This window comes from Balaenoptera physalus (assembly GCF_965194825.1).
Source record: "Balaenoptera physalus genome assembly, chromosome: 19".
NCBI lineage: Eukaryota > Metazoa > Chordata > Mammalia > Artiodactyla > Balaenopteridae > Balaenoptera > Balaenoptera physalus.
In genome coordinates, this window is record NC_138900.1 from 66,726,080 (window position 1) to 67,221,914 (window position 495,835).

At 56.7% G+C, this 495,835-nt stretch overlaps 3 protein-coding genes and 1 long non-coding RNA gene across 15 annotated transcripts; 2 read left to right on the forward strand and 2 right to left on the reverse strand.

The window, feature by feature from the left end:
• The first annotated feature begins 20,316 nt into the window (after positions 1 to 20,316).
• Positions 20,317 to 305,785, forward strand: ZNF469 (zinc finger protein 469). Of its 7 annotated transcripts, none has more exons than XM_082436887.1 (5): positions 20,317 to 20,710; positions 71,580 to 71,629; positions 168,249 to 168,351; positions 286,714 to 286,773; positions 290,534 to 305,785. In XM_082436887.1, the coding sequence occupies exon 5, from the start codon at positions 290,661 to 290,663 to the stop codon at positions 301,821 to 301,823; it is 11,163 nt and encodes a 3,720-aa protein (XP_082293013.1). In that variant the 5' UTR covers positions 20,317 to 20,710; positions 71,580 to 71,629; positions 168,249 to 168,351; positions 286,714 to 286,773; positions 290,534 to 290,660; the 3' UTR covers positions 301,824 to 305,785. The 7 variants fall into 7 exon arrangements, with proteins under 7 accessions (XP_082293013.1, XP_082293012.1, XP_082293011.1 ...); XM_082436886.1 differs by lacking the exon at positions 20,317 to 20,710 and adding an exon at positions 46,423 to 46,704; XM_082436885.1 differs by lacking the exon at positions 20,317 to 20,710 and having other exon boundaries at positions 67,444 to 71,629.
• Positions 83,918 to 99,861, reverse strand: LOC309648404. The gene is made up of 3 exons (XR_014256652.1): positions 96,896 to 99,861; positions 96,497 to 96,640; positions 83,918 to 94,082 (listed from the first exon to the last, which is right to left on the reverse strand). It is a non-coding gene; the product is annotated as an uncharacterized lncRNA (long non-coding RNA).
• LOC309648499 (uncharacterized protein) lies at positions 243,931 to 254,515 on the reverse strand (the record flags this gene model as incomplete). Its single annotated transcript, XM_082437118.1, has 6 exons — positions 243,931 to 244,789; positions 245,234 to 245,354; positions 245,646 to 245,769; positions 253,730 to 253,785; positions 254,192 to 254,296; positions 254,454 to 254,515. The coding sequence occupies 6 exons, from the start codon at positions 254,513 to 254,515 to the stop codon at positions 244,502 to 244,504; spliced, it is 756 nt and encodes a 251-aa protein (XP_082293244.1). The 3' UTR covers positions 243,931 to 244,501.
• A 6,785-nt stretch (positions 305,786 to 312,570) lies between the features above and the next one.
• ZFPM1 (zinc finger protein, FOG family member 1) lies at positions 312,571 to 382,218 on the forward strand. Of its 6 annotated transcripts, none has more exons than XM_082436862.1 (10): positions 312,571 to 312,953; positions 339,226 to 339,336; positions 342,004 to 342,132; positions 364,296 to 364,429; positions 373,901 to 374,003; positions 375,591 to 375,803; positions 379,273 to 379,506; positions 379,795 to 379,890; positions 379,972 to 380,118; positions 380,259 to 382,218. In XM_082436862.1, the coding sequence occupies exons 1-10, from the start codon at positions 312,914 to 312,916 to the stop codon at positions 382,091 to 382,093; spliced, it is 3,042 nt and encodes a 1,013-aa protein (XP_082292988.1). In that variant the 5' UTR covers positions 312,571 to 312,913; the 3' UTR covers positions 382,094 to 382,218. The 6 variants fall into 6 exon arrangements, with proteins under 6 accessions (XP_082292988.1, XP_082292992.1, XP_082292991.1 ...); XM_082436865.1 differs by having other exon boundaries at positions 312,572 to 312,953; positions 380,319 to 382,218; XM_082436864.1 differs by lacking the exon at positions 312,571 to 312,953 and adding an exon at positions 338,849 to 338,953.
• The last annotated feature ends 113,617 nt before the right edge of the window (positions 382,219 to 495,835 follow it).

Consider the following 495,835-nt stretch of genomic DNA (forward strand, 5'->3'; position numbering starts at 1 on the left):
TGCTGTGCAATTGTAAGGCATCAAAGTCAATATTTATAACAGACGTTTAGGAAACACAGCACAGGAAAAAAAGTCAGTAAGGTGTGGGATGTCCAGATGGCGTGATTAGTGCACTTGACCTAATCGACGTGTAGAACACGGCATGTGGTGGTCACGGGGCACGCTTTCTGTTCTTCCCACCTGCTCTTTTGAACTTTATTCAAGTCACCCACACACCAGACCAGGAAGAAGGTCAAATAGGAGATCAGAGTGGAAAAGTATTTCTAATTGACAATTAAATACGACAGGTCGACATATAAAACTCGTGGAATACATCGAAAGCTGTGCTTAGAGAAAAATTTATATTTCCTTAAGATATATTCCCAGAATTGGAATTGCTTTATCATATGGTAGCTCTATTTTTAATTTTTTTGAGGGCTCTCCATACTGTTTCCCATCACGGCTGTGCCAATTTACATTCCCACCAACAGTGCACAAAGATTCCCTTTTCTCCACATCCTCGCCAGCACTTATTATTTTCTGTCTTTTTCATAATAGCTGTTCTGATAGGTGTGAAGGGATAGCTCATTGTGGTTCTGATTTGCACTTCCCTAATAATTAGCGATGTTGAGCCTCTTTTTATGTGCCTGTTGGCCATATGTGTGTCTTCTTCGGAAAAGTATCTATTCCAGTCCTTTGCCCATTTTCCCATTGATTTATTTGTTTTTTCGCTGTTATGTGAATTCCTTATATATTTTGTATATTAGCCCCTTATCAGATGGATGGTCTGCAGATATTTTTTCCCTTCTGTAGGTTGCATTTTTACTTTGTTGATTATTTCTTTTGCTGTGCAAAAGCGTTTTAGTTACATGTAGCCTCACTTGTTTATTTTTGCTTTTGTTACTTGTGCTTTAGGTGTCATATCCAAAAAACTGTTGCCAAGACCAATGTCAAGGAGCTTTTTCTCTCTGTTCTTTTAGGAGTTTTATGGTTTCAGGTCTCACATTTAAGTCTTAAATCCCTTTTGAGTTAATTTTTGTTTTTTGTTGTTGTTTTTTTAATAAATTTATTTATTTATTTTTAGCTATGTTGGGTCTTCGTTTCTATGCGAGGGCTTTCTCCAGTTGTGGCAAGCGGGGGCCACTCTTCATTGCGGTGCGTGGGCCTCTCACTGTCGCGGGCTCTCTTGTTGCGGAGCACAGGCTCCAGATGCGCAGGCTCAGTAGTTGTGGCTCACGGGCCCAGGTGCTCCGCGGCATGTGGGATCTTCCCAGACCAGGGCTCGAACCCGTGTCCCCTGCACTGGCAGGCAGATTCTCAACCACTGCACCACCAGGGAAGCCCTTGAGTTAATTTTTGTGAGTTGTGTAAGATAGGGGTCCAATTTCGTTCTTTTACATGTTATTATCCAGTTTTCCCAGAGCCATGTATTGAGGACACTGTTTTTTCCCCATTGAATATTCTTGGTTCCCTTGTTAAATATAAGTTGACCGTATATGTGTGGGTTGATTTCTGGGATCTTGATTTTCTTTCATTGGTCTGTGTCTGTTTTTATGGCAGTACCATACTGTTTAGATTACTATAGCTTCGTGATATAGTTTGAAATCAGGAAGTGTGATACCTCCAGCTTTGTTCTTCTTTCTCAAATATGCTTTGGCTATTTGGGTCTTTTGTGGTTCCATAAGAATTTCAGGACTGTTTTTTCTATTTCTGTGAAAAATGCCATTGGAATTTTGATAGGGATTGCATTGAAGCTGTAGATGTCTTTGTGTAGTATAGACATTTTAACCATATTTTTCCAATCCATGTACACAGGATATTTTTCCAATTGTTTGTGTCTTGAGTTTCTTTCATCAATGTCTTATAATTTTTCAATGTACAGATCTTTCATTTACTTAGTTAAATTTATTCCTAAATAAGTTATTGTTTTTGATGCTATTGTACTTGAGATTGTTTTATTTGTTTCTGTTTCAGATAGTTCATTGTTAGTGTACAGAAACAGAAACAACTGATTTTTGTATATTAATTTTGTATCCTGTAATTTTGTAATTTTGTATCCTGTAATTGTTTATTAGTTTTAACAGATTTTTGGTGGCGCCTTTAGGATTTTCTATATATAAGATCATATTATCTGCAGGCAGAGACTAACTTATTCCTTTCTGACTTGGATGTCTTTTTTTTTTTCTCCCCTAGCCTAATTGTTCTGACTGGAACCTCCAATACTAGATCGAGGAGAAATGGTGAGAGTGGGCACCCTTGTCTTGTCCTGTTCCTGATCTTAAAGGAAACACTTTCAACTTTACACCATTGAGTATGATGTTAGCTGTGGGTTTGTCATATATGGCTTTTATTATGTTGAAGTATGTTCCTTTTATAACTATTTGTTGAGAGTTTTTATTGTGAAAGGATATTTTAGTTTTCAAATGCTTTTTCTGCATCTATTGAGATGGTATGATTTTTATCTGTATTCTCTTAATATGGTGTATTACATTTATAGGTTTGTGTATGTTGAACCATCCTTGCATCCCAGGGATCACTGTCATGGTGTATGGCCCTTTTCACGTGCTGGTGAATTTGGTTTGCTAGAATTTTGTTGCGAATTTTGCAACCATATTCATCAGAGTTGTTGGTCTGTAGTTTTCTCTCCTTGTGGTATCTTTGGCTTTGGTATGAGGGTAATGCTGGCCTTGCAAATGAGTTTGGGAATATTCCTTCTTCAATTTTTTGGAAGCGTTTGAGAAGGATTGACATTAATTTTTCTTTACATGTTTGGTAGAATTCACCAGTGAAGCCATCTGGTCCTGGGCTTCTCTGTGTTGGGAGGTTTTTGATTACTGACTCAATCTCTTTACTTGTATTGGTGTGTTCAGGTTTTCTATTTCTTTGTGATTCAGCCTTGGTAGGTTGTATGTTTCTAGGAATTTATCCATTTCTTCTAGGTTATCCAGTTTGTTGGTGTGTAATTGTTCATAGTAGTCTTTTACGATCCCTTGTATTTCTGTGGTGTCACTTGGATGTCTCCTCTTATATTTCTGATTTTATTTGAATCTTCTTTTTTTTCTTAGTTGGTCTAGCTAAACGTTTGTCAATTTTATCTTTTTAAAATATCAGCACCATGAGCACTGTATACGTTTACAATTGTTATATCCTTTTGATAAATGGATGAATTGACCCTTTTATCGTTATATAATGACCTTATTTGTCTCTTGTTACAGTTTTGACTCAAAGTCAAAACTTTTTAAAAATGTAAGTATAGTTACCCCTGCTGTCTTTTGTTCCCTGTTTGTGTGTAATATCGTTTCCATCCCTTCACTTTGAGCCTGTGTGTGTCCTCAAAGCTGAAGTGAGTCTCTTGTTAGACAACATACATTTGAGTCTTGTTTTTTTATTGTTCAGCCACTCTGTGACTTTTGATTGGAGAATTAATCCATTTGCATTTAGAGTTATTATTGATAAATGAAGAATTACTAATGCCATCTTATTGTTTTCTTACTGTTTTGTAGTTCCCTTGTTCCTTTCTTGCTGTCTTCCTTTGTGAATTGATGATTTCTATACTGTGTGCTTTGATTCCGTTTTCTTCATCTTTGTGTATCCCCTGTAGGTTTAACAACAGTCCTTTTAAAGCTGACACCAACTTTGACCATATACAAAAACTCTACCCTTTAACCCTCCCATTTTATCTTTTTGATGTCACAATTTACACCTTTTTACCTTGTGTATCCATTGACAAATTTATTGTAGCTATAGGTCATTTTTAATACTTTGGTCCTTTAACTTTTATACTAGATTTAAGTGATTAACACACCACCATATTACAGTGTTAGAGTATTCTCAGTTTGACTATATACTTACCTTTGCTGGTGTGTTTTATAGTTTCATGTGCTTTTATGTTACTGATTAGCATCCTTTCATTTCAGCATGAAGAGCTCTTTAAAGCATTTCTTGTAAGGCAGGTCCAGTGGTGAGGAGCTCCCTCAGCTTTTATTTCTTCAGAAAAGACTTTATTTCCCCTTCATTTTGGAAGGATGGCTGTGCTGGGTGTTCTTTGTTGGCAGCATTTCTAATATATCATCCCACTGGCCTGCACAGCTTCTGCTGAGAAACCCACTAATAGCCTCATGGGGCTTCCCTTGTATGTGAGGAATTTTTTTTTCTCTTGCTGCTTTTAAAACTCTTCCCTTGGCTTTCATTTTACACAGTTCTATTGTACTGTGTCCTGGAGAAGATAGTTTTGGGTTGAAATTTTAGGGGGATCTATGAGCTTTAGGAACTTGGAGGTCTAAATCTCCCCTCCAGCTTCGGGAAGTTCCGGCCATTATTTCTCTCCTTCTGGGATTCCAGTATTGTACCCATTATTTCTTTTAACGGTGTCCTATAGTTCACACATGTTTTCTTCACTCTTTTTCATTCTTTTTTTCTTTTTGCGCCTCTGGCTGGATGATTTCAAGTGGGCTGCCTTCTGGTTCACAGATTCTTTGTGCTGTTGGACCTCTCTATCAGATTCTTCATTTAAGTCACTGTATTCTTAAACTTTAGGGTTTCTGGGGGTGGAGGGGTGGTGTGTGTTTGTTTTCTGTTTCTTTGTTGAACTTCTCATTTTGTTCATGCATTGTTTTACTAATTCCATTTAGTTGTCTATTTGTGTTTTCTTGTAGCTAACTAAATTTCTTTAAGGGGATTTTTCTGAATTCTCTGTCAGACATTTCATAGACCTCCATTTTTTGGTGTCATTCGTTGGAGTTTCATTAGTTCCCTTTCTTTTTTATAAAGGTTTGTTTTTTTTGGATGTATTAGTTCCCTTTTGTGTGTCTTGTTTCCTTGATTATTCGTGATCTTGTGGCCTTGTGCTGGTGTCTGAACATTAGAAGAAGTAGGCACCTGTTCCAACTATACGGACTGGGTTTGGCAGGGAAAGGCCTTCACCAGTCGGCCCGTCCAGGAACCCGGGTGGGTCATGGGATGGTGTCCGCAGGTGGGCTTGCTGCTGGAGTCCTTGGGCAGCTTCCCGCTGGTACCTGGTCAGCCGGCGGGCAGGCCTGGTGCCTGGGTTCCCTGGGGCAAGCCGGGCACCTGCAGCCACCTGCGGGTGCTAGAGTCCGGGTTGAAGTTGGGTGCTTATGTCACTGGCCCTCCCCAGTGGGGAGGGTGTCTCTCTGCTGGACAGCCTATGCCTGGGGGAGGGGAGGCGGGGACGGGTGATGTGAAACTGTCTTTTCTACCCTCCTCATTGTGTCTTGTCCTATTTCTGTGCTCCACCCAAGTGCTGTAATCCCTCACCTGGAGTCCTTAGCTCTTGGGAAGCATTTTCACGTGTGGATGGTTGTTCAAAGGGACATTCCTGGGAGGGGATGAGCACTGGGAACTCCTATACTGCCCCCTCCTGATGGCGCTCTTAATAGCGCCTATCCTTATGAAATCTTATCTATAACTTAAAAACTTGTCACAAGGAAAATTCCAGGCGCAGATGACTTCACTGTTAAGTGCTTGGAAATGTTTACGGAAGAACAGCAGTCTTTATAAACTCTGGCACAGAACAAACACAGAGGCTCACGTTCCATCTTGTTGTGTGAGCAGCATAACCTTGACCCCAGCAGCCACAGAGCGGGGTAGGTGTTTGCCGCCCTTCTAGCCAGTAAAGGACATATATCTGGACCTGTAAGATAATAAGGTTTCTTATTACCAGGAAGGGAATAAAGACAGACAAGTCCATGTTGAAATGGACAAAGCGCGGGTGCCCCTAGAGAGACAGGGGAGGAGGGATGGGGTGGAGGAAGGAAACCATCTGATCATTTTCAGAAGCGGGGTTTATAACGGTCATTCATTCACTGCTGCCGAATTATTTAATGATTAGTGAGTTTTGCCCCCATGCTACTCCCCCGAAGAAAGGCAAAAGACATGCGCACATGAACAGACCACAGCAAGAGGACCTCCAAATGGCCAACGAACATATGACAAAGTTTTCCACTGGTCAAGTCAAAACCACCATGAGATGGCTCCAGAATCACCAAGATTCGAAAGACTAACGACCTTGAGGGGTGTGCGGGTGGGGCCTCCTGCGAGACGTGGGCGGGGCTGGGCGGAAGCGCGCAGACTTCCTACTGGGGAGAGCTTGCCCGGCGGGTGGTCCAGCAGCCCCTCCAGGCGCCGCACCCTTCACAGCAGCGCGGGTGCCTCCTCTGGCTTGCCCTTCCCACGGGACGCCAACAGCAGTGGGAGTGGATGGAGTCCTGCCGTCACACCGATGGGTGGGGCCAGAGGCAGGACTGTGACCCCGTTTATGCCCATTTCAAGAGGGGGCAGAATGAGCCTCCTTCCTCCCTGGCATTAGAATCATCCAGGGAGGAAGAGGCAGTGGTGAGGCGGGTGGGCGGGGGGCTGGCATCTCTGCGTGTCTTAATCTGGGTGCGCTGGCGCTGTGGGAAGGTGTGCCGTGATTTGTATGCTTTCCTTGTCACTCTTCACCCTAAAAGCTTTTTTTTTTCTTCTTCTTTCTAAATAAGACACACAAGGGCCAAAGTTTGCTGCCGGTAGGCCCGCACTAAAACATCTTAAAAGCCACGCTTCTGGCAGAAGGCAGGTGGTGCCAGACGGAGGCTCTGACATTCGGGGAGGAAGGAAGCACAGAGAAAGTGGTAAATGTGAGTTGTCCAGAAAATCGGCCACGTAGGAGAAAGTAATGTCTGTGGGGCTTACAAAGAAAAAAAAAGAAGTAGCGTGTGATGAAGGGAGTATTCGGGAAGATGGTAGGGAACTAGTAGTTTGGGCTTCAGGCCATTAAGTTGCCCTTCCTTATCCCTTAAAAGACTAGGAACAGTATCTATAGCTTCCAGACTAATAGGGGGGAAGTTGCTGTGAGGAAAAGTACCCAATGGCTCCGAAAGAAGGCAAGAAAGAAGGGGGCACAGGACGGGGGCTCCTCTTGGGGTACAGACGCTGGGCTGCCGAGGTCTTGCACTGCTGTGTCCCCACTGCCGGGTGAAGCAAACACGATCCTTGTGAAAGGAAGATAGCATGGAATTCAGTCCACAAGCAGTTGTGCACACTCACTACCCAGCACACAATCAGGAATAAGCAGGCAAACGAGAGAGAAAGCAGCACAGACGAAACCAACATAAACAGCGGACCACGGGTGTTGGACTCATCCCAGGCTTTCAAACAATCTGCTTACGATGTTCAGAGAGAGAAACACTGAGAATTTAAACAGTGACCTGAAAACTTTCTCAAAGTACAAAAGCGTCATTGTACAACTTTCATAGAATAATCAAAATTGCGAATTCAGGATGTAGGTATCGTGGCAGATTAGGCAGAGCTGAGATCATTGGTGAACTGGAAAATAGGGTAGAAGAGAATAGCCAAAATGAAGAATGGTGTACCAAACAAAGAAGGACTTATCCCACCCTTTCTCAAGCTCCTTCAGAAAACAGACGGAACATTTCCCAGCTCAGTTTATGAGGCTCATATATCTTTGGCATCAAAACTTAAGAAGATAAGTAGGGACAGAAAATTACAGACCAATCTTACTCAGAGAAAAAAAATTCTATGCAAAATATTAGCAAATCAAATCTGGCAATGCAAAGTACAGACAGGAGATCATTCGCTGCCTGACTTGCGGGTACCGAGAAACACATCGGGCTTGAGGTTTTATTTTATTTCTGGGAACCGGGCTGAGCTCCCTAAACTAAATACATGAATTCACAAGCATGAACACAATAAATCCTTCAGGTTTTCTTGGTGCCCATGTGTGTTTAGCTCAGGAGTGCAGCCTGGTTTGTGACGCAACACATTTAGAGATTAAGGGGGAAAGTCACACGATTAGCTCCACAGAAGCAGAGCCAGCCTTTGAAAAAAATTCAGCCTCTATTCAAAATGTTAAAAAAAAAAAAAAAGAAAAAAAAAGGCAGCATTCTAGAAATAAGAGGGAACTTCCTCACCTTGATCAAGGCTTTCCACAAAGCCCGGCCAGCCGGCAGCAGGCTCACCGTTGACCCCAGGAACTGAAGGCCTTCCAAGCCGTGGGAGAGAAGGAAACAAACAAGGCCTCAGGAGTGGAAAGGGAGAGACAAAGCTGTCATTATTTGAGGTGATGCCGTTGTGTTCTAGAAAATTCCAAACAATTTCCAAAGACAGGTTATCGCAGCTGTTAGAGAGCTTAGCAAGGTTTGGGGTCAAAACCAATTTACAGTAAGTCCCTACATAAGAACGAGTTCCCTTCTGAGAGCGCGTTCATAAGTACAACAAATTAGCCTAGGTACCCAACTAACACAATTGGCTACATAGTACTGTACTGTAATAGGTTTATAATACTTTTCACACAAATAATACATAAAAAACAAGCACAAAAAAATAAAAGATTTTTAATCTTACAGTACAGTACCTTGAAAAGTACAGTAGTACGGTACAACAGCTGGCATACAGGGGCATGTTTGCGTCCTTGATAGTTCACAACTTGAAGCTTTGTAGGTAGGGGACTTACTGTACAGAGTGTTACTGCATTTCTACATTCCATCAGCAGTCACATAAAAATGAAACTTTAAAAAGCCTTCATTAAAGTAGCCGTAAAATATATAAAATATCAAGAAATAAGTCCAATTAAAGATGCATACGATGTTTATGGGGGAAAATCACGAACCCCCTGAGGGAGACCTGTCCCCATTGGTGGGTCACAAGGCGCCCTGTGGCCCTGGCCCTGGAGTCTGCTGGGCTTTGGCCCCCTCCCCTGGCATCCTGAGCCCAGGAATCCTTCACCCAGTCGGGAGCCAGTGAGGAGCCATAGCCCGCTGACCGCCTCGCCCCTCACGCCCTCCCTTCCCTCCTCAACCTGCTTGAACTCTTACTCATCTAGCAAAAGCCCACACAGAAAATCCCAGTGTTCGCCTGCCTGCACGGATGAGCGGGGGAGGACCCTGCGCTTCCCAGGGGACGCGTGATTCTGCCTGGTGAGCCCACTCTCCCCTCCCCAGCCTGTTCCAGCTCCTCCCGCCCTCACTCTGCTGGCAGAGCCTCACTGTTTCATCAAGGGAGGCGAGCACAGGGGTCACCGCCAAGCAAGTGTCGGAGCACAGCTAGAAACCCACACTCTCAGTGTCTGCGTGGGGCTCCGCACTGGAGGTGACCTTGGGGTCAGGTCAGCCACCGGGACTCAGCCTCTGAGCCTCAGATGTGCTGAGCTCTCTCTGTGCTGCATCCCACGGAATCCTGACTGTGCATTAAAATCACCCACCGTCTCAGCCAGGCGAGGAGGAAGCAGGCCCGGGGAGCACCGGCCCTGACCTGACCCCCGCCTCTCACCGCCCCACATCCTGGCCCCCCTCCCCATGCCCCGTACCCCAACCTGCTTTCCCAGGGCCTCCCGGAGGGTTAGTCCTTTGGCCGGCTGTCCTGGTCTCCTGAGGTGGGCTGTACGTGGTCTGGCGTCAGCACGTGGTCTGGTGTGGCTGTGGCTCGGGGAGCACGTACCTTCCTTGAAAGTGTCCCCTCAACCCAACCCCGGCCGCTCCCGTTCCCTCCCACACACATCCTCTGGTTGCAGCACAAATGAACATGCCAGGAAGTTCGGAGGCTGCCGCTCTGGCCTGGCCTGGGTGGGCTCAGAGCTGGGACCCCTCCTCACCTGGATGGGCCTCCTCTCATCCCCCCAGTGAGTCTCATTTTCAGAAGGGTCTGTCCCCCGCCACCCCATGCGGCCCAGCCATTTGAAGTCACCGGGCTGTAACCCTGTCCCGGGTTCCGCTTTCCGGACTGTGCCAGGCGGAGGGTAATAAAGGGCCCAGCTCCACACACACACGAGCTGGGGGGAGCTCCTCCCGCTGTGTCCAGAGGTGGCCAACTCGGGAAGCCTGTTCCTGTCCTTGACCGTGGGCGCCGGGAGGAGGGGTCAGAGCAGAGCCCCCAGCGCCCCCTGCTCAGGCGCAGGGCTGGTCGGTCAGCCTTGAGGTTTCTCGGTGACCGCCACCCTCCACCCCGAGTAGCAGACGCGTGCCAGGTGCCCAGGGGCTTTTGAGAAGGCTGGCGACCCTCCAGAGTGGAGCTGGGGGCAGCGGCCAGCAGCTGGTTTAGGGGAAGGAGTCGGCGGCCGCCCTACCAGTCGGATGGAATAACAGACTGAGCAGGGCCCGTGCGAGCCGCGCCTCTTCTCTGGCCATTTCCTCTGCCAGAAAATGCGGAAATGGGTCAGGCTCTGGTTCCCCCTCTAATGGCATCAAACCACTCACCCACGCTGCCTGCTTTCTAGGACGGTGCCACATCACACAGAGCCTGCCGTCCACCTGCCCTCGCTGCTCCCTCCCTGAAAACCCACATGCCGCGGCCCTGGGGGAGCGAGCGGCCACTGGCTGGCTCTACAAGGAGTGAGATTGGCCCAGAGAACCGCGGATCTGAGCGTTTCCGGCTCAGACCTGGCTCCTCTTCCTCTGTTGCCGGGAGGAGAAGGCGAGGCAGAGGGTGTCCAGCCGCCGCGCCAGCAGGTGCCAGGAGTGAGGGTCACTGCTGTGGGCACAGCTGCCAGGCAGTGGTTGTGACTGTCCTTGTCGTGTTGCTTTACCACTGGGTTCGTTCCATGAGGCCGTAGGACCCATACGCCCAGGCTGGGTTTCTAGGCCAGCTGCCCTCTCGTTGGGAGGACGGGCAGAGGGCCGAGGGGCCGTGATGCCCAGAGGAAGCCGGGAGTGGGGGAGGGTGGGCGGCCTGGCTCGCCTGCACCGCTGGATGGCGGTCTGAGGTTCCCGTAGGACTCGGCTGCTTAGTGCCACCCAGGAACCAGGCTGCAAGCCCAAGTGGGCAGAGCCGGGAGGACTGGCTGCAGACGCCCCTGCTGCCCGGCTGGACCTGAGCCCCTGCCTGACCCTGGGAGGTGCCCACTGGGGCCCCCTACCCCCACCGCAGTTCCAGCCTCCTGAGGCCCGGGGAGGGGCCCTCGCCATGCACTGCCATGGCCGTGCCCTTCCGTAAAGTTTGCACGGTGACGTCGTAGCTGTATTTGGTTATGACCACCGGTGCGCCACCACCCCCCCCCCATCACCCCTGCCCTCCTGGCACGGGCGCTGCAGTGGCTCCGGCTCGTCTGAGGCCTGTCCCGGGGCAGCAGGCGGGGGATACGGAGCGTCTGGGTTTAGTGGGGTGTGTTGACGGGTTTGCTGTCTCTTCTAGTAGAACTGAGCACCGCTAGCTGTCCTGGGTGTAGATAGGGGCGGCGCCCAGGGGGAGTCTGAGCGCCCCCGGGCCCGATGCACCCGGTGGTGACGCGGGGATGCCGCCACCACTGCGGCACCAGCAGAGCAGGAACCAAGCGTTCACCGCTGTGCCGGTTGGGTGTCCGTGACTTTGTACTGCTTTTCCTGAAAAGGACTCCCCAAAGTTGCGTAAGCTCTTGGCCTCACAGAACCTGGATTTATTCTCTGTCTAGTCACCAGCTCCCCGATTCGAGGGAGCTGGTGGCTGAAGAGCCCAGAGGGAGGGCCGAGGGCTCTGGCCTGGGATGCGGGCGGCGAGGCTGGCCTTCAGCTCGTTCCCTGTGCACTGTCCCCTGGAGGACCGTGCTGGCCCTGCTCCCTGAGAGGACCTCCGGGTGTGACCACACAGGGGCCCTGGCTCCCGGCCAGGCTGGTGGGTGTGAGGCAAGGCCGCTCCTTGGAGTCCCAGGCCCTCTCCGCCCACCCGCGGGCGGCCTGCCTAGTGAGGACCTCCTGCTGGCCGGGCCGCGAGGCCCGGGGCAGCTCCAGGACCCCTGAGCCCGGACCTGGCTTACCGCGGCCCCGCTCCCCCCGGCCTTGCTGTTTTCAAGGATGATCTCAGTGCCGTGGGTGTAGCTGACTGCAGGCCTGTGTTTGGTCTTTGCTGGAGTTTATCACGAGCCCTGCAGATGGATATCTCGTGCACCCAGTACAGTTTGCTTTATTCTCGTGCTGCTTTCTCCAGCTGGGACCAGGCCCCAGAGGACCGGGACCGCTCGAGTGCCTGCGGGAGCCCCCATCCCAGCCTCCCTGGCTCACGCGGGGCTGGTGGAGTCGTTTCAACCACAAGCCACGGGTGCCAGAGCCTTGCCAGCGAACAGAGGGGACAAGGGTGGGTATAGGAGGAAACCGAGTTTCTCAACAGGGTGATCCTGACCCCGCAGGAGATGCTGGTCAATGTCTGAAAATGCTGGGGGGTTGCAGCTTGGGGGTGGGCGTGCTACTGGCATCTAGTGGGTGGAGGCGGGACCTGGGACGTCAGGTGCGGGAGTTATTGTGAGCAAAAGGGGGCGGGGTGGGAGACCAGAAAGCCCTGGAGGCCCCCGTTTCCCCCGCAAGGCCGGGAACCCCTCTGGGCACAGCTGGCTTCCTACCACGGGGCAGCCCTTCCTTTCCTCGGCGGGGACGACGGGGTGGCAGTGGAGCACGGGCAAGAGGGCAGAGGCACCGTGGAGGGACGCCCTCTCACCCTGGTGCCTGCACTCAGCGTCCGTGGAGGAGTGGGCGGTGGGTGGACCAGGCCCGGGGCCCCCTGGGGGTGCTCTGGGCGCTGGGACACGCCTGTCCCTCGGGGCCTTGCTCAGACCCATGGTCCTGGGGGCCCTCCTTGCTGACCACCCCCCTACCCCACCCCCACGGACCGGAGGCCCTGCAGTCCCTCCAGCCTGGGCCCTCGTCCGGTGTGAGGCCTCGGGCAGCAGAGCAGGAGGTGGACGGTCAGGAGGGCTCGGTTCGGGTCAGGAGAGGCCGGTGGAGGGACGAGCAGAGCTGGGCCTGTGGACGGGTCAGCCCCACACCCGGGGAGGGCGGATGCGCTCCACGCACAGGCGGAGGGGGGTGGCTCGGTTCATCCCTTTACTGGCCATGCGAACGGCATCAGCCTCCCCTGCAGAGTTACTCCTTCGCTCTTTATTGTAAGTAACTGTTTTGTAGGAAAGCACTTTAAAGCTACACAAACATCCCGTGCTTCCTCTGACTTCCACTTACCTGTCTATTCATCTGAGTATAAGCGCATGAATTACAATTTTCTTCAACAGGGGGTAGTCTGTTACTGTCAGGGCACCCTGTCAAGCTGGCTCCAAGCACGTTGGGGGCCCCCGGGGGCCCTGGACGGCTTCCTAGCTGTCTGGTGTTTCAAGATGTTCCAGGAGCATCTGGTGTTTTCCTGCCCAGGTTGGAATCGGCCATCTCTCCAAGGAGTCCCGGCCACTGTCAGTGGAAGCTGGTGTTTAGAAACCATGATCTGGGTGCTGGGGTGTCACAGCTGCCAGCCCTCTCAGTGGACAGAACTAGGACTTGTACAGACGCAGGTCCACACTCACAGACAGCCTCGCACAAATGCACTCACTCACACATTTATATCTGTGTTTATCTCATGATGTTTCCCCATTGCCGGCTCACTTCCCCTGCCAGGCGGCTGTGTGTTCAGTTTATTGATGCACAGAGCTCCTCACTCGGTCCTTGGCAGGGTTCTGTGGGCCTTAGGAAGCTGTCCCTCGAGGCTGTGATTTGATGGATGGAGCAGCCTGGGCTCAGCAGGAAACCTGGACCGGGGCAGAGCTCAGAACAGAGTCCGTCCTCGAGGCCCTCCTAGCAGATTTCTGCAGCAGCTCCTGACCTTGGCAGAAGGTTGAGCAGGCCTCCGTGTCCAGTGGTGGGGAGTGATTCCGTGAACTACGGCTTGGGCGTCTGTCACGGAATTCTTGGCTCCCGACCGAGGGCCAGGGGGCAGAGGGCGAGGCAGGTGTTCTCAGGCTGCAGCCGGGGAGGGGAGGAGGGAGTGTTTTGGCGAAACAGCTTGCACTTAGGCCAGGGCAGGCCAGTGGTCAGTGCGGTGACCCCCTGACCTGTGTCCGGGGTGGCTGGGACTTGCTGTTTCCTGGGGTCACGACGGAGCCCCCAGCTCTCCACTCCGGAGGACACCCCGTGACCTGGCTCGGGGGCCCACGGGGCCTTCTGCTTGTTGGACTTGCCAAGGATCGAGGAAAGGGGCCGGGAGAAGTGAGTCCGAATCCACACGTACCGTCAGCCAGTGTTTACGTCCCTTTTCCCTGGGCCGCCAAAGCCGCACCCTGACTCCCACCGAATGTGGTCGATCGGTAGGAAAGTCACGCGGTCAGTGCCCGTTTCCTTTGTGCAGGCGCCTGGCCAGCTCGCGGGGCTGCGCCACCGTCCCCCGCCGGTGCTCTGGCCTGTAGGACCCACCCACCCCTTGTCCCAGGTTTGGCTGCAGGACGGCCTGTCTGGAGCCAAAAGCACAAAGGAAAGGAGGGTCGGATCGGGGGGCGACATTACACCCCCAAGCTCCCCACCCTGCGAGGCTGGACGGGTCCCAGGGTGAGCTGCAGGGGCTGGGAAGCCTCTGCAGGAGGGGAGGGCGGAATTATGCCACCGGCTGCTGGGACCCTCTCCCCACAGAGCCAGAGAATGTGGGTAGGGATGTCGGCCCGTGAACTCGGCGCTGGATTCAGGAAGCAGGTTCTGATTGTGGTGCTGAGGCCCCTCGGGACAGGCCGCCAGGCTTCACGCCAGCATCACGGGAGCGAAGCGGATTCTCTGGTGATATCCACGCACAGGTGGCTCGGCCCTGGCGCGTCCAGACCTCTCTTCCCACCGAGGTCCTTTTCAGCCTGAACTTCATGGTTCCTAGTACCTCCAGGGGCAAGGAGTTCCCTGCTGAACTAGCCACATTGACTGGCATTTCTCTTCAGGGCCCGAAAATACCCTCTCAAGTGTCAAAAGGCCTCATGAGTCTGTCGTGGTGACGGCAGACCCAAACCACTGAGTCACGGGCTTCGTGTTGGTGAAACGCACAGCATGTGAATTACATCACAGTAAAGCTGCGAATGACAACGGCATCACTCTTTGGCACTTCATTATTCCTTCTGTTGCTCCTTCGAACTCCTAACAGGTGGGTGTAGAAGGGGGTCAGGCACCGCCACTGTCCCCATTTTGATGGTCACAGCCCCGGACGGGAAGTGGGAGGGCTAAGACTTTGGCCCATAGATTGTGAGTTTGGCTCTTCCTGTAAGCTCACCGTCAGCCCACCTTCCATGATTTAATGCTGATCATCCTCCTATCTGAGTTGGTCACTTTCAGGTTGATTAATCTGATTCCCTGGACCCTCCCATTGCTTTTCTCTGAACCCTCTCTCTGAGACAGCACTGTGGCGGTCGGGCAGCCTCACCTTCCCTCATCAAATCAGGGCTGGTCCATGTGGCCAATAGCATATGGCGGAGCTGATGGGGTTGACTTCTGAGGCTGTAAAAGGCACTGCAGCCTCCGCCTCGGCCTCTTGGATGGCGGCAGCCACCGTGTCGTGACACTCAGGCAGCCCCACGGAGAGGGCCACTTGCAGAAACACAGGTCTCTGGCCAAGAGCACCAACGTACCCGCCATGTGATGGAGCCACCTTGGAAGTGCCCCTCCCGCCCTAGTCCAGCCTTCAGATGAGGCCATAGCCCCGGCTGACACAGGACCACAACTGCATGTCACAGCCCAAGTGAAGACCGCCCAGCCAAGCCCCCCCCCAGAGGCCTGGCCGACCGACGGTGTGAGAGAAGCCACTGAGTTTGGGGGTGACTAATTACACAGTAGGGGGTGTGGCTGGAACAAGCACCCAGACCTGCACAGAACCTAGACGTGGGGATACACCCGGGACAGACAAAACCACCTCATTTTCCTGCCCAGGTCCCTTCTTAGTCATCCTGGGGTAACTGTACTCCCATCAGCATCAGTGACCTGCTCGGAGGGTCCACTCCAACCCGCAGGGCCGCAAGCAGGGCACACCCTCACGTGACAACCAGACTAGCAGTTTCACCACTTGGGAGGCCAGGTCTGGGTCTCGGCTCCTCCCCAGAGCTGGGCAAGCTGTTAGCAGGGGGCGAGCCTGTGTCTGCCCCACGAAGGAAAAGCCTTCCTCTGAAATGCCTAAATCAGAGTTCTTGTGGGTAGACCAGAGGCACTCAGCCTCGGCCATGCATTGGGAGAAGCGGGGGGAGCTCGAAGCCCCCGGTGCCGGCCCCAGCCCGACACCGGCTCAGCGTCTGGGACACATCGGGTGCCAGGAAGCTCAGACCTACCCGGGCGTTCTGAATGCAGCCGCGGCTGAAACCGCTGGTTCACATCAGCCACGTTGATGCTTAAAAGTGTTTTCAGGCCTTGTTTACAACACAGAGCAAGCACTTGGTTTAAAAAGAAGACTCCAACACATCAGGCAGTCCACATCTTAGGAAATGGTTTTTCTGGACACAGTGGTCTAAACTGAGATGGTTTATGTTTAATCGCATTTTGCCACAGGAAAAAGTGCCCCAGGAAACACTGTGCGGAGGGCAGGATGCCCAGCTGGGCTCTTTAAATAGAAGTGGCCACAAACAGCGTAGTTCACTGATTCTGTAAACGACCACAGAGGCTCTACCTGCCTGGAGCACAGCTGCCCGACTGTACGAAACTCATTAGGAAGCAGGCACTACGGGGACGTCCACGTTTTACTAACTCATGAGGTCCCTTCAGACAGCTGACACTCAGTGACCGGTTCGGTCTCGTACTGGGCAGGGTTCTACCAGGGACAGAAGTCGTAGGACATTTTTATGCAGAAAGATTTCTTTCAGGGCTGGGCGCAGACGGCTGTGGGGCTGGCACCTGGGAACAGCCAGGAGCTGACGCTGCGGCCCAAAGGCGGGATTTCTTCTTCCTCGAGGAAACCTCCAATTTCTCCAAAAGGCTTTTAGCCTAGTGGCCGAGGCCCCCCGCACATCACGGAGGGGGATCTCCTTCACCTAAAGTCGGCTGATGGCAGAGGCTACCCACATCCCGCAGGTGCCTTCACCCCAGCCCCCAGGTGAGCGTTTGATTGAATGACGGGTGGACAGCAGCCCGGCCAGGTGCCTCGCCAACCTGACCAGGTCCCTCACTCGGCCGGCTCCGCCCCAGGTCCCTCCCGCCCCTTCCTCAGAGGGGCCTTCCCTGGACGCTCACCCTGAAATAGCCGCCGTGTTGGGCTTCTCTGCCCAGACGCACCGCTCCTGGACGCCTGTGATGTTCCCTTACTGGTTTAGAGCCCGCGTCCCCTGCTCCTCTGCAGGGCGGTGCAGACTTGCCCCCAGATGCTCCCTGTGATGATGGGGACGCCGGGATGACCGTGACATGGATCGCAAGGCCACCACCCCAAGGGCAGCTCCCAGACAAGCCCCAAAAGGGAAGCCCCACGTGGGACTCGGCACCTTCGCCCTGGTCCCCACGGGGGAGTTCCTCACCTCACAGGCCAAGGGCTTGGGCTCAAGTCCCAGCGCTGCCACCTGTTAGCTGGGTGACTTGGGCAGGTCACTTAGCCTCTGGGAGCCTCGGCTCCCATCTGCAAGTCGGGCAAGAACACCAGCAGACTCTGGGTGGTGAGCGTGACAGCGGGCCAGGATGCTGCGGGCCCGCAGACCAGGTGGGGGACAGCGGGTGGCCCTTTGGAGGAGGGAGGTGGCTTGGTCAGGCAGAGAAGAGCAGAAACAGAAAAGTGGAAGCAACGAGAGAGACATTTCAAAGGAAGGGCCTATGACTGAACGTGAGGGAGAGGTCAGGGTTGGCTTTTTGTTTTGCAAATGTCTGTTTCCTGATTATAGAAGCAGTCCTGCTCATTGTAGAAAAGTCCAAGATTAAAGTCTGGGGGTATTTTAGTTTATTCATTCTTCTTTTCTCCACCCTCCCCCACCTCCCCGATTCAGCATTTAATGTCTTAGACATCAGTTAAGATGATTTAAAAATTCTAATCATTTTATTTTAATGCATTGGCCCTCCATCCTGGAGATCTTGTCTATTCTAGATAGAATTCTAAATATATATATTAATATCTATTAAACCTATTAAATTATATCTAAAAATATATATTCAGATATAAAGCCCACAAGGTAGCAGCCCCTCAAGCATCACCCCATGAGCTGCATGCTAACCTGTGTCATTATGTTTCCTAATTTACCAGCCCCCTATGTGGGGGCCTTTCGTTTCCAGTTAGTCAGCATTCTTGTAACATGTGTCCTGGATCTGGCAATTCTTCCATAGAGGAGTGCCCACGGAGTGACTGCCCTAGAGGTTCACAGCATTTTCAGGGCTGCAGATACGTGTCGGCAGATTCACTGCCTGGGGCCTGCTCTTATGTGCTGGAACTACAGGGCTTCCCAGGAGCCCTGTGTCAGGACCAGGGGATGGTAGAATCTCTCCTTTGAGTTCTAGTAATAGCACCTCTGAGAATGTTACATGTGTTAAAAGTCATTTAATCCTGAGCACCATCCCCACTAGAGAGGTACTATTATCATCTGAATTTTGCGGATTTGCACACTGAAGCTCAGAGAGGTTAAGCAACTTGCCTCAAGCAGCACAGCCAGTAAGTGGTGGAATCAGATTTGAACCCAGGCAGCTGTCTCCAGAGTCAGGGTCCGACCTGTATGGACCTGCATGTCCCGCGCCTGCTTCCCCTACACCCGAAGCACCTGACTGACCTTCCTACATACTTGCCCCAGGCCAGCTGGTGATTGTTCTCATCAAGGGGAGGAGAGGGGCCTCGTGCCCCTCCGCTGGTTTCCCTGGTAACTAATGAGCCCACCTGGTGGCAATTCCCCTGTAACTGGTAACCTCCCCTTCCCCGCTGGAGGGTGGCTGCCACGTCGTCCTGCCCACTCTCCACCGCGCTCGGTGGGGTGTTGCTCCAGGACCTTCTTGCTTCAGATACGTAAGCTCCGCCACCCATGAAACCACTGAAGTCTCTGTCACCGACTCCGGGCTCCTTCTTTGGTCTTGAGGCTGGGCAAGCACAGGCTTTGCAGGCCTGCAGGAGGCAGCCCAACAGGGCCCCTACACGCCTCTGCCTCTCCACCACGGTGTGCGTGCTCAGGGCGGTCTCACCCCTTTCTTCCACATGGGAGCAGGAGCCACTTCAGGGGGACCACAGAAGGAGACCCCCAGGGATGTCCCCTGTGGACTGGAGCTCTTGGGGCATCAGCTGAGTTCTGGAACCAGGAATCTGAACCAAGATTGGGGACGCGTCTTTTCAGGGTCCCCATCTAATGGCTACTGAGGGTCCTTCCTGAAGGGGTCTTAGTAAAGAGGGAGGATTCCTGAGACCCTTTGGGAGGGTCACGTGACCCTCGTGTGACCGGGGAGCATAATAACAAGGGCCTCCCAAGGTCCACGTGGTCAGACCGGGAAGGAGGACCTGAGCGCCTGTGCGTGCGTGGGCACGTATGTGGGGACGTGCGTGACCGTGTGTGTGGGGACGTCTGTGTGCGTGGGGACGTGCATGAGCGTGTGCATGGTGACGTGCGTGAGCGTGTGCACGTGTGGGGGCGTGCATGAGCGTGTGCGTGGTGACGTGCGTGAGCGTGTGCGTGGGGACGTAAGTGTGCGTGGGGACGTGCGTGAGCGTGTGCACGTGTGGGGGCGTGCGTGAGCGTGTGCGTGGGGACGTGCGTGTGCGTGGGGACGTGCGTGAGCGTGTGCACGTGTGGGGGCGTGCGTGAGCGTGTGCACGTGTGGGGGCGTGCGTGAGCGTGTGCGTGGGGACGTGCGTGTGCGTGGGGACGTGCGTGAGCGTGTGCACGTGTGGGGGGCGTGCGTGAGCGTGTGCGTGGGACGTGCGTGTGCGTGGGGGTGTGCGTGAGCGTGTGCGTGTGCACGTGTGGGGGGGCGTGCGTGGGCACGTGTGGGGGCGTGCGTGAGCGTGTGCGTGGGCACGTGGGGGCGTGCGTGAGCGTGCGTGCCATGCGTGCGTGAGCGGGGCTGGGGGCCTTCAGGGGCGGGGACTTCTCTCCCTCCCCGGCCGCTGGTACTCAGGGGGTCGCTGCCGGCTCCCGTTCCTGCCTCAGCCGTGGAATCCCAGCCTGGCGGGTAGTGGGGCTTCAGGACCCGCTTCGGGTCAACATCAACAATGGCCGTGTTAAGCTCTCGGGCTCTGTTTTCCCGGGGGCTCACGAGAGTTGAGGGCGCCGTGGTGGGAGTACAAAATGGGCACCTCAGGGGCGCAGCTCGGAGGAACGGCGACCCTCCCCCCCACGGGCACGTACAGCCCCCCTCCCCACCCTGGGGTCACTGGTGTGTGCGTGTGGGTGCTGTGAACGGCTGCTGGACGAGGACGCCGGTCCCGGAAGGAGCGTGACCGCTGAGCATCCGAGGGGAACCAGCGGGGAGGCTGGTATCCGCCCGGCCATGCTTCTCCGCCCCCCCGACCCCCGCGCCCACCAGCCTCCCGAGCCTGCGGGTGGGTCTGAGCCGCTCCACGCTCTGAGGGAAGCCCCGCAAAGGAGCCCGGCCAAAGGCAGCCCCCCAGAGACCTGCGGGCTGGTAGCCCCAGGGTGGACGTCTCCAGAAATCCCTGCCGGCAGGTGCGCCCTCGCTGCCTGGGGAAGCGGTCCGGAGGGTTAAGAAGCGGGCCCGCTCTGCGGAGAAGCATCTTCCGGCTCCTTGCACATGTGTTCAGTTTACGAAGGAGAAGCAGGAGGGAAGCCAGCCGGGGACCAGGCGCCGCTCCTTCGTCCTGGAGCACACGAGACTGGGTTTCTTCCAACCGCGCCTCAGCAGGCACGAGCAGGGTTAAGTGTGTGCGAGGGGAGAGGGAATCCCAGACCGCCCGGAACTTGAGACTTCCCAGCTGAGGGCGAAGCAGCCCGGGGAGAGGCAGCGCCAGCCACCCTGCGGTTTCCGCAGGCACCTGGGCCCTCGGAGTAGGGGAGGACACGTCAACAGCCTTCCCGTCACACGCCACCCGCAGGACACGCGGCAGACGTGCCACGGCCGCCTCCGGGGTAAGTGCAGGCCCTCTGGGTCCCCGCCGGCTGGCAGCGGGGTGTGAGATGAAGTGCTTTCATTAGGAGGTGGGATATGCTGGTGATAGGGCTGGCTGTGTCTTCTTCTTATTAATGCATTCAGATTTGCAACCAAGTCGTGACAACAAATGCAGTCTGGAAACATCTTTATGGCAAAACAAAGCATTCTGCTTTCCTGTTGACAATTCAAGTGCTGGACCGAAAGCCAGAGCCCAGAGGCAGATTCGTTTGGCGCGTAGAGATCTGTCTGCGGTCTCTGCTCTGAGGGCGCAGTCAGGGTCTCCCTCCTTCTTTCGGGCCTTCTATTCTTTGCCCGATTTATTCTTTTTTTTTTTTTCTGTGATATGTCCCCGGTGACAGTCTTCTGTCTCACCACCCAGGCTCGGATGTGCCGCAAGCAGGCCCGATTAGCGACACTTTCTGCTCAATGTGCATCTCATTATGGCTGTTCTGAGCAAGTGTGGAGACAGGGCTGGGCCCCCCGACCCACCACGGGCGGAATGGGGGACTCGTGGTTGCGTATAACCTGTCACAAGCCTGCGCTGTGGGTAACAAGACATTTTACCAGGCATGGGGCCGCCAGTCCCTTCGTAACGGTTTCACTTGAGCAAGTTTCGAAGCAGGTCACCTCCTGGTGCTTTGATGTGTCTGTCTCCCATTATACGGTCAGGCCACCAGCAAAAGTGACAGTCGCAGTTTCTGTGCATAGACTTTCTGAACCACCCCGGGAGGGCTCGTCCACACGTGCAGATGCACCCACCGCCCTCACTCTTGGGCCTCCGTAGCAATGAAGGATGGCAGCCCCCCATGGGTTCTGGTTTCTTTTATTTGTTTGTTTTTAAATTAAAATACAAAAGCCCACCTCTTAAATGGTAAAGGAAAGATGAAAGATGAGACTTGGCAGTCCTGTTGCCTGCAGAGCTGGGATGGTAATGGTAATAACAACATAGTAACACTGATAATAATAGACAGCTTCCCAAAGGCCCTGTGTGTTGTGCTTTTATTTTTTCTTATCTCATTTGATTTTGCAACTACCATTTTCAAATGAGGAAATTGAGGTTGAGGATCTCGACCAAGGACACATACCTAGTGAGTGGCAGAAATATTAATCCCAGGGTTCCGATAATAAGTCCCATGTTTTGTGCTGAAGCCGTTTGCCCCTTCCTTTGTTATTCTCCATTACACCCGAGTGCTACCCTAGAAAACCCCCAGTAGGCAGAAGGTGAGGCCCAGCTGGAGGCCTCTTACGATGTGAAAACTTGGTGTGTGTGTGTTTAAAATCCAGCAGTTAACGGGGTTAGATCTATGTCTACCGTCTACTAGTAGGTAATTCAGAGATCCCAGAATGATGATATGAACTCAGCACTGACGTGATCTAGTGGGGAAACAGATGGAAACGCGAGCCTCTAGGAAGCATTTCTTGGCCCTTCTGCCACGTACCGCGTGTGCTTCCATAGGGCCCTGTATCCGCTAAATGCTGTCACAGAGGAGAAGGCCCTGGATTGTTAGCGGGATTTCTGGGAGGGGCTCAAGTGGCAGAACAGGAAGGGAGATGGATGAGGTTGGCCACAGACCAGCCTCAGAGGTTGCTTCTCCTGAAGTGTCACTTTGCTTTGTGCAAGAATCTGACGTGACGTAGAATCTCGGGAAGCCGTTGCCATGTGGTGGCAACTCAGTCTCCCCGCGTCCTGAGTGGTAGCAGAGACGGCGGGGACGGCTTCTTGATTGTTGAAAACATGGGCAGGATTTCCCGCCCCGCCGAGGATGGGGTGGGAACTTGGGGCCTTCTGATGCCCTGGGCTCCCGTCGGGTCTGAACCTGGCGGTGGTCAGGCTTCCAGATTTGGAAATGTCAGCTGTCGGGCACCCCCATCGTCTTCCTGGCTTGGACTCCAAGAAGAGGGTCCCTCCAGGCCGGGAGTTCGGTTTAAGCTGAAAAGACAGAAATGAGGTGCTGGGCGGGTGAGCCCAAGCCCCAGGCACTTGCGGCTGGCGTGTTAGCTGCCGGGAGCCGAGTGTGTTTGTCCCCACCGCTGCCTGCTGGGATCTCTACCCTGGGTTTTGAGTCCCATGGCGTGAGTTTTCAAGGGGGAAGACTGCCAGGCTCCAGGGCGAGTGCTTACTTCACGGTTCTGATTTTCCTGGCAACGGTGTCCCAAGTCGCCAGAGTGCGGAGGCTCCTGTAGGTAGGAAGGGCCCTCGTCCGCCTCCCCAGACCTGGGCTCGGGCTGCCGGGGAGGTCATGAGGCTCCGTCTCCAGAGTCTGCGATTCCTGCACCCCGAGCACCGGCCTCGGGTGCTACCGCGTCTGCCTGCGGGCAGCAGGGCTGCGGGTTTGGCTGGCCTCTGTCCCCTCCGCCAGGCCCCTCACTCCTTAGCTGGTGACGGGGGGCACGTGGGTGCAGGTCCCACTCTGTTGCTCCCCCAACCTGCTGAGTCCTCCCTTACCCGAGGCTGCCGGAGCCAGCCCCGCCTCCCTCCCGGGACCCGCTTGAGACCCTCCTTGCTGGGCGCCCTGCACACGCGCCAGGTGGGCCCTGTGGATGGGTGTGGGCGTCTGCTTCCCGTTCTCCTGCAGGGAGCGGCTCTCACCCCGTGGGAGCTGTGGGCCCTGCCTCCCAGGTGGGCGAGGGGCGGGCACATCCCTCAGGAGTGGTCAGAGCGGCCCCTTAGCTCTGGCTCTGGGATCAGGCCTGCTCCCGAGGGGCCGGCTTTCCTGTCTCCTGCGCGCCAGGCCGTTGCTGTCGTGGTGTTTCATCCTCACGTGAGTCCCCATAGACGAGCGGGGTGAGTTATCTTAACCTCGTTTTATGGTCACAGAAGCTGGACCTCAGCGCAGTTAAGGCGCTTGCCAAGGCCACCTGGCCGGAAGCTCTGAGCCCCCCGGCAACCTGGCTGTGCGGAGAGGGGTCATCTGGCTCCCAGACGCGATCTTAAAGAGAACGCAGCAGATTTCTTGAGCTGTAACTCACGTACCGTTCAGTTCACTCATTTAGAGTCCAATTCTGTGGTTTCTAGTGTGTTCGTGGAGTGGCGCAGCCCTCACCATAACAATTGCAGAACGTGTTCGTCACCCCAAGCAGAAGCCCCGTTCCCGCCAGCAGTCACCCCATCTCCTCAGCCCCTGGCAGCCCCTGACCCTCTCAGTGTCTCTGTGGATTTGCCGGTCGGGACGTTTACCCTGAACAGAATCAGATAATATTTGGCCTTTGTGTCTGGCCTCCTCCCTCAGCATCACATCTTCAAGGTGCATCCACGTGGCAGCCTGGGTCTCTAGGTGAGACCCCAGCCTTTCCCGCCAGAGCCGCAGAAGACGTCCAAAGACTCAGGGGGAGGCTCGGGCTTCATCCAGGGCACTGCTTCACGTTTCTCGTGGAGAGTCTGTGTTCTGCCCTGTTCTCCATGTCATGACGAATAAACACAGAAGGCTGTGGACCCCTGGCTGCCTGTGGCCAGATTTGCTAAGCCAGCAGCCCAGACACCTTTCACCATAAATGCGTGGGACCCTGCTGGCTTCCCTCACCACTTGGACGTGAAGAGGAATTTCCACCGTTGCAAGTGTAAAAGCCATTTCCGGGAGACCCTGGGGGACATTTTCAAAATAGTGTATGAGCTGTGTATTTGAAAGCAAACAGCCATCTCAGGCAAGACAAGTGAATATGTGTCATTGCAGGTGGACAGAGTGTTGAGGACCTGCCTGAAGCACTGTGTTGTAAAGGATTCCAAAGCCCTGGCTTTGGAATTTTGGAGATTGATTGATGATGTCTGCCGTGGGCTGGGGAAGGGGTGACAGTGAGCTGTGTGGTGGCTTCTGGTTGGTGCAGATTTGGTTGGAAGGGAGAAGCCTGGATCCTGGAAGCCAGGGCCGGGCACACTCAGAAGGCAAGTGTTTACACCAGCCCGTGTGTGTGTGGACGGAAGGACACGTCCTCAGGCCCAGCTGCGCGGACCAGGCCGAGTTTCAGGAAGGCGGAGTCTGGCCCAGGCCCAGCAGGCTGGTTTCGGGAGTCCGGGAGGAAGTCATCTTCCAGGTCATCCCCCTCTGAGTAATCGAGGACTTAATAACCAGAATCTCTTGCCTCACCACATCTGGCAACGTTTGGGCCAGCACAGCGCGTTTCCTTCTTGGCCGGTGGGTCCCCGCGGAGGGAGCGGCGTGGATGGGCGCCAGCGCTGGGCCGGCTTCCAGCCCCCATCACATGCCCCGCACCTCTGAGGTCAGCGCGTTGCAGAGGCGTTACGAGCCCGTCCCCGCTCCGTCCTGCCCCCGGCGCCTCCCCTGCTCGTAATTAACGGACAGTCCTTGGCAGACGGGGCTCCTGAGGAGTATTCCTCCAATGGAGGGACGGGGGGTACAGCGGACGCCCACGGATGAGGCCGGAGGAGGAGCCCGTGTCCCATCTCGGGGGTCAGGTGTCTGGATGCTCGCCGCCAGGTCCCAGCGCTTTCCTTCAGTGTCCCCTTAATTATGCGTCCCCTTTATTGGCCTAATTCGTTTCTCTTGAGAGGTCAGCTTTTCCCCTTAAAAAGCAACCCAGATAGCAAATGTGACCAGAGCGGGGAGGGCGTGGTCAGTCTGTCCCTGTCTGGGCTGACGAGGTTGTCTTGGGGTGTCACCCCACCTCTTCCTCACCCACGGTTTCCTCTGCTCTGCAGCGTGCAGGCAGGTGGGCAAGGCTGGCCTGAGGCTGCTCCCGTCCCGGTTAAGCGCCTGGGAGGTGTTCATCCTGTGCAGTCTGGGGCGAGGGGGTCGCTGCCAGCCAGGAGAGGGGACCCCAGGTGGCTGCCGCTCTCCATGTGGCAGGGTGACCTCAGCGTGGTCCCTGCCGCCCCTGCCACGTGGACCTCGCCAGGCCCACGGGCGGGTGCGTGTCCCGCGTGCCTCTGCCTTCTTAGGCCCGTGAGGGCGGGTTATGAGTTTCTGTTTTGAGATGAGGTGACTGTGAGGGGCTGGAAGGTGGCCCCCAAGACACCCCCATCCTGATCCCCAGAAGGGCGGATATGTGACCGGACACGGCGGAAGGACTTCGCAGGTGTGGTTGCGCCAGGGATTGGAGATGGAGCGCTTCGTGGGTCGTCCGGGTGGGCCGGGCATAACCGTGGGGTCCTCGTACGAGGCTGGGGACTAAGCCTCTGGCGTTGGGCCCGCCAGGCCACGTGGGTGTTGCGTTCCAGTCCAGCCCCCGGGACGGGGGCTCCATCGGCGAGTTCACGTCTTACCTGCGAACATCTGGTGGGTGTGAGCAGGTGTCCCGAGCAGTGGCCACCCACGTGGGGCGAATTGAGAAAACCCTCTGCTATAAAAACATTGTCCCTGAGGCACACACCACATGGCCTGGATCCCCTGTTTACAATCCTGTTTTGTCCTCACTGCTCAGCTATGAAATGCAAACCCTCCAAGGAAGAAGCCGCATGGAACATTAACGTTTTAGGGTGGGAAGTGGCTTTCACAGGACGTCCAACTCCAGCCCCTTCTGGAATGACCCAGTGCGACGCCACTTACCAGAACCCATGGGGAGGGCGGGGGTAAAACAGCGCGGAGTGTGTGATTCAGCAGGCCTGGGCGGGCCTGGGAACCTGCATCTCTCACACGTTCCCAGGAGGCACTGCTGCCGCTGGTCCAGGGTCCACACTCGGAGAGCCCCCTCTGGTTCACGGTTGGGCTGAACTGGGGGCTCCCCCAGCCCCTGGGTTCTGGGAAGGACCTCTGGGAGTGTCCCTGGGTGTCCCCAGGTGGTTCTGACGCAGGTTGCTCACAGGGTCTGTGTCACAAACGAGCGATTCCACCTGCAGGACCTGACTTGCTCGAGGTCACCCAGCCTGGCGCCCGGCCTCCTGGGCTCTCTTCAGGCCGTCGTCCCTTTGCCTCCGTGCCAACCAGTGTGGAAAAGATGTTCTCCTATTGTGAGCGGCAGCTGCCAGCTAAGAATCCTCGTGTGGCTGTTAAAAGCCTCTCATGGCAAATACCTCCTCCAGGAGAGACAGCTGCTCCGTCAGAGGTGGGCATCAGAGCGGTGGGTCTCGAGCGAGGCGGACCCTCCGAGGCCTTCAACCAGGATAGGTAGCTGTGCAGGTTGGGCTTTCCTGGCGAGCTCACCCTGAATGCGTTATTCATGAGGGGCCCAGGTGAGCTGGGAAGGACCCACCGGGCAGGTGCCAACCTCTCGACAACCTTGGTGCAGCCATGATGGAGAGGTAGGCCTGTGTCTCACGTGCTCGCCTGTCTTGGCCTCTCTGGGGCCCCAGGAGAGACACTGGGGTCCAAGGAGCTGCAGGGAACCGGGAAGCAAACCGCCTGTTGCCGCCCGCACATCAGACCACCTCCTGCAGTGGGGCTGGCGGTGCTGCTGCCTTTGGGGACCTTGAGAGACGCTCTTTTTACTTAGAGCCGGTTCCCATGGCAGCTGGTCGTGGCGTGGCCAGGTTCCCCGGGATTGGCGATGCCCTAGGCGAGGAGAGGGGACCAGGCGTCTGGGAAGCTGGGTTTGAAGCCCAGCGTGTTGGCGGGACGCTGCACTATGACCTCGGGCCCTCGGTTTTCTCCATACAGCAGGGCTGTCGTGGCCTCCGACCTATTGTAAGCGGTCAGCAAAGGGCCGCTCTTGGGACGCGTCCAGGGCCAGCCCTGTGGGCCGCCACCCCCGCCCCCACTGTGTCTGCTGGGTGAAGGGCGAGGCGAGGCGGGGGCCGCGACAGGATGAACGAGGGATGCGTTTGCTGTGCGCAGCCGCCGCGGTCCCCTGGGCAGAGGTTCTGGCCTCCCCAGGAACGTGGGGACCTGCTGTGAGGGCGTTCCTGCTCGGCCACAGGGCTGGGGGGCGGACGGCGGGCTCCGTGCCGGACTTGTGCCTTGCGACGCGGACCCCACTGCCCCTGATTGTCTGGGTGACACCAAAGAAGTGCCCCTTCCCGACAGCGGGGCCCAGCCTGGCCCCCACCTGCAAGTGGGGAGAAGAGTGGCGAGCAGCTGGGTCACTGAACGTGAAGCTTGGACTGAGCTGGGGCCCTGGGCCTCGAGGCTGCTGGGCAGGACGCACCCCTCCTGGGCAGTCAGGGGGGACAGAGGGCACGGCCGGAAGGGGGCTCTGGGCTTCAGCTTGTCCGCTGCAGCAGGGATCTGGATTTGGGGGCACAAACGTACAGCCAAGAAGAGACCCCTTCCTGCTTTGGGGGAGGGATTTGTGCACCGGTTCCGATAAGGGTCTTAGCTATCTGCACGAGCCTCATACACTTGGAAAAATCAAATCTACCGAACAAAAGCTAAATCCCAGTTTACCATTTGGAGGATAAGTGGGCCCCCCTTGACCTGCACTGGCACCGCCATCGACTCCACGCGCCTGTTCCAAGGGCTTTGACCCGCGCTGTTTATACTTTTCACCATACCCGGTCCTCGTTCTGCAGGTGAGGACACAGACGCCACCAGAGATAAAAAAACAAAACGCTGTCCAAGGTCACGGGGTCAGCAGATGGTGGATCCCGGATGAAGACGGGATTATCTTACCTGAAACCCCAAACTTCTTTCGACCACACTGCCTTTTCTTGTGTTTAGGGCATGACTCAGTCGAAGCCACACTTAAAATAGCAGTGTGCAAAGGTGGCAAATGGGAGTGCGCAAGCCCCAGATGGTCCCAGTATTTATTCCTGGTGGATTGGATTATTTTTATGCGTCATTGTAGTTTCTAATTTATCTACAGTGAATATATATTATTTTCATAATCAGAAAAAACGTTATAAGGATCTTTAAGAACACAGGGCATGATGTGCTAATCACGTGAGTCCCGGCGGGTGGGGCAGTCACCTCCTGAGAGAGGCTGGCGTCTAAACCACTGACGGCCCCACGTGCAGCCGTGTGGTCAGGCCTTTCTGGCACACGCCGTCATCCCTTCTCTCCTCCCTTCCTGATTTAACCCTGACTTGTCTGGGGTGACAGTGGGCTCCGTTAAAAATACTTCCAAGGCTCCCCTGTGGTTAGGGCTGGTCATGTGGCAGCTCAGGTCAAGGAGATGGTAGCCGAGTGTTCCTCATAAGGCTTTGAGGGAAGCAATGAGTTTCCTGCTTAGAAGGGACAGACTCAGCCTGCGAGCACTGTTTACCCTTCCCCCTCCTGCCTGGAAGGCAGATGTGATGCTCAGAGGTGCAGCAGCCATCTTGTGTCATGAAGACAAAAGCCACACGCTAAGGATGGTGGAGTGGAAAGAGAGGAATTGGGTCCCTGATGGCATCGGGCCCCGTTCTGCCACTGGACTTCTGCTCCATCCTAACTGATACTCCTTCCTGTCTATTCTCTGGTCCAGTGTCTGGTGGCCCCAGTATAATAAAGATGCCCTGAGCACGACAACTGTCTCCAAAAGACATCTTCTCATTTTGCTTCCTCCTTGAAGACATGGTCCCTAGCTGCTGTAGGCCTTGGGGGTAAACTCTAGGACAGGCTGAGTTCATAGCATCTGCCCTCCTGGGTGGGGATGTCCTAGCGTGGGCTTGTGGCCACAGAAGTGGTGGCCCAAGAGCAGCCTGGGGAGCTCTGCTCTGCGGGAGGGGAATTTGGCCCTGGGCACATGGGTGAAAGTGGGGGGTAGCGGGGCGGGGGGGGCTCTGGAGGCAGGCTGGGGTTTGTGGGCCAGTTACTTGACTGAGCTTAGAGAAAGAGGTTTTCTCCTGTGCCGAATGGTGACCGAGGTCTCTGCCACCTCACTGGCCTCTCGTAAGGATTAAATAAGACATGCAGGTGCCCACATGCGGTGTGAGTGTCCTGGGGCAGCTGTGGCAAATCGCCCCGGACCTGGGGAGTTACAGCAGCAAGCGTGCCCTCTCACAGCTCTAGGACCAGAAACCCCAGATCACCTTCACGGGGCTGGAATCGAGGTGTCTCAGGGCCGCGCTCCCACTGGCAGCTCCGGGGGTGGGGGGTCCCTCCGGCCTCTTCAGCTTCTGGTGGCTCAGGCGTCCTGGGCTTGTGGTCGCATCACTCCAGCCTCTGCCTCAGTAGTCACCTGGCCTCTCCCCTGGCTCTGTGCCAAATCTCTAAGGACACCTGTGACTGCACTCAGGGTCCACTCGGATAATCAGGGCCATCTCCCCACTTTAAGATCCTCAGCTCAGTCACACCCACAGAGTCCCTTTCTCCAGGTGGGGTCACATCACAGGTTCTGGGACGAGGACCTGACGCCTCTGGGGCGTTATCGTGCCACACAGGTAGTGCGCAGTTGCTCCTGTAAGAAGGGCCTGGCCGTCCCCATCTCCGACCCGGCTCAGCTCGGGGAACAGGTAACCTTCCAGCCCTGAGTGGACGACAGGAGAATGCATGGGCTGATACCACAGAGCCCTCCGTGCGTGTGACTTGAGTCCTGCCACACGTGTGACGTGCGACAGCTGCTTTCATGTTACGTGTCCTGCACTCTGTGATTTTTCCTTCAGGGAAGATTCTATGAGTCGCCAACATACGATTAAAATTAGACTTACTTTGCAAGAAAGCATTTTCCTCACTACTCCACCCTTCCTTTAAATAATATGAACGATACAGTCTTTACTTAAAAATGCAACAGCAGCCTATCATGTAATGCAGGCGTTCTCAAAGTGGGGCCCCTAGGCCAGCAGCAGCAGCACCTGGGAAATGCAGATTCTCGGGCCCTGCCCTGCCCTCCTGGCTCAGGAGCCCTGGGTGAGGCTGGCCGTTCACAGCCCTCAGAACACTGCTGCAGCGCAGGTGGCCAGCCACTTTTCTAAGGAACGCTTCCTCCCAGCCTGCTACATGCTCCTCCCAGGACCAGCCATGCTGCTGGGAGAGGCTCCTGGTTTTGTGAATCTGCTGAGGGAGGGGCCAGCTCAAGGGGACAGGGGACACTGGCCCAAAGGAGGGCCACCCAGGAGGCCACTTACTAAGTGGTAAACACTGGTGGCCAAGGACGTTGCGTTCACATTTACTGAGACTTTGGGAAAATGTTTGGGGCACCGTTGGCCAGGGATTTGCAAACATGCCTGCATGAATGTAGATCACTGCAAATGCTTATTTTTAAAAAGGAGAAAATAAAAACCCAGCATGGATTTTGGTAGACATGGACAAATTTATTCTAAAATTTATGTGGAAAGGCAAAGAACCTAGATTTTTAAAGTGGGAAGAACCACTCTACCTGTTGCTAACACTTACCTACAGAGCTGCAGCCATCAAGATAGGGTGGCGTCAGCGGAGGGACAGAGGACAGAAAATGGGGCAGAACAGAAGGCCCAGAAACAGACCCACTCAGACGTGCCCAGCTGACCGGCAATAAAAGTGCAAAGGCCACTCCCCAGAGGGACCACGGCCTTTTCACCAACTGACACCGGAGCAGCTGGGCATCCAGCTACCTTGCACCTCATACTAAAGTAAGCGCAAGATGGGTCGTGGACTTGAATGTAAAACAGAAAAGGACAAAACTTTAGAAAAAAGAAACAGGAGAAAATCTTCAGGACCTGGGCCAGGCAGAGAGTTCTTAGACCTGACATGCAAAGCACAGCCCCTCCAAGGGTTGTCAGAAATGTACTGACACCCATAAACTGGGCTTGATCAAAATGAAAAGCTTCAGCTTAGTGACAGACTCTGTGGAGAAGACGGACAGACGAGATCCAGGCTAGGGGAAGACAGTTGCAAACCACAGAGCTGACAAAGGACTTGGGTCTAGAACATAGAGAACTCGCAAAAGCCAACAGTAAAAAACAACCCAGTTAGAAAGTGGGCAAAAGACATGAACAGACACTTCATCAAAGAGAGATATGGGTGGCATATAGGGCACGAAAAGATGTTCAACATCATTAGCTGTTGGGGAAATGCAAATGAAAACCACAGTGAGATACCACCACACACCTGCCAGCATAGCTACAGTCCAAACAGTGATAACACCAAGTGCCGGGAAGATGCAGAGAAGCTGGGTCTCGTCTGTCGCTGGGGGCATGCAACACGGTGCAGCTCTTGGAAAAAACGGTTTTGCGCTTTCTTCTAAAACTCAACAAGCAACCCGGCAACGACACTCTGGGGGTGCTTATCCCAGAGAAATGAAGACCTATCTTCCCACGAGAACAGTCACTGCAGCTGTATTTCTAACAGCCCCAAACTGGAAACCGCTGTGATGTCCTTCACCACCATGGAAAACTAGTCGGCAATAAAAAGGAACGAGCTCTGTGAGTGGAGAGCTGCTCACACGCACACACGTGCACACACGTGCACACATGTGCTCCTAGAGCTGGCAGAACCTGAATACGCACGAGGCCTGTACGGACCTCCTGGTCTGGCAGCTCTGATGCCCTCCTCCGCCTGTGCAGGATGTTACTGCGGGGAAGATGGGAATGGGGAAAGGGGTACGGGACCTCCTGCACATGTCTTTCCAATTTCCTGTGAATTTATCATCATTTAAAAATTAAACATTTTAGGGACTTTCTTGGCGGTCCAATGGTTAAGACTCCGCGCTTCCACTGCAGGTGGCACCAGTTTGATCCCTGGTCAGGGAACTAAGATCCTGCAAGCCATGCAGCATGGCCAAAAAAAGAAAAACAAAGAAAGAAAGAAATTAAACGTTTTAAAGAAGGGGAGAATCGAAGAAAAAGCACCACGAATTCTTATTTTGTCCCTTTAATCTTTTTAACTTGGGGAAGTGACTAAGTCCTCTGAACAGCCGGCGCCTGAGTCACGGGGAGGCTCTGGGGACTCAGGCTGATCAGACCCCAGGGAAGGCGGGACTTTCCCGGGAAGGCCTTGACCCTGCTGAGCTCCAGGGGAAGCCTGTCTCTCTGAGCCTTGGGAATGGGTGAGTAACCTACCAAGTTGTCAGGCGGGCTGGGAGGGGGAGCATTTGAAGGTTGTGTAGTTTACTTACATTTGTGGCTGTTGCCATCGACGTGTGCACTCTGTCCAGCCAGCAGGTACTTACTGAGCACCTCCTGTGTGCCAGACACAGAAGGCAGAGCGGAGTGCAGAGGGGTGAAGCCGCTGGCCCCAGGTCACACAGCCAGTGCGTGGCAGAGCGGGGATTTGAACCTGACACTGCTTCTGGAGGCCACACGCTCCAGATGCGGCTTCTGGAGGCCCAGTCCCCACGGCTGGACCGGCTGCCTCACGTCCTGGGGGTCTTCGTCACCCTCCTTCCTCAGTGTGGACGAGTCTGGGTCCACCCGGGTCACCCAGCTCCACTAGTGGAGGGTGGCTGCGGTGAGGTGTGTCTGAGCAGCGGTGGCTCAGCCGGGAAGCCCTCGGCGGGGTGCAGCCCACTGTCCTCCCCGAGTGTTGACCCGGCCCGGGGCATGGACTGTGCTGAGGCCGGGCTCCTCGGGCAGCAGAGGCCAAGAGTGCAGAGCCGGTCTGGCCTGAGAGCGCAGCGGTGCCTGTGGGTCCTTGGCCACCGGAGCGGTCTCCCAGCCTCGATATGCCCTGTCCGTCGGGAGCACCGCCAGGTGTCAGAGGGAGGGAAGCCCCCGTGAGCCCAGAGGCTGTCCCGCAGGCTCTGCGCTTGTCCTGCTGTGGACGGGAGGCCGCTTAGTGAAGGGGGAGGCAGCACACTCGGGGGCCTGAAACCTGGTTAGAGGCCCAGCTTTGAAACTTCCTGCTGTGTGACCTCCAGTAAGCCCCTTGACCTCTCTGGGCCCTAGTCTCCCACCGACAGGCTCTGACAGGCTGTGTGTTGGGGTGCAGCGGCCTCTGCCCTCCTTTGCACCCTGATCGAAGGTGAACATCTCCTTCTCTCTAAGTAGCAACCGGCCTTTGTGGATGGCGTCTTGTTACCTGGTCGCCTGTCCCAGCATCATGATTGAGAGACAGTGGTCCGGATGAGAGGAAGAGGGACACAGCACATGTTCAGGGCCGGCTCCCACCCCTCCCATCGCTGTGCTGCCACGTTCCTGTGGGGGAGGGGCACCGCCCTGCACCTGTACCAGCGGCAGCCCCCGGGGGGGTTTCCGTTCCCTCACCCAGGAGTTTCGTTCCCCGGCTGTGCTGCGGGTGGTCCTGGCTCAGACCAGGGCCCCTAACCCCCGGGTGCCATGGACCCCATCTCGGAATAAAGACTTCTAAACGTGTAAGATAAAAACTCTCTTCTGGACGTACAGAGGGGCCCAGCTCCATCGTGGGACAGATTCCCGACAAAGTAAATCCGGCGAGTGAGGCGTGAGCTCCTCACAGAGCTGAGTGGCCGCCCAGCAGCTTCTGGACTTGGATGCAGTGCCGAGCACAGACGATCCCACCGGCAGCAGAGGCCCAGGTGCCGCAGATTCTCCCCCACGCTGAGACCGACGTTTGTACCTGAAGGAAACGCTCCAGTTCACTAAATGAAGATGTAATTTTTTCCCACCCAAGGTCATGGAGTTCTTTATCCGTCCTGGGGATGGCAGATGGACCCCCGGTTAGGCTGGTTCAGAAATGACAGGGCCTGCTCATCGAAAATACATATTGCTGGGCCCCCCGGAGAAGGTCAGATCCTGAATCCCTACGGGCAGCACTGGGAATCTGCATGTTAAGCCACGCCCCTAGGTGATGTTTATAGCACTAAAGTTTGGGACTTTTTCGAGAATGCAGGATGGGTTCTGATAACTAAAGTCTCAGTGTGTTTCTGCCGCAGACCAGGAGCCAGATCCCCAGGCCATGGACAAATGGCCGCGAGAGGCCGGCCTCCCTCCCTCGCTCCCTCCCTCCTGTCTTTCTTTTCTAGGCAGTCACGCCTGTAGACATGTTTTTCTCTGTGGATGGCTGTTACCAGCACCTCTGTGTTAAAAAGTTGCCTTAGAGCTTTCAGAGGTGCTGTGTTTCTTCCAGGGTATGCGGGGGCGTGGGGGGGGCTTCTCCAGAGGCTTGGGCGGTGCTTCAGGCCTTTGGACTTTCCTCAAGGGCCGTTCGCAGCCGGGCTCAGAGGGGCGAAGGCCTTGGGGCTAGGGCCTCACGCCAGCCGCCACAGGAAGGGACAGCAGGGAGGCCCCAGTGTTCGGCCGTGCAGGGTGGAGGGCCCGCTTTGGGGCCGGTAATGGACCGAGGAGCAGTCTGCATTCGGTTCACTTTCCACTTAATCTCTATGTAAAGCTGAACATCAGCTTCCGCGTCTGAAGAGTGCGGAGTAAATGAAACACAGATGTTCGGCCCATTATCGGTGCACCAGATAGGTTCACTGTCCTGTTTTCTTCTGTACCGAGTGGGCTGATCTGGGCTCGCAGCCACACCCGGCCGTTTCCTGGCAGTGAGACCCCAGTGGAAAAGGATCATTTCAAAAAGAAGATAAAATTCGGACTGTAAACAGTACAAAATGCACGCATGTCAGAGATTTTATGCAACTCGTTAACAATGAGGGAAACAGGGAGATGTCGCCCATGTTTCAGAGGTTTCAGAGAACTCCACACGCAGGCACCAGTGAGGAACATCTGCGGGTTTACACGTGGGCTGAGCCATCCGCTGCTGCACCTGCCTCTCTGTGGACCAGAGTCCCTGCGCCGTGATCACCCCCTTGCGGGCACAGGGCTGGCAGCGTCACTGGCAGTGAGGGCGGAGAGGCAGGCGGGACTTTCTCCATTTCAGAGCCTTTGCAGGTTTCCTGACACTGGTAACTGTTGAATGGTAATGACGTTCCCCCAGCCCCCACGTTGTCCTGAGTGTAAAGGAAAGAGATGGAGGGAGGAAAGGCTGTGCAGAGGCTTATGTGCATCAGGTTTGTAGAAGCCGAGGGGCTCGGGGGACGCGGTACAGCCGTGCTTTCATGTCAGCTCTTGGCTCGGCTGGAGCCGTTAAAACTTACCGCCCTGTCTCCTGTCTTCCCCCCCCACCCCAGTCCTCCTTCAGAGCAAGTTCCCTTGACCCCGAAGCCGGGCACACGGGCGCCCGCAGTGCGTTATCACTGTGGCGCATAGTGAGAATGCCCTCCGGCTGCTGGCAATCACCTTTTTTTTTGTTGTTCACTGGTTCCCTTTCCAAGCCAATTGCTCAAAGCAACCAGACACCCAAGTTTCTGGCAGAGTCCCTCCCGCGGTGTGCAGAGATTCATGACGCCTGCTACTGCCGGGGGCCAGGGCCAGGGCCAGGGCCAGGGCCTGGATGCCATCCACTGTGGGGGGGGTGTCCGCCGTGGAGCTGGAGGCGCAGGCGCGGGAGCTGTCCTCTGCCCGGGGGCCTCCACCCGCCAGGGCAGCTGCTGGCCGGCCAGCGGGCCTGGATGTCAGGGCAGGTGCGCTGCTCCCAGCGTCTCCCCCGACGTGCGGAGCGCTTTGAGGAAGCAGGCTTCGCCCCACTCCCCAAGCCCTGGTCTTTGCTAGTTGGGAAACGTCAGAGTGGGCGCGGGCGAGGGGAGGCAGCTCGCCGTGCGTGAGGGGTGTGCACGCCCGCAGCCTGTTCCGAGCATCGTGGGGGGGCCGCTGGCCGGCCTGGGGAGCCCGCCTGGTTTGCCTGTCCTGACCAAGTCGCTCGCAGTTTGGCAAGCAGTCCCTTCTGGGGAGGCCGCTCACAGCGCCGGGGGCCTGGCTCTCCCACCGACAGAGCTGCGGAGCCCCCCACGTCCACACGGGGTTCTGGAGGGAGAAGCCACTGGCAAAGCTGGCTCCACGTGGGTGACGAGCCCGGTCCTCGAGGGTGTGGAGCAGGCCTGGGGCCGTCCTTCCTTGGCAGTGCCTCTGGACATGCTCTCTCTCCAGGGCTCGACAGGGGGCTCCAGGCCCCTTCCTCTGCCTCGTGCGAGTCACGGGAACGGCAGATGATAAACGCATTCGTGCCTCTGAGCTTTGTTTCCATTTCATGGGGTGATGTCATCGGCCCTTTCGGGAGGCGTCACTAGCTACAGGGCTGGGAAGGGAAGCCGAGGGGCTCCCCTGAACCTCATGCGGCTGGGGGACGTGGCCCGATGTCAGTTACTAGGGTCACCTGAAAACTCATCAGTGGCAGGAGGCTGGGTGTCCCAGGCCTGAACCCCGAAGTGGAGGCGAGACCTGCCCCCCCACCAGGGCAGGCGCCGCGCTGCATCCGCAGAGCGCTCAGCTGGGCTGGCGGGGCTGGTAGCGTCCAGTCTGCCAGAAAGCGTGAGTCACCACAGCTCCGGTGGACCTCATGGGCGAGGACAGATGGTTCCCACGCACCCTCTCCACTTGGCTCCTGGCGGGCAGAAGGCACAGGGCAGAGGAGCTGGAGGGTGGACCTCTGCCATGTCTCCTGGGGGCTTTGGGGGCGGGGACCCCTGTCCGGGTGACAGAGGCCGAAGTGCCCACGTGGTCTCCCGCGGCACCCACGTGTCCTCAGCCTGGGCTGGCCTTTCCTGGACCTCAGACCCAGGTGTTTGCCTTTTGAGGGCCTGGAAAAGCCCCATGATAAGGTGGATGTTTTGTCCCCGCGCCTCATGGGCCGGATGCCTTCTGCGTGTCCTGCACGGGCCTGTGCTAAGTGTCGCCCTCACTAGGACCCCCATCCGCATCAAAGCTCTCCAAGAGGTTAACCCTAGTGCGAAGATTAAAAAAAAAAGAAAAGACAAACTCAGAGAATTTAAGAGGTTTGTCCAGAGTCACACAGAAGATAGAACCTCAGCTGATGCATCCAACGCCACAACACAGGCTGAAAATTTCAAAACTATTGATTATGGTTATTGGATGGGCAAATGCATTTAACACTCAGAAGGACATTATTAGCAGAGGAATGAAATCGTCCTTGAAAGGAATTCGGCTTTGGCCGCACAGCCTTTGCCGTCTGGCTGTGGACCATGGTGCTGGCTTGTCTGCTCCAGTCTGGCCCTGGGCCTGTGTGAGAGTGAGTAGGTGAAATTCCAGAAATAGTTAAGCATATCTATACTTTATTCCAGTGACCTCAGAATAATAAATCATTTTGTCTGTTGTTCGGTAACCTTCAAGTCCTGCCTTCCTAATCCCTAATTGGCAAAGCAGTTGCAACACCAAATTGCATAGTTCTGATGTAACTATGTAAATATTAACATGCTAGGTCCCGGCTTTGGTCGAGTTTACTCTTTATAATTCAGGCTTTATTTTGTCAAAAGACGCCTCTTCTTCCTTATTCCACTGGCTGCTAGAGTTTCATTAAAATGTGTAAAGAGATGGAGTGGCCTCTCTTCCCCATCCCAGCTGTTTCCCTCCCTTTTTTCAATCCCACACAGAAATAAATAGTATAAATGAATCCTCCACTGCCCCTGCCAATTAATTATCCACATTTTGCAATTTTGTTTCATCAATTCCTCCCTCTCCGGCCCACCCCGCTCCTGCTACCCAAGTCCTTAAAGCGAACCTCAGTGTGGATTTGCCCGCTGGGCTGGGACATCGGGGCCCCTCGGTCCACTGGAAGAGCCCCTACTTGCCTTCCGCCGGGGGCTTCAGCGGCGGGTCAGTGAGCCTGTGTCCGAGGCTGCGTCAGGGATTGACTGTCTATCGTTCCTTCTGCGTGTCTTAGCGATGGTTCTTTACAGAGAAGGACTTTCCTGCTTCATACAGGATCATGTTGGTAAGTAAAGCAGGGAGGGGGAAACCAAGCGTTCATCCTGATGAACCAGCACCCTCCAAAACCCACGCGTGTGTTTTAGTGTGGTTGTGACGCCAGGGTTGTTCGTATGCTGCTTTGCTTTAATCTATTGCAGTCTTTATGTTTTCGATACTCAAATCCATCCTCGGCCAGTGGGAACCCTCCAAGATTCTCCTGAGTCCTTTTAAATTCTAATGTTTTAATTTTAATTTTTTCATGTTAAATACTTTTAATCTTTTGAATTTTACACGTTGATGAGTTTGGACAAATTTATGCATGTGTGTAACCAACATCACAATCGAGATAAATCACTTTCATCAGCCCAGTCATATCGCCCCCACCTGACCTGCTTCCTCTCACAGATTAGCTAGAATTTCATGTAAACGGAACCATCCAGTGTGTACCTTTTGTGCGTCGGGCTTCGTTCACAGCGTAACGTTGCTGAGATCTACCCGTGTAGTGTTATTTAGCGGAGGTTTATCCCCCTTCGTTGTCGGCAGTGGTGGGTTGTTGGATGTGTGTGTGTTCCCGTGTTGATGGACATTTGGGTTCGTTCTGGTTTGGGGCTGTGATGAATAAAGGTGCTGTGAACCTCCATGTACAAGCCTCCGCGTGCGCTTGCCATTTTCATCTTCTGGGCTCGTACCTGGGAGTGGAGTTGCTCGGTCTTAGACTAGTGTAGGCTTAGCTTCATAAGCAGCTGCCCAGGTGTTTTCCAGCGTGGCTGTTCCCTGTGCACTTGGACCAGCAAGGTGCCCGAGTTCAGGTGTCAGGGCTGGGAGGAGGCTGAAGTGAGTGAGGTGCCCACTCTCGGTGTCCCCCATGGCCAGGCCTGCATGAGCCCAGAGAGGGCGCCCCTCACACGATCACCCGCATGCCTCATTGCCCCCCATCCTCGCTAGCCCTTGGTACTGTCAGCCGTTTTAAACTTTTTTTTAGCCATTCTAATAGGTGTGTAGTGGTACACGTAGTGGTTTTAATTTTCATTTTCCTAGTGACTAATGATTTTGAGCATTTTTTCATGAGCCTATCAGCAATCTTTGATGAAGTGTCTACATTAATCTTTGATTCATTTTTTATTGGGATATTTTTCTTATTAACTGAGTTTTGAGAGGTTTTGTATGTAGTCTGGACACAAATCCTTGATGAGATACGTGTTTTGTGAATATTTTTCTCCCAGTCTTGGCCTTGCTGTCTCATTTTCTTAACAATATCTTTTGGAGAACAGAAGTTAATGATGTTTAACTTATCAATTTTTGTTATGGTTCATGCTTTTTTTGTGTCCTCTCCAAGGACTATTTGTCTATCCCAAGGTCATGAATAATTTTTCTTATGTTTTCATCCAGAAGTTTTATTAATTTAGCTTTTATGTTTAGATCTGTGGTCCATTTCAAGATAATTCTTGTGTATGGTCTGAAGTGAAGGTTGAGATTCATATTTGTTTTTCATATGGATATGCACTTGTGTGAGCATTGTTTGTTGAAAAGACTGTCCTTGCCCCCCGCAAATTACTTGGGTACCTTTATGAACATGAATTGACTATTTACATGTGGGTCTATTTCTGTGTCTCTTCCTCTGACCTCGATATCTGTCTTTGAACTAATAACCACCCTGTCTTGGTTATTGTGGCTTCATAGTGTGCCTTAAATACCATCTTCTGAATTTGTTCTTCTTTTTCAAAGCTGTTTTGGCTGTTACAGATCCTTTGTATTTCCCTTTAAACTTCAGAATTGCTCTGTCAGTTTCTACGAAAACAACCTGCGTGTCCTTGCCTGGGATCGGGTTGAATCTATGGGCCAGTGTGGGAAGAGTTGCCATCTTGCTTTATTGACTTTCCTGGTCCATGAACATAACATAGTCCGCCTCTCCTTTTACTTGGGTCTCCTGTAACTTCTCTCAGTAATGCTTGGTAGTTTTCATCCTCAGGTCTAGCACGCATTTTGTTAACGTTTCTCTGAGCATTTTAAGATTCAATTGTAAGTGATATTTAAGTTTCTTCTTCAATTTCCAGTTGCTTGTGCTTATACAGAGGAATGCAACCGATGTTCAGTATTGACCTTTATCCTGAGACCCAGCTCAGTTCTCGTTCTAGTCATTTCTTCTTTTTAATTCCTTGGGGTTATCTAGGTAGGCATTCACGTTGCCCAGGAATAGAAGTTTGTTTTTTTAATTGAAGTATAGTTGATTTACAATGTTGTGTTAATTTCTGCTGTACGGCAGAGTAGTTCAGTTATACATATGTGTACATTTTTTTATATTCTTTTCATATTCTTTTCCATTCTGGTTTATCACAGGAGACTGAACATAGTTCCCTGTGCTGTGCAGTAGGACATTGTTGTTTATGAGAGTAGAAGTTTTACTTCTTCCTTTCCAACCTGTGTTCCCGTGTTGTCTGTTTCTGCCCTTCTGCTCTGGCCTGGACCTCCAGCATTAAAATAGAAGTGAGGCAAGCGGATACCCTTGCCTTGTACCTCACATTAGTGGGGAAAGTCCAGTATCTCACCATTAAGGCCTGTGTGTGCTCTGGATTTTACATGGATGCCCTTTATCGGGTTGAGGAGGTTTTATTCTATCTCTGATTGGCTTGGAGTTTTTATCGTAATTCGTTGCTCAGTTTTGTGAAAAGCTTTCACTGCATCTTTTGAGAGGATCTTATTGTCTCCTTTTTTCCGCTTGAAATGGGGAATTTTGTTGATTGATTTTCAAATGTAAAACCAACCTTGCATTCCTGGGACAAACCTCACTTGGTAATTATGTGCTATCATTTTCATATGTTGCTGGAGATGATTTGCTCATATTTTGCTAAGGAATTTTGTGTCTGTGCTCATGAGGGGTCTTGGCCTGTTGTTTCCTTGTAATGTCTTTGTCTGGTTTTGGTATCAGAGTAACAGGCCTCATAATGTGGATAAGAGATCATTCCCTCTCTCTTTATTTTCTTAATGAGTTTGTGTGATTTTTAAAAATTAATTAATTAATTTATTTTTGGCTGTGTTGGGTCTTCGTTGCCGTGCATGGGCTTTCTCTAGTTGTGGTGAGCGGGGGCCACTCTTTGTTGTGGTGCGAGGGCTTCTCATTGCCGTGGCTTCTCTTGTTGTGGAGCACGGGCTGTAGAGCGCAGGCTCAGTAGTTGTGGCTCACGGGCCCAGTTGCTCCGCGGCATGTGGGAGCTTCCCGGACCAGGGCTCGAACCCGTGTCCCCTGCATTGGCAGGCGGATTCTTAACCATTGCGCCACCAGGGAAGTCCCAGTTTGTGTGATTTTGATGTTATTTTTTTTCCTTAAATTTCTGGTAGACTTCAGTGATGAAGCCACGTGGACCTCAGGATCCAGCTAGAATGTAGTTGTTTCACCTGTTTTCAGTGTTTCTTATGGTTACTTTCTATGTAGTCAGTTGATTCTGATTTTTTCATTTGCCACGGCAGTGTCAAGTTTGATTTCTCAATGCTTGTATTGGGGCTTACAAATAAAGATAAGAAGTGAGCTATAGGACAGGGTGTATTCAGATGTGGCAGTAATTGTGCGTTTAGATTAGAAAGACTGAAGTATGAAAAATGGTACGTGCTGGGCTGCAGTAGGAGGGGCCTACAGGTCACCCTGTCTCCCCAAACTGTTGTGTGTGGGATTCAGATGGATTCAGGCTAATGGTGGGTGTGGGTCTCCTTTTGATTTGGATTCTGTGCTAGAGACGAAGAAGATGAGATTTGGTGACAGCCAGAGCTGTGTTTAGGAGGAAAACTTTTTTACTGGAAGCAGCGCTTACCCCTGAGTTACCAGAGGGTAAATGGGTCTTAAAGGGGTCTTTCCGACCCTGCAGATCAGAGTTTCTTCCCAAATGCCTCCCTTGGAAACACGTTCCACAACATGTAAGCAGGAAGCTCGTCTGTATGAATTGCGATTCCATGCTAAGATGTGTGTGTCCTGGGAAGGAGCGGGGTCTGCACGTGGGGATCAGGTCACTGTGGCCCGTGCCCGGGCGCCGATTTGGGGTACGGGCTGGTGCAGCGCTCTGTAGGATGGCACTTCTTTGCAGTTTTACATTTAATCCCACCATAGAGCCATATTTAATGTTTAAAATAATTAGCAGTTTAACTCCTGTTCTCACCTCCAATCCTCCAATGAAATTAATGCTCTGGGAACTCACCCATTTTCCTGCTGCACTTGCCCCACTTCACGAGCTGGCCCGGCTCCTCTGGAATGTTCTCTCCACCTGCGGAACCTGAGCTTCTAAGCCGGGGTGCTCCCTCTGTGGTGTGAAAACCGTCAGCCCAGGCGAGAGGACCTTTCCCAGCGGAGCAGGGATTTCTCCCCCCACCTGTCCAGGTGTCCCTCTGCCCCCAGTGTGACGTCTGCCCTCTGCACTTCTTCACCACCTCCGCAAGGTAGAGCAAGCCCCTCTGGACCGTGGATTCCCAGGGCTGCCCGGGGAGGGGCCAGGACCCCTGCCAGGGCCTTTCAGGGGCCTTTGCTGCCCGCTTCCCATGACTTGGTCCCGGCTCTGCTCACCTGGGCTGCGAGGACACAGCGGCCGGGACAGGGAGATGGGGGCGGCAGTAAAAGCAAGCAGGCTGTCTGCTGTCGGTGCGTCACTGCCGCTGTGACAGCGCTCAGGCTTCATTCAGGGCCACAAGGTAACAGGGTAAAGAATGGAGGGGGCCCTTCTCTTTACTGGAGGCCTTGCACCAAGACGAACAAGTGAAACACACACCTCTACTCCTGAAACTCCCACTGTGCTACGCCTGTCGTCTAAATAGCTAAGAATGAGTAAAGTCAGTTAATGAAAACAATTTGTAACATAGCAATAGAGTATAAACTCCCCCAGCAATCCAGAGGTGCCTGCACTTCTTCCGAGGAGACCTCACTGGCAGTGCGAGCTGCGTCCGTACCCGGCTCTGCCACTCACTGTGCACGTTTGCACAAGTCACCAACCCTCTCTGAGCCTCGGAGCCCTCGCCTTCGGATGGGGTCAAGCTCAGGCTGTCTGGGGACTTCCCCCAGCTCCTCAGATGAGCTGGGGGTGGCGTCTGGCGGGGGGGAGGTCCCCACCACCCGCAGTTGCTCTCGGTCCTTCCTCCTCTGAGCCGCGATGTGCGACTCGGCAGGGGAGGTGGCCCCACCTCTGACATGTGCTTACTATTGAGGGCGCTGTGTTGTATTGTATCCACTCGTCCAAGTGCCTGTTTCTCACTCTAGAGTCTTGCTTGGTTTGATGGCTGGTGCTTAGAATTCAGGTGATAAATCAATTCCTGTTCCATTGAAGGGTTTGCTTAACCAGCCGTTGAAGTTATTCTGAGGGAATCCTTAAGTTCTTTGGTCCTTGATTTGAAAAGGTTACCAATTTGGTAACTGAATTCTTATACTCAAGACCAGGTCATGCTGCAGGAAGAGATTTTTGTAGCTTTCTTTTTAGTGGAAAACGCTTGTCAGACTTGAAAGGACTATTATGAACGTGCGGGTGAGGGGGTCGTGCTCTACAGCTCGCCACAGTCTGGTCCTTGCCTCACGGTCATACACGACCCAGATCCGTGCAGGAGGCAAGGGTGTTCTCTGGACAAGCTGCACATCACATGTAACACGGATGATTCTGCTGTACTATAACATGAATTCCTAAAAAGCACCGTGTCCTGCAAATTCACGCAATAAAAACCACAGGGCTTGCGGGAAAGATGGGGCTGGGGGCATAGCCCTCAAAACTGCATCAGTGACACGTAAAGATGAGAACCCCATGAGAAGGGCACCATTTCCCACGTTCAGTGGGTGCACACATAGCCACCGTGGTGACCCTGCGCTTGGCAGAGACGGGAGCTGGCAGGGGACGTAGGTGCAGGGGGGCTGGCTGGGGTGAAGGTGGCTGTGCCCAGCGCAGGGGCCGCGGGCTTGGGGTGTGTGCGCGCCTGTGTTCCCTCCAGGCTCTGTTCAGCGGGGTGTCCGAGTTCCCCAGTGTTTCCGGAGGGCGAGATCGTGCATGAGAAAAACAGGCGATCTGTCTTATCTTCAGACTGTTCCCTAATACATCAGTCGTGTTGAACAAATTTGCGTTTTCACGACGGGCGTTGCGGCAGGGCTCGCGGGGGAGCTGTCTGGGCCATCCTGGGTCGAGTCTTTGTAAAGTGAAAAGTTGACACACGTCATCCTCGCCCACTGAATAAATTAGAAAATGACCGCTTTTCTCTGCCAGAGACTGTTGAAAAAATGAAAAGCAAAACAAAACAAAGACTTGGAGTGTTGGCTAAGCCCGCGACCCGTCCAGACACAGACGGGGGCTGGTTAGTACCCCCCGCCCTCCCCTCTCTGGGGGGGCAGCCCTTCCCTAACCCCCTTCCCGGATCTTCTAGCTTTTGGGCAAGCGTGGTTTCACATTTCCCCCCTCCGGCGCGAGTGTTCTGCAGATGCTGGGGGATGAGGCTGGCGGGGCTCGGCGGGGCCAGGGCGCTGGGGGCAGCTGTGCCTGGCGGGGCGTGGGAAAGCGGAAATAGGAGGCAGAGCCGTCCCCGCTGGGCGTCTCGGTGGGCGCCCCCTCCAGGGGCGGCGCGTGGGATAGGGGCCAGCCGTTGCCCTGTCCACTGCTGACGGGCGCGTGTGCTCCCCCCGGACACGGCTGAGGTCAGATGCACCTCTGTGACCTCCTGGGGGTGGGTGTCCCCAGCTGCCCCCACATGGCACGCCTGGGCCAGGCAGGACGCAGCGTGCGCCTGTCCCCCATCCATCTCGGGGAGCTGAGGACAGCTTGTCCTTGGCCCCGAGGGGCCCCGTCAGCTGGGAGGACACGTCCCGCCCCTCCGTCTGCTTTGCATCGTGGCCCGGAGTTCCGATGCTTCTCAGTCACTCTCGGCCACGTTTTGGAAGTTACCCTCCGCGGACCGGCCTTGCCGATGACTTCAGCTAGCCCACGCTCCCTTGCGGTAATGTCACAGGACCACGGCCTGCTTCCTGTCCCAGCTCAGAACCGGGAGGTTCTCGGGGCCCCGGGGTCCCTCCGCCCTCGCCTGGCCCTGACCTCGGGCCTCTGCGGCCACCGCCTCTCAGCATTCCTTCCCCGGTGCTCTGCCGACCCGTGCGCTTCACACAGAGTGGGGGTCCCGGCCGGCCTGCGGCCTCCATCACCCTGTTCCTGGCGGCCTGAGTGAACGGCGTGGCCTTTCCCAGAGGGTTTTTCTCTCTGAAATCAGGACTGAAAGCAGTGACCACTCAGGTGCTTCACAAATGGGACTGTTACATCTAGTGTCTCTGTGTGCGTGTCTGCCCTTCCCGGACGGATCTGAAGAGCTTCAGAAGCCGGGCCGGCGGTTAGCGGTGGCGATGGTCACAGCACGGCCAGAGGGCAAGTTGGGGTCCAGTCCCATCTCGGCCTCGCGCGAGGGTGCGGCCCGCCAGGGTGTTCGGTTGGGGCAGCGGCGTCGTGTCGGGAGGAGACTCTGGCTTCCTGGCCGTGTGGCCGTGGGCGCTGGGTCTGCCTGAATCTCAGCCCTGCACCTGTGGGGGCTGGACCGGCGCCTGCCGGGCAGCTCTGTGTGGGGCCCCGGGGCGGTGCCACCTGTGCACTGGCCTCGTCCCTCGGCGCCTGGCCCAGGAGGTCCTGCTGCTGTGCTTGGCAGGGTGATGGCCCCCAGGGATGGCCATCACCAGACCACACACCCCCAGAGTCAGCGGATACGCCGTGAGGTCTATGCGGGCGTGACTAAGTTGAGGACCTTGAGATGGAGTGTCCAGGGGGTCTGTGGCACCACAGGACCCTTACGGGGGAGGTGGGAGGTCTGAGAGGAGAGGAGGTATGGTCACGGGAGCAGAGTGAGGGTCAGAGAGGGGCTGGGGGCTGCTGCTCTGAGGACAGAGGGAGGGGCCCTGAGCCTCTGGAAGCTGAAAAGGGGCAAGAATGCAGACCCCCCCGGCCCCCCCGAGCCTCCAGGGGGAACCGGCCCCGTGACGCCTTGGCTGAGCTCCGTGAGGCTTGGGTCCGACTTCCGACCCCCTGACTTCAGGGGGTCGATTTGTGTGGCTTTAAGCCACCAAGTTCGAGGCTGTTTGTTCCAGTAGCCGCGGGCCACTCAGACACCTCCCTGCCCTGCTCCACTCCCTTCCTGGCTGTAAATACGAACCAAGGAACCGGACCGCGGATGGTGGCTATGGCAGCTCCGCGCTGTGGCCGACGGGCTCAGCTTAGGCCTGCCGCCCGCAGGTCTGCTGCGTGCTGAGCTCGGCGACGTCTCTCTGACTGGCGTTGGGATCGTTTCCAGGCCTCCTGAGCTGTGTCCGCCCGGTTTCACAAACTCGTCAGGACTTGCACGAGGCAGGGCGGCAGGTCGGCCCCGGATTCCACACGCTCACCCACCGCGGCTCGGCTGCCACTTATCAAAGCATTTTTGGAATCGTTTAAAGCGTCCGTATCTCCTTTCTTTGGATGTTCTCGGTGGTGGCAAACCTTTATCTTGCAAGAGTGGATTCAAATTTCAGGACAGATGGAAATGGCGGGAGCAGAGACTTGCTGGTGTCCTCGACAGGTGACCGTCCAGCCTGTCGGCCCAGGTTTCTCTGTGAGTGAGGTTGGAAGGCTGCCTGGCGGCCCCAGTGAGGGAGGATTAAGTGAATTAAGACACGTCAGCAGGTCGGCAGGGCCCCGCGCGGCAGACACCCCGTGGACGGAGATGACCTGGGGCGGATGGGGGCTTTGTGAGGTGACGGGGCACGGTTGGCACTCTGGGCGCAAAGCCCCGCGGTCGGTTCCAGCTCAGGTCTCCTGGGGCATCTGGGGGTGATGGCATCACAGGAAGGCCACCCCACTCTGTGTGTTCATGCTGTCGGCAGACCCTGATGGAGAGTAACTGGCTCCTGTGTGCCGGGTGGGCTTGGGGCATGGAGTGAAGGAGAAAGAGGGGGTCTTCTCGGATGCGTCGGCATTTATTTAGTAGATCCCTGATTGATGGGTGTAGGTAATTCGGAGTTTTTCTACTACAAACCCCGTGGTGGTGAGTATCTTTATTTATCCATCCTTGTGTAAACATCTCATTAATGCCTTACGATCCAGCCCTGGAGGTGGGGTCCCAGATCCGGAGCGAGGCCATTTAACATTCAGACAGGAATCCAAGTAATTCCTACAAAGCCTGCTGCCCCGGCTTCCGTTCCGCCGGCCCGGGGGTCTGCCACGCCTCTGCTCCGGGGGGCTCTCCGCTCCCTTGGTCAGGCCTGACGGCTGCTTGGCTGGTGTGTCTTCGAGGAGGTGCAGGTGGCCAGGGCCCCCCCGCCCGTATGGGAGGTGGAAGGCGGCTGGCTGGGGTACGGGCCGTGGGCCTTCCTCAGGGCAGGGCTCCGGAGGGACCTTCTCGGCTCCCGGGTGACATCCCCGTCTCTCCCCTCCTTCGCCTCCCAAAGCTTCCTTATCCCGAGTGCATGTCTGCTGAGGAATTTCTCGGCCCCCGCTGCCTGCCGGCCGCTCTGAGTGGGGCTCCAGCCCACTCCGATGGCATCTGGTGAGAAGAATTTGAGGCCGGTCGGACTGCTGTCAGTGACACCGTCAGAGAGTTCACCCCAGGTGGGGTGGAGCTGGGAGGGGGCCACCCCGAGGCCGCCCGGAGGCCTGCTGTTGGCGGGAGCTCCCTGCCCAGTATGGCGTCGCCTGGCTGGGGGCCTGGCTCCCTCGGTGTGGGTCTGCTTCTCCCTGATAATCAGGGCGCCCACAACCAGGGCACCTACAACCACGCGCGTTGTAGGGGAGCTGGCGTGAACAATGCAGCCTCTCACGAAGCTCGCAGCGCCCGAGAGCTGCAGCGCCATCAGAAGTGGGTTGAAGCCCGTGCCCTTTTCCTGCGGAAGGGAGGCAGAGGCCCCCCACTTTTCTTTTTTTTTTAATTAATTAATTAATTCATTTATTTATTTTTGGCTGTGTTGGGTCTTCGTTTCTGTGCGAGGGCTTTCTCTAGTTGCGGCGAGCGGGGGCCACTCTTCATCGCGGTGCGCGGGCCTCTCACTATCGCGGCCTCTCTTGTTGCGGAGCACAGGCTCCAGACGCGCAGGCTCAGTAATTGTGGCTCGCGGGCCTAGTTGCTCTGTGGCATGTGGGATCTTCCCAGACCAGGGCTCGAACCCGTGTCCCCTGCATTGGCAGGCGGATTCTCAACCACTGCGCCACCAGGGAAGACCCCCCCCCCCCACTTTTAAAAAAAATGTGACGAGAGCTGCCAACACCCTTCTGCACAAGTTCAGTGCTAGCGAGAAACAATTCATGTAAATTAAATGGTAGAGCCATTAAACACAGTTGAGAATCAGAGAATATAGGCCTACAGTTTTCTTCACAGATTTGAACTCAAATTCGAAAGTTTATTTTGATATGACTTATTTGAATTATGTCTATAAAATTTTTCTCAACTTTTGTTAGTTTGGTGTGGAGAGAGCTATATAAAATGTAACTATTGTTTAATACTTTATAATAGACAAGCAGATTTCCCAGTGAGCAAGAAGCTTCCAGGGATTTGAGTAGAGCAGGAAGTTTGCCCCGAAAAATAAGCCCAAACCTTTACTCCCTGTGCGTCTGGGGACTGCATTTATACTGTCTCTGTGGCACAGAATCAAGCAGATGAGACTTTGGGTAAAATGGAGGCCAGGACCAGGGGGCTGGTGAATGCAGGGTCCCCCGACACCCTCAGAAAAAAAAACTCCTGCCCGAGATGGGCACGTAGTGAAAAACCACACTAGGAAATGAACTCTTGTGAGGAATAACTAACCAACCTAGGATTAGCACTCTGTCAACTAGAAATAATAGAAGAAAATGAAATAAGTATGTTTATTTAAAATTATGAACTATAAAGGAAGGAGTCAGAATGAAAGACCAGAACAGGAGAAATGAATTTGGAATTGAACCCGCAGAACATATTTAAATGAAAAATGTAGCCTTTAAAATAAAAGAACTCACTGGGTAAGTCACACTGAAAAAACTCTAGCAAAGCCAGTGAGAAAAGTAGCTAATTGGAAGAAGGATCTGAAGACACAGAAGAGAGACAAAGAAAAGAGGTGTGGAAAAGAAGACAGAACTGTGTAGAAAACATAGGCTAGAGTGGGAAAGTCCAGTGAAAACTCCTGGGATTAACAATGCGTAGATGGGACATGAGAGAGGCGATTAGAAGATGTTGGGGAAAGTCGGGGGCCTTGCCCTCCTCGTTATTAAAATGCAACCTGAGGCCACGCTAACTCAGAAGCACGGTGCAGAGACAGGTAAGTGGATTTAGAAAATGAGTAGAATCTAGCATGTGGCCCTTTAAATGAGAATTTAGGAATTTGGAAACTTTTCAAACAGAGGAAAGGGTCATTCAAAAGTATTGTTAGTACAATTAATCCACCTTTTGGAAAAAAATAAAGTTGGAGCCCTACCTCACGTACAAAATAAAGCCTATGTGGATTAAATGGCAAAATATCAAAACAAAATATAAAAGGATTAGAATAAAAATACAGTATTTTCATAATTCTGGTGCAGGAAAGGCATGCTACCCCAAACCCCAGATCCATAAAGGACAAGATGAACACACTCAATGATGTAAAAAGTTAAACTGTTGTGTAGTAAAGACATGAAAGGAGACGTTGCAAGGCAAGTTCAGACCAGGAGGACACGCTGGCAGCATGTGGAGAAGGCAGGGGGATAGGCGGGGCAACGGCCCCCAGAGACAACTGTGTCCCGATGCCCGGGACCCATGGGTAGGTCACCTCATGTGGCAAAAGGGGCTTTGCAGATGAGGTGAAGTTAAGGCTCCTGAGATGATGTCATCCTGGAGCGGGGTGGACCCAGTGTCATCACAGGGTCCTTACAGGAGGGAGGGAGGAAGGTCAGAGTCAGAGAAGGAGATGTGACCATGGAAGTGAAGGTCAGGCTGGCACACGGCCACGAGCCAAGGAATGCAGCACCTCCAGAAGCTGGAAAAGGAAGGAGACGGATTCTCCCCTGGAGCCTCCAGAAGGAACTAACCCTGCGACACCATGATTTCAGCCCAGTGAGAGACCCGTTTTGGATGTCTGCCTTCCAGAACCGTGAGAGAATCAGCTCCCATCGTCTTAATAAGTTTGGTGAATTTGTTACAGCAGCAACAGGACGCTTATACGGACGTAGATGTTCAGATCAGGTGTGGCGCACAGATATCTGATGTATATATTCAGACCAGCTCTTCTATAGATAACATGAAAATAACCCATAACGGGCCAAGGACCCAAAAAGACATTTTCCGGGAGAAGAAATACAAACGTGGCCTGAGGGCATGTGGAAGGTAAAGCCTGAGGGCTCCTTCTTAGAAAGTGACAAGAAATCAGCATCGAGAGTCAGAGACCTGGACTGGGGGCTGGGACACCGCCCAGGGGTGGGGACAGTGTCCGTCAGGGCCGAGGGACACCCTGGCCCAGCCGGCCATCCGTCCTGGCAGGTGTGTCAGTAGCCCAGCCTCCCCCAGGCCATCTGCTGCCCGCTCCCCGCTCCCGGGATGTGCCGGGAAACAGCTTGCGAACGGCCGAATTCCATCCCTCTACCCGACTGTTAACGGCAGTTCCCCATCTGAATGGAGGTTGGGTTTCCAGGTCCCTCTTCCTCTCCTCCCTTTTGTCCCCCCAAATCACCGTGCACTGACTCTGTGCCCACACCCTCATTATTGATGGAAATGCGTCCCCAGAACATTTCTGTAAACCAGCCTCACTCGTCTCCCTGTGACCCAGAACAGGGCTGCGGTCTCTGGCGTAGCTTCAAATCTTCTCCTTCGCTTGAGGCCGTATGACCCTGCGGGTGTCGCCAGGCCAGGCTCCACCCCTGTTTCTAGGGTGGGCGACCCTGCTGTTTACCTCGTGGACTGCTGTTTCTGGACGTGGTGGGGGGCGCGTGCGTGGTGGCGGTGGGCATGCTCACTCTGACTCTGCCAGCCGGGCGCTCCGTTAGCTCTCCAGGCGGGGAGTGCGTGCCCCCAAGGGTGTGAAGTCTCGTTCCTTTCAGGAATATCCTGACGGTTACCGAGCTGGATCACGTGAAGGAAACAGACAGGGTTAGTGTTCCGAATGCGCAGTGTGACTCAGTTGGGAAAACACTCCTGGTAATCGTCTCCAGACCCAGGCAGCCTTTGATCAGGAAAATCTGTTTATTCTATGATATAAATATGGAAGAAATCCATTTGTTCCAAAGTGGATGCAAATGAACCCCAGCAGATATCCCTGCCCCGCCGAGCTGCCAAGAGCTAGGAGGGGAGGGGAGCACAGAGCCGGCCAGGAGCGCGAGGCCTCTCCCCGCAGCCGGGGTCCACCGTGCGGCGCTCACGCCAGTGGCCCAGGAGCTGTCCCTGAGCTGTGACACCTGTGCTGGCATGTGATCCCGACCCTCCTTATGCACAGTTTGGGGTCAGTGACACAGTCTGTGTCCTTAGCCAGAGCAAGGACGCTGCTGTTTCTGTGTGTGTTTTAGCCGCCTGACTCTTCCCAAGGCCTCCGATAGCATCTGGCCCTGGGCCTCCCGCCCTCCCTGCCTCCCTTCTTTCCATCACAAACATTTACCAGGAGCCAGCTATGTGCCGGGCGCTGGAGAAACAGCAAAGTGTTCGAAGCAAAACCAGTGTATCTGGGGAGAGAGGTGCACGGAGAGGCGATTGCACCCAGGAGGAGTGAGATGGCAGAGATGGGGAGGGAAGGGGTGGGGGAGGCCTTGAAGGCTTTAATAGAAAGAAGCCCAGACTTTGTCTGTTGGGCCTTGAGGAGTCGGCTATCAGTCATTTACACTTTAGTAAGAACTTAAGCCAAGGTGTTGCTTTCTGTAGGTTGATTCTCATTTTACGTTTGGTTTGTGATTGTGGAACGAAAGCCCTGTGCTCCCGGGAAGGATTCCAAACACCTTGGGTCAGGAGGAGTGGTATTTGGAAGAAGGCAGGGGGCGGATGACCCACAGGCGGACCACAGAGCTCAGACGGCGCACCTGGGCTGGGGTACATTCTGGGCGGGGGAGGCCGGACCCCTGGGTGCATGGCCTGGGCGCTCTCTGGGGTGGTCCAGGGCGGGTCCTGCACGTGGGGGGCTGTGGGGAGCTACCAGGTGAGCTGTGTCTGTCCACTGGGTCGTGAGTAGCTTCAACAATCACGCACAGTGTGGCCGCAAATAGAATAAAATATGACCAAATATTTACTTGGTGTCAACTTAGCTCTCTGATGTCCTGGGGAGGCGGAGAGAAGATAAAGGATCACGTGTGATGAATCCAGCTGCCTGGCTCTGAAGAGGGAGGTGGAATCTCTCTCTCATCCCTCCACCTACTCTGACCATTTCTGTTACGTTTCAAGTCCTGTCTTGCTCATTTTTCTACCCGTTTTCAAGGACAGATGATCACAGATGTAGCACGTGCTGCAGTGGAAGTGCTTTAGATTAATTTTTGCCTCTGATCCCCGACTCTAAGCTATGTGTTTTCTGAGCCCTCTGTGCTTGCCCGTGTGGCCCAGCAAAACCCACTTGTTCTCATGAGAAGGCAAAGCTGAAGTAATGAAACCTGGAGTCCACATAGCGGACTTTGCAGCTCTTTTTATATTATTGTCTGGCTATGTCCCTAAATTTCGGGCTAGAGCCTCTCACGTCAGGCATTGGTTAAATGCCATTGTTGCCTTTTTAGAGATTAAGTACAGAATTTTTTAAACCTTGAGTGACCCGAGTCCCGGGGGCAGCAGTGAGTCACGTTGCAGGGGAGCAGCCTGATGTGCAGTCGAACCGATTGCAGTTACGGAAGCAGTGATTTGGGTAAGATTCAAACTCGCACACACAGAACAAGTGCACCCACCACCCAGCTGCGTGTCCCCCTCACAGCCCCCTCATACCCCACCCTCCCCGCTCCCCACCCACTGGGCTGTTCGGAGGCAAATCCCAGGTGCCCTTCCCAAAGTAACGCACCGAGATCCTGGCTTCTCGGGCAGCACCTGCTTTGCCATCTGACCCCTGCGGCCTCGTGCTCGGCCCCTTTGCGCCAGGGACCCGCTGTCCTCCTGGGAGAGGCTGGGGCAGGGGGCTCGCTGGCCTCTTGTCCCAGATGCCTGAGGGGCCACAGTTGCTCCTGACTCCTCGCTCTGGGTCCCCCAGGGGCCCTACGGAGCCAGCGCGCCGGGCCAGGCCTCTGCACCCTCCCCTCCCAGGGGGCCCCCAGGGCCCGGCCGCTGCCGCGGGGAAGATGCTGGGGAGACCGAGGCAGGGCTGGTGCCCCACGTGGAGCGAGCGCTGGAGGACACGGGGCGCTGTGAGCGAGACTCCTGACGGGCCTTTGCAGCAGGACTCCCGGCCCTGCTGTCAGGAGGTGGGCTGAGACGCTGGGAAGTTCCCGGCGGGCCACAAATCCCCACTGGGTGACTGGAACCTGAGAAGAGGCTGGGGAAGGCCTGTGCCGTCCACCTCCTGCGCCCCCGTGATTGTCGGGGGACGGTAGGGCTCTCCACCCCCTTCCCTGGCCTCTGCCCTGGGCTGGGCAGCTCTTGGCCCCCTGCAGAGTGGGGATCCCCTTTTATGCTGTTGGCTTACGGAGGTGATTTCCTACCGCCCCTCCCCATCCTCCCGGACAGGCAAGGGGTGGCCGTCAGCCCAGGGGTGCCCCTGCGAGTGGGAGAGGGGCCATCCAGAGGCTGTGTCTCGGGGGCGGAGCCTTGAGCGCAGCGATGGAGCAGATTTCACGGGCCGCCAGGATGGGAGGGCCGGTCAGGGGCTAGAGGGACGAGCCGCGGTGAACTGTAGCCGGGGCTCCGGCGGCGATTCAGTGGGCCGCTGTGTTTAGTGTCCCCAGGGAGGTCCCAAGCTCAGAGAAGCATCCCCTGCATTGGGTGGTCGGATGAGGAATGGCCCCAGCGGTGCCACGTCCTGCTCCCTGGAACCTTTGGGGATGTGGCCTCCCACAGCAGAATGCAGAGGAGATGAGGCATCTCGGGACGGGGAGGCCCTCCTCGATCACCTGTGATCGCCTCCTGCAGGAGGGAGGCTGGAGGCCCCGCAGCACGGGCTGGAGGCTGCGGAGGCCCTGGGAGATGCAAAGGGGCAGGGAGGCCCCTCCCACGGAGGCTGCAGAGGAGGCAGCCCTGCGGCGCCTCGATTTCAGGACTTCCGGCCCCAGACTGCGTGAGAGCGTAGGTGGGAGTTCTGAGCCGCCAAGTTCGGGGTCTCTTGTGACAGCAGGCCCGGGACACTTCCACAGTGGATAAGTACCTACTGCCCCCCAAACCCTGGCACGTCTGTGGGCCCCAAAACCATTCATTTCCTGGACAGAGGAGGAGGGTACCAGCCGCCTTCCACACCGCTGGTCTCCGGGGGCCTGGGCAAGGGGCTGTCAGAGGTGCCCCTGCTCTCTTCTGCGCACAGTACGCCCGGGAGGGTGGCCTTCTGGAGCGGCACCCGGGCTGGGTGACTGCAGCCCCACCCTACCAGACAGGCCCCTCCCCCTGGGCCTGGTTCTAGCTCTGGCATCATCACGCCGCCGCAGGGTTGGCCCCCAGGGCCTGCCTGCTCCTGGCCGGGCGTGGGATTTCCGGGTGGTGTGGGCTCTGCAAGGGAGGGAAGGACACTGTCTTTGGTGAGCTGCCTGCTTGGCCGGCGTCCCCAGGGCTGGCCGTGGCCCTCAAGGCTGGCTGCAGGTGGCTGACCACTTCTCAGCTGTCTGCCCACCGCCGTCGCCTCCCTCCTGCCGGCGGGATGCCGGGCGGACTCGCTTCTGATCGGGGTAGAACTCACACTTCACAGCATGGCAGCAAACTCCCCAGGGAGCAGCTGGGGCTTGGGGCCACCGTGGGAGCCCGGGAGCAGCATGTGGTCCTGGCGGCGGGGGCTGGGATTTTCGGGGCACTCTGTGGGCCCCAGCTTTGCACCCGCTGCCTGGGCCGCCTCCCCGGCAAGTGAGAGGGCAGCATTTTATTGGTCCCTCTGGACGAACTCCTTGCTGCTGTAAATTCTGACGATTCCTGGCTGTTTGGGGGTCACCTCTAGACTAACACCTTTTAAAAAAGGTTATTATAGCGTGGAGATCTGGGGCCATGAAACATTACAAGACGTGCTCATGAAAATCAATTTCAAGTGGCTTTCCTCTCTGGAATTCAGTCAGAGCTTTTCGCTGGGTTTTGGTTTGTGAATCAATGTTTTGAAGGGCGATCTGCAGCCTCTGGGTGAAGGACGGACCCGCCCTCTGTGCCTTTTCACATTTACGTGGCCACAAGAACCGTGTGCGGGGCCTCCTAAAATACAAGTAGTTGCACCCCCTTCACCCAGAGATCGATTCAGAGCCTGGAACGGTGCCCAGGAATCTGCATTGTAAACTGGCCCCAGACGCCTCGGCGGTAGGTGGTCCTCTGACCGCACAGCAGAAACCCCTGCCCAGATCCGCACGTGAGCAGGTTGATAACAGCGGGGTGGGGCCCACGTGGGAGCTGTGGGTTTCCAGGTCTGGAGCCCGCAGTCCCCAGGAGAGGCCGGTGAACCAGGCTTCGGGGGGAGGACTCTGTCTGGACTCTTGGTTTATTTATTTATTCATTTTTATTGTAGTAAAATACACATACCATAAAATTTACCGTCCTAACCATTTTTAAGCGTGCCGTTCTGAGGTACTAAGTACGTTCACGTTGTTGTGCGACCATCACCAGCACCACTGTGCACAGAACTTGTTCATCTTCCCCAGAAGACCCTCTGTCCCCATCAAACACTCACCCGCCCTCCCCCTCCCCCAGCCCCGGGCACCTACCCTGCTAGTTTTGTCTCTATGAATTTGTCTACTCCAGGGACCCCGTATAAGTGGACTCCTACAGGATTTGTCCTTCGTGACTGGCTTACTTCACTTAGCATAATGTCCTCAAGGTTTATCCACGTTGTCACGTGTCAGGATTTCCTTCCTTTTTAAAGCCGAGTAATATTCCACGTTGTGGATGGACCACGTTTTGTTTGTCATCATCCGCTGACGGACCCTTGGGTTCTTCCGCCTCTTGGCTGATATGAATAATGCTGCTGTGAACATGGGTGTACAAACCTCCCTTTGACCCCCTGCTTTCTGTTCTTCTGGGTGTGTACCCAGAAATGGAATTGCTGGATCATATGGAAATTCTACTTTAATTTTTTGACGGAGCTGGAGTCTTGGTTTCTCTGACGGTTATTAGCATTTTCTGTGACATGGGAGAAAACCTTCCCTGTCACCTGTCAGAGGAGTCCTTCCAGAATTCACTCCTAATTTGCCACGTCCCCTCCTGCCTCCCGGCCCCAGAAGCTGTTTTACTGCTGTGGGTTTCAGGGCTGTGAGCCCGGCCTGGCCTCCCCTGGGGCCTCTCGGGGCCCGGGATTCCCCCTCACCCCACCTCAGCAGATGTCCCCTGGGTGAGCGTTCACACAGCTCAGCTCAGACCCCGCCGCCCCGTGGATTTGGGTCCAGTGTGGGGCAAACCGGCACACACAGATGCAGGACCCTCAGCTACGTACGAGCTGTCACAAGTGCAGAGCGGGGACAGAGGGGCGGCAGGAGGTTGGTCGGGGTGGGCGAGGGCGGGAAGGCGTTAATTGTGTAGAAGCCACGTTTAAGCAACAGTGTGAAGTCGGCCCCGCTGGAGAAATGCCGGTTCTGCGAGGGAGCGCTGGACCACACCCTACGGAGTAGTGCAAGTGCTGAGAGCAGAGGCTCAGGGTCTGCGTCCCACAGCCCCGGAGGCGGTCACGGCCAGCGGGTGGGTTTCAGGTGCGGGAGGAGAGTGCTTACAGAGCGCTCACAGCTTGCGAATCCCCAGAGCACAGACCTGATGCTGCATCCCTGAACCAGCGTCCTTCAGAGTGAAGCCTGCAGGGCTAGGCGCGCAGAACCCAGAGAGCGACGCAGCCGGGCCGGTCCGGGGCAGACCCTGCGGTGAAAGCTGTGCTCCCGGACGTGGCGCTTGGGTGACATGGCACCCGCCACCTGCGGCTGACACCGCAGGTCATGCCGAGTGAGGACACGTCACCCGCGCCTCGCTGCCAGCTTTTTTTTCCTAAATAAGATAAAAAAAATTCATGGAGCAAAAAATCAACTAATTGTCATGATGTTTATAAAAGAGATGGAAATTAGTCTGGAGATTTCTTATCATCCAACAACAAAAAGAAGCCAGAGAAGGAGAGAGAGATCTGTTTTTTCCCCACTCTCTAGAGTGGTTCTTAGAACTGGCTCAGGGAACCTGGGTCGGCCCAGAAGGGCCAGGTGTCTCTCCGCCTGATTTATTCGGTTACTTAGCAACAACTCAGAACGCAGAACCGGAGCACACACTGCAAGTGTGTGTGCGTGTCCCCGATGGAGCCATGAAGCAGGACTGGCCACAGAGTGCCCTGCTTCGAACCGGCTCCACAGCGGGCGCCCCACTCTGTCTGGGAGTGTTGGAAGGTCCCTGGGGACACCGGGCTCCGGACGAGACCCCCTCCTCCGGGCTGCGGGTGGAACCTGCCTCTGCTGAGGCCATTTGTCCTCACCGTGTCTGTCGCTCCAGAGCTCGCGTGTCTTCCGTGTGGTCACTGGCGCCGACCCGAAGGACCCTCATCCTTCACTGGGATCGTCCTTCAGCAAACCGCGGACGTGCTGTGTGCGGCCACTAGAATTCTGGTAGACGTTCTCAGCGGCTCAACCCGCCGTTCCAGAAGAACCCTCGATCTGGCCACTCAGAATCAGAAGCTTCAGTTCACAGGAAATCGGTCCCAGCGCTGGGCAGGAAGCAGCACATCACTTTTAAACGCCTAAGTGTGGGCGTCCACGGGTTAATCACAATGAAAGCACAGAAGCCGCTTCTAGTAACAAAGCTGAGGGACCCTGGAAACCCAGGAGACACGTTCTTGCTTGGGGGGGCACTTTTGTAAAGGGTGTGTTTCCTGCACCAACCGTAGACTTTCTCAGTGCCCTTGTGCAGTGAAAAATTAAAACTCCTGCTTCCCCAGCTCTTGGGGGCGGGGGTGGGAGGGGGGTGAACCCAGCGGAGAATTGACTTCAGAGAGAACTGGGGCCGAGGGCATTAGGTGGTGGGCAGGGGAGGGCGGGCGGCTCAGGCCTTGATGGAAAAACAATTCTGAAAACTACAGCACAAGGAAAATCTCATTTTTAAATGTGGTGGAAAAAAAAACCATTTGGCTAAAATTCCCCACCAGGCACTGCTTTGCTCTAGAGCTGATGTACAGCCTCGTGGGCCAGCTCTCCAGTCCCCACAGGGTCTCTGAGGGTCCTGTCCCCTCGACGGTGTTTCCCCCTCCCGGTGCCAATGGGGCCTGGGCAGCTATGGGCTTCCGCTGCCCCAGAGACGGGATGTGCACGGCTGGTGGCGGCCTGGCCCCCTAAGCACCGGTGCGCTGGGATCTGCCAGCTGGTCTGCTCCCGGCCCGTGGCTGATGCCAGCCCCGACTGAGTCACTGGGAGCTGGGCACCCTCCAGATACTTTATCCCGACTGTCCTTGCTAACAGGAAAAAACAATTAACGTCGACCTGGGTCTCTGGATGGACTTTTTTCAGTTTTTAAAATGCCAGACTGCTTAGCAATTGGTAAATCCCTTCCCTTCCTTGAAAACAACTTCACTTCCAGAGAGGCTGCCGCTTTCTGGGAATCCTGAGGTTCTAGAGATCTGCACGCAGCGCTGGGAACAGGGCCTTGCTGTGGACATTCGCTACACATTTCCTACACAAACGGCCATCTGATGAGTTGCCAGACTTAAACCATTTGGGTTTTCACTGATGATTTTGGACCCAGGGCAAGTTTCTGTCAAGCGGATTTGCTCCAAATGCTGTTTCCTCTGTCTTTCTTGCTGGGGAGGCACCCGGCGCTGTGGGTGCCCAGGTCCCCTCTCCCAGCCGGATATCTGCGGCCAAACCAACATCCTGCTCTGGGCTGGGGAGCGTGAGGGAGTCCAGGCCCTCCCACCAGAGGGGCTTCGTTCTGGGGCTCCCACCGACCCGAGTGCAGAGGCTGCCTGTGCGCCAGCCGACCAGGGGCCGTTCCGGAACCCGGGCGAGGGCACAGGGCACTGGGCCCCCTCGGCCACACCAGCCTTCCCCAGGCGGGACGTCTCTCGCCGTCGTGGCGGGTGTGGGACGGGAGGCTGGAGCTTGCACCCTTGGCCGAAACCTTTCCCTTGAGCCCCCTTGGATGTAATCAGGTCGGTCTAGGTTTCAAGCGATGTCTGTGCCCACACACCTAGGAGTGCAGTTGCTGCATCCAGGTGCCCTTTAAACGTTGGCATTCAGATGCCCACTTTCAAGGTGGTCTGTACTTTGGTCGATGCTGTGTGTTAAAGTCCTTTCTGACCCTTGTTAATCTGACGGGCTCACCTGGCCCCTCCTGGCTCTACTTTGCTTAGTGGCAGCTCTGATGCCGAGAGAAGGGGGGGCCGCCTGCCCCTCCACGGGGTGCGTTTTCCGCAGCGCAGGTGGTCTGCGGGCTTGCAGACACGACTCCTGCCCCTCCCCGGCCTGGGTGCCTCTCCGGGAGGGTCAGTCTGACACCTTGTCGGGCCATTGGGCTGGAAGTGTGGGAGACCCGGGGGCCTGTGTCAAAGGGGAGGCCTCCCTGCCTCACCTGTGCCGTTCGCCCCGGGCCTAGGGGATGCCGCGGGCCCTGCTCGGGGTCCTGCTTGAGGGAAGGAAGGAGAGCGCCTAAAACGTGGGCGCCTGCCATGGGGCGCCGTCTAGGGACAGAGCAGGGTCCGGAGTGTGACAGCGGAGCGCAGGGGCTGACGGAGGGTGGCTCAGGGCACCGCGGATGGGCGGATGGAGCAGAGCGACCTTGCTGCCTGCGCGGACATGGAAGAGGCCGCCGGGGACCATGTCTGACCTTGATGTTCTCAGAGCGAGGTCAGACCCCGAGCACGCAGGAGGCTGGCACGTGTGCTCCTGGGACCTCCCTTTGTGGGGTTCTGTTCTTCCCTTTCCTCATCCGCTCCCGTGAACCACAGGCGTGGACGAGCCTCTGCCGCATGTTAGGGGTGAAGGGTGGAGAGACCCCTCCCCTGAAACGTCCACTCCGCACGGGTTTTCAAGGAAGACAGTGGAATGTACTGGAAGAAACAGACCGTCTGACCCGTCCTGTGCCTTCAGGGTCGCCCCATGCCCGACACACAGTAGCGCTCCGTGGCCACCTGCACCACGGCCTCCGCCAGGCACACACACAGGTGAGTCCCAGCTGGGAACTTACCCCGTTGTAGGACACAGCTCTGCATCTTTCCAGCCTCACCACGAGCTCCACACCTATTCCTGTGCCATAGGACGGGGAAGATGCGTGGGAACGGATGGCGTAAGTCTTGCTGGTGAGCAGGACACTGGGCTTCTCATCCCCGAACCATTTCCCGCCACGGCCGCTGTTGCTTCTTGGGGCTGGCCGGTCCCCTCCAAAGGGGAACAGCTCGAAGGTCCACACGTCAGCTAGTAGACTTTCCTCTGGGTCCGTCCTTTGCCTGGCCCCGTGGGTCTCCACCTTTGGAGGGCAAGACCTGGCATCAGGGTTGTGTACACCCAACTCGTGTGCCAGGGGACACTTTGACCACACAGCTGTGACTTGACTTTAAAATCTCACGTGTAAGATGTGACTCCATGGCATTGAGTCAGGGAGGAGGAAAGAATATCATCCCTTTCCTACCCTCGTGGGTCTTTTGTTTCCAGTGTGGGGTGAGTTAAATTCATCTAAACACCTGTCTGCAGCACAGGACTGTGGTAGTCAGAGCTGCACATTTGTGTGTGTGTGAGGTGAGGTGATTGGCTGGGACAGGGCTCACAGGAGCAGTTTCTAATTTTTTTTTTTTTGGCCAAGCCACATGGCTTGTGGGATCTTAGTTCCCTGACCAGGGGTTGAACCCGTGCCCCCTGCAGTGAAAGCATGAAGTCCTAACCGCTGGACCACCAGGGAAGTCCCAGTAGTTTCTGAATTGAGCCTTGACAGAGGATTGGGAGGAACTGACCAGGTCAAGAAGGGGATGGGAGAGTAGCACTAATAAAATCCTCATGTTATGGTAATAATAACAGCTGTCATTTGTTCTGTGTTCATTATGTGAGACATGTGCTTTTGCTTATTTAATCCACTCAACAACCCTTTGAGGTAGGGACCATTATCCCATTTTACAGATGAGGAAACTGAGGTCCAGGGGGATGAAATGAATTGTTCAACCTGAGCTGAGTCCTGTAAATGTCAGGACTCAAACCTAGGCAGAACTTGAGACATTAACCAATATTCTAGAGGCAAGGATGGACTAAGATGTGAGAATTGTAAAGAGAAACTGCAAGGATGTCAGATCTGATTTTAAAAACACATTATTTAAAGGATCTTGACAAGTAGAAGTGATAACCTTTCTTTTAGAAAGGGAGTTTGTCTAGCAGAATGAACTAACTTTTTAGTAGCAAACCAAAACAGTCTATCAGCAATAATTATCAGATGTTTCCAGGTAAATGAGAGCAGATTTGCAGGTTGCTTCTTTCTCCCTGTGTAGTGACAGTGGGAGATAGACAAAGACAAAAAAACATGCTTCCAAGAAAGTCATTTATTTGGATGAAAAGTTACATTTTCCTATTGATAAAAGATACCATCTTTATCTTTCAATTTGAGCATTTAGTCTGTTTACATTTAACGTGATGATTAATATATTGGAGATTTCATCTAACATTCTAATCTATCTAAGTTACTGTGTGTTTCTTATTTGTCTTGATTATTCAGTGTCCCTTTTTCTCTCCTTTCTCGCCTTTTTAAAATAATTATTTTTATTATGTTATACCCCCCTTTGTTAGTTTGATAGTTATAAATACCTTTCTTATTTTTTTAAATTACTGTAGAAATTAAAATATGTATCTAGGAGTTGTCAAACTCTAATAAATATTAGTTTTTGTAAAAAAGAGAAATAACCTAATTTTTTAAATACACAAAAGTTTTGAATAGGCCCTTCATGTAAAAATCTTCAGATGGCCAATAAGCATATGAACAGGTGCTCAATATCATCAGTCGTTAGGGAAATGCAGATGTAAACCACAGCGAGTACCAATATACCTTCACCAGAATAGCTAAAAAGTTATTATTTTCATCTGCAGAATTTCTTTGATTTATCTTCCAGTTTACTAATTCTTTCTTCAGTTAGACATAATCTATTAAGTTCTAAATTCCAGTTATTATATTTTTCAGTTCTAGAACTTTTTTTTGACTCCTTATTATAGTTTCCACTGTACCAAAATTCTCAATCTTGTCTTTCATTTTCTTGAGTATTTTAAGGGATTATTAAAAGTTCATATTCTGATGATCCCATTTCCATAATCCATGGCTCTGTTTCTATTGTCTGTTGTTTCTCTTGATTTTTTTTTTTTTTTTTTAACATAGAAAGCATTGCTATGCTTGTTAGACAAATGAGAAAACAGTACCAGAGATTTTTTTTTTTTAAAGTTGCTTTCTTAATTATTATTTATTTATTTATTTTTGGTTGTGTTGGGTCTTCGTTTCTGTGCGAGGGGCTTCCTCTAGTTGCGGCGAGCGGGGGCCACTCTTCATTGCGGTGCGCGGGCCTCTCACTATCACGGCCTCTCTTGTTGTGGAGCACAGGCTCCAGATGCGCAGGCTCAGTAGTTGTGGCTCACAGGCCTAGTTGCTCCGTGGCATGTGGGATCTTCCCAGACCAGGTCTCGAACCCGTGTCCGCTGCATTGGCAGGCGGGTTCTCAACCACTGCGCCACCAGGGAAGCCCTCTCTTGATTTTTGATCATGTTGTCCCATCTCCTTATATGTCATATTATTTTTGATTATGTGCTGGATATTGTACATGAAAGAATACAGAGATAACTCAAGGCTTAGGACAATGTCATCTTCCTCCATGAGAGGATTTATCTCAGTTTCTGGCAGGCGGCTAGAGTGTTAGGCATACCCCTGTCACTGCTGCCTGATCAGGGATTGAGTTCCAAAATGACTGGTCCTGCTTAACAGTGCAGCAAGGCGGCAGGTGAGGTAGCGCTTACCTCGTGGGATGTGGACGACCCCACTGAGGGTACTGAGAGTGCCTCCAGGAGGAGGTGGGAAGCTGACGCAGTGATTTTTAAAGTCCCCTCCAGCACAGTGCCCCAGAGTCTCTGTGGCTGTAACCCCTACGGCGCACGTGTAGGACAGGCAGCCTGTCTCCAGGGCTCCTGCTCCACCCTGATGAGCCGCTCCTTCTGGCCTCAGAGCAGTGGCAGCAACCGCCTCTGACTCCTGAGGCAAGGAGGCCTCCTCTGCTTTCTTCAGCCAGATGTCTCCCGCTCACACGGGAGGGATGAAGCAGCCAGCCTCAGGGATACAATCGCAGCGCCTTAATGCAGACACGAATTCCCCGTGGATCTAGTGAAAATGCAGATGCTGACCGGCACGTCTGGGGCGGGGCCTGAGATTCTGCATTGCTCCCAGGCTCCCAGGTGGTGCTGGTGGTGCTGGCTCAGGGACCATGCTTTGAGGAGCACGTGGGGCTAGATGACTGGTGATGAGGAAATCCAGGCTTAGGGGAAACCTATGTGAAGGTGTAAGTCCGGAGGAGGTGACAGAGCCGGCAGTGAAGAGCTTTGACCTGAAGGGCCTGAGTTCAAGTCTTGCCTCTGCCCTTTATGTGGAACGTGGTCCGTCGATTACTGCCCTGGGCCTCAGTTGTTCTTAACATAGCTTTATTGAGAAGTAATTCATGTACTGTACAACTCACCTATTTAAAGTGTCCAATTAAACAGTTTTTAGTATGTTTACAGAATTGTGCAGCCATCACCACAACCAATTTCAGAACTATTTGGTCGCCCCAAAAGGAAACCTTGTCCCCATTAGCAGTCTCCCCACATTTCTCTCTCTCCCTGCCCCTAGCAACCATGAATCTACACTTGCCTATTTTGGACATTTCACATAAATGGAATCATATAATATGTGGTCTTTTGTATCTGGCATCATTCACTTAGCATGATGTTTTCAAGGTTCACCATGTTGTAACCTGTGTCAGAGCTTCATTCCTTTGTATGGCTGAGTGATATTCCAGTGTACGGATTGGCCACATTTTGCTTATCCATTAATTTGGTGGTCATTTTGATTGTTTCTGTTATTCGCCTATTAAGAATAATGCTGCTACAAACACATATTTTTGGTGTGGTCGTGTTTTCACTTCTCTTGTGCATATGCCCAGGAGTGGAATTGCTGGGTCGTATGGTAGCTCCATGTCTAACCTTTTGAGGGGCTCCCAGACATGGCAGCTGCACCTTGTTACATCCCTGCAAGCAATGCTTGAGGGTTCCAGTTCCCCCCATCCTCATCAACACTCTGGTTCTCTGTCTTTTTTTTTTTTTTTAAACATTTAAAAAATATATATATTTATTTTTGGCTGCATTGGGTCTTCATTGCTGCGCGCAGCCTTCTCTAGTTGTGGCGAGCGGGGGCTACTCTTCATTGCAGTGTGCAGGCTTCTCATTGCAGTGGCTTCTCTTGTTGCGGAGCACGGGCTCTAGGCATGCGGGCTTCAGTAGTTGTGGCACATGGGCTCAGTAGTTGTGGCACATGGGCTTAGTTGTCCCGCGGCATGTGGGATCTTCCCAGACCAGGACTCGAACCCGTGTCCCCTGCATTGGCAGGCGGATTCTTTTTTTTTTTTTAATTTGTTTTTATTTATTTATTTATGGCTGTGTTGGGTCTTCGTTTCTGTGCAAGGGCTTTCTCTAGTTGCGGCAAGCGGGGGCCACTCTTCATCGCGGTGCATGGGCCTCTCACTATCGCGGCCTCTCTTGTTGCGGAGCACAGGCTCCAGACGCGCAGGCTCAGTAATTGTGGCCCATGGGCCCAGCTGCTCCGCGGCACGTGGGATCTTCCCAGACCAGGGCTCGAACCCGTGTCCCCTGCATTGGCAGGCAAGCAGGCGGATTCTTAACCACCACGCCACCAGGGAAGCCCTCTGTCTTTTTGATTAGAGCCATTACAGTGAACGTGATGTGGTATCTCACGGCATTTCCCTGACAGCTAATGATGGTGGGCATCTTCTTCACATGCTTATTGCCCATTTGTATATGTTGTTTGTCTTTTTATTGTTGAATTGTAGGAGTTCTTTATTTTAGATACAAGTCCTTTATCAGGTATGTGACTTACAAGTATTTTCTCTCATTCTGTGTCTTTTCTCTTTCTTGATGATGTCCTTTCCCGTCACAGAATTTTTAATTTTGGTTAAGTACAGGTTACCTATTTTTTTATTTTATTGCTGTGCTTTTGGTGTCACATCCAAGAAACCATTGTCTAATCCAAGGTCACGAAGCTTCACACCTTTACTTTCTTCTACAACTTACAGCTTTAGCGCTTACATTTAGGTCTTTGAGCCTTTTAGAGTTAATTTTTGTATATGCTGTTTTGTAGGGGTCCAGCTTCATTCTTTTGCATGTGGGTGTCCAGTTGTCAACACCATTTGTTGAAAAGACTGTCCTTTTCTTATTTTTTATAAATTTATTTGTTTATTTATTTTTGGCTGCATTGGGTCTTCGTTGCTTGTGAGGGCTTTCTCTAGTTGCGGTGAGCAGGGGCTACTCTTTGTTGGGGGGTGCGGGCTTCTCATTGCAGTGGCTTCTCTTGAGGTGGAGCATGGGCTCTAGGCGTGTGGGCTTTGGTAATTGTGGCACATGGGCTCCAGAGTGCAGGCTCAGTAGTTGTGGTGCACGGGCTTAGTTGCTCCGCGGCATGTGGCATCTTCCCGGACCAGGCATCAAACCCGTGTCCCCTGCACTGGCATGTGGATTCTTAACCACTGCGCCACCAGGGAAGTCCTGTCCTTTTCTTATTGAGTGGTCTTGGCACCCTTGTTGAAAACCAAAATGACCATACTCATGAGGGTTTAGAGTGTCAGATTTTAGTCTTAAACTGAGGATAAAGATTAACGCCTGCGTCATACTGCTGTCACGAAGGTTCAGAGATCAGTTCCCACGAGGAGCCTTCGCACATGGTCTGGCACCCAGCAGGCACTCAGAGCGTCGGTGATGATGCGGACGCAGGAGCCAGGCGTTCACCCCAGAAGAGGCACAGGCTGGGAGGGAGGGGGCAGCGTGGCCACTGCTGAGCTTGGGGGTAACGCTTCCCTCCTCCCAGCCTGTCTCGTTGGCATGCCAGCGTGACCTGGCCAGCGGGGATGGAAAGAATTACTCTGACTTTTCACAAAGATGGGCGATGATCTTAGGTGAGGGGTAGGGAGTTGGAACAGAGCGTCCTTGGTAACAAAGCAACAAAGCCTCGGAGAAAACATGGCCCCAGACAATGTTTTCCAGGGAGGCCGCTGCGCCCAGATTTTCCTGCTGGGCCCCCGTTGCCCGCAGAGCGGCTGTGGGGTGTTCTCCTTCCCCTGCAGGGCTGGCTTATCCTCCAGCCCCTTGAATCCCCCGTGAAGTGTGCCAGGGCACCAGGCAGCCGGCACACAGCTGTCGTCCGCGGCCACCTCCAGCTCAGGGCCACACTCGTGTCGCTACGCCGTGGGCTGGGGGATGAAGCAGAGACCACCACCCGTGGTCCGTCCGGAGGGCCTGGCGTTTGGATACTCTTTCTACCAGCATGTTTTCCACCCCAGGATCGATGGAGCACCTGCGAGCTTGGGTGCGTGATGGTGGCTCATGGTTTCACAACTCACATCGTGCCTCTGGGCTGCTTCTTTACTCCAGGCGTCCTGTTCGCCCCAGATTCCACTTCCTGTACAAAATCCTGGCAAAATCCGTAGATTGTGTCCTGCTGGGACTCTACCATCTCAGCTGCTGCTCATGGGCTGGTCGAGACTTGTCCCCTGCAACCTCTGGCATTCCCGTCAAGGGCAGTGCTGTCCCCTCAAGGGTGGGCAGTGCCCATCTCTCAGGCCTCCCCCTCCCGAGGTCCCCCAAACCTGCTGTCGGTGACCACGCCACGCAGACCTTCTCGGGGATCGGCAGTGCCTCGGCGGGTGGGTGCTGTCGGGAAAGTCTGATTTGGTCCGAAGTGGGGCTACTGAAGAAATGCCCAGATCCTCCCTGTGGGCAGCCCTCCCCGACCAGAGCCCCCCGACACAGAGATGGAGCGGGTCTCGCCCGCGCACGCCTTCTTCCCCCGCAGCCCCCGTGTCTGCAGCGTTAGTATGTGACTGTACGTCCCCACAAGGGCAGGGACTGGCCATCCTGGCCACTGCTGAGTGCTGGTGGCCAGTGGGGACCCCAGGACCTCTGCTCGCTGGGACCCGGCCCTCCCTCTGCCAGGAGGGACTTTTCCAGCACCTCTGTCAGCCGCTCAGCGGCGTCCGGCTCCTCCCTCCTTCAGCGTAAGACGCGCGGCCCTCTGCTGCCTCCCGCCCCAGCCCTGGGAGCCGGTCCTGGCGGTGCGTCCACGTGGCCGTGCCCGCTCCTCTGCAGGTGCTGTGCTCCCCCGCCCTGCCTGTTGGGAGGCCTGGTCCTTGGGCTGCCCTGGATGGCCTGGGCTGGGGCCGAGGGGAAGGGTGCCGCGCTTTCCAGTGTGACGCTGGGCTGGGCACTCACCCTCTCCGGACACGCCCTGCGGACACTTGCGCAAGGAGGGGCGGGCCGTCCCCACACGGGCACAGGGTGCCTGTTGGGTGAGGGGCGTGGGCGTCCACCCCACTGTTCTCGGAGCTGCTGGGCGACAGGCCAGTTTACTGGCCTCCACCCTCCACAGAGCGCCAGCGCCTGGAAGGGGGGCTGGAGAGAGACTGTGAAAGGAGAGGGTGAATCAGGACCGTGGGGCCACGGTCTGGGGTGCGGGGAGCGGGGAGAACGTCTCCCCCACGTGGTTCTTGCATCCGACGCAGCTTCTGGAAATGAAAACAGCAGTTGAGCCTGTTTTTCCAATGTTTCATTTTCCTTCGAAACAGGGCTGCATTCCTTCAAAGCCTCTAAATATTTATCTTAACATTCTTCCTATAATTTAAAATTATTTGCCATATTCTAGGGGATGTTTCACGTCTCCCGTTGTGCAAAAGCTCTCTTGTTGTCACAGACGCAAGCCCGGCGTTCTCTGTCCCTGGTCACGGACAGCGGTGTGACCAGGAGGGAGACTCGGTCAGGCACTAACTAGTCGTGTCTCTAACATTCACTCATCTCCCTTTGAAGCAAAGACAGCGAACATCAGGCCGGAGATTTGGGTGGCAAGAGAATCTAGCTAGGACTTAAAGATTTACAAAATGAGTTTATTTTTAACGTGTGGCGCCCGCCGCCCCGCCAGCCCTGGTCTCTGGCTGTTGTGCCGTCCCCACCAGTGGCCTGTGGGGCGCGAGGAGCCCACGCCGCCAGCCGACAGGGCAGCGGGCCGCATAGGAAGCAGTGCGGAGGCTTTCTTGGATCCAGTTTAAAAGTTCAACGTTGAAGGTACAGTAATTTATTTTTGCAGTGATAATACAAATTCAAATTCTGGCGGAACGCACATCATGCTGAAAACAAGATTTTGCCAAACTGAGATGTCTGTGGAGCAGAAGTATTCTTGGAATTGCCAATGCCACCCAGCAAGCGAGAACTGCGTCAGAAAATCGTCCCCATCGCGAGGGACGCTGAGGCTCGCGCAGTTCACAAGTCAGAAGCGGAGCGACTGGACCGCAAAACCGGTGTGATGCGGCCGATGCGGAATTGAAAAGCAAGAGCAAGTTCAGCCGGGCAGTCGCCCTTCCCCCTGTGCTCACTGCCACCCTCATCCGTCGGGCTCAGAGCTGCTGGGTCCTTAGTAAATAAAGTGGCCCACAGTGGCATTTAATTGTTAAACGAGCCCTTTACATTTGGGGTGCATTTTATTCAAAACCCACTGGGAACTTCAGATTTTTCAATGAATGTCGTGCCAGAAAACTTCACTTCGGGAAGCTTCTAGTGAAGCACAATGATCACAGAGCAGAGTCGCTCACGGAAGGATGCTGACATGTTTCCCTGCAAAAGCGTAGGAGGATCAGCGGAGTCACACGCTGTGGTCCTGGAACGGGGGTCTTTGGGAACAGTGCTGTCATTTCACTGTGGAATGTTCTGGACCAGCGGAAGAATCTTCTGACGAGGTCCACATTTTAAAATCAAGTGTATTTATATTCTGTACCCACATGGAATGCAGAACCAGAACCTTGCATCATCGGGCATCTTTTATCCAGTCTGGGACCACATCCATCCGCTGAAGTCCTTCCCACCTTGCATAACTCCCCCAGGAGGCTTCCCACCGCCTGTCACGGTAGCACACACTCCTGCCCGTCCGGGCTCCCCAGGCCCTTGGCTTATGCTGCCTCAGGTGACCGTAGCTTGTTAATCCTGGTCCCCACGAGCCTCCAGCGTGATGTCCCCTGATGCTGGTTGAAGGTCATGGAATGAGGATGTTACTCCCTGTCCTGTCCCCGTCTCAGCGCGGTGCGCACTCAGGAGTCCGGTGTTCAGAAGTGTCCGAGGTTCAGGACTTCGGGCTGTCTAGCAAGTCACATCTCAGCCTCTTGGTTCCTAGCGTTGCAAGCAGAAACGGCTGCTAAGAACGGCTGGGGATGCTGAGCGCTTGCTGTCGTGCCGGTGCTGGCCGCGTGCTCTGAGCACATCACCTTTTAACCTTCACACAGCCCTGAAAACGGGTGCTGTCATCGCTCAGCGTTTTTAGTTGGGGGAACAGAGGCGCAGAGGTGAAGACGCCGGTCAGTTCTGCAGCTGGCGTTCAGCACAGTTAAGGACTCGCCACAGACAGGCCGGCCCCACCATTCACACACACAGGGAAGCTGACCTGATTTTATCACGAACGCCCACATAACCCACCACCTGATCCCACCATTAGCGTCGAGCTGCATTCACTTTATTAGCTGTCGATGCAGCTCTCCATCCCTCTCTGCATCTGTGGATCCGCCTTATTTTTGTGCGCATTTCAAACAGCCACCGCAGACTCCAGTACGCTTCACGCCTTAACACTTGGGCTCACATTTCACCAGCTAGAGTTCAGTATTGATGTTTTTAAGTAAACTTTCCGTGCAGTGAAATGCACAAACCTTAGGTGTACCGTTCGCTGAGTTTTAACGTAAGCAGACACCTGTGAACCCCTCCCTTATCAGCACGTGGAATTTCCCGTCCCCCCAGAAAGTGCCCCCACCCCAGTCAGTCCTTGCCTGCACCCCGATGAGGCGGCCAGTGTCCTAATCTTTCCATCATTGATTAGTTTTGCCTGTTGCAGAACTTCATATAAACCAAGAGTCAGCGTTTTTAGCTACCAGTCTGCACTGCCACCTGGGTGAGGAGTTTTCAAGGGCTAGCCTTGGGGGACTGACAGATCTTTGTCTTCTCTGTGTATCAGCCAGGGTTCTCCAGAGACACGGGACCAAGAGGGTATCTATCATCTATCTATCAATTATCTATCTAATCTATCTATCTGCGGAGAGAGAGAAATTTATTTTTATTTTAAGGATTGGGGGTTGACAAGTCCAAAATCTGTAGGGCAGGTCAACAGGCTGGAAACCCTGGCAGGGTGTCTGTTATAGTCACGAGGCAGAATTTTTTTCTTCTCTGGGAAACCTCACTTTTGGCTCCTAAGAGCTCCAACTGGTTGGATGGGGCCAACCCACCTGACGAAGAGTAATCTCCCTTACTGGGAGCTGGCTGATTGTAGGTGGTAACCACGGCTACCAAATTCACACAACCTTGATGCTGGCATTCGACCAAGCAACGCACAGCATGCCCTCTCGCTGTGGGATGTCTCCATGTTGAGACCTCCTGCTCCGGACCTGGTTGAGAATTGGGAAGGCAGTTTCCTGTCCCAGAGATCCAACTGGAAGGGAGGAGCCAGGACCCTGGTCAAGAGTCTCACCAGCCGGTGGAGGGAGCCATGCTGGGCCGGGACCAGGCTGGGGGGCAGGGGGTCGGGGGGGCGGTGCCTGGGCCTCCCTACCCCAGCCCAGCCGCTGAGCGCGGCTGCATGTAACCAGAGGGCTTCTCTGTGCTGCCCTCCTCCACGACGGCTCTTCCCCAAAGATGATTTGATTATGTTTTAATGAGAATAATATTTGCTTCGAGGAAGGATGAATCCAGCCGTGTTTTTATATCAGCCAGATGTCCTCAACTATTTACCCCCTCCCTCCGCTAGGAATCTGGCAAAACTTGTGAAGCAGTCGGGCCCCAGAGATCCCCCTCCCCGGCCTCACCTCTCCCAACCGCCAGCTTTAATTCTCAGGCCCGAGGGTGTTTCCAGGGAAAGGGAGCCACGTGGAGCTGATTGATCTGCACGCTGCTCATCAGAGTACAGTTTTGTAAGAGCTAATTGGTGCGCGGAGAGCCTTTCAAATCTTTTTTATAAGCCTCTTACTGACCCTGTTGTTTGAGCCAAGCCTTAATAGAACCTCGACTTCAGAAGACTGATGATTGGTCCGAAACTCAGAAGCTCTGGTGGTGAAGCAGGCACCAGACTTGGCTGAAATTTTCTGCTGATTTTAGGCTGAGCAAAGCCAGGCAGTTGGGAAAGCCTAGACTTCAGCAAAGCTATTAACTGTTTTCTTCCCTTCTGTTTTTCAGGCTGACAGCAAGCTCTGAGCCGTGAATCTGGAGACCTGCCGCAGCGACAGGTAGGGCTCGTCACTTGTCCCCGCCGCTGATCCGCGATGGCCCAAGGGGTGGCTGTGTTACCTTGCCCTGCGTCCTTTTTGATAGAGTTTTCTTTTGCCAAAGAAATGGGGTGTAGGGAAGTCACTTCGTGTGTTTCTTGTCTCCAGAACTTAGTTGTTCGCTCATTCGTTCTCTGATTCAGTAACTTTTATTGAACACCTACTGTGTGACGAGCTGTAACAAGGGCCGGGCATCAGTGCTGAGAAAGAGGCATTGCGTGTGTCCTTCGTGGGGAGCCGGATGCCTGCCAGGCAGACAGCTAAGCGGGAATGTGATTGCTGCTCGCGATGGAGGGAAAGACTCCTGAGCACAAGACAGGCGCCTCCTCCGGCAGGTGGTGGGACGAGGGTCTGCAGCTGGAGAAGGAAGGGTGTGGGCGGGGCGGGGCGGGGAACAGAGTGTGCAGGGTCCCTGAGGACCGGGAAGACCTGCGGCAGGGGCGGCTGGGAGGCGGGTGAAGAGGCTGAGGAGAGGAGCGTGCGCCGTATCCCAAGAGTAACGAAAAGATGCCGACACGTCTGCAGCAGGAGATGGACGTGGTCTGACGTGTGTTGTTGTTTAAGCCAGGTTTATTGGGATATAATCGACATCACTAAAATCCACCCCTCTCACTGTGCTGTTCTGAGTGAGGACAGATGCGTCCAGTTGCATCACCACCACAGTCAACATACAGAATTCTCCCGTCACCACCCCGTCACCCCCTAGAATCCCCTTTGTAGCCGACCCTTCCCGTCGCCAGCCCCCGGCAGCCCCCATCTGATTTCTGTCGCTGGAGATCAGTTTTGCCTTTTCTGGAACGTCCCTGAAGCGGAATGACCGGACCTGCCCTTGGGGTCTGTCTTCTTTCACTGGTCGCAAGGCATCCGACGGCCACCTTGTCACAGGCGTTAGTCCTGTGCTCCTCGTGACTGCTGGCTGGCCTTCCGTGATACAGACGCATCCATCCACCTCCCGCAGACGTCTGGGCGATTCTGGTTCTCGGGGCCGCGCTTAGCGCGCTCAGGAGCCCTTGCACGCGGGCTGGCGTCTCTGCCTGTCTCTCCCCAGCATCCAGTCGGCGCTCTGTGCGTATTCGTCGGGATTTCTGGGTTGTACGCTGAGATAGATGTAACATGAGAAACCACCAGAACACATTGCAAAGTGGCTGCACCCCAAGGCACGCCCGCTGCCACGCCCAGGAGTGCCCGTGGCCTGGTTGTCAGCGTCCGTGAGCCTGGCCGTCCTGGTGGGTGTGCAGTGGCCGCTCGCCGGGGTTTTGGTTTGTGTTCCCCCCAGGACTGGTGCGTTGAGCATCTTCCCATGGGCTTCCATGGTCTCGGGTGGGGTGCGGGGAGCACCGGCTGGGAGCCGGGGCCCGAGTCCCGGTCTCAGTTCAGCCGCCAGCTCGCTGGGTGACCTTGGGCAAGTCCCTTCCCCGCTCTTGCCTCATTTCCTTCGCTGTTCGCTGGGGGTGATAATGCCGCTCGGGGCTGTTGTGAGGATGGAGGCCGAGGTCACTGTGGGAAGGGGCTTGCCAGCCGCCCGCCCGTCGTGCGGTCGTCGTTATGGTTCCCAGGAACAGCAGCCGCCAGTGCCCTGTGCTCCGTCTCTGCCCGTGGACTCAGCACATCCCTTCCGTCCTGTTCACTCCCCACCACGACCGCAAGAGACCAGCGACGAGGGCAACCGGCCTGAATCCAGCTTTGGCCTTGCCAGCCTGCAGGTCACCTTGACAAGCTCGTCTGTTTGATTTTCTGTGGTGCAGGAAGGTGGCTCATACACGGTGCGCCGTCCTTTCTGGAAAACCATTCACCGTCGCTGTCCTCCCATCCCAGCCTCGGCCCCCGCCCCATCTGGCTCCTCCCACGAGCTGTACAGGCAGTGCCTCGTTTCCACCTTCTCGGCCGAGAACCTTCGAGTCATCCTGGACCGCGCGCTCGCGCCCACATGCAGTCACCCAGCAGGTCCTGTGGCGCCTTATTAAGAGAGATGCGGAAGCTTGCCATCACCTCCATCACTTGCTGCCAGCCCAAGCCCTCCTCTCTCGCCTGGACCACGGCCAAGGCTTGCTCATGGGTCTCCCCGTCCCCCCACCCTATAGTCTGTTCTCCAGAAGGCAGTCAGAGAGGTCCTGCGCCCCCTCAGAGACCCGTCCTCCTCCCGCCTGGGACCGGCATCCTGGCTGCCGCCCCGGGACCTTCTGCCCAGACCCCTCCGGGCTGCCCGGCTCCGCCCTCCACTTGGGCTCTGCCCCAAGGCCACCTCCTCGAACACCTCTGTCCCTGCTCCCTCCTGACTTCTCTCCATGGCACACGGCCCCGCCGGGATGTATTTAGTACTTACGGTCGGTCCCGCATCCAGGGGTCACCCCTCCGCTCGGCAGAGGGTCTGCGGGTCTGGAGCCGGGGACACAGGCCTCGGCACACGCGGCCCCGTGAGCACCTGCTGCGCGGACGGGCACGTGAATGGTGAGGAGTCAGGGCTGCTAACGGTGCTCCTGTCCCCGTGTGAAGGCCCGTGTCACCGGGCAGCGGGTTTCCTGACACCCCCAGGGGGTCAGCAGGTGGCCCCTGGAGGTCATGCTCCTCCAGTCGCAGGTGGGTTCACACGTGCCTTCTCAAATGGGCTGAATAAGGGGACCCTTGGGTGTGAGAAGAAAATATTAAAACTTCTATGGACTTTTGAATACCGTTCTTTAAAAATTTCGCTGTGTATATGTGTTGAACAGTATGGCCACTATAGTGATCAGATAGCACGTGTGTACGCTTTATAAACAAGCGGACAAAATTATTTACAAATGGAGATGTGCCACGAGAAGAGTTGAAAGACTTGTTCCAGAGCTGCGCTTCTTAACCAGGGGCACATTTGCCCACCAGGTAGGGGTGTCAGGTAAAATACAGAATGCCTGGCTAAATGTGAATTCTGGAATTTTAGACGAACAAATAGGGTTTTTAAACAGTATGAGTATATCCCAAATATTGCTTGGGACATACTTATACTAGAAATTATTTATTGCTTATCTGAAATACAAATTGGACTGGGCGTCCTATATTTTTATTTGCTGAATCTGGCGGCTCTGTCCCGAGGGGATACGTGGCAGTGTCTGGAGACAACTCTGACGTTGCAGCTGAGGGGGGCGCTCCTGGCGTCTCGTGGGAGGAGGGGTGCTGCTCAGCACCCCACGGTGTTCGGGACGGCCCCTCCCCATACAGACTGCGTTGCCCCACTTGTCATTTGTGTCCAAATTGAGACTCTTCTCTGGGGGGGACCGCTTGGTGGTGCCGGTGGCTCTCCTGGTCCTTGTCACCCTTGGGGGAAGGGACTTTCCGCTTGGCGGGCTCCAGGTCTGCTCCAGAAACCAGAGGAAGCCCGGCGACAGTGCCCACCGGCCAGCTCACCACGTACAAAGTTCACGGAGAGGAAAGTCAAGACCCCTTAGATGGTCCTTGCAGGCCAGACAAGGCAAACTTGATTTGGGAAGGTGATGGCCGTCGTGTGAAACTCAGTCCCTTTCCATTCTTTTCCTGTTTCTTTGTTTTTCAACGTAATTTCCCCCCAAAGCTCTCCGTCCACATGGTGTTGAAAGTCCAACAGGACGTTATTTTCCACTGAAGACCATTCCCTGCCTCTCTTCCCACCTCAAACCCTCTTTCCCAGACGGGCTCACACTTCTCTCTGTTAGTTGTTTCTTCTGATTATTTTTCACTAACTCTAAGTATTTCGCTTTTATTGCTGCTTCGTGATCTTTCACATTTTAAACACCCTTTATCTCTCTCGCACAGCTCCCCACCCTGCGCCGCCTGCAGCCTCTTCCGCCTCCCCATCCTCATGGAGCTAAATGGTGCCCCTCGGTTGAAGCAGTATTTAGCGTGTGAGGCGTTACGGACAGTGTCAGTCACGTTCCCATCAGGCTGCACGACGTGCTAGAGTCACATTTCTTTTCTGCAACAGCCTTTTGTTTTCTCTGGGGTTAATAGGCGCTTCTCTCCTGCAAGCTTAGTTTTCTGCTTCTGGTCCCCTGTTTCTTCTCCAAGCCATCTATCTCAACCCTCAGATTCTCTCCACGTGGTAAGCCCTGCGGATAGGTGACGGTTCCACTGTTTGAGGGGGTTTCCTCCCACGCTTCTGTCCACCCTCGGCCACAGCTGGGAGCACTGTTTCTCCGCGTCTCACATCTTGCCTTACCTTGCGCCTTCCCTTCCTAGCTTCTTGGGAAACAGTGCACGGTGGGTAAGTTTTTAAGAACTTGTGTGTCTTAAAGAAATGTCCTTATTCTGCCCTTACACTTGATAACTTGTCTGACTACAGAATACTGGGTTTGAAATAATTTCCCTCCAAATGTTAAAGGGTATTGGGGTTGCCATTGAAAAACAGATGCCGCCTGATTCCCGATCCTCTGTGACATGTTTCGTGTGTCTGGAAACTTCTAGGCCCCCTCCCTTCTGAAATCTCATGGTGTGAGGCTGCAGTGTGGGTCTCTTCTAGGAGCTGCCTGGGAACTTGGCAGTGTCTTTCATCATGACGATTCCTGCCCCTCACTTATGGGAAATTTTCTTTTACTGTACCTTTAATTTAAAATAGTCCTATTTTGCCTCCGTCTTGTGTGTTCCGTAACATCTACTGGTCAGGTCCTGGGCCTTTTGGGTTGGTCCTTTTATTCTCGTACCTCTTCTCCCCATTTTTAATCTCTCAATCTATCTCTTTCTCTTTAGCTGTTCAACTTTCTGGGAAATTTCCTCAAACAATTTCTTCCTACTCTTCCATGATATTTTTGGTTTTGTTTTACGAATATATTTTAAATTTCCAAGATTTTTTTCTTATTATTTGAATCATTCTTCCTTTCTTACGGCACCCTGTTCTTCTTTCATCGATACACCATCTTTCCCTTCCTGACAGTTATTAACTGTGCCTTCTCTGGAGCTTTCTTCTCCTCCCTGCATTTTCTGTTTCCTGAGAGTTCTTTTTTCTTTCTGCCTTCTTCTTTTTTCCCAGCTTTTGGGTTTGATCTCTGTCTTTGTTGTGAGGGTCTCCACTCAGTGTCCGGGGTCCATGGCTGACCTCCATTCTCAGAGCGGGTGTGAGCAGGATGGCACGTTACTCTGAATTAAGCCAGGCTTGGTGAGGGCCTCCCAGGAGGGCAGTGACCCAGGAGGCAGTTGTTTCACAGGAGGATTCCCAAAGTCAGTATCTGTGCTCACAGCTCCCCAGATGACCATTTCTCTGGAGGGGGTCCTCTGGTTTCGGGGGTCCAACCAGGGCTCTTGCTCCCCATCTTAGCCCACACTCCCACCCTCGGGGACTCCTGGGGTCTTCACTTCCTGAGCCAGTGGCAAGTTCTGTATTTGAACAGGGCCTCCGTCTCGCTCAGGCTCCTCAACTCTGCTCTCCATCACTGGGACCGCCGCCCCCAGCCTTCTCTCCACTTGGTTTTCATCTTCCATCTGACAGTGTCCACCTCTGACCCCCACTGCTCCTGGTGGGCATGTGCCATCTCTGCCTCTGCTCTAGTTCTGTTCTTGTTAAAGGGCAGAGAAAAATGGCGTGTGTTCTTTCAGCCAAATTTAACTGGGCGCTGCAGAATCTTTTTCAAAATTTCCAATTATATGTAAGAGAAAGTCTCAGTTAGGTATTAATATGACTCTAATACCTCTCCGGAAGTTGCCGGTCTCTCTTTTTAATGAAGAATGAGAAAGTCCCAGGAAAGCAGGAGCATCTGGCTAGAAGTTAATCATAGTGTATTATTTTCATGGGTCCCTGAGGGTTTTCTTTAAAAAGCAAATGATACTGATTTCTCATTGGTGGCAGTGACGTAAATTTCTTTTGAAAATAAATTTAGATATTTTTAGAAATGATGTTAAAGAAACATGTTAAGTGAATAACAGGTAGGTATTGCGAAGATTTGGCAAACGTTTGAGGGAGGTACTTGAACAGCTGGTATTTGGGAACCACCTTGACCTGACGCTTGGCAGACCCAGGTTCACCCTAGCTCCACCTCTCATGGCCATGGGCCACCTGCCACCTGCTCCAGGATCCCTTTGAGAATGCAATACGGTATTGATATGAAGTGCTGGCCTGGGGGCACCTAGAGGTGTGTGGAGCCCACTTTAGAGATCGCTGCCCTGGGTCTTGGTGACAAGTAGCTGTCCCCGTGTCACTTTGGCTTCCGAAGCAGGACATCTGCCCTTGATTCTGCCAGGAAGACACATGCAAAGGTCATGCTCACAGTTTCTGCTTCACATACACACACCTAATAATAATAAACCACATTCCTAACTCCTATTCCAAGCATGGTATCTCCATCATCTCTGATCAATATTGTCTTCAGTGTCAGCCTAGGAAAAAACATTCAAGTCTGTGGTTAAATAAGGAAATTGCAGAGAGTTTATAAACTGGTGTAAGACCCACAACTGTCCTACTTTGGGGAGAAATACCCTTTATCCGGAGATGGTATTCTTTTTGTTATTTCTTGAAATGATAATAACAGTAGAAAAGAATGGATCTTAGGGGTTCTATTTAAAATGTGGGAAAAAAAAAATCAGCTCTACATTAGACCAAAAACCTCTTCTGAAAATGTTACTGACTTTTGGTTTTGGACCTCTGATTCTGGCCAGTGTGGGGTAACAGGCATGGGAATTACCTTCCTGCTGTAAATGACCAGAAAGCTGGAGGGAATGTACCAAGCACAGCTCTCACACACTGGACAATAGACAGTGAAAGGGACAAACAAGGGCCCATGACTGCACCAGCTCACTGTAGGGAAGGGAAGTGAAATAGAGGTGGTCCTCACTGAGTGGAGGAGAGAGAGCTTGGAGTTCAGGGAAGCCAAATTAGCAAGACTTGGAGGGCAGAGTGCTGGGGCAGAGAGAGCTGCAGAGAGACCCCACCAGGTCGTGGCTGATGTGTGCATGTATGTGAGGGAAGGACAGATGGCTGGGGAAAGAGCTGCCCAAAGGAGCAGGCAGAACAATCCTTGGAGCTCACACAGGGCTTAGGATAGTCTCTGTTTACACCAGTCAGGATGGAAAGACCTTAGAATACACTGGGCTTTAGTCGAATCCTCATGAGTATTTTCTGAATAATGACGGTAAGTTAGTTTTAGCCTAAGTCTGTTCTGGACCCACCCTAATGACACTTGATAAAAAGGCTTCGGAAGAGTCTAACTAATTCCAAATAACTCAGAACTGCACACCAGAATAAAATCCAAGACCATTTAAAGGAGCACCACAAAAACCAGAAAGCAACAGTGAACATTCACAGTGTCTGGCATTCAATCAAAATTAACCATGCATGCAAAAACAGAAAATTCAGACCCAAAACCAGGGGGGAAAATCAGTCAGTAGAAAAATACCCAGATGTGGCAGAGATGATGGAATATGCAGACAAGGATGTTAAAACAGCTACTAAAAATATGTTCCATACATTCAAGAGGGAAGAGCAATAAACAATAAGAAGCAAAATGAAAGATATAAAAAAGTCACAATGGAACTTTGAGTTGAAAATTTAATATCCAAAATGAAAAATATGCTGGATATAATTCACAGCAGAGTAAACACTGTGGATTTAAAGATCAGCAAGTTTGAAGCCATAGAAACTATTCAAATTAGAGCAGAGAGAAAAAAGACTTAAAAAACAAAATAATAGAACTGTGGTGACCCGTGGGATAATATCCAGTCATCTAGCCTGTGTGTAATTGGAGTTCTAGAAAGAGAAAGAGGCAGGGACAAAACCTGTTTTGAGGAAATAGTGGCCAAAAGCTTTCTGAATTTGATGGAAACTAGAAACCCACAGATGCAAGGAGCCAAATAAAGCCTGTTTTGAGTAAACACTGAGAAAGCCACATCAAGGCACATTGTAAACAAATTGCTGAAAACCAGTAATAAAAAGAGATCTTAGAGGCAACCAGATAAAAATGACACATTGTGGACAGAGGAGCAGAACCATGAGGGACAGCAGACTTCTTGCCAGAAAGCATGCAAGCCAGAAAACAATGGGGAAGCATCTTTGAAGTGCTCAGGGCGGTGGGGGGCAGGGTGTCTGTCAACAGTGATGTTATCAGCCAGTGAAAATGCGGTTCACAATTGGAAATAAAATAGAGACTATTTCAGGCAAGCAAAAACCAACAGAATTCATTGGTAGCAAATCCGATTTACAAGAAGTGTTAAAGGAGGTTCTTCCAACAGAAAAACAAATAATCCCAGATGGAAATTTAGATCTACACAAAGCAGTGAAGTGACCCAGAAATAGTAATTAAATAGGTAAATGTAAAAGATATTTTTCTAATTTTTACGTCTCCTGCAACGGTATTTCACTGTTTAAAACAAGAATAATAACAATGTATTTGGGGGTTTATAGTTTACAAGGAAGTAAAATCTGTGACAATAATAGCACAAAGGATGGGAGGGGGACATAGGAGTATATTGTTGAGTGATTCTTACACCAAATGTGATGGGGAATAATATTACTTGAAGGTAGATTGTGATAAGTTAAAGAGGTATATTATAACCTCTAGAACATCCAGTAAAAATAAAAAATTAAGGGGTAACTAATAAGCCCATAGTGGGAATAAAGGAGAATCATTAAAATAAAACCCTTGATTAATCTAAAAGAAGACATGACAATAAGAAAGAAAAACAAAGAACAGCTGGGGCAAGTAGAAACCCAGAACAAGGAGGGAGATTTAAACCCAACTATATCATAATTACATTAATTACATAATTAAACCCAACTATATCATAATTACATTAAATAGTCTAACATTCAAAATGAAGACAGAGATTGCAAGGTAGGATAAGGAAGCAAGACCCAAGTAAATGCTGCCTTCAAGAAGTGCAGTTTACATAGGAAGCCACAGATAGGTTAAAAGTAAGAGGATGGGAAAAGATGTACCTTGCTAACACTAGCCAGTAGAAAACTGCAGTGACCTTACTAACTCCAGACAAAGTAGATTTCACATCAAAGAGTATTTCCAGGGACAAAGAAGTCCATTCATCAAGATAAAGGCGTCAGTTCATCAAGAAGACACAATGCTGAATGTGTATACCCCCAGTAACAGCTTCAAGATACATGAAATGAAAACTGATAGAGCTGAAAGGAGAAATAGAGAAATCACAATTATTGCTGGCAGTTTCGATACCCTGGGCTTAGTCAGGGTTCAGCCAGAGGAGCAGAACCTGCAGGAGGTGTGTTTGTATCAAGAAGATGCAAAGTCCATTCATGCAGTTGTATAGGCTGCAAAGCAAGTGTGACAGCAGGTTGACGTGGGTGCAGACACAGCCGACGCTGTTGTTCATGGGAGGAATTTCTTCTTTCCCTGGGGAAGCCTCAGCCCAGCTCTTAAGGTCTTCTGACTGATTAAGCCAGGCCCACCCAGATCATCTCCTTTGCTTAAAGTCCACTGATCAGGGACTGTAATCACATCTGCAAAATCCCCTCCCAGCAGCACCCAGGTGAGTGTTTGACTGGGTAACTGGAGACCGTATCCCAGCAAAGCAGACGCGTCAGGAAGCATCACAGCCCTCCTTCCCCCAACAAAGGAGGGAACAAGGAGAAAATCAGTGATGACACAGAGCACTTGAAAACCGTTATCAATTAACTTTACCTAACTGACATTTACAGAACTTTCCACGCAACCGCAGTAGAACACACATGGAAGATTCATCCAGATGGACTACATTCTGGACCATAAAACAGAGCTCAGTAAACTTCAGAAGATTAAAAGCCTTCAAAGTATGTTTTCTGATCACGAGGGGATTAATTTCAAAGAGGTCAGGAGAATTCTCCAAGACCAGGCCGCTGGTAAGTGGTGGAGCTAGGATTTGAACAGAGCCCTTCTTGCCTTTGAAAGATGCACCCACTTCCTGCTACGCCTCCCTGACTCCTGGGGGTGAGCAGGTCTGCGCCTGGTGGGCTAGAGATGTCTGGCACCTGGCTGCAGTTGCATCTTGTCACATGCTTACAGTTGCTGGTGATCCTGTGTTATTAGGACCAGCCTGTGCAAACGCTCGTGAATTCAGGCTCACGTCCATCATCACGAAGGGCCTCGTGTGCGCCACCCCTGGGCGCTTCTGTCTTCGGAGATGCCAGGGTGAACCGATGCGGCTGGCGTTTCTCTCTGAGGACCCAGAGACGCAGTAGAGAGAACATGACGAATTGGACCTGGGCCGCCAAGGGAGCTGGCTGGGGGCCGGGGTCCTGTCAGTCAGGGCGCAGAGGCGCCGGACAAGGAGATCTGTCCCGGGACGCCGAGGAGCAAGCCCAGGCCCGGCCAGTGCCCTCCAGACACTGCCAGAACCCTCTCCAGCAGAGCTCGGGGTGGTGGAGGTGGTGGTGCCCTGAGCCAGTGCAGCGGGCTTCACACATCGCCCTCTCTCCCACAGAATAATAGAGCAGGTCCTGCTCCAAAACGTCTTGGACTTGGAACTCAAAACAGCAGCTGACAGAAAACTGTAATTCAAAAAGATACATGTACCACAATGTTCATTGCAGCACTGTTTACAATCGCCAGGACATGGAAGCAACCTAAATGTCCATCAACAGATGAATGGATAAAGAAGATGTGGCACATATATACAATGGAATATTACTCAGCCATAAAAAGGAACGAAACTGAGTTATTTGTAGTGAGGTGGATGGACCTAGAGTCTGTCATACAGAGTGAAGTAAGTCAGAAAGAGAAAAACAAATACCGTATGCTAACGCATATATATGGAATTTAAAAAAGCAGTACTGATTAACCTAGTGGCAGGGCAGGAATGAAGACACAAATGTAGAGAACAGACTTGAGGGCACAGGGTGGGAAGGGGAAGCTGGGACGAAGTGAGAGAGTAGCACTGTCATATATACGCTACCAAATGGAAAATGGATGGCTAGTGGGAAGCAGCCGCATAGCACAGGGAGATCAGCTGGGTGCTTTGTGACGACCTAGAGGGGTGGGATAGGGAGGGTGGGAGGGAGACGTAAGAGGGAGGAGATATGGGGATATATGTATATGTATAGTTGATTCACTTTGTTATACAGCAGAAACTAACACACCATTGTAAAGCAATTATACTCCAATTAAGATGTGGGGGGAAAAAGAAACCAGCTGAGGGAAATACCAGTGTTAAGGTGGGCACATTTTTAATTGTTATCACTGCGTCTCTGTCCCCTGGCGGGCTTCTCAGCTGCCTGCTGCAGGTCGTTCCAGACTTGTCAGCCCAAAGGCCATCTGAGCATCTATCACAGCTCGCAAATGACCAGCACATCATCTTGCATACTCATCTGCTTTTGTAGTAAGTTTGGGGAAAAAGCGGCTTTGGAAAAAAAGAGTCAATTAAATCCAAACAGATATTACGTGAAATACGTATGTGAACCGTGGATGGTGAAATGATGGGTTCTCATGCGTGGCCCTAAAAGCTTTGGCAGAATGGGGTGTGGCTCATTCCCATGTGGCACGTGGCAAAGAAGTTCTAATTTTGGAACCCGGCACGCTTTTCCGAGGCCATAGAAATGGTAGAGCAAAGGAGAGGCCTTCCTGTACTTATCTGGTGATTGACAGGTGATAATGTTTTATTGGAGCAGAAACATTTCCGGACTAATTTATTCCTTCACTCATCTGGGTTAAAAGGGGTGGGGGGAGTTCCAGGGAGAGAAGGAGAAAATGGGAGCGGATTGCGGGGGGCTAAGCTGAACGTGTTTGCCAAACCACACATTCCCAACTTTCATAACTAAAACGAAACGTTGAATTAATCACAACAAATTAAAACACTATTTATTGAGGAACGGAGGGGCCCAACTTTTTGTAGCTTGTGGAATTTCCTCTGTCCCTCCTGTTCTTCTCTCCCCTCTCCCCTCTCCCCAGCCTCACTCCCCACTGGCAGATGAACTTGTTTTTCTTGCCACGGGAGTCCATCGAAATCAGAACACTACCTCGACAGGAAGCAACATATTCTATAGTTACCCTGGGAGCGGGGAGGTGTCCGTTCTCCTTCCTGGCACTTGGCATCCCAGGCAGCCTGGGGATGTGCCCTCGTACCCCGCTTCCACTCCTCCTGCCAGGGCCAGTCACCGTCAGGACGTAGCCAGGCTTTTTTATTGCACCAAAGTGAAACTCACTCACCGAATTCTTTCCACTTTTAAAACACTGCCTGGCTCGCTTCTCACGGAGGTCGTGTTGACTTGTGATCCACAGCTTCTGAAAGCGCCTCGGTCTGTAGCGTAGGCCACAGGGGAATGCGACGCTTTATTCTCTCTCCTAGGAGTTCTGTGACTTTTCAATCCTAGTCCAGTGACTGAACTCTCGAGACCACCCCGCCGCCCCCTCCCTCTGTCACGTGATGCAGAATTGGAGATGGGAGGGGAGGACCGGCCCCAGGCTTGGGGGGTGGGTGACAGCTGGGAGAATAGGGGGGAAGGTGTGGGGGGGCTCTGGTAAAAGGGGCTCGGGGGGTTGGGCTGTGAGAATTGGGGGAGAGGATGGAAGGGGCGCCACAGGTTATGAACCGGGCTCTGAAGGCTGGGGTGAAAGGAGCCGTGCCCCTGAGTGGCATCTGCTCTGCTGATGCGCCGGGCCCTTCCCGAGGGCACTGATGCAGAAAAGGAGCACCATCGCCTGCTTCTTACCCTCAAGAGGATTCCTCATTTTGCCACCAAAGGGTAGAGCGTGAGATGAACTTTTGTCATCATTCTGCCTGTTTTCAGTATACCCTGGACTCTGTTTTTAAAGGAGGTGTTTAGACTTGCTATGTTGGAAAAGCAAAAAAAAATAATGTTTTGTAAAACAAATATTCATTGGCTGACTAATATTTTGGATAGACTTAGGTTTCCCCACATGTTAGGTTTGCTTGAAGAGGAGACGGACCACATCAGGGGAGAAGGAGGAGAAAGATTCCTTCATTCATTAAAAGTGATTATTGGGTTAGAATTGCAGTCTTGCCTGGGCAAAGAGAGGGTGCTGAGCGCTGTCACCGGAGGAGGCGCTTTCTCTTTCACAGCCAGGTGTCCTGGGTTCCCACAGACCCACTGGATCAGACCACTTAATGGGCCATCAGAATTTTTCCCTTAAACCCCAACCCACCTCTCCCCATCCTCCCAGTATGGATATATCATCATTCAAGTTAGGTTGATAACCTGTGTTAGTAATTTTGTTTACAGCAGTGATTCTCATGGTGGGGGGTGGCCCCAGACCAAGGGCATCAGCGTCACCTGGGAACTTGTTAGAAATGCAGATTCTCAGGCCCAGCCCCACAGTTGCTGAGTCAGAAACTCTAGAGGGAGGGGCCAGGCCATCTGCCTTTTAATAAGCCCTCCATGTGATTCTGACACAGTTTGAGAATCTCTGGCCTTTGGAACTGTGCACTTTAAATGGGTGAATTTTATGCTCAGTAAAGATTTCAAAAACACACACAAAAATAGACCATGTGAAACAAAAATTATAGTGCTGTTCTGTGGGGTTTATAGCTGGTCAAAGTAAATATACGACAATAGCACAAAGGATGGAAAGAGGAAATGAGAACATGTGTTGTTGTAAAGTTATTTCCCTATATGTGAAGTGGTTTAATATTATCTGGACAGACGTTAATATGTTAAAGTTATATATTTTAAGCCCTGTTGCAACCACTAAAAACTAAAAGGAGAGGTAATCAATAAGGTTGTAGCAATGGAATCATAAAAAATACTCAATCCAATAGAAGGAGGAAAATAGTGACAAAAATTTAAAAGGAACAGATGAAGACAAATTGGAAAATTAATAGTAAGATGATAGATTTAAATTCAGCTTCCCAATGAAAAGATAGAGATAACATTGTGTAGAAAATAAGACACAAATATATGTTCTCTCAAAAAAATTTTTTTAACATTAAAACATAAGTGGATTGAAAGTAAACAGACAGAGAAAGTCACACCATGAAAATGCAAACCAAAAGAAAGCTGGGGTAAAGATATTAACATCATACAGAGTAGACATCAGAACAATGAAAATTACCAGAGATGATCAGGGACATTTTATAGGAATAAAATTGTCATTCTGGGGACTTCCTTGGTGGTGCAGTGCTTAAGAATCCATCTGCCAATGCAGGGGACACACTTCGATCCCTGGTCTGGGAAGATCCCACATGCCGCGGAGCAACTAAGCCCATACGCCACAACTACTGAGCCTGTGCTCTAGAGCCCGCGAGCCACAACTACTGAAGCCTGCGTCCCTAGAGCCTGCGCTCCGCAACAAGAGAAGCCACCGCAGTGGGAATCCCATGCACTGCAATAAAGAGTAGCCCCCTCTCACCACAACCAGAGAAAGCCTGCGCGCAGCAACGAAGACCCAACGCAGCCAAAAAAAAAAAAAAAAAGTGTCATTCTGCAGGAAGACGTAACACTGTAAATGTGCCCTCATCTACACGTGAAACAAAAAGTAAAGTAGAAATAGAAAAATCCACAAATATAGTTGGAAACTTCAGTATGCCTCTCTGTAAGTTATGGAACAAGTAGAAAATCAGTAAGGATGTAGAAATCTTAATCATAATATCATCTAAGTTGATCTATTTGACATTTATTGGACAATTTTCCCAATATCAGCAGAGTACACATTTTTTTACAAGTGCATATGGAACATTCACAAAGTATGGTGGGCCATAAAACAAATCTTAACAAATTTAAAAGAAGTGAAATTATGTGAAGTATATTATCTGGCCACAACAGAATTAAACTAAAAATCAGTAATATGTAACTCCAAATATTGGAAATTAAACAACATACTTTTAAGTAACCTATGGGTCAAAAAATCAAGAGAAATTAGAAAATAATTTAATTGAACAAAAAAGAAAGCACAGAACTTCCCTGGTGGTCCAGTGGTTAAGAATCCGCCTTCCAATGCAGGGGACATGGGTTCAATCCCTGGTCAGGGAACTAATATCCCACATGCCGCAGGGCAACTGAGCCTGCATGCTCTAGAGCCCGCACACCACAACTAAGATCTGAGACAGCCAAATAAATAAATAGATAGATAGATAGATGTATATGTCAAAGAAAGCACAACATATGACAATTCATAGGATGATGCTGGTAAGGCAGCACTTAGAGGGAAATTTATAGCATTAGATGTACCTGTTGGTAAAGAAGAAGTTCTCAAAGCAATAATCTAAGCTTCCACCCTTCAGAGCCTTGAAAAAGGAAGAACACAATAAATCCAAAGTAAGCAGAAGAAAGGAAACTATATAGATAAGAACGGAAATCAATGAACTTGGAAACAGAAAAATAGTAGAGGAAAATCAACAAAATCAAAAGCTGGTTTTTTGAGCAAACAACAATTGAAAAGCCTTAGCCAGACAGATCAAGGAAAAAAGAGAGCAGTCACAATTACCAATATCCAGAATGAAAGAGGGACATCACTACAGATCCTACAGATATAAACTGCAATAGTAAGGCACACAATAAGAGACTATTAACCTTTATGACAATAAATTTAATAATATACATATAATGAACAAATTTCTTGAATGACACACACTATTAAAGGTCACTAAAGGAGAATTAGATAACACACATAGCTCTCTATATAACATAAAATTTGAATTCATACTTAAACATTTTCCTACAAAAATAAACTCCAGGCCCAGATAGCTGGTAGCTGGTGAATTCTACCAAATATTTAAGATATAAACAATTCCAATTCTACACAAACTCTTCCAGAAAATAGGAGATGAGGGAACACTTCCCAACTCAATTTACAAGCCCAGAATAACCCTGATACCAAAACCAGACAAAGATATTGCAAGTAAAGAAGACTACAGACCAATATCCCTCATAAATATAGACTCAAAAATTCTTAGCAAAATTTTAGCAGATCAAATCCAACAACATATAAAAAGAGTGACACATCATGACCAATTCTGTTTACCCTAGGAATGCAAGATTAATTCAACATTTTAAAACAAATGAATGTAATTCATCATATCAGTAGTCTAAAAGAGAAAAACCATATGATCACCTAAATATATATAGAAAAAGCATTTAGCAAAATTCAGTATCCATTATTGATTTGTAAAAAAAAAAAACTGTGGTAATTAGGAGTGGAAGAGAACCTCAGGCTCTGATAATAATGGACAAATAATGAACATCTGTGAAGAACCTATAGCTCACATCACACTTCACAGTGAAAGACTGAAGGCTTCTTCCTAAGATTAGAGACAAGGTAGGATGTCTGCTCTTGTCACTTCTGTTTGACGTTGGGCTGGAGTTTCCAGCCAGTGAAGTCACTCCAAAAAAAAAAAAAAAGTAAAGGGCATTCAAATTGGAAATAAGAAATAAAATTACCTTTATGTGTAATTCAACATGATCATCTATGTAGAAAATCCCAAATGATCTGCCAAAAAAGAAAAAAAAAAGTTCAAGAGCTAACAAATTTAACAAGGTTTCTGGACACAAAGTCAATATATAAAAATTAATTGTATTTATATATACTAGAAATGGACAATTGGAAGTTGAATTTAAAAGGCAATACTATTTACAGTAACATCACAAAGTTGAAATACTTGGTGGTAATCTTACAAAATATGTTCAAGGTTTGTATGCTAAAAACTACAAAACATTGATAAGAAAAAATACGAGAAGACCTAAATAATTGGAGAGCTATACCATGTCCATGGATTGGAAGACTTAGTTTTGTTAAGATACCAATTCCCCCCAACCTGATCTATCAATTCAGTGCAATTCCAATCAAAATCTCACCAGACTTATTTTGGTAGACATTGGCAAGCTAATTCTAACACTTACGTGGAAATGTAAAGGAACTTAAATAGCTCAAACAATTTTGTAAAAGGAAAACAAAGTTACAAGACACACTATATGATTTTAAGACATACTATAATGCCTCTGTAATTAAGACAGTGTGACATTGTCATAAAGATTGACATGTAAATCAACAAAACAGAATAAAGTCCAGAAGTAGACCCACATACAGATGGTCAATAGATTTTTCAACAAAGGTGCCCATATAACTCAATGGAATAAAGACAGTCTTTTCAACAAATGGTACTGGAACAACTGGATATTAATATGCAAAAAAGAGAGAAATAAACCTTGACTTAGATCTTGCCCATATACAAATTTCAACTTACAAAGGTCATAAATCTAAAGGTAAAATTTTAAAACCATAAAACATGTAGAAGAGAACAGAAACAAATCTCTGTGATAATTTGTTAGGCAAAGACTCTTAGGATACCCAAAAATGACCACAAAAGAAAAACTTCATTAATTGAACTTTATCAAAGTTAAAATCTGCTTTTAAAAGACACGTTTAAGGACATGAAAAGACAAGCCACAAACTAGGAGCAAGTATTTGCAAAACACATCTGACAAAGGACTTGTAGCCAGAATACTGAACTCTTATGACTCAATACTAAGACAAATAATCTAATAAGAGGCAGGTAAAAGATTTGAAGTAATACATGAAGTAATATACAAAAAGATGCTCAACATCACTAGTCGTTAGGGAAATCGAAATTAAAACCACTGTGAATTACCACTAGACACCTACTAGAATGGCTAAAATAAGAAAATTTTAAAAAAGGAAAGGTAAAGAAAATCAGACTATACCACGCGCTGACGGGCGTGCGGTGCAACAGGAATGTCTCACCTTACTGGTGGCACAGCCTTGTCGGCAAACTGTTTGACAGTTTCTTAAATAGTTAAAGTACCCTTTACATAGGATCCAGCAGTTCTGCTTCTCGGTGTCTACTGGGGAGAAATGAAAACCTACATTCCTACAAAATCTGCGCACAGATGTTTATAACAGCTTTATGCAAAGTAGCCGAAGACTGGAACCAACCCAAGTGCTTGTCAGCTGGTGCCCAGATGAACAGACAGTGGTGCGTCCATACAATGGAAGCTGCTCTGAAATAAGGAGGAACAGGATGCTGGTACAACCACATGGGTCTCAGGAGTATTGTAGTAAGTGGACGAGACCAGACTCAAAGGCTGCGTACTGTGGAATTCCACGTACAGAGCGTTCCAGAACAGTGACACCACAGGGACAGAAAAGAGAGAGGTGGTTGCCTGGGGCCAGCGCTAGGTGAGGGACCGTCTGTTAAGGGACCGGTGTTTTGTGTCTCTGTTGCCGGGGAGGCATAGCCTCGCCAGAAACACTTGTCAGGTCATCCAACAGCACGTGTGAAAGGGGTGAAATTTACTGTATGTAAATTATGCCTCAGGAAGCCAGAACTTAGTTAAAATGTGTAAAGCCATCAGGCAGGACCTGCCAAATGTAGTAGGTGCTCAATTAAAAGGGGATCCCATCATTGCAGCCCATCTGTCTGTTTGGGGGGACAGGAAAGACGTCCCATGGGAGGAGGGGACCCTGTGGGCTTGGATGTGAGGAGGTGCTCCAGGCAGAGGGGGAGCCCCTCCAGAGGCAGGAGGGAAGGAGCAGCTTTGTTGGGAGCAGCTGAGCAGCAGAGGCAAAGGTTCTGGCACAAACCCCTCTCCCTGCTCCTTCCTGCCTTCGCCTCCCCCGTGGGTCAGGGAGGTGAGGCTGGCCCACCCGCCTCCGCCCTTGCCCAGTGACACACCCCTCACTGGCTCCATGCCGCTGCCTTTGGTATCTATTTAACCGGGTACCGTACGGGCACAGAGACCGAGGTCAAACCCAGAGATGCCAGCCCCCATCTCCCCCAGGCGCTCATACCTGTGCCAGGAGCCATCCTTCCCAGCCCACCTGCCTGAGGACGCACCTCCTTCCCACCTGCTCCCTTCCCCTCTTCTGCTCCTACGAGGCTGAATGAGATGCTGAGGGCAAAAGGGGCCCAGCTTGTGAGACTTTCTTTTGGGGCTTTCCAGCACGGGGGTCAGAGGTCCACAGCATTCGGGAAGGAGCCCAGACGTTTGAGGATTTATCCAACTGACTTTGCCCCTGACAGCTCACCCGTAAGTAAGCAAACTCGTTTTCCCGAAGATGCCCGCCCTCTTGCCCCACTCCTGTCCAGCTCTTGGGCATACAAGGGTGCCATGTGGGAAACAGGACCCGACCTTGTAGTGCCACTGTGCCAGGTGCAGCCATAGAGAAAGGCTCAGTGGAGACTGGGGCCGGGACAAGAAATGGTTAAGGGAACCGAGGCAGGCGGTGATCGGTAACCCGCTGACAAAATGACAAAATGACGGGTGTACTGGGAGAGCAGATGCAAGCAAGCCAGTGTTTGAGTAGCCCTAACTATGTGGAGGTGAGGCGGACACACAGAGGCTCCAAGCTGGCAGATACCTGTCCCGGCCTCGTGTCCACAGCCGGGAAGACCCCCTCCCAGGTGGCAGTGCTGCCTTCCCCCAAAGGGAGGGCCGCACGTCTCTGACCGATTCCGCAGTCCTCAACACGGCTCCATCTGAAGAAGGCCTGCTCCCCGGGCCGTGCTGGGGTGGCTCCACAGCCTGGCGTGTCCCCGGCCCGGCAGCGTCGGGGCAAAGGGCCCAGATCTCCCAGCGACACGGGGAGAGCGATGACGGAGGCACAGCAGAGCCACGGCCGGCCTGCCGCTGGAAGATCCCTTTGGAAAGTGGGAGGAACCGGCTATTTAACGTATTCTTTGTGCCATCCCCCCAAAGGCGCAGCCAACTGGAAAGCTATCTTAGCAGGAGACTGGAAAGAAAAAGGCAATTTTTCTTGGCCTCGTGGTCTCGGTTTCCTCTGCTTTTGGCGTCGGGGCTGTTTGCTCTCTGATCACTGCCGAGCAGTGGTGCTGGGCAGCGGGCGGCGCCCACGCCCCGTCACCTCCCCATCTCAGGTTGCGGGCACCTCTCAAGTCTGCAATAAAGCGCCACTGTTTACACAAGCAAAAAGACCAGTGATGAAAGAAAAAACTCCAGGACCACAAAGACGACCTTCACGGGTGTGTGGAAAGCGCCGGAGGCATTAGACCCCCGTGATGCTGTTCCCATAATCTTGTCATTAAGCAAGCGCTGCTGATGGCTGTGTTCAGGGGACACCCCCTCGCTGGCCCTCGGCTCCTGCCTGCCTTGGCTGGGCTTGTGCTGGGGCGCGGGCGCGGGTACTCCCAGGAAACACGCTCACTTAAACAAACGTGCATACGCTGGTGCATACACAAGACACGCGCACAGACGTGTGGACCCGCTCCCACTCCCACTGCCTGGGGTGGCCCCGGGGGGAGTGAGACAACACAAGTATCCTGCACGCTTAGAAGTCGCTCCACCTGAAGTAGATGCTGTGGTGGTTGCCGTTTGTTATTCTGACGATGATGACGGTGACAGTATCTTAGATTCTGGGACCCCAGGAGGAGGAGTCCAGCCTGGCCCAGTGACCTTCCTCCTGGGAGGACCAGCTCCGCCTCCAGGCCCCCACATCCAAGGACGTCTCTTTCCCGCTGGGACGCTGGATTTGTCAAACTGGGTCATGCTGACGGGTATGCAAACTTGGCCTCTTTATCCCCTTTCCTTATAAATCAGCCCGTAATGGGAGGCTTCGCCAGGAGCCTCTGGAAACAAGAGTTGCTCTTCCCCAGCCAGCCTGGGTAGCGAGTGTGGAGGGTCAGGCCTGCCCCACCCGCAGGCTCCACTCGACGTGTTTGCGGGGAGGTGAGCCAGGCTTGGGTCACGTGCTGCAGAGTTGTTTTTGGCACCAGCCTTTTCTGCCGGAGAGCACCAGAGGGGCTGAAGAGTCAGACGATTGCTCTAAACAATAAGTGCGAGCCCCAGTACCCCCGAAATGTGGCAGGGCTCCCCCTTTTCCCAAGAAGAGGTAGCTCAGCCCAGATGGCATCGGCTGCTCAAATGCGCCAGCCCGGGTGAGGGAGCTGCTGGGCGGTGGATGGAGGGGGCAAACTGCCCTCGCTGGAGGGTCGGCCCGCCCGGGGCTGGTCGGGCTGGCGGTGCGTTGGCCAAAGGATTCGAGGAAGCAGCCCGTGACCGAGCGGAGGGTGGGTTCCAGAGTAGCTGCTGGTCAGACGGACCCTCGGGGACCCTGGACTTTGGACGGTCCACGTGAGTTTGGACTGCCCAGGGTAGGGAGGGAGGTCCTGGGGGGTGGCAGGGCGTGGGGAGTGCCCTCCGTTAGCAGGAGGAGCGGGTGGGAGTCTGGCCCGAGGTCAGCTCCTGCTGAGGCCCCGCCACGTTCCTGTGAGAGGCGGCTGGGGGTCCAGCGCTCCTGGTGGGAAAGCCCTTGAACGTGGAGGGGTGTGGACGCCCAGTGGTCCCGTGCTTGCCCGGCGTTGCCCACGAAAGACCCTCAAAGCTGACGGCCTCTCCCGTCTTGCTGGGGTCCCCAGAACCCCAGCACCCTCTGTGCCCACTGTGCAGGCTTGTGTTCAACCCAAGAACCCACACGTTCTATTAATAACCAAGTTCTCCTTGATAAAATTGGAAAATCTCCTGCAGGTCTTCTAAATGCAGCAATTCACAGCCTCTCTGTAATTAGAACAAGGCTAGATTATGCCAATTAGAATAATAAAGGAAAGCCTGCCTCACTCTGTGGATAATGCTTTTTGTGGAAACAGATTATGAATCACGACCCTGACAACGTCCCCCCCCCAGAGTTTATTTAGGGTTTTTTTGACTTGAAGAAGTCTCTGTAAATTGAACCTCAGAAATGCTGAGCGAATCCCAAATGTGGTTTATAGAAGTTTGAAGTAGTCCAACTTAATTCCAGATTGCCTGCATTTTTTTTTTTTTTTTACATCTGTGAAATCAAAACCAGACAGATGCTTTATTAAAATGCAGTGCCTAATGCTAATTTTTTTCCCATGGCTAGTGTAATCGGTCCCGACTTTTTCAGTTTCTCTGAGTGTTTATCTTGGAGTGGCTCGAATCTCTTCCATCCTCTTTCTCCTCCTCCCGTGGCGTTCCCGGTCTCTCTTCCCCCTAGCAGGGTCTCAGGAAGCCGCCTGGGCAAGGAGGCAGGGGTAGGGGCGGCCGCTGGGGTCTGTTTCCCAGGCCCTCCTGCTGGGATCGCGGCCTCCAGCCTGCTGGGCTCTGCCTCTCCCACCATTTCTCCTTCCGTGACCCCATTTCCACTCTGGAACTCTGGTCTGGCCCTAAGCTGTTTCACACTCACTGTTTCCGAGCAAACCATGAGCATTCATTACACACCCCCCGCCCCGCTTTTGCCCAAGCTGCTGTCCCACCCGAGTGCCTACCATACATATTAGCCTGAGAATGCCCCCGTCCCCCATCCTCCCGGTGTCTGTTCCTGTTTCACCAATTCCGTGACATCTCCCTCACCCCAAGCACCGCGACTGGCTCCCTCCCCCGAGGTCCCATGTCACTTTGTAGCATCTGTGACATCGTGGGAGACTGTCTGTCGTCATCCTGAGTGTGACTCCCGGGGATTGCCCCAGCTGCTGTGTTGGGAAGGATTCTGAGGCTGTGTGACCTGGTAGGGCACTGCCGGCTTCTTTAGTGAGGCCATCGCGGCAGCTCCCGGGCAGACGTCTGCTGAACACGGTCTGGATCCCGTGGTGCTTGAACCTGCCAGAGCACCAGAACCCCTGGAGGCTCGTTAAGCATGGACCCCAGTCCCAGAGCTTCTGGTTCTGGAGGTGGGGACACTGATGCTTGTCCTGGGCTGGCAGCCTCAGCCTCCCCAGGAACCCTGTGCGAAATGCAGACCCTCACCCTGCCCAGGCCTACTGCGCGAAACTCTACATTTAAAAAGATCCCCAGGGGGCTCCTGTGTTTACCAGAGTTTGAGAAGTGCTGGCTTAGCCCCTCAGCTCCCTGGAGCAGCGACCACGTCCTGTGTCTCTAGCAGTCTTTGCACATACTTGTAGGACGGATGCTCCGTAAGCCAGGTGTTGCCTCATTTTCCCATTTGAAAAGGAAGACCCTTCTTTCCCGAACCTTGTCCCCAGTGAGGGGAAGATGCTCTATTAAAACCCTGAAGGGCGGGCTTCCCTGGTGGCGCAGTGGTTAAGAATCCGCCTGCCAATGCAAGGGACACAGGTTCGAGCCCTGGTCTGGGAAGATCCCACATGCCGCGGAGCAACTAAGCCCGTGCGCCACAACTACTGAGCCTGTGCGCCTAGAGCCCACGAGCACAGCTCCTAAGCCCGTGCGCCTAGAGCCCGTGCTCCGCAACAAGAGTAGCCCCCTCTCGCCTCAACTAGAGAAAGCCCACGCGCAGCAGCGAAGGCCCAACGCAGCCAAAAATAAATTATTTAATTAATTAAAAAAAATAAAAACACTGAAGGGCATTACGTACACAGCAGCACTTTTTAAAGTTTCTGGAGGTTCAGCAAACGTGGATAAGATCGGGGGGAGGGCACGCCTTCAGTGGTACCTTCTGAGCTGTGTACCTGCCCCGTCACCTCTGACAGCAAAAGCGTCTGAGTGCACTTCTCAGAATAGCACCAGAAGGATGAACGTGGTAACGCTTGGACGCCGTACCCGAGCAGTAGGTGGGGTACAGAGGTCTCGTGAGGTCAGGGAGGAATTGACTCGGGGAGGGATGTTGGGCCACGTGGACGCGTGTGCCTGCACAGGCCTGGGACTCCTCTCTGGAAAGCACTGGGTATACCCAACGCGGATTTATTGTGCTCCTGCTGTACGCGGGGCACTGGGCTGGATCCTGGGGGCGGGGAATTGCTCCCTGTGCTGGTTGCCACCGCAGAAAAAGCCACAGAAATACTAACCAACCAGGAGGGAAGCAGATTCCAGGGAACTTTGGGGAGCCTCATGCACCATTCCTAACTCCGACCCCTGCCTGTCCTGCCTTGACTTTTCTGTCTTGTTTCCTCATCTTGATCCTTTGTGCTGCGAGGTGGGTGGTCGTACATGCGGCTTTGGGCTTCGGGCTAAGGACTGGTGGGTGGGTCCGAATCCACGTATGTAGCTAATCTGGATTCATCAGGCCCAAACCTTCCCACTTTTCTGGGCGTCTCTCTTTTTTTTTTCTTGGTCTGAAACATTTTGATTAGTATAGACTCACAAGAGTGGGGAAGACTTTAAAGGCTAATTTCAGGTCCAACACCGACACATTTTAGAGGAGAAAAGAGGGACCCTTGGGCATCTGCCTGGGTAGTGGCTGAACCAGCACCGACACCCTTCCCCTCCACGGCCCCCACACGCCGGGCGCCATGCTGGGCGTTTTGCACACCTCACACTTTTGATTCGCATAGTGGAAGAGATGACATGTTTGTGAGATTAACAGAGGCTCGTGTTAGCTGGAGCGAGGAGGGCGGGGAAGGAGAGGGTAGCAGAGATTGAGCTGGAGAAGTAGATGAGGATGAGATCACACACAGCCGTATGATGCGTGTTTGAGATTCGTCGTTGTCCTGAGGGCAATAGGGAGCCATTGAAGGCTCTAGGCTGGGAGTAGCACAAGCAAAACTGTGCTTTATAAGCATCCCTGTTGGATTTGGCAGGGCTGAGACGGAGGCTGAGGTGAGGCTGGTGCAGAGCCCGGGAGAGCGACGGGGTTGCTTGAACGGGGGCGGTGTGTGTATAAACGTGTAAATGGGATTTTGCAAATTGTTGCAGTCACGCTTTGCCTTCCGTGGAATATTAGTTTCCTGTTGCCTCTGTTACAAACTTGGGGCTTTAAACAACAGAAATTTGTCCTCTCCCAGACCTGGAGGCCGGAAGCCCCCGAATCCAGGTGTCGCAGGGCCAAGCTCCCTCCAGAGGCTCCGGGGGGTCCTTCCTGCCTCCTCCGGCTCCCGGGGGCTCCGGGCTGCATCCCTCCATCCCTGCCTCCTCTCCTCTCCCTCCGTCTCCCTCTTTTAAGGATGTTTGTGACCAAACTCAAGTCATCCAGGAGCATCTCATCTTAACTCACACCCGCAGCGTCTTTGCCATGTAGGGCGGCATCCACAGGTTGAGGGATTAGTACCTGACGTCTCTGGGCCACAGTCCAGCCCCTCACATGGGGCCAAAGGGCTCACCTTCATTTGCTGGCTCCCTGCTACCTGGAAGGGGCTTCCGTGGTCCCTGGCCTAGCCTGGACCTGCCGTTGGGAAGTACTTCCATGTCCATGACCTCTGACCCTCCCAGGAATCCACGAGAGGGGCAGGCAGCTGCACTCCTGCCTGGAGAGAGGAAGGACAGGCTCAGAGGGAGGGAGTGACCGGCCCCAGGTTGCCCAGCCAGCGGCACTTACAGATGCGAGCGTTGTGCTCTGATGATGGCACAGGGGAAGGGCTTGCAGGCAGGGCGGCAGGCTGGCCGGGCCACCTGGGGAGGCGTCACGGGGAAGCCAGGAGAACAGTTTACCACTCGGGGCCCTTTGGCTGCAAGGGCAGAAACCCAGCCTAGGCGCCCCCAGCACAAGCGGACCTGCTGACCTGAGCCCTGAGGGCATGTGTCCGGCTCGAGGCTCCACTTCCTTCTCAGGAGGGCCGGCCCTCATGACAGCAGGGTGGCGTCTGGCAGGGTCTGGTCACACCCCTGTGTGGCACGAGCTCCTTTCTCCAGGGCTCCCAGCCGTGTCCCGGAACCTCATGGGCCGCTGCCCCCTGGACCAGTCCCCGAGACCAGGCGACGGTTGCTCGGATGGGCTGGATCGTGTGGCACTTCTGGGAGCTGGTCAGCTCTGCCCAGGCCACGTGACCTGAGGAGAGATGGGGGTGGGGGCAGGGGTGCCACGGGGGCGACTGAAGTGCTGTCCCAGAAGCTGGGGCACGGACCCCGTGGAGCCGTGGCCGTCCTGGCTCACACGCTGACCAGCAGAAGGCTGTGCCTCGGGAGTGTGTCCACCCCGGGGGCGTCTTGGTCCTGAGACCCTGAGTGGCAGAGCTTCTGACCACCCCAGAGGATGACCTTCCCGCCTGCGTGGAGTCTGTGTCACACGAAGCTGGGGGACACATGCTCAGCTTCCACTTAGCCGTTCCCTCCTGAGTGTGGCGCAGAAGCGTGTTTGCAAACAGCTATAAACATTTAAGACTCCAGTGACCACATCAAATGTGCACTGGGAAAAAAAAAGAAAGGCGCTCCATGTGAATGCAATCACACGTCTGCAGGCAGCTCGGGTTTCTCTCTGACACCAGGGACGTTCTGAACTTTGTGGGAAGAAGCCTCAGCTGTTTGCCCGGTCACCACGGTCCCACGTGTGGGCGTCTGAGCCTTCACATCACGCGCAGGGAGGGAACGTAGCATCCGCTGCGTGCCAGGCGCCGAGCTGAGCATCAGGCGTCTGCTCTCCAGTCCTCAGTGACCTTGAGAAGGAGTGTGGCCAACCCCATACTCATGAGGACACTGCGGCTCAGAGAGGCTCGACAACTTGTCCAGGGACGCCCAGCAGCAGGTGGCAGAGCAGGGTGTGCTGTGTGTTTCCGATGTCTCTTTTTAATCGAAACGTTTTCTTTTCTGTGTCCTCCTGTGCTGCTGGATTAGAATGTCATCATTCTAGGTGAGCTCCCAAATGCTGTCCCTTTGCAGCAAAGGGGACCGCGTGTAGCATTGGAGAGCCTCCGGGTTCCCTTAGACACTGGAGAGACTTATGTGGGCTTAGCACAGGTGCTGGGTTTAAGGAGTTCTCCTGGGTGAGCAGGATCTGGGTGCCTTGAACTGTCTCCCCAAGTCTCTGGGGAAGCTAATCTCACCCCTGTGGTGAAGCTGGGCCCCCATCCCAGCCACGGCGAAGGCGGGAGGGGCGAGTCCTCCCTGCAACCCCCTCAGTTCCTGCCCACCTTGGGTCCCGTGCTGTGACCCCACGTCACAGAGTGGGGAAGGGGAGCAGTGGAGCCCGAAATCCTGCACCGTGGGTGCCGGGGTCTCAATTTCCCACACGATGACCCCAGACTCAGGTCCCACAGCTGGAAGGCCAGGGCTCGGATTCCAACTCAGGTCTTCAGATTTCCCGGGGGTGCCCCATGTTGCTTACCCGCAGGATAAACGTGTTGGTTTAAGGTCTGCGCTTCTGCTCTGCTGTGCCGTCTCCCCCCGTGTAATGAGCATCCCACACGCCAGGGCTAGAGCTCCCAGCAGCTCTGCAGGCTCTGGAGGGTGGTGGAAACAAGGTTCAAGGCTGGCTTTCCATTCACACGCCCCCCCGCCTTCGCCCGCCCCGGGCCGGGCATCCCTGTGGGGCCGGCGTCCTTGCCCCCCTGTGCAGCCGGGACCCCAGAGACCCAGAAGTCCAGCCACCCAGCCGGAGCTGCAGCTGCTTCAGCTTCCTGCCAGGCAGCTGCACGATCAGAGCGGCCGTGGACACTGCGTGCGCTAAGTGGAGGTGCCCTCTGGACCCCAGCTTCCCGGCAGGGTCTCCGTGCCCTTCTGGCTGTGGCAGCAGGCCTGCCAGGTAGGCATGGGTCACCCTTGGGTCGTTGCCAGAGGCGGGTGTGTTATCGCTGAGAGCAGACGTGCCATCGTGCCGTCCCCTCCCCTCTGTCCCCGCACCCACCAGGAGGACGAGGGCCTGGCGCCCTCCTCGCTGGGGTGGAGGTGCCCTGGCGGGTCACCCTTGGTTGTGAAATCAGTTCGTTTGGCATCATCGTGGCTGCTGCTGTCCAACTCATCCTTCATCGTGTCAGGGCTCGCGCCAAGCATAGCACAGTGTGTTGCTGGCACTGTCCCGCCAAGTGGGAGGGCCGTGGATGGCCAAGTGGCATGGGTCCAGGAGGCCATCAAGAGCAGGGAGACATGAGGGGCTGTCTGCTGCTGCTGGGGGAGCATTCCGTCTGCAGTGGCCGGGGCCTGGGCCTCGGGATATGGACACGGGGTCCTGAGAGAACCGTGTGTGCTGTTGCTGGGAAGCCCATCACTAGTGGACTGGGGGCAATGACCATGGCCCCAGGCCCGACTACCTGAGAGGTCGTTGGCTTTTGCTCTGACTCCTTCTCTCCACCTGACTGCAAGTCCCTGAGGGCTCCTGTCCTGCTTCCCCTGAGGGCTCCTGTCCTACTTCCCCTGAGGGCTCCTGTCCTGATCCCCTTGGGGGCTCCTGACTTGATCCCGCTGAGGCTCCTTATGCCCTTTGGCCAGTAGAGCAGTGTTTGGGAGGCTGCTTGAGGAAGAGCCTGAAGGTTACAAACAGGAAGAGAAGTGCCAGTTGTACAGACGGAGTCAGGGTCTGAACAGCCCTCCTGAAGTACTCGCTCCTTTGAAAGAATATCTGTCAATATCTGTACCAGGTCCCCAGCAGGACTGGTGTCCACAGACTTCAGTCCAGCCCTGGGAACTGCCGGCACTGAGGTCCTGAGAGGTGCTCCCGCGTGGCTTGAGCACTTGGCCGTGGCTGGACCCTGCGTGTTGGGGACAGGCCTAAGGAAAGGGGCTCTGGGCTGGGCGAACCATAATGAGGGAGCCTGAAGGCTCCACCAAAGGTTCCAGCCTGCCGAAAACCCAAGGCCCAATGGGTGCTGCTCGACCCTCAGGACACCTGACATCTCAGGTGCCAGGCACGGAGGTGGGCGGTCCTAGGGTTGGCCAGCATCTCCCCAGAGGCCCCGAGGCCCCAGCTCGTCCCACGTGTCCTTAGTTGTTGCTGTAGCGTCGTCCGGCATCTGCAGGCACCAGGCCGGCTTCTTTCCGGAAGGCACAAAGGCGGCCCAGGTTCCAGCTGGGGCCAGGGGTTCCCAGGCCATGAACAGACCAGACTGCATCCTGCAGTTGGGTGGGTACTGGATTTGGGGTCTGAAAATCTGGATTTGAGATCACAAGCTGCCTCAACAGTGTGGCCTTGTCTCACTTCTGGCAAACGGGGTAATGACGTCACCACCCCGAGGGTTTCGGGAAGATTAGTTGACAAGATGCATCTGCAGGTACTTTGAACTCTTTTAAAATATATTTATTTTTCTTCATTCGGTCACAGAAGAGAGAAAGGGCCAAGGGAGCTGAATAAACAAGAGTAGGGGAGGAAGCTTTGAGGGAGAGGAAAAAGAAGAGGTATGTATTGGGGCAAAAGTCAGAATTCTTCCAGCATCTCTCCTGGGAGCCAAGTGATAAGCCTCATTCATTCATTCATTCGTCAGTCCCCAAACACCAAGACACGGTAATAGGCCCAGCTGAGAATTTTAAAAGGAATAACAATTCCTGCTCTCATGGAATATAGGCAGATAGGAAGTAGTGATTGTGTTTGGTGGTGAGTTACTGGTCAGTTTTGCCTCTCTCAAGGAGAGAGGACTGAATGTTTGCATCCCCCCCAGATTCATTCACTGAAGCCCTAGCCACCAGCGGGGTGGTATTTGGAGGTGGGGCCTTGGAAGGTAGTTTGGTGTGGTCATGATGATGGTGACAGTGATGATATTGGTGATAATGATGATGATGGTGATGGTGGTCATAGTGCTGATGGTGGTGGTGGTGATGATGGTGTTGCTGATGGTGGCGGCAGTGATGGTGATGGTGGTGGTGATGGTGGTGATGATACGCTGACAATGTTGATGGTATTGATGGTGGTGATGGTGGTGATGATACGCTGACAATGTTGATGATATTGATGGTGGTGATGGTGGTGGTGATGATGGTGATGGTGATGGTGATGGTGGTGACGATGGTGTTGCTGATGGTGGCGGTGGTGATGGTGATGGTGGTGGTGATGGTGGTGATGATACGCTGACAATGTTGATGGTATTGATGGTGATGGTGGTGATGATACGCTGACAATGTTGATGGTATTGATGGTGGTGATGGTGATGGTGGTGGTGATACGCTGACAGTGTTGATGGTATTGATGGTGGTGATGGTGATGGTGGTGGTGAGACGCTGACAATGTTGATGGTATTGATGGTGGTGATGATATGCTGATAATGATGATATTGATGATGATGATGGTGATGGTGATGGTGGTGATGATGGTGTTGCTGATGGTGGCGGCAGCGATGGTGGTGGTGATGGTGGTGATGTTACGCTGACAATGTTGATGCTATTGGTGGTGATGGTGGTGATGTTGATGATGATGGTGATGGTGATGGTGGTGATGATAGTGCTGACAATCTTGATGGTATTGATGGTGGTGATGGTGATGATGATATGCTGAAAATGTTGATGATATTGATGGTGGTGATGGTGGTGATGTTACACTGACAATGTTGATGCTATTGATGGTGGTGATGGTGGTGATGTTGATGATGATGGTGATGGTGATGGTGGTGATGTTGATGATGATGGTGATGGTGATGGTGGTGATGATAGTGCTGACAATCTTGATGGTATTGTTGACGTGATGATGGTGCTGCTGATGGTGGTGGTGATGATGGTGATGATGGTGTTGCTGATGGTGACATTGATGATAATGGTGATGGTGATGGTGGTGATGGTAGTGCTGACAATGTTGATGATATTGGTGATGGTAATGATGGTGGTGGTGATGATGAGGGTCAATACCTGTGGAGCATGGGCTTTGGTCCAGCCACTCTCTCGAGCTCTTGACCTTGATTACCTGGTTATTTCCCTTCACAAATCAGCCAGCTTGGAGTTATTGATTATCTTCCTCTTCTAGATGAGAAATCAGGGACCTGGAGATGAAGACCCTTGCCCAGGTCACGTGGCCAGCAGATGGCACTGAGCTGGCCAGCGCCAGAGCTCACTCTTAACCACTTCAGGGTCCCAATTTCAGGTCTGCAATTTCACGCTGTGTCCTTTCCTCCTTCCCCGCCCACTGTGATTCGCTCTGGGGCAGATTTAAGCCCTTCTTTATTTTCCAGTCCAGGGGTTTGTCAACGTTTCAGTAGACTTGCATAAATCCACCTTTCTGGTGCCAGGACAGTGCGGCCGAAGGGAAACGTCCTGTTGTTCTGTCCTGGAAAGGGACGAGGGAGCGTCGGGTTTCAGGAGTTCGAGGGAGCCAGGCGATCGTGGACACTCACGGAAGGCTTCTTCGGGAGACCCCGCTGCTCCCCCAGGAAGTAATTCTCTCTGAGCCCCAGTCAGGGGCCAGTTTGGCAAGGGGGCCCAGGCTTCGCGGCGTGGTGGCAGTCTTGTTGCAAACCGTCTATTCTCAGAACACAGCTGGGCTGCGTTGTAATCACACACAGATCTCGGCAATAAATAAGGTGTGCGCGGACATGCTCTCAGATGAGTGTGAATTTCTGCAGTGTGCACAAACAAATTTCCCAGCCTTGAGACAGCTAGAGGAAGCCAGGAGGGGTGGACCAGGGCTGTCTGGGGGCCGTGGTAAGTGGTGATTTGAAAATCCGCAGTTTAGTTCACACTGATGGTTTGGTACGAGGCTGTGGACGTGAGGGTTTTCTGGGGAAGCGAGAGGCTGGCCGGGAGCGGGCGTGAGGCTGTGGCTGCTGCCCACCCTGGCCCCGGAATGGGTGCGGTTCGCTTCTGGAAGTCAGGCCTGCTTGGGCGGGTGCCCCGGCACATCGTCCGGGCCTGACACACAGGTAGTAACCGTCCTCGCCGAATGGGTGAGGCGTGTGTAATTTCGTGTAGAGAAAGGGTAGAAACGGACAATTGCTCTGGGACTTTGGGGTACCACAGAGGCTCCAACGAGAGCAGAGCTGTGGACATCAAGAAAGGGCCTGATGGCTCTCTTATTGGTTTTCATGCCCTGAGCTATCTAAACAGAAATCTCTTCCAGAGTGATTTATATTCTGAGTAAACTGGTCGAGGACATCCTCTGTGGGCTTGGGAAGATGAGATGGAACTCCAAAGAGGATGATTTGACGGGCAGATAGCCGGTCCCACAATGATTGATTTGGGCATCTGGAACCATCCTGCCCAGAGGAGGCCGCGGCGCCATCCACAGCCTCTCTCGAGGCCTCGGGTCAAATCAGCAATAGTCTATTCTCACTTGAGGTTTGGGCTCTGACTCTGCCCCACCTGCCCGGCTGCACCTGGAACGCTGGCACCTCTGAGGCCAGCCCTACCCTTTCAGTCTGGGGGGAAACTGAGGCCCAGAGAGGGCTGTGGCCCGTGCCGAGGGGCACTGAGTGTGTGAAGCTGTGCTTCGCAGACGAGTGCCCTGAATCCCAGCCTGGGTTCATCTGGACGGCACCCAAGCTCGTCGGCCGCCAGCTCAGAGGGGCCGGTCCGGGGTCGGGTCTGCTGCCTGGACCAGGTAAGGGGCTGGCTCTGAGTGGGATGGTTTTGTGACTCTCAGAGGGAAGGGCCGGCGCAATTCAGCTCTCCTTGGGTCTGCCCGCGCCGTGACTGGGGAAGCCTGGGCTCCGCCCACGGGGCTTAAACAGGAGGAGGCGGGGTTGGCGGGTCCACTGAGAACTGGCTGCACAGAGGCCACAGGGAGTTGGGGGGGCCATGTAGTGGTCACGCGCCATGGACCCCGAGGCCCGTCTCACGCTCACTCTCTGCCTGGGTCCTCACAATGGCCCTTCGCACCCTGGTGTCACCGTTCGTCCTAGACGGGAAAGTGAGACTCAGAGAGGGCAGCCAGGTGCCCAAGGCCACACAGCAGGAAGGCGAGGCCCTGCCCCACACAGAGCTCTTCCCCAGGGGCCGCGCGGCCTGGTGAGGATCAGCCCCGCCTGCGCCTCCAGCAGGACGTCGTGGAGGGGACACCTCGCCCTTGAACAGCCAGTTACTTCTCCCCTGGGCCATGGTCCCCAAGGGTCTCTAGAGGAGAAACATCTTGTTCATAATTTGTCCATGGGTTTCTGCCTTTGACGGTCCTCGGAGCCTCGTGGCTGCTGCCCCAGTAAATCAGGGCGTGATTTACTGGCCTTGGACGGCGCTACCGGGCATCCCATCTAGGAGGCTGGCTGTGCCCTCTCTCGAGGCCTTTGTGTGAACTGTGCTGCGGGGAGTGGGGAGACAGCGGCCTAGACCAGCTGTGGCCTCAGGGGTCCTGCCCCCTGTACAGAGAGACGGGGAGCAGGCTCTGGGGCCGGTGGGACAGAAGCTGGCAGGGATGCCTCTTCCCACGGACCACCCGCCATCTAGATGCTCCTCTTTCCATTCTCAGTGCTGGCTGCACAGCCGGTGCTCAGGCACCACGTGTCACATGGGACTCAAGGCACAGACAAAGCGGGTGCCTTTCCCGAGGACATGTGGGCCAAAGTCTTGGGGTGACGTGACCAGCTTTGCGTTTCAGACGAAGCCCGTTCCCATTGTGGTAGTTATCACTGCTGTGTAACAAATGACCCTGAGATGCAGCAGCTGTGCTCCATCTCACAGTTTCCGTCCAGGACTCTGATAGCAGCTTGGCAGGGTGGCTCTGGCCTCACAGCCTCTCCGTCAAGATGGGCTTGTGCTGTGGTCACCTGAAGGCCTGCGGGGCCTGGAGGGTCCACCTCCAAGCTCACGCCTGGAGAACTCACGCTGGCTGCTGTTGGGGTCACCTGCCGTGTGGACGTCCCCATGGGGCTGCTTGAGCTTCCTCACAACCTGGCAGCTGATGCCCTCCCCCCGCCCCCCAGAGCCATGAATCACGGGAGCGAGGTGGTGCCTGTTGACCTCGTAAGTCACACACTGTCATGTCCGCAACCTCTATTCATTAGAGGTGAATCTCTAAGCCCAGCCCACACTGAAGGGAAGGGAATTAGGCTCCACCTTTCAAAGGGAGGAGTGTCCACGCATTTCACAGCATATTTTAAAACCACCATGCCCATTAAAGCTAGATAAAGCGAATGTCTTCATTCATCCAAAAAATATTTAATGAGCACCTGCTATGTCCCCAGTTCTGGGGACAGAGCAGACATAAGTGGCCGTCATGTACTCACATGGCAGCGGGTGAACAGACAACATGTGGGTGTGTTCCAGATTGTGTGGTTTAAAGGGTAAAGACTGGGTAAGATGCTGTTTCAGGTGGAGAAGGCAGGGAAGCCTCTGGCAGCTGACACTAGCGCAGAAACCCGAGGAGGTGCTGACCCACGTGGGTCTCTACCTCCTGTGTCTAGAGGCTTGCTCTGGCTGCTGGTGGACGGGAGGCTGGGCTGGGGCTCAAGCGTGGAAGCAGCGAGACCAGTTGGGGCGACGGCAGTGTCCAGACCAGCACCGTCCAGTAGAACTTACTGCTGCAGTGGAAATGTTCTACATCTGCACGAATGCAATCGCCATCACTCACATGTGGCTTTCGATCACTTGGAGTATGTCTCGTGCAGTCGAGGAAGTGAATTTAAAATGTATTTAATTCTAATGACTTTCCACTTAAATAGCACCTGTGGTTCCAGGTGGCTGTAGTGGACAGTGCAGGTCCACAGTGGCTTGGGCGCAGGTGGCAGCATGGGAGGAGGTAAGAAGCGGCCAGAACCCGTGTATATTTTGAGGGTGGGGCTGACAGGTGTTTGATGGATGGGTGATGAGCAGAATGGGGTGCTAGTTGCCCAGGCCTCCGGACTGTGAAACCCGGCTTTGAATTCCGGCTTCGTTAACGGGTGGTTCTGTGGGCTGGGTCCAGTCCCCAAACCTCGCCAAGTCTCAGTCTCCTAAGAGTAGGGGTGGTCGCTGTGCTGGCTTCTCAGGGGTGCCATGAAGCACAGAGGTGATGGTGAGAAGCCCGCGTGGCTCAGATTCTGTACATGTCAATGCGGGGTGAGCCAGCACCAGCTGGGGAGAGAGACCCTCTCTTTATATATCGCGCTCGTTCTACTTACAGGAACGCTGCTGTCTCCTCGGTGACCGGTGTCAGCCCAGGTTCCACAGGGGCTCCCCTTGGTGCCTATGGGGCGCACCAGGCTCTGTGCTGTGGCCTGATGGCCCAGGCCTGGCCCTCCCTCTCCCCCCAAAATGCCTCCTCCTGGGCTTCCCACTCTGGCTTCGCAGGGACGGTCCAGGCTGCACGAGGAACCCTGGCCGGCTTCTCGGCAGTGGCCGCACATGACGTTCTAAGGGCTGCCTGTCAGTGGCTGTGCACCTGCCAGGCACATAGACGGGTCCTGGGCACACACGCTTGTGGGTTCATGGCCACAGCACGGCGGCCCTGGGGCCCCAGGCTCCTTGGTCTGGGAGCCTTGCAGGGCACCAGCTCGGCCTGCCTGGGCAGCTCTGCACCTGTGAGCTTGTCCCCAGTGGCCTCCCCTGGGTTCCCGCATCCGACAGCCCCGCAACGAAAAGCCCATGTGACAGTGGACGATGGAGCGTCCAGAAAAGATGAGACCTTTTCATTATAAAACAGGTGTTTTCAGAGGAAAAATCCAGCCAATGCCGGGCAAGCATCCGTCACCGGGCCGTTCGTGCCACGCTCTTCGGCCAGCCCCTCCGGGTCCCATCCGCCGCAGTGGGACTGTCAGCAAGCAAGGGGAGGTGTTGCTGCCCGGCAACGTGGACGGCAGGTGGATGAAAGGGACACGTGCACGAAGTGAGGGGCCGGCGATGGGGCAGGCACGCAGCGCTGGCACCGCCAAACCCCGGCAGGCTTTCCTGGAGAAGATGGAATCGGGAGGCAGGCTCAGCAGCGACGTGCCGGGTTCTCCAGGGTGCCCTGGGAAGAGGGGCAACTCTGTGTCCAGGCGCTGCCTCTGGGGCTCGGACAGAAGCCTTCCCTGGAGCCTGGGAGACCGAGAAACCGTCGCTCCCTCGTTCAGAGGGTGGCTTCCTGCCCTCTGTCACCGGAACCGAAGGCCCCCCAGGAAGAGCGCATCCTCTGCACGCCTCGGCCCCCCGCTCCCGCAGCCGAGCTACGCAGGAAGACCGACCCTCTCCCGTCGCCGGACCAATGGTCTACGATACAAGGACGTATTTTTGAACGGCCGGCCGTGCCTCTGCTTGTCGTCTGCATGGCCGTGGGCTGGATGTCACGGCACAGCCAGGTAAGGGCAGCCGGTTTACTCTGCCTGGTCTCACTGTTAAAGCCATGGCGTGGGATGTGACTTTGGAGAAAAATCCTAACAAGCAAGACGTGTTTCCAGTTTTCTGAGAGGCTTGATGCCTAGTCTCTGGGCGTGAATAGCCGTCGGCTCCTCAGGTTCTCCCAGAGACGCCCTCCGCCCACGCTCAGGCCCAGCCCCGATGCCATTCTCAGCAGCTGCTCCGGATGCAGGAGGGGGAGCGGTGGCCCTGGCCTTGGGGACAGAGTGAGTCCCTTGTGTGTGCGATGAGGTGGCCCGTCCATCCGAGCACACTGTCACTGGGCAGGGGCCTGGGCAGTTCTGTGTCCCTGCTGTGTCCACAGACGCCCCCAGGCGCCAGCGCTGTCGTGGTCCCCGCCGGGCCGCGCGCTTCGCCCTGGCCCTGAGAGCCACCAGCCTGCTCTGCGCCCCAGCTCACCCATCTGGACCAGGCAGCAGCTCTTTTCTGTCAAAGGGCCAAAGGGTAAATACGTTTTTGTCACTTACTCTTGCTTTGCAGCTTCTTCCTTTAAAAATGCAGGGTTGAAGACCGGTCTCAGTTCACAGGTCAGACTCGGCCGTGGGCCGCAGTTTGCAACCCCTGGAGTGGACAGCGGGGTGACAACAGCGCCTGTCTTGGAGGGACCCCAGAGGCCCCGAGCAGCGCGACGCCTGGCGGGCACGGCGGGCGTGGCTCCCCCGGTCACTTGCCTTGGCCCCATGTTTTACCAGTCAGGGACCTGAGGCTTGGAAAGGCTAAGAATTTCCCAGAAGTGCCGTGGCGGCTGGTGGGCGGGGCTCTGCTGAGCCCCAGGCTGCTCCCTCCGTGCTCTTGGCCGACAGACCCTGCTGGCCTCACCCTACCTGCCCGCTGGGCTCTCCCCTCCCTGCCTTCTCCGGTATCTCCCCCACCCCCTCCCTTCTCCCCAAACTCCCCTAGTGGCCCCTCTAGGGAGATTTGCATCTCAGAGTCCCCAGAGGGCGGCACCTAACCCAGGGAAGGGCAGCCTCAGGGAGCTCCTAGCAGGGCGCAGGGGCCCGGGACCCAGTGACCCACAGTGTGCATTGGCTGCTGTATCATTCCGTGTGAGGTGAGGGTGGCACCACGTCCCATAAGCCCTCATGGCGAGGCCACGTAGAAGGGACCGAGCTTCGCTGCCCCTCAGGAGGTGCCTGCAGCCCCAGCCTGGGGGCTGGGCTCCGGCCGTCCGGCCACGTGTAGGCATGGAGGCCCCGGTGAGCCCTGCTCCGCGTCCCCGAGGTTCCCGAGGTCGGGTCAGCTGTACCGGGCAAGCTGGGGCCAGGTGCCCTGTGTACCTGCCTCAGGTGACGTCTCGTCCTTCACCCGGTGCCCTCGTCCCCGATGGAGCCACCCAGCAGGACACATTTGCTCTGGCCCTGAAGGATCCAGGTTCATCTCCTCTTAGAACCTGAGGCACAGAACGGGTTTACGGTTCTGGGGAGGAACTTGGGGGAACACAGCCGAGCTTGCACTTCCAGGGCAGCCCCGAGGGGCGTGTGTCATTTCTCATCCTCTTGCCCGCTTAGATGTCCTCAGGCCCCACACTGTCCCCGAGGGAGTCTCCCTGGGCCAGCACCTGGGGCGCGGAGGTGACGGGGACGGGGTGTGCGATGACGGCCCCAGGAGGGGTCTCTGCCCGTGTGGCCCTCGGCGTGCGGCACGTGTCCTGCAGTGTACGGGGGCTCGCTGAGCAGTGCTGCAGCCTCACACAGCTGGGTAAAGTGCCCTGTGACAAGGGCAGCCTGAGGGATACTTTGGAAACAAGAGGAAGGTTCAGATCAGCCACCAGGGAGTCGGAGCCGAGAGGGAGGCGGAGGGGAGGCAGGGTGCCTCCACAGGGGCTGCGACCTGGCCCGGGTGCCCGAGAGCCTCAGCTGGGGGCTACCCATCTCCGTCCATGCCCTGGAGCCTCTGCCATCAGCCTGCGGCTCGGGGGCACTGGGTGTGCCCGGGTCTCACCCACACTGTGTCTTCAGTCCTCGTGGGAGCTCAACCGAGCAGGTCCTCGTGCTAGTGTCCTGGGGCCACCGTAGCAAATGACCATGCACCAGGGGCTTCAAACAACAGAAGTCTATCCTCTCACAGTCCTGGAGCCGGAAGTCCAAAGTCAAGGTGTCAGCGGGCCAGTGTCCTCAGGAGGCTCAGTGGAGGGTCCCTCCTGCCTCTTCTAGCTCCTGGGGGCTCCAGCGTCCTTGGCCTGTGGCCGCCTCCCTCCCGTCTCTGCCCCTGGCCTCCCGTGGCCTCCTTCTCTGTGTCTGCACGTCCAAGTCTCCCTCTTCTAATGAGGACACCAGTCATTGGTTTACAGCCCACCTGACGACCTCGTCTTGACTTCATCACGTCCGCAAAGACCCTGTTTCCAAACAAGGTCACGTTCACAGGTGCTGGGGGTTAGGACTTGGGCATGTATTTGGGGGGGGGAGGACATAATTCAACCCGTAACAAGTATGAAGTTTTAAGTAAGAAGAATTTTTTAAGAAGTACGTCCTAGCCCCTCAGAGTGGCTAGAGGCGACCAGAGCTTTGGCCCTGAGGTTCCTGGGAACCAGAGCAAAGCAGAATTTTGTGGGCCTGCGTGCGGCCCCTCTGCTTCTCTTCAGCCGCTCACATCAGGCCCTCCTGCCCTTCAGCGCAGAAAACTGTCCAGAGGGAGGCGGGCGGACAAGAGGGAAGAGAGGTTCCGCTTCAAGCTTCTGAAGGATTTTCTCCAACAGACAAGAGGCTTCGTTGGCCAGAGCTCAGGATCACCTTTGTAGGAGGGAACCAGGCACAAGATGCAGACAGAGCGGGGCGGTTAGACATCTCTGCTACGGTCCCCGCTCGATTGGACTTGGCTATTGGAAGCTGGTGGCCGTGGGGTGGGGCCCGCCATGTGCTTTTCAGAAGTCTGCAGCTTCCCACCGTCACCCCACAGACCTGGAGCAGCCCGACATGGGCAGCGGAGCAGTTGCTATGAAGCGAAGGAGTTCCACTTGGGGTGCTGGCCCCAGCCTCCCGGCGTCCAGGAAGCTGGCGGGCGGTGGGCTGCAGGCGTCCAGCAGGAACCGGAGCGGGGCCAGCTCTTGGTTTCTGATGTGGAAAGTGGGGAGCACATTCGGAGGGGTTGCTGAGGCCACAGAGTCTTGCCCTGTCCTGCTGGGGGACAGGGCAGGCAGCCTCGCCCAAAGCCTGCAACCTCCCCAGCACCCCGATTTCACCCCTGACGTCCTCGAAGCTCTTGGCCGCGAGAATCTGAGGGAGCTCGTTACTTTAAGAAAATAAATGGTGAACGAGGAAGATCATATCCTAATACATAACCTCAAACTGCAGTGGAAAGTGTTCCCGAAACAAAGTCAGTGTCTCCTGTCCCCTGATTACTTCCCCGTGTCCTCCGGGAGATCTGAGGGGCCCCCCGGGCGGGGGGAGCCGGAGAAGGTTTCCTGGGGCATCTCTGTGCCTGGACGTCTGTTGCCAAGCAGAGTCCCCCGTTTGGGCTGTTGCGCAAGAGCCGTTTCTCGGGATTCTAATCCCCTGGTCAGCAGCCAGTAACAATCCACCACCCGCGTCCCGGCCTTTCCCTTCACATCAGTGTAACGCGCTGAGCCCCCGTGTGGCAATCCTGAAGGTGGGGTCAGGCGCCTTGGGGTCGTGCTGGGATTCCCCAGAAAAGTTTGCACAAGGAGGGAGAACGGCCGGAGCCGGCCCCGCACGTAACAGGCGACGGGACGGGGATGGGGTCTCCCATCACAGTGCCTGCCGTGGCCGGGGCGGGGCCTCAGGGATGCACCGCCCCTCCTCCTCTATGAGAAGGAAGCTGGGGCTCCCGAGCCGTCGTGGAGGGGAGAGTGGTGTCTCTCGGGGCGCACAGGCCAGATGAATGACGGGTTAACACAGATCTGGAAAGCAGGCCTGAAAACCAAGGAAGGTCCGCAGCAGAGCCAAGCTTCAAGAATGTTCCAAGGAGGAATGGGGCTGGGGCCGTGGAGGGTCCTGGGGGGGTAGGGGGGCACCGGGGTGGCCGAGGGGCGCCAGTCCCCACAGCCCACACGTGGGGGGCGGGGTGAGGCCACTGCCTGGCCCTGGGTGCAGGCATCTGTAAGGACCCTGCTGCCCCAGGAAGGGGTGCAGGCGTGCGTCCTGGGCAGATGTGCCACCCAGGGGAAGCAGGACAGGACGCAGGTCTGGGTGCCTCCCCTGGAAGTTTTCGTTCATTTTCACCCCCAGATACTTCAGGCATGTTTCCTCAGCACAAGGACAGCCCCTTCCATGACCACGGCTCAACTTTTGAGATTGAAAAATTGGCATCTAATCTACAGACCTTGTTCACATCCTGCCTACTGTCCCAATAAGGCCCTTTATAGCAAAAAAGAAAAAAGAAAAAGTTATTCCTGGTCTGGGAACCGACCCAGAGCCAGTGTTGCACGTGTTGCCCGGCTCTTTGTCGTCCTTCAGTCTCAGCCTGTCCTTGTCTCCACACAGGGACGCGGGGGCTCTGCAGGGGGCTGGCAGGTAGGATGCCCCTCGCTGGCATGCCTGGTGCCTCTGGAGCTGAGATTCCGCTGGGCGTCTACGGCGGGAATGGCATCAAGTGAGGCAGGCGGCGCCCCTCGGTGTGTCCCGACCCCCGACCTGAGGCACCGGGTGCCCGGGGGCCCCTTGCTGTGATGGTAACTGACCACCTGCTGAACAGGGCCCCCAGGTTTCTCCACTGGGAGGCGGCAGTCGTATGAGGTTTCTGCAGCTGCTGTAACAAAGCGCCACAGACAAGGAGTCTCAAAAGAATAGAAATCTACTCCCTCCAAGTCCTGGAGGCCAGAGTCAGAAATCCAGGGCAGGCCCTCCTGCCCCTTCCAGCTCCTGGGGGTCCAGGTGTTCCTGGGCTCACGTCCGCATCACCCCAGGCTGTGCCTCCTTCTTAAAATGATACAAACGACTGTAGTCAGGGCCCAGGGAATTCTCCTTACCTCTAGATCACTCACTCACATCTGCAAAGACCCTTCCTCTGTAGGATGCACTCCCAGGTGAGGGCGTCAGGGCCCGATGTGTCTTTGGGAGCCAGTCTTTAGCCTGCCTGTCCGTAGTGATGGAAAACTACTCGGTGAGATGCTTTGCGAACGGACAAATGTCCTGAACTTCGTAAACTGTGATTTTCCAATTCTGTCATTTCTTTGACGTGCACTAGTGGGGTTTCTACCATGCGGAGGAGATCTTCTTTGCTCCCACTTATGTTTTCATCTGTTTACTTGTATCAGGATGGATTCATGGGTTTTTATGTATTTGTGGGTTATAATCCATTATTGATACAGTTTGACGCCCAAATTGTCGCAGATTTGGCCGGTGGGACTCTGTCCCTTTGACATGTTCCCATCATTCTTGAAACACCCCCTTATTTTCTGGCAAAAGAAAAGACATTCCCAGCTCATCTTGGGCATCCTCTGTCGCAGCCCTTCGAGCTGGCGTTTTTCCCAAGAAGCCTCCCTTCAGTGGCGAGTGGTGTATCTGGACACCAGGATCTGGTGCTGGGCGTGGTTGCTGCCGCTGTGCCTCTGCTTCTAAGGCTTCTCAGTGGCTGCACGGAGGCAAGGAGAGAAGGGAGGAAGAGAGGGAGGGAAGCACAGAGGGAGGCGGGAGGAGAAGAGAAAGGGGCAAGACACGCCTGCATCCGAATTTCCCCGTAGTATTTGCACACACATCACGCGTTTCCCGCCGACATCTCCACCTGCGTCCTGAACCACCGGTGCACTCTTGCTGCCCCCCTTTTCCACGCTCGCCACTCCCTCCTCCGACAGCAAGGAACCTGGCTTCCATTGGCCTCCACATATTTACTTCTGTGCTCAATCCTAGAATACACAGAAAATAGTTTCAGAATTGCTGACCCACACCACTGTGAAAAACAAACCTGTTAACCAGACTTTAATGTTGCTTACATTTCTTTTTGTCTTTAATCAGAAGGCTGTTCAAAAATTACGTGGGTGAGTTTTCCCTGCCCGAACATTACTCATATGAAACACGGTTTGGTTCTTTTGTTTCTATCTAGAATCTGTTGAGAGTCACCACTCCATCCTTTTTTTTTTTGCATATGTAAAATATTAACATGGGTTCCACAAAACTCTATAAGAAAGCATATTCAGAGAATTTACCAAGGATGACCCTGTACTGACACACCATCATCACCCGAGTCCAAAGTCTACATTAGGACTCACTCTTGGTGTTGAACATTCTGTGGGTTTGGACAAATGTGTAATGACGTGTATGCACCTTTACAGTCTCCTGCAGAGTAGTTTCACTGCCCTAGAAATCCTGCGCTCCACCTGTCCAAGCCTCCCTCCCCCCAACCCCTGGCCACCACTGATCTTTTCACTGTCTCCATAGTTTTGCCTTTTCTAGAATGTCACAGACTTGGAATCATGCAGTCTGTAGCCTTTTCAGATTGGCTTCTGTCACTTAGCCATATGCATTTAAGATTCCTCCGTGTCTTTTCATGGCTCAACGGATCATTTCTTTTAAACACTGAATAATATTCCACTGCCTGGATGTTTATTTCACAGTTTATTCATCCCTTCACCTACTGAAGGGCATCTTGGTTGCTTCCAAGTTTCAGCAGTTATGAATAAAGCTGCTGTAAACACCCATGTGCAGGTTAGTATGTGGACATAAGTTTTCAACCCCTTTGAGTAAATACCAAGGGGCCCAAGTGCTAGCTCATATAAGAGGATGGTTAGTTTTGTAAGAAACTGCCCAACCGTCTTCCAACGTGGCTGCACCACTTTGCATTCTGACCAGCAATGAATGAGAGTTCCTGTTTCCTCACGCCCTCGCCAGCGTTTGGTGTCATCAGTTTCTGGATTTGGGCCATCCTAATAGGTGTGTAGTGGTATCGCATTGTTGTCTCATTGTTCCCTGATGACACAGGAAGTGGAGCATCCTTGCAGACACTTGTTTGCCGTCTGTCTGTCTTCTTTGGTGAGGGGTCTGTTCAGGTCTTTGGTCCATTTTTTTTTTCTTCTGGCTTGTCACGCGGCTTGTGGGATTTTAGTTCCCCAACCAGAGACTGAACCCAGGCCCTTGGCAGTGGGAGCTCGGAGTCCTAAGCACTGGACCGCCAGGGAATTCCTTTGGCCCATTCTTTAATTGCATTGTTTTAGTTTGTTTTTAATTTCTGTTTTTTATTGAAGTATAGTTGATTTACAATGTTTCAGGTGTACAGCAAGGTGATTCAGTTATACATGTATATGTATATGTATTCTTTTTCAGATTCTTTTCCATTATAGGTTATTACAAGATACTGAATATAGTTCCCTGTGCTATACAGTAGGTCCTTGTTGGTTATCTGTTTTATATATAGTAGTGTGTATATGTTAATTCCAAACTCCTAATTTATCTCTTCCCCCCCGCCCCGACCCTTGCTGTCCCCTTGGGTAATCACAAGTTTGTTTTTGAAGTGATTCTGTTTCTGTTTTGTAAATAAGTTCATTTGTATCATTTTTTTTTAGATTCCACATATGAGTGATATCATACGATATTTCTCTTTCTCTGTCTGACTTACTTAGTATGACAATCTCTGGGTCCATCCATGTTGCTGCAAATGGCATTATTTCATTCTTTTTTATGGCTGAGTACAGGTTGTTTTCTTTTTTTTTTTTAAATAAATTTATTTATTTATTTTTGGCTGCGTTGGGTCTTCGTTGCTGCACGCAGGCTTTCTCTAGTTGCGGCGAGCGGGGGGCCACTCTTCGTTGCGGTGCACGGGCTTCTCATTGTCGTGGATTCTCTTGTTGTGGAGCACGGGCTCTAGGCGCGTGGGCTTCGGTAGTTGTGAAGGGCTCAGTAGCTGTGGCTTGTGGGCTCTAGAGCGCAGGCTCAGTAGTTGTGGCGCACGGGCTTAGTTGCTCCGCGGCATGTGGGATCTTCCTAGACCAGGGCTTGAACCCATGTCCCCTGCATTGCCAAGCGGATTCCCAACCACTGCACCACCAGGGAAGCCCCCAGGTTGTTTTCTTATTGTTGAGTTTTAAGAGTTCTTTGTCTATTGTGGATAACAGTCCTTTATCAGATGCGTCTTTTCCAGATATTTTCTCCCAATCTGAGCTTGTCGTCTTCTCTTGACAGTGTCTTTCACAGAGCAGAAGTTCTTAATTTTAATGAGGTCCAGCTTATTATTATTTCTTTCATAGCTCATGCCTTTGGCATTGTATCAAGGTCATCTAGGTTTTCTCCTATGTCATCTTCTAGAAGGCTTAATTTTTGTATCTTACTTTTAGGTCTGTGATCCATTTTGAGTTAATTTTTGTGAAGGGTGTAAGGTCTGTGTCCAGGTTTATTCTTTTGCATGTGGATGTCCAGTTGTTCCAGCACTGTTTGTTGAAGAGACTACCTTTGCTTCATTGCGTTGCCTTTGCTCCTTGACCAAAGACCAATTGCCTATATTTATGGGGGTCTAATGTGGGGCTTTTTACTTTGTTCCATTGATCTATTTGTCTGTTCTTTTGCCAGTACCACACTGTCTTTGATTACTGTAGCTTTAGAGTGAGTCATGAATTTAGGTAGGGTCATCTTCTTCCCCTTCAATATTTTTTTTTGTCTTTATAGATGTTTTTATTTATTTGTTTATTTTTAACATCTTTATTGGAATATAATTGCTTTACAATGGTGTGTTAGGTTCTGCTTTAAAACAAAGTGAATCAGCTATACATATACATATATCCCCATATCTCCTCCCTCTTGCGTCTCCCTCCCACCCTCCCTATCCCACCCATCTAGGTGGTCACAAAGCACCGAGCTGATCTCCCTGTGCTATGCGGCTGCTTCCCACTAGCTATCTATTTTACATTTGGTAGTGTATATATGTCCATGCCACTCTCTCACTTCGTCCCAGTTTACCCTTCTCCTTTCCCATGTCCTCAAGTCCCCCTTCAATATTGAGTTGGTTATTCTGAGTCTTTTGCTTCTCCATGTGAACTTTACAGTCAGTTTTCAATATCTACAAAATAACTTCCTAGGATTTTAATTGGACTTACATTGAATCTGTACATTAACCTGGGAATAACTGACATCTTGACAATATTGAGTCTTCCTATCCATGATCATGGAATACCTCTCCATTTATTTAGTTCTTTGATTTTGTTCATCAGAGTTTTGTGGTTTTTCTCATACAGATCTTATACATATTTTGGTAGATTTTTACCTAAGTATTTCATTTTGGGGGTGCTAATGTAAACGGTATTGTGTTTTTAATTTCAAATCCCACTTGCATGTTGCGGTATATAGGAAAGTGCTTGACTCTGGCCTATTAACCTTGTATTCTGCAACCTTGCTATAATTGCTTATTGGTCCCTGCAGTGTTTATTTTTTTGTCAGTTCTTTTGGATTTTCTACATAGACAATTATGTCATCTGTGAACAAACAGTTTTATTTCTTCCCTCGCCATATGTATATTTTTAATTTTCTTTTCTTGTGCATTAACTAGAACTTCCAGTACGATGTAGAAAAGGAGTGGTGAGAGAGGACATCCTTGCCTTGTTCCTGACCTTAGTCAGGAAAGCTTTAAGTTTCTCACCATTAAGCTTGATGTTAGCTGTAGATTATTATTTTTTTTTTTTAGTATTAGTTTTTTTGTTTGTTTTTTTATATTGCAGGTTCTTATTAGTCATCAATTTTATACACATTAGTGTATACATGTCAATCCCAATCGCCCAATTCAGCACACCACCATCCCCACCCCACCGCGGTTTTCCCCCCTTGGTGTCCATACGTTTGTTCTCTAAATCTGTGTCTAAAATTCTGCCCTGCAAACCGGTTCATCTGTACCATTTTTCTAGGTTCCACATACATGTGTTACAATGTCTCTGTTTGGTTTTGGTATTAGGGTAATGCTGGCCTCATAGAATGAATAAGAAAGTATTCCCTCTGTTTCTGTCCTCTGAAAGAAATTGTAGAGAATTGATGTAATTTCTTCCTTATGTGTTTGGTAGAATTCACCAGTGAACCTGTCTAGGCCAGATGCTTTCTATTTTTTATTTTCTTTTTAAATTTTTGGCTGTGTTGGGTCTTTGTTGCTGCACGGGCTTTCTCTAGTTGCGATGAGCGGGGCTTCTCATTGCGGTGGCTTCTCTTGTTGCAGAGCATGGGCCCTAGGCACGCGGGCTTCAGTAGTTGTGGCACACGGGCTCAGTAGTTATGGCTCGTGGGCTCTAGAGCGCAGGCTCCAGTAGTAGTGGCGCATGGGCTTAGTTGTTCTGCGGCATGTGGGATCTTCCCAGACCAGGGCTCGAACCCATGTCCCTTGAATTGGCAGGCAGATTCTTAACCACTGCGACACCAGGGAAGTCCCTAATTTTTTTTTAAATGCATTCTTAAGACCCAATTCTGTTTATTTATTTATTTATTTATTTATTTATTTATTTATTTGGCTGCGTTGGGTCTTAGTTGCGGCACGTGGGATCTTTGTTGTGGTTCACGGGCTCCAGAGCCCGCGGGCTCAGTAGTTATGGCGCACAGGCTTAGTTGCCCCACGGCATGTGGGATCTTAGTTCCCTGACTAGGGATCGAACCTGCGTCTCCTGCATTGGAAGGCAGATTCTTAACCACTGGACCACCAGGTCCAGATGCTTTCTATTTTTGAAGGTTATCAATTACTGATTCAATTTCTTTAATACAATATAGACCTATTCAAATTGTCTGTTTCTTCTTGGGTGAGTTTTGTCAGATTGTGTCTTTCAAGAAATTGGTCCATATCATGTAGGTTATCGAATTTACAGCACAGAGTTATTCACAGTGTTTCCTTTTTTCCTTTAACATCTTTATTGGGGTATAATTGCTTTACAATGGTGTGTTAGTTTCTGCTTCATAACAACATAGTGTTTCTTTATTACGCTTTTAGTTTCCATGGGATCTGTAGTGATTCATTTCTGATATTGATAATTTGTGGTCTCTCTTTTTTTCTTAGTTAGCTTGACTAGAGGCTTATTAGTTAGTTTTATTGATCTTTTCAAAGAACCAGCTTTTGATTTGTTGATTTTCTCTATCGATTTCCTGTTTTCAATTTCATTGATTTTTGCTGTAATTCTTATTATTTCTTTTCTTCTGCTTACTTTGGATTTAATTTGCTCTTCTTTTCCTAATTTCCTAAGGTGGAAACATAGATTATTGATTTTAGGCCTTTCTTCGTTACTAATGTAGGCATTCAATGCTGTAAACTTCCCTTCAAGCATTGCTTTTGCTGCATCCTATAAATTTTGTTAGGTTGTGTTTTCATTTTTAGTTAGTTCAAAACATTTTAAAATTTCTCGAGATTTCTTTTTTGACCCATGTGTTATTTTAAAGTTATAATAGTGTTTTTTCCTTTTTTAAAATAAATTTTATTATTTATTTTATTTATTTATTTTTGGCTGTGTTGGGTCTTTGTTGCTGCGTGCGGGCTTTCTCTAGTTGCGGCAAGTGGGGGCTACTCTTCGTTGCGGTGCGTGGGCTTCTCATTGTGGTGGCTTCTCTTGTTGCAGAGCACAGGCTCTAGGTGCAGAGCACGGGCTCTAGGTGCGTGGGCTTCAGTCGTTGTGGCATGCGGGGTCAGTAGTTGTGGCACACAGGCTTAGTTGCTCCACGGCATATGGGATCTTCCTGGACCAGGGCTCGAACCTGTATCCCCTGCATTGTCAGGCGGATTCTTAACCACTGCAGCACCAGGGAAGTCCCGTTTTTTTTTCCTTTTGCTACCGTTGTCCCCAAATCTCAGCCCCTCCATCTCACAGCGTGTGTGTGTGTCTGTGTGCACATACACAGACACACACATGAAGAGAGAGATCTGTATTTCTGTATGATGGCTCTGAAAGTAGCTGAGCAGGATGAGAATGGAATATCTACAAGCCTGGGCTTCTAGACTATTCCTTTTTCTGTTTTTTTGACCCCTTCGAAGGGGTCAAATTCTTCATTTTATAGCTGAAGACTTCTTACATATCTGCATTTTATGGGCAGGGTTGGCAAGTTGGAGTTGTTTACACAATTCTGAGTCAAAGAATACTGTCTCTTGTTCAGACAGCAAGAGCCTTTGGGGCGAGTGTGGTGAAGGGGCTGTGTTCTCCCCCAGGTGTTCATGTCGTGTGAGATCCCAAATTTCTCTCCTGAGTTTTCGTGTCACTGTGCCCTGTCCATGGAGCCCCTCTTCTTAGCCCCCAGAAGAATTGCCTTCTGAGGTTGCCTCCTTACATCCCATGTGCACTACTAAGGGTCCTTCCTGTTGTCAGGGCTCTGGTTTATTAGGACTCTTTTTCTGTTTTCACATTTACGATGGACTTTCTCTTTCTGGGAGTGCTTTTAGCTCAGCCTTCACTTGTATGTTCCATGCAGCTTTTCCAGACTCTTTCTACTCCCACTCAGCTCTCTGCAGTGGGAGCTCACGAAATAGGCCTGTTTGAAACCAGTGTTTATTTTTCCATCTACAGATAATTTATTTTTTTTTGGTGCTCTTTGTCATATAGATATGCTGAAGGTGTGGAACTTCTGTGGTTTTGCTCTCGATCTGAGTGAATTTTAGAGGATGTTTGGAAAGATTTCGATTCAGGGGCTGCTATTATCTTCGTTGCCAGAAAGTCCCAGTGCCTGGGGGAGAACGTCTTTTTTATAGGAAACTGCTCACACCTTGAAATGAGTAACCTTGAGGAAGTACTGAGGTTACCTTTGAAAGAAAAGAGCCAAGAATTTGGGCACAGGAATGAAAAACAAGGGGCATGTGTCCACTGAAAAGTAACCCACTCCATAACGAGGCTGTGTTCCCTTAGAAAGAACTCCCTGGTCACCTCTCGACAAGAGCATGCTGGAGTTGTCTCAGTGGTTGCCCCATCTGCACTTGGCTCCCAGCAGGGATTTCAGACAAAGAGGACACCCTCCCTGAAGCCTGGGTTTTCGCTTGGCCTTTTTAGGCATTTCGATATGCATTTCTGTATGAGAGGACCCAGGACCACTCTTGGGGTCCTGAAAGAGGTGTGTTAATGTCCCCAACTATGACTGTAGTTTTTCTACCTCTCCTTTTAGTTCTGTTGACTTTTTAATGAATAAACACAGACTTAGGATTCTAATATTTTTCCGGTGCATTAACCATTTTATCATGAGGAAATGTCCCTCTTTGTCTCTGCTTCCTTCTTTAAAGCTTCATTTATGTAATATTAGTATAGCTATACCAGCTTTATTTTAGTTACTGTTTGAATGATTTCTTATTGTATATTTTGATTTTTCAAACTTCCTGCCTTATGATTAAGGTGTGTCTATTGTAATCAGCATATAGGTGGACTTGGGTGTTTATATCTTTACCTAGTCTCTAATAATCTTACATTGGAGTAGTCTATTTGCATTTAATGAATTACTGAAATATGTGGATTTATATCCACTATACTTTTTCCTATTTGACTGTTCTCTTTTGTATTCTCCCTTCTCTCATGGTTTGCCTTTTTTTTGGGTATCAATTAAAAATTTTATTTTTTCACTACTTCCCTCTACTAAGTTTTGCTAGTCCTTCAATGGTTATCCTAGAGATTAAAACAGGCACATTTATTTATTACAGTTGAATATAAATTATTACCTTTCCCACTCTTTGATAATGCTAGAAACTTAGAATAACTTAACTCATTAAACCCTACTGCTTTTTGTGTTTTTGTGGTCATGCATTTTAATTCTACATCTACCTTAAACCCTACAATTCACTCCAATCATTGCTTTGTGCAGCCAATATTCGGGAGATATTCATTTATATTTATCCATAAATTTACTCTTTCTGTTGCTTTCTGTTTCTTCCAGGAATTCCATGTTTTTCTCTGTGGTCATTTTCCTTTTGTGTGAAGAACTCTCTTTTGCTTGCCTGAACATGTCTTTATTTTACTTCATTTCTGGAGGATATTTTAAGTAGGCACAGAGTTCTAAGTTGGTGGATGCTGTTTTTCTTATTTATTTATTTATTTATTTTTCGGCTGCGTTGGGTCTTCATTGCTATGCGCGGGCTTTTCTAGTTGCAGTGAGCGGGGGCTACTCTTCATTGCGGTGGCTTCTCTTGTTGCAGAGCACGGGCTCTAGGCATGCGGGCTTCAGTAGTTGTGGCACATGAGCTCAGTAGTTGTGGCTCGCGGGCTCTAGAGCGCAGGCTCAGTAGTTGTGGCACATGGGCTTAGTCGCTCCACAGCATGTGGGATCTTCCCGGACCAGGGCTCGAACCCATGTCCCCTGCATTGGCAGGCGGATTCTTAACCACTGTGCCACCAGGGAAGTCCCAATACTGTCTTTCAAAGATGTCACTGCATTGCCTCAGCACTTCCATCATTTCTCCTGAGAAGTTGGCTGTCAGTCTCATTGCTGCTCCTCTGAAGGTGATGAGTCTTTTCTCTGGCTATTGCCAAGATTTTGCCTTTGGTTTTAAGAGTTCTTAATATGATGTGCCCAGATGCAACTTTCTTTGTGTTTATCATGGTTCTGATTTTGTTGGGTTTGGACAGTTGATTCCTTTCATTATCTTTTCAAATAAGGAAAATAAATATTTCCTTTGTCATTTGTTTTCTCTTTTCTTGAGACTCCAATTACTGTGTCTTTACCTTTCAACCATACCACACTTATCTCCAACAGTTTTTTCTATATATTTCATTATTTTTTCTTTTGCTTCAAGTTGGTTACGTTCTATTAACCTGTCTTCCAATTGACCAATTCTGTCTTCTGCTTTGTCTAATCCGTGTTCTTCCTTTTCAGATATAGTATTTTCTCCTTCAGTTCTAGAATGCCCTCTGGGAAATTGCTCCATCTCTCCCTCTATTTTGTTGAACTTAATCAGCGTGGTTATTTTTAAAGGCCTTGCCTAATAAATCTGATACCTGGATCACTTCTGGGTCTGTTTCTGAGATCTGTGTTTTCTCTTGGTTTTTTGATCGTGTGGTCCTCTCTTTTGTCATGACAAGTAATTTTGATTGAATGATAAACATTGAATAAAGCACATTGTAGAGCCCCTTGTTCCTCTAAGAGGGTCTGCCCTTCCCTCTGCTGGAAGTTCGGTCTCCCTCTAGATGCCCCCTGATCCTTTAGGGTTTCAGTTGAGAGCCTGATGTGTTCTTTTCCCCTCCCTTTGGTGGGTCCTAAAGTCTAAACTGTGCTGACTCTGCTTCTCCAGGGCCTTCCATAGATCCCATTTCCACATAACCCCAGAATTCACCGCGTGACCCTGAGGGGAAACTGGCCAGGCCCTCAGGCCCCCCACGTCTCCACCAAGAGCTCCGCTGATCCTCTGCCCCCTCCAGTGGCCCCCAGGTACAAAGCCACGAGATTCTCAGCCTCCTCCAAGTGCCTGCAATCAGCAGATGCCCCCGGGACAAAGGAGCTGCTGGAGTTTGCTCACCATCCCGGCCCTGCCCTCTCCAAAGCCTTCCTCCCATTCCCAGCAGCTCCTGATGCCTTGCAACAGACGATTCTGTGTCTGTAGAAGTTTCTAGTTGTTCTCAGCAAGAGTGATGGCATCATGCTGGCTCCTGTTGCCACTTGCAACCTGTCGGGATTCTGAAGCAGGCGGGTTCTGTGGGCTCCCTTGAATGCTTGCAACCCTCAGCATGACCGGGAAGATACCTGCCACATGGGCCAGATGTCACACACTCCCCACCTGTGCTACAAAACCCGGAGCACTGCTCATCAATAGAGAACTCCCGAGGTCTTGGCTCTGCCAAGATGCTTTGGGGGTTCCGTAATGGGGAGCGAGTGCCATGAATCCCTAACTTCTCGCTGTGAGAATGACAGGGTTGCTTTCCTGTCCCACCAAAGTGCCCTGGAGGCAAGCCAAAACCAGGTAGAAGGATTTAATGATGTGGCGGGACTTGGGGGAATCGGGTGTTCTCAGTCAGTGCTCAAGGAGCCCCAAGAGCTCACTGATTTGTGTGTTCACCTCAACTTTGATAACAGCTGTGAAGGCATTACTGTTATGGTCCCATTTCACAGATGAGGAAGGTGAGGCAGGGAGGCTGCATGGCTACTTTAAGGATCAGGGCTGGAACTGGAAGTGGGTCTGTTGGCTCCAGGGCCTGAGCTTTGCACCCCTGCGGTACACAGCTCCCGGTGTGGACATGGGCCGTGAGCTCCCCGGGACCTGTCGCCCTGGGGGTCCTTCCTGCCTGCCTGCCCTCCCAGGTCAGCTCTTGCCTCCTCTGTCTCCATTTGGATCCAGCTCCACTTGCTCCCTGGAGCTGGAAACGCTGGCTTCCACGTTCTCTGCCCACGGTGCCTCACTGACCCTCCCAGCCTGGCTGGTGCTGTGCCCTGCATGGCCTGGTGAGGGTGTCGGTCCAGGAGTCCAGACTGGCCGAGTGCCTGCTGGGCGCTGGGTGTGCGGCCCTGGGACGCTCAGACTCCGAGCACAGGCCCAGAGCCCCCTCATGTGTTCTGGGTAAGGTGGGACTCACAGGAGAGAACTGGGGACTTGGGGGAGGACGGGTCAGCCTCAGGAAGCCGTCTCTTTTTGGCCTTTGTTTCCTCGTCCCCGAATCTATAAAACCAGCTTCCCATGGTTGGGGGGCCCTGTGAGATGACGTGAGAGGAAATGCTTTGTCTCTTGTGAAATGCTGTCTCTGGGCTGTTATCTGCTCTGGCTGCTGGGCCTCTCCTGCGGCCCAGCAAAGGCCCCTGGTCCCATGGATAACTTCCCCTCGATGAGCTTGTAGAGCCAGGGTCCAGGGCTTCGCAGAAGAGCAGGAATGTGGCGGTCTTGGAGGGAAGGGATGCCTTCTGCATGTTCTCTCCAGACTGTGGCACAGGGGGGACCATGCCCGGCCCTCAGCCCAGGTGACGGCCACCGTCCAGCCTGCTGCGTCCCAGCGTGTGCCCTCTGAGGTCACCCAGAGCCTAGGTCGTCATTTCCCATGGCTGACCACGACCTGGGGGGCTTGAAAAAACAGAAACCTCTCCTCTGCGGCTCTGGGGGCGAGTCTGAGATCCAGGTGGGGACAGGCCCGGCTCCGTCAGGGTCTCCTTGCGTCTCCCCCAGCTCCTGGCGGCTGCAGGTGACGCTTGGCACGTAGACGCATCTCTCCATCTCCACTCCTGGTGTCCCCAGGCCTCTCCGTGTCCCTTCCGCCCTCTTCCCTTCTAAGGACGTTGAGTTCAGGGCCCCCCCCTTCCCGAGCCGGGATGGGCCCATCTCAGTAGCCTTGACTTAACCACACCTGCAAAGACCTCTTTTCCAAATAAGGTCACATTCACAGCTTCTGGGACGTGGGCATTTCTTTGGAGGGGGGTGTCACCACTCAACCCACCACATCACGCTTACACACTTTTTTGACTGAGTTCACAGTCAGGACTACTTTTTTCACCTTGACCGTAAACATGATCTGCACACACCGAGCTGAAACAGCCTCACACAAGACTGTTCCGTGTGATGCAGTATGTTCTGTGCTACTTCTGCTCCTTTTCCTTCGATCCAGTTGCAGACTCGCTGAGTGATTCCCGACGTACGAATGGCCTTTCGTCTGAACCCCAGCTCTCCCTGTGGTGCCGGCATCTTGGTTCCACACAGAGCATCGTGTCAGCTGGAGAAGGGGGTAAAACCAGCGGCATGCGTCTTACTGAGGCCGGTAGCCGCCAGGCAGTGGTGTTTATAACAGGGACGGGCTGGAGGCCGAGTGAAGTGCGGGATGTCGGCCCCCCTGAGCGCTGTGCCGGCCCGACGACCGTGGTTGGAAATGGCTTAGAAACGTGGAGAAGGGTCTGGACAGTGCCGAGTGGAGAACTTAGAGGAGGGTGTCTGCTTGGGCCCCGGCCGCGGCCGCAGTGCACTGTTGATGGTGGCCAAGGGCACGGTTCAGGGAGGGACGGGGGCGCCAAGCCCCGCCCGCTGACCCGTCCAGCGTGCCCACCCTGCGTCCCCCTGAACTGCTCTGTCCGTGCCGTTCTCTCCCTGCCCCTCCCGCTGCCCATTCCCCCCACCCTCGCACGTGGTTGGCCTGAGGGTGTGTGCCTCGTGTGCCACCACCGGGAGCCCCGCACGAGCCCAGACGCGGGGCCCGGGGAGTGTTTGTGGACGACTGAGTGACCAACGCGTGACGGTTTGGGTGTCTTTATTGTTTCCCGTACTGGCCTGATCATTTGTAATGTGGATCATTTTCTTTCAAACGGAAAGAGTGAGGCTTATTTTTCCATGTTTGAAACTACACAAAATAAAGCTGAAGCACCTGCCACGGCCCCGTGGAGTCGAAAGGGCCAACTCTGTCCTGGGGAAGCGGGGGCCACGGGCCAGAGGCAGGCGGGAGGAGCGCACTCCCTGGGCACGCGTGGCCACCCTGGCGCCGGGCTGGTCGTCCTTTCCCGAGCCCGAGGGCGCAGCATCCGGCCTGGCGCCAGCGAGCCCCGCGGAGGGAGCCAGGACTCGGGGATCCAGTAACCCCACGGGAGTTGCTTCTTCCTGCTTCGGTGTCACCGCCGCACAGGTGCCGCGGGAATCGGGCTTCGGGATGGGGTACCGCGATGGAGGTGGCTTCCTTTCCAGTTCGTGCCGCAGACACGTGAGGCTCCGCATGGGGACACTGGTGCATGGACGAGGCGCTGCCCGCGCGCGAGGTCGGGGAGAAGGCGGCAGCTCCATTGAAGGGGTGGGGAGGACACCGTCTCAGAGAGGGTGAGGGGCGGGCGAGGCCGCACAGGAGTGGGGCCCGGGGCCCACCACGGCAGGCGCCTCACCTGGCCGGAGCGGGGCACCGTTCCTGCCGCCCACACGTGCCTCCCCAGCCAGGCACGGGGTCAGCGTCCCCTTGGGGCATCCTTATTCATTCATTCAGTCATTCACTCAGCAGTGAGTCACAAGCTGACCTTGGGGTCCGAATGAGAGAGGCGGGGGCTGGGGGCGTCGTCACAGCCTGAACCCAGGCTGGGCTCCCACGTGCCGCGGAGCAAAGGAGCGCGTGAGACAGAGAAAGGGCACCTGGGCCGTGGGCCTGTGTGAGGGGTGGGAGCGGGGGAGAGCGGGAGAGGGGCACGGGAGGCGGGGGGAGGGGGTCCGCAGCTGCCCCCGCCCAGCCCGGCCGGCAGCGCGGACCCGGGGCCCGAGCGCACCGGCCCAGCCACTCACGCGGGTGGGACAGAGCAACGGCCTGCGTCCCGGCCGAGCCTCGCCGAAACCACAGGACGTGCTGGGTGCGCTGAGATGCAGGGTCCACGTGTGGTCTTCACCGCGCAGACGCGGGACACCCGGTCCTGAACGCACGACGGCAGCGACGTTCCGGCACAGAGCGAGCGAACGGCTGGGCAGGCGTGGGGCGAGGGACCCGCCGGGGGACCAGGACCGCCTGCCGCTCCGAGTGGTGTGCGGTTACTGGCTCGTGGCGCGCCACGGGGTGGAGAAAAGAGGGCATTTCAGAGACGATGTGCAGCGTTCTAGGGAAAATCATCATGATGGGACGGCCTGGGGGGTGGGGGGTGATGGAGAAGAGGGCGTGTGCGTGAGTGCGAAGGTGTGTATGTGACTCTGGGTCAGCGTGACTGTGTGCACGGGTGTGCGTGTGCGCGTGGTCCCCAGTGCAGGCCTCTGCTCCTCCGCCTTTGGCCGGCGTCACTTCCAGGAGCCGGGCCGGGACCGCGTGGCTCCAGGAGGGGAGGCAGGACCGAGGCCCAGGCTGCACCGTCTGCACCGCCGGCCCCCTCGGTGCCCCCCTCGCTCGCCCCGCCTCGGGGCCTGGGGTGCCCGCACGGGGGCCCCGCGTCCCTGCTGTGTCACCCCCGCTCCGTGGCCTCCTTCCCCACTCCCTGCCCAGATCTCCTGAGTTTCTTTAAATATTTTGAAGATCACCTTTGATGGCACCCCGGTGAGGCTCTGCTCCTGATTTCTCCACGGCTGAACCCTGAGGAGTGCCGCGGTGACTGGACTCAGATTTCCCCAAGGCCTAAACGGGAGACGCATCCGTTCCTCTTATCCTAGAATCTTGTACTGTGTCGGCACTTCAAGGGAGGGTTCAGATAAAGGGGCCCCTTTCTAATTGAAAGAAGAGAGGCGTGGGCAGGGCGGGGTCAGGGATGAGCTGGGACGGGGAGATTCCCCAGGCGGAACTGGCGTCTGCTCCAGCCTTTGCGGGGGGGGGGGGGGGGGATGAGTGTAAGGGGTGCAAAGGGTGGACACGAGCTGCCATGCTCTCCCCAAGGGGCCTGTGGGGCTCTGGCGGCCAGGCTCCCAGCAAGCAGAGCAGGGGTGCCGGTCAGTGCCTGGTGGCAGGGCGCCCGGGGCTGCAGCACGCCTGCTGTGAGAATCCTGCTTCCGGGGCTCGTACCCCTGAAGCCACACCCAGAGCTTCTCCTGGGAGTGTGTGTGTGCACGTGCAAGGTTCTAAACACCTTCCAGCCTGTCTTTTGGGACAGTGGTTGTGGGTTAAACTGTGTCCCCAGAGGACATGTGCAGTCCTAACACCCCCTGCTTGTGCATGTGACCCTGTTTGGAAATAGGGTCTTTGCAGATGTTCACATTAGGGTGGTCTTTAGGGTGGGTCCTTTAAGGAAAGGAGAAAATTCACACGGAGTGAGGCCATGAGGCAGAGGCTGGGGTGATGGGTCTACCAGCCCAGGATCACCAGGGATTGCCAAGGATCCGCGGGAGCCACCAGAGGCTGGGGACGCAGGGCCTCCCTCAGAACTTCCAGGAGGACCCAGCCCCGCTGCTGCTGGGTTTGGACTTCTGGCCTCCAGAGCGGGGAGAGAGTGCACTTCTGTTGTTGAAGCCCCCAGTCTGTGGTCATTTGTGACGGCCGCCCCAGGGCAGTCCTTTCAGAACAGCAGGAGCTGAGCTGGCGGTGATGTGTGTCATCTGCTCGGGGTCTAGGTGGATGGACGAGTGCGGCCGTCCCGAGGAGGGGAGCCGCCCGCCGCTGCCCATGTGCTTTCTTCTTGTTTGCTTCTCTTTCTTTTGGCCTTTGGTTATTTCCCATTCCTACTCACTTCACCTTAGAGGTCAGAATTGTGCTTTCAGAGCAAAGGACGTTTGGGAAGCAATTCCACAGCGGGTTTCAATTAGCGATTCCCGTCCTTAGAACCTGGAAAGGCCTCTCTCCGCGACCCCTCCCTCGTCTCTGGAGCCCCATGCCTTGCAGTGGCTGCTCAGGTGACGGGGCGAGGTCTTGTTGTGAGTGTGTCTCAAACCCTGACCTTGAGGCAGGAGCCAGGCTTGTGTGTGTCACCCCCAGGGCCTGGGACGATGCCTGACCCACAGCGGGAGTTGTGTACACACCCGTGGAGGGCAGGGCGGGGCCTTGGGCTGGCCCGCTCCGTGCTGTCTTCCCCGCACCTGGCCCAGGTGGCCGACGCAGGCCCCCAGAAGCCCACTCGGGTTCCGCCCTGACTCCGGAATGGCATCTCTACGGGACCCCAGCACCCCACTCACCAGGTGCCCATAGGGACAGAGAGTGTGTTTGTGTCGTGGGGCCATGGAACCAAAGAACTGCAGACAGAGGGGCTTCAAACCACAGAGACGTGTTCTCTCCCCACGTGGAGGCAGAAATCCAACATCAAGGTGCTGGTGGCAGGCCTGTTCCCTCGGGGGTCTCTGAGGGCCCCGGCGGTCCCGGGCTCTGCAGCCCGGTGCAGGGCACGCATGGGAGCCGTGTGGGACCCCGGCCGTGCGTCTTCGGCCACGTCTTCCTCGTCTGAAGGTGGGGATCACGGTGCCGGCGTGGTTGTCACAGGATCCCCGGGGAGGGTGGGGGGCGCTCAGGGACCATTTGACTCTTACTCCCCTGTGGTTGGTTCAAGCAGAGAAGAGCTCTCTGGAAAAAGACGTGTTTGTAGTGGATTTTGGAGGCTGACCCTGAACTTTCTGAACCTGCAACTTCTGGTTTTTGTAACCCATTCTCATTAGGAAATTTGGAAAACACAGAAAAGTAGATAAATGAGCAAAAAGACACCCAAAGACAATGATTATTCATGTTTTGGTGTATTCATTTTCAGCCTTTTTTTCCCCCACAAGTTGTTTTAACAGTTGAGATTGACCCCGAGAACAATTTTTACAGAGCCCGCGGGGGGCTTGGCCTGTTCGGGTATCGTAAATGGGCCTTATTTTCAGGGCAGGACGTAAGAGTTCGGCAGTGGGTCCTGGTGCGCCGGTGGGACCGGGGTTTGAGGCCGCGTGTGAGGACGGTTAGCCTGTGGGTTGGGAGGGGCGGGCCGCGGGCCATCTGTCTAGGTGGGAGCCAGACCATCTTCAGGCTGTGCTCGAGAGACGGCGCCCCCTCGTGTCCCTGAGCACCGCAGTCTTTTCCGAGACGTCAAACACAAAGAGGCTTATTTTGCATTTCACTAAAATGAATCAACCAAAAAGAAAATAAAAAGTCAAAGCTAGGATAAAGAGATAAAATTGCTGTAAATATTTTCACCGATTTCCCCATGTTTTCCTCAAGAGGAGAGAACTGAGACTCTGCCGAGGGCCTTGGCTGAACAGTGTGTTTGCCGCGAGTCCCCAGTCTTTCCCGAAACCACCGTCCCGTGGACAAATCGCTTCTGAAGCAAACGGCCCATCGACGGGGACGGCCAGCTTCTGCGGACACACAGCAAGAGACGTGCTCAGCAGTGACTTGGAGGAAAAGGACGCAGGAGGCGGTCTGAGGCGGTGAGGCCTCGCGTCCGGCAGGACTGGCCGTGGAGGGCATCAACGCCGACATCAACGCACAGACGGACAGAGGAGTCGGCGGCACAAGCCCTGCTGGCACGTGCTTGTGAGCGTTTGGTGCAGCTCCCACGGCTGGTTCTGAGTTCTTAGCTGTCTTTAAGTGAAAGGAGTTCTCCCTGCGTGAGCGACTGCTGCTGTGGGGAGGGGCCACAGCCAGGCCCAGGGCTGGCGGGAGCTCTCCCAAGTGGACGGCGGGCTCCGTGTGACGCAGAGTCTGTGCCCGCGGGAGGGTGGGTGTGTGTATGTGTGTGTGTGTGTGTGTGTGTGTGTGTGGCTCTGTGGGTATGGGTGAGCGTAGGCGGTGTGTGCACACGTGGTGTGTGTTGTGTTGCAGGACTTCGGTCTCCCCTCCCACCACCTCACCAACACACTGCTTCCTGCAACAGTGGCGTCTCTGTCCATTTCTTCCTGTTACTCTGGGGGCCCCCAGAGGCCCAGTGGCCATCCAGTCATGCACTCCCTGGCCTGCTGTCCCTGGTGGGTCCCTGGTAGGCACGATGGGGCGGTTGGCCCTTCCCCTGAGGGCATGCTCCCCTCTGGAGGACTCTGGGCTGCCTTGGTTGAGTCCGGGATCCACAGCCACACGTGTCCTTTTCGAGGTCCTTTCCACCCCTGTCCTGCTCTGCGCTCCGAGTGGACGGGAGCCTCACGGCTGTGTTTCCAAGTTCCAGGCGCCATCACTGACAGCAGAACGGTGGTTCTGGTTTTAATCCCACTTACTGTTTTTTCCCCGAGGTCTCAGTGGGGAGAGGGCAGCAGAACTGTCTTCATACTTCCCGCTGAAACCTAGAGGAGGTCAGAAAATTGTGGCCGGTGGTTTGCAGAGAAGAGATGGCGCGGGAGGTGACCCGCCAGGCAGGCCCTGGATGAGGATTGGGGGTGAGTTTTATTCGGGAAGGGGACCCCTGGCGGCTCTGGGAGGAGGAGGAGCCAGCAGCCTTGTGGACGATCAGGGTGCAGCGGTGGGCAGCTGGGGACCCCGAGGTGGTGCAGAGCGTTTGTCCTCAACTCCCGTCCTTTGGTGGGGGGCTGCGTCCCCAGCACCTCCTCGCGGGCACAGTGGCCCGTCCTGTGGGCAGAGAGCACGCTGGGTGGTGGCCCAGGTCTGGGCAGCCTCCCTTCTTTCCCAGTATGAACGTGAGGGTAGAATTAAAGCTTTGCATGCATGGCCGTTTTGGCTGTATCAGTTGTTACTGCGATGTTTAAAACACAGATTTTGAGTCCCCAAAATATTGTTGGTTGGTGGAAGAGTCACGGCAGGAGTTGTCCGCCTTCCACGTGGCCTCTGCGGTCCTTCACCAGCTCCCGGTTCCCAGGACATCGGGGCATCCAGGCCACTGTTGCTGCCGTGTTTGGAAGGAGCGCGGTGAACCCACAGCTGCCCTCAGTCCCAAGTGGGTCTTGCTTTTGTCAAGAATAAGTCCCATCCAGGTCCGTACTCTTCTCGCCGTGACAAGAGGTAACCCGGGGCGTGACCACACCTACCCAGGAGGCTGTCTGGTGCCTTCTCCGCAGTGGGGAGTGGGTTGGCCTGTTGCTTTCCAGGCCCTCTTGGGAATCAAGAGGGTCACTGGAGAGTGGGCAGGCCGCGGTGGTTTGTGTTGACCCCTGGGGACGCTCTCCTTGGTGGCTGGGCAGGCATGTTGACCAAGTTGCCCAGAGTACAGTGGGAGTGACCTTGAGCTAGGTCCGCGTGGCTGCAAGCCCTTGACTGTGTGACATTCGGAGCGGCTCTTCTAGGCTCTGAGCACCTCACTTACCTGTGTCCAAGCCATTCTTAGATCAGTGACAGCCAGGAGCAGGGGTGCACGAGGCTCGGGGTCTGGCAGCAGAGCAGGCCCATGTGGCCACCTCCCAGCCAAGTGCAGGCTGGCTGGGGCCTGGCACCCTGACTGCCACCCTGTCCTCCTCTGCTGGACCCGGGAGCTCGCTCAGCCTCCCGAAGCCCTGCCCCTGCCAGCCCCGGTGACTGGCCAGGCCACCCACACTGCCGTGTGACAGATGGGTGGAGGTTGCCACGGGCTGCAGCCTGGGCGAGCGTCTCCCTCTGCCTGCAGTGGTCTACGCAGCAGCTCCTTCCCATCCTCTGTACTCGGAGCCCGAGTCTGCTTGTTTCCATTGTGTGTCTTGGGAGGAGACCCCTGACCTTCTTGCTGGGATGACCCCACCGAGGTCAGCGGTCCTTAATTCCCTCCCTCCCTCCCTGCCTGCATCCCTGAGGATGAGGCTGGATGGGTCCAGGTCCACTGGAAGCCTGGCCTTGAGCTCTCTTCCCCGTCTGGCTCTTGGAATCTCCCTGGAATGCCTTTTGGAAAATTGGTAACAGCCACCTTGGAAGGGCCCCACGGCGGTGGGAAACACTGGATGCCTCGTTCTGGAGGTTTCCGCAGGAGGGAGGGGCCGCACGCATAGGTGTCCAGATGTACAGCGGTTAGTCTCCCCAGCGACAGGTGACTTGAAAGTTGGATTTTGATGAGAGAGTTTGATGAAGCTTTAAAACGATGCCGCCTGGCCGGGTGTGAAGCAGGGGCCCAGCCCTGAGCCTCCTATCGGCGCCCTCCTCCCGGGGGAGTGGAGGCCCGGCCCGGCCGCGGCCTGGATGTGCCCAGACGCTCAGGAGACAAACAGCTTTCGGGGGGACGGCTCGACAGCATCAGTGCTGGGGCCTGTCCCTCGACGGGGAGGCGGGACGCAGGGGCCGGCCGGGGCCCGGCGTGGGATGTGCCGCGCTGCCGTTGGCTACGTGTGGTGGACCCCCCGCCTTCATACACGTTCTCTGCCGCCACCCCCCGGCGCCACGCGCACCCTCTGCGAGTCTGAACCTCGGTTTGGGGATTTGGCCTGTTTGTCAGTGGGTTTCCATGTGTGGTTTCTACAGGAACTTTGCTGTTGAAGTGCTTTTCTGAAACATGAAATTATCTTTTTCCTAACCGAGTGAGATCACTGGCTTTGGTGGGGGGCTGGTTCATCTGGGGGGCCGTGGACCTCTGAACCCAGAGGTGGACACTCGGACACGCCGTGGAACCAAGAGCTGTTGGGGTCTCCGGGTGCCCGTGGGCGGTCAGTGGTTGAGGGGGCCTCGGCCCCTCTGCATCCCTGTGGATTTCCAAGATGCTGGTGAGTCCTGGCTCCCCCATTCCTGAGTGAGCCAAAGGATTTAAGAACCCTCCACTTTAAATATTACTCATGGGCTGGGGTTTGCATCCCACGGGACCAGCCTTCCCAAGAGCCAGGAACACTGTGACGTGGGGCAGGGTCCTACAGGTGAAGAGGGCGCAGAGGAGCCAAGCTGGGCGCGGGGCACAGCTCGGGGCGTCCACCAGGGGTGCCAGGGGACCGGCCGCGTCAGCCTTGAACCCAGACAGCCTCCAGGGCCCCTCCACCTCCTCTGTTTGGAGGAGGTTGGATGAAGCCCTCGCTGGGTTAGTTGGCGGTTGTGTTTTCCGAAGGACCACAGCCCTCTCCTCGACGGGAGGGCAAGCCAAGTCGTCGCTGGTGTTGATCTTTCCCGTGTCCTGAAGCCTCAGAAACCCCTCTGGTCTGGAAGCAAAGCCCCGTTCTGCACACACAGGGGCTGGACCAAGTTTATCCCGCCTGACTCACAAGGAGGGTGTAAAACAGGGGTGCTTCCCTCCACTTTTCCTGCCCTCGGGCCTCGCACCTGCCCTCCCTGCCTCCCCCTCCTTGGCACGCCCAAGTGTCCCTCTGAGAAGACACCTGCCATGTGCCCAGGACCCCAGGAGGGAAAGAAGGTCAGCCAAGTTCGCAGGTCCTGAAGGTCGAGGGCCTCGTGACGTGGGCGAGTGACAGGAGGGCCAGGCCTGGGCGACGCGCTGCCACCCGGTCTCGATATTCTTAGAAGTCAGGGGCCCACGTGTTCAGTCTGCACCACAGGTGACATGGCTGCCCTGCTCGCCACGTCCAAGCCCCAGAGTCACTCTTCAGTCCCTCACTGATGTGCCCCCATTTCTTTCCTTTTTAAAATAGCTCATTTTGGGGGATTTTCTCCTATCAATACTGGCTTCAGAGCAGGGCTTGTGCCCCCAGTTCCCTCCTTTTCCACAGACGCCCCCGTGTGAGTTGCCACAAACCCCTCCATCACACACGGCAGCCGGGGAGGTGTTGCCCGAAGACGCTGGCCCCTCACAGCCTCCCCCCGACCTGGACGCCTCCCCACCCAGCCAGGCCTGGAGGTGGAGTCTTTGCATCTGCTGGTTCTTCCAAGGACCAAATCCGTTCACCCCAGACAAGACAGCAAAGCTGACTTTGAAACCAGCCCTGTCGGATCCAATACTGTTTTTCCTTCAACTATATCACAGGGTTTTCAATAGCAGGAGAAAAGACGCCCAAAGGATGCCCATCCCTGTCTTCAATTTCTGCCACCTGCATTAGCGTTCTGGAGGTCAATGTTCCAGACAGCTCAGTATCTATAGTGTATATGTGTCAATCCCAATCTCCCAGTTTCTCCCACCCCGCCCCTTTCCCCCTTGGTATCCATACATTTGTTCTCTACATCTGTGTCTCTGTTTCTGCTTTGCACATAAGGTCATCTATACCATTTTTCTAGATTCCACATATATGCGTTAATAGACGATGTCTGTTTTTCTCTTTCTGACTTACTTCACCCTGTATGAGACTCTCTAGATCCATCCACATCTCTGCAAATGACCCAATTTTGTTCCTTTTTATGGCTGAGTAATATTCCATTGTATATATACGTACCACATCTTCTTTATCCATTCGTCAGTCAGTGGGCATTTAGGTTGCTTCCATGACCTAGCTGTTGTAAATAGTGCTGCAATGAACATTGGGGTGCGTGTGTCTTTTTGAATTATGGTTTTCTCTGGGTATATGCCCAGTAGTGGGATTGCTGGGTCATATGGTAATTCTATTTTTAGTTTTTTAAGGAACCTCCATACTGTTCTCCGTAGTGGCTGTATCAATTTACATTCCCACCAACAGTGTAGGAGGGTTCCCTTTTCTCCACACCGTCTCCAGCATTTATTGTTTGTAGATTTTTGATACCATGTATAAAATAGACAACTGATGGGAACATACTGAATAGCTCAGGGAACTCTACTCATGCTCTATGGTGACCTAAAAGGGAGGGAAATCCAAAAGGGAGGAGATACATGTATATGCATGGCTGACTCGTTTTGCTGTGCAGTAGAAGCTAACACAACATTGTAAGGCAACTCTACTCCAATAAAAATTAATTAAAAACAAAGAAACAAAAAAACCGAACAACTAGGTATCTGAGGAGAGAAAGTTCACCGTTAGGATTTACAGGATGCGTGGACTGTCCGCCACGTATCCAGAATGAGATGGCAAACCACCATCCCTCCAATTTTTTTCTTAATTAATAATTTTCTTTTTTAGAGCAGTTTTAGATCTCCCGGAGATTGAGCAGAAAGGACAGAAAGTTACCATAGATTCCCACTCCTTCTCCCCTATTATTAACATCTTCTGTTAGTGTGGTGTTTTTTGTAAGTATGAGCCAGTGTTGATAGATTATTATTAACTACAGTCCACAGTTTACGTTAGGGTTCACTCTTGGTGGTGTACATTCTGTGGGTTTGGACAAATGTGTAATGACATGTATTCACCTTTACAGTCTCAAGCAGAGTAGTTTCAGTGCCCTAAAAACCCTGCCTGTTCACCCCTCCTGACCCCCGGCCAACACTGATCCTTTTACTGTCTCATAGTTGTGCCTTTTCCAGAATGTCTTGGAGTTGGAATCATACAGTCTTCAGCCTTTTCAGATTCTACCACTGAGTAGCGTGTATTTAAGCTTCCCCTGTGTCTTTTCACAGCTGGACTGCTCATCTCTTTCTAGTGCTGAGTAATATCCCGCTCTCTGGTGTGCACAGCTTACCTACCCATTCGCCTAGGAGGGCACCTCGGTTGCTTCTAGTTTGGGGCAATTATGAACGAAGCCACCCCAAGTTTCCACCTGTCCGCCTCCCTGTCGCCCACACCAGACTGAGTTCCCGGGGGAGGGGTCTCGGCCTGTTTGCATCCGTAGGCCCGGCAGCCCTGCTCGGGGGGAGGCGGGCACCTGGCAGCTGCCCCATCAGTAATCATTGAGCTGAACAGTGAGGAAGTGAAGAGAGAGCAGAGTCTGACGTGAGAAGGGAGAGCAGAATCGACCCTTGGGTCCCTGTGTGGGGATCAGAGCCACATGAGAGATGTTCGTGGGGAAAGCGTGAGGATGGACAGAAGCCCGGGAAGCCCAAACCCGTCTCTGGCCGCTGCCCAGGCCTCTGGCAGCTCAAAGCCACCCTTCTGATCTCCTGAGGTTGGAGCCTGGGGTTGGCAAATCTCTACTCAATTTAAACTCTTTAAAGTGCACGTAACAGAACAATCAGGACCCAAGGGCAGCCAAGTGAAGTTGATATCTTCCTATGGGTCCACTGAAGACCACTTAGATCCCAGTCTTCTCCAGGAACAGAGGGTCAGGGCCGGGGCCAGGGCACGGACGGGGTTTGGGGCCAGCCTCCACTGTTTCTCCCCCACCAGAAGTGGGCTCCCAACGCCCATTGTCCTTTGTCAGGAAAAGCCAGCTGCTCTGCTTTGTAGCAGAATCGTTGGGTAAAGACCACATGGCCAAGGGTTCCCGTGGTTAGTCTTCCACAGACCTGGGCACTGCTCCCCTCTGTGGCCCTCGCCCTCGGCCAGGCGTCGGGAGACAGGTCCAGCCCCTCTGGTGAGTCGCCTCCCCTTCCTGACCTTGGCTGATTTGGGTCAAATGATGGATGAGTGACAGGTTTCATCTTGCAAGTCAGCTGGGATCGGTTGATAATGGCTGCCCAGAGCGCTGGGTCCACACTCCGTGGTGGATTAGACAGGTCTGACCTGGTGCGGAAGTGGGCAGTGGGGTTGCGTTCAAGACTGACATCTGGTCCTCCACATCCTCAGAGCTCTTCTACACGCCCTCGTGATTTTTGTTTATGTTGCAATCCAGAATGGTGTGTTGGTTGAGTAGGCCAGGAAAAAATTGAGAAGTGGTTAAGTTGGTCTCATTTTTTTCCTCTTATGGTTAAGAAGAAGAAGAGGATTCTTTATGTTTTTAACGTTGACTTGTGACACAGGTGTGCGGAGAACCACGGGATTTTTTGTGTGCGGCTTTGCTTTTGGATGGGGCTTAGAATGTGCTGGTGTGGTGTCTGCCCGTGAATTTCCACGTGTCCTCGATGGCCCCTTCATCCCTCAGGCTCCACGTGGCCCAGTGGCTGGTCTCAGGAGGCCCTGGTGCACCAAGGGTGGGGTCCGCTGGACCTGCCGGAGGAGGGGCCTGTTCTGGAGCCCACCGGCCTCCACCCCATCCTCCCGAGCTGTCTGCTCCCCGTGCAGAGCGGACCTGAAGGCCTGTGCCCGCTGCCAACCCTGGGCCGGTGACCCGGCTGCCCATGGTGCTGTGAGTGGTGAGTCTTGGCGCCTGGTCAGCCCAGCCCAGCCCAATCAGTCCAGCCGTGACATTTAGAAAGGCCTTGCTTGAGGAACATTAGGGCAGATTCAAGCCATTCCTCTAATACTTGTGTGATGAGGAGGCAGAGATTGGGAGGGGGGGTCACAGCTGGCAGCCGGGGGCAGTGCTGGGCTTCACGCAGCTGGTCAGCCATCCAGGCTGTGCTGTCCCCTCGCCCTCAGTGTCCATCACACACCCTCTACAGACCAGGCCTGAGAGGGCGGTGTGGTGGGAAGTGCAGCTTGGCACTCGGGCTCCACGGGATGCAGAGGCATCAACCAGAAAGCTCAGCGAACTCTCTTCAGGGCTGGGACGGGCGATGCGGGACAGCGCAGAGGGGTCTCTGCAGACTCCAGAGCCCTCCGCGGGGGGAGTCGTGAACCTTCCTCATTTGGGCGGCGGTGCGTCGTCTGGCTCCCGGCAGCTGTGAGACCCCCTCCAGCTGGCTCTGGGCCTGTTACAAAGAGACGGACATTGTGGCGTGGAAAGCCCCAGAGCTCCCTGGCCTGTGGCCGCTTCCTGCTTTGCACCAGGGACCCTCAGCATGTCCGTGGCAGGGGCCCTCTCCTCCCACAGACCCAGCCTGCACCAGTGTCCTCTCAGCCCTGGAACAGCTGTGCATGCACACGACTGCACACATCTCCCACCAGCACTTCCCGTGCGCACGCCATGCACGCACTCACAGGCACGTGTGCTCACACACGCCTCTCACGCGCTCATCCGCTCACGTCCAAGTCTGCACGCTGCACGTCAGCTCACACGCTCAGCTGGTGGCTGTGTATCCACCGGGCAGTGGCAGGGATTAAAAGTGCTCCTGTGACTTTGTGAGAAGTTTATTTATTGGGACCGGGGAGGCTCAGGAGAGGGGGCCCCAGATGTCGTGTGTCCTCGGCCTGTGGATGACTCTGCTGTTAGGGGGGTGAACTCGGGTCGTCTCATCAGGGCCCGGGGGAGGGCCGGGGACACGACCCAAAAGATGGACGTGCCCGTGACAATCCCTGAGTGACACACCAGGCACTGAGTCGCGTCCTGCACGTGCGCACAGAGCCACTGCGAGGCCAGAGCCATCTCGGAACTCTTGCCCTACTGAAAGGACGTGCACGGACACACTCACACTCACATAGTCACAAGGTCACACTCAAACCGCGCACAGAGTCCATACACCAGTGTGTAAGATTTAGTAGAGCTCTTGGCAAGGTGTTAGGCGAGTACAGAGTGAAAATTAAGTAGATGCCTGGCAGAGCCTCTAAGGATTCAGAGGAGGTGACAGTTCACATGGGTTTTGAAGGATGAGAAGGAGTTTGCTGGGTAGAGAGCATGGGAAGGCTAGAGCAGGATGTGTGCAGGGAAGGAGAGCAGCTTGCTCCAGCTTCCGTGGGCACAGGGATGCCTGGGGAGCTTGTTGAAATGCAGGTTCAAGGTCACTTCCTTGACTGGGGTGCCTGGGGTGGGGCCACAGAGTCAGCAAGTTTTGTGAGCACCCAGGCAGTTGTGACACAGGTGGTCCCCTGAGTGCCTGTGATACAGGCTGGCATGGCTGGGAGGGGCGAGGTGGGAGGGGAGCAGAGGTGAGGCTTGAAGGCAGTTGGGGCAGGCGTGACGGGCCAGGTGCCCTGAGGTCTGCGCATACCCCACCGTGGGCCTCATGAAAGGCGGGCGTCACCACAGCGGGCGTGACCCACCTGGACAAGGTGGCCAGACCCCCACGGGCAGGCTGTGCCTGAGGTTCCGTGGGGAGCAGGACATCTGTCCTCAGGGGGCACACAGTCTGGACACAGGTGTCCCCAGGCCCACCCCACTGTCATCCTGAGACACAGAACTCAGGGCAGAGCAGGCATTTTGGGGCGAAGGCTGGGGGTTTCCCAGAACCAACCTCGGCAGCTCCAGAGGAGGCAGGCTGGCCCTGACCTTGAAGGACGGCCCCCGGGCTGACGGGCAGCTTCCTCCTCTGCCCGGGGCCACCACCAGGGCAGCTCTGCCCCGTGGACGCTTGGCAGTATCTGGACGCATTTCTGTTGTCACCACCTGGGGGGAGCTACTGGCGTCTGGTGGGTGGAGGCCCGGGACACTGCCCAACACCCCCCTGGCGGGGGACACAGGGCGGGACACAGTGAGGGGACGGCCCCACACAGGATTATATCCTTTATGAGTTCCCCCTGGCTGCCGCAACAAAGGACCGCAAACCGGGGGCTTAAAACAACAGAATTTATCTCCTTGGTCTGGAGGCCGGAGTCCCAGATCACCGTGTTGGGCAGAGGCCCTGGGGGAGGATCCTTCCTGCCTCTTCCGGGAGGTTCTGAGGCTTAGGACTTGAGCACGTCTTTGGGGAGACACGGTTCATGACAGCCCCCAAACGTCAATAGTGCTGAGGTTGGGAAGCCCTGCGCCGCGTGGAGAAGCCCGTCCCCCACTCGTAGCAGCCGGCCAGCCCACGCACCCGCCTCCCAGGCCCCCAGAGCACATCACCGACCCGCCAGGCCGGCTCCGTCTGGCCTCCACCGCAGCTCAGACCCGCCGTGGAGGACCTGCCGCCCCCTCATGCTGTGCCTTTGGAGGGGAGGACAAGCGAGGAGAGTTTGTGTGCCCTTCATGGCTCGTGCAGCCCTGGGTGGCGTTCTGGTGGGGAGGGAGGTGGGCAGAGAGCCAGGGGACACTAGAGAGAGCAGGGTGGGGGTCCTTCCAGAGCGCGGTCACCCTGTCCGGCCAGTGGGGCAGGCTGACACGGCCTCCTCCTCCCCCGTTTTCTGCGTGTGCGATTCCGCTGGGCTCCCCTCTCCTCCAGAGCTGTCGAGAGGGTGGCTACACCCCAGAGCAGGAGTGGGGGTGGGGGGAAGGTGGGGAGATGGGGCCTGTAAGCCACGCCCAGGCCCAGTTGGGGGGTTGCTGCCCATTCGTGGGGGTGCTGAAGGGGCAGGAAGGCTCACATCCGTAATGAAGCGCCACAGACGGGCAGCTTAAACAACAGAAGTTTATTCTCTGACAGTTCTGGAGGCTGGAAGCCCAAGACCAAGGTGCCAGCAGGTTGGGTCCTCCTGAGGCCTCGCTCCCTCCCTAGACGGCCATCTTCTCCCTGTGTCCTCACGTGGTCGTCCCTCTGTGTGTCCATGTCCTGATCCCCTCTTCTCATGAGGACACCAGTCATGTTGGGTTAGGGCCCCACCCTAATGACCTCGTTTTACCTTAACTGCCTCTTTTAGGACCTTATCTCCAATAACAGTCACATTTTGAGGTCCTGGAGGTTAGGACTTCAGACATATGCATTTGGGGGGGAGGTGCATGATTCAGCCTGCAACAGGTGGGTACGAGGTTCCAGCGTGGCCCCCACCACCCTCCCCAGGCCAGGGTCCTCAACGGCTTGGTGGGGGTCGACCTGCCAGAAGGGTCAGGCCAGTTTCCCGGCGAGGATGCCAGCCACTGCCCAAAAGCATGTGGACTCTCTAACACACGAGGTTTGGCAACCCATCTTTAAAAACTCAGGGTGTTTACACATTCCTGTGATGAAGGAAAAAACCCAAGAAGCAAAAAGCCAGAGCAGTCATTCACTCTTGCTTTCTTAAGCTGCAGAAGGAGCCAGTTGGGAAATCATGAGTCAAGTAAAATCCTTTACGGAATGAGCGAAAACAAAAGGAACAAAAGCCGTTTGACTTGCTCACTGAACCCCCGTGGGGAGACGCTGACTGGGGCTGGGAATGTTTACCATCCACTGCCCCCATCCACGGCCCTGCCCCAGCCTGGGCTGTCTGCATTCCCCTGTATCAGCTCCCCAGATGCTTAAGTCACTGCTTATAATGGCACAGGATGTCAGCAGGCGGCTCTCAGAGGCTGGAGAAACAGTGCAGCGTCCTCGGCCAGCAGCTCACTCATTGGCTCCACGTGGGTGCTCCGTCCCCGGGCCCCCACCTCACGCGGACCGTGCTGGTACCGTGGACACCAGTGCCGGCCCGTCCGTTCACAGCCTGCGAACTCTGAGCGGTCCTGCGCCCACACGGACAGCGTCCAGGCCCCGTCTGCAAGTGGCTTCGGACCTCAGTTGGGATGCGAGGCGTACACAACTTCTGGAAGTTCCCCTCAGTCCCCCTGGGTGGAGTGGGTGCCCCTCAGTTGTGTTCACACTTGGTGCTTGTTCCCTGCTCTGTAGCTGTGTGCTGACAGACCCCCAGAGACTGCACTTCTCAGGGAGAGACACGTCTCATCCAGTGTGGGTTCCAGGTGAACACAGGGAAGGAGCATTTCATTCAGCCTTCTGCCCCCAGGGCAAGTGTAGGGAGCAGATCAGAGTAGCTACTTCATCTGCATTTTTTGGATAGATGGATGGACAGATGGAAGGGTGGGCAGGTGGATAGATGGATGGGTGGATGGATGGATGGATGGGTGGGTGGATGGATGGATGGATGGATAGATGGATGGATGGGTGGATGAATAGATGGGTGGATGGATGGATGGATGATGGATGGGTGGATGGATGGATGGATAGGTGGATGGATGGATGGATAGATGATGGATGTGTGGATGGATGGATGGATGGATGGATGGATGGGTGGATGGATGGATGGATGGATGGGTGGATGGATGGATGGATGGATGATGGATGGGTGGATGGATGGATGGATGGATGGGTGGATGGATGGATGGATGATGGATGTGTGGGTGGATGGATGGATGGATGGATGGATGATGGGTGGATGGATGGGTGGATGGATGGATGGATGGGTGGATGGATGGATGGATGGATGGGTGGATGGATGGATGGATGGATGGATGGGTGGATGGATGGATGGATGGATGGATGGGTGGATGGATGGATGATGGATGGGTGGATGGATGGGTGGATGGATGGGTGGATGGATGGGTGGATGGGTGGATGGATGGATGGATGGATGGATAGATGGAGGGATGAGCATACAGCAGCACCTCACTGTGACAACCAGGCCGTGTTTTGTGCCCAGGGGTTTGGCTTGGAAAGCCCATGATCTGGGAAAGCACAGAAACTGACCTTCCACCAGGAGACCTGGAATTTATTGCCAGTAGCGAGAGGAGATCTTCTCCCACACACCACTGCTGAAGAGACGACCATGAACCAACCACAGGACTTCCCAGAAGACTAGACTTGCCCTCCAGCCCAGGCATTTGGTCTCTGTGTGATGCCGACGGAGTCTCGCTGCTGCGAGGGGGACAGGAGTGTGTTCTGAGGGGACCACCGCCTTCCGATGAGGGCGTCCTTCCGGGGTCGGCAGAGGCACTCTCATGGGCGCAGGCCACTGCAGCACGAGGAACGCGGGGCGGACACCCGTCAGGACTCGGGGGTGCAGGGGGTGCAGTAGTGGGGCAGACGTGACTGGCCTCTCCGGCCCGGCGGCAGCACCATCCCTCCTGGTCCTGAAGAGCGGTGACTGGGCGAGGGGAGGATGCATCAGCTCCAGGCCTTTCCCACCCTGGACCGTGTCCTCCCACGCTCCCTGCCGCGGTCTCCTCTGCGGGTCCTGGAGCTGCGTCCGAGGCTGGGAGGTCAGCTGCCTGGGGAAATCAAAGGCTGATGGGCAGTGGTCACCGCTGAGTTCCCAGATGAGTCACTGCATGACGGCCCCCTTCCTCATCCTCCACAGGCCCGAATAAGTCATCCCCGAAGAGGGGAATTCTCATCCCCAAACATCGCTCCCCCATGAGTCAAGCCTCCTGGCCTATTTTTTGGCTGTTTCTCTGGATTGTCATGGTGGCTCGTTTACCCTGGAGCGGAGTTGCTCCGGGGACGCTCCACCCAACCACCGGCCCCAAGACAAAGAGCAAGGAAGTCGGCCTGCTCTGCGACAAGGACAATGGCAGCCTGGCCAGACCACAGGGTCCAGGCCGAAGCAGCGCGTGCCACCTGGACGTCCTCCAGCTGGGACCGCAGGCAGGTGGTGGTGCTGGCGCCCCCGGCAGAAGCACTTAGGAAGCGGCGGTGCTCCCAGAGTGTCCATGGCCCTGCGACCCCCAGGGGCCCATCCCTTTCTCCTCTGCCTCCCGTGAGGGACTGAGAGCTCCACCTCATTCATGTGTTCATGTTCCTAACCCCAATTCTGCCCCCAGAAAAGCCTCATCAAAGTCTGTATTCTTTCACTCAACATTTCTTGTGCCACTTCTGTGCTAGCTACAGGTTCTATCCTCAGGGAATTTACCCCAGGAGACAAGCAGAAGCAACAGCGACAGGGATCGTGGTGGGGGAAGCAGAAAGGGCTGGGGCAGGTAGTCATGGAGGACTGCCTGGAGGAGGGAGTGTTGAAGATGAGTAGGTGTCAGCTGGGCAGAGGGGGGCGGGGGGAGATGTTCTGGCACAGAGGTCCCCACTTGAGCATGCATACGAGTCTGCAGAGCGTCTGTTAAAACACAAATGGCTGGCCCCACCCCCCGAGCTTCTGATCCATTCGTCAGGATGAAGCCCATGAATTTACATTTCTAACAAGTTTCCCGTGATGCTGATGCTGGGGTCCAGGGACCTCACCTTGAGAACCACCGTTCTAGGGAGAGGGAGCCACATGCGCAAAGGATGGAGGTGACAGTGTGGATGAATGAATGAGTGAATGAGTGAATGTGCTTGGAGTTGCTTTTCCCACCACGGAGTTGGGTCGACGTGGATTCGTCTCTCTCGTACCCAGTGGACAAGGTCACATTTATAGAGCCTGAGGCTGATCACCATGTTAATCCTGTGATTGAAGGTCAGCCTTGACTGGGTCCCCCAACCCCCAGGCTAAGGCTGGGCAGCTCCCCGGGACGAGCAGAGGATGTGTGTCTGCGACCCCCAGAGAGGACCGCCATGTGGACGACCCCTCAAATGTGCGGCTTCCCTGGGTCTCCTTCCTGCTGACTCCACCCTCTGTTCATCAAACCCCACCCTCCCTGTGCTCGCTACTTGCTGTACCCCCGGGTTCAGAATGTTGTTACCTGTCATCTGCATCCCCCAGAGCTCGGCATGTTGTAGGGGACAAGTGGGTCCAGGGCTCAGTGGAGCTCAGGGTCAGGGGTGGCAGGGCAGTTGGGATAGTTACTCTGGACACTTTCCGTGGCAAGAAACAGGAAGCTGCAGCTCAGCTGCCCAGCACAGGGCAAGCGCCTTCACCTGCCTTGGCTCGTCTGGGTCTTCCCCCCTTGCTACTGGGAGAGCGTGTGTCTTTTTCAACCGAGTATGACGGGAAAGACGCAGCTGGCTTCTGAGGCCAGGCAGAAAGCGCCAGCTTCTCCCGTGTGGTGGAGCTCTTGGACCGTGGCCTGGGCACCCATGAGAGAGGCTGTGTGTGGGGAGCATGCTGCCCTGGGCACTGCCCTAGTCTGAGGGGCTCCCAGTCCAGCTCCAGAAGCCAGAGAAGGAGCCCCCACCCCCGGTGATTCCAGCCCCACGTCAGCCGAGGCCCCAGACCTCCACCACCCTGACGCCCAGCATCCGTGGGCATGGTTCAGTGCGGGTTCACGACTGTGAAGTAACCGAGACCGAAGGCTGCCACAGCCGTCCAGCTTTGACCAATGGGAAGGCCACTTGCACTGCCCGGATGGAGCCAAATAGTCCATTCAACAGCCGGGTCCAAATCTAGATGAGGCCCAGTCCCGGACACTGGGGCTTATGGACCCGCGAGACAGACAGAAAGGAATGTGATGGGCTACTTCTCAGAGAACAGAGAAAGCAGCTTCAGGGTGACTGAACTTCGCTGAGACGTGGAGAGGCCTTTAGAAGCCACCGTGGATGTTATCAAGAAAAAATTCCATGGGTGAATCAGGCAAGATGTGGCCAAATGTGAAAAAGTGAGTCCCTGGATCTGTGTCCAATAAAAGCCTCAAGCGGACGTTCCTGGATTTTGCAAAATCCCCACTACGGCTCCAGTTTCTCCAAGGGTTGCAAATATTCTTTAAAAATTCTTCCAATGAATTTTACTTTATGTAGAATTTATGAAGCTGAGAGTATGCTAGAATAGTGCTGGGGAGGAGGAAGTGGTAGGCTAATTGTGTTACTATAGCACATTTATGAACTTAGTATAAAAGAACTGTGGAGCTGGGAACCTTTGCAATCATTTATCTCAATTCCTGCATGTCACTGATGAGGAAGCTCAGGTGACCAGAGACACAGCTACCTGTGCAAGCAAAACAGCTGAGCTGTCGGGGCTGGGGTTCGAACTTGGGCTTCTGGGAGGAGGTGGTGCTCTTCTGTGTTATGAGTCTTGCGTGTGTTTCCTTCTGCCCCCACGATCTTGCCAGGGGTGCACCCACATCCAGCCCGATTTCCGTGTGTGTGTGTGTGTGTGTGTGTGTGTGTGTGTGTGTGTTAGTCTGGATTCTTTATTCTGGTTTTATTGAACCATTTACCTATCTACACTCCAACATAATACTCCGTTGACTGCTATAGATTTATAGTAAGACTTAGCATCAGATAATGTAACTCCCTTTTGTGCTTCTTTTTAAAGGTCATTTGGCTATTCTAGATCCTTTGCATTTCCATATAACTTTTAGAAACAGCTTATTAATTTCTACCCAAAAAGGAAGTCTTCTGTGATTTTGATTGCTTTGAATCTATAGATACTGAATTTGGGGGGAAGACTGACATCATGAGGGCATTGAGTGTTTGAATCCATGAACATGGTATACCTCTCCATTGATTTGGGTCTTCTTTAATTTCTTTCAATAATATTTTATAGTTTCAATGTAGAATCTTCAGAAGCCCCTCCTTAAGATATAGACATATAAGGCATGGGTCCTGTTCTCTGTTAGTGTCTGGTATTGGAAAGAAGCCTAAAACCTGGACATCGACTCCAAGCAATTTAAGACAAGTTGTCATTCATACCCAAGTGATATTTTTATGCCTATTTTACAGATGAGGTTTTAGGAGGTTAAATGTCTTGGACAAAGTCCCCCAACTGATCAGCAAAGGAGCCCCAAACCCTGCTCCTACCCATAGGGCTAAGCTTTGTGGAAACTGAGCTATGTGTTTGACACCAAGGAATGCTTTAGAATCACTTCCCTTTTTTTTTTTTTAACTCCTTCCCTTCCTTGGCTCCAGAGTGAGATTAAACAGAAATGATGGCCCAGAAGCTTCCTTTTGAATCTTTCTTTCTTTCTTTCTTTCTTTCTTTCTTTCTTTCTTTCTTTCTTTCTTTCTTTCTTCCTTCCTTCCTTCCTTCCTTCCTTCCTTCCTTCCTTCCTTCCTTCCTTCCTTCCTTCCTTCCTTCCTTCCTTCCTTTTTTTTTTTTTTTTGGCTATGCCACGGGGCTTGTGTGATCTTAGTTCCCCGACAGGGATCGAACCCGTGTCCTCGGCAGTGAAAGCACGGAGGCCTAACCACTGGACCGCCAGGGAATTCCCACAATCTGTATTTTCTGATCACTGTCCTCAAGTGCCACACGGGCTCTGCTGCCCTCTGTGTAATATAAGGAAACACTGATAAAATAACTAAATGTGCAATTTTGTCCCAACCCGAGGTCATTTCAGTAGACTCTAGCACAGACCAATGGAAATAGACTTTGACAGATTAAATGCAGAGCTGTAGGAGACACACATCACAGACCAGGGTGACTTATGTGTGTGTGCATTGGGGGGCAGCCACTCCGTGCCAGCTTTGGGGGAACAGCATCAGGATCTCTGAGTTACTGGGTCACACGGGAAGGAAGAGATTTTAAGACCACTTGGATGACGTTTGATTATTTTGTTCAAGGAAGATTTCCTGGAAGGAAAGAGATGGCTCAGCATAGCTCAGTAGCTCAGAACCCTCACCTCGCAGCGCGGGAGCTCCGTCCCCCATCACCGATCAGCTTTCCCCGATGCAGCTGGGGGCCCTGGAGCTGTGGGCTGGAGGAGGTCCAGCCCAGGAGGAATCCAAGTTCATTCAAGGTTCTGGGCTTGAAATTTCAGGCAGTGATGTAGGAGGGCAGACATCCTCAGGGGTCAAGCTGCTTGGGGGATGCTAAGCCTTGTAGCATTTGGCATGAACCCTCTGTTTCTTTTAGAAGCTTGAGGATCTCGAAGAGTTTGGGTTAGTAAAAATAATAATGGTGGTTGCGGGTGGTGACAAAGCAGCTGACTCTCCAGTGGGCTTCAGGAGTGACTGGAAAGGACGTACCCCAGCCTGTGGAGCTTGCCTCTTGGCAGCAGGAGACACACCAGGAAACAATTTTCTCACAGTCGTCCTATGACACAGGAGTTACTCTCATTCCTATTGTACACTTGGGGAGCTGGGCCTCGGAGATAATCTGTGCCTTCCTGAAATCACTTCCTGAATCACTGGCTTTGAAGCCCCTGCCCATGGGGTGAGTGGAGACGCAGGTGAGGACAATTTCATGGGAGCACTTCCCTCCCCAGGAGTGACTGAGCTGTTTCTTCTGGTCCCAACTGAGCTCGACCCTTAAAGGGACCAGAGAGTGATGTATTTGTTTCTTTCTCTTTAAGCAAACGTGTCTTTAAAGAAAGTCATGCCCACAAAGCAGAAGAAAGTGTTGGGAATCAAGCTGTTAGAGTCCAGGCCTCGTGGCTGCCCGCCAGCTCGTGGAGAGGAGACGTCCCCTGGGACTACGGCGAGCAGGCCTCTCCAGGGGGAGGCTCGCAGAGGTACCCATGGCGGGGGCAGGGCCTGACCACTGCCAGCATCCCCGTGTCCCTGGCACATCCCCAAGGGGATCCCGCGTCCCTTCTCCCACCAGGAAGCCAGGGCAGTGAGCAGCCAGGTCTCCCCAGAGTCTGTGAAACAAAACCACCCCTGTTTCCAGGAGAACTGCTCTCAGTAAAAACACAGGTTCTCCTTTGTAGGTGGAGACATGCTTCAGGCTTTTGTTACCGAACCAAACTCGGGAGCCGATCTGCTGCTGCCGGGTGGTGGTAACGGAAAGTACAGCATTTATTTGCAGAGTGTCAGGCAAGGAGAACGGGCAGCTCAGGCTCAAAAGACCCAAACCCCCAAATGGCTGTCAGGGGAGGGTTTTTAAAGACAGGGTAAGGGCAAGGGTCGCAGGTGCGTGATCAGCTTGTGAACAATTCTCTGATTGGTTGGTGGTGAGGTAATGGGGTGATGTTTTGGGAATCTCAGTCATTAGCGTTCTGTTTCCAGCCCGTCTGGAGTCTGCATTCTGGTGGCAGCATGTAGTTAACTTCTTCCACCTGGAGAGGGATTCGGTATCTGCAAAACAACTCAAAGGACATGGCGCAGAGTATCATCTACAGCTGTTGAGGAGGGACTAAAGGTCCTTGACTTTGTTAATGACTAAACTGTTACTATTTTGTCTTGCTTGACTGTTTTTCTTTCTTTCTGCATTTTCTCACTTTGTTAATGGCTAAACTGTTATTATTTTGTCTTGCTTGACTGTTTTCCTTTCTTTCTGCATTTTCTCACTTCTCTGATTAAATTTATTCTTTGGAACTTGGTAAGGCCTAGGAAGCTAAAGTTCTTCTGCAGACAAGAGGCAGGCAGAGGACATGGGGGGGTGGTCTGTTCTGGGATGGCCCTCCCGGGTTCTGCTCAGTCACAACTGGTTTCTCCCTTTCCCAGCCCTGCTGGCAGTCAGTTCCACGCTCAGCATCTCCAAATCTTCCCCGTCTCAGATCACTCCAGACCACGGGGATCTGGACGGGGTGGAGTGGGGAGAGCTCCGGGCTGTGCTGGGTGAGGAGCTGGCCCCATGTGGCCTTGGGCTGGCCAGGCCCTCGCGGGGCCGGACGCTCAGCTGCAGTGGGCCCTGGGGCCTCTCCTGCTCTGACACGCTGTGGCTTCTCGCAAGACCTGGTCACAGTGGCTGTGGTGTCTAGGAGGACATTCCGCTGGAGAGTCAGGGTCTGAGCCGTCTCTCCTGGGGTCCATCCGGTTCTGAACCAGGCACTGGGGGCTGAGGTGGCAGGCACCAGCGTGGGTGTACGTACGAGCCCATCATGTCTGTGGCTGGGATGACACCTGCCCTGAAGCAGGCTCTCCATAGATGTGACGGGGGAGGGGGAAGGAGCAGGAAGGGGCAGCTACCCCTGTGAGGGCTCACAGCCACCATCAGGTCCTCACAGGAGTTTGGAGCCCGGACCTCTGCCTTGCACTGATTTAGGGTGATGCCCTCATGGCAAAGGCTCCCCGAGAGCCCACAGGCCTCTTTCCACCCAGCACCCTTCCTGGAAAACCAGCCGTGCTGCCCAGAGGGGCAGCCCTGTTTTCTGAGAAATTGTCTGGAATTGGGACAGAGTAGAGAGAGTATTCTTTGACAAAACCGCTTGACTTTTGGTATTTTTCTTCTCTGTGACATACAGTGCCCCCTCTTTACTATGCCACTGATCTGAATGCCATCATTTCTTTCCTCTGTTATCAAATCCAAACCCACCTCTGATGGCCCCGAGAGATAATAGGTCCTCATCCCTGGAGCTGGGAACATGAATCGATAAAAGGGACTTTGCAGGTGTGCCTGAGTTAAGGCCCTTGAGACAGGGGATTAGCCTGAATCATCCAGGGGGAGAGGAGGGTCCTTATAAGGAGGAGACAGAGACTTGAGACAAATTGGAGCCATGATGCCACAAGCCAAGGAGTGCCTACAGCCTCTAGAAGCGGGAGGAGGCGAGTTCTGCTGGGATTCAGCTGAAAATGGGGGTCTTGGGCCAGCATGTGGAGGGTCTCCTGCCCGCAGGGGCTTCCCCTGTGTAGAGGCGTCTGGAGAGGCTAGAGCATGCTGTGACCTGGGGAGGGGGGCAGGGTTGGGGACCAGAGTTCTCAAGCATCTCATGGCCTCTTGGGGGCCATGGTAAGTGAGGGGGTAGGATGAAGGGGGCCTCACTCCAGGGAGTCCACAAAGGTACACAGGGCCCGTTTTCCTCGTGAGAAAAGTCCACCTTGACCTTTGGGAATTATGAACCCACCGCATAGGGTGGAGGCCTGTGCTGTCCAAGTCCACACCACACGCAGACCTGGCCCTGAAACCGACTAGGATGGGATTGAAAGCACAGAGGATAAGTTACCGAGTGCGTCCGCGTCCGCCCGTGGTGCCCCCCGCCCTCGGGCATCCTGCCCGCTGAGGGCCGCCAGGGAGCAAGCCTGTTGGGGGTGGGGCCGCCGCGGGTCGCTGCCATGCCTGTGGGCGGCGGAGGGAGGCCTGGAGCGACGACGAGGGACAAGAACTCCAGGGGGTCCTGGGGATGGCAGTGCCCTCCTGAGGGTTCCCTGCCGGCTGCAAGGACGAGGGCACCACTGAAGGCCGCTGGTGCACAAGGACTCGGGGCTGCCTGCTCTCTGAGTCTGCGCACCAGCTCCCAGAGCCACCCGGCCGGTGGCAGAGGACACGCACCCCTGGTGGCCGCCCACCCTCACGCTCGTTTCTGCCCCAAACGGCGCCGGCTCTACTTAGGGGTCGGAATCTTGGGACCGCAAGGCTCAGATGGAAGAGGCCTTTTCCATCCCGGTGGTAGCGGAGTGGAAATCTGTGCTGGAAGCACAACAACCTGAAATAACAGAAGAACTGGGCACACTCCAAAGGCTTCTGGCGAGAAGCCACACCACGCGAGAGGGGCAGGTGGCCCAGAAGAGGCAAAGGGGCGGAGCCCCGGGAGCCAGTCCCGCATTTCAGGGGGCTGGGGAGGCGGTTGCCTCAAGCCCGGGTGGCGGCAGGTGGCCGGCAGGTGGCCGGCTTTCACGGGGCTGGGGGGAGCAGACCACCACCCCCAGCTGTGGTTGGAAGGCCAGGCGTGGATGCAAAGTTGCTCACGTAGGATGTAGGATATGGGCCCCTCCCCCGGAGCTTCTGTTCTGGAAAAGCAGCCACGAGCCTGTAGGGTCCCAGCAGGGGCCCCTCCTCCACCCCGGGGCCAAAGGCTCCGGATTGAGGGCTTCTCTCTTGGGGCCCTGGATCCCCACAGACCGAGGACAGGCCGACGGCTTCCCTGCCGCCCCACGGGGCCGGGAGCGGGGGCAGGAAGACGACACTTGAGCGAGTTCTAAACACTCTTAGGGGATCAAAGATTCCCGTAAACAAAGGAAACTCTCAAGGGTTTCTCTCGGGAGGTTATTCAAAGTGCAATAAAACTGAGATTCTGGCAAAGGAGACCGGCGTCGCGTGGTGGCACAGGGAGCCCGTGAGGCTGGGCTCTGACCCCGCGACGGGCTGGAGTCCTTGGTGGCGGATCCACATCGTCAGAGACAGTGGCGCGACATCTCCGTGGAAACATAGGTGTGGCCCCTGAGTGGGTAACCCTGTGAAAATCCAGTCTGCCAAGGGGAGAAAAAGATCGGGACTGTGTACGGGCCGAGAGTCTCTCTGGGAACGCGTTAGAGCCCCTGGAGTCGGGGGCCCCATGCGAGGAGCAGGACCCTCCCGGGATGGGCCCATGAGGAGGGGCCTATCCCGGACTCACTGACCACACACCTCTTCTTGCCGGGCTCGGCTGGACCGCTGCGGTGATGAGAACGGTGCTGTGTAGGGTCAGCAGTGGCTGTCACGTATCTTCCCAGAGGGGTGGCACTTGGCCTGGGTCCTGCTTGCTCAGCGGAGGGGTGATGGCAAGGCCGTGGGGGAAGGACGTGGGCAGGGTGGGAGCAGGGCCGGCGCAGGAAGCAGAGAAGGCCCCGTCCGCCTAAGGATCTTGGGTTTTGCAGTGTCGCCGCTGAGAGTTACCACAAGCAGCTCAGGGAGAGAAGTGGACAGCTTAGACATCACCTCGCAGGAGCAGCTCTGGAACCATCCTGTGGCTGTCCCCCATCCGTCAGGGGCAGCAGACGCACAGGAGCTATCCCCCCTCACAGGGGAGGATGAAACAGCCGGGGGGTGAGGGGGTGGCCCCGAGGCCGCAGGAAAGCACCTCTGCGGGGAGCTCGGCGGAGGTCAGGCAGCAGCCTTTCTTGGCCCTGGAGGGACCCCAACACCCTCCTGTACAGGGAACCTGGATGCATAACTCACGGCCACGAGGCCTGGGGCGGGGGGAGTGGGGCGTCGGGGGAAGTTCTGGGCCTTGGCCACGCTCAGCGACTTTCCCGCCGACTTGCTCGGAAGTTCGTCTGCACACGGTTCACCTGGAGCATTTCCTTGGTTTGTCAGTGCGAGGGACCCTGTTTTCTCCAAAACTCCGCAGTGGGTGAGCTTTGCCGTCCCTAAATCCCTGTCTTCTGTGACGAGGTGACATCCCCGCGGCAGGGGGAGCTGCGGGGCCCGAACTGGTGCTGGGAGGACCAGAGGCCCCCGGGGGCCGGGCCCCCCGGGGGGGAGCGGCTCATGAGGAAGGCGTGGCCTGCCCCCACCTTCCCAGTTCTCAGGGAGCCTCCCTTCAAAGACGACCCCGGCGTCGATGCCACCTGCCCCCAGAGCTCAGGCCCTGCGGTGGGGCCCGTGCCCAGCTGAGGCCTTCTTCCGGTGCTGGTTCAGCCGCGCTGGGACCGGCTCACTGGACAGCACGGCCCGGTGGTCCCTTTGCTGCCCAGGGAGGGCAGATGGGGGCACGCTCCACGGGCCCCTCCCCCTCCCCGCTTGGAACTCTGGCACGAGCTCCCGTCTCCCCGCTCCAGCCTCCGCACTGCCTGCTGACCGGCCCCAGACCCCGCTTCAAGCCCCACGGTTATCGCTCCAAACGCACTTTCTCCTCCTGTGCCTCCTGTGAGCGCTCACCTGTCTGCACAGGTCGGAGGCCACCAACCTTGTCCCGCCCATCAGCCCCCCGCCTCCTTGAGGCCCCGCAGGTGGGCCTCCTCCCTGGCCTCCCTCGGTCTCCAGGCTCTCACTCACCTGCACCGTCCAGCACTTGGTGCCCAGTGTTGCTTGGGCCCCCGTCTGTCACCCTGCCGAGCCAGCTCTCGAGCTGCAGGTATCGGGCTTCTGCGGTGCGTTTCTGGTGGGTTTATGGGAGGTGGTCACTCCAGGAAGGTTGGGGGCAGGGGCCCTAGCCCAGGTGATGTGAGCCTTCCCCACGGAGGGACAGAGGGCAGAGTGGACCTTTCTGTCCTCGCAGGACAGAACTCTCGCTGTCCCCCAACACGGACGCTCAGAAGGGCCAGGGTCAAGGATTCGGGGAGGGGTGGGGAGAGACCATGCGCTCTAGGGGCCACTGTGTCTCCTCTGTCCCTGCGGGACACCTCAGGCAAGGCCTGCTTTGGGTTGCAGCGGAGCGAGGGGACCCGCCCCGCGGACGGTCTGTCCCTGCCCCGTCTGGAAGCACCCCTTCTCTCGTGCGGCTGAGTCAGTGGCTGTGTCCGCTAACAACCCCAGGGCATGACTTCACCCGGCTTGGCTCTGAGGCCCAGCACCCTTCAGAGAAAGAGGAGAGTGCCCAGGAAGGGGATCCGAGCAGTTGGGGAGCACACAGGGCGCCCCGGGACCCTCGCACGACCTGGTGCTCTGGGGAGGTGCCCCCCGGGCAGACCACCGCCTCTGAGCCCCAGGATCCCACCTGTGAACTGGGGCCTGGTCCACAGGGCTGTGGCTGCAGGTCTCTGCGGCCCCTCTCGGGTGTGGGGGGCACATCCCTCCTGGGTCCCCTGGTGGGCCTGCCCCCCTGGGGGTACCGGCCGCCGGCTCCTCCACTTGCTGCCCTGCACGCAGGCCCCCCAGGGGCAGGGGCGCGTTCTGGGCTTCGGGCGAGGTCCCACGTGCTCATCCGACAGACAGGGATTTGCCCAAGTCACACCCGTAGGGCCCAGCTGCCCGGTCAGTGTCCCTCCCCCAGGCCACTCCCCCGCTGTCCCCGGGCAGCCAGGCCTCTCGCCGTGTGCCCCTTCCAGGCCGTCTCTCCCACACCGAGGCCCCGGCCACCCTGAGCCCTGTAAGACAGTGGCCAATGCTCACAGCCCCCGGGCCTGCTCGGAGCCGGCCGTCACGACTCCCAGGCGGTGTCAGAGGTCAGTGTGGCCGCTGGGAGGGCTGCCCTGCACACAGCACACAGCGCGCCCCCGGAGCTGTGTGAGCAGGAGGGCTTGGGGCAGAGGGATGCCAGCGGCGCCCGTGGCCGAGCTCCCGATCCTCCAGGAGGACGGCCAGCCGTCGCGCACACGAGGGGCCCGGGCGTGGGGAGGGTGCACGGGCTCTGACCCCGTGATGGGCGTGCTCTCCCGCCTCCCGCTCCGGGGCCCACAGCGTCGCGGGTCGCCCCGCGCCCCGCCGTCGGTCAGCGGGGACCAAGCACCCGTCGCCCGCCAGCGCCACGCGGGGCTGTAGGGCTGGTGAGGGGCAACCCTGCCCTCAGGCCTGGCCTGCAGTTTGATTCTGAGTGTTAAGGTCAGGGAAGGAGAGGGGGGAGTGGGCGGGGTGCACTGCGGGTGGCCAGAGTCCCCGTGCCAGTGAGGGACGGCCCCCGTGGAACGCAGGGGTTAGAGAGCCGCTTACTGTTTCTAGAGATTCGCCTTTTCTGGAAACTTTGTAGGACCGGAATCAGACCGGATGCCACCTTTTACGACGTCCAGCTTCTTTCCCTGAGCACGAAGTCTCCACGGCTGGTCCGTCGTGCAGCATGTACCAGAAGCGTGTCCTTTTCTGTGGCCAGTCGTGTGGGCTCTCCACGTGTCCTCCATCCGTTCCCCAGCTGGTGGACATCTGGGTGCTCTGGGGCAGTCATGAGCAAGGCTGCCGTGAACACGCACGAACAGGGTTCTACGCGGACACGTGTTTCACTTCACTTGGGCGGATTCCTAGGAGTGCGATGGCCGGGTCCTAAGTCAGTCCATTTAACTTTTCCACACGGTATTAGGCTGTTTCCAAAGCGCTCTTCTGTCTTAGGCACCACCCGGCAGTGCAGGAGGTCCTGTATCTCCTCGTTGGGCTGACCCCTGCTACCGCCCATCTTTGCAGTGACTAGGGCTATCCTAGCTGATACCAGACCAAACTTGGGTCCGCTCCTCTGTGCAGTAAAGCCAGTCTGTTGGCACCGGGCTGTGGTGAAGGGAAGTACAGCGTTTGTGGCAAGGTGTCCGACGTGGGACCAAGCAAGGAAAACAGGCAGCTCCTGTTGAAAAGGCCTGAACTCCCCAGTGGCTTTTAGGGAAGGGTTTTTAAAGACCGTGTGAGGGAGGGGGGTGGGGGCGTGGTCAGCTCGTGGATGTCCTTCTGACTGGTTGGTGGTGAGGTCATCGGGAGGCAACGTCATCAACCTTCTGGTTGCAGCGGGTCTGGGGTCTGTGTGCTGGTGGGCAGCAGACAGTTAACTTCTTCCACCTGATGGCGTTTCAGTATCACTCAAGGACATGGCTCAGGATGACATCTGTATCCCTTGAGGAGGAACTAAAGGTCCTTGACTTTGTTTAATGGCTAAACTGTTATTATTTTGTCTTGCTTCACTGCTTTCCTTTGCTTTTGATTAAATTTGCTCTTTGGAACTCGGGTGAGGCCTGGGAAGCTGAAGTTTTTTTCAATAAACAAGAGGCAGGGGACATGGGGAAGGGGGTTCCTGGAAAGGCCCTGCAGGGTCCTGCTCAGCTGTACGGTGGGTACGAGGGGGTGTCTCCTGGAGGCTTAATTTGCATCTTCCTTTTGGTTAATGAGGTTGAGGGCCCTTCCGTGTGTTTACCTGCTATTTATATGTCTTCTTTGGCAAAAGATCTATTCAAGTCTTTTAAAAATAAACTTTTTAATTTGGAAGAGTTTTAGATTTATAGAAAAGTTGCAATAGTAGTACAGAGAGTTCCTGTGTCCCCTCCCTCCATCCCTGTTGTTAACACCTCACGTCACCATGGCATGTTCATCAAAACTCAGAGAACAGCCCCAGGGCATTCACTGGGAACCGAAGGCCAGACCTCATTTGGATTTCAGTAGGTTTTCACTGCAGTCTTCTCTCCTGCTCCAGGATCCCATACAGGATGCATTTGGTCTCCTCAGCCTCCTCTGGGCTGTGACGGTTGCTCAGACTTGCCTTGTGTTTCATGACTCTGACAGTTTTGAGCAGTGCGGGTGCTGTGTTTTGTCGAATGCCCCTCAACTGGAGTTGGTCTGATGTTTTTCTCGTGGTTAGAGATTATGGGTTTAGGGGAAAGGACACACAGAGGGAGAGAGCTCCATCACGTGCTATGGGGGGACACGCCATCACCGTGACCCATCACTGCTGACGTTGACCCTGGTCTCCTGGCTGAGGTCATGTTTGCCAGGTTTCTCTGCCGTCACTTGCTCTATTTTAGAAGCAAGTCACTAAATCCAGGCCACCCTCAATTTTTAGGAGGGAAAGGAGGGATTAAACTCTCCCTCTTAGAGGGGCGGTATCTACGTGAGTTATTTGGAATTTTTGGTGTAGATTTGTCTCTTCTTTCCTATGTGTTTATGCGTTTGGCCATTTAACTGTCTCAGTCTGGACTCACCCATGTGTACTTCCTGCCTTGGGCCCTAATCCCGTGTCACTGGTTTTGTTTCTCAGATGTTCCAGCTTCACTGTCAGCCCTTTCAGGGTGGCACCGGTGTCCCTTTGACCCCCCCTCCTTTCGTTTCTTGGGCACTTCCTCGCTTTCTGGCTCTATAGGATGCGGTATAATATGCTCACCTCATATATTCCCCAGTCCTACCCTAGAATCAGCTGTTTCTCCAAGAAGCCCTGGTTCCTTTAGGAGAATGGTGTTAGAAACCAAGATCTGGGCCCCAGGTGTGCTCGGTGCTACTGGGGTGTCACTCTTTCTAGGCCTTCTGAGCAGGCAGAGCCAGGGAACGTGTACTTGTGTGTGTGCCTGTGCACTACCTGTGTGTGCTCACAGACCTGTAATTGTTTCTCTGTCCCTCTGTATCTGTATTAAGCTAAGCACGAGTTTGTGCTGAGACCTCTGAGTAACCCAGCGCCACGTGGACCATGCCAGCCTTCCTCCCTGCTTATCTGCAGTGAGACGCGTGGCTCCTCCTTCCAGCGTCAGTTTACTTATTTGTCAGACCCCCGTGTCCATGTAAAACAGTTTGAAGGCTAACCTGTCTTCCCATGAGAAGCAGCTCTACCAGCTCCAGTCTTGATATGCAGTGGGCCCTTTGTCTTAGCACCAGCACCCAGCCTTCAGTGTCCGCTTTCCTAAGTTACTTAGGTCAGCTCCTTTCTGCCCCCCTCCCCTCGGTGAGCTTGTGTTAACGTTTGTAATACAATTGGATTCTCTGATCAGCGTCTGCATCCCATCCTGGGATCTGCTGCCATCCTAGTAGATTTAATTTGCATACATTAAAGTTCACTCTTTGTGGCGTAAAGTTCTCTGGGTAATAAATACTTGGAGTCATGTAAGCATCACCCCAGTACCATTGCATCCCCCTAAACGTCCTCCAGTGCATGTCTTTTATAATCAACCACTGTCCTCTCCCACAGCCCCGGGCAATCCCTGATTTGGCAGTTTCCATCCCGATAGTTTTGCCTTTTCCAGATGTCATAGGAGTGGAATCATAGAATATGTAGCATTTGGGGTCTGGCTTCTTTCAGTTAGCTAAATGCATTTAAGATTCATCCGTGTTTGTTAAATCGGTAGCTTGTTCCTTTTCATCACCGGATATGATTTTGCTGTGTGGATGTACCAAGCTTGTTTCTCTATAGACTGTTGAAGGACATCTTGGTTACTTCTAGTTTGGGGTGATTATGCATAAAGCTGCTATAAACATTCACATACAAGTTTTTGTGTTTTCAGTTCATTGGCTTAAACACCCAGGAGTACAGTTGCTGGGGCATATGGTGTGTCTGTGTTTAGCTTTGTAAGAAACTGCCAAACTGTCTTCTGCAGTGGCTGCACCATGCTGCATCCCCACCCGGGATGAGTGAGAGTTCCTGTGGCTCCACATCCTTGCCAGCCTTTGGTGTTGTTGGTTTCTTGGATATCAGCCATTCTGATAGGCGTATAGGTATCTCTGTGTTTCAATTTGCATTTCCCGACTGACAGTTGACGTTGAGCGTCTTTTCATATGCCTACTTGCCATCTGTATATCTTCGTTGGTAAAGTGTCTGTGCAGCTCTTTTTTAATTGGCTTGTTTTTTTGCTGTTGCGTTTTTAGAGTTCTTTATATATTCTAGAAATAAGTCCATATTTAGAAATATGATTTGCAAACATTTTCTCTTGGTCTGTGACTTGTCTTTTCATTCTCTTAGGAGTGTCTTTCACAGAGCAAATTTTTAAAATTTTGATAACATCCAGTATATTAATTTTTTTCTTTCATGGATTACATGTTTGGTGTCACATACAGAAACTCATTGACGACCTCAAGTTCAAGCAGATTTTTCTCCCTCGTTTCCTACTTTCTTCCTTGTTTTCTAAATCTATAATGCGAAGTTTCTATTTCGCATTATAGCTTTAGATACATGACCCACTTTGAATTGCCTTTGAGCCTTTGCCAAAAATCAGTTGACTGTGTGTCATACGACTCTGTTTCTGAGCTCTCGTCTGCTCCATTGATCTCTGTATCTGCCCTTTTGCCAACAGCACACTGTCTGAATGAGACAGTGCAGAGCTCAGAGCAACTTGCATCTCTTCTCTTAGGACTGGGAGCCACTTCTGTGAATCAGCTGCTCATATCCTTTACCCCTCCTCCACCCATGGTGGTTTTCTTATTGATTCTGGGTGCTCTTTATATATGAAGGGAATGTCAGTTATCTTTAGATTTTGATAAATTCAGCAGCCGTTGATGAGGCTCCATGCCCTCCACCGTAACATCACAGTGACTCAGCATCAGCCGTGTACGCATCCAGCAGGCACAGGACGCAGATGGGCGAGGTCTCACTTGGCAAAGAACACAAAGGGTTTGCTGACCTGTTTCCTCCACTAAAAAGGTTTCAAACATAGAGTGACATTTATTAAAGCTGGCAGAGAACACCAAATGTGAATGCCGCTGCCCTGGGGCTGCCACTGGGAAACAGTGGCCGTGACCGTGTCTGCCCTCTGCATCCGGTGCCGACCGCAGACCCGAGAGTGCCAGTCAGGTGGAGAAGTGGGGGAAACACTGCCGCTGCTCCCAGGCCAACTGCGACGTTGGGCCGGTGCCAAGGAGGACCAGGGAGCACGGGAATCCTGGAGCATCTCGCTTTTGGCTTCAGCAGAGCCCTTGGGCAGTGGCTCTTGGAGGCGTCTGTCGGGTGATGGCAGCATGACAGGTGTGTTTTCCCAGACTCAGTGGTGTCGGGAGAGATGTGACACACTCTTCACACGGATGCTGTTCAAACCCAGCTCAGTACCTTGGCGGCGGGGCTTCCCCGGAGCAGTTCTGGGAAGGCCAGGCGAGGTTGGAGCTGGCGCCCCGCCCTGGTTCCCATGGCGCCCTGAGCCCCTGGACCTTGTCCTGCTGCAGGGCAGCCCCACCAGCTTGGGTGGGGGGGGGCCCTCAGACCCTCCAGGCTAATTAGAGAAAGCAGCAGGGCAGCGGGTGGCGGTGACAGATAATTGTCTTGCTAATTTTTTTTAACCAGCTTGACCACTGGGCTCCAGGCCAGCTCAGCTAAGGGCGGAGAGGAGGAGAGACAATAAAGGGAACGGCTGTCAGCAAGCACCTCGCTGTCCGGGACTGACGAGCTTGCCGGCGGGCCGGTTCCTCGGCCGCCCCGCCGGGGTTCCGAGCCCTTCACCCCCAGACAGAAAGGGAGGCGCGGGGCAGGGGGTGACTGGGACACGCGGTGGGGGAGGCCTGGTGGGGTCCGAGCAGTAGCAGGTCGCGCGGACTCCTAGGGAGTGGGGTCCTCGGGGGGTCTCGGAAGGAGAGCGTGCGCTGCCGGGGAGGGCGGTACCGGCCCAACCCGCCGTCCAGAAGAGGGCCCAGTGCCTCGCTCCTCCACTGCCTAATCTGAATTTCCCGCGTCTGGTCTGGGGTCCCCGACCTCCGTGAGCTCCGCCTGAACTCCAGCAAGGGGCAGCCCCCGACCCTGCTTGGCTCTGTTGTGAGGCTGCCTGGGCCTTGATGGTGCTTTTTGCCTTGTTTTCTGTCGCGACTCTTTGAAAGGCCGCTGTTTGTTGGCCCTGGCATGTTTATCGTGCTCCCCCAGGCAGGAGGGCGCGGTGACGCTCCCAGGCCCTGGGGGTCCTGCTGGCCCGGCCAGGTTTAGCAAGGGTCCCCAGGCATGAGTGGCTCTGAGTTTTATTCATTCCCGGGCCCCAAGCCCTCCTGGGGCCCCGCCTCTGAGTCTGAGCGGTCCGCCCGGCCCACTTCAAGCCGGTGGGAGTGTCTGTGCTAGGGACCGAGCTGCAGGGACCTAGCGGGGTGGATGTCACCCCGAGGAGCCAGTCCCCTCCATCTCCCCGAGTTCAAACTGCGGTGCCTTCTTTTGTCTTTATTTCCCAACTCTCATCCTTTTTTTTTTTTTTGTCTTTTCTTGACATCTTGTTATGAAATTTTGCAGACGTACAGACCACGAAAGAACTGTACATTGGACACCCCTGTGCCCACTGCCCCATTCTCCCGTCACCACCGGCTGCATGTGCTTTATTAACGTAACGTGTGTGTCCGTTTCCACGTTGCTCTGTCCGTCCTACTTTGGGGTGCATTTTAAAGTCACTTCCTATGCATTTATTCTTTGGCATCGTACATTAAGAAAGAGCTGTCCCATCCCCACTCCCATCTGTTTATGTTTCCAGGATGGACCGTGGGTCACCCGTGCAGTGCCTGCATTCACGGCCGTGCTCGCTCCCTGACCCGTCACACTTGTCCTGTCCTCTGTCGTGAGCCCAGCTCCTCCCTGCCTCCCGACACCAGACACCCGCCCACCCTCCGCCTTCCCTGCCGGGCCTGGAGGCCGCGCCCCTTCTCGACAGAATGTCCTGCAGAAGCCGAGATCGAGGGTCTGGGAAGCCTCCGTGTGCTTGTCAGTGAGTTGCAGCGTCAGGATGTTTCTCCCCGGACACCTCGTAGACCAGAGGTCGGCACCTGTTAGAGGTTCCTTTCCTTCTTGGGAGGTAAATTGAACACACAGTGAAATGCCAAATCTTCACAGTCTTATCCATTAAGTCCTGACAAATGCATGCTACACCTGGACAACAGGTGATACAGACCATCACTCTAGAACAACCTTCCGGTCCCCCCACGAGACAGCGTCACTCGCGGAGGAGCCTGCTGGGCCCCACGCCGTCAGCCCCCGCACCCCATCACCTCCAGCAGGCAAAGGCGAGGGGCTGAGCAGACGCCCCTTCTCTGTTTGCCAGCACACAGGTCCAGCCACACAAGCCAGTGCCCTGGAGGGCAGGTGCACGCAGACCACAGTCGGCCCCGAAGCCTCTGACTCGGGGGCCGCTCTGGGGCGGGGTCCTGTTTCCAGCAAGCGCCTGAGAGGCTGCTGCTACCGCTGGCGCTGAGGCCCTGCTTTGAGAACCGCGGCTCCAGGCAGACACCTGCTCAGGGGGCCCAGGGCCCTGGTGAGGGGAGAGCCCAGCCTCCAAGCCCACGTGGGCGGGGGGAAGGGGCCGCAGTGGCGCTGTGTCCCGAGCCAAACGCCCCTCCCTCCGGGTCCCCACCCTCGGGTGCTGCCTGACGACGTGCTCCTCGAAGCGTCGTCCCTAAGCACCGAGGAGCTGGCTGAGGCGCAGGCCTGGCCGGGCCCCTGGGGAGCTCGCTTCGCCAGGTCAGGCAGGGACCCGGGCCTCTGAGTGTGCAGCCCCTGCCCACCGGGCCCTAGTGTGCCCGACAGAGGGAGGAGAGACCCCGACATGCCTGCTTCCTGAGCTCAGCCCCTGTGCTGGGGCCCCGTCTGGAGCCTGGGAGGTTAGCCCCCAGGTGTGCTTTCAATAACTCGCCTGCTTTCCGGCGGCCACCCCTCTGCTAGGCGTGGTGCCAGGCTGCTGAGGGACACGGGGAGCCGGCCGCCACGAGCCTGGGTCACAGCCTCGTCTGCCCTGGTGACCCTGGAGGCCGCAAGCCGGAGCCGGGTCCAGAGGCAGGCGGGCGGCCCGGGCCCTGCTGAGCGCAAGCCACCGCCAGCTGGTGCGGGTCCCCCGTGACACGTGCGTGCCGGTGTGGACGTGTGTGCAGGGCTGTGCACGTGCTGGTGCGCGTGTGTTGCACGTGTGTGCGTGCTCATTTGTGTACACATGTGCACTGTGTATGTGTTGATCTCTGAGTAAGTCCCCGGCGTGGGTGTCACGGGAGGGTCTGCAGGGCTGCCCTCCGTCACCGTGGGTGAGACCTGGGGGCAGCCTCCGCACGGCGGCGCCTGAGCCTCCCTCCCGACAGGTCGAGTGACCGAGACGGAACCTGCTGGGCGGTCCCTGGCATCCGCGGCCCGCTGCGCGGGCCCTCGGCAAGTCGTTTACTCTGGGTCTCGGCCTCAACCCGCGCCCTGGGGACAGTAGCGACCCTCCCCGTGGGGATGCCGTGGAGGGTACTGAGCTGCCGCCCACGCTGGGTAAACAGCAAGCACTTGCTAGCCGCTGCTTCCCTCGCCGAGGCCGCGCGGGGGCTGCGGAGGTGTGTCCAGCGCTCCGGTTCCCAAGGTGAAGGGTGGGTCTTTGCTTCTCTGATGATCGGCCCATGGGGGGGCAGAGCCCTCGGGCCAGGCTTCCCGGGGCTGCATCCCGCTGGGCTGGCCCCTCCGCTTTTCTAATCCTGCGTCCCCTTGGTCCTCACTCCTTCATGTGACATGTTTCTCTGCCCAGTTTACACCTGAGAACGTGTGGGTCGCGGTGACCCTGGAGCAGGTACTGACTCGCCCCAGGTGTCTCTGGGAGAGGGCTGCTGGTGAGGGTCCCGCTGCCCCGGAAATCCATCCCCTCCCCACCCCCCATCCACAGGCCTGTGTCTTCCTCTGGTTGTTGCTCCTCCACCCCCTGTGGATCTTCAGGCATGGAGGTCCGTGGCCCTGTGTCCGTGGCCCTGCATCCGTGGCCCTGCGTCCGTGGCCTCTGGCTGCCTTGGGCGTGTGCTCCAGAGGGCTGAGCTGAGCTGAGGGGAGGTTAGGGCTGCCCCTCTTGCTTGGGACATGTGAGTCAGGGTGGGGAGGGGTGGCCCCGGGGGAAGCGAGAGAGGAGGTGCCACGGTGCTGCTGGTGCGTCTCCGGCCGGGACCCGTCCGTGGCTGGGACTCCAGAGCCAGGCAGTGACCCAGCGGGAGTGGCAGGTCAGTGGGCAGGTGCCTGGGAGGGAAGGATCTGGTCCTCTGACGGCCTGCAGGAGGAAGTGGGGGCAGACATCTATACAGAGCCTCCCGCTCTTGTTCCTGCTGGCTGGGTGGGTTCCGTGGTGTGGGGGGAACCCCAGCACGTCCACCAGGGCTGTCCAGGGAGCAGACTTCAAGCCCAGGGGGTGGCGTTTCTCCCAAATCCTAAATCCCAGGTGACTGGGTGCCGGGGGGGAGCCGCCCAGCCGAGCAGGGGAGGGAGGCAGGCAGCGGTGAGGGTACCCAGGTGTGTCCCTGCCCTGCCCCTCCTGACCGCAGCTTACACTCGCATACTCTGGGCCACCTTCCTGAGGACAGACGTGTCCTGTCATCGGGACAGACAGCCTCGGAGCCCGGCTGATGCTCAAAGCCTAGGACGCTGCCTGCGGCCCTGGACCAGGCCCAGGCCCTGCACAGACGTGCGCTGATGGCTTGGTGATGGCCGTCGGGAGAGCCAGCTCCCGGGAGCCCGACCGTGAGGCTCCTCTGCCTGCAGCGTGAGCAGGAAGTGGGAACGGCCAAGGGCGCGGGCCGGGCGTGCCGGCAGCTTTCACCGGGCCTGTTTATCACGACAGCCTCTCCGCGGCCTCACGCTCCCGGGTGGCTCCAGATGGCCGTTATCCCATCCGCCTGCAGCAAGTGAAATAAAACACTTATCACGACCTGATGTTTCTCCAACTGCACCCAGATTCCAAACGTCCAAAGCAATCACGCTCACTTCAGGGGAAAATTTCCGGGCAGTTTTTCTCTGCTTATTATTTTCCTCTTGGCTTTTACCTTTTCTTCTTCTTGTTCCTTTACCGGAAGGAAGGTCTGGTTCCAGGCGGCCCGTGTCAACGGGAAGGCCCCCATTTAGTGGCTAACTGCTCAGTCCTCTGGCTTTGAGGTCGTGCTGTTTGCTTGAGGCTTCACCCCTCAGTTCATTCATTTATTCTGGTTTTCAGCTCAGGAGCGTAGAGACCGTTCAGGTGTGGTCCCCTGTGCAGGGCTGGCCGCCGCTCTTGGATCGTAGAATCTGTTTCGTCACTTACTCGATTTGTGGTGTGGGGAGAGTGACTCTACCTGTCTGGGCCCCAGGGTCCTCATCTGTAGGATGGGGTAACAGTAGAACCTGCTTCGTGGGGTTGTTGGGGGGAGTCATGGAACGTTCTAGTCCAGGGCTGGCTTCCAGCAGGGCTCGGCCACTGTCATCTTTGTCTTCGTTAATAACAGACTCTGCAGCAGGCTTGACAGAGCACATGGGAATTCGAGGACAGGCATGGCTCCTTGTCACCAGGGTGGGGTGGGCAAGGGGCTCAGACAGCTCCACAGGCTGTGGAAGGTGAGTTCACGGGGACGCAGGTCCAGCGGGACCAGCACAGGCAGAGGTGCAGGGCGTGGGTGCGCCCAGCACCTGGAGAGGGGTGCGTGTTCACGGCGAGGGGGGCTTGTGCAGCATGTGGAAGGGGGGCCCCCGGTGCAGCAGTTAGCGATGCTTGGTTGGGCAGGGAAGGGGGGACGGCAGTGTCAGGATCTAGACAGGCCAGAGGCTCCTGATCATGGATGGATGATGGATGGGTGGATGGATGGATGGATGGACGGACAGATGGATGGATGGACGGATGGATGGACGGACAGGTGGATGGATCGGTGAGATGACGTGCTGGGGAAGGAATGACCTTCAGAGTGAGGGTTGTGGCTCTTTTTTTTTTTTTTTTTTTACAGAATTTCTCAGGACATACTCAATAAAGGACTTTTATGCAGACTCTACTTCCACAAAACTCCTACCAACCAACAAGGAAAAGACAAACAACCCAACAGAAAAATGGGCAAAAGCCTAAAAAAGTCCTTCTTTCTCCACCCACAGCCAACTACTCCACTCCCGGGAGCTGGAGGGGTGGGGGGCACTCACGTATGTTCACAAAGGACGTGCCCTGGCACATTCTCAGAGCCCTGTTCATCATAGCCCGGGCTGGAAACTACCTCCATGCTGATCGGAGTGGAGTGGGTAGATAAATTGTATTCACACAATAGAATTTACACAAAAATGTGGACCAGTCTTGCACATGAAAAGATGCTCAACATCACTAATCATTAGGAAAATGCAAATCCAAACCAGGAGATAAGCACCTCATGCCCATCAGGATGGCTCCCGTAAAAAACAGAAAATAAGTGCTGGCGAGTATGTGGAGAAATTGGAAGCCTGGAGCTCTGCTGGTAGGAATGCAAAGTGGTGCAGCCACTGTGGAAAGCAACATGGCAGCTCTTCAAAAAATGTAAAACATAATTACCATATGATCCAGCAATTCTCTTTCAGGTATATATACCCAAAAGAATTGAAAGCAGAGTCTCAGAGATATTTGTACACCCGTGTTCACAGCAGCGTTATTTACAGCAGCCAAGAGGTGGAAGCCACACAGATATCCACTGATGGATGATGGATAAACTAAACGCGGTCCATCATACAGTGGAATGTTTTTCAGCCTTAGAAAGGAAGGAAATCCTGGCACCTGCTACCGCCTGGATGAACCCTGAGGACATTATGCTTGGTGAAATGAGCCCGTCACAAAAGGATAAATACTGTAGGATTGCACTGCTATGTGGTCCCTACAGGAGTCGCCGTCATAGAGACAGAAAGTAGGATGGTGGGTGCCAGGGCTGGGGGAGGGGGCTGGGGAGTGAGTATCTAATGGGGACAGTTTTGGTTTTACAAGATGAAAAGAGCTATGGGGACAGATGGTGGTGATGGTGGCACAGCTCTGTGAACGTGCTTAATACCACTGACCGGTGCACTTACCCACGGCTGGGACAGTAAATCTTATGCCACGTATATTTTACAGCGATTATAAATAAAAATATGATGAATCTCATAGCGTCGAATGAAAGAAGCCACACACTGTGGCTACCAACGAAGTAGCCCAGCTGACCGACCCCCTCGGCCGCGGGAGGAAGGCCCATGGCTGGGCTGGGCCCCAGGGCAGGGGGGCCGTGTTCTGCTTCCCGATGGGGCTCTGGTTCTGTGGGTGTGTGCAGGATGTGGCAGTGCCATGAACTCTTTGCCTATGTGTGTCTCCTATACCTGGGGAGAGTTTTAATTAAAAAAAGGGCTGTCTTAGAATAAAGGGCTTCGGCTTCTGGAAGGCTCGCCATGTCGTCTTTAGTCGTCCCTCATCTCCTTGGGTCTCGAGAACACCCTCGTGGCCCCGCGTGGTCCACAGACCTGTGCTGGAGAAAGCAGGCTTAAGGGATCCCACCAGCCCCCTTCAAAGAACAGGGCTATTTTACAAACGCTCACACACACACACACACACACACACACACACACACACACGCACACCAGCGTTCTCCAATTTAAAGATGAAAAGGAACAAACACGCCTTCAACAGCGAGCGTGAGGGGGGGGTCTCTGGAAGCCCATTGTCCCCGCCTCGACTTCTGTGGGCTGGAGAGATGAGGCCCAGATGTTGCCACGGGCCACGGCGACCTGGAAACTATTACTTAACCCTTGAAGGAGATGGGTGCCTGTGGTGTATTTGGCCTCTGAAGGCAGTTATTCTTTATGTTTTGCTGACAGTCCAAACGATTCTAGATAAACCGGAGAGTGTAAGGAGCCGGCAAGCACCTGGAGAGATTAAACCCCCCGGCTCTGCAAGAGCACAGCTGCGACGGGCAGGCCCAAACCACCGAGCGCAGGGTAGGAAAACCACGCCTTTCGGGGAGCACTTCAGATTCCTGAGAGTTACTGTGGATAGTGGGTGCCGGTGAAGGCGCAGAGAATCACGCGCGTCCCCTGGAGCACCGTGGAGCCTGATTCCTGCTGCGGGCGTTCCCGGCGTCGCAGGCAGCTGGGGCGGGGGGACGCCTCCACAGCCTGTCGCGCTGAAGAGCGCCTCACACCCTCGCAGTTTCTCTCCGTCTCTGTGACAGTCCTGAGGGAGCACAAGTCTTTATGTTCGTGTCCTAAATGGACCCACTGAGGCCCCAAAAGACAGGGCACGTGGCTTGGCTGGCCGCCCTCAGAAGTCAGCCCAGAGGCTGGGACGGAACCCCATTTCTTGTCTCCGAATCCAGTGCAGTTTCTAAAGAGGTGTTTGTTACAAGTTTTGATTCCTTCCTCCCCCAAACCTCCTGGGACTGTGGATGGGAACAGAAGGGTCCTGGCTGGTGTCCAGGGCCTTGCCACCCTCACCGTCCAGGGGAGAAGAGGACAGATGCGTTAGCAGTCAGAAGGGCAACTGAGAGGCGGCGGGGCGCGGGGAGGGGGACAGTGGGGGGGAGGGGGACAGTGGGGGGGAGGGGCCCCCCAGACCACGAGCTGCTGGCTGAAAGGGCCACAGGGAGACACCGAATCCTGGAGGAAGAGGACCAGAGGGGCTGGAGGAAGCAGAAGCAGAGACCACGGAGGAGGGTCCACTCCCGGGAGCCCTTGGGAGGGTCCCACCAGGACAGTGGCATCCCACCCCCCGGACAAGGTGCATCGCGGCAGCCTCAGCTGGCCCCGCACAGAGCAGCAAGGGGACGTCCATGGGGAGGGATAGGACAGGGGAAGCCACCCCGCCCCTGAGCGACACCCTCCTTCCCAGGGACACTGCAGTGACCCACAAGAACACGCTAGAATCTGCCGTTGACTTACAGGAATTTCCAACGGGTGTGCGGGGTAGAAAAATAAGGAAGGTGCCAAGGAAATGATGCCGTAGGAACCTCGTGTCTGCTGATGACAGTTTATGCCCGCGTACGTGGGCGTGTGACCGTGAGGGCGTGGGGAAAGCGTGCACACACGCACACACTGGGTGGCTGGCAGGGCCTGGGGCGGGCACCCGAGAGCGACCCGTGAGGACAGCGTGGGAGGGGGGCCGTCTGGTGGGTCCCTCCCCACCCCACCCCCGTGCCCAGGGGTCTGGCTGCGGCGGTTCCTGAGCTGGGCGCCGTCCGGGGCTGCTTCTTCAGTGTCCCGTTTACACGCTCGTATGTCATTCACAGAGTCGGCTGGTGGCCCAGAGAGCAGAGCTGTGAGGAGGGGGAACAGCGGGCAGACCAGCACGTCCCTCGAGCGGAAATACCGCCTGTGACCGGGGATCACAAGGTAGGAGACAGCTTCCTCTTCAGAGTTTCATTTGCTGCCACTTCCTGTCTTATTTCACTTACTCTTTATTGTCACCGGTTATGCTGTGCACGGTCAGTGTTGAGCCAGTGTCAGTACGCACGTCAGTTCTGTGTCCGTGCTGGTAGGTGGTCAGTGCGGAGCCAGTGTCAGTACGCACGTCAGTTGTGTCCGTGCTGGTAGGTGGTCAGTGCGGAGCCGGTGTCAGTACGCGCGTCAGTTGTGTCCGTGCTGGTAGGTGGTCAGTGTGGAGCCGGTGTCAGTATGCGCGTCAGTTGTGTCCGTGCTGGTAGGTGGTTAGTGTGGAGCCGGTGTCAGTATGCACGTCAGTTGTGTCCGTGCTGGTAGGTGGTTAGTGCGGAGCCGGTGTCAGTACGCACGTCAGTTGTGGCCGTGCTTGTAGGTGGTCAGTGCGGAGCCGGTGTCAGTACGCACGTCAGCTGTGTCCGTGCTGATAGGTGGTTAGTGCGGAGCCGGTGTCAGTACGCGCGTCAGTTGTGGCCGTGCTGGTAGGTGGTCAGTGGTGAGCCGGTGTCAGTATGCACGTCAGTTGTGGCCGTGCTGGTAGGTGGTCAGTGCGGAGCCGGTGTCAGTACGCACGTCAGTTGTGTCCGTGCTGGTAGGTGGTCAGTGCGGAGCCGGTGTCAGTACGCACGTCAGTTGTGTCCGTGCTGGTAGGTGATCAGTGCGGAGCCGGTGTCAGTATGCACGTCAGTTGTGGCCGTGCTGGTAGGTGGTCAGTGCGGAGCCGGTGTCAGTACGCGCGTCAGTTGTGTCCGTGCTGGTAGGTGGTCAGTGCGGAGCCGGTGTCAGTACGCGCGTCAGTTGTGGCCGTGCTGGTAGGTGGTTAGTGTGGAGCCGGTGTCAGTACGCGCGTCAGTTGTGGCCGTGCTGGTAGGTGGTTAGTGCGGAGCCGGTGTCTGTACATGGGTCAGTGTGGCCGTGCTGGTAGGTGGTTAGTGCGGAGCCGGTGTCTGTACACGGGTCAGTGTGGCCGTGCTGGTAGGTGGTTAGTGCGGAGCCGGTGTCAGTACGCGCGTCAGCTGTGGCCGTGCTGGTAGGTGGTCAGTGCGGAGCCGGTGTCAGTGCGCACGTCAGTTCTGTGTCAGTGCTGGTAGGTGGTCAGTGCGGAGCCGGTGTCTGTACACGGGTCAGTGTGGCACAGAGCGTGGTGCACGGTCAGCGCTGAGCTGATGTCGGAGCACGGTTTGGGGTGGTTGTGGACAAAGAGATGTGATCCAGGCGCTTGGGTGGCTCTCACAATGGACCAGCGGCAGGAGGCTTGTGTCCAGCTGCTCCGAGGTGTTTGCCGGGAGTGGCTCCGAGGGCAGTGCTAGCTCCGTCCACAGGAGGGCGGGCGGCTGTGCTGGGTGAGCTCTGTGTGCTGTGCCTCCGGGTCTGCCCTTCACCCTGCGCTGCAGGAGGAAAAGCGGGGGCCGTACCCGGAGCCGGGCTGGGCGCTGCGCTGAGAAGCCCCCCGGGCCATCCGTGGGCCTGGCGGGGGCGCCCCTGGCGGCCATGGAGAGGAGGGCGCAGGTGGGGCGTGCTTGCATCAGTGCTGCACCCTGGCCCTCGGGCCCGCCTTCCAGTGCTCCTTGGGAAGCAGTGACCTCCTGACTTCCGCGCTGCCGAGGCTGCCGCAGGGCCATCTGCAGCCCACGTGGGCGGGGTGTGGGTAAGAGGCACGGAATGTGGCGGGGTGGGCAGAGCCCACGTGGCAACGCTCCCACCGAGGCCCTGGCCTGGGCGCTGGCCTCTGTGACTGCCCGCCGGCCGCGCGGGGTGTGAGCAAGGACCTGACCGTAAATGTGTAAGGTCGCCCTGCCCGCGGCGGTCATCCCTGTTCCGGGAAGCAGCCCGTCTCACCCTCCCGGTGGGATGGATGCAGCTGTTCACTGTCTGTAAAACGTGCCCTTGGAAAGCGGCTTCCTGGGCTTGTTTCAGATAAGGTTGCAGGGAGGGGAGGGCTCCTGCCTGCGAGCGCGTCCCCCTGGCAGCCTCGAGCAGGGCTGCTCCCTGAGTGGGCAGGACCCAAAGAGTCTTGACATTTAGCTTAAAGGGAACGAACGGCAGGGCCTGTGTGAGTCCGTCAGGAATGTGGCCAACTTGTTATGTCATGAAATCTGCCAGCCCGCTTTCCCGTTGCTGATGATTCAGGACGTGCCTGCACACACTGGCTATTTCAGCTTTGAGGTTTATCGAGACGAGCGCTGGGTGGGCGGCTGCGGGCATGAGGGGCAGGGGGCGTGCGGGAAACCTCAGGGTGATGGACCGACCCCGTCTCTCTCTTGACTGGGTTGGGTCCCATGGGGGGTGCCTTTGTCAGACCCCTCGACTGGTGCACTTACGAGGTGTGGCTTGCACTGCGTGTAAATTTCCCCTAAAAAACATAAGCAAAGGTTGAAGTCCAGCTAATGCAGCACAGGCTGAAGTGTTCAGGGATGGCGCACGCGGACGTCTGCCGTCTCCTCTGAAATCAGCGTCAAAAGATAAGATGGGTCGGCGCGCAGGTGGGAGGATGGGAAGTGGGCTGCCCTGTGAGGAGGCAGACCGAGCAAGATGCGAGCAGCTGTGACCTGCGTTCGAGTCTGTGGGCGCTGCCTGCCACGCTTTTCAGCTGTCCATTCCTGTGAACGTTGGAGAAAAGTTCTGCGCGGGGCTTCTGGGGGCCTGGTGTATCCATTTTCTAGGCCTTTCTGTATTTGTGAACTACTGTGGGACCCACTGGGGTTCGTGGGGCCTGTGTGGCTTCTCAAGGTGCCTTTCCTGCTGGTCTGTCCGGGAGCCTCCGCCTCAGGTGCACCCAGCTGTGCTGGTGAGTGGGGCTCTGGGGATTTTGATGGGGGGCGGGGGGCGCCGGCCTCGGCCTGTGGTCCAGGCACGTAGACTCACCGCCTCAAAATGCGCCGTCCCTGCCCCGCGAGGTGGCACTCCGGGCAGGCCCACTGCCCCGGCTCCCCACAGGGAGGAGTTCGCGCTCCTTGCTGACCAGCCGAGGCTTCACCTTCCCTCTCGTGACCGTCTGCAGCCTACAGGGGCTCGGCCCCGCCGGCCGGCTCGCAGAGGAAGACCGAGGGTTGCCCGTACCAGTTCAGGTCCCACGCGAGGATGAGGCCTGGTGCGGGCGCCCAGTCTAACGGGCAGCGTCACAGCCCGCTCTGGCTCGAGAGGATGCCCCCTCCTGGCTAAATTCTGTGACCGTGGAGTCAGGTGGCTGCTGCCTGGGGCCAGAGGCCACATCTGTAGCAATAGTTCTATTTCCTGACCTTCTTTATTTTCTTCTGTTGTCCTTTTCCAAGTTCAAAGAAGTTGTTTTGATCAAACCCAGATAACAGTCTCGTTCACAGACTCTTAGCATCAGGAGAGCTGGTGGTTACACCCGTGGGGCAGTCTAGAGGCTGGGTGGGACAGAATTGGGCTGGATCCCGACCTTCTGGCATCAAGGCCAAGTGTCTCAGCCAGGTCAGCTTTGGTGATGAGTGACAGAAAGCCCACCTGAGGTGGCTCAGGCAGCAAGGGAGCTTATTGACCCACCCAGGTTCAGGTACTGCTGGATTCTGAGGCCAAGCAATGCCTTTGGGGTTTGGTTCTTCTCCCTCATCTGCCACTGCCCTTTGCTTGGGCCACGCATCACCACAACCCCAGGGCCACTGGGGAGGCCAGGCACCTGGCCCTGCACCAGCCTGGTGGCCGGGGCTGGAAGGGCTGCCTGAGCTCAGGCCGGTGCCCGCTCCTGCATCTGGGTGGGGTCCTTTTCACCCACCAGAGGGAGTGAGCGTCTTGTGGCTGCAGCCGCAGGAAGGACCATGGCTGCAGGTGTCCGTCGCAAAGACTCTTAATCCTACAGACACAGAGCTCCCCGCTGCCTCGAAGGGAGGCCCTGTGTCCTGTCGTCACCCTCTGGGGACCCGCAGTCTGGAACACCAGCACTTCATTTCTATTTCTGACCATCTACACTTGCTAATGCCTGGCGGTCCTGGTCAGCCTGCTGACGGAATTCTTTTCCTGGGAAGCCCAGGATCCTGGGGTGGACGGACTTCTCCACGTCTCAGCCCCCTCCAGCTGCTCCCTAAGCAGCCCTGTCCTTCCCCACAGAGCCCTTCACAGGTTAAGACTCAGGATTCAGCCGTGCCCCCCACCCCCCCACCTGGCAGAATTCATGTGCTCCTCTGAGTCCTGCAGCAGCGGCCGTGGGTGCTGACACCTGCCGTCATCGAGGACTCAGTCCCCAGGTGGCGGTCGGGGCTTTCTGAACCTGCCTGTTTGCCATGGGCTCACTCAGCACGTCCCCCCCTTCCCTGTCCTCTGTCCATCACATCTGTCTGTCCGCAAGAGCCCGTGCCCACACGCCATCCTCTGGCTGCTGGGCACGTGGGGGCTGATCTGGGCTGCAGATGACAGCTGCCCCCTCCCGGGCCCCTGCCCGCACTCACCTGGCCTGGGCCCCAGCCAGGGCTTTGTCTCCAGCAGCTGTGAGGGATGCAGTGTCAGTGAGAGGCCATCTCTCAGCCGGGCTGGAATGAAGGCACCCGGGGCACAGGTGAACCACTGAGCTGGGGAGGAATGAAGCATGCCTTCCTGCTCCCAGGGTGGCTCGAGACCACAGCTCAGGCCTCTTGAGGCCCCTTGGACTGGGCTCTGGCTACCCGTTCCTGTGAGGGTGCATTTGATGCAGCTGAGTGGACCCGTGCAGAACCTCGGGGAGCAGTGAGCACAAGTGCCCAGCACCCAGCCGAGACCCGGGCGTCCCAGCCCCATCGCGCTCCTTGGGACTTGCCCACCTTCCCCCCGGGCTGTGCCCCCGGAAACAGGCACGTCCTCATGCCTTTCTCATTTTCTGGCTTTTCTTTGCGGTTTTACTGTATATGTAGCATCCCTAAATCCTACAGTGCGTCTTGCTTGTTTTTGAATTTTATTAACATGGTATTAACCTGGGGTGTATTTTATTCTGTGACTTGCTTTATTCCACTGAATATTCTGTTCTAAGGTGCATCTGGGGTGATGTCCGTAGCCAGGGGGCTTCTGTTTTCACTGCTGTATAATATTCCCTCGTGTGATGGCACCACTGTTTGTTTACCCCATTCTCCTGTTCACGGACATGGGAGCTTCCAGGGTTTCACCGTCACTAGCAAAGCCACCATGAACACCCCGAGCCTCCAGTGTGCGAGGGTTTCTCAGCGCAAGCGCGCACGTGGGTGTGGCGTGTGGATGGAGGTTGTCTGCGCCAGCGGAGCTGGGTGCTGCCGAGGGCGGCACCACGGACCACGCCCGCAGAGGGCAGCCCCGCCCCAGGCGTCCCCACGCTGGCTGGTCCTCATCAGCCGAGTGGTGGCAAGACCGTCCCTCACTTTTCCTTTAGTTCATCCTGTTGTCGCAATTATAAATGCGCACGTCTGGAACGTGGAACAACCTTGTGTAAGGCTGGTGCAAGAAAGCACACCCCTGCCACGTCCCCCCTCCCTGCAGCCCCGCCGTCCTCGTGTGATCGCGTGCAGTCCGTGGAGCTGACTCAGGGCCTTTGTCTCCACGTCACCAAGGATATTCGGGCACCGCTCCCTCTGGATGTCCCGTTCTAGACACAGGTGTGCCGTGTCCACGCTATACCGCCTGCCCCGTGATCAGCCCCACCCACGGTCAGCACTGACTTCACGGGGACCGCCGGCCATGATACGTAGTTGAGTTTGTCGTACCTCATAATAGCCTTTCTTTACTTCTCGTTTTGCTGTAAGTGTCTTGGGGGTTTTGTTGGTTGCTTGTGGTTGGCTGGCTTGCTCTTGTGTGGGCTGGTCACCAGTTTGACCCCAAGCTCTCTGCCAGGTGTGTGAATCTCCTGTCAGTACTTTCACACCCATCAGGTGATCTGTCTGTCTCATTTCTGGAGCGAAACCTTTTTTGGACCCTTCTGCTGCTCCAGTCAGGGCTGGACGTTCTCCGTGCCTCGTGCCCAAGGAAGGTGCCAGGAACCCCCTTTCTCTGTCTCCCCGGGGAGTGTCTGCCTTCCTCCTGTGTTGGATCCCTTGCCTCCAGGATCTGTATCTCACTTTCCTGGTTTACTCCCTTGTTTTCCTGGAGCACATTCCCCCAGCTGCTTCCCGAGAGAGGGTGCCGGGGAGGTACATTTGCTGAGAATTTGAATGTGTTCCAATGTGTTCGTTCTACTCTGTCACTCAGGCTCCTTGGTGGCAGGACTTGCTTTTCATTCACCTTTGTTCCCTCCATTTTTCTTGCCTGGAACATTAACCCCTCCCCTTCCACCCATCCAAATCACTCTTTAACACCGAACTCAACGGCCATCTCCTCCAGGTGGCCCGACCTCCTCAGTCCTCAGTGGTGATTAATCCTTGCTTGTAACCCTGTGATACTACTTATTCTCTGCATCACACCTTTGGCATCTACACTCATCATATCTACTCATTAATTCAGCACCTGTTCCTTGAGCACCTACTGTGTGTGTTGGAGGATTCACAGTGAATCAAAACAAGCCCTGCCATCCAGGAGTGTCTTGGAATATTGGAACAAGAAGGGACCCCCTGGTACCACCCGTGAAAACCCCTGTCGTGTAGGTGGGGAGACGGAGGCCCTCAGGATTACAGGACTTCTCGTCCAGTGAGGACCCAGCCCAGGTCCCCTGACCTCCAGGCCCCTGGTCTTCCTGTGATGACAGCTGTCTACAGAGAGACGACAGATGCTTGTAAAAACCCCACCCGCATGCCACGAGTGTTGTTTTATTTGTTTTACAAATGAGGAAACTGAGGCAGAGAGAGATGAGCGTCTCGTGAGTGGTGGAGCTAGCGCTCCGGCTAGTTTGACTCCAAATAGAGGCGCCTGCGGGCGAGTGTGTGCCCGGGCCCTCGGTCCCCGCGCCTCGGTCCTGACAACAGATGTTGGCACACGCAACCGGCCGATGTTCACTTAGGATGCGTGGACCAAGTATGGGGCCTTCCAAGGCGCATGCCTGCTGCATGTTTCATGTGCAGGGGAGGGGGTCTGTGCAGCTCTGCCTCGCCCGGAAGAGCCCTCCGGGGACAGGAAAGCTCATTCTGGTGTTCCCGGGGATGGACGGTCCTGAGTGTCCAGAGCCTGGGGCTGTGTCAGCGCGCAGGGAGACGGGCTCTGTCTGGGAGCTGCTTGGGAAAACAGCTTGTTCCCAGTCCCAGCCGCGCTGCCCCCCACGGAGCTGGGGCCGCAGCAGTGGATGCGGGGGCCCTGCCTGTGGGGCAGCCCCTCCCAGAGGGATGAGGCCGTGACCGCAGACGGGAGCCGTCACTACGGGCTTATTCACACCAGCAGGAGCCCATATGTGCGCTGAGACACTGCCCAGGCATCCGCCGGGCTCTGGATTTCCTCCGCAGCTGATGGGTGTCCAGATGAAAGGCGGAATTTCCTGCGCCCTTGATCTCCAGGTCGCGTCCCTCTTCCTCTTCGACTGTGCCCGTAGAGGGGAGACAGAGGTGCGTTTTTGGCAGGACAGGGGTGGGCGTCGGCAGCCTGCCTCTGGCGTGCTGGGGGATGGCCTTCCTCACAGACCCTTCACGTGTGGCCGTGTCGGGACTTCACTGCGAGAGTGGGTGGCATTCCCTCAAAGAGCCCCGGGCAGCGCCACTCTGGGGTTGTGAGTCACTCCCTTCCCGGGAAATTCCCAAGAACCATAAAAAGAAACAAAACTGAGTTATTTGTAGTGAGGTGGATGGACCTAGAGTCTGTCGTACAGAGTGAAGTCAGAAAGAGAAAATCAAATACCGTATGCTAACACATACATATGGAATGTAAGAAAAAAAAATGGTCATGAATAACCCAGGGGCAAGACGGGAATAAAGACGCAGACCTACTAGAGAATGGACTTGAGTACACGGGGAGGGGGACGGGTAAGCTGGGACGAGGTGAGAGAGTGGCATGGACATATATACACTGCCAAATGTAAAATGGATAGCTAGTGGGAAGCAGCTGCATAGCACAGGGAGATCAGCTCGGTGCTTTGTGACCACCTAGAGGGGTGGGATAGGGAGGGTGGGAGGGAGGGAGACGCAAGAGGGAAGAGATATGGGGATATATGTATATGTATAACTGATTCACCTTGTTATAAAGCAGAAACTAACACACCATGGTAAAGCAATTATACTCTAATAAAGATGTTAAAAAAAAAAAAAGAACTCCAGGGCTCTGTTCTCTTACATACGCACTTACGTAAGTAAACGTGGGAATCTGAACAGCCCTGGCTCTGAGCGGTCTGCGTCAGGTGGGACTGTTGATGTCGGTGCTTCTTCAGCCTCCCCCCGCCACCCACCAGACTCAGTGGTCACGGAATTGCCGCCAGGTCTGCTCCTGCCCACTTTGCAGCCATCTCAGGGCCCCGGCACCCAGAGGGTTTTTGGACGGATGGACGAGGGAACGAATGAAGTCACATGTGGCCAGTGCCCGGCTGATCATGGCCCTGACCAGATGTGAGCTCGTGGGCCAGCCTCGTTTTCCGGACTCAGCGCTCCCCCGGGGCCCCCGTCCCGTGCTGCTGTTCCCGGCGTGGGTGTGGGTACGGGTCGGGCACTAGCCTGCTCGGCCGGGCGCCCCTCACCCACCAGCCCCTCTTGCCGGCTGGACCCAGGAGGAGGTGGGCAGAGCCGAGGCCTCCCGTTCGGCGCTCGGCCGGGAGCCCGGCGTCCTCGGCTGCCGCTGAGTGGGGACAGCTCTCGGGGGCTTTGCCACCCAGCACGGCCACAGGTCGACCCGCAGAAGGGGCTTACCTGGGCCGTGAGCTCCGGGGTCAGCTTTTGACGCCACCAATTCTCTGCCCAGCCAGACGCATCGAGGAAGCCCAGCCCCATTGGCCGAGCCACTGCTGCCTGCCGAGGCATGTGCTGGTCTCCTCGTAACTGAGTCTGCTAATCCCACGGCAGCCTTTCGGGGCAGCTCTTATTTCCCCACTTTAGAGATTAGGAAACTGAGGCTCAGACTGTAACTTGCCTGCGTCTCCAGGACAGAAAGGGAGTCAGGGATGAGCTCTGTCCCACCAGCTACAGCTCCCCCGCCCTCATCCGTACCCCCTGCACCCGGGGCCCGAGCCTGGACGTGGAGGAGGCCTGCGTGGGCAGCTTCCCACCCCAGCTGCTCCAAGGGGCGGTGAGAACCCACAGAAAGGAAGGGAGGACTTTCCATCCCCAGTCCGCCCTGCGTCTGAATCACTGACACAAGCCCTAAACCGCCCTGGTTTCTGTTTCCCTCCCAAGAAGAGCCTCCTTGGCCCTTTCCCCTCTGGGGGCTGCAGGGCTTAGTTACTGTCTGTCTGTCCTGCTTCCTGCCCTGCAGCAGGCGAGGGTCTGGGGCTGGGCCTCAGTGGGTGTTGATGTGCCCGTGTTGGGGGCATGAAGTCCACATCCTGGGTCAGGGAGGTTCGGGAACCATGGCTTTGGTCCCAGAAGGAGTTTGGAGATTGTGAACTGGGTCTAGGTATGGGGTCGCAGCCCAAGGCGAGGGAGACGCAGTGAGTGTGGGTCGGGCGGGGTGTGGGGCTGAGGTTAGGGAATGAGCCTAGGGGCGTCCCTGAGGCGGCGGGGGAGCCAGAGGAGGGGAGCTTCAAAAGGCCCCCGGATGAGCCTGCGGTGGGCATGGAGCCGGCGGGTCAGTGTGGTACCAACGGGGCTTTGCCCAGACAGTAATCCGGGGACCCTCTACTTCCAGCGAGGGAGGGGTGGTCCAGGGCACGGGAGGTCGAGTGCTGGGGCCTGAAGGTGATCCCAGAAGTAGTAACTGAGCCTCCCTAGGCCTCAGCTGGCCCGTCCGTGAAAGGGGCTCATAGAGCCCCCCAACCCCGGGCTGCGGTGGGAGACCAGTGGGCTTGTGCGTGTGACGTGCTCAACTGGAGAGCACCGGGCAGAGTGAGACGTGGTGAGGGTCACAGCCGCCTCCCGTCACAGTGAAGGTCCCAGCCGCATCCCGTCACAGTGAAGGCTTGGAAGAGGAAGGAACAGGCTTGCTGGATGCGGGTGGACGTGGGGGCGATGGGGAGATGAGAGCCCCGCTGAGTCCCTTCCCGCCGCTGACTGGCAGTTGTGTCTGCTGCTCGGGGAAACGTCCAGTGTCTCCAGGAGCTGCCTAAGTCAGTTTTTCCATATATTAGCCTCTTCCAGCCGGCATTGTACAATAAAATTTTTTTCTAGCTGATTTTGCTTTGTATCCAACCTCCTCTGAACTTTAGTTCCCTGGTCCTGGATCCTTTATCTGACACTGGTCTACTGGACATAGTCTTTCTCAGAGCAGTGCTGACACTTCCAACCCAAACCTCCTGAGGGGAGACCCTGGAGTCTTCCTCATCCTTCACACAGAACGATGGAGGTCAACGGCAGGCGCCGACCAGCAGCCAGAAATACAGACCCACTTCCATGCTCACGCATTGACTGAGGCCTGTGGATGGATGGGCAGATGGATGGATTAATTGAGGGATTGATCCATCGATTGATAAATTAACTGATGGATTGATGGGTGAACCAATGGGTGGATAAATGGATGGATGGGTGGATAGATGAATGGGTGGATGAAAGAATAGGTGGGTGGGTAAATGGGGTCCCACCAGCTTGCACTGTGCCTCCCCTGGACGAGACCGAGGGACGGGCTGGGGGCCCGCGTCTTTCCCTCGGCCGGGGACGCGTACCAGCAGGATGCCCAGCTGTGCGCTATGCAGACTCTGCCACCAGGGGCCTGAGCGCTCTGCCTGGAGCTTCCCGCCCCTGGTTCGTGAGACTGGCACTGCCCAGGGTGGAATGGAGTGTCACAGGGTATTTATGTGGAGCCTTTGACATAGTCCCTCCGCCGGATCTCTCTCAGCTTGGCCCAAGGCTGTGATGGAGAAGATGTGGCTGGGCCGAACGGGCAGGCAGCAGACCAGGGAGGAGCGGGGCGGGTCCCGGATACCTCGGAGCCCGGCCAGGAGGGCCCAGCTCCAGGAGGTCTGCTTACACCATCTGACCTTGGTTGTTTGACGTGGGAAAAGAAATTGGAGTTTCTCCACTCTCCGAGGTCAGATCGACTCCCCGTGGCCTGAGGTCACTTTGATTTCAACAAGGTCGATTCTGCTCCAACAGCTGATGGGTCTCCTGGAAGCACTTCCCCCTCCGTGCAGACATGACCTGCCTTCAGGGGTGCGTGAAAGGTGTCCGTGCATAGACGCTGGGTTTATGGCTGGGAGACCCAGGTTCAGAGCCAGGCCAGTCGCCTCGGCCAGCCATGTCTCCGTCTTCGTCCCCGGCCCTTGGAGATGGGGCTCCTGTGCTCCTTTTGCCGAACCAGAAGCTGCACAGTGAGGAGGCGAGCTTTGGCGACCCTTGGCTCTGCGCTGGACGGTGCCCTGGGCCCTACCACCCCCCGGTAGGGCAGCGCGAGTTTCCCAGGGCCACGCGCCGGTGCCCGCAGGGAGCGTTGGCGCTTGGCCTCCATCAGGTCGAACGCTGGCAGGGACGACTTGAGTCCCGTGGAATAGTTAGCAGGTGACTCTGCAGCAGCCCTCTGGGGGCCTCCGTGATGACCCCACAAAGCCGGGAGCTTGCCTCACACGTGAGAGGCTGGGTGAGGCTCGCAGGGGTGGCCTCACTTTTCTAATGATAATCTTTCCGACGAGAGCCGCCCCACGTGCCCGGCCCCGCCGTGTGCACAGCAGAGCAGGGGAGGTGAGAGGAGAACGATCCCGGGGCAGCTTCTGTAGGAGCCTTCGGGACCAGAGGGCGGTGTGGGGGACAGACGTCGCCCACAGATGCGGGCGGGTGGTCATTTGTAAACGGGGCCTGCGTGGGGCACGTGGAGAGTCCCGCCAGCGGAACCTGGAGCCTGCTGGGGTGTGGGCTGTGTCGGTGGGGGACCCCTGCAGCCGTGCCCGGGGTGAGGCTGACTCAGCCACTGCCCCTCTCGTCGGTCACTGTGTCTCTGCACGTGTTTTTGGCGGGTTGGTGGGAAGCGGGTCTCGCCCTCTGCCGCCAGCACCTCCGGGTCCCAAGCAGGGCTGGGCATCCCAGGCCTGGGGTCAGGGGGTGGGGGTTAACTGTCAGGATGACAGTCTGACGGCGGTGCTGCTTCCTTGTTCACCAGCGACTTCCAGGCCCTCGTCCTCACAGTAGCACCTGTGACATGGGTATAATTGTGCCCACTTTAAAGACGAGGAAACTGAGGCTCAGAGAAGCCCCGGGCTCCACCCCAGCAGGGCCGTGCCCACAGAGAGCAGTGCCTCTGCAGACCCCGGTCGAGAGGGGCCCGGGCTTCCTGGGTGGCGGTCGTCGCTTCCAGGAAGTCACGGACACCGGACGAGGTAAGAAAAGGTGGGGACGAGGGTTTGGCCACCTGTGTCCTGACCCGCCGTCCTTGCCGCTGGTGGGGCCCCAAGCGCTTACGAAACAGTGACAGAGGAGCCAAGATAGTATTAATGGTAAAAATATTTCATCTCTGAGTCCGGCTGATGGAGTGTCTCAAGATAAAGTTCGTTCCTTTTTTAAGAGCAAATATGTTTAAATGTGGTGCTTCTTAAAATCTATTTCAGTGGTTGCTTCCTTTGGCCGAGCCGGCGGGGCCCGCCCTGCCTGGTTCCCAGCACCCTGTCTCAGCTTCTTGCTCTGAAAGGAAACTGCGTTCCTACCTCTCTCCCTCTGTTCACGTGGGTCTGCGGTTGGGGAAGGTGGGCCGTCCATCCTTCTGGCGGAGGAGACGCCGGGCCAGGGCTGTGCATACAGAGGGCGCCCCATAGATGCTCGCTGGGCGAGAGTGAGCAGATGTGAGGACATTGGGAGGCGGCCCCGCATCTGCTCTTCCCCGGCTTGGACTGACTACCTGCTTCTCCCCTGGCTCCCCCTCTGTCCACTTTCCAAAGTCTGCGCTACAGGGGCTGGGGTGGGCGTGCGGGGGCTCCACGACGGGACCCTCTGCCCCCGGCTGCTCAGAGGGGAGGCTTCGCAGTGACCCCAGAACACTGCAGGAAACACAGGCGGTGCGGGAACGTTCTGGAAGCCAGCGCTTCGGTCCCAGCACCGACGTGGAGGCCCCGCCTCACATCCTTCTCCTTGCAGTTAAACTCGGACCTGAAGGTCAGAGGGCAGATTTCCTTGTTCTCTTGATCTCCCTCGGTGAAGCCAAAACGTCAGTCCCCCGGGAGCTCTGAGCCCGATTGTGAAGCGTGAAACTGTGCCTGTGGACGTCGTGTTAACAGACGTCGTCATCAGAGAAGCCAGAGCTGCCCTCGAGATGCGGCAGCCAGTAGCCACGCGGGGCTCCTTAACATTTAAGTGAATCACCGTGACATAAAGCCTAAAATCCCTGTCCTCAGCCGCTCCGGCCGCCTTCCAGAGCCTCATCACGGCAGTTCTGTTGGGCGGTAGGGCCGCAGGCCTGGCGACAGGTGCTCTCCTGCGCGGCACCTCTTCGGGTGCGCCTGCTCCAACGAGGCCCTCCCCGACCCCAGATCCCTTCCTGCCCCCCGGTGCCCGCCTTCCAGAGCCCTCAGCTCCCACCTCCTCCGAGCCCACCAGCCGCCTGCGCCGGCTCCCCTTGCCCGCCAGGCACAGGACGCCACTGCCAGAACAGTCTCCCCGTGCCTTGTGAGGTACCTCGGGAGAAAACCCCAGGACCACGGAGCCGGGAGGGACCCCCCACAGGGCATCGGCTCAGCTGCCTCTTCCTGGACGATGTCTCCCTGCGGGATCGCTGCCCACTTTGCCTTGTTTCTTCCTCACTCGTCTTCCCGGCCACATGGCCACCTCTCACGGGCAGGCGCGGGGTCCCTGTCATTTAGAGCTTAGTCTCTGGTCACATCCTGAACCTCGCGGGAGCCTGTTCCTCGTCTGGAGAAGGAACGAGGACAGTCTCCATCTCACGGGGGTGTCGTGCGGGTTAGAGAGGGTAGTGGCCCGCGCGGGGTGTCGTCCACTCTCGTCGAAGTTGCAGGTAGTATCTGGGAGCAGCCCCCGAGCCTTTACAAGGAGCTGCTGGCCACTGGGCAGCTTTGCAGGGCGGACAGGGGAACTGTGGCTCCGGACCCGGTCCACGGCCCGGAGTGAGTGCAGTGGAGGCTTGTTGCGGGAAGAGTCTTTGTGGGCTTTTGGGGACTCTACACAGGACACTCTCAGAAAGCCCATTCCAGTGGCGTAGGGAGAGGCCAGAGAAGGCGTGAGACGACGCATCTTTGGCCTGTTTGTCTGGAGGTCGCCGATGCCCGATGCCCAGCGCCATGGACCAGGCCCCACGCCAGGGAGTCTCCACACCCGCGCCGCTGCGAGCGAGTTCGTACGGCAGCCTGGAACCATCTGAAGATGGGAAGCTGAGGAGAGCCAACAGAGGAGGCAGGGACCTGGCCTCCGCCCAGAGCTCCCTTTCCGAAAGGGCGGACGAGAGCGGCAGGGAGGGCATTTGACTGGCAGTGACAGAGTCACCCCTGGTCACCAGATGTGCCTGGGAATCTGCGTGTCTGGTCTGGGCCCAGCTGCTCAGCCCCGAGAGTTTGACACCAGGGGGCATCTAAAGACAGCATCCCACCGCCACCCCGGTGCCTTCTCTCCCAGCGGCGTTTGCCTTTGATTCCAGCTCCTGCAGGTCCTGGCTTGGGAGTGATTCTTTGAGGAACGTGCTTTGCCTCCCCCGGCTAAGGAAGAGGTTGTGATACAGGCCGTCCACGAGGGCGGACGCTGGTGCCGTGCCCCGGAGGCCTGCGACTCGCTCCTCCTGCAGGGGTTGGGGGTTGGTTCCCCAGGTGAGGTCCTGAATTCTGGGCTCTTCAAGTCACACCCATATTCCATCAAGGATTCCCCTCAACCCCGGCTACCGTGCAGGGGCCTCCTGGGTGCCAGGGCAGCACCGGCCACGCTGGGGACAGACCGCGCTCGACACCCACATTAGGGAGCTTAGAACAGCGAACATCAAACGGCGTGATGTCCTGCGAAAACCTCAGAGTCCTTCCGGAGGCCTCTGGCGTCCACGCCTGGCAGGGGGCAGGGCAGGCCAAGCCGGGGGAATTCTGCAAGTCCAGGAACCGTGAGCATATGCGCTCACACACGTGCACACATATACACATGCGCTCTCAGACATGCACTCACACGTGTGTACACATATACACTCATACACATATGCACTCATACGTTCGTGCACGTAGGCACGCACAGTTAACACACGTATTCATAAACGTGCCTGACAAGTGGTGTGACACGTGTGCCCACACACACTCACACCCCAGGCACTCACACACGTGGGTAGGAACGTCACACCCCTTGGCTTGTACGTCATGCGGCGTGAGCACCTGGAGATGCTAGAGTCAGACGCGCCTCCAGGGCTTCTTGGGCTTGAGGAAGACGCGCAGAAGCCTCGTGCCTGCAGTGCTGCTTTACCAGCTGCTGGCGGCACCTGGGCTGCTGGGCGCTCCACGTGCACGTGTCCCTGGGCGTCCGTACACCCGGGGGGGGGACCCATGTTCTGTCCCCGTCTCTGATGGGGGAGCCGAAGGGCTGCACGCTGGGCCAAGTTCCGGCCTCCTGTGGGTACCAGGTGGGTCACACACAACATCCCGCTTGGTCTCTAGCGCGCCCGGGGAGGCTGGTATCAGGCCGGGCAGGAGCCCAGCTCTCCTGCCTCCAAGCCAGGCACAGACGGGGTGGCCCTCGCCCAGACCCCCACCTGGATCTTTGCTCCAGAAACGGGTTTTAAGGGCCTCTGGCTGTATTCCATCTTCACTCTCTGCTACAAGCAAAGGGCAGGCAGAGGGGAGAAGAACTGAGGGTTTTTTCCAAACAGCTTTATTTAGATACAATTCACATACCGTAAAACTCACCCTTTTAAAGAGTACGGTTCAGTGGGTTTCACTGTACTCACAGAGCTGTGCAACGATCGCCACCATCGAATTCCAGGACGTTTCATCACCCCCCAAAACTCCTCGTACCCTTCAGCCCCTGTTCCTCCCCTCAGCCCCCACCCCAGCCCGGCAACCTCGAATCCACTTCCTGTTTCCGAGGGTTTCAACATTTCACCTAAAATGAGCGCCCTTTGTGACCGGCTTCGCTCGGTCAGTGTCATGCCTGCAAGTCTCCCAGGTCATCAGCGCTGCATCAGGGCTGAGGGGCTCTTCACTGCGTGGCTGCACCGCGGTACGTTTATCCATCCGTCCTTCCGTGGAGAGACGTCTGGGTTGTTCCCACTCCTCGGCTGTCGGGAATAGTGCCACCGTGAACATTCATGTACAAGTTTTTATGTGGACATAGGTCTTCATTTTTCTTGGGTAGGTACCTAGGGCCATATGATAACTGCATAGTTAACATTTTGAGGAACTGTCCGACTGTTTTCCAAAGGGGCTGCACCATTTCACATTCCCACCAGCAATATGAGGCTTCCAGTTTGTCCACATTCTCACCAGCACCTGTTGTTTTCTGGTATTTTGAATCTAGCCATCCTAGTGGTGGGAGGTGGAATCTCACTGTGGTTTTGATTTGCTTTTCCCTGATGACTAATGATGTTGAGCATCTTTTCCTGTACTTACTGGCCATGTGTTCATCTTCTTTGGAGAAGTGTCTATTCAGATAATTTGTACATTTTTCAATTGTATTCTTTGTCTTTTTATTCTGGGGTTGCAAGCATTCTTTATATATACTAGATCCAGCTCTCTTATCAGATATATGATTTGCGAGAACTTCCTCCCACTTTGGGGGGTTGCCTTCTCACTTTCTTGATGGTGTCATTCACAGCACAAAAGTTTTGAATTTGGTGAATTCCTGTTTATCTATTTTCTTTTTTGTTTGCACTTTTGGTGTCATAGCAAGAAGTCATTGCCGAACTCGAGGTTACAAAGACTTATTCCTGTTTCGTTGTAAGAGCTTTATGGTTTTAACTCTTATATTTAATATAAGTTGTTGACTCCTTTTGAGTTAATTTTTGTGTATGGTGTGAGGTAGGGATCCATCTTCACTCTTTTGCATGTGGACGTCCTGTTATCCCAGCACCATTTGTTGTGAAGATTATCCTTTCCCCACTGAGTTGTCTTGACAAGCTTGTCAAATATCAGTTGACTGTAAATGTGAGGGTTTATTTCTGGACTCTCAATTCTAGTCCATTCCATTAATCTGTGTGTCTGTTCTTATTCTAATACCACACGGTCTTGATTACTATAGCTTTGAAGTTGGTTTTGAAACTGGGACGTGTCAGTCTTCCAACATTGTTCTTCTTTTTCAAGATTGTTTTGGCTCTTCTGGGTCCCATGCACTTCCATGTGAATTTTAGGATCAACTCGGCAACTTTGGCAAAAAAGACAGCTTTGGGATGGTGGAAGGAATTACCTTGACTCAGAAATGGGACTTTAAAAGCATATGATTCTTTGGGTGGTTTGGGGGAGACCTAGAGAACCGTTCTCCAATTATGAGTTCAAATTAAATGGTCAGTTTCTCCATGTCCCAAAACACACCCCTCATTTAATCCTTACAGCCTCACGGGGTGGGTGCTGCTGTCCCATCTCAGAGCACAGACAACCGAGGCCCCAAAGATCCAAGTCAGGGCTTCCCTGGTGGCGCAGTGGTTGAGAATCTGCCTGCCAATGCAGGGGACATGTGTTCGAGCCCTGGTCTGGGAAGATCCCACATGCCGCGGAACAACTAGGCCCGTGAGCCACAACTACTGATCTCCTGCGCGTCTGGAGCTTGTGCTCCGCAACAAGAGAGGCCGCGATAGTGAGAGGCCCGCGCACCGCGATGAAGAGTGGCCCCCGCTCGCCGCAACTAGAGAAAGCCCTAGCACAGAAACGAAGACCCAACACAGCCAAAAATTAATTAATTAATTAATTAAAAATTTTTTTAAAAGGCCAAGTCAGGTGCCCAGGGCCCACAGGTGCAGGTGAAGGGGGACCATCGGGCACAGTGAGGTGCCCATGGCCACAGACCCAGCAAGCAGTAGCCACTGCCATTCCCATCACCTTGGCCACACGTGTGCCTGGCCCCTGGCTGGACCTTGCAGGGCGGTGCTCGCCTCTCGACCAGGGGGAACTGGAAGCTTCCTTTGTTCTTTGCAGAGCCTACTCACCCTTGCCGGCTCACTTTCATCCCCACTGTGACCAAGAGGGTGACAGAGGGACTTCACAGGTGAGGAAGCAGGCCCGGAAAGCTCTGAGGCTCTCCCGCAGCCACAGAAGGCGGTGGCCTTCCCAGTGCAGGGATGTTTCCACGGCTGCGACCTCCGTGCAGAAACACACAGCTGCGTCTGCCCACGCAGGAGGAGAGAGGGGCAGAAAGACCCTCGCCCCGTGGCTCAGCCCTAGAGACCCCAAGGTTCCAAAGGATGGCTGTCCTGCCTCCGGCCCGGGGAGTCAGATGCAGACTGAGGGGAGAGGCCAGGTCCCAGCGGGGTCCTCGGAGGAGGGGGGATGTGGAGCGGCTGCTGGCTGGTGCGGCTCCTTACCCTCCACCCCCTGCTGAGCCGCCAAGAGACCAGGCCAGGGCCTTCGGAGAGCCAGGGCGCCTCCACATCTGCCCCACTGTGCCGCCCCTGGCCGCCTGCTCCGGATGTTCCAGAGGAAACCGCCAAGCGCACAAGGAGCTGGCTGAAATCAGGCCCCACCGCTGGGGAGCTGCGTCAACCCTGTGCACCTGCAGCGCTGCACCCTCGGCCCGCGGAGCATGTCTGCTGTCCCTGCTCAGCTTCTGGCCACCAGGCCACCGCAGCCCGGCCGGCCGCGCTCCCTAATCCCAGCCGGCCTGGTGGGCAGAGATGGCAGAGACCAGCCGCCCCACACCCGCCAGCCCCCAGCCTGAAATGCAGACAGCAGCTTCCACAACTCAGTCCCTCCTGCCTGAATCTCCAGGGCAGTTTAGTGTTTATTTTTTTTAACTCCCAGGAAGCTGGGAGTATCTCTAAACCTTGGGCAAAGGTGATGCAGGCTGCCACCTTGTCCTCTGCAGCGTTTGACTCCAGTGGAAGACCTTGGGGACCAGACGGAGCCGCTCCTGCATGGAACAGGACAGGGGTTTGCCCCGCCCTCCTCGGGGCAGGCCCTCCATCCTCTGCTCCGTCTCTCCTCATCCAGGAATCTGGGATAGCACTCCCTGGGGGGCTGATGTCCGTGAGGGTGACACCAGCAGAGAAACAGAGCGTCCCTGACAGCTGGCCTGGGCCCACTGCTGCTCAGCCAGCGAGAATAGGACACCTTGTCCCCATCACGCCGCGGGGTCTGCTGAAGGCTGGATCCTCTCCATGGAAGAGACACACACATAAAATTCCAAGTCTCTCAGGCTAGCGAGCCCCAAACCCAGAGCCGCTGGCCTTGGCCCTTTCCTCTCCAGCCAGGCTGGGATCGCCATGCTTAACCCAAATAAGCAGGCCTTGAATGGCAGGATTTGGGGCAGGGTAATGGGCTAGCAGGATACTTTAGGAGGGTGGCCACATAAGACTGCCCCTGGCTCGAACTATATGAGCAGCCTCCGTCCCACTCCCAGTTTGATAGAATCAAATCAATCACAGGGCTGAAGCCCTGTTACTCACAGGCTGACCTGGTCCCTTCCCTGTCAGGCAGGAGCCATTGGCAGAATTTAACCTCTTTTGGACAGCAGGAGCACAGAAGGAAGGAGCAGTTCCCCAATTGTTCCTCCAGCCCGATGAACTCCTATTCATACGTCAAAGCCCAAGCCAGGCATCACCTTCCCTGTGCAGCCCTCCTCTTCCTTCTCCCCAAGGCGGAGCACCCACCAGGCACGTCCTATTCTTCCCGTGGTGGCGGCACCCCCTCTCTCCCGCCCTATGTGGTCTTTGATTTCTCCCATCCTGATTTCCAGCCCTGGTTTCTCTCCAACCTCAGGACGTTCGTGTGGACGTGCCCCACCTCATTCTCAGTGACCATTTTCCCGGTCCCCAGGATCCATGGGAACCTCTAGGAATCTCCCTTTATTTCCCAAAGCCCCTCTGGCTGCGTTTATAGATTCACCATATGTCCTTCTGCTTTCTGAGCTGCCAAGCCTGGCTTGGCTCCGAGCTCGGCCGTCTGCAGGCGGGGGGCTTCCCGCACGTGCAGTGGGGCCACTGCGGCAGCTGGCAAGTCGGGCTTTGTGGTCCCAGCCCTGTCCCCAGTCTGCAACCCCTCTCGACAAGTTATGGCCTCACATTCCAGCATCAAAGGTGTGTCCCATATGTGACAAGAGGGGCCTTTATCCCGGGAGTCCGGGCTCCGGCCGCTCGGGTCTGGATGGCCAGGTAGCAGTGACCTCTGTCTCAGCAGGCTCCCTTTTCCTCCAGAGCTGCTGGGCCGAGCCCAGGCTGGGACAGAGGCTGCAGGGACGTTCCGTGGAGTGAAAGCTGCTCCCCCTTTGAGGATTTTCCTCTGAAGCCACCTCCTCCCAGGACGTCACCGCCAGCCCCTCCTCCTGGTGCCCTTCGGCCACCTGGGAGAGCAGGAAGCAGCCTTGCAGGGCAGCTGCCCTCTCACAGGCCCTGGGACTAGAAATGGCATCACAGAGTCGGGTGATTTTTCCACAAGTCCTTTAGAAAGTCGAGAAGCAGTGGCTTCTGCTGGCAGAGGGCGGGGATCCAGGAAGTGGGGCCCCTTGAGTTCTGTTCTCATAAATAAGGACACTTGGACCCGTCACACGGCCACCTGGACTTGCCTTCCCATCTGTGTAATGGACATAATGAGAAGTGTTTCAGAGTTTCATTGTTGCTCTGGGATCATGGCCTTCAGAAGAGGAAAGAAAGCATCGCGTGCAAGGACGGGACTCCAAAAGGGCAGGGTCACGGGAGACCCACACGGCAAGGGACACAATTGCCACAGTCACGGGGGGGACAGCCGCTCGCTCACGTGCTCGTCACCTTGCCGTGGGTCTTCGGTAGCCGGCGAGCAGAGCCCAGGGAGAAGCTTGTTCTTGCAGGGAGCCCAGGTTCACGGAGAGTGTGGACACTCCCGTGTGGCGGCCAGAGCCGGCCATGTGGCCCGGTGTTTTCGGTGGCTCTCGCGGCGTGAAGCTGCCTTGTTTGTTGCCAGGCTCTGGACGGGGCCTGCGCACATCGGGTGGGGCTGGGGGGAGTCCCGGCCTCCAGGGGTCTTCGAGGGGCCTGTGCCACATCCTGCCTGGGGCACTGGAATGCTGGAGTGGGGGTTCAGAATGCTTGGAGCACAGGGATCGAGGGTCCGGCCCGTCCAGACAGGGCGAGCATGTGGACCCCCTTCCTCCAGCTTGAGCGCCTCTGATCCGTGGGACCAGGTGGTCCTGAACATTCAGGGGCGGGACCTGGGGCAGGTGCCCAGGAACGAGGGGCTCACCGTCCATCACCCCCATGAGGTGAGCGCGCAGGGCAGATCCGGACGGAGTGCAGTCCACCCAGGAACCCACACAGGGGCCTGTGTCCCCTCAGCCTCACCTCGGAGAGGGGCTCCTTACAGACGCTGGACCTGGACCCTGTGTTCTCTAAACGGAACCCGCAGGCCCCCGTGGAGCTGAAGGCGGCTTCTCTGCACAGCGGGGGGTCCTCTCAGCAGAGCCGCGTGGGAGGGGCACTGCTGGACCGCGTCGGGGAGGAGCGCGGGCCAGTGTGGCGCCGCTCCGGGCGTTGTGTTATCCCCCTGTTCACTTGCCAAGGTGTCCAGCTCAGACGAGAGGCGGTGCAGGCACCCGCCCAAAGACGGCCCTCTGGGCATCTCTCCTCACGCACTCCACCCACGCCCCCATCCCACCTCCTCCCCCCTCCAGTATTTCAATCCCTCCTTATGAAGACGACCCCTTTGGGGTCTTGCAGACTTCAGCACCTCAGTCTGTCTGAGAGCTGCCAGAATAACAGCCACCCAGGATGCCGAGCCTTCCTACGACTACCGACAGGGCTGTGGGACTGTTCCCACTCTACAGATGGGAACACTGAGGCTCCCAGATCCAGAAGTTACCTGCGTGGCAGATCAAGGGTCAGAGATGGAATGCCCTCTGACACTATCCCACAAAGCTTTTGCTTGGTAGACAAGGAGACGCCAAAAATTCTGTAAAGACAAGTGGTATCATCATTGCTACTCTTTATTGCTAATGGTAGAAGATGTACCAGGCAGTATTGTTTATAGTGTGAAGGACAGGAGCCCCCTCCACGTCCAATGGTACATTCAGTCTAATTCAATACAGCAGGGTGACCCAGACAGGCCGTGAGCAGGGAAAGAGGTGGGCTGGTCATGGCAGCCCCGAGGGCAAAGCCAGCCCCGGGGGATGTCACAGGGACCACGTCTGTGTCCCTGCAGGTCCCAAATCCATAGGGCAGGCTAGAACCTCTGGCAGGAGCTAATGCCACAGTCCTGAAGCAGAATTTCTTCATCTCAGGGAAACCCCCGATTCTGTTGTAAGGCCTTCACCTGATCGGACGAGGCCCACCACATACAGAGGGCAACTCTTTCGCTTGGGGTAACCGATTGTAGAGACTAACCCTGTCTCCCAAATACCTCCATGGCAATACCCAGACGAGCATCTGATTGGCTCCCCAGGGAGCACGCCTGGTCAAGCCGACACATAGCCCTGACCATCGCACCCTCTGAGCCAGGGTGGAGGCAACAGGCCTGCAGGTCCCGGCATCACAGGGTGGCAGCTAGAGGAGCCGTAGCCCCCTCTGACTCTCCCCCGCCCTGAGCCTCATCTTCCCAGCTTCCTGTGGCATCTCCGTGCACACAGGGGGCCTCAGGACTCTAGCGCTGGAGTCTTCGAGTCCCCACCCACTCCGCCTAAGAAAACCAAGGCCCAAGGAGTAGCGACTTGGCTGGGCCCCATGGCCAGTTTTGGGCAGGCTCACGTCACACAAGGTGGCATGTGAGGCTGGCCTAGGGAGCCATTGATCATTCGCTGGCTTTCATGGCATTTACCAGTCCCCAGTTCTCCCCTCCCACACGTAATTACTCTGGGCACATTTGTCCTGACAGCTTCTTGGCAGGAGCTGCCCACAGCTGCCCTCATTAACGGGGAATGCCAGTTTCAGTTTTCTCGAAATCAACAGTGGTCCCTCGTGGCTCCGGCCCCAGATAGCAGGAGCAGTTGTGCTGAGGAGGGCCGTGCAGTCGGCCGGGGGCCGTCATCCCCGGAGGGGCTCTGGGACCCGTGGAGACCCGGCCCCACCCCCGAACAGTCTCCTGTCACCTTGGCTCCATCGCTCCCCACCCCTCAGGACAGTGCATGTGACAGGTGCCACAGGGGTGCACGCTGGCCCAGGACGGGAGGCTAGGCTCAAACCTGCCCCAGAGCCAAGTGATCTTGTGTGTGTACAGCCCTCTGGAGCCTGGGGGACCTGCCGGGTAAAGGGGCGAGTCACTGCTCAGGGCTGGTGTCCTCTGAGGGCCAGGGAACCGGATGGGCAGGGAGCGCTTAGCAGGCACCCCCTGGCCACGGCTACGGCCACGCCAGAGCCAGTCTCCCTCGTCTGCACAGTGGGGAAAGTGACGGCTCAGAGCTGCCTTGCCTGGGCTTCCACCCTGAGCAAGCAGGCGCCAGGCGACAGGGCCACGTCTTTTATTCCACGCTGCCTGCCCCAGGTTCTCTGTCCTTGTAAACTGTAAAGTGCCAAGTCCCCTGAGTCCCAAGTCCCCGAAGTTCCTCAGAAACTCTACAGTGCCAAGGCACTGAGGGGCTGAGGCCATCTCCTCCGACTTTGTTGCCGCGGCCATGCTATCTTCCCACACCCGCCTGCCGTCCACGCTAGTTGGTCCCGTGCCCCAGCCCCTGACCCCCTCCAGGCCTCTCAGTGGGTCAGTAGAGCTCTGTCACGATAGGGCCACGTCCTGCTGCCGTACATGCTGGCTGCTTGACTCCTGAGCTTGAAGTGTCACGACCATGTCCGTCCTCACCCCAGGACCGACTGGGGGCTGCTTGGGGTGCAGGGGCAGGTGGAGGGCAGGGGCCACAGAGGCGTTGTCAGCTTGTACCCTGGCCCGCACGGCACCTGCTGCCCACCGGAAGCAGAGCCCCTCTGCCCAGTAGGGCCCGGGCCCCCCGCTGCTGGCTGGTGCCTGCCCATGGTGATCGCCTGGGACATGGGCTCCTGGGCCCATGTGTCAGCTCCTGGTTCCCATCAAGTCAGTTGTCACCATTAAACATTAGCGGAAGGCGCTGAGCCACGGCCTCCCAGCCCCACCAGCTCCACTCCAGCCGCCCCAGAGAACAGCCCCTCCCGGGTCCCAGCAGCGCTGGCCGAGCGGACGTGCACTGCCCCGCTCCCAGCCACCTCTGTGCCCTTGTGGTCTGTCCAGGACCCTGGCTGCTGGCCAGGCCGGAGGACAGCCCTGTTTCAGAGTTTGAGAAACTCTGTTTCTCAGACACAGAGTTTCAGATGATGGATAACTCTCTCAAAGCCGCTTTCTGTTTGTTTGTTTGTTTAAGTTATTTATTTATTTATAAATTTATTTATTTATTTATTTTTGGCTGCGTTGGGTCTTCGTTGCTGCACGCGGGCTTCAGTAGTTGTGGCTCGCGGGCTCAGTAGCTGTGCCTCGCGGGCTCTAGAGCGCAGGCTCAGTAGTTTTGGCGCACGGGCTTAGTTGCTCTATGGCGTGTGGGATCCTCCAGGACCAGGGCTCGAACCCGTGTCCCCTTCATTGGCAGGCGGATTCTTAACCAGGGCGCCCCCAGGGAAGCCCAAGCTGCTTTCTGCTGACGAACAACAGCATTCACCTTCAGTCTCTGCCTGCGGTCTCCCCGCCCCCACCTCGGCCGTCCAGTGCATCACCACTGGCCACATGGGGCCCCTAAACGTGAATTCGCTAAAGCGTGGTGAAATGGAAGCTTTAGGGCCTTGGTTGCACCACCACCCCCCCCACGTTCCAAGTAGCCCCCGTGGCTGGTGGCATCCACTGGCCAGAGCAGACCTGGAACCTTCCATCACCACAGGAGGAGCTGCAGCTCCCGGCTCCATCCCCTCCCACTCCTTATGTTTCACATCTGTGACCTCAGTCCTCACATATTCTAAGATGGGGAGACAGGCCCAGCGAGGCCCGGGGCCAGCCAGGTCTCACCTCTAGGAAGCAGGAGCCCCGGGGCTCAGACCCAGGACGTTCCCGCCAGGCCTCATGGCCGGTACCACGTGGAGGTGGCTGTGGAGCTGCAGAGGGAGATGCACAGCCTTCTAGGAAAGCATCTTTATTCTCCCTTTAGGCCCAAATGGCAGGGATATACTTTCCAGAGGACCAGGAGAAGGTGTGGCCCCGCCGTCGGCCACCAGGGGGCACTGCAGGGGTGGCGCCCCATGGCCTGGGCCTGGAGGGACCTGGGGCCCTAGCACTAGAGCTGGAGAGGCCTCCGAGGGCTGCTGGTTCCCACGCAACTGCCGTCAGTGCCTCCCCGGGGCCTCCCGCCGGACCCACAGCAGAGCCAGGACGGCCCTTCCCGCTAAGTGATGGGTCAGCACCCTGCCTCCCTGCCCCCTTCAACACACATTGGACTCCGCCCCCTTGGACTCAGAGGTCCCCACCTCACCCCTGGGGCTTGGTTCCCCCGGCTGCAGATCGTTCACAGCAATCGCGATTGTGACATGAACGCGGTTGTGACAACTCGAGCCCTCGTCTCAGTGGCTGTTGCTCCTGCCATCACATCCCCCTCCCTTTCCCTCTCCCCAAATCATCGGGGCCGCAGAGTGTCTTGGGTCATGGGATTCGGATGAGTGACCGGTGTCTGCGGCGCGTGTGCTGAGAGCGATGGGGCAGCGGGGCACCTGCTCGCCCAGAGGCCCAGTGCGGATGCAGGCACGCCTCTCCGCTGGGCACCCACTCCTGCACGGCTCTCCCCAGGGCCAGTTAGCGCCTGAGGACGGCGGCTACAGCTGCCAGCTTCTGACTCCCCCCTCTGCGAGTAGAAACCCTGGTCCACTAGGCATGCCAGGGCCTGCTGGCACCCTAGCCCTGGCCCAGGGGCTGGTGGGGGGCCACCGCAGGGTGTGGTCTTGAGCCGCCACCGTCTGTAACTGCACCTTAGAGGCGGGGGCCCCAGCTGCTCACACAGGGTGCCACGCCTGCACCCGCGAGGTCCCTATCACTCACACGCTGGCCTTAGCTGGTCAGATGGAGCTGATCAGATTCTGTGGGGTGGGGTGGGGAGTGTTGGGGAGAGGTCAGAAATTGCCTGGAGCCGCTGGGCGCGGCCCTTCAGCTGCCATCTGGCCTTCAGCCCCCACGTCCCCGGAGGACCAGAACCCAATCAAGTCCCCGAGCTCTGGCTTGCTGGGGGAATGGCAGCGGGAGGGTGGGAGGACCCTTACGGAGGAAGGCGGGACCCCGAGTCCCTCATCCTCCCCCTTGTCTCCTGCAGAAGGACGGGCCTTCCCAGCCCCCAGCCAAGGACAGGCCGGGGCGCTTTGAGTCTGGGCCCCAAGGGCGGGCCTCTGGGTTCACTGAGCCTCGGAATTGCCCAGAGAGCAGAGCAAGGGCAAGTGTGGATGGGGCATCTGTGGCACGCGGACCCCACTTACAGCCATCGGGGCGGGGGGCGGTGGCCGGCGGCTCCCCTGAGTCGCGTCCGCAGCGAAGGGCTGGGACTCCAGAGCCCTGGTCTTCCCTGCATCCTGCTGCACTGACTGCCCGGGGGGTCCCGAGCCTCCGTCCGGAGCCCAGCTGGGGTGGGCAGGTGGGAGCGCAGCAGCACCGCAACGGCAGGAGCCCTGGAGGGTGTTCGCGTCCGCTTCACTGCCGCGGGGACTCCAGCCGGGCCGGGCGGGGCGCCCAGGCCTCCCCCAGCCAGGCAGGCTGCGCTCTGGAGCCCGGCCCTGATGCCCAGCACTTCCTGACTCACCCCTTCATCACCCAAAGGATGCCCGCTGATGTCCCCTTGTCTCTCTGTCTGTCTCTGTGTCTCCGTCTCTGGCGTGATGCTGTCAGCTCGTGTCGAGGCCCCGTAAGAACAGTCGCGTTTGGCGTGAGGCCGATGTCCGGGACGTTCTTCCTTCCTCTGTCCCCGGCACCCTCCCTGGGGGGTCTCCGGGGAAACGACGCTCCGCCCCCAGAGAGTGGGACCCATCCTGCTCGCTGGTGTGAGGGGCCCCGGGTCCTGGCTGTGGCCGCCCCTTCATGGGGCGTGAGCCCTGTGTCTGGGGGACAGCAGGCAGCCCCGTCGCAGGAATGGCCCCCAGTGGCGGTGGGCCCGGCCCAAGCACTCAGCTGAGTGGAGGTTTGACTCCTGGTAGCAGAGAGCAGGGTTGGGGTGGGGAGCGTCAGGGACGGAGCTGGAGACCCCAGGCCTGTTACCAGGCCCTGCCGTGTCCCTCCCTCCCTCCCTCCATGGACGACTCAGGCCGTCTCACCCCCTCCAACTCCCCGAGGGCAGGCCGAGGCCTGGCTGGGTCAGGCACCTCGGCGCCCCTCGGCCTGGGACGGCCCATCGGTGATGTGGAGGTGAGGGTGGCCCATCGGTGATGTGGAGGTGAGGGTGGCCCATCGGTGATGTGGAGGTGAGGGTGGCCCATCGGTGATGTGGAGGTGAGGGTGGCCCATCGGTGATGTGGAGGTGAGGGTGGCCCATCGGTGATGTGGAGGTGAGGGTGGCCCATCGGTGATGTGGAGGTGAGGGTGGCCGTGGGTGTTTGTTGCTTGAGTGGGATTTGCGGGGCATGAGGCAGGGCCGGGCCTTTGTGGGAGCCAAGTGTCCACACGGACGTTCACAGGGCCAGCTGGGCCCACACGCTGTGCTGTCATCCAAACGGGACAGCCGCGTGGTAGGGCCGTCCTGACATTTGGCCCGTGGTCGTCTGGGGCAGAAGGAGATAACGCTCTCCGTGACTCAGCGGGGGCGGAGCAGTCGCACCACGCCTGCCCTTCATGCCTCCTCTCTGCTCTGTGCCCGCCCCCCCACTTCCTTGCACACGTTCTGAAGCCCAAAAGGGAGGGTCCGGCTGTGTGGTCAGACCTGGGGTCACGGTTCTCCGCCTGGAAAGAGCTGGAGCTCGCCTCTCGGCAGTGGGCTGGCCGTGTTGGAAGGCGGGTTGTACCCACCACGCTCAGCGTCAGACGCCCGTGACAGTTCATCGTGGCCCAAGCCCGCCTGCCCACGGGCAGCAGAACGCGAGGCCACTGTGGGGGCAGCAGGGCGTTGGCAGCAGCCTGCGAGGGCACACACACGATCAAGCTCCCCGACGTGGTGGAGCCCGCCCACAGTGTGATTCCGGGCCCCGAGGCTGAGAAGAGGGAGGGAGGTCCTGGTGGGGGGAGCGCACCGTGGGGCGGGCGGCCGGGCTGGACACCTGCTGCTTCTCGCCCAGCGTCCTCACTGAAGGGGCGCCGCTCTCACCATCTTCTTTTTAAAGGTCGTGTAAAATGTTTTTTAAAAGAACAAGATTCTCACCCTGCCATCGACCATTTGATCTTGGCTAAGCCACGGAACTGCTTCAGACCTCCACTTCCTTACCTGTGAAATGGGATTAATAATAGTGCCTTCTTCACAGCCCCTAAGAAAATGTCCTTGGAGCCCTCAGCCCAGGGTCTGGCCATGTCAGCTAATGTAAAGTTTCTGCTGCTGAAATAGACATGGCCACAGCCCCACGAGGAGCAGCAGTTGACTTGTTCTGCTGAGGAGTCTGAGCAGAGGCGGCCTAGGGCTGACACGGCATCTGCAGGGTCCAGGACCCTGCTCCTTCGCCCTGGTACTGTATTTCTTCAGCGGCCTAACATGACTGCCTCAGCTCCTGCCATCACAGCTGTGCTCCACTCCCCAAAAGTTGGGGTGCAGGCTGGGGAGGGCTCCCCCTGGTGTCGCACACCTCGCTTCCACACACTAGGGCAGAACTAGGCACGTGTCACTCCGGGTTGCTAGGAAAATGGGGAGGTAGTTCAGAAAGAGCATGGGCAGTGGTCACACCACACCCCGTCAGGGACGCTGCAGTTACCCCCAGGGCAACCCCCACGTGGCGGGCACCGGGTGAGGGGAGTGAATCAAGGCGGACGTTAAGTCGTGGGAGGTGGGGTGGTGGGGGAGCTGGGTGCTGGGGAGGGGACAAGCCTGTGAGTGACAATGGCGACCAGTCCGGGGAGATGGCACTCGTGCATTTCGGCTGGAACATAGACACGTGCAGGGGAGTCAGGTTCCCGAAAGAGAGAACGGCATGGACACAGCAACGGGCAGACGAAATGCAGTTTGGCTGAGGAGCAGAGAGGGAGCAGAGGCCCAGGGGGTGGGAAGGAGGGTCGGGTGACTTTTCCAGGCCTTTACTGCTGACTTTCGACTGTAGCTGGAATAGTCAAAGGAAACTCGGAGAACACCTGACACAGATTTCCCGTGGTTTTTATTAAAATGCAAGTTCCTGGGCCCTGCCCTTGACCCACTGACCCAGCCCTGGCGATGGGGTCCAGGGGTCTGCCTGTAACTGCTACTGTCAGCAATAGGGAGCCATTGAAGATTCGTGAGCTGGGGAGTCGCACAGTCACCACTGGTGAGGGGACTCCAGAGGGCTTGACTTTCTCCTGCGCTCTGCTTCCTCATCTTTTGAGAACTCACAGAAGTGCCTCCAGAGGGAGAGGCCTGGGTCACAGTCGGTCCAGACGTGGGAACAGCTGGCAGATAAGAAGGGCGGACAAACGTGATGTGGTCTGATTCCTTCCACGGGTCACCCGTCCCGACCTCGGTGGGGGGAAGCTTCCTTGAGGAACCTCGGCTGGCAGAGCTGGAGCAGGGGAGGAGGGGGCCGGGGTGTGGGGACCAGGCCAGCCCAGAGGAGCAGGCAGGGGGGTAGTTCGGAAGTTCGGAGGGGCGGGACGCCAGGGGCCTGACCCCCGCGCTCCTCAGAGGGTCTCGGCAACTCCGGGTCACGCGTCCCAGGATGGGGTCCCCACCTGAACCCTCGGAACCCCTTGGTCCCAGACAGTCCGGGAAGGTTGGCCACTCTGGCTGGGATTGGCTTTTGTTGAAAATATTGGTCTCTTGACTGTCCCGGGGTGGGGAGTCAAGGAAGAACTTCTTGGACAATGTTTGGGCTTAAAATTTCATGGGGTCCAGAGGGGGAGCACAGCCGAGGCCAAGAAGTGGGAGAGCTCACCCAGGATGCTCTCAAAGCACATCACTAGCCAAAAAGTGGAAACAGCCCAGATGCTCATCGCTGATGGTAACACAGTGCAGCCCGTTGGCCCGATGGAACACTACTGAGCCACAAAAAGGAACGAACGCGCCCCAGCATGGGTGAACCTCAGAAACATCAGCCTGAGTGACACAGGCCAGACACAGACCACATATTGGATGACTCCATTGATGTGAAATGTCCAGAACAGGCAAATCCAGAGACAGAAAGCAGATGGGTGGTTGCCATGGGCTGGGGGAGGGGGAGGGCCGAGACTGCTAACGGGAACAGGGTTTCTTTTTGGATGATGGAAAAGTTCTGGAATTCGGTAGTGGTGATGGTTGCACAACACTGTTGATATACTGAAAGCCACCAAATCGTGCACTTGGAAAGGGAGAATTTGATGGTGTGTGTATTATATCTCAATTAAAAACAGACCCCAAAATTTAAAAGTTAAAGCCACATGACTACTCAGCCCTTGCAGCCCTTTCTCAGCAAGCCTTTTCCTGGGATCCCCCTGGGGTGCCAGTGGGGTGGAGGGCCAGGGGCCACCAGGCACAGCCCCCGACTCGGCCATGGGGACCCAGGCCAGCACTTTCCTTCCTGAATTGTTCTCATGAGCGTGGATTTCTTCTGTGATTGGCATGCATTCATGGTTTGGAAAATTATACGGACTAAAATAATAATAAGCCCTAAACTGTTGGCAGCGGTCCCATTTGGTGGGAGAGAAACATCCTTTTCTGTATGTTTGACTCTTCCTCGCACTCAGTATGACTTTGATGGTCTTTAAATTACAAAAGAAAGTGTGGAAGCCCAAGCAGAGGGCCGTGCCCCGAGCTCTGGTTTCTGTCTGGGCGGGATCTGACAGGCGCTGCACACGTGCACACACGCACACGCAGAGGTGAGCTCTGTGTGCGTGCGCGCTGAGCTACTGGGTGAGGTGACAGTGGAGGTCGTGCCCTCCCTTCGACTCTGTTTTGGCAAAAGAACTAAGAATCCTTCTGGAAGGCGGGAATTCGAAGAATTTAGGCATTTCCAATCCAGATCAGACTTTCTCTTTCCTGGGTAGTTGGCTGCTGTCAGAGGCCGATCCGCACATGGGGTTGGGGCCATCAGAGGGTCAGCTCCGTGGTCCTGGAGGCACGGGCTGAGGCTGCTCTGTTCCTCTGCCCCCCTGCATGCCCTGGGGGATAAGCAACCAGGCCTCCGAAGGGTCAGAGCCCACACAGAGGGCCGTTTGGATGTTGCCCCCATAACCGGGGCCTGGCACCCCCAACCAGGGGCAAGGGAAGGAGACTACAGGTGCCTGCTGGCGGGAAGGTTCCCTGGGGGCTACGAAGGGCACTCGGCCCCAGAGACCGTGGGGCAGGGTTTGCCGCTCGTGGGTTCTGTTTTTTCCCGTCTTTTCTCTTTCTCCCCTTCCAGCCATGCGCCTTCAGCCCCTGCAGCAGACCCAGCACTTTGCAGGCCGGCTGGGGGCGCAGGCCAGGCTGCTCAGCACGTCCCAGCCCGAGCCAGGCCTCTCCCCCGGCAAGCTCCGTCCCGACGGTGGTTCCCCCAGGGCAGGTGGCCGGGTGGGGTCAGGGGTGCCTTCCCGTGCCCTCGCGGCTGCCCTCCCCTCACCCAGGGCGGCCGCCCCTCTGGACAGGCTCCTTCCACAGCTCGGGATGGCCCGCCCGACCCAGATCCGCCTCCGCAAAGCGATGACATCTCAGAGAGGAATCCTGGCTTGCAACCGCATCCCAGGAGGGGCTTATTGAGGATTAAGGGGGTCATTTTCTTTTTAAAGGGACCGCGGCTGGCTTGGTTATGAACTGACCAGGAAATTCCATGACCCAGGAGATGGGCCTGGAAACACACGTGCAAGGTCAGCGTGAGGCCGGGACCCGACGAGTTGGTGGGCCTCTCGGTACTGCCGAGATCTCTGGGATGTCCCCGGGCCGCAGGTGCGGTCACAGCTGCAGGGTGGGGATGGGGACAGGTGCTGGCGCTCGTCCCGACCCCAGGGCTGGCAGCCGGCGGAGGGCACTCGAGAGCAGAGCTCGCTGGACCTTCCGAGACCCCGGCACCAACAGGGTGTCCAGCGAAGCCTCTGCATCCTCCAGCAAAACGACATGATCCAGCCGACACGTCCGCCCTGGGGTTCCGCAGAGAAGATCAAGGGGGTGACTCGTGGGACCAGGCGGTGGCTCGGCGGCCATCTACCCGCGGTGCAGGCGCTCCTGGTTCTGCGTCTGACGTCGCCTCCCAGCTCTGTGCCCACCCCCCCGATTGGCACCTTCTCCCCTCCCCACCTGCCCGGTGGCTCCTGGCTCATGCTGACCTGCCTGGTTTGGGGGTTCTGTGTCCGTCTCTCAGGGGCCAGAGCATGTCTACCGGGGTCACCGCCCCCTCCCCACGATTCTCTCCCCAGTCACCTCCTGGAGGGCAGACCAGGGGCTCCACAGACCCCAGCGTTCTCCTCACCTAGGACCCCCGGTGGCCAGGCCAACCACAAGGCTGGGATGAGCCCTCGTGGTTTGATCCCATCCCTTCGGACAACAGAGCCTCGGGGGCGTGGGGTGAGATGCCCCAAAAGTAACGCAAACCTGGACCACGGCCGGGGATGACCGGCATTCCCACATTAAACACTGAAAAATCCCACATCCCGGAAACCCTCTCATCACGGGCAAACCGAGCAGGCGTTCCGGCTACACCCCGATTTCCAGACGCCCCGGTGACCTGCCCGAAGCTGGACCCCACCAGCAAGGCCTCCCACTCCCTCCCCCGACGCCCAGGCCAGCGTCCTGCCATCACACCCTTCGAGACCGCTGTGAAGGCCCCACTGGCCTGTCTGCAGGGTGCAGAACCCCGGCCTCCTGGCAGCTCCACCTCTGGTTCTCTCTGAACCTTCTTCCTGAGCCCCAACCCTCCACTGGGTGAGCGGGGGCGGGGTGGGGAGAGGGGCTGACCTTACTGCTTAGGAATCTCACTGCAGGCTTCGGGGAGGGGGTGCAGGACAAAGGCCAGCCCAGGGGAAGGTCTTCGGGCCAGTGCCTTTATTCGTGGCCATTCTCCATCTTTTTCAACCATGATTGCTCCCCTCACCCCCCTAGTTAAAAGTAGTTGGCAAAGCCAGGGAGAAACCAGGCAATGGTAGTACCATTCATAGACCTGGTGCCCACCCTTCATACCCTCTCGGGCTCCAGCCCTCACAGCTCTCCTAGGAAGGAGGGGCTTGTCACACCCCGGTTCACAGAGAGGTAAACCGAGGCTGAGGGCAAGCAGTTTGACCCAGACCTCGGCAGTAAGCCCTGGGCTTGCTCTTGTCTGCCCAGCTGGTCACTTAGGCCCTACTAAATCCAGCTCGTCCCCCCAGCACCCACTCACCCCATGCGCCTCACCCACCTGCCCCTGCCAGACACGATGCTCAGGGCCAGGGATGCGTAGACACAGGTAAGACCCAGCTCCTACCCAAACTAGCCCCAGCCCCTCCCCTTCTGCAGAGAGAATGCTGTTAACACTGATGTGTAACCTCCCAGAACTTTCCATGCCTTCATGGGTATATAGTGTTTTTTTTTTGTTTTGTTTTTTTTGTTTTTGTTTTTAATTATTTATTTATTTATTTACTTATGGCTGTGTTGGGTCTTCGTTTCTGTGCGAGGGCTTTCTCTAGTTGCGGCAAGTGGGGGCCACTCTTCATCGCGGTGCGCGGGCCTCTCACTATCGCGGCCTCTCTTGTTGCGGAGCACAGGCTCCAGACGCACAGGCTCAGTAGTTGTGGCTCACGGGCCTAGTTGCTCCGCGGCATGTGGGATCTTCCCAGACCAGGGCTCGAACCCGTGTTCCCTGCATTGGCAGGCAGATTCTCAACCAGTGCGCCACCAGGGAAGCCCTATAGTGTTTTTGCTAACGGGATCTGAAAGCATGTCCTTCGCTTATGACACCAGGGGACACTTTCCCACAGCGGGAGGCTTTGAGCCAGCCTGTTGACGGCCATTCAGATTGTTGCCATTTCTTGCTATTCCTAGCTGTCCGCTGCCAGCATCCTCTGTTCCTATAAGTGTGGACGCTTTTGCCAACATTTCTGTAGGATCATTACCTAGATGTGGGACTGTAAAATATTCATGCCTATTGCCAAGCCTTCCGAAAAGCTGGACCAGTTAGGCTACCACCCCAGAGCCAAGAGGGCTGCGTCACCACCCCTACGTTAGCACTGCATGTTACCAGTGTTCCCATGTTGGAACAAAAATCAAAAACCAAGAGGGCATCTCCTAGTTTCACTCTGCCTTTCTTCAGTTCCTCTGGGCCTCCACTTGGTGGGGCACAGGGCTGAGGAAGAACCCCCCCATCTGGCTCACTGCCTCCAGAGGTGGGGGAAGCAGGTCTCGTGCCCCTGGGAAAGGGGTCAGTTCCTCTTCTGACCCTCCCCTGACCTCCACTCCTGAAGCTGCCTGCACAAAAGCTGCTACTGAGAGGCAGCCAGACTGGGTACACCCTCACACCACCTTGCTGCCTGTGAACTTGGACTTACCTTTTCACTCATCGGAACCTCATCCACAAAAAGGGAGCACACAGACCGAGCAAGAGAGCATGGGTGAGAAAACACGTGGCATGTAGTAGGTGCTCACTAAACACCAGGCAGCTGTATCATCACCTTCATCACCGTCAGCACCACCATCATCATCACCACAGTCACCATCATCACCATCACTATCATCACCACCATCACTATCATCACCATCATCATCATCACTACTATCACCATCACCACCATCATCATCATCACCACCATCACCATCATTGCCACCATTACCATCACCATCATTGCCACCATCACCATCACCACAGTCACCAACATCACCACAATCACCATCATCACCATCATCACCACCATCATCATCACCACCATCATCACCATCACCACCATCATCACCATTACCATAGTCACCATCATCACCACCATCACCGTAGTCACCATCATCACCACCATCACCACCATCATCACCACCATTAGCAGCAGCAGCACTCATATTCCCCTCCGTGGGTACACCCCTGTGTCCTGAAACCTTAAGACGCAGGCTTTGGGGACAGTTCCCCCTTTGTTCTGAGATCAGAGCTGGGTCTGGCCCCAGCCCCTCTGTCTTGGGCGCTCTTGCTCCAGGTGGGCCTTTGGATCTCCAGAGTCTCCTCCAGCAGATGGTTCTCCTCACAGTGTTGAGAAGAGGCACGGTGAGACGGGTTCTTGCCGCCCTTCCTTTGTGTTTAGTTGCCATCAGTAAAACCACTGAGAGCATCTCTCAGAAATAAACAAACTTGCATTTTTGACAGATGGAGGATGGAGAACGACTCACAGGAAGCGCATTCCAAGTGCGCCTTCCCGTTAGGTGTCAAGTGGGTCAGGTTTCGGTGCGGCAGCCAGGAATGCTGTGGCTTACTGCAGGGAATGGTGCTGTCAGTGTGGGGGGCTGGCGGCAACGCCTGCCGCCTGGAAACACCCGTGGGAACCCTCAACACAGGCGTCAGCACACGCTCTGCACCCGTCCCCACCGACCCTCCCGGGGGCGCAAGCACCTCCATGCCAGGGCACAGCCTCAGAGCCAGGGGTCCTCGTGGGCAGGGCTGGGGCTGGCATTGACCTGGTCCCGAGTCCAAGACATTGACTAGGGGCTGTTTAGTAGAAGAAACCCTTTCTGTGCAGTCACCAGGCACGTCCTGCAGCACGTGGGCAGCAGGAAGGCACCACCTGAGTGAACGAAGCAAGGCTGACCCCATGACACGTAAGCTGAGAAGGGCCAGTTGGAGGGAAGGAGGCCCGGAAACATGGTGGGGGCCTCTCTGGTACCCACTGCCCAGAACCATCACTTCACAGTTTGCAGAGGTCATCTTCGTGTGGAGGACCTATGCAAACAGTGTCTGCTCCGTTCCGCAGATGAGAAGACTAAGGCGCCCCAGGTGCCCCTTCAGTCCAAGCACCTGAGACCCAGGGGTCCTGCCTCAAAGCCTGCAGCCTTCCCATCCCCTCAGGGCCCCTGAGCTGAGCCTCCAGCGAGTGACGTCCCACCCCGTGAGCTGTCGTCATGTCTGTGCTGCTGCCTCTCGCTGCCTTGGTCCTGAGCCTCAGGGGAAGGGGCCGGCCTCACATCACACCCCCAGCCATGCTCTGGCCTCCACGGCCCCCCCAGGTGTCCTTGTTGCTCAGCACCAACCCAGACAGAAACCAGGTCCTGGGGTTCAGCTGAGGGAGGGCTCTGGATTGGCTGGGCATGGAAGAGGGGTCCAGGGTGACTCACAGTGACGGTTACGAGTTGGGGGCGTTTCCTTTCAGCCTGATGGAGACGGAGACAGGGAGAGAGCAACGGAGAGAGATGTGGGGAAAGTCGGTTTGGTTCCGCACGATCGCTCACGCAGCCTCACCTTCCTTCCGAGACGGAGGAGCTTCTGTTCTTCTCACGGATTCGGGCCGGGGGTTCTGCTCTGCTCCTAAGATCTGAAGAGGATAAAACAAACAGGGCAGCTGGGCTTGGAGAGAATGTGGTGTTGGAGGGCTCAGTTCAGTGAAGGGGGGGCAGGAGGGAAGTTTAAGAAGTCTTGCTCTATCTCTTTTTTTTTTTTAGTATTTATTTATTTGTTTGTTTGTTTGTTTGGCTGCACTGGGTCTTAGTTGCAGCACGCGGGAGCTTTGTCACCACGTGCAGGCTTAGTTGTGGCACGCATGGGGATCTAGTTCCCTGACCAGGGATCGAACCCGGGCCCCCGGCACTGGGAGCGCGGAGCCTTAGCCACTGGACCGCCAGGGAAGTCCCAAGGAGTTTTGCTCTTGCATCAGATGTCGCCCCCTTTTCCTAAGAAACTGAAGACTTAAGCTACATCACAGTTATTTTTCGGACACTGGACTGCGCTTCCGTGGACACGTGTGTGTGGGGGTCACGTGCACACGGTACAGATGACATCATGCTGCGTTACGTGCTGCATCCCATCCCCTCACTCCTCCGGGTCGTGAAAAGGCCTCCTGAACGCGATTCGCTGGCTGCCAGTACGTCCCTGGGGGGCTGTTCTGTCACTTCCCTCAACGCTGCCCAGGTGTTGAACCTTAGTTGCTTCAGAATCTGCTCCGGTAAAGCACACTGCAGGGAACATCTGTGTGCTTTAATTTGTATGCCCTTTGATCGTTCCCTCGGTTTTCACTCCTTCAGTGGGATTCCTGTATCCAGCGTTTGAACGCCCATAGGTCTGTGCATGTCGTTCCCGGTGGTTTCTACCCACTGAAGCTCGACCACCACCAGCATCTCTGGAGATGCCCTGGAAGGCCAGAACCCTGCAGCCCCGGGAGACAGGACACAGGCCGTAAGGCAGCAGCCGGATTGGGCACCTGGGGTTCAGCAGCATCACGTGCGTGAAGCCTGCCCCCCGGGAGCAGGGGTGAAGAGCTGGCTCAGTCCCTCAGGTCCCACCTCGGACCCCGCGTTGCTGGGCCTGGCAGCCATTCTGGGGATATCAGGGTAAATAACACAGCCGAAGGGAGTGACAGCCCGCTGATGGGGACGCCTTCTCAGGAAACCACCAGCAACGCAGGGTGAGAATCTAGGGCCCCTTGAACCTGTGAGCCTCACGGGCTCAACCGGCCAGGAGGGGGCAGGGGTTGAGATGTGGCCCCTGGTATAGGTCCACCTGGAACCTCCGAATGGGACCTTACGTGGAATAAGGGTCTTTACAGGTGTAGTTAAGGTAATGAGATGAGATGAGAGCATTCGTCCTGGATCACGGTGGGCCTAAATCCAGGTGCCCTTAGAAGAGAAAAGCAGAGGGAGATTTGAGACACAGACACAGAGGGGAGGCCATGTGAGGACAGAGGCAGAGCCCGAAGGGCTGCAGCCACAAACCAAGGACGCCTGGAGCCCCCGGGAGCTGGAGGGGGCAGGAAGGACCCTCCCCCAGAGCCTCCAGAGGGAGCCTGGCCCTGTGACCCCTGGACTTTGGATTTCTCGTCTCCAGAACTGTGAGGGGATAAATTTCTGTCGTTTCAAGCTGCTGAGTTTGTGTTAGTTTACTGTGGCAGCTGCAGGTCACTCCTAGGAGGGTCGGCTCCCTCAGCAGGGGGAAGTGGCTGGGTCAGGTTCCCGGGATCTCCTCTGTTCGCTCACCCCAAATGCGTCCTCGGACCAGGGAAACCAGCTGAACTTGCCAGGGGGCAACCAAGCCCAGAGCCCACAGCACGTGGAGGGCGCCTCTTAAAAGCCCTCGATCTCAGCCTGAAAGCTCTGACGTGAGACACGTCGCCAGGTTTTGCGGGGTTGCGTCCTCTTGGGTGTTTCTCCAACACTAATTGACTCGTCACCAAGTCTGCGGCCGCTCTGTTTATTTGAAGTCTTCCTGCCGCCCTTTAATCAGGGTCCCTGTGCCCGGCTGTGGTCCTCTGTGTCAGGATGCCCCGTCGCCTCCTCAGGCCCTGCTCAGGAGGACGCCGTGCGTTTCTCGGTCCCGTTGGCTCCAGTTTGATGAGTCTCCCTCTTCTGCCGGCCTGCGGCTCCCCGTTCTGAGCGCGGGGATGAGGAGTGTGGGGTTTGGAGCCAGGCCGGGGCGGCCGACAGCCGGTGATCAGGCCTGGAGCCTTCACAGGAGGGTGCGGTGCGCTGAGGGGCTGCAGCGGGTACGCTGGGGAGGGGCCTGGTCCTGGGAAGAGGAGCCCAGCCCCTCGCTCACTCCTCTGCCACCGGCACGGCCCCAGACCCCGACTTCGCCCGGCGCCAGGCTCCTCCACCAGGTGGACACTGGGTGGCGTTTCCCTCCTCAGCAAGATGGGGTGGCCCTGCCACTCCCTGCCGGGGGGTCTCTGAGCCCCCAGCCCTCCCCCAGTTCTCCTTGTCTCGTAGAATGGATATTTCACACCTTTTATTCTCTCACCGTCTGGAGGCTGGAAGCCTGAGATCGAGGGGTCCCAGGGCTACTGTCCCCTCCAGAGGCTCTGGGGAGGGTCCTTCCCGCCTGCTGCTGCCCGGTGCTGCTGCGACTTCTTTCACCGCTAAGAGACTGGAAAGAGCTAGTTACCCCACCGCAGTCGTGTCTAAGGATATATTGTTTGATCTGCGCCTCCCCCTGCATGCTGTCCTTTAAAGCAAGATGCTAATTTAAATCTGTCTAGACAGGTCAAAAAAAGTGATAGGTTAGCCCTTGTTTTTAGTTTCTGCCACATGTTAAAGTATGAAAGTTGTTCGTTGCCTGTGCACCTCACACCCTACTAGACAAGAACCTTGCACAAGCTAGTAGGAAAAAATATAGGGAGTTACACCAAGCTTATCTAGGCCTATTTTAATTCAACTACAGAAGAATATTAAAATTTAAAATTCTGGGTCAAATGTTAAATTGGATGGGGTGCTGGGACAACAGACATAAACTGGGACTGTCCCTGCCAAACCCAGACATGTGTCACCTTAGCTATAAGACAAAACAAGAGTGGACATCTTCATTTTAAAAGGAAATAAAATGTATAAATGCTGTCTATCCATTGTGGGTTCTTATGAATGGATTTATGTAAATAACCAGCTTGAAAGGAGCAGTCTATTGCCTGCAGGCCTTTGAGCCCCTGGGCCTGAGGCCAGCCCCCCCCCGGTCTCCTCACGGCCTGTCCTCTGTGCCTGTCTTCTTGTGAGGACACCAGTCATACCGGGCGAGGGCGCACCCTGTCCCGTGTGAGCTCATCTTCACTCAGTCACATCTGCAGAGACCCTTTGCGAGTAATGTCACCCTCACGGGCTCCAGGTGGACGTGAGTTCCAGGGCAGCACTACGGGTGCAGAGAGGGACTGCATATAAGCCACCCGGAAGCTGAACCTGAAGGTGTCTGGGCAAATCCGGCGACACTAGACAGATGCGACCAGAACCAGGCCCCAGCCTTGGCGGGGAGCTCGGCTCTGGAGGCTCCCAGCTCGCCAGGCGGCCCGCAGGGCAGGTGCAGGGCCGGGCAGGGCTCTGTGCAGGTGCGTCCTGCTGGCCACTGGCCTCCCCGCCCACCTGGGGTGACACTCGGGCCATCCTGGCAAAGGCATCAGGTCAGGCCCTGCCGCCTCTGCTGACGACGGCGCCTGACGTCAGCCGGTCACTTTGCTTTCCCGCCCACTCAGTCCTCAGCCCCTCCTGTGTCCCCTCCTCACCCAGGCAAGCCCACACCCCCGGCCACAGAGGGCAAGGATCACAGCCCCCAGGTGGGGCCCCCCGTGGCGGGGGCGGGGGCGGTGTGGACACAGCTGCATCTTCTCAGGGAAACCCAAAGGACCAAATGCCTGGCAGAGCCGTAGAACCGACCACACGGTACCCCGGGCACCGACGTGGGCACAGCGGCTCACAGGGCCCTGGGCGGGGGCTGCTGCCTTAGGGCGAGCGCTCTGGGCCCCGAGAGGTGCAGCAGGCGTCTTCCCACCTGGGCCGTGGCTCGGCAGTCACATCAGCGTGCCACGTGATGTGGCTTTGGTTCCAGGGTGAGGGCGGGGACGGGGCAGGTGAGATCGACCCCGTGGGGCGCGTCCCCTGCTCCACGGGAAGGCAGGGAGGGAGGGAGGTGGCAGCGGGCAGTGCAGGGGCAGCTCTCTGCTGCTACGTGACGACCCCCCAAAACTTAGCACTCAGGACAGCCCGGGTCACTGCATCTCCTGCTCCCCGGGGTCAGGAACATGGGCAGGACCTCCAGGCAGTTCCTCAGTGCCCTGTGGTGTCAACAAGCGTTCCTCCGTGGTGGTCAGCGGGCAGACAGGCTGCCGCGGTAGGTCCGAGACGGCGTCCCTCCCGCAGTGGGCACCTCGGCAGGGGCAGCTGGGAGGCCAGCCAGCTGCGACCGTGGGCTGGACTCCAGCAGCGGCCAGACTTCTTCCACGGCAGCTCAGGGCTGATAATGAGCATCCCACGGGGCCTTCTGACGGCCTGGACCTTCACCCGCCTTTCCCAGCACCTCCCTTGTGCCGCGCCCCGTTGGTCAAGCATGTGGACGCAGGGGAGGGGGGCTAGTGGGAGGAGGAGCAGAGGATGATTTCATCTCTGGCCACCCTGGGGGTCTGGGTCACCCAGGGGTGGGCTCGGAGCCGCTGTCCCTACTCTCACCTGGTTGAGGATGGCTCACGGGACAGGACTTCTCGGTTCATCAGAGCAGTGATGGGCTGATGGGGGAATGTGACCAGCAACCTGATCTTGAGTCCCCCAGATGAGAAGCCCCGTGGGGGCCAGATCCAGCCCACTCATCTCCGCCTCACACAGAACCAACTTAACAGCTTTCCAGAGCCAGCAGCAACGGACGGATGGATGGATGGACAGATGGAAGGATGGATGGATGGATGGATGGATGGAAGGACGGATGGATGGAAGGATGGATGGATGGATGGATGGATGGACAGATGGAAGGATGGATGGATGGAAGGATGGATGGATGGACAGATGGAAGGATGGTTGGATGGAAGGATGGATGGATGGACAGATGGAAGGATGGATGGATGGATGGACGGATGGAAGGACGGATGGATGGAAGGATGGATGGATGGACAGATGGAAGGATGGATGGATGGATGGATGGATGGATGGGAGGATGGATGGATGGGTGGATGGATGGATGGATGGAAGGACGGATGGATGGAAGGATGGATGGATGGACAGATGGAAGCATGGATGAAACTTTAAAAATTGAGATATATTCACACACCATAAAATTCCTCCTTTTAAAGTGTACAATTCAGTGGCTTTTAGTGTACTCACAAAGTTATGCAACCACTGCCACCATCTAATTCCACAAAATTTTCATCATCCCCAAACAAACTCTGAACCCAAGCGACTCACATTTCCCCTTCCCCAGCCCCTGGCAACTGCAAGGCTACTTTCTATCTCTGTGGATTTTCCTCTCTGGACATTTGCTGTTGGTGGATTCATACACTATTGTCCCTTTGTATCGGGCTTCTTTCACTTAGTATAGTGTTGCTAAGGTTTGTACACATTGTAGCATGTGTCAGTCCTTCATTCCTTTTTATGGTTGAATCACATCCCATTGTGTGGATAGAACATATTTTATTTACCCATTGATCACTTACGAGCGTTTGGTTTGCTACGAACATTCGGGTATGAGTTTCTGCGTGGACCTGTGTTCTCATTTCTCTTGGCTGTATACCTACGTGTGGAATTGCCCAGTCCTGGGGTCACTCTGTTCATTTACCATTTCAGGGATCTGCTGAACTATTTTCCAAGGCGGCTGCACTATTTTGCATTCCCACCAGCTGAGTAGGAGGGCTCCGATTCCTCCACCTTCTCGCCAACACTTTTTATCGTCCACGCTTCTGATGCTAGCCCACCCCAGGGGGCGTGAAGTGGCCTCTCACTGTGGTTTGGACTTGTTTCCCCCGCGGCTGACGACGTGCAGCACCTTCTCCTGTGCTTCTCAGCCATTCGGGCATCTTCTCTGGAGAAATGTCTCTTCAGGTCTGTTGGGCTTTAAGAGTCCTATAGATTTTCTGTAGATACTCGACTCTTATCAGATATACTGTTTGTAAATATTTTCTCCTATTCTGTGGGTGGTCTTTTCACTTTGTCGACGGTATGCTTTGAAGCACAAACATTTTCAACTTCAGTGAATCCAGCTTATCTGCTTTTCTTTGGTTGCCTGCGTTTTGGGTGACACATCTCAGAAAAATGATGTAACGTAACCGGCGGTTGTAGCTGTGAGCTCTGCCTGTGCCCCAGGACGTTCCAGGGGCCGCGTGCAAACTGCCCTGCTGCCCCTTCCCAGCGGTCCCTCTGACTACCTGGGGGGACCCTCTGGCTCCAGGAAGGAGGCCCCCCAGGCGGTGCTGGCTGCTGCCCGTAGGGAAGGGGGTCTGGGATTTATTAGTGACGTCTGTCCTGGCAGGAGATGAGGCCTGGCAGCCCAAGTGCCACTGATTCGTTAGTGTCTCTGGTGACAAGTTGGTAGAGAAGGGCCATCTCCGGGATACACCGGGGCCCCATCCCCCCAGGACACTTTTGTCCCCTTCAGAGGTACTGGGCCATCTTCTCTCCTATGGCTGTCACCGTGTAAGACCCACCCGGTCCCAGACAAGCAGACAAGTCAGAGCTGGGATAGGCATGGCCTCTGTGCCGGGGGGACAGAGTCCCTCCAAATCCACACCCACCGGCGCCCGTGAGGGTGATCTTATTTGGAAATGGGGTCTTGGCAGATGTAATTAGTTAAGAGGCGGTCACACTGGTGCCCTTATGCGGCGGGGGGGCGGGCACAGACACACAGAGGAGGCCATGTGATGGCAGCGGCAGAGCTGGGATGCCGTGGGGGCACTGACACCAGCCTGCGAGCGGAGTCCCCTCCTGGGCTCTCCCCCAGGGCTGGGCTGTGGCCTGCAGCGTCAGCCTCCAGACAGGAGACGCTGATTTGTCTGCAGCAGTCACAACGGATGGAAGACGGGGGCCCTGTTCTTACCTCTGCTCCCACAAGTGTGCAGAGGTGCTTCCCTGGGGCTCCCACCCCTCGCCCCCCTTGCGCCGATGCCCCCGGGCACGTCGGAGCCGCCCGTGTGCCCCTTTCTCTTCCGCCGGCTCTCTTTCTATTATTCTGCAATATTCTGGTGATATTGCAAGGTGTCGAGAACAAGCCCACCCACCCTGCCGGCGCCTCCCGCTCAGGAAACACGACAGGGCAGCCAGATGACGCCCCCGCCTGCCCCCAGTCACTCAGCCCCCTGCCCCCCGGGCCCTCCGCCCCGACCCCCCGCGTGTCCCCGTAAATGGTAAGCGTCCTGTGTGCTTGTCGTCCTTCTGGAAGACCTCGTTTTGTTCCAAGGCACCCAGTGTCGACCAAGCACCCACACTGACACTCTGACGCCCACCGCGGCTCCCAAGGGGCTGAGAGGCCCCTGTGCCCGGCAGGGCTGCGGGCCACGGTGGGACACAGTCACAAAGCCCGAGGGGGGGCGGGGGAGAGGACAGCGATTACAGGGAAGCAGCTGAGCCATCAGCCCTGGACCCAGGGGCCCTGGCGTGAGCGGGCGGCCTCGTTACCAACATTACGAGTTGGGGTTCTATTGTGAGGGAAGAAGGGCCCAAGAAGGGGAGCTCAGGAAAGCAGCCCACACTGTAAAGCGGGGTCAGCGAGTACCCAGCACTCCTTGTCACCGCCGCCCCAACCCCAGCAGACGTCGCAGATCCATCACGAGGCGCTTCCCCGCGTGCCGCTCAGGCCCACTCGGCCAGCTGGTGGACGTGGCCTGAGGATGGGGTCGCTGGTTCAGGCCAGAGCACCTCACAGGTGGGAGTGAGATACAGGTCAGGCCAGGGGCCACAGGCCAGGCGCCGGAGCCAGGTGTCAGACCCTGAAGCCAGGTGTGGTCCTCAGCTTGGGGGGATTAGGGAATGCGGGCATTGGGAGCTGGAAGGACCCCCCCAGGGAGGGTGAGTTTAGCCGACACACCAAGCACATGAAGAAACGTAGGCCCAGAAGGAGGCACAACAGGCCTGGGGCCCACAGCTCCAAGGGGGCAGTGGTCGTGCAGGGTGGGGCTCCTGGAACAGAATCTGTGGACCTGGGTCAGCCAGGGTGGGTGGAATTAAGAGCTTGTCCACAGAACACATGTTGCTAGCAGACCAGCCCTTAGGGACCATGGAGAGGGCAGGGGGGGTGGGCCTCACAGAGGGACCAGGGGCCTGGGTGGGGGAGGTGGACCCTCCAGAGACTTCAGAGATCTGGGTGGTGGAGGTGTGCCGTCCAGACTCTCCAGGGATCTGGGAGGGGGAGGTGGACCCTCCAGACTCTCCAGGGATCTGGGTGGGGCAGGTGGACCCTCCAGAGATGCCAGGGATCTGGGTGGGGGAGGTGGACCCTGCGGAGACTCCAGGGATGTGGGTGGGGGAGGTGCGCCCTCTAGAGTCTCCAGGGATCTGGGTGGGGGTGGTGGGCCCTCCAGAGACTCCAGGGATCTGGGTGGGGGAGGTGCGCCCTCCAACGTCTCCAGGGATGTGGGTGGGGGACGTGGACCCTCCAGAGATGCCAGGGATCTGGGTGCGGGAGCTGGACCCTCCAGAGTCTCCAGGGATCTGCGTGGGGACGTGGACCGTCTAGAGACGCCAGGTGTCTGGGCAGGTGCGGGGCTGGTGTCCAAGGTGTGGAGCGCGTCTGCAGGCTCCTGGCTACCCTAGGAGGCCCCCTCCCGTGGGGCCTGTGTGCCAGGTCCCTTTCTCCATCCCAGAGGTTGCACACTTTTCCTGTGAAGGGCTAACGGTAAATCTTTCAGGCTCAGCAGGCCACATATGGTGTCTGTCACTTTTTTTTATGAACCTTTAAAAACATAAGGCCATTCTTTATTCACAGGGTATACACAACAGGCTGGGGGCTATTTTCTGTAGCGGTGTTAACCCCTGTTTATGAAGTGCTTACTGCCTGCTGGTGCCTATGGGGGCACACACCCCTAATCTCCAACCCTCCTCCCCCGGGCAGCACGCCCATTGGCAGGGGAAGTGACCCCACGACCTGCCTGCCTCTGAGAGGAAGACAGTGGTCTGAACCTTGCCCCTCACTGGGGCAGCCGAGCGTAGACGCACATGTGTTTGTGGGACATGGAGACCCTTGTCTTTCTTCTGTGCTCTGAGTGACCCGCAGAGCTGAAGCATCCCCACTTGGGGCATCACCACCTGGGGATGTGTCTAACCCCTGGGCAGCATGGGCCCCCACCCTCGCTCCTGGCCCCCAGCTTCAATTCCCGCCCCCAGCAGGGACCCTACCTGGGCCACCCCTGACCCAGGGCCTGGTGGCAAGAGGCTAAGTCACCGAGGGATAAACTGAGCCGCCCCGCGTGGTGACAGAGCACCTGAGATGATCAGGTCCCGAGATGAGCAGACAGCCTGGCGTGGCTGCCCTGGCTCCGCGCAGGCTCCGTGGCCCGAGGGGGGGGGGCGCACGTGAGGTCACGTCCCTGGGGAGTCAGCCCTGCTGCGCAGCCGCTGTGGATGCGCCGTCTGCCCAGCTGCCATCGGAGGCCCCTGGTTCACTCGCAGAGCAAACTGGTGGCAGAGGCAGAGGTGGCGGCGAGCCATCTCCCAGGCGGTCAGGACGGCTAGCCTGAACCCATCCCTGGGGGCCCTGTCCACTGGCACTCCCTGGCCGCTGGGGGTGTGCTGTGTCTGCGCTGTCGCCTGTGACAGCCACCAGCCACACGTGGCCTTGGAGCACCTGGAAGGTGGCAGGTATGAGTGAAGACCTGAATTTGTCGTTCTATCTAATTTAAGTCTTTACGTTTGAGTAGCCACAGGCAGCTGGCAGCTGTCGCATTGGACGGTGCAGATGTAATGGCTGAACACGTGCACTTTGGGGACGTAGACGTGGGTTCAGACGCAGCTCCACCGCTTTCTGCTCTGTGGCCTTGAGCAGGTCACTTTACCAATCTGAGCCTAAGTTTCCTTGTCTCAAAATGGGGCAAATTGCCCTACCAACCATCCTCGTAAGAGCCTGGTACTCAGAAAGCACCCTGTAGATTTCACCCCCCCTCCCTGTCTTCCCTGTGTCTTTACCAGGTTTCAGGCTTTATCCATCAGCTACTGCTGTGTAACAATAACCGCAACGTCTCTGAGCAGTGCGCACTTCCTTCTCGCTCACTGGGTCCGTTGGGACACAACTGATGCGGTCTGTGCTCAGCTGTACCTGCTCCAGACTGTGGGTTCACCCAGGTCCGCCCCACATTCTTCCTGGTCCAGTGGGACACCCAGGGCGTGCTCCTCTTGGCCCGAGGGCAAGTCCTGGGCTCGGAACTCACACGTCACCTCACCCGCCCACACTTTACTGGGCAAGGCCAGCATCCACGGCGCAGAGAAATTGGACGCTACCACAAATCTGGGGAGGAAAGAGTGAATCTTTGCTGAAAAAGCTAATCTCCCGGTCAAGCCTCTGTGGTCATGGGTGCCGTTTTTCGTTATAAGTTGGTGCTGGTTCAGGATGACCAGGCGTGAGGAGAGCTGGGTGAGGCCCCTCGGTGGTCACTCACCATGTGACTTGGGCACCCAACTCCCCACCCAGCCTCAGGCTCCCCCTTGTAAAATGACAGCGCCCCCAGGACCCCTCCAAGCCGGCGTTTCAGAATTCAGGTTGGGTCCTGGGCAGGCTGGACCTGCCCTTCCTCGCCCACATGGGGATCCTCTGGCGCCTTTTTACGCCTTCACAGGGGACCTCGTGGGTTGCGGTGCGGTTGACGGTCCCTTTCCAGGAGGCTTCCCTGGAACGTTGGCGTGGGTTCTGTGCTCGCTGGTGAAACCCCCGAGGCCTGGAAATAGGCAGATTTTGTGAGAGAGCTTTCTCGTGGAGATGCTGGGCCAGTGCACCCACCCGGGCCGGTCTCGGTTTCACACGTGGCCGCCCCTGCCGGCCCGGGGGCGACCTGGGGGGCTGGTCCTGACTGTGCCTTTGTGTGCCCGGCCTGCTTGTCCTTCATGGAGAACGGTCTTGCTCTGCTCCCCAATCTGGTATCCCTGTGCCGACCTGGCAGCACAGGGCCCCGGAGGGACCGGGAAAGGCGCCCCTCTTCCCGAGATTCTTGGACGAGGCCGAGCTTTGGAACGGGATTCAGTGTGAGCGCTGCTCTCGGATTTCTGGCTAAAGGGCTGAACTTAGCAGCCGAGAGCATTAAAAGAGAGTTTTTATTCTGTTTCTGCTCTCTCTTGGTTGGTGCCCGGCTGACATCTCTGGGGACTGGAATTCTTGGCTCCGTCCCACGCGCATTTCTCCAGATGCCTCTCTCCACCCCTGGTCCAGCCGCCCCCGGGCGCAGGGCGGGCAGCCCGGGGAGCTGAGCGGGAAGGAGCTGGCCTTCGGTTGTGGGGGGAGCCCGTGTGGGTGGGGGGGTCGGCGTCCCTGCTCGGCCCGTCTCTGCAGCCAAGGCTTTCGGCCCCGGCCAGGCCCTCCAGGAAACTCTCATCAGCCTACCCAGTGCTCCTCTGCCTGACCCTCATCGGGGCCCCTCACGGTGCCACCTCAAAGCCACAGGACGAGCCCTCAGGCAGCCAGAGTCCAAGAAATGATGGCCATCTCGCCCCACCCCAGTCTCACCTCTGGGGCTCCGCCCATGCTATTCCATCGTCTCCTAAACTTCCCTTCTCCACCCGAGGGTCCTCTCCAGCCCCCAGACCTCCGGGGACCAGAAGACCAGTTCAGGTCCCCAGAAGAGACAGAGATGGGGCTAGTCCTGCCAGAGGTTGAGGGGAGGGGAAGACCCCAGCTGTGCAGGGAAGGAGGGAGCCAAGGGGCAGTGGGCGGAGCCCCTCAGACCCCCGTGCACATCCTGGAGAGACCCCGATCCCCAGGGGCCCCGTGGACCTGCCCTGCGATGTCGAGGCTCGAGGAAGCCTGGCCTGGGGGAACGGGGCCGTGATGCGGTGCGCAGATCCGCTCCCCGAGGACGGCTGAGCGGCGTTTACCTGGCCGGCCCCCGCTGCCCCGCCCGGCTGCACGGGAGTCCTGGGGCCTGTAAGGAGCACCACAGACTGGGGAAGAACAGGAACTTATCCCCTCCCAGGTCTGGAGGCCTGGGGGAGGGTTCTTCCTGCCCCCTCCAGCTCCTGGGGGCTGCACGTGTCCTTGGCTGGCGGCCGTGTCCCTCCAGGCTCTGACCGTCATCACATGGGCTCCACCTGTGTGTCTGTCTTCTCCTCTTGTTATAAGGACAGCCGTCATGTTGGATTAGGGCCCACCGTAGCAACCCCATCTTAACCAGATTATATCTGCAGAGCCCCCATCTCCAGATAAGGCCGCATTCACAGGTAGGGGTGACGACGTGGACGTATCCCTTGGGACACCACCCCACCTGCTGCACCTCGCCGTCGCCCCCACCCATCCAGACGGAGCCACTTGATCTTTGTTTCAGGCCTGTGCCGGGTGTGGGCCCACCAGGGAAGGGACCTTGCCCGGGGACCTCGAGCGAGCAAATGCTGTCCCAAGGGACGAGTCAGAGGGGTGAGGGGCAGCGCTGAGCGGTGCTGACCCAGCCAGGTCCTCTCCAGCGCCTGAGGCCCCAGGGGGCCCCGTGATGGTGCCATCTGGGCTCCATGACCTGGGGCGGATGTGGGAGAGCCTGGGTAAGCCGTCCTACCTGCGCTGGGACCCCGACTCTCCAGGTGGGAGGTGCCGAGGACCCCTCCCTTTCAGCAGCCCCCGGGGCTGTGGGGGTGAGCGGCCACGTGGGAGAGCGTGGGCCCCGGGCATCACACGCGGGCCTGTGTGCACGTGCCCAGGGTGTCGATGCCATCCCCTGCCTCCCGGCTGTGGGCCTCTCTGACCCCAGTTTCCATCACTTCACCGGGAAAGACCTGCAGGGGCCGCGATGCTGCCGGCCAGCATGGACGGCTCCAGCCGGGAGGCAGAGGAAGCCTCCGGCAAGCTGGGAAAAAAGCCGGCCGCCCCTCGCCTCCCTCGTGCCCGCATCGCCAGGGCAGACGCACAGCCAGTCAGAGACCACGTCCCCACTGGACAGATCAGGAAGCTGAGGCTGGGAGAAAGGTTCACGGGGCCCAGGTGCTCTTCAGCACAATAGTGCACGCACACGCTACACACACACACCAGGCACACTGCACACTACACACAGGCACACGCACACACCAGGCACAGTGCACACTACACACACGCTACACGCACACACCAGGCACACTGCACACTACACACACGCTACATGCACACACCAGGCACACTGCACACTACACACACGCTACACACACACACCAGGCACACTGCACACTACACACAGGCACACGCACACCCACTCCGCCCCGACACCCCAGGGGATCCCCGCACGGAAGTCAGCAGCCAGCCTCTCGGCGGCAACCCCGTGTTCAGGTCACCCCTCCCGTTGCCCCACCCTAGGGGCCGACGCTGTAAACACAGAGCTGCTTTTAGTTACGGAAGGGAAAATACTTTCCACATTTAAAGAGAAGACGGCCAGCAACGGCCCCTCTAAATCTGATCCCTCAGATACTGATGCCGAGGGCGGCCTCCCACCGGCTCCCTTCTCCTCCGCCACCCCTCTCCTCGGCCCGTGAGGGACCACGTGGGCTCAGCCCCCAATCCCGAACCCCAGACCGTGGCCGCCCACCTCGGCCAGGAGCGCTCTGGGGAGGGCAGGGCAGCCCACCATCACTCCAGCTGCGACTGGATGGCTGGCCTGGCCGCCTGGAGCCTCAGTTTCCCCCGTGAGAGGCCACCTGGGAGGCCGGCAGCCTGGGTTCAAGCCCAGGCTCCCCTGGTCGGTGGAATAAAGGCCCCAAGGACGTCCAAACCCTAATTCTGGAGGCTGGGAGTGTGTGACCACACAGCAGGGGGACCTGGGGATGGAAGACAGTTATCTGGGGTCCTGGTGTCATCTCGGGGTCCTTACGAGGGGGAGGCAGGAGGTCAGAGAAGAGAGGTGACAATGAGAGCAGAGGCCGGGCTGAGGGGAGGCCGCCAGCCGAGGACCGCGGCCCCTCCAGATGCTGGAGAAGGCCAAGGAACGGACCCCCCCCCGGGGGCCTCCAGAGGGAACCAGCCTGTGACGGCCTGACGGTCGTCCATCAGTGACACTGATTTGGGCTCCGACTCCCAGAACTATCAGAGAATAAACGCGTGTTATTTTTAACCACAGACGTGGTCGTTTGTCACAGCTCATAGGAACCTCGCACACCCCGCCCCCTGCATGGCTGTGTGACCTCGGAAACGTGTCGTGACCTTGCTGGGCCCCGGTTTCCTTGTCATCAGTGGGGAGCAGTGGTCCGTCCCTCAGGGGGGTGGGGATTCAGCGAGGCCAGCACTCTGGACGCGCAGGGAAGAGGGTGACAAACGCTTGTCCACGGAGCCCCTCCCGGACCTCACGCGCCCCGGCCATCCCAAGGGGCCCCAACAACACAGCCCAACTGCAAACGGGAGCCACGGCCTGGACCGCCGTCCCGCCCCGCTGCTGGCCCCGGGCGCCCGTTAGCACATCACCTGCGGCCTGGGCCTCAGTCGCCCCATCCACAAGATGGGGGGGGACAGAGGTGGTGATTTTCCCAGGCCTCTCTCCGCCCCTCGGCTCACTTGGCTTCCTCCCCAGGCTTCGGGGTTTGTTGTTAAGAGAACTTAAATCAAAGGACAACGCGTCAGGAAGGCCCTGAAGCAGATGGTGATGGTGCTGTTCTGGCTTCCTCCCCCACCCCGCCCCAGGAAAGGTCCAGGGCTCACCATTCACAGGGCCCAGCAGCTGTCTTTGTGCTGGAGACAGGCCTGGGGGAGCGCTGGATGGAGGGGGGCTGTCAGGGGGCTTCCTCTGGGGAGCTGGGGAGCTGCCCAGCCTAGGGGTCCAGGCCCAGCACCCAGGGACTTGGGTCCAGGCCATGCTCTTGCTTGTCTGTGAGGGTGAAGCGATTTTCACTCTAATGTGCTATTTTGACATCCACAAGTGGTTTTAAACCCAGGTTGTACAAGGGATGACGGATAAACAAAATGTGGTCCGTCCGTATAATGGAATGTTTATTGGGCCATTAAAAGGAGTGAAGCTCCGACACAGGCTACGACATGGATGGGCCTCAAACCTTATGCAAAGTGCAAGAATAGAGTCACAACAGGCCACATGCTGTGTGATTGCATTTATACGAAACGTCCGAATAGGCAGATTCATAGACACAGAGAGTAGATCGGTGGCTGCCGGGATCGCTGTGAATGGGTTCAGGATTGACTTTGTGGTGATAAAAACAGTCCTGGAACCAGGTGGAGGAGATGATTACACAACATTGTGAATGTACCTGGTGCAGCTGAATCGTGCGCTTTAAAATGGTTGCAATAGGAAATTTTACGTACGCGCATTTTACGACGACAATAAAGCCCGTGCAAACATAGAGAAATGACAACGTTATGTAGCTCTAGCACCTAAACTAAAAACACTATTTTTAATTGAAAAAAAAACGGAGTCGTCACCCTTGGGGGGGTACGGCCGAAGCAGAGACGTTTCCTCAGCCCCTGCCAAGCACCAGGCGCAGGGGCCCTGGATACAAATGCGCGTGGCGGGGCCGTGCGTGTGCCGGGCTGGGGCGTGCAGCCCGCGTCCTCACGTGTGCCTTAGGGATGCCTGTGGGGCTCATGTCACAGCGTCGCTGGGGGGGTTGGGTGATCGGCACGTTGGTCCCGAGCTGCCTTGAGTAGCCCAGCGTGGGCGCGCGCCCATCACCTCCCCCAGGGCGGCCGCAGCCGCATCCTGAGGGTCTTCGCCCCCCTCCTCCACCCTCCCTGGGCAGCTCTGTGTCTCAGGAAGATGTCCGCATCTGGCCACCCCTGGCCTCCCAGCTCTGACGGCGACCCCGGCCCCTCAGCGTGGACCCGACCCGTGGGCGCCGTGGGGCACCCGTGGGCACACACACTTGGCCCCCCCCAGCCTGCCAAGTGCGCGTCGGCTCCTCTGGGCTCTTGCCCGAGGCGGGTCCCCATTGGGGACCCATCGGGGTGAGGGGCCTGGGCACCGGGGGGCGAGCGCCGGCCCAGCCTGGGAAGTTGGACCGATGCTAGTTCTCTGGGGCTGCCAAGGGAGAAACCAGGCTTCGGGCCAGGCAACCTTGGGCAGCACAGAGCGGGACGGAGTCTGCGGAGAGGCTGGGAGCCCAGGAGCTTCGGGCGGGGGTGGGGGGTTGCGGGAAATGCCAGGGCCCCTAAGGAACAGTCAGGCAGACAGTGACACTCTCCAGGCCCCGTTCTCATGGCAGAGCGAGCTTTCTGGGGCCCCTGGCCCCCAAGTTCACACACTCCCAAGAGCTCCACTGGCAGCCAGTCAGCGGGGTTCCCCTCTGGTCAGAAACCATGGGCGGCTTCTCTCCCCACCCTCGCGACACAGGCCATTCCTCCCGTGAGCGAGGAGTCAGCCCCTCCGGCCTCCATCACGCTGCTCGGAGCCGTGGGCTCCTGCCTCAGGGCCTTTGCACGGCTGGCGTGTCCACAGGCTCACACTCTCCCCTCTCTCGGGCCTCCTCCCAGAGGCCCCCCACCCACCTGTCTGTCTTAGACAGCGCCCCACCCCAGTCACTCTAGCCCCTTCCCTGCTTCATCTTTCTTTGTAGTGGGATGAACAGTGGCCTCCAAAAGTTCACGTCCACCCAGAATCTGTGAACATGACCTTATTTGGAAATAGAGTTTTTGCAGAGGTAATTAGTTAAGGATCAAACTGAGATCGTATTGGAGTTGGGTAGGCCCTAAAACCAATGACTGATGTCCTTACAAGAACAGGAGAGACACAGAGACACCCAGGGAAGACAGCCCTGGAGGGACGCGGCCACGGGCCCAGGACACCTGAGCCCCCAGGAGCTGGAAGAGGCAGGAGGGATCCTCCCCAAGAGCCTCCAGAGGGCGGGGGCCCTGCCCACACCTTGACTTTGGACTTGGGACTTCTGGAATTATGAGAAGATTTGTTTCTGTTGTTATAAGCCATGTGGTTTGTGGTAATTTGTTTCATCCGCCCCTTTGATAATGCCCCCCCCCCGAGCTATGTGGTGTCTACTTGCTTACGATCCATCCCCCCACCACCCCCAGAATATAAGGACACAAGATCAGGGACGTAGTCCATTGGACTGTGACTGTATTCTCATCTTTGTTTTTCATCTTTGTTAGGGTTTGACTGACAAGTAATCGTCGTATATATTAAAGGTGTATAACGGTGTTTTGTTTGTTTGTTTGTTTGGCCACATAGCGCAGCTTGTGGGATCTTAGTTCCCCAACCAGGGATTGAACACCGGGCCCTTGGCAGTGAAAGTGCCTAGTCCTAACCACTGGACCGCCAGGAAATTCCCAAATTGTTTTTGTTTTGGCTGAGCAGCATGTGGGGTCTTAGTTCCCCGACCAGGGATCGAACCAGCGCCCCCTGCATTGGAAGCGTAGAGTCTTAACCACTGGACAGACAGAGAAGTCCTGCCCATTTTTAAATCAGGTTATTTGTTTTTTTGCTATTGAGTTATGTAAGTTCCTAGTATACTTTGGGTATTAACCCCTTATGAGATACAGGGTTTGTAAATACTTTGTCCCCTTCTGTAGGTTGTCTTTTCATTTTATTAATTGTTTCCTTTGCTGTGCAGAAGCTTTTTAGTTTGATGCAGTCCCACTTGTTAATTTTTGCTTTTGTTGCCTGTGCTTTTGATGTCATATCCAAAAAGTCATTGCCAAGACCAATATAAAGGAGCTTTTCCTCTATGTTTTCTTCTAGGACTTTTATGGTTTCATGTCTTACATCCAAACCTTTCATCCATTTTGAGTTGATTTTAGTGAGATAAGAGTCCAATTTCATTCTTTTGCAAGTGGCTGTCCAGTTTTTCCAACACCATTTATCTAAGAAACCGTCCTTTCTCCATTGTACATTCTCGGCACCTTTGTCGAAGATTAGTTGACCATACATGCCTGGGTTTGTTTCTGGGCTTTCTCTTCTGTTCTAAACAGATATATGTGTCTGTTTGTATGCCAGCACCATACTGTTTGATTACTAAAGCTTTGAGATATAGTTTGAATCAGGAAGTGTATGCCTCCAGATTTGTTCTTTCTCAAGTCTGCTTTGGATTTTGGGTTTTTTGTGGTTCCATAAGAATGCTAGGATTGTTTTTTCTATTTCTGTAAAAAATGCCATAGGAATTTTGCTAGGGATTGCATTGAATCTGTAGATTGCTTTGGGTAGTATAGACATTTTAACCATATTAATTCTTCCAGTCTGTGTACACAGGATATCTTTCCAATGAATTGTGTCTTCTTCAATTTCTTTCATCAGTGTTTTATAGTTTTCAGTGTGTAGATCTTTCATATCCATGGTTAAATTTATTCCTAAGCGTTCCATTCTTTTTGATGCTATTGTAAAGGAGATGGCTTTCATAATTTCTTTTTCAGATAGTTAGTTGTTAGTGTATAGAAACGCAACTTATATTTGTATGTTAACTTTGTATCCTGCAACTTTACAGAATTCATTAGTTCAACAGTGTTTTGGTTGAGTCTTTAGGATTTTCTACGTATAAGATCAGGTCGTGTATACAGAGACAAGCTTACTTCTTTGCTTCCAATTTTTAATGACTTTTATTTCTTTTTCTTTCCTAATTATTCTGAACTAAGACTTCCTGTGCTATGTTGAATAGTAGTGGTGAGAGTGGACACCCTTGTCTTGTTCTTGATGTTGGAGAGAAAGCTTTCAGCTTTTCATCACTGAGTATGCTTTTAGCTGTGGGCTTGTCATACATGGGGTTTATTACATAGAGGTACAATCCTTCTATACCTAACTGAGTATTTTTATCATGAAAGGATGTTGAATTTTGTCAAATGCTTTTTCTGCACCTATTGAGATGATCATATGATTTTTATACTTCATTCTATGAATGTGGCGTATCACATTTGTTTATTTGGGTGTATTGAACCATCCTTGCATCCCAGGGATGAATTCCACTTGATCATGGTGTATAACCCTTTTAATGTGCTGTTGAATGTGGTTTGCTAGTACAGTTGGCTCTTCGTGTACATGGGTTTTGCATTAGTGGATTCAACTAACCAAGGATGGAAAATTTGAGCCGCAGTTGGCTGAATTCGAGGATGCGGAACCCACGAATACAGAGAGCCAACTGTTTATTTGTTGAAAAAACCCACATACAAGCAGACTCACACAGTTCAGACCCCTGTTGTTCAAAGGTCAGCTGTACTTGGCTGAGAATTTTGCATCTATGTCCATCAGAGATATTGGTCTGTAGTCTTTTTGTGGTATCTTTGTCTGGCTTCTGTATGAGGGTAATGCTGGCTTTGTGAAATGAATGTGGAAGTGTTCCCTCCTCTTCAATTTTTTGGAAGAGTTGAGAAGAACTGGTGTTAAATTGTTTTTTTAAATGTTTGGTAGAATTCACCAGTGAAACCATCTGGCTTCTCTGTGTTGGGCGGTTTTTGATTCCTCTTTAATCTCCTTACTCATTATTGGCCTGTTCAGATTTTCTATTTCTTCATGATTCGGTCTTGGTAGTTAGTATGTTTCTAGGAATTTATCTGGTTCTTCTAGGTTATCCAATGTGTAGGTGTATAACCTGTTCATAGTGGTCTCTTAGGAGCCTTTGTATTTCCATGGTATCAGCTGCAATGTCTCCTCTTTCATTTCTGATTTTATATATTTGTGTCTTCTCTTTTTTTCTAAGTCTAGCTAAAGGTTCGTCAATTTTGTCTACCTCTTCAAAAAACCAGCTCTTGTGTTGTGGGTCTTTTCTGTTGTCTATCTAGTCTGTATTTCCTTCATTCCTCCTCTGACCTCTGTTGTTTCCTTCCTTCTGAGCACTTCCAGAACAGTGCTTACTTAACACATGGTAATCGCTCAATAAATACGAGCGGATTCAATTGTCGAATGAATAAATCAAAAACTAAGACAGCTCCCTGTGATGCCCCCACCCTCAACCCCAAGAGTTCTCTTCCATGGGAAGAAAGTCAGCCCTCGGGGAGCGGGGGGTGGAAACCTGTTACTGTGGGTCGGGACAGCAGGACCTGCCAGCCTGCGGATTCACGGCCACAGCTCTCCTAAGAGGGCAGGGAGGGATGAGGGGCAGCCTGCTGATGGCCTGGCTTCCTGCAGCTCTGAGGTCCCCTGAGCCCAGGATGCAGGGTCTGAAGTGGAGAGGCTGGTGAGAACACAGGCGGGGGCGCTGGCGGTCTGCACAGTGGTTACCTACAAGCCCCATCTCTAGAATGAGAAGGAAGCAGGATCAAGTCCCTGTTTTGCCCACTTACAAGCCATATAACCTCAGGCAAGCCACACAAGCCGTCCACACCTTGGTTTCCCTGTCAAGTCGGGAGATTGAGACCTGCTTGAGAGCAACGTTTTTTTTTTAAGGATTAAGAGGGTGTCTGTGAAAGGGCTTTGCGCTGGGCCTGGCTCACCGACACAAATGAAACAGCAGCTGTTACTATCGTGCGCTAATTTATCTACACCCTCCTTGAGTTTAATTTCTGTTTTCAGCCTAAACGGCCTCCCGAGGGGACCAGGTCCCCCAAGCCTCTGCACAGCCTATTAAACAGTGCTTCCTTTTCTGTGTCCTAGCACCACCTCTGTCGGCTTCAAAGGGGCCTCTTAGTTCTAATGTTGCACAACTGATGGGCCGCTGAGATCGGGGTGTTGCCAGGGGAGGGCTGGAGATGCATCAGGTCTGGGGGGTCCCGAGCGGAGGGCGTCTGGGCTGGAAAGACTCTCTGTCCGTGGTTCCAGCCCCACTTATCTGCTCTGGGCTCGCATCTCCCCGCTGATATGCAGGGAATGTGGACACACAGCCCTGTTCCCACACATCTCAGGTGTGCCGAGGGGACCGGGACACAGGACACTGGACAGAACAGGGTGCTGGGTCCACCTGGGCCCGTCCGGTGACCTGCTGGCCACTCGGCCCCGCCGAGCCTCAGTGTCTCGGCTCTGAAATGGGGCCATCCTGCCTCCTTCTCGGAATCCACGGTGCAAAGCACTGGGTACCACGCCCGTGGCTCTGGAGATCTGGGCCGTCTGGTTTCTCCGTGACCCTGAGTAACCCCTAACCTTCCTGGTTTCCCCGCTGCAAAACCTGAAACTGAAACATGGGCTCCGCACAATAGCCTCCCCGTGTCCAGCCATTCCCGCAGACAAGGCCGCTCTGCCTTTATTTCCCCGACGGCCTGTAGGCAGCCGGTGACGGAGCTGAGGAGCGTGAGAAAACTCGAGGGACTCGGGCTCCTGCCCCCTCAGTGGCGGCAGCCCCCGCACGTGGGCCCACTGCCTGCTGCCCGCACCCAGCCCGCCAGCAGGGTCTGCCGCAAACCCCACAGCGCTGGCAGGGGCCTGAGGCCAGGCCCCAACGAGAGGTGTCCCCAGGCCAGCCCACCGCGAGGGAGTGCACAGCGAGTCCAGAGCCCACGGGAAGCTGAGGAGGACCCAGACCGGCCCAGGTCCCTGGCGGCCGGCCTCGGGGCAGGCCGGTCATCCGACGCCACGTGGGTCCTGCAGAGGCAGCGGAGGCGGGACTCAGGCAAAGCCCTGGTCTTGCGGGGCCTCCGGCGGGCCTCCAGGCGGGCCTCCAGGCGGGCCTCCAGGTGGGCCTCGCTGCAGCTGGCACCGCTGGCCTTCATCGTCTCCATCGAACGTCAGCGCAGGGGACCGCCACGCCCCGCGCTGCTCCGCTTCTCTCTCTCTCCGTTTTCACGAAAATCAGATCCCCAGGCTTCATTCCCCCCGACCCAGCTCATGGCTGGTTCCCCAACTGGGGCCTTTCCCTGGGGCTCAGGGGGCATCCAAGGCCCAGTGTCCTCCCCTGCCAGCCTGCGGGTCCAATGTGGGAGCCATAGGTTAGAGGTCGGAGAGGATTGGTGGGGTCGGAGACTCTGGGGTCAGATCCACTGGCTCCCTGTGACCTTGTGATCTTGTTCTCTGAGCCTCGGGGGGCCTGCAGGGGGTGGGAGTAAACAGCCCCGCTTGTAGGGATGTCAGGATCCCATGAATTGAGCCACAGGAAGAGCTGGTTCTGACTGTGTGTGTGTGCGTACCTGTGTGTGTGTACCTGTGTATGTACCCGGGTGTGTGTATACCTGTGGGGGGAACGTCTGCGCATGTGTGTTGGTGTGCACCTGCGTGTGTGCATGGGGCACAGTCTGCGGGAGTGTACCTCTGTGTGTGCACCTGTGCACGTGTGTCTACCCGTGTGGACGTGTGCGCGCACCTGTGCACGTGTGTCTCCCCGTGTGGACGTGCGTGTGCACCCCGTTATTTTTGTCTTCATCATCGTTTTCCTACGAGCTGCTAGTGGATCTGGATCAGAATTTTCCGGAGGGCCAAGTCAGGGGGTGGGGGGTGAATGAAGGAGGCAAGATGGCGGAAGGGAGCCGCCACCCTCCTGGTGGCCCCGCGATGGGCAGCGAGCGGAGCCCGGGACAGCCGGGCAGACTCCCGTCTGCAGGAGCCACGTCCAGCTCGGTGGAGACGGGCGAGAAGCTCCAGGCCAGGGCTTGGCGATTTGTGCTGAATCTCTACCCCTCTTGCCAGCGGTGCAGCCTTGAGCAAGCGCCAGAGAACTTTTGGGAAGCTCGGTTCCCTCGGTTCCCTCCGCTGTGAAATGGAAGTGGGCTTAGGGTTGCTGTCAGCACCGCGCCCCCGGCAGGTGGTGGGCACCCGGCCGGCTCCCCGCAGAGCCCCCAGCAGCCGGGCTGGGCTGCTTCTGTGTGGACAGAGTTCCCAGGCTGCCCTCTCCTGGGAGTTGGGGGGGTGGGGAAGGCTGGGGTGTGTCCCCAGGTCAGTGTGAGGGGCAGCGGGGACAGCTCTGTGCTCCTTGAGGGACAAAAACTGAGCCTGGAGTGACAGAGAGCATGAGACTCAAAGGCAGGTTCGCATGCTGCTCCCCACTTGCTACCCCCTTAGGTGGCCCCGCGGCCTCAGTGTTCTCACCTGGAAAGTGGGCACGGTGACCCCACCTCAGGGGCTGTGCGGAGCTTCCCAGACCCCCAGAGGAGGACCTGCTGCCGTCGCCCGGGGCCCCGGAGCCCCTTCGTGCCTGGGGCCTCGGGGCTGACCCCGCGCGGCAGCGGAGCCGGTGAAGAAGCCGCAGGTTTGGTCTGCGTTAGCCACAGCTCGGCTTAAACTGCGCCAACTCTGTTTCCAGCCTGTGCGAGTTATATTTTACTTCCTATCCACATTTGTGGGCGATCATGAGTCAACGCATCCTTTTGTTACTCATGTGATGAAAAAAACGTGCGGCGTGCTTTAAATGTTTCCCACGCTGTGTTAGTTATTAAGTGAGTGGCTCGGGCGGGAGGTGTTTACAGGGAGACGGGCGGGAGCGGGCCGTGAGGACCCAGCGTGGGTGGGAGCAGATGGGCGGAAACAAGAGGCCGCTCCCCTCCCGGCCGCCTTCCTCACCCCCTCGGGCTGCTCGGGGCGCAGACTCTGCCCCAAATGTTCATTTTTAGCCCAGGAGGAAACCGGAGGGCGGGGCGTTGGGAGGGAGGCATCACGCGTACATACGCACGGGCTCTGGGCAGGCTGAGGCCCCGCCATCCAGCCTCCTGCAGGGTGGGACCATCATGCGGCTGCGCTGCACAAGGGGCCACCTCCTCCGTGCGCCCCCAGCCCTGCCCCGGCCGCAGCGGGTGACATCAGCCCAGAAGAATGGAAGGGGGCTTTGGGAGGAGGCCCAGCTAAGCAAACAGAACAGGCCTGGTCTCCCCAGTGCCCAGGGCCTCAGACCCCTGACCCCCGGACCCCACCAGCTGGAAGGCCCACGCACCAGGGCTGGGCTGGCCTTCCCACCTGGCCTCCGGGGACCCGCCTCCAGCAAAGCCCCACTAAGTGAGCACTCTGTAGGCTGGTGCGTGTTTCCTGTAGGATGTTGTAGGATCACTTGTATACAGAAGGCCACACAACTGGAACGTATACAGAGTGAAACCACCCACCCATGTAACGGCCACTGAGATCCAGACATTCCAGTACCCAGAATCCTTCCCAGCCAGGACCCCAAAGGCACCCACTAGTACCCACCATCTGCCCTCCATCACCAGAGGGCAGGCCCACGATGGTGAATTTTATGTATGTGACGTCATTCAGAATGTACTCTTTTGTGTCTGGCCTTTTTTTTTAGCCAACATTGTGTCTCTGAGATTCACCCACATGTTGGGGTGTGTCACGTTCCATTGTGTTAAGGTACCACGTTTTAGTAGCGATTCTGCTATTGGTGGAGATTTGCGTTGTTGCCAGCACAGGGCGATTACAGCTTGCACTGCGATGGACATTCTTGAATAGCCTGTGTGCACGTGGGTGCACCCATTTCTGTCGGGACTGTCCCCAGAAGTAGAACCGCTGGGTCATTGAACGGGCATATGCTCGGCCACCAAACACCTGTTCAGAGTATTGGTAGCAAGTTACACTCAGCCAGCCACATGTGAGCATTCCGGGGGCTCTGTCTCCCAGCCAACATTTGGTATTGTCTGTTCTTATGGTTTGTTTTCTTGTTTGCTTTTTTTTTCCATTTTAGTCATTGTGGTTTGTGTGTGCAAAGGAACATCTTGTGTTTCATTTCACTGTTGACTAAGGACCTTGAGAACTTTTCCAAAAATTGTTGTCCATTGAGATATCCTCTTTTGTGAAGTATCTGCCCCAATTTTTGCCCACTTATCTAAGATGCTGTTGTCTTTTTCTTATTGATTTTAGAAGTATTTTAAAATATTTTCTAGATACCAGCTCCAGCAAAAAAGTGCTGCAAATACATTCTCAAACTCTGTTTTGCATTTTCTTCTTTTTTCTCCAACATTTGATTATGAAAATGTTCAAACATAAAGCTTGAAAGAATGCTACAGTGACCACCCACATACCCACCACCCGGATCCTACAATTAACTCTGAATATAATTGTTTTAGCATATCTCTGTGCATCTGTTGACCCATCAATGCATCTTTTTTTGATGCATTTCAAAATAAGTTGCCGACATTAGTACGCATTGCCAAAAATACTTGAACGTGTGCATCATTAACTAAGGGTCAATATTTGTTTATGGTCTGGATTTTCTTTTCACGTAAATTTACATGCAGTGAAATGCACAGATCTTAAGGATGCCATTCAAAAGTCCCAACAAATATAAGCCAATATCTGTCAAGATATTGAACCCCAGAAATGCCCTCATGCCCCTTCCCAGGCAATCCATGGCCCCACCAGCACCCCCAGAGGGAGAACGCACTGCATGATTCCGTTTATATAAAGAGCTAGAACAAGCAAAACTGATCTCTGATGGGAAAAATCCAAAAAGTGAATCAGAGTGATTTTGCATTTACCTGTTGGCTGAGAATGTTGGCACCTTTTCATATGCTTATTGACTATTTGTATATCTTCCTTTGTGAAGGTTTCAATGTTCAAATTGCCCATTTAAAAAAATTTTGTTCTGGTTCTTTATATATGCTGGATGCTAATCCTTTGTCAGGTATATGCTTTGCATATGTTTCCTCCCAGTCTGTGGTTTGCCTATTCATTTTCTGCATGATGGCTTTTGATGAACACTAGTTTTTCATTTTATTGAAATCTAATTTATAAACATTTTTAGTATATGGTACTGCTTTTTATGTCCTGAGAAACTTTTGCCAATCCCCAAGTTGTGAAGATATTCATCGAACTTTTATTTAAAAGCATTATAGTTTTCACCTTTACCCTCAGATCTGTGGTCCATCTTGAATGAATTTGGGTGTGTAGACACCCAGCTGTGCCAGCACCATTTTCTGAGAAGCCTCTCCTTGGATCGCCTTGGCACTTTTGTTGAAAATGAGATGACTTAAGTGTGGATCTATCTCTGAACTGTTGGTTCTGTTCTGTTGATCTATTTATTGACTGTTGTGTCAGTACCCTACTGGCTAGTTCCCGTAGCTTTAGAATAAGTCTTGAATTCAACGAGTATTAGTTCTTCAACTTTGTTCTTACTTTTCCAATGTTGCTTTGGCTATTCTTGGTCCTTTACATTCTCATATCAATTTTAGAATCAGGTTGTCAGTTTCTCACAAAAATCCTGGTAAGATTATCCTTGGAATTGTGTAAGCTTAAAGATCAGTTGAAGACCTCTGGCTTCTGCATAGGATGTAGGAATCTGGAAAGAGCTTTGCTGCCATCCTCACAACAATTCACCCACCTATTTACCATTTCAGTTGCTCTTCTTTCCTTCCAGAAGATCTGAATTTCTGTCTGGTATCATTTCCCTTCAGCCTTAAGAACTTAGTATTTCTCATAATATGACTTCTGACGAATTCTCTTAGTGAAAATATCTTCATTTCACCTTCATTCTTGAAGGATATTTTTGCTGGAGACAAAAGTCTGGGTTGACAGTTTTTAATTGTAATTTTAGAACTTTAAAGATGTTCTACTGGCTTCTGGCTCCTATTGATTTTAGTGAGGATTCAGCAGTAATTTGGGTCATTATTCCCCTGGCTTTTTGGTGCCACTTATCTTTGGTTACTGTCAAGATTTTCTTTTTATCCTTGGTTTTCAGAAGTTTGTGACAAACCTAAGTGTAGTTTTCATTGTATTTCTCTTGCTTGGGATCCGATGAGTTTCCTAAATCTGTAAATCTATGTCTTTCACCAAATTGGGGAAATTTTCAGCTGTTGCTTATCCAAATAATATTTTTGCCCCATTCTTATCTTCCTCTCCTCTGCAACTTCAAGTACACGTACAGTGGACCTTTTGATATTGTTCTGTAGGTCTCTTGAGTCTCTGTGAATTTTAATTTCAATCTTTATCTCTCTGCTTTCAAATTAAATAATTTCTGTTCATCTGTGTTCAAGATCACTGAATTTTTCCTCTGTCATCTGCATTCTGCCATATAGCCCATCTAGTGATTTTTTTTATTTCACACATTGTATTTTTTTAGCTCTAGAATTTCCGTTTGTTTCCTTCTTATAGTTTCTATTTTTTCTGTTGAGGTTTCCTGTCTTTTCACTTAATACAAACATAATTTCCTTTACATCCTTGAGCCTAATGAAACAGATGCTTTAAAATCCTTGTCTCCTGAGTCTAACATCTGGGTCACATCAGGGTTGGCCTCTGTTGGTTGTCTTGAGAAAGAGTCACATTTTCTTGTTTCTTTATATGTCGGGTAATTTTGGATTGTATCCCAGACGTTGTGAGTGACACGTTTTAGAAACTCTAGACTCCATCATATTTGTTCCTTTACATTTCCCCATAAATTTTAGGATGAGCTTATTGACTTCAAAGAACCTACTGGGACTTCGATTGGAATTGCATTGAATCCATAGATCAGTTTGGGATGAATTGACCTCTTTAAACCACTGAGTCTCCCAGTCCATGGATGTGGTGTATCCCTACATTTATTTGGTTCTTACTGAACTTCCCTCAGTGATGTGATGCAGTTTTTCCGCTTGAAGGTTTTGCATATCTTTCATGAGTTTACTCCTGGATAGCGGCTGTCTTGTGATGTTTCAGATGGTATTGAGTCCTAACGTTCATTTTCCAGCCGTGTGTGGAGACACTAAAATAGCACTCTTGGGATCTCTGAGTAGAGTCCCAGCCCTGCTGAGTATTTGCCACGTAATCTCAGGCAGATCCAGACTCCAGTTCTCTTACCTGCAGAGTGGAAGCTAAGCCGAGGTGCTGGATATTTGTTGAGTTTTTAACCCTCAACATTGTCTCCCTCCTTCTCTGGTTTATGTCACCCTCCCTTCCTGCTGGGCTTCAGGCCGGTGTCGTCTCCATCCACAGCTCCAGGGATCAGAGCATCCGTCCCCCGGCCACTGTGGCCCTCCAGAGGCTGTGACCACGTACTCTGGGCTATCAGGAGGGGCCATTTGCTGCTGGACCAGGAGGGCTTGAGGCTGCACCATGGGAGAAAGCAGCCAGCAAGGAGCCAGGGCTGCCACTGGTCTTTCCCGTTACGTGAGCCAAACATGCCCTTTCTAGCTTTGGTCCATGTGGGCCAGGTTTTCTGTCACTTGCCACCAGAGGGTCCTGGCCGTGAGAAGTCAACTCCCTGGGACTGGATTGGCCTGGGGGCTGAGCTTGGTCATGAATGTCCTCCACCATCCTTGGCAAATAGGAGCTGTGATGGGGGCAAGTGAGGGGGACCGAGGGTCCCATTTAACTTATCACAGCAGAGGGGGTGCCACCTCACAAGCCCTCAGAAGGAGAGCATTCAGGTTCCTGATCCAAACCCCATCTCCTCCCTATTCTGCCTGCATCTGGTCACCATGGGCGCTGACTTTACGTCACTACTCCCAGGCTGCCGTATCTCTGGGGTGGGGACAGTTCCGACTCTCTGGGCACTCTTGTGGGGATTCAAGTGCTACCGTGTACAAAGCACAACAGCTGGGCACATGGTTTATACTCAGGACGACCTAATTCACTATCACCACTACCACCTCACTCAGTGCACGTGTGTCCCGTGGCTGCCACAACAAGCGACCACAGAATGAGTGGCTTCAAGCCCCACGCATTTCTTACCTTACTGTTCTGGAGGGCAGAAATCTCCCTGGGCTAAAATCAAGGTGTTGGCAGAACGACACGCCCTCGAGGCTCCAGGAGTGAGTCTGTCTCCTGCCTGTTCCAGCTTCTGGAGACGCCTGCGTCTCTTGGCTCGTGGCCCCTTCCTCTACCTTCCAAACCAGCCCTGTAGAGTCCTCAGACCTCTCACGAACTCAGACCGTCCTGTCTCCCTCTTACCTGGACCCTCGTGGCGACACTGGGCACCCTCCCCCCCCGTAATCCAGGGTCATCTCCCATCTCAGGGTCGCTAACTTGTCCACCTCTGCACAGAAACTCTGCCGTGCAGGGTAACATTCACAGGCTCTGGGTCAGCGCTTGGACATCTTTGGGATTCATTATTCCGTTCTCCACAGGGCCTTTCCCCCGGGGCCCCAGGGGGAGAGGGTTCGGGCTAGGGGCGGGGCGCTGGGGCAGGGACTCATCCTATTTACAAGTTTACCGGAGCCGCTCCAGTAAGAGAATCACGGAGGGATGGGGATGGGGGAGGTCAGCTCTCCGCCCCCTGGCCCCAGTCCCCCCGTGTCTACACTGCCTTGGGGAGGGTTGTTGCCACCTGGAGTCCATTCAGAGGCCGTGGCCGGGATGGTGGAGGCATGCACGCGGGAGCCAGAGCCACGCTCCGGAAGACCTAGGAGATTCCAGCCAGAGGCTGTGAGGCGTTTGACCCTGGCCTTCTCTCTCATTCACTTACTTATTTATTTTGAAACCATTTTAATTGCAAAAATAGCACAGAGTTCGGCTACCTCCCCCGGGCTCTCCTGATATCGACCTGGGACGTAGGGCGGGACGATTCATGCTGATTCACGGCAACCCATCACCCTCCAGCCTCGGCGGAGCCTCACCAGCCGACCCGTGACCTCCTTTCTCTGGCTGAGGGTCCAGCCCGGGTCCCACACGGCATCGGTTGGTCGTGGCCCCTTAGTTAGTCTCTTTCCATCCGGGATGGTTCCTCCGTCGCCCGTGACCTTGACCCTTTTGAAAAGGGAGTACTGGCCAGTTATTTTGAAAACGTCCCTCAGTTTGCATTTGTGTGATATTTTTCGCCATGAGACAGTGGTTGTGCATTTTGGCGGGAATCCCGCAGAAGTGATGTCGTGTCCTTCTCGGAGCGTGAGCCTGGGGTCACCCGTGCCTGTGGGGCCCGCTCCCGGCCGTGGTAACGTCCATCACTTGGTTCAGTGGTGCCGCGCGGCTGCGCTGTAAGCTGCTCCTTTTCTCTTTGTAGTTAAGGAGCGTCTTAGGTGACTATGTAAACATCCTCTTTCCCGTGGAGCTCTGGCGTGCTGATTTTTGCATCCATCGATGGTGCTTGTCGGCAGCAACTCGTCCTGCCACGTGTGAGGCATGAGGATTCCCCTGCACCGACTGCCCGGGCTGTGCTGGGAGAGGTCTGCCCTCCCGCACGCAGGGACTGAAGCAACGCTCTGAGCCATTATGGACTGACGGACATTGTTTTATTCTACTGGTGATTACTGTCATCATTCCTGTAATTCCTGGTTATTACTCCGTTACTGTCATTATTAATTTTGTCGCTGAAATTGTCCCAGGCTTGCCTGGCCGTTTCGCGCTTGAACAGGAACCATCACTGGGGTTTTGTGCTCAAAGTGAAAGCAAACTCTCCTTTGCTTGGGGCCCTCGGCCCCCGCAGACCACACGGGACCGTCTCTGCCTGGGGCTCGTAGACCTCAGAGGGGCTGTGACAATTCAGAAGGACACACCGAACGGCCAACACCCCAGTGACAGTGTTCAACTCTCAAGGGAGGTTTGTGGGGGACGGGGGGAGGAATGGAGGCACCACTTGGGGGTCCCCCAAACTGCGAGAGCTGCTGTCATTCTTTCAAAATGAAAATGCGTCTTACCTGCGACCTCAGCCCACCTAAACTGGCCCTCACGTGTCCACGTTTGCTTTGGGAGTTTCACAAAGCGGACTTCTGTGTTCCAGGGGTGGCCAGTGGGGCAGAGGGTGGGCGCCTTCTCCAGTCACCCTCGCCGCAGTCTCCGTGGTCCCCAGCGGCACGACCACAGTCCCAACTACGAGGCTGCTTGTTTCCCACTGGAGCACCTGCTAAAGGAACATCGTAACGGGGGTCTCCGGGCGCCGGCCAGGGCCTGGCAAGGTCTGGGGGGGCCTGCACGGGAAGCCGAAGCCAGGGGTTCTCAGAGACAGTGGAACCATCCCATCAGAGCACCGTGGTTGCCAAGGCCCGGAGGGCACTGCTGGCCCTGGGGCCGGGCTCTTCCACGTCCAGCCATGCACAGGCCAGCCCGTGCGAGGAGGTGTCACAGGACCCCCTGCCTTTGGAGCGTCCGGCGGGCGTCTCCTCATCTGGCTCCTGTGTTCCTTGCATCTCGATATGCATGATCTTAAGGCACCGACTTTTCCAGGAACACAACCGCTAGTTGAATCTGAGGAGGTGCTAATTCTGCTTTTTGGAGGCTAATCGGGAGTCCGTGTTCCCTTGGAACACCTCGCGGGCAGCGCTGCTGCGGACGCCAAGCCCCCTCACCCTGCAGGTGCAGCTGCCCCGCCACAGTGATTCTAGCAATGGGAGCAAACAGCTGGGTCTCCGTCCCGGGTCCTGCCTTTGAAACTGCTTAACCAGGAGGGCTGAAGCCCAACGTACCGGAACTAGTGACGGGCTGGGATTTGCAAGCGGTCTGAGTGGCACGGAAGCCTGGGCTTCACCCTGCCCCGGGAGGCCCACAAGGAGCGGCGTCCGCCCTCTTCCCTCGCGCTCAGGACACCGGAACACTTGCCCCAGCAAGGAGCACGGGGAGGCCCTGAGGCTTTCAGAAGGAAGCACGCATCCCAGGCGCTATGGTAAACTAAAGCAGGCACTTAGAGAGCAAAGCAAAGCGACCGTGGCCGCAGAGGGGAGGCTGCCCGTGGAAATACCCCCTGTGCCGGGTCCACCCGAGTGGGTGCTGAGTACCTAGCACGCGCGAGGCGCCACCACCTCCCAGGGGTGCCTTCTCGAGCCAGACCTGCCCTCTGTCACCAGCCAGTCACTGGCTCCGGCCCCTGGGGTCCGGGGCCCCGTCTGGAATGCTCAACAATCTGGTGCAGAGACCAACTTTCCAAGAGACGTATTTATGAAAAAACACAAGCAGTGTCCCCCTCAGAGCAGCTCCCACGCTGGGGACTCGGGGGACGCGGCCGGCACGGAGCCCCTGGGAGGTGGCACGGAAGCCCCCGGTGCCCGCACATGAAAGCACGCCATCCAGCTCGATCCCGGATGCACATCCTCCGTCCAAATGATGAGAGAGGAAATGCGATATTATTTTAGGACTGGCCTCCGCATAATAGCCGACGAGGGCAGAGAGAACAATCCAGCGCTTGTATCAGACACAAGCAGGCCTGTGCGCTCACCCCGCCTCTGCTCCAGGAAGGCGGTTTGGCATCGAGGGCCTGGGCCTTCTGGACAGATGGCCGGGCCTCTGGGTCGGGCTCCGGAGCCCGTGGCAGCCTTGACGGACGGAGGAGAGGGGAGGACGGTGGGGACGAGGACCCTGTGTGCTTGCGAGTCTGTGGAGGGTTCCCCTGGGGATGGGCGCAGCCCCGCGCCAGCAGCAAAGCAGAGCCCCCTGCCCGGTCTCAGAGGCCTGACGGCTCTGCCATCGCCTTTGAAGGCTTTGTGATGCCGTCGGGCTCTGCTTCCCCTGGGGTGGAGCTTGGTCGTTGGCTGGGAGCAGCCCGGAGAGCGTGTGGCCCAGAGAGCATGGCCTCAGCGGTGGCTGTGCTCCTTGTTGAACCTGAGGGCCTGTCCCCACCGTTCTCCTCCTCTGAGGGGAGTGGGGAGTGGCCCAGCCTCAGGGAGCTCTCTGGCCAGGGATTCCCCCTCCCCCGCCGGGGAATAAGCCCTCCCTGCAGGTAGGTCCAGCCCGACGGTCTCTCCTGGAGCAGGGGCCACTTCCTGCTGGGCACCCTCAGACAAGTCACCTCGCCCCCCTGGCCTCAGTGGCACTTCCTCCAAGAGGACCCAGTCCGGCTGACCCCAGGCGGGTAACAAGTATCCAGGAGCCAACACTGAGCCGGTGACACTGAGTCCCACACAGGCTCTGGCCACACGTCAGCTGACCTCAGGAGTCCCTCCCTGGCCGTTTCACACAGGAGCCCACCTCCCAGGCCATGCCCTGCACCCACCATCGGGGGACCCCGTCCAGTCTGGCATGCAAATGACATGCAAATCCAGCCCTTGGGATCAGGCCTGCTTGCTTCTTCCCTGGGCCCCTCCACACCGTCGGCCTGTAGGCAGGGCCGAGCTGGCCCTTGTGGTGCTCCAAATCAGCCTGCGGTCGGTGCAGCAGGTCCAGGGGGCCGCCCATCCACACCTGGACCTGTGAGGCCGCCTCTCCCACTTCTCCATGTGGAAAGAACATGGGAATTGAGGTCGGACAAAGTAGGGTTTGATGTTGGCCCACAGCCCATTGCTGTGTGACCTGGGGTGAATCACTTGGCCTCTCTGGGCCCAGACCCTCATCTGGCGGTGGGGTGCCCAGTTCACATAGCACTCCCCGAGCACATGGGCATTCTTGTGACAGTTCCATGGGGTGACAGTCCCACCACCCCATCTCTCAGATGACAAAGCGGGCTGTCACAGGGCTGGGGGGGTGAGGGCTATGCAGTCACGGAAGCCACGCTGGACCATCGACCCCAGCCTCAGGGACTTCAGCATAGTCACAACAAGCTGCTCCCGCCGCGCCCTCAGAAACCACAGCTGTCTGCTTCCGTCCCAGGGAACCCCCCCCCGCCGCCAACTTGAGCCCCAGCGGGCCAGCAGGTGGTGGCTTTGAGCTCTTGGGCCAAGGCCACTGCTTTTAATTGCATTGTTTTCCTGTTTCAAAAATAATACCTGTTTTTTACACAAAGTTTGTAAACTACAGCAAAAACCCGAACGGGAAAATTTCAAAATTACCCTTGATTCTCCAGCCCAGGGATGCCCACTGCTGACTCGGCAGGCTCCTGTGCCCCGAGCACATAGGTCTCGTTGCTTTTTCATAAAATTAGCACCGAGGTCTCTTGTAAGCGGCTTTTCACGCTGACACAGAAGGAACAGTTTCCTGGGCGGCGGACGCGGGATTCCAGTGCTTTCTGGCGTCAGGCTCTACCGCGGCTTTTATGTAGATCACGTCCGCCTTAGACATCACGAGGTGGGGGGAGGACACACCTCGCCTGGTCTGACTGCTTCCAGGATGAACTCACGGAAGGGAAGAAGGGTCTGGGAAACAGCCCTGTGAGTTATCCCTGTCGCATGCCCTGGCCAGACTCGCAGAGTCTGTGTGTTTTAAATCTTTGACAATTTGCTAAAGAAAAACAGCGGTGTCACATCACTGATGTCTCCGTGCTTCACGGAAGCAGCGTGTTCTGTGCATCGGCCATGGTATTTCTTCCTCAAGTCGCCTGTTTGTGTCACCGCCTGTTTCTTGGTGCCCGGGTGGTGCCGGCGTTTTCCAGGGCGGCCATAACAAATCACCACGAACTGGGTGGGTTAAAGCAACAGACACGTATCCTCTCACAGTTCTGGGGCCAGATGCCCCAAATCCAGGTGTCGTGTGGCCGTGCTCACTCCAGAGGCTCTGGGGGGGTCCCTCCTGCCTCCTCCAGCTCCGGGGGGCTCCATGATCACATGGCCCTTTTTCCTGAGTCTGTCCAAATCCCCCTGTTTTCATAAAGACCCCAGCTATTGGGATCACCACCCTAGTCCAGCATGATCTCATCTTAAGTTGATGACATCTGCAAAGACCCTGTTTCCAAATAAGGCCCATTCACGGGTAATGGCAGTGAGAACTTGAGCATATCTTTCAGGGGGACACAACTCACTCCGCTACACTTTGCTTTTCTCTTGGTGAATGAAAGAGGCGTCTCCCTGCAGAGATCTCTTACGAGCTGCTCCGAGAGGGGCTCTGTCGGGTTCGAGAAGGATTCAGAGAGGGGACCTGAGACCCCAGCTCTCAGGTGACTGCAGGCTGAGCACCTCGGGACCCACCCCTCCTGGGTCTCCACCCCTTCCAGGGAGTGGACACTGGGGCGGTCATCCCGTGAGGACAGGGATGACATCTGTCTCCTTGGCTGTGTCCCGGGCAGAGGGCAGGTGTCCCCATGTGTCTGCGGAGCCCAGCCCTCTCCTGCTGTAACCCGTGTGTCCAGCCCTCCTCCAGAGATGGGGATGGTCACCCCGAGGAGGGAACTAGGTCCAGGGCGTTCAGAACGTGCCCCAGGCCACCTAAGCTAGATGGTCAGCTGCACAGCACACTGTCACCGCCGCCTGAAGCCCTCCTGTACCGCTCACTCCTTTGTCCCTGGAGACCGAGTGGCTCGCGGGGGTCACAGCTAAGATGCCTCAGAGCCAGGACTGGAGCAGCTGCAGCAAAGGCCCTTCCCCTGACTGCAGCTCCCCATCACGTCCCTCCAAACCCCACAACCTCCAACCCACATCCACTCTGTGAGCCGGTCCTCAGACGCACAGCCCTGAGGCCCGTCTCCGCGGCCGCCTGGGCACAGTTCAGCCCAGCAAGACGCTGAGAGTTCGCCCGCCCGTCCCGGTGCCCCCAGCTTCCAGCTCCCAGGTCCTGCGGCCACTCCATCACACGTGTCTGCACGTGTTCAAACATTTAGTCTCCTGCTTAAAAAAAAACAAAACAAAACCACTGCCTGGGGCGGAGCCAGCCCAGAGTAATGTCCCCTGTGTCCTGTCCCGCGGGGCCCTGGGACAGAGGGACACTCTGCGTGTTCTCGGGCCCCGGACCCTCTGCTCAACCCCCGCCCACATACCCCTTAAGCAGGCAGCTCACAGGAGGCCCTGGCCACAGGAAGACAGGATGGGGACGAGACAAGCTTCCCCAGGGGACAGCCACACGGCACCCGCAGCCCCTCAGCCCCAGTACTCACAGCAAGGACAGTGCTGACGGGGGCCTCAGACCCCCACCACCACCTGTAGGCTGTTTTAGAAGCATCCGCTCTGGAGCGAGCTAAGAGCTGGTGGTGTCCATTTGAAGACATCACTGGTCCCTTTCCGTGTTTTTTACCTGAAGCATGTCTTTGCTTTGTGTAGAATAACAATTAATAATCATGATTATAATGAAGAGGGAGGGGGAGAGGAGGAGGGAGTGGAAGGGGGAGAAGGAGATGAATTTTCGAAGCTCTTGCTGTGGGCTGGGCACTGAGCATCGTGACATCCTGCATCCCTAGCACAGCCCTGGGAGGGGGTCTGGGATCGCAGGCGCTAACTTACCCTAAAATGCGTGCAACCACACGCCTGGAAAATCAGCCCATGCTCACACGGGACCTGACAATCCAGCAGTTCAGTCCTCGCGATGATCTCGAGAGAGGCCGGGCAGGACTGACCGTCCCCGCAGGGCACAGGAGGAGACCTGAGCTCCAAGCGGAGAGGCGACTTGCTCAAGGTCTCCAGCCACGCTTCCTGGAAGCAGAGCTCCACTCCAGTCCCCTAGGTCTGTGCTGGAAAGTCGCGTCTCTCCAGCGACTCGCGTTCACAGGTCCACTGGAGTGGGTGCGGCTTTGGGGGTGCGGTGCTCCTGTCCCCGCCCTTCCCAGGAGGTGTAACTATGGGTGAACCTAACCAGCCACCCAGGAGCCACACCGGAGCTTGATTGTTTGTTCTCGGTGAAGTCAGTGCATTTGCTGTGCTGAATTTGTGGGTCTTGGAGGCATTGGTGTCTGCATGCTGGGATGTCGGGGGTCTGCTGGGTGTGAGTGCACCCACACACACACACACACACACACACACACACTCTCACAGAAGTAACCCTGTGTGTATGTATCTCTGCATGTCAAATGCCAGCTCGTTGCTGGATGTCCAGGTAAAGGCACCACCAAGACAGGCTTTGTTGAAATGATGGCAGAAAATATAAATATCTGAAGGAGGAGGAAGTATCCTTGCAAAACCACTTGCTGTAAGACAAAAACTGTGTCAGAAAAGCTTAAACCCAGAAGGACCCTTTAGGAATCACCCAGTTCAACCTCATTGTTTCACAGATGGAGAAACCAGAGCCCAGGAGGCGAGGTGATGTAGGTGACATCATTCAGGACATGGGTGTGTTCCTGCCACTGAGAGCTCTCCTCTCACCCACAGTCCCGTACCTGCCACCCACCCAGAGATCATCACATCTGTGAAGTTCTGTGTCACAAGCAGGGAAGGCAGAAAACAGGAGCATTCCTTTAAGGAGAAAATTTGGAGGCAGTGAAAACATCATCTTCACCATCACCGTTATCTTTATCATCATCACCATCATCCCACCACCACCAGCATCACTACCATCACCACCATCATCACCATCACCACCACCACCACCACCATCATCACCATCATCCCACCACCACCATCATCATCATCACCATCATCATCACCACCACCACCATCTCTATCATTACCATTATCACCATCACCACCACCATCAACACCATCATCCCACCACCACCAGCATCACTACCGTCACCACCATCATTATCATCACCACCACCACCATCACCATCATAACCATTATCACCGTCACCATCACCACCATCACCATCACCACCATCACCATCATTACCATTATCACCATCACCATCACCTTCATCATCACCACCATCATCACCATCATCCCACCACCACCATCATCATCATCACCACCACCACCACCACCATCACCTTCATCATCACCACCATCATCACCACCATTATCACCACCACCGTCACCTTCATCGTCACCACCATCATCATCACCATGATCACCACCATCATCACGACCACCACCAGCATCACTACCATCACCACCACCAGCATCACCATCACCTTCATCATCATCACCATCATCACCATCGCAACCAGCATCACTACCGTCACCATCACCATCATCACCATCACCACCATCATCATCACCATCACCATCACCACCATTACCATTATCACCATCATCATCACCACCATCACCATCACCACCATCACCATCATTACCATTATCACCATCATCACCACCATCATCATCACCATCACCACCATCATTACCATTATCACCATCATCACCACCACCACCACCATCACCATCATTACCATTATCACCATCATCTTCATCATCACCACCATCATCACCACCATCATCACCACCACCATCACCATTACCATCACCTTCATCATCACCACCATCACCATCACCATCACCACCATCATCACATCACAACGATGGTGGCAGTCCACTGGCTCTGTGTCAGGCTCTTTCTTAGGCACTTTACAAACGTCATTTCCTTGAATCATCCTGACAACCAATGTGTGTTATCCCCATTTTCGAAGGAGAAACCTGGGGCTCAGAAAATAGCAGGTGTCTGAAGTCCCACAGCTGGTGAGCGGCAGGGCTGCCCTCCTCCACTGCCCACAGTCACAGTTTGCCTGGTGCACAGATCGTGGAGGTGTCTCACTGTGGCGCTGGGCATGTGTAAGGAGGTTTGGGGGCAGTAAAATGAAGCAAAGACGCCTGGAGAGTGAGCAGAGCAGGACAGGGCCTGTCAGCCTTGCAGCCCTGCCTGGGGGTTGGGGAGAGGCCGTGCAGGGGGCTCCTCTGGGCTCGATGCAGAGCATGAAGCCCCGGGAGAGCTATTCCCTCCCCAGCCGGGCCCCAGCTGTCTCTCCCTCTCTGGGCCTCTGTTTCTTCACCTGTAAAATGAAGAGGCTGGACCAGACCATCCCCAAGAGTCTTTCTGGCACTGCCGTCCTCGGATGCTCTGTACAATTGCCCGTGTCACATAGTCACACTGTGTTAAGCACAGATGGCTCCCTGGAGAGGGTGCAGTACATCCTGAAGAGGTTTAAAAGAGAGAAGGGGCTTCAAGTGACAGAGAAGAGAGCATCCCAGGCTGAGGGACGACTGTGTGGTGAAGAATGAAAGGACAGAATTAGACCACTGTGGACGTATGGAGCTGAGGTGTGAGGTGTGCGAACATGAATAAGGCCCAGGGGGGAGACTGATGCACAGTGTGGTGTATGCGTGCCACAATCTAAGGGTCTACGAGAAGGCTTCATGGAGGAGGGGACTTCTTGTGTGGGTCTTGGAGGATGAATAAGAGTTTGCTGGGCTGGCAAAGTTGGCAGGAGGTGAGGAAATGCAGAGTGAGGTGGGGGAGACGCAGGGGTGTTTAGGGTGACGTGTAGCAGCTCAGTGTGGCCTGAGTTGGGGTGGGAAAGGCAGAGAGGAGGGAAGGCACTGAGTCCGGGATGCGCTTGGCCCTGGCGGCAAAAGGCCTTGAGTCTACAGCTGAGAGTACGTGTTGTCCTACGGGCACTAGGGAGCCACGAGCGGCCTGTGAGCAGGGGCGTGACGCGACGGAGTCCATGTTTTAGAAAGACCACCCCACCCATGATGTCCTGGATGTTTTTGCAATGAGTTGTTCCATTACTGACACTAACCCACCTTTGCAACCCTGAACAGCTAGACTCTCGGTAGCAAACACCATGTGGGGTTGTGCCGGGCCTGGGATGCCGCTGAGTTGGAGCGGCTGCACTCGAGCCCGGGGAGTTGTGCAGGCTCACCACGTGCAGGGTGAGCCGGGCACGGTGCCCCGTGTGTTCCAGAGCCTGCACGACACGTGAACGTCCTGTTTATCTGAGTCAGCACCTGGCAGTGACCGCCCCGGAGGGCAGGAACCACTGCATTCCCACCGACGTCGCGTGCGCAGGGTACCAGGACCGCGCAGGCAGCGGTCAGGTGATCTGCTCGCCCAAGTCAGGTCTTGGAGGGCCTTGGCCGGGTGACAGCCTCGGCCCAGGTGTGAGCAGGTGTCCAATACCCACGCCCCTCCGTGGAAGGGCTGCCTGGGAGGTTGAGAAGGACTGGGGGGAGGGGCACCCGGTTGATTGGTGACGTCACCCCGGGTGCTGGGCTGGCCCTGCTCCTGCCCTTTCCATCCGATGCCGTCGGAAGGGCTGGGGCCCAAAGGGGAGGCGGTGGCTTCGTTTGGTGAAGCACAGGGTTGGGTAGGTGCGTGACTGGCTTTTTGCTGATTCTACAAGATACAGTGGGAAGAGGAAACGGGGCCGCTGACTAGAATGCGCTGCTCGGATCTCCCTAACGCCTGTCGGGCCCGCCACGTGCACACCTTCCGGCCGGCAGGCCCCATGGTTCTTCCTGCGATGGTGGGCGTGCTGTCCCGCTGTCGGCCCAGCTCCTCGGCCACACGTGGCCGCTGAGCATTGGGAATGGGGCGAGCACAGCTGGCAAGTGAACGCCTACTTTATTTCACGTGAACACAAACCACCGCCTGTGGCCCCGATGCAGACGGCACAGCTCGGGGCGGGGGGCCAGGTTCTCCCCGCGATGACGGAGGAGGCCAGAGCGAGGCCGCACTCCCGCGGTTCGCTTTGCCCCCGGGAGGCTCCGTAGCCCCCCCAGGTCCTCCTGAGGAAGGGGGTGCCCTGGGGATGGAGTCCCAGGTAAGCCTTCTGCGCTCTCCGCAGGCTGGCACCACAGGGGGAGGGGCGGGGTGCGGGGCCAGCTGGAGGCCGGCGGGCAGGACGTGGCGGAGAGCTGTGGGCAAGGAGTAGTGGTCATGCTGGGGTCCGAGGCTCGGAACCGGGGGGACCTGGGGGTGTGAGGAGCCTGAGGACGCGAGGCCTCTTTGGAGTCAGGCCGCAGCCGCAGGGCCGTGCTTCCTGCCCCCCAGTGTGCAGCCTGGGCGTCAGGGGGGCGCCTGGGCTACCGAGGGTCCACTCGAGAAGGCCTCTCCACTGCCCGCCCTGTGCTCGGGCCCACGTGTTGCCCACAAAGCCCACTGCTCAAGCCGCTGTGCTTGGCAGGCCGCCAGGGAGGGTCCAGCCCTTCGTGGAAGTGTGTCCCGGGTGGACCCTGGTGACCGAGGCCTGGACAGGAAGGGAGGGCCAGGCGATGCGGGAGCTGAACTGATCTTCCCTGGCCATTGTGAAAGGTGTCTGCAGGGCCGGGGCCCTGGGCTCCGCACGTCCCCACACTCACGTGCTGGGCTCCCGCTGCCGACGCAGGGGCTGGAGGTGGGGCTCCGGCTGGGAGACTCGGGGCAGGTCCTGGGAAGAAGGGGGCGGGGGGATCGCTGTCGGGCTGTCCTGAGTCACGACCACTGTGGGCAACGGGGGAGCGTGATGGGGAAGTAAGTCAGGCAGGAAAGTCACTGATGGCGGCCATGCGAGGTACCGTCCACTAGTGCTCGCACGCAGCCACGGGGACGGGGCAGGGAAGCCGAGCACAGGGTGGAAGGAAGAGGCGGGCCTGGGTGTGACCCGGAGCCCGCACTGCTGCCGCTCAGCACCTCTGGACCCTCACTGGCGTGGGCGCGGTCCCAGCGAGATGGGTGAGCGGAGGAAATCCTCGCGGGGTCAGCCGCGAGAGGAGCCGTCGGGGACACACTCACAGTACACACTTTGCTGGTTCACTTCTCCGCAGATACGAGTGTTCTTGGGCGTTGGCCCTGCTGCAGGCACAGGGGGTGGGGGGTGGCAAGCAGGGGAGCAGGCCCGGCCTCTGGTTCAGGGATCCTGAGTTCCAGAAGAGTAGGTGTGAGCGCACACACACACACTCACACACGTGGGCATGCACACACGTGCACATATACACAGACACACGTGTACACATACTCTCTTGAATATACATGCACTCTCACATAAACGTGTACACACTCTCACACACACTCAAGCATGCACACGCACATACACACACTGACACACATGTATTCATGCATAGTCGTGGATATATATGCACATTCACATATGCACATGCACTCTCATACACATGCTCCTCACATGTGTAAACACACACCTACCCACACTCAGGAACACACCTCCCCTAACACATGCCTGTACACACGTACACACAATCGCATGTGCATGTACACACACACTCGGACACACGGTCACACACGCACACCGAGCTGAGGTCAGGTCACCCACCCACCTACCCAGCGTGTTCCCTCCTATCCTGGCCTCCCCTGAGGAGGCGTCCATGACAGGCATGGCCCCCGGGGAGGAGAGGCAGCGTCCTGACCGTGCCTGGCAGGGACACGCGGGGACATCAGGGACGGCTGTGCCCAGGCCCAGGGCTGCCTGAACATCCACTGGCGTCCAGAGAGGGACCTGCTCCCTGGGCTGGTCCCAGACCCAGGCCCGCCGGCTCTGCACCCAGACGGGGGCCACCTGCCCCTGCAGGCTGGCCCACGCCAGCCCGCCATGTCTCTTCAAAGACCCAGGAGGAATGCCTCATCGCTGACCTTCGCCCCCAGGAAGTCAGAGGGAACTATGGTTGGGGCCATCACAGCAGGTGGCAAAAACGGAAGCACGATTTTTCTTTCACGTCATGAAGTGGAAGAAGAGCTGGCTTGTGTCGGGGCCAGACTGGGATGGATCAGCCATTTGGAGAGAAAACGATCCCAGGGACCTTGCCACATTTTTTCTAGAAGAATGTTGGACGTTCTGGTGGCCAGGTATGGAAAAAGAAAACCTCTGTACACTGAAGTCATTCATGGCCAGTGGCATGGAGGCGTTTGCACAGGCCAGGCGGTGAGGGCGCCGCTGCTCCTACAGCCGCCCCGGCTAAAAGGGCCAGTTGTGTCCGCGCGCCGCGGCCGGTCACCCCGAGCAACACCAAAACACACATGAATGCGCCTTTTACAGCCGGGGCCTTCCTCGCAGGCTCCAGATAAATGACCGACCTGAGCGAAATGTAAATTTGTAGTTAGCCCTCGGAGACATAATTATAGGAGAAAAACAAGGACAGTGGCATTTGGACGGGGGACGGCTGGCTCCTCTCCTGCAGCCAGGCTGGGTGTCAGGGGGGCGTCCAGGACGGGGAAGGGGAGGAGGCTGGGCCCGGAGGCCCCGAGGCCCCGAGGCCGGGGCTGCAGGCCACGGTCCGTCTCCTCCCTGCCCCGGGCCTGCCCCGGGCACTGCCATTCCTTGGGCCGAACGCGGTGATCTCCACCCCAGGCCCTCGTTCTGTGGCCGCCCCATGAAAGGGCCCATTCATGCCCCAGGCCGCTGGCTTGGGTTACCTCGGCCGGCCGGCTGGTCTCCGCCACCTCTGTTTTCTTTTCATTAGAAGGATTCCCGTATTGAAGGCCTGCGAGAGGCTGAATTCGGGATGTTCAGGCTGAGAATGTCGGGTGCTGAAGAGCCGCCCGCGGGGCCCAGCACCTCCATGAGCGAGTCGGACTTACGGCGGCAGATGGGGAAACTGAGGCTCGGGCCACGTGGCTGGCAGATGGCGGGGTTGGGGTTGGGGAAACTGAGGCTCAGGCCACGTGGCTGGCAGATGGCGGGGTTGGGGATGGGGAAACTGAGGCTCGGGCCACGTGGCTGGCAGATGGCGGGGTTGGGGTTTGGACCTGGGCCACCAGCTGCCTGCTGCCCTGCTGGGCGGAGCCCGGGAGAGACGGGAGTCCTGAGCCGGTGGGCAGGGCACGGAGGTCTTTCTGGAGGCGGAGGGGCTGGTGCTGCAAGGAGGGGATTAGCAGAGCTGTCAGGACCTGGGAGGGTCTGCCTCGGGAAGTCCTGCAGGCCCAACCCTCCGCCGAGTCCTGGGTCCCTCGGCCTGGGCTGGAGCCCCGCCGGGCCCAGCGGCGTGCAGCCCCCACGTGGGAGAGCGCGGGGCTGTGCGTGGCGTGTGGCGGGGGGGTGTGCCTGTGTCTGCGTGTGGCACCCTCCTCGGGAAGAGCGCCCTCTCCTCTCCCTCTCTGTGCTCACAAACGGGGCCACTGGGAAGACAGGGAGACAGGCGGAGACAATCGCGCTCCAGGCGGGTGTCTGAGTCACGCCACCGTCAGTCTGGAATGTCTCTTTGGAAAGCGGCTGCCTCTGCTCTGGCCCCACCCGCGCGGCCACCGCTCAGGCCTCCCGCCCTCCCCCTCCCTCCCCCCCCACCTTCGCTGGGGGACCCACCCCCATCACAGCAGACCCCGCAAAGGCCCCAGACAGCTCATCAAAGCAGCTTTTACGCATGCCTGCTGGGGACCTGAGCTGCACTGGGGCAGGAAAGCTCACGCCACGCTTTATGGATAAAGACTGATTCATTTCCATTTTGTACTTTCCTTAATGTCCTCTAGAGCCTGGATTTTTTTTCCCTGATGTCAGGAAGGAGGCTTGTAGGTAGGCCCTGCCCCCGGGTGCCTGAAGGGCCGAGGGGCCATCAGGGTCCCTCATGTCCTGGGACCACTTGCTCCTCCTCCCTTGGACACCGCTACTATGTCCAACAGCTCAGCGACCCCCGGCCACTGTCTGGAGGAGCTGGGGCTGCCCCGCCGCCCCACGGGTCCTGCTTTGCCCTCCCAGCCTCTCAAATCCTCCCCAGTGGTGGGCATCCCTGTTGCCACCTCCCACACCAGGAGGCAGAAACTCAGAGAGGTTGCTGACTTGCGCAAGGACACACAGCTGGCAGGGCACAGTGGGGGACAGAGGCCAGGCCTGCCTCTGCCAGCCTCTCTGAGTTCACGGACTATTTGGCAAATTCTGCCAACATTATGTCCGTAACGTGGGTTCCTTGGAGCCCACAGGGACGGTGCACAGGGCACACCTTCCTGGGCAGGTCTTGGGTTCCATATACGTCGATGTTTGCTGCGTTCGTGCCGAAGAGGCTCTTCATGGGACGGGGCCCAAGAGCCACCAAATCCACACTCCCCCATTAACCAGCAGGACCCCTGAAGAAGTGAGGGGCGCCCAGAAGGCATCTCTGTGAGGCTGGCAGCGGGCTCCCAGGGCTCAGGCAGCCGCCTGCCACCACGCCCTCACCCTGGACTCGGCCAGGAGGCCAGCGGCAGGCAGAGGCAGTCAGCGATGGGACAGGCTCTACCACGAACTCCTGTGTCCTTAGGTGGGCCCCCTGCTTCCTCCAGCCTCAGTCTCCCCATCCAGCAAAGGGGGCTAAGGAGCCCAAGATGGCAGGTGACAGTTGCCGGGAAAACTCCAGGAGGGTTGAAACACCCGACCCGGCATGTCACAGCCACAGGCCTGGTCCGAGGTCTGAGGTCTCGTCTCCCAGGGACGAGGGCCTCGTCCTCGGGGACCCCACTGGAGAGGACCCACCCTCAGGGCAGGGGTGGGCATCACTTTCGAGGCGGGAGGCTGCCTGGACGGATGGGTGTCCACATGCCAGGCACCGTCAGTGTCAAGCTGGAACGGCCATGTGACACTAACCCCTGGAATTTGCTGGAGGTTTCACTCCTCCCGCCCCTGCTCTGGCTTTGGGTCCGCGGTTTCATTTTGACATCAGGCAGAAGTTAGGGGATGACTCAGGAGCTGACTGGCTCTCCCAGCGCACGCGGGGGGCCCAGGGAGCCTCTGCCCCTTGGGGGTGGCCAGTGGCAGGCAGCGAGGGGACAGACGGGCAGTGGGAGAGCCGGGCTCTGTGTCTGTGACTTTGGGCAGGTCGGGTCAGCACCCCTGCGAGGCTGTCTCCTCTCGGAGAGTGGAGGCTTGGTACAGCTGGGAAGCTTCCAGCTCTGCTGCTTCTCAAGGCAGAAGCTGGGCCTCCCATGGAGGAGACCCTGCCGGCCGCGCCCCCTCCACAGAGCCCCACGGGGGTGTCCTGTCGGGCAGCTCTTCCTGGGCAGGGGGCTGCAGCTCCACGTCCAGCTGAGGGGGCAGTGAGGAGGAAGAGGAGGCTCTGGGACCCAGAGGCCTAGATCACCGACCGCCTGGAGGCCGCTGGCCCCGGGGTTTTCACCCCCGGTACTGCCCAGTAATCCTTCGTTTTGGGGCCAACCTGAGCTTCGCAGGAGGTTCAGTAACATCTCTGGTGTCTGCCTGATGGTTGTCATAGCAGCCCCCCGACTGAGAAGCGCTGGGTTTCACGCCCAAGCAGGTGCGCTTGGAGGATTGGGGCGGGGGCTTGGGGGCTGTCCAGAGTCGCCAGCCTGGAAGGCTGGGCTCCCAGTTGTGTGGGATGGTGGCCCTGGAGCAGGAGAGGCGCGCCGCGCGGCCTGGTGGCCCTGGAGCAGGAGAGGCGCGCCGCGCGGCCTTGGGCGTGTCCTAAGCCCCCCTGTGAGATGGGGAGGGTGGTAGGCTACCTCCTAGGGTAGTCAGATTCATTCACTCGTGCAGCGCCTGTGCACCAGCTCTTGGGACTGTGCTCACAGCGGCGGCGCGGAGCGAGGGCCTCTGTTGCTTCCGCACACTCGTGAGAGAGAGAGAGCGCTTCTCACACAAGGGGTGCGCGGGTGTACCACGCTGGACACACACACACACACACACACACACACACACACGGGTGAGCTCTGAAACTGTGGCCTTTCTTAGAAACAAGAATAGACCCATTAGGAAGGATCAGGAAGGAAATACCTTCTGGGAACTTTGTCTGAGCCAGGGGACCCCCGGCATTAGAAACTTTAGGAAACCAACTGATTGAAATACCGATTAACTGGAGGGGGTTTCTTAGCCCCTTCCTGTGCCGCTTTCCATGGAGAGGGCGATCCCAGGACCCTGAGGCCCAGAATGATGCCACGGAAATGTGAGCTGAGGCTCGGAGCCCCTGAGCGCCAGCAGGGCCAGGAGGCGGGGCCTCTGAGCCCCTAGCCCCTTGCTCAAGTCAAGTTTTCAAGACAACTGGCAGGAATTTCTGGAACCTCCTCAGACGCTGTAACGAGCAGCCATAGGAAAATCAGCTTTGATTCGCCGTGTGTTTTAGCTGCTTATGTGTGAATTGTACATGCAGAGCTCAGCGCTCGACCACTGGTGCAAAACCATAGGCCACAGGCGGACCGGGCGACCCAGTCCCTCATTTCCACACCCGTGTGCAGGATTCTGGGCCAAAGGCCCTGTGTTACCTATACCTTGCTTTACATAATAAAGGTGTTCCTAAGAGGGTGTGAAACTTGAACTTTGTAGTCGGAGCAGGGCTGGCAGCACTCTCAGGGGGAACGTGGTTCAGACGACTAGTTCTGAAAGGATGCCTTTCTGTAAAGTGAAGAATTCCCCTCAATTTCACTTCTCAGAAGTGCCCTAAGCCCGTGCCTTGGTTTGTCTAAAGTGGGGAGGGGCTGCATCTGTTGGTGGACGCCCCCCGTGAGGGCTGCCCCCTGACCTTGAAGGACCCACATGTCCACACCAGGGACCAGCCTCTCGCTCCTGCTTGCCCCAGGATAGGCTGTGTCACACACACCGGGCTGTGTGGCTTTGGGCAGATCCCTTGCCTTCTCTGGGCCTGGATGTCCTCATTTGTGAATGAACCACTGAGCAGCTGACCTGTTAGGGTCCCTCCGGCTCTAGGAACCTGCATGGTTCCAGCTCCCCACCATCTGTGTTCCAGTCTGGGGCAGGCCAGAGGCTGGACGCGGCGGGGGCCCAGAGCCAAGGCACTATGATTTTAGGGACCATCAACTCCCACCTTCGAGGCGTGGAGAGACCTCCAGCTGAAGTTCCCCAAGCAGGTGCAAAGCGACAGTGGTGTGCCCCCCCCCCCCACCACTCATCCTCCCCGCCAGAGGCACAGGGGGAAATGTTTACCGGGCAGGTACCAGGTGAGGGCTGGAGAGGAGGCCCGGCGGGGATGGAGAGAGGGGAGCGATTGGAAACCACATGGGTACACTCACGCCGCCAGTTTGGGAAGTCGTGCTAATCCAGCCTTTGCCTCCGAGCAGCAGCAAGCCCTGCCAGTTTTGGGGTGGGCTGCCAGGGGGCCTGGGTAAGGTTTGCTGGCTTATGGACCTTACCCATCAGGACCCCCATCACTAGGGTGGATCCCCCTGAAACAAATACCTAGGAAGAGCGGTGCTTAAAAATAGCGGGGTGGGGGGCGGGGGTGGGGAGCAAAGTTTGTAACTGAAGCCGCCGCGGTTGCCTGGGGGCAGACCCCGCGGCCCTCCGGAGCACCAGCCGGCTGCCGGGAGCTTGTTTGGAGAGGACTTGGCCCGCGCGGCCCGACCTGGGAAGCGGGTGGAGGTTGCTTTCCTCCTTTCCCCACCCCGCCCCGGAGGGGCAGAGCGCTGCGCGGCCCGGGCGGGCCTGCGGTCAGGGATGAGGACTGCGCCTCCGCGCCGCAGAGCGCTGCGCGCGGGCCGGGAGCCGGCAGCCGCCGCTGCCGTTCCGGGAGCTCGTTCGCATCCGCCAGCGCGGCGAGCGGCGCGGGGCCCTCGGAGCGGGAGGTGAGTGTGGACGCGCCGCGCCCCGCGCCGCCCGCGGCTCCCGGGCAGGGGCACTAGCTCGGGTGGCTCCGGAGGGACTCGGGGCTTGGCCCCCGGGGTCACCTGGCTGCCCGCTCCCCGCCGCGTCCCCGCGCCCTCGGTGGCGCGCCCCGGCGGGGCCGGACGGACCCTCCCGGCCCTCGCTGCTCCGCGGCCCGGCTGCCCCGACCTCGCTCCCGGCCCGGGACGTGCAGCGCCGCAGACGCCGGGGCGCGCCGGGGGCTCGGCGGGGGCCGCGGCCGTGCCGCCTGGCCTCAGCCCTGTCCGGCGCCCTTGACAGAGCTTGGGCCAGCTCCGCGGGACACTTTGCAAAGTGCAGCCCAAGTGGCCGCCGAGCGGTGGGTTCCGGGGAGCTGGGAGCCGCCGGGCCGGACTGCGGGGAGCGGGGGCCGGGAGGGGGGCGCGAGCGGCCGTGGGCCGGCCATTCATTTTGGATCGCAGCAGTTGGTCCCCGAGCCGGGCCGCTGCCTCCTCTGGGTCGCCCCCGGGCGTGCTGGCCCCGTGGCACTCGGACACTGCGGCGGAGGCAGCGCGCGGAGCGGGGTGGGGTCTTTCCGACCGGGGGGCTCCGCGTCGCTGTGCTCCTGCGGGGGGAGGCCACGCGGCGCCCCAACCCGGCCCGCGCCCCTGGCTGGCTTGGCGCGCCGAGGGAACCGGGCCAGAGGGACCCGTGGGGACGCGGCGCCGCACGGCGGCGGCCGGAAGGGAAGGCCAGCCGGGCTTGCGGGGACTTCCCGCGGCCACCAGACCCTGCCCCTGCACCGTCCGCCCGGGGGTGGGGGTGAGGGCAACGAGGTCGGAGGGACAGGCCTCTGGGTGCAGCGGCGGCGGCGGTGGGGGGCTCCTGCGCCGTGGCAGCTGCTGAGGCCTTTAACCCTTTCCGGACTGGTGCTTGAGCGGACACTATTTGCTGTGTAGGGACTGTGCCACGTGTTACTGTGTTGATCCTCATATCATGAGCTAGGTGGTGCCCCATATTCTAGATGAAGAAACTGAGGGCCAGAGAGGTTAGGTAACTGGGCCAGCGCAGCACAGCTAGTGAGCAGCAGTGGCTGATAGCCCCTCTCCATTCCATCACATGGGCTCCACGTCTGCCTCTTGGTTGAGGAAATGTGCATTGAGCCCTCACAGTGTCCCACAATGTCCCAGGCATCCCCTGACCCAGCAAAGACCACTGCCTTCCTGATAACAGGCAAGGTAACAGGCAAAATGCCGGGGACAGTATCAGACAGGGAGCTGGTGGGGGGGAGGTGGGGCGGAGTTACAGTTTAAGGAAGGACAGCCAGGGCCACCTCTGAGAAAGTGGCCTGGGAGGGCATGCCCTCGCGTACCTTGTGCCCGGCCTGGCAGGTCCGGAACCACGGGGCAGAGCCTGCCAGGAGCCTCCCTGTGAGGAGGAAGAGGGGGAATCCTGTTTGAAGAAAATAGGAAGGCCAGGCCATCTCGAGGGGGACCGTGGCCCCTACAGCGTCTCAGCCTGGGAAGCACAGTGTCTCAGCCTGGTGAAGCATGTGTGGCCCCGCACCTGAACCCCTGGCTGGCTGCCACCCCGGGCAGTGTGGAAGCAGCAAGTCCCAGGATTTCAGGGTCAGAGGGAACTTAGAGGTCATGAACTTCAACCCCCTCATCCGGGCTTCGGTCTCCACCAGACCCTGCCTCTGGGTCACCGACTCTGCTTGAATACCCCCGGCGACGGGGAACTCACTCCCGTCACAGCAGCCAGGTCCCACCCCTGAAATCCGCCGAAGGGTTCCAAGAAAGCTCTGCTGCAAGTAGAGCAGAAAGCCTCCTACCTGTGGTTTCTGTCAGCTCCAGTCCTGTCATCCGGGGGCAGCACACTTGGGTTAACTCTCACACGCGGTTGCCTCTGCAGAATGTTAATAGAGAGATTATGTCCCCTGTTAGCCTCCTCTTTTCAGGGCCTGCGCCTTTTCCAACTTAACTTCCAGGCCAGGCACCTTCCCGCCTCCCTCCCTGGGAGAAGGTCAGCGGGTCTCCACCTGGCTTCACATTTGTGAGCACCAGGGTGGCCGGGAAACAGAGACCTGCCCTCACCTCCTTTCTTCTGGAACCTTGCAACCATTGATGGTGCCAAAGACACATGTGCTCCTGGACATCGGCTCACACTTCTGCTTCCTCCAGAGCCCTGAGACTTCCGAGCCAAGCCCCACCCCATCCCTGTTGGTTTTGACTGTAAGAATTCAGTTACCCTCTGCTTCCTCATCCAAAAGGAGGGGCTGAGAGTGAGGGGTAAGGCAGTGCAGATCAAGAGCGCAGGCTCCAGAAACAGCTGTCCACGGGCTGTGTGGGCAAGTCACCAGGACAGTGGGGGACTTCTCAGGGCGTCATGGGACAGGCTGAGGGACAGAGCGCCGGGGCACAGGCAAGCATGCCGAGTGGGCAGATGCTGTGTGGTTACTGCCCTCGGGGCCACGGAGACTCCAGGGGGTCTGTGGGAGGGGTGTGGAAGATGCAAAATACTTGAAAGGGTGCGAGGTGCCAGCTGCAAGTCCAGGACAGAGGGAGGTTGTAGGGAACCATCGTGCAGCCAAGGCAGGACGCAGCCTGGGTCCCGGTGGGCCCGCCTCCCCAGCCCACCCCGGCTGGCCTGCCCACCTTGGCTTTGGTTCATTGTAGATACGTGGTGGGGAAGAGAGCTGGGAAAGTACATGACCAGCCCACTCTCCTGCCCGCTGCAGACAGAGCTAGAGCTGGAGCCCAGCATTCAAAGACAGCCACGGTCCAGCCCGTCCTCTCCCGGACAGCCCTCCTGGTCCATTCAGCATCCAGGATGCTGGCTCCTGCTTCCCACCTCGCGGCCTGGACACCTGGCGTCCTGTCCCCCATCTCCACCGTCCCACCTTCCCCATCAGGACACCCCTTCCTTTGTTCGGCCCGCAGTCCTTCTGGCATCCCACCTGTCATCACCTGTGGGCCTGCCCATCCCCCGCTAGACTGTCCCCCATGAACAGGAAGGTGATGCCGTGCTCAGAGCTCTGTCCCCGCCAAGCCGTGCCGTGCACTCAGCACCCCTGGCGGGGGTACTTTCAGGATTCTATTGCCAACCTCGTTCTCTGATGGAATTGGGGGCTGAACTGAGCCTGGTGGAGGGAGGAGGGTGGGGGCGGGGTGAGCTCTGTGAGACATCCTTGCAATTGCCTGGGGCTAGTTTATCCTCACCTTTCACCTGGTGGCCATGGCTGGGGTGGCAGACGCCGTCCTCAAGGACTGATTGCAATCTTGTACGTCACTCAGCCCCACCATTTCCCTGGGTGGAAAGAAAAGTAAGCCTGTATGGTTGGGCAGGTTGTTCAGTGCACAAGGGCGCCGAGCCTGTACTCTGCTCAACAGGCCTCCCTCCGCACACCCAGGCTGCGTCCATCCTGGGGGTGCCTTGTCCTACACACCCAAAGGTCCTGGAAGCGTGAGTGGCGGCCCCACCATAGCCGTGTATGCCCTGCACGGGCTGCTTTCTTTGCTCGTGAGGACTGCGTACACAGTGCCGTCGCGTGTGCACCCTGGAAGCCGCCCTCCAGCAGGGCTGAGGCCTCTGTCATTTCTGACTTGGGATTCCCTCCTTCCTCCTCGGGTGCTATCCAGCGCTTTGGCCCCTCAGCCTTCTCATGGGTCCACGTCACTCCTGCAGATGCCCCCTTGGACTGGGTCTGCCAGGCCAACTTGGGGAAGGGTAGGCGGCAGGGTGGCAGGCGGGGGCCGGGCCTGGCTGTGGCCTGCACTGCGAGTTCCTGCCTCCAGATGGTCTTTAGCGCCCGCGGCCCCGCCCCTGCGCACGGCCGGCCTGCGGTCGCCCGGCCTGGCTCCCAGTGACCAGAAAGTGAGATCGGTGTCTGCCCTGGCAGGACTTTGGGGGCCGTGACCCCGGCGTCAAACTATAGGTTTCCTGCTCATTACTCACCCCAGTTCTTGTCAGGATTGAAGTGGTCTCTTAGAATTACATCCTTGTCTAAATAAAGCTGGCTTTTTGAAGGACAGTTCCAAATATAAGCTCCCTTTATGACCGTGGGGAGAGCCTGAGGATGGAGGGGGGCTCCCTCCAGAATGCGGGGATAGCCTGGGGGACCCTGGGCCCCGACACCGTCGTCCAGGCCCCCTCCCCGCCCTGTCTTCCCCATCACGCAGAGCTAGAAGCAAGAGGGCGCCACGGCCCGCCGCCGCCCAGGAGCTGGCGGCCCAGCGTCCTTGCCTCCCCCAGAGGGGGCCTCACGCCCACAGCTCTCACCCTCCCACGTAGGCGCGGGCTCACTCGAGTGAGAAACGGGTTTGGGGGGAACTCAGAGCCCTGGGTCAAGGCCCGCTCAGCCTCCCCAGAGGCCGTGACTAGGCAGTGGCCCCCTGGGGGCCCCAGTTTGCGTCACAGAGAGGGCCAGGGGAGGTGGCCTTCACGGTGCTCGTCATGCAGCTGCCTGGCCTGGGCTCGGCCACCCACCTGTACCCAGAGTCAGCAGCCCGTGGGGGAGGGAGGAGTGAGGGACCACACAGGTGAGAGCAGGTGGATGGGACAGGGCCCCGGGAGCAGAGCCTCCTGTGCCGTCTTCAGCCCCCTGGCGGGCAGGCAGGCGGGAGCCAGCAGCCGGCTGTCTGCTAACAGCCTCCGTCCTGACTCTGGGCTGCTCGCAGGCCGGCGTCCCAGCCAGCAGCTAAACAGAATCCACATTCATGAGCGGCCCTTGAGTCTTCCCGAAGGCCCGGCCCGCCGCCCTGCAGAATGTGACCATCGCATTTTCTGAATTCCTCCGGGGTGGCCGGGCCAAGGTGGCCATGTGTAAACGGGGACTGCTTCTCCGGGCCCTGCATGTGGCCGGCCGGGCGCTGCCCTCTGGGGACGCTGCAGAACAGGGTCTCACTGGGTTCCTGGCTAGGGGCAGGGCCGGGGGGTGGTCAGTGGGGAATTGCCACGGCCGTGGCTAGACGGGGCGAGGGAGCCAGGACCAGGTCCTGGTACTGGAGGAGGTGGCCCCATTGGCGGAGGCTGCGGCGCTGCGGGCTGGTGGGCGTCTCGTGTCCTACATCAGCCCTACTCAGCAGGAACCTTGTTTTTAAAAATATAAATATAGTTCATGTATCATGAAATTCACCCTTTTAAAGTGTACACGCCGCCAGTGGTTTTTAGTGTGTTCACAAGGTTGTGCAACTGTCACCACCGTCTTGTTCTAGAACATTCTCATAACCCCAAAAAGAAACCTGGTACCCACTGGCAGTCACTCCTGCCCCTCCCCCAGCCTTGGCAACCGCTAAGCTACTTTCTTTCTCTATGGATTTGCCTATTCTGGACGTTTCACATGAGCGAAACCACAGTGTTTTTCTTTCCATGACTCTCCTCACTTGGCGTGGCGTTCGCCGGGTTCATCTGCATTGCAGCCGGGATTGAGACTTTGTTCCTTTTTAAGGCTGAATAGTATTCCAGCGTGTGGACGACCACACTGTGTGTGTCCATCGTCTGCGATGGACACGGGCACTTTCACCCTTGAGCTGCGTGATGCCTCTGCTGTGAACACGCGTGCACAGGCGTTTGTGTGGACGTGTGTTTTCGTTTCTCGTGGGTAGACATCCGTGGAGTCACGTGGTCACTCTAACCTGTCCAGGAGCCGCCGGACCGTTCCGCACTCCAGCTGCACCGTTTCCCGTTCCCGCCAGTGGGTAAGGGGATGGGGACCTTACCCTCTTTCTGAGGACAAGGAAACTGGGGCAGGGAGGCAGAGGCGCTGGCTTGGGGTCACTTGCCAGGAAGAGGGGCCCGGATTCAACCTCTGCCTGGACGCAAAGGGGAGACGGAGGCAAAGAGTGGCTGTCATGACCCCGAGGCCATGTCTTTAAGGACAGTGTTGCCGGAGGCTCTGTCCTCTGGCCCCTGCCCCTCCCAGAGGCATCGCCCCTGAAGGAAAGGGGGGCCAGGTCCCCTTGAGGCCAGACCCCGCGGCTCTGCCAAAACTGCGTGCTTGCTTGCCCTTCCCCCAGCCTTCCCGAGAGGTATCTCCCCAGGGTGACTGTGCCCTCCGAGAGGGGCCAAGCACATCACTCAGGGACACTGGCTCTGAACGGACACTGTTCCCAGGAGATGCCAACATCGCTTGCTGAGGTCAGGTGACCTATGGAGTGTAGCTCAGGTCCGTCCCAGAGCGGGCCCCGTAACCTGTTCCGTGATGATTTCCGTGGTTCCAGAGCACACGATCAGAAAAGACAAGCCCAGGAACTAGCGGAGTCCACGGTTCTCACCCCAGAGAGGTTACAACACTTGCCCAAAGCCCACCCAGCAGAGAGCAGTCAGAGGGGTCGAGGGCTGCGGCCAGGTGTGCCCTCCAGCTCCGTCCAGGGTCGTGCCCTGCCCCGGGCACTCCCAGTCTGCCTCTCGCCAGGCACGTCACGCTTGGGCACAGCACAGGGAGCGAGGCGCTGGGGCCCAGTACCCCGACCCAGCAGGCTGGCTTTTCCTTAGCTGTGACGCGCGGAGACTGGGAAGAGGCGGGGTCCTCCCCGGCGGCCGCAGCGCGACACCCCTGTGTGCTGGGCTCCCTCTGTGCTTCGTGCCTGCGTCTAGCAATCAGTCACCTGCGCGGGACTGCCCCGGCCAGGCTGTGCTCCAGGCCTGGGCTGCTGTGACCGGGCCACCCCCTCCGTCCTCCTGGGGGCAGCGACTCCAGGAAGGGTGCGAAGGGGGAGTCTGGGCGGGATCAGGGGAGGCCGGGAGGAAGAAGGTGTTCCAGGGGCCGATCCTAGAAGGAGGAGAGCAGGACCAGGGGAGGCCGGGAGGCAGCACGGGCCCGGCCAGCCCCCGCCCTGGGGAGAAAAAGGCGAGGTGAAGCGGCCGCCTCCCTCACACAGCTCAGAGTCAGGGCAGGGATGCGGACCCGCCCTGGTTCTTACCGCAGCCTTCTTTGTCCCAGGGGCCCGGGGACCGACGCGGGGGACCGACGTGAGAGCAGCCGCGGGGAGGGTGACGCCCTCGTGGGGCCCTGGCCAGGGCTGCAGGGTGCGGGGCCCCCCTCCAGCAGTCACACTGCCGCTCAGTTGTCGGGCTGGTCTGCACCACGATGGGAAGGTGGGCACTTGGCAGGTGCCGGGGCGGCGGCCAGTGCCGGGGTCCGTCCCCCGGGAAGCGGGCCCGCTGGTGCCGTTTTACAGGCGGGGGAGCTGAGGCACAGAGGGAAGGCCAGGCCCCGGCATCAGGACCCCGAGGGCCTGGGCCCGGCCAAGGGGCAGGTCAGGCCACCAGCGCATCCGGCCCACCTCCTGGCCTGTAGAACCCATGAGAGGCCGGAGCTTCGCTGCCTGCGCCCCTGCCGTGCGGGGCTGCCTTCAGATCGAGGGAGCCCGAGACCGGGGCCTGCCCTCGTCGCAGCTTGTGGCCGTGTGCAGCCGTCGGAGCAGGGGTGTGCGTGTGTGGGGGCGTGTCTGTGAGCGTGTGCCTGTGTGTATTGTGGGGTGTGCACGTGTTGGGTGAGTGTGCACACGAGTGTGTGACACGTGTGGGTACATGTGAGTGTGCTTGTGTGCGTGTGGGTATGCACATGTGTGTGCCTGTGTGCACATATGTGAGTGTTGTGTGCGTGTATGACATTGTGTCATGAGTATTGCATGTACACATATAATACGATATAACCAAAGTACACAGGTAAGTTTAAATGCTCTAGAAACTACATTTAAAAACAAGAAAAGAAGCGGGTGAAATTAATTATATTTAATACAGTATGTCCAAAAGGCCATCACTCCAACATGGAATCAATACAAAATCAGTGAGGCAGTTTAGGTTCTTGAGGTCTGGCGTGTGGTCGTGGCCGCCGTGCAATGCTGGTCTCCAGGTGCCCTTCAGCTGAGGAACCCCTGACACCCACCCCTAGCACAGGGCCCCTCCCCCATCCAAGCCCTCCTCACCCTTCTCACCTGCTTCCTCCAGGAAGCCTCTCCAGACTGCACTTCCTTCTCTGGGCCTCAGTCTCTCAAGGTGGGGTTTGTGACCCTTGAGCAGACTCCCGTCTCACCCAGGTCTGCTGAATCAGAACTGCTAGAGGAGGGCCTGGGCTCTGCATCTTCATAAGCTCCCCTGGTGACTTTAAGGCTTTATCCACGTTGAAGTTCAAGACCCTCTTAAGCCCTTATCTTTTTGTCCCTAGATGCCATGTTCTAGGTACGCTGGACAGCAGCTGTGACCCCGCACACCACTTCCTTGCTCACCACCATATCCTTACACATGCTATTTTTCTCTCTTTGGGATGTATGGAAAACTTCTATTCATCCTTCAAAACCCACCTCTAACATTGCCCTGCCTTTCCTCTGAGAAGGCTTCCCTTCCAAGGGAGCATGAGTCCCGTCCCCTCTGTTGCTCCTTCTTAATTCTGCTCTGCGCACAGTGGTTCCATGTCTCAAGTCCCTGGTGTGCTGGCACCCGGTGCCAGCTCCTCTCTGAGCTCCCGGCGTCTGGCCAGGCCCCAGCATGGAGCGGCCTCTGAGCATGGATGTGGAATGAATCCGGGCGTGCGTGGGTGGGTCGGTCTCTGCAATCTCAGTAAACATCTGGCCACAGGGCCTGGCAGGAAGCTGACCTCGTGGGTACCACTCGGCTGGCAGCCGTCTATAAATACATTCTAAACTCGGACCAGCCCACATGCATTCCTGCTCCCCACCCCGGAGTGCCCTCCCAGCGGAAGAAAGGCAGCCGGCGGCCCTCCAGGCCTGGCCGGGGTGGTCGCTCCTGGCGAGCGGGAGCGTGCCCGCTCCAGGGTCAGCTCAGGGCCCCCGAATCCGATTGTTATCTGAACAAGCTCACCGGCAGGCCAGTGCCCCGGCTGCGTCTCGCTCTGAGAAAGGCTCCCCGTGCCGGCAGCGTGCTTTTCTTGGATGTCTAGGCTGTGTTTATGCCGGGCTGGTGCCTGGGGAATAATTAAAGCCTCAGAGGCTCTGGAAGGGCCTGCCTGCTGTTCGTAGGTGCTGAATCTGTGTGTGCAGGCCCGAAGCCTCCTGTGCCGTGTTGCCCGGGACCTGTTGAGCAAGAGCTTGAGGCTGGTGTTCAGGTGGCTGTGAGCTGAGCCCCGCAGGGCCCAGGGGACCCCATCGTGTAGGGCAGGACGAGGATCTCGGGAAGGGTCAGCCAGCCTGGGGTCCTCAGTGTGTCCCCTCCTGGGCCCTCAGTCTCCCCACTCGCCCCGCGGCACAGCTGTGCCTCCTGGCACAGGGGTGCAGACCTGTATGGCCGGCAATCGGTCTGCAGGGGCTTTGCCAGCCACGGGCCAGGCCTGGTGTGCGGCAGCGGACATTGTTCCCCCAGAAGGTGGAGTGGGCGCCATCTGGCAACCAGGCGTCTCGGGCACGTGCCTTCAGGAGAGGTTGTCAGGCCCCGAAGTGTGGAGCAGCGATGGGACCTCAAGAAAGCAGTGCCGTCGAGGGAAATGGGGTGCAAGCCACAGGGACCGCTTCTGATTTTCTGGTGGCTGCACGAGGAAAAGCAGCAGGTGGCGTGAACTTCCGTGATGTGTTTTATCTAGCGAGCATCTCAACGTGTCGTCTGTAAAAGTGACCAGAGCGCCATTTCACATTCTTCTGGGCTCATCTTCGAAGGCCGGGTGTGGGGGGGCGAGGGGGAGCGTGGCTGCGTGCGCTCAGGGCAGCCTGGGGGTGGGGGGGAGGGGGTCGCGCTCCCATTCCAGCCCCCTCGGGTCATGCCTGGCGTGTCCTGGAGCCCCGCTGTGCCTGGTGGGTCCATGGCCCCGGAGGCCAGGGGACATGCAGGCTCCAGTGGGTGAGTGAAGGAGACTCGCGGTGTCCTCGGGGCCTCAGGGCTCAGGGACTCCCGGCGTCGTGATTTCCATGGGGTCTCCGTCCTCACGGACAGCCGGGTCCACCCCGGGCACCCAAACCTCTCGGCCTGCCTTGCACCTGCTCCTGCCCAGCCCCTCCCTACTCCCCTGGATGCCATCTCGGCCCGGGCAGCCTCAGGCTGGCTCAGGCAGCCCCCACAGGACTGGCTCAGCCCTGGGACCCCTCTACCTGGGACAGACGCTGCAGGCAGGTCCTCAGGAAGTTTCGGAAAGGAGGAAGTTTCTCTGTGACTACAGCCAGCCAGTTAGGGAGCTCTGGAGGTGGGTAGGTAGACACATAGACGACACATAGGTGCACAGGTTATTGTACGTGATGTATTGTTACATGTATAACACTGTATGTATATTATATAGTGTTGTATACAGTGTATCACACTCAATATTTAATTGTGTGTAAGTATATGTGTAATGTTATATAAGTTGCACGTTTGGGTTACTGGGATCCTGTGCCGTTCCATGTACCACGTGCCAGGCACCGTGCTAGGATTTTGCCCAGATGATTGGTGTTCCTCTCACTGTACCCCTCCGGGCAGGTAATATTAAGACACTATAATTCCCATTTGAGGCTCCGAGGCTGCAGGGACTTGTCCGAGGTCACACACCCAGCAAGGGGTAGGGGTTGGAACCCCGATGCCGGTTTCAGGAGGCCGTCTGTCCGTCCCACCATATGGCCCCCACCACCAAGAGCACTCACTGCCTTGAGACTGTCCCTCCCCTCCGGACACCTGTCCCCGAAGGCCACGGCCCTGGGCCGTCCCAGGTGGACTCTGCCGCCTCAGCCCACGCTGGTCATCTCGCTGCCGGCCGAGGCCCCTCCACCCAGGCCCCCGCACGGGCGGAGTCACTCGCAGGGATGTCTGCTGTCCGTCCGCTCATTTTCCGTTCCCGTCTTACACCCCACTCTGGGTCCTTTCTCCTCGTCACCCCACTTTTAGCTTGACCGCATTCTTATGCATTGATTCTCTTGAGTACAAGTGACAGAACGATTCCTGATTGGCGTGCGGGGTTGAGAGGGCCCTGGGATGGTCAGGTTCCCGGGCGATGCCTGCGAGGCGGCCTCTCAGCCGCTTGGCTCTGCCTTTGCTGCGCTGGCCTCACGGGAGACCCTCCTGAGGGGGGCAGAGAGACCCCCCTGGCTCAGGCCTCTGTCCCACCCGCCAGCCCAGCAAAAGGTCCTGGGAAGCCTCTCCTTGGTGGATTCGTGACTCCCGGAGACTCCGCGGTCTCCACGGCCTGAGGACGCCCTCGGGCAGGTCTGTGTCGTGCGCCCACCCCCGGACCCGAGGTGGGAGCGGCCCTCCCAGTCTCATGGCCTGGGCCTTTCCCGCCCCCCATCCTCCGTCCCTCATCACAGGGTCTGCCCGCCCCTCTCCCGGCTGCTGGGGAAGGGAGGGTGAGGACAGGGGGAGGTGGGAAGATTTCAGGGTTCTCAGGAGGGGGGGAGGGCAAGGCTGTGCGTCTTCCTAAGTCAGTAAACATGAGTCTGAATATTTATTTATATAGGTATCCTGTATGTATGTGTGAGACAGATAGATGGCGGATGGATGGATAGATAGATTCTCTCTGAGATTTCTTTTAGACGTGAACCAAGGTTTCAGTGGCTACAAAAGTTGGAAACCCCCAGGCTAAGACGACCTCAGACCCCTTGTTCCAGACGTCCCGGCATCCTGGCATCTGGGCGTGACAGTCGAGAGAGGAACCTGGCCCTCACCCCCGAGCCTCCCGTTTGGGGCGCGGGCCCCTGGGTGTTAGGGCTCCTGGGCCCTGGGGCATAGGTCAGAGGCATCTCTGTCCCGGCCGGGTTGGCACATGGCAGACGGCGCCGCTTCCATCAGCACACTGGACAAAGCTGAGTCAGAGGAAACAAAACAGAGTCCTCAGAAAGCGCTTTCTATCAGCAAATAAAGACAGTGCTGGAGGAAGTGAGTGTCCCCTCCCTCGGATGAGGCCTTTGATCCCTGCCCCTCCCGCTGCGGAGTCCGAGGGGCTCCTACAGTGACCGTGGGGGGGAGCGAGAGGGGCACGGGGCCCTCCCCTCACTCTCACCGAGGTCCCCCTGCTCAGGACACATCTGGGTGCAAAGATGCGTTCGTTGGGGAGGAGGATGGGCTGGCCGGCACCCCGAGGAAGGGAGACAGGAGTTCTGCACATGAACTTGGATCTGCATCCTTGGCAGTAGCCCGGAGCGTCTGGGACAGGGGTTGTGAGCAGACGGTCAGGCGGGATCCAAGTCGCTTTCCCACAGGAAAACAGTCATTTTCATGGGTCCTGGGACACAGCTGATGGTGATAAATTTACAACAGCCGTCACTGGTCTGCACTTACTGTGCTGAGAGCTTGAGTTGCACCATCCTGTTTAATCCACTCAACACCCCACTTAGAGAAGAAAGCTAAAGCTGAGAGATTTTGAGGACTACAGCTACCCACTGCTGTGTAACAAGCAGCCCCAGCCTAGGGGATTCACACAACTGCAGTTTATCACTTTTCATGATTCTGCAGGTTGGCAGCAGTGCTTCTGCTGGTCCTGCCCCGGCCCCTCAGGGGGCAGCACTGGGTTGGCGGAAGGCCAGCTGGTCCCAGCTGGTTGTGCTCATGTGGCTGGTGGTTGGTGGTTTGGGCAGAGGCCAGCTCAGAACACCCCAGCCAGGCAGCCCTGTCTCACGGGTGTTCCTTCCCCAGGGCTGGGCCCAGGGCCACCTGAGTGGGAGGGCTGGACCGTGCCCACAGGCCAGCAGGAGCACTGGGACCCCAGGGGCAGGACACCCAGGAGGTGGGAGCCACGTTCCAGTCCCCCGCCCCACTAGGCTCTACGTGACACAAGCATAGGGTGGCCCCAGACAGTGCTCCCCACCTCTCTGGACCTCGCTTCCTCAGTGAGGAGCTGGGGTTTACGTCATCGTTCCTGCTCACAGATCAGCGTGAGAATCCGCCCAGGCGATGGAGGTGGCAGCTTGGGGTGAATGGAGGGTCCAGGTGAGCTGCTCCCGTCAGCGCCTGCCGTCGTGGCCATCGCTGGGGAGCCCGGAGCCATTGGCCCTCATGGTGGGAGGGGACGGGGGCACCAGTGCACGAGCCTGACCTCCAGGGTCCGCACACCCAAGCCTGGGTGCTGCCCCAGCCTGCGGCAGCCTTTGAACCTCAGCACCCTCATGACCCAAGCTTCCGCCGGGGTCTGGCAGCTCGAAAATTGGCTCCATTCTCCAGATGGGGAAACTGAGGCCGCACCTGCTGGCAGAGGGGCCCACACTTAGGCCTTTGAGGGTGACTTCTGCTCTCCTAGGAGCACTGTACCCAGGCTGGCCGGGAAGGAGCACAGTCCCGCGGTCACTGTGGCTCCTGGAAGCACTTCGCGGATGCCTGCTTTCTGGAACCTCCGCACCCAGCGGCCTCCTCGGGGCCTGGGACCCAGCCTCTCCAATCAGTCCCTCCTCTCAGCTGTGAAAACAAAGCAGAGGCAACAGGGGGGCCGGCTCGGCTGCGGGTCAGCTAGGGGCCACAGTGCAGGGACCCCAGTCAGAGGCTGAGGGTGAGCTGGTATCGCACCCTGGCTCCGTCTGTGCCTGTTGGCATCTTGATAACAGGCAGAGGTGCCCTGCTCTCCAGGTGGCACGGGAGGGTCTTCAAGGACCCCCAGCACAGCGGGTTACTGCGGCTGGGGGCTGCGCCAGCCCAGGGAAGGTGCCTAGGGATGGGACGGGGATGGGAAGGGGCCCGGAGCCAGCAAGGTAGTGTCTCCCTCTGGGAGATGCAGGAGCGTCTCCCTGAGGAGAGGGATGGACCATGTCCTGGATCTGGTCTGGCTCCCCCACCCACAGCCCCTTGCCGGCTCTTTGGCCCACGAGGCTCTGGGACCCTCCATAGGCTCAAGGAGAAAATGGACCCAGTCCCCAGGTGGCTGCGTAAGGTCCCTCCCCCCATGGGATCACAGAGCTGACCAGGAGTGAGCACTGGGGAGAAGGAGGGCGTGTCCCCTTCCCAGCCTTGGAACAGAGCTGTCAGTGTCACAGATGGTGTCTGTGCTGCGGGCACCCATGCCATCCAGTGCCAATCATGTCAGGTCCTCTCTCGGGGGAGGGGGTTCACCTGGTGGGGGAGGGGGGCAGTTGCTTACTCCAAAGCATTGCAGCACCGTCAGCCCTACTTTGAGCTGGGAGGTAAAGTACAGCACTCAGGGCCCCAAGACTAGAATTCTAGTCCTGGTGATGGATGGATGGTGGGTGGATGGTGATGGGTGCATGGATGGATGGATGGTGGATGGATGGATGGTGGACGGATGGATGGTGGATGGATGGGTGGATGATGAATGGATGGGTGGACGATGAATGGATGGGTGGATGGTGGGTGGACGGTGGGTGGGTGGATGGGTGGATGGATGGATGGATGGGTGGATGGATAGATGATGGGTGGGTGGATGGGTGGATGACGGGTGGGTAGATGGTGGGTGGATGGGTGGGTAGATGGATGACTGCATTTGCCAGGCATTGTGCCGAGCAGCAGACACAAGAGTGAACCCTTCAGACTAGGCCGTGTCTTCCAGGAGCTTCCCATCCAGCTCAGGAGGCTGAGTAACACAGCTGGAGAGGTGGATGGAGGACTCCGGGCACCAGGAGTAGATGCTGCCCCGCGGCAGGATGGTAAACTCTCCGACGCACAGTATTCTGGGATGAGAATGCCGTGTGGACGTGTAGTGTTCGAAGGTTCCCGTGGAGACAGGCATTTGGCGTCCCGGTGGGGCCTGGCCCCCAGTCACAGTCTGACTCCTCCACTGTCCACGTGGGTCCACACCTGTGCCCCAGGCCTCCAGTGTTCACCACTTTCTCTGAGCCCTCATGGCCTCACTCTGCTGTCTCTGGGGCCCTTAGTCCGTGCAGGCCCACTGGCAGTTCGTCACCCTCGCCGGGCTATTTTCCTGGTGGGGAAACAAGCTGGGCGGGGGGTGGGGCGGGGTGCGCCCAGCGTCACATGGCCAGTTAAGCTTCCCCGGGCTCTGCTGATTCTCTCATCTGACCAACCGGAGGGGAACAGAAAGACCCCATAAAAAGACCAGTTCAGCCTAGGAAGATAAGACCATAAATGCCAACCCAGCCATACATACCAGAGCTCAAATATGTGGAAGATACGTAGAGATCAGGACACTCAACTTTTACAAGGTCCAGACGCAGGGGGGGGAGGGGCGGATGGGGTCAGGGAGCTTGCAGGCTGCCTGTGGAGGGCACACTGGGCTTGGGGAGCAGCCCCCAGAACAAGGCACAGGTGCCCCTCGAGTGCATCCCACTTCTCTACTGTGTGAATCTCTATTTATCATCTTGATCGGGGACCCTTTCTATTTTGCAATTATTATGAATTAATAGCTTGGATTCTTTTACTACCCTTGCACTCTCACAGGTGCCCAGTTTGGACCGTACATTCTCTTGGTCTGCGTAGACGCCCAGAAGGGACCGCCCACTGCCCTCACCGTGCTGAGGGACCCTCCCTCCAGAAAGCTTTCCTCCTGGAGCTGACAGTGCAGTGTCCACATGCTGTCATGTGGCCCAAAGCTCCCTGGCAATTCTGGGATCCTTAGAAAAACAGTTGGAACTTTTGTGGTGGTAGTTGTTTTATAGGATAACTGTTTTCATGTTTTTATGGTGGACTTTTTAAAATATAAACAAAGGTAGCAAGAAAGGCATCCCGAGCTCTTGCCCATCACCCGCTGCGATGGTTACTAACACCTGGTGACCTGCCCCCATGCTTATTCTTGCTGCATTTTCTAAAGCAAATGCCAGATGCCGCGTCATTTCGCCTGTGAAGACTTCAAGAAGAGCAGTCAGCCCTTCAGAGGCCAGACAAACTGGCGCTCAGCAGCAGGGGCGTTTCAAATGGTGTGTTAGTGAGTTTCCGATGTGAAGGGTTATTTGCCTTTTTAACCTAAATGAGAACGAATCGGAGGTCGTCCTGTCGCTCTATCCCCTTATGGTCTCATCCCCTTAGGCCCTCTCGGGGGAGAGAAGGAGGGCTGGGCCTCAGAAGCTATGGGGCTCCGGGAGTGTGGACAAGAACAGTTTGGAAATCTCTGGTGCAGGATGCTGCTTCGCAGCCCACGGAGGGCAGGAGGCATGTGCCAGTGTGTGAACAAATGCACTCAGGGGTGGTTCGTTTCTTCTCAGCTGGCAGGTGGGAGACAGTGGGAAGGAGGCTCAGACCATGGAGAGAGAGGCGAGGCCGGGTGGCCGAGTGAGGAGAGAGGTAACGAGCAGATCACTGGGCGCGTCGGGCCCCTCCAGAGAGCCAGCGGCTAACCCAAAACAAAACTGACACCCAGCAGGGTCACCTGTGACTGCCCCACCCCCACCCCCATGAGGTTATATTGGTCAGGATGCTTTTCAGCCACAGGGGACTAGAACTCAACTCAAAATAGGTTAAGTAAAAAGGAGACTCTGTTGGCTCACATAACTGGGTTATGCAGGGCAAGCTTCAGGCATAGCTGGATCCAGGTGCTCAAATAGTGGCATCAGAATTCAGTCTAATAGAACAAGGGAGGGTCAGCCCCACCAGAACCACACGCTCACAGTGGAGGGGAGGGTGGTTTCCCAGAGGAAACCCACAGAGGTGACATCTGCAGGTGCAGGAAGGGTCCAGGAGAAGAAGTAAGGCAGAACAAGAAGGATCAAGTCCTGAACCTCGGGTGCGGCCACAAGCAGGATGGGGATTGCAGACTGGCAGCCCCGGGTCAGATCCACCTTGTGTATTTAGTTGGCCCCAGCTGTTTTTAAAACCATAGAACTCCACAAGGATATCCAAGCTTCTGGTGGAAACCCAAGAGAAGCATCCACACTGGGCCCATCATGCCGCCAGGAAACAGTCAGCTGGGCCTGAAGCCCCCGCTGGCCACGGTCCCCGGCATTCCCTATTGCCCACCCCCAGCGCACCCACCTCACCTGTGTTCTCGCCCCGCCCCTTTGGGCATTTGCATCTGCACCTCAGGGGCTGGAGGGGATCTTGGGTGGGAGAGGCTGAGAGAGGGTGGGCCTGGGTCCCCAGCCCGGTAGCATGAACAGGAGCAGAGCAGAGTGTGTGTGGGGCCCTGCAGGCCCCCAGGAAATGCAGACAAGGTTTGGAGTGTCGGACAGTGAAGACGAGCCCCTCCCAGCCGCCCCAGCGTGGCCACACTGTCCTGGCCGTTGACAGCCCATCCAAGCCCTGCCGGCCCGCCCCACGGCCCAGGCCCCAAACGCCCTCCAGCCCGCAGCTCTCGGCCGCAGAAGCAGAAAAGCCCCTGCACTTTAACAGCTCAAGATGGTTCCTGCATTCTTCTCCCGCCCACCCGCGCCCCGCCAAAAGCTGATGCGCGGGGTGCACGCGCGCGCGCGCGCACACACACATCTTGGCAGCTGGCGAGCGCTAACGTGGCTGAATTGCTGTTGGGGACTTTGAAGGAAACTAATTAAAAGCAGCTGAGATGTGAAAAGCTGGAAGGTGGCAGGAGCCAGGGACAACTTTCCACGGGGCTTCAGAGCTGGCTCACTGCCACCGCCAGCCATGGTGCCCAGCCAGGCCCCGCGACAGCCCGGCCTGGCCAGAGGACACACCAGCCAGGAAACTGCGCATGCGTGGAGCCCAGAGCTGCGTTTCAGCGGGGGGGTGGGGGTGGGGGGTGTTCGGGTGGCGTGGGGGAGAGGGGCCGGCATGGCTGCTCACCTCCGGGTCTGCGGGGGGGCGGTCCTGCCCCTCCCTGAAGGTGCCCTGCAGAGCCTCTGGGGTGCAGCCCCCTCCCCCAGAGGAGCACCTCACATCCCGCATCCCCTATCCCCCACGGCCGGGGACCCGCATCTCGCGCTCAGCAGAGGGGGACGGGCTTCCTCAGAAGGTGCCTCTTGGACTCCATTCATCATCAAAGCAATTTCTGCTCTGTGTCAGAAGCTCAGGCACAGATGTTTAAAAAGTGAGCAGGCGAGGCCCTGTCAGTCCCCTCCAGTCCCCTCCACAAACTTCCAGAATCCTCTCCGTGTGCACGGGTCCGGTGCCTAGACGGCTTCCGTTTGCTTTTTACGAGACAGATTACAGCGCGTGCGCCGTTGACCTCGCTTCTTTGTTGGGGCCGCACAGGGTGGGCGTCTCAGCCGCAGCCCACTGGCTCCCCGTTAATCTCCAAGATGGCTCCCCAGGGCACCTGGGGGCTGTGACACGGTGACCGAGTCCTATGGATGGCATTTTGGGCTGCCAGGTTGCTTTTCTATTATTTCCTCCAATCTTTTCTTAAAACTAGCATAAACACATTGTTTTAGGGATAAAAAAGATCAACAGGCTGTGCCTACAGGCTTGGAGGCGGTGGCATCTATCAGTCGTCCCCTGCAGGTGCCCGAGGCCAGCCTGTCGGGATGGCGCCCAGCCTTCGCTCTCCAGCCTCTGTGACCCCAGCGGGAGGCAGCGGGCAGCCTCGGCCGGGCAGGTGCCAGGGCCTTGGGGGGCCGGTGTCCCTGGGCAGAAGCGGCTGGCCCAGAGCTGCCGGTGTGTGTATGCCAGTGCATGTGCGTGAACATGTGCGTGCACACCAGAGTTCCCCACGTGCGTGTGCACACAGATGCGCGCATGCACACTGCCTGCCTCAGAGCCTGCCTGGGCAGGAACCTTGCGGCAGGCACGATCTGCTGGACACTTGGGGCAGGGGAGGGGCACAGACTGGGAGGGAGTCACCAGGCCTTCGAGAACCGGTTCAGCCGAGACACCACCCTCCCAGCGGAGCCCCGGGGGTGGGCAGGGCTGGTGGTGTCATACCCATTTTTCTGATGGGGAAGTGGGGTCCCAGAGAGATGTTTTCCTAACATCACTTTTAAAATATCTAAATTCATCTCTTACATCCAGGCCTGTCTGTGCATCCTCCGGGCAATGGGAGAGGTGAATTAATACAAAAATAATAATAACGAAATAATAGTTTACATTCACTGAAGCATATAATGAGCTCAGTGCTTTACATACACTGTCTGATGTAACCCCACAGACCCTGTGAGGTAGGGACGATTGTCAGACCCTTTGACAGGTGGCTGAATGGGGCTCGGAGAGGTTAGGTCAGTTGCCTGAAGTCACAGAGCAAGGAAATGGTGGTGCATGTGCTCTGACCGCAACACCACACGGCCTCGGTCCCACTCTCGTGAGAGGGAGCTGACTGGCCTGGACCCCCAGCTCGTGAGCGGGGCCAGGACCCTTCTCTCTGGGGTCCACCTGCCTCGGGCTGCCGCTCACCCCACCTGCCCCTACGGACAATGGCCAGGGCGGGGTCCCTGGTCCCATATTGGGGAGGCTACAGAGCCCCCAGTCAAGGGCAGGGTCTGGCTTTCTAGTGCGTGCAGTGGGGCTCACTCCCGCTGCCTGGGAGACAGCCAGGGGACCGACCATGGGGACACGCCAGCTGGGCAGGGAGTGGGACAGCACATTGCCTCCCCTTCCTCTCCCGTCAGCTGGAGCCCATGGCAAGCATGTCCTTCAGCCCCTGAGGCTCTGGTCCCCTCATCCCAGAGCACTCCCAGGTCAGGGTTACCCCAGGTCATGGCCACCCCCGGGTCGGCGTCACCCCTGGAGGGTCACCTTCCTGGCAAAAGGCATGCACTGCCCCGTCCTTCCCTACTCTATGTTCTCCCCGCTCAAGACCCTCTAACAATTTGGGTCTCCAGTGGTCCCTCCTAGCGAGATGAGAAGCCCCCAGCGGCTTAGGAGGGCAGACCACGCGTGGCAGGTCCCTGTGCCCACGGCCCCCAGAGCTGCCACGCATGCTTTGGGGAGAGACTGGCCCTGGTGATTTGCCCCTCCAGGCTCATGGCAGCTCCAAGACCTCGGCTGGGCACGCGGTCAGACACAGGCAACACCTGGGCCGAGACTCCCCTCCCCCCACAGCAGGGAAAGCGGAGGACGAGCGCTGGCTGCCTGTCTCAGCACCTGGCCTCCCGCACTCGCTCGCTGCACGGTGACCTCGAAAGCCTCGTGCCTTTCTAGCCTCAGCTTCCTCACCTGTAACGCAGAGGAGGGAATTTACAGCCGCTGAGCAGACGCTGTGGGCCAGGCGTATGACACCTGGCCTCTCTTTCAGTCTCACCACGATGCTGGGAGGTAGGGATTGATTAGCAGGGTGGCAGGCAAACTGTTTACGATGTGTGTTTCCCTCTGGTCAGATAACGGAAGAGAGAAGCGCACCGTGCTTTGTTCCCTTTTCGCCTTGGTGGCCCGGAAGCGCGGAGCTTACTTTGAACCTCCCATGTGGTTTTTGGCTTTTGGTTTCTGTCTTGACCACCTGTGGTGTAGGCATCATTTTTCCTAAGCCCCCTTTAGTCCGTTTCTGGAGCAGCAGTACAAGCTTTACAGAAACAAAGGGGAATTAAAGCTTGAGGACAGAGAGGGAGAGGCCTGTTGCCATCAGGCCCGTGTGAGGGGACAGGCCTAAAGAGAGGTCAGGGTCACAGACTCCAGGGGGCTCAGAACGGCTTTGCCAGCCCCCCAGAAGTCATTCCAGCAGATGCTCGTTTAGCACCAACTCTATGCACAGCACTGCCCTTCCGGAATCTTCTCGCTCCTCCGTGTCTCTCTCAGGCCCCCTTCCGGTCCCCAGGGTTTGGCTCACACAGGCTTCCTGGACGGGCCTTGTCCCCTCCAGTCTCCGCAGACCCTTGCTGGCTCAAGGCCGGCCCCCCCCCACCACAATCTCGAAGGCCAGAGGGAGAGGATTCCCCGGGTGGGGCACCCCGTGGCCATCAAGGACACACATGGTCACAGTGCCTTTTCGGTCCCTGCAAAGTATTCCACTTTCTTCCTTTCTTCCCTCCTTCTCTCCAACTGATGAAAGGAACACAGCCAGAGGGCTGGGGAGGGAGGGACGTTCCTCGGGTCTCCGCCAGCGCCGCCCTCGGAGGCCAACAGAGCCAGGGCTTGTCTGGGATGAATATCTGCGTTATTCGGGCTGCACCCCGTGGGGCCAGGGCCCCTCCCTGGCCAGCCCTCTGCTTCGGGCCCCTCTGCAGGGAGGCGAGGGGACGGGGGCTTCGCCTTCCAGGACCACAGCGTGGGTCGTGCCTCCAGAGACCCCCAGAGTGCGGTCCATGGAGGTCCCCCCAGGAACCCTGAGCTCAGGTCAGTGTGCGGGGAAAGGACGTCCCCGACCTCACTGTGGCTCAGTCCCACCCGCCCCCCCTGCAGCTCTGCAGGTGCGATGTCAGCGCCCTGGGGGACGCCGCAGAGCTAGCCGTGAGATGGCAGGATGCTGGCAAACAGAGTGGGGGACAGAGGAGGGGAACGCGAGACCTCACCCGGGCAAAACTGGCGTCTGTGATGGAGGCTGGCGGCCTGCCCGCGTGGGGAAGCCCCGCAGGGGCAGTGGGGACACAGGGGTCTTCAGGGCAGCGTGCTCCCTCTTACGTGCTGTGTGTGCATGTGTGTGTGTGTGTGTACACATACGTACGCGCACGTATATGCTGTATACACATGTATGCTCTATGAATATATGTAAATATGTGCTTTTTTACGTATGATACACTACATGATGAAATTTTTTTAATATTTATTTACTTATTTATTTATTCCTTTGGCTGTGCCGGGTCTTAGTTGCGGCACGCGGTATCTTCATTGCCACGCGCGAGGTCTTCGTTGCGGCATGTGGGCTCTTAGTTGCAGCATGCGGTGGGATCTAGTTCCCTGACCAGGGATTGAACCCAGGCCCCCTGCATTGGGAGCGCAGAGTCACGGAAGTCTCTGAAATTTAAATTAAAACTGGATAAAGCAGGGCGAGGAGATAGCAAGTCCTGGGGACAAGGTGTTGAGGTGGACCCGGTGGTCAGAGGTGCCCGCTGAGCGGCCAGCCTGTGGCCAGAGATGAGACATCCGTGGCTGTCTGGGGAGCCCGGCTCTGGGCAGAGGAGGCTGAGGTGAAGGCCGTGGGTCGGGTGTGCGAGGGATCCGGGCAGGGGTCTTGCTCTGGCAGCTGCTGGGAGAAGGCAATGGGGAGGTGGTGACGGGTGCAGGAAGGTGACCGCAGTGGTCCAGCAGGTGGGAGCAGGGCCACCGAAGTGCAGATGCCAGGAGGAGGTCAGACCCTGGATGTGGTTGAAGGTGGAGCCGACGGGAGCTGCTGATGGATTGGATGTTGGGGTGGAGAGGAGGGGGGACAGCGTGACCCCAAGCATTTCGGCCAGAGTGGGCTGTTCACAGAGAAGTGGACAGTTGGTCAAGCCGCGCTCCCTCTGGAGGGTCTGGGGGAGGGTCCCTCCTGCCTCTTCCAGCTCCTGAGGCTCCAGGCGTCCTTGGCTTGTGGCCAGATCCCTCCAGTCTCTGCCTCCATCTTCACATGGTCTCTCTTCCGTGTCTGTGTCTCTCCTTTCCTGTCTCTTATAAGGATGGTGTCACTGGATTTAGGGCTACCCTAACCTAGGATGACCTCATCTTAAATCAATCACCTCTACAAAGACCCTATTTCCAAATAAGGCTGCATTCACAGGTGCCAGGGGTTGGGACTTGGTGATATCTTTGGCGGGGGACACAGTTCAGCCCACAGCACCCCTGTCCCCCGCCCCTCACACTGCCTGGGCAAAGACGGACTCAGGGGGTGGAGGAGCCCCAAGCAACGAGACACAGACTTGAAGGTGAATCACTCCTGTTCGGACTCTCCAAGGAGGTGCATTGAGCTGAGGGGTCCAGAGCCCAGGCAGCCGACACGGAAGGTCTAAGAGGAACGTTCCAGGCACGGGGAACCTCAAAGCAGAGGCCCCGATGTGTGTGCGTGAGCTCGAGGCTTTCTAGAAGGCCCAGGAGGCAAGGCCCCGATGGTGCAGGGGCTTATGGGCCAGGGTGGGACTTGATTCCAATACCAGCAATGCTGTGGAGCATTTACAGGGGGGACATGGCCCCGTCTGTGCTTGCAGAGACCCCCTGGCTGCTCTGGGGAGAGGGAAGTGCAGGGGCCACCAGGGAAACCAGGGATGGGGCACCACAGTCACCTGGCAGGAGATGGTGCCTGGCCCAGCGAGAGAGGGGCACCAGGGATGCAGCCAGACAGAGGCCAACCCAGGTCTCCGGGCCCTGCAGCTTGTCGGCTGTGTGTTCATGGGCAACTGTCTCAACCCCTCTGGGCTTATCTTCAGAGTGAGGATGAAGTTCTCCTGCTTGTCACACACTGGAAGGGACCCCGCCCCCCCTTCCAGTGTCCTGGGGATCTAGCGGGCCGCGCCACCAGCCAGCCCTGCCCTCCCCAGGGAGGGGACCCCACCCTTACCAGGCGGGCGGCTGGCAGTGGATCTGGAAAGGGCGAGGCCCGCCTGCTCGTTGTGGGTGGTCAGGTGACGGGCAGTGACAGGCAGCCGCTGGCATCTGCCACCCGGGAGGAGAGCCTGAACGCTTCTGTCCCTGCTGGAACCCAGGCCAGCCTCAGGCCAGGAACATGCCTGGGTGGGGGCCTGGCTCAAGGCCACAGTGCTCAGCTTGCCCCCCGTCTGCTTAGCCTCCCCCAGCCGGCCCTCTCTGCAGCCCATGCAGCCTGCTGTGTGACCTGGGGCACGTGGAGTAACCTCTCTGACCCGTAGTGAAGGATTTTCCCACTCCAGTAGGGGTTCCGGGAATCCTAGAACTTTCCAGGATACCGCAGGCCGTCACCCGCCGTGGCGTCGGGAGACCTGTGCTCACGTCCTGATTGCCCTAAACGGGGCCTTGTGGGGTGGGGTCCGTGTCCATCCTGTTCTGTCCACGGTCCTGTCCCAGCGCCTGGAGGGGAGCCTGGCCACCAGGTGAATGAGTGAATGAGCGGTTGGGTGAACCCGGCCCCCCCCCTCCCCGCCGTGGGCCCAGTCTGGGAGGGACCCCGCCCAAAGAAACGTCACACGAGACCAGCCACAGGCCCGTCGCCCCAGGCGCTTCGGCCCACAGTCCTTATTTTGTCTTATATGAATTTGTTGCCGGAGTTTCAAAATGGGGAGATTTCACTTTAAAACCTAGATTTCTGGCTTTTCCTGAAAAATCAGAGAGCTGCCTCTGTGCTGGATTTCCTGGCTCGAGCAGCTGCCCGGCAGGCAGGCGGGGTGGGCGCCAGGCGCTCACGCAGCCGTGAACCCGTCAGCGGGAAGAAGAGTGGCGGGCGGGTGCCAGCAGTCCGGCCCCCTCCCCCTCCCTGAAGAAACACGTGCTGATCCGGGCAGGGTCCCTGGCACCGGGGGACACAGAAACACATAAAACTGATGAAAAGCTCTGTCCATGGGGAGAAGCGGCCGAATAGGCGTGTCCGAGAGGGTGGGGCCGGGTGAGAGCAGGGAGGCTGCCCCACCCGGGGGTGGGGGGGGGTGCGAGGCAGCAGCAGCGGCACAGGCCTGGAGGTCTTGCTCTGAAGCCCTCCTTCCTTCCTACGGCCCCAGAGGAGGGCGGACGGGACAGCAGGGCGCTGAGCAAGTGAACAGACAGTAGACGAGAGGCTGGGACGGGGCGGCCTCCAGGAAGAGCCCTCGCTGCCCTGGAGGCCCGGCGGCCCTGTCGTCTCCAGCACCGGGCTGCGTGGGTGAGCGCCCGCCCCGTCGGCCTGCAGCCCCGCTCCACGACCCGCTGGCTCTGCGTTCACCCTCCAGGTCTTGGTTTCCCCTTGCACGCAGAGCTGGTGGGTGCCGTGATGGGGGGGGCTCCCCGCCCGGGCCCGGGGTGAGGCTGCCGGGGCAGGGGTGGGTGCCTTAGCACAGGCGTGGCTCCGTCCCCGCGCTGCCCCGGGCCCTGTGGCCGCGGCCTTGGCTTTCCCATCTGTGGGCAGTGGTGCCCCCTGCAGCCGGGCCCCGGGTGAGCTCTGGGGACAGCGGGTCCAGTGCAGCCCCCCCTCCCGCCCCCCGCTTTGTGTTCTAGGAGGGGAGGTGACAGGCGCCGTCAGGGGAGGAAGCGGCAGGGAGGAGGCCGGAGGGGCCTTGGTGGGCCGGTGACACTGAGCTCTGGCAGAGCGAGCGTGAGGACTGGGGTTGGACAGTGAGGCAAGCTGGCCCTGCGGCGGGAAACGGGCTGGAGGCCACGGGTGGGGCCTCTGGCTCCCTGCCCTTTGTCACACCTCATGTCCCTGGGCCCGCAGTCCCAAGCGTCTCCAGGAGGAAGGAAGGCGCTGCCCCGCCTGGCCTCCTCCCCCCGGCCTGCATGCCCCCCACTACCCACAGGCTTCACCCCAACAAGCCGAGGGCTCCCCAGGCGTGAGCACCTGCTGGGCCTCGGGAACTAGGAATGAACGTGGCCAAAGGTGGCCGGCCTGGCCCATTGGACAGCCTGGCAAGGAACAGTGAGAGGGAAACATGCGCTCCTCCCCCGCTCCAGCCAGAGGAGCCCCCGGAGGCCCCGCGAGGCTGCTAGGGCCACAGAGCCGGGGTCCAGAGCCAGGTGGGAGCGAACCGGCCAGGAGGCACGGGAGGGGCACGGCAGCAGGGGCGAGGCCCTCGGGTGGGTCAGGGCTGTGATGGAGCAGGAGAGAAGGCCGCCAGGCTGCAGGGGGAGGGCGGCCTGGCCGCGGACGCACCTCCACCCTCCTGCCCTGTGGCCTCCCGCCCTCTGGAACAGCGAAGCCTGGAGGACGCCCCAGGGAGGGCAGCCATCCCCGCTCCTGGGATCTGGGGCTCTTCGGAGCCAGGCCGCTGCAGCCAGAGGTCCAGCTCGGCCCCTCCCAAGCCCGGGTCACCCGCCCACAGCAAGGGCGCCCTCGGGGTGCTTCACGGGGGGACTCGGTCAGCTGGATCAGGCAGGCCCGCGGAGAGCTGAGCCAGGCCCTCAGAGCCCAGCTGCCCAGAGACTGGCCGAGGCTGCACTGCCAGAGGACAGCCTCGCAGGAAACACCGGGGGACAGTCCTGTCCAGGGCCACTTCCAGTTGTGTGGCTGTGGACGGATCACATCCCCTCCCAGGGCCTCGGTGTCCCGTCTGGGCACTGGGGTGATGGCAGACGCCCCTTGCAGCCGAGGGCGCCCCTGCCGCGTCCAGGACCCGCAGCAGGATTCCAGCCCCTGTGTCCCTCTCAGGACGCGGGCCCGGCTTGTCCGTGGAGGACGAGGCAGCAGGAGAGTGGCCAGAGCGGGGCGCCCGTCCCAGCCCAGCACAGAGGAGCCCGGCCCCTACACGCTGAGCCTCAGTTTCCTCATCTGCAACCGGGGCTGAGCGCCTGCCTGCTTCCCGGGGGTACAGCCCTGAGTGCGGCAGGCGGCAGGCGTCTCGTCGGACCGATCGCCCGTGATGCCTTGCCTGGCACACGGCCCTCCCCCAGGCCCCCAACTCAGAACCCCGAGTGGGGGGATTCACTGATCTCTGGTCCTGAGGATGTGAAATCATAATCACTTTTAATTGAGAAAAGAGGCTGATAGGATTCTGAACCTGACGGGACAGTAATTAACGCAGCCAAGGAAGCTTATTAATCTTGTCACTCAGGAGATAGCTCGTCAAAGCCCGCCATCCCCAGGTCCCCGCCGAGCACAGTGACCTCTACGTGGGCCCCCATTTCTCATGTGGAGGTCTGCTCGGGGCGAGATGGGCCGCTTCCAAAAGCCAGGAAGTTTCCAAACCCCATCCGGGGGTCTGTGGGCGCAGGCTGGGAATCCCACAGCCATGTCCCAATTCATTTACCTGCCGCAGCCTCAGCTTCCTCTCCTGTAAAATGGGTCTGATGTGCACCCCGGGCTGGCTGGCAGGTGAGAGGGCTGCCCGGGACACCCTGTCCTGAGGCCTGGAGGAGCCGGAAGCAAGCCCGGCCCCAGATAAGCCCGCAGAGCACGCGGGGAGGCCCGGTGCGTTCCGGGCTCCCCAGCCCCACTCTGCAGCGTCCCCACCTCTCCCTCCTCCCGCCTGGATCCCAGCTCTTCTCTGTCACACGTCAGGGTCACAGGGTGACAGTGTGTAAACTTCCCTGCACACTCTGACCCCAGCCCAGGCTTCAGACTCAGGCTTCAGACCCAGACTGGGCCTCTGGGCACTGGTCCTTGGCCTACCCTGGGCAGCAAAGGTCTGGAGGTCCCTCTCTCACCCAAGGGTAGTGGAGCCAGAGAGGGCCACGATCAGAGCCACTCCAGATGCCAGCGCCGTCACGACGGTGCCTGCAGGACTCCGTGTTGAATGGTTAAAGTGATGGAGGACAACTTCGATGTTTATAATCAACAGTCGAGTGTGGGTCGTTTGGGGGAAAGAACGGGGCAGCCTCTCCCACAACATCAAAATCGCGTGGAGCCTTGAACACCGTTCACCCTCCAGGGTGTTCCCAGCATGACCCTGAGCCCGAGGTCCAGGGCCCGCTGAGGCTGGGGTGCTGGGCTTCCTGCCTTTCTGCTGGGGCCCTTGGGTGGGGGGAGGGTAGTTACGGACAGCAGGGGTTCAGGGCTCCAAGAGGAGACGTCTGCTCCGGACAGAGCCCAAGGCCTGGGTCTGCAGCCGTATTGGGGGCCGGCTCCAACCTAGGGCCCGAGCCGCCTCCACCCTCCAGCGTCCCCTCCGGGGCCCTCAGAACCCCTCCCTCTCACCTGCCCTTTCCTCCTCTGCGGACGGGATGGGGGCTTGTGTAGCTGGAGCTCCGAGACAAGGGCAGGCCTGGGCGCTGTTGGTGTTTTTCCAGAACCGCCGCTCGGCATTCAGAGTGGTGTCTCCCTTCCCCTCTCCGGGAGGCCGGGGCTGGTCCCACCGACACCCCAGCTTCTGCTGTCGGCTGATCTGAGCATCGCTGGGCCGCTGCCCTGGCCTGGCTCTGCCACTGTGTGCCCTTGGGCAAGCCAGTGCCCTTTCTGAGCTGCCACTCCTCATCTGTGAAGTGAGCACACTGGACGAGGTGCCCGCAGAGGTCCTTGTACTGGAGTTCCGAGGCCAAACTGCCCACTGGGTGAACCTGAAGAAAACGCCCCGTCCACCATGGCTTTCCGAGTGGCTTCCATGAAGCCACCGTCCCAGGTCCTCACAGCCCTGCTGCCCTCCACGCCCTGACCAGCCTGCCCCGGACGAGCCGCCTCTTGGCTTTGGGACAGTCGGCTTCGTTCACCCCGGACTCGGCTGCGGGTTTCCCGGGGCTGCTGAGTCCCAGTATCCTCCCTGCACACGGGACCCCGGTGGTCCCTCTAAGCAGGGGAGAAGGACCCTCCAAGGGCCAGGTGAGGGGCAGCCGGAGTGCGCTAGGCTGAGCTTGGTACACTGCTACCCTCAAGGGTGTGAGACGTGTTCCCAGAACGCCTTGCCAGCACACGTTCCTGGACGCGGGCGCTACGTGGAGAGATGGGGAGCCCCAGGGCACGGTCTCTGTACCTCCATGCCTGCCTGCCCCGGCAGCCCCCCCCGCCCTCTGGCTGCTGTGCGCGGAGCATCCCCGAGGCCTCATTTAGAAGCGAGAGCCAGAGGCAGAGAGCGGGCAGCCCCTGCACGGCCCCGGGAGGGGTGTGCGGGTGTGGGGCATGCGTGTGCGTGTGAACGTGCGTGTGCGTGTGTGTGCGTGCGTGCACGTGTGCAAATCAGCGTGTTTGGGCGTGCGTCCGCACGTTTGTGGATGCGCGTGCCTGTGGGCACACGTGTGTGCAGCTGTGTGTGCTGAGGGGGAACTGACCCCGCCCTGCACACCACCCCTGCTGGCCCCCCAGACCTGGAGCCCCAGGTTTGAAGAGGATCCTCCTCCTTGAGGGCTGGGCCCCAGGCCCCCCGATGCGTGTTTCGTCCTGTTCTGTGGCATGGTGTTGAGGGGTCGGGGCGCGCCCCCTTACCGACAGAGGCCGCAGTGCTTCCCGAGGCGCCCGGTGAGGTCGGCAGCAGGGCTGGGCAGACCCGGCCCCTCTCCAGCCTGGGCCGGACCCTGGGCGGGAAGGGGCAGAGAGTGGGGCCTGAGCCACTGCAGCCTGGGCCCACCTCGAGCGGCAGCTGTGCGGAGGGGGCACAGTGCGGCAGTAGGCAGAGGGCAAAAAAGGACATCCCCCAAGCGACTGACAGACGGGCCTCGTGGCAGAGCCTGTGCCAGCCCCCAGCTCGGGGAGGCTTCCAGGCGCAGGCAGCATTGGGGCTGCCCCGGGGAGGAGGGAAGGAGGCATCCAGGGAGGGCCCGGCCCGTGCAGGTGCCTGGGCAGGAGCACGCCTGGCCCGCGGCAACACGGAGGGTGGCAGAGGCGAGCAGGTGCCCGGGAGAGTGGCGGCAGGTGAGGGCAGAGGGCAGAGGGCAGTGGGGTGGGAGGGCCCAGGCAGCCCAGGCGTAGACCTCTCGCAGGTGGGCACTGAAGCAGGCGCTCAGGGACGAGGGTGCAGGATTCCCCGCGGCCCCAGGCAAGCGTGCGTCCCCGGCGTCTTGACCTCCACAGACTGTGCACCTTTCTTCCTCTGAAGTCTCCGGTCTCACTCCTCGGCCCTTGCCTGCTCAGCCTGTGTGGGCCAGTGTGGTCACTCCCATCCTGCAGTTCCGGCACCGAGGCCCCTGGAGAGCTGCTGGTGTCCAGGGGACCAGAGAGCGCCGGCCAGCACAGGTGTCGGGGACGGTCCCTCGCGGGAGTGGTGGCCAGGCGGGGATCCTGCCTTTGATTTCTGGCAGCCCTCCTGATGCCAGCCGGCGGTCAGCAGCGCCAGCAAGCGCATTCCAGATCCACATGGGCCTTTGGGATGCGCCAGGCGAGCCACTGCCACCTGGGGGCTGAGGTCAGGGAGCGGCTTCTTGGGCAGAGCCCAGGCGTGGACAGCCAGCCTCGTCTCCTCCCATGTCCACTCTGCCCCAGACCGTTCTGCACCCCCGGTTCCATCCTGTGCAGCGTCCGCCGGACCCTCCAGGCCCTGCTTGAAATTCCAGGGCTCCCAGCACCCTCAGAGTTAAGGCCCTGGTTCTGCGTCATGTCCAGAGTGAGGGCGTGTGGTGTCGGCAGGTTGTGGGGTTTGTTCTAGGAGGACTCGGCCAAGATGTGGGTCGGGAGCCTTTTCACACCCTCCAAATGTTGGTCTCAGAGGAACACGAGGACGGAGGCGAGTGGCCGGTACCCGGCGCCAGCCCTCGGCGGCTTCTGCGGGCGACAGGTCCTGCCTTTAAGCACGAATCCCAGCCACCCCCGCGGCCGCCTCCCTGTCAATTTCGAAGACATCGTTTTCTCCCCACGTGCTCCTCTTATCTCCCTCCTGTTAAAGGATCTCAAATATGCACCCCGATAAGGCGGAACGCACCCCCGCTTCCCGGCCCCGTCCAACGCCAGCCTCCACTTTCCCCCAAAGTAATTAAGATAAATGCAGCTGATAATTTGCCCGGTATTCTTAAACAGACCCTCGGGCCATATCTCAGATATAATTTTACCTGCAGAGGTTTATCTGAGCGCTCGGGTAACAGATAGTTTTTTAAGCAAAGCGGCAGCTTTTGAAGCGAAAGGAAAAGGGAATATTTGTAAAATAAATGTCAGAACGAGCCGCCGTCACAGCCCCTCAGCTCAGGGTCAGCCAACGGAGACCCCGCGTCGTCCTCGGCTGCACCGCTCCGCTCGCTGCCCGGGATTTGGGGCCGTCACTGGGCTGGCCAGGAAGGGGGCAGGGATGGGCTCAAGGGATGGGCTCAGGGGTACCGAGAGAGCGGGCCGGCGGGGGAGGCTATGGGTGCAGCCGCGAGGGCCGGTGCCCACGGCTGCGCCCCTCACGCTTTTCCAGCCGCGCTAGTCACGGCTGACCGGGAGCGGAGGCCCCTGCCTGGCAGAGCTGGCATGCAGGGCGCCCATCGGGGAGCGGGCCGGCGGGGGAGGCTGGACCAAGCCACAGGCCAGCGCCCAGGGAGGCGCAGCTCAGGAGACTCGGCCAGGATGGGGCGTCAGCGCAGTGGGCGGCCTGGTGCCTCCACTGTGGTGGGGAAGGCAGGGTCTTGCTCCGGGCTCTTCTTCGGACAGGCTGGAGTCCCCTGGGAGCCTCGGTTTCCCCATCTGCACCTGGTCAGGCTGGAGCCGAGTTGCCCGTCACAGCCTGGGCCCACCCAACAGCGCCTACGTCTTGCTTCCTGATGGGCGTCCGGGACGGGGGGCGGGGGTCTGGGGTGGGTGTGTGTGTCCACGGCACCCCTGACCCGCCAGTAAAACCCGCGCTGGCCCACCCCCTCGCCAGCACCGTGCACTCACTGCCCCAGCCTCACCGAGCCTCCCACCCGGGATACCAGTCCCCGACGCTGTGCCAGAGGGACCTCACCCGAGGCCTGGCCACGCCTCGCTGAGGGTCACCTCCTCACAGGGGCCTCTCCGACCCCACGTCCCCGACCCCCTCGGCCAGGCCCCTTTCGCTCCCTTTGCCCCGTTCACGACCAGCTACTGCGAGCTCCGTCCTAACGGGCGTCACGATGCCTGTGCCTGCCCACACCCCTCTGGGGCCCGACCTCCCCTCTCCAAGCCTCTGTTCCCGGCTGTAGGGGGGTGAGCACTGACCTTGCAGGGAGGCCATGAGGTCGAGGCGGTGTCCACCCTGTCCTCTGTGGTCCTTGCTGTTGCCTCGGCGCCGTCCCCTAAAGCTGTGAGCTCCTCGGGGAGGGACGGCTGGTGAAGGAGAGGGGACAGCAGCCTGGGCCTGCCCCTCCCCGTGCCCTCCTCTGCACACCCGTCCTGTCACCCAGCGCCACGCCACACATGGGCGCCGCAGGGCCGAGGCTGGGATAGAGCAGGTACACAGCCCACTCTCTCGACTTCATCCAACCCTGAGCACCTCCAAGGGCACTGGGGGCTGGGGCTTCAGCACACATTTGGGGCAAAGTCAGGACAGGACGAGGGGACGAAAGGGCAGACGCCTCTACCCCACCGGGCCGTGTGGCCTCATTCTCTGGCAGGATGGGAAACGGAAGGCTGGCCCCTGCCGGTTAAGAAGGTACAGCCCCACCCTGCTGAGAAAGCATCATAACAGGAAAATTAAACCCTCCCACGTCTGGGCACGTCAGCAGCAGGGAGGCCGAGGAGGCCGCAGGGCAAGAGCGAGGTGCTGGCCGGGCCCCCAAGCAGCAGTGTCACCGGGTCATGGAAGATGGGGGTCAGGGCGGCCTGAGGGGTAATAAGCTCGAGCCCCTCGTCTAGAGCTGGGGAAACTAAGGCCGGGGGGCCCAGAGCTCTGACCAGACAGGGCCATCTGTGTGCTGAGCTGCCCAGTCCCCCGGTGTGGGGGGAAAGTGCCACCCCAGAGGGCTCCCGAGATCATACCTGCTTCGCAGGTGGACACACACATAACTGGAGGGCTTCTTGGAAGAGGTGGGCTGGAGAGGAGCCTGGAGGAAGAGTGACCACATTCGGAGCAAACATCTGCAGGCTCAGTGCGTGCAGGACCGCGTGAATGATTTGCTGTTCCATCCAACCCCCTGGCCACAGCCCTTTGACACCAGAGCTGTGATCACCCCATTTTGCAGCCAGGAGGTGCCAGAGCCAGGATTCAAGCCCGAGCCCAGCTGACACCACCCCCCTCCACGGTCTCCCTGGAAGTGGGTGAGAATCGGGAAGGTGGAAGAGGAGGGCACGGAGAGGCCCCAGCTGAAACGGGGCAGGTTGAAAGAGGAGGTGAGGGCAGAGGGTCAGGAGCAGAGGCCGGACACTGTACAGGGCCTGGGGTCCATGGGGAGGGAACACCGGAGGGCAGGGGCCCAAGGCCCATGGCGGGACGCCCCTCACCAGGAGCTGCCGCCCACACCCCAGCTGGAGCCAGCCAGCACCACCGCGGGCTTGAGTTACCCAGAGGCTGGGGCCAGGTGGTGTTTCCCAGCGAAAAGGAGACGCCTGAACTCGTGGGGTTCCTGGGGGCAGGCCGGGATCTGGGGGATTGGATCTCCCCTCTTCAAAGGGGCCCCAGGCCTGCTGAAACCCACACCAGCCAGCACCAAGGGGCTTTGCCAAGAGCCTGGGCAGGGGCGGGAACCCGAGACCCGGGCACACGCTGTCCCCAGCCTGCCCCACAGTCTGAGCACCCAGGATGGGCCCTTGTGCCCCCGGTGAGGCAGCCAGCATGGGGTGCTGCCGGCAGAGGGCATCAGGCCCACCATCCTGGGACAGAGGAGAGGGGCTGACGGAGTGGATGAGCTCTGCCCACAGGTCAGCACGTGGAGGCAGGGCCGCCCCAGGGAGGAGAGGGGCCCCGAGGCGGGGACTGAGGTGCAGAGCCACTTTGTCCTGCACGGGGCAAGCGTGGTCCCCGGGGGCCTGCCTCACACCCCTACGTGTTCACTACATGCTGTGTGACTTGGACAAGTCACACAACCTCTCTGAGCCTTCGTTTCCTCATCCATAGTTCCTGTTGACTTTTCACAGCAGAGGCAGAATCAGTCGCTCACCACTGTGTGGCCAACGCCTGGCCCATCGTCCAGCAGAAACGTGGAGATCCCTGAATGAGTGAGTGAGTGAGTGAATGAATGAGTGAGTGAATGAATGAATGAATGAGCAAATGGGAAGCTGCAGGGAAGGCACAGCCCTCCTCAGACCTCGGCCTGCCCACCTCCGGGTAAGGGCACGCGTCCCGCCCTGTGACGCCGGGACTCACTTTAAGGCCTTGGAGTCTCCACATTGTCAGGAGGGATGCAAGTCAGTACAGCCCCCAAGAGTTGTCCCGATAGTTCCGTAGGCTACTGTGTGACACATAGCAGCTTGAAACAATGAACCGTTATACACCGTTTCCGTGGGTTCAGAATTTGGGCGTGTATTCTGTGCGTTAGCCGCGAGTCGCCACGTCCAGCCCCTGTTCAAGGGGAGGGATTTGGGCTCCACCTTTTGGAGGGAGGAGGATGAAAGAATCTGTGGCCAAATGTTAAAACCGCAATAGTGCTTAATTTGACCATCTCTCTCCAAATCACAAACGCGTTTGCCCTTGACGGTGCCAGTTCTTCTTTGGGTTTATCCTGCTGGTCTCACTTACGCGTATTCGTTGCTCTGCTATTTGTAAAGGCCCAAACAGGACAACCTAGCATCCACCCGTCCGGAGGGATCTGGGTATACGAGTAGCCGTTCCGCAGAACATTCCGTAGCTGCGTGTGGGTGGAGCAGTGGACAGGCAGACGTCAGCCAGGCGTCGCTTTATGAGGTTCTGTGGGATTACCTCTAAGATTCACCGTTTAATGCAAAAAGTGCAGTGCGTATAGTAGACTATCTTTTATTGAAGAAAGGGGGGAATGGGAATATTTATTCATATTTTCTGGTATTTGCATCAAGAAACTCTGGAAGGAAACACAAGAAGCTGCCCCGTGTGCTGACCCAGCAGGGCAGCGGAAGAGGGTCCATGGGCCGGGGGAGCCGGGAGGGGGGAGACCTCTCACTGCAGAACTTCAGCCACAGGAACGTGTGATCTATGCACACGAAATACCACGACAAGAAACGTAAGATCACCATCAGCCCAGCGGGAAGGCGACCAGCTGACCCCACCCCTGCAGGGCTCCCCCACCCGCCGGGCCGGGCTGAGCTGCCCGCGGGCCTCCTGTGGTCACCCACCTCCCCGCAGCCCGCGTCGGCTTCCTGGGGCTCCGCCGGCTCCATGTTCTCTCCGGGCCCCGCCCCCCCGGGGCTCGCGGCCAAGCACCAGATTGATGCTGACATGCTTCCCATTTTCTTTGCAGCCAAGAAATCCCCATCCCCGTGGAAGCTGCACGGCGACCCAGCTGAGGGCTGACTCCCAGGTGCGTAGAGGGGGCCGCTGGAGTGGAGGCTGGCGGGCCGCACGCGGCCGGAGCTGCCCCGCCACCGCCCCGCCACCCGTGTCTCCTTCCGTCTCGCTCACTCAGGCAGTAACGGGGGCTCCAAGCTGCCTCCCCGGAGCCACCTCCGGAGCCGAGTGTCAGGGCCGGCACTTGGCTCCGAACCGCAGCCCTGGGCCGGGCTTGTCACCTGACGCTCTGTCCCCTGGCCAGCTCATCAGGCCACTCGGGCCAGACCCCTCCTTTCCTGAGGGGCCTGCAGCACAGCTGATTCAAACCAGCAAATGAGCCTCTTATTCCTGTTTTCAGACCCTGCCCAGCCTTCCGCACAAGCCGCCCTACATCTGCTTTGTGCCCATGAGCAGAACAGGACTCGGGGGGTGACGGGACCTAGCGGTTACGGTATTAACAGGGAAATACGTCGGTTCCCCCCCCCCCACCGTCTGCTAAACACCCCGTGAGGAGCTTGTCCACTGCACTCTCTAGGGGCCAGCATCAGTCCCGGGGCGTGGGTGGAGACCCCGAGCCCAGCGGAGGCGGGGGAGGGGCTGGAGGATCAGGACCAGGGCCATCGGCCTCCCAGGCCCGAGCCCCGCCCACCCATCCCTCTCAGGGGGCACAGTTCGGAGCCTGGACCTGCAGGGCCTCCATGGTGTCTGACAGCTACTTGGGCGTGACCGGCCACCCCCAGAAAGCTCCAGAAGCTGTGGGGAGGCCAAGCCCTGGGCCCTCCCCACTCCTCACACCAGCGCCGGGGCAGTGTGTGTAGGGATGGTGAGGAAGGCCCCTCTCAGGGACCCTTGCACATCCACCCACCTGGCCCCTGGGCTTCACTACCTGGCAAATTCAGGAGCAGAGGCCCCACAGACCAGAGCCCGCCCTTGCTCCTTCCTTGCTCTTTCCTTGCTCCTAGGGAGGGGCGGACACCAGCCCCAAGTGGGTTCAGAGCCCCTGATGCCTGCCACGCAGGAGTCCCCTCCTCTGACCCTCCAGGCCCTGAGTTAAGTCCCACCTAGCATGCAGTAGGTGTTCCCTGCCCACTGCCCCCCATGCCCAGCCTCTTTGGGTCATCCAGGGGCTCTGAGCCAGGGTCAGGTCTCCACAGCTGTGCTGTGTCTGCTCCCCTGGACGCTGGGCATGGGGCAGATGTCCAGAAGCGCCGTGTGAACCTGAACTTGAGAACAAGGGGTCAGCCCCCATATGGGGCCTTTCCACCAGGAGCAGCTAACTCACAGCTGCTGGAACTGAAAGGACTCTTCACACCAGCAGGTCCGACCATCCCCCTCCGCCGATGGAGAAAGGGGGCCAGGAGGTGGGCAGTGCTCCTGGCAGCCAGGCGGCTAGCCCACCACAGCCTGTGACCTCGGCCCTTGAAAGGCAGCAAGGCGATCCCCGAGTCCTGGCTCTGAACGTCTCTGCCTGAAAGAAGCATGAGCCACTGCTGCTTGCAGCTCAGCAGCCAGAAGGAGCCATGTGGCCTGTCCTGCTTGCAGCAGGACACACAGACAGTCCTTCCACAGGGCACAGCGGACTCTTGGGTCATGATGCAGTCTCCCCGCCTTGAGCCCAACGGGGAGCCCTCTGGGCAGAGCCCGGGCTTCTGGCATTCAGAGTGACGAGCGTGCGGGCCCGAGGCCCCAGGTGCCCGAGAGCAGGGGAGGGGCGCCTGGGCTCAGGGCTTCCGCTCCTCCTTAAAAACTCACGCGGGACGGCCCAGGTGACCCCGACAGACCCCAACTCTCATGTGGCTTCAAGCAGTGCGAGGGAGAAGCAGCTCAGCAGCCCGTGCACAGACGGGGACACGGAGGCCCGGGAGGCGCTGGCATCCGGGGGAGCCCCTGCGTGCCAGCGGCCGGCCAGGCTCTGTGCATTGTTGAACCTCAGGACGGCCCTGCGAGGGAGGCTGTTACCATCACTACTCCAAGGGCGTGCAAACCCACTTTCCCCAGCCCTGGGCGCCTACCGTGCGCCAGACTCCAGGCCACGGGCGCGGGCAGAGGAGCAGATGCAGACTCTCCCGCAGGGCCCAGGCTCGGGCGGCAACAGAGCGAGTCGGCAACCCCCGCCCCCGAACAGCACACGTCCCACGAGGGGCTGATCCAGAGTTGGCAGAGGGTCATCTCTGCAACAGCCCCACCCGGGGGCTCCACTGGGATACCCATTTCCCAGGCACACAGCGACTAAGGGACTTGCCCCAGCGGCGTCACAAGGGGCCCGCCCTCCCCTTGGCCCCCACAGCTGTCTCGTGCGGGGGCCGTCCTGGGGGCCCTGGCTGCTGCTGCCCCGACACCGGGCACAGCCCGACCCTGAGCAGGTGTCCGGACCACGTGTGGCCCGGGCGAGCCCGGAGACAGGGCCGTGTGGGGCTGGGAGGAGGTCCCGCAGGAACCCCCAGTGTCCTTCACTAGCCGTGAGGTCTTGGGCGAGTTACCCACCTCCCTGGGCTCCATAATCTCACCCGTAGATCAGCGATGACAGGAGCGCTCCTGACCTCTCGAGCCACTGTGAGGGCCAGGGGAGTGGTTGGGAAGTGCTCGGTGTCCTGGCCCGCGGTGAGGGCCCGGAAGGAGCTCATGCTACTGCTGCCGCCATCATTTATTCATCCAACAGACTCCACCCGCGAGCCCTGCCCCAAGGGCTCTCAGTCCACATATGGAAAGGGAAGCTGAGGACTTGCCCCGGGCAGTGGAGCCCAGAGGAGGGGGGAGGTCTCTACCTAGGATGCCTAGGCGCCCCCAGGCTGATGGGATGGGGAGGATCCAAAGGCTGGGCTGGCCCAGCAGAGGAGGGGGCGGCGGTGGGGCGACGTGGCACCACTGCTGGCCGGCACCGGAACCACGCCCAACCTGGGTCAGGAAGCCTCTGCCACGACCTCAGAGCTGGTGGCCTTAGCACGGGGCTGAGCTCCCGGGACTGTCTGGGGAGAGCCAAGAAAATCAGTGATGCTGACAGCCAGCCCCGGGATTGCTCTGTGGACGAGACCCCCAGAGCCGCTAGGGGGATGGGAGTGGGGTCATGGAGACAGAAGGGAGGGGTGAGGGCCATGCCCCCGGGGGCTCCCCTCACCCAACGCTCCAAAAGCTCAGTGTTCTGGGTAGGGCTTTTCTCCAGAGGCCCATGGGGCTGTGCTCTGGGCTAGGGTCACAGGCACAGGCCAGATACGTGTGCCCCAAAACAGGAGCTCAGCTCAGGGGCCCAAGAAAGGAGCCGGAACCTTCTGGAGACCAGGGGTCCGCAGGGCGAGGGCCTTGAGGCCGTCCTGTGTGATCCCAGGGGCAGGGGATGGGGCAGGTGAAGGACCAGGTGGGAGCCTCAGCCAGACACCCCCTCCGTCCTTCCTGGGCTCTCTGCCCTGGCCATCAGGTGCCCGTCACCCCACCACAGGGCCACTGCAGGTCTGGGAGCCACATGCCACATGGGGCTTTCCTGCTCAGGGCCTGGCTGGTGCCTAGCAGGGCTGCTTGGGGGTGGCCAGGGGTCTTCTCAGGTCTCAGGCCCCAACAGTATTTTCTTTCTTTTTCCTTCCTTTTCCTCCCCAACCCCAATCCGCACCCCCACTAAGCCCTTTCTCAGTCTGGCAGCAACTCTTTTCCCCTCTCATCTCTCAAGGTGCCGACGGAGCCAAGCCCCCTCCCCTAAAAGTACAGGTTACGTGCCCGCTGCTTCCGCTCCCAGCCTGCCACGCCACGGTGGGAGCCACGAAGCCGCACGGTCCCCGACCCACTCTGTCCTTTCCTTGCAGGCTCCACTCAGGACCATGAGAGCAGGCCCCTCCAGGGCCCCTCGAGGGGCGAGGATGTCCGCCCAGCCCGCCTTCCGCGGCCCGCCTCGGACCACGGCATCCTCCTAGCACCCAGGACGGAGGGGCCATGCCTGGGGAGCAGCCCCTCGGAGCGCCACCCCCAACCATGACCGGAGACCTGCAGCCCTGCCCAGCGGCCAGAGGCACGGGGGGCCCCCTGCAACCTCACAGTGAGGTCAGTGCCCCAGCCAACAGGACCACCAAGGCCACGGGCAGCGGGGCCCAAGCCATGGACAGCCCTGAGACCCAGGTGCGGCAGGCTGGGAAGGTGGGGCCCAAGGCCCCGCTCCCCAGAACCCAGTCCCTGAGCAGCGCCCCTGGGAAGGGAAGCGGCCCCCAGGCCCCAGCAAGGCGGAGCCTGGTGCAGGCTCGCGCGCGGCGGGCGAGCAGGCTGGACAGCGGCCCCCAGCAGCCCTACGGTGTGAGCACCGCCAGCTCAAGGCCCAAACCCGCCCTGGGCGAGAAGACCCCTGAGGGCCCGCAGCAAGAGGCCCCCCGGCCCCCAGAGGCCGAGGCCCCCCGGGGCCAAGGAGCCAGAGCCCGTCTCAGGCCTGGCCCCCCCAGCGCCGAGGCTTCACCTGGCCCGGAAGAGCTCAGCTTCCAAAAGTGCTTCCAGGAGACCCCCTCCAGCTTTACCTCCACCAACTATACCTCACCGAGCGCCACCCCTGGGCCCCCGCCCCTCAGGGCCCCCCAGAGCAGCGGCGCCAGCCCCTGCCGGCCGGCCTCCTACGTGGAATTCCAGGCCAGCAGGGCCGATGCCTGGCCTCCCACGGCTGAGAACAGCTTCCCAGGTGCTAGTTTCGGGGCGCCGCCCGCTGAGCCGGAGCCCTTTCCCGAAGGCGGCAGCCCCGGGGTGGTTGCCTTCTTCCAGTACCCCTTCCCGGAGCTGCACGGAGCCGGCCCGAAACCCTTCCCCGAGGACGCAGCCGGGCCCGAGTACGCCGAGAGGGCACTGGTGTTCGCCTTCCACCAGCCTCGGGGAGTGTGGCCCGAGGAGCCGGTGGGTACGGGCCCAGCCTACCCCCTGCCCGCCCGCTCGGGCCCCCCAGCCCTGCCCTGCTACCCCGGCCGGCCCGGCGGCCTCAACGCCCCCGGCGACCTTGGCGGTGCGCTCCCTCCCCCTGGTGTGGCTCGCCCGGCCCCCAGCCCCTTCTCGGAGAGCACGGCCACCTTCCGGGACAGTTTGCACGAGAGCATGACCAAAGTGCTCCCTGAGAGGCCGCCTTCGGCCCACGATGGGCTGGGGAGCCCCAGGGGGCCCCCAAACTCACTGGCCCAGAGGCAGTTTCCCGGGCAGGCGTATGGAAGCCCCGGAGCCGGCGGGGTGGGCACCAGCCCAGGGCCTCGGGACACGGAGCTGACTGCCTCAGGGCCCCCCGCCGCCAGACTGCCCCCGCTCTGGGACCCCGCCCCAGCCCCTTACCCCACGCCTCCCCTGGGCCCCGTGGCCACCACCAGGAGCGCATTCTTCGAAGCCCAGCCCGGCCCAGGCCAGCAGCTCAGCCTCCCCCAGAGCCCCCCGCTGCCCTGGCCCCAGGTGCTCCCGGCCGCCGGCCCCGGCCCCCGCCAGATGGAGATGATGAGCCAGCTGTCTTTCCCCCCGGAAGTCCCCGAGTGGCAGGGGGGCAGCCACGGAGCCCTGGCTGCTGCCGCAGGGAAGACGCCCGGGCCGGGCGAGAAGCTGGCGGTCCTGAGAAACAGCCCGGGCCAGCACAGCGGCGGCTCCCCTGGGCTGTTCGCCTACAACGGGCTGAAGGACCCTGGAGCCCAGCCCCCGTTCTTCGGGGCGGCCCAGCCCCAGGCCTCCCCCCGGGGCCCCCCCGGCCCGCCCCCGCCCAGGGTGGTGGGAGCCTCCCCCAGCGAGTCCCCCCTGCCCTCGCCGGCCACCCACACGGCCAGCAGCACCTGTTCGTCGCTGTCCCCTCTGTCCAGCAGCCCAGCCAACCCCAGCTCGGATGAGAGCCAGCTCCCCGGGCCGCTCGGGCCCTCCGCCTTCTTCCACCCACCCACCCGCCCCCAGGAGACCGGCAGCCCCTTCCCGTCCCCCGAGCCTTCGCACGCCCTCCCCATCCACTACCAGCCGGAGCCACTCAAGGCCTTCCCTTTCCCCACAGAGGGGCTGGAGGAGACCCCGTTCCCTAGCTCGGGGCTCGAGGTGGGCAGCGTGGGCCTGGAGGGCTTCCCCCCGGAGCCGCCCCCCTACTCCGCCCACCACTTCCCCCTCAGCAGCGCCAGCCTGGACCAGCTGGATGTGCTGCTCACCTGTAGGCAGTGTGACCGGAACTACAGCAGCCTAGCCGCCTTCCTGGGGCACCGGCAGTTCTGCAGCCTGCTGCCGGCCAGGGCCAAGGACGGCCACCAGCAGCCCCCCGGGTTGCCCACGCCCCCCGTCACCCCCTCCGCGCTGGCTGCCCCCAAGACGCCGGCCCGCGGGACCCCGAGCCCACTCAGCCACACCAGGACAGCGCCCTTCCTGCTGGGTGGGGACGTCCGGCCCGACGGCAGAGACGATCCCCTGAGGATGAGCTTCCTGCCCAGCCCGGCCGCCGCCCCCTTCCCGCTGCCCGCGGGGGACCTGGACCTGGAGGACGCCGCCAAGCTGGACAGCCTCATCACGGAGGCCCTCAACGGCCTGGAGTACCAGTCAGACACCCCTGAGATCGACAGCAGCTTCATCGACGTCTTCACCGACGACGAGCCTTCCGGCCCCAGGGGCCCCGCCACTGGGCAGCCCCCCAAGACCAGGCTGGGGGCTACGCCAGAGAACAAAGCCCAGCCCCCGCTCCCGGCAGTGGCTGCCCCGCTGGAGCCCCAGCCGCCCCGGCCCGGCGACGGGGGCTACGCGGCCGGCCCCAGGCCCAAAACCCGCTCCCTGGGCCCAGCGCCCTCAGAGGCAGATGGGGCCAGCCTGGCCGGCCAGCAGAGAAGAGGAAAGCGGTTTAAGTTGTTCCAGAAAGAGCTGGACACGGTCAGCACCGCCAAGAGGCCGGGCAGGGGCTCCAGGGCCAGCCGCCTGAGGCCGAGGAGGAAAGGCCGGGCTGAGCCGGCCCTGTCCCGCCCGCGGGACCTCAGAACCCAGGCCCCCAAGAGCCACGCAGACCCAGGGGGACGGGCCCTCCTGGTGGAGACGCGGAGCTCCAGGCGCCTCCGACTGTCCCCCGGCCAGGACTGCAGGCGGAGGCGGGCCCGGGGCGGCACCTGGAGCAAGGAGCTCATCCACAAGATCGTGCAGCAGAAGAACCGGGCGGGCAAGCGCGGCCCAGCCCCGGGCGCCGCGGACGGCGGACCCCAGGACTGCGACGGCGCCTCCGAGTCTGAGGAGGAGGATGGCCCGCGGCTGCGAGGCTCACGCTTCAGAGGCCGGCCCCGCCCCAGCGGCCGGCGATGGCGCCGGGGCGAGAAGAGGAAGGAAGTGGACTTGGCCCCGGGTCCCAGAGAGGGCGGACAGCAGCAGAAGCCCAGGAAGGCCGTGAGGCAGGAGGCCGTGAGGCCTGGGGGCTCCCCGGGCCCAGAGGAGCCGGGCGGGCCGTGGCCAGGTCCCGTCAAGGGTCCTGAGGCCCAGGGCCCATCGCACGGCCCAGAGGCTGGAGTGGGCCCTGAGCAGAGAGGCCCCCAGCGTCTCCTGCAGGGTCTCACGGGCGCCGAGACCCCAGAGGAAAGCCATCCCTCTCTGGACTTCCCCCAAGACACCGAGAGCCCTGAAACTGCTGAAGACCTTCCCCCTGATGCCGCAGGACTTCACAGAGAGGCTCTGAGCTCCCCTCCAGCCACCTGTGGGGGAGGAGGCCCCTGCCCCCCAGCCCCAGAGCGACCACAGCTCCGCCAGGAGGACGCAGTGCTGGCCCGCGCGAGCTCACCCGCACTGGGTGCCCCCCGGCGCTCGGAGCCTGCCGTCCCCCAGGACGGAGAGGAGCCCCCTGCCTCCCCGCCAGGAGAATCACTGGTGCCCGTGGCCAACGCAGCCGACACGGCCCACCCCGAACCCAGGACCCTCTGTTTGAAGACCCCTGGTCTTGGAGACTCCGTGGGGCTTCCAACTGCCAAAAAGGGGCCTCAGCCCTACAGCAGCCCTCCCAGCGGATTGTTCCTCGGACCCAAAGACCTGGCTGGCTGTTGCCACAAAGACCTGGGCTCCCAGTCCTCAGCCCCAGACAGCCCGCCGGCCATCAGGGCAGGCCTCTGCCAGGATGGCGAGGATGCCAGTTCCCAAGAGCCCAGGCCGCCCAGGAACACACCCTACACAGTCGTCACGGACCCAGGCAAAGCCGAATCGCCGCCGGCCTTGGAGCGCACGGCCCTCTTCTCGGGGCCGCCTGGGGACAGCTTCCACCCGCCAGTCTGTGGCAGCCTCTCTGGGAACGGGGACACCCAGGTGCCACGTGCGTGTGCCGCCCCTCCCCCGAGGAGACCTCAGCAAGACCCACCGTTCCTCTCATTTCTGCCCAAGAAGGGCTGGTCCCTGCTGGAGGAAGTGTCCCCCGTGCCGCCTGGCCATCTGGGCCCTTTTCCCGGCCTCTCAGGGGAAAAGGCATTCAGTCAGAGGTGTCCCAGTGAAGGGACTGTGGCCACCAGCCTCCCCGCTTTGCCCGGCAAGGTCATCGAATGTAGCACCGCTTGTAGCGGTGACCTGTCTGAGGAGGAGCTCGAGATCAAAAGGCTGGTCACCGAATTGGAGAGTCAGCTGCAAAGCAAAGGCGCACAGGAGGCCCCGGGAGAGCCGTGCGCAGCCAGCGCCACCAGTCCTGGGGAGCTGCGTCCACGCCCGGAGGGGGCCGAAACAACTGTGGCCACCACGGGGGGCGCTCTAGGGAGCCCCCAGGAGGAGTGGCCCTCGTTCCACCCTGGAGAAGCAGCCCTGGCCCCCGGCGCCCACAAGGATGTGGTTCCTGGGGGTCCTTTCAGCCCCACTGGGGCCAGCCTCAGTTTCCGGCCAGTGCAGAAAGCCGGGGTCTCCAAGACAGGGCTCCCCAGGGCAGAAGGGGGCCTCGGGGCCCACCTGGAAGTCTGTTTACCGGACCCCCCGTGGGACATGGGGAGTTTAGCGAAGTGCAGCCCAAACCCTGAGGCTTCACTTCCTAAGGGTAACAGGGCCACCAGAACACAGCACAGCCAAGACCTCCCACTGCTCTTTCCCTGCCCACGGAGAGGGGGGCTTTCCCCGGGATCCCACAAGGCACCTGGACCCTGCCGAGACCCCTCAGAGCTGGAAGCGTTCGGCAGCCCTGTTGCCCCTCCGGCACCTGGCTTGGCATTTCGGGGGGCCGAGCTTCTGCCCCTGGGTGCCACCCCACATTCTGGTGCCAGTCACAACAGTGCCCCCAAGGGACACTCTGTGAGCAGCACAGGTGGGCCAGGAGGAGCAGGGGGCCCTGGCCCTGAGGGTAACGAGGAGTTTGTACCGGCGGGGGCCTCCCCACATCGTGCCTCCGTGCCCGACCGCAGCCCCGGCAGGAGGCCCGAGGACCCTGCCTCGAGCCCCCTTCATCAGCTCCAGCTCCTGGTGGCCAGAGCGGCTGAGAGAGAAGATGACACCCGGGGCTCCCAGGGGCCCCCGCCTGGTGACACCCAACGTCCTCAGCACAGCGACCCCTCAGATCCGGGAAGGGAGAGTGTGGAAGGTGGGAAAACGGCCTGCAGCCCTGCCCGGGACTTCCCGGGGGCTGTGCAGGCGACGGCCGTCCCTGCTGTGGCCGGACGCCAGCTGGGGCCAGAGGGAGCTGGACATCCGGGCTCACACGGCCAGGCCGAGAAGCCCAAGGGCCAAGTCGGAGCCAGCCAACTGCAGCCAGATGACCGGGGGAGGCCGCGGCGGCCGGACCAGCTAGCCGGGCAGCTCCAGAGAAGCAGGGCGGCCGTGGGCCTTTGGAACGGGGCACGGGCCACCCCAGGCCCCACCTACTCTGAGGCAGAATCTTCAGTCCCAGCCTTGGCAGCAACCGACACGGAAGATGGGCCTGAGGACCAGACTCCAGAGGCAGTAGCTGGCCCAGGCCTTCAGAAGCATCTGCTGTTCGCTGGCGAGAGCCCGGCGCCCCCCGCCAGGGACCTGGCCAGCCGCACCCCCTCGCCCGCTTCTGCAGCCCCCCCCGATCCCTGCGGCCCCAAGGAAGGCCCAGCTCGCCGCCCTCTCCGGGGGGACTGTGGCCCCCTGGAAGACCCTCCCAAGGAGCCCAGCTTCGTCGCCGTCTTCACTCCCGCCCATGGAGGGGACTGCCCTGGAGGTCGCATGGCAAGAACCCTAGAGGGTTCCAGAAAAGGGAGACCAAGGGAAGCTCCTGCCTCCGTCACCCCGCCCCACCCAGCGAGGGCCACCTCCCCGAGAGTGACCGTCAAGGCCACTGCCCTGTCCAGCATCCCTACCACTGGTGGCCTGGGGGCAGTCAGAGGCCCCAGGGCCGAGTGGCCAGACCCCAGGGGAGCCCTGTCCAGCACCCACCCCGATGGGGTGCCCAAGGGCCCCTCCTCAGAACCCCCAGGCAACAGGGAAAGCCAGGGTGTCACCGCTGTGCCCACTGACCCTTCCACACGGGGGGCCATGGGGCCAGATCCCCACACCTGCCAGGAAGGCGAGGCAGAGGCCAGCCTCCAGGAACAGGAGGGCCTAGAGATGCCCAGGGCCGGGCGCCCTGCCATTACAGAGGCATCCGAAGCTGGCACCAGGGGTCTGCGGGTCACCTGCCCCTCCACAGAGCTCCACCCGGGCAGAACCACAACTCCGAGCAGCACAGCCAGCGACTCCAGACTCCACTCCCCCCAAAGCCTCGGAAACAGCCTCCACCAGAGACCCCAGGGGGATCCCGTCAGCCCCCAGGACCCCAGACAGAAGCCTCGTGGCTTTAAAAAGAAGCCTGTGTTCACTGAGAACGGCCACTGGAGGGGCGGAGCCCCCAGCGGGCAGCCCGTGACCTGTGAGGTCTGCGCGGCCTCCTTCCGCTCTGGGCCGGGCCTGAGCCGCCACAGAGCCAGGAAGCATGGGCTGCACAGGGGTTCTGCCTCCCAGCCAAGCCCAGCGGCCCCACCTGCTCCCCAGACATGCCACCCACCCGGGAAGAAGAGCCGCAGGGCGCCGGCGAAGGAGAAACCGAGGCGCCTGGTGGGAGACCCCAGCCAGGCCGGTAGGCTAACCCCTGTTCGCGGCTCTGTGGCTCCTGAGGATGCCCTGGGTCCCGAGACGTCCAAGGGGCTTAGGCGGGGGCTCCGCCTTCTGGGAGCACCAGGCTGTCCCCCCGGCTGGGAAACACATCCCGCAGACGTGGTCAAGCAAGGGGTGGACATGAGGCCTGCAGAGCCCAGGAAACAGGACCAGCTGGAGAGGGATGAGCCCCGATCCAAACAGACAAAGAAAGCCGGGGGCCAGAGGCGGGGCAGGCCGCCCGCAGACTTCCCCAGCGAGTCAGAGGGGAAAGCCAGCAAGAGGGCGAGAAAGCCAAGAGCGAGAAGGTTCCGGGAGGAGAGCGGTCTCCAGGGCCCTGCAGATGTGATTTCAGGGAGAAGAGGCTGGAATCCATCAACGGCCATTGCCAACTGCCCGGCTCTCCCGAGCCGCCACCTCTCACCAGAGGCAGAGCAGGAGACTGGGTCCACGCAGCCGCCCCTCGTCGCCACGGACCTGGAGGAGACGCCTGCACGGAAGTCTCCTGGGGATCGGGTGGCCTGTCCAGGGATGGCGGAGGGGGCACCTCCTGCGCCAGAAGGGCCAGTGGGGCGGAAAGCAGCCTCGGCAAGAGGGTGCGCGGGACCCCGAGAGACCAGGATGTCTGGCATCCGCAAAGAGCCGTCGAGGGCAGCTGGGGGTAAACGTGCAGGGGACAGCAGAGTGGCCGAGAGCAGATCAGGGCAAGGTGTCTGGGAGGGGCACGAGCGCCCCTGGGACCCGCAGGGCCCTCCCGAGACTCGTGGTTCTGAAGCAGGCAGCACCATCAGCAGTTGCCTCCAGGACCCCCTGCACAGTCCAGGAGAGGGGGTCCAGGAGCAGGAGGGCACTGCTCCTGAAGCCCCCAGCCCGAATCTCAGAGACCCTCTGAGCTTGTTTGATGATGAGGCCTCCTTTTCCCAGCTCTTCCCCCTGGGAGACCGCTTGGTTCGGAAGAAGAACCCCCGTGTCTACGGGAAGCGCTGTAAAAAGTCGAAGCCACCTCCCCGGCCCGAGCCCAGCAGCCAGGCAGGGGGCAGTGTCGCTCTGTCCTCCTCCCGCCTGCCCACAGACCTCAGTGACTCTGGCTCGCTCTGCCTGTCCCACGAGGACCTGTGGGGTGACGAGGCTGCGGGTCTGCCGGAGTCCTTCCTCCTGGAGGGCTTCCTCAGCAGCAAGGTGCCCGGCATTGACCCCTGGGCCACGGGCCCCAGCCTGTGGGCCCTGGAGCCCCACGCGGAGGCGGACCCCTGCTGCGCCGAGGACCACCCGTCAGAAAACATCCCTGAGCTGCACATGGTCCCGGCAGCTTGGCGAGGCCTGGAGCTGCAGGCCCCCGCCGACGAGGCCACCTCTTCTCCGGGAGACGCGAGCCCCGAGCCCCCCAACCTGGAGCGAGAGCACTACGAGTGTGGTGTCCCCGGGAGCGCCGTGGATCTGCAGATGCAGGGCCTGTGCTTCCTAGGACCCTGCGAAGACCCTGCAGGTCTGCCCGGCGCCAGCCTCTTGGACTTCAAGGCCACGGCCAGTTCCCAGGGCCCACAGAGCAGGACAGAGGGGGCGGCCGGGGCAAGAAGGGCCCCAGGCGGAGGCCGGCCCACCAAGGCCAGGAGGGCGCCCTACAAGTGCAGGGTGTGTTTTCAGCGCTTCCACGGCCTGGGAGAGCTGGACCTCCACAAGCTGGCCCACAGCCCCTCGCCGCCCCCCACCTGTTACATGTGCGTGGAGCGCAGGTTCGGCTCCCGCGAGCTGCTGAGGGAGCACCTGCAGGAGAAGCACGTGCAGAGCAAGGCAGGGCTGTGGGCCTGCGGCATGTGCCGGCGCGAGGTCGCCGACGTCTGGATGTACAATGAGCACCTGCGTGAGCACGCCGTGCGCTTCGCCCGCAAGGGGCAGGCGCGGCGGTCCCTGGGGGACCTGCCCGGATGTTGGGAGGGGGACGGCGCGGTCACGCACTTCCTGAGCGGCATCGCGGGGCAGGTCTCCAAACCCCACCGGGGCAAGCGCTCCATCGGCAAGGCAGGCGGGGGCCCCGCGGAGGCGTCAGGGGCGGATGTGGGAGCTGGGAAGGTGTTCCCGAGGGAGAGGCCAAGACCCAAGGCCCGCGCCAACGGCTCCGACCCGGACAGCGCCTCGGCCCAGGGCAGCCCGTCAGCCTGCGGCTTGTCCCCCGACGGCCGTTCGCACAGCGAGTCCCCCCTCCCCGCCGTCCCGGTGCACCAGGATTGCAAGGACCCTGCCCGCGACTGCCACCACTGCGGGAAGCGGTTCCCCAAGCCGTTCAAGCTGCAGCGCCACCTGGCGGTGCACAGCCCGCAGCGCGTCTACCTGTGCCCCCAGTGCCCCCGGGTGTACCCCGAGCACCAGGAGCTGCGCGTGCACCTGGGCGGCGAGCACGGGCTGAGCGGGGAGCTGGAGCTGCAGCACACCCCGCTGTACGCCTGCGAGCTTTGCGCCAACGTCACGCACATCAGCAAGAGGTCCTTCGTCTGCAGCTCCTGCAACTACACCTTTGCCAAAAAGGAGCAGTTCGACCGGCACATGGACAAACACCGGAGGAGGGGGCAGCAGCCCTTCACCTTCCGCGGCGTGCGGAGGCCCGGCGCCCCCGGGCAGAAGGCCTTGGCCCGAGAGGGCTCGCTGCCCAGCAAACGGCGCAGGGTGGCCGCGTCCAGCAGCGCCCCCGGATCCGGCGTGGACGGGCCTCTGTCCCGGGACAGCGGCCCCACCCTGAGCGAGCGGTCCCTCCCAGCCCTGCCCCAGCCCTGCCCGGAGGCAGCTCCCGGGACCCCAGAGAGGCCCACAGGCCCCGTGGGCCACCCGGTCGGCGGCGGCGATCTGCCCTCTGCCCTCCAGGAGCTCCTGCCCCCGTCTCTGTCTCCTTTCCCGGCGGCCTCGGCTGATGGCAAAGATGGCCACGAGCCGGACCAGGCCCTGGAGAGTTCCGAGGACGAGGCTTCCCCAGGCAGCCCTGGGCGCTTCCTCCAGCAGGCTCTCCCCTTGGGGGGCTCTCTGCCCCAGCCGGGGGCCGGAGGCCAAGACGCAGAGGAAAAGAGGGCAGCTGGCCCGCTCTCAGGGAAACACAGGACCCCAAGTGCCCCAGGCAAATGTGCCCCTGACCATCACCCAGAAGCCCCCTCTCTGCTCTGGAAGGAGAAGCAGGTGTCCACGTGTCACGTGGCGCCTGCCGGGGGCGCAGGAGGCCCCTCCCACAGAGGCAGTGCCAACAAGCCCGGGGGCTGCCAGAGCTCGTCCAAGGACAGGTCAGCCTCGTCCACCCCCAGCAAAGCACCCAAGTTCCCAGTACAAATGAAGAAGGCGGTGCCCAGCCCAATGCCCAGAGAGCTCCCCCATGGCACTGAGGACAGGCCAAAGCCCACCACCCTCAAAGTCAAGCCGGGCCCCGGCTCCCAGGGCGCTGGAGGCCCCCGGCAGGGCACCAAGGCAGCGGGCGGCAGCCAGCCCCAGCCGGCCAGTGGGCAGCTCCAAAGTGAGACAGCCACCACCCCAGCCAAGCCCGACGGCCCAGGCCAGGGCCCCGCCCCAGACAAGGCCCCCCATCGAGCCCCAGCCAAGGGCTACCCCAAGGGACCAAGGGAAGCTGGTGACCAGGGGCCGCGAGGGAGCCTGGGCCCCAGGGAGGACGGGGACAGCAGTGAGAAGAAGAGAAAGGGCCGGGCGCCGGGGCCAACCAGGAGTGAAGCTGTGGGGAGCCTAGGGAGAGGCCCCCCGGTCCCTGACAAGCCCCCCCGGGCCCCGCGAAAGCAGGCGACTCCCAGCCGCGTGCTCCCTGCCAAGCCCAAGCCCAGTGGCCAGAACGGCACAACACCGCCCCAGCCCTCAGAGCCGCGGAAGGGGGAGCCCGGCCATGCCCAAGGGAACATCAGGCGCGGCAAGGAGGGGCTGGGCAAGGCCCTCCCCCAGGCCAGACCCCTGCATAGGCCCCCCAGGAGGGGCGGGGCTGTCCTCGGTGCTGAACCCCCCAACCCCCGGGCCTGCCGGACAGCCGAGTCCCAGAGCCACCTCCTCAGCCAGCTTTTTGGGCAGAGACTAACCAGCTTCAAGATCCCTTTAAAAAAGGATGCTTCGGAGTAATTTATAGGAGCCAGCACGTGCCTGGGAGTGGGGCTGGGGACGAACTGGCAAATGGGGGACCCTGGTCTATGCTGAGGAGCTCCAGTCCTCCGAGAGTTTGCCTGGTGGCCACATCTTAATCCACCTGCCATAGCATGCGGATACTCAGACTCTGGTGTTAGACCTGCGACCCTGATGCCTTGAACAGGGCCTGGGGTGGACAGCAGTCCCTTTCTAGCTGGAAGGTGAGGGTGAGGGGCGGGCCAGCTGCAGCCTCTTTGAGACCATGCAGCTGTTTTCTCAGTACCAAGATGTTAAAGAGAGAGCCGCTCACCACCACCCCAGCCCCGTGTGCCCCACAGCCAAGGCCCGGTACGCCAGAGAACCCCTTGCTTTAAAGGTTTGCACAGGGCACACCCCACCTGTGTCATCTAGCAGGAAGTAAGTTGAGGCAGCCGCCGGTCGAATGGTGGCAGCCTCCGTCTTAGTGTCGTTGCTGCTGTTGCTGGAATTCCAAAGCGACCCCAGATGGGGGCGGAAGAGCCATCTGTGAGCTGCCCGGCGCCCCCCGCGCCCCCCACCGCCGAGCACAACAGGCCTCTGACCACAGGGTCGTGCCGGCCACTGTCCGTGCCGCTGACGGAAGAGCCGATCTCCAGTGCACCTTGACCCCTGGTCCTCCCTCCCCACCCGCACTACCCCCAGCCCAGCCTCCGCAGTTGCCCTCTCTAGAGCCTTCCTTCTACATGGAGCTCTCTGCTGCAAGTATCAGCAATTTTACTCTGACGATCCTGGTGCTATTTTCATGTTGTAATGTGAATACAGGCTTCCTTGATTGGTTTTACCTGGGGGGTGGGGTCGGACCAGGAGGCGCAGTGTGCCGCACGGGCGGCCCAAGGCACCAGTGGCCTAAGAAGCCCTTCGCTGGCTCCCGGCCGCCTCTGGGAGGCTCCAGCCCCACGGGCAGGTCAGAGCAGCCAGTCAGGGGCAGCTCACGCACTGACACGACCCAGGGGCTGGCTCGCACGTCCTTTCTACAGAATCGTGTCTTCACGGGGGCAGGAGGCAGGGAGAGGCTTCCTTCTGTTCTTAGGTGTCTCTGAGGTTTGTGGTTTGTTTTGTTCTGTTTCTTCATTTTAGCCTTGGGTGCAATGTGTATGTCAAAAGTTTTAATTTTGATATTTCGAAAGAAACCAAATCAGGCCCATACTGCCTTTGTAGAAGGTGTGTGTGCCACTCAAGAGTGCCTCTTTAGTGCTGATGAATAAACCCGGGGGCTCTGAGGTTGTAAAATCTTAGTGCATCCATGCTGTCAAATATATGTCCACTATTTTCACAGGGCACCTCCTCTGTGGCCTCTGTCCTCCCGCCAGCCCCACCCTGCCTGCCCCCCCGAGCCGCCGCTTCGTCCGTCCCGTCCCAGGGCCACCTGGCCCTGCAGAGCCGCCCCAGCCATAGAGGGGTCCCACCAGCCCCCAGACTTGTTAACACGGTGCAGACAGCACCTTAGCGCTGGGCGGGACCCTCTCAGGAAGGAACTAGCACAGCTGGGTTAGGGGACCCAGAGGGCAGCCAAGGCAGCAGGAGGGATCACACTCCCACCGCAGGCCCAGACCCCTGGGGCCCACGTGTCCTGAAGACCCCCGTGTCTGGGACAAGCGCCCGGATGGCAGGCAGGGCCCGTCCAGAGTCGGGCACCAACCCTGATCCCGTCCTGCCCCTGACAGCTGCCTGCACAGGGGGTCTCTCAGAGCAGGCCCCAAACAGCACATGCTGGGCGCGGGGGTGGGGGGAGCCTCGCCAAGCCCTTCCACAGGGAGGGATCCTGCACGTGACCCGAGACTGCCGAGCCCACAGCCCCCCGACCGCCCTATGCACTCCCCCTGTCCTGCCAGGCCCCAACCCTGCCATTCCCTCCGCCAGGGACGCCCTGCCCTGTCCTCTCTCTCGGTCTCGGCCGCTCCCACCGAGTCCCCCCGCCCAGGTTGGCTGCCTCCATTTCCACGCCTACCGTGGGCCAGGAACAAGCCAGCGGCTTACGAAGTGGTGCGGGCTGGGAGTTGCGCTTTCGGTGGGTGGAGCTGGAGCTGCGTTGGGGAAAGGCTATCTGGGGACGTGGTGGCGGACGCCCATGAGCCAACTGGGTCCACGGCACTGGGTGCCCCCCCATCGGCTCACCACGCCTCGGGCGGCCTGGGGCCGGCATCCGCATCCCCGGAAACGTGACGGGGCATCCAGGCCCTGCCCCAGACTGTGAATCCGGGACTGGGGCGAGCCGGGCGCTCTGCGCCCTCGGGCGCCAAGGCTCACCACGTCGGGGACCCCCGCAGCTCTAGTCTTCTCAGGGCTGGACGCGAGAGAAATCCACCCTCCTGGACCCTGAGCCCACCCCGCAGCCGCGAGCCCTGTGGCATGGACAGAGCCAACCTGGCCAGCAGGTGGCAGCATTCGCCGGCTCGGCGGGGACGGGCAGCTCGGCTGACGGGCCTCAGTGGGCACCGGCCTCCGAGCCCCACACGCACACATCACAGGTACACTGGGCACCCCCGTCCTCACCGACGGGCCCAGAGACACACACTCACGGCACACGGGGGTGCACTCCTCCACGGCTTCACACACACACACCCACACGCAACCACGTGAGTGACTCTGGGCACATCTGTGGGACCCAATCCTCGAGGCGTCCGGGGTGGGCATCCCGAAGGGCCCCATGTGAGCCGAGGGAGTGGGCCGGACAGGGTGGGAGAGGGTCCAGGTGGGTATAGCCCTGTGCAGGGGCCACGGCTCCCTGATCCCCTGAGAAAGCTGAGAAGCGGAGCCCAGACCCCACTGCCCTCGCTGGCCTCGGGCAGAGACCCCTGGGCCTGGCTCCCCCATCTAGGAGGCCAGAGTGCCCCTCACCCTGAGACTGCAGGGTCCCCCGGGGCTGCCCTGCACTGGGCAGGGGGCAGGGGCAACTGAGGGTCAGCTGCAAGGTCACATGAACGCTGTATCGTACAACTGCACCCCCCCAGGTCCCAAAGCCTGACCCCGACGACCCCTCGGGCCCCAGCCTGGAGACGGGGCAGGAGAGAAGATGGTGCCTGGGACCAGGTAAGGAGGGCCAGGTGGAGGGGACGGGCGGGGGGAGCGGGTGGGGGTCTGCCAGAACTCGGTGGACAGGGCAGCAGGAGGGAGAGGGCTGGTGGTGGAGCGGGCAGGCTGGGCTCCATCCCCAGGCCCCGTAAAGGGGGAGGCTTGCCCGCGTGGCTAGAGGGCACATCCGCCAGGAACCTGCTGGAGAATGTCATTAAAGTGGGCTTTGCTAGGCTCAGAGAATCCGGTCTCCCAGGGAGAGTGTGCAGACGGCGGCGCTCACACAGGCGGAAGAATCCGCATGTACAGGGCCCCACAGAGAAGGCCTCAGAGGTGCACAGGGCCTCCAGGGAAGGGCTGGGTCCTCGTCACCAGGGTCCGTCCAAGCACCTCCCGTGCGGGGACAGGACTTGGAGGCCGTGGGTCCTGTCCACGTCACCTGCGAACGTGCCGCGGGTGGGCTCTAGAATTGAGCCTGAGGCTGCGTCTCCCCAGACCCCATGTCTCTGCCTGTCTGGTGGGTGGGCAGTTGGCCTGAGGTCCCGCTGCTGTGGCCATGCCGAGCCTTTGGGGCATTGCTACTTTCCGCCCTCCTGGGAGCTCAAGGCCACAGCCCCTTCCCACAGGGTAATGTCTACCTTGCTGACCGGCTGGCATGGCCTTGTGGGCTGCAACTCAAGGCCACCGGCCTCCTCCCCGGAGCCCCAGGCGGAGAGAGGATGCAGATGGCTCTCCCGGGGCCCAGGGTTTAGCTGGGCCTGAACACACCGCACCTCGGTCTCAGCTGCCGAGAGACCCAGGACCGTTGCTGGGGCCCAGGCAGGAGGGCGACCACCAGGGACCAGAGACGTCAGACCCATCACCAGCCCCTCTGGGGCCTTTTTTTTTTTCTATAAACTTATTTATTTGTTTATTTTTGGCTGCATTGGGTCTTCGTTGCTGCGCGCAGGCTTTCTCCAGTTGCGGCGAGCGGGGGCTACTCTTCGTTGTGGTGCGTGGGCTTCTCATTGTGATGGCTTCTCTTGTTGCAGAGCACGGGCTCTAGGCGCGCAGGCTTCAGTAGTTGTGGCACGCGGGCTCAGTAGTTGTGGCTCGCGGGCTCTAGAGCGCAGGCTCAGTAGATGTGGCGCACGGGCTTAGTTGCTCTGTGGCATGCGGGATCTTCCTGGACCAGGGCTCGAACCTGTGTCCCCTGCATTGGCAGGCAGATTCTTTTTTTTTTTTTTATAAATATTTCTGGTTTGTTTTTTAAATTTATTTATTTTTTTTTTATTTATTTATGGCTGTGTTGGGTCTTCGTTTCTGTGCGAGGGCTTTCTCTAGTTGTGGCAAGCGGGGGCCACTCTTCATCGCAGTGCGCGGGCCTCTCACTATCTCGGCCTCTCTTGTTGCGGAGCTCAGGCTCCAGACGCGCAGGCTCAGTAATTGTGGCTCACGGGCCCAGTTGCTCCGCGGCATGTGGGATCTTCCCAGACCAGGGCTCGAACCTGTGTCCCCTTGATTGGCAGGCAGATTCTCAACCACTGCGCCACCAGGGAAGCCCCGGCAGGCAGATTCTTAACCACTGTGCCACCAGGGAAGTCCCTTCCTGCCTATTTAAATGGGCCCGACAATCACCGAAAACCCTTCCAGCCCTGACACTCGGGGCTCCCTCCGAGGCCTAAGTGCTGGGGCTCACTGGCTTTGTCTGGACCCTGTCCCCTCGCTGCCCACTTGGCTCCCTCCCTCCCCTCCCCTCCTTGAGGTCTTTGCTCAGATGGCACCTCTTCTCTGTGGCCTCGCTAACCACCTGCTAAGATGGCAGCTGCACCCCCATTGCCCCAGGCCCCAGCCTGCTGTATTTAACAGCACGTTTGACCTGATGTGCCCCACGGCCCACTCCTTAGTCCTGGCTGTTGTCCTGCCACTGGACCCTGAGTGACGCGTCCTGTGTGTTGTTCACAGTTGTACCTCCAGTGCCTAGTGTGGGAGCGCAATCCACGTCTGTGGGGGGAGGGGGGAAGGGGAGGGGGGGGGAGGGGGGAAGGGGAGGGGGAGGGGGAGGGGAGGGGGAGGGGAGGGGGAGGGGGAGGGGAGGGGGAAGGGGAGGGGGAGGGGGAGGGGAAGGGAGGGGGAGGGGGAAGGGGAGGGGGAGGGGAGGGGGAGGGGAGGGGGAGGGGAGGGGGAGGGGGAAGGAAGGAAGGAGGGCGAACGAGGAAGTGTGCGCTTCTTATCTGGTGATGTAACCCACATGACCCCCACTCTCTTCATTGGGATATGTCCAGATAATATTTCCTGTCTGCGCCTGGCTGGTAAATGGGCCACACCTGGGCAGCTGCATGAAGGGGTGGATCTCACTAATACCTGAGGACAGTTTCCAGGCAAGAACCTTTGTGTCCCGGGGTCTCAGAGGGTGCAGCTTGTTAGAGATGCTGGTTTCAGAGAGGAACGCTGAGCCCGGAGGAGTCCAGCCTCATTCCCCTCCTCTCTGCTCCCCCAAGATGTCTGAGGGGTGGGCGGTGGAGATCAGACAGGGAACCACCTGAGCCCATCTCCCAGGCCAGAGCCAGTCCCAGCCACCACGGGGGCAGCCCGGGCAGCAGCCCACCCCCGTACACCCTCCCCTCCCCACAGGGTGGCCCAGGCGGCATCTAGTTGTCACTGGCATCGCCCGACTTCTCCCCTGCTCCTCCTGCAGCCGCCTCTGATCCCTAACTTAATTTATTTTGACAGCCTCGCTGCCATTTGACCTCCCTATGGAGTCACGTGGTGCTTAGAACTCATTATACCCCCTTGAAACAGGAAGTTAATTAAACCCTTCACAGAGCCGGTGTTGACAAGCATCGGTGAGGGCCCCTGGCACAGCTGCCCAGTGGCTCCAGGGCCTTGGGCTGACCAGCAGCGGAGGGAGCGAGGCCTGGGCCCCCTTCCCCCCAACGCAGCCACCAGGGCCCATTCTGCAGCAGCAGGCGCGGATTTCCTAGGGAGACTCAGCTCTGCTGCTCACCTGCTGTGCGGCCTTGGGGGAGTGACTTCACTTCTCTGAGCCTCAGTTTCCTTGTCTGGCAAATGGGAATTCTAACCGTCCCTTCTTCAGAGAGCTGTTGTGAGCAGATGGTGCTCAGCACGGGCCCTGGCACTGAGGAACCGTCCACAGCTCACTCATACCACTGCAAGCGTAAGGTAACAGCGTGCTGAGTACCACAGAAAAGGCACCTGGCCCCTGCAAGCTGGACCAGAGAGGAGCGGCCTAATGTGGTCTAGAAGCAGTCAGGACCTCCCTGAGGAAGGGTGAAGGGGCCAGGCAGTGGGAGGGAATGGTGCACCGGGTGGCAGGAACAGCTTGTGCAAAGGCCCTGTGGCCACAGGCCACCGGGACCCACATTCAGGGAGGGTCAGAGGAGAAGGTAAGAGTGGGGCAGGGCAGGGCCTGAGGTTATCACATTCGCTTAGTGGAAGGCCCCGCTGGCTTCAGCCTGTAGTGGGGCCAGGAGTGGCTCTGGGGATCCAGCAGCGGTCAGGGTGGTAGGTAAGGGAAGCTTGGAGCGGGGGTTGGGCTGACAACAGTGTCCCCACAGGGCCTCTCAGAGCTATAAGAAGGTGAAGTCAGGGACACTGGGGGCACAGTGAGGCAGAAAGAGGGCTCACAGTGTGGCCTGGCCGTCAGAGGCCCCTCACCTGACCTGGGCTCGGGACGCGATCCCCACAGTCTGTCCAGCCCCCCCAGCCTGTGCACCTGCTCCTCCCTCAGCTGAGAACGCCCTTCTGCCACCACTCTCTCCTGAACAGTCTTCATCCTTCAGTGTCCAGCTTAAGTGTCTAGAACATTCTGTGGTTCCCTTGGTCATCACCTAGCAACCAGTGCAGAGCCTGGGACGTGGGTGGCACCACAATCAGCCCCCTCCCCACCGGCAGCCACTGCCCGGCCCCGGGCAGTCCTCCTGGGTCGGGGCAGCAGGGAGCATGCCCATCAGCAGAGCCAGGCCCACGGTTGCCAACCCACAGGGCAGAGGGCAGCGGTGGAGCAGACGTGAGCCCAGAGCCACAGGAGCCCTGAGGGTCATGCCCTCCGCCCCCACTTACAGATGAGGAAGCCAAGGACCTAATTGCTTAAGGACTTGCTCAGGGTCACAGCCTCCAATGTGGCAGAGCCAAGATTCAAATCCAGTTCTCCTGGGCCCCAGCCAGGGTTAAGAACCCGGGCTCTGGAGTGTTACTGCCTGGGGTCACAGGAAGTGCCACCACTTCTGAGCTGTAGGGCCACTCTGAACCTCAGAGTCTTCATCACCACCACGACAGCCTTGGAAGCTGTGTCCTAGGCCCAGCTCTGCCACTTTCTGCCTGGGTGACCACCAGAGGGTTGCACAAGGACATCATGAGAGACCATGAACCAGCCCAGAAGAATGGCTCGGAAAAGGCTGGTGATGCCAATAATGACATCGCCCCTAGAGCCATCCCCAGGAGACTTCCCTAGGCCCAGACAACCTTGGAGCCTTCCCGAGAGGCCTCCAGACTATTAGACCTTGAAATCCAGCAAAGCAGGAAACGTCCAGGCCGTGGTCAGGGCAGCCCAGCTCCACGCCAAGCCCTTCTCAGCTCCATAGTGGGTGTTGCCAACCCCCAAGTGGACTGAATGCAGTTCTGTTTTCTCCACCAGTGATGTTTGGATGTGAATCTTGGCAGTCCCACAGGGGATGCAGGTGGCCGGATGGAACCCTCTCCCATCTGAGCAGGGACCCCTGCAAAACCCCACGGAGATGGCACCTCCTCCAGTTAGCCTTCCTTGATTTCCCCAGGCAGAGGCAGTCGCTCCTGCTCTGGGCTGAGCCGGGCCTGCCTTTCCACAGCATTTCTTGCTCCTCTTTCCTCAGTTTATCATCCTTATCAACAGACCTCCCCTGAGGGTGTAGTGGCCTGTGTGAGCAAGGTCCTGTGACACCGCCATTGGTCACGAGCAAGCTGGAGTTTCCTCATCTGTACAGTGGCGGTAATAATATCCCCATGCAGGGCAGACAGAGGGGGCAAAGCATGAAAGCAAAGTGCCCCAGAAACAGCACGGGCCTGGGTCAGGGCTGTCATGGCGTGTTTTTTTGTTTGTTTGTTTTTTATAAATTTATTTATTTTTAATTTTCGGTGCGTTGGGTCTCCGTTGCTGCGCGCAGGGCTTCTCTGGTTGCGGAGAGTGGGGGCTACTCTTCGTTGCGTTGCACGGCCTTCTCATTGCGGTGGCTTCTTTTGTTGCGGAGCATGGGCTCTAGGCGCGCAGGCTTCAGTAGTTGCGGCTCGCGGGCTCAGGAGTTGTGGCGCACGGGCTTAGTTGCTCCGCAGCATGTGGGATCTTACCAGACCAGGGCTCGAACCCGTGTCCCCTGCATTTGCAGGCGGATTCTTAACCACTGCACCACCAGGGAAGTCCCCTGTCATGGCGTTTGATGGGCACTTGACCCGCGCAGGTGCACAGAGCCCTGCACTTGGTTTAAGGCTCTTCTGTTGCTGCCCAGAAATTCTTAATTTTTGAACAAGGGGCCCCACGTTTTCATTTTCCACTGAGCCCTGAGAATGATTTAGTGGATCCTGGTCAGCAGGACCTGCCTCTGCCTCTAAGTCCCTGGGCAACTGGGGTGTGTCTCTCCTCTCAGAGCCTGAAGTGGCCAAAGTCCTGCCACTCTTTTCCTCCTGCACCCTAGACAGACATCACTAATTGATCGTGGTTCTCCTTCACCTGCTGACCCTCAGAACCCTCCTCAACACAGATCTCCAGGCATTCCAGCAGCACCAACCTGGGCGTCACTTGCTATGCATGGAGCCTCAAGCCCAGCACAGGTCCAGCCCGTGGCCGCCTCCTCCAGGAATCCCCCTGACTGCCTGACTGTGAGGTTCCCATCCTGTAAAGAGGCCCTCTTTTGGGAAGGCAGCAGGCCCAATGAGAACCCAGACAGGTGGGGCCCCTTGTCCAGTTGACAAACATGTGGGAGCCCTGGGCCGAGTGAACCAGCCATCCATGGGCCCCATGCTCCCCAGAGGAGGGGTGCAGCACCGGGTAACTCTAGGAAGGCTGTACCCCTTGGCCCTGGACAGGGGGTGGGAAGAGCTGGTGACCACATGACCCCAGACAGGTCTCTTGGCCTCCCAGCCCTAGTGTTCTTGTCTGTCCAGTGGCAGTGGCTGGTCTTGGGGTAGACCTCAACCTTTTGCCCTGCCTGCCAATCTCCTGCCCTCCTGGGAGCAGCAGTAGGGCAGGGGAGTGTGCCCAGGTTCTGGGGGCAACCTTTTCCTCTTCCGTGGGGCAGGGGCAAAGGTAACAGGAGTCAGAATGAGGGGGGTCTCACAGGCAGAGTACTCAGTACCTAGCCAGCCTCCACGTGTGACAGTTGTGATGATTAGCTGCCATCAGGTGGGTGGGCCCAGCTTTCTGGACGGGCGTCCAGGTGTCCTGTTTGCAAAGGTCTTCCCATTAGCCCCTGGGCCCTGCTCACTTCCTATTTCTTGTGAATATGGGGGGTGGGGGCAGGCACCGAATGCAGGCCAAGAATGTTAAAAGAATACACTTGAGCCCCCAGGGACAACTCTAATGGTGTATGACTTCGAGCCTCCCTGGAAAATGGGGGGCCTCTGGGATCCCATGAACATATCCCAAAGAACAGGAGGCTCGGTCTCCATGGCCATGGCTGGAACAGGCAGTACTGACCTCGCTCGCTTCTGACTGTTCCAGGTGGGGAGGGGGCTTGGGGGTTCGCTCAGCCCTCGGAAGGGCCTTCTTCTCGGGCCTCCAGCAGGGGCGCCCTGAAGAGGCACGGCCGGGGGAGGAGAGGCCCAGAGGGGCAACGCCTGGGGGCTGCTGGGGAGCAGGCACAGGCCGCTGGCTTCTACGCCACCCCTCCCCCCGACTTCCAGCCATATCTGACCCCAAGGGAGGAGGACCCGAAGTCCCCCACTCTCCACTTGGGGCTGCAGCCACCGGAGGTGGCGAACCCCAGGGATGCCGCTTCCACCGCAGTCTTGGGCAGAAGCCGCACCCTGCCAGAGCCGGCTCCAAACCCCAAATCTGGTCCAAGGCAATGTGGGGCGTCAAGGCCTCGGGCTTCCTGACCCGGCCCTCACTGTCCCCCATCCCGCGGGCCGAGGAGGGTGGTCGCAGAGCCCAGAGGTTCTGGGCGGGACCGAGGCCCTGGAGGCGGAGTTACAGAGCGGGGGGGCGGAGTCATGGGCGGTGGAGGTCGGAGCCATGGCTTTGGGGCGTGGTCTGGGCGGGGCTTCGGTGTCCAGGGACCGAACCAGGTCAGGTCAGGCTGGGGGCGGAGCTGCAGCTGTGCCGGTGGGGGCGTGTCCAGAGAGGTCTGGAGCCCGGCCGGACGCGGGGCGGCGGGGTGCCTTGGGTCGCCGAGTCTGAGCCGGGTCAGGGGACAAAGCGGCAGGGCCGAAGGAGTAGTCGAGGAGGCCACAGGTCTACCCAGGGCCGGGGGCGGGTTCAGCTCTCTGGGGGCGGGGCCAGCAGGCGGGGCGGGGCCATTGCGGCGAGGAAGCAGGGCCAGTCCAGGGGCGGGCCAGGGCGGCGGGGCGGGGCGGGGCCAGGGCCGCGAGGTAACAAGATCCGCCCGGGGGCGGGCCAACTCTGTGCAGGCGGGGCGAGGCCGCGGCGCTGGGGGCGGGGCCAGAGGTGAGGGCGGGCCCGGAGGCGCGGCGCCGTGACGCGGACGCCCCTCCCGCACGCCCCGAGCTCCCGGGCCGAGGCCGCCCGGTTCGCCGCGCGCTGCCCGCAGGTTCCATTGAGAAGAGCCGAGCGGCGGCGGCGGCGTCTGCGCTGAGGCGGAGGAGCCGGCAGCAGCCCGCCGCCCGCCGGCCCCGGCGGTCCGCGCGGCCGCACAGCAGGGCCGAGCCTCCGGCCTCCGCAGCGGCGCCGGGCCGGACGCGGCGGGCTGGGGGCGCGGGCCGGGGCGGCCGCGGAGCCCAGGGGCCGGGGGCATGAGCCGCCCCGCGGCCCCGCCGCGCCCCCGCCGCCCGCCGCCGCCCGCCAGGGGCTAGAGGCGGCCGCCACGAGGGCGCGCGGCGCCGGAGACATGTCCAGGAGGAAACAGAGCAACCCCCGGCAGATCAAGCGTGAGTCAAACTTTGCCCGCCGGCCCCGACCCCCGCCGGTCCGCCCCCGGTCCGCCCCGCTCTGCCCGCGGCGCCCGCGACCTTCACCCCGCGCCGCGCCCCCCGCGCTGTGTGCCAAGCGCGCCGTAATCTAATCTCCGCTGGCGGGCCGGTCCCCCGCGTCTCGTCACCGGCACCGGGGGTCCCGCCTGGTGGGGGTGTCCGCCCAGAGGGCCGGAACGGTGTTGCTGGGGGCGCGGCCACCTCGCGGCCTGCCCCTCCCCCGCATCCCCCGAGATGGTGCGGCGATAAGGCGGCCCGATCTGGGCTCAGATAAAGTTTAAAATATTCCATTCTGCAAGTCCCATCCTGATAAGATCGCTCTGTCGGGACGGGCTGAAATTGTGATCTTATCTCGCGCGGTTGACTCTCCCAGGCTTTGTATCTAGAGGGAGAAAGAGAGAGACCTGGGAGGGAGAGGGGGCACCCGGGGCGCGTGGAAGTGCACGGCCAAGTGGCGGAGACCCGCCGGCGCCCACCCCCACTCCCGCTGTCTTGCAGAGCCGCCTGGCTTGGGGAGCGGAGGTGAAGCTACCGCAGCCCACGCGCTGGGCTCCAGCCCTGTCTCTGGGTCTCGAACTCGAGCCTTCCCTGCCCGGGGACAGCCTCCTGGAGGTCCTCCCCTCCCTGTGTCCCAGCCAGGACTGCAGGGGCGCTGTGCGCTGGGTGGCTTGCGGTCACACACACCCTCTAGCCGAGGGGCTGCTCCTAGTCGGGGAGGGGTCTCCTGGGACTCAGTCCTGGGCCAGGGTCGTCTCCGCACGCGTCCAAGTGTCTCACCCGTCTGGCCCTCAGGCCACTCCCCCGGTGGGGGAGGGGGGGCAGGCAGCTGCTGTGTCCACACTGATGATGCCCCCCCGAGATAAGAACGCCCCGTACTCTTGGGGCCACTCGGCTGCCTGAGCAGGGAGAGAGAGGGCAGTGCACAGGAAGCACGGCTCCCCACCCCACGCCAATAATAACTTCGCGCCTCTGCTGCCAGGGCCAGAGTGCGGGGCCACATCTCCCCAGCCAGACCAGCAGGTCGTTGGGGCTGCCCATGAGGCGAAGAGGGGGCCAGACCACTGCCCAGCCCCATGTTCCCCCGCACTGCCTCTTCTGTCCACATGACCATTGCCACCAGAACCCTGTGTGCATGCTCTTGGGGGAGTGTCTACTCCCGAGGTCCCAGAGAGGGGGAAGGCAAGCATGAATCCGGGTTCCCGTAACCCGACTCCTCAATGTGCAAGCGGGACCTGTTTTCCGAAAGTCGCCTTCTATCAAGTCAACTCAAGTATTAAAACCACCCACAGGTCCCGATCTGCGCTGGTTCTCTGGTTTCTTTTTCCCCTCCTCCCCTGTGCGCCTCTGTTCGGTCTGTTCTCGTGTGTGCGTGTGTATGTGTTTCATCGTGATGAGAAATGCAGATAGCGCGGGCAGGGAGATCGCAGGTTGGAAGCCGATCGCCAGAGCCGATAAGGCCCAAAGCGGAGTGAGCGCCCGGGCTCAGCTGGGTCGACCGAGCGGTGCATGTTGGGGACAGGGACCAAAGCGGGCGCGAGGGCGAGCCCCCGCTGTCCACCTTCAGCGCGCCCGGGAACCGGGCTGGGGAGGGGGCCGGCCCTGGGAGGCGGGGCCGGGGCACCCTCCCTTCAGCCCGCGGCCCCGGGCGCCTCCTCACCCTGGCAGATCTTGGCGCGTTAAGATGCGAGCGCTGATTGTCACCAAGCGGCGGCGCCCGCACGCCCGCCCTCTGCCCGCGGCTGTGCGTAGGGCCCTGGCGGCTGTGTGCCCGCCGCTCTGGCCTCACCTGCGACCAGGCCGCGGGTGTGGAGGGGAGGGGCCCGAGCGCTTGGGGCCGCCGCCCCCCCCCGGGCCCCCACCAAAGCCGGGGCGCAGCTGCCCGCGCCTCTGTGCGCCTTTTGTTCTGCGCAGAGATAGATGTGCCGCGCTGATAAGGCGCACAACCGATGGCGGCGGCGATAGGCGCTCCCATTTATTAACTTCAAACGTGGGAGCGGGGGAGGGCGAGGCGGGAGCGCGGCCTTGGCCGGCCAGATGGCTGCGACGATAGGCCGGGCCGCGCTGGCGGGGAGCGCGGGGCGGAGCGCAGCTCGGGACCCCCGGCGCCCTGGCCCGCCGAGGTTTCCTCCCGCCCGGGTCGATGTGAGCTCAGATAAGCGCCGGGCCGGTCGGCCGGATGGCGATCTCCCAAAGCGATAAGAGCCCTTATCTATGGCCACCAGGCCCCGCCGGGTTCGAGGCAACAACAGCGTGGGGGCGTCGTGGCTGGGGCGAGTGGGGGGCCTCCGACCTGCCGGGGAGGGGTGGAGGGGCGTGCGTGCCTGGGTCCGTTTGGGCGAGTTTTCATCCCAAACACACTTCATTGCCAGGAAGTTGATCCTCCCCCTGCGGGTGGTACAGTCCGTCAAAATGAAAGAAAACTGACTTTGCACCGGCCAGGAGCGGGGAGGAGGGGAGGGAGGACACCCAGCCCTGATTCCTATTAGATGGTGTGAGATGGCCAGAGTCAGGGTTGTCACCTCCAGAAGGAGAGAGGGTGTCTTCCCCCTTGAATCAAGTCGGGGTTGGTGTTCTTCCTGGCAAGTGCTAAGTGTAACCTGCTTGGAGTTTTCTTGAAAAAAGAATCAAAGTGGCTTCTGCTGCTGAGCTGAGGTTGGGGGGAACACAATGTGCTGGCATCTTTTTGAGCAGGTCCCCCAAATCAGAAGGGAAGGTCTGCTCAGACCTGCCTTGATTCACTCAGCAGGTCTTCACTGAGCACTTGCTGAATGCAAGTACTTGGGTCTTAGCCACTGCCCTGGGGAGCCAGGGGAGGGGTGAGCTGACCAGGGGCTGGCTGAGAGCAGTGCGGAAAACGGGGAGGTGGGGGCGGGTGGGGGCAGATGGGGCACTGCCTGCAAGGGGGGACCTCCAGCGGGGGTCAGGAAGAGGCCAGCTGTTGGGGGTGCCTCCAGGGACAGAGGGCTAGCCTCAGTTTCCAACTCTGGACAGTGGGGGCAGGAACAAGCCCCCAGGTCAGACTGGGGATGCTGAGGGGACCACAGAGCCCTTTTGCAGTGGGAGGGCCCCTGGGGACCATGGCTCCAGATGCCAAGTGGAAATCGAGGCCAACCAGGCAAGGGGCTCCCGGAAGAAGTCCCAGCCCTAACAGCTGCTCCATTGCAGATGGAGGTGTTTTTCACACGTTCTCAGAGCTTGATTAAGCAAATTATTGGTGGCCACAGGATGACTCATTCACTCCGAGCTTTAAGCCACCTGCCCACTCTCCCCAGCAGCCGGACGCCCACCTGGAGGCTGACAGTGCCGTCTGGTGAGGGCCAGTTCCGGAGAGAGACTGGGTTGGGCCGGAAGGGGGATGAGGTGGTCTTTGAGTTTTTATGAACTTGAGAGGGATTATCTGCACAGAGCGATGCGCCTCCCCCTTCCAGGTGTGGGAGGCTCCTGGGAATCTGTCTGGTTCCCAGGGGTCACCTTGCAGTACCCACCACCCCACTGTGATGGCAGAGAAGCAAGGAAAGATGGGGCTTTGGCAACCCGGCTGCCTGTAACTCGAGCCCCATGAGCAGGTGGCTGTGCCTTCCGCAGCCTCAGTTTCCCCTCTCTGGAAATCAGGTGTGACCTTGCCTGCCAACCGGGGGGTGGACGGGCACCGTGGCTGCCCTCAGCTGGCCTCCGCCCCCTCCTCAGAGCCCTGGGGGCATGGGGGCCAAGCTACAGTGAGCCAGGGACCAGGGCCTTAGAGACGCAGAGACTGGCTCCCAGCCCGCATTCCCTGAACCTGGCCTTGAGCAGAGCTCTGGTGGGCAGCGGCTGGGGCCCTGAGCTCTCAGGCCCTGAGGCTGGGCCTTCACGCTGGTTTTCCTGCATTCCTGGGCCTGAGGGAAGACAGACAGCTCATTTGCTCGTTAGATAGTAATAATGATATCAATAGTAGCTAATACTCACGGGGCTTACTCTGTGCCAGGCCATGTGTTATCTTAAGGCAGGTCCTGTTCTTACCGTTTACATCTTGGGGAAACTGAAGCACAGAGAAGTTAAGTTTCTCACCCAAGAAAGTGACAGCCAGAGTTGGAAGGCAGGCAGTCTGGCCCCGCTGCGAACATCATGCTGCTTTCCCACAGTCTCTTGCCTTTGTCTGCCTCTGGGCTTCCCCAGCCTCAGTCTCCACACCTGTGAAATGGGCCTCTGCGAGCACAGGTGCCCAGGGGTCTTTCCCCAGCCCTGCCCTTGCCAAGTCTCCTGTGACCTCCTTCCTGAGATGTTTCTGCGCAGGGTAGGAGGGTGGGGTCCCAGGAGGCTTCATCCAGCCCTGCCAGGGCCCTGAGCCCCAGTCTCATCCCGCCCACCTAGCCAGCCCCTCCCCAGAGGTCACTGGGAGCCCAGCATGGCACCAGCACCGCCAGGGATTTAAATGGGTCAGTTGGGGAAGAAAGGAGGAGGGAACACGATGCCATTAATTGTGCCCCTTATCTCCTGTTTCTATGCCAACCAGACGTTCCTGGGGCTTGCCGGGCTCGGGAATAACACTCCCGGGCGGACTATCTGCCATCGACAGGCCCTCTCCTGGAGGCAGCTGTTGCGTCGCCAGCCGCTGTCGCCAACCCCGTAGCCCCGGGCCCGGGTGCCTGGCTGGGCTCCTGCCACCGGCCCCCATACCCTTGGCTCTTCCTGGCGCTGCCCCATGGCCCCTGTCCCCATTTCACAGACGGGGAGACTGAGGCCGCCATCACACGTTCACTCCCTGGACCTCGCCTGCTGTTCCCTACCCAGGCAGGAGTGGCCTGGACCGAGAGGGTTGCAGGAGAGGGGGCAGCAACACCTGCAGAGTCGGCCCTGTGCCTCCATGTCCTCGGCTTTGGCAGCAGGAGGCGGATGGCCCCGTGGGTAAGGGCTCAGCCGCCTTCAGGCTGCAGTGCGTGTGTCCCTGTGAGGAGGGGAGAGCAGGCTCCCGTCAGGGCTGCCCCCTCACCAGGGCCTGGGTTCAAGCCGAGACTTGGAGGATTTCTCTCTGGCTTCTTTCAGCCCCTTCCAGCCTCAGTGCCTTTGCCTCGGTTTCCCCATCTGCAGAATGGGGATGCTGACACTGGTGGTCCCTGAGCACAGCTGTGAGCACGGACGGGAAATACACATCTTCTCAGACAGCTGCCAGCATCCCCATCCTCCTCCTCCTCCTCCTCGTCCTCAACAATATCTTTGTGGTCCATCGGTCAAGTTAGAGCTGTGGTTTCCAGCTTATCTGTGATGGACAAATCCCTTTTCCCAAGCTGTCCCCAGAGAGTAAAACACATGCATGGACCCTGCCTAGGAAGTGGGCCCCGCAACCTACCCCCCTCCCGTCACTCCTCTTCGTGGCTGGCCTTCGCCTCCAGCCATTCCAGCTACAACTTGCCAGGCAGGTGCCCGGGCTGTGCAAACTGCGCACGTTGCTTGCCGTCTCCGGGCTGCGGTTTCCTCGTCAGAGAGGAGGGGCTGCACTGGGGAGTTGTCAGTGATGTTCCTCTGTCCCCCACCCACCCCTCACCTCCCCGCCTGAGCTCTGGATGGGTTTGGACCAAGCCAGCCCAGAGTTGAGGGGCTGTGGGGTTGGGCAGCCCAGTGAGAGGACCCCAGGACCTCCTGTGTTCCTGTGCCCATTTCACAGAGGAGGAGCTGGAGGCCTGGAAAGGAACGGCGGCTTGCCGAGGGTCCCCAGGCAGCATCAGTGTGGGCGGCCCCTCTCTGCCTCAGTTTGCCCACTGGTTCAATGGGCACATCCCAGTCCAGTGCCCCATTTTGCAAATGAGGTTTTGAAGACATCAGGAGGCTGGGACTAGAGTCCTGCCTCCAGGCAAGGAGGCGATGAGGGCGGTCTGGGTCTGAGAGAGGCCTGCCCTCCCCCCCCCCGCCCCCCAACTTTCAACTCCAGCACCACAGCCCCCAGCTGAGTGGCCTCAGGGAGCGTCTCCCTATTTTCTCATCTGTAGAACGGGGGTGACACGTGACACGGCATCTACCCCAGAGGCTGTGTCCGGTGCTCACGCAGGGCTGGGACACAGAAGGTGATGAGCAGGGCACACCTGGGATCCCAGGTGAGATAGGGGCTGGGCTGTTGGTTGATGGGTGGCATGTCGCTCCCACCCACCCCAGCTGTCCCTGGGACCACTGGGCGGGCTGAGGACAGGGACCTTACCCTCCGGGCCCCAGGGGTTCCATCCCCACCCGGTGCCCCACAGCAGGGAGTGCGAGCTCTGAGATCCAGGCCCGCGCCATCCTCCGAGGGCTCCGGGCTGCAGGCCAGCCCTCGTCTCCGGAGCGGGAGGCCACTGCAGCGGGGGGCTGCCACGTGGCTCAAGTCCTGGCCTTGCTGTGACCCTGTGGGCAGGTGGCCTCTCTCTTGCCTTGGTTTCTGCTTTTGAAGCAGAAGCTTAATAAGAGCACCTCCCTCCTGGGGCTTGTATGTGGGGTCTGTGAGATTCCCAGATACAAACTGTAAAGTGCTGTCCCGCAGTCACGTCCTTGGTGGACGTGGCAGCCCTGGGAGCTGCTGGTTGCACTACTGACATTTTGCCAGAAGGCCCAAGGGCTGGACGCTTCACACAGAGGCCTGCCTCCCACCCTCCTCCCCTTCATGTGTTAGTTTTTGAAGAGGGAGGGAGTCGTGGGCCGGGTGCCCTGACTGCACCTTAGGCGGGGTGGGCCCAGGCCCCATCAGTCCCTTTCCTGCCCAAGGGTCTTACCTGCTGTTACGATCATCATCGTTGTTGACTGCCCCATTTTACAGGCAAGAAAACTGAGGCCCTGGGAGACAGTAACATGCTCGAGAACTTGTGATCCAGGAGCTGGGTCTGTGGACCCCAGAGGAGGGCCGAGGTTTCTCTGGGCAGTGCCTACTCAGCCCCCCAGTCACCTGTCCTGCCCTCCTGAGTCATCCTGTGTCCTCCCAGGGCCTCTTGGGCCCAGCTCCTCCCCGCCTCCCTTCCCTCCTCCCTCCCCCCAGTCTCCTGTTTGGGAGAAGGCAGCGCCCGCTGGGGCAGGAATGCGGTGGCTGACCTTGGGCCAGAGCTGGGGCACAGATAGGCCCCTCCCCTCTACCTCCTGTCCCTCCATCTGCCTCCCCTGGGCCTGCCGGCTGTGGAGCCGTGGTTTCCCCTCCCGTAAAAGAGGTGATGGGGCACTGGTGTGCAGCTTCCGTGAGCCCCGGCATGGTGCGAGCTTGGCTGTGGCCCCAGTGCTCCTGGTCCCGACGGTCCCCACCCCAGGGCTGGAGCAGAGTGGGGACAGAGACCCAACCAGTCAGCCTCAGAGCCTCCCCCCGTAAGCACTTCGCCGGCATCCCCTCCCGTGAGTCTCCGTACACCCACTGAGGTTGGGGTTCTCAAACCATTTTGCACCCCAAAAAGAGGATCAGAGAGGGTGGGTGGTTGCGCCAGGGTCACACAGCACTCGAATGGTGTGGAGATGGGATTGATGGAGTGGTCTGTGCAACCCTGCGCCAGCTCCCAGGCACCCCCAGAACTGGCGGGCGGGCTGCTTCCTGGGAGGAGGGGGCTCTGCACTCGGGTGGCTGCCGGAGCTTCCCTGCGGTGGAGCTCTTAGGCTCTGCCGCAAGGCTCACCTTGCCTTCCTGAGCCTCAGTCTCCACCTCTGTAGGATGGGGATATCTTGGGGACACCAGGCTGGGTGCAAGTCAGTTGGGCCCCCTGAGCCTTGGTTCCCCTACAAAGTACAACTGTGATGCTGAGCTCGCAGGCAGCGAGGCTGGTGAGACCTGACAGCAGAGGTCCAGCCTGGGCCAGAGCCTCTGCGTCGTCTGTCGTTTGTCAAAGTTAAAATGAAGAGGAAGGGGGGGGGCACCTCTCCCCTCCCCCATCGCCCTTGTGCTGCTTCCTGCCAGTTCCTCTCGATGTCTCGCTTCAAGCCCTCCAGCTTTCCCGATCTGCCCTGGCCACTTGCACCTGCCACAGCCTCCTGCCTTCATTTCCCTTTTCTCCACCCTGCAAGTCAGACCCAGGGAGCGGGAGGGCAGGGGGCCACAGGGCCAGGGGTCTCGGCTCCTTCCTGCGGTGGGCAGTGGGGAAGAGCTGCCAGAGAGCCCTCCCCTAGAACAGCGGGCCCGTCCTGCACTGCTGGACCCTCAGCCCCCAGGGAGGGCTTGGCGGGCCTGGGGCAGCCCCTCTCTGCTCTTCGGGCTGCTCTGGCATCGGGCACTCGGCCCCTTGCAATGAGAGAGAAAGCTGAGGCTTCCCCCACCTGACCCGAGTTTACTGGGGCCCCAAGCTCATCCCGACACCAACCCCAGCTCATGGTCGTTGGTCGTTAGAGCAGGCGTTAGCTGAGCATTTACTAAGCCCCTGCTGGGTGCCCAGCACTTACAGCCATGAGCTCACGTCCTCCCCTCACAACCTTTGAGGGGGGCTCAGCGGTTAGCCCGGTGCATGGAGGGGAAACTGAGGCTTAGAGGGTTTAAAGGTCAGACTCAGGACCGCGGCTCGAGCTCCCCACCCTGGGAGCGAGGAGAGGATGGCAACAGTTGTGGTGTCCAGGGCCAGAGCTCTCCCTGCTGGGCTTGGTGCCACCCATGTTTACGTCCAGAAAACTGAGGCCTTCCTGCCGTTCCAGACAGCATCCAGCTCTGGTCTCCTTGGTGGCTGTGTGACCTTGGGCAAGTGCCTTCCCCTCTTGGGCCAAAGTGGCCTCTGCCCAGCCTTCCAGCTGCAGGAGAGAGACCAGAGCCACAGCTGAACTGGCACACGAAGGCCAGGCCCGCCTGGGGCAGTTCCTGGTCACGTGGGACCTTCTAGGCAGTGGGGGAGGGGGGGGTCCTCGGGTGAGACTCTTGTTCCGCACCTCAGCTGCAGTGCTCCCAGGGAGTGAGTGGATTTGGAGGCCCTTTCCTCTGAATGGGCAGAGGTGTTCCGTTTATGGGCCCTGGGTGCCCCATCCCTTGGGGCATCCCGTGCCGGGGCCCTGAGGGCAGGCAGGAAGCCCCAGCATTTTAGGGCCACACTGAGCGTACCCTGAGCCTCAGGTTGGGACCTGCGGGGGCAGAGCCCACCAGGATGTCCCCACCCTGCTGGTTTTGTTGCTCATGTTTCCCGCTCCTGGGGCTTGGGGCCTGGAAGAGGTTTCCAGCAAAGGTGATAGGGGACCCTGCGGGCCACAGGGCAGGAGGGCAGGCTGCTCGCACCCCGGTCCCCCCACCATGCCCCCACACCACCCACCCTTTCCATTTCATGGGCCTGGCACGGCTCGGGAGGGCCTGGGACCACCCCAGCCCCACTGGGACCCTGAGGTGGCCTCCTGCCTCGGTTTCCCCTCCTGCACAATATGCACACACCCAGCTCTGCCAAAACCAGACATTTTCCCAGAGAGCAGAGGGACCCCCCCCAACTCTCACTGCAGTGGCCTTGATGGTCAGTGGGCACCCAGGCCCTCATGGGCCCCGGCCAGGTCCTCCTCTCCATCCTGGCTTTGCCCACCAGGGCCTGGTCCGCCCGAACTGTCTCCCGGTCCAGGCCTCCAGCGGGCGCAGGTTTCAGCTCCCGTGATAACTTGGAAAGTTGAACTGGCCCCATTACCGCGCCGAGATGGTTGGCAAGATACGGCCTTGATAATGGGGGAGATACGGCGTCTCCGTGGCCAATGGCCCAGCCTCTCCACCCATTAACATTCCCCACCAGCGATCCCTCGTGCTATCTCCTCCATTTCCACTCCTCCCGCAGATAAGAATGGAAATTCTGACTTCATAGCTCACTGATTAAAGTGTCTGGATTTCTTGATAATACACAGATAAATTATGTTTTTGAAAAAGAAGGTAGGGAGGAGGGTGGGCAGGGTGGGGGCCGTCTCTCCCGGCCTGTCCTGTCCCCCTGGGCCGGCCATCAACCTTGGCACGTCCAGCCTGCTCCTCCCAGGCCTCTGCACAAAGACAGTGTCCACGGGCCGGGCCGGGGAGGGAAGGTAGAGGCCTCTGCTGGGAAAGGCGGCCGCATCAGGAGGAACCGTGTTGGAGGGAATGGGGGCCAAGGGCTGAGCCCTCGTGGGGGACTTAAATCTCACCAGCTCCTCACCGGAGCTGGGTGTCTGGACCCGGCTGCCTTGCCTCTATCTCCTGGGACATATCTCTGGGCCTCGGTGTCCTCATGTGTCAAATGGGCCCAGGCTTGGGTCTCTCCTCTCTCTCCCTGACCCCTAGAACAAGCAGTGCCTGGTTATACACAGTAGGTGCCCGGTAAACGGCAAGGAACCCGGCGGAGCCCCACTTGCCGGTTAGTTGGAGAAAGGGAGGGGCTCCCAGCTCTCTCTCCCCGCCCGGTCCCCAGCCACCCTGCCTTCGGAGGCCTGCCCGGCCGCCACGTGTGACGGCTGGCGCCCTGATGGGACCGAGGTGCCATCTCCGCGTCTGTCTGGGTAAAGCTGCCTCCTTCAGCTGACCCGAGATCCGGCGCTGATGGTGCGATCAGGGCCACCGTGGGACTAATCCTCCTCGCTGAGGGACAGGTGCGGCAGCCGTGGGGGAGGGGACGCTGCAGAGGGGGCACTAGGGACGCAGAAAGCCCGGCAGAGGAGCTGCCTGGGGCTCCCGGCAGGCGCAGGGCAGCTGGCCATTTTCCCTGCTTTCTGCATTTATTTTTTAAGCAACTCTTGAGAAACGAGATTCTCTGTGGTCCCAGAGACAGGAGGCCTGACTGGACAGTCAGTGACATTTCTGGGTGGCTCTGGGACTCCACACTTAAAATCCGAATGGAGCCATTGTTAGCTGATAGCTGCCTTCCCCGAGCGCTTGCTATATGCCAGGCCTGGGCGTGACCTGTGTTATCCTTTAGAGTCCTCCCAGCATCCTGGGAGGGACACCTCTGACCTCATTTCTCCTCGGAGGACTCAAGGCTCAGAGAGGTTGAGTAACCCACCCAAGGTCACGCAGCATGGGAAAAAGCCGTAGAGACCTGACTTACAGGCCTGGTCAAGGTCTGGGTCTCCATCTTGGCTGCAGGCTCTGGGGATGTTGGCGGCCATGAGCTTCCACCTGCCCTAAGAGGACTGGCCTCTCTGTTTTGGGGGAAAATGTCCAGGCACAGAGAGGGTGAGCGACTGCTCAGGGCCACACAGCCCTGTCCAAGAGCGACGGATGATGGGGCGACTGCTCCTGCTTGCATCTGGAGGTCATTTCATCTGTCCTCAGAAAATGGGCCCCTTTGGTGATAAAGTTGGTTTCTTTCTGTCTTTGGGGTTTTATTTTGTTTCAGTATTCTAAAGGAAGTCAGCTATTTCCAGTAAAATGGTGCATATATGGCGGAGGGGGACCAGCATAGGGTGGGGTGACTGGGTTTGAATCCTGCCGCCTGGGCAGGGCGCCTGGGCAAGTGACTTACAGTTTCCTCACCTGTGCCGTGGGCGTGACTGCACTTCCGGCCTCCTCGGCCTTTGAGGGAGGAGACGGGAGAGAAGCAGGGAGAGCATCCCGGGACACATGCTTTGGGGACGCGGGGTTCTCTCAGGGCACCTGCGGGGGTGCCTGCTGCACCTCCTCCTCGAATCCCACCAGCATTCTTCCTGGGCTGTTTGTGGCAAATGGCTCCAGGTTGCAGAGGCCCAGGCCCCTGTGCTCTCACACAGTGAGCTGGGTGGTTCTGGAACATCTGTCCTGTGGCTCTGGGAGCCCTCCCCTTGGACCCTCTGCTTTCACCAGGGCCAGAGAGAGTGCAGAGGGAGGCTAGGGGGTCTAGCCTGCCCCCGTCGCTGTGGCTCACAGGCACTTCCCTGTTCTGAGCCTCGGTTTCCACATCTGTAAAACGGGGCTGAAGACACTAAGACCTGCCCCACGGGCGCTGGGCTGGGAGTCAGTGGCCCGGGAGTCATCTCCCCTGGGGCCTCCCTGTCCCCGCCCAGCCGTGCCCTCAGGGGGTGCACAGGACTTCTCAAGGAAGGAGCTCAGTACCCGCTCTGCAGACCACCACCCTCAAGGCCAGGGAGGCCCAGGTTCAAATCCCGGGCCCCGCACAGCCTTGCCGTGTCACCTCTCTGGGCCTCCCTGCCCTCGTCCTGAAACGGGAGTCGGCCCTCCTCAGGGCCCTTTTGCGGGGCTGACGAGAGGGATCTGGGTTCTCTCTCGGGGGCGGATGCTCCCCTGCCGCCGCTGCCCTGTCACCCATCTCAGTGGTGACACTGACCCTCGGGACCCCTGCCCTTTCCAGCCAGGAGCTCCGGGCCTGGGCACTGGGTGTGTTAGACACAGAGGGAGGGAGCCTGAGAGGGAGGCCCCTCGGCTCGCGTCCCGGGCGTGGGGGTGGGCTGGGGGCGGGCTGGGGGGTGTGTTCCGCCCTCCCCCCGAACCAGAAAGAAAGAAAAGGGAACTGCGATAAAGCGCAGATAGGCCTGGTGGTGGAGAAGCCCTATCGCTGTTATCTATCTGCCTGCCGCTCAGAGCGGTTCTGTTGTTTCCTCTTATCTCACCCACCAAAATGCCAGGAACAAAGCCTGTGCACACGCGCTCACACACACTCACACACCCGAGAGCCCACCGCCCTGCAACTCAGAGCCGCGAAAATGGTGCCACTAGATCTAAGGTGAAAGCAGGGAGACCGGGTTCTTGTAAAATCATCATCAATGTCGCCATCACTTTGCAAAGGAAGCGGAAAAATAGCTCTCCCTGAGACGAGGCAGCGAAAAATGAGAAGTGGCCCTACAGGGCCTCCCTGGAGGGAAGGACCCAGGCTTGGGGTGGGGAGCCAGGACTGGGGAAGTGAGGTCCCAGCTGTGCTGCTGCGTCCTGGCTGTGTGACCTTGGGTCAGTATCTTTCCTGCTCTGAGTCATTCATAGTGGCGGGGAGGGGGGAGGATTTAAGGAAATGCCTGCGCTCTGACCAGAGTTCTCCCCCAGCAGCAGGTGGCCCTTTATGACCCAGACCTGGGGCTAAGACGGGTCACCCCGAGCCTGGCACCCCTAGAACCCACCCCCCAGAACCTGGTCCTCCCACCAGAGCCCCTTAGCCCTCAGGCTCCCCAGAATGGCCCAGCAGAGCCAGTCTCCCCAGAGCCAGCCCAGGGCCCTCAGAGCCCAGTGCCACCACCCCCCCATCCCACCCAGCATGGTCTCCCCCACGCCCCACCCCCACAGCCAGGGAACCCAGGGCCTAACCTCTGTGTCCTCAGCCAATGGAAACGGGCATGCAAATGAGCAGGAGTGAGGCTCAGGGATTGGCTAAGCACTGTGCGGGGGGCGGGCCTCCTCAGAGTGGGCGGGGCCTCCTGCAGGGGAGCCCTTAATATGGGGAGACACTGTCCTGGGCAGGACCTTGCCCCAGTGATGGAAAACTGGGCACAGGGGGATGGACAGGCGGGCCTTTGGATGACCTTCTGCTGACCTGCAGAGCCCAGACCCCCACAGCCTGAGTTGGGGGACCAGGACTTGGGCATTCCCGAGATCAGTGCGGCCAGCTCACACTCCCAGATGGGAACACCGAGTTCAAGAGCTCAAGGCCGGCCAACTCCCCCTCCCACTCCACGTGTCTGGGGCACCTCCAGCCCCTGTGCGTGCTGTCCCCTCTCCCTCTGCCCTCCCCCGCTGGGCTTTTCATCTGGACCCTCCCTCTGCCGGGCTCCGTGTAGCACCAGGCTGGGGGCGGGGCCTCGGCACCATCCTAAGGAGTCACGGTGCAGCCCACTGGCCACACCTGCCTCGCTGTCTGTACAACGGGAGGGTCTGGCCTGTCTGCCTCCAGGGTTTCTGTGTGCTTCCTGGGCCTGTGTCCCTATCCACACAGTGAGGGCTCACACAGGAGGTTCTCCGGGGCGTCCTCTATCTGTGGCTGTGGTGTATTCTGGAAACGGGGTTCTCCACAGCTCCTATTTTAGAAATTTATATGACAAGAGACCATGTCCATAGGAAGCGTTCAAGAAACTTTGGGGGATTCTCACGATGTTCAAAGGCACTTTGCACCCCTGGGATGTCTTGTTGGCAAGATGGGGCCCAGAGTCCAGCCAGAGACCCCCCCCAGCTCCCACGGCACCCACAGGGCTCTGTGACCTGAAACCCAGCCACAGGCGTGGGCGTTTTTCAAAAATGCATAAGTGGAAAATAGCAGAGGGGTGAGGAGGGAAGGAGTTTGGGCTGAGATCAAGGGGAAGGAGACGGGGAGGGGGCCATCAGACCAGAACCAGACCGCCTCTGTGTGACCGCGGCGGGGCAGCTCTGCCTTCCCCAGGACGGCGCAGGGCATACAGCAGGTGCTCCATAAATACTCCCTCGACCGGGTTCTAAATCTGCTCCCCACCCTGGGCCCTGTCCCAGGGGAGCAAAGCAAACCCAAGGAACAGAGGGAACTGGAAGAAAAACAGCCCCTGCAAGGGAGTGCTGTCGTGGGTCGTGGCCACGTGGGTCGTGGCCACGTGGGTCATGGGCGGAGCCGAGGCTTGCTGCTTTGGGGCTGGCTGCCTGGGAACAGGGGTGGACACGAGACTAGGCAGAGGCAGATGACGTGTGGGGGGAAGAGCGTTCCTGGCAGAGGGAACAGCAGAGGCAAGAGCCCTAACGGGGAAAGAGGCATGACGGCTGGGCAGAGAGAACAGCAGCTGGCACAGGCCTGTTGCTCGGTCTGGCTCACTGGGTGTTCCTGGATGGGGGCATGGGGGGCGGAGGTGCAGGGCTGCAGGGCTTGGAGCCGGGCCGGGGAAGCCGTGGCCCCCTCCGTGGGAGGCCAGCAGAGCTGGGCCATGACCAGCTGCAGAGGTTTGCCTGGGACCGTTCACGGGACCGGTCAGCTCATCTGACCTCCCTCATGGACATGCTCCCCAGCATGTCCAGCCCCGATCCGTGGACACAGGACCAGACCCCGGCAAGCCCTGGCCTGTCTCTGCACTCAGCAGTGGCCTGGGGCAGCGTGGTGGGGCAGACGCGTCGCTGTGGAGGGCTGTGTGTCTCTGAATCCCTAAGGAAGGGAACAGGCACTCAAGGAGCACCTGCTGTGTGCTCCACGGCACTGGGCAGCAGACTCGTGTGTGTGTGTGTGTGTGTGTGTGTGTGTGTGTGTGGTAAAATACAGGTAACACAACTTACCATTTAGCCAGTTCAAGTGTGCACCTTAGTGGCAGTAAGTGCATTCGTGAGGCTGTGCAACCATCAACACTGTCCATTTCCAGAAGTTTTCCATCTTCCCAACAGAATCTCTGTCCCCATTGAACACTGACCCCCTCTTCCTTCCAGCCCCGGGCAACCTCTCTTCCACTTTTATCTATGAATTTGAAGCTGATGTTTTAACTCCCAATGTTTCACTTGAGGAAACGGGCTCAGGGCGGTGAGGGGCCTGTGGTGGGATTTAAGCCCAGGTGCACCGCCGCCCCCAGCTTCCTGGACACTGTGGCTCTGGGCCCCATGGAGACGAGGGATGCACTGGGCCAGGAGGTCTGGGGTCCAGCCCTGCACAGCCACCAACTCCCCGTGGGCCCAGGAAGCACCTCGGGACCTCAGTTTCCCCATCTGTGCAGTGGGAGCAGAGTCGATTGGCTGCCTATGGCCCAGGCGCACCCAGCAGGGAAACAGGCCCGCCCAAAGGACCCTGCTTCTTCCTTCCTTGCTGCACGCCATCCCCGGGGCGCTGGAGAGACACCTGGGGTAGTGTGGCCCCAAGTCTGGACACTGGAGTCTCCCAGGCCCGGTGTACATCCCGCTCCTGATCTGCAGAGCATCAGGAGGGCCTGCCTGGAGGAAGAGGAGCTAGCCACCCCCCAGGGCCGTGGCACCATGGTGTGAATGAAACCCAGAGCCCGAGTGGGCGCAGGAGTCCCTGTGACGAGAGGACCCTCTCACGGGGGTCCTAGTGTGGGACCCGGGGCAGTCGTGCCCGAGGGCTGGGTCTGCAGACGAGCCCGGGCAGGCCTGCCCTCCCGGTACCTGGCCACGGGCCCCGAGGGGCTGCAGCCCCAGGGATGAGAGCTGAGGAGGGCTCGGCTCCTGGCCCATCCCCCTCGGGGTCTCCTGCCACGCCTATCAGATGGCAGGGCCCTGTCACACCGGAGCCCTGTCCCCTTCCAGGAAGCCATCTGCCTCTGTCCATCTGACGGCAGGCCACGCGGGATGGCTCCATGAGCTGCGGCCCCACTCCCGTCTGTCAGTCCTTATCGGCCCATCTGGAGAGAACCACTCCAGAGCCTGCGGCCCCTGTTCTCGGGCACAACTCCCGTCTCCTCCTCCCCGGGCCTCCTTCATACTCACGGCTCTATGCCGTGGCCTCGGCCACCCTGCCACGTGCCGTGGCCTTGACCACCGCTCCCGCCCCACACTGTGGCGTAGCCCCCTCCCCCTCCCCACCAGTCACACACGTGGGGTCTCTGCCACATGCTCCAAGTGTGTTCTTGACAACTGCCACGGCCCACAAGTGGCCTCGGGCCCTCCCCGCCCCACCCAGGCCACGTGGTCTGCAGCCCTCCCCCGAGGAGCATTCGTAATCGGTTCTCCAGAGTGAAACAATCTCGTGTAATCTATCAGCGGCTATCGGGCCCATCGGAGGGCCGGGAGTGGCCAGGCCCGGAGATGGCGCCAACCTCTAGCGTTGATAAAGTTTCCGAGTTCAGCAGTGATGAATGTTGAGTAAGTGCAGGCCGCCGATAGGATGTGGACTTGGCAGCCCTGCGGCTCCGGCTGAAACCAATCTCTCCCCTATCAGCCGGGCTGGGCTTTCTGGGCTTTCTCAGGCCCCGCTCTTTCTTCCCGCCTCCTCTGCTCCCCTTTCTCTCCGCCTCGCCCGCCTGGGCCCCTGCCCCCAGGGACCGAGGTGGGGGACCAGCCCGCTGGCCCTGGCCCGAGAGACGGGACAGGCTCTGGGCAGGGGAGGATGTGGAGCCAGACCAAGGAGGTGGCAGAGAACTGGGGACTGCCTGGAGGCGGTGGCCGGGCCTCAGCAGCTGCGCGCTGGAGTCCTTCCTGCAATCCAGCATCCACATTCCTCCGCTTAGTTTCCCACGGTGCCGAGAATAAACCCCGGCCGGCCACCCTGCTGCTGAGGCTTCTCTGCCTCTCTCTCAGCCTTGGTGCTCTTTCCTCAGCCGCAGCACCCAAACCCACCAAACTCTTTCCCGATTAAGGGACTTTGCACTGGCAGTTCCCTCTGTCTAGAGTTCCGCATTCACAGTCACAGCTTAAATATCACCTCCTCCGAGGAGCCCTCAGTGACCACTCCCACACCCACCCACCATTCTTTATCCTGTACCCATCCTGGCCCTTCATGATATCCAAGGTGTGTGTTCACCCCCCACCCAGACTGTTCACCCCCATCTGGACCTGTTGCTCACGGTTGACCCAGCACGTGGAAAGCCTGGTGGAAGGAATCACGGTGCTCCTGGGAAGGACCCCCATCCGGGGGCATCTTTATCTCCTGCAAAGCGCTTCCCTGTCCACACTGACAACGGCCCTATGAGGTTGGTGGGTTGATACCCATTTCCCATATGGGTAAACCAAGGCCTGGGCAGGTTCCCCGGGCACAGAGCCATACGCCCCGGAGCCCAGCGCAGTCTCGGTTCTGCCTGGTCCTGAAGAGCCGTGTGGCCCAAGGTCCTGCTCTCTAAGGGGGCTGCTCCTTGCCCCAGTTTCCCTCTTTGCGCTGTGGAGCCGGTTTCCCCACAGGCTGGTGCCGATGCAGGTCCTGGCAGAGCTCCATAAACTGTCGAGGGCTGTGCACACTCGTCTCGGGGTCTGAGCCAGAGGGAGCCATAGCTCCTGGAGGGAGGGGCCCTGGGTGTCAGCTGCTTCACACCCCTGCTGAGCCCCTACCACAGCCAGGGGAGCAGATGGGCACCCCCCCCCCATTGCCTCAGGGAACAGAGGGGGCAGACAGCAGTCAACAGACCAGGGAGGGGGGCTGCCCACAGGGGAGGGAGGCCTTCTCCGAGGCTTAGGCTGTGTGTGGCGCAGAGCCCGGAAGGGACACTGAGGCTCAGTGAGGGGAGAGGAGGCCTGGGAGCCACACAGACCTGGGTCCAAATGCCCCCCGAGCGGGCCCCCACCTCTACAAACAGGGACGGTGGGTTTGGGCGGGTGGGCCTCGGGTAGAACGCAGGGCTCGGGAGGGGAGAGCAGGTGGCAGCCTGTCGCTCCCCTAGCTGTAAGGCCTTGGGCAAGTTTCTTTACCTCTCTGTGCCTCGGTTTCCCCACCTGGACGATGGGGGTGACACTAAATCAGGGTCGTTACAAGGATCAGAAGTCCCCTGTGGGTGAGTCTAGAGCCCGACCTGCTGCAGAGGCTGCCCGAGTGCTTGTGCTGCTACCGTCGTCATGGTCGTGGTGATGGTGGCATTACTCCTGCCTGGGACAGGCCCAGCGCTGCCCGTGGTCCCTCCTGCCCTGTGCGGCCTCGAGGGGTGATGCGTGCCGGGGATCCGGGCGTGGCCCTGGGGCCGGGGCACTTAAGCCCCCCAAGTTCGCCCGTTGGTTGCAGGCTGGCCACACGAGGAGGTGGTGGTGGCTGGGGGTGGGATGCGGTGCAGACCCCCGGGTGTCAGCGCCCCATCTCCCTGCATCCTGTGGAGCCCCCATACTCACCCAGGCCTCAGAGCCCCAGGCAGGGCCGGCCAGCTTATCTTCCACCAGTGGGGGCAGGTGGCCCGCTCAGGGTCCCCGGGGCTGAGTCCCTGGTCACACGCCCCCAACAAGCAGGCTCAGCCCCCAGGCTCCCCTCTGGGGCCATGCCAGACTCCCCCACCGCCACCACTGTGGACCCGGGTGGCCCCCAGCCACGCCCGGCTCTAAGCCCACCTCTTCCCCTCCCCCACCTGTCCCGCAGTCACCAGAGTTTCCAGAGCACCCACCGTGCACCGGAGCTGGGGATGCCCCGGTCTCCGGGAACAGAGACGGAGAAGGCAGTGATGGAGTAAGTGTGCGGTGAAAAGGCGGGCAGTTCTGGGCCGGGACGGTTCAGGCCAGGACGGCCTCGCCAGAGCCAGGGGAGGGCAGGCACTGGCGTGGCTCGGGGTGGGCCGCGGCCCACGGCCAGGGCTTCAGAGATGGAGAACCGAGGTGCACTTGAGCCGAGGAGGAGTTCTGGGTGAGTATCACCAGGAAGCCAAGTGCAGCAGGGGAGACGGGTGTAGACAGTCACTCAGGCAGCAGTGAGTCTTCAGAATCTGTGCTGACAGCCCCAAGGGAAGGGGCTGGGGGAGCTGACTGGCCGTGGCCAGGGCGGGGGGGCCTGGGGGAAGAGAGGGCCGCCTCGGGCTGAGGGGTGCCTGAGGCCCTGGGAGTGGTCGTCCTGGCTCAGCAGCTGCACAGGACAGCAGGGCTCCTGTTTCTGGGCCTGGGGACTTGGGGACAGCAAATCCCCAGGAGCCTGCTTGCTGGCCTCACCCCTGCACCCGCCCACCGTCTCCTTGGCACCCAGGTCTCCCCTCCACACCCTTGCAGCCCAGTTGCCAGACCTCCCGTGAGGAAGTCAGAGCACAGGTGAGAACAGTAGGGGTCTGGGGGAGGGACAGGGAAGCCAGGACAGTGCACAGCCGAGCAGGGGTGCCAGGTGCTGGGTCAGCCGGGGGTGTGGAGAAGTGACTGGGAAAGGCGGTCGAAGATCCTGACTGACCCCTGCAAAGCTTTGGAGAGAAGCGGGTGGGGATTTGGGCTGCTGAAGTGTCTCTTTGTTGAGCCTGGGCTACAGGGGGCCCTGGGTTTTGTTTGGGTTACCTAGGACTGTCCTGCTCATCTTTCAGTGAACACGCCTCCAGAAGATGAATGACACTTAAAAGGATGAATTTTATTGTATGCAAATGACATCTCCCTATGATATTTTAATACGTTAAAAGCTGAAGTAGGTCGCAGCACTCTTGTTCCTTAGAGTACGGGGTCCCTGTTCCCGGAGAGCATGGCGCCTCCGCTGGCCTCCGCTCTGAGCACCCAAGTTCTTCCTCGACGCCGAGGGCTCTCCTTGCCCTCCCGTGGCCCAGAGTGTGTTGGGACAGCGGCTGGCCACTCTCCTCGGCCTGGCTTACTCGGGACAGCGTGCCACCAGCACCTCCCGGGCGTGGCCTGGGTGCACACGGGGCTAGGAGGCTGCGCGCCTCAGGTCCAGCTCACAGCCTGGCAGCAAAGGCAGGTGAATCCACCGTCACTCAGTCACAGCCGTGTTGGGGGCCTGCCCACCCAAGGCGGGGACCAAGCCTGAGAGGCCGAGGGTCTGGACTCATGTCTGCTCCTCTGGAAGGAGAAGTGAGCCCCCTGCTGCAGGGTGCACCCGAGCACCATCAGCTGACCCTTGGCGGGGAGTCAGGCTGCCCCCCCAACGCCCTCCCGGCTCCTCTGTCCCAGGGCCATGCCTGCCACCGGGTATCGGGGTGGGGGGCAGGACCAGCGTGGGAGGGCATCTGGACCCAGGCCCCCAGCACACACGGAGGTTCAGACCCTCGCCCTCCCCTCCGCGGGGCAGGCTGCCCACTCGAATAAGCCAAGATTATCTTGCCAACATCCTCTTTGTGGTCGCCCTGGCTGTCAGCAGGAACTGATCCTGGGTTGATGAGGGCCGCTGGCGGGTCACAGTGGAGGCCTGTGGGCCCCTCCCAGCCTGAGCTTCCCGAGGACGAGAGGGCACCCCCCCCTTGCGCTCCGCGGGGGGTCCCGCTTCTCGTCCTTGCTGCCATGGGTGCACCTTTATCGTAGGGTACAGCCCGCTAGGGGCGACGCTGGCAGCACCTTCCATGGAGTGGGCTGCGGGGCGGGGTCTCCCTCCGTCCTCCTGCTGGGCACTGGGGGAGGGCAACAGAGCATCAGAGCAACACCCCAGGGGACAATTGCGGACAAATGTAAGGCTCCAGGGATGACCCGAGTGTGGGGAGAGATGTCACGGAGGGAGGAGGCGGCCCCAACTGGGCAGGGGGAGCTGTCCTGGCAGAGGGACAGTGTGGGCTAAGGGCACATGCCTGGAGGGGCGTGGACAGCGGAAGCAGTTTGGCTGTCATCCAGGGGGTGAGGGTGGAGGGAGCGGGGAGGAGCTGGGAGCCAGGACGGCCCTGTGCTGATGGGCCTGGACCTCCTGCCAGAGCGGCCCGGAGAGCAGTGGGCAGCTTCCAGCCACGTTTGGGGGGTGGACATGAGGTGGACCCACCGAGGGTGCCCAGCATCCGTGCTGGGCCTTGGTACCCTGGCGGGAGGGTGGGCATGAGAGGACCCACAGGCACCCAGGGCGCCTCCCAGATCGCCAGCCTCCCCCCCACGATGCCTGCACCCTTGTGCTGTGCGAGCTTCTCAGGGACCATGGGCCGGGACCCACCTTCCTTCTAAGTGTTGGCAAAAGTTTTAAGAAGTTCTGGTTAAATGGGACCCTTTCTAGGCCCTGGTGACCTTCCCTGGGGCCGAGAACCTGCCACTGTCTGCCCGCCTCCCCTCTGCGCCCCTTTCCTGCCAGCCCTGGGCTCTGAGGTGCGGGACACCCCTGCCCTTCACCAAAGCCCCGTACGCTGGTCTCCCCCTTGCTCCCCCGTCCCTGCTGGGGGCTCCCCTTCTCACTCGCTTCTCTCCATCCAGCTCAGCCTGGAAATCAGCCCAGCTCCTTGTTAGAACTGAGGGTAAAGAACAAGTCACATGGTCCCGAGGGGCTGGGGCCGCCTGTGTGCTCGGGGCCTCTGTTTCCTCGTCCTCCAGTACCAGCTGGACCAGAGCCCGGCCTGGCTGGAGGGGCCCAAGCCCCCGGGACACGGCACAGCCGCCCTCGGGGAGAACGAGGCTGTCCCCACCGCCTCCTGCCCCTGCCGTGGCCTGAGCTGCCCCACTGCCCGGCGGTGGGAAAGTCTGAATCTGTTGCTATTTTCTCTCAGTTATCGGGCCCTTATCTGGCTGCTGTGTGCTGCCCAGAGGCCAGGGTCTCTCCCTGGCAGCGCCATGCCCCCTCCCGCCCACCGCTGACCAGGGCCAGCGGGACAGGAGGCTGGGCCTTCCACCGGCCTAGGGGGAGGTCTTTCTCTTCCACCCACACTGCCCTCCCCAGGCCCCAGCCCCTCATTCCCCTCCCTCCAGCCGTGCCCCTTGGTCCCCACGCCCCTATCCATGCCCCGCCCCCCATCCCACCCCCAGAGGGGCAGGTGTGGCACCTCCCTGGAGAGTTGAAACAATAACAGTTGTAATAATAACCCCAAGTCTGTGCTCAGCACCCACTAGCACCACATTGCTGAACCCTGACCCCAGCCCATGACTCGAGGCTGCTGTAACCCACAGCTTTCCGTGAGGAAGCTGGGCTCGGGGAGGCGTGGCCTGCACAAGGCCACAGGCCCCAGCATCCCGCTCTTCCTTCTGCCCGGAGTGCTCTTCTCCAGCCCCGCCCACAGGCAGCCTCCTGTCCCATCCCAGATCGCCACTCACTCGTCACCTCCTCCAGGAAGCCTTCCCTGTCACTCCACCTCTCCTTGGTGGCAATGGCCACACTTGCATTTTTCACGTTTCTTTCCTGGGGGGTACGTGTTGTCTGCTGCAGGGTCCCCAGGACCTTGTGCGGGGAGATGGACTCGGGGGAGGTTTCATGAGTGAATGAAGAACGCAGGAGTGAACGGCAGTGGAGAAGGAGGCCGTGGGCGCTCAGGTCCACCGCACCCCAGGCTGTGCAGGTGGGGATGTCGGGGGACGAGCAGGGCCACGTGCCCACCAGTGTCCACCCCACCCCCAGGCCATCGGGCCTGCGTTCGTGCTCCGGCCCTGACACAGAAGGGGGCCTGGCAGGTGCCCCCACCTCTCCTTCCTCCCCTGTGCGTTGGGAACACAAAGGATCTCCCCACAGAGGCATAAATGGCTGTGTGATGGCAGCCACTTAGCGGGGCCTCAGGAAAGACCCACGCCTGAGGTCAAGCGCGGAGTCCAGGTGGAGGCTCATGGGGCTTTGCTCTGGTTGTTTCTCATAATGTTTCCAGTGGCCTGGGGGGCGGGCACAGCCTACAGGGGCCAGCGGGGGTTCGGCCGGGGCCTCCAGACTCCCTGTCCAGGGCTCTGAGCCACCCTGCTCTGCACCCCACCTGGCAGGCTCACCCCAGAGCCACATCGGGGATTTTGTCCTCCTCAGCTGCCAGCTCCGGCTTGCTTTGGGGCAGTCATCAAAAGGACCCCCAGCCGCCTCCACATCAAAGCCGGGAGGGCCATCAGTCGGCGGCAGCCTGGGCCTCGGAAGGGAGTTGGGATCATCCCGCTGCCCAGAGCCTGTCTCCGTAATTCAGTTTTAAAGCATGAAAAAAGGGAGTTGATGAAATTCCGCTATCAGCGCCAAGCCAATATGCAAAATATCTCACCCCCAATCAAATAGCTATTATGTTTTCATTTCCATTTCGGCGTCCGGCTTAATGAGCAGGAGACGAATCGGCTTGCGGGGCGTCTGCTCGCCGTGATAACTGAGGGGCTTCGGGCAGCGGGGGCCGTGCCCAGTGCTGGTGACCACCGTCATCACCCGTGGACGCCCCCAGACAGGTGCTCGGCCTTGGGCCCAGGCCTCTCCATCCCGCCGGGCAGTGGGGCCGGGGTCGCCCTCACCCCCGGTCATCGGCAGGGCGGGGGAGGCGTGGGGCCGCGCCTGGAGCAGAGCAGGGCCGTGGCCTCAGCAGCGTCCACGTGGGTGGTGTGTTCGGGGAGTCGGGCTCCTGCCAAGGGCCACGGGCAGGTCAGTCCACCTTGCTGGGCCTCCGTCGACTGATCTGCGAAGTGGGCATGACTCAGCCTCACCTCTGGGATGTCGGAAGACTCCCAGGCACTCGCCCATCATGCCTGGCATCAGGGCCTGCCTCTTGCTGGCCCCTCCCTGCACACACCTGCCCCACTGCCCTCCACCCCTGGGCTACGAGGTGGGCAGGGGGCTTAAGGGAAGACATTTGTAGCATGCTGAGCACAGGGCTCACATACAGGCGGTGCTTAATAATAGCAACGCCCTGCTGGGTGCTGGGTGGAAGCCACTGATGCTGGTGACAGGTGGTGTTCCCTGCACACTTACTACGTGCCAGGCGCTGACCAAGGCTCCACACAGGTGAAACCGAGTTTCGTCCTGCGGGGTCAGAGCTGTTGTGCTTTCCGAGCACAGGGAGGTGGAGTGACTTGCCTGAAGTCACACAGCAAGGACACCGCCTGCCTGGCCGTGGGTTGGCCTGGCTCAGCAGTTGGGGTGTCTGACCATAAAGGGCCCCACGGGGGTCGAGCAGGGTCCTTCCTAGCCCAGGGCACCCCGGGAAGCAGCAGCGTCTCACCCCAGCCGGTGGAGAAAGCTTCCTCCCAGGTGGAGCGGAGACCCAGGTGCACAGGTGGCCCCGGGGGTGTCGGGGGGCTCCAGCGGTGGCTCCGAGGCAGACGTGGGGCAGGATTGGGGCAGGATTCGCAGCATCACATGCCGTCACATCCCGCCTTGGGCCTGGAGCCATTTGCTGGTTGGCGATTGTCTCCTGTGTTATCAGAGTGTTAATTGTGCTGGAATGAATTAGCGGCATTAGGATAAATTGATGCAGCCGGCAGCCTCTTTCTTCACGCTCCTGTCACGCTTTGTGTGGAGCGGGTGCCTTTGTTCTCCCATAAATGGAGCCGCCAGGAGCTCAGGGCCTCCCTGGGTGGCTGAGGCCCACCTGGGCGGGAGAGTCACGGGGAGAGGCGTGTGCCCGGCATCGCCCGGCCGCAGGGCTCTGGTCCCAGCAGTCCCTGAAAGCAGGGGCTTCACACCCATTCTCCAGAGCTGGCCACTGAGGCCCTGAAGTCCCACAGCGTCGGCAGGAGGGACCACAGCTCTGGGGCACCATCTCCAGCTCTGAATGAGCTGCAGAAGCACCTGGGCTTCTAGAAAGAGTTAGGCAAGCAGGCCTGCGAGCTGCCCGCCAGGGCAACCGGCAGTGCAGGCTGGGGGGCCAACCCCACGGACCGGGGAGCCTCTGCTTTTCTGCCCTGGCGTCTGCCAGGGGAGGTCATGGGGGGTCAGGCCACCCACCTGTCCCAGAGGCACGAGTCTGGGGTGTGCCCAGCCCGCCACAGAGCCCACCGTGTGGGTGCGTTGATGAGAGACCGTGAGGCTTAGCCCAGGGCTGGTTCTGTGTGGTCTGAGCCCGGCCTTGGCCACGGGAAGCGACGGGAAGTGAACGCCTGCCCGCCTGCTATTGTTACAGCTCTGAGGGGTCCCGGGGAGCCCAGGGCCCGTGGGTCTGTGGGGCCGGAGCTAGAATCCAGAGGGTGCAGCTGGGCAGTGGGGGGGGCGGGGCGGGCAGGTGTCTGCAGAGGAGGAGCTGGGGAAGGTGATGGGGCAGGGGGCAGCGCTGCCCGGGCACCGGTCTCGGGCCCCAGGGCCCAGCTGAGACGAGGTGGAGGGGGCCTGTGGGAGATTCACAGAGCAGGGTGAAGAGGGACAGCTGTTCTCCGCTGTTCTCTCTGCCCACCGCACTGGCACTACTCCTTTGACCTCGGGGGCACAGGTTGCCACCCTGGCCTGCACTCGGGGACATGCTGGTGGGTCTGGCGTCGCCACCCTCCTAGGTGGTCTGGGGAGTGAGTCTGCCTTCCCACCTGTACGGAGGGCTCCATGGGGCACCCCCTGCGTGAGGCTTGTGGGAGGATTGGTGGGCCCCGGAGGCTGGACTGCAGACGCCTGTGCACCCACCTGTGTCCCGTCAGCCATTTACCCCCCCTTAATCAGGTTGATGAACACTTCCTGTGTGCCAGGCACTGGGGCCCGCCCTCTGTGCATTCCCAGACCTCAGAACCTGAGTGTGGGGGCTTCCTGGAGGAGGGGTCCCAGGCACAGGGGGCAGGTATGCAGAGCCCCGGGAGGTGTTTACCTTCGGGGGTTGTGGATGTGCACCAGGACCCTGGGACGCCGCAGAGCGTGCGCCTGCATTTCGTGCGCCTGCATTTCGGCAGCCCCCAGAGGCCCCGCCCAGAAGACGCCAGCGCTGCGCTGCGCTCACTCACGCCTGGAGCAGAGGAGAGGGGAGGGGTCGGGCTGCCCGGGGCCAGCGTCCTGGCAAGAGTGGCCTGTGGGGTCGGCAGAGGCTGCAGGGCAGGCGAGGTGAGCAGGAGGCCGGGTGGCCCCCAGGCATTGGTGCCGGGCTTGGGGTGGGTACAAGGGTGGGGTTCGCACATCTAATCATGGGGGCCTGGGGGAGCCCCTGTGCTGACGGCCGCTCCCTTGAGGCCTCTGACCTCCTGGGGGGCCGAGACCCTGCTCGGACCCCGCTGCGCCTGGCCCTGGGGCTGTGCCTGTGCTGGGGGGGTCAGGACGCCAGTTGTGGGCACCGTGGGGGGCAGCGCCTCACGACTCCCCTGGGGCTGTGTCTGCAGGTTCCCTCAGAGACATGGAGGCCAGAGAAGAGGCCCAGGCCGCGGACACCAGCCTCCCGGAGCAGGAGGCCACAGCACTGGAGCCCGAGCCCCCGAGCCCTTCCGGCCCAGGTGAGTCGGGCGGTGGATGTGGCAGGCTGGGCCCTGGCATCCTGGCGCCCTTCCCCACGTCCCCATCCTCGGTGCGAATTCACAGGAGCCAGTACCCACTGAGGACTCAAGTTTTCACACCTGTGAAATGGGCGTTGCACCGAGAGGTGTCTGTGGGCTGCCCGTGCCCGCTGGGGCTGGGAGAGGCAGGTGTGGAGGGGCTGGTCTGGGAAGAGGAGATGCGCACGCCTGCAGAGGGTCTGGAAAGCCCAGGCCTCGTGGCAGAGATGGGCAGAGCAAGGCCCCAGTGGGGAAGGTCTAGGCCAGGGTGAGGCAGGGGGTCATATGGGCACTGAGTGACCTGGGGAAAGCCACACACCCCCGGCCTCCGTGTACCCTCGATGAAACGGGGTTGCCTGCCTCAGCACACGGGGGGCTCGGTAGCAAGCAGGTTCTCCTGTTAAGGCAAAACACCCCGTTTTACAGACGGGGGAATGAGGCCCAGAGAGGTTAAGTGACTTGCCCAGGGTCCCACAGCCTGTGAGCACCTGAGCAGGATCCGACCCTCAGTCTGGATTCAGGTTGGTTCTCCCTGTCCCCTCTGCCTGCACCCCACCCCGCCCCACCCTGGGCACCTGGAACCTCTCCTGGGGCCCTCCTGGCAGTTTCCCCAGGGTTTTGGGGCCACTTTTCTGAAGCTGAGAACAGGACTTGGAAGGAGAGACTCCCACACACACACCCAGGGGTGAATTAACCTGACACTAGGAGGCCTCCTCTGTCCGGGTCCCTGGAGGGGCCTCAAAGCCAGGCCATCCTCTCAGGCCAGCTGTGCCCTCAGAGACCCCCAAAGACCCCCAAGAGGATGGGCCTCACTGCGGTGGAGGCCCTGGGGGAGGTCAGTGCCCTCACCCCTGTTTTCCAGAAGAGGGAGCTGAGGCTGGGGGTTAGCGGAGGGAGGATTGGGGGGGTGGGCTCTGCCCTGTCCCCTGCTCTGAGCCCCGCTCCCCCCTCCACCCTGCTGGCCGTGGACAGCAATCTCACTCACATCCGTGTTCCGTACCACGAAGCCCTGTGCACAGGGGCTGAGTTACCCCCAGACCATAGTCCCATGGGAGAGACATAGCCATAAATTGGGCCATTTTAGAGGGTGGTAAGTGGGTGTTGTGACTGGGAAGGAAGGCGAGATGGGGTGGGTGTGGCAGTGAGCAGAAACCTGCAGGACGCATGGAGTTGCCTGTGCTACACACACCTGCACGTGCAAAGGCCTTGGGGTGGGACAGAGAGGGGACAGGAGGGGAGCCCTGCAGGGCTGGGACTGGGGGGTGGAGATCCTAGACAGACGGTGGGAGGCTCCTTCTCACTGTGGACCCCCATCCCCAGAACGTGCCAGTGTCAGAGAGTCAGAGTCTCCCCCGGATGACCACAAGCCCCCAAGAAGCCTCATCCTCTGAGACCTGCCGGCCTGTGTGCCTTTCCCCAGCGGCAGCCCACTGGGGTCACTGGGGCTGTGCAGTGAGAAGGAGGCTAAGCCAGCAGGACTTGAAACCAGGGCAGGGGCTCCTGTCACCCGCGGCTCCCCTGGGGCAGCGGGCGGGGTGGAGGCTCAGGGCCTGGCCTCTGGCGCTCGCGTTCACAGCTGTTACTGTCTCTGCCTTCACCATCACCATCAATTGTTTAGTGCTGCGGCCAGCGCTCACCCCAGCCTATCCCGGCCCGGGCTCCTGCCCTTTCTGAGCCTTAGTTTCCGCATCTGTAACTGGGCACCAGCCCCTCCGAGGGCCCAGGGAGCGGCGAGGGGCCCCCCATCACCATCGGGTGCTGCGTGCTAATGGGGGCCACGCTCTCCAAAGGGCTAGCGGCTGGTTACTGGTGGACTTTGCCCCGGGGAGCCGGGCCCCTTATCTGATCTGGGAGCCGGGCTGCACGGGGGTGGGGGCGGGGGCGGGACTGGGGAGGAGCTGGAAAAAAACAGCCGGGGTTGCACCTGGCACAGGCCTCAGTGATAACGTGCTGATGGGCGCGATAAGACAGCAGGAGCAATGTCTGCCTGTCGGGCGGGCCCAGTGCAGCTCCCGCGCAGTGGCTGGAGCTCGGATGCCAGCCGTGTTGATTTATAGCCAAAAATAATAGGACTTTTATACCGTGTGATTGATTTATTCGATGTTAATCACGGCCCTTATCGCGGGTATTAATAATCTGCCGGGCGTGTGACGTCACCAAGGGGGGGCTTTTATGGGCGCTCATCGATTGGGGGCCGCGGTGGTTATCGGGCCCAGCAGGGAAGGCAAATATGCCCTTTGGGCTGGAATTGGGTGCGGGGCTTGGCGGAGGAGCCCCCAGCTGCCGGCTGAGGAGACCAGGGAGCCGGGCCACGCGTGTGCCCGCTGGCCTGGGCGTGCTGGTGGGCCGTCCACGCTCTAATCATTAACAGCAGCTGGGAGGGCAGCTATTGCTGCCGCAATTAATAAGGGGCTGAGGGGTTTTAAAGGCCAAAAATGAAGGGGGAGAAACGGAGATGTCTGACGGCGCCCCCTGAGAACAAGCTGGTGGGGGGAGGGTGGTGGCGGGAACTGTGCCACGTGCTTACCCACCTGGGCCTCAGTATCCCTCCCGGCCACAGGCTGGGGTGGACGGGCAACTTGGTGCCCTGAGGCTCAGTAGAACCTTCTGGTGTTTTCCTTCCTGCAGATGCTACTCCTCCACCCCCACCGCTACCACCACCCCCCACGTCCCCAGGAGGCTCCGAGGAGACGGAGGGTCCGGAGCCAGAGACGAGGCTGGAGAAGGAGGAGGCCAGCAGCCCCTGGAGCGGGCCAGGTAAGCGCGCCTGTGACCGGGGTCTGGCGGCATTGTCTCTCCAGGGCAGCCCTGGGGCCCAGCCTTCTGGGGGTCCTGGGAGCTGGCCACCCTGACGGTGCGGGTGCGACAGGCCCGGCCCACTGGCCAAGGAGATGGGTGGGGAAGCACCAGGCCCAGGTCTGTCTGTTGCAAAGTCCAGCCGGCCTGTGGGCCAGCGGCTTCCCTGGAGGTGGAAATGCGAGTCTGGAGCGGCCCGAGTGCCTGGGCCCCCCAGCCCAGCTAGGGGCTCAGGTCTGTGTGGGTGGAGAGGACGCACCCCTGGGGTGGCTGCCGCCCGTGGCAGGGGGCAGGAAGCCGTTCCAAGCCGCCGGGTCCTGGGTCAGGAGTGTCTTTGAAGGCGGTTTCGTGCTCCCAGCACTGCCCCACCCCCACTTGTAGCTGGAATTCTGACCTCGGAGGGCCCACCAGATGTGTTCTGCTCGTGGCTCCCCACTTCCACCGATGTATGAGTAGAGGGCAGGCTGGGCGTGTCGGCTGTTGCCGTGATTCCTAAGTACAACTGACGCGGCTCAGGGGAACCGGGGCCGCTCGGAGGGGTCCTGGGAGCTGCTGGGTGAAGGAGGGAGGGCGTGGTCCTCGGGAAGAGAGGGAGAGAACGGAGGTTGCACCCTCGGGCCAGGCGCACGTGCACGTAGCAAGCACATATCGAGCACCTGCTGTGTACCCGACGTACAGCTCTGAGCAAACAGGGTCCTCAGAGAGCTGGGATGATGCAAGTGCAGTCAGTGGCCAGTGGAGAGGAGGCACATGGCAAGGGCCTCATCTTGTGGGGGTCAGGGAGACCTCACCAGGGCAGAGAGGACCCCCATGGTCTCCCAGGGGTGTCAGAGATGGTCTGCCAGGTTCAATTCGAGTGGCCATGTGGACCCTTCATCGGGATCCCAAGATGTCAAGGAAAGAGTGCTGGGATCGATTAGTGATGTCTGCATGGCACCAAGTAGATGAGGTGGCACGTGTGCCTTCCGATCCCCCTGCTGATTTAACACACCTCTTCCTACAGTAGGTAGGTGTCTGAGGCCCAGAGAGGGAGGGATGGGCCTGGTGGGCACAACTTAGATGGTGACCCCGGACCACAGGGAAACAGTCTACTGCCAGCGTCTCCCACCTGGATGGGCCATGGTGCTGCCTGGGAGTGGAGCATCCTGGGTCAGACAGGCTGGGGGGGTCCCCTCTGCTGCCCCAGGATGGGAATGGGGCTTAGCACAGGGACACCGCTGCCCTTCCGGATGGACTCGGCCGCCCCCCACCCCACTTCAGTGACTCAGTGACAGGCACGGGAGGGGCCCCAAGGGCCCTGGCGGGGATGTCCTCTCCTCACAAGGAGCACCTGGCCAGGGGCAGGTCGTGTGTACGAGGCCCTCACAGCCCGGTCGGGCACAGCTGAGCCAGATACCCACCTGCCGGGGCTGGGCCGTTCCACGCACACGGGACAGTGCTGTGGGGCTGGGGCCCGCGGTCAGACCCCTCTGCCGCCTCAGTTTCCCCAGCTCTAGGACAGGGTAACAACGAAGCACCCAGAGACGCTGGCTCAGCACTGCCTCGGCCCATGGCTCGCACATCCCAGGGACCGCCTGGGTGCCTGTGGGCCCGATCGGCCACTGGGCAGGCGGGGGGCTGAGAGAGCAGCTGCTGGACAGGGTGACCGTGGGGCGGAATGTGCGAGGCGGTCCTCACACCAGCCCCTCGAGGCAGGGGTGAGGCGACCCTCCCCTTTATGGAGAGATCCAGGCACAGAGCAACTAAGGGGCCTGTCTACATCACCACCCGGGAAGTGGCACAGCCAGGATGCAGACCCACCGCCTGGCTCCGGAGCTCGGGCGGCAAGTGTGTAGACGCCAGCCTCAGCTGTCCTCCGGTCGGTCCCCGCCCACCCTGCGGACTTAGTATCACCATCCCCGTTTTACAGACGGGAAGGCAGAGGCCCCTGGAGATTGGAACCTGGCCCCGGGGTGGCCGTGGGGGCCGTGGCTTGGGTGGGTGCACCCGGGAGCTTCCTGCGCTATTTGCATCCTCGGGGGCTGGGGGGCTCCCTATCGGCCCCCACAGATAGGAATTTCTGTGCAGTGGGCAGCGATGGGCCGATAAGCAGCCTCCGGCCAACCGCCGTGGTGGCCGCCCCCTATCAGACCCTGAACAGGCCACGCTTATCGTCCGGCCGGGAAGCCAGAGAGGCCCCGTGGGCTCTTATCTCACAGGGGCCGCCGTGCTGGCGATAGGGTGGCAGGCTTGCCTGGGCCGCTGTCCCCAAGGGCAGTGCCCAGCCCAGGGACCGGCCGGGGGACAGGGGTGTCCAGCGGGGCCTTCGCTGCAGGTCCCGGTGCCCTGCGAGGTTCCCCGGCCCCTCTCCCCTCGCTGTCCCTCTGAGCCCCGCCCCTTCGTGTCTCCCCCCACCCCGCCATCTGAGTCTGTCTTTAGATCTCCAGTTGCCCCTCCTGCCCCGTCCCCCATGGGGAAAAGTGCAGCCCTGGGGACCCGGCTTGTGCCTGGGGGCACCCCCGCCTTTCCCTCTGGGATGGCGAGCTGGTCTGGACCGCAGCGCACCCTGTGCTGTCTGGCTTTGAGGAGTGACCGGGCCCCAAACCTCGGTTTCCCACGTGAGCTGCGTGAGGGTGGGCCCTGGAGGCTGGGGCTCGCACACACCTGGTGCGGCCCATGCAGGTGGTCGCCCCCATCTCGCCTTTCTGGCCACTGTCTGCTGACCAAGACTTGGCTTGTGGGTCAGACCCATCGCCCAGGGAGGGTGCTGAGACTGCAGGGTCGCAAGGGCAGGTGACATCAGCCCGGCAGAGAGGCTGGGTCTCAGTGCCTCTCTCCAGCTGCATGGTGGGTGCAGCGCGGCCGCCCTGCCTGCAGCAGTCAAGGCCCCGAGCAGGTGGCCACAGAGACCCCCAGGAGATAGTACACGGCACCAGGCAGGAGGGAGGCCTCCCAGCCCCGTCCTCCCAGGGGGCTCTCGACATGCGCTGCAGACACAGCGAGGTCCTGGACCCTTGAGGGCTTTGTACACACGAGAGTGCGGGTGTGCAAGGGGCCTGTTCTCTCCTGGCCTTGTTAGTGTCCCCACGCTAGCTCCCTCCTCCCACCTGTGACCCGGCGACCCCAGAGCTCCAGACCCAGGCTGGGATGTGGTCAGAGTGTCGTGTTCACTTTCGGACGTTGTGACCGTCATCAGGTCACTAGCTGCCGGCAGCTAGTTCTCAAGTGTGACTGCTTCAAGGGGGGACCACCCCCACCGCAGCAGTGCTGAGAGGCCGGAGCCTTCCTGCCTGCCTGGGCCGGGGTCCAGCTTTGCTGAGCGACTGTGGGCTGGTTACTTGACCTCTCTGGGCCTCAGTTTCCTCATCTGTACAAATGGGACGCAGGACAGAGCAGCTCCCCACTCAGTGCCGTCATCTCGCCCTGGTGGCCCGGGTGCCTCTGGGTAGGGGAGGGGACGTGTAGGCAGGTTCCAGGGAGAAGCTGCTCTCTGAGACCAGAATTCCGCTGTCGAGCAGAACGGCACCGCAACCCCTCGGCCAGCCGAGCACGTGGCCACGGAGCAGGGAAGGGGGGAGCCACCTCTCGTGCCCCTACTGGTGATGGGCACCTCGGCCCAGGGGTCCCCACTGACCGTCAGGAAGCCGGGATCCAGGCTGGGTCTGAGACCGCTTGGCCTCGGGGATGTCACCTCCCTCCTCTGAGCCGCGGGGGCAGCAGCCGTCGCGAGGCTGGAGCAGAGGCCACGCTGCGTGGTGCAGGGTAAACGCCCGCTGACTCGTGAGAGTCCGGGGCGTCCTGCGTCCTCATGGAGCCCAGACTCCACCAGCGAGCCAACCGTGGTCTGGGTGGGAAGGCAGGGGTCCTAGACAGAAAGGTGACCCGGAGGGGCCTGAGGGCACGAAGGCGCTGAGGCCAGGAGGTCCGCGTGGACGTGGGAGCGGAGAGTGCCAGGCAGAGGCACAGCCCACACCAGGCTCCCGGGGGCCTGAGCAGGGTGCCATGTGGGCGGGGGGTCTGGTCCCGAGGGAGATGGGGGTCCCTTGGGGTTGCCTCAGGGGGAAGTGGATGAGAGCAGAGCAGGGGACCCACCCCCGGCTGAGGGTCTGTGGGGGACAGTTACAGCCCGCCGTGGGCAGGGGGCTGCCCTGCCTGGCCCTGCCTGGCCCTGCCCTCATCTTCCCTTGAGCCGCTGGCTGGAGTGTGAAGGGAGAGGGGTTGGGCAGCAGGGACCCGGAGAGCTGGGTATTTTTATCTTTGAAATGACCTTGTTCGCTCGAGGGGCTGGCTGTTTAAAATTCTGATATGCAGATGGCTGAGAGCTATAATCTGAAATCCCCAAAGCACATCTGGGAGGGTAGCTGCCACTGCCTTAGCTCTGTGGTCCCCGGTGCCCTCTGCCCATCAGGGTGCGCGGCCCCCAGTGACCCGCTGCCCCCTCTGTCTCCACACTTAACATCCAGAAAAAGCAGAGGGTCGGGCAGACAGGCAGCCCCCACAAGGGCGGAGAGCCCTGAGGGTCCCTTCCGACTGTGGGGTCCTGAGCCTGTCACCTACCTCATGACCCCCTTCGGAGCCTCTGTCCAGTGGCAGTCACCATGACCTCAGGCTCCTGGCCGGGTCATGAGAAAACGGAGGGAGGGCAGTGAGTGGGCGCTGGGCCTGGGTTTGGGGCCCCAGGGGTCCGGGAGCATCCTCTGCAGCCAGACCTCGTGGGGGGTCCCCTCCACCCAGGGACTTGCCTGGGGTGGACCAAGCAGGTGTCACTCCTCTGCCCTCCCCACCCCCCACACTGTGTCCCGCACAGGGGAGGTGAGAACGAGCACATGTCCATCCAGTTCTCTGACAGCTTGCCTGGGAGGCAACGTGGTTCAGACATCCTGAGTTCAGGGCTGTCCACTGGGGGTGCCGTGCGTAGCTGGGGAACAAGGTGATGAACCCAGGGGGCCCACAGGGGCTCCCCACCAGCTCTGGGGGCTAGTCAAGTGGCCTGGGCTCCACGGGTCCAAGAAAGAAGGGGGTGGCCAGTCCTGTGACCTGGCTGTGTGATCAGAGCCCCAGGACCGGGGTCCCCTTCACCTGTAAGTGTCTCAGGGCCTGGAACTCTTTCCTGGTGACCACTGTTTACAGAACAAATTTCAACTGACTGAACATCAGGTGTCACCTTTTTTTTTTTTTTAATTTTATTTATTTATTTTATTTATTTATTTTTGGCTGTGTTGGGCCTTCGTTGCTGCACGCGGGCGTTCTCTAGTTGTGGCGAGTGGGGGCTACTCTTCGTTGCAGTGTGTGGGCTTCTCATTGCGGTGGCTTCTCTTGTTGTGGAGCACGGGCTCTAGGCGCGTGGGCTTCAGTAGTTGTAGCACGCGGTCTCAGTGGTTGTGGCTCACGGGCTTTAGAGCGCAGGCTCAGTAGTTGCGGCTCACGGGCTTAGTTGCTCCATAGCATGTGGGATCTTCCCAGACCAGGGCTCGAACCCGTGTCCCCTGCATTGGCCGGCGGATTCTTAACCAGTGCACCACCAGGGAAGCCCTAGGTGTCACCTTTTTTTCCCCTCAGCTTCATCCCAGGCCCTAGAGGCAGAGATGGGAAGGCTGGCCACGTCCCCACTCACTGCACGTCAGCAGAGGGGACAGCCAGGTGGTCGGGCCAGGACAGCACCATAGGTGGGCCTCCCCACCCCCCAAGGATAAATTGGAGTGGGCCAAGGGTGTTCAGGCAAGGAGCTGGCATGTGCAAAGACCCTGAGGTTTGGACGGCATGGGCGTGGCTGGAGCATTAGAGGCTGGAACAGGGCTGAGGAGAGATGGGACAGGGCACAAATGGGTCAGGGTTTGGGCTCAACGCCATAGACCATAGGGAGACGCCTCCGGTTTCTTGGCTGTAAAATGGGGGGTGGGGTGTTAAGTGGGACGTTCAGTCAGCTGCTGTGCGGAGAGTGGGTTAGTGGGCGAGCACCTCCGGGAGCACGGGGAGGGGGGCAGCTGGTGGGAGGGGCCAGAGGATGCATCTGTGCCGTTTCCTGCCTGGGGACTGGAGCCCGCTTCACCCCCCACCCCCCCCACTCCCACCCCCGCGCCGGGGTTCCGAGGGCCTGCTGGAGGCTGGGAATCCTCACGCCGGGAACGTGAGCAAGGGCGATGGGCTGGCTATCTGGGCTGCGCTCGGTTGACTAATCTCGCCGCCTGGAGTTTCTATGCAAACCTCAAGGTTTGTTATCGGGCGGTGGGCGGGCAGCTGAGGCAGGACGGCCTGTCCTGATGGACAGCTGGGGAGATGGGCCGATACGGCTTGGCCGCGCGTCCCCTCCCGCCAGCTCAGCATGTGTGGGTGGGAAAAATCATTTCAGCTATTTTGTGTTATCACCGGGCCTGGCATTGCGGCCCGATAGGCCTATTTATCTTAGATTAGCGGGCGGGGGTGGTGAGGGGCACAGGAGGGGGCGATGGTGGATGGCAGGGTTCAGCCTGGGGTCAGCTCCAGAGGCCAGACCCAGCAGCTGTGTCAGGAGCCACCTCTCCTCGGTATCCCAGGGAAGGGGGTCCAGCCCAGATGTCCCCCGAGGGCCACGTTCCCTGAAAACCCGCAGTGGGCCCTCCGCCCGTCCTGACACCCCACTCCGACAGCTGAGCAGACCAAGACTCCAGGAGCTGGGGGGGCCCTAAGGAGGGGTTGTGTGTGCCCGCAGTCGGCCTTCCTTCCCAGGTGTTTACTGAGCACCTACCAGGTGCTGGCAGAAGTGGCAGGTGTGTTGTGTGGTGACACGGGCCGTTGAGACAAAGGAGTGTGGGGTGTCCAGCCCAGGAGCGGGCAAGAGAAGGAGGTCGTTTATTCACTCGATAAACACTTGCGTTTTAAGCGCCTGCCCGGTGCCAGCAGAGCCCAGGCCTCTAGAGAGCTGCTGTTCTCATCAGGGAGACGGAGACTAAATAATAAAGAAGTCAAAATGTCCCATGTCCGAGGAGGGGAGGCTCGGAACAAAGGAAGGGGCAGTTCTGAGTAGGGTGTCCTGAGCCACGTTTGGGCAAAGACCAGAAGAGGGAGGGGAATCAGCCGCCGCCTGGGGACAGTGTACCAGGCGGAGGGCACAGCAAAGGCGGGAGCCCTGAGGCCAGGGCGGGCCCAGCTGGGTCTAGACGCATGCAGGGGTGAGGAGGGAGGAGGTGGGCGCAGAGAGGGGAGGATCCCATTCTGTAGGTGGTTGTCTTGGAAGTGGGTTCGGGGGTTACAGGCTTTGGCCAGCCGTGGGCCGAGGGTGACCGACGGATACCTCGGCTGCCCGCTGTCCCCCGGGCCCTGAGCTCTTCCATGACGCCCTCTCCAGCCCCTCCCCAGAGCATCAGTCCCCAGGCCAGGGTAGGGGCCCAAACCCCTGGCCAGCATCCACCACCAAGGCTCAGAGCTGCCCACCTCTCCGAGCAGGGCCCTTTGGGGCAGAGCTCCCAGGCCGGGGCCGAGGTGGGGACCGACAGCCTGCGGCCTCTCCTTCGCGGCTGGCCTGGCCTGCACGGATGCCATGCCCCGCGCTGCCCAGTGGGCACCAGGGGCCCGGGCACCAGGCCACACACGGCACCCCAGAAAGGCCCTGAGCAGAGGGGCCTCCGCTCCCTCTACCCTGAGGGGATGCTGAGGCCACGGCCCCCCCGTGGTCGGGCTGCTGACCCCTCAGCCCTGGGCGGTGCCCTTGCTCTGGTTAGCAGTTCTTCACGCTGGAGGCGCTGACCGCCCGGCACCATCAGCCCGGCCAGCGGGCAGCCATCCTTCGGCCCCGTTCTGACTTCAGCCTCCGCCCCTGACAACGGCCTGGGCCTCGGAGTCAGGTGGGGGCCGGGACCCATGAGAGGGGCAGGTGGTCAGTGGGCCGCCCTTTAGCGAGACTCACCCGCCATCCCACCAGACTCCCCTGCCGTGGAGCCCGTCTGCTCGCTCACTTGTGTTTGCATTTATTGAGCACCTACTGTGTGCTGGTCCCTGTCATAGACCCTGGGGATGCAGCCAGCCACTGCCCTCCTGGAGCCGCGGCCCAAGCAGAGAACGGTCAGCAGGGGCACAGAGGCTAAGCACTGAGAAGTGCAGGGGGTGGCGAGCCCCTCACCCGCAGGGATTTGCGCCGAGAGCTCAGCGGGCGGGGGCGCCAGCCCCGTGGACACCTGCGAAAACTGCCTGCACGGCCAGCGCAAAACCCCGGTGGTGAGACCGTGGGGGTGACCCGGGGGCAGCGGGAGGGCTGCTGGCTACATGGTGAGTGGACTGTAGGGGCTCAAGGGTGGACACGGGACCCGTGAAAAGGCTGAGACGGAAATGTGGCAGCCGGTGCTGTGCTCACCGCATTTCAGGTGTGAACACTGAGGCCCGGAGAGGTTCGGGGCGGCTGAGCAGGGCTGGAGCCCACAGTCCCGCCTCCCAGCCCAGCCCCACGGGCTTCTCCCGGGCCCCCCTCGGCGGGCCTGGACTCCGCCGGCCGAGGCTGAGCGGGAGCGGGCTGCCCTGCGGAGAGCGCGGCCCGGGTCCCCACTGTCCTGGCGGCGGCTGGGGGCCGATGCCTGGCCTCCTGCCCCGCGCTGCCCGCTGACCTCACCGCCTTCCGGGAGTGGCTATCTGCGGCCGTGGGCGCTAATCGAGCCGGCTTCCTCCTCCGCCCTCCACCGGCTTCCTGCCCCGGCCGCCCCCCCAGGCTGGGCGTCTGAGCGTCCGCCTTTGCCCCACCAGGGCCTCCCAGACATCAGGGGGTGCAGGTCTGCCCAGCCCCACCTGGGAGCCTCTGGAGATGGCTGCCCCTTCTGGAAGTTTCCTTCCCAGTCGTCCTCCTGGGCCCAAGCTCAGACTCACCGTGGCCCGGCCGTGCGGCCTGGGGCACGTCAGCTCCCCTGCCTACCATTGCCTCCCTGGTAGAGAGCCCACGGACGCACACGTGGGGGGACCTGGGATGACAGGCTGGCCTTCACGGCAGGTGGTCACGGCCACTCTGCTCTGTCGCCTTTGTCGGTGCCATTGCTAGTGCGGGCGGGTTCTCTTCCCGGGACCAGGGCGGGCACTGCTGCTGGTGCTGTCCGCAGGGCTTGTGCGGTCACGGTTACTGGGGCCAGGACGGTCACCCTTGCCCGTTACCGTCGCCAGCACTGTTACCGTCCCGCTTCTCCGGGCTGGCAGGGCCCCCGCCACTGGCGCCGGGGCAGACCTGGCTTCTAGCTGTCACCTCTGCCTCTGGGGTCCTAGGGGCCACGGCGCCCCTCTCTGGGCTCGGGCTGCTCTTCTGTGGGACGGGGACAGGACATTCAGGCTGTCTGGAGGAACCGCGGGGGCGGACGGGCAGGGCAGCGGGGGGAGGGGGGGTGTCAGCGTGTGCGACGCGGCGGCCCCCTCCAAGCACGCGCGGGGTCCCGCAGCCCCAGCTGGGGCGTATCGGGGTCCGGGGCCCACCGCCCGGGTGTTGGGCTCCGTCTGTCACGGGATCACCCCGCAGCCCAGGGCGCGGGCAGCTCTGCCGGGCCCACCTGACAGGTGAGGAGACCGAGGCTGGGCGAGCTGAGAGTGTCTCCCAGACCCAGGATGGGAGCCGCCCGGGCCGGCCCCTGATCTGACGCTGTCCCCTGAGCCCCCACCCCATGCGGCGCTGGGCTCCTCATTTATTTATTTATTTGTTATTAGGCCTCTATCTCCGCACGTAACTTCTTATTTCCTCACCGCATGTTTCCATTACTGCGGCGGTGGATGCAGCCGATAAGATCGGTCCCTGGAGATGGGACAAAGGGGCCGCCATCGGCTTGAGGGCTGGTCATATCCTGCCCGAAAGGGCCGAGCGGGGCCTGAAATGAGCGATGCTATCGGGGGCTTATTGTGTGTTGCGGGGGAGGGGTCCTGCCTCCTTGGCCACCCCCTCCCCCTGCAGGCAGAGCCTCTGTGGCCACCCGTCCTCGGCCCCATCCCCCAACAGCACGCCCCAGCCCCCGTCCCTCGGGCAGATGGCCCTGGCATCCATCCGGCTGTCCCAGGTCCACCCGTGGTCTCTGTGGGGCTGGGAGCTGCTGGGTGCAGGGGCACCAGGCCGTCCACCCCCAGCCCCGCGAGCGCTCACGCACGTCCAGGTGCTCAGGCTGGAACTGCCCCAGGCTGTCCGAGCCCCTCAGGGTGCTGAGATGCCCCTGCCTTGACTCAGCAGTTCGGCTTCTGGGAATTTACCCCCGAAAACTAATCTCAGCGCGGACAGGCATAGGCTGGGGAGGATACTCATTGCAGCCATGTGGAAGATAGCAAGCCATTTATTTTCTTATTTCTGCTTCAGTCGGCACAATTTCTCCAAGAAAGGGGAGAAATGATTCTCAAAGAAGCAAACTGCACGCAGATACCCGTGCTGCTTTGCCCGTGCGTGCGTCTTCCCACGAACACCCAGATCTGGGGCTGACGTTGGTGCAGCCCCACCGCCGCCCACCACCTTCCCTGGTTCCTGGGCCCTTGCTAATTCAGCCAAAATTCTGCCACCCCGGCCCCTGAAGGCCCGGGACCTTGCTGGGTCTCAGAGGGCAGGAGCAGTCACCTTGGCGGGTGAGAGCGAGCACCGGCTACCGAGGCAGAGACCCCGGTGGAGCCCGGCTGTGGCAGCACAGTGCTCGATCGATCGATCGAGGGCCCAGTGGGGGAGCCCTGGGGGTTCCTGGGCGGGAGGGAGCTGTGTCTGGGGTGGGGACCAGCCTGGGCCCGCTCTGTCCTCCAAGCCTCCTGTTTCCAGGCCCCTGCCCAAGCATTATTCCTCCCTGTCTGCCCCTGAAGGGGCAGGAAGAAGGACGGAGCACTGGACAGGGGTCGGGGGCCTGGGCTTGAACTCAGTCACCCCATCGCACTGTGTGGCCAGGTCCCCTCTGACCCTCGGTCTCCTCGTCTGTGAAGGGGGAGAATAACCACCCATTAGGGCACGTGGTGATTTGAGGACTGAGTCATCAGTGCCCTGAGAGCAGGTGTCTGCTGGTTCCGCACGGTGCAGTGAGCGCGCACGGCTTACGAGAGGGGCTTTAGCAGTTCCCGGGGACTGGCCTCATGCCGGTCATCCTCAGGGGCCCTGGGGCCCAGTGCGCCAGTTAGAGCCGTGGCACCTTGGGCAAGACATAGCCCTCCCCAGGCTCAGCCTCCTTTGTGGGCGGAGCAGCCAGGGTGCTCATAAAGGACCCACAGGCGTTCAGGGCCTGTCACCTCTGGAAGGAGCTTATTCCCTAAAGGGCGGGTCCTGCGGGGTGGTGCAGTGTCAGGACATTCTCGATGGTGTTGGCCAACCTCAGTGCCCGCCGCTGCCTCTCGGGTGGGGGTGGGCGCCTGTCAGGCTGGGGTAGGACGAGACTGGCCCGAGGCTGGGGGCAACACCGAGGTCCTGGCAGTGGCAGGGCGGGGCACCCTCCCTTTACCCCTTTGACCACCCGGCCTCTGCCCAGACCCTCGCTTGCCCACATGCCCACCCCTCCTGCCCATTCGCAGCAGAGAGACAGGGCTCCGAGGGACGGGAGGGTGGGGCCCGGGGACACAGGGAGCAGGGTGGGCCGGCCGGCCCGCTGAGAGGCGGTGAGCTGGAGGCTGACCGGAAGGAAGGGCCCTCGGTGGCGTTGGCTCCTGGAAAAACAGGGCAGGGTCCGGGAGGCCCAGGCTGATAGGAGCCTGATAAGCTACTTGCACAGGAGGTGTTTTCTTTACCTTATCTCACCGGTCCTGCTTCCAGCCCACCCTCCAGGACCAGGCTGGGCTGGGGAGAGCCAGGGGCCCCCACCCATCCCTGTTCTCAGTCCGCAGGGTCTCCCAAGACCCAAAGGGCCAGGGCCAGGGGCTGGTGGGGCCCTCCGCCCACTTCACAGGTGGGAAGGTTAAGGCCCAGAGACCCAGGGCGCTTTTTGTTTTTTAAGCTTTTTGAGCAGGCTGGAGAGACCTCAAGGCCTCCCATTTTGAGGCGCCTGGGGAGCCGTGGTGCTCAGGCTCCGTGGGACGGGGGGCAAGGCTCTGACCCGGGTGGGGATGGTGAAGGGGCCGTCAGAAACCTGGTGTGGGGCTGGGCCCCATGCTGCGCTGCTGGCTATCCCCAGGCGGTCCCAGCTCCACCATTAGCTGGGGCCAGGGTTCAGCCCGATAAAGACAGGCTGTTGTTCTGTGTCAAAAAATCAATAATCCCCAGCGATGTCCCAGCGATAGGAGGAGAAGTTCACGGCACCAGCTGGCGGGGGCGGAGACGGGGTGGGCAGGGCCAGGGCTCCAGAACCTGGGGGCCACCCGCCCTGCCCGGCCGTTACCCAGCTGTCTGGTGGGGCCGATCCACAGTGGACTCCAGGCCCAGGGGGCGGCATGTCCTGCTCCTCGCCCACCCCCCATGCCACCTCTTTGCAGATGGGAAGCTGGAGCCCGAGGTGAGACTCTGGGCCTCTGTGCATCCCGGGGTCAGGGGAGGTGAGAGCAGAGAGGAGGAGGACTGCCCCCGCCCGCCCCCCGCCCGGCCCAGCAGGACCAGATGCCCCTTCTCCCAGGCCTGTGGCTCGTCAGCAGGGCCCGGGCGTCCAGCCGCAGTGCCGCCTCTGGCCGCTGTCCTCCAGACTCAGGTGCTCGCGGGGGTCCACTGGGCCCAGGAGCTTTTAGGACACAGCCGGCTGACGTGACCCTGGCCCAAGGGGCTGACATTCTAGCGGAGAGACTGGGAGTCAGTAAAATACACACGTGGACTCCATGGTGCTGGACGTGGTAGCAGCTCAGGGCACAGCAAGCCGGCGGAGGTGGGGAGGGGCTGGCAGCCGATGGCGTCGCCCCCAGTGCACGCGTGAGGGGACTCGGGAACACAGGTCCCCAGCCAGCGCGTGCCCCCGGGGGGCCCTCCCCAGCCCGGGCCCTGTGGCAGGCACCGTGCCTGGCGCCCATTGGCCCACGTTGGACCGGCTGCAGTGCCGCCCTGCCAGCCCCCTCTGCCGTCAGCTCCGGGAACCTCGCCTGCCTGCCGGCTCCACCCCACGCTCGGGCTGCCCCGCGTGACGCAGCCACCGGGCAGAGCCTGGCAAGAGAGGGGAGGCTGGCAGGCAGCAGGTGTGGGGACAGGTGTCCCCCCCCGCGGGAGGGCCTTGAGAGGCGCTGTCGGGTCTGAGCTCCGGAACCCTCTCCAGGCCAGCCCCTGCCACCGGCCACTGTGAGTGCAGGGTCTGTGGGCAACTTCTTAGGAAGGACGTTCTGGGCTCGAAGCCCTTTGAAAACCTCTGGGCTGGAATGAGAAGGCCTCCCCGTCCAGGGAGGCTCAGGCTGTGCACAGGCTGCCCGGCCCGGCACTCGGGGGGCTGGGTGCCGGCAGAGGGCACCAGGGCCAGCGGAGAGGCGGCAGGCTTCCCCAGGCGGCGGTAGGACCAGGGACGCCCAGGGGCCGCTGGGGGCAGTTCCCAGGAGCGTCCTCTCCTCTAACGTTCACCGTCAGGGAAATGGGCATCCATCCATCTTGGTCACGGTCACAGCTTCGGAGCCGGGCCCTCAGTAACATAAACAACACAACAGTGATGCGGGGAGCTTGGCCGCAGGACGGGCGCGGGCTGGGGCGGCATCTCAGCCGGGAGATGGGGCTGGGAGGCTAGGAGAGGCGTTCACCGTCCGAGGGCGGCAGCCGGCGGCTGGGCTCCAGCAGGTCGTGGCCCTGCGGGAACCAGAGCCTGGCTCGGCCATGGTGTCCGCTTCCCCCCACGAGGCCAGAGATCCCAGGCCATACGTGACATCTGGTATTTAACCTGCAATGGCCAGTCCCCGTTTTCATGTGTGCCCTCAGCTCATAGCTCCCCGGCCCCTCCAGCTTCCTCTCCCAATTCCGGTCCCTCCTGCGAGGGTCCAGGCCCTCCGAGGGGCTCTGTGGGGACGCCCAGGCTGGTGGAAACCCTCACCCAGCCCCGGAGAGCGCTTGGAGGATCAGCAGCTCAAGTGGCTTTGCTCCTGAGCCAGCGCTCACGTGCGCCCCAGGCTCCCTCGGCCCGTCTTCCCTGGAGGGCGCACGTCAGCTTGTTCCTTCCATCCAGGCTGTACTGCCTGCCTCGGGGCCGGGGTCCTGGGGCCGGGCCTGTGTGCAGGGCTGGCGTCGGGAGTGTCTCCTGCCCCGCTCGGCTCCGTTGCTGCCGCCTGTGAAATGGGGACAGGATCGTGCTTGGGGTCCGGAGCGTCCGGCCCCGTGATGTGCCAGATTTGCTGTGAGCGAGGGCACACCGCCTGCACTGGGGTCGTGGCTTTGGGGTCAGAGGGATCTGGGCTTCACTCTCCTGTGCTACTTGCTGGCCGTGTGACCTCAGACAATCCCTTGACCTCTCCAATTGCTTTCCTCAACTGGAAGAGAGCAGAGGAAACGGACCGCACCCATTTTTACCCCAAGCTTTTTTAACCATGTCCCCTTGACACTTTGTCCCCATGAGTCACAGGTGGGAGCCTGAGTCTTTCCAAAGGCGCCGTGGTCACTGGTGACACCCAGGGTTAGGATCAAGCTCTGCCCCTTTTTGTTTCCTGATGTGGCATTCAGGTGTGGCCTGATCCAGGGGACAGGCCGGTGCCCCATGGCCCTGGGTCTCCTGGTCCTGGAGCCCCAGGCTGCGTGGGCCTGTCTGCCTTCTTCCTGCCCTGAAAGGCGGGACAGCTCAGAGAAGAGCCTGTCAGCAGCCAGGGTGGGAGCCTCGCCATGGCCTGGGCCTGGGCCTGGGCAACCAGCCCAGATGGGAGAAGCCGCACAGCTACAGCAGATGTGCGGGCCTCCTGCAGGGCATCTGGCTGCCCACCGTGCACAGTCCCACAGCCCTCCCCATGCCCCAGGGCCCAGGTCTCCCTCCTCGCCTGTCCCCAGTCCCCCCTCCTCGGGGCCTTGTTGCCCCATCTATAAACAGGAATCAGAAACGGGCCAACAGGGTGGGGCCCAGAAGTGGGGGTGTTCCGGGGAGCTGATGGGAATTTGCTGTCTGCTGGCCGTTTCTCTCCAGGCCCCGTCTGCCCCCTCCCGCCGGATCACGGGAGGGGCACACGCGAGCACGGCCTGGGCATCCACGCAGACGAGCCCTCCCCTCCCAGCCCAGAGGCTCCGTGACCACGGAGCAGAAGGGAGGGTGGGCAGCCCCAGGCCTTGAGTGTCCAGACGGGCCCCCACAGCCTCGGTGGTGCCCACCCCGCGTGGTCGGGCTCGCGCCTCTCATACCACCCAGGAGGTGGTCTCCTGCGCCTGCCCGGGAGCCCTGTTCGGTGTATCCACGTGATTAGGGCTCTGCCCCGCCATGGGCAGCGGACCCCACAGCGTACCGGGGCCGGGGCACCCAGGCGGGCGGCTGCTGGTGGCTGCAGCTGTGTCCCGCTGCCGCGGCACTTGCCGTGGAGGCGAGGACGGTGGTCGCGCGGCGCCGCACCTGGGCTGCAGGAAGCCCCGTCACCGCTGAGAGCAGGCACTGGGGTCGTCTGTTTGGAGGATGGGTCCCCCCAGGCCCAGAGGGGCTGAGAGCCTGGTCAGGGTCGTGCAGGGACTGCAGCTTAGCCCAGCCGGACCCCTGCCAGCTTCCCGTGGTCACTGAGCACCCACCCTGCCCTTCGGCCCTGCACCTGTTGTGTCATGTGACCTTGCAACGGCCTGGGAGGTGGGCACCCTCATCCCCCACTTCACTTCACACAAGAGGAAGCCACGGGCAGGAAGGGACATGCCCTGGTACTGACCCAGGTCCTGGAGCCTCGGGGATGACGGGGGTCAGGCCTCATCCCCTGGCAGCTGGGTTACTAGGCGCTCCCTCCCCCCGCCAGGCATCTCAGTCCCAGAAGGGCAGGGACAGCCCTGCTGCTGAGAGCTGCAGGACAGACACCGCCTCCACCCCCTGTCCCCTTATCTCTCTGTCTTCCTAGGGCCTCAGCTGCCACCCAGTCAGGAGGGTCAAGTTGGGGGCAGGAAAACGGCTGGACTCGAGAGCTGGTGACCATGGGCAGGTCCCACCACCCTCGGTTCCGGACCGTGGGGGGCCCGGTGAGCTGCGTCTGCAGTGGGAGGGGCTGAGCCAGCATATGAGTAAGCAGGCCAAGGGGACAGCGAGGTGGCTCGCCCCGCCCCACAGACCCCCACTGACCCCGCTGCCTGGTCTGCTGCGTGACCTTGAGTGAGGCGCTCGCCCTCTCTGGGCCTGGTTCCAAGTTGGCGGAACCCCTCGGGGCCCACAGCCTCCCAGCCCGCCCTGCTCTGGGCCCAGGCCCTTGGAGACTTCTAGAACCCTGCTGGGGCGGGGCCTGCTCACCCCTGGGGTTTTCTCTCCCTCTCTCCTTTTTCTCTCCCTTTTTTGTGACTTTTATCAAAGGCAAACAGCGTGATCCTGAGATAGGGCCACTCCCGACAAAGCCAGGGCCAGCTGGCCCCCGGGAGCCGCAGGGTGGGGCCGGGCGGGATTGATGAGGCCGATTAGATAAGTGGGTGCTGGCAGTGACCCCAGGGTGGGCGCCCACACGCCGATCCCAGAGCCCACTGTCCAGGGGGGGGGCTGCCAGGCGGCTGGCCTTTGTACCCTGGAGGCCAATGGCCATTAGCACAGAGCCTGGCCCCTGGAAGGAGGGGCCAGCCGGCAGGGCGCAGGAGGCCTCCCTGAGCTCACCAACACTCCTGCAAACAGCAGGGCTACCCGGTCAGCGCTGCCAGCCCGCCTGCGGGGCCGTGGCTCAGTGAGCCTGGGGCCTAGGGTGTGGGCTTGGTGGGCCCCAGAGCCAGATGGTCCGGGTTGGAGCCCTAGATTCTGTCAGAAAGGAGCTCAGGGCCGGTGGGGTGAGTGCAGCCCTTGCTGCGCAGCCTGGAGCAGGTCTCTCGAGCTCTCTGGGCCGCCCCTGTGGGAGGGGACGGGCAGATCAGAACCTCCTCACGGCTCGTTTTGCGTATTATTGAAGGAGGGCGCCAAGGGCTCCAGGGAGTGGGGCAGAGCCAAGTCTGAGGGCAGCTCCCTGCAGCCCTGGCGGGGCCGTAGGCCTCGGGACACCCGGGCGCCGGGGGAGAGGAAGCGCGGGGCTGGCCGCGCCGACCGACAGGCTGTCTCGACTCTTGCAGCCGCCAGCCCAGCAGGTGAACTGAGGCTCAGCGAGAGCCGGGCAGAGGCAGGACTCAGCCCGCTTGTTGACTGCAGACCCCATTTCTCCCAGCTGCCACCCCAGCTGCTGGGCTCCCAGGATGGGGTCCTAAGCCTGGCCTGGGGCGGCGATGCCCAGCCCTGCCTCCTTTCCCTGGCCCCTCGGGACGCCATCGAAGGGTTTTAAGACCTAAACAGGTGTTTAAATCACATAAATATGCAAAGGCTGAATTTTCTCGTCTGGATTCTCACAGATGCTTGGGGGTGAAGTTGAATCCCAGCGCGGCGTATTTGCTCTGGAAATAACGTGTGTGGGGTTGTATGACAGAATAAATTAGTCTTTGTCCCAACACTGTGCCTGTAGTGATGGCCCGACCCCCGTGGGGAGGTCCACCCAGGCAGTGCAGGGCCTGCTCCCTCCTCCAGAGGAGACCAGGCTGCGGATGGGGAAAGTGAGGGCAGAGCAGGGAGAGTCAGCCCTGCAACGGGAGAGCGGGGGCTCGCCTGCCACCCCTCCCCTCCCCTCCAGCAGCCTCTCCCCGCCCTCTTCTCTGTCGCCTCCTGCCTATGACCAGAAAGACCCAGAAAAGGGTGTCAAGGCCCTGGCCATGAGCCTGCTGGGGCTCTGGTTCAAATCCTACCTGCCAGCTGTGTACCCTGGGCCAGTTGCTTAACCTCTCTGAGCCTCAGTCTCTCCCTCTGTACACCGGGGGGAATAACTTCGGCATGGCTGGGAGGAATCCCTGTGAATTATGCCAAGCGCTTGACTAAGGCTCGATAAACAGAAGCCAGGAATTGTGTTAGGACTGGGAGTTCCCAGGACAAATCGCATCACCCCTGCTGTCCAGTTGTGGGGACGGAGGCCATGGTACAGAGGTCAGGGAGGACTCGGCCAGGACCTCACCGGAGTTGGAGTCCTCTGTGCCCCACTCTGGAGCTGGGAGGAGGAAACAGAGACATGGGTCACAGGAGGCTACCAGGGCAGAGGACACCTCCACCTGGAAGTCCACCCTGACTGGCCCACCATTGGAGATGCTGCCACCCATGTTTCCTGGGAGCCCTGAGGGCAGAGGCCATGCCTCCCTCAGCTCTGCCCCAGGTACCCACGTGGGGTTTTGTGAGTCCAGAGACTGGGTTCTGGCCCCATCTCTGGCCCGGGCTCGCAGTGTGGCTTGAGCACCCCTGGGCCTCCCTGGGCCCCAAGTTTCCTGTCAGTATGGTTGGGAGCTGACCATTTCCATGGCCACCACTGTCTAGATCCTCCAGCTCTTCAGAGGCTGTTTAAAAATAGCTGTGTCTTCCTGTCTGTCACTCTCCCAGCCAGCTCCTATCCCGAGCTCAGCATCTCCTGCCCCCAGCCCCTTCCTCACTCATTCATACTTTCATTCATTCTCAGCCTTGAACTGAGCCCTCACCAGGTACCCAGTCTGCGAGGAGTAGGTGGCCTTGCCTCTCCTGACCCCCGTTCTTTGGGATACAGTTTTATTTCTGGTTGGGAGAGGGTGTCTGATAGGTGCTGACTGGGCTTTAACACCTGCTTGACTGTGCAAGGGGTTGGGCAGGAACTGGGAGCTGGAAATAGGTTATCCGAGTGGATGGATGTTGAACATCACCAGGGCCACCATGGACAGTTGCACAGGTTGTGCACTGCACAAGGGCACTGAATGAGCTGGGGCTGAGATCCAGCCATGTTCCCGTCATGGAGCCAGGCATCTGCTATGGCCCTGCATCCACCCACATGGGGTACCCTTTCTAATGCCCAGCCTCTCAGGGACGGCCTCCCCTGGACCAGGGAGGGGGCTTCCAATGGCGACCACTGCCCGATCCTGAGCCCACATCCCTCAGATCCCTGGCCTCCCTGCCTTTCCCAGGCCTCGACCACCCCCCAGCAAGCCCTGAGTGGTGGGTTCTGCCCCGTCGTGCAGAACGGCCGCCTTTATCAGGAGCCGCCCTCCCTCTGGCGGTGCGTGATACCCAGGAGATGGAGTGGCTGCCACGGCAAGCACCAGCCACGCTGTTATCTGGGAGCTGGGGCCGCCAGCCCTGGGGCACGATTAGGGGCCACGGCAGTTTGTCTGTGGTGCAGCGTGGGCGGGTGCGGGGGCTCACTGGCTCTGCCCCTTCCTCTGGGGGGCTGCCAGGACTGGGGATGAGCCAGGGCCAGGGCTCTGAGAAAGGGGCCTCAGGACCCCACGGGTGCAGCGAGCCAGGGGCAGACTGGGGGCCTGGGGCTGCACCCCGCCCCCTCTCGCCCACAGGGTGACCTGGGCCAGCCACCTCCGACCCTGCTGTGTCCTTGAGTCTGTGTGGGACTTGGCCCACACTGGGGAAGACTGAACTGAATTCGCCGCTCCTCCTCCCCCCAGGAAGGTGGGTGCCGGCCTCAGCTGGACGGCACTGTCTCCTACTGGGGGCCCAGGCCTGACAAGCCAGGAACAGGCCCTGGACACTGAAAGGAAAATATGTGACGGCAACAGAGGGAGTCGTGGTCACTGTCACTGTCGTCTGTGGCCCCAGCGGCAGAACTGAAGTCCAGAGAGGGAGTGGGCCTCCCCGCTCTGGAGGGCCAAGTGTGGGCCGACCCCATGAGGCTTAGCGCAGGTCTGGCTGTCTGGACGGGCACCGGCCATGGTGTTGGGAAGCGGGATGATTCCGCCTTGACCCCACCGTCCTGAGGGGGGGATGGGAGGGGGCAGGTGGTACACGGCTCAGCCCACGGTGGGCTCCCCGCCAGCCTCAGAAGGAGAATGTAGACCCGTCGGATGGCTGGCCAGACCATTTGGATGGCCAAGTGAGTGCCCAGCAAACCTGCCTTTAGACAGCCTCTCCCCACACACCCACGCCCTGGGGCCAGCTGGGCGGGGAACCAGAGACCCAGATATACCCAGGACAGCAGCGGCCCGGGCTCAGATCCTGGCATCCCACTGCCAGCTATGTGGCCTCTCGGGGCCTCAGTTTCCTCATCTGTATTGGGGGGTGGTGGGGACCAGGAGAGGGCCGACGTCATAGGGCCATTTGGGCAGGAACGGGTGACCGCATGCCGGCTGGCACCCTGCAGGCCCAGGGGAGGGGGGGCACCATGGGCAGAGCCCTGGCTGGGACCCTGGCATCCTGGGTGCACGGGTAGAGGACACGGCCCCTCGTGGGCAGGCTGCAGAGTGACACGGCCGGCCTCTGTCCCCCTCACCGCGGGGCCGATAAAGGGCGCCGCCTCCTGGCCCCGTCCTGGTCCCCTGCCATCTTATCTGCCCTGGGGAAGACAAGGACCCAGTTAGAACATTGTAGCCGGGCCTCCTGGTGTATTTACACGTTATCTGTGCCATTAGGCCGGCAGTTATCTGATAATCGGGCCCATTAAGGACACAGCCCGCCCGATCGGGGATCCAGGAAGCAGGGCCAATGCAGCAGCGCTTGCTTGGGGCCCAGGCCAGGCCACGTGAGGCCTCTGTGGGCCCAGGCAGCCCAGGTGGCACCCGAGGCACAAGGCGGCCCCGCCTTCCTGGGCAGAGGGCGTGTGGCCTGGGGAGGGACCGCCCTCTGAGGGCACGGCCACCGTCATCCCCGCGGCTGTGGGGACGCTAAGGCTCGAGATGGCAGGTAACGTGCCAGGTGTGCGTCTCCCAGGGTGGCCCAGGCAAATTCACACAACCTTCATGCCTTGAAACATCAGAGATCTACTCTCTCACAGCTCTGGAGCCAGAAGTCCCGAATCAAGGCGTGGGCAGGGCTGCGTTCCCTCAGGGGCTCCAGATGCAGTGTCCCCCCAGCTGTATCCCACCAGTGCCCACCCCGTCTTCAAGTGGACTTCTTCCTGTGCCTCTTTTTTTCTGTGTGTCTCTTATGAGGACATTTGTCATTGGCTGTAGGGCCTACTGGATAATCCGATGGTCTCACCTTGAGATCCGACCTCAGTCACATCTGCAAATACCCTTTTTCCAAATAAGGGAACATTCCCAGGTTGCGGGCGGAGGTATCTTTCGGGGGCCGCCATCCAGCCCACCCCACAAGGTCACGTGGGTCGTGCGCTGAGGCCGGGCTGAACCTGGGAGCCCACCTGCAGACCCTGTGCAACCCCAAGCTCCCTCCCCGTGAGAAGGTCTGTGGCGGGGCTCCTGGCAGATGCTGGTCTGTCCACGTCAGTGGAACCGACTCCTGCTGGTGGCCGGCCACAGATGCCGCTCCCCTAGCTGAGCCACAGGAGCCACAGCCCGGGCCACGCAAGCTGGCAGAGTCCGGCAGCTTGGCCCTGATCCCAGCACAGGTGGCCACGGCCCGAGAGCCTTAGGCCCTCAGCCGGGTGACAGGCCGCTCGGACAGGCAGCCGCCGACCAAGGGCCTCGGCAGGAGTTGGGTCCAGACCTTTCCAGAGGGCAGGCGGGGGTCCTGCAGGGAGGGATACTGGCGCTACCCGAGCGCAGTCCGGCTGTGCCGAGGGCCTCGGCCGGCAGTGGGGGGGGGAGGGGAGGAACACTTGGCTCCAGGCCTGGCTCCCCCCGCCGGGCCCTGTGCTGTCATGCTAAGAGGACTGACTTGCTCAGTACTCACCCCAACCACAGGGGGTGGGAGGTGCGGGGTCCCTGTCTCAGAGACGGGAGCCAAGGCCCAGCATTTCACAGCTGCCCGCACAGGCGTGCTCTGCGGATGCTGGGGCTCGAGCTGATGGGAAGGGGCTGGGCGGACCGTGTGGAGGGGACGGGAGGCGGTCTCGTGGGCGTCTTCGTCCTCCACTCTGTGCCTGCCCCCACGTGAGGCGGTAGGGGTGACCCGGCTCCGTGTGTGCGTCCTAGGCTGTGCAAGGCACACGCGTCCCAGCGCAGCAGCCAGGGTCCCGCCGAGCGGTGCGCCCGCCTGCTCAGGTGCAGCTGCAGGCGCCCCCGCTGTCCTGTCTCTGCAGCCTGCCATCCCCCAGAACAGGTCTCACTGCAGGGGCTGGCCTGGCCCCCAGGACCCGGCACCAGCCGCCATCCCCGTAACCTGGGCCAGGGCCACCCTCCCTCCTCTGCCCTCAGCCCCGCAACTGCTCCTGGTGGGGCGGGTGCCGCAGGATGGACTGGACTTGCGACCCGGACCTCCTCACACCTCTGACATCTCTCCCCGCAGATGAGCTGGAGCTGCTGCTGCAGGACGGACAGAGGTGCGTGCGGGCTCGGTGCAGCCTCGCCGAGGGCCTGTCCTGGGGCCCATTCCGCGGGAGCATCCAGACCAGAACCTCATCCCCCGGGCAGGTGGAACCGGTAAGGAGCCCTGACCCCGGCCGCAGTGGCCAGGACAGTGTCTGGCCCAGGGCACAGGCCCCTTCAGCCCCCTGAGCCAGGCCCGGGCTAGACTCTCGTGCAGGAGCAACTGCCACTCCACGTGAAACGTGTCAGGAGATGCAGCCATGAGGTGTTGGGAGCAGGGAGGAGTTAACTGCCTGGGAGCACGGGGAGGGCTGCCTGGAGGAGGTGATGCGGGGCCTAGGGACCTTGGGGTGACACACTGAGGGCTGCCTGGAGGAGGTGATGCAGGGCCTATGGGACCTCGAGGTGACACAGGGAGGGCTGCCTAGAGGAGGGGTTCTTTCAGCAGGCCCTTAATGAATGAGTAGAAGTTGGCGAGGCAGAGAAAGAGAAGGGCGTTCAAGGGAAGGAAGCAATAAGGAACCAAGTGGTGGGACTGGACCTGGCCTGTGGCCTGTGGCTGGGGAAGCAGGCAGGGACTGCGCCCTGGCACTGGGCTTTGCGGGGGGGGCCACCCCTCGTGGTAAACGAGGTGGTTTTCTGGATACTTGGGGGCAGCTGCAACCAAGGGTGAGATATTCGTTGCGTTTCCGTGCCTGTGGGCCCCCAGGTGACAGGGAGAGGGTGCTGCCTGAGCGTCTCTAGCGCGTGCTAATGACCACTGGGCTGTCATTTGTCTCAGGGCTACTGCTGAGCTGCCTTCAGTTTATGGCAAGTCGGTGTGGCGTTTTCTTCCAAAGGGTACAAATGCTTATTTTAAAATACGTTTTGGTTAAGAAAGGGCGTTGATGTATGGGAAGCAAGTAAGTGTGGGGCAGTGGAATGGGCACATACAGTGTGGTGGGAACCGGGAGGGGCCTGTGCTTGATGAGAGTTCAGGAAGCACCTCCTAGCCATGGTGACGCTTGCCTGGGAGGCCGGGCAGCACCCGGGTTGGTCCCCTCAGGCCCAGGCTCAGGTGCCCCAAATGTGCAGGCACAGCCATGGCCTGGGCCCTTCTCATTCCTAATGTGGCATTCAGGTGTGGCTGGATCCAGGGTACACACTGCTGGCAGGTGCCCTGTGATGCTGGGCCTCGTGGGCCTCTGATGGGCCTTCAGTGGCAGTGGCGGGGCTGTGTGTGTGGGGCTTCCCCCCAGCCCTGCGCCTGGAGGCCAAATGCTGCCTTAACAGCTGTGACCAGCTCCAACCCGGCAGAGCCCCCGTCTCTCTGCCAAGGAAACCAGGGCCCCAGGAACTTGGCCTGCAGCAGGGCTGGTAGAGAGCCGTGGGCAGGATCCCCAGCTGCAACCCTCGGACTGCCGCTCACAGCCCCCACCCAATCCCGTGTGCAGCGAAGCCTGGGCTGTGGGTCACGCTGCCTCAGAACCTCAGAGCTGGGGCCCGGGCCTCGGGAGATTGGAGACGTCTCAGCTGAGGCCCCTGGACTGCCCACGCCGCCTGTCCCAGCTGAGTGGCCAGGTTCAGAGGGGCGGTGCTCACCCAGGCCACTCAGCGAGGGGGTGGGAGGCGGCCCAGGACCGAGGGCCCCCACTTTCAAGGCCAGGCCATCCCCATGGCACAGGGTCCAGGTCCTGGGGTCTCCTACCCTGTGGCCATTTTGCCGTGTGCCCCCAGGCAGGCCCCCACCTCTCTGAGCTTCTGTCTCCTCAGCCTTTGGGACCTCAGGGGGGACACAGGGGAGCCCTGAAGGGTCCTTGAGGCCCGAGCCTGCGGACCCTGCGACCTCCCCGCAGAGGAGAGGGTGGGCAGAGCAGCAGCTCCTCTGTGACGTGGCGGCCTCCCGGGGCAGCCGGGCAGGTTAAACGCAGTGATCCACACGTGGTGCTTTCCACAGGGCGTGGCTCGGCAGGCAGCGTGGCCAGCAGCCCTGCGGGAGGGATGACCCTCTTGCCCCGTGGCCCCGAGCAGGGAGGCAGCAGTGGGAGCTCCAGTGTGGATTTCAGCCCCTTGGAAGGAGCCACATTTTGGCTCCACTGTGTGACCAAGGCTGTGGTATTTACAGGAGTCCCTGTAGGCAGTGAGCTCCCCGTCACTGGAGGTGTACAAGCAGCAGCTGACTCTTGAGAGAGAGGGTAGGCCGTTGGGGGGAGTTAACAGGAGCTCCGTGACTCTCATGTCTGAACTCAGAGAATAGCCGTAAGCAGTGATGGGACAGAGGCGGGATGGCTGAGGACTGGGAAGCTCAGTGTGTCCTGAGCAGGGCCTGCACCTCTCCTCCGCTCCCTCCTTGGGGACAGTCAACCCCTTCCAAGATGGACAGGTGCGTGTTCCCGACACACTGCTGTGCGCCCATCCTTATACTCGGCCCTTCGTTTTCTCCACCCGCCGTGAGGCGGGTACTGCTGTTCCCATTTCCCAGATGAGGAAACTGAGGCTCCAAGAGGTTAGGTAACTTGCCAAAGTCACCAGGACCAAATAGCAGAGGGGAAATCACTATTTTCCTAACCACAGAGACCCCTGCAGGACGGGGATGGGGGGCTGGAGATGTCCACACCAGCCCTGGGATCCCCACCGCACCCCCACCCCCAGGCCCTCCCCTCCTGCCTGCAGTCTCCTCTCTGGGGGTTTTGTCCTCCTTGGGCCCAGGGCGCAGGTCAGCCTGGGGAGCCTTGGCGTGAGGTTGGAAACCCTCTCCAGGCGGAGAGATAATCCAGGGAGCGCGCCAGAGAAGCCGGCCTCTGAGGCTCGTGCAGAGGGGCCCAGGGAGGAAGGAGCCGCCTGCTCTTCCCTGCAGCTTTATCTCCTGCAGAATTAAATCCTTGATTAACCCTTATCTCCCCAGCAGGCGCTATCTCCGCCTTGGCGCCGAGTGTCCAGACACACGTACAAGATGATTGATTTCTTAAAGATATGCGTGCCTTTCCGATACTTCATTTATTGTCTAAATATTTTCGCTAACATTTCAGCAGGCCCCTTATCGAGCTCAGCTGATGGGCCCCGGTTCTCTCCCCCGTGTACCTCCCGCCCCTGATCGTCCTGTCACCCGCCAGGCAGTTTGTCGTCGCTGTTTGGAGAGGGAAGTGGGAGAGGGGCGACGCTGGGGTGTGGCAACCCTTTCCCACTGGTCTCCTCAGGCCCAGGCTGCTTGCAGGCCGGAGGGGAGGCAAGGAGTCTCCCCTCACAGTCCCCGCACACACTGGGCGTCGGGGGTGGTACCCCAGAAAGGACACAGCACGCAGAGCCTGCCAGGAGTCGAGAATTGGTTCTGGCACCAACTTGCTGTGGGACCTCAAGGTCCCCTAGGATCCAGCTGTGGTTCCACCACAGCAACCCAGGGCTTGGAGGCGCAGCAGTTCTAAAACTTGTACTCAGATGCAGAAGAAATGTTCAGGATGGATGGATGGGTGGTGGGTGGATGTGTAGATGGATAAATGGATTGTATGTGGAGGGGTAGATGGTGGAGGGAGGGATGGATGGATAGACAGGTAGATGGAAGGTGGATGGGTGATGGTAGATGGATAGGTAAAGGTGGGTGGATGGTGGATGGATTGGTGAATGGTGGGTGGACGGGTAGATGGATGTGTGGACAGGAAGATGATAGATAGATGGGTAGAAGGTGGATGGACCAGTGGAAGATGGATGGATGGGTTAATGGTAGATGGACATGTAGATGGAGGAGAGATGGGTGGATGGAGAGATGGACAGGTAGATGGTAGTTGGATATATGTACAGGTAGATGTTGGATGGATGGGTGGGGACAGGTAGATGGATGGATGAGTAGAAGGTGGATGGTTGATGGAAGGGTGGATGGTGGATGGACAATTAGAAGGCGGAAGGATGGGTGAATGGTGGATAGATGGGTGGATGGTTGTGGAGGATCAGTTGAGTGGATATTGAATGGATGGTGGATGGACGAGTAGAAGTTGGATGGCATGGTGGATGGGCAGGGGAGAAGGTGGCTGCATGGGTGGGTGATTGGATGTGTGGATGGATTGGTGGATGGTGGGTACAAGGTGTATAGAAGGGTGCATGGTGGATGGGTGGGTGGGTGGGTGAGTGGAGGTGTGGATGGATAAATGGATGGCAGATAGACAGGTAGAAGGTAGATGGATGGTGGATGGACGGGGAGAAGGTGGATGGACAGTTGATGATAGAGGGATGGGTGGATGGTTGTGGAGGGGCAGTTGAGTGAATATTGAATGGATAAATGGATGGTAGATGGACAGATAAATGGCGGATGGATGATGGACAGTAGATGGACAAGTAGCCGGTGGATGGGTAGATGGATGGATGGACAGGTAGATAGATGCATGTACAGGTAGATGGTAAATGGAAGGTTGAATGCTAGATGGATGGGCAGAAGGTACATGGATGGCTGGATGGTGGATGGACAGGTGGATGGTTGATGGAGGGGGGATGGTGGATGGGCGGGTAGAAGAAGGATGGTGGATGGATGAGTGGGTGGTAAATGGACGGGTGGAAGGTGGATGGACAGTGGATGGTAGAGGGATGGTTGTGGAGGGGCAGTGAGTGGATACTGAATGGATAATGGATGGTGGATGGACGGGTAGAGGGTGGTTGGAAGGGTGTATGTGGATGGACAGGTGGATGGTGGATGGACAGGTGTGGTGGATGACGTAGATGGTTGGAGGGGTGAGTGAGTAGATATTGGATGGAAAAATGGTTGGTGGATGGACGGGTAGATGGTGCATGGACGGGGGCGGATGGATGGATAAATGGTGGACGGACAGAGAAAGTGGATGGATGTGTGGTGAGTGGATGGGTGGGTGGGTGGATGGGTAGATGGACAGGTGGATGGACAGATGGGTGAGTGGATGTGTGGATGGATAAATGCATGGTGGATAGACAGGTAGGGTGGTTGGAAGGGTGGATGGACGGGTGGATGGATTGGTGGGTGAGTGGATATAGGATGGATACATGGATAGTGGATAGACTGGTAGATGGGGTAGGACGGGTGGATGGGTAGAAGGTCGTTGGACAGGCAGATGGTGGATGCATGGGTGGATGGTGGATGGACGGGGTGGTGGACAGATGAGTGGATGTTGGATGGATGGGTAGAAGGTAGATAAACAGGTAGACAGTGGATGGACGGGTGGATGGATGGGCGGGTGAGTGGATACTGGATGGATAAATTAATGGTGGATGGATGGACAGGAGACGGTGGACTGATGGGTGGAAGGTAGAACGATGAGCAGAGATGGATGGACGGGTGGATGGGTGGGTTAGTGGATGTGTGGATGAATAAACGGATGGATGGTGGATGGATGGGTGGATGTGGATGGATGGGTGAGTGGAGATGTGGATGGATAAATGGAGAGTGGATTGCCGTGTGGATGGTAGGAGGAGGATGGACGGGTGGATGTGTGGATGGATAAATGGATGATAGATAGACAGGTAGATAGTGGATACATGGGTGATAGATGGTCAGGTGGGTGGACGGGTGGACAGACAGGTAGATGGTAGATGGAAGGTTGAATGCTAGATGGATGGTCAGAAGGTGCATGGATGGCTGGATGGCGGGTGGACAGGGGGAGGGACAGATGGGTGAGTGGATGTGTGCATGGATAAAGAATGGTGGATGGACGGGTGGATGGTGGATAGATGGCTGGATGGATGGATGGACAGGTGAAAAGTGAATGAACGGGTGTACAGTGGATTGATGGGTCGAAGGTGGATGGACGGGTGGATGGTGGCTAGATAGGTGAGTCAGTGGATGTGCTGATGGGTTAATGGATGGTGGGTGAATGGGTAGAAGGTAGATGGAGGAGTAGACGGTGAATGGACAGATAGATGTTGGAAGGATGGGTGGATGGATGGATGAATGAACGAATGGGCCCGCACTCACTCGGCCCATCCATCTGTCCAGTTGTCCCCCCATGGCTCACCCACTTTAGCCACGAGGCCACCGTGACATCAGTGAGAGCTGGGAGGTACCCCCTGGATGGCGAGCAGGGCAGCGGGTCTGAGCAGAAAGCCCCTGCCTGTGAGGCTGACGTGGGACCATCCAGGCCCAGCCGCCAGCTGACCCCCCGCAGATGGGCTCTGAGCGGCCCTCCACATGGGGCCCCTGCAAAGGCTGTTGTCAGCGGTCATCGCCTGGCAGAGCCAAACTCACAGCAGGACAATCCCGGGCCAGGGGGTGATGGGGCTGCAGTGCACGAGCCCGGTGCCCTCCTGGCGAGGCCCCTCTCCCTCTGGCTGTGAGAGGGAGTAATTCCCAAGGGAAGGCGCTCAGCCCAGGCATGGTGCATTATGGGTCTTTCTTTGCCAGATGGGGCCATGCCTTGAGCTGCCCGTGTCGTGCTTCTCTTGCCTCGTGAAACGTCTGGTGCCAAGGGCGGAAAGCCATTGCCTCTGGCGATGGTGAGTGGGACGCAGGTGGGGGCTTCTCAGGACACGCTGAAAGAGAGAGACGGGTGCAGGCCCCAATCAGAGCCCACCCCAGGTCTGCCCCAGCCCCGACCTCCGACCTCCCCTCGACGCTACTTCATGCGCTGCACGGCGAGTTTGGGAACAGCCTCAGATACGGCTGTCACAGCGGATGCGGTAGAGATAGGGTTTCTGATGGTTATCAGCGGGCACAGAACCCAGACACTGACCTCTTTGTTGGGGGAACAAGGAGGGTTCTCAGATGCACCCAGAGAATTTAAAGTGGCCGCCCGCTGTCCCGGGGCTGGGTGGGGGGGCCTGGAGTCAGGAGGGAGGGACAGGGCGAGCCCCAGGGCTGAGGCAGGGTGGGGGCTAAGCTTCTTGCAGACGCCGCACCCGGCCTGTCTGGGGCGAGCTGGACCCAGACCCAGACCCAGACCCAGCAGTGAGCCTGGGGCGCCGGTGGAGGGGAGGTGGCCGGCAGCGCACACATCTCTGATCGTTTTAGGCTTGCACCCCGCTGCCCACGGGCAGGGCCAGGAACGGAGCCTGCCTCGGCCCGGTGCCTTCAACCACCAGAGAAAAGGGCTTCTGTTCCAGGGCTGCTTGGAATTGGGGGTTGGGGGGAGAAAATAAATAATGGGGCAGGGGGGCGAGCTGTAGCCCTAGCGCACGGCAGGGTCCAGCTGCCCGGGACAGTGCGCGTTGCCGCCCCGCAGGGACGGGGACAGGGGCAGACTGGGCAGGGCCGTGCTCCTCTCCCCGGAGCCGTGGGGCGCTGGCTCCTGTACCCCTGGGGTGCATGCACAGGCAGGGCGGCTGGAGATGGTGGACTCAGCCTGCCCCATTTAAGTGGGGGCCAGGGCCCCCCAGAGTGTTAAGGGCTGAGGAAACGAGGGTGAAGGGCCTGGTGGTCGTACGGCCTGGATCTCCTGGCCCCTCTCCTCCTGGAAGTCGGGCGCGCGGCACAGGATGCAAGCCCCCTGCAGGTCCCCACGTCCCCGTCCCCTGCCCCTCACCCGCCCTCACGGGCACCCAGCCCGCCCAGGGCAGCCGCCAGGCGAGGGGCCGCTCCCAGCAGGAGGCACAGAGCCGGGAACACAGCGCTGCCGTCTCCCCTCCACTCGGACCGACGCGGAAATTCAGGGGTTCTGCAGCGTCAGCAGAGCCGCGCGCGGGCGCTTTTATCATGCCGCGAACACGCCGCTCCCGGGAGTGATAAGCATTAAACCGACCGGGAGGCTGTCAGTCTCAGTTTGAGGGTTTAGAAATATTGGGACGAATAATTAGATTTCATATCGTTACCGCAGCACCCATCGGAGGATCAGGCAGATTAATTTTTTTCTCCCTCCTCCACTCATTAATATTCATTAGAGACTCAGGGAGACCCTGGCCTCCGCCTCTCTGCTGGCCCCGGTCAGGATAGCTGGGACGTGGGAGCCGCCAGTCAGTCGCTGCTGTGCCAGCGCCGCCCCCCCAGCCTGCCCCCAGCTGTGGGTGACGGGGACCCCCAGCCCTGCAGCTAGCCGTCCGTTAAAGCGTGCTCCTTGGTGGAGACACTCGTCCCCCGTTGACAACCTGGCGGTTGCTGGCCTGCTGCCCCAGTGGACGTCAGCCTCCTGGGCCCGAAGGCACAGCCTCTGCCCGCTGTGTCCTGCTGGCCGAAGGGAATGGAGAAGCAAGGGTGGCGGGACTCCTGTTTGTCCTGTTTGTCACGTGACAGGAGGGCACTGTCTGAAAGGAGGGCTTCACACAGGCTTCGACTTCCCAGTGCCCCGGGGAGACTGAGTCAAAGAGGGATGTGACCCACCCCCAGAGCAGGTGGCAGCACAAGGACGGTCGAGGGAGCCCGCGGGCTCGGGGCATTGCCGTTTACAGAGGTGCTGGGCCCAGGGAGGGCGGGCACGGTGCTGGCTATTGGGCACAGTCAGGGAGTCTGGACTGGACCTGATGCCCAGCTCTGGAGCCCACATGGTCCCTGCAGGCAAAGCCCAGTAAAGCCGTGGGCTTGGACCAGGCGGGGAGGTGCCCAGAACATGTCAGGGAACCTCCCATGTGTCACTTGCTCCAGCCATCCCATCACGGTAGCTTCCTGGCCAGGTGCCCCCATCCAGGTGACGGCAAGTGACACTGGTCCTTCAGTTAGAGGTTCTGATACACAGTTTGACTTAAAAGCTTTCACTTGCATAAAACAAAGAAAATACTCCCGACACGAATGTGCTGTGCCTTTCCACACGGCGCCAGTGGCGGAGCTTGGGGACCCCCCCCCCCCCAGGAGAGGAGCCGTCCAGAACCCATCCAGCCCTGGGGCTGCGGCCTGAGGGGCGGCAGCGGTCATCACCCTAACTTTCTGCGGCCAGGCAGGGCCAGGGTCTGTACCTCATCGCCTCCGTGTGGCAAGGGCCAGCCCCCTCCCAGCACCAGGCCATGTTGGGACAGGGGACGTATGTTTGCAGTGCTGCCTGGGGAGGGTGGGGGAGGGCACCGGAAATCAGGCCACCCCCTCTGGGGGCCGCGGGCAGCCCCGAGTGAGAACCGAGCTCAGAGTGCTCTTCCGCTCTGGGCGCTGCAGAGGCCCGGCTCGCAGACCAGGCCGCCGGAGAGAGCATGGCTGGGCGAGGGGCTGACCACGGTCTGCGAGCCGCAGGGAGGCCAGGTGCTGAGCCAGCCTCGGTGGGGGGGGTCGTCTTGCTGCCCGCGACCTCAGGGGGCTGCTGGGCCCAGGCAGGTGGGACGAGACGTCTGCTGGCCCCAGGATGGACTGGACAGAGGTGGGCCCGCGTGCTGTGCAGCCACTCCCACAGCTCACTCTGCAGGTCTCTGGGGGCCTGTGTGGGAGGAACCTGCACCCGGCCCAGTGCCCCACCAGGGAGGGGGCAGCAAGAACGGAGGTCCAGGTGTGCCTCCCCACTCTGCCACTCACTGGCTGTGTGACCTTAGGCAAGTTGCTTCACCTCTCTGGGCCTCAGTTTCCAAGGGAAACCAGCGCCTGACCCATGGCAGGCACTGGCTCCCTGCTGCATGCGTGTCGCCAGCACAGTGCTTGGCGCAGCCAAAGACAGGGAGCCCCCCGCTGCCCCGGCCAGCCTCTCTCCTGCTGACTGTGTCCGAGGGCATGACTGAGTCCTTGCTGACCCCCCTCCCCGCCCCCAGAGCCCAGCCCTGACCCTGCTGCTGGAGGACGAGGCCTGCTGGCTGAGGACGCTGCCCCGGGCCCTGACCGAGGCCGAAGCCAACTCGGAGATCTACAGGAAGGGTTGGTATCCTGGCGCTTCCCTCACTGCCTTCCGGAGGGTGGGGGTCACGGCTCCCCCTGGGCCGGCCCTTAAAGGGAAACCAGCCTGCTTGGGCCGGGCCGAGGGGCTGGCCACCGCTGCCACCACACGCCCAGCGCCCCCGTTAATGCTCGCCTAGGGCTGGACAGATGTCAGCCCCAGGGGTTGGGGAGAGCGGGCCCAGGCCAGGACTGCCCTTGGGGCCTCTGGGAGACCACAGGGGCACCTGGGGGTGCCCGCTGGACCAGGGCCCTGTGCAGCCTGGCTCCCTCCAGGAGTGGTCAGGAGGGCCACGTCCAAACCCAGCTGGGGGGCCTGGGACAGGTCCCCTCACCTTCTGGGGCCTCTGTTTTGTGAAGCCGAGAAAAGCTCTGCGCCCCATGTCCCTCCTGCATCCCTGCACCTTCCAGGAGTGGCCCTGGGAGGGCGGGGGACGCCCCCCCTCCATTACAGATGAGGCAGCTCAGATCCCGGGGAGGATGTGGGGATAGACACGTGACAACTTCTACAGCCAAGCAAGAGCCATCCACCGCAGCGTGGCCACGGGAAATCCACCTCCTTCCTCTGGGTGGGGGGGACTCCGCTTTGGTAGAATGTTCTGGGGGTGTCGCCCTCACCATCCCCTCCTGAACACACTGGACTAAATGTCCTGTGGGCAGCCTCGTTTCAGGACAGAGCCAAAGGCCACTGGAGGTGGGCAGGGGCAAGCTGGGCTGCTGCTCCAACACCCCCCCCCAGCCCCTCCCCAGCTGGGGGCCTCCAGGGCACAGCAGGGGTCAGAGCAGGTGCTGAGGTCAGCATCCGGGGACCTGAGCGTTCCATCTGACCTGCCGTTGACCCCGAGGACCTGGCTAGCACAGCACCCGTGTGCCTGTTTCCCCCTCTGTAGGGGGAGAGGACCCCGGCCCACCCTCCCTGCTTTGGGGTGCTGTGAGGGCCCAGGTTGGCAGCAGGTGACCAGCTGGGGGTTCGTACACCTGGCGGGGACGTGGCCCAGCTAGCAGTGCCTGGCCTGCCCCCCCTGCTCGCCTGGTCAACAGGGTTCATCTGCCCAGGCAGGCAGCACAAGGGTCCCTGCGGTGCTGATGCCAGCCAGGTGGCCTGGTCCCGTGGGGCCTGCGCCTCTGCGCCGGACGCTGGAGGTGGCCGGACCTGCGGGCAGCTCAGCCCGGGTCCTGTTGGCCAAGGCTGCCCCCCGCAGGCCACCGTGGCAACAGCCGCGCTGGCTGAGCCGCGAGGAGCTGGGAGGCCTTTCTAGGGCGCGGGAGAGCGGCTCCCAGGCCCTCCCGGCCGCTCTGCTCCCCTCTCCCGGAAGAGGGCCCTCCCGCTCAGACGGGCACAGGCAGGGAGGCCCCAAGAGCAGGCCGACCCGGGGCAACACCTAGTCGCCCGGAGGAGGCAGGCGCGCCACGGAAACCAGACGGCCACAGCTGCGACCCCGGGTGTGGCCTCTCCCCGGCCACCACGCCGGCTTCGGAACCCCCGTGCCTAAGCTGGGGCGGCGCGGAGGCGCGGCCGTGGGGGCCTGGGGCTGCCGGCGCCCCGTCACAGACGCCCTCCCCCCGCAGATGGCGCCCTCTGGTGCAGGCTCACCAGGCCGGTGGCCACGGGCGGGCGGCTCAGCGTGCTCCTAGTGGCCGAGCCCCACAGCGCCCCCCGCCAGCCTGCGAAGGAGGAGCCCGCGGAGCCCGAGGGCCTGGCCCCCTCCCCCGCCGCCGACATCCAGCTCCTGCCCCAGCAGGCGGGCATGGCGTCCATCCTCGCGACTGCAGTTGTCAACAGTGAGTAACCCGCTGCCTGCCCGCCCCCCACCCCAGGCTCAGGGCTGCAGGCGGTGCCCAGCTCAGGATCTGCAAAGACCGGTCACCACTGCCACCTGAACAGAGGAGGGCATGCGCCCCGGGGGTGTGCACGGGGGCCTGGCGGTGGGGTCCCAGGAGGGGCTCCAGGGTGCAGCCAGCGTGCAGCGGGCCACGTGGTGAGCTCACAGATGCTGACGGGGAGGCGGGCCCACAGCCTTCCCGGAGGGTCTGCAGCAGAGCGGGCTTCTCACCACGGCGCCTCTGGCACACGCTCCGCGGGGTCCTGAGGGCCCTTCTAGACCACCAGCTGGAGAGGCCACGCGGGGTGGGGGTGGAGTCTTGGATACATGCACCGTGGGGTGCCCAGCAGCAGCCCTGCCCTCGCCCACTAGACGCTGGTACCATCCCCACCTCCCAGTTGTGAAGGACGTGGCCAAGTGTCCCCTGGGGCAGAGCCGCCAGTGAGGAGAGCTGGAGTGGAGGGACCACGTTTGTCACTCACTCCTCCCCACAAGCAGCGGAGGGTCTGAGAACCGACGAGATTTCGCTCGTTTCTCAAATCCTTGTTCAACATCCACACCAAACCAAGCGGTCAAGGCACTGGGGTCACCGAGGTGGGGACAGCTGCCCGCCCTGAGGGCGCCACCACTCCAGGGGCGGGGGCAGCCTTACGGGGGGGGGCGGGCGGCCACAGGCACATCCACGACGGAGGGCAGTGGCCGGGGAGCGCAGCTGAGCGGACGGCCCGGGCCCAGCGAGACGGCCACCGGGGCCAGAGCCAGACTCCGAGGGTGGCCCCGGACCAGGGCTGGGGTTCCTTCTCAGAGAAACGACCGCGGCAGGGGGCTTTCAGGCAGCAAAGGGTACGACCCCATTTCGTTCTAAAATTGCATGGCTGCTAGAGGGAGACTGTAGGGTTGTAAAATTGGGAGAAAAGTGACCTTTTTAAGCAGGTCAAACGTGATGACGGCTTTAAGCGGGTGGAGGCACCATGGCAGAGGCCAGAGGGGCACTGGAGTGAACAGGGCCTGCCGGCGGGGGGGGAGGGGGGGGCGGGAGGTGGCAGCGGGAGGTGGCAGCGCGAGGCCGGGGCTTCAGCATGGCCGCGGGGCGGACACTGTCCGTCCCATCGCAGTCAGGGTGGAGGGCCTGTTCTGAGCAGCCTGACCCGAGACGCCTGTTGGGCACTAAGTGGAGCCCAGGCGGCGACTGGGGGACACGTGCTGGGGCTCAGGGTGTGGTCAGAGTCGGGGAGCTCCGGGCAGGACGAGGCCCCAGGGGGAGACAGGACCTGCAGACACCAGAGCCAGGGGTGAGGGGAGGCGTCTGCCAATGGTCTGCCGTGTCCCGGCTGTGTTGAGACCAAGGGCAGGCAGCATGGAGGTCACCGTGACCCAAACACTGGCAGCCAAGTGAGGAGGGTGACACCAGAGGGGGTGGGGACAAGCCCAGGCGGGCGGCCCGTCCCCAGAGCCTGCATGGAGGGACTGGGCCGGACAGGGCAAGGCCACTGCCCCAGGGAGGATGGGGTCCTGCAGGGGGCTGAGAGAGTGGTGGTGAGCAAACGGGGGTCTTGTCTGAACGTTGAGGTTTCAGGAAAGAAGGGTGCTGGATGGAAGGGTCTCTCAGAGGCCAGGACAGCCCCCCAACCAGGGCAGGGAATGGCATCTGGTGCCCGGGGGGCTGCCTCTGTCTCTTTTGGGGGTGGGGGGGCTGCAGGGAGCCCCGGGTGCTGGAGGGCTTCCTCTCAAGCCCACCCAGGAGCAGCCTCTCTGGGCCTCGGTTTCCCTCCCCTTGGGTCTGATACTTCGTCTGTGAGGGCATGGTGGGCTAGACATTGTTTATACCAACCCCACATGGGCCTCTCCTACTGGTGGTCTAGAAGGGCTTTCAGAACCCGAGCTCCAAAGTCAATCAGACCTGGTTTAATTCTTGAGACTCCACCACTCTGAGCCTCAAAAAGTTTTCTCATGCGTGGAAGCAGTAAAGGTAATGCCGGTCTTGAGGTGTCCGTGCAGGTTACCTGGGCTGCATCCACCCAGGACTTGGCCCGAGGTCAGCCCTGGGTTGGTGGGGTGACGGCCGTCCTTGCTGAGCTTTAGGGCTGCGGCCCACGCCGGCCTCCGAGGCTGCCTGTCCCTTCCCTATGCCGCAAGCAGCGGGACAGTCCCCAGCACTGGCCCTGCAGATACCAACAGAAGCCCACCGCTGGCCCCTCAGACCCGGATCCCAGCTCAAGGCCTCAGCTGATAGAGAACAGAGCTGCCTTGAGACTCCCAAATAAAAGGGAACTTGAAAACCAGAAATAAACAACACAGGAGGGAGAGTTAAGCCGGAAACACCGCAGGCACAGGGGCATGAGGAGTGCCCGCCTCACTTGACAGACAGATACTAAATTCCTTAAAAGAGGCACAAGGTGGAAACCTGGCAGCCCCCCCCGGGGGGGGGGCAGGCAGACCACCTGTTCAGTAACTGCCAACCAACGGGCTGAAAAACACATCCTAACCTGCAGAAGTTAAAACCCCCAAAAGGTGTTCCAGGTCCCTCCATTCCATGTGAAGGTCAAGGTCGAGACCCAGAACAATGTCTCCCCCCTACCCTGGGTTCAGCCAAGGGGTGGCCGGCCAAGGAGCAGAGACAGAAACAACAGAACATTCCTTATCATTCTGCTGAGAAGCGGAGGGCTGCTGAAGCACCCACCAGAGAATCCTCACCAGCTGGCAAATCCACCCCCGCCATCCAAGCCCCAATAAACTGCAAAGGTAGAGGCGGCCCACCTGGGTTCAGTGTGGTGAATTCAGCAAGTTCTGACCAGTAACACAAAAAGCCATCAGGTGTTTGGGGGGTGGGGGGAAGGGCGGTGCACCGGGCAGCTCCTCGTCCTCTGCAGCTCCTGGCCTCAGCCCCCTGCCCACCCAGAGCCACGCTCACCTCTCGCCCTCCTGCCCCAGTGCTTGGGGCTCAGGCACCCAGCCGCCCACACACCCGCTCACACGCACACACCTGTCTCCTCCTCCTCCTCCACGGGCACCCAGCTCCACGCCAGCCCGCGAGTCCCATCGCCCCCGCCAAGTCACAGAGACAATCAGGTCACGGACCCCAGCCTCGCTCCTTCCCTGGGCACCCCCAAGAGACCACAGTGTCTCCTTATGGGGCTCACTGTCGGGACGCAGCCCAGGGGCCATCCTGGGGGTCACTCACACCCCATCCACAAGTCCCCATGGCATCCTGGAGATCCGTAGAGAGGGGACACAGTTATCAAGGGACACCTGAGAAGGCAAAGCAGTGAAGAGGGACAGCCCAGGTCACAAACCCCACCCCCCCACGCTGGAGGACACCGGGGCACAGCCCTCGTGTTGTAGAGGGCCCACGGCCTGCGCCGGGTGGTAGGCAGCCGGCGCTGCTGCCGGGGCACCGCTCAGGCTGCGCCCGCCTCTCCCGCCCGCAGAAGACGTCTTTCCCTGCAAGGACTGCGGCATCTGGTACCGCAGCGAGCGGAACCTACAAGCCCACCTCCTCTACTACTGCGCCAGCCGCCAGGGCACCAGCTCCCCCGCCGTGGCCGCACCCGACGAGAAGCCCAAGGAGACCTACCCCAACGAGCGGGTCTGCCCCTTCCCCCAGTGCCGCAAAAGCTGCCCCAGCGCCAGCTCCCTGGAGATCCACATGCGCAGCCACAGCGGTGAGCCCCGCCCCCAACAGCGTGTCTCCCCACCCAAGCCATGCATGCTCACTGCACTTAACCTGGGATTGCACAGCTGCCGTGGACGTGCCCGAGTGGTCATCCCACCACGCCGAGCAGCCTCCCACAGGGCCCCAGGCCACGCGGCCCGCCTGCGATCAGCTGGGTGGTCGGCTGGGGGCTGGGCCCCCGCTGGGGTCCTAGGACGCAGAGCTTAGGGGTCCTCCACACATGCCCGTGCCGTAGTCCTCGGCCAGCCAGGCTCCCTTACCGGGCCCCATGTTCCAGGAGAGCGCCCCTTCGTGTGTCTCATCTGCCTGTCCGCCTTCACCACCAAGGCCAACTGCGAGCGGCACCTCAAGGTGCACACAGACACGCTGACGGGTAAGCGGGGCCAGGAAGGGGGTGGTGGGGTATGTGGGGCGCAGCCACCGGCAGGGCTCTGACACCACAGCCCACCTGCAGGTGTCTGCCACAGCTGCGGCTTCATCTCCACCACAAGGGACATCCTCTACAGCCACCTGGTGACCAACCACATGGTCTGCCAGCCGGGCTCTAAGGTTGAGATCTACTCACCAGGGACTGGGCACCCCACTGCCAAGCTCCCCGCAGGTGAGCCCCTGGGGACCCTGAGGACTGGGAAGGGGGTAGCAGGCCCGGCCACGAGGGGTGGAGGGGTGGGGGGGTGTCGGTTTCGGCCTCGACCCTCCACCACCTCTGCGCCCAGCCCAGCTCTCCCTTCCCAGCTTCAGGTCTGGCCCAGGCAGGTCCTGCTCCAGCCCTTAAGTGTGGCCCCTGGGGTCTCCCCGCAGACAGTCTGGCTGGCTTCCAGCAGCACACGGCGCTGCACGGCCCTCTGGCCTCTGCAGACCTGGGCCTGGTGCCCACCCCATCACCGGGACTGGAAAGGAAGGCCCTGGCAGAGGCCACCAACGGAGAGGCCAGAGCGGGCCCCCAGAACGGGGGCGGCGGCGAGACCCCGGCGACGCCCAGGAGCATCAAGGTGGAGGCGGCGGAGGAGCCCGAGGCGGAGCCAGGGCCCCCAGCCCTGTCGCGGACGCCGTCGCCGCCCAGCGCCGGCCCCAGCCCCGTGCGCGTGAAGGCGGAGCTGTCCAGCCCCACACCCGGCTCCAGCCCAGGGCCCGGCGCGCTCTTCCTGCCGCAGCTGCCCGCGGCGCCGCCGGCCTCCGAGATCCTGGCCAAGATGTCCGAGCTGGTGCACAGCCGGCTGCAGACGGGCGCGGGGGTGGCCGCGCCGGCTGGCCTCTTCACGGGGGCCCCCAAGGGCGCCACGTGTTTCGACTGCGACATCACCTTCAACAACGTCAACAACTTCTATGTGCACAAGCGCCTGTACTGCTCCGGCCGCCGCCCGCCCGACGACACGCCCCCCACCCGCCGGCCCAAGGCGGCCCCCGCCCCGCCACGCGCGCCCCCCGCCCCGCCGCCCGCCGAGGCCGACGAGCCGCGCTCGCCGCCGGGCCCCGGGGCGCGCGAGGACGAAGCGGGGGGCGCGGCTACGTCCGAGGCCGAGGCCGAGGCGGGCGGCCGAGGCAGCGAAGGCAGCCCGAGCCCGGGCAGCGGGGCAGACGAGGACGACGACCCCCGCCGGACGCTGTGCGAGGCCTGCAACATCCGCTTCAGCCGCCACGAGACCTATACGGTGCACAAGCGGTACTACTGCGCCTCTCGCCACGACCCGCCGCCGCGCCGGCCCCCGCCCGCCGGGACCTCCGGGACCCCCGCGCCCGCTGCGCCGCCCGTGCGCACGCGCAGGCGCCGCAAGCTCTACGAGCTGCACGTGGCCGGACCCGCCCCGCCCCCGGTCGGACCCGCCCCGTCCCCGGTCGGACCTGCCCAGCCCGTCGCGCCAGGCCACGCCCCCACGTCGCCTGCGTCGCCGGCGCCGCGGCCCGGAAGCGGAAATGGAGGCGGAAGCGGCCCAGACCCGGCGGAAGGCCCTATCGACCTGAGTAAAAAGCCGCGGCGCCAGGCTCCCGCCGCCGCCCCTGGCCCTGCGCCTGGCCTACCGGCCCTGGCCGACTACCACGAGTGCACAGCCTGCCGCGTGAGCTTCCATAGCCTCGAGGCGTACCTGGCGCACAAGAAGTTCTCGTGCCCCTCCGCCCCGCGCCGCCTGCGCGCCACCCCCGAGGACCCGCCCGCCGTTGTTTGCCCCTACTGCCCCCCGAACGGCGTCGTGCGCGGCGACCTCATCGAGCACTTCCGCCTGGCGCACGGCCTGCTGCTGGGCAAGCCCCCGGCCGGCTCTGGCCCTGGCGCCGAGGCCCGGACGCCCTCGCCCGCCGCCCCCCGCGACGGCCTCAACGGCCAGGACCCCTGGGAGCCGCCCGCCGGCAGCCCCCGGCCCGGCCCGCCCCCGGCCACGTCCCCCGAGGCCGTGCCGGCGCCCCCCTCCCACTCGGACAAGGGCGTGCAGACCCCCAGCCAGGGGACGCCGGCCTCCGTGCCCAACGGCAACCACAGGTACTGCCGCCTGTGCAACATCAGGTTCAGCAGCTTGTCCACGTTCATCGCCCACAAGAAGTATTACTGCTCCTCGCACGCGGCCGAGCACGTGAAGTGAGCGCCCGGCGCTGCTGCCCTGCAGGGGGACCCGGGACGCTCCGGCCACAGACCTCGTCAGAGAGGCTGCAGGGGGCAGCGCCCGCCTGGACCTTGGCACTTAATAAAGAAGTTCAGTTTGCTGAGCACGGTGGTGGAGCAGTCTAGTTGTCTGAGCAGCGGGGCCCCGCGGGGAGGGCACAGGCAGGGCCAGCACCACCTGTGAGTACACACAGGACACTGCAGGCCGGAGTCACACACTGGCCCTAAGAGCTGCATCTCGCCCTGCACCCGGGGCTGATGGCACTGCTCTGGGCCCCCTTGGGGCACGGGGAGAGCAGTCACTGCCCTTCTAGGTCCACTGCTGCTGCCCTCCAGGAGCCAGCCAGCAGCTCTGGTTCGGTCACCAGACACCAAACGGAAGAGCTTAATCCTGGCCAGCGGACAGCTCTTCCACCTGCTGAGTCCTGAGGCCTGGATGTCACCTGTCCAGTCACGGGCCACCAAGGAACCCAGGAAGGGGAGCATGTTGGGGAGGATGAAGCCCTGCGGCTGCCGAGGCTGATGGGGCGGGGGGGCAGGGAAGAGAGTGAGCTGCTGACAGGCACTGGGGCGCTGCCGAGGCTGATGGGGGGTGGGGAGAAGGAAGCGTGAGCCGCGGACAGGCACTGGGGGCCACACCACCCCCAGTCTGCCCTGCTGCTGCTGCTGACCATGACCTGGGCCAAACCCAAGCAAGAGGAGTCCAACTGTGGTCTTGGCACTTGGCAGCTGGGGGGCTGTGGGCATCCTCAAGCCTGGTGGCCCTGTTTGCAGTACAGAATGTCTTTTTCAATATACCTGGCCGCCTACTGCAGATGAAAGTGAAACCTGACCTCTCACTTTTCTCTGCCTCCAAACATCAGATGTGCTTCCTGCCACCCACCCAGACTCACTCTCTTGCTCGCTCGAGGCAGGTTTCCTCCCGCCCAGCCCTCAGGGGTGACAGGCTAAGGAGTTCGTGTTCGGATGAGAACAGTCCCCACACCTCGCCCACAGGTCCGCGGGACACGGCCCCCTCCCGCTTGCCCCCAGCTGGGCAGCTGGACAGTCGGGGGCCCCGGGAGCCAAGCTGCTTTCCTGGTAAATGCCCCGCCTTGTGAAGGCCTTCCTGGCTCTGCCCTCCTGGACTCGGGCAGGGAGGCTCCCAGACCCTTCAACTCTGCTCCTCATTGTTGCGCCCCGGAGAGTCTGAGGCTCCGCCTCTGAGTCCCGCCACCAAATGAGGCAGATGTCATTAACCCTGAGGCAGGGTGAACGCCTCTGTGTGCTGATGAGCACAGATGCTCAAAGGGGAAGGATGGGGGAGGCAGGCGAAGCATCTGTGCTCACCCCCACCCCTGCACCGCGTGAGTGGAGGACAGCGCCACACAGAAAAGGGCCTCAGTGTCCACGCCCACCCGACCCCTGACCCCCACCCCAGGCCTGAACTGCTGGCCAGGCCAAGCCTTGTGCCAGGGAGGTCCTGGGCCCTGCAGATGAGTCCTGGGTCACATGCCCCCTGCTCTCCCCCCGGCGCATGGCCAGCACCCTGCAGCGCTTGCCCCACTCAAGGTCCCCAGTGCTAGGCTCTCCACCCACAGCCCAGAGCCCGCCTTCACCCTCCTCGGACCCCCGTTTCCCATACCCTGCCGCCTCCTCAAGCCACGCCACGTCCTCCCCAAGAACCTGCCGCCACCGTCCCAGCTGCAGCCCAGGGACAGCGCTCGGCCTTCTCCCCACCTCTCTGGGAGCCCTGATGCTCCCAGACCAGCCCCCCGCCCGTGGGGGATCATGGCGCTGAGCCACCGCCCCCATCCCCAAAGCTCCCTCCACTTACGCTCCTGGGCAGGCACGCGGGTTCCCGGGCCCCTACATCTCTCTAGCCCGCCATGCGCCCCACCCAGACCAGTGCACCCACTACATGTCCCTCAAGGGCCCTGACACGTCCAAGACTGAGCTCTCCCTGCTGCATCTTCTCCCCACACCTGCGCAGACGTGGCCATCAACCCTCTGCCCCCGGAGCTGGTGACAGCAGCACCCTCACCTCCTCACACCTCAGTGTCAGAGCAGCTGTGACTCCGTGAAACCCGCCTCTGCCCATCCTGGCCCCCAGGTCCACAAGTTCGCCTGGCTTCTCTCTCAGCCGCCAATTCCAAACCTCTCAGCGCGTCTCACTGCCTCCGGGACGGCCACCCCCGATGGACTGCACTGTCCCCCGCCAACACGACTCTTCACTGCCAGGTCGGGTGGCTGGGAGACCAGGTGGTGTCACACCCTGCTCCAGGCCTTCGGCGGCTCCTGCTGCACAGAGGTGGCCGCCAGGCCCTGGTCGTCGCCGCGTGGCCTGTTCATGCTGCTCCAGCGTCTCGGCAACACCTGCTCCCCGCAAGGGGCTGCCCTTGTCACGCGGTTTAGAGACCTTCCCTGACCCTCCGTCCTAACACCCTGCTCATTTCCCCGTCATGGTGGTCACTCTCGGGGTCACGTGGTTTCATTTTCTTACCCCCTTCTCCCTACCCCACGGGCCTCGCCGGCCTTGACCACTGCCTCCTGGGCACCTGGCCCACGGCCCAGCCCCGGGGAGGGGCACGTGGTCAGTCAGGCCCCCCACCACACCCCAGTCGTCACAGCCCTCTGCAAAGCCAGCCCCGCCTGCCCACCTCCTGGGTTCCCTCCTCCATCCCATTCTCTGCTGGGCTCCTGCCTTCAGCTGCCCCCCCAACGCTGTGCCAATTGCACCTCCCCAAGCCAGCTCTGATCAGGTGACACTGTACACACGGCATGCACAGCACTCGGTCCACGTTCAAGGCCACTGTCCAACCCCATCTCCTCCTAATTGGGTCGTTCCCCCAGAGTCCCGTGTGCAAACCTCGTCCAGGTCTCCGCAGCCCCGCGCACCCTGGGCCACCCCTGGGGAAACCCTGGCACTAGGAATCACTGCAGGTGGACGTTCCTGGCGCCAGGGGTCAGCAGTGACTCGTTTACGTGGGCCAGGAGGCCAGGTGCCAAGAGCTCTCAGCCAGCGAGGGCACCCGCCCTCTGTCTCCCGAGGACCCAGAAGGAGGCGGGTCCCAGATGCAAAGGGAACAGGGAGAACGTGGAGGAGGGCAGCGTGCCGCCCGAGGACCTGCAGAGCCTGGAACCGCGTGGTCTCCACAGACGGCGAAGGCGCAGCAGAGATGACCGGCGAGCGCGGGAGGAGCCCCGAGGGCCGGGCCCTGGGTGCGGGGCGCACGGGAGAAGGCGGGGGCCAGGCAGAGTCCCGGCAGGCACCAGGCGGGTCACACGGCTGCCCGTGCAGCAGCCCTGGAGGTACAGCCTCTACCCTCCTCCCCCATCGCCGTCCTCACAGGAGGACGTGGGCTCCGGGAGGGGGCGGGACCGGCCATCACTCCTGAGCGCGCACACGGCCGCCGCGGCCGCCTGCCTTCCGAGGCTCCGGCCCAGCCTTGCTCGCAGACCTGCCCTCGCCTGCCTCTCACGGGTAGCAGCTCGGAGCAGCTGAGGCCGGGCCCCCCACTGCGCGGCCCAGGCCGGCCTCGGCGCCTCCCTGTGGGGACAGCCTCCCCACCGCCGCGGGGGACGACTTAGGAGAGCGGTTCTCTGGGACACGATTGGTCCCCGTTCCTGAGAGCACTCTTCTCCGGGGCAGCCACGTCGCATCACCCGAGCCCCAGTGGAGAATACATATTCCAGGGGCCCCAGACGGGCTGCACAGGCCAGGGCCTGGGAATCGGCCTTGATCAGCTCCCAGCAGGTTCTTCTCTGGCCAGTTTGAGAAATACCTGAAGGGCAGGTGCTCAGACACTGTTCATGCCTTTCTGATCAGCCCAACAGGCGCAGGACGGCCCTGCCGAGGGGCCTCTGTCAGCTGGGGCAGGACGCACGCAGCAAGGAGGGGGCTGGGCCCAGACCTCAGCCCTTCAGAGCCGCACGTTCCGACACTCCGTCCCGATACCATTCTGCCTTCACTCATCATCAGATGAGCCTCGGAAGCCCCGGCCCCGCTAAGTCCAGGCCGCGCTGCAGAGTCGAGTCGCCGGGGGCGGCAGCCATGCCCAGACTGCGGAAGGTCCCCTGTGCAGAGTCCGAAGGGCACGAGGCTGGGAGAGTGGGCTGGGACTCCGAGGGGTCCGGCCGCGTTACTTAACTAGGGGCTCGCGGGTGGGAACCGCCCCCAGCCGCCGTACCGGAGAGAAGTGCCAGGCAGCACCCCCAGGAAAGGAGAGGGGACCCCGTCCCTGACGCTGTGCTTGCGGGCGACACAGCCCCGAGTCCTGACCGGTGTGACGGGGCACCCTCGCTCCGGGAGCACGCCCAGGCCCGAGGCTCCTTTGCTGCCACACGGCTGCCACCGTCACGCTCGTCCCTGATCCCCACCCGCACCCCGAGCATGACAGCACGAGAACTAATGCCCTGATGGAATCAGCCTGAGCACCAGCTCCCTGTGCACCTAACACGCCCAGGAGGTGAGCAAGCCCCTCCCTACGTGCAAACGCCCACACAGGTAGCCCCGGCGCTGTGCTCAGGGGCTGGGGGCTGGAATCCTGCCACCGCTGTGCTGCTGCGGCCGCCCCGTCCCAGGGAAGCCGACCAGGGCACCTGGAGAGGGAAGCGGCCACCGGGACGTCCACATGACACTTTGTGAGGTCGCATCAGTGGGCGACAACAGAGAATTCGAAACAGAAGCTTGAGATTCAAACGTTTCTGGAGATTCAAAATAGTATAGGACTTTGCACGGCAGGAGAGGACAAGGGCCGACTGGGTGTCACGAGTCTAACGCCAGCTCTGAGTTACTACTCACCGCCCCCGAGATGGCGCCGCTAGCCAGCATTTCCAAGGACCCCAAAATGCGTAGGCTTTAAAAGACCCCCAGAGTGTGAGGACCAAATTCTTGAGGGACACACGTGCGACCTGACCCCCCCCACCCAGGAGGGGCCACGCCGGGACCCACGCCACTAACTCAGTGGGGATCAAAGCACAGGCTGCTGCCGGGGAGGAGCCCGACACCACGCCGGGGCGCGAAGGACGAGGAGACGACGCCCGCGGCCCCGGCCCCGCAGGCTCGGTCAGGGAGAGGCCCTGCCCCTGCACACGCGGGCGCCCAGCCACCTCTGCCACGGGGGTCGCCACTCGGACGCAAGAAAGCCGGGGGCGGGGGGCGGGGTACGCTGCATGAGGCCCAACTCCCCACCACCCGGGCTGGTGGGTCTGTAACGTCTCTGAACGCGGCAGCCCCGATGGCTTGATTCCATCCACAATGTGAAGAGGCCCCAGCAGCCCCTTCTTGAGTCCCAGGAGCAACTCTCAGAATTCTGTCGTTAACAGCCCTCTGATCAGGCCCACGGCAAGAAACGCAGCCGACGTCGCCAACCTCTCCACGGACGCTGAGGAGCGAAGCCTGCTCCCCACGAGGCCCCGCCTCCCCTGGGCCGCGCGTGGCCACGCCCTGCTCCGCTCCGCGTGCTGGGGGGGTGGGGGGCACTGACGCTGCTCCTCCCCGCCCCACCAGGGCCAGGCGGAAACCGCCGTGTGGGGCGGGGAGGCGGAGGGCAGAGAGGGAGAGCATAGCTGGCGGGGGCTTGAGGCCGAAAACACATCTGCTGCCCCCGCCCCCTGTCCACAGCCAGGTGTTTTCTGGGGCTGTGACTCGACGCAGGGTGCGAGCAGAGCTTCTAGCCAGACGAACGGCGCTCGTACACTCATGCACGTGCTCCCAGCCTCTCGTCTGCGGTGGGTGAGCCGTGATCTCGTGGACGGAGCACCTTTACAGGAGCCCCTCGGGCGTGGCCGGGACACACCCCTCTGGCCGGTTCTCTGGGTTCCCTGGATGTCACCTTCACGCCGCCCAGGGCCTCTGCAGGGACGTCCCTTACAGGCTGGTCTCTGACACTTAATGAGATGAGAAGATCGCGGAGTTCCTGCAGGCCCCCTGCAGCTGACACGAATGCCCTTTATCACGCAGAGGGGTAGTCAAAGCTGGACCCACCACCTCATTAGGTCCTGCTCGAAACCGAGGCCACTCTGAGCTCCATGGAAATCACGTCTCAGCACTCCAGGTGACAGGGCTGGCCCCGTGAGTCAGCACAGAGAAATCTCAGCGATGACGCCGAGGGCACGTGCGACTCACACGCAGGTGCACACGTAACGGTGGGTTCACGTTCGGGCTCCACGTATGTGCTCGGACGGCGTGACGGCAGAGTGACGGCCCCAAAACTGTCTGTGTCTTAATTCCCGCAACCCGTGTGTGTTTCCCTCCAGGTGCTGACCTGATGACCTTGAGATGGGGAGGCCATCCCAGAGGGACAGGCACGCACAAGGGAGCAAGGCCAGCGGGCAGGGCAGACTGGCCCGGGCAGGCGGAGGGGCAGGCCCCACCAGCCGCAGCTGGTGTGCCGGGTCTGGACCTGGACGCGCCCAGACTCAGGCCTCTCCCCCGGGGGTTCCCTGAGCCACGTCTCTAACCTGCGGTGGGCAGAGCTCGGTCCCAGGGCCCTGCAGACAGCAGCTTGGGCTCGCCTTCCATGACACTCCAGCCACCCAGCAGAGGGCAACTGGGAAGGAGCAAGGACACGCACACGCCTCCTGTGCTTTTACACCAGCAGCTCTGAGTGTGCGCCAGGGAATCCAGGGGTGCCCCCAACCTTTCCAGAGGGCCAGCAAGGTCCTCCTTTGACCGAAGTTGCGTGAGTGGCACAAAAGCCAACGCGGGTGTGACAAGTGGACCTTACCACTGACTGAGGCAGCAGATCCGGCAGATCCGACAATGGGCACCCTGGCCCTCCCGCCGCCGTCTCACAGGAACGCAACAGAAACCAGTTTAAATTAAGAATGTCCTTGATGGAGCAGTAAAAAGCATTAAATCTATTAAATCTCACCCGTTGAGCACAGTCTCCTTAACATTCTGTGTGATGACCAGGGAAGAGCGGGACGGTGGCCCTGAAGAAAGCCCCGGAGGACAGACGGAGCCTCCAGGTGAACCCTCCGATGGTTCCAGGGAACGTCATCGGCTGGTTTGCAAGATGATGACAGAAACACAGGGCACTGAGCACGTGAGTCCTAAAAACGGATTAGCCTGTCCTGTAGGGGAAACCAGTGACAGTATTTTTTGTCAGTGTTAAAACTGGAGCTCTGGGGCTTCCCTGGTGGCGCAGTGGTTAAGAATCTGCCTGCCAATGCAGGGGACGCAGGTTCGAGCCCTGGTCTGGGAGGATCCCGCATGCTGCGGAGCGGCTAGGCCTGTGAGCCACAATTACTGAGCCTGCGCGTCTGGAGCCTGTGCTCCGCAACAAGAGAGGCCGCGATAGTGAGAGGCCCGTGCACTGCGATGAAGAGTGGCCCCCACTTGCCGCAACTAGAGAAAGCCCTCGCACAGAAACGGAGACCCAACACAGCCATAAAGAAAAATAAATAAATAAGTAAAATTAAAAAAAAAAAAAAAGTGAGCAAAGGGAAATCAAGCAAGACTAAAATTAAAAAAAAAAAAAAAAACTGGAGCTTTGAAGTGAAGACTGGAATCTGGGACGCTTGTGCCCATCACTGCTGGCTTGACAGCTTCTCAATATTTAAAGACTTTTCTGATGAGATTGGTGGTGATTTCAACAAACGAGAATTTTTTTAGGCTGTGAGATGAAAAGTGTTGGTCTTTGGAGGCTGCATGACTCAAATGGTGATGGGGATCTTACAGAACCGTGCACGGGTGAGACGCACTCACCCAGAGAGGCAGACTCTAAAATACAGGGCGCGTGATGAGGACGACAGCTAACTGTGAGAAAGCAGACTCTAAAATACAGGGGGGGCTTCCCTGGTGGCGCAGTGGTTGAGAGTCTGCCTGCCGATGCAGGGGACACGGGTTCGAGCCCCGGTCTGGGAAGATCCCGCATGCCGCGGAGCAACTAGGCCCGTGGGCCACAATAACTGAGCCTCCGCGTCTGGAGCTTGTGCTCCGCAGCAAGAGAGGCCGCGATGGTGAGAGACCTGCGCACCGTGATGAAGAGTGGCCCCCACTTGCCGCAACTGGAAAAAGCCCTCGCACAGAAACGAAGACCCAACACAGCCAAAAATAAATAAATAAATTAATTTAAAATACAGGGCACGTGATGAGGACGACAGCTCATTTCTCTTCCAGAGACAACAAGATGTTTGTTTTGTTTTGTTTTTAACATCCTTATTGGAGTATAATTGCTTTACAATGGTGTGTTAGTTTCTGCTTTATAACAAAGTGAATCAGCTATACATATACATATATCCCCATATCCCCTCCCTCTTGCGTCTCCCTCCCACCCTCCCTATCCCACCCCTCTAGGTGGTCACAAAGCACCGAGCTGATCTCCCTGTGCTATGCAGCTGCTTCCCACTAGCTATCTATTTTACATTTGGTAGTGTATATATGTCCATGCCACTCTCTCACCTCGTCCCAGCTTCCCCCCCTTCCCTCTCCCCATGTCCTGAAATCCATTCTCTACATCTGCGTCTTTAGTCCTGTCCTGCCCCTAGGTTCTTCAGAACCTTTTTTTTTTTTTTTTTTTAGATTCCATATATATGTGTTAGCATACGGTATTTGTTTTTCTCTTTCTGACTTACTTCACCCTGTATGACAGACTCTAGGCTCCATCAACAAGATGTTTTTAAAGTGAAGGAAAAAATAACACCATCAACCCAGATTTCTATACACAGTGAGACTATGCTTCAAGAACAGCAGTGGAATCGTCACTTAAGATACTCGAAAGTGGAAAGCGAATTTGCCCCCAAGCTGAAGGAAGGTCTTGAGGCTGCAGGGACACGAAACCAGTGGGACCCGCGTCCCCAGGATGAGAGGAGCACACGGAAATGTAGGAAACCCATCTCTTTTTGGCCTTAAACTTTCTAAAAGACAAATGTCAAAATCAAAAATGACAGTGAGGTATCAGAGTTTAAAACGTGTAGAGGTGAAACCGCGTTTACTGTGCATAAATCACCCCAATTCAAAAAGCAAAACGCGGAGATTAACCAAGATGGCGGAGTAGAAGGACGTGCTCTCACTCCCTCTTGCGAGAGCACCAGAATCAAAACTGGCTGCTGGACAATCATTGACAGGAAGAACCTGGACTTCAACAAGGAGGATACCCCACATCCAAGGACAGAGGAGAAGCCACAGTGAGACGGTAGGAGGGGCGCAATCAGAGTAAAATCAAATCCCATAACTGCTGGGTGGGTGACTCACAGACTGGCGAACATTTATACCACAGAAGTCCACCCACTGGAGTGAAGGTTCTGAGCCCCACGTCAGGCTTCCCAACCTGGGGGTCCGGCTACGGGAGAAGGAATTCCTAGAGAATCAGACTTTGAAGCCTAGTGGGAATTGATTGCAGGACTTTGACAGGACTGGGGGAAACAGAGACCCCACTCTTGGAGGGCACACACAAAGTAATGTGTGCATCGGGACCCAGGGGAAGGAGCAGTGACCCTGGGGGAGACTGAACCAGACCTACCTGCTGGTGTTGGGGGGTCTCCTGCAGAGGCGAGTGGTGGCTCTGTTTCACCGGGGGGATAAGGACACTGGCAGCCGAGGTTCTGGGAAGTTCTCCTTGCCGTGAGCCCTCCCAGAGTCTGCCATTAACCCCACCAAAGAGCACGGGTAGGCTCCAGTGTTGGGTTGCCTCAGGCAAAACAACCAACAGGGAGGGAACCCAGCCCCACCCATCAACAGTCAAGTGGATTAAGGTTTTACTGAGCTCTGACCGCCACAGCAACAGGGAGGGAACCCAGCCCCACCCATCAACAGTCAAGTGGATTAAGGTTTTACTGAGCTCTGACCACCACAGCAACAGTCAGCTCTACCCACCACCAGAGCCTACCATCAAGCCTCTTAGATAGCCTCAACCACCAGAGGGCAGAGAGCAGAAGCAAGAAAAACTACAATCCTGCAGCCTGCGGACCAAAAACCACAGTTACAGAAAGATAGAGAAGATGAAAAGGCAGAGGGCTATATACCAGATGAAGGAACAAGAAAAAACCCCAGAAAAACAACTAAATGAAGTGGAGATAGGCAACCTTCCAGAGAAAGAATTCAGAATAATGATAGTGAAGATGATCCAGGACCTCGGAATAAGAATGGAGGCAAAGATTGAGAAGATGCAAGAAATGATTAACAAAGACCTAGAAGAATTAAAGAACAAACAAACAGAGATGACCAATACAATAACTGAAATGAAAACTACACTAGAAGGAATCAATAGCAGAATAACTGAGGCAGAAGAACGGATAAGTGACCTGGAAGACAGAATGGTGGAATTCACTGCTGCGGAACAGACTAAAGAAAAAAGAATGAAAAGAAATGAAGACAGCCTAAGAGACCTCTGGGACAACATTAAACGCAACAACATTCGCATTATAGGGGTCCCAGAAGGAGAAGAGAGAGAGAAAGGACCAGAGAAAATATTTGAAGAGATTATAGTCGAAAACTTCCCTAACATGGGAAAGGAGATAGCCACCCAAGTCCAGGAAGCGCAGAGAGTCCCATACAGAATAAACCCAAGGAGAAACACGCCGAGACACATAGTAATCAAAGTGGCAAAAATTAAAGACAAAGAAAAATTATTGAAAGCAGCAAGGGAAAAACGACAAATAACATACAAGGGAACTCCCATAAGGTTAACAGCTGATTTCTCAGCAGAAACTCTGCAAGCCAGAAGGGAGTGGCATGATATACTTAAAGTGATGAAAGGGAAGAACCTACAACCAAGATTACTCTACCCGGCAAGGATCTCATTTAGATTTGATGGAGAAATGAAAAGCTTTACAAACAAGCAAAAGCTAAGAGAATTCAGCACCACCAAACCAGCTCTACAACAAATGCTAAAGGAACTTCTCTAAGTGGGAAACACAAGAGAAGAAAAGGACCTACAAAAACAAACCCAAAACAATTAAGAAAATGGTCATAGGAACATACATATCGATAATTACCTTAAACGTGAATGGATTAAACGCCCCAACCAAAAGACATAGACTGGCTGAATGGATACAAAAACAAGACCCATATATATGCTGTCTACAAGAGACCCACTTTAGACCTAGGGACACATACAGACTGAAAGTTAGGGGATGGAAAAAGATATTCCATGCAAATGGAAATCAAAAGAAAGCTGGAGTAGCTATACTCATATCAGATAAAATAGACTTTAAAATAAAGAATGTTACAAGAGACAAGGAAGGACACTACATAATGATCCAGGGATCAATCCAAGAAGAAGATATAACAATTATAAATATATATGCACCCAACATAGGAGCACCTCAATACATAAGGCAACTGCTAACAGCTATAAAAGAGGAAATCGACAGTAACACAATAATAGTGGGGGACTTTAACACTTCACTTACACCAATGGACAGATCATCCAAAATGAAAATAAATAAGGAAACAGAAGCTTTAAATGACACAATAGACCAGATAGATTTAATTGATATATATAGGACATTCCATCCAAAAACAGCAGATTACACATTCTTCTCAAGTGCGCACGGAACATTCTCCAGGATAGATCACATCTTGGGTCACAAATCAAGCCTCAGTAAATTTAAGAAAATTGAAATCATACCAAGCATCTTTTCTGACCACAACGCTATGAGATTAGAAATGAATTACAGGGAAAAAAACGTAAAAAAGACAAACACATGGAGGCTAAACAATACGTTACTAAATAACCAAAAGATCACTGAAGAAATCAAAGAGGAAATAAAAAAATACCTAGAGACAAATGACAATGAAAACACGACGACCCAAAACCTATGGGAGGCAGCAAAAGCGGTTCTAAGAGGGAAGTTTATAGCTATACAAGCCTACCTAAAGAAACAAGAAAAATCTCAAGTAAACAATCTAACCTTACACCTAAAGAAACTAGAGAAAGAAGAACAAACAAAACCCAAAGTTAGCAGAAGGAAAGAAATCATAAAGATCAGAGCAGAAATAAATGAGATAGAAACAAAGAAAACAATAGCAAAGATCAATAAAACTAAAAGTTGGTTCTTTGAGAAGATAAACAAAATTGATAAGCCATTAGCCAGACTCATCAAGAAAAAGAGGGAGAGGACTCAAATCAATAAAATCAGAAATGAAAAAGGAGAAGTTACAACAGACACTGCAGAAATACAAAACATCCTAAGAGACTACTATAAGCAACTTTATGCCAATAAAATGGACAACCTGGAAGAAATGGACAAATTCTTAGAAAGGTATAACCTTCCAAGACTGAATCAGGAAGAAACAGAAAATATGAACAGACCAATCACAAGTAATGAAATTGAAACTGTGATTAAAAATCTTCCAACAAACAAAAGTCCAGGACCAGATGGCTTCACAGGTGAATTCTATCAAACATTTAGAGAAGAGCTAACACCCATCCTTCTCAAACTCTTCCAAAAAATTGCAGAGGAAGGAACACTCCCAAACTCATTCTATGAGGCCACCATCACCCTGATACCAAAACCAGACAAAGACACTACAAAAAAAGAAAATTACAGACCAATATCACTGATGAATATAGATGCAAAAATCCTCAACAAAATACTAGCAAACAGAATCCAACAACACATTAAAAGGATCATACACCACGATCAAGTGGGATTTATCCCAGGGATGCAAGGATTCTTCAATATACGCAAATCAATGTGATACACCATATTAACAAACTGAAGAATAAAAACCATATGATCATCTCAATAGATGCAGAAAAAGCTTTTGACAAAATTCAACACCCATTTATGATAAAAACTCTCCAGAAAGTGGGCATAGAGGGAACCTACCTCAACATAATAAAGGCCATATATGACAAACCCACAGCAAACATCATTCTCAATGGTGAAAAACTGAAAGCATTTCCTCTAAGATCAGGAACGAGACAAGGATGTCCACTCTCACCACTATTATTCAACATAGTTCTGGAAGTCCTAGCCACGGCAATCAGAGAAGAAAAAGAAATAAAAGGAATACAAATTGGAAAAGAGGAAGTAAAACTGTCACTGTTTGCGGATGACATGATACTATACATAGAGAATCCTAAAACTGCCACCAGAAAACTGCTAGAGCTAATTAATGAATATGGTAAAGTTGCAGGATACAAAATTAATGCACAGAAATCTCTTGCATTCCTATACACTAATGATGAAAAATCTGAAAGAGAAATTATGGAAACACTCCCATTTACCATTGCAACAAAAAGAATAAAATACCTAGGAATAAACCTACCTAGGGAGACAAAAGACCTGTATGCAGAAAACTATAAGACACTGATGAAAGAAATTAAAGATGATACCAACAGATGGAGAGATATACCATGTTCTTGGATTGGAAGAATCAACATTGTGAAAATCAGTATACTACCCAAAGCAATCTACAGATTCAATGCAATCCCTATCAAATTACCAATGGCATTTTTTACGGAGCTAGAACAAATCATCTTAAAATTTGTATGGAGACACAAAAGACCCCGAATAGCCAAAGCAGTCTTGAGGCAAAAAAATGGAGCTGGAGGAATCAGACTCCCTGACTTCAGACTATACTACAAAGCTACAGTAATCAAGACAATATGGTACTGGCACAAAAACAGAAACATAGATCAATGGAACAAGATAGAAAGCCCAGAGATTAACCCACGCACCTATGGTCAACTAATCTATGACAAAGGAGGCAAAGATATACAATGGAGAAAAGACAGTCTCTTCAATAAGTGGTGCTGGGAAAACTGGACAGCTACATGTAAAAGAATGAAATTAGAATACTCCCTAACACCATACACAAAAATAAACTCAAAATGGATTAGAGACCTAAATATAAGACTGGACACTATAAAACTCTTAGAGGAAAACATAGGAAGAACACTCTTTGACATAAATCACAGCAAGATCTTTTTTGATCCACCTCCTAGAGTATTGGAAATAAAAACAAAAATAAACAAGTGGGACCTAATGAAACTTCAAAGCTTTTGCACAGCAAAGGAAACCATAAACAAGACGAAAAGACAACCCTCAGAATGGGAGAAAATATTTGCAAATGAATCAACGGACAAAGGATTAATCTCCAAAATATATAAACAGCTCATTCAGCTCAATATCAAAGAAACAAACACCCCAATCCAAAAATGGGCAGAAGACCTAAATAGACATTTCTCCAAAGAAGACATACAGACGGCCACGAAGCACATGAAAAGCTGCTCAACATCACTAATTATTAGAGAAATGCAAATCAAAACTACAATGAGGTATCACCTCACACCGGTTAGAATGGGGATCATCAGAAAATCTACAAACAACAAATGCTGGAGAGGGTGTGGAGAAAAGGGAACCCTCTTGCACTGTTGGTGGGAATGTAAATTGATACAGCCACTCTGGAGAACAATATGGAGGTTCCTTAAAAAACTAAAAATAGAATTACCATATGACCCAGCAATCCCACTACTGGGCATATACCCAGAGAAAACCGTAATTCAAAAAGACACATGCACCCGAATGTTCATTGCAGCACTATTTACAATAGCCAGGTCATGGAAGCAACCTAAATGCCCATCAACAGACGAATGGATAAAGAAGATGTGGTACATATATACAATGGAATATTACTCAGCCATAAAAAGGAACGAAATTGAGTCATTTGTTGAGACGTGGATGGATCTAGAGACTGTCATACAGAGTGAAGTAAGTCAGAAAGAGAAAAACAAATATCGTATATTAATGCATGTATGTGGAACCTAGAAAAATGGTACAGATGAGCCAGTTTGCAGGGCAGAAGTTGAGACACAGATGTAGAGAATGGACATATGGATACCAAGGGGGGAAAACTGCGGTGAGGTGGGGATGGTGGTGTGCTGAATTGGGCGATTGGGATTGACATGTATACACTGATATGTATAAAATTGATGCCTAATAAGAACCTGCAGTATAAAAAAACAAACAGAACAACTAATACTAAACTTTCATTGGGTTATTTGTATGGAAATATGTTAATATAAATGTTTCAGACATTACATGAAATTCCTAAAAATCTTATATTTGTATTTGTATGGAAATATGTATGGAAATATGTTAATATAAATGTTTCAGACATTAAAAAAAAAAACAAAAAAAAAAACAACCTCAAAAAAAAAAAAAAAAAGCAAAACGCTCACAGCAGGATACTGAGGTGAAGGGGGGACACCTGAGGCACAGCAGCCCGATGGGACCTGAAACTCCCCGCAAGGGTCTGTGTCCTGCGAGGGTCTCTGAGCAGTGGCCCCGTCACACCCGTGCCTTTCTTCCTGGGCACCTGCGTGTGTGTATGTGTGTGTGTGTGTGTGTCCCCACAGGTGCTGACTGCACACCTGCAAGCCGCAGTCCCCAGAGCTTCAGAGCAGTCTCACCGCCTCTCTGGGCGCCCTTCCCGCTCCAGACAAGGGACCACGGCCTGGGGAGGGGGACGCCCGCGTAGAAACCGCATGCTGCCACCACACCTCTCCGGGAGCAGGAGAAGTGCCCTCCCACAAAGGACCACTGGCGCCATCGTGCCCAGCAGTGGCGTCTGTAGAGGGCCTGTTGGTGGCAGACTGTCCAGCCCACCCTCAGAGCAAAGGAGCCCCGTGTAAGCACCTGTGAATCGCTCGGGAGAGAGACCAGACCGTCTAAGGGCCGAGGCGCTGAGTCGTGGGAGCCTTGAGGTGCTGATGGGCATTCGAGAAACTGCCGGACGCCCGTCAGGACGCGGGATACAGAGGGGCCTGGTGGTTGGGGTGTCCTTGGACCGACGGTGGTCGGGCACTCTGCTCCCGGGACAGGGCAGCTGCGCAGGGGCGTGCAGGGCCCCCCCACCCCCGAGGACTGAGCCCCAGGAGGCTCTGGGATGGGGAGAGTCTGAACCGTATTCGGTGCAGTGGCGAGCGGCAGGCATCCCCAGGTCTGCCTCCGCCTGCTTCCAACCCTGGTCCACTCCGCCCACCTCCAGAGAGTGTCCTGGGGCGGCCAGAGCAAAGGACCACAGGCTGGGGGACCTGAAGGCAGGTGAAGGTGTGGGCGGGCGCCTCCTCCGGAGGCTCTGGGGGGCGTCTGTCTTGCCGGCCTCGCCCCGATGCTGGCCTTGCTCAGGCCTTGGAGTCCCCGCCTGTGGGCGCTTCCCTCCGCCTCCTCTCCTCTGCGTCTGTGTCTCTCCTCTTCTGTCTCTTTTAGGGACACCCTTATGGGGTTCAGGGCCACCCTAATCCAGGATGACTTCAGTGCAATCCTTACCTTAATCCCATCTGTAAGACCCTTCTCCCAAACAAGGGCACAGGCTGAGGCTCCAGGTGGACATGAACTTGGGGGACACTTTCCAACCCGATGCCCCCTAAGGCTCTCAGGGAGACATGGCCTCCCTTCCTCCCTGGGAGCTCCTCAAGTGTCAGGACTGCCACCTCCTTCACATGACCTGGCTCCACGCGGACGGACGAAAACAGCTCCATTTAATCCCTTTGCTACTCCAGCTGCCCTGGTTTCCCCTGAGGGAAGTGCTCCGCAGCCCAGGAAGCTGAGGCCGGGCCAGGCGGTCTGCGGCCCGAGGATGACGGTTACCGCGTGTCGTAGGCCTGTTTGCAAGCTGGGCCCCAGGTGGGCTCCCATCCCATGCGTGTAGCTGGGCTTCCAGGCTCCAAGTTCAGCCACCTCTGTGCTTAGCAGCGACCCTGGCTGTGACCTTGGCATCAAACACACCCTGAGGCCCTGGTGGTGGTGGGGAGATTGAGCCCGTTTCTTCAGCCCAAGAGAGATAAACAGAGCAGGATAAACAGAAGAGCCACAGAGAGATGGAGAGAAAAGGGGAGGAAGGCGGGGCGGGGGGGGGGGGTGAGGGGAGGAGCCAGGGCCGCCCGTGTCCACAGCATCCTGGGGGGCGCAGGGGGCTGGGCTGCTGGTCACCCCCAGGCCCTGGGGGCAGCCCCCCACCTCCAGGGCTGTGGGCTCGCTGGCTGCCTGTCCCACCCTCCCAAGGGACAGCCGAGCACCCACGCCCCGCCCTGCCGAGGCCACCCTGGCGCCCCGCAGACTGTGCTCTGAGTCGGCCTCAGGAAGGCCCTGGGGGGCCGCCACGAGTGATCTTTCAGCAGCTTTACTGAGCTATAACTCACATGCCATACAATTCACCCACTGGAGCGCACGACGCACTAGCCTTCCACAGATTCGCGGAGTCGTGCAGCCATCGCCACAGTCAAGTTTACACCCTTCTCATCTCCCCCAACCTCCACGGCCCCCCCCAGCCCCCCGCAACGACTGATGGACTTTCTGTCTCTGCAGATTCACCCGTCCTGGACGTCTCACATACACGGAATCACTCAATGCGCGTGCTCGTGTCTGGCTTCTGGCTCTCAGCGTGCTTTCCGGGTGCCTCCAGGCTGTGTCAGCGCTTCGCTCCCCTTAAGGCAGAGGAGTACGCCACCGCGTGGACGGACCGCGTTCCGCTTGTTCAGTCGGTGACGCACACTTCTTAGCTACGTCAACAATGCTGCGGCAGACGTCCCCGCGCACGTGTTTATGTGGACGTGCACTTCCATTTCTCTGGGCAGATACCCGGGCGTGGAATTGCTGGGTCACGTGCTAACGGTATCTTTAACCTTTTGGGGAAACACCAGACCGGTTTCCACGGCAGTGGCACCATTTTACACCCCACCGCCAGCAGTGACAGGGTCTGCTTTCTCCTCGTCCTCATCAACACTTGCTGTCATCTGACTTTCTCCTTAGCTGTCCTCTGTCCCCCAGGTGGGGGGTAGGGCCTCACTGCAGTTTCATCTGCATTTGCTGATGGCTAATGATGTTGAGCGTCTTTTCCTGGGCTTGTTGGTCATTCATATTTCTTTGGAGAAGTGACTCTTCAGACCCTTTGCCCATTCCTACAAGGTTATTATGTTCATTTTGAAGTGAAAAAACAGAACCTGAAGGTCATCTAGTCTAAAAGTGATAGGAATGGGCTCTGGCCTCAGACACCCAATCCCACCTTGGTGCTTCCCAGCCACACGGCCACGGGCAGCTCACCTCCAGGACGCTTGGTGTCCTCGCCAGCCCAACGGGGTGAGGGCATGCCCACAGCAGGAACTCAGTAGTGAAGTTCACAGAGCGCCACGGCAGAGCCCTTCTGAACCCAAGCCCCCGGGCAGGCGGCGTGACCATGTCCCCCCTCTGCAGGCAGAAGAGCAGTCGGGCGCCCAGAGCCAGCAGGCGCCCGCAAAGTGGCGGGGAGAATGAACACCCCTGTCCCCAAGGGGACAGAAGCAGAGCTGGGGTCAACGCTTGTCCTGAACCGACAGATTCTAGGTGGGTTCTGGGGAGGGAGAAGAGGAGGACACAGTGGCCACACAGACGACGCAGGCGTGAGGCCCAGCTCCCCCAGCAGGAGCTGGCCCAGCAGCTTCACTCCCTGAGCTCGCCTTGCCGTGTCCGTGAAATGGGAAGGTCTCACAGGATCACACCACAGGGGCTCCCACCATATCCTCACAGATCAGGGGTAGACGCCACTCTCCCAGCAGTACCGTCCCATTCACCCCACAGGAGTCGAAGGGCTCCAGGCCCCCAGCCCTGGCAGGCTGGGACCCGTGTCACCTGGCGGGGCCACCGCCACCCTTCCTTCTACACAGTGTCACGCATGGAATCCCAGGGACCTCCTTGGCTCCAGCCCAAGCTCAGGGCTGGACTGCTTGTCAATGGGACCCTGAGTGGCCCAGCTGAGGGTCCCTGCTCTGCCCACCAGCACCACCCCCTCCGATCTGGCTGGCCCGACAGCTCAGCCACCAGCTCCCACCCAGGGCCTCTGGCCTGGCACGTGGCTCATCCGAGGGGGTCAGTGGTGGGTCTCGGAGCTGGAGGCTGGAGAGGACAAGGCCCCCAGAGCAGGGCCCCCAGGCTTTGGAAATTCACAAACCAAAAACTGTTAACAATGACCTGTGGTCTCTCTCCTCCTCTCTTTTCCTTCCTTTCTCCCTTCCTTCCCCAGATATTGACATTGATTTCTTAAAACTACTGTTTAATCATCTCAATATTTCATAAAAACACATTTTAACATAAAAAATGTTAGGAGGAAGACATAATCTCAGAACAAAAGAGAGTCTTTTACGTAAAGCAAATTTGACTTCATGAAATCCCCGATTTTGCTCTAATTTTTCCCATTTGACCGCAGACTCATAGAAACTTTGTCACAGAGCACAGGTCCCTGGGTCAGGGCTTGGGAACCTCTGTTCCCATCTGAAGCTTCCTGCCCCAACTTCCTTTTACAGAGGAGGAAACAGAGGGTCCAAGGGGTTGAACGCCCTGTCACTGGCAGTGCCGGGCAGGACCCTGCTGCTCTGTGCCACAGCACACAGACCCAAATCTGGCTGCATTTAGCCAGAACCCATGCCAAGCTCACCTGGCAAAGAGCACACAAAGCTCGGGTTTCAAAATAAGCTGGAAATGCCAAGCCGAGTAAAGCTAGTCAATTTCTTAGTCTAAAAATAGGTCTCATATCAGAGTCAGCCTCACAGAAGGAATCATCAGGCTCTGATTTTAACTGTAGTGTCTAAAATACTTTGGCTCTGATTTTTTAAGTGCTCATTCAAAAAAGAAAAGTGGAAGTCACTTCTATCCGCGTCAGACTGTCAGAAATTTAGTTTTCAGGCGAACACTCATTTAAGCAGCAACAAGAACTTCTGGAACCGTCTGATGTCTGGGGAGAGGAGGGGGTGTTCCGGGCAGGGGCTGGGGAGGCTTCCGTCAGGGTGGGCTGAGCAGTCAGAACCTTGACCCCTCTGGCCGGCCTGACCCCAACCCCGTGAAGGCTCGACCTCTCCTCCTGAGGTCGGCGGTCAGCTCGGCCCGATCGGAACCCCGCTGTCAGGCAAGATGAGGGAACCTCACGCTTACTGAACCTCAACTGGGCCCCCCAGTACGCTCGCCGCACCTCTGCTGCTTGTCCAGTGCGAACCCCGGAACGCAGACTGCAGGCCAGGGAGCAGGGGCGGTCAGCCACGCGGCCCGGAGCCGGCCAGTGACCACCGCCGGCCACCACGCGGCCTTCCTCACCAGCCAGGCTCCGGGAGGGGGGAGTCAGGGTCTGAGCTCAGAGCGGAGAGGCTGCCCGGGGCCAACCTGCGGGGAGCCATCTGCTGACCCGAGACGGTCCTTACAGCGCCCACGCCTCAGCCCGTCACCTACGCCCAGGAGACTGGAACCCCCAAGAGCCCAGTCTGGTCTCCGTGAGACCAGCTGGAGGCGCTAAACCCTCCGAGGGCAGGTGGGGGGCAGGGAGGACAGGAGTCCGGCAGCCACGCACCTCGCATGGGAGGACCTCGAGCTGCCAGGTCACCAAGCAGCGGGTTCCGCCCCCCAGGCTCCCCACCCCCTCCCCAGCCCTTTACTTTAATGGAGGTGAAGTGCACGTGACACTTCAGTGGCATCTGGCACGTTCACCCCGACGTGCAGACACCCCCTTCTCCACTTCCGGCTCGCTGCATCACCCCCGAAGGAGACGCCCTCCACCAGCACTCACGCCCCAACCCCCTCACCCCTGCAGCCTCTCATCCGCTCCATCTCTGAGGACTTGCGCGCTTCCTATAAGCGGAATCCCACGCCCCGGGCCTCGGGCACCTGGCTTGGTTCACTTAGCGCACACCCGGGGCTGTCCGCACTGCTGCGTGTGTCCAAACCCCCCTCCTGAAGGCTGGTCAGCGTGCCGCCACGTGTAGGCTGAGCTCTGTGGAACCACGCTCCCGGGAGGCGTGTCTGGCTTGTCAGGTTTTAAGTGTGTTTGTGGCAGCTGGTGGGCGCCAGCTCAGAATCATGAGGCTGGTAAAGCTGAGCCCCGTCAGCCCCACTGAGTGGCCTGTCCTGCTTCCTGTCGTTGCCTCTAAGACGACGCCCAGGAAAGCCCCTGCCTGCCCCAGGGACACGAGTCACGGCCGTCGTCTCTCCAGAAAGCAGAGACCCCGCCGAGGGGCCCATCGCGTGACACCTGGCCAGCTGCATCCCCGCCCCCCGGGGTCTAGCTTCTTGCACGGCAGACTCTGGCCCCAGTCCCGCAAGCCTGAGCCTCGCCCCTCACTTCCGCACGCCTTCCGGTGTGCTGTCCCCGCTGGCCGGGGCGCCCTTCCTGATCCTCCCCACCCCCAAGTCTCGCTCCTTCCTCAGGATCCAAGTGCTGTTAGCCACTGCTCTCACAGGGGACCGGAGTGACCTCTCCTTCCTCGGAAGCCCCTCCCTTGGGGCCTGCTGTGGGCTGAACTGTGTCCCCTCGAAAGATGTGTCCACGTCCTGACCCCCTGCACCTGTGGATGTGGCCTTATTTGGAAACAGGGTCTTTGCATATGTCAGCAGTTTAAACTGAGGTCATCCTAGGTTCGGGTGTGTCCTGAAGCCAGTATAGGGATTGGTGTCCATATAAGAAGGGAACGGGACATGGAGAGACCCAGAGACACAGGGTGAGGCCGGGAGGCACAGAGGCAGAGATGAGAGGGATGCAGCAGCCACAAGCCCAGGACTCCAGCAATCGCAGAAGCTGGAGGAGGGAAGGAAGCACCCACCCCTGGGGCCTCTGGACACCTTGATTTCAGACTTGTTGCCTCCAGAACCAGGAGAGAATAGACAGACGCCTGTGTTTTAAGCCCCCGGCGTGTGGCACTCTGTCAGCTGTGCGAAGCTCATACGGGGCCTTATAATTTATACCGTGAATAATCATCCTTTATATGTGGATTTACCTTCTGTGTCAGGCAGAAGCCTCCTTGAAGACAAAGCCTGCATTTATTATTGCTACACCCACAGCCTGGCACTTGGCAGCGGCTGAAGAATGGGGTGGGGGGGCGCGGTGGATGGCTGAGCAGCTCTTCCTGGACCCTGCCCCACTGATGAGGAAGGCCCTTCAAAGGCCAGTGTCCCCAAGTCCCCAAGAGTCATCAGCTGTCAGCATCTCCGTGTTTTTTCTTTTCTTTTTTTTAAGTGCTTTCTTTACTTTTTTTTTTTAAAAGCATATTTCCTTTTTACTTATTTGTATTTTGACCACACTGTGCGGCATGGGGGATGGTTCCCTGAGCAGGGCTCGAACCCAGGCCTCCGCAGTGAAAGCACCGAATCCTAACCACTAGGCCACCAGGGAACTCCTATGTTTTTTCCTAAAGCCACAGGTTTTAAGCACTGCAGGTGATGTGCGTTCATGTTCCTCCCCCGAACCTGCCGTGAAAAGCAAGTTAAATGGGCATTTGGGAGGTGACACGTCCGTCATCCAGTAAGGCCGCGCATTAGCTGCAATAAGCCAGATGCGAGAGCGTATCAACGTTCAGTTAAAGGCAGTGTATGTCGGGGGAGTGCTATGCTGGCCAGAGGACACTTCCCCATCGAGCGGGGTCCGGGGAGGAGGCATGCAGCCGGTCAGGGTTCCCTGGAGGGGGGTGCACAGGCCCCGGCCTGGCTGGGAGGACCCAGGCCATGCAGAACTGGCACGGGTGGCCGCTCTGGGAGGGGGCACCCCCGGGACTCCCACTGGCATTAGGAGCTGTCTCCTCCACTCCCTTAAGTGGGGTGAGGGGCAGGGGTGGCCGGATCATCAATAGCTCTAGAGAAAACGACAGGGCTTCAGTGAAAGCCCCAGTGTTTCCAGAGCCTCGGCCCGGGCTGGCCATGGCCACTCCACCACCACGGAACAAAGCCTTCCAGCTCTTGCTGGTGGTCTTGTCACAGATGTTTCCAGCTAAGAGAGGGGCAGGTGTCTGAAGGGGTCACTGGGAGGCCCTGGTTAGGCGGGGACTTTGTCCCTGCATGTGTGTCTCGTGGCTTTTGTGACAAATGACCACATACCTATGGCTCAAAACAGCACATTCCCACCCACTCATAGTGGGATTCATCACAAGTTTCACAAGGATGGTTCAACATACACAAAATCAATGTGATATGCCACATAAACAAAAGAAGAGACAAAAACCACATGATCATCTCAATAGATGCAGAAAAAGTATTTGACAAAATTCAAAACCCATTCATGATAAAAACTCTTAACAAAGTGGGTACAGACAGAACAAATCTCACCATCATAAAAGCTATTTATGACAAACCCACAGTCAACATAATACTCAATTGTGAAAAGCTGAAAGCCTTCCTGCTAAAATCTGGAACAAGACAAGGAGGCCCACTCTCACCTCTTCTATTCAAGATAGTACTGGAAAATTCTAGCCACAGCAATCAGACAAGAGAAAGAAGCAAAAGATATCCAAATTGGAAGGGAAGAGGTAAAATTGTCATTATATGCAGACAACAAAATTTTATGTATAGAAAACCCTAAATACTCCACACAAAAACTATTAGAACTGATAAATGAATTCAGCAAGGTAGCAGGATACAAGGTTAATGTACAGAAATCGGTTGCATCTCTTTACACTAACAATGAAATATCAGAAGGGAATGTAAAAAAAAAATTTTTTAAACTCTCAAAATCACAACTCCAAAAATAAAATACTTAGGAATAAGCCTGACCAAGGGGGTGAAAGACTTTTACGCTGACAACTATAAAATGTAAATAAAGGAAATTGAAGATGATTCAAAGAAAGGAAAAGATATCCCAATCTCTTGAAGAATTCATATTGTTAAAATGGCTATACTACCCAAAGTAATCTACATATCTAATGTGATCCCTATCAAATTGCCCATGACATTTTTCACAGAACTAGAACAAATAATGCTAAAATTCATATGGAACCTTAAAAGACCCAGAATTGCCAAAGCAATCCTGAAGAAAAAGAACAAAGCAGGAGGCATAACCCTTCAGACAATACTGCAAAACTACAGTAATCAAAACAGCATGGTGTTGGCACAGTAACAGACATATGGATCAACAGAACAGAAATAAACCTGCACACCTACGGTCAATTAATCTTTGACAAAGGAGGCAAGAATATACAATGGGAAAAAGATAGTCTCTTCAGCACGTGGTGCTGGGACAGTCACATGTAAATCAATGAAATCAGAACACACCCTCACACCATGCACAAAAATAAACTCAAAATGGCTTAAAGACTTAAACATAAGACATGACACCATAAAATTCCTACAAGAGATCATAGGCAAAACACTCTCCGACATAAATCGTACCACTGTTTTCTTAGGTCAGTCTCCCAAGGCAATAGAAATAAAAACAAAAATAAACAAATGAGACCTAATCAAACTTACAAGCTTTTGCACAGCAAAGGAAACCATAAACAAAACGAAAAGACAACCTACAGAATGGGAGAAAATATTTGCACATGATGCAACCGACAAGGGCTTAATTTCCAAAAGATACTAACAGCTCATACAACTCAACAACAACAACAACAAAAAAACAAACCACCCAATCGCAAAAAATGGGCAGAAGAACTAAACAGACATTTCTCCAAAGAAGAAACACAGATAGCCAATAGGCACATGAAAAGATGCTCAACATCACTAATTATTAGAGAAATGCAAATCAAAACTACAGTGAGTTACCACCTCACACTGGTCAGAATGGCCATCATTAAAAACGCTACAAATTAATTGTGAAGAGGATGTGGAGAAAAGGGAACACTCCTACACTGTTGGTGGGAATGTAAGTTGATGCAGCCACTATGGAAAACAGTATAGAGGTTCCTCAAAAAACTAAAAATAGAATTATTATATGATCCAGCAATTCCACTCCTGGGCATATAACCAGACAAAACTCTAATTCAAAAAGATACATGCACCCCTATGTTCATAGCAGCACTATTCATAATAGCCAAGACATGGCCTGAATGTCCAACAACAGATGGAAAAAGAAGATGTGGTATATACATATATACATACATACACAAACACACATACACACACACAATGGAATACTACTCAGTCATAAAAAAGAACAAAATAATGCCATTTGCAGCAATGTGGATGCAACTAGAGATCATACTACATGAAGTAAGTCAGAAAGAGAAAGACAAATACCATAGGATATCACTTATAAGTGGAATCTGAAATATGACACAAATGAACCTATCTATGAAACAGAAACAGACTCACAGACATACTAGTGGTTGCCAAGGGGCAGGGGGTTGGGGGAGGGGTAGAGTAAGAGGTTGGGGTGAGCAGATGTATACTTTTATATATGGAATGGATAAACAACAAGGTCCTACTGTATAGCACAGGGAACTATATTTCAGTATCCCATGATAAAACATGATGGAAAAGAATATTAAAAAAAAAGAATGTATATATATGTGTAACTGAATCACTGCTATACAGCAGAAATTAACACAACATTGTAAATCAACTATACTTCAATTTAAAAAATAGGAACTGATAAGACAAAATACATTTCAACAATATAATCAGAATAAACACAGGATAAGAGATACTTTTATTGAAGTATAGTTGATTTACCATATTGTGTTACTTTCAGGTGTACAGCAAAGTGATTTGGTTATACACTTTTTTGATTGTTTTCCATTATAGGTTATTATAAGATATTGAATGTAGTTCTCTGTGCTATACAATAAATCCTTGTTGATTTTCTATTTTATATGAAGTCACGTGTATCTGTTAAACTTACACTCCTAATTTATCCCTCCCCCTCCCTTTTCCCCTTCAGTAACCATAAGTTTGTTTTCTATGTCTGTGAGCCTGTTTCTATTTCGGACATAGGTTAATTGGTATTATTTTTTTAGATTTTACATATAAGGGATATCATATGAAATTTGTCCTTTCTTTGCCTTCACTTAGTATGATAATTTCTAGGTCCATCCACGTTGCTGCAAATGGCATTATTTCATTCTTTTTCATGGCAGAGTAATATTCCATTGTATATATGTACCACATCTTCTTTATCCATTCATCTGTCAATGGACACTTAGGTTGCTTCCATGTCCTGGCTATTATAAATAATGCTGCAATGAACATTGTGGGGCAGGTATCTTTTTGATGCTGCGGGCTTTGCCCCCTCCCCCTTCACCCCTCACTCTCAACTGCCCCCCTGCACAAGCCAGTGGCCCTCCAGCTCCACAAGTCACTCCCGGCTCCCAGCCCCCATCAAGGGGAACCCACTGCTCACAGACAGACAGACAGACAACACTGGCCAGGCCCCCGCAGGCTTAACGCTCCTGCTCTTACACACACTTCATCCCCCTGTTTCTCTGCACGACCCCCTTGCTCCCAATTACGCCGCGATCCAAGTGGGCACATCACTTCCTAACCATTCTCAGGTCACCTAGGGGGGGTCTGTGTGAGGGCAAACAGATTAAAATAGGGAAAAAATTAATTCTCCAGGTGCAAAAAGGGAATGGGACCATCCCCTCTCTTTCCTTAGAGCATTTTTAAAAACCTGTAAATTATCTCTCTGCCTCTTCTGAAATGGATGTCATTTTATAAACAGGTACATAAGCCTCTTGCAGGTTTTACGACCCAGGACCATCCTTCTCAAGCACCTGGGAGCTGCCTCTTTGAATGTGAGCCTTATGAAGGTGGCTCCCTATCTACCCCCAGTTTCCATGGGGGCAGGTGCCTGGCTCCAGGCTGAAACCCCACTCCTGAGAGATGCCAGAACTTTTACTGTCCCTTTAGATAAAGGCGATCAGCTAACACAGATGCCCCCAGTTAGAGGCGGAGTTGGCATGAACTATGTGTGACAAATGGCACTGTCAAGGCCTCCTGCGTGAGGACTAATTCTTGTCTGTCCTGGGAACGTGTGTCTAATGGGCTGGATCTTCTTGGCTAAATGAAAGGGTGAGCTTCCCTCGTGTGTGCAACCGCCGACCGGGTGTGATGAGCATCCCATTCCGGTTTCACGCTTATTCAATCATGACACCGTCCTCTCTATTCTACCCTGTGGAGAGGTTTTCTGGGTTGGCAGGAGGATTTGTTCTAATCATACAGGCTCACCTCAGAGATACTGCGGGTATGGGTCCAGACCATCGCAGGCGGTAAAGCAAGCACTGCAATAAGTTGGGGCACATGAATTCTTTGCTTTCCCAGTGCACATGAAAGTGATGTTTACACTACACTGTAGTCTGTTAAGTGTGCGGTAGCATCATGTATAAAAAACGATGTGCAAACCATAATCAAAAATACATTACGGGGACTTCACTGGTGGCGGAGTGGTTAAGAATCTGCCTGCTGACCAGAGGGCAGACAGCAGAAGCAAGAAGAACTACAATCCTGCAGCCTGTGGAACAAAAACCACATTCACAGAAAGACAGACAAGATGAAAAGGCAGAGGGCTATGTACCAGATGAAGGAACAAGATAAAACCCCAGAAAAACAACTAAATGAAGTGGAGATAGGCAACCTTCCAGAAAAAGAATTCAGAATAATGATAGTGAAGATGATCCAGGACCTCAGAAAAAGAATGAGGGCAAAGATCGAGAAGATGCAAGAAATGTTTAACAAAGACCTAGAAGAATTAAAGAACAAACAAACAGAGATGACCAATACAATAACTGAAATGAAAACTACACTAGAAGGAATCAATAGCAGAATAACTGAGGCAGAAGAACAGATAAGTGACCTGGAAGACAGAATGGTGGAATTCACTGCTGAACAGAATAAAGAAAAAAGAATGAAAAGAAATGAAGACAGCCTAAGAGACCTCTGGGACAATATTAAACATAATAACATTCACATTATAGGGGTCCCAGAAGGAGAAGAGAGAGAGAAAGGACCAGAGAAAATATTTGAAGAGATTATATACTTGAAAACTTCCCTAACATGGGAAAGGAAATAGCCACCCAAGTCCAGGAAGCGCAGAGAGTCCCATACAGGATAAACCCAAGGAGAAACACACCGAGACACACAGTAATCAAATAGGCAAAAATTAAAGACAAAGAAAAATTATTGAAAGCAGCAAGGGAAAAACGACAAATAACATACAAGGGAACTCCCATAAGGTTAACAGTTGATTTCTCAGCAGAAACTCTACAAGCCAGAAGGGAATGGCATGACATATTTAAAGTGATGAAAGGGAAGAACCTACAACCAAGATTACTCTACCCGGCAAGGATCTCATTCAGATTCGATGGAGAAATCAAAAGCTTTACAGACAAGCAAAAGCTAAGAGAATTCAGCACCACCAAACCAGCTCTACAACAAATGCTAAAGGAACTTCTCTAAGTGGGAAACACAAGAGAAGAAAAGGACCTACAAAAACAAACCCAAAACAATTAAGAAAATGGTCATAGGAACATACATATCAATAATTACCTTAAACGTGAATGGATTAAATGCTCCAAGCAAAAGACACAGGCTCGCGGAATGGATACAAACACAAGACCCATATATATGCTGTCTACAAGAAACCCACTTCAGACCTACAGACACATACAGACTAAAAGTGCGGGGATGGAAAAAGATATTCCATGCAAATGGAAATCAAAAGAAAGCTGGAGTAGCAATACTCATATCAGATAAAATAGACTTTAAAATAAAGAATGTTACAAGAGACAAGGAAGGACACTACAGAATGATCAAGGGATCAACTGAGAGGAAGATATAACAATTATAAATATATATGCACCCAACATAGGAGCACCTCAATACATAAGGCAACTGCTAACAGCTATAAAAGAGGGAATCGACAGTAACACAATAATAGTGGGGGACTTTAACACCTCACTTACACCAATGGACGGATCATCCAAACAGAAAATTAGTAAGGAAACACAGGCTTTAAATGACACAATAGACCAGATAGATTTAATTGATATTTACAGGACATTCCACCTGAAAACAGCATATTACACTTTCTTCTCAAGTGCGCATGGAACATTCTCCAGGATAGATCACATCTTGGGTCACAAATCAAGCCTCAGTAAATTTAAGAAAATTGAAATCATATCAATCATCTTTTCTGACCACAATGCTATGAGATTAGAAATCAATTACAGGGAAAAAATATTAAAAACACAAACACATGGAGGCTAAACGATACGATACTAAATAACCAAGAGATTACTGAAGAAATCAAAGAGGAAATCAAAAAATACCTAGAGACAAATGACAATGAAAACACAATGATCCAAAACCTATGAGATGCAGCAAAAGCAGTTCCAAGAGGGAAGTTTATAGCAATACAAGCCTACCTCAAGAAACAAGAAAAATCTCAAATAAACAATCTAACCTTACACCTAAAGAAACTAGAGAAAGAAGAACAAACAAAACCCAAAGTTAGAAGGAAAGAAATCATAAAGATCAGAGCAGAAATAAATGAAAAAGAAACAAAGAAAACAATAGCAAAGATCAATAAAACTAAAAGCTGGTTCTTTGAGAAGATAAACAAAAATGATAAACCTTTAGCCAGACTCAAGAAAAAGAGGGAGAGGACTCAAATCAATAAAATCAGAAATGAAAAAGGAGAAGTTACAATGGACACCGCAGAAATACAAAGCATCATAAGAGACTACTACAGGCAACTCTATGCCAATAAAATGGACAATGCTGAAGAAATGGACAAATTCTTAGAAAGGTATAACCTTCCAAGACTGAACCAGGAAGAAATGGAAAATATGAACAGACCAATCACAAGTAATGAAACTGAAACTGTGATTAAAAATCTTCCAACAAACAAAAGTCCAGGACCAGATGGCTTCACAGGTGAATTCTATCAAACATTTAGAGAAGAGCTAACACCCATCCTTCTCAAACTCTTCCAAAAAATTCCACAGGAAGGAACACTGCCAAACTCATTCTACAAGGCCACCATCACGCTGATACCAAAACCAGACAAACATATGACAAAAAAAGAAAATAACAGACCAATATCACTCATGAATATAGATGCAAAAACCCTCAACAAAATACTAGCAAACAGAACCCAACAACACATTAAAAGGATCAAATACCATGATCAAGTGGGACTTATCCCAGGGATGCAAGGATTCTTCAATATAGGCAAATCAATGTGATACACCATATTAACAAATTGAAGAATAAAAACCATATGATCATCTCAATAGATGCAGAAAAAGCTTTTGACAAAATTCAACACCCATTTATGATAATAACTCTCCAGAAAGGGGGCATAGAGGGAACCTACCTCAGCATAATAAAGGCCATATATGACAAACCCACAGCAAACATCATTCTCAATGGTGAAAAACCGAAAGCATTTCCTCTAAGATCAGGAACAAGCCAAGGATGTCCACTCTCGCCACTATTATTCAACATGGTTTTGGAAGTCCTAGCAACGGCAATCAGAAGAAAAAGAAATAAAAGGAATACAAATTGGAAAAGAAGAAGTAAAACTGTCACTGTCTGCAGATGACATGATACTATACACAGAGAATCCTACAGATGCCACCAGAAAACTACTAGAGCTAATCAATGAATTTGGTAAAGTTGCAGGATACAAAATTAATGCACAGAAATCTCTTGCATTCCTATACACTAATGATGAAAAATCTGAAAGAGAAATTAAGGAAACACTCTCATTTACCATTGCAACAAAAAGGATAAAATACCTAGGAATAAACCTACCTAGGGAGACAAAAGACCTGTATGCAGAAAACTATAAGACACTGATGAAAGAAATGAAAGATGATGCCAACAGATGGAGAGATATACCATGTTCCTGGATTGGAAGAATCAACATTGTGAAAATGACTATACTACCCAAAGCAATCTACAGATTCAATGCAATCCCTATCAAATTACCACTGGCATTTCTTTACAGAACTAGAACAAAAAAATCTTAAAATTTGTATGGAGACACAAAAGACCCCAAATAGCCAAAGCAGTCTTGAGGGAAAAAAACGGAGCTGGAGGAATCAGACTCCCTGACTTCAGACTATACTACAAAGCTAGAGTAATCAAGACAATATGGTGCTGGCACAAAAACAGAAATATAGATCAATGGAACAGGATAGAAAGCCCAGAGATAAACCCACGCACCTATGGTCAACTAATCTATGACAAAGGAGGCAAGGATATACAATGGAGAAAAGACAGTCTTTTCAATAAGTGGTGCTGGGAAAACTGGACAGCTACATGTAAAAGAATGAAATTAGAACACTCCCTAACACCATACACAAAAATAAACTCAAAATGGATTCGAGACCTAAATGTAAGACTGGACGCTATAAGACTCTTAGAGAAAAACATAGGAAGAACACTCTTTGACATAAATCACAGCAAGATCTTTTTTGATCCACCTCCTAGAGTAATGGAAATAAAAACAAAAATAAACAAATGGGACCTAATGACACTTAAAAGCTTTTGCACAGTAAAGGAAACTACAAACAAGACGAAAAGACAACCCTCAGAATGGGAGAAAATATTTGCAAACGAATACACGGACAAAGGATTAACCTCCAAAATTTACAAGCAGCTCATGCAGCTCAATATCAAAAAAACAAACAACCCGATCAAAAAATGGGCAGAAGATCTAAATAGACATTTCTCCAAAGAAGATATACAGATTACCAAAAAACACATGAAAGAATGCTCAACATCATTAATCATTAGAGAAATGCAAATCAAAACTACAATGAGATATCATCTCACACCGGTCAGAATGGCCATCATCAAAAAATCTAGAAACAATAAATGCTGGAGAGGGTGTGGAGAAAAGGGAACCCTCTTGCACTGTTGGTGGGAATGTAAATTGATACAGCCACTGTGGAGAACAGTATGGAGGTTCCTTAAAAAACTAATTATAGAGTTACCATATGACCCAGCAATCCCACTACTGGGCATATACCCTGAGAAAACCATAATTCAAAAAGACACATGCACCCCAATGTTCACTGCAGCACTATTTACAAAGGCCAGGTCATGGAAGCAACCTAAACGCCCATTGACAGATGAATGGATAAAGAAGATGTGGTACATATATACAACGGAATATTACTCAGCCATAAAAAAGAACGAAATTGGCTCATTTGTAGAGACGTGGATGGATCTAGAGACTGTCATACAGAGTGAAGTAAGGCAGAAAGAGAAAAACAAATATCGTATATTAACACATATATGTGGAACCTAGAAAATGGTACAGATGAACCAGTTTGCAGGGCAGAAATTGAGACACAGATGTAGAGAACAAACGTTTGGACACCAAGGGGGGAAAGTGGTGGGGGGCGGGGGAGGGGGTGCTGTGATGAATTGGGAGATTGGGATTGACATGTATACACTAATATGTATAAAATGGATAATAAGAACCTGCTGTATAAAATTAAATAAAATAAAAATTTCAAATTCAAAAAAAAGAAAAAAATAAAAATAAAAAACGCTAACCATCCTCTAAGCCTTCAGCCAGTTGTAATCTTTTGTGCAAGAGTAACAACAAAGATCACTGATCACAGATCCCCATAACAACTGTAATAATGAGAAAGTTTGAAATATCACGAGGATTACCAAAATGTGACACAGAGACACAAAGTGAGCAAATGCCGTTGGGAAAATGGCGCCAATAGACTTGCTCGACGCAGGGTCACCACAGACCTGCGATTGGCAGTGCCATCAAGCGAGCTCTGCCTGGGTTTCCTGACAGCTGGTGTAGGTGAGGACGGAGCCTTGGTCTGGACCCGCCGGGCGCTTGTGGCCCAGGACAGCCCCGCACACGTCCTCACTCTCCCGGGACAGTACCGGCAGCTGCCTCTGAGGCCTTCGGGGAAACTCAGGCAGGTGATGGAGCTGAAGGTAGTCTGTGCGTGAAGAGGAGCTCTTTGACCTTTCTCTACCTTCTTCGTTTTCTGTAGCGCGCGCTCCCTGTTCAGAATTCAGCAGCGGCAGCGATTCTTTGTGACTAGGGACACGGATGCAGGTCCCTTGCAGGCAGGCAGGGCTCCCTCCGCCTCTGCAGGCACTGCAGTGAGCTGCCCTCTCCTCTCGCGGCGCTCACAGAGGCGGGCCGCCTGAGGGGCGGGGGCTGATTCTGACGGAGGGCTCCAAGGGCTCCAAGCTGCACCCCGCCCCCGGCTCAGGAGTCACCAGCAGGAAGGAGGAGGGAGGGGGGAGCATCGCCGGGCCGGAGTAAGGCAGGCACCTGGCCCTGCCTGTGTCACGGGTGAATCTTTCCTCTCTGAACCTCAGTGTCCCCAAAAGGAAACCGGAAGAAAGGACAATGACCATTTATCAGGAACAGGACTTGCCAGGTACTATATTACTCCACACCTACTGTCTAAGTAATCTGAAATCTTTTCATCTCAGGACCCCATTTATGTTCTTAAATTACTGAGGACCCCAAAAAGCTTTGATCCATGTAGGTTGTATCTATAGGTATTTACCGTATTCGAAATACCTGAGGGGCTTCCCTTCTGGCGCAGTGGTTGAGAATCCGCCTGCAAATGCAGGGGACACGGGTTCGAGCCCTGGTCCGGGAAGATCCCACATGCCGCGGAGCAACTAAGCCCGTGCGCCACAACTACTGAGCCTGCGCTCTAGAGCCCGCGAGCCACAACTACTGAGCCATGCACCACAACTACTGAAGCCGGTACGCCTAGAGCCCGTGCTCCGCAACAAGAGAAGCCACCGCAATGAGAAGCCCGTGCACCAAAATAAGAGTAGCCCCTGCTCGCCACAACTAGAGAAAGCCCGCATGCAGCAACAAAGACCCAACACAGCCAAAAATAAAGAAATAAAGAAAGAAACACGTGAGAATTTTTAAGATATTCACGTTATTTAAAAATAACAGTCATAAACCCATTACGTTAGCAGAAATAATGTTTTTATGAAAAATAATAGTTTCCAAAATAAGGAGAGGAAGGACACTGTAGTGCTTCAAATCGCTTTACTGTTGGCTATTTAACAGCAGACGCTGGGATTCGCATCTGTGTCAATACACTATTTTGGTTGAAGTACGCGACGAATATCTGGCCCCACACGTGTGGCTGGAAACGCAGAGGCATTTCAGGAGCCCCGTCGGACCCCCGGCAGGCCCTAGAGACTAGCTTCGAGGGGGACTCTGCTACCCTATCCCCGACCCTTTCCTCCTCCGTTACAGTAAAATCCATTGGTCTGTTTTGCACTTTGAAAGCATTGTCCCTTTTACCCAGGCATGACCGGGCCGTTTGAAAAATCTAAGTTCACGGGGTCCAGTGGGTCTCCCAGTGGAGACACACCTCACACGACATCAAACACAGACACAGCACTCCACCCCGTCACCACCAATTTCGTCAGCAAAGTCCAACCCTGTGAAGCTGTCAAGCTGTGCAAAATTCTCATTTTCACGCGAGAGCCCGAGCTCTATCACCAGCACAGGCTCTGAGCTGGTCTCCTGGGCGCACCCTGGAGGAGACTTGGCCCCGTGGTGCACCTCGGCTCACGGCCACACCTGCTCCTCCCGTTTCATTACCAGAACCATTAAGAAGACAAAACTCAAGCGCTGAGATTCAGTACGATTAGTATCTTGCTGCTGCCTCATCAAGGACAGCCTCAGCGTCAGCTGTGGGGACACACAGGCCGAGGCCCGCTCCAAGGCCATCAGAGCAGAGGTCACCTTGTGCCAAAGGCAAGTGGTGTCTGAGTGGCTTTGACGTCACAGACCTTGAGGGTTCCACGGACCACACTTTGAGAACTGCGAGACTAACCACTCACCACTCCTCCACCCGGCTCAGCTCCGTTTCCTGAAGAAGAAACTGGAGGCTCGGTGATGTCAGTGCGGGGCCCCTCCAGCCCTGCCACTTCCGTCTCTAGCAGGACAGGAATCTGTGCGTGGCCACTGCTCCCACCCCACGCAGCCCAGCTCTCTGCCCCCCCCCAGCCTCTATTAAGGCCCCCTCCCCTCCGCTGGGGCCCTCAGATGGCCAAGCCCCCAGGCAACACCCCCTCCCCCCGGCCCCCCCGCAGCCCAGCGACGACCCGGGTGTCCGCTGAGCCCCCAGAACACGAACACTTCACCACCGACAAAACACAATTCACACTATTTCACCCTCAGGACCAGCATGAGGATTGTTCCAAGTGGCCGGTGAGAGGCGGGGGCCTCGTCTCCCAGGCTCTGGGGCTGTTCCCACCAGAGCATGGCTCTCCTAACCCTCACGCCCCCCGCCCACCTGCCGCCTCCCCAACTTGTCCCCGGCCCTGCCGCCCAAGCTCAAAGTCAGCAGCCACCTCGGGGAGTCAGGAGAGAGCTGGGGGGCTCACGTGGGCCACGGACACCTCTCCCCGTGCCTGCTGGCCCCAGGCCCTCCTCTGCTGGGAGCAGCCCTCCACCCCAGGCTCCGCGGTCCCCAACCGGCACACTCCACCCCCGCTCAACCGCAGGGCGGGTTAGAGGTTGGGCAAGGCCCCAGGCCCGCCTCTGAGGACCACCCTGGCGGCGTCAGTCGCCCCTGCCAGCGCCAGGTGGCAGGTGCCACGCCTCCCGGACAATTCCTTCTCAGTCACCAAATCCCTTCTGAGCCAGGGTCCTGACACGGGCATTCTCACTTGGCTGGACTGAGCACCTGGAACCCCGGGCCCAGGCCACGCAGAGCAACCCTGCCCAGAGCCAACCACTCCCCCTGGCACCCTCCTTCCCACCGAGCCAGCAGGCGCCTGTGGTCTGGGCCGGGGTCCCCAGCTCCTCAGTCAGGCGGGGGTGGGAGAGCCTGAGAGGGCCCCTGGCCTCGCAAGGAGGAGGACAAGGGACATGCGGGCTTGGGGGACCCGAGCCTCCCGAAGATGCACGACCCTGAAGGACCAGAGGCAGCGCCAAGCGCCCTGGGCGGCAGCCCTGAAGCCTCCTGGGGTCGGAGGAAGACAAAGTGCTGTGCATCTGTGTGGCGCTGACACCAGGCACCTACTGCCTGAGAACATGCCAGAACCCAGCAGGGGAGTGGGCGTCCCATCGCCCCAGGCCAGCCCCGCCCCGCCTGCAGTTAAAGGAGCACAAAGGCACCTGCGTCCACACACATCTGCACGTCGTTACTCAGTCTCTCTGGTGAACCTTCTTCCCTGGTATTTTTCTCTGCAATTTCTTTAATGCATGACTCTCAGTCCCCTCTTGATCCTCCAGAACCAGCTCAGACCATGAGCTCGGCCTGAGACACCAGAGCCCTGAGGGAGGGGCTCTCTGGAGTCACCCAGCCGTAAAACTGTCACTGTCTGCAGATGACATGATACTATACATAGAGAATCCTACAGATGCCACCAGAAAACTACTAGAGCTAATCAATGAATTTGGTAAAGTTGCAGGATACAAAATTAATGCACAGAAATCTCTTGCATTCCTATACACTAATGATGAAAAATCTGAAAGAGAAATTAAGGAAACACTCTCATTTACCATTGCAACAAAAAGGATAAGATAACTAGGAATAAACCTACCTAGGGAGACAAAAGAACTGTATGCGGAAAACTATAAGACACTGATGAAAGAAATGAAAGATGATGCCAACAGATGGAGAGATATACCATGTTCTTGGATTGGAAGAATCAATACTGTGAAAATGAGTATACTACCCAAAGCAATCTACAGATTCAATGCAATCCCTATCAAATTACCACTGGCATTTTTTTACAGAACTAGAACAAAAAAATCTTAAAATTTGTATGGAGACACAAAAGACCCCAAATAGCCAAAGCAGTCTTGAGGGAAAAAAACGGAGCTGGAGGAATCAGACTCCCTGACTTCAGACTATACTACAAAGCTAGAGTAATCAAGACAATATGGTGCTGGCACAAAAACAGAAATATAGATCAATGGAACAGGATAGAAAGCCCAGAGATAAACCCACGCACCTATGGTCAACTAATCTATGACAAAGGAGGCAAGGATATACAATGGAGAAAAGACAGTCTTTTCAATAAGTGGTGCTGGGAAAACTGGACAGCTACATGTAAAAGAATGAAATTAGAACACTCCCTAACACCATACACAAAAATAAACTCAAAATGGATTCGAGACCTAAATGTAAGACTGGACGCTATAAGACTCTTAGAGAAAAACATAGGAAGAACACTCTTTGACATAAATCACAGCAAGATCTTTTTTGATCCACCTCCTAGAGTAATGGAAATAAAAACAAAAATAAACAAATGGGACCTAATGACACTTAAAAGCTTTTGCACAGTAAAGGAAACTACAAACAAGACGAAAAGACAACCCTCAGAATGGGAGAAAATATTTGCAAACGAATACACGGACAAAGGATTACCCTCCAAAATTTACAAGCAGCTCATGCAGCTCAATATCAAAAAAACAAACAACCCGATCAAAAAATGGGCAGAAGATCTAAATAGACATTTCTCCAAAGAAGATATACAGATTACCAAAAAACACATGAAAGAATGCTCAACATCATTAATCATTAGAGAAATGCAAATCAAAACTACAATGAGATATCATCTCACACCGGTCAGAATGGCCATCATCAAAAAATCTAGAAACAATAAATGCTGGAGAGGGTGTGGAGAAAAGGGAACCCTCTTGCACTGTTGGTGGGAATGTAAATTGATACAGCCACTGTGGAGAACAGTATGGAGGTTCCTTAAAAAACTAATTATAGAGTTACCATATGACCCAGCAATCCCACTACTGGGCATATACCCTGAGAAAACCATAATTCAAAAAGACACATGCACCCCAATGTTCACTGCAGCACTATTTACAAAGGCCAGGTCATGGAAGCAACCTAAACGCCCATTGACAGATGAATGGATAAAGAAGATGTGGTACATATATACAACGGAATATTACTCAGCCATAAAAAAGAACGAAATTGGCTCATTTGTAGAGACGTGGATGGATCTAGAGACTGTCATACAGAGTGAAGTAAGGCAGAAAGAGAAAAACAAATATCGTATATTAACACATATATGTGGAACCTAGAAAATGGTACAGATGAACCAGTTTGCAGGGCAGAAATTGAGACACAGATGTAGAGAACAAACGTTTGGACACCAAGGGGGGAAAGTGGTGGGGGGCGGGGGAGGGGGTGCTGTGATGAATTGGGAGATTGGGATTGACATGTATACACTAATATGTATAAAATGGATAATAAGAACCTGCTGTATAAAATTAAATAAAATAAAAATTTCAAATTCAAAAAAAAGAAAAAAATAAAAATAAAAAACGCTAACCATCCTCTAAGCCTTCAGCCAGTTGTAATCTTTTGTGCAAGAGTAACAACAAAGATCACTGATCACAGATCCCCATAACAACTGTAATAATGAGAAAGTTTGAAATATCACGAGGATTACCAAAATGTGACACAGAGACACAAAGTGAGCAAATGCCGTTGGGAAAATGGCGCCAATAGACTTGCTCGACGCAGGGTCACCACAGACCTGCGATTGGCAGTGCCATCAAGCGAGCTCTGCCTGGGTTTCCTGACAGCTGGTGTAGGTGAGGACGGAGCCTTGGTCTGGACCCGCCGGGCGCTTGTGGCCCAGGACAGCCCCGCACACGTCCTCACTCTCCCGGGACAGTACCGGCAGCTGCCTCTGAGGCCTTCGGGGAAACTCAGGCAGGTGATGGAGCTGAAGGTAGTCTGTGCGTGAAGAGGAGCTCTTTGACCTTTCTCTACCTTCTTCGTTTTCTGTAGCGCGCGCTCCCTGTTCAGAATTCAGCAGCGGCAGCGATTCTTTGTGACTAGGGACACGGATGCAGGTCCCTTGCAGGCAGGCAGGGCTCCCTCCGCCTCTGCAGGCACTGCAGTGAGCTGCCCTCTCCTCTCGCGGCGCTCACAGAGGCGGGCCGCCTGAGGGGCGGGGGCTGATTCTGACGGAGGGCTCCAAGGGCTCCAAGCTGCACCCCGCCCCCGGCTCAGGAGTCACCAGCAGGAAGGAGGAGGGAGGGGGGAGCATCGCCGGGCCGGAGTAAGGCAGGCACCTGGCCCTGCCTGTGTCACGGGTGAATCTTTCCTCTCTGAACCTCAGTGTCCCCAAAAGGAAACCGGAAGAAAGGACAATGACCATTTATCAGGAACAGGACTTGCCAGGTACTATATTACTCCACACCTACTGTCTAAGTAATCTGAAATCTTTTCATCTCAGGACCCCATTTATGTTCTTAAATTACTGAGGACCCCAAAAAGCTTTGATCCATGTAGGTTGTATCTATAGGTATTTACCGTATTCGAAATACCTGAGGGGCTTCCCTTCTGGCGCAGTGGTTGAGAATCCGCCTGCAAATGCAGGGGACACGGGTTCGAGCCCTGGTCCGGGAAGATCCCACATGCCGCGGAGCAACTAAGCCCGTGCGCCACAACTACTGAGCCTGCGCTCTAGAGCCCGCGAGCCACAACTACTGAGCCATGCACCACAACTACTGAAGCCGGTACGCCTAGAGCCCGTGCTCCGCAACAAGAGAAGCCACCGCAATGAGAAGCCCGTGCACCAAAATAAGAGTAGCCCCTGCTCGCCACAACTAGAGAAAGCCCGCATGCAGCAACAAAGACCCAACACAGCCAAAAATAAAGAAATAAAGAAAGAAACACGTGAGAATTTTTAAGATATTCACGTTATTTAAAAATAACAGTCATAAACCCATTACGTTAGCAGAAATAATGTTTTTATGAAAAATAATAGTTTCCAAAATAAGGAGAGGAAGGACACTGTAGTGCTTCAAATCGCTTTACTGTTGGCTATTTAACAGCAGACGCTGGGATTCGCATCTGTGTCAATACACTATTTTGGTTGAAGTACGCGACGAATATCTGGCCCCACACGTGTGGCTGGAAACGCAGAGGCATTTCAGGAGCCCCGTCGGACCCCCGGCAGGCCCTAGAGACTAGCTTCGAGGGGGACTCTGCTACCCTATCCCCGACCCTTTCCTCCTCCGTTACAGTAAAATCCATTGGTCTGTTTTGCACTTTGAAAGCATTGTCCCTTTTACCCAGGCATGACCGGGCCGTTTGAAAAATCTAAGTTCACGGGGTCCAGTGGGTCTCCCAGTGGAGACCCACCTCACACGACATCAAACACAGACACAGCACTCCACCCCGTCACCACCAATTTCGTCAGCAAAGTCCAACCCTGTGAAGCTGTCAAGCTGTGCAAAATTCTCATTTTCACGCGAGAGCCCGAGCTCTATCACCAGCACAGGCTCTGAGCTGGTCTCCTGGGCGCACCCTGGAGGAGACTTGGCCCCGTGGTGCACCTCGGCTCACGGCCACACCTGCTCCTCCCGTTTCATTACCAGAACCATTAAGAAGACAAAACTCAAGCGCTGAGATTCAGTACGATTAGTATCTTGCTGCTGCCTCATCAAGGACAGCCTCAGCGTCAGCTGTGGGGACACACAGGCCGAGGCCCGCTCCAAGGCCATCAGAGCAGAGGTCACCTTGTGCCAAAGGCAAGTGGCGTCTGAGTGGCTTTGACGTCACAGACCTTGAGGGTTCCACGGACCACACTTTGAGAACTGCGAGACTAACCACTCACCACTCCTCCACCCGGCTCAGCTCCGTTTCCTGAAGAAGAAACTGGAGGCTCGGTGATGTCAGTGCGGGGCCCCTCCAGCCCTGCCACTTCCGTCTCTAGCAGGACAGGAATCTGTGCGTGGCCACTGCTCCCACCCCACGCAGCCCAGCTCTCTGCCCCCCCCCCAGCCTCTATTAAGGCCCCCTCCCCTCCGCTGGGGCCCTCAGATGGCCAAGCCCCCAGGCAACACCCCCTCCCCCCGGCCCCCCCGCAGCCCAGCGACGACCCGGGTGTCCGCTGAGCCCCCAGAACACGAACACTTCACCACCGACAAAACACAATTCACACTATTTCACCCTCAGGACCAGCATGAGGATTGCTCCAAGTGGCCGGTGAGAGGCGGGGGCCTCGTCTCCCAGGCTCTGGGGCTGTTCCCACCAGAGCATGGCTCTCCTAACCCTCACGCCCCCCGCCCACCTGCCGCCTCCCCAACTTGTCCCCGGCCCTGCCGCCCAAGCTCAAAGTCAGCAGCCACCTCGGGGAGTCAGGAGAGAGCTGGGGGGCTCACGTGGGCCACGGACACCTCTCCCCGTGCCTGCTGGCCCCAGGCCCTCCTCTGCTGGGAGCAGCCCTCCACCCCAGGCTCCGCGGTCCCCAACCGGCACACTCCACCCCCGCTCAACCGCAGGGCGGGTTAGAGGTTGGGCAAGGCCCCAGGCCCGCCTCTGAGGACCACCCTGGCGGCGTCAGTCGCCCCTGCCAGCGCCAGGTGGCAGGTGCCACGCCTCCCGGACAATTCCTTCTCAGTCACCAAATCCCTTCTGAGCCAGGGTCCTGACACGGGCATTCTCACTTGGCTGGACTGAGCACCTGGAACCCCGGGCCCAGGCCACGCAGAGCAACCCTGCCCAGAGCCAACCACTCCCCCTGGCACCCTCCTTCCCACCGAGCCAGCAGGCGCCTGTGGTCTGGGCCGGGGTCCCCAGCTCCTCAGTCAGGCGGGGGTGGGAGAGCCTGAGAGGGCCCCTGGCCTCGCAAGGAGGAGGACAAGGGACATGCGGGCTTGGGGGACCCGAGCCTCCCGAAGATGCACGACCCTGAAGGACCAGAGGCAGCGCCAAGCGCCCTGGGCGGCAGCCCTGAAGCCTCCTGGGGTCGGAGGAAGACAAAGTGCTGTGCATCTGTGTGGCGCTGACACCAGGCACCTACTGCCTGAGAACATGCCAGAACCCAGCAGGGGAGTGGGCGTCCCATCGCCCCAGGCCAGCCCCGCCCCGCCTGCAGTTAAAGGAGCACAAAGGCACCTGCGTCCACACACATCTGCACGTCGTTACTCAGTCTCTCTGGTGAACCTTCTTCCCTGGTATTTTTCTCTGCAATTTCTTTAATGCATGACTCTCAGTCCCCTCTTGATCCTCCAGAACCAGCTCAGACCATGAGCTCGGCCTGAGACACCAGAGCCCTGAGGGAGGGGCTCTCTGGAGTCACCCAGCCGTAAAACTGTCACTGTCTGCAGATGACATGATACTATACATAGAGAATCCTACAGATGCCACCAGAAAACTACTAGAGCTAATCAATGAATTTGGTAAAGTTGCAGGATACAAAATTAATGCACAGAAATCTCTTGCATTCCTATACACTAATGATGAAAAATCTGAAAGAGAAATTAAGGAAACACTCTCATTTACCATTGCAACAAAAAGGATAAGATAACTAGGAATAAACCTACCTAGGGAGACAAAAGAACTGTATGCGGAAAACTATAAGACACTGATGAAAGAAATGAAAGATGATGCCAACAGATGGAGAGATATACCATGTTCTTGGATTGGAAGAATCAATACTGTGAAAATGAGTATACTACCCAAAGCAATCTACAGATTCAATGCAATCCCTATCAAATTACCACTGGCATTTTTTTACAGAACTAGAACAAAAAAATCTTAAAATTTGTATGGAGACACAAAAGACCCCAAATAGCCAAAGCAGTCTTGAGGGAAAAAAACGGAGCTGGAGGAATCAGACTCCCTGACTTCAGACTATACTACAAAGCTAGAGTAATCAAGACAATATGGTGCTGGCACAAAAACAGAAATATAGATCAATGGAACAGGATAGAAAGCCCAGAGATAAACCCACGCACCTATGGTCAACTAATCTATGACAAAGGAGGCAAGGATATACAATGGAGAAAAGACAGTCTTTTCAATAAGTGGTGCTGGGAAAACTGGACAGCTACATGTAAAAGAATGAAATTAGAACACTCCCTAACACCATACACAAAAATAAACTCAAAATGGATTCGAGACCTAAATGTAAGACTGGACGCTATAAGACTCTTAGAGAAAAACATAGGAAGAACACTCTTTGACATAAATCACAGCAAGATCTTTTTTGATCCACCTCCTAGAGTAATGGAAATAAAAACAAAAATAAACAAATGGGACCTAATGACACTTAAAAGCTTTTGCACAGTAAAGGAAACTACAAACAAGACGAAAAGACAACCCTCAGAATGGGAGAAAATATTTGCAAACGAATACACGGACAAAGGATTACCCTCCAAAATTTACAAGCAGCTCATGCAGCTCAATATCAAAAAAACAAACAACCCGATCAAAAAATGGGCAGAAGATCTAAATAGACATTTCTCCAAAGAAGATATACAGATTACCAAAAAACACATGAAAGAATGCTCAACATCATTAATCATTAGAGAAATGCAAATCAAAACTACAATGAGATATCATCTCACACCGGTCAGAATGGCCATCATCAAAAAATCTAGAAACAATAAATGCTGGAGAGGGTGTGGAGAAAAGGGAACCCTCTTGCACTGTTGGTGGGAATGTAAATTGATACAGCCACTGTGGAGAACAGTATGGAGGTTCCTTAAAAAACTAATTATAGAGTTACCATATGACCCAGCAATCCCACTACTGGGCATATACCCTGAGAAAACCATAATTCAAAAAGACACATGCACCCCAATGTTCACTGCAGCACTATTTACAAAGGCCAGGTCATGGAAGCAACCTAAACGCCCATTGACAGATGAATGGATAAAGAAGATGTGGTACATATATACAACGGAATATTACTCAGCCATAAAAAAGAACGAAATTGGCTCATTTGTAGAGACGTGGATGGATCTAGAGACTGTCATACAGAGTGAAGTAAGGCAGAAAGAGAAAAACAAATATCGTATATTAACACATATATGTGGAACCTAGAAAATGGTACAGATGAACCAGTTTGCAGGGCAGAAATTGAGACACAGATGTAGAGAACAAACGTTTGGACACCAAGGGGGGAAAGTGGTGGGGGGCGGGGGAGGGGGTGCTGTGATGAATTGGGAGATTGGGATTGACATGTATACACTAATATGTATAAAATGGATAATAAGAACCTGCTGTATAAAATTAAATAAAATAAAAATTTCAAATTCAAAAAAAAGAAAAAAATAAAAATAAAAAACGCTAACCATCCTCTAAGCCTTCAGCCAGTTGTAATCTTTTGTGCAAGAGTAACAACAAAGATCACTGATCACAGATCCCCATAACAACTGTAATAATGAGAAAGTTTGAAATATCACGAGGATTACCAAAATGTGACACAGAGACACAAAGTGAGCAAATGCCGTTGGGAAAATGGCGCCAATAGACTTGCTCGACGCAGGGTCACCACAGACCTGCGATTGGCAGTGCCATCAAGCGAGCTCTGCCTGGGTTTCCTGACAGCTGGTGTAGGTGAGGACGGAGCCTTGGTCTGGACCCGCCGGGCGCTTGTGGCCCAGGACAGCCCCGCACACGTCCTCACTCTCCCGGGACAGTACCGGCAGCTGCCTCTGAGGCCTTCGGGGAAACTCAGGCAGGTGATGGAGCTGAAGGTAGTCTGTGCGTGAAGAGGAGCTCTTTGACCTCTCTCTACCTTCTTCGTTTTCTGTAGCGCGCGCTCCCTGTTCAGAATTCAGCAGCGGCAGCGATTCTTTGTGACTAGGGACACGGATGCAGGTCCCTTGCAGGCAGGCAGGGCTCCCTCCGCCTCTGCAGGCACTGCAGTGAGCTGCCCTCTCCTCTCGCGGCGCTCACAGAGGCGGGCCGCCTGAGGGGCGGGGGCTGATTCTGACGGAGGGCTCCAAGGGCTCCAAGCTGCACCCCGCCCCCGGCTCAGGAGTCACCAGCAGGAAGGAGGAGGGAGGGGGAGCATCGCCGGGCCGGAGTAAGGCAGGCACCTGGCCCTGCCTGTGTCACGGGTGAATCTTTCCTCTCTGAACCTCAGTGTCCCCAAAAGGAAACCGGAAGAAAGGACAATGACCATTTATCAGGAACAGGACTTGCCAGGTACTATATTACTCCACACCTACTGTCTAAGTATTCTGAAATCTTTTCATCTCAGGACCCCATTTATGTTCTTAAATTACTGAGGACCCCAAAAAGCTTTGATCCATGTAGGTTGTATCTATAGGTATTTACCGTATTCGAAATACCTGAGGGGCTTCCCTTCTGGCGCAGTGGTTGAGAATCCGCCTGCCAATGCAGGGGACACGGGTTCGAGCCCTGGTCCGGGAAGATCCCACATGCTGCGGAGCAACTAAGCCCATGTGCCTCAACTACTGAGCCTGTGCTCTAGAGCCCGCGCGCCACAACTACTGAGCCCACATGCCACAACTACTGAAGCCAGCATGCCTAGAGCCCACGCACCGCAACAAGAGTGGCCCCCGCTCGCCACAACAGAGAAAGCCCACACGCAGCAACAAAGACCCAACACAGCCAAAAATAATGAAAGAAAGAAACGCCTGAGAATTTTTAAGATATTCACGTTATTTAAAAATAACAGTCATAAACCCATTACATGTTAGCAGAAATAATGTTTTTATGAAAAATAATAATTTCCAAAATAAGGAGAGGAAGGACACTGTAGTGCTTCAAATCGCTTTACTGTTGGCTATTTAACAGCAGACGCTGGGATTCGCATCTGTGTCAATACACTATTTTGGCTGAAGTACGCGACGAATATCTGGCCCCACACGTGTGGCTGGAAACGCAGAGGCATTTCAGGAGCCCCGTCGGACCCCCCGGCAGGCCCTAGAGACTAGCTTCGAGGGGGACTCTGCTACCCTATCCCCGACCCTTTCCTCCTCCGTTACAGTAAAATCCATTGGTCTGTTTTGCACTTTGAAAGCATTGTCCCTTTTACCCAGGCATGACCGGGCCGTTTGAAAAATCTAAGTTCACGGGGTCCAGTGGGTCTCCCAGTGGAGACACACCTCACACGACATCAAACACAGACACAGCACTCCACCCCGTCACCACCAATTTCGTCAGCAAAGTCCAACCCTGTGAAGCTGTCAAGCTGTGCAAAATTCTCATTTTCACGCGAGAGCCCGAGCTCTATCACCAGCACAGGCTCTGAGCTGGTCTCCTGGGCGCACCCTGGAGGAGACTTGGCCCCGTGGTGCACCTCGGCTCACGGCCACACCTGCTCCTCCCGTTTCATTACCAGAACCATTAAGAAGACAAAACTCAAGCGCTGAGATTCAGTACGATTAGTATCTTGCTGCTGCCTCATCAAGGACAGCCTCAGCGTCAGCTGTGGGGACACACAGGCCGAGGCCCGCTCCAAGGCCATCAGAGCAGAGGTCACCTTGTGCCAAAGGCAAGTGGCGTCTGAGTGGCTTTGACGTCACAGACCTTGAGGGTTCCACGGACCACACTTTGAGAACTGCGAGACTAACCACTCACCACTCCTCCACCCGGCTCAGCTCCGTTTCCTGAAGAAGAAACTGGAGGCTCGGTGATGTCAGTGCGGGGCCCCTCCAGCCCTGCCACTTCCGTCTCTAGCAGGACAGGAATCTGTGCGTGGCCACTGCTCCCACCCCACGCAGCCCAGCTCTCTGCCCCCCCCCCCAGCCTCTATTAAGGCCCCCTCCCCTCCGCTGGGGCCCTCAGATGGCCAAGCCCCCAGGCAACACCCCCTCCCCCCGGCCCCCCCGCAGCCCAGCGACGACCCGGGTGTCCGCTGAGCCCCCAGAACACGAACACTTCACCACCGACAAAACACAATTCACACTATTTCACCCTCAGGACCAGCATGAGGATTGTTCCAAGTGGCCGGTGAGAGGCGGGGGCCTCGTCTCCCAGGCTCTGGGGCTGTTCCCACCAGAGCATGGCTCTCCTAACCCTCACGCCCCCCGCCCACCTGCCGCCTCCCCAACTTGTCCCCGGCCCTGCCGCCCAAGCTCAAAGTCAGCAGCCACCTCGGGGAGTCAGGAGAGAGCTGGGGGGCTCACGTGGGCCACGGACACCTCTCCCCGTGCCTGCTGGCCCCAGGCCCTCCTCTGCTGGGAGCAGCCCTCCACCCCAGGCTCCGCGGTCCCCAACCGGCACACTCCACCCCCGCTCAACCGCAGGGCGGGTTAGAGGTTGGGCAAGGCCCCAGGCCCGCCTCTGAGGACCACCCTGGCGGCGTCAGTCGCCCCTGCCAGCGCCAGGTGGCAGGTGCCACGCCTCCCGGACAATTCCTTCTCAGTCACCAAATCCCTTCTGAGCCAGGGTCCTGACACGGGCATTCTCACTTGGCTGGACTGAGCACCTGGAACCCCGGGCCCAGGCCACGCAGAGCAACCCTGCCCAGAGCCAACCACTCCCCCTGGCACCCTCCTTCCCACCGAGCCAGCAGGCGCCTGTGGTCTGGGCCGGGGTCCCCAGCTCCTCAGTCAGGCGGGGGTGGGAGAGCCTGAGAGGGCCCCTGGCCTCGCAAGGAGGAGGACAAGGGACATGCGGGCTTGGGGGACCCGAGCCTCCCGAAGATGCACGACCCTGAAGGACCAGAGGCAGCGCCAAGCGCCCTGGGCGGCAGCCCTGAAGCCTCCTGGGGTCGGAGGAAGACAAAGTGCTGTGCATCTGTGTGGCGCTGACACCAGGCACCTACTGCCTGAGAACATGCCAGAACCCAGCAGGGGAGTGGGCGTCCCATCGCCCCAGGCCAGCCCCGCCCCGCCTGCAGTTAAAGGAGCACAAAGGCACCTGCGTCCACACACATCTGCACGTCGTTACTCAGTCTCTCTGGTGAACCTTCTTCCCTGGTATTTTTCTCTGCAATTTCTTTAATGCATGACTCTCAGTCCCCTCTTGATCCTCCAGAACCAGCTCAGACCATGAGCTCGGCCTGAGACACCAGAGCCCTGAGGGAGGGGCTCTCTGGAGTCACCCAGCCGTAAAACTGTCACTGTCTGCAGATGACATGATACTATACATAGAGAATCCTACAGATGCCACCAGAAAACTACTAGAGCTAATCAATGAATTTGGTAAAGTTGCAGGATACAAAATTAATGCACAGAAATCTCTTGCATTCCTATACACTAATGATGAAAAATCTGAAAGAGAAATTAAGGAAACACTCTCATTTACCATTGCAACAAAAAGGATAAGATAACTAGGAATAAACCTACCTAGGGAGACAAAAGAACTGTATGCGGAAAACTATAAGACACTGATGAAAGAAATGAAAGATGATGCCAACAGATGGAGAGATATACCATGTTCTTGGATTGGAAGAATCAATACTGTGAAAATGAGTATACTACCCAAAGCAATCTACAGATTCAATGCAATCCCTATCAAATTACCACTGGCATTTTTTTACAGAACTAGAACAAAAAAATCTTAAAATTTGTATGGAGACACAAAAGACCCCAAATAGCCAAAGCAGTCTTGAGGGAAAAAAACGGAGCTGGAGGAATCAGACTCCCTGACTTCAGACTATACTACAAAGCTAGAGTAATCAAGACAATATGGTGCTGGCACAAAAACAGAAATATAGATCAATGGAACAGGATAGAAAGCCCAGAGATAAACCCACGCACCTATGGTCAACTAATCTATGACAAAGGAGGCAAGGATATACAATGGAGAAAAGACAGTCTTTTCAATAAGTGGTGCTGGGAAAACTGGACAGCTACATGTAAAAGAATGAAATTAGAACACTCCCTAACACCATACACAAAAATAAACTCAAAATGGATTCGAGACCTAAATGTAAGACTGGACGCTATAAGACTCTTAGAGAAAAACATAGGAAGAACACTCTTTGACATAAATCACAGCAAGATCTTTTTTGATCCACCTCCTAGAGTAATGGAAATAAAAACAAAAATAAACAAATGGGACCTAATGACACTTAAAAGCTTTTGCACAGTAAAGGAAACTACAAACAAGACGAAAAGACAACCCTCAGAATGGGAGAAAATATTTGCAAACGAATACACGGACAAAGGATTACCCTCCAAAATTTACAAGCAGCTCATGCAGCTCAATATCAAAAAAACAAACAACCCGATCAAAAAATGGGCAGAAGATCTAAATAGACATTTCTCCAAAGAAGATATACAGATTACCAAAAAACACATGAAAGAATGCTCAACATCATTAATCATTAGAGAAATGCAAATCAAAACTACAATGAGATATCATCTCACACCGGTCAGAATGGCCATCATCAAAAAATCTAGAAACAATAAATGCTGGAGAGGGTGTGGAGAAAAGGGAACCCTCTTGCACTGTTGGTGGGAATGTAAATTGATACAGCCACTGTGGAGAACAGTATGGAGGTTCCTTAAAAAACTAATTATAGAGTTACCATATGACCCAGCAATCCCACTACTGGGCATATACCCTGAGAAAACCATAATTCAAAAAGACACATGCACCCCAATGTTCACTGCAGCACTATTTACAAAGGCCAGGTCATGGAAGCAACCTAAACGCCCATTGACAGATGAATGGATAAAGAAGATGTGGTACATATATACAACGGAATATTACTCAGCCATAAAAAAGAACGAAATTGGCTCATTTGTAGAGACGTGGATGGATCTAGAGACTGTCATACAGAGTGAAGTAAGGCAGAAAGAGAAAAACAAATATCGTATATTAACACATATATGTGGAACCTAGAAAATGGTACAGATGAACCAGTTTGCAGGGCAGAAATTGAGACACAGATGTAGAGAACAAACGTTTGGACACCAAGGGGGGAAAGTGGTGGGGGGCGGGGGAGGGGGTGCTGTGATGAATTGGGAGATTGGGATTGACATGTATACACTAATATGTATAAAATGGATAATAAGAACCTGCTGTATAAAATTAAATAAAATAAAAATTTCAAATTCAAAAAAAAGAAAAAAATAAAAATAAAAAACGCTAACCATCCTCTAAGCCTTCAGCCAGTTGTAATCTTTTGTGCAAGAGTAACAACAAAGATCACTGATCACAGATCCCCATAACAACTGTAATAATGAGAAAGTTTGAAATATCACGAGGATTACCAAAATGTGACACAGAGACACAAAGTGAGCAAATGCCGTTGGGAAAATGGCGCCAATAGACTTGCTCGACGCAGGGTCACCACAGACCTGCGATTGGCAGTGCCATCAAGCGAGCTCTGCCTGGGTTTCCTGACAGCTGGTGTAGGTGAGGACGGAGCCTTGGTCTGGACCCGCCGGGCGCTTGTGGCCCAGGACAGCCCCGCACACGTCCTCACTCTCCCGGGACAGTACCGGCAGCTGCCTCTGAGGCCTTCGGGGAAACTCAGGCAGGTGATGGAGCTGAAGGTAGTCTGTGCGTGAAGAGGAGCTCTTTGACCTCTCTCTACCTTCTTCGTTTTCTGTAGCGCGCGCTCCCTGTTCAGAATTCAGCAGCGGCAGCGATTCTTTGTGACTAGGGACACGGATGCAGGTCCCTTGCAGGCAGGCAGGGCTCCCTCCGCCTCTGCAGGCACTGCAGTGAGCTGCCCTCTCCTCTCGCGGCGCTCACAGAGGCGGGCCGCCTGAGGGGCGGGGGCTGATTCTGACGGAGGGCTCCAAGGGCTCCAAGCTGCACCCCGCCCCCGGCTCAGGAGTCACCAGCAGGAAGGAGGAGGGAGGGGGAGCATCGCCGGGCCGGAGTAAGGCAGGCACCTGGCCCTGCCTGTGTCACGGGTGAATCTTTCCTCTCTGAACCTCAGTGTCCCCAAAAGGAAACCGGAAGAAAGGACAATGACCATTTATCAGGAACAGGACTTGCCAGGTACTATATTACTCCACACCTACTGTCTAAGTATTCTGAAATCTTTTCATCTCAGGACCCCATTTATGTTCTTAAATTACTGAGGACCCCAAAAAGCTTTGATCCATGTAGGTTGTATCTATAGGTATTTACCGTATTCGAAATACCTGAGGGGCTTCCCTTCTGGCGCAGTGGTTGAGAATCCGCCTGCCAATGCAGGGGACACGGGTTCGAGCCCTGGTCCGGGAAGATCCCACATGCTGCGGAGCAACTAAGCCCATGTGCCTCAACTACTGAGCCTGTGCTCTAGAGCCCGCGCGCCACAACTACTGAGCCCACATGCCACAACTACTGAAGCCAGCATGCCTAGAGCCCACGCACCGCAACAAGAGTGGCCCCCGCTCGCCACAACAGAGAAAGCCCACACACAGCAACAAAGACCCAACACAGCCAAAAATAATGAAAGAAAGAAACGCCTGAGAATTTTTAAGATATTCACGTTATTTAAAAATAACAGTCATAAACCCATTACATGTTAGCAGAAATAATGTTTTTATGAAAAATAATAATTTCCAAAATAAGGAGAGGAAGGACACTGTAGTGCTTCAAATCGCTTTACTGTTGGCTATTTAACAGCAGACGCTGGGATTCGCATCTGTGTCAATACACTATTTTGGCTGAAGTACGCGACGAATATCTGGCCCCACACGTGTGGCTGGAAACGCAGAGGCATTTCAGGAGCCCCGTCGGACCCCCCGGCAGGCCCTAGAGACTAGCTTCGAGGGGGACTCTGCTACCCTATCCCCGACCCTTTCCTCCTCCGTTACAGTAAAATCCATTGGTCTGTTTTGCACTTTGAAAGCATTGTCCCTTTTACCCAGGCATGACCGGGCCGTTTGAAAAATCTAAGTTCACGGGGTCCAGTGGGTCTCCCAGTGGAGACACACCTCACACGACATCAAACACAGACACAGCACTCCACCCCGTCACCACCAATTTCGTCAGCAAAGTCCAACCCTGTGAAGCTGTCAAGCTGTGCAAAATTCTCATTTTCACGCGAGAGCCCGAGCTCTATCACCAGCACAGGCTCTGAGCTGGTCTCCTGGGCGCACCCTGGAGGAGACTTGGCCCCGTGGTGCACCTCGGCTCACGGCCACACCTGCTCCTCCCGTTTCATTACCAGAACCATTAAGAAGACAAAACTCAAGCGCTGAGATTCAGTACGATTAGTATCTTGCTGCTGCCTCATCAAGGACAGCCTCAGCGTCAGCTGTGGGGACACACAGGCCGAGGCCCGCTCCAAGGCCATCAGAGCAGAGGTCACCTTGTGCCAAAGGCAAGTGGCGTCTGAGTGGCTTTGACGTCACAGACCTTGAGGGTTCCACGGACCACACTTTGAGAACTGCGAGACTAACCACTCACCACTCCTCCACCCGGCTCAGCTCCGTTTCCTGAAGAAGAAACTGGAGGCTCGGTGATGTCAGTGCGGGGCCCCTCCAGCCCTGCCACTTCCGTCTCTAGCAGGACAGGAATCTGTGCGTGGCCACTGCTCCCACCCCACGCAGCCCAGCTCTCTGCCCCCCCCCCCAGCCTCTATTAAGGCCCCCTCCCCTCCGCTGGGGCCCTCAGATGGCCAAGCCCCCAGGCAACACCCCCTCCCCCCGGCCCCCCCGCAGCCCAGCGACGACCCGGGTGTCCGCTGAGCCCCCAGAACACGAACACTTCACCACCGACAAAACACAATTCACACTATTTCACCCTCAGGACCAGCATGAGGATTGTTCCAAGTGGCCGGTGAGAGGCGGGGGCCTCGTCTCCCAGGCTCTGGGGCTGTTCCCACCAGAGCATGGCTCTCCTAACCCTCACGCCCCCCGCCCACCTGCCGCCTCCCCAACTTGTCCCCGGCCCTGCCGCCCAAGCTCAAAGTCAGCAGCCACCTCGGGGAGTCAGGAGAGAGCTGGGGGGCTCACGTGGGCCACGGACACCTCTCCCCGTGCCTGCTGGCCCCAGGCCCTCCTCTGCTGGGAGCAGCCCTCCACCCCAGGCTCCGCGGTCCCCAACCGGCACACTCCACCCCCGCTCAACCGCAGGGCGGGTTAGAGGTTGGGCAAGGCCCCAGGCCCGCCTCTGAGGACCACCCTGGCGGCGTCAGTCGCCCCTGCCAGCGCCAGGTGGCAGGTGCCACGCCTCCCGGACAATTCCTTCTCAGTCACCAAATCCCTTCTGAGCCAGGGTCCTGACACGGGCATTCTCACTTGGCTGGACTGAGCACCTGGAACCCCGGGCCCAGGCCACGCAGAGCAACCCTGCCCAGAGCCAACCACTCCCCCTGGCACCCTCCTTCCCACCGAGCCAGCAGGCGCCTGTGGTCTGGGCCGGGGTCCCCAGCTCCTCAGTCAGGCGGGGGTGGGAGAGCCTGAGAGGGCCCCTGGCCTCGCAAGGAGGAGGACAAGGGACATGCGGGCTTGGGGGACCCGAGCCTCCCGAAGATGCACGACCCTGAAGGACCAGAGGCAGCGCCAAGCGCCCTGGGCGGCAGCCCTGAAGCCTCCTGGGGTCGGAGGAAGACAAAGTGCTGTGCATCTGTGTGGCGCTGACACCAGGCACCTACTGCCTGAGAACATGCCAGAACCCAGCAGGGGAGTGGGCGTCCCATCGCCCCAGGCCAGCCCCGCCCCGCCTGCAGTTAAAGGAGCACAAAGGCACCTGCGTCCACACACATCTGCACGTCGTTACTCAGTCTCTCTGGTGAACCTTCTTCCCTGGTATTTTTCTCTGCAATTTCTTTAATGCATGACTCTCAGTCCCCTCTTGATCCTCCAGAACCAGCTCAGACCATGAGCTCGGCCTGAGACACCAGAGCCCTGAGGGAGGGGCTCTCTGGAGTCACCCAGCCGTAAAACTGTCACTGTCTGCAGATGACATGATACTATACATAGAGAATCCTACAGATGCCACCAGAAAACTACTAGAGCTAATCAATGAATTTGGTAAAGTTGCAGGATACAAAATTAATGCACAGAAATCTCTTGCATTCCTATACACTAATGATGAAAAATCTGAAAGAGAAATTAAGGAAACACTCTCATTTACCATTGCAACAAAAAGGATAAGATAACTAGGAATAAACCTACCTAGGGAGACAAAAGAACTGTATGCGGAAAACTATAAGACACTGATGAAAGAAATGAAAGATGATGCCAACAGATGGAGAGATATACCATGTTCTTGGATTGGAAGAATCAATACTGTGAAAATGAGTATACTACCCAAAGCAATCTACAGATTCAATGCAATCCCTATCAAATTACCACTGGCATTTTTTTACAGAACTAGAACAAAAAAATCTTAAAATTTGTATGGAGACACAAAAGACCCCAAATAGCCAAAGCAGTCTTGAGGGAAAAAAACGGAGCTGGAGGAATCAGACTCCCTGACTTCAGACTATACTACAAAGCTAGAGTAATCAAGACAATATGGTGCTGGCACAAAAACAGAAATATAGATCAATGGAACAGGATAGAAAGCCCAGAGATAAACCCACGCACCTATGGTCAACTAATCTATGACAAAGGAGGCAAGGATATACAATGGAGAAAAGACAGTCTTTTCAATAAGTGGTGCTGGGAAAACTGGACAGCTACATGTAAAAGAATGAAATTAGAACACTCCCTAACACCATACACAAAAATAAACTCAAAATGGATTCGAGACCTAAATGTAAGACTGGACGCTATAAGACTCTTAGAGAAAAACATAGGAAGAACACTCTTTGACATAAATCACAGCAAGATCTTTTTTGATCCACCTCCTAGAGTAATGGAAATAAAAACAAAAATAAACAAATGGGACCTAATGACACTTAAAAGCTTTTGCACAGTAAAGGAAACTACAAACAAGACGAAAAGACAACCCTCAGAATGGGAGAAAATATTTGCAAACGAATACACGGACAAAGGATTACCCTCCAAAATTTACAAGCAGCTCATGCAGCTCAATATCAAAAAAACAAACAACCCGATCAAAAAATGGGCAGAAGATCTAAATAGACATTTCTCCAAAGAAGATATACAGATTACCAAAAAACACATGAAAGAATGCTCAACATCATTAATCATTAGAGAAATGCAAATCAAAACTACAATGAGATATCATCTCACACCGGTCAGAATGGCCATCATCAAAAAATCTAGAAACAATAAATGCTGGAGAGGGTGTGGAGAAAAGGGAACCCTCTTGCACTGTTGGTGGGAATGTAAATTGATACAGCCACTGTGGAGAACAGTATGGAGGTTCCTTAAAAAACTAATTATAGAGTTACCATATGACCCAGCAATCCCACTACTGGGCATATACCCTGAGAAAACCATAATTCAAAAAGACACATGCACCCCAATGTTCACTGCAGCACTATTTACAAAGGCCAGGTCATGGAAGCAACCTAAACGCCCATTGACAGATGAATGGATAAAGAAGATGTGGTACATATATACAACGGAATATTACTCAGCCATAAAAAAGAACGAAATTGGCTCATTTGTAGAGACGTGGATGGATCTAGAGACTGTCATACAGAGTGAAGTAAGGCAGAAAGAGAAAAACAAATATCGTATATTAACACATATATGTGGAACCTAGAAAATGGTACAGATGAACCAGTTTGCAGGGCAGAAATTGAGACACAGATGTAGAGAACAAACGTTTGGACACCAAGGGGGGAAAGTGGTGGGGGGCGGGGGAGGGGGTGCTGTGATGAATTGGGAGATTGGGATTGACATGTATACACTAATATGTATAAAATGGATAATAAGAACCTGCTGTATAAAATTAAATAAAATAAAAATTTCAAATTCAAAAAAAAGAAAAAAATAAAAATAAAAAACGCTAACCATCCTCTAAGCCTTCAGCCAGTTGTAATCTTTTGTGCAAGAGTAACAACAAAGATCACTGATCACAGATCCCCATAACAACTGTAATAATGAGAAAGTTTGAAATATCACGAGGATTACCAAAATGTGACACAGAGACACAAAGTGAGCAAATGCCGTTGGGAAAATGGCGCCAATAGACTTGCTCGACGCAGGGTCACCACAGACCTGCGATTGGCAGTGCCATCAAGCGAGCTCTGCCTGGGTTTCCTGACAGCTGGTGTAGGTGAGGACGGAGCCTTGGTCTGGACCCGCCGGGCGCTTGTGGCCCAGGACAGCCCCGCACACGTCCTCACTCTCCCGGGACAGTACCGGCAGCTGCCTCTGAGGCCTTCGGGGAAACTCAGGCAGGTGATGGAGCTGAAGGTAGTCTGTGCGTGAAGAGGAGCTCTTTGACCTCTCTCTACCTTCTTCGTTTTCTGTAGCGCGCGCTCCCTGTTCAGAATTCAGCAGCGGCAGCGATTCTTTGTGACTAGGGACACGGATGCAGGTCCCTTGCAGGCAGGCAGGGCTCCCTCCGCCTCTGCAGGCACTGCAGTGAGCTGCCCTCTCCTCTCGCGGCGCTCACAGAGGCGGGCCGCCTGAGGGGCGGGGGCTGATTCTGACGGAGGGCTCCAAGGGCTCCAAGCTGCACCCCGCCCCCGGCTCAGGAGTCACCAGCAGGAAGGAGGAGGGAGGGGGAGCATCGCCGGGCCGGAGTAAGGCAGGCACCTGGCCCTGCCTGTGTCACGGGTGAATCTTTCCTCTCTGAACCTCAGTGTCCCCAAAAGGAAACCGGAAGAAAGGACAATGACCATTTATCAGGAACAGGACTTGCCAGGTACTATATTACTCCACACCTACTGTCTAAGTATTCTGAAATCTTTTCATCTCAGGACCCCATTTATGTTCTTAAATTACTGAGGACCCCAAAAAGCTTTGATCCATGTAGGTTGTATCTATAGGTATTTACCGTATTCGAAATACCTGAGGGGCTTCCCTTCTGGCGCAGTGGTTGAGAATCCGCCTGCCAATGCAGGGGACACGGGTTCGAGCCCTGGTCCGGGAAGATCCCACATGCTGCGGAGCAACTAAGCCCACGTGCCTCAACTACTGAGCCTGTGCTCTAGAGCCCGCGCGCCACAACTACTGAGCCCACATGCCACAACTACTGAAGCCAGCATGCCTAGAGCCCACGCACCGCAACAAGAGTGGCCCCCGCTCGCCACAACAGAGAAAGCCCACACGCAGCAACAAAGACCCAACACAGCCAAAAATAATGAAAGAAAGAAACGCCTGAGAATTTTTAAGATATTCACGTTATTTAAAAATAACAGTCATAAACCCATTACATGTTAGCAGAAATAATGTTTTTATGAAAAATAATAATTTCCAAAATAAGGAGAGGAAGGACACTGTAGTGCTTCAAATCGCTTTACTGTTGGCTATTTAACAGCAGACGCTGGGATTCGCATCTGTGTCAATACACTATTTTGGCTGAAGTACGCGACGAATATCTGGCCCCACACGTGTGGCTGGAAACGCAGAGGCATTTCAGGAGCCCCGTCGGACCCCCCGGCAGGCCCTAGAGACTAGCTTCGAGGGGGACTCTGCTACCCTATCCCCGACCCTTTCCTCCTCCGTTACAGTAAAATCCATTGGTCTGTTTTGCACTTTGAAAGCATTGTCCCTTTTACCCAGGCATGACCGGGCCGTTTGAAAAATCTAAGTTCACGGGGTCCAGTGGGTCTCCCAGTGGAGACACACCTCACACGACATCAAACACAGACACAGCACTCCACCCCGTCACCACCAATTTCGTCAGCAAAGTCCAACCCTGTGAAGCTGTCAAGCTGTGCAAAATTCTCATTTTCACGCGAGAGCCCGAGCTCTATCACCAGCACAGGCTCTGAGCTGGTCTCCTGGGCGCACCCTGGAGGAGACTTGGCCCCGTGGTGCACCTCGGCTCACGGCCACACCTGCTCCTCCCGTTTCATTACCAGAACCATTAAGAAGACAAAACTCAAGCGCTGAGATTCAGTACGATTAGTATCTTGCTGCTGCCTCATCAAGGACAGCCTCAGCGTCAGCTGTGGGGACACACAGGCCGAGGCCCGCTCCAAGGCCATCAGAGCAGAGGTCACCTTGTGCCAAAGGCAAGTGGCGTCTGAGTGGCTTTGACGTCACAGACCTTGAGGGTTCCACGGACCACACTTTGAGAACTGCGAGACTAACCACTCACCACTCCTCCACCCGGCTCAGCTCCGTTTCCTGAAGAAGAAACTGGAGGCTCGGTGATGTCAGTGCGGGGCCCCTCCAGCCCTGCCACTTCCGTCTCTAGCAGGACAGGAATCTGTGCGTGGCCACTGCTCCCACCCCACGCAGCCCAGCTCTCTGCCCCCCCCCCCAGCCTCTATTAAGGCCCCCTCCCCTCCGCTGGGGCCCTCAGATGGCCAAGCCCCCAGGCAACACCCCCTCCCCCCGGCCCCCCCGCAGCCCAGCGACGACCCGGGTGTCCGCTGAGCCCCCAGAACACGAACACTTCACCACCGACAAAACACAATTCACACTATTTCACCCTCAGGACCAGCATGAGGATTGCTCCAAGTGGCCGGTGAGAGGCGGGGGCCTCGTCTCCCAGGCTCTGGGGCTGTTCCCACCAGAGCATGGCTCTCCTAACCCTCACGCCCCCCGCCCACCTGCCGCCTCCCCAACTTGTCCCCGGCCCTGCCGCCCAAGCTCAAAGTCAGCAGCCACCTCGGGGAGTCAGGAGAGAGCTGGGGGGCTCACGTGGGCCACGGACACCTCTCCCCGTGCCTGCTGGCCCCAGGCCCTCCTCTGCTGGGAGCAGCCCTCCACCCCAGGCTCCGCGGTCCCCAACCGGCACACTCCACCCCCGCTCAACCGCAGGGCGGGTTAGAGGTTGGGCAAGGCCCCAGGCCCGCCTCTGAGGACCACCCTGGCGGCGTCAGTCGCCCCTGCCAGCGCCAGGTGGCAGGTGCCACGCCTCCCGGACAATTCCTTCTCAGTCACCAAATCCCTTCTGAGCCAGGGTCCTGACACGGGCATTCTCACTTGGCTGGACTGAGCACCTGGAACCCCGGGCCCAGGCCACGCAGAGCAACCCTGCCCAGAGCCAACCACTCCCCCTGGCACCCTCCTTCCCACCGAGCCAGCAGGCGCCTGTGGTCTGGGCCGGGGTCCCCAGCTCCTCAGTCAGGCGGGGGTGGGAGAGCCTGAGAGGGCCCCTGGCCTCGCAAGGAGGAGGACAAGGGACATGCGGGCTTGGGGGACCCGAGCCTCCCGAAGATGCACGACCCTGAAGGACCAGAGGCAGCGCCAAGCGCCCTGGGCGGCAGCCCTGAAGCCTCCTGGGGTCGGAGGAAGACAAAGTGCTGTGCATCTGTGTGGCGCTGACACCAGGCACCTACTGCCTGAGAACATGCCAGAACCCAGCAGGGGAGTGGGCGTCCCATCGCCCCAGGCCAGCCCCGCCCCGCCTGCAGTTAAAGGAGCACAAAGGCACCTGCGTCCACACACATCTGCACGTCGTTACTCAGTCTCTCTGGTGAACCTTCTTCCCTGGTATTTTTCTCTGCAATTTCTTTAATGCATGACTCTCAGTCCCCTCTTGATCCTCCAGAACCAGCTCAGACCATGAGCTCGGCCTGAGACACCAGAGCCCTGAGGGAGGGGCTCTCTGGAGTCACCCAGCCGTAAAACTGTCACTGTCTGCAGATGACATGATACTATACATAGAGAATCCTACAGATGCCACCAGAAAACTACTAGAGCTAATCAATGAATTTGGTAAAGTTGCAGGATACAAAATTAATGCACAGAAATCTCTTGCATTCCTATACACTAATGATGAAAAATCTGAAAGAGAAATTAAGGAAACACTCTCATTTACCATTGCAACAAAAAGGATAAGATAACTAGGAATAAACCTACCTAGGGAGACAAAAGAACTGTATGCGGAAAACTATAAGACACTGATGAAAGAAATGAAAGATGATGCCAACAGATGGAGAGATATACCATGTTCTTGGATTGGAAGAATCAATACTGTGAAAATGAGTATACTACCCAAAGCAATCTACAGATTCAATGCAATCCCTATCAAATTACCACTGGCATTTTTTTACAGAACTAGAACAAAAAAATCTTAAAATTTGTATGGAGACACAAAAGACCCCAAATAGCCAAAGCAGTCTTGAGGGAAAAAAACGGAGCTGGAGGAATCAGACTCCCTGACTTCAGACTATACTACAAAGCTAGAGTAATCAAGACAATATGGTGCTGGCACAAAAACAGAAATATAGATCAATGGAACAGGATAGAAAGCCCAGAGATAAACCCACGCACCTATGGTCAACTAATCTATGACAAAGGAGGCAAGGATATACAATGGAGAAAAGACAGTCTTTTCAATAAGTGGTGCTGGGAAAACTGGACAGCTACATGTAAAAGAATGAAATTAGAACACTCCCTAACACCATACACAAAAATAAACTCAAAATGGATTCGAGACCTAAATGTAAGACTGGACGCTATAAGACTCTTAGAGAAAAACATAGGAAGAACACTCTTTGACATAAATCACAGCAAGATCTTTTTTGATCCACCTCCTAGAGTAATGGAAATAAAAACAAAAATAAACAAATGGGACCTAATGACACTTAAAAGCTTTTGCACAGTAAAGGAAACTACAAACAAGACGAAAAGACAACCCTCAGAATGGGAGAAAATATTTGCAAACGAATACACGGACAAAGGATTACCCTCCAAAATTTACAAGCAGCTCATGCAGCTCAATATCAAAAAAACAAACAACCCGATCAAAAAATGGGCAGAAGATCTAAATAGACATTTCTCCAAAGAAGATATACAGATTACCAAAAAACACATGAAAGAATGCTCAACATCATTAATCATTAGAGAAATGCAAATCAAAACTACAATGAGATATCATCTCACACCGGTCAGAATGGCCATCATCAAAAAATCTAGAAACAATAAATGCTGGAGAGGGTGTGGAGAAAAGGGAACCCTCTTGCACTGTTGGTGGGAATGTAAATTGATACAGCCACTGTGGAGAACAGTATGGAGGTTCCTTAAAAAACTAATTATAGAGTTACCATATGACCCAGCAATCCCACTACTGGGCATATACCCTGAGAAAACCATAATTCAAAAAGACACATGCACCCCAATGTTCACTGCAGCACTATTTACAAAGGCCAGGTCATGGAAGCAACCTAAACGCCCATTGACAGATGAATGGATAAAGAAGATGTGGTACATATATACAACGGAATATTACTCAGCCATAAAAAAGAACGAAATTGGCTCATTTGTAGAGACGTGGATGGATCTAGAGACTGTCATACAGAGTGAAGTAAGGCAGAAAGAGAAAAACAAATATCGTATATTAACACATATATGTGGAACCTAGAAAATGGTACAGATGAACCAGTTTGCAGGGCAGAAATTGAGACACAGATGTAGAGAACAAACGTTTGGACACCAAGGGGGGAAAGTGGTGGGGGGCGGGGGAGGGGGTGCTGTGATGAATTGGGAGATTGGGATTGACATGTATACACTAATATGTATAAAATGGATAATAAGAACCTGCTGTATAAAATTAAATAAAATAAAAATTTCAAATTCAAAAAAAAGAAAAAAATAAAAATAAAAAACGCTAACCATCCTCTAAGCCTTCAGCCAGTTGTAATCTTTTGTGCAAGAGTAACAACAAAGATCACTGATCACAGATCCCCATAACAACTGTAATAATGAGAAAGTTTGAAATATCACGAGGATTACCAAAATGTGACACAGAGACACAAAGTGAGCAAATGCCGTTGGGAAAATGGCGCCAATAGACTTGCTCGACGCAGGGTCACCACAGACCTGCGATTGGCAGTGCCATCAAGCGAGCTCTGCCTGGGTTTCCTGACAGCTGGTGTAGGTGAGGACGGAGCCTTGGTCTGGACCCGCCGGGCGCTTGTGGCCCAGGACAGCCCCGCACACGTCCTCACTCTCCCGGGACAGTACCGGCAGCTGCCTCTGAGGCCTTCGGGGAAACTCAGGCAGGTGATGGAGCTGAAGGTAGTCTGTGCGTGAAGAGGAGCTCTTTGACCTCTCTCTACCTTCTTCGTTTTCTGTAGCGCGCGCTCCCTGTTCAGAATTCAGCAGCGGCAGCGATTCTTTGTGACTAGGGACACGGATGCAGGTCCCTTGCAGGCAGGCAGGGCTCCCTCCGCCTCTGCAGGCACTGCAGTGAGCTGCCCTCTCCTCTCGCGGCGCTCACAGAGGCGGGCCGCCTGAGGGGCGGGGGCTGATTCTGACGGAGGGCTCCAAGGGCTCCAAGCTGCACCCCGCCCCCGGCTCAGGAGTCACCAGCAGGAAGGAGGAGGGAGGGGGAGCATCGCCGGGCCGGAGTAAGGCAGGCACCTGGCCCTGCCTGTGTCACGGGTGAATCTTTCCTCTCTGAACCTCAGTGTCCCCAAAAGGAAACCGGAAGAAAGGACAATGACCATTTATCAGGAACAGGACTTGCCAGGTACTATATTACTCCACACCTACTGTCTAAGTATTCTGAAATCTTTTCATCTCAGGACCCCATTTATGTTCTTAAATTACTGAGGACCCCAAAAAGCTTTGATCCATGTAGGTTGTATCTATAGGTATTTACCGTATTCGAAATACCTGAGGGGCTTCCCTTCTGGCGCAGTGGTTGAGAATCCGCCTGCCAATGCAGGGGACACGGGTTCGAGCCCTGGTCCGGGAAGATCCCACATGCTGCGGAGCAACTAAGCCCACGTGCCTCAACTACTGAGCCTGTGCTCTAGAGCCCGCGCGCCACAACTACTGAGCCCACATGCCACAACTACTGAAGCCAGCATGCCTAGAGCCCACGCACCGCAACAAGAGTGGCCCCCGCTCGCCACAACAGAGAAAGCCCACACGCAGCAACAAAGACCCAACACAGCCAAAAATAATGAAAGAAAGAAACGCCTGAGAATTTTTAAGATATTCACGTTATTTAAAAATAACAGTCATAAACCCATTACATGTTAGCAGAAATAATGTTTTTATGAAAAATAATAATTTCCAAAATAAGGAGAGGAAGGACACTGTAGTGCTTCAAATCGCTTTACTGTTGGCTATTTAACAGCAGACGCTGGGATTCGCATCTGTGTCAATACACTATTTTGGCTGAAGTACGCGACGAATATCTGGCCCCACACGTGTGGCTGGAAACGCAGAGGCATTTCAGGAGCCCCGTCGGACCCCCCGGCAGGCCCTAGAGACTAGCTTCGAGGGGGACTCTGCTACCCTATCCCCGACCCTTTCCTCCTCCGTTACAGTAAAATCCATTGGTCTGTTTTGCACTTTGAAAGCATTGTCCCTTTTACCCAGGCATGACCGGGCCGTTTGAAAAATCTAAGTTCACGGGGTCCAGTGGGTCTCCCAGTGGAGACACACCTCACACGACATCAAACACAGACACAGCACTCCACCCCGTCACCACCAATTTCGTCAGCAAAGTCCAACCCTGTGAAGCTGTCAAGCTGTGCAAAATTCTCATTTTCACGCGAGAGCCCGAGCTCTATCACCAGCACAGGCTCTGAGCTGGTCTCCTGGGCGCACCCTGGAGGAGACTTGGCCCCGTGGTGCACCTCGGCTCACGGCCACACCTGCTCCTCCCGTTTCATTACCAGAACCATTAAGAAGACAAAACTCAAGCGCTGAGATTCAGTACGATTAGTATCTTGCTGCTGCCTCATCAAGGACAGCCTCAGCGTCAGCTGTGGGGACACACAGGCCGAGGCCCGCTCCAAGGCCATCAGAGCAGAGGTCACCTTGTGCCAAAGGCAAGTGGCGTCTGAGTGGCTTTGACGTCACAGACCTTGAGGGTTCCACGGACCACACTTTGAGAACTGCGAGACTAACCACTCACCACTCCTCCACCCGGCTCAGCTCCGTTTCCTGAAGAAGAAACTGGAGGCTCGGTGATGTCAGTGCGGGGCCCCTCCAGCCCTGCCACTTCCGTCTCTAGCAGGACAGGAATCTGTGCGTGGCCACTGCTCCCACCCCACGCAGCCCAGCTCTCTGCCCCCCCCCCAGCCTCTATTAAGGCCCCCTCCCCTCCGCTGGGGCCCTCAGATGGCCAAGCCCCCAGGCAACACCCCCTCCCCCCGGCCCCCCCGCAGCCCAGCGACGACCCGGGTGTCCGCTGAGCCCCCAGAACACGAACACTTCACCACCGACAAAACACAATTCACACTATTTCACCCTCAGGACCAGCATGAGGATTGCTCCAAGTGGCCGGTGAGAGGCGGGGGCCTCGTCTCCCAGGCTCTGGGGCTGTTCCCACCAGAGCATGGCTCTCCTAACCCTCACGCCCCCCGCCCACCTGCCGCCTCCCCAACTTGTCCCCGGCCCTGCCGCCCAAGCTCAAAGTCAGCAGCCACCTCGGGGAGTCAGGAGAGAGCTGGGGGGCTCACGTGGGCCACGGACACCTCTCCCCGTGCCTGCTGGCCCCAGGCCCTCCTCTGCTGGGAGCAGCCCTCCACCCCAGGCTCCGCGGTCCCCAACCGGCACACTCCACCCCCGCTCAACCGCAGGGCGGGTTAGAGGTTGGGCAAGGCCCCAGGCCCGCCTCTGAGGACCACCCTGGCGGCGTCAGTCGCCCCTGCCAGCGCCAGGTGGCAGGTGCCACGCCTCCCGGACAATTCCTTCTCAGTCACCAAATCCCTTCTGAGCCAGGGTCCTGACACGGGCATTCTCACTTGGCTGGACTGAGCACCTGGAACCCCGGGCCCAGGCCACGCAGAGCAACCCTGCCCAGAGCCAACCACTCCCCCTGGCACCCTCCTTCCCACCGAGCCAGCAGGCGCCTGTGGTCTGGGCCGGGGTCCCCAGCTCCTCAGTCAGGCGGGGGTGGGAGAGCCTGAGAGGGCCCCTGGCCTCGCAAGGAGGAGGACAAGGGACATGCGGGCTTGGGGGACCCGAGCCTCCCGAAGATGCACGACCCTGAAGGACCAGAGGCAGCGCCAAGCGCCCTGGGCGGCAGCCCTGAAGCCTCCTGGGGTCGGAGGAAGACAAAGTGCTGTGCATCTGTGTGGCGCTGACACCAGGCACCTACTGCCTGAGAACATGCCAGAACCCAGCAGGGGAGTGGGCGTCCCATCGCCCCAGGCCAGCCCCGCCCCGCCTGCAGTTAAAGGAGCACAAAGGCACCTGCGTCCACACACATCTGCACGTCGTTACTCAGTCTCTCTGGTGAACCTTCTTCCCTGGTATTTTTCTCTGCAATTTCTTTAATGCATGACTCTCAGTCCCCTCTTGATCCTCCAGAACCAGCTCAGACCATGAGCTCGGCCTGAGACACCAGAGCCCTGAGGGAGGGGCTCTCTGGAGTCACCCAGCCGTAAAACTGTCACTGTCTGCAGATGACATGATACTATACATAGAGAATCCTACAGATGCCACCAGAAAACTACTAGAGCTAATCAATGAATTTGGTAAAGTTGCAGGATACAAAATTAATGCACAGAAATCTCTTGCATTCCTATACACTAATGATGAAAAATCTGAAAGAGAAATTAAGGAAACACTCTCATTTACCATTGCAACAAAAAGGATAAGATAACTAGGAATAAACCTACCTAGGGAGACAAAAGAACTGTATGCGGAAAACTATAAGACACTGATGAAAGAAATGAAAGATGATGCCAACAGATGGAGAGATATACCATGTTCTTGGATTGGAAGAATCAATACTGTGAAAATGAGTATACTACCCAAAGCAATCTACAGATTCAATGCAATCCCTATCAAATTACCACTGGCATTTTTTTACAGAACTAGAACAAAAAAATCTTAAAATTTGTATGGAGACACAAAAGACCCCAAATAGCCAAAGCAGTCTTGAGGGAAAAAAACGGAGCTGGAGGAATCAGACTCCCTGACTTCAGACTATACTACAAAGCTAGAGTAATCAAGACAATATGGTGCTGGCACAAAAACAGAAATATAGATCAATGGAACAGGATAGAAAGCCCAGAGATAAACCCACGCACCTATGGTCAACTAATCTATGACAAAGGAGGCAAGGATATACAATGGAGAAAAGACAGTCTTTTCAATAAGTGGTGCTGGGAAAACTGGACAGCTACATGTAAAAGAATGAAATTAGAACACTCCCTAACACCATACACAAAAATAAACTCAAAATGGATTCGAGACCTAAATGTAAGACTGGACGCTATAAGACTCTTAGAGAAAAACATAGGAAGAACACTCTTTGACATAAATCACAGCAAGATCTTTTTTGATCCACCTCCTAGAGTAATGGAAATAAAAACAAAAATAAACAAATGGGACCTAATGACACTTAAAAGCTTTTGCACAGTAAAGGAAACTACAAACAAGACGAAAAGACAACCCTCAGAATGGGAGAAAATATTTGCAAACGAATACACGGACAAAGGATTACCCTCCAAAATTTACAAGCAGCTCATGCAGCTCAATATCAAAAAAACAAACAACCCGATCAAAAAATGGGCAGAAGATCTAAATAGACATTTCTCCAAAGAAGATATACAGATTACCAAAAAACACATGAAAGAATGCTCAACATCATTAATCATTAGAGAAATGCAAATCAAAACTACAATGAGATATCATCTCACACCGGTCAGAATGGCCATCATCAAAAAATCTAGAAACAATAAATGCTGGAGAGGGTGTGGAGAAAAGGGAACCCTCTTGCACTGTTGGTGGGAATGTAAATTGATACAGCCACTGTGGAGAACAGTATGGAGGTTCCTTAAAAAACTAATTATAGAGTTACCATATGACCCAGCAATCCCACTACTGGGCATATACCCTGAGAAAACCATAATTCAAAAAGACACATGCACCCCAATGTTCACTGCAGCACTATTTACAAAGGCCAGGTCATGGAAGCAACCTAAACGCCCATTGACAGATGAATGGATAAAGAAGATGTGGTACATATATACAACGGAATATTACTCAGCCATAAAAAAGAACGAAATTGGCTCATTTGTAGAGACGTGGATGGATCTAGAGACTGTCATACAGAGTGAAGTAAGGCAGAAAGAGAAAAACAAATATCGTTTATTAACACATATATGTGGAACCTAGAAAATGGTACAGATGAACCAGTTTGCAGGGCAGAAATTGAGACACAGATGTAGAGAACAAACGTTTGGACACCAAGGGGGGAAAGTGGTGGGGGGCGGGGGAGGGGGTGCTGTGATGAATTGGGAGATTGGGATTGACATGTATACACTAATATGTATAAAATGGATAATAAGAACCTGCTGTATAAAATTAAATAAAATAAAAATTTCAAATTCAAAAAAAAGAAAAAAATAAAAATAAAAAACGCTAACCATCCTCTAAGCCTTCAGCCAGTTGTAATCTTTTGTGCAAGAGTAACAACAAAGATCACTGATCACAGATCCCCATAACAACTGTAATAATGAGAAAGTTTGAAATATCACGAGGATTACCAAAATGTGACACAGAGACACAAAGTGAGCAAATGCCGTTGGGAAAATGGCGCCAATAGACTTGCTCGACGCAGGGTCACCACAGACCTGCGATTGGCAGTGCCATCAAGCGAGCTCTGCCTGGGTTTCCTGACAGCTGGTGTAGGTGAGGACGGAGCCTTGGTCTGGACCCGCCGGGCGCTTGTGGCCCAGGACAGCCCCGCACACGTCCTCACTCTCCCGGGACAGTACCGGCAGCTGCCTCTGAGGCCTTCGGGGAAACTCAGGCAGGTGATGGAGCTGAAGGTAGTCTGTGCGTGAAGAGGAGCTCTTTGACCTCTCTCTACCTTCTTCGTTTTCTGTAGCGCGCGCTCCCTGTTCAGAATTCAGCAGCGGCAGCGATTCTTTGTGACTAGGGACACGGATGCAGGTCCCTTGCAGGCAGGCAGGGCTCCCTCCGCCTCTGCAGGCACTGCAGTGAGCTGCCCTCTCCTCTCGCGGCGCTCACAGAGGCGGGCCGCCTGAGGGGCGGGGGCTGATTCTGACGGAGGGCTCCAAGGGCTCCAAGCTGCACCCCGCCCCCGGCTCAGGAGTCACCAGCAGGAAGGAGGAGGGAGGGGGAGCATCGCCGGGCCGGAGTAAGGCAGGCACCTGGCCCTGCCTGTGTCACGGGTGAATCTTTCCTCTCTGAACCTCAGTGTCCCCAAAAGGAAACCGGAAGAAAGGACAATGACCATTTATCAGGAACAGGACTTGCCAGGTACTATATTACTCCACACCTACTGTCTAAGTATTCTGAAATCTTTTCATCTCAGGACCCCATTTATGTTCTTAAATTACTGAGGACCCCAAAAAGCTTTGATCCATGTAGGTTGTATCTATAGGTATTTACCGTATTCGAAATACCTGAGGGGCTTCCCTTCTGGCGCAGTGGTTGAGAATCCGCCTGCCAATGCAGGGGACACGGGTTCGAGCCCTGGTCCGGGAAGATCCCACATGCTGCGGAGCAACTAAGCCCATGTGCCTCAACTACTGAGCCTGTGCTCTAGAGCCCGCGCGCCACAACTACTGAGCCCACATGCCACAACTACTGAAGCCAGCATGCCTAGAGCCCACGCACCGCAACAAGAGTGGCCCCCGCTCGCCACAACAGAGAAAGCCCACACGCAGCAACAAAGACCCAACACAGCCAAAAATAATGAAAGAAAGAAACGCCTGAGAATTTTTAAGATATTCACGTTATTTAAAAATAACAGTCATAAACCCATTACATGTTAGCAGAAATAATGTTTTTATGAAAAATAATAATTTCCAAAATAAGGAGAGGAAGGACACTGTAGTGCTTCAAATCGCTTTACTGTTGGCTATTTAACAGCAGACGCTGGGATTCGCATCTGTGTCAATACACTATTTTGGCTGAAGTACGCGACGAATATCTGGCCCCACACGTGTGGCTGGAAACGCAGAGGCATTTCAGGAGCCCCGTCGGACCCCCCGGCAGGCCCTAGAGACTAGCTTCGAGGGGGACTCTGCTACCCTATCCCCGACCCTTTCCTCCTCCGTTACAGTAAAATCCATTGGTCTGTTTTGCACTTTGAAAGCATTGTCCCTTTTACCCAGGCATGACCGGGCCGTTTGAAAAATCTAAGTTCACGGGGTCCAGTGGGTCTCCCAGTGGAGACACACCTCACACGACATCAAACACAGACACAGCACTCCACCCCGTCACCACCAATTTCGTCAGCAAAGTCCAACCCTGTGAAGCTGTCAAGCTCTGCAAAATTCTCATTTTCACGCGAGAGCCCGAGCTCTATCACCAGCACAGGCTCTGAGCTGGTCTCCTGGGCGCACCCTGGAGGAGACTTGGCCCCGTGGTGCACCTCGGCTCACGGCCACACCTGCTCCTCCCGTTTCATTACCAGAACCATTAAGAAGACAAAACTCAAGCGCTGAGATTCAGTACGATTAGTATCTTGCTGCTGCCTCATCAAGGACAGCCTCAGCGTCAGCTGTGGGGACACACAGGCCGAGGCCCGCTCCAAGGCCATCAGAGCAGAGGTCACCTTGTGCCAAAGGCAAGTGGCGTCTGAGTGGCTTTGACGTCACAGACCTTGAGGGTTCCACGGACCACACTTTGAGAACTGCGAGACTAACCACTCACCACTCCTCCACCCGGCTCAGCTCCGTTTCCTGAAGAAGAAACTGGAGGCTCGGTGATGTCAGTGCGGGGCCCCTCCAGCCCTGCCACTTCCGTCTCTAGCAGGACAGGAATCTGTGCGTGGCCACTGCTCCCACCCCACGCAGCCCAGCTCTCTGCCCCCCCCCCCCAGCCTCTATTAAGGCCCCCTCCCCTCCGCTGGGGCCCTCAGATGGCCAAGCCCCCAGGCAACACCCCCTCCCCCCGGCCCCCCCGCAGCCCAGCGACGACCCGGGTGTCCGCTGAGCCCCCAGAACACGAACACTTCACCACCGACAAAACACAATTCACACTATTTCACCCTCAGGACCAGCATGAGGATTGTTCCAAGTGGCCGGTGAGAGGCGGGGGCCTCGTCTCCCAGGCTCTGGGGCTGTTCCCACCAGAGCATGGCTCTCCTAACCCTCACGCCCCCCGCCCACCTGCCGCCTCCCCAACTTGTCCCCGGCCCTGCCGCCCAAGCTCAAAGTCAGCAGCCACCTCGGGGAGTCAGGAGAGAGCTGGGGGGCTCACGTGGGCCACGGACACCTCTCCCCGTGCCTGCTGGCCCCAGGCCCTCCTCTGCTGGGAGCAGCCCTCCACCCCAGGCTCCGCGGTCCCCAACCGGCACACTCCACCCCCGCTCAACCGCAGGGCAGGTTAGAGGTTGGGCAAGGCCCCAGGCCCGCCTCTGAGGACCACCCTGGCGGCGTCAGTCGCCCCTGCCAGCGCCAGGTGGCAGGTGCCACGCCTCCCGGACAATTCCTTCTCAGTCACCAAATCCCTTCTGAGCCAGGGTCCTGACACGGGCATTCTCACTTGGCTGGACTGAGCACCTGGAACCCCGGGCCCAGGCCACGCAGAGCAACCCTGCCCAGAGCCAACCACTCCCCCTGGCACCCTCCTTCCCACCGAGCCAGCAGGCGCCTGTGGTCTGGGCCGGGGTCCCCAGCTCCTCAGTCAGGCGGGGGTGGGAGAGCCTGAGAGGGCCCCTGGCCTCGCAAGGAGGAGGACAAGGGACATGCGGGCTTGGGGGACCCGAGCCTCCCGAAGATGCACGACCCTGAAGGACCAGAGGCAGCGCCAAGCGCCCTGGGCGGCAGCCCTGAAGCCTCCTGGGGTCGGAGGAAGACAAAGTGCTGTGCATCTGTGTGGCGCTGACACCAGGCACCTACTGCCTGAGAACATGCCAGAACCCAGCAGGGGAGTGGGCGTCCCATCGCCCCAGGCCAGCCCCGCCCCGCCTGCAGTTAAAGGAGCACAAAGGCACCTGCGTCCACACACATCTGCACGTCGTTACTCAGTCTCTCTGGTGAACCTTCTTCCCTGGTATTTTTCTCTGCAATTTCTTTAATGCATGACTCTCAGTCCCCTCTTGATCCTCCAGAACCAGCTCAGACCATGAGCTCGGCCTGAGACACCAGAGCCCTGAGGGAGGGGCTCTCTGGAGTCACCCAGCCGTAAAACTGTCACTGTCTGCAGATGACATGATACTATACATAGAGAATCCTACAGATGCCACCAGAAAACTACTAGAGCTAATCAATGAATTTGGTAAAGTTGCAGGATACAAAATTAATGCACAGAAATCTCTTGCATTCCTATACACTAATGATGAAAAATCTGAAAGAGAAATTAAGGAAACACTCTCATTTACCATTGCAACAAAAAGGATAAGATAACTAGGAATAAACCTACCTAGGGAGACAAAAGAACTGTATGCGGAAAACTATAAGACACTGATGAAAGAAATGAAAGATGATGCCAACAGATGGAGAGATATACCATGTTCTTGGATTGGAAGAATCAATACTGTGAAAATGAGTATACTACCCAAAGCAATCTACAGATTCAATGCAATCCCTATCAAATTACCACTGGCATTTTTTTTACAGAACTAGAACAAAAAAATCTTAAAATTTGTATGGAGACACAAAAGACCCCAAATAGCCAAAGCAGTCTTGAGGGAAAAAAACGGAGCTGGAGGAATCAGACTCCCTGACTTCAGACTATACTACAAAGCTAGAGTAATCAAGACAATATGGTGCTGGCACAAAAACAGAAATATAGATCAATGGAACAGGATAGAAAGCCCAGAGATAAACCCACGCACCTATGGTCAACTAATCTATGACAAAGGAGGCAAGGATATACAATGGAGAAAAGACAGTCTTTTCAATAAGTGGTGCTGGGAAAACTGGACAGCTACATGTAAAAGAATGAAATTAGAACACTCCCTAACACCATACACAAAAATAAACTCAAAATGGATTCGAGACCTAAATGTAAGACTGGACGCTATAAGACTCTTAGAGAAAAACATAGGAAGAACACTCTTTGACATAAATCACAGCAAGATCTTTTTTGATCCACCTCCTAGAGTAATGGAAATAAAAACAAAAATAAACAAATGGGACCTAATGACACTTAAAAGCTTTTGCACAGTAAAGGAAACTACAAACAAGACGAAAAGACAACCCTCAGAATGGGAGAAAATATTTGCAAACGAATACACGGACAAAGGATTACCCTCCAAAATTTACAAGCAGCTCATGCAGCTCAATATCAAAAAAACAAACAACCCGATCAAAAAATGGGCAGAAGATCTAAATAGACATTTCTCCAAAGAAGATATACAGATTACCAAAAAACACATGAAAGAATGCTCAACATCATTAATCATTAGAGAAATGCAAATCAAAACTACAATGAGATATCATCTCACACCGGTCAGAATGGCCATCATCAAAAAATCTAGAAACAATAAATGCTGGAGAGGGTGTGGAGAAAAGGGAACCCTCTTGCACTGTTGGTGGGAATGTAAATTGATACAGCCACTGTGGAGAACAGTATGGAGGTTCCTTAAAAAACTAATTATAGAGTTACCATATGACCCAGCAATCCCACTACTGGGCATATACCCTGAGAAAACCATAATTCAAAAAGACACATGCACCCCAATGTTCACTGCAGCACTATTTACAAAGGCCAGGTCATGGAAGCAACCTAAACGCCCATTGACAGATGAATGGATAAAGAAGATGTGGTACATATATACAACGGAATATTACTCAGCCATAAAAAAGAACGAAATTGGCTCATTTGTAGAGACGTGGATGGATCTAGAGACTGTCATACAGAGTGAAGTAAGGCAGAAAGAGAAAAACAAATATCGTATATTAACACATATATGTGGAACCTAGAAAATGGTACAGATGAACCAGTTTGCAGGGCAGAAATTGAGACACAGATGTAGAGAACAAACGTTTGGACACCAAGGGGGGAAAGTGGTGGGGGGCGGGGGAGGGGGTGCTGTGATGAATTGGGAGATTGGGATTGACATGTATACACTAATATGTATAAAATGGATAATAAGAACCTGCTGTATAAAATTAAATAAAATAAAAATTTCAAATTCAAAAAAAAGAAAAAAATAAAAATAAAAAACGCTAACCATCCTCTAAGCCTTCAGCCAGTTGTAATCTTTTGTGCAAGAGTAACAACAAAGATCACTGATCACAGATCCCCATAACAACTGTAATAATGAGAAAGTTTGAAATATCACGAGGATTACCAAAATGTGACACAGAGACACAAAGTGAGCAAATGCCGTTGGGAAAATGGCGCCAATAGACTTGCTCGACGCAGGGTCACCACAGACCTGCGATTGGCAGTGCCATCAAGCGAGCTCTGCCTGGGTTTCCTGACAGCTGGTGTAGGTGAGGACGGAGCCTTGGTCTGGACCCGCCGGGCGCTTGTGGCCCAGGACAGCCCCGCACACGTCCTCACTCTCCCGGGACAGTACCGGCAGCTGCCTCTGAGGCCTTCGGGGAAACTCAGGCAGGTGATGGAGCTGAAGGTAGTCTGTGCGTGAAGAGGAGCTCTTTGACCTCTCTCTACCTTCTTCGTTTTCTGTAGCGCGCGCTCCCTGTTCAGAATTCAGCAGCGGCAGCGATTCTTTGTGACTAGGGACACGGATGCAGGTCCCTTGCAGGCAGGCAGGGCTCCCTCCGCCTCTGCAGGCACTGCAGTGAGCTGCCCTCTCCTCTCGCGGCGCTCACAGAGGCGGGCCGCCTGAGGGGCGGGGGCTGATTCTGACGGAGGGCTCCAAGGGCTCCAAGCTGCACCCCGCCCCCGGCTCAGGAGTCACCAGCAGGAAGGAGGAGGGAGGGGGAGCATCGCCGGGCCGGAGTAAGGCAGGCACCTGGCCCTGCCTGTGTCACGGGTGAATCTTTCCTCTCTGAACCTCAGTGTCCCCAAAAGGAAACCGGAAGAAAGGACAATGACCATTTATCAGGAACAGGACTTGCCAGGTACTATATTACTCCACACCTACTGTCTAAGTATTCTGAAATCTTTTCATCTCAGGACCCCATTTATGTTCTTAAATTACTGAGGACCCCAAAAAGCTTTGATCCATGTAGGTTGTATCTATAGGTATTTACCGTATTCGAAATACCTGAGGGGCTTCCCTTCTGGCGCAGTGGTTGAGAATCCGCCTGCCAATGCAGGGGACACGGGTTCGAGCCCTGGTCCGGGAAGATCCCACATGCTGCGGAGCAACTAAGCCCATGTGCCTCAACTACTGAGCCTGTGCTCTAGAGCCCGCGCGCCACAACTACTGAGCCCACATGCCACAACTACTGAAGCCAGCATGCCTAGAGCCCACGCACCGCAACAAGAGTGGCCCCCGCTCGCCACAACAGAGAAAGCCCACACGCAGCAACAAAGACCCAACACAGCCAAAAATAATGAAAGAAAGAAACGCCTGAGAATTTTTAAGATATTCACGTTATTTAAAAATAACAGTCATAAACCCATTACATGTTAGCAGAAATAATGTTTTTATGAAAAATAATAATTTCCAAAATAAGGAGAGGAAGGACACTGTAGTGCTTCAAATCGCTTTACTGTTGGCTATTTAACAGCAGACGCTGGGATTCGCATCTGTGTCAATACACTATTTTGGCTGAAGTACGCGACGAATATCTGGCCCCACACGTGTGGCTGGAAACGCAGAGGCATTTCAGGAGCCCCGTCGGACCCCCCGGCAGGCCCTAGAGACTAGCTTCGAGGGGGACTCTGCTACCCTATCCCCGACCCTTTCCTCCTCCGTTACAGTAAAATCCATTGGTCTGTTTTGCACTTTGAAAGCATTGTCCCTTTTACCCAGGCATGACCGGGCCGTTTGAAAAATCTAAGTTCACGGGGTCCAGTGGGTCTCCCAGTGGAGACACACCTCACACGACATCAAACACAGACACAGCACTCCACCCCGTCACCACCAATTTCGTCAGCAAAGTCCAACCCTGTGAAGCTGTCAAGCTGTGCAAAATTCTCATTTTCACGCGAGAGCCCGAGCTCTATCACCAGCACAGGCTCTGAGCTGGTCTCCTGGGCGCACCCTGGAGGAGACTTGGCCCCGTGGTGCACCTCGGCTCACGGCCACACCTGCTCCTCCCGTTTCATTACCAGAACCATTAAGAAGACAAAACTCAAGCGCTGAGATTCAGTACGATTAGTATCTTGCTGCTGCCTCATCAAGGACAGCCTCAGCGTCAGCTGTGGGGACACACAGGCCGAGGCCCGCTCCAAGGCCATCAGAGCAGAGGTCACCTTGTGCCAAAGGCAAGTGGCGTCTGAGTGGCTTTGACGTCACAGACCTTGAGGGTTCCACGGACCACACTTTGAGAACTGCGAGACTAACCACTCACCACTCCTCCACCCGGCTCAGCTCCGTTTCCTGAAGAAGAAACTGGAGGCTCGGTGATGTCAGTGCGGGGCCCCTCCAGCCCTGCCACTTCCGTCTCTAGCAGGACAGGAATCTGTGCGTGGCCACTGCTCCCACCCCACGCAGCCCAGCTCTCTGCCCCCCCCCCCAGCCTCTATTAAGGCCCCCTCCCCTCCGCTGGGGCCCTCAGATGGCCAAGCCCCCAGGCAACACCCCCTCCCCCCGGCCCCCCCGCAGCCCAGCGACGACCCGGGTGTCCGCTGAGCCCCCAGAACACGAACACTTCACCACCGACAAAACACAATTCACACTATTTCACCCTCAGGACCAGCATGAGGATTGTTCCAAGTGGCCGGTGAGAGGCGGGGGCCTCGTCTCCCAGGCTCTGGGGCTGTTCCCACCAGAGCATGGCTCTCCTAACCCTCACGCCCCCCGCCCACCTGCCGCCTCCCCAACTTGTCCCCGGCCCTGCCGCCCAAGCTCAAAGTCAGCAGCCACCTCGGGGAGTCAGGAGAGAGCTGGGGGGCTCACGTGGGCCACGGACACCTCTCCCCGTGCCTGCTGGCCCCAGGCCCTCCTCTGCTGGGAGCAGCCCTCCACCCCAGGCTCCGCGGTCCCCAACCGGCACACTCCACCCCCGCTCAACCGCAGGGCGGGTTAGAGGTTGGGCAAGGCCCCAGGCCCGCCTCTGAGGACCACCCTGGCGGCGTCAGTCGCCCCTGCCAGCGCCAGGTGGCAGGTGCCACGCCTCCCGGACAATTCCTTCTCAGTCACCAAATCCCTTCTGAGCCAGGGTCCTGACACGGGCATTCTCACTTGGCTGGACTGAGCACCTGGAACCCCGGGCCCAGGCCACGCAGAGCAACCCTGCCCAGAGCCAACCACTCCCCCTGGCACCCTCCTTCCCACCGAGCCAGCAGGCGCCTGTGGTCTGGGCCGGGGTCCCCAGCTCCTCAGTCAGGCGGGGGTGGGAGAGCCTGAGAGGGCCCCTGGCCTCGCAAGGAGGAGGACAAGGGACATGCGGGCTTGGGGGACCCGAGCCTCCCGAAGATGCACGACCCTGAAGGACCAGAGGCAGCGCCAAGCGCCCTGGGCGGCAGCCCTGAAGCCTCCTGGGGTCGGAGGAAGACAAAGTGCTGTGCATCTGTGTGGCGCTGACACCAGGCACCTACTGCCTGAGAACATGCCAGAACCCAGCAGGGGAGTGGGCGTCCCATCGCCCCAGGCCAGCCCCGCCCCGCCTGCAGTTAAAGGAGCACAAAGGCACCTGCGTCCACACACATCTGCACGTCGTTACTCAGTCTCTCTGGTGAACCTTCTTCCCTGGTATTTTTCTCTGCAATTTCTTTAATGCATGACTCTCAGTCCCCTCTTGATCCTCCAGAACCAGCTCAGACCATGAGCTCGGCCTGAGACACCAGAGCCCTGAGGGAGGGGCTCTCTGGAGTCACCCAGCCGTAAAACTGTCACTGTCTGCAGATGACATGATACTATACATAGAGAATCCTACAGATGCCACCAGAAAACTACTAGAGCTAATCAATGAATTTGGTAAAGTTGCAGGATACAAAATTAATGCACAGAAATCTCTTGCATTCCTATACACTAATGATGAAAAATCTGAAAGAGAAATTAAGGAAACACTCTCATTTACCATTGCAACAAAAAGGATAAGATAACTAGGAATAAACCTACCTAGGGAGACAAAAGAACTGTATGCGGAAAACTATAAGACACTGATGAAAGAAATGAAAGATGATGCCAACAGATGGAGAGATATACCATGTTCTTGGATTGGAAGAATCAATACTGTGAAAATGAGTATACTACCCAAAGCAATCTACAGATTCAATGCAATCCCTATCAAATTACCACTGGCATTTTTTTACAGAACTAGAACAAAAAAATCTTAAAATTTGTATGGAGACACAAAAGACCCCAAATAGCCAAAGCAGTCTTGAGGGAAAAAAACGGAGCTGGAGGAATCAGACTCCCTGACTTCAGACTATACTACAAAGCTAGAGTAATCAAGACAATATGGTGCTGGCACAAAAACAGAAATATAGATCAATGGAACAGGATAGAAAGCCCAGAGATAAACCCACGCACCTATGGTCAACTAATCTATGACAAAGGAGGCAAGGATATACAATGGAGAAAAGACAGTCTTTTCAATAAGTGGTGCTGGGAAAACTGGACAGCTACATGTAAAAGAATGAAATTAGAACACTCCCTAACACCATACACAAAAATAAACTCAAAATGGATTCGAGACCTAAATGTAAGACTGGACGCTATAAGACTCTTAGAGAAAAACATAGGAAGAACACTCTTTGACATAAATCACAGCAAGATCTTTTTTGATCCACCTCCTAGAGTAATGGAAATAAAAACAAAAATAAACAAATGGGACCTAATGACACTTAAAAGCTTTTGCACAGTAAAGGAAACTACAAACAAGACGAAAAGACAACCCTCAGAATGGGAGAAAATATTTGCAAACGAATACACGGACAAAGGATTACCCTCCAAAATTTACAAGCAGCTCATGCAGCTCAATATCAAAAAAACAAACAACCCGATCAAAAAATGGGCAGAAGATCTAAATAGACATTTCTCCAAAGAAGATATACAGATTACCAAAAAACACATGAAAGAATGCTCAACATCATTAATCATTAGAGAAATGCAAATCAAAACTACAATGAGATATCATCTCACACCGGTCAGAATGGCCATCATCAAAAAATCTAGAAACAATAAATGCTGGAGAGGGTGTGGAGAAAAGGGAACCCTCTTGCACTGTTGGTGGGAATGTAAATTGATACAGCCACTGTGGAGAACAGTATGGAGGTTCCTTAAAAAACTAATTATAGAGTTACCATATGACCCAGCAATCCCACTACTGGGCATATACCCTGAGAAAACCATAATTCAAAAAGACACATGCACCCCAATGTTCACTGCAGCACTATTTACAAAGGCCAGGTCATGGAAGCAACCTAAACGCCCATTGACAGATGAATGGATAAAGAAGATGTGGTACATATATACAACGGAATATTACTCAGCCATAAAAAAGAACGAAATTGGCTCATTTGTAGAGACGTGGATGGATCTAGAGACTGTCATACAGAGTGAAGTAAGGCAGAAAGAGAAAAACAAATATCGTATATTAACACATATATGTGGAACCTAGAAAATGGTACAGATGAACCAGTTTGCAGGGCAGAAATTGAGACACAGATGTAGAGAACAAACGTTTGGACACCAAGGGGGGAAAGTGGTGGGGGGCGGGGGAGGGGGTGCTGTGATGAATTGGGAGATTGGGATTGACATGTATACACTAATATGTATAAAATGGATAATAAGAACCTGCTGTATAAAATTAAATAAAATAAAAATTTCAAATTCAAAAAAAAGAAAAAAATAAAAATAAAAAACGCTAACCATCCTCTAAGCCTTCAGCCAGTTGTAATCTTTTGTGCAAGAGTAACAACAAAGATCACTGATCACAGATCCCCATAACAACTGTAATAATGAGAAAGTTTGAAATATCACGAGGATTACCAAAATGTGACACAGAGACACAAAGTGAGCAAATGCCGTTGGGAAAATGGCGCCAATAGACTTGCTCGACGCAGGGTCACCACAGACCTGCGATTGGCAGTGCCATCAAGCGAGCTCTGCCTGGGTTTCCTGACAGCTGGTGTAGGTGAGGACGGAGCCTTGGTCTGGACCCGCCGGGCGCTTGTGGCCCAGGACAGCCCCGCACACGTCCTCACTCTCCCGGGACAGTACCGGCAGCTGCCTCTGAGGCCTTCGGGGAAACTCAGGCAGGTGATGGAGCTGAAGGTAGTCTGTGCGTGAAGAGGAGCTCTTTGACCTCTCTCTACCTTCTTCGTTTTCTGTAGCGCGCGCTCCCTGTTCAGAATTCAGCAGCGGCAGCGATTCTTTGTGACTAGGGACACGGATGCAGGTCCCTTGCAGGCAGGCAGGGCTCCCTCCGCCTCTGCAGGCACTGCAGTGAGCTGCCCTCTCCTCTCGCGGCGCTCACAGAGGCGGGCCGCCTGAGGGGCGGGGGCTGATTCTGACGGAGGGCTCCAAGGGCTCCAAGCTGCACCCCGCCCCCGGCTCAGGAGTCACCAGCAGGAAGGAGGAGGGAGGGGGAGCATCGCCGGGCCGGAGTAAGGCAGGCACCTGGCCCTGCCTGTGTCACGGGTGAATCTTTCCTCTCTGAACCTCAGTGTCCCCAAAAGGAAACCGGAAGAAAGGACAATGACCATTTATCAGGAACAGGACTTGCCAGGTACTATATTACTCCACACCTACTGTCTAAGTATTCTGAAATCTTTTCATCTCAGGACCCCATTTATGTTCTTAAATTACTGAGGACCCCAAAAAGCTTTGATCCATGTAGGTTGTATCTATAGGTATTTACCGTATTCGAAATACCTGAGGGGCTTCCCTTCTGGCGCAGTGGTTGAGAATCCGCCTGCCAATGCAGGGGACACGGGTTCGAGCCCTGGTCCGGGAAGATCCCACATGCTGCGGAGCAACTAAGCCCATGTGCCTCAACTACTGAGCCTGTGCTCTAGAGCCCGCGAGCCACAACTACTGAGCCATGCACCACAACTACTGAAGCCGGTACGCCTAGAGCCCGTGCTCCGCAACAAGAGAAGCCACCGCAATGAGAAGCCCGTGCACCAAAACAAGAGTAGCCCCTGCTCGCCACAACTAGAGAAAGCCCGCATGCAGCAACAAAGACCCAACACAGCCAAAAATAAAGAAATAAAGAAAGAAACACGTGAGAATTTTTAAGATATTCACGTTATTTAAAAATAACAGTCATAAACCCATTACATGTTAGCAGAAATAATGTTTTTATGAAAAATAATAGTTTCCAAAATAAGGAGAGGAAGGACACTGTAGTGCTTCAAATCACTTTACTGTTGGCTATTTAACAGCAGACGCTGGGATTCGCATCTGTGTCAATACACTATTTTGGTTGAAGTACGCGACGAATATCTGGCCCCACACGTGTGGCTGGAAACGCAGAGGCATTTCAGGAGCCCCGTCGGACCCCCGGCAGGCCCTAGAGACTAGCTTCGAGGGGGACTCTGCTACCCTATCCCCCACCCTTTCCTCCTCTGTTACAATAAAATCCATTGGTCTGTTTTGCACTTTGAAAGCATTGTCCCTTTTACCCAGGCATGACCGGGCCGTTTGAAAAATCTAAGTTCACGGGGTCCAGTGGGTCTCCCAGTGGAGACACACCTCACACGACATCAAACACAGACACAGCACTCCACCCCGTCACCACCAATTTCGTCAGCAAAGTCCAACCCTGTGAAGCTGTCAAGCTGTGCAAAATTCTCATTTTCACGCGAGAGCCCGAGCTCTATCACCAGCACAGGCTCTGAGCTGGTCTCCCGGGCGCACCCTGGAGGAGACTCGGCCCCGTGGTGCACCTCGGCTCACGGCCACACCTGCTCCTCCCGTTTCATTACCAGAACCATTAAGAAGACAAAACTCAAGCGCTGAGATTCAGTACGATTAGTATCTTGCTGCTGCCTCATCAAGGACAGCCTCAGCGTCAGCTGTGGGGACACACAGGCCGAGGCCCGCTCCAAGGCCATCAGAGCAGAGGTCACCTTGTGCCAAAGGCAAGTGGCGTCTGAGTGGCTTTGACGTCACAGACCTTGAGGGTTCCACGGACCACACTTTGAGAACTGCGAGACTAACCACTCACCACTCCTCCACCCGGCTCAGCTCCGTGTCCTGAAGAAGAAACTGGAGGCTCGGTGATGTCAGTGCGGGGCCCCTCCAGCCCTGCCACTTCCGTCTCTAGCAGGACAGGAATCTGTGCGTGGCCACTGCTCCCACCCCACGCAGCCCAGCTCTCTGCCCCCCCCCACCCTCTATTAAGGCCCCCTCCCCTCCGCTGGGGCCCTCAGATGGCCAAGCCCCCAGGCAACACCCCCTCCCCCCGGCCCCCCCGCAGCCCAGCGACGACCCGGGTGTCCGCTGAGCCCCCAGAACAAGAACACTTCACCACCGAAAAAACACAATTCACCCCCTTTCACCCTCAGGATCAGCGTGAGGATTGTTCCAAGTGGCCGGTGAGAGGCGGGGGCCTCGTCTCCGAGGCTCTGGGGCTGTTCCCACCAGAGCATGGCTCTCCTAACCCTCACGCCCCCCGCCCACCTGCCGCCTCCCCAACTTGTCCCCGGCCCTGCCGCCCAAGCTCAAAGTCAGCAGCCACCTCGGGGAGTCAGGAGAGAGCTGGGGGGCTCACGTGGGCCACGGACACCTCTCCCCGTGCCTGCTGGCCCCAGGCCCTCCTCTGCTGGGAGCAGCCCTCCACCCCAGGCTCCGCGGTCCCCAACCGGCACACTCCACCCCCGCTCAACCGCAGGGCGGGTTAGAGGTTGGGCAAGGCCCCAGGCCCGCCTCTGAGGACCACCCTGGCGGCGTCAGTCGCCCCTGCCAGTGCCAGGTGGCAGGTGCCACGCCTCCCGGACAATTCCTTCTCAGTCACCAAATCCCTTCTGAGCCAGGGTCCTGACACGGGCATTCTCACTTGGCTGGACTGAGCACCTGGAACCCCGGGCCCAGGCCACGCAGAGCAACCCTGCCCAGAGCCAACCACTCCCCCTGGCACCCTCCTTCCCACCGAGCCAGCAGGCGCCTGTGGTCTGGGCCGGGGTCCCCAGCTCCTCAGTCAGGCGGGGGTGGGAGAGCCTGAGAGGGCCCCTGGCCTCGCAAGGAGGAGGACAAGGGACATGCGGGCTTGGGGGACCCGAGCCTCCCGAAGATGCACGACCCTGAAGGACCAGAGGCAGCGCCAAGCGCCCTGGGCGACGGGCCTGAAGCTTCCTGGGGTCGCAGGAAGACAAAGTGCCGTGCATCTGTGTGGCGCTGACACCAGGCACCTACTGCCTGAGAACATGCCAGAACCCAGCAGGGGAGTGGGCGTCCCATCGCCCCAGGCCGGCCCCGCCCCGCCTGCAGTTAAAGGAGCACAAAGGCACCTGCGTCCACACACATCTGCACGTCGTTACTCAGTCTCTCTGGTGAACCTTCTTCCCTGGTGTTTTTCTCTGCAATTTCTTTAATGCATGATTCTCAGTCCCCTCTTGATCCTCCAGAACCAGCTCAGACCATGAGCTCGGCCTGAGACACCAGAGCCCTGAGGGAGGGGCTCTCCGGGGTCACCCAGACGTAAAACTGTCACTGTCTGCAGATGACATGATACTATACATAGAGAATCCTACAGATGCCACCCGAAAACTACTAGAGCTAATCAATGAATTTGGTAAAGTTGCAGGATACAAAATTAATGCACAGAAATCTCTTGCATTCCTATACACTAATGATGAAAAATCTGAAAGAGAAATTAAGGAAACACTCTCATTTACCATTGCAACATAAAGGATAAAACACCTAGGAATAAACCTACCTAGGGAGACAAAAGACCTGTATGCAGAAAACTATAAGACACTGATGAAAGAAATGAAAGATGATACCAACAGATGGAGAGATATACCATGTCCTTGGATTGGAAGAATCAATACTGTGAAAATGACTATCCTACCCAAAGCAATCTACAGATTCAATGCAATCCCTATCAAATTACCAATGGCATTTTTTACAGAACTAGAACAAAAAAAATCTTAAAATTTGTATGGAGACACAAAAGACCCCAAATAGCCAAAGCAGTCTTGAGGGAAAAAAACGGAGCTGGAGGAATCAGACTCCCTGACTTCAGACTATACTACAAAGCTAGAGTAATCAAGACAATATGGTACTGGCACAAAAACAGAAATATAGATCAATGGAACAGGATAGAAAGCCCAGAGATAAACCCACGCACCTATGGTCAACTAATCTATGACAAAGGAGGCAAGGATATACAATGGAGAAAAGACAGTCTTTTCAATAAGTGGTGCTGGGAAAACTGGACAGCTACATGTAAAAGAATGAAATTAGAACACTCCCTAACACCATACACAAAAATAAACTCAAAATGGATTCGAGACCTAAATGTAAGACTGGACGCTATAAGACTCTTAGAGAAAAACATAGGAAGAACACTCTTTGACATAAATCACAGCAAGATCTTTTTTGATCCACCTCCTAGAGTAATGGAAATAAAAACAAAAATAAACAAATGGCACCTAACGACACTTAAAAGCTTTTGCACAGTAAAGGAAACTACAAACAAGACAAAAAGACAACCCTCAGAATGGGAGAAAATATTTGCAAACGAATACACAGACAAAGTATTAACCTCCAAAATTTACAAGCAGCTCATGCAGCTCAATATCAAAAAAACAAACAACCCAATCAAAAAATGGGCAGAAGATCTAAATAGACATTTCTCCAAAGAAGATATACAGATTGCCAACAAACACATGAAAGAATGCTCAACATCATTAATCATTAGAGAAATGCAAATCGAAACTACAATGAGATATCATCTCACACCGGTCAGAATGGCCATCATCAAAAATTCTAGGGCTTCCCTGGTGGCGCAGTGGTTGAGAATCTGCCTGCCAATGCAGGGGACACGGGTTCGAGCCCTGGTCTGGGAAGATCCCACATGCCGCGGAGCAACTAGGCCCGTGAGCCACAGCTACTGAGCCTGCGCGCCTGGAGCCTGTGCTCCGCAACAAGAGAGGCCGCGACAGTGAGAGGCCCGCGCACCGCGATGAGGAGGGGCCCCCACTTGCCACAACTAGAGAAAGCCCTTGTACAGAAACGAAGACCCAACACAGCTAAAAATTAATTAATTAATTAATTAAAATATCTAGAAACAGTAAATGCTGGAGAGGGTGTGGAGAAAAGGGAACACTCTTGCACTGTTGGTGGGAATGTAAATTGATACAGCCACTATGGAGAACAGTATGGAGGTTCCTTAAAAAATTAAAAATAGAACTACCATACGACCCAGCAATCCCACTACTGGGTATATACCCTGAGAAAACCATAATTCAAAAAGAGTCATGTACAAAAATGTTCATTGCAGCTCTATGTACAATAGCCAGGACATGGAAGCAAACTAAGTGTCCATCAACACATGAATGGATAAAGAAGATGTGGCACATATATACAATAGAATATTACTCAGCCATAAAAAGAAACGAAATTGAGTTATTTGTAGTGAGGTGGATGGACCTAGAGTCTGTCATACAGAGTGAAGTAAGCCAGAAAAAGAAAAACAAATACCGTATGCTAACACATATATATGGAATTTAAGGGAAAAAAAAAAAAAGGTCATGAAGTACCTAGGGTTAAGACAGGAATAAGGACACAGACCTACTAGAGCATGGACTTGAGGATATGGGGAGGGGGAAGGGTAAGCTGTGACAAAGTGAGAGAGTGGCATGGACATATATACACTACCAAATGTAAAATAGATAGCTAGTGGAAGCAGCCGCATAGCACAGGGAGATCAGGTAGGTGGTTTATGACCACCTAGAGGGGTGGGAGGGAGGGAGATGCAAGAGGGAAGAGATATGGGAACATATGTATATGTATAACTCATTCACCTTGTAATAAAGCAGAAACTAACAGACCATTGTAAAGCAATTATACTCCAATAAAGATATTTAAAAAAAAACAACTACAATGAGATATCATCTCACACCAGTCAGAATGGCCATCATCAAAAAATCTACAAACAATAAATGCTGGAGAGGGTGTGGAGAAAAGGGAACCCTCTTGCACTGTTGGTGGGAATATAAATTGATACAGCCACTGTGGAGAACAGTATGGAGGTTCCTTAAAAAACTAAAAATAGATTTACCATATGACCCACTACTGGGCATGTACCCAGAGAAAACCGTAATTCAAAAAGACACATGCACCCCAATGTTCACTGCAGCACTATTTACAATAGCCAGGTCACGGAAGCAACCTAAACGCCCATCGACAGATGAATGGATAAAGAATATGTGGCACATATATACAATGGAATATTACTCAGCCATAAAAAGAAACAAAATTGAGTTATTTGTAGTGAGGTGGATGGACTTAGAGTCTGTCTTACAGAGTGAAGTAAGTCAGAAAGAGAAAAACAAATACTATATGCTAACACATATATATGGAATAAAAAAAAATGTTTCTGAAGAACCTAGGGGCAGGACAGGAATAAAGACACAGACAAAGAGAATGGAGTTGAGGACATGGGGAGGGGGACGGGTAAGCTGGGACAAAGGGAGAGAGTGGCATGGACATATATACACTACCAAATGTAAAATAGATAGCTAGTGGGAAGCAGCTGCATAGCACAGGGAGATCAGCTCGGTGCTTTGTGACCACCTAGAGGGGTGGGATAGGGAGGGTGGGAGGGATGGAGATGCAAGAGGGAAGAGATATGGGGATATATGTATATGCATAACTGATTCACTTTGTTATAAAGCAGAAACTAACATACCATTGTAAAGCAATTATACTCCAATAAAGATGTTAAAAAAATAAATAAATAAAATAAAGTTGAAAAAAAAAAACCTACAATGAGGTGTCACCTCACACCAGTTAGAATGGGCATCATCAGAAAATCTACAAACAACAAATGCTGGAGAGGGTGTGGAGAAAAGGGAACCCTCTTGCACTGTTGGTGAGAATGTAGAATGCAGAAAGAGAAAAACATATATCGTATATTAACGCATATATGTGGAACCTAGAAAATGGTACAGGTGAACCAGTTTGCAGGGCAGAAATTGAGACACAGATGTAGGGAACAGACGTTTGGACACCAAGGGGGGAAAGTGGCGGGGGGGGCGGGGGAGGGGGTGTTGTGATGAATTGGGAGATTGGGATTGACATGTATACACTAATATGTATAAAATGGATAAAAGAACCTGTTGTATAAAAAATAAAATTTAAAAATTCAAAAAAAAGAAAAAAATAAAAATAAAAAACGCTAACCATCCTCTAAGCCTTCAGCCAGTTGTAATCTTTTGTGCAAGAGTAACAACAAAGATCACTGATCACAGATCCCCATAACAACTGTAATAATGAGAAAGTTTGAAATATCACGAGGATTACCAAAATGTGACACAGAGACACAAAGTGAGCAAATGCCGTTGGGAAAATGGCGCCAATAGACTTGCTCGACGCAGGGTCACCACAGACCTGCGATTGGCAGTGCCATCAAGCGAGCTCTGCCTGGGTTTCCTGACAGCTGGTGTAGGTGAGGACGGAGCCTTGGTCTGGACCCGCCGGGCGCTTGTGGCCCAGGACAGCCCCGCACACGTCCTCACTCTCCCGGGACAGTACCGGCAGCTGCCTCTGAGGCCTTCGGGGAAACTCAGGCAGGTGATGGAGCTGAAGGTAGTCTGTGCGTGAAGAGGAGCTCTTTGACCTTTCTCTACCTTCTTCGTTTTCTGTAGCGCGCGCTCCCTGTTCAGAATTCAGCAGCGGCAGCGATTCTTTGTGACTAGGGACACGGATGCAGGTCCCTTGCAGGCAGGCAGGGCTCCCTCCGCCTCTGCAGGCACTGCAGTGAGCTGCCCTCTCCTCTCGCGGCGCTCACAGAGGCGGGCCGCCTGAGGGGCGGGGGCTGATTCTGACGGAGGGCTCCAAGGGCTCCAAGCTGCACCCCGCCCCCGGCTCAGGAGTCACCAGCAGGAAGGAGGAGGGAGGGGGGAGCATCGCCGGGCCGGAGTAAGGCAGGCACCTGGCCCTGCCTGTGTCACGGGTGAATCTTTCCTCTCTGAACCTCAGTGTCCCCAAAAGGAAACCGGAAGAAAGGACAATGACCATTTATCAGGAACAGGACTTGCCAGGTAATATATTACTCCACACCTACTGTCTAAGTAATCTGAAATCTTTTCATCTCAGGACCCCATTTATGATCTTAAATTACTGAGGACCCCAAAAAGCTTTGATCCATGTAGGTTGTATCTATAGGTATTTACCGTATTCGAAATACCTGAGGGGCTTCCCTTCTGGCGCAGTGGTTGAGAATCCGCCTGCAAATGCAGGGGACACGGGTTCGAGCCCTGGTCCGGGAAGATCCCACATGCCGCGGAGCAACTAAGCCCGTGTGCCTCAACTACTGAGCCTGTGCTCTAGAGCCCGCGAGCCACAACTACTGAGCCATGCACCACAACTACTGAAGCCGGTACGCCTAGAGCCCGTGCTCCGCAACAAGAGAAGCCACCGCAATGAGAAGCCCGTGCACCAAAACAAGAGTAGCCCCTGCTCGCCACAACTAGAGAAAGCCCGCATGCAGCAACAAAGACCCAACACAGCCAAAAATAAAGAAATAAAGAAAGAAACACGTGAGAATTTTTAAGATATTCACGTTATTTAAAAATAACAGTCATAAACCCATTACATGTTAGCAGAAATAATGTTTTTATGAAAAATAATAGTTTCCAAAATAAGGAGAGGAAGGACACTGTAGTGCTTCAAATCACTTTACTGTTGGCTATTTAACAGCAGACGCTGGGATTCGCATCTGTGTCAATACACTATTTTGGTTGAAGTACGCGACGAATATCTGGCCCCACACGTGTGGCTGGAAACGCAGAGGCATTTCAGGAGCCCCGTCGGACCCCCGGCAGGCCCTAGAGACTAGCTTCGAGGGGGACTCTGCTACCCTATCCCCGACCCTTTCCTCCTCTGTTACAATAAAATCCATTGGTCTGTTTTGCACTTTGAAAGCATTGTCCCTTTTACCCAGGCATGACCGGGCCGTTTGAAAAATCTAAGTTCACGGGGTCCAGTGGGTCTCCCAGTGGAGACACACCTCACACGACATCAAACACAGACACAGCACTCCACCCCGTCACCACCAATTTCGTCAGCAAAGTCCAACCCTGTGGAGCTGTCAAGCTGTGCAAAATTCTCATTTTCACGCGAGAGCCCGAGCTCTATCACCAGCACAGGCTCTGAGCTGGTCTCCTGGGCGCACCCTGGAGGAGACTCGGCCCCGTGGTGCACCTCGGCTCACGGCCACACCTGCTCCTCCCGTTTCATTACCAGAACCATTAAGAAGACAAAACTCAAGCGCTGAGATTCAGTACGATTAGTATCTTGCTGCTGCCTCATCAAGGACAGCCTCAGCGTCAGCTGTGGGGACACACAGGCCGAGGCCCGCTCCAAGGCCATCAGAGCAGAGGTCACCTTGTGCCAAAGGCAAGTGGCGTCTGAGTGGCTTTGACGTCACAGACCTTGAGGGTTCCACGGACCACACTTTGAGAACTGCGAGACTAACCACTCACCACTCCTCCACCCGGCTCAGCTCCGTGTCCTGAAGAAGAAACTGGAGGCTCGGTGATGTCAGTGCGGGGCCCCTCCAGCCCTGCCACTTCCGTCTCTAGCAGGACAGGAATCTGTGCGTGGCCACTGCTCCCACCCCACGCAGCCCAGCTCTCTGCCCCCCCCCACCCTCTATTAAGGCCCCCTCCCCTCCGCTGGGGCCCTCAGATGGCCAAGCCCCCAGGCAACACCCCCTCCCCCCGGCCCCCCCGCAGCCCAGCGACGACCCGGGTGTCCGCTGAGCCCCCAGAACAAGAACACTTCACCACCGAAAAAACACAATTCACCCCCTTTCACCCTCAGGATCAGCGTGAGGATTGTTCCAAGTGGCCGGTGAGAGGCGGGGGCCTCGTCTCCGAGGCTCTGGGGCTGTTCCCACCAGAGCATGGCTCTCCTAACCCTCACGCCCCCCGCCCACCTGCCGCCTCCCCAACTTGTCCCCGGCCCTGCCGCCCAAGCTCAAAGTCAGCAGCCACCTCGGGGAGTCAGGAGAGAGCTGGGGGGCTCACGTGGGCCACGGACACCTCTCCCCGTGCCTGCTGGCCCCAGGCCCTCCTCTGCTGGGAGCAGCCCTCCACCCCAGGCTCCGCGGTCCCCAACCGGCACACTCCACCCCCGCTCAACCGCAGGGCGGGTTAGAGGTTGGGCAAGGCCCCAGGCCCGCCTCTGAGGACCACCCTGGCGGCGTCAGTCGCCCCTGCCAGCGCCAGGTGGCAGGTGCCACGCCTCCCGGACAATTCCTTCTCAGTCACCAAATCCCTTCTGAGCCAGGGTCCTGACACGGGCATTCTCACTTGGCTGGACTGAGCACCTGGAACCCCGGGCCCAGGCCACGCAGAGCAACCCTGCCCAGAGCCAACCACTCCCCCTGGCACCCTCCTTCCCACCGAGCCAGCAGGCGCCTGTGGTCTGGGCCGGGGTCCCCAGCTCCTCAGTCAGGCGGGGGTGGGAGAGCCTGAGAGGGCCCCTGGCCTCGCAAGGAGGAGGACAAGGGACATGCGGGCTTGGGGGACCCGAGCCTCCCGAAGATGCACGACCCTGAAGGACCAGAGGCAGCGCCAAGCGCCCTGGGCGACGGGCCTGAAGCTTCCTGGGGTCGCAGGAAGACAAAGTGCCGTGCATCTGTGTGGCGCTGACACCAGGCACCTACTGCCTGAGAACATGCCAGAACCCAGCAGGGGAGTGGGCGTCCCATCGCCCCAGGCCGGCCCCGCCCCGCCTGCAGTTAAAGGAGCACAAAGGCACCTGCGTCCACACACATCTGCACGTCGTTACTCAGTCTCTCTGGTGAACCTTCTTCCCTGGTGTTTTTCTCTGCAATTTCTTTAATGCATGATTCTCAGTCCCCTCTTGATCCTCCAGAACCAGCTCAGACCATGAGCTCGGCCTGAGACACCAGAGCCCTGAGGGAGGGGCTCTCCGGGGTCACCCAGACGTAAAACTGTCACTGTCTGCAGATGACATGATACTATACATAGAGAATCCTACAGATGCCACCCGAAAACTACTAGAGCTAATCAATGAATTTGGTAAAGTTGCAGGATACAAAATTAATGCACAGAAATCTCTTGCATTCCTATACACTAATGATGAAAAATCTGAAAGAGAAATTAAGGAAACACTCTCATTTACCATTGCAACATAAAGGATAAAACACCTAGGAATAAACCTACCTAGGGAGACAAAAGACCTGTATGCAGAAAACTATAAGACACTGATGAAAGAAATGAAAGATGATACCAACAGATGGAGAGATATACCATGTCCTTGGATTGGAAGAATCAATACTGTGAAAATGACTATCCTACCCAAAGCAATCTACAGATTCAATGCAATCCCTATCAAATTACCAATGGCATTTTTTACAGAACTAGAACAAAAAAAATCTTAAAATTTGTATGGAGACACAAAAGACCCCAAATAGCCAAAGCAGTCTTGAGGGAAAAAAACGGAGCTGGAGGAATCAGACTCCCTGACTTCAGACTATACTACAAAGCTAGAGTAATCAAGACAATATGGTACTGGCACAAAAACAGAAATATAGATCAATGGAACAGGATAGAAAGCCCAGAGATAAACCCACGCACCTATGGTCAACTAATCTATGACAAAGGAGGCAAGGATATACAATGGAGAAAAGACAGTCTTTTCAATAAGTGGTGCTGGGAAAACTGGACAGCTACATGTAAAAGAATGAAATTAGAACACTCCCTAACACCATACACAAAAATAAACTCAAAATGGATTCGAGACCTAAATGTAAGACTGGACGCTATAAGACTCTTAGAGAAAAACATAGGAAGAACACTCTTTGACATAAATCACAGCAAGATCTTTTTTGATCCACCTCCTAGAGTAATGGAAATAAAAACAAAAATAAACAAATGGCACCTAACGACACTTAAAAGCTTTTGCACAGTAAAGGAAACTACAAACAAGACAAAAAGACAACCCTCAGAATGGGAGAAAATATTTGCAAACGAATACACAGACAAAGTATTAACCTCCAAAATTTACAAGCAGCTCATGCAGCTCAATATCAAAAAAACAAACAACCCAATCAAAAAATGGGCAGAAGATCTAAATAGACATTTCTCCAAAGAAGATATACAGATTGCCAACAAACACATGAAAGAATGCTCAACATCATTAATCATTAGAGAAATGCAAATCGAAACTACAATGAGATATCATCTCACACCGGTCAGAATGGCCATCATCAAAAATTCTAGGGCTTCCCTGGTGGCGCAGTGGTTGAGAATCTGCCTGCCAATGCAGGGGACACGGGTTCGAGCCCTGGTCTGGGAAGATCCCACATGCCGCGGAGCAACTAGGCCCGTGAGCCACAGCTACTGAGCCTGCGCGCCTGGAGCCTGTGCTCCGCAACAAGAGAGGCCGCGACAGTGAGAGGCCCGCGCACCGCGATGAGGAGGGGCCCCCACTTGCCACAACTAGAGAAAGCCCTTGTACAGAAACGAAGACCCAACACAGCTAAAAATTAATTAATTAATTAATTAAAATATCTAGAAACAGTAAATGCTGGAGAGGGTGTGGAGAAAAGGGAACACTCTTGCACTGTTGGTGGGAATGTAAATTGATACAGCCACTATGGAGAACAGTATGGAGGTTCCTTAAAAAATTAAAAATAGAACTACCATACGACCCAGCAATCCCACTACTGGGTATATACCCTGAGAAAACCATAATTCAAAAAGAGTCATGTACAAAAATGTTCATTGCAGCTCTATGTACAATAGCCAGGACATGGAAGCAAACTAAGTGTCCATCAACACATGAATGGATAAAGAAGATGTGGCACATATATACAATAGAATATTACTCAGCCATAAAAAGAAACGAAATTGAGTTATTTGTAGTGAGGTGGATGGACCTAGAGTCTGTCATACAGAGTGAAGTAAGCCAGAAAAAGAAAAACAAATACCGTATGCTAACACATATATATGGAATTTAAGGGAAAAAAAAAAAAAAGGTCATGAAGTACCTAGGGTTAAGACAGGAATAAGGACACAGACCTACTAGAGCATGGACTTGAGGATATGGGGAGGGGGAAGGGTAAGCTGTGACAAAGTGAGAGAGTGGCATGGACATATATACACTACCAAATGTAAAATAGATAGCTAGTGGAAGCAGCCGCATAGCACAGGGAGATCAGGTAGGTGGTTTATGACCACCTAGAGGGGTGGGAGGGAGGGAGATGCAAGAGGGAAGAGATATGGGAACATATGTATATGTATAACTCATTCACCTTGTAATAAAGCAGAAACTAACAGACCATTGTAAAGCAATTATACTCCAATAAAGATATTTAAAAAAAAACAACTACAATGAGATATCATCTCACACCAGTCAGAATGGCCATCATCAAAAAATCTACAAACAATAAATGCTGGAGAGGGTGTGGAGAAAAGGGAACCCTCTTGCACTGTTGGTGGGAATATAAATTGATACAGCCACTGTGGAGAACAGTATGGAGGTTCCTTAAAAAACTAAAAATAGATTTACCATATGACCCACTACTGGGCATGTACCCAGAGAAAACCGTAATTCAAAAAGACACATGCACCCCAATGTTCACTGCAGCACTATTTACAATAGCCAGGTCACGGAAGCAACCTAAACGCCCATCGACAGATGAATGGATAAAGAATATGTGGCACATATATACAATGGAATATTACTCAGCCATAAAAAGAAACAAAATTGAGTTATTTGTAGTGAGGTGGATGGACTTAGAGTCTGTCTTACAGAGTGAAGTAAGTCAGAAAGAGAAAAACAAATACTATATGCTAACACATATATATGGAATAAAAAAAAATGTTTCTGAAGAACCTAGGGGCAGGACAGGAATAAAGACACAGACAAAGAGAATGGAGTTGAGGACATGGGGAGGGGGACGGGTAAGCTGGGACAAAGGGAGAGAGTGGCATGGACATATATACACTACCAAATGTAAAATAGATAGCTAGTGGGAAGCAGCTGCATAGCACAGGGAGATCAGCTCGGTGCTTTGTGACCACCTAGAGGGGTGGGATAGGGAGGGTGGGAGGGATGGAGATGCAAGAGGGAAGAGATATGGGGATATATGTATATGCATAACTGATTCACTTTGTTATAAAGCAGAAACTAACATACCATTGTAAAGCAATTATACTCCAATAAAGATGTTAAAAAAATAAATAAATAAAATAAAGTTGAAAAAAAAAAACCTACAATGAGGTGTCACCTCACACCAGTTAGAATGGGCATCATCAGAAAATCTACAAACAACAAATGCTGGAGAGGGTGTGGAGAAAAGGGAACCCTCTTGCACTGTTGGTGAGAATGTAGAATGCAGAAAGAGAAAAACATATATCGTATATTAACGCATATATGTGGAACCTAGAAAATGGTACAGGTGAACCAGTTTGCAGGGCAGAAATTGAGACACAGATGTAGGGAACAGACGTTTGGACACCAAGGGGGGAAAGTGGCGGGGGGGGCGGGGGAGGGGGTGTTGTGATGAATTGGGAGATTGGGATTGACATGTATACACTAATATGTATAAAATGGATAAAAGAACCTGTTGTATAAAAAATAAAATTTAAAAATTCAAAAAAAAGAAAAAAATAAAAATAAAAAACGCTAACCATCCTCTAAGCCTTCAGCCAGTTGTAATCTTTTGTGCAAGAGTAACAACAAAGATCACTGATCACAGATCCCCATAACAACTATAATAATGAAAAAGTTTGAAATATCACGAGGATTACGAAAATGTGACACAGAGACACAAAGTGAGCAAATGCCGTTGGGTAAATGGCGCCAATAGACTTGCTCGACGCAGGGTCACCACAGACCTGCGATTGGCAGTGCCATCAAGCGAGCTCTGCCTGGGTTTCCTGACAGCTGGTGTAGGTGAGGACGGAGCCTTGGTTTGGACCCGCCGGGCGCTTGTGGCCCAGGACAGCCCCGCACACGTCCTCACTCTCCCGGGACAGTACCGGCAGCTGCCTCTGAGGCCTTCGGGGAAACTCAGGCAGGTGATGGAGCTGAAGGTAGTCTGTGCGTGAAGAGGAGCTCTTTGACCTCTCTCTACCTTCTTCGTTTTCTGTAGCGCGCGCTCCCTGTTCAGAATTCAGCAGCGGCAGCGATTCTTTGTGACTAGGGACACGGATGCAGGTCCCTTGCAGGCAGGCAGGGCTCCCTCCGCCTCTGCAGGCACTGCAGTGAGCTGCCCTCTCCTCTCGCGGCGCTCACAGAGGCGGGCCGCCTGAGGGGCGGGGGCTGATTCTGACGGAGGGCTCCAAGGGCTCCAAGCTGCACCCCGCCCCCGGCTCAGGAGTCACCAGCAGGAAGGAGGAGGGAGGGGGAGCATCGCCGGGCCGGAGTAAGGCAGGCACCTGGCCCTGCCTGTGTCACGGGTGAATCTTTCCTCTCTGAACCTCAGTGTCCCCAAAAGGAAACCGGAAGAAAGGACAATGACCATTTATCAGGAACAGGACTTGCCAGGTACTATATTACTCCACACCTACTGTCTAAGTATTCTGAAATCTTTTCATCTCAGGACCCCATTTATGTTCTTAAATTACTGAGGACCCCAAAAAGCTTTGATCCATGTAGGTTGTATCTATAGGTATTTACCGTATTCGAAATACCTGAGGGGCTTCCCTTCTGGCGCAGTGGTTGAGAATCCGCCTGCCAATGCAGGGGACACGGGTTCGAGCCCTGGTCCGGGAAGATCCCACATGCTGCGGAGCAACTAAGCCCATGTGCCTCAACTACTGAGCCTGTGCTCTAGAGCCCGCGCGCCACAACTACTGAGCCCACATGCCACAACTACTGAAGCCAGCATGCCTAGAGCCCACGCACCGCAACAAGAGTGGCCCCCGCTCGCCACAACAGAGAAAGCCCACACGCAGCAACAAAGACCCAACACAGCCAAAAATAATGAAAGAAAGAAACGCCTGAGAATTTTTAAGATATTCACGTTATTTAAAAATAACAGTCATAAACCCATTACATGTTAGCAGAAATAATGTTTTTATGAAAAATAATAATTTCCAAAATAAGGAGAGGAAGGACACTGTAGTGCTTCAAATCGCTTTACTGTTGGCTATTTAACAGCAGACGCTGGGATTCGCATCTGTGTCAATACACTATTTTGGCTGAAGTACGCGACGAATATCTGGCCCCACACGTGTGGCTGGAAACGCAGAGGCATTTCAGGAGCCCCGTCGGACCCCCCGGCAGGCCCTAGAGACTAGCTTCGAGGGGGACTCTGCTACCCTATCCCCGACCCTTTCCTCCTCCGTTACAGTAAAATCCATTGGTCTGTTTTGCACTTTGAAAGCATTGTCCCTTTTACCCAGGCATGACCGGGCCGTTTGAAAAATCTAAGTTCACGGGGTCCAGTGGGTCTCCCAGTGGAGACACACCTCACACGACATCAAACACAGACACAGCACTCCACCCCGTCACCACCAATTTCGTCAGCAAAGTCCAACCCTGTGAAGCTGTCAAGCTGTGCAAAATTCTCATTTTCACGCGAGAGCCCGAGCTCTATCACCAGCACAGGCTCTGAGCTGGTCTCCTGGGCGCACCCTGGAGGAGACTTGGCCCCGTGGTGCACCTCGGCTCACGGCCACACCTGCTCCTCCCGTTTCATTACCAGAACCATTAAGAAGACAAAACTCAAGCGCTGAGATTCAGTACGATTAGTATCTTGCTGCTGCCTCATCAAGGACAGCCTCAGCGTCAGCTGTGGGGACACACAGGCCGAGGCCCGCTCCAAGGCCATCAGAGCAGAGGTCACCTTGTGCCAAAGGCAAGTGGCGTCTGAGTGGCTTTGACGTCACAGACCTTGAGGGTTCCACGGACCACACTTTGAGAACTGCGAGACTAACCACTCACCACTCCTCCACCCGGCTCAGCTCCGTTTCCTGAAGAAGAAACTGGAGGCTCGGTGATGTCAGTGCGGGGCCCCTCCAGCCCTGCCACTTCCGTCTCTAGCAGGACAGGAATCTGTGCGTGGCCACTGCTCCCACCCCACGCAGCCCAGCTCTCTGCCCCCCCCCCCAGCCTCTATTAAGGCCCCCTCCCCTCCGCTGGGGCCCTCAGATGGCCAAGCCCCCAGGCAACACCCCCTCCCCCCGGCCCCCCCGCAGCCCAGCGACGACCCGGGTGTCCGCTGAGCCCCCAGAACACGAACACTTCACCACCGACAAAACACAATTCACACTATTTCACCCTCAGGACCAGCATGAGGATTGTTCCAAGTGGCCGGTGAGAGGCGGGGGCCTCGTCTCCCAGGCTCTGGGGCTGTTCCCACCAGAGCATGGCTCTCCTAACCCTCACGCCCCCCGCCCACCTGCCGCCTCCCCAACTTGTCCCCGGCCCTGCCGCCCAAGCTCAAAGTCAGCAGCCACCTCGGGGAGTCAGGAGAGAGCTGGGGGGCTCACGTGGGCCACGGACACCTCTCCCCGTGCCTGCTGGCCCCAGGCCCTCCTCTGCTGGGAGCAGCCCTCCACCCCAGGCTCCGCGGTCCCCAACCGGCACACTCCACCCCCGCTCAACCGCAGGGCGGGTTAGAGGTTGGGCAAGGCCCCAGGCCCGCCTCTGAGGACCACCCTGGCGGCGTCAGTCGCCCCTGCCAGCGCCAGGTGGCAGGTGCCACGCCTCCCGGACAATTCCTTCTCAGTCACCAAATCCCTTCTGAGCCAGGGTCCTGACACGGGCATTCTCACTTGGCTGGACTGAGCACCTGGAACCCCGGGCCCAGGCCACGCAGAGCAACCCTGCCCAGAGCCAACCACTCCCCCTGGCACCCTCCTTCCCACCGAGCCAGCAGGCGCCTGTGGTCTGGGCCGGGGTCCCCAGCTCCTCAGTCAGGCGGGGGTGGGAGAGCCTGAGAGGGCCCCTGGCCTCGCAAGGAGGAGGACAAGGGACATGCGGGCTTGGGGGACCCGAGCCTCCCGAAGATGCACGACCCTGAAGGACCAGAGGCAGCGCCAAGCGCCCTGGGCGGCAGCCCTGAAGCCTCCTGGGGTCGGAGGAAGACAAAGTGCTGTGCATCTGTGTGGCGCTGACACCAGGCACCTACTGCCTGAGAACATGCCAGAACCCAGCAGGGGAGTGGGCGTCCCATCGCCCCAGGCCAGCCCCGCCCCGCCTGCAGTTAAAGGAGCACAAAGGCACCTGCGTCCACACACATCTGCACGTCGTTACTCAGTCTCTCTGGTGAACCTTCTTCCCTGGTATTTTTCTCTGCAATTTCTTTAATGCATGACTCTCAGTCCCCTCTTGATCCTCCAGAACCAGCTCAGACCATGAGCTCGGCCTGAGACACCAGAGCCCTGAGGGAGGGGCTCTCTGGAGTCACCCAGCCGTAAAACTGTCACTGTCTGCAGATGACATGATACTATACATAGAGAATCCTACAGATGCCACCAGAAAACTACTAGAGCTAATCAATGAATTTGGTAAAGTTGCAGGATACAAAATTAATGCACAGAAATCTCTTGCATTCCTATACACTAATGATGAAAAATCTGAAAGAGAAATTAAGGAAACACTCTCATTTACCATTGCAACAAAAAGGATAAGATAACTAGGAATAAACCTACCTAGGGAGACAAAAGAACTGTATGCGGAAAACTATAAGACACTGATGAAAGAAATGAAAGATGATGCCAACAGATGGAGAGATATACCATGTTCTTGGATTGGAAGAATCAATACTGTGAAAATGAGTATACTACCCAAAGCAATCTACAGATTCAATGCAATCCCTATCAAATTACCACTGGCATTTTTTTACAGAACTAGAACAAAAAAATCTTAAAATTTGTATGGAGACACAAAAGACCCCAAATAGCCAAAGCAGTCTTGAGGGAAAAAAACGGAGCTGGAGGAATCAGACTCCCTGACTTCAGACTATACTACAAAGCTAGAGTAATCAAGACAATATGGTGCTGGCACAAAAACAGAAATATAGATCAATGGAACAGGATAGAAAGCCCAGAGATAAACCCACGCACCTATGGTCAACTAATCTATGACAAAGGAGGCAAGGATATACAATGGAGAAAAGACAGTCTTTTCAATAAGTGGTGCTGGGAAAACTGGACAGCTACATGTAAAAGAATGAAATTAGAACACTCCCTAACACCATACACAAAAATAAACTCAAAATGGATTCGAGACCTAAATGTAAGACTGGACGCTATAAGACTCTTAGAGAAAAACATAGGAAGAACACTCTTTGACATAAATCACAGCAAGATCTTTTTTGATCCACCTCCTAGAGTAATGGAAATAAAAACAAAAATAAACAAATGGGACCTAATGACACTTAAAAGCTTTTGCACAGTAAAGGAAACTACAAACAAGACGAAAAGACAACCCTCAGAATGGGAGAAAATATTTGCAAACGAATACACGGACAAAGGATTACCCTCCAAAATTTACAAGCAGCTCATGCAGCTCAATATCAAAAAAACAAACAACCCGATCAAAAAATGGGCAGAAGATCTAAATAGACATTTCTCCAAAGAAGATATACAGATTACCAAAAAACACATGAAAGAATGCTCAACATCATTAATCATTAGAGAAATGCAAATCAAAACTACAATGAGATATCATCTCACACCGGTCAGAATGGCCATCATCAAAAAATCTAGAAACAATAAATGCTGGAGAGGGTGTGGAGAAAAGGGAACCCTCTTGCACTGTTGGTGGGAATGTAAATTGATACAGCCACTGTGGAGAACAGTATGGAGGTTCCTTAAAAAACTAATTATAGAGTTACCATATGACCCAGCAATCCCACTACTGGGCATATACCCTGAGAAAACCATAATTCAAAAAGACACATGCACCCCAATGTTCACTGCAGCACTATTTACAAAGGCCAGGTCATGGAAGCAACCTAAACGCCCATTGACAGATGAATGGATAAAGAAGATGTGGTACATATATACAACGGAATATTACTCAGCCATAAAAAAGAACGAAATTGGCTCATTTGTAGAGACGTGGATGGATCTAGAGACTGTCATACAGAGTGAAGTAAGGCAGAAAGAGAAAAACAAATATCGTATATTAACACATATATGTGGAACCTAGAAAATGGTACAGATGAACCAGTTTGCAGGGCAGAAATTGAGACACAGATGTAGAGAACAAACGTTTGGACACCAAGGGGGGAAAGTGGTGGGGGGCGGGGGAGGGGGTGCTGTGATGAATTGGGAGATTGGGATTGACATGTATACACTAATATGTATAAAATGGATAATAAGAACCTGCTGTATAAAATTAAATAAAATAAAAATTTCAAATTCAAAAAAAAGAAAAAAATAAAAATAAAAAACGCTAACCATCCTCTAAGCCTTCAGCCAGTTGTAATCTTTTGTGCAAGAGTAACAACAAAGATCACTGATCACAGATCCCCATAACAACTGTAATAATGAGAAAGTTTGAAATATCACGAGGATTACCAAAATGTGACACAGAGACACAAAGTGAGCAAATGCCGTTGGGAAAATGGCGCCAATAGACTTGCTCGACGCAGGGTCACCACAGACCTGCGATTGGCAGTGCCATCAAGCGAGCTCTGCCTGGGTTTCCTGACAGCTGGTGTAGGTGAGGACGGAGCCTTGGTCTGGACCCGCCGGGCGCTTGTGGCCCAGGACAGCCCCGCACACGTCCTCACTCTCCCGGGACAGTACCGGCAGCTGCCTCTGAGGCCTTCGGGGAAACTCAGGCAGGTGATGGAGCTGAAGGTAGTCTGTGCGTGAAGAGGAGCTCTTTGACCTCTCTCTACCTTCTTCGTTTTCTGTAGCGCGCGCTCCCTGTTCAGAATTCAGCAGCGGCAGCGATTCTTTGTGACTAGGGACACGGATGCAGGTCCCTTGCAGGCAGGCAGGGCTCCCTCCGCCTCTGCAGGCACTGCAGTGAGCTGCCCTCTCCTCTCGCGGCGCTCACAGAGGCGGGCCGCCTGAGGGGCGGGGGCTGATTCTGACGGAGGGCTCCAAGGGCTCCAAGCTGCACCCCGCCCCCGGCTCAGGAGTCACCAGCAGGAAGGAGGAGGGAGGGGGAGCATCGCCGGGCCGGAGTAAGGCAGGCACCTGGCCCTGCCTGTGTCACGGGTGAATCTTTCCTCTCTGAACCTCAGTGTCCCCAAAAGGAAACCGGAAGAAAGGACAATGACCATTTATCAGGAACAGGACTTGCCAGGTACTATATTACTCCACACCTACTGTCTAAGTATTCTGAAATCTTTTCATCTCAGGACCCCATTTATGTTCTTAAATTACTGAGGACCCCAAAAAGCTTTGATCCATGTAGGTTGTATCTATAGGTATTTACCGTATTCGAAATACCTGAGGGGCTTCCCTTCTGGCGCAGTGGTTGAGAATCCGCCTGCCAATGCAGGGGACACGGGTTCGAGCCCTGGTCCGGGAAGATCCCACATGCTGCGGAGCAACTAAGCCCATGTGCCTCAACTACTGAGCCTGTGCTCTAGAGCCCGCGCGCCACAACTACTGAGCCCACATGCCACAACTACTGAAGCCAGCATGCCTAGAGCCCACGCACCGCAACAAGAGTGGCCCCCGCTCGCCACAACAGAGAAAGCCCACACGCAGCAACAAAGACCCAACACAGCCAAAAATAATGAAAGAAAGAAACGCCTGAGAATTTTTAAGATATTCACGTTATTTAAAAATAACAGTCATAAACCCATTACATGTTAGCAGAAATAATGTTTTTATGAAAAATAATAATTTCCAAAATAAGGAGAGGAAGGACACTGTAGTGCTTCAAATCGCTTTACTGTTGGCTATTTAACAGCAGACGCTGGGATTCGCATCTGTGTCAATACACTATTTTGGCTGAAGTACGCGACGAATATCTGGCCCCACACGTGTGGCTGGAAACGCAGAGGCATTTCAGGAGCCCCGTCGGACCCCCCGGCAGGCCCTAGAGACTAGCTTCGAGGGGGACTCTGCTACCCTATCCCCGACCCTTTCCTCCTCCGTTACAGTAAAATCCATTGGTCTGTTTTGCACTTTGAAAGCATTGTCCCTTTTACCCAGGCATGACCGGGCCGTTTGAAAAATCTAAGTTCACGGGGTCCAGTGGGTCTCCCAGTGGAGACACACCTCACACGACATCAAACACAGACACAGCACTCCACCCCGTCACCACCAATTTCGTCAGCAAAGTCCAACCCTGTGAAGCTGTCAAGCTGTGCAAAATTCTCATTTTCACGCGAGAGCCCGAGCTCTATCACCAGCACAGGCTCTGAGCTGGTCTCCTGGGCGCACCCTGGAGGAGACTTGGCCCCGTGGTGCACCTCGGCTCACGGCCACACCTGCTCCTCCCGTTTCATTACCAGAACCATTAAGAAGACAAAACTCAAGCGCTGAGATTCAGTACGATTAGTATCTTGCTGCTGCCTCATCAAGGACAGCCTCAGCGTCAGCTGTGGGGACACACAGGCCGAGGCCCGCTCCAAGGCCATCAGAGCAGAGGTCACCTTGTGCCAAAGGCAAGTGGCGTCTGAGTGGCTTTGACGTCACAGACCTTGAGGGTTCCACGGACCACACTTTGAGAACTGCGAGACTAACCACTCACCACTCCTCCACCCGGCTCAGCTCCGTTTCCTGAAGAAGAAACTGGAGGCTCGGTGATGTCAGTGCGGGGCCCCTCCAGCCCTGCCACTTCCGTCTCTAGCAGGACAGGAATCTGTGCGTGGCCACTGCTCCCACCCCACGCAGCCCAGCTCTCTGCCCCCCCCCCCAGCCTCTATTAAGGCCCCCTCCCCTCCGCTGGGGCCCTCAGATGGCCAAGCCCCCAGGCAACACCCCCTCCCCCCGGCCCCCCCGCAGCCCAGCGACGACCCGGGTGTCCGCTGAGCCCCCAGAACACGAACACTTCACCACCGACAAAACACAATTCACACTATTTCACCCTCAGGACCAGCATGAGGATTGTTCCAAGTGGCCGGTGAGAGGCGGGGGCCTCGTCTCCCAGGCTCTGGGGCTGTTCCCACCAGAGCATGGCTCTCCTAACCCTCACGCCCCCCGCCCACCTGCCGCCTCCCCAACTTGTCCCCGGCCCTGCCGCCCAAGCTCAAAGTCAGCAGCCACCTCGGGGAGTCAGGAGAGAGCTGGGGGGCTCACGTGGGCCACGGACACCTCTCCCCGTGCCTGCTGGCCCCAGGCCCTCCTCTGCTGGGAGCAGCCCTCCACCCCAGGCTCCGCGGTCCCCAACCGGCACACTCCACCCCCGCTCAACCGCAGGGCGGGTTAGAGGTTGGGCAAGGCCCCAGGCCCGCCTCTGAGGACCACCCTGGCGGCGTCAGTCGCCCCTGCCAGCGCCAGGTGGCAGGTGCCACGCCTCCCGGACAATTCCTTCTCAGTCACCAAATCCCTTCTGAGCCAGGGTCCTGACACGGGCATTCTCACTTGGCTGGACTGAGCACCTGGAACCCCGGGCCCAGGCCACGCAGAGCAACCCTGCCCAGAGCCAACCACTCCCCCTGGCACCCTCCTTCCCACCGAGCCAGCAGGCGCCTGTGGTCTGGGCCGGGGTCCCCAGCTCCTCAGTCAGGCGGGGGTGGGAGAGCCTGAGAGGGCCCCTGGCCTCGCAAGGAGGAGGACAAGGGACATGCGGGCTTGGGGGACCCGAGCCTCCCGAAGATGCACGACCCTGAAGGACCAGAGGCAGCGCCAAGCGCCCTGGGCGGCAGCCCTGAAGCCTCCTGGGGTCGGAGGAAGACAAAGTGCTGTGCATCTGTGTGGCGCTGACACCAGGCACCTACTGCCTGAGAACATGCCAGAACCCAGCAGGGGAGTGGGCGTCCCATCGCCCCAGGCCAGCCCCGCCCCGCCTGCAGTTAAAGGAGCACAAAGGCACCTGCGTCCACACACATCTGCACGTCGTTACTCAGTCTCTCTGGTGAACCTTCTTCCCTGGTATTTTTCTCTGCAATTTCTTTAATGCATGACTCTCAGTCCCCTCTTGATCCTCCAGAACCAGCTCAGACCATGAGCTCGGCCTGAGACACCAGAGCCCTGAGGGAGGGGCTCTCTGGAGTCACCCAGCCGTAAAACTGTCACTGTCTGCAGATGACATGATACTATACATAGAGAATCCTACAGATGCCACCAGAAAACTACTAGAGCTAATCAATGAATTTGGTAAAGTTGCAGGATACAAAATTAATGCACAGAAATCTCTTGCATTCCTATACACTAATGATGAAAAATCTGAAAGAGAAATTAAGGAAACACTCTCATTTACCATTGCAACAAAAAGGATAAGATAACTAGGAATAAACCTACCTAGGGAGACAAAAGAACTGTATGCGGAAAACTATAAGACACTGATGAAAGAAATGAAAGATGATGCCAACAGATGGAGAGATATACCATGTTCTTGGATTGGAAGAATCAATACTGTGAAAATGAGTATACTACCCAAAGCAATCTACAGATTCAATGCAATCCCTATCAAATTACCACTGGCATTTTTTTACAGAACTAGAACAAAAAAATCTTAAAATTTGTATGGAGACACAAAAGACCCCAAATAGCCAAAGCAGTCTTGAGGGAAAAAAACGGAGCTGGAGGAATCAGACTCCCTGACTTCAGACTATACTACAAAGCTAGAGTAATCAAGACAATATGGTGCTGGCACAAAAACAGAAATATAGATCAATGGAACAGGATAGAAAGCCCAGAGATAAACCCACGCACCTATGGTCAACTAATCTATGACAAAGGAGGCAAGGATATACAATGGAGAAAAGACAGTCTTTTCAATAAGTGGTGCTGGGAAAACTGGACAGCTACATGTAAAAGAATGAAATTAGAACACTCCCTAACACCATACACAAAAATAAACTCAAAATGGATTCGAGACCTAAATGTAAGACTGGACGCTATAAGACTCTTAGAGAAAAACATAGGAAGAACACTCTTTGACATAAATCACAGCAAGATCTTTTTTGATCCACCTCCTAGAGTAATGGAAATAAAAACAAAAATAAACAAATGGGACCTAATGACACTTAAAAGCTTTTGCACAGTAAAGGAAACTACAAACAAGACGAAAAGACAACCCTCAGAATGGGAGAAAATATTTGCAAACGAATACACGGACAAAGGATTACCCTCCAAAATTTACAAGCAGCTCATGCAGCTCAATATCAAAAAAACAAACAACCCGATCAAAAAATGGGCAGAAGATCTAAATAGACATTTCTCCAAAGAAGATATACAGATTACCAAAAAACACATGAAAGAATGCTCAACATCATTAATCATTAGAGAAATGCAAATCAAAACTACAATGAGATATCATCTCACACCGGTCAGAATGGCCATCATCAAAAAATCTAGAAACAATAAATGCTGGAGAGGGTGTGGAGAAAAGGGAACCCTCTTGCACTGTTGGTGGGAATGTAAATTGATACAGCCACTGTGGAGAACAGTATGGAGGTTCCTTAAAAAACTAATTATAGAGTTACCATATGACCCAGCAATCCCACTACTGGGCATATACCCTGAGAAAACCATAATTCAAAAAGACACATGCACCCCAATGTTCACTGCAGCACTATTTACAAAGGCCAGGTCATGGAAGCAACCTAAACGCCCATTGACAGATGAATGGATAAAGAAGATGTGGTACATATATACAACGGAATATTACTCAGCCATAAAAAAGAACAAAATTGGCTCATTTGTAGAGACGTGGATGGATCTAGAGACTGTCATACAGAGTGAAGTAAGGCAGAAAGAGAAAAACAAATATCGTATATTAACACATATATGTGGAACCTAGAAAATGGTACAGATGAACCAGTTTGCAGGGCAGAAATTGAGACACAGATGTAGAGAACAAACGTTTGGACACCAAGGGGGGAAAGTGGTGGGGGGCGGGGGAGGGGGTGCTGTGATGAATTGGGAGATTGGGATTGACATGTATACACTAATATGTATAAAATGGATAATAAGAACCTGCTGTATAAAATTAAATAAAATAAAAATTTCAAATTCAAAAAAAAGAAAAAAATAAAAATAAAAAACGCTAACCATCCTCTAAGCCTTCAGCCAGTTGTAATCTTTTGTGCAAGAGTAACAACAAAGATCACTGATCACAGATCCCCATAACAACTGTAATAATGAGAAAGTTTGAAATATCACGAGGATTACCAAAATGTGACACAGAGACACAAAGTGAGCAAATGCCGTTGGGAAAATGGCGCCAATAGACTTGCTCGACGCAGGGTCACCACAGACCTGCGATTGGCAGTGCCATCAAGCGAGCTCTGCCTGGGTTTCCTGACAGCTGGTGTAGGTGAGGACGGAGCCTTGGTCTGGACCCGCCGGGCGCTTGTGGCCCAGGACAGCCCCGCACACGTCCTCACTCTCCCGGGACAGTACCGGCAGCTGCCTCTGAGGCCTTCGGGGAAACTCAGGCAGGTGATGGAGCTGAAGGTAGTCTGTGCGTGAAGAGGAGCTCTTTGACCTTTCTCTACCTTCTTCGTTTTCTGTAGCGCGCGCTCCCTGTTCAGAATTCAGCAGCGGCAGCGATTCTTTGTGACTAGGGACACGGATGCAGGTCCCTTGCAGGCAGGCAGGGCTCCCTCCGCCTCTGCAGGCACTGCAGTGAGCTGCCCTCTCCTCTCGCGGCGCTCACAGAGGCGGGCCGCCTGAGGGGCGGGGGCTGATTCTGACGGAGGGCTCCAAGGGCTCCAAGCTGCACCCCGCCCCCGGCTCAGGAGTCACCAGCAGGAAGGAGGAGGGAGGGGGGAGCATCGCCGGGCCGGAGTAAGGCAGGCACCTGGCCCTGCCTGTGTCACGGGTGAATCTTTCCTCTCTGAACCTCAGTGTCCCCAAAAGGAAACCGGAAGAAAGGACAATGACCATTTATCAGGAACAGGACTTGCCAGGTAATATATTACTCCACACCTACTGTCTAAGTAATCTGAAATCTTTTCATCTCAGGACCCCATTTATGATCTTAAATTACTGAGGACCCCAAAAAGCTTTGATCCATGTAGGTTGTATCTATAGGTATTTACCGTATTCGAAATACCTGAGGGGCTTCCCTTCTGGCGCAGTGGTTGAGAATCCGCCTGCAAATGCAGGGGACACGGGTTCGAGCCCTGGTCCGGGAAGATCCCACATGCCGCGGAGCAACTAAGCCCGTGTGCCTCAACTACTGAGCCTGTGCTCTAGAGCCCGCGAGCCACAACTACTGAGCCATGCACCACAACTACTGAAGCCGGTACGCCTAGAGCCCGTGCTCCGCAACAAGAGAAGCCACCGCAATGAGAAGCCCGTGCACCAAAACAAGAGTAGCCCCTGCTCGCCACAACTAGAGAAAGCCCGCATGCAGCAACAAAGACCCAACACAGCCAAAAATAAAGAAATAAAGAAAGAAACACGTGAGAATTTTTAAGATATTCACGTTATTTAAAAATAACAGTCATAAACCCATTACATGTTAGCAGAAATAATGTTTTTATGAAAAATAATAGTTTCCAAAATAAGGAGAGGAAGGACACTGTAGTGCTTCAAATCACTTTACTGTTGGCTATTTAACAGCAGACGCTGGGATTCGCATCTGTGTCAATACACTATTTTGGTTGAAGTACGCGACGAATATCTGGCCCCACACGTGTGGCTGGAAACGCAGAGGCATTTCAGGAGCCCCGTCGGACCCCCGGCAGGCCCTAGAGACTAGCTTCGAGGGGGACTCTGCTACCCTATCCCCGACCCTTTCCTCCTCTGTTACAATAAAATCCATTGGTCTGTTTTGCACTTTGAAAGCATTGTCCCTTTTACCCAGGCATGACCGGGCCGTTTGAAAAATCTAAGTTCACGGGGTCCAGTGGGTCTCCCAGTGGAGACACACCTCACACGACATCAAACACAGACACAGCACTCCACCCCGTCACCACCAATTTCGTCAGCAAAGTCCAACCCTGTGGAGCTGTCAAGCTGTGCAAAATTCTCATTTTCACGCGAGAGCCCGAGCTCTATCACCAGCACAGGCTCTGAGCTGGTCTCCCGGGCGCACCCTGGAGGAGACTCGGCCCCGTGGTGCACCTCGGCTCACGGCCACACCTGCTCCTCCCGTTTCATTACCAGAACCATTAAGAAGACAAAACTCAAGCGCTGAGATTCAGTACGATTAGTATCTTGCTGCTGCCTCATCAAGGACAGCCTCAGCGTCAGCTGTGGGGACACACAGGCCGAGGCCCGCTCCAAGGCCATCAGAGCAGAGGTCACCTTGTGCCAAAGGCAAGTGGCGTCTGAGTGGCTTTGACGTCACAGACCTTGAGGGTTCCACGGACCACACTTTGAGAACTGCGAGACTAACCACTCACCACTCCTCCACCCGGCTCAGCTCCGTGTCCTGAAGAAGAAACTGGAGGCTCGGTGATGTCAGTGCGGGGCCCCTCCAGCCCTGCCACTTCCGTCTCTAGCAGGACAGGAATCTGTGCGTGGCCACTGCTCCCACCCCACGCAGCCCAGCTCTCTGCCCCCCCCCACCCTCTATTAAGGCCCCCTCCCCTCCGCTGGGGCCCTCAGATGGCCAAGCCCCCAGGCAACACCCCCTCCCCCCGGCCCCCCCGCAGCCCAGCGACGACCCGGGTGTCCGCTGAGCCCCCAGAACAAGAACACTTCACCACCGAAAAAACACAATTCACCCCCTTTCACCCTCAGGATCAGCGTGAGGATTGTTCCAAGTGGCCGGTGAGAGGCGGGGGCCTCGTCTCCGAGGCTCTGGGGCTGTTCCCACCAGAGCATGGCTCTCCTAACCCTCACGCCCCCCGCCCACCTGCCGCCTCCCCAACTTGTCCCCGGCCCTGCCGCCCAAGCTCAAAGTCAGCAGCCACCTCGGGGAGTCAGGAGAGAGCTGGGGGGCTCACGTGGGCCACGGACACCTCTCCCCGTGCCTGCTGGCCCCAGGCCCTCCTCTGCTGGGAGCAGCCCTCCACCCCAGGCTCCGCGGTCCCCAACCGGCACACTCCACCCCCGCTCAACCGCAGGGTGGGTTAGAGGTTGGGCAAGGCCCCAGGCCCGCCTCTGAGGACCACCCTGGCGGCGTCAGTCGCCCCTGCCAGCGCCAGGTGGCAGGTGCCACGCCTCCCGGACAATTCCTTCTCAGTCACCAAATCCCTTCTGAGCCAGGGTCCTGACACGGGCATTCTCACTTGGCTGGACTGAGCACCTGGAACCCCGGGCCCAGGCCACGCAGAGCAACCCTGCCCAGAGCCAACCACTCCCCCTGGCACCCTCCTTCCCACCGAGCCAGCAGGCGCCTGTGGTCTGGGCCGGGGTCCCCAGCTCCTCAGTCAGGCGGGGGTGGGAGAGCCTGAGAGGGCCCCTGGCCTCGCAAGGAGGAGGACAAGGGACATGCGGGCTTGGGGGACCCGAGCCTCCCGAAGATGCACGACCCTGAAGGACCAGAGGCAGCGCCAAGCGCCCTGGGCGACGGGCCTGAAGCTTCCTGGGGTCGCAGGAAGACAAAGTGCCGTGCATCTGTGTGGCGCTGACACCAGGCACCTACTGCCTGAGAACATGCCAGAACCCAGCAGGGGAGTGGGCGTCCCATCGCCCCAGGCCGGCCCCGCCCCGCCTGCAGTTAAAGGAGCACAAAGGCACCTGCGTCCACACACATCTGCACGTCGTTACTCAGTCTCTCTGGTGAACCTTCTTCCCTGGTGTTTTTCTCTGCAATTTCTTTAATGCATGATTCTCAGTCCCCTCTTGATCCTCCAGAACCAGCTCAGACCATGAGCTCGGCCTGAGACACCAGAGCCCTGAGGGAGGGGCTCTCCGGGGTCACCCAGACGTAAAACTGTCACTGTCTGCAGATGACATGATACTATACATAGAGAATCCTACAGATGCCACCCGAAAACTACTAGAGCTAATCAATGAATTTGGTAAAGTTGCAGGATACAAAATTAATGCACAGAAATCTCTTGCATTCCTATACACTAATGATGAAAAATCTGAAAGAGAAATTAAGGAAACACTCTCATTTACCATTGCAACATAAAGGATAAAACACCTAGGAATAAACCTACCTAGGGAGACAAAAGACCTGTATGCAGAAAACTATAAGACACTGATGAAAGAAATGAAAGATGATACCAACAGATGGAGAGATATACCATGTCCTTGGATTGGAAGAATCAATACTGTGAAAATGACTATCCTACCCAAAGCAATCTACAGATTCAATGCAATCCCTATCAAATTACCAATGGCATTTTTTACAGAACTAGAACAAAAAAAATCTTAAAATTTGTATGGAGACACAAAAGACCCCAAATAGCCAAAGCAGTCTTGAGGGAAAAAAACGGAGCTGGAGGAATCAGACTCCCTGACTTCAGACTATACTACAAAGCTAGAGTAATCAAGACAATATGGTACTGGCACAAAAACAGAAATATAGATCAATGGAACAGGATAGAAAGCCCAGAGATAAACCCACGCACCTATGGTCAACTAATCTATGACAAAGGAGGCAAGGATATACAATGGAGAAAAGACAGTCTTTTCAATAAGTGGTGCTGGGAAAACTGGACAGCTACATGTAAAAGAATGAAATTAGAACACTCCCTAACACCATACACAAAAATAAACTCAAAATGGATTCGAGACCTAAATGTAAGACTGGACGCTATAAGACTCTTAGAGAAAAACATAGGAAGAACACTCTTTGACATAAATCACAGCAAGATCTTTTTTGATCCACCTCCTAGAGTAATGGAAATAAAAACAAAAATAAACAAATGGCACCTAACGACACTTAAAAGCTTTTGCACAGTAAAGGAAACTACAAACAAGACAAAAAGACAACCCTCAGAATGGGAGAAAATATTTGCAAACGAATACACAGACAAAGTATTAACCTCCAAAATTTACAAGCAGCTCATGCAGCTCAATATCAAAAAAACAAACAACCCAATCAAAAAATGGGCAGAAGATCTAAATAGACATTTCTCCAAAGAAGATATACAGATTGCCAACAAACACATGAAAGAATGCTCAACATCATTAATCATTAGAGAAATGCAAATCGAAACTACAATGAGATATCATCTCACACCGGTCAGAATGGCCATCATCAAAAATTCTAGGGCTTCCCTGGTGGCGCAGTGGTTGAGAATCTGCCTGCCAATGCAGGGGACACGGGTTCGAGCCCTGGTCTGGGAAGATCCCACATGCCGCGGAGCAACTAGGCCCGTGAGCCACAGCTACTGAGCCTGCGCGCCTGGAGCCTGTGCTCCGCAACAAGAGAGGCCGCGACAGTGAGAGGCCCGCGCACCGCGATGAGGAGGGGCCCCCACTTGCCACAACTAGAGAAAGCCCTTGTACAGAAACGAAGACCCAACACAGCTAAAAATTAATTAATTAATTAATTAAAATATCTAGAAACAGTAAATGCTGGAGAGGGTGTGGAGAAAAGGGAACACTCTTGCACTGTTGGTGGGAATGTAAATTGATACAGCCACTATGGAGAACAGTATGGAGGTTCCTTAAAAAATTAAAAATAGAACTACCATACGACCCAGCAATCCCACTACTGGGTATATACCCTGAGAAAACCATAATTCAAAAAGAGTCATGTACAAAAATGTTCATTGCAGCTCTATGTACAATAGCCAGGACATGGAAGCAAACTAAGTGTCCATCAACACATGAATGGATAAAGAAGATGTGGCACATATATACAATAGAATATTACTCAGCCATAAAAAGAAACGAAATTGAGTTATTTGTAGTGAGGTGGATGGACCTAGAGTCTGTCATACAGAGTGAAGTAAGCCAGAAAAAGAAAAACAAATACCGTATGCTAACACATATATATGGAATTTAAGGGAAAAAAAAAAAAAAGGTCATGAAGTACCTAGGGTTAAGACAGGAATAAGGACACAGACCTACTAGAGCATGGACTTGAGGATATGGGGAGGGGGAAGGGTAAGCTGTGACAAAGTGAGAGAGTGGCATGGACATATATACACTACCAAATGTAAAATAGATAGCTAGTGGAAGCAGCCGCATAGCACAGGGAGATCAGGTAGGTGGTTTATGACCACCTAGAGGGGTGGGAGGGAGGGAGATGCAAGAGGGAAGAGATATGGGAACATATGTATATGTATAACTCATTCACCTTGTAATAAAGCAGAAACTAACAGACCATTGTAAAGCAATTATACTCCAATAAAGATATTTAAAAAAAAACAACTACAATGAGATATCATCTCACACCAGTCAGAATGGCCATCATCAAAAAATCTACAAACAATAAATGCTGGAGAGGGTGTGGAGAAAAGGGAACCCTCTTGCACTGTTGGTGGGAATATAAATTGATACAGCCACTGTGGAGAACAGTATGGAGGTTCCTTAAAAAACTAAAAATAGATTTACCATATGACCCACTACTGGGCATGTACCCAGAGAAAACCGTAATTCAAAAAGACACATGCACCCCAATGTTCACTGCAGCACTATTTACAATAGCCAGGTCACGGAAGCAACCTAAACGCCCATCGACAGATGAATGGATAAAGAATATGTGGCACATATATACAATGGAATATTACTCAGCCATAAAAAGAAACAAAATTGAGTTATTTGTAGTGAGGTGGATGGACTTAGAGTCTGTCTTACAGAGTGAAGTAAGTCAGAAAGAGAAAAACAAATACTATATGCTAACACATATATATGGAATAAAAAAAAATGTTTCTGAAGAACCTAGGGGCAGGACAGGAATAAAGACACAGACAAAGAGAATGGAGTTGAGGACATGGGGAGGGGGACGGGTAAGCTGGGACAAAGGGAGAGAGTGGCATGGACATATATACACTACCAAATGTAAAATAGATAGCTAGTGGGAAGCAGCTGCATAGCACAGGGAGATCAGCTCGGTGCTTTGTGACCACCTAGAGGGGTGGGATAGGGAGGGTGGGAGGGATGGAGATGCAAGAGGGAAGAGATATGGGGATATATGTATATGCATAACTGATTCACTTTGTTATAAAGCAGAAACTAACATACCATTGTAAAGCAATTATACTCCAATAAAGATGTTAAAAAAATAAATAAATAAAATAAAGTTGAAAAAAAAAAACCTACAATGAGGTGTCACCTCACATCAGTTAGAATGGGCATCATCAGAAAATCTACAAACAACAAATGCTGGAGAGGGTGTGGAGAAAAGGGAACCCTCTTGCACTGTTGGTGAGAATGTAGAATGCAGAAAGAGAAAAACATATATCGTATATTAACGCATATATGTGGAACCTAGAAAATGGTACAGGTGAACCAGTTTGCAGGGCAGAAATTGAGACACAGATGTAGGGAACAGACGTTTGGACACCAAGGGGGGAAAGTGGCGGGGGGGGCGGGGGAGGGGGTGTTGTGATGAATTGGGAGATTGGGATTGACATGTATACACTAATATGTATAAAATGGATAAAAGAACCTGTTGTATAAAAAATAAAATTTAAAAATTCAAAAAAAAGAAAAAAATAAAAATAAAAAACGCTAACCATCCTCTAAGCCTTCAGCCAGTTGTAATCTTTTGTGCAAGAGTAACAACAAAGATCACTGATCACAGATCCCCATAACAACTATAATAATGAAAAAGTTTGAAATATCACGAGGATTACGAAAATGTGACACAGAGACACAAAGTGAGCAAATGCCGTTGGGTAAATGGCGCCAATAGACTTGCTCGACGCAGGGTCACCACAGACCTGCGATTGGCAGTGCCATCAAGCGAGCTCTGCCTGGGTTTCCTGACAGCTGGTGTAGGTGAGGACGGAGCCTTGGTTTGGACCCGCCGGGCGCTTGTGGCCCAGGACAGCCCCGCACACGTCCTCACTCTCCCGGGACAGTACCGGCAGCTGCCTCTGAGGCCTTCGGGGAAACTCAGGCAGGTGATGGAGCTGAAGGTAGTCTGTGCGTGAAGAGGAGCTCTTTGACCTCTCTCTACCTTCTTCGTTTTCTGTAGCGGGCGCTCCCTGTTCAGAATTCAGCAGCGGCAGCGATTCTTTGTGACTAGGGACACGGATGCAGGTCCCTTGCAGGCAGGCAGGGCTCCCTCCGCCTCTGCAGGCACTGCAGTGAGCTGCCCTCTCCTCTCGCGGCGCTCACAGAGGCGGGCCGCCTGAGGGGCGGGGGCTGATTCTGACGGAGGGCTCCAAGGGCTCCAAGCTGCACCCCGCCCCCGGCTCAGGAGTCACCAGCAGGAAGGAGGAGGGAGGGGGAGCATCGCCGGGCCGGAGTAAGGCAGGCACCTGGCCCTGCCTGTGTCACGGGTGAATCTTTCCTCTCTGAACCTCAGTGTCCCCAAAAGGAAACCAGAAGAAAGGACAATGACCATTTATCAGGAACAGGACTTGCCAGGTACTATATTACTCCACACCTACTGTCTAAGTATTCTGAAATCTTTTCATCTCAGGACCCCATTTATGTTCTTAAATTACTGAGGACCCCAAAAAGCTTTGATCCATGTAGGTTGTATCTATAGGTATTTACCGTATTCGAAATACCTGAGGGGCTTCCCTTCTGGCGCAGTGGTTGAGAATCCGCCTGCCAATGCAGGGGACACGGGTTCGAGCCCTGGTCCGGGAAGATCCCACATGCTGCGGAGCAACTAAGCCCATGTGCCTCAACTACTGAGCCTGTGCTCTAGAGCCCGCGCGCCACAACTACTGAGCCCACATGCCACAACTACTGAAGCCAGCATGCCTAGAGCCCACGCACCGCAACAAGAGTGGCCCCCGCTCGCCACAACAGAGAAAGCCCACACGCAGCAACAAAGACCCAACACAGCCAAAAATAATGAAAGAAAGAAAGAAACGCCTGAGAATTTTTAAGATATTCACGTTATTTAAAAATAACAGTCATAAACCCATTACATGTTAGCAGAAATAATGTTTTTATGAAAAATAATAATTTCCAAAATAAGGAGAGGAAGGACACTGTAGTGCTTCAAATCGCTTTACTGTTGGCTATTTAACAGCAGACGCTGGGATTCGCATCTGTGTCAATACACTATTTTGGCTGAAGTACGCGACGAATATCTGGCCCCACACGTGTGGCTGGAAACGCAGAGGCATTTCAGGAGCCCCGTCGGACCCCCCGGCAGGCCCTAGAGACTAGCTTCGAGGGGGACTCTGCTACCCTATCCCCGACCCTTTCCTCCTCTGTTACAGTAAAATCCATTGGTCTGTTTTGCACTTTGAAAGGATTTTTACCCAGGCATGACCGGGCCATTTGGAAAAA

What these genes read in the sequence shown, in the direction of transcription:
- ZFPM1 (XM_082436861.1), top strand. Translation starts at nt 341,548, where the DNA reads ATGGGCGCTCATCGATTGGGGGCCGCGGTGGTTATCGGGCCCAGCAGG. An exon ending in CCCCCGGGCAGGTGGAACCG is followed by an intron (nt 364,430 to 373,900) that starts GTAAGGAGCCCT and finishes CCCCGCCCCCAG; the next exon opens with AGCCCAGCCCTGACCCTGCT. An exon ending in CGCGACTGCAGTTGTCAACA is followed by an intron (nt 375,804 to 379,272) that starts GTGAGTAACCCG and finishes TCCCGCCCGCAG; the next exon opens with AAGACGTCTTTCCCTGCAAG.
- ZNF469 (XM_082436887.1), top strand. Translation starts at nt 290,661, where the DNA reads ATGCCTGGGGAGCAGCCCCTCGGAGCGCCACCCCCAACCATGACCGGA.